This window comes from Salmo salar, chromosome 11 (genome assembly GCF_965601325.2).
Source record: "Salmo salar chromosome 11, fSalSal1, whole genome shotgun sequence".
NCBI classification, from domain to species: Eukaryota; Metazoa; Chordata; class Actinopteri; order Salmoniformes; family Salmonidae; genus Salmo; species Salmo salar.
The window spans coordinates 78,593,189-79,113,429 of record NC_138301.1 but is presented as its reverse complement, the minus strand read 5'-3'; the positions used below and the strand labels follow the sequence as shown (position 1 = coordinate 79,113,429).

The following is a 520,241-nucleotide window of genomic DNA, read 5'->3' as shown; positions in this document are numbered from 1 at the left end:
AGCTTTGAGCGCTTAAGTTTCTCCCAAAAATGTATGTCTCCACTGATCACCTTTTGGATCTCACAAGCCAGTCACCTTTTTTTTAACCTTTATTTAACTAGGCAAGTCAGTTAAGAACAAATTCTTATTTACAATGACGGCCTAGGAAGTGGGTTAACTGCCTTGTTCAGAATGACAGATTTTTACCTTGTCAGCTCAGGGATTTGATCTTGCAACCTTTTGATTACTAGTCCAACGCTCTAACCACTAGGTTACCTGCCGCCCCTGACCGGCCTGACGCCGTTTTTGACTTGGGGTTCACTCCCAGCGCACGTAACTCACAATTCCTATTCCGTCACCCTCCTTACAGCCTCATAGTGTTCAATAATTGAACGATTTTTAATAAAGCTACTTTTAAGCCCTAATTAATCCCTTATTAAGGTAATAAATGAAAGTTCACGTGTTACTTGGTATAAATACATCTGAAAGACTAGGTAGTCATGAGTCATATATATTTTATTTCAGACAATTCAAAGCAAGGTCCTCATAAATGGCCAGCTATAGTTATGCGACTCAACTCCTTTGGGTAGAACAGAGTTGGCACAACTTGTTTGTTTTCTCTCACAATTTACCACAAGTGGACTCCAATCAAGTTGTAGAAACATCAAGGATGATCAATGGAAACAGGATGCACCTGAGCTTTCGAGTCTAATAGCAAAGGGTCTGAATACTTATGTAAATAACGTATTTATTTAATTCTATTTAATAAAAGTGCAACAATTTCTAAAAACGTGTTTTTGCTTTGGCATAATGGGGTATTGTGTGTAGATTGTTGAGGATTTTTTTTTTTTTTTTTTAGAATAAGCCTGTAACGTTGCAAAATGTGGAAAAAGTCAAGAGGTCTGAATACTTTCCAAAGGCACTGTATATTCAGTAAATGACTCTAGCCTCTCACCTCTACAAGCCTCCAGAACACTCACATAATATTTCATACTCTGATCTTATTTCCTTACTTGCTGCTTCAAATTTGAAGGAGTGTGTAGTATCAGTGCCATATGATTTTAGGAGGCCTATTTTCAGAACATGTCGTCACGTGAAAGTGTGTGTATTCACGTCTGTGTGTATGTGGGCTGTGTTGAATGCATCTACTAAGGGCCTGCAAGAGACCCGTTGTTTTAACTGGTAATCTGACACTGTTTAGGCGGGAACCCATGTGTTTACTTTTCACATGTAATCTCCAATTTGCCTCGTCCTGCTGCTAACTAAACAGAATCAGGGAGGAGCGACCCTAGGCCTGTCAACACGCCTAATGGGGATGGAAATATCCAGGCCTTTTGCATCCAGCTCTTAGCGTTGAGCTAACCCGGGCTTAAAACAGCTGGTTCTGGTGACTGTGGGGAGGCCCGGGCAGGCTGGTTAGACAAATTGTAAACCCCACCTCCAACCCTTAGGAGTCCAGTGCTACCACTGGGGCAGGGCCACAGAAACAGGCCTACTACCAGGCTTCGCTCTCTCTCAACAACGCATGACCATTGGAAAAGTTATCAGATAAAGACTTAGTTAAAGATAGCCGTTAAATCTAGGCTTGGGCGGTATCCAGATTTTCATACCGACCTTGTGCCATACCAGGATATTCGGTAATACTGGAATTGAACACAAGGGCCGCTGTTTTCAAAACACACTGAGGATATGTAATCCGAAGGTTAGCAATGCTAACAAGTACATGTAAAATCCCATAGAGAATGCTAACTAAATGATAACGAGCGTATTGCAAACTATTTTATACAGTCTCTGACCTAAACTATACAAGTGTACAAGTACCTGAAAAATGCTACTCACAGTTTGCTGCATGCACAAAACAAACAGACAGCAAGGCTCTTGATCCAGGAGGGGATTCTCTGCTGTTACCAAGCGAAGCTTGATTTTGGAAGAAGCTAACCACTTAACTAGATAGCTAACTAGCTATTAAATGCACAGCTGGGGAGCATTTAGCACGTTTTAGACAGTTAACTTAATAGTTGTAAGATATCTAGCTGGTAAACTTTTAGTTGTGAATGCAGTACTGTAACTAGATCATCTGGCACGTGCAACACAACAGTGAGTGACTCACAAGGCTCCGGTCTCTGCGTGCTTGTAAACAAACCCCACGTGACTGGGGACTGCCAGTGAGCTTAATAATGACAAATTATGTGACAGGTGAAATGAAGAATGCAATCTTCTTCATCTACTAACATATGTGACCCGTTTCAGGAAACTAGGCGTATGTCGCGAGTCACTACTTCACAAAGGAGAGCCGTTTGAATGTAAACTTTAAAAAAAAATCGAAATAGTTTTTTGGGCAGAAATGCCTTCTCGAACATGTGAACTTTCATGTGCCTTAATAACAAACTTGTATGCCATATGTACATACGAATAAAATTGTTAAATTACGAGCCTAGTTGATTAAGCAACAGAAAAAGTCAGCAACCTTCCCGCTAGCCATGATTGGCTGAGATAATGAGTGGGCTGGACATGGCGAGAGATGAGTTTGGATTGGTCTGCCATATAGCATGCTTCTGTCTATTTGAGCTGGTCAGTATGTGTAGGGTAATTGTGTCTAATGGGGCTTTGAAAAAAATGTATTGCGTATTAAAACTTAACCTCTTGACGGTCGCCTAGGATAGGGGGCGCCACAGCGCATTTTGAAAAAAATGTGTGCCCATTTTAAATGGCCTACTACTCAAACTCAGAAGCTAGGACATGCATATAATTAATACTTGTGGATAGAAAACACCCTAAAGTTTCTAAAACTGTTTGAAGGGTGTCTGTGAGTATAACAGAACTCATATGGCAGTCAAAACCCCGAGACAGATGGAAACAGGAAGTGGAATTCTGAATTGCGAACTCAACTTCATCACGTTGCCTATTAATCACACCGTGAGCTATGGTTCATTGAGCACTTCCTATTGCTTCCACTAGATGTCCCCAGTCTTTACAAAGTGATTTGAGACTCCTACTGTGAAAACTGACAGAATGACACGCTGTGGAACGTGGTCACACGGAGAGGGCCATCACCATTATGACGTCAGCGCCCCTGGTTACCCTCCCCTTTCGAAACGTTTTGAAACACAATGCAATCATTCTCCTTGAATCTTGTTGAAAAACGCCCTGAAGATTTATGTTATACAACGTTTGACATGTTTGAACGAACCTAAATGGAAAGAAATGCATTTTCTCGAAATGGCTGTCCCGGGGCCGACAGAGCATTTGGATCAGCCTTCAGACGCGCTAACAAGAACAAGCTCTTGGAACATAAAGGAGTAATTTTTACGAACTAAAATACATTTGTTGTGGACCTGGGATTCCTGGAAGTGCTTTCTGATGAAGACAACCAAAGGTAAGGGATTATTGACAATAGTATACAAGACTAGATGTGATATGCGATTGTTCCAAGATGGCGCTGACCTGTAACGTTAGCCTATTTTTCAGAGTATCGCATCCCCTTTCATCGCAAAGTATGATTACCCAGTAAAGTTAATTTTAAATCTGGCATTACAGGTGCTTTCAAGAGATATTCATCTATAAATCTTAGAATGACAATATTACATTTAAAAAATGTTTTCGAATAGTAATTTAGTAAATTGTAGCTCTGTTTCATCGGATGCATTTGAGGGAAAATAGTTAGTCAACATTACGCACCGATGTAAAATGCTGTTTTTATATATAAATATGAACTTTATCGAACAAAAGAATGCATGTATTGTGTAACATGATGTCCTAGGTGTGTCATCTGATGAAGATTGTCAAAGGTTAGTGCTGCATTTAGCTGTTTTTTGGTTATTTGTGATGCATGCGGTTGGTCGGAAAATGGCTATGTGGCTACTTTTACGATATACTCCTCTAACATAATCTAATGTTTTGCTTTTGCTGTAAAGCCTTTTTGAAATCGGACAACGTGGTTCGATTCAGGAGAGGTGTATCTATAAAACGATATAATTTGAGAAAAAAAAAATAGAAAATATTTTTTTTATTAAATTTTGTTATGCTAATGGCGATATGATTTTTCGCTGGATGTCGGACGGAGGCCGCACAGGGGTTAACAAAATACTCCTGTGCTGTATGCAAGTATCCATTTCAATAGAACATCACTGCAACACCCTTTTCAGAACACTCATCTGAGTGTAGCAGAGCACAGAATAACTGATGAATTTACGAACACTCAACACTCGTTGAATATGGCCGGTGTCAGTTAACATCAGCAAAAAAAGCATAATAAAATTTTTGCCAGGAGCACAGTCACCAACGCTCAGGATAACATGAAAACAGCCTAACCAGCTCTGGTAGGGCGAGTAAAATGGTCAGAGTTTGGGTGGGGGCTGAAGTTTAAGATGATTCTTATGGCATTGCACATGGTCAGTGTGAACCAGTGACTTGACACAACAACGGGCCAAGCAAGCTATACATGCAAAACAGAAACGACACAGGATGTATTATTTAATGAAAGGGGTTGCAGTCGGACGTGAAGCATTCATCCATGTATACGGAAAAGAGTCTAGCTACAGTTTAAGATATAAGTTTCTAATTTTGTCATAAAGTTATTTTCATTGCAAGTTAAAGCTTACTGTTAGCTAGCTAGCTGACGTTAGATGGCTGGCTCGCTAGCAAACATTACGTTTATGATCTGTGTGTAGTAATACTATCTCAGAATGCCATTTCGCATTGATAGTTATAGCCTATTTGCTTAACTTTAGCTAGCTATTGCTAGTACTCTATGAATTGGGATTATGGTTAATTGTTTAGCTAGCATGTCTAAACAAAACACTCCACTTCGCCAGATGATTACATGGCCCATTAAGTTAGCCAGGTGTGTCTGAAGGTGATTACGGCTATCTATTTTACGATACTGCCAAAATGGGACACAAACACTTTGGTGGAAAGCTGATGCCATACCATGTGACAAAAGCAGCAGTATGGCATCTCTACAAGGAATCGATGACAACACTTGATATGTAAAACATAAACAACACGTTTTTATTATTTAATTGACCAACATGATTGGCACTACTTTCATTGATCTCACATTATTTCTGTATTTTCCAGAGGTATGTGTAGTCTGGCTGTGTGTTATCATTTTAACTTCCAGTTTCCAAGATTATGTTTCTGTATGCAGTGCTGCTGCGCTGCACATTTGTAGGTAAGTGAAACTTACCTGACAATCATGCATCAAAAAATTATTAGGTTTTACATTACTTTTTCTTTTCATTAACTTATCTTAATGTTATTTTGTTGTTTGCAGGTGCACTATCCTTCTGACCCTATGCAGCCAGGTCCCATCTACTTTTTAACTCCTCACAACTAAAGTGGCCAAAACAAGAACAAGTTTGTGCTCTGGTATTGTGCCTGGCGGACCATGCAAAAGCTCCACCACAGACTCATTAAAGAAAAAAATCTTCGTCCAGTTTGAAGCTCTTTCGGGCTTAAGAGATGGTGGCAAAAACATTATATACAAAATTGTTCTATTTTGTGGACTTTTTTCACTTCGTTTGTAAATAGTGTTTCTGCCACCGAAGGATTTACTGCTGGTCCCGGACCAAGCCCAAACCCCAATCATTTGCGTGAATAGGAGACGCCTTTATAGGGGACACAGATCAGGGTGACTTGTGAGAATTACTCGGCGAACCGATACCGGCACTAAGACCGCACTCAACAAGCTGTATGAAGCCATATGCAAACAAAAAAAATGCTTATCCAGAGGTGGCGCTCCTAGTGGCCGGGGACTTTAATGCAGGAAAACTTAAATCCATTTTACCTCATTTCTACCAGCATGTAACATGTGCAACCAGAAGGAAAAAAAAAAAAAAACTCTAGACCACCTTTACTCCACACACAGACAAATCTCTCCCTCACCCTCCATATGGTAAAGAAGTAGGACGTACCAGGACCAGCAGGAAGTACCAGTTTCATCCCACAGTGACCGTACGTACAGTACATACCTCAACTGAGCTAAAGGGTCGAGCTGCCGCTTTCAAGGAGCGGGACTTTAACCCGGACACTTATAAGATATCCCGCTATATCCTCCAACAAACCATCAAACGTCTATACAGGACTAAGATTAAATCCTACAACACCGGCTCTGATGCTAATCGGATGTGGCAGAGTTTGCAAACTATTACGGACTAAAAAGGGAAGCCCAGTCGCGAGCTGCCCAGTGACAAAAGCCTACCAGACAAGCTAAATACATTCTATGCACACTTTGAAGCAAGCAAAACTGAAGCATGCATGAGAGCACCATCTGTTCCGGTCGATTGTCTGATCAGACTCTCCATAGCTGATGTGACCTTTAAGGGTTTCTGGGATGATGGTGTTGATGTGAGCAATGACCTGCCTTTCAAAGCACTTCATGGCTAGTGATGTGAGTGCCTTTTTTGCCTAAAATAACATACCCAAATCTAACTGCTTGTAGCTGAGCTTTGAAGATTGTGGAAATGTAAAATGAATGTAGGAGAATATAACACATTAGATCTGGTAAAAGAAAATACAAAGACAAAACCATGCATTTTTTTGTATTCTTTTGTACAATCTTTGAAATGCAAGAGAAAGGCCATAATGTATTATTCCAGCCCAGGCGCAATTTAGATTTTGTCCACTAGATGGCAGCAGTAAATGCAACATTTTAGACTGATCCAATGAACCATTGCATTTCTGTTCAAAATGTATCATGACTGCCCAAATGTGCCTAATTTGTTTATTAATAACTTTTCAAGTTCATAACTATGCACTCTCCTCAAACAATAGCATGGTATTATTTCACTGTAATAGCTACTGTAAATTGGACAGTGCAATTAGATTAACAAGAATTTAAGCTTTCTGCTAATATCAGATATGTCTATGTCGTGGGAAATATTCTTACAACCTCATGCTAATCGCATTAGCCTACATTAGCTCAACCGTCCCGAGGGGGACCCACCAATCCTGTGGAGGTTAACCTGTTAGGGCTAGGGGGCAGTATTGACACGGCTGGATAAAAAACATACCCAATTTAATCTGGTTACCACTCCTACCCAGTAACTAGAATATGCATATACTTATTACATATGGATAGAAAACACCCTAAATTTTCTAAAACTGTTTGAATGGTGTCTGTGAGTATAACAGAACTCAAATGGCAGGTCAAAACCTGAGAGATTCCTTTACAGGAAGTGGCCTGTCTGACCATTTCTTGAACTTCTTTTCCATCTCTATCATTTACTAAGGATCTCTGCTCTAACATGACACTTCCCACGTCGTCCATAGGCGCTCAGAGCCCGGGAAAAAACAGAATGTCGTCATTCCAGCCCCAGGCTGAAACACATTATCGCCTTTCTCAAGTGGCCGATCAAGGGACACTGGGCTTATGCGCGTGACCCGACCGCCCCCGCCTTTGGGATTTTTTCCTCTGTTTGCCGAAAAGGAGATTCCCTGTCGGAATATTATCGCTTTTCTACGAGAAAAATGTTGTAAAAATTGATTTTAAACAGCGGTTGACATGCTTCGAAGTACGGTAATGGAATATTTAGAATTTTATTGTCACGAATTGCGCCATGCGCGCGACACTTCTTTACTATTTCGGATAGTGTCTGGAATGCACGAACAAAACGCCGCTATTCAGATATAACGATGGATTATTTTGGACCAAACCAACATTTGTTATTGAAGTAGCAGTCCTGGGTGTGCATTCTGACGAAGACAACAAAAGGTAATCAAACTTTTATAATAGTAAATATGATTATGGTGAGTGCTAAACTTGCCGGGTGTCTAAATAGCGAGCCTGTGATGCCTGGGCTATGTACTTAGAATATTGCAAAATGTGCTTTCACCAAAAAGCTATTTTAAAATCGGACATATCGAGTGCATAGAGGAGGTCTGTATCTATAATTCTTAAAATAATTGTTATGCTTTTTGTGAACGTTTATCGTGAGTAATTTAGTAAAATGTTAGCGAATTCCCCGGAAGTTTGCGGGGGTATGCTAGTTCTGAACGTCACATGCTAATGTAAAAAGCTGGTTTTTGATATAAATATGAACTTGATTGAACAAAACATGCATGTATTGTATAACATAATGTCCTAGGGTTGTCATCTGATGAAGATCATCAAAGGTGAGTGCTGCATTTAGCTGTCTTCTGGGTTTTGGTGACATTATATGCTGGCTTGAAAAATGGGTGTCTGATTATTTCTGGCTTGGTACTCTGCTGACATAATCTAATGTTTTGCTTTCGTTGTAAAGCCTTTTTGAAATCGGACAGTGTGGTTAGATTAACGAGAGTCTTGTCTTTAAATAGCTGTAAAATAGTCATATGTTTGAGAAATTTAAGTAATAGGATTTTTAACGTTTTGAAAATCGCGCCACAGGCTGCCAGTGGCTGTTACGTAGGTGGGACGCAAGCGTCCCACCTAGCCCATAGAGGTTAACCCACTCCAATTCGCATACCGCCCCAACAGATCCACAGATGAAGCAATCTGTATTGCACTCCACACTGGCCTTTCCCACCTGGACAAAATGAAGACCTTCCGTGAGAATGCTGTTCATTGACAACAGCTCACGATTCAACACCATAATGCCCTCAAACCTCATCACTAAGCTAAGGACCCTGGGACTAAACACCTCCCTCTGCAAACAGATCCTTGACTTCCCGACGGGCCGCCTCCAGGTGGTAAGGGTAGGTAACAACACATCTGCCACGCTGATCCTCAACACAGGGGCCCCTCAAGTCCCCTCCTGCACTCCCTGTTCACCCACGACTGTGTGGCCGAGCACGACTCCAACACCATCATAAAGTTTGCTGACGACACAACGGTGGTACTGATTACCGACAACGATGAGACAGCCTATAGGGAGGAGGTCATTGACCTCTCCCTCAACGTGATCAAGACAAAGGAGATGATCGTGGACTACAGGAAAAGGAGAGCCGAGCACGCACCCATTCACAATGACAGTGCAGTAGCAGAGCAGGTTGAGAGCTTGAAATTCCTTCGTGTCCACATCACCAACAAACTAGCTTGATCCAAACACACCAAGACAGTAGTGAAGAGGCCACGACAACTCCTATTCCCCCTCATGAGACTGAAAAGACTGACAGTACCAGTCAAAAGTTTGGACACCTACTCATAAGGGTTTTTCTTTATTTTTACTATTTTCTACATTGTAGAATAATAGTGAAGACATCAAAACTATGATATTACACATATGGAATCATGTACTAACCAAAAAAGTGTTAAACAAATCCAAATATATTTTATATTTCAGATTCTTCAAAGTAGCCACCCTTTGCCTTGATGACAGCATTGCACACTCTTGGCATTCTCTCAACCAGCTTCACCTAGAATGCTTTTCCAACAGTCTTGAAGGAGTTCCCACATATGCTGAGCACTTGTTGGCTGCTTTTCCTTCACTTTGCGGTCCGACTCATCCCAAACCATCTCATTTGGGTTGAGGTCGGGGGATTGTGGAGGCAAGGCCATCTGATGCAGCACTCCATCACTCTCCTTCTTAGTAAAATAGACATTACACAGCCTGGAGGTGTGTTGGGTCATTGTCCTGTTGAAAAACAAATGATTGTCTGACTAAGCCCAAACCAGATGGGATGGTGTATCGCTGCAGAATGCTGCGGTAGCCATGCTGGTTAAGTGTGCCTTGAATTCTAAATGAATCGCAGACAGCGTCACAAGCAAAGCACCCCCACACCATAACACCTCCTCCATGCTTTACGGTGGGACCAACTGGCAGGTGTCTTCACTGACATTTTCAACATGTCCCTGACTGAGTCTGTAATACCAACATGTTTCAAGCAGACCACCATAGTCCCTGTGCCCAAGAACACAAAGTCAACCTGCCTAAATGACTACAGACCCGTAGCACTCACGTCCATAGCCATGAAGTGCTTTGAAAGGCTGGTAATGGCTCACAACACCATTATCCCAGAAACCCTAGACCCACTCCTATTTGCATACCGCCCAAACAGATCCACAGATGATGCAATCTCTATTGCACTCCACACTTCTCTTTCCCACCTGGATAAAATAACACTTACAGTGGGGGAAAAAAAGTATTTGATCCCCTGCTGATTTTGTACATTTGCCCACTTACAAAGAAATTATCAGTCTATAATTTTAATAGTAGGTTTATTTGAACAGTGAGAGACAGAATAACAACAACAAAAAATCCAGAAAAACCCATTTAAAAAAATGTTATAAATTGATTAGTCACCTCAACTTGCTAAATTTCCACAATATTCTTTACGAGACGTAGTTGAGGTTTAAGGTTTAGTGACCGATTTGTCCCAAATACAATGCTTTTAGTTTTGGAAATATTTATGACTAAGTTACTCCTTGCTACCCTAACTGCTGCTCTTTGTTAAGTGTTGCAGTCATTTCAGTTGCTGACATGTATAGTGTTGAGTCATCTGCATACATAGACACACTGGCCTTACTCAAATCCAGTGACATGTCGTTAGTGATGATTGGGGAAAAAAAGCAAGGGGCCTAAACAGCTACCGTGGGGAATTCTTGATTCTACATGGATTATGTTTGAGAGGCTTCCATTAAAGAACACCCTCTGTGTTGTTAGACAAGTAACTCTCTATCCACATTATAGCAGGGGGTGTAAAGCCATAACACATATGTTGTTCCAGCAGCAGACTATGATCGATAATGTCAAAAGCTGCTCTGAAGTCTAGCAAAACAGCCCCTACAATCATTTTATATAATCAATTTCTCTCAGCCAATCAGTCATTTGTAAGTGCTGTGCTTGTTGAGTGTCCTTCCCTATAAGCATGCTTTAAGTCGGTTGTCAATTTGTTTACTGTGAAATAGCATTGTCTGGTCAAACACCATTTTTTCCAGAAGTTTACTAAGGGTTCGTAACAGGCCGATTGGTCGGCTATTTGAGACAGTAAAGGGGGCTTTACTATTCTTGGGTAGCGGAATGACTTTTGCTTCCCTCCAGGCCTGAGTGCACACACTTTCTAGTAGGCTTAAATTGAAGATGTGGCAATATCATCCGCTATTATCCTCAGTAATTTTCCATCCATCAGACCCCGGTGGCTTGTCATTGATGATGGACAACAATCATTTTTTCATCTCTTCCACACTGACTTTACAGAATTCAAAATATACAATACTTGTATTTCAAAATTTGGTCAGATATACTTGGATTTGTAGAGTCAGTGTTTGTTTCTGGCATGTCATCCCTTAGTTTGCTTATCTTGCCAATGAAAATGTCATTAAAGTAGTTGGCAATATCAGTGGGTTTTGTGATGAATGAGTCATCTGATTCAATGAATTACGGAGCCAAGTTGGCTTTTTTTCCCAAAATGTAATTTAAGGTGCTCCAAAGTGTTTTACAATCATTCTTTATATCATTTATCTTTGTTTCATAGTATAGTTTAATTTTCTTTTATTTAGTTGAGTCACATGATTTCTTAATTTGCAGTACGTTTGCCAATCAGTTGGCCTACCAGATTTATTTGCCATACCTTTTGCCTCATCCCTCTCAACTAGAGGTCGACCGATTAATCTGCATGGACGATTAATTAGGGCCGATTTCAAGCGCTGTATATGACTTCAAGCCTATCAACTCCCGAGATTAGACTGGCAATACTATAGTGCCTATAAGAACATACCTTTAACTATTGTATATGAAATACAAATGGTATAGAGAGAGATAGTCCTATAATAACTACAACCTAAAACTTCTTAACTAGGAATATTGAAGACTCATGTTAAAAGGAACCACCAGCTTTCATATGTTCTGAGCAAGGAACTTAAACGTTAGCTATTTTACATGGCACTTACTTTACTTTTAATTTCTTCTCCAACACGTCGTTTCATTATTGATTTGAACCCAATTTATTTTATTTATGTATTATATTAAGTTAAAGTGTTAATTCAGTATTGTTGTAATTGTCATCATTATAAATATATATAAAAATCGGCATAGGCTTTTTTTTTGGTATTCCAATAAATTGGTATCGATATCAGCATTGAAAAAACATAATCGTCGACCTCTACTCTCAACCATACAATTTTCAATTCCTCATAATCCAAGGGAATTTAACAGTTTTTAGTCATTTTCTTAATGAGTGTGAGCTTATTAGTAACTGGAATAAGCAATTTCATAAATGTGTCAAGTGCAGTGTCTGGTTGCTCCTCATTACACACCAGACCAGCAAATATTATTTACATCAACATATGAATCACTACAAAACTTATTGTATGACCTCGTATACACTATATTCGGCCCAGCCTTTGGTTTTCCTAGATAAGGCTATTATATTGTGATCACTACAACCTATGGATTTGGATACTGCTTTAAAGCAAATTTCTGCAGCATTAGTAAAGATGTGATCAACACATGATTTCATTACTGTGCTGCTTGTACTTGAACTCCGTGAAGCATATTTTGGGCTGCAATCGGAGGCGCAGTTAACTCTAATGAACGTATCCTCTGCAGCAGAGGTAACTCAGTCTTCCTTTCCTGTGGCGATCCTCATGAGCCAGTTTCATCATATCGCTTGATGGTTTCTGCGACTGCACTTGAAGAAACTTTCAAGGTTCTTGAAATGTTACGGATTGACTAACCTTCATGTCTTAAAGTAATGATGGCATGTCATTTCTCTTTGCTTAATTAAGCTTTTCTTGCCATAATATAGACTTGGTCTTTTACCGAATAGGGCTATCTTCTGTATACCACCCCTATCTTGTCACAACGCAACTGATTGGCTGAAATGCATTAAGAAAGAATGAAATTCCACAAATTAACTTTTAATTGAAATGCATTCCAGGGGGGACTACCTCGTGAAGCTGGTTGAGAGAATGCCAAGAGAGTGCAAAACTGTCATCAAGGCAAAGGGTGGCTATCTGAAGAATCTCAAATATAAAATATATTTTGATTTGTTTAACACTTTTTTGGTTACTCCATGATTCCATATGTGTTATTTCATAGTTCTGATGTCTTCCGTATTATTTTACAATGAAGAAAAGTAAAACAATTAAGAAAAACCCTTGAATGAGTAGGTGTTCTAAAACTTTTGACCGGTAGTGTATATAAAAACAGGGTCTCCATTTTTTGTTATAATGCATTCAATTTTCAGCAGAACTGAGGCCTAACCTCCACAACATTTCATGACTTTGGAACATTGTCACGAACCGGCTCAAAGTTCATAACAAAAGGGAGACAACGTGGAGACAAGAAATAACAAAATATATATTTATTAACTAAGGTAACCTAAATACAAATAAACATAGTGTGTCTGCATGGAGAGAGTCTCCTCAATGAATGTGGCAGAGATCTATTTATCCTGGGACACACCCGGGCCCAGGTGTTTCCCATGTAGCTGACGACCCTCCCAACTCCGCCCACCGGCATCCTAATAAGGAAACAAGAGCAAAGAGAGAGAATACGGCAGACAGAGTGGGAGGGCCGTCACACCCCCCCCCCCCCCCCCCCCCAATAAAACCGGGGACCAACAAGGACCCCGGAACAACGTACGAGCCTCTGCGTCCCAAATTGACACAGCCTCTGCGTCCCAAATTGATGAGGGGTTGTGTGTTCACCTTTCCACTTGCCCCAACCAACCTCCCCCCAGACCTCAGCAACCTTTGCACACAGGAAGCAACGTTTAAGAGGAAAGAAGAAAATGAGACCAGGAGGGAACAGACAGGAGAGATAGAACATGACAAAACCAAACAATGGTCAGTCACGTAATCATTCAGGAACAGGGCGCACGAGAGAGCGCATCAGCAATCACGTTATCCGTCCCCCGGATGTGCCGCACATCGAGATGGAAGGATTGTAAAAATAAACACCATCTCATTATCCTCTGATTAGGACACATCATGGACCTCAAAAAGGTGAGAGGGTTATGGTCGATGTAGACCACAATAGGTACTACTCACGACCCGACATACACTTCGAAGTGTTGTAGCGCCCAAATGAGTGCTAGCGCTCTGGGAAGCTCTGCGCACGCTCATCAGGAATCCCTACAATTGACGGCTTAGTGGCAACCGCTAGAGATGGAAACACGACAGGCCACACACGCTCACCAGCCAAGTTATTCCCAAGGATAACATCGATACCCTCAATAGTCAATGAAGGACGCACTCCCACAACAACCTCACCTTTCACCAGTCCACAATCCAACATCAGTCCATGCAATGGAACTGACAGAGTGTTCAAACCTATTCCCCTAATTAGAACACTATTCCCTGAATCAGTCTCAGCAGAGAAGGGTAACAGATTCCAACACAAATGATTCAGAGGCACCTGTGTCTCTTAGGATCTTCACTGGCACTAGATTCTTACTTCCTAACATAGACACAAAACCTTCCGTAATGAAAGGTAAATAGTCTGGATCAAAATGGACTTTCACATGCCCCTGGGCATGAGACAATGTGTCAGGAGTGAACTGATGTGGAACAGGCGCAGCTAACGCCGTAGGCTTAGATTTAACATAAGCACCTGTACTGAATTTACCCTTAGACCTGAGATCCGAACAATCGTTTTTCCAATGACCTGAGCCTTGACAGTAGTGACACTCTTGACCAAAGTCAGTTTTACCACGGGAGTCAGGCTCAACCCTAGTTGAATGAAACTCTGCCCGTGAACCATAGTATCTCGGTGAGCGAGGCCCAAATCTCTCCGAACGCCCCCACTCACTCCGAATACGGGGCTCTGCAAAAACACTTTTGTGAGTCAAAACATATTCGTCCTCCTAAACCGCAGCTTCAGCGATAGTTTTAACTTTCCGTTTGTTAATATACGTCGCTATACGATCAGGGATTGTGTCCTTAAATTGCTCTAACATAATCAGATCACACAGCCCTTGGAAAGTCATAACTGCAGAGGCGGAACACCAGTGATTAAACTGTGAAGATAATTCTCACGTAAACTCAACATGAGTCTGCTTATCATCCCTTTTTAAAGTTCTAAATCGTTGGCGGTAAGCCTCGGGGACCAATTCGTAAATCTGTAACACAGCCGTTTTAACCTTATCATAACTGACACTGTCGGCTACACTAAGAGCTGAATATGCTTCCTGCGCTTTACAAGTCAGCACACACTGCAACATTAAAGTGCGGTCAGAATCAGGCCAACTCCTAGCTTCAGCAACACGCTCAAACAACAAGAAGAATGTCTCAGGTTCCTTTTCATGAACCTCTCTCGGGGAGGTAGCTAGCGTCCCACCCACGGTTCACACTATTCAACAGCCATAATCAATGCTTGGAGTTTGTCAGAATTTGTGGGGTTTTGTTTCTCCACCCGCCTCTTCAGGATTGACCACAAGATCTCAATGAGATTAAGGTCTGGGGAGTTTCCTGGCCATGGACCAAAAATATCGATGTTTTGTTCCCCAAGCCACTTAGTTATCACTTTTGCCTTATGGCAAGGTGCTCCATCATGCTGGAAAAGGCATTGTTCGTCACCAAACTGTTCCTGGATGGTTGGGAGAAGATGCTCTCGGAGGATGTGTTGGTACCATTCTTTATTCATGGCTGTGTTCTTAGGCAAAATTGTGAGTGAGCCCACTCCCTTGGCTGAGAAGCAAGCCCACACATGAATGGTCTCAGGATGCTTTACTGTTGGCATGGCACAGACTATGGTAGCGCTCACCTTGTCTTCTCCGGACAAGCTTTTTTCCGGATGCCCCAAACAATCGGAAAGGGGATTCATCAGAGAAAATGACATTACCCCAGTCCTTACAGCAGTCCAATCCCTGTACCTTTTGCAGAATATCAGTCTGTCCCTGATGTTTTTCCTGGAGATAAGTGGCTTCTTTGCTGCCCTTCTTGACACCGGCCATCCTCCAAAAGTATTCGCCTCACTGTGCGTGCAGATGCACTCACACCTGCCTGCTGCCATTCCTGAGCAAGCTCTGTCTGGTGGTGCCCCGATCCCGCAGCTGAATCAACTTTAGGAGACGGTCCTGGCGCTTGCTGGACTTTCTTGGGTGCCCTGAAGCCTTCTTCACAACAATTGAACCACTCTCCTTGAAGTTATTGATGATCCGATAAATGGCTGATTTAGGTGCAATCTTACTGGCAGCAATATCCTTGCCTGTGAAGCCCTTTTTGTGCAAAGCAATAATGACGGCACATGTTTCCTTGCAGGTAACCATGGTTGACAGAGGAAGAACAAAGAGTCCAAGCACCACCCTCCTTTTGAAGCTTCCAGTCTGTTATTCGAACTCAATCAGCATGATAGTGATCTCCAGCCTTGTCCTTGTCAACACTCACACCTGTGTAAACGAGAGAATCACTGACATGATGTCAGGTGGTCCTGTTGTGGCAGGGCTGAAATGCAGTGGACTTTTTGGGGGGAGATTCAGTTCATTTGCATGGCAAAGCGGGACTTTGCAATTAATTGCAATTCATTTGATCACTCTTCATAACATTCTGGAGTATATGCAAATTGCCATCATACAAACTGAGGCAGCAGACTTGGTGAAAATTAATATTAGTGTCATTCTCAAAACTTTTGGCCATGACTGTAAAATCCTACAGATAAAAATGGTTCAGTCTGTTCCTGAGTGGCCGAGTTACAGTTTTGACTTAAATCTACTTGAAAATCTATGGCAAGACCTGAAAATGGTTGTCTAGCAATGATCAACAACCAATTTGACAGAGCTAGAAGAATTTTTAAAATAATAATGTGCAAATGTTGCACAATCGAGGTGTGGAACACTCTTATAGACTTAACCAGAAAGACTCACAGCTGTGATCACTGCCAAAAATGCCTTAACAAAAGTATTGATTCAGGGAGGTGAATACCTATGTAAATAAGATATTTCTGTACTTCATTTAATACATTTGCAAAAATTTCAACAAATATTTTTCACTTTGTCATTATGAGCTCTTTGTCGGAGAGCTCTTTGGTCTTGGCCATGGTGGAGAGTTTGGAATCTGATTGATTGCTTCTGTGGACAGGTGTCTTTTTTTACAGGTAACAAGCTGCGTTAGGAGCACTCCTTTTAAGAGTGTGCTCCTAATCTCAGCTCGTTACCTGTATAAAAGACACCTGGGAGCCAGAAATCTTTCTGATTGAGAGGGGGTCAAATACTTATTTCCCTCATTAAAATGCAAATCAATTTATAACATTTTTGACATGCGTTTTTCTGGATATTTTTGTTGTTATTCTGTCTCTCACTGTTCAAATAAACCTACCATTGAAATTATAGACTGATCCTTTCTTTGTCAGTGGGCAAACGTACAAAATCAGCAGGGGATCAAATACTTTTTTCTCCCACTGTACTTCGATATGATGTAAATTATGTCAATATTTGCACATAAAGGCGTTTCCACCACCATTTCTCACATAAATAATTTTACAGACAAAAAGATCACACCTTGTCGAAAGAACAAACTAGGGGATACTGATGTTTTGCCTTGGCCCATTATCCCGGACAAGAAACGCCACAATGGAATCCAGCTCTCTTTCCATCCATTTCTTAGCTTTCAACATCCTATTCACCTTTTATTATATGCACAGTTCCAAAAGCCAACGTCTCATGTTGCAACAAATTGTCATCTCACAATCTTTCTTTTCTAAAAAGCTGTCATTCATCAAGGGCGACTCGTCTTGCTCATGTGATTATGTTCAATGATCTATGCACTATATATATCACTCATTAACCGAGGCTCTTCATTCTGTAAAGGTACACAGAATTTACATTTTCAGTGAGCCTAAGCACCTGCATGCCCTGTAAATGAACCTGGAACCATAACTGACACTAAGATGTTGATTGTTAAACACTACTCACATAAACACCTAGAAGTTGACTCATTTTTTTATGACAACCATTACAAAACAAGGAGTAAATTAGTGACATTATTATGACAGGTCACATTGTATATGTAGTGTGTGTGTACATTTATTTGAATGGTAGAACATTGCATAGCAAAGGATCAACAGTAGAATTGGAATACCGGCTTGAAGCACGTGACCTGCTATAAATCTGAGTTTGTCATACATAAATTATTTCAATCCAAAATGTTTATAAATAAAACAATTCTATTTAAATATTGTTTGCTTTTCACCTATGTTCTCAGTGTAATGTTATGACATTTAAATATCTTACTCCCAGACAACCAATTGCTAGTGCAACCTAGTGCTGCTATGGCACATCTGTAAATAGGCAGTGAAAAGTATCACTTTTGCCTCTATAGTTTACACAAAAAGTTCTACTGGGTTAGAGATGGAGCATTTCAGACCTGAAATTCTCTGGTCTTGGAATTGGGATATGCGTTTGAATAATTATAATATATAAATAGCCTACATAAGAAGCATAATCATTATTAATTAATCATTTATAAACCAATAAAACGTTTACTGTCATGCTTTACAGTAAAGCCGCACTTGAATTCAATAAATCGAAGTTAAGATGAGGAAATCTCACAAATCAATGTAAAATTGTGCAACCATTTACAAGCAGTTATGTCTGCAACTGACAGAATGCAACCAACAAAGTATTAATGATCATCAAAAATCCATGCACGAGAACCAATCTTATAAACCTTACCTATTTTGTGTAGCGCTCACTTCTATTGAAGTTCGGGTAGCACCGTTATCGGGACTGAGATGGTCGCTGCTGTTTTTTAAATAAGTGTTCAACAATTCCTGAGCGTCTGTAGACAAACTAGTACTTGTTTTATCTGAGACAGGGTGATCAGTTAGTGAGTTGCTCTGCTGAATGTAGTGAGTTTGCTCTAATAAAGTAGCCTGGACTGCACCAGGCGAGGATATAGACAAGTGCAGCTGCATTGATATCGGAGCCGTCCCAGTCTCGGGAGACAGGAGCAGCGACTCAAGCTTATCCAGATCCACACTTCGGACTTTACGTGGCTCTTTACGTCTCCATTGCGAGTTTTCCCCGGTACTACTCTTCGCCTTACCGCGACAGCTTGGAAGACCAGGAGTGCTCGAGTTTCCCTGAGGACCACTTCCAACGTTTGTGCCGTTATTCGATTCATATATTCCCGACGACGAGGTCCGGCTCCCCGCCGTCGACATTTTCTGTCCTGGAGTTGATCACTTATTAGGTTCTATGGAAGAGGGGAAGTAGGTAATTGGGGGAGGGTCGGGCGGGAGGAGCGATAGAACAGTGACATTTAGCCTACATACCGTAAAATGCGCATAAATTGGCGTATTTTGAGTAATTTTAGGCAATGACTGAATCTCATCTAAACTGTTAGATCAACTTTCAAAGAAGGTTGACATTAATAAGTGACTCCTGTTTAAGGCTGTCAGCATGTGATACGACTTCAAAAGGCTTAAAACAATGACTGAGAATAATGTTGTAGATTTATTTTAAAACTGCAAAGAAAGTTAAACAAATAGGTACAAACCATTGGCAGCTGAAAACACCCAGGGCACACTAAGGTTTAAAGACATTAGATCATTCGAGCCACTGAGGTATAATAACAGCTGGAGACTGCATCCAAGATGTCAGACCGTTGTAATCTACTCAGGCTTGCACACTCTGATTCATGGTTCAACTATGTCCAAATTGCATCAGGTTTATACCAGCTAACATCACATGCGCTGGCTGTGAGTGATGGAAAAAAATAACAAATAATTATTTGAATAATTCAATGGATGTTTTGTGCACAAAAGGTGATGACTAGTGTATCAGTAGGAATTTTCAAATCTGACTTCTCTATGTGGCCATCTATGGAAATTGTCTTTCAGGGCCTGGCGTGAGTTTTAAACTGCAGTACCGAAACTATAGGAGCAGTTCAAACCGTGCTTCTACACCGGAATCCTGGCCTCTTGGTTCAAGCGGATCACTTTTGTCAAGACTTAAACCAACGTTGGTCACCACCTTTTAAAGTGTGTTGCATTATGTGTATAAACATTGTCTGACTTGACTACATGCAGAGAGGAAGAGGAATAGAGGCCCACCTCGGTGGAAAATCTGTCTCCCTCCAGCAGGTGGTGTTATTTTATCATCGTTTCGCCCACCCAGCAAGGAGTTTTGGTATGGAGTTTAATGAGAGTTTATTTGCTACATAAGCTTTATTAGATCGAATAGAAGTTTCGTACTGCTTACGTTGTTACGAGTGTACTGATATAAGTAGGACCTGTGATGACTATGCATATTCATGGCATGAGGCTAGTAGCATAGCATCTCTCTTCATTGAATACAGGCTGTTGACGTCAACAACCCGAATATTCAAAAAAGGATTACAATAATGAGATGTATCCACCAATCCAAAGAAAGGACAGGCGGGAGCTAGACAGCCCGCCATGCCGCTTTGTGGACAACGATTCCCATTGTTAGGAAGGAAAGACAATCTTTGCTACAAGTCGACTGCATGACCTTTACAACAACCATGTGATCTAAAGTTATGAACTTTTGACTGGAAATTTCTGCAGTTGTTCCTCACCAACTGCAACATGAAGTCGGAACCAAAGCAATTTGGGAGACAACCTTCTGTTTTTTGGAATCAAAAGGCATAAATGGTTGGTGTCGCCACCTATGATTGGTTATTATTGATGTATGTTTTCCGTTTTGGGTGGATGACTATTTAGAGCTTAAATACATATTCATCCTTCCAATCTAATTACGTAGGCCTACTTGTAATCCAAATTTCTAACATAAATAAATGAGATATCCTCAACAATATAGCTAATTTATTTCTCTAGATGTTACTGTGCTGTGTCCGATGTTATAGCCTACAATTGGTCTTGTCTATAATATTGTTGTCACCAAACAAATTCCAATGTGTTAATTGTCTATTAAGTGTGAATAAAATGTTAGACATATTGTAGACTACACATCGGTTATTTTCGGGGATTTCTACACTTAGAAGCTTAATTTGTGTGTAGGAAACCAGCCCCTGACTGAGTAATTACCCCAGACACAAGTCGTGGGGTCAATACCAATTGCATTTGACTGCTTGGTATATTGGTTGGCATATTGTTTACCCGGTAACTTATGTGAACTGATGTACATGTATAGTCTAATCCTTTTCTTATTGTTTACCCAGTAACATACAGTGCTTTCGGGAAAGGATTCAAACCCCTTGTTTTGTTTTTGTAAGTAAGGTATTTCTGTTTTTAAATGTCTGAAAAACAGTTTTTGCGTCGTCATTATGCGGGGTAAAAACAATTGAATCCATTTTAGAATAAGGCTGTAATGTAATAAAATGTGGAAAAAGTCAAGGGGTCTGAATACTTACCGAATGCACTGTATATAGTCTAATCCTTTTCTGTACAGTGAGTGTGTCACGACTTTCACCGAAGTCAGTCCCTCTCCTTGTTCGGGCGGCGTTCGACGTCACCGGCCTTCTAGCCATCGCCGATCCACTTTTAATTTTCAGTTTGTTTTGTCTTACACACCTGGTTTCAATTCCCCAATTACTTGTTCATTATTTAACCCTCTGTTCTCCCATGTTTGTTTGTTTATTGTATTCCGTATTGTTGTGGCCTTGTATTTATATTTCGTGTATTGTGATTTATTTATACTCATATCTGCTGTCCTGCGCCTGACTCATCTCACCAGCTACACAGCCGCTTTACAGAGTGTTTTGTCTTTCATGTGATTAAATTGACATGCTTGACATTCTTACTGACAAAAGCAACATAAACGTTGAGAATTAAAGAAATAAACTGCAGGTTGTAGTGATGCTAACATGCAATAAATTACCACGCAGTAAGAATATTTGTGGACTCCATTTAATCACATCTGTTACAATTCCATGTTGAACAATCACAAATAATAATGAGGACGAGCATATCGTATATGCTGCAAAAATTCCTACAGTATATGTTCTCATTCTAGTAGCCTATGCACTCACTACCTGGTTTTGTATTTACAGTTAACGTCAGAAGTTTAAATACACCTTAGCCAAATACATTGAAACTCAGTTTTTCACAATTCCTGACATTTAATCTAGGTAAAAATTCCCTGTCTTAGGTCTGTTAGGATCGCCACTTTATTTTAAGAATGTGAAATGTCAGAATAATAGTACAGATAATTGTTTATTTCAGCTTTTATTTCTTTCATCACATTCCCAGTGGGTCAGAAGTTTACATACACTCAATTAGTATTTGGTAGCATTGCCATTAAAATCTTTAACTTGGGTCAAACGTTTCAGGTAGCCTTCCACAAGCTTCCCATAATAAGTTGGGTTAATTTTGGCGCATTCCTCCTGACAGAGCTGGAGTAACTGAGTCAGGATTGTAGGCCTCCTTGCTCGCACACGCTTTTTCAGTTCTGCCCACACATTTTCTATAGGATTGAGGTCAGGGCTTTGTGATGGCCACTCCAATACCTCGACTTTGTTGTCCTTAAGCCATTTTGCCACAACTTTGGAAGTATGCTTGGGATCATTGTCCATTTGGAAGACCCATTTGCGACCAAGCTTTAACTTCCTGACTGATGTCTTGAGATGTTGCTTCAATATATCCACATAATTTTCCTTCCTCATGAAGCCTTCTATTTTGTGAAGTGCACCAGTCCCTTCTGCAGCAAAGCACCCCCACAACATGATGTTGCCACCCCAGTGCTTCACGGTTGGGATGGTGTACTTCGGCTTGCAAGCATCCCCCTTTTTCATCCAAACATAACGATGGTCATTATTGCCAAACAGTTCTATTTTTGTTTCATCAGACCAGAGGACATTTCTCCAAAAGTACAATCTTTGTCCCCATGTGCAGTTGCAAACCGCAGTCTGGCTTTTCTTATGGCGGTTTTGGAGCAGTGGCTTCTTCCTTGCTCAGCGGCCTTTCAGGTTACCTCAATATAGGACTCGTTTTACTGTGGATATAGATACTTTTGTACCTGTTTCCTCCAGCATCTTCACAAGGTCCTTTGCTGTTGTTCTGGGATTGATTTGCACTTTTCACACCAAAGTACGTTCTTCTCTAGGAGACAAAACGCGTCTCCTTCCTGAGTGGTATGACGGCTGCGTGGTCCCATGGTGTTTATACTTGCGTACTATTGTTTGTACAGATGAATGTGGTACCTTCAGGCGTTTGGAAATTGTTCCCAAGGATGAACCAGACTTGTGGAGGTCTACCATTTTTTTTCCTGTGGTCTTGGATGATTTCTTTTCATTTTCCCATGATGTCAAGCAAAGACTGAGTTTGAAGGTAGGCCTTGAAATACATCCACATTTACACCTCCAATTGACTCAGATGATGTCAATTAGCCTATCCGAAGCTTCTAAAGTCATACATCATTTTCTGGAATTTTCCAAGCTGTTTAAAGGCCCAGTCAACTTAGTGTATGTAAACTTCTGACCCACTGGAATTGTGATACAGTGAATTATAAGTGAAATAATCTGTCTGTAAACAATTGTTGGAAAAATTACTTGTGTCATGCACAATGTTGATGTCCTAACCGACTTGCCAAAGCTATAGTTTATTAACCTCTTAGGTGACCCCTTCGAGACAGGATCCCGTTAACGGGATCGTTTGACAAAATAGCATGGTGCGAAATTCAAAACAGCAAAAATATCATAATTTCAATTTCTCAAACATACGACTATTTTACTCCATTTTAAAGATACTTCTCCTTAATGTAACCACATTGTCCGATTTCAAAAAGGCTTTACAGCGAAAGCAAAACATTAGATTATGTTAAGAGAGTACATAGACAAAAATAACCACACAGCCATTTTCCAAGCAAGGAGATGTCAAAAACCCAAAACACAGCTAAATGAAGCACTAACCTTTGACGATCTTCATCAGATGACACCCCTAGGACATCATGTTACACAATACATGTATGTTTTGGTCGATAAAGTTCATATTTATATCCAAAAACATAATTTTACATTGGCGCGTGATGTTCAGAAAATGTTCAGAAAATGTTTAGCCTCAAACTTCCGGTGAATGAGCTGGAAGGACAACAACCACCCGAGCCACTGCCTGCTCACCCCGCTATCATCCAGAAGGCGAGGTCAGTACAGGTGCATCAAAGCTGGGACCGAGAGACAGAAGCTGTTTTTCAATCTCAAGGCCATCAGACTGTTAAACAGCCATCACTAACATTGAGTGGCTGCTGCCAACATACTGACTCAAATCTCTAGTCACTTTAATAATTGAAAACAGGATGTAATGAATGCATCACTAGTCACTTTAAACAATGCCACTCTATATAATGTTTACATACCCTACATTACTCATCTCATATGTATATACTGTACTCTATACCATCTACTGCATCTTGCCTATGCAGTTCGGCCATTGCTCACCCATTTATTTATATGTACATATTCTTATTCATTCCTTTACACTTGTGTGTGTATAAGGTAGTTGTGAAATTGGTAGATTACTTGTTAGATATTACTGCATGTTGGGAACTAGAAGCACAAGCATTTCGCTACACTCACATTAACATCTGCTAACCATGTGTATGTGACAAATACATTTTATTTGAGATAATATTTTATTTTATTTATTTATTTCACCTTTATTTAACCAGGTAGGCAAGTTGAGAACAAGTTCTCATTTACAATTGCGACCTGGCCAAGATAAAGCAAAGCAGTTCGACAACATACAAAAACACAGAGTTACACATGGAGTAAAACAACATACAATCAATGATGCAGTAGAAAAAAAATAAAAATAAAAATAAGATTATATACAATGTGAGCAAATGATGTGAGATAAGGGAGGTAAAGGCAAAAAAATGCCATGGTGGCAAAGTAAATAAAGTATAGCAAGAAAAACACTGGAATGGTAGATTTGTAGTTTGAAGAAAGTTCAGAGATAAAATATAAATAATATGGTGAAAAGGAGCAAAATAAATAAATACAGTAGGGGAAGAGGTAGTAGTTTGGGCTAAATTATAGATGGGCTATGTACAGGTGCAGTGATCTGTGAGCTGCTCTGACAGCTGGTGCTTAAAGCTAGTGAGGGAGATAAGTGTTTCCAGTTTCAGAGATTTTTGTAGTTCGTTCCAGTCATTGGCAGCAGAGAACTGGAAGGAGAGACGACCAAAGGAGGAGTTGGCTTTAGGGGTGACCAGAGAGATATACCTGCTGGAGCGCGTGCTACAGGTGGGTGCTGCTATGGTGACCAGTGAGCGGAGATAAGGGGGGACTTTACCTAGCAGGGTCTTGTAGATGACCTGGAGCCAATGTGTTTGGCGACGATTATGAAGCGAAGGCCAGCCAACGAGAGCGTACAGGTCGCAGTGGTGGGTAGTATATGGGGCTTTGGTGACAAAACGGATGGCACTGTGATAGACTGCATCCAGCTTGTTGAGTAGGGTATTGGAAGCTATTTTGTAAATGACATTGCCGAAGTCGAGGATTGGTAGGATGGTCAGTTTTACGAGGGTATGTTTGGCAGCATGAGTGAAGGATGCTTTGTTGCGAAATAGGAAGCCAATTCGAGATTTCACTTTGGATTGGAGATGATTGATGTGAGTCTGGAAGGAGAGTTTACAGTCTAACCAGACACCTAGGTATTTGTAGTTGTCCACAAATTCTAAGTTAGAACCGTCCAGAGAAGTGATGCTGGACAGGCGGGCAGGTGCAGGCAGCGATCGGTTGAAGAGCATGCATTTAGTTTTACTTGTGTTTAGGAGCAGTTGGAGACCACGGAAGGAGAGTTGAATGGCATTGAAGCTCGTCTGGAGGGTTGTTAACACAGTGTCCAAAGAAGGGCCAGAAGTGTACAGAATGGTGTCGTCTGCGTAGAGGTGGATCAGAGATTCACCAGCAGCAAGAGCGACATCATTTATGTATACAGAGAAAAGAGTTGGCCCAAGAATTGAACCCTGTGGTACCCCCATAGAGACTGCCAGAGGTCCAGACAGTAGGCCCTCCGATTTGACACACTGAACTCTGTCAGAGAAGTAGTTGGTGAACCAGGCGACGCAATCGTTTGAGAAACCAAGGCTACTGAGTCTGCCGATGAGGATGTGGTGATTAACAGAGTCAAAAGCTTTGGCCAGGTCAATGAATACGGCAGCACAGTATTGTTTCTTATCGATGGCGGTTACGATGTCGTTTAGGACCTTGAGCGTGGCTGAGGTGCACCCATGACCAGCTCTGAAACCAGATTGCATAGCGGAGAGGATGCGGTGGGATTCGAAACGGTCGGTAATCTGTTTGTTAACTTGGCTTTCGAAGACCTTAGAAAGGCAGGGTAGGATGGATATAGGTCTGAAGCAATTTGGGTCAAGAGTGTCACCTCCTTTGAAGAGGGGGATGACAGCAGCTGCTTTCCAATCTATGGGAATCTCAGACGACACGAAAGAGAGGTTGAACAGGCTAGTAATAGGGGTTGCAATAATTTCGGCAGAATTTTAGAAAGAAAGGGTCCAGATTGTCAAGCCCAGCTGATTTGTAGGGGTCCAGATTTTGCAGCTCTTTCAGAACATCAGCTGAATGGATTTGGGAGAAGGAGAAATGGGGGAGGCTTGGGCGAGTAGCTGTGGGGGGTGCAGTGCTGTTGAATGCAGTAGGGGTAGTTAGGTGGAAAGCATGGCCAGCCGTAGAAAAATGCTTGTTGAAATTCTCAATTATAGTGGGCTTATCGGTGGTGACAGAGTTTCCTATCCTCAGTGCAGTGGGCAGTTGGGAGGAGGTGTTCTTATTCTCCATGGACTTTACAATGTCCCAGAACTTTTTAGAGTTGGAGTTGCACAAAGCGAATTTCTGTTTGAAAAAGCTAGCCTTGGCGTTTCTAACTGCCTGTGTGTATTGGTTTCTAACTTCTCTAAAAAGTTGCATGTCGCGGGGGCAGTTCGATGCTAATGCAGAACGCCACAGGATATTTTTGTGTTGGTTAAGGGCAGTCAGGTCTGGGGAGAACCAAGGGCTATATCTGTTCCTGGTTCTAAATTTCTTGAAAGGGGCATGCTTATTTAAGATGGAGAGGAAGGCATTTAAAAAAAATAACCAGGCATCCTCTACTGACGGGATGAGGTCAATATCCTTCCAGGATACCAGGGCCAGGTCGATTAGAAAGGCTTGCTCGTTGAAATGTTTCAGGGAGCGTTTGACAGTGATGAGTGGAGGTCGTTTGACCGCTGACCCATTACGGGTGCAGGCAATGAGGCAGTGATCGCTGAGATCTTGGTTGAAAACAGCAGAGGTGTATTTAGAGGGCACGTTGGTTAGGATGATATCTATGAGGGTGCCAGTGTTTGCGGCTTTGGGGTTGTACCTGGTGGGTTCATTAATAATTTGTGTGAGATTGAGGGCATCAAGCTTGGATTGTAGGATGGCTGGGGTGTTAAGCATGTCCCAGTTTAGGTCACCTAGTAGCACGAGCTCTGAAGATAGATGGGGGGCAATCAGTTCACATATGGTGTCCAGAGCACAACTAGGGGCCGAGGGGGGTCTATAGCAGGCGGCAACGGTGAGAGACTTGTTTTTGGAGAGGTGGATTTTTAAAAGTAGAAGTTCAAATAGTTTGGGTACAGACCTGGATAGCAGGACAGAACTCTGCAGGCTCTCTCTGCAGTAGATTGCAACACCGCCCCCTTTGGTCGTTCTATCTTGTCTGAAAACGTTGTAGTTAGGGATGAAGATTTCAGAGTTTTTGGTGGACTTCCTAAGCCAAGATTCAGACACAGCTAGGACATCCGGGTTGGCAGAGTGTGCTAAAGCAGTGAATAAAACAAACTTAGGGAGGAGGCTTCTAATGTTAACATGCATGAAACCAAGGTTATTACGGTTACAGAAGTCATCAAAAGAGAGCGCCTGGGGAGTAGGAGTGGAGCCAGGCACTGCAGGGCCTGGATTCACCTCTACATCCCCAGAGGAGCAGAGAAGAATAAGTATGAGGGTACGGCTAAAAGCTATAAGAATTGGTCGTCTGTGACGTCCAGAATAGAGAGAAAAAGGAGCAGGTTTCTGGGGGCGATAAAATAGCTTCAAGGTATAATGTACAGACAAAGGTATGGTGGGATGTGAGTACAGAGGAGGTAAACCTAGGCATTTAGTGATTATGAGAGAGATATTGTCTCTAGAAACATCATTGAAACCAGAAGATGTCATAGCATGTGTGGGTGGAGGAACTGAGAGGTTGGATAAGGTATAATGAGCAGGGCTAGAGGCTCTACAGTGAAATAAGCCAATAAACACTAACCAGAACAGCAATGGAGAAGGCATATTGACATTAAGGAGAGGCATGCTTAGCCGAGTGATCAAAGGGTCCAGTGAGATTCAGACAGCTAGCCGGGCCATAGGTAGCAAGCTGGTGGAAGATGGGAGGGAGGTCTGTTTTTAGCCACCTCGTGCGTTTCCGTCTGTGGGTTAGTGGGGTTCCGTGTGGAAGGGGGGACCAGTCCAAGTTGGCAAAATAGTTAGTTATAGTGGCCCAAGAAAAGTGTCCGATAGACCTATTCAGATCGCAGCCGAAAAGACAGCTAACGATTAGCGGGCCGCAGATGGGCGATCAGGTTACGTCGCGACGGAGGGGCCAGTTGGATAACTCCCTCGGGCAGATAACGTCGGTGGTCCAGTCGTGAAGACTCGATGGGGCTCCGCATCGGCAGTAAAACGGGTCAGGATAGGTGAGTTGTAGCCCAGGAGACACTTCAGCTGGCTAGCTCAGGAATAGCCCAGGAGTGGCTGACGGAACTCTTCAGCTGGCTAGCTGGCTAGCTCCGTAATAATGTGTGTTAATTCCGTGACCGACGTTGCCAATAGTCACTCAGGTAGCAGCTAGTTAGCTGCAAGATCCAGGTGTAAATGTCCAGAGCCTGCGGTAGAAATCGGGGAAAGGAGAGAGAATAGGTCCGGTATGCTCTGGTCTGAGTCGCGCTGTACAAAAACTGGCGATAGCTTTTCGAGCTAATGGATAGCTGAGGACAGCTAACCGTGGCTAGCTGAACTTCAACGTTAGCCAGTGAAAATGGCTAACCTCTTGCTAGCTTCTGTTGTGGAATTCAGATGAGGTAAATAATACTTTCTTTTTTTAAATTGGTGAGGCGGGTTGCAGGAGAGTGCTTTGAGGTTGAGTTTTTAGCATAAAAAAAAAAAAAGATATATATAAAAAGATAAGTGAAGAAAAAATATGTAAATATATATATACACGGGACACGACAAGAGGAGGGTAGAGGACGTCTGAACTGCTACGCCATCTTGGAAACAATATAAGACAAGCACTGGAAACAATAGAATACTATGAAATATCAGGGACATCAGGCCTGGTTTTCATAGCTGATTTTGAAAAGGCTTTTGATAAAGTATGACTGAAGTTTATATATAAATGCCTAGAATATTTCAATTTTGGAGAATCCCTTATAAAATGGGTTAAAGTTATGTATAGTAACCCTCGGTGTAAAATAGTAAATAATGGCTACATCTCAGAACATTTTAAACTGTCAAGAGGAGTAAAACAAGGTAGTCCACTATTGGCATATCTATTTATTATTCCCATCGAAATGTAAGCTGTTAAAATTAGATCCAACAATAATATTAAGTGATTAGAAATCTGTGGCTTAAAAACAAAGGTGTCATTGTACGCTGATGATTCATGTTCTTTTAAAACCACAATTAGAATCACTATACATGCCTCAGAGGATCTAGATACATTTGCTAAACTCTCTGAATTAAAACCAAATTATGATAAGTTTACTATATTAAAGTATTGGATCACTAAAAAAAATTCAACTTTTACATTACCGTGTAGTTTACCAATAAAATGGTCTGACGGGTGTGTGGACATACTCGGAATACAAATCCCAAAAGAAAGAAAGGATCTCACGCTAATAACTTTCTGTAAAAATGTATCAAAAATAGATAAGATCTTGCTACCATGGAAAGGAAAATACCTGTCCATTTGTGGTAAAATCACCCTGATTAACTCTTTAGTCATATCACAGTTTAATTATTTTTGGTTTTGCCTACACCTAGTGACCTGACTTTTAAATTATATGAACAAAAAATATTAAATTGGATTTGGAATGGCAAGCCAGACAAATTTAAAAGGGCCTATTTATATAACGAATATGAATTCGGAGGAAAGAAATGATTAAATATTAAAGCATTAGACCTCACTAAATTTGATCATATTACTCCAGTGCTAGCCTCCCTACACTGGCTTCCTGTTAAGGCAAGAGCTGATTTCAAGGTTTTACTGCTAACCTACAAAGCATTACATGGGCTTGCTCCTACCCATCTTTCCGATTTGTTCTGCCGTACATACACGTGCGCTACGGTCACAAGACGCAGGCCTCCTAATTGTCCCAAGAATTTCTAAGCAAACAGCTGGAGGCAGGGCTTTCTCCTATAGAGCTCAATTTTTATGTAATGCTCTGCCTACCCATGTGAGAGATGCAGACTCGGTCTCAACCTTTAAGTCTTTATTGAAGACTCATCTCTTCAGTAGGTCCTATGATTGAGTGTAGTCTGGCCCAGGAGTGTGAAGGTGAACGCAAAGGCACTGGAGCAACGAACCGCCCTTGCTGTCTCTGCCTGGCCGGTTCCCCTCTCTCCACTGGGATTTTTTAATTACATTTTTTCATTTCACCTTTATTTAACCAGGTAGGCTAGTTGAGAACAAGTTCTCATTAACAACTGCGACCTGGCCAAGACAAAGCAAAGCAGTGTGACACAGACAACACAGAGTTACACATGGAGTAAACAATAAACAAGCCAATAACACAATAAACAAGTCAATGACACAGTAGAAAAAAAAGAAAGTCTATATACAGTGTGTGCAAAAGGCATGAGGTAGGCAATAAATAGGCCATAGAAGCGAATAATTACAATTTAGCAGATTAACACTGGAGTGATAAATGAGCATATGATGATGTGCAAGTAGAAATACTGGTGTGCAAAAGAGCAGAAAAGTAAATAAAATAAAAACAGTATGGGGATGACGTAGGTAGATTGGGTGGGAAATTTACAGATGGACCATGTACAGCTGCAGCGATCAGTTAGCAGCTCAGGTAGCTGATGTTTAAAGTTGGTGAGGGAAATAAAAGGTCTCCAACTTCAGCGATTTTTGCAATTCGTTCGAGTCACTGGCAGCAGAGAACTGGAAGGAAAGAAGGCCAAATGAGGTGTTGGCTTTGGCGATGATCAGTGAGATATACTTGCTGGAATGTGTGCTACGGGTGGGTGTTGTTATCGTGACCAGTGAACTGAGAAGTCTATGCTAGGTAAAGCTCCGCCTTATAGATGACCTGGAGCCAGTGGGTCTGGTGACGAATATGTAGCGAGGGCCAGCCGACTAGAGCATACAGGTCGCAGTGGTGGGTGGTATAAGGTGATTTGGTAACAAAACGGGTGGCACTGTGATAGACTGCATCCAGTTTGCTGAGTAGAGTAATGGAAGCTATTTTGTAGATGACGTCGCTGAAATCGAGGATCGGTAGGATAGTCAGTTTTACTAGGGTAAGTTTGGCGGCGTGAGTGAAGGAGGCTTTGTTGTGAAATAAAAAGCCGATTCTAGATGTTTAATATGAGTCTGGAAGGAGACTTTACAGTCTAACCAGACACCTAGGTATTTATAGTTGTCCACATATTCTAGGTCGGAACCGTCCAGGGTGGTGATGCTCGTCGGGCGGGCAGGTGCGGGCAGCGAACGGTTGAAAAGCATGCATTTGGTTTTACTAGCGTTTAAGAGCAGTTGGAGGCCACGGAAGGAGTGTTGTGTGGTATTGAAGCTCGTTTGGAGGTTTGTCAGCACAGTGTCCAAGGAAGGGCCAGAAGTATACAGAATGATGTCGTCTGCGTAGAGGTGGATCAGGGAATCGCCCGCAGCAAGAGCGACATCATTGATATATACAGAGAAAAGAGTCGGCCCGAGAATTGAACCCTGTGGTACCCCCATAGACACTGCCAGAGGTCCGGACAACATGCCCTCCGATTTGACACACTGAACTCTGCAAAGTAGTTGGTGAACCAGGCGAGGCAGTCATTAGAAAAACCAAGGCTATTGAGTCTGCCGATAAGAATACGGTGATTGACAGAGTCGAAAGCCTTGGCCAGGTCGATGAAGACGGCTGCACAGTACTGTCTTTTATCAATGGAAGATATGATATCGTTTAGAACCTTGAGCGTGGCTGAGGTACACCCGTGACTGGCTCGGAAACCGGATCACACAGCAGAGAAGATACGGTGGGATTCGAAATGGTCAGTGATCTGTTTATTAACTTGGCTTTTGAAGACTTTAGATAGGCAGGGCAGGATGGAAATAGGTCTGTAACAGTTTGGGTCTAGGGTGTCACCCCCTTTAAAGAGGGGGATGACCGAGGCAGCTTTCCAATCTTTAAGGATCTCGGACGATACAAAAGAGAGGTTGAACAGGCTGGTAATAGGGGTTGCAACAATGGCGGCGGATAGTTTTCGTAAGAGAGTGTCCAGTCCCATTTGTATGGGTCCAGGTTCTGCAGGTCTTTCAGAACATCTGGATTTGGGTGAAGGAGAAGCTGGGGAGGCTTGGGCGAGTAGCTGCGGGGGGGGGAGCTGTTGACCGGGATCGGAGCTGTTGACCGGGGTTGGAGTGGAGTAGCCAGGAGGAACGCATGGCCAGCTGTTGCGAAATGCTTATTGAAATTTTCGATTATCATAAGATTTATCGGTGGTGACCGTGTTACATAGCCTCAGTGCATTGGGCAGCTGGGAGGAGGTGCTCTTGTTCTCCATGGACTTTACAGTGTCCCAAAAATGTATGGAGTTAGAGCTACAGGATGCAAATTTCTGTTTGAAAAAGCTAGCTCTTTGCTTTCCTGACTGTGTGTATTGGTTCCTGGCTTCCCTGAACAGTTGCATATTGCGGTGACTTTTCGATGCTATTGCAGTCCGCCACAGGATGTTTTTGTGCTGGTCAAGGGCAGTCAAGTCTGGAGTGAACCAAGGGCTATATGTGTTCTTAGTTCTGCATTTTTTGAACATGGCATGCTTATCTAAGATGGTGAGGAAATTACTTTTAAAGAATGACCAGGCATCCTCGACTGACGGGATGAGGTCAATATCCTTCCAGGATACTCGGGCCAGGTCGATTAGAAAGGCCTGCTCACAGAAGTGTTTTAGGGAGTGTTTGACAGTGATGAGGGGGGGGTCGTTTAACCGCAGACCCATAGCGGATACAGGCAATGAGGCAGTGATCGCTGAGATCCTGATTGAAAACAGCGGAGGTATATTTGGAGGACAAGTTGGTCAGGATAATGTCTATGAGGGTGCCCATGTTTACGGATTTAGGGTTGTACCTGGTGGGTTCCTTGATGATTTGTGTGAGATTGAGGGCATCTAGCTTAGATTGTAGGACTGCCGGGGTGTTAAGCACATCCCAGTTTAGGTCAACTCAGAGGCTAGATGGGGGGCGATCAATTCACAAATGGTGTCCAGGGCACAGGTGGGAGCGGAGGGGGGGGGGGGGGGGGGTCGATAGCAGGCGGCAACAGTGAAAGACTTATTTCTGGAGAGATACATTTTTTTAAATTAGAAGTTCAAACTGTTTGGGCATAGACCTGGAAAGTAAGCCTGCAAAGTTTGACAATCTCTGCAGTAGATTGCAACATTTCCCCCTTTGGCAGTTCTATCTTGACGGAAAATGTTGTAGTTGGGTATGGAAATCTCAGAATTTTTGGTGGCCTTCCTAAGCCAGGATTCAGACACGGCAAGGACATCAGGGTTGGCAGAGTGTACTAAAGCAGTGAGTAAAACAAACTTAGGGAGGAGGCTTCTGATGTTGACATGCATGAAACCAAGGCTTTTTCGATCACAGAAGTCAACAAATGAGGGTGCCTGGGGACACGCAGGGCCTGGGTTAACCTCCACATCCCCCGAGGAACAGAGGAGGAGTAGGATGAGGGTACGGCTAAAGGCTATCAAAACTGGTCGCCTAGAGCGTTGGGGACAAAGAATAAAAGAAGCTGATTTCTGGGCGTGGTAGAATAGATTCAGGGCATAATGTGCAGACAGGGGGATGGTGGGGTGCGGGTACAGTGGAGGTAAGCCCAGGCACTGAGTGATGATAAGAGAGGTTGTATCTCTGGACATGCTGGTTATAAATGGGTGAGGTCACCGCATGTGTGGGAGGTGGGACAAAGCAGGTATCAGAGGTATAATGAGTGGAACTAGGGGCTCCATTGTAAACTAAAACAATGATAACTAACCTAATCAACAGTATACAAGGCATATTGACATTTGAGAGAGACATACAGCGAGGCATAAAGTAAATCACAGGTGTTGATTGGGAGAGCTAGTTAGACAACAGGTGAGACAACAGCTGATCAGCTAAAACAACAACAGGTAAAATGGCGATGACTGGGCAGAGAGGGACGGTTAACTACACACCGAGCCTGAGTTCGCGGCTGGGGCCGACAGAAACAGAATGGAGTACCGTGATTAATGGACAGTCCAGCAGGCATCAACTATGTAGCCAAGTGATCATAGGGTCCAAGGGGCAGCAATAGATGGAACAGGGAAGCCACGGAGTAGTCGCTACTACGCTAGCATGCGTGCGACACGGCGTTTAAAGTTAGTAGCCCGGGGCTAGTAGAAGCGTCTGCTCCGACGTCCAACAGAGGCTGGTTGAAGGCACAGCGGATGGAGTATTCGTTGGCAGACCAGTCGTGGTGGTGCGGCGGGGTGCCGTGTTGACAAAGGATCCAAGCCAGATGGCAAAAGAGGTATTGTAGTTGTAGTAATTTAGTTTGCTAGCCGGGAGATGCGCCTGGCTCACGGCTAACTGGTGCCATCTTCGGGGCAGGGGCATTAGCCACTATAGCCACTCGGTAGCAGCGGTGATCAGGTGCCAAGGTCCAGAGCTTATGGCGAGGATCCGGTGGAGTAGTGGGTTCTAGCCATGTTTGGGTGGAGTCCGGGTGAACAACTGAGTAGGCCGGGAGGTGGGCCTCAGGGATAGCTTTGGTACTAGCTAACTCGGTGGGTGCTAGCTAGCTGTGAAGATCAGGAGTAATGGTCCAGGGATTACGGCAGGAATCCGGCGTTGTAGTGGAGAGACAGTCCGATACTGGTAGGCTGGCGAGTATTATCCAGGCTAAAAAAAGGGCTGGTATCAGTGCAGAAGGTAAAAGGCCGGTAAAGGCCACTAGCAGTGGCTCACAATGACTAAATAGCTTGTAGCTAATTAGCTGGTTAGCTTCTGATGGCTAGGTGGTTCTTGCTATAAGGTCTAAAAATAATAGCGGTTCCGTATCACATTGGGTGAGGCAGGTTACCGGAAGGTATAATTGAATTAAAATGTAAAAAAAGAGATTGAAAATAAAGTTGAAATATATACAAAAAAATACAAAAGTACACGAGGGGACGAACAAAACACATCTGCACTGCTACACCACCTTGGGTTAAGTAGAAAATAAAGGTTCTCTGTCTCTAACCCTATTACAGGGGCTGAATCACTGGCTTACTGGTGCGCTTCCATGCCGTCCCTAGGAGGGGTGTGTCACTTGAGTGGGTTGAGTCACTGACGTGGTCTTCCTGTCTGGGTTGGGGCCCCACGCTTGGGTTGTGCCGTGACGGAGATCTTTGTGGGCTATTCTCGGCCTTGTCTCAGGATGATAAATTGGTGGTTAAAGATATCCCTCTAGTGGTGTGGGGGCTGTGCTTTTGCAAAGTGGGTGGGATTATATCCTGCCAGGGTTCCATAGCTGCAGGCAGAACAGTTGAAACTGGAGCAGCAGCAGCATGGCCAGGTGGACTGGGGACAGCAAGAAGTCATCATGCCAAGTAGTCCTGAGGCATGGTCCTAGGGCTCAGGTCCTCCGAGACAGAGAAAGAGAGAATTGACTCAAATGATGTCAATTAGCCTATCAGAAGCTTCTAAAGCCATGACATCATTTTCTGGAATTTTCCAAGCTGATAAAAGGCACAGTCAATTTAGTGTATGTAAACTTCTGACCCACTGGAATTGTGATAGTGAATTATAAGTGAAATAATCTGTCTGTAAAACAATTGTTGGAAAAATTACTTGTGTCATGCAAAGTAGATGTCCTAACCGACTTGCCAAAACTATAGTTTGTTAACAAGAAATTTGTGGAGTCGTGTAAACTTCTGACTTCAACTGTATATATAGAGCAAAAAAGCAGTAAAAAAACCTACGACATTTGTCCTCTGAAGGGGGGGGGGGTGGTGGGGTTAAAAATATAAAACAAATGTTTTTAACTGTATTGAGATCAAATGTTTCTTCAATGAGAAAATTTGCAGAATGTTTGCACAAATACATCTCGCTCCATCTTCTCTCACTGCCAGACACTGGGCTTCCTCTCACATCCATATTTGGTAGTGAACGAAACGCCAACCAGATGCTTCACAGACTTGCTTGCTGTTTGGGGATTTAGGCTGGGTTTCTGTACAGCACTTTGTGACATCTGCTGATGTAAAGGCTTTATCAATACATGTGATTGCCTTCATATCTGGTTTTAGTCATTTAAAGTTTTCATATTGAAAACATTTTTTTCAATTATATTTTTTGAGAGTGGCCCGCTACTGCTAGATGAATATAGGGGAAACTGCAATGTCCAATATGAATATAATGTTATTCCGTTTCATATTATATACTATATTTATTTGGTTGCTAATTTTATTTCAGTTACCATATGGTAATTATTTGTGGCGTCATTCAGGGTTTGCAATAAACCACCTAAGACATGGGTTGAAAGCTTCTACACTACATTAATATTGAAATTTAATTATTAATTATGTTACTAGTATGCAAATCAAATCAGACACCATGCAGCAAGGAAATAAACATCAAGGTAGGTATTCAGGTAAGAATCATGTAAGGCTGCATTTACACAGGCAACCCAATTCTGATGTTTTTTTCACTAATTGGACTTCTGACCAGATCTTTTCTGATTGATCAAGACCAATTAGTGTAAATATCAGCATTGGGCTGCCTATGTAAACACAGCCTTTGTATCTAAAAGCTTGTAAATACATGTACATTACATAACTATGTGTTGTAGATAACATAAGAGACTCACATTTGAGCCGCCATGCAGCGATTATGCATTAGTTCTGTTTTTTTGTTTCCCATGTAGGATACCACAGTGCCACCACCTGGCACATTTTCTGACATGTGACATCCAAAAAGTCTGCAATGAGGAAGTGTCTGGTTGGACAGATCTGTAGGCCTACACAATATTCTAATGTGTGGTCAGAGTTATTTAAGTCAGCTTGGTCAATTCACTACATTTCTGTGACTGCAATTATTCATACCAGTAATAACATTTCCATCCACGGTTTAAGTAAGTAAAGTCATACCGTCAAAAAATAAATCATGACAGCGGTGATGGAAATGGGAAGCTTCGGTACAATTTTATAAAAATGACGACAGATCATTTATTAGTTCGTGGCGGGATCTTTTTGTGTTGATAAAATTCATTATGCAAGAAATGGTGGTGAAATGCTTTATTAGCAAATATTGATATAATAGCCATCATATCGAAGTAAACTTGGAGTCACGCGATGATATGGTGTGTGGTCCTCCCCCTACGACACAGGAAACTATGCAGTTAATTAGACTACAGAAGAAAAACGTTTTTAAATGATTAACTTCACAGGGTGGTGAAAGTGCCCGGTGATGATCTTGATGCTTTCCCAGACATTTACCAAGAAATACCTTTTGGAAAGTATTCATACCCATTGTCTTATTCCACATTTTGTTGTGTTACAGTCTGAATTAAAAAATGGATTAAATAAATAAAACATCTCACCCATTATGACAAAGTGAAAACATGTTTTTTTTTTTTTTTTATTGTGGCAATTTTTCTATTAATGAAATACAGAAAGATGTAATTTACATAAGTATTCATACACCGGAGTCAAAACTTTGTAGAAGCATCTTTGGCAGCGATTACAGCTGTGAGACTTTCTGGGTAAGCATAAGAGCTTTCCACACATGGATGGTGCAACATTGCCCATTATTCTTTTCAAAATGCTTCAAGCTCAAATTGTTTGTCGATCATTGCTAGACAACCATTTTCAGGTCTTGCCAAGTAGATTTAAGTAAAAACTAACTTGGCCACATAGGAACATTCACTATCTTATTGGTAAGCAACTCCAGTGTAGATTTGGCCTTGTGTTTTAGGTTACTGTTCTGCTGAAAGGTGAATTAATCTCAGAGTGTCTGGTGGAAAGCAGACTGAAGCATGTTTTCCTCTAGGATTTACCTGTCCTTAGCACAATTCTGTTTCCTTTTTATCCTGAAAAACTCCCCAGTCCTTAATGATTACAAGCTTAACTGAAACTTGATGCAGCCACCACTATGCTTGAAAATATGGAGAGTGGTACTCAATAATGGGTTGTATTGGATTTGCCCCAAACATAACACTTTGTATTCAGGACACAAAGTTAATGGCTTTGCCACATTTTTTTACAGCATTACTTTAGTGCCTTGTTGCAAACAGGATACATGTTTGGAATATTTGTATTCTGTACAGGCTTCCTTTTCATCCTGTCATTTAGGTTGGTATTGTGGAGTAACTACAATGTTGTTGATCCATCCTAATTTCTCTCTTATCACAGCCATTAAACTCTAACTGTTTTAAAGTCACCATTTGCCTCATGGTGAAATCCCTGAGCGGTTTCCTTCCTCTCCAACAACTGAGTTAGGAATGACGCCTGTATCATTGTACTGACTGGGTATATTGATACACCATCCAAAGTGTAATTAATAACTTCACCATGTTCAAAGGGATATTCAATGTCTGCTTTTTTTGGTTTTACCCATCTACCAATAGGTGTCCTTCTTTGCGAGGCATCGGACAACCTCCCTGATTGTTGTAGTTGAATCTGTATTTGAAATTCACTGCTCGACTGAGGGACATTACAGATAGTTGTACTGTATGTGTGGGGTACCGAGATGAGATACTCATTACAGATTTTTAAATGACTGAGTCCATGCAACTTATTATTTTACATATTAAGCATATTTTTAGTCCTGAAATTATTTTGGCTTGCCATAACAAAAGGAATGAATACTTATTGACTCAAGACTTTTCAGCTTTTCATTTGTAATTAATGTATAAAAAAATGTCGAAAAAAATTATTCCCCTGGATGTGGATGAAAAGTAAAAAATGGCAGCACAACGTTTTTAATGAAACTGCACTCCCCCAGTCTACACTGAGAAAGGACATCAGATTATGCTCTCCGAATTCATACAGTCCCATTTTTACCACATTCTTGCCGGGATAAGCTTTTGATACACGGAGTCTACAAAACATTAGTAACACCTGCTCTCTCCATGACAGACTGACCAGGTGAATCCAAGTGAACGCTATGATCCCTTATTGATGTCACCTGTTAAATACACTTCAAATCAGTGGTGATGATGGGGTGGGGGTATAAAGAAGGATTTTTAAGCCTTGAGACAATTCAGACATGGATTGTTTGTGTGTGCCATTCAGAGGGTGAATGGACAAGAAAAGATTTAAGTGCCTTTGAACGGGGTATGGTAGTAGGTGCCAGGCATACCAGTTTGAGTATGTCAAGAACTGCAACGCTGTTGGGTTTTTCACACAACAGTTTCCCGTGTGCATCAAGAATTGTCCACCACCCAAAGGACATCCAGCCAACTTGACACAACTGTGGGAAGCATTTGAGTCAACATGGGCCAGCATCCCTGTGGAACACTTTCGACACACAAATTGTAGAGTCCATGCCATGAGGAATTGAGCTGTTCTGAGGGCACAAGGGGTGCAACTCAATATTAGGAAGGTGTTCCTAATCTTTCCCATGCACATTGATATTGCTTCAAATGTTTTTGTGGAAATGGAGTTGGTGGAATTGCCCTTTAATTGATGGCAACTTGCGCAGATTCCAATAATAATATTTTAGTATTATACATTTCATACTAAACCGTAGGCAGAACTTTACCGCAATCACGACTAGGTCGGTTGGCGGAAATAAAAGTAGAGGCTTTGTCGCCGGCAATGCCTTTCATATAAAGAAAAGTAAGCAAAAAGGTTTCACAGGAGTTTAAGTGTTATTCATTTAGAAAACCGGTATGCAAATGCATTGACTTATCATTAATAACTGCACTAATCATGGTAAAATGATCTACTGTATATAAGAAGATCTGTTCATCCTCCAGGATCCATCTTTATCAATGGAGGCTCCTCAGAGGAGGAAGGGGAGGACCATCCTCCAAGGTGAATTTCATAATGTAAAACACTTAAAAAGTTATCCCTTTTAGATGGAACTATACTAAATATAATCACGTCACCAAACACCTGATTAAAACACACTATTTTGCAAAGGTGGTCTACAGTAGCCTCAACAGCACTCTGTAGGGTAGCACCATGGTATAGCCGGAGGAAAGATAGCTTCCGTTCTCCTCTGGGTACATTGACCTTCAATACAAAACTTAGGAGGCTCATGGTTCTCACCCCCTTCCATAGAATTATGACAACTTCTGGAGGACGTCCTCCAGCCTATCAGAGCTCTTGTAGCATGAACTGACATGTTGCCCACCCAATCAAAGGATCAGAGAATGAATCTAGTTCTGAAAGCATAAGCTACAGCTAACTAGCACTGCAGTGTATAAAAATGTGGTGAGTAGTTGACTCAAGACAATAGTTGTACAGTTTTGAACAAATTAATTTCTTCCAAAATAAAGGTGATTCAAGAGTGCCATTTTTTTCACTTTTAGTTTCACTTATTTAGCTAGCAAATGCAGCTAGCAAGTTCAGCCTACTGAAACACCCTGATCAAACAGAGGGATGCTATGTTAGCTAGCTGGCTATGACTATCCAACAACACTGGAACTCTTCCAAGTCAAGGTAAGCTTTTGGTATTACTCATTTATTGCCACCGGGGCCCCCCGTGTAACTGCTTACTGACTGTACATTAACGTTACTGCATGAATGAAGTGGATTTACTAACACATTAGTTATATTAGCTATGCTGACTATGACGTTACTTTAGCTAATATGGTGACAATGATGTAGGCTGTGTGTAGTGGTTTAGCTTGGAACGTAATTTCTTCACCTGGTCACATACAGCTGATGTGTTGTGCATTTAAGTCCACAAGCGAAGGGAAGAGAAGGAATACAACGTGGCTGTTATGAGAGTGAACTCTGTTTACGCGGGATCAGGGGTGTATTCATTCCACTGATTCCATTTAAATACGTTTCTTAAATGGAAGCAAACAGAACGGGGATAAACATACCTGAATTTATCCAATAGAAACTTGATTGCAACTGTTGGACTAATGATTAGACCCTATATCAGCTAGATGCAGGCAAGAGTGTACAAGGTGACATTGAATGGCACTGTCTGTCACCTCAAATTTGTCTCTCTACAAATGTGTGCACCTACATTGTAAACTTTAATTCAGAGCCTAGGTTGTAGCAACCTCATGATGGGTATAGGGAAAATTTGAGTATCATGTAGTAGCCTAAACCTATCGCTGTTACATTGAACTGGGTGAATGGAATATAAATGAGAGTCATCCTATATGCTGTAATAGAAAAAATTATTCGGCACTGACTGCCACTGCTCTTCATTGGGTGGCAGCAGCGGGGAAGGAGGACTGTGTCCAGGCCTTACTGCAGCTAGGGGTGGAGCCTGGACCTAGGGCTATCAATGAGAACATACCTCTCACATATGCAATGTACTGTGGCACACTGCCAGCATCAATCTCAGCTGACAACAGGTTGGTTAACACCTCATTTTTTTGTGTGTGTGTGTGTGTGTAGTTACTATTAATTTAAAGTGGAAATGGCCATGCAATAATTCTGTGTGCAGTCGGACATGTTGATTATTTGTCAATTAGTAAAGCCAAAAATAATTAGGGGAAAGAAAATGCTTGCCATCCGCCTTAAACCACAGAGTTGTGAATAAGACTACATGGCCGCATTGATTGATTCTCCACAGATCTGACTCAGTCAGACAGCTGCTTTCCCAGGGGAGTGATCAATCCCAGAAGGAGGGCAAGTTCTGCATGCTCAACCAGATCTTCTCCTGCAAGAGGAAGAAAGAGCACCACGCCGCCGGCCACAGAGAGCTGGGCCGCGGCGGACACCTGAGGGAGGAGACTGCCTGGCGGACTCCTCCTCGGCCAAGGAGCCGAAGGCCCCAAAGTCAGAACTTTTTTTAGGTGGAAACGGGGCAGAAAATCAATCCATTCGTAATCTGGACAGCGATGGACTGCCTCACATATGGATGCAAAGTCTTCCACCCATCACTCTGGGCACATCTTTGTTGGTCAGCTCCCAGAGTGCCGATCAGCAGAGTCAAGCTAGAGGGCCGATGGTCAGCCACTTTGTCCACCGCTCTCAGAAAAGCAGGAGCGAGCATGACTTGTTTGACAGTAGGCAGAAGGGACAATCGTTTGTCAGTCAGTCATTTCTGTACAGCACTTTGTGACATCAGCTGATGTGAGAAGGGCTTTATAAATACATTTGATTGATTGATCATGCCTAGAAGATCGCGTCCAATCAGTCTATTTTGGCCCACAAATGCTGGATTTCACCCCCTTCAGAAGGCTATTATACAATGGATGTCCTCTGCCCACACCAAGCCTCATACATACAGAAGAATGAACAAGGTAGGATGAGTTGAGTCATTTCACATCTTAAACATATAAACTTGTGGGGCATTCACATGATGTATCAAGTGAGTCATCTAACAGTCCTTTCACCAGAGCTAAGCACCAGGTAGCGAAAAAGCCACATCCTGCTAAAATAACATACTGTAGATAGCTACACTCGCCTTCACAATTCACACCTTGAGTCCGCTTCAATTCAAAACCAGTAGGCCTAAAACATTTTGCAAGGGAGTGCTGCAAGAGAAAATGTGTGAACTTCTATGCAGTTTAGTTAAGATAACGAGGGAACATAACATCCAATTTTTCAGTTTAAAATGTATGCCAAACAAAAACAACTCTACTGACAAGGATTACCTCAAAAAATGGCCACAGAAAATGTTACAATACTAAGGAACAGTGCAGATGTAAAGTATCTTAACATGATGGCAGTAAAATCTTCCTCACTTTATGTGACCAAGTTTTTCAAAAAGTTAAATATTTAGTCTGAATTGAGGCCTCCCGAGTGGTGCAGCGGTCTAAGACACTGCATCGCAGTGTTGACGTGTCACTACAGCCTGGAGTTCATCCCAGGCTGTTTCACAGCCAGCCGTGACCGCGAGTCCCATAGGGCGGTGCACAATTGGCCCTGCATCGCCCGGGTTAGGGGAGGGTTTTTCCGGGGACTTTCCTTGGCTGATTGCGCTCTAGCGACCCCTTATGGTGGGCCGGGCGCCTGCAAGTTGACGTCAGTTGAACAGTGTTTCCTCCGCCACACTGGTGAGGCTGGCTTCCGGGTTAAGCGAGCAAGTGTTAAGAAGCAGCGCAGCTTGGCTGGTCATGCTAAAGCTTAAGAGGGTGTGAACGATGCTGAATGGGTGTAGACAAAGAAGAGCTCTTCACTAGATACCAAAACAAGGCCATTTTCTCAAAAGTGAGTTAACAAGTTTATCGACTTTCAAAGCAGAATTACTTTCCCATTGTTCCTCAAAATGCAGTGTATGATATACCTTTGTAGCTCTGAGTTTCTACTTTTAACCAATGTAAAAAACACAATTTCAAATTTTGCTACAAGCCCAAATCGAGGTGGTGAGTCACATATGTGGTATAGTGGACCTGATTGGGACTTGGCTGGGTTAGCTAGCAACAGGCTATTTTTGGTGGAATCTTGTCAGGTCTTAATGAAATTTGGCAAATATAAGAGTAAAGCAAATATAAAAATTGGCTCTGAGTGTAAAAAAAAAAAAAAGATTATGCCTCAGTGCGTATTGGACACAAAATGTACACTACATGACCAAAAGTATGTGGACACCTGCTTGTTGATCATCTCATTCCAAAATAGGCATTAATATGGAGTTGGTCCCCCCTTTGCTGCTATAACAGCCTCCACTCTTCTGGGAAGGCTTTCCACTAGATGTTGGACCATTGCTGCAGGGACTTGCTTCCATTCAGCCACAAAAGCAATGAGGTCGGGCACTGATGTTGGGCGATTAGGCCTGGCTTGCAGTCGGCGTTCAATGGGGTGGAGGTCAGGGATCTGTGCAGGCCAGTCAAGTTCTTCCACACCAATCACGACAAACCATTTATGGACCTCGGTTTGTGCACAGGGGCATTGTCATGCTGAAATACAAAAGGTCCTTCCTCAAAATTTGGAAGCACAGAATCGTCTAGAATGTCATTTTATGCTGTAGCATTAAAGATTTCCCTTCACTGGAAATAAGGGGTGTCATGACGTTGGCCTCTCCCTTTTGCACACAATCCACCCTGTGTGTAAAGGGTAGAAGAAAAAAAAACTCTAAAATTCCAGGAAAGTCTCTGGCCACATGGCCCATAGAGAGACAAAGGAAATTCTTCCAACTCATAGAATTGAAGAATCCAGCTACGAACTGATCCGCTGGTACCATTTTGTGATACTCAGAAGAGACAATATAGCCATATTACCATAAAACTGTTTATATAATAGACTCAGTTTAAGACTTGCCTCATATGGGTGTATGGAATGTATTGATAAGGATAAAGCTTTTGTAAGACATTGCGATGCTATGTACTGATGTAATGTGATAGAATTGTATTTCTGTAACCAAATCTAACTCAGTCATAGGCATGCCCCAGGGACATATACAGGACCAAGCGTCATTTGACCAGCCTGTTCGATGGGCACTATAAAACACTCCCTGATTTACATTTCTCCAGACCAGGCCTACACTCCGTTGGCCAAATAGGTTCTACCATCTAATTCCTCTACTGAAAGTGAACCATACCACGTGGTTAACTTTTAGACTATCGATACTGACAGAATAAGAACAAGTCTTTGATATTAATTATTAGTCTGCAGCTAAGTAAATTATATCATTGAACGCGAAGACCAACGAAGCAACCATTCGATGACGACATTAATGAAGGTCGCTCTGAAAGATCCATTCTAACCGAGAGAGAGAGAGAGAACGCGGACAAAACTCCCCAACAGAACTACTCTCCAACAAGAATCAGAACGACACACTGAGCGTAAATATATATTGATTGCAATTGTTCCTGAATGAGTGAGCCTTCAATTGTCAATTGTTAATATTAAATCACCCTGTGTAACTTCTCAGCCGACCTTTTATGACCCATTGTTCAACAGGCCGACCTGACTGTTTAGCCAGTAGGGCACATTCCGATACCAATCCTTTGTTGACGATAATTACTGTTTGTATGTTTTTCTGTTAATTACTTAGTGTAGTAAATAAATGATTTTAAGACAATTGATGTATGGATGATTTTAGTAAAGACTGGGTTCGTGCAGATACAACAATTTACGACGTTTGGAATGAGACTGGACTAGAGGTAAATACACCATTTAAACTAGGAGATAATCGGCCTATACTATAATAGAATATAATATTATAGTATAGGAAAGTTATATTAGGAAAATTATAGCTTTGTAATCTGAATATTCTCCTTGGTGCCCCGACCTCCTAGTTAATTACAATTAAACGATTAATCAGTTTAATCGCGTGATAATAATTACAGGGAGCTAATTGATAAACATATCTTCAGTTTAATGGTACCCCCAAAGACACAACAGGGGCCTAGCCCAAACCATGAAAAACTGCTGTTCCTCCTCCACCACACTGTACTGTTGGCACTATCATTGGGGCAGGTAGCATTCTCCTGGCATCCGCAAAACCAAGAATTGTCCTGTGGACTACCAGATGGTGAAGCATTATTCATCACTCTTGAGAACGCTTTTCCACTCCTCCAGAGTTCAATGGTGGTGAGTTTTATACCACTCCAGCTGACGCTTGGCATTGTGCATGGTGACCTTAGGCTTGTATGCGTCTGTTCAGCCATTGAAACCCATTTCATGAAGCTCCCAACGAACAGTTATTGTGCCGATGTTGCTTCCAGAGGCAGTTTGGAACTCAGTAGTGAGTGTTGCAACCGAGGACAGATGATTTTTACGCGCTTCAGCACTCAGCGGTCCCATTCTGTGAGCTTGTGTGGCCTACCACTTCACGGCTGAGCCATTGTCGCTCCTAAATGTTTTCACTTCACAATAACAGCACTTAAAGTTGACCATGGCAGCTCTAGCAGGGTAGAAATTTAACGAACTGACTTGTTGGAAAGGTGTCATCCTATGACGGTGCCACGTTGAAAATCACTGAGCTCTTCAGTAAGGCCATTCTACTGCCAGTGTTTGTCTATGGAGATTGCGTGGCTGTGTGCTCAACTTTATACACCGGTCAGTAACGGGTGTGGCTGAAATGGCTGAATTCACTCAGTTGAAGGGGTGTCCACATACTTTTGTATACATTAGCAGTTAGACAAAATCCAGGCTGAAGTGACACCTCAACATGACTAAATTCAAAAAGAAACTCTGTATGCCACAGTAAATTGCTCCAGACTTTGCAAACATTTGCTAATAAACAGCATCCTATTTGTACACATTTATACTGTACTTGGTGGTGGAAACTCTACAATTCAACGCATGCACTGTTTGATTTTCATGCACTTTTGAAATTGAGACTCATGTGACTGTTTTGCAAAAATGAATAAAATATGAAATTTGTATTATTTTTGGCTGCGTTCTGATATTTTTCAGTTGTGTCAGGTAGAGGAAACTGAAGCTTGTCTATGCTTGATCAACTTAATTATCCTGAACATTATAAACATTTATGATTCAACATTATTACTATTCTGACTGAGAGCATTTGTTTTGTACAATTAAAAGCAAGCAAGTTCATTGTGGTAGTGTGACATTGGTGTCCGGTGTGATGTCCTTACCTGAGACCTGAAGGCTTGTGTTAGCTCCCCCAAGCAAGCTCATACCCAAAGGCTTTAACTCAGTGGGCTGCTACAGTCTCGTGGTTGGAGGCCCGACTACACAGTCGCAGGTCACATTTAGTCACGTGAGTCATCACCTCAACATGCAGGGCATTTGTTCACACATGAAGGAGAGACAGGGTAGCACTGTCCTGCCATTAACCCACTTAATTTATACAATTTTCCATAGCTTACTCTGTTTTTGGTTCGGATATTTATTAAACAAAGCATGAAACAGTGCTTGTTGTTGAGCTTGTAGCGTCAGGTACATATTGATTCAGCCGCAGACAAAGCAGTCAAACCAAGCTCCGTCATGGCCTGGCACATATTGGAGCATTTCGGGCAAGTGGGTGCAGATTTACTGGAAAACAGTAAAGCGAAACAATCTAGCTTCTTGATTGGTTAGTAGTTGTGTGACAGACGATTCTCCTGGCAAATCAAAAGAGCAGCAATTCTACGCAGATCTCTAAACAAGTCGTTGACAAACTAGACAGATACTTAGATCAATCGTTATTTTTGTAGCTAATTTATATCTGTATTATTTGCACTTCAAGGCGAAGTATTGAAACTCGTGGTTACGCAATATACTGGAATTGGGAAAGGGAAGACAGACCCAGACGTGTAATCTTATAGTTTAAGCTAAGTGATGTGAAATATATATATCTTTACGCAGCTAACGTTAACTAGCTAGTATACATGATCCCAACAAGTAAAGACATGAAAGGTGAGTGTTTTTTTTTGTTGTCATAGCATGTCGGGCCCTGTTACGGACGTATTTTAGTGGTTTTGTTGAATATAGTCGAATAGGGTTTCTGCAAATACGACATTCCCGTGTTGTTTATGTTTCCCGGAATTAGAAAATGATCCATCGATTTTTTTTTTCTCCAAAAATGTCCGTGCTAGCTACAGTAGCTAGCTATTTAAAATTATCACGTAATATTCTTATTGTATAGCTCTTTATCACTCTCATGGAGGTAACGTTATATAGCAAGTGTCAGACAGCGAGATAAGATTGTCTTTCTTTTGAAGTAGCTAGTCATTTTGTTGGTTTTATTGGGATTCTCAATACTATATGGCAATAGCTGGCGCCAACAGCTAGTCTTAGGTTGGACACATTACATTTATTCTTATAAAAACAAGTTCATTGCTTCAGCCATGGAGCCCAGTTAAATAATATTACCTTTGGTCCAAGCTACTTGCCGTAGTTTTTAAATAATCGCGAAATAACAGGCCTTATTTTAGGGTGGCGCCAACTCCTATTGATTACGGTGGCACGAACTCATTTTCCGATAGTTACATTTCCAGGTTAAATGAGACCAGCCCAGGTTAAATTTATAGGCTTTCCTCGGGTAACTTGTTATTAACAAGGTTACGGCTACTTGGCGACTCGTTGTTTGTCTGGGTACACGCATTATTGTCGATGGCTGGGGTATGCCTATCAGACGTTAAACATTTTCTGTTCATGGTTAACCAGATTTTTCTTCAGAAAAAGGTGTAAAACCTAAACAAAACGCATGTTCCTGTCCTCTTTTTCAAGATGTGGCAGATTTAAAAATCCAGAATACATTTTTTTAATCAAGAAATAACCTTTTTTTACGATTTGTTGTTTCTAATTACTGCTGGGTAATTTAATATGCGTCAATCTAAATTCGTAGGGATTGAATTGAGCGAATACTGCGCAGATTCACTGAGTTGCAAACGAAGTGGATGGGTCTAGCTCAGTGATTTGTGGATCTGACACAGTTGCTACCAGATTATGAGCCTAGCAAGTGTCGCGAATGAGGTATGTAGTACACACAAGGCCACAGGAGAGCTATAAACCATACTATTTTTTTTGCCTTAATTAAAAACCCTAAACCTAACAGTCAATCAAATTGATTTATAAAGCCCTTTTTACATCAGCAGATGTCACAAAGTGCTATACAGAAACTTTAACCCTACTATAACCTATTATCCTTAACCCTAACTCTAATTCTAGGGTAGGGTAGCCTAGAATACTTTTAGAAACTATTTTAGTAATAATATTATCATAGTAAATACCATATAGTACTAAATAGCATTTTAATTATTTTGTTAATCAAAACCTGTCTAAGCATTTTGCTGTTTTTTTGTTGTTAGTTATTTTATTATTGCAAGGCAGAAGACTTAATAAACAAACCACATTTTATGTTTTATTTTTCAAATGTAGTTTGAACTGGGTGACGTAGTAACCTCTGTGGAAGTCCAGGAATTGGTGTGGGGCAGGTTTGAGACTGATCTAAAGAATTAACAACAAAAATACACTTTTTCTCAGCTGCCTCACCAATGTCTTTATGTGAAATAATGATTTGCTAAATATTTCCCATAGACTGCAACATAAGACCACGAAGAATCAGTTATAGGTTACAAGCAACACTATAATTCATATGAAATAGCATGTAACCAAAGACTCTGTCTCATATTTTTCTAAAATGGTCACTCATTACTTTACACTTAGCTATATATCGTGTATTAGGCCTGTGTTGCTTTTGGGAGAGCAAGAAAATAGTGACCATCGCAGGTATTGAACCCCGGCCAAATATTCAGTAGCCAATGCGCTAACCTCAATCCTAGTACACATAAATTATATATATATATAAACAATCATCTTAATATCTCATATTGAGAGTAAACAGCCTCGGAATAGAGAAGACAAGTGCATCTTTAAGCCTGCCAATAAATTACATCATGCAACCCTCGTGAGAAGGGAGTGCTCGCTGACGCCACAAGCTTTTTGGCGGGGCTTGTTGAGTTGGCTACTTGTGCGAGAAGGCAGAGCGGGTCGATGCTGGTTGATTAATTTTTGATGAAGTATATGAGCATAAAAACAGTTATTAATAAACATGAATCATCATTATATTACTTCACAGTAATCTGGGACAGAAAATAGCGCGCAGGGGAGTGGTGAATTCAGGGAGAGAACTGATCTTCTGAAATTTAATTTGTGGTCTTATGCTGCCGTCTTGGAATTGTTTAGCAACTGCAATAGTACTGAATAAAGTGTATATCCTTACTAAAGTAGTAATTACTCAGAATTGCAAAATATAAAATGTTCTAGTTAATTTGATCACTTACAACCATAAAATAACAATTCATAGCATAACAAACAATGAAACTGACATAAACCAAAAACACCTACATTTAGTTAATTATAAAAATATATTTATTTATTTAGATGGGTGACATCTGCCAAAGTAACACCCCCGTAACATATAAACACAGACACTGAAAATGAGCTTTAAAAAAAAAATCTGGTATCTCTCAATCGAGCCTTTGCTTTGCTGAGCAGTTTGTTTTCAGGAGTGTTCTGCCTGCCATGTCATCAGAGGAGTAGATCTGTGAATTAATGAAAAGTTAATAAGTTATTGCCACGCTTTCACATAGAGGCCTAGTTTATGTTTACATTTTAGTCATTTAACAGACTTTCTTAGCTAGCTACTGTTTGTTCATAACTAGCAAGCTATCTATGCATAGTTTTTGTGTTTTATCTACAACTAACTTAGCTGTCTAGTAGAAGCTTTATCATTGGTTCCATTTCCTATAGTCCCTAGTGAGAGTAGTCAGTGAGGCCCTCATAAAACTAAACAGTTAAGTTACTACTTATTGGAAAAGTACTGAATACAAAAGAAAATGTGGTGAACCCATGTGCCAGTGATATGGGTGCATGCCTCACCAATGAATTACACAACACAAATAGGCTACACAGCTGTTGTTGTACAGTAGTTAGTGATGCACCGATATTACATTACCGATATTTTCCTTGCCAAAAAACCTGATTCCCGATTTAGTTTTAATTTTCATTTTTTTTAAGCGTTCTAGTACAGTTAAATAGTTAATGGACACAGCAGTGTCACTACAGCTCCTGGTTCGAATCCAGGCTATATCACATCTGGCCGTGATTGGGAGTCCCATAGGGCGGCGCACAATTAGCCCAGCGTCGTCCGGGTTTGGCCGGGGTAGGCCGTCATTGTAAATAATAATTTGTTCTTAACTGACTTGCCTAGTTAAAGGTTACACACACACACCACACTGACCAACAAGTTATTTTGTTGGCATTTACATATGTCCCCATTACCAGTAAAACATAATCAAAACCTATTTCTTTCACTTACTTGCTGTGCTGTTTCATTTGTTCAGTTGTTTCATTCTCAACCAGGATTTCTATGGAATGCCATTGGGTCATTGCGTGTCAAAAAAGACGTGTCAAATAAGCTTGTTGACCAATCAGGACCTGAATATGACTGCACGTCACATAATAATTTTACGTGTTCATACATTTTCTACGTAGTTATTACACATTGATTACACTATCACACGTATTTCATATGTCACAACGATTCATCGATATGTATGCTATAATGATGGTAAAGTTGTCTCGCCCACCTACAGTGCTGGTCATTAAAAAAAAAGATGGCTCATGGATGCTGATATCACAAAGTGCTGTACAGAAACCCAGCCTAAAACCCCAAACAGCAAGCGATGCAGGTGTAGAAGCACGGTGGCTAGGAGAAACTCCCTAGAAAGGCCAAAACCTAGGAAGAAACCTAGAGAGGAACCAGGCTATGAGGGGTGGCCAGTCCTCTTCTGGCTGTGCCGGGTGGAGATTATAACAGCACATGGCCTAGATGTTCAAATGTTCATAAATGACCAGCATTGTCAAATAATAATAATCATAGTAGTTGTCGAGGGTGCAACAAGTCAGTAACACAAGAGTAAGTGTCAGTTGGCTTTTTCATAGCCGATCTTTGAGAGTATCTCTACCGCTCCTGCTGTCTCTAGAGAGTTGAAAACAGCAGGTCTGGGAGGGTCGCACGTCCGGTGAACAGGTCAGGGTTCCATAGCTGCAGGCAGAACAGTTGGAACTGGAGCAGCAAGCACGGCCACGTGAACTGGGGACAGCAAGGAGTCATCAAGCCAGGTAGTCCTGAGGCATGGTCCTAGGGCTCAGGTCCTCCGAGAGAGAGAAAGAAAGAGAAAGGGAAAATTAGAGAGAGCATATTTAAATTCACACAGGACACCGGAATAGACAAGAGAAATACTCCAGATGTGACAGACTGACCCTAGCCCCCCGACACATAAACTACTGCAGCATAAATACTGGAGGCTGAGACAGGAGGGGTCAGGAGACACTGTGGCCCCATCCGATGAAACCCCCGGACAGGGCCAAACAGGTAGGATATAACCCCACCCACTTTGCCAAAGCACAGCCTCCACACCACTGGAGGGATATCTCCAACCACCAACATACCATCCCGGGACAAGGCCGAGTATAGCCCACAAAGATCTCCGCCACGGCACAGCCCAAGGGGGGGGCGCCAACCCAGACAGGAAGACCAATAGTAGACTTTGCGGTTAGCCTTCAAAATAAAACTAAGTCATTGATAGTGATGCAAATGAATACAAATAGTAGAATTATGCCATAATTGAATAGATCATGCTAAACGAGGTTGGATTATTATATAAAATCAACATAAGACAATCATTTGTTAATTTGACAAAAATCTGTTGAAATCACACTGGTTGTATTATACTTTAGAATTGCATTGGGGGCATACTTATTTCACTGTACAGCCTTACCTATTGATTGTGGATCAATGACATGGGGTATCAGTCTACTCAGTGACACCCAGAGAACATTAGCCTAGTAGCTCTTATTGTGAGACTCTGAAACAACTGTGAATTGAGTCACATTTATTGTCAACCTATGTGTATTTGACACTTTCCCTAGGAAAACAAAACTGTGGATGATTTGGAGTCTGATAACTTTGAGGAGGAAGTTGGGAAAATATGTATATTGGGTATTGAGTAGACTGATACCCCATTTCATTAATCCCCAATCCTTAGGTAAAACTGTACAGTGCAATATGAGTATCAAAACACACAATAGGCTGACTGGGGAGGTGATTTCACACAGTCACAGTCTTGCGATAAGCGCTACAATGCTAATATTTGTGTAAACTCTTCACAGTTGTGTTCTGTGGGTAGACTGATACCCCATTTCGTTGCTTCACATTCCAACCTTGTTTAACATTATCTAGTCTAAATATGGCATGATTCCACTAATTTTAACCTTCTGCATCACTTTCAAATAGGTACTTTTTATTTTGAAGGCAAACCACAAATTCCATTATTGTGCCTAATCCTTATTGTGGCTAGCTTCACAACACATTACACGGTCCGGTCGAGCATCACTAGCCAGATGAAGCTAGCTTACTGCTTATACCGTTAGTTTTGGACAACAGCTGCCTTGCTATTTATTTTCATGAACTGAAGTTAAATTTCAATAGGCGAACAACAAGTGGCTACCTAGTTAATTACTCACAAGGATTGCTAAGAATAATGAAAATGACTGCAGTTTCTACTAGTCATTGTTTTCAGGCTGGTTGTATTGGTGCTAGCTAGGTACAAAGCTAAAGCTAGCTACCCCAGAAGTTGCGGTCGAACAAATAATGCTTTATTACTAACGCGGTATTGCAAACACATCATTTGTGGCTGGTGTTTGCTTGTTTGCAGGCTTTTTTGTACGGATTTGACAGTGCTACTGATAGTAGTGGTGGCGCTTGGCTTGCATGCGCAAATTCAGAACACACAACATTCTATATTAGAACTGTTATTTGACGTGTCAAATTAAAAGCTTATTTAACGCGTCAAATAGTGTTATTTGACATGTATCTTTTTTTATTCGCAAAGACCCAAACGGCGTTCCATTGTATGTCGTGAAGCTAAAAGCAGTGACGCTACTACTGTGTAACTCCGGTAGGGCAACATCTGAAAAATAGCGCACTTGGTAGTGTGTAGCGGTGCTTGAACTGTTGCGAAAGCCAACATCACCCACGACAGAGAATGGTTGATTGTCAAGTGCAATGAATCCCATTATCTTGACATTAATGGATTTCACCTTTGAGTTGTATACCTATATACCTATGTTATATAGGCATGCACGTTAGCTTTGACACCGGTTTTCCACATCGGTGTTAAAATAGACATCGGGCTGATAACCGATGCTGGCATTTTTAGCTATTATCGTCCGATTCCGATATATCGTGCATCCCAAACTGTAGCAGCTATGGTGTTATGACAGTGTTCCTCCAAAGCTTTATTTATTGTAGTTTGAAAATAAGTTGCATAATAATATTCTGTAGTGATATGACTAGCTTTGCTGACACATAGCTACAAAAAAGTCCTACACGCAAGAGGCCTGTCCTTGAGGAAATGAGTTGTTCACAAACTTTTGTAGCTACCGTCAGTCAGCAATTAAGTGTTGGGGAAGCTGCTCTGAAAGCTACCAATTACTTCACACTAGAAGAAGTTAAGCTACACCTAAAGCTACTCTTAACCTGTTGGGGATAGGGGGCAGTATTTGCACGGCCGGATAAAAAACGTACCCGATTTAATCTGGTTACTACTCCTGCCCAGTAACTAGAATAGTTACTCCAGCCGACACTGGACATGGTGAACATGGTGACCTTAGGCTTGAAAACTAGTGTTTCAACCGGCTAGTGTTGCAACCGAGGACAGCCGATTCAATAATCAGTGGTCCCGTAATGTGAGCTTGTGTGGCCTACGACTTTGGTCGTAGATGTTTCCACTTCACAATAACAGCACATACAGTTTCAGCTCTAGCAGGGCAGAAATTCAACTAAGTTGTTGGAAAGGTGTAATCCTATGACGGTGCCACATTGAAAGTCACTGAGCTCTTCAGTAAGGCCATTCTACTGTCAGTGTTTGTCTATGGAGATTGCATGGCTGTGTACATGATGTTATACACCTGTCAACAACGGTTGTGGAGTGCTGGAGCATAGAGCCAAAACAACAAAAATTGTGTCAGTAATGTTGTAAGTATATTGAGCTTTACGATGGACGATGATGTGACTGTTGTTAAATTTGCTTTGAACAGTGGACACACACAATAACATGATTTGATTGCAAACTTCTCCGGAGAGCTAAGGCTTTGCATTTTGATTACATACCTGTATCCCGGGGATGAAAATCTAATCTGTCAGAGACAATCTCCCAAACTGTGCTTTTAGATTGCAGTGATATAATTTAGCTTTGAAAGCATCGGCAGGCTCTTAAAACCTGTTTAGGATAGGGGGCAGTATTTTCACGGCCGGATAAAAAAACGTACCCAATTTAATCTGGTTATTACTCCTGCCCAGAAACTAGAATATGCATATAATTGTTTGATTTGGATAGAAAACACCCTAAAGTTTCTAAAACTGTTTGAATGGTGTCTGTGAGTATAACAGAACTCATTTGGCAGGCCAAAACCTGAGAAGATTCCAAACAGGAAGCGCTCTCTCTGACCATTTCATGGCCTTCTTGATCATCTCTAACCAAAACAGGGGATCTCTGGCATAACGTGACATTTTTCTAATGCTCCCATAGGTTCTCAGAAGGCGCCAGAACGATGAATGGTGGCTTTCAAGGCCATGGCTGAAAAACATTAGCGCATTTGGATAGTGGTCGATCTGAGGACAATGAGACTGGAGGCGCGTGCACGAGCCGACACCATGTTTACTTTGTCTCTCTTTGAATGAAAACAACGATTCCGGGTCGGAATATTATCGCTTTTTTACGAGAAAAATAGCATAAAAATGATTTTAAACAGCGTTTGACATGCTTCGAAGTACGGTACCCTTCTTTACCCTTCGGATAGTGTCTTGAACGCACGAACAAAACGCCGCTATTTGGATATAACTATGGATTATTTGGAACCAAGCCAACATTTGTTATTGAAGTAGAAGTCCTGGGAGTGCATTCTGACGAAGAACAGCAAAGGTAATCAAACTTTTCTAATAGTAAATCGGAGTTTGATGAGTACCACACTTGGTGGGTGTCAAAATAGCTAGCCTGTGATGGCCGGGCTATCTACTCAGAATATTGCAAAATGTGCTTTCACCGAAAAGCTATTTTAAAATCGGACATAGCGAGTGCATAAAGGAGTTCTGTATCTATAATTCTTAAAATAATTGTTACGTTTTTTGTGAACGTTTATCGTGAGTAATTTAGTAAATTCACCGGAAGTGTTCGGTGGGAATGCTAGTCACATGCTAGTCACATGCTAATGTAAAAAGCAGGTTTTTGATATAAATATGAACTTGATTGAACAAAACATGCATGTATTGTATAACATAATGTCCTAGGATTGTCATCTGATGAAGATCATCAAAGGTTAGTGCTGCATTTAGCTGTGGTTTGGGTTTATGTGACATTATATGCTAGCTTGAAAAATGGGTGTCTGATTATTTCTGGCTGGGTACTCTGCTGACATAATCTAATGTTTTGCTTTCGTTGTAAAGCCTTTTTGAAATCGGACAGTGTGGTTAGATTAACGAGAGTCTTATCTTTAAATGGCTGTAAAATAGTCATATGTTTGAGAAATTGAAGTAATAGGATTTTTAAGGTTTTGAAAATCGCGCCACAGGATAGCCGTGGCTGTTACGTAGGTGGGACGAATTCGTCCCGCCTAGCCTAGAGAGGTTAACAGAGTCAAAAGCTTTGGCCAGGTCAATGAATACGGCAGCACAGTATTGTTTCTTATCGATGGCGGTTACGATGTCGTTTAGGACCTTGAGCGTGGCTGAGGTGCACCCATGACCAGCTCTGAAACCAGATTGCATAGCGGAGAGGGTGCGGTGGGATTCGAAATGGTCGGTAATCTGTTTGTTAACTTGGCTTTCGAAGACCTTAGAAAGGCAGGGTAGGATGGATATAGGTCTGTAGCAATTTGGGTCAAGAGTGTCACCTCCTTTGAAGAGGGGGATGACAGCAGCTGCTTTCCAATCTATGGGAATCTCAGACGACACGAAAGAGAGGTTGAACAGGCTAGTAATAGGGGTTGCAATAATTTCGGCAGATAATTTTAGAAAGAAAGGGTCCAGATTGTCAAGCCCAGCTGATTTGTAGGGGTCCAGATTTTGCAGCTCTTTCAGAACATCAGCTGAATGGATTTGGGAGAAGGAGAAATGGGGGAGGCTTGGGCGAGTAGCTGTGGGGGGTGCAGTGCTGTTGAATGCAGTAGGGGTAGTTAGGTGGAAAGCATGGCCAGCCGTAGAAAAATGCTTATTGAAATTCTCAATTATAGTGGGCTTATCGGTGGTGACAGAGTTTCCTATCCTCAGTGCAGTGGGCAGTTGGGAGGAGGTGTTCTTATTCTCCATGGACTTTACAATGTCCCAGAACTTTTTAGAGTTGGAGTTGCACGAAGCGAATTTCTGTTTGAAAAAGCTAGCCTTGGCGTTTCTAACTGCCTGTGTGTATTGGTTTCTAACTTCCCTAAAAAGTTGCATATCGCGGGGGCAGTTCGATGCTAATGCAGAACGCCACAGGATATTTTTGTGTTGGTTAAGGGCAGTCAGGTCTGGGGAGAACCAAGGGCTATATATGTTCCTGGTTCTACATTTCTTGAAAGGGGCATGCTTATTTAAGATGGAGAGGAAGGCATTTAAAAAAAATAACCAGGCATCCTCTACTGACGGGATGAGGTCAATATCCTTCCAGGATACCAGGGCCAGGTCGATTAGAAAGGCTTGCTCGTTGAAATGTTTCAGGGAGCGTTTGACAGTGATGAGTGGAGGTCGTTTGACCGCTGACCCATTACGGGTGCAGGCAATGAGGCAGAGATCGCTGAGATCTTGGTTGAAAACAGCAGAGGTGTATTTAGAGGGCACGTTGGTTAGGATGATATCTATGAGGGTGCCAGTGTTTGCGGCTTTGGGGTTGTACCTGGTGGGTTCATTAATAATTTGTGTGAGATTGAGGGCATCAAGCTTGGATTGTAGGATGGCTGCGGTGTTAAGCATGTCCCAGTTTAGGTCACCTAGTAGCACGAGCTCTGAAGATAGATGGGGGGCAATCAGTTCACATATGGTGTCCAGAGCACAACTAGGGGCCGAGGGGGGTCTATAGCAGGCGGCAACGGTGAGAGACTTGTTTTTGGAGAGGTGGATTTTTAAAAGTAGAAGTTCAAATTGTTTGGGTACAGACCTGGATAGCAGGACAGAACTCTGCAGGCTATCTCTGCAGTAGATTGCAACACCGCCCCCTTTGGTCGTTCTATCTTGTCTGAAAACGTTGTAGTTAGGGATGAAGATTTCAGAGTTTTTGGTGGACTTCCTAAGCCAAGATTCAGACACAGCTAGGACATCCGGGTTGGCGGAGTGTGCTAAAGCAGTGAATAAAACAAACTTAGGGAGGAGGCTTCTAATGTTAACATGCATGAAACCAAGGTTATTACGGTTACAGAAGTCATCAAAAGAGAGCGCCTGGGGAGTAGGAGTGGAGCCAGGCACTGCAGGGCCTGGATTCACCTCTACATCCCCAGAGGAGCAGAGAAGAATAAGTATGAGGGTACGGCTAAAAGCTATAAGAATTGGTCGTCTGTGACGTCCAGAATAGAGAGAAAAAGGAGCAGGTTTCTGGGGGCGATAAAATAGCTTCAAGGTATAATGTACAGACAAAGGTATGGTGGGATGTGAGTACAGAGGAGGTAAACCTAGGCATTTAGTGATAGTGAGAGAGATATTGTCTCTAGAAACATCATTGAAACCAGAAGATGTCATAGCATGTGTGGGTGGAGGAACTGAGAGGTTGGATAAGGTATAATGAGCAGGGCTAGAGGCTCTACAGTGAAATAAGCCAATAAACACTAACCAGAACAGCAATGGAGAAGGCATATTGACATTAAGGAGAGGCATGCTTAGCCGAGTGATCAAAGGGTCCAGTGAGATTCAGACAGCTAGCCGGGCCATAGGTAGCAAGCTGGTGGAAGATGGGAGGGAGGTCTGTTTTTAGCCAGCTCGTGCGTTTCCGTCTTTGGGTTAGTGGGGTTCCGTGTGGAAGGGGGGACCTGTCCAAGTTGGCAAAATAGTTAGTTATAGTGGCCCAAGAAAAGTGTCCGATAGACCTATTCAGATCGCAGCCGAAAAGACAGCTAACGATTAGCGGGCCGCAGATGGGCGATCAGGTTACGTCGCGACGGAGGGGCCAGTTGGATAACTCCCTCGGGCAGATAACGTCGGTGGTCCAGCCGTGAAGACCCGATGGGGCTCCGGATCGGCAATAAAACGGGTCAGGATAGGTGAGTTGTAGCCCAGGAGACACTTCAGCTGGCTAGCTCAGGAATAGCCCAGGAGTGGCTGACGGAACTCTTCAGCTGGCTAGCTGGCTAGCTCCGTAATAATGTGTGTTAATTCCGTGACCGACGTTGCCAATAGTCACTCAGGTAGCAGCTAGTTAGCTGCAAGATCCAGGTGTAAATGTCCAGAGCCTGCGGTAGAAATCGGGGAAAGGAGAGAGAATAGGTCCGGTATGCTCTGGTCTGAGTCGCGCTGTACAAAAACTGGCGATAGCTTTTCGAGCTAATGGATAGCTGAGGACAGCTAACCGTGGCTAGCTGAACTTCAACGTTAGCCAGTGAAAATGGCTAACCTCTTGCTAGCTTCTGTTGTGGAATTCAGATGAGGTAAATAATACTTTCTTTTTTTTAAATTGGTGAGGCGGGTTGCAGGAGAGTGCTTTGAGGTTGAGTTTTTAGAATTAAAAAAGAATATATATATATATAAAAAGATAAGTGAAGAAAAAAAATATGTAAATATATAAATACACGGGACACGACAAGAGGAGGGTAGAGGACGTCTGAACTGCTACGCCATCTTGGGAAAAAGATGAAAAAAAAAATGTGTGTTATAGATCTGTCATTCTCATTGAAACCAAGCCTAAGAAGCGGTATATCTGTTCTATGTGCGCTATTTCTAAACTTCCGGTTCTTAAGTTTTGTTTTTGCGTCTTTTGGTTTTGTACACCAGCTTCAAACAGCTGAAAATGCAATGTTTTGGGTTATTGAAAGTATATTTCAGTGGTTTAGATGGTACAGTGGTTCTCTACACTATACGTAACTGAAATTCAGCAACCTTTTAGAATTTTAACAACCAGGAAATGGCGGAGCGATTTCGGCATAGTGCATCTTTTAAAGTAGATCACTACATCCAACCTACTTTGTGATACATTTTGGTGTCTAAATCTGAAATGTCATAGACCACTGTCACGTCCTGACCAGCAGTGGGAGTATTGTATTAGTATTTTGGTCAGGACGTGGCATAAGGGTTTGTGTTGTATGGTTTTTCTAGGATGTCTGTTTCTTTGTTGGTCTGTGTGGCTCCCGATCAGGAACAGCTGGTTATCGTTGTGCCTGATTGGGAGTCATATATTAGGAGTGTGTTTTTCACCTGGGGTTTGTGGGTTGTTGATTTTGCACTGCTAGTATTTGTTATAGCCTGCAAAGCTGTTCCTGTCGGTCGTTGTTTCTTGTTTTTTCTTGGTGTTCACATTTAATAAATATAATGATGAGCACGCAACCCACTGCGTATTGGTCCACTTTTTCCGACAGCGATTTCTCTCTATCTTCAGACGAAGAGGAGCGTTACAACCACAAATTGAAAGACTGATCACACTGGAGTCAATGTTAACAGAATGTGTAATTTAGTCTATTAAACCCCAAAACTATGTTTCAAGTCAGAATTCGGCAGGTCTGATGCCTACTTCACTCATATTTTCTGTTTTTGTGTGTATTTCTATGTATTTCCAGTACTTAGCTACACCGTTAACTGGCAAAAAGGTAATTACCTACTGAAAACACTGCAAATATTATTTCGTTTAAAGGGATACTGAGGGATTTTGGCAATGAGTCCCTTTACTTCCCCAGAGTCAGATGAACTCGTGGATAAAATGTTTGTCTATGTGTGCGGTTTCAAGGAAGTTGCTAATTAGCGCTAGCGCAATTGCTATCTAGCATTAACGAAATGACTGAAAGTCTATGGGTATATGCTAGCAGATACCCGTAGACTTCAAGTCATTATGCTAACCCTGGTTAGCATTGGCCCGTGAAACTACCTCTAACTTTCTGCATACTGGACAGAGAGACATAAAAATGGTATCCACATGTTAATCTGACTGGGGAAGTAGATAAAAGGCCTCAGACAAAATCTCAAAGTATCTCTTTAACTACCACCACGTTACTGCAAAACGTAGTTAACTACATGTAGTTCCACTAGTAATTTAACTGCTCCCCAACACTAGCAATTAATTGGGGGGGGGAAATGGTTTGCGATAAAATGTAGGCTAGGATTGGCGAGTCTGTGAATTTCTGAATCTTCCCTCAGGCATCATGGACAAGTCATCATACCGTTTGCTGCAGCTTCTGTCCTTTGCATGGCTGGCCTGTAGGCCCACCTGTAGTAAGTGTACCACTACATTTCAATAACAATTTTTGTCATTAAGTGCTGCTTAGAAGGCACTCTTTTCCACAGCGACATACAGTCTGATATGTTTTGATTTAACCTCTCTGCTGCACATAAACCCTAGAATGAGCCGTCTTCTTCCTTTAAGTTGCTGTGCTTTAATGACAGTGAGCTTTGTACTGACCCTAGTGATATGTTTCCAAATAACCATGAAAACAACCACATATGGCCTTTTCCCTCTGTGTAAAATTCACCATGCATTTCCTAGTAGCATTGACTTGATGCATGGGTTTTCTCTAGGTTCTATCACCACCTATGGAACAATAATCCCACAATCTCCATTGGTGGAAATTGGGAAGGAATTCACCGCCACATGTGTGCTCGACAAAGCTGCTAAAGCCACAGCGGAGGACATCTACTGGAAGTTAAAAAACATCACAGTGCCCAAAGAGCAGTACACCAAGATAAATGACTCGGCTGTTAGCGTGACCATCACCATCACCAATGAAACAGCCAACTGGTTACTTTGTGAGAAGAAAGGGTCTCCCTTATCCTTAAACCTAAATCAAGTAATCCATGGGATTCTATTGACCAAAGGGTGTAAGTATGCATCCAATGATTTCACATCAATCAATATAAGGTTATTTCATATCAAAATAGAACAACATTTCCACGCAGGTATTTTCCTCTATCTCTATTTCAATTTAATTTCTGAGTAATTCATTTGGATACAAGTGCAAAAATTTCTTACAGAAATAAAGTGAAAATGTATCCAAAGGACATGCCTTTGTACTGATATTCAAGAAAATGTAATGTGCACATTTCTAGTTTTTATTTTCACATGCACTAGTACAGTGAAATGCCTTGCTTGCTCTTTCCCAACAATGCAGTAGTACTATTAAAAAGTAAAGTAGAACAAAAGACACGAGTAATAGAAATAAGAACAATAAAGTAAGGAAGCTATATAAAGGGTCAATGCCAATACCATATTTACTAGGGGTGTGCCGACATGACCATACTTGTATTCGTTATCGTATCTGTAAATTGACAGTTGACAATCGGATCACATGATACTCGTGATCGGGAAAAAAACTGAAGTGTTTTAATATTCCTAAGTATATGTTCGTAAAATACCTCCCTGCGGCCAAGCTTCCTGCCATCCAAATCAAATGTATTTATATAGCCCTTCTTACATCAGCTGATATATCAAAGTGCTGTACAGATGCCCAGCCTAAAACCCCAAACAGCAAGCAATGCAGGTGTAAAAGCACGGTGGCTAGGAAAAACTCTCTAGGTTTTGGCCTTTCTAGGGAGGCAGCAGGCAATGAGGGGTGGCCAGTCCTCTTCTGGCTGTGCCGGGTGGAGATTATAACAGAACATGGCCAAGATGTTCATAAATGACCAGCATGGTCAAATAATAGTAATCACAGTGAACAGGTCAGGGTTCCATAGCCACAGGCAGAACAGTTGAAACTGGAGCAGCAGCACGGCCAGGTGGACTGGGGACAACAAGGAGTTATCATGCCAGATAGTCCTGAGGCATAGTCCTAGGGCTCAGGTCCTCTGAGAGAGAGAGAAAGACAGAAGGAGAGAAAGAGAGAATTAGAGAGAGCATACCGTAATTTCCGGACTATAAGCCGCAACTTTTTTCCCACACTTTGAACCTCGCGGCTTAAACAATGACGCGGCTAATATATGGATTTTTCCCCCTTTCAATTTTTTTGGGGGAAATACTTTAAAAAATCCTTCACTAAAACGGGCTGCATGCGAAGGGCAACTTATGGTCAAGTCTGCCAGTGGGTCCTGACAGCGTGGAGCATTGTCAAAAAATCCACTATCATCAACGGGTTTCAAAAGGCTGGACTGCTGCGTGTTGAAGAGGGCTCAGCGGGGGATTTGCCTCCGGATGACAGTGACGAGAGCGGCAATGAAAACGATCCAATATCGGATGAAGCAATTCTGAGGCTATTCAACTCCGACACCGAAGGAGATGACTTCAGTGGTTTCAGTGCACAGGAGGAGGAAGATGGTGACCAATGACTTTCTTGGTAGGCTAGTGTTTACTGCTAATTTTTTATTTTTTGTTACAAAGCGTGTTTCGTTAAAGCGTATTTATAGGGTGACCATACGTCCTCTTTTTCCCGGACATGTCCTCTTTTTGGACCTAAAAAAATGCGTCCGGCCAGGATTTCTAAATCGCCCAAAATGTCCGGGATTCGGCTTTTGCTTTCTACAGTCCCATTCATTGTGTGCGTTTTTGGGGTTTTGCATTGCTTTGACCTTTCTCTTTAGGTCCCGCCTTCTCACACGACACCATTGGTGGGTCATGTAGGCCTACGCAAACATTGGTCAAACTGCATCTTTATCATTACCCTCACCATGGCAACAGCCAAGAGACAGAGCAGCAGCTTGCTTGTCAACAGTGGCACATGGCTCCAGAACAGTGTAAAAATGCCCAAACGCAAATGTAAATTCACAGACGATTTACAGAGAAAATTCCCGTGTTTTCATCTTGGTTGGGATCCGTGTGAAGCAGAATGCATGACCTGCAAAGCTGGCACGTCCGTGTCAGTGTCAAATAAAGGTGCTAGCGACCTAGAAGCCCACATAAGCTCCGCACAACACAAAATTGCAGCTAAAGGAGAGAGTTCGTCAGGTAAATTAACTGACTATTTTGTGAGAGCAGGTAAAACAGAAGATGCTGTTACTGCTGCGGAGGGAGTTTTTGCATTCCACAACACGAAGCATCACAATAGCTACAGATCAATGGACTGCACGTCTGCCTTGTTAAAAAAGGCTTTCCCTGATTCCGAGACTGCGCGAAAATTTTCAGGCGCTCGTACTAAGACCGAAGCAATTGTTAACGCTGTGATAGCACCACATTCTGTCGACATAGCTCAGAAAGCACTAGAAAACATGTGGTGTTTCTACTGATGGGAGCAATCACGGTGCTGTGAAAATATACCCTCTGCTTATTCAGTATTTTGATTGGAAGAATGGTGGCGTGCAAAGTAAATTAGTCGAAGTTAAAAACTCCAAATGAGACAGCTGACAGGTGACCATATGTCCTCTTTTTCCCAGACATGTCCTCTTTTTTTGAAAACTAAAATATGGTCACCCTACTATTTTTATTTTTGTTACAAGCCGTGTTTCGTTAAAGCCTGTGTAAAGTTCATTTGTTTCAATGTACCGGTAGGCACCTGCGGCTTATAGACATGTGCGGCTTATTTAGGTTCAAAATAATAAATATTTTTTGTAATTCAATGGGTCAGCTTAATAGTCCGGAAATTACGGTACTTAAATTCACACAGGACACCGGATAAGACAGGAGAAATACTCCAGATATAACAGACTGACCCTTGCCCCTCGACACAAACTACTGCAGCATAAATACTGGAGGCTGAGACAGGTGGGGTCGGGAGACACTGTGGCCCCATCCGACGATACCCCCGGACAGGGCCAAACAGGCAGGATCTAACCCCACCCACTTTGCAAAAGCACAGCCCCCACACCACTAGAGGGTTATCTTTAACCTCTCTAGGGTATGTGGGACGAAATCGTCACACCTAGTCAACAGCCAGTGGAATCGAGTGGCGCGATATTCAAATACCTTAGAAATGCTATTACTTCAATTTCTCAAACATATGACTATTTTACACCATTTTAAAGACAAGACTCTCATTAATATAACCACATTGTCTGATTTCAAAAAGGCTTTACAACGAAAGCAAAACATTAGATTATGTCAGGAGAGTACCCAGCCAGAAATAATCACACACACATTTTTCAAGCTAGCATATAATGTCACAAAAACCAAAACCACAGCTAAATGCAGCACTAACCTTTGATGATCTTCATCAGATGACAACCCTAGGACATTATGTTATACAATACATGCATGTTTTGTTCAATCAAGTTCATATTTATATCAAAAAACAGCTTTTTACATTAGCATGTGACGTTCAGAACTAGCATACCCCCCGCAAACTTCCGGTGAATTTACTAAATTACTCACGATAAACGTTCACAAAAAACATAACAATTATTTAAAGAATTATAGATACAGAACTCCTCTATGCACTTGCTATGTGCGATTTTAAAATAGCTTTTCGGTGAAAGCACATTTTGCAATATTCTAAGTAGATAGCCCGGCATCACAGGGCTAGCTATTTAGACACCCACCAAGTTTAGCCCTGACCAAAGTCAGATTTACTGTAAGAAAATGTTTATTACCTTTGCTGTTCTTCGTCAGAATGCACTCCCAGGACTTCTACTTCAATAACAAATGTTGGTTTGGTTCAAAATAATCCATAGTTATATCCAAATAGCGGTGTTTTGTTTGTGCGTTCAAGACACTATCCGAAGTGTAAATAAGGGTCACGCGCACAACGCATTTCGTGACAAAAAATGTCTAAATATTCCATTACCGTACTTCGAAGCATGTCAACCGCTGTTTAAAATCAATTTTTATGCCATTTTTATCGTAAAAAAGCGATAATATTCCGACCGGGAATCTGTGTTTAGGTTCAAAGACGAAAGAAAATAAAAGCATGGGATCCCCTCGTGCACGCGCCTCAGCCCATTGTCCTCTGATAGAGCACTTGCCAAAAGCGCTAATGTTTTTCAGCCTGGGGCTGGAATTACATCATTCAGCTTTTTCCCGCCTTCTGAGAGCCTATGGGAGCCGTAGGAAGTGTCACGTTACAGCAAAGATCCTCAGTCTTCAATAAACAGAGACAAGAAGCTCAAGGAATGGTCAGAGAGGGCACTTCCTGTAAGGAATCTTCTCAGGTTTTTGCCTGCCATATGAGTTCTGTTATACTCACAGACACCATTCAAACAGTTTTAGAAACTTTAGGGTGTTTTCTATCCAAAGCCAATAATTATATGCATATTCTAGTTTCTGGGCAGTAGTAATAACCAGATTAAATCGGGTAAGGTTTTTATCCGGCCGTGTAAATACTGCCCCCTACCCCCAACAGGTTAAAGTAAAAATATATATTTCTTTTTTTTCTTTTTTTTTTTCTTTTTTTTTATAATGACAATTACAACAATACTGAATGAACACTTATTTTAACTTAATATAATACATCAATAAAATCAATTTAGCCTAAAATAAATAATGAAACATGTTCAATTTGGTTTAAATAATGCAAAAACAAAGTGTTGGAGAAGAAAGTAAAAGTGCAATATGTGCCATGTAAGAAAGCTAACGTTTAAGTTCCTTGCTCAGAACATGAGAACATACGAAAGCTGGTGGTTCCTTTTAACATGAGTCTTCAATATTCCCAGGTAAGAAGTTTTAGGTTGTAGTTATTATAGGACTATTTCTCTCTATACGATTTGTATTTCATATACCTTTGACTATTGGATGTTCTTATAGGCACTTTAGTATTGCCAGTGTAACAGTATAGCTTCCGTCCCTCTCCTCGCTCCTACCTGGGCTCGAACCAGGAACACATCGACAACAGCCACCCTCGAAGCATCGTTACCCATGCAGAGCAAGGGGAACAACTACTCCAAGTCTCAGAGCGAGTGACATTTGAAACGCTATTAGCGCGCACCCCGCTAACTAGGTAGCCATTTCACATCGGTTACACCAGCCTAATCTTGGGAGTTGATAGGCTTGAAGTCATAAACAGCGCAATGCTTGAAGCACAGCGAAGAGCTGCTGGCAAAACGCACGAAAGTGCTGTTTGAATGAATGCTTACAAGCCTGCTGCTGCCTACCACCGCTCAGTCAGATTGCTCTATCAAATCATAGACTTAATTATAATATAATAAACACACAGAAATACGAGCCTTAGGTTATGAATATGGTCGAATCCGGAAACTATCATCTCGAAACAAAACGTTTTTCCTTTCAGTGAAATACGGAACCGTTCCGTATTTTATCTAACGGGTGGCATCCCTAAGTATAAATATTCCTGTTACATTGCACAACGTTCAGTGTTATGTCATAATTACGTAAAATCCTCTCAAATTAGTTCGCAACGTGCCAGGCGGCCCAAACTGTTGCATATACCCTGACTCTGCGTGCAATGAACGCAAGAGAAGTGACACAATTTCACCTGGTTAATATTGCCGGCTAACCTGGATTTCTTGTAGCTAAATATGCAGGTTTAAAAATATATACTTCTGTGTATTGAATTTAAGAAAGGCATTGATGTTTATGGTTGGAGCAACGTGTACCTTAGCGATTATATGCAATGCAGGACAGGCTACATAAACTAGTATTATCATCAACCATGTGTAGTTAACTAGTGATTATGATTGATTGATTGTTTTTTATAAGATAAGTTTAATGCTAGCTAGCAACTTACCTTGGCTTCTTACTGCATTCGCGTAATAGGCAGGCTCGTGGAGTGCAATGTAAAGCAGGTGGTTAGAGCGTTGGACTAGTTAACCGTAAGGTTGCAAGATTGAATCCCCGAGCTGACAAGGTAAAAATCTGTCATTCTGCCCCTGAACAAGGCAGTTAACTTCTCTAGGGGCAGTGGGACGATTTCGTCCCACCTACGTAACAGCCAGTGGAATCCCGTGGCGCGTTATTCAAATACCTTAGAAATGCTATTACTTCAATTTCTCAAACATATGACTATTTTACACCATTTTAAAGACAAGACTCTCGTTAATCTAACCACACTGTCCGATTTCAAAAAGGCTTTACAATGAAAGCAAAACATTAGATTATGTCAGCAGAGTACCCAGCCAGAAATAATCAGACACCCATTTTTCAAGCTAGCATATAATGTCACATAAACCCAAACCACAGCTAAATGCAGCACTAACCTTTGATGATCTTCATCAGATGACACACCTAGGACATTATGTTATACAATACATGCATGTTTTGTTCAATCAAGTTCATATTTATATCAAAAACCTGCTTTTTACATTAGCATGTAACGTTCAGAACTAGCATACCCCCCGCAAACTTCCGGTGAATTTACTAAATTACTCACGATAAACGTTCACAAAAAACATAACAATTATTTTAAGAATTATAGATACAGAACTCCTTTGTGCAATCGAGGTGTCTGATTTTAAAATAGCTTTTCGGTGAAAGCACATTTTGCAATATTCTGAGTAGATAGCCCAGCCATCACGGCTAGCTATTTTGACACCCACCAAGTTTAGCCCTGACCAAACTCCGATTTACTATTAGAAAAGTTTGATTACCTTTGGTGTTCTTCGTCAGAATGCACTCCCAGGACTGCTACTTCAATAACAAATGTTGTTTTGGTTCATGCCACGAAATGGTCAGACAGGGTACTTCCTGTACAGAATCTTCTCAGGTTTTGCCTGCCAAATGAGTTCTGTTATACTCACAGACACCATTCAAACAGTTTTAGAAACTTTGGAGTGTTTTCTATCCAAAGCTAATAATTATATGCATATTCTAGTTTCTGGGCAGGAGTAATAATCAGATTAAATCGGGTACGTTTTTTATCCGGCCGTGAAAATACTGTAATTTTACGTAATTATGACATGTAGCCCATAGGCCTACATGTTTTGATGAGGGTTATTTAGCAACTAAAGTGGCCAAATAATTTTCTTAACATGAAGCACATTAATCTGCTTTCCAATGGGTGTAGAGCGTAACTGGCATTCATACGCAGCCCGTGAGTTTCAAGTTTGGGGAAGATAATTTTCACCATTAAAAAACACATTTTATAATAAAAGCATTACATGCATAATCGCATTTGCAGTCACTTTTGATATGTGTTTTCCTGCTAATGGAACATTCGCGCTTATAGGCTACTGCCGTGTGCGCATTGCTGCGCTTATAATGTGAAGAAATAGCCTAATAGTTTATCAACATTTTAAGCTAAATGTTCTGTTGCATCAGCCTCATTGCTTAAGACAGGTGTTTTGATGCTAGTGGTTGTATTAATTTGGGATCTATTTTATGAATATTACTTTGCACAGAATAGAATAGGTCAACTTTTATACTATGGGGGATAGTAGATTAACATAGGCTAGTGCTTTTGCTGTTCGTTAGGCTGACAAATTAAATGTGGACAGTTCTTCCAGTATCTTCAATATGCACCTCGGAATTGGATAAGGACGCGTGCAGTTGTGTCCCCGGTGTGTCTATCTTCACTTGTAGCCTGTGAGGAAGACCCGATCACATGACGGATAGCCATGTGAGTGAGAGGTGCTTCGGAGCATACAGGGAGAAGGGAATAATAATTATTACATCCAGCCTAAGGGCACAATGGCCACTGACCGCAAAAGGCCTGGATTTTTGAAGGGGGCATTACGGCCACACAATGGGGATACCGCCGGAAAATTCGAGGCATTATCAAGTGTTTGTCAAAAACTAACCGGAGCTCATGCCTTTCATGCAACTTTTTTCAAATCATTAGTTTCATCATGCAGCCTTAGACTATATTAAAAATGAAAACATAGAGCCCAACATATGTATCACATAATTATAAATTAAGCATATAGGAGTACTTGTTTCTTAAAACACTCAACGCAGAATAGCTGCATGTGCTCACTCCTTCAAATCGTTAATAGAAAAGATCCTTTGTATTTTATTCAGCTATGTTCAATTGTATTTTTCATACTGTTAAATGATATAAAGTAATGCCACGGAATTCTAAGCAAATCTTGTCTGCTAAATTAACTAGTGTAGCCCACAGCCATATGGCATAGCCAGATCAGGACCTTACATAAGGACAACTCAGAGTATGCTATTCAGTTCTTCTGAAATAGACTACATTTTCTTCATATCATGGTTCTTTAGACCTGTCTAAAATAAATAATGGATTTATTGTGAAGGTGTAGGCTATATTACATGGATTTATTAGACTTAAAATATAGATGTTCCAAAGGTCTGCATCAGTGGCTTGTGTGCTATGTGTGAAAGCCAGGAGATGCTAAATGTGTTTGTTAATTAATGATCAATTACCGTGAGACCGGCAGTTATTTGCTTGACTATCACCAGCTGACAATATTGTGAGCTACCTATTGCACCCTCTATAGCCACTGTGATTATTATTTGACCCTGCTGGTTATCTATGAACATTTCAACATCTTGAAGAACAATCTGTACTTAATGGCCATGCAATCTCCACCCGGCACAGCCAGAAGAGGACCGGCCCGGTTTCTTCCTAGGTTCCTGCCTTTCAATGGAGTTTTTCCTAGCCACTGTGCTTCTACATCTGCATTGCTTGCTGTTTGTGGTTTTAGGGTCAGTTTCTGTATAGCACTTTGACATCTGCTGATGTAAAAAGGGCTTTATAAATACATTTGATTTGATGCTCTGGTACCACTTGCCATGTGGAAGCAGAGAGAACAGTCTGTGGCTGGAGTCTAACAATTTTCCGGTCTTTCATGTTCACACTGAATGACCCTAAAGCTTTCTCGCTGTCAGGTTTGGGTTCAATTCAGTTTTCAATTGAGGAAGTGAATTTCAATTGACTTCCTGAATCGAAATGAATTTTGACCCCATCCTGTTCAGTGCAGTAGGTACATAGCCATTGGTATGTTTCTCTGACATGAAATAATGGCAGCTGTTTGGTTTATTGGTCAGATCCCCCTGAGAAGCCTGTGAACCTGTCCTGCATGGCTGTCCAGTCTGGCCGAAAGATGTCCTCCTGCGTGACGTGCACATGGCAGCCTGGGACAAGAGACGAGAGGCTGAAAACCACTTATACCTTGTTTAGCAGTCTAATGTGAGTGTCATACATAAGGTTAGATACATGGTGGATACCAACATTATTTTTCAAATCGGTGAATGGAAAACCTGGCTTCAGTTCTGAGAACCCCTAAATATCAAGGTTCATAGATAATGTATGTGATTTGTTCATTACTGATTTCTGATCATTTAACAATGTAGATCATTGTTGTGTTTATTCAGTGTCTCAAATAAGAGCAGCAAAGCTAACAGAAGTAGTGGATACATCGACTTCGGCACCTTTCCAAGCTTCATGGAACTTGCTATGTGGGTAGAAGTTGAAAACAAGTTGGGGAAGGTTCGATCTGACATTCTGGATATTTATGCTGCTGATTTGGGTAGGTGGAGTGAAATGTATTTTCTGATTGCCCTTGAGGTTACAATGATTATCACCTTCCCCATATAGTTTAATGGTTTGTCTTGTTTTGCAGTGAAAACGAATCCCCCATCAGATGTCAATATTATTTCCAAGAATAACTTTTCCAGGACTCTCTTAGTGAGTTGGAAGCACCCTATCCATGTAACCTATGTAATGCTGAAATACAACATCAGGTTCTGCACTGTGGGCTCTGGAGACTGGACTGAGGTAAATAGCCACAATCACAATACATGTTAAAAGGATATTCTTTAGACCTCAGAAGTAGACTAATGTTGATATGTCCCATGCCATTTGTTGTAACCTCAATCCCAAAATGAAAGGATAAGCATCATATAATTTCCTGGTAAAGGGATATAGTATGATCTACACAACCGATGGCATGGGCTTGATGTTAGACTTGTTATAAGGTGTGTAAATATCTGGCAAACGTTAGAGTGAAATCTCTTTAATGTTAAAAGCCATCTATCCTATCCTTATTCTGATAGGTGTTATCAACAGTGAATCAAACATTCTACTTGTAAGTGTTGCAAATGAACTGTAATATGGCACATTGTTGCCCTCTTGACTCCATTTGTCAATATATCCATTTAATTGACTCTCTTTTAGGTACCCCCAAATGACACTGAAAGCTACAAGGAGTCTTTCCGTCTTCAGTACCTCAAGCCGGACACAGAGTATGTAGTGCAGGTGCGATGCATTCATTATAGGGGCTATGGCTATTGGAGTGACTGGAGCGCTAACTCTACCGCCAGGACCCCAGAGGACAGTGAGTAGCCATGACAACAAACATATATCATTCTATTATGTTTCATTTAGCATTGTGGCCAACCATGTTAAGCTGTAGAACTCATATGTGAAGTCAGTGTATGAGTGATTTAGTTCAACAATAGTGAGTGTGATCCAGGTAGGTAGTCTATGGACTGCTCAGTTTGTCATATCTCAGATGGCTGAGTTGTATCGATTTTGGCTCTGTTCTTTGCCTAGAGCCTACAAGTAAGCCAGACCTATGGAGAGTCGTCATTCCCAGCCAAGTCAAAAGTGAGCGGAGAGTGCAAGTGATGTGTAAGGTAATGAAGGCCATACTGAAAATAGAGTGCCACAGTGATGTCATCATAATACCCATAAAACCTAGTAATCAAACACGGAAATGGTTGCAATATTTTTTTTTTCTCGACATAATTGTTTTCCCATAGGAATTTTTCTAATACTTCAAAGAAGGTCAGTGTTTTGTGTAGGGTTACATTTTTATAACCATGTAAATCTCTCTTGGACAAGGTGACTTACAGGCTTTGATTTTCGATTTTAGTTTTGAGGTTGGTTCTGTTTAGGTGTTGACGAACACTGATTGGAATCATCCTCGTTGGGCAGGACGTGTTGCACTGGTCGCCTCGTTAGTCAGTCATTAGTTTCATCTGTGCTGGCAAAGGTGATATTTAAAGAGTGACTGCCCTGAAAAAACAACTAATCCCTTTGAAAACGGCCTATGTGGTATCGATATGAGTCAAAAATGTATTGTGATGTCAAAATTGACTACAAAGTGTAAATAGGATAATTTGTCATAACGCCAGTCTCATCTAAAACACAGTTTGGAACCTGAGTGCGTCAGAACGAGTACATTTAAAGTTGGGTTTGGAATACAATTGTCAACAATTCATGCCCCTTTTTGTGAAGCTCCACGTGCAAATTGCCCCTCAGCCCACTTCGCTTCCCTCCATTGTTTCATCGCCCCCAACGTGTTCAAAGGCTCACGGACGTTTTGAGACAGATTGACCATGGCTCCGGTTCGACAATGCATGCTTCCAGCAGGATGCACAGCCAATTATGGTTTCCATGCTCTGCCTAATACCCTACCATGCAGAATAGGTGGTTGGATTTCGTTGGACCCCAGTGATGGTGAGTATACCGGTAGCTAGACCATAGACTGCTGGTTATATATCTCGTTATGTACATTTTGATAGTCATTATCACCGCTAGCAGAGCTACAGTTGAAGTCAAAAGTTTACATACACCTTAGGCAACTATATTTAAACTCAGTTTTTCACAATTCCTGACATTTAATCCCAGTAAAAATTAACCCTGTCTTAGGTCAGTTAGGATCACCACTTTATTTTAAGAATGTGAAATGTCAGAATAATAGTAGAGAGAATGATTTATTTCAGCTTTTATTCCTTTCATCACATTCCCAGTGGGTCAGAAGTTTACATACACTCAATTAGTATTTGGTAGCATTGCCTTTAAATTGTTTAACTTGGGTCAAATGTTTCCGGTAGACTTCCACAAGCTTCCCACAATAAGTTGGGTGAATTTTGGCCCATTCCTACTGACAGAGCTGGTGTAATTGAGTCAGGTTTTTAGGCCTCCTTGCTCGCACACGCTTGTCAGTTCTGCAATTTTCCTGCCTCATGATGCCATCTATGTTGGGAAGTACACCAGTCCCTCTTACAGCAAAGCACCCCCACAACAGATGCTGCCACCCCTGTGCTTCACGATTGGGATGGTGTTCTTCAGGCTTGCAAGCCTCTCCCTTTTTCCTCCAAACATAACGATGGTCATTATGGCGAAACAGTTCTATTTTTGTTTCATCAGACCAGAGGACATTTCTCCAAAAAGTACGATCTTTGTCCCCATGTGCAGTTGCAACCCATAGTCTGGCTTTTTTATGGCGGTTTTGAAGCAGTGGCTTCTTTTTTGCTGAACAGCCTTTCAGGTTATGTTGATAAAGGACTTGTTTTACTGTGGATATAGATACTTGTACCTATTTCAGCCAGCATCTTCACAATGTCCTTTGATGTTGTTCTGGGATTGATTTGCACTTTTCGCACCAAAGTACGTTCATCTCTAGGAGACAGAATGCATCTCCTTCCTGAGCGTTATGATGGCTGTGTGGTTCGATGGTGTTTATACTTGCGTACTCTTGTTTGTACAGAAGAACGTGGTACCTTCAGGCGTTTGGTTCACCCTTGGGAGCAGTTTCCAGACTTGTGAAAGTCTACAAATGTTTTTCTGAGGTTTTGGCTGATTTCTTTTGATTTCCCCATGATGTCAAGCAAAGAGGCACTGACTTTGAAGGTAGGCCTTGATATACATCCACAGGTACACCTTCAATTGACTCAAATGATGTCAATTAGCCTATCAGAAGCTTCTAAAGCTGCCATTTTCTGGAATTTTCCAAGCTGTTTAAAGGTACAGTCAACTTAGTGTATGTAAACTTCTGACCCACTGGAATTGTGAAACTAATCTGTCTGTAAACAATTGTTGGAAAAATGACTTGTGTAATGCACAAAGTAGTGTCTTAACCGACTTGCCAAAACTATAGTTTGTTAACAATAAATTTGTGGAGTGGTTGATAAACGAGTTTTAACGAGCTAAGTGTATGTAAACTTCCGACTTCAACTGTACCTAGCTCGGATTTGGCTTGGAAACATGATAACATGTTCAAAAGAAGGCAAATAATTAGTAGGAGAACCCTTTGTCATGATTGATGTTGCCAGATTGACTTTAGATGCAGTGTAACTTTAGCCAGCTTAGATTGAGGGGTCCACCGTATTTTAGCTAGCTAACATTAACATTGCTAGCTATTTTGACAAACTTTGCTAGTAACAGTAATGGTAACATTTCTATCTCTCCAAAGTAATTTTGATGACATATGGCAGAGTTGTTTCCTGCTTACTGTTTGCCTACTTTAGTAATGTCATCGTATTTCCATGCCATTAGAAGTTAGTGTAAATTAGACTGAACTGTCACATGAGCCTCCAAGGTGCAACCCATGTCTAGGGCACAAATAAATATTGGATGCATCTGTGGTGGTACTAGTTAATTCATGTCTGACTACAACTGTGTACTAACTAGCAGCAACAAACCCAAACCAACCCAGGGCCATGGCAAAACATGTCATAGTGTAACTGCATCACTGGACTGAATCTATTCCAATCTGGAGCCAGTCAGTCTACATCTGTAAAGCATAGAATTAGCTAGTGACCTGAGTTACTGCCCTATTGACAACGACGGGTTATGTGAAAAGTTGTATTCAAAAATATCTGGCTTGATAAACAATTAGTCTAATTCCCCAGCCAAGCAAATACAACTAGTATTTTGGTTGTGAAGTGCATTAGCAAAACGCTTTATCCTTTCTTTAGAAGAAAATGTAATATACCACTTGGCTGTCTTATATCACCCTGTCACAGGCCCTCCCAGTTGACACCACCTCATAAGATTGTCTACTGCAGTTGTTCAAGAGATGTCCAGTTTGCAAACATGCAGCGTAGAGATACCAGCATGGGGACCGTCATCAAAATCAAATCTAATTTTATTTGTCACATGCGCCGAATACAACAGGTGTAGACCTCACCGTGAAATGCTTACTTACAAGCTCTCACTGTGTGCATTCCTATGAATGGAACAGTCCTCCACATGTTGGCAAGTATCCGGCCAGCAACCTTCACCTGTCAGCGGCAACCGCTTTCACAGGCTCATAATTTGTACAAATACAGAAGGTAACCCACTTCATTACTTTGATGACCCAATTGTGAAACATAATTTGTAAACGGACCTTTGTTGCTTTTTTTCTACTTTTTAGATGTGAAATAGAACTGTAAACTCAGTGTTCAGGTTGGTTCCACCAGGGTTATCAATCAACATTGATTGTGTGTGTGTGTGTGTGTGTGTGTGTGTGTGTGTGTGTGTGTGTGTGTGTGTGTGTGTGTGTGTGTGTGTGTGTGTGTGTGTGTGTGTGTGTGTGTGTGTGTGTGTGTGTGTGTGTGTGTGTGTGTGTGTGTGTGTGTGTGTGTGTGTGTGTGTGTGTGTGTCCGACCAGTATCTTTGAGGGGCCAGGAGCTGATCTACGCTGCTATCCCCATCAATGGGGCTCTGGCAAAGACCTAATTTCTTGCCTTCTCACCAACGGTTGTCAATGGGGAGAACAGAATTTGGTAGGTTTAGGCTGGCCTGTTAACTTCAACATAGTATCATTTATGTCAGATATCACCTATTCTAACTACCATTGGCAATAGAACAGTGACTGTATGTGTGTTCAAAGATACCTGTATGGAGCAAGACTTTCAAGATGATGGGATGGAGTCCGGCGGGCTTGATGCTGTCCGAAATGGAGAGACCTTGCCCTCAGCAATAAAATTATACATTTTTTATTGTCTTTTGATATTATTGATTCGAATGGTACTATCAATGGACCTGTGTTTTCTTCAAACATATCAGGGAACTCCTTTCTTAGGCTACATGGTGTCCTCTACACCATATAGGAAGGTTTGACGACTGACATGTTTGGCAAGGTAGCCCCAGCCCCACCAGACGAAATGCTGATGGGTAAAGTATCTGTATTGACGATGAATGACAATTGAACAATTGGATGAAAGACAAGTGTAATATTTGCACATTGTTATATTGGCAGAACACAATTTAAACAGTTATGTGAAAGATGGTTTATTCTGTGGAACTGTTACACTTGAAAGTTATCAAAACACTGTGTTTAGAATATCTACTTAAGTTCAGCAATTGCATTCTTATATTACTCTGTATGAGTAATTTTTGGCAAGTCAGTTAGGACATCTACTTTGTGCATGACACAAGTAATTTTTCCAACAATTGTTTACAGACAGATTATTTCACTTATAATTCACTGTATCACAATTCCAGTGGGTCAGAAGTTTACATACACTTCACAAAATGGATGGCATCATGAGAAGGAAAATTATGTGGATATATTGAAGCCACATCTTAACCTGTTGGGGGTAGGGGGCAGTAATGACACGGCCGGATAAAAAAACGAACCCGATTTTAATCTGGTTACTACTCCTGCCCAGTAACTAGAACATGCATATAATTATTGGCTTTGGATAGAAAATACCCTAAAGTTTCTAAAACTGTTTGAATGGTGTCTGTGAGTATAACAGAACTCATATGGCAGGCAAAAACCTGAGAAGATTCCTTACAGGAAGTGGCCTGTCTGACAAGTTGTTGTTCATCTTGGCTCTTTTTATTGAAGACTGAGGATCTTTGCTGTAACGTGACACTTCCTACGGCTCCCATAGGCTCTCAGAGCCCGGGAAAAAGCTGAATGATATCGAGGCAGCCCCAGGCTGAAACACATTTACGCTTTTGGCAAGTGGCCGATCAGAGTACAATGGGCTTAGGCGCGTGCCCGAGTCGACCCCATGCTTTATTTTCTTTCGTCTGTTTACCTAAATGCAGATTCCCGGTCGGAATATTATCGCTTTTTTACGAGAAAAATGGCATAAAAATGGATTTTAAACAGCGGTTGACATGCTTCGAAGTACGGTAATGGAATATTTAGAATTTTTTTGTCATGAAATGCGCCATGCTCGTTACCCTTCTTTACCCTTTCGGATAGTGTCTTGAACGCACGAACAAAACGCCGCTATTTGGATATAACAATGGATTATTTGGGACCAAACCAACATTTGTTATTGAAGTAGAAGTCCTGGGAGTGCATTCTGACGAAGAACACCAAAGGTAATAACATTTTTCTAATAGTAAATCGGAGTTTGGTCAGGGCTAAACTTGGTGGGTGTCTAAATAGCTAGCCCTGTGATGCCGGGCTATCTACTCAGAATATTGCAAAATGTGCTTTCACCGAAAAGCTATTTTTAAATCGGACATATCGAGTGCATAGAGGAGTTCTGTATCTATAATTCTTAAAATAATTGTTATGCTTTTTGTGAACGTTTATCGTGAGTAATTTAGTAAATTCACCGGAAGTTTGCTAGTTCTGAACGTCACATGCTAATGTAAAAAGCTGGTTTTTGATATAAATATGAACTTGATTGAACAAAACATGCATGTATTGTATAACATAATGTCCTAGGTGTGTCGTCTGATGAAGATCATCAAAGGTTAGTGCTGCATTTAGCTGTCTTCTGGGTTTTTGTGACATTATATGCTAGCTTGAAAAATGGGTGTCTGATTATTTCTGGCTGGGTACACTGCTGACATAATCTAATGTTTTGCTTTCGTTGCAAAGCCTTTTTGAAATCGGACAGTGTGGTTAGATTAACGAGAGTCTTGTCTTTAAAATGGTGTAAAATAGTCATATGTTTGAGAAATTGAAGTAATAGCATTTCTAAGGTATTTGAATAACGCGCCACAGGATTCCACTGGCTGTTATGTAGGTGGGACGATTTCGTCCCGCCGGCCCTAGAGAAGTTAAGACATCAGGAAGTTACACCTTGGACGCAGATGGGTCTTCCAAATGGACAATGACCCCAAGCATACTTCCAAAGTTGAGGCAAAATGGCTTAAGGACAACAAAGTCAAGGTATTGGAGTGGCACAAAGCCCTGACCTCAATCCTATAGAAAATGTGTGGGCAGAACTGAAAAGGCATGTGCGAGCAAGGAGGCCTATAAACCTGACTTAGTTACAGCAGCTCTGTCAGGAGGAATGGGCCAAAATTCACCCAACTTATTGTGGGAAGCTTGTGGAAGTCTACCAGAAACATTTGACCCAAGTTAAACAATTTAAAGGCAATGCTACCAAATACTAATTGAGTGTATGTAAACTTCTGACCCACTGGTGATGTTATGAAAGGAATAAAAGCTGAAATAAATCATTCTCTCTACTATTATTCTGACATTTCACATTCTTAAAATAAAGTGGTGATCCTAACTGACCTAAGACAGGGTTCTTTTTTACTGGGATAAAATGTCAGGAATTGTGAAAAACTGAGTTTAAATCTATTTGGCCAAGGTGTATGTGAACTTCCGACTTCAACTGTATGTATATATATTTTTTAACTAATGGCACACGTAGCCTACAATATCAATGCATACACACAAACTATGTCAAATAGGGGAGAGGCATGGTGCCGTGAGTTGTTGCTTTATCAGTTTTTTTAAACCAGGTTTGCTGTTCACTTGAGCAATATGAGATGGAATGGAGTTCCATGCAATAATGTCTCTGTATAATACTGTACGCTTTATTGAATTTGTTTTGGATTTGGGGGCTGTGAAAAGACCCCTGGTGGCATGTCTGGTGGGGTAAGTGTGTGTGTCAGAGCTGTTTGTAAGTTGACTATGCAAATAATTTTGCATTTTCTACACAATGTTTCTAATAAAAGAAGTGATGCAGTCAGTCTCTCCTCAACTCTTAACTAAGAGAGACTTGCATGCATAGTATTTATATCAGCCCTTTGATTACAATGAAGAGCAAGACGTGGCGCTCTATTTTGGGTCAGCTGCAGCTTAACTAGCTCTGCAGCACTCTACTGCACTGGACAATAACCAAGATAAGACAAAACTAGAGTCTGCAGGACTTGCTTTTTGGAGTGTGGTGTCAAAAAAGCAGAGCATCTCTTTATTACAGACAGACCTCTCCCCATCTTTACAACCATTGAATCTATATGTTTTGATCATGACAGTTCACAATCTAAGGTAACTCCAAATAGTTTAGTCCCCTCAGCTTGTTCAACAGCTGCACTATTCATTACCAGATTCAGCTGAGGTCTAGAACTTAGGGAATGATTTCTACCAAATACAATGTTCTTTGTTTTAGAGATTTTCAGGGACATTTTTTTTTTTACTGGCCACCCATTCCAAAACAGGCTGCAAGTCTTTGTTAAGGGTTTCAGTGACTTCATTAGCTGTGGTTGCTGATGCGTATATGGTTGAGTCATCAGCATACATGGACACACATGCTTTGTTTTAATGCCAGCGGCAGGTCATTGGTAAAAATAGAAAAGGGCAGAGGGCCTAGAGAGCTGCCTTGTGGTACACCACACTTTACATGTTTGACATTAGAGAAGCCCATTAAAGAAAACTCTGAGTTCTATTAGATAGCTCTGCATTCACGATATGGCAGAGGTTGAAAAGCCATAACACATATACATTTTTTCAACACCACGTTATGGTCAATAATATCAAAGGCGGCACTAAAATGTAACAGTACAGCTCCCACAATCTTCTTATTATCAATTTCTTTCAACCAATCATCAGTCATGTGTCAGTGCAGTACATGTTGAGTGCCCTTCTCTATAAGCATGCTGAAAGTCCTGTTGTAAATTTGTTTACAGTGAAATAGAACAATTTTGTGTACACAATTTTTCCCAGAGCTGGCAGCAAGCTGATAGGTCGGCTATTACAACCAGTAAAGGCCGCTTTACCACTCTTTGGTAGCAGACTGACTTTGCCTTCCCTCTAGGCCTGAGGACAAAGTATTTTCCTCTAGGCTCAGATTAAGATCTGACAGATAGGAGTGGCCATAGATGCAGCTACCATCATCAGTACATTTGCCAGGAGGTTTGTCATTATTGATAGATAACGTTAATTCTTCCACCTCTCTCAAACTTGCATTGCTTCTCTTTCATTATTAGTTTTTTTATGCATGAATACGATGGCTCACTGTTCATTGTTGGCATTTTCTCCATAAGTTTGCCCACTTTGCCAATGAAGCAATCATTAAAATAATTGGCAACATCAAATGGTTTTGTGATGAATAAGCCATCTGATTCGATGAAAAATTGATTTGAATTTGTCTTTCTGCCCATAATTTAATTTTAAGAACTCAAGTTTTTTTATTTTTATCTTGGCTTCATAATACAGTTTCTTCTTATTTTTGTTGAGTTTAGTCACGTCATTTCTCAATTTGCAGTAAGTCAGGCTGTCGGCTGTGCAGCCAGACTTATTAGCCACTTTTTCCCCTTCTCTTTCAATCATACAGTTTTTCAATTCCTTATCAATCCATGGAGCCTTAACAGTTCTAACAGTCAGTTTCTTAACCTCTTTTGGGTAGGGGGCAGTATTTTGACGTCCGGATGAAAAGCGTGCCTATAGTAAACTGCCTGCTACTCAGGCCCAGAAGGTAGGATATGCATAATATTAGTAGATTTGGATAGAAAACACTCTGAAGTTTCTAAAACTGTTTGAATGATGTCTGTTAGTATAACAGAACTCATATGGGAGGCAAAAACCTGAGAAGAAAATCCAACCAGGAAGTGTGGAAATCTGAGGTTTGTAGTTTTTCAAGTGATTCCCTATCCAATATACAGTGTCTGTGGGGTCATTTTGCACTTCTTAAGGCTTCCACTAGATGTCAACAGTCTTTAGAACGTTGTTTCATGCTTCTACTGTGAATGGGAAGAGAATAAGAGGTCTTGGAATCAGATGACTGAGAAAATGACATGAGCTCAGTGGCGAGCTCTCCCGTGAGAGTTAGCTGTGTTCCTTTTCCTTTTTGAAGGCAAAGGAATCGTCCGTTTGGAATATTATGGAAGATTTATGATAAAAACATACTAAAAATGTATTCTATACATCGTTTGACATGTTTCTACGAACTGTAATATAACTTTTTTGACTTTTCGTCTGAATTTACTGCGCGAGCACAATGCATTTGGGTTACTCGACTGAACGTGCGAACAAAAAGGAGGTATTTTGACATAAATATGGACTTTATCGAAACAAATGAACTTTTATTGTGGAACTGGGATTCCTGGGAGTGCATTCCGATGAAGATCATCAAAGGTAAGTGAATATTTATAATGCTATTTCTGAGTTTTGTTGACTCCACAAAATGGCGGGTTTGGTTTTGTGATTGAGCGCTGTACTCAGATTATTGCAAAGTGTGCTTTTTCTGTAAAGCTTTTTTGAAATCTGACACAGCGGTTGCATTTAGGAGAAGTGTATCTATAATTCTTTGAATAACAGTTGTATATTTTATCAACGTTTATGATGAGTATTTCTGTAAATTGATGTGCTCATTCACCGGAAGTTTTAGGAGGCAAAACATTTCTGAACATTGGACGCCAATGTAAAATGGGGTTTTTGGATACAAATATGAACTTTATCGAGCAAAACATACATGTATTGTGTAACATGAAGTCCTATGAGTGCCATCTGATGAAGATCATCAAAGGTTAGTGATTAATTTTAGCTGAATTTCTGGTTTTTGTGACGCCTCTCCTTGCTTGGAAAATGGCTGTGTGGTTTTTCTTGTCTAGGTGCTGTCCTAACATAATCAAATTTTATGCTTTCGCCGTAAAGCCTTTCTGAAATCGAACAGTGTGGTTGGATTAACGAGAAGATTATCTTTAAAATGGTGTATAATACTTGTATGTGTGAGAAATTTGAATTATGAGATTTATGTTGTTTTGAATTTGGCGCTCTGCTATTTCACTGGCTGTTGGCGAGGTGGGACGTTACCGTCCCACATACCCTAAAGAAGTTTTAACAGGTGCATGTTTGTTTATAATTGGAACAAGTAATTTCATAAATTAATCAAGTGCATTTTCTGGATGCCCTTTATTAATCACATCAGACCAACAAATATTTTTTACATCGTCCACACAAGTCACAGAAAAATATTTTGTACGATCTCTTATACACTATTTTAGGCCCAGACTTTCCTGGAGATTGTCATGGAAATTCTAATCAAGTGAGAGAGACTTAGTAATTTCTTCAAACAATCAATCTTTATTATCGATTTTAAGAATTGCAATAATGGAGCTGGTCAACAGGTGATTCGTTGAGAGGCCAGCCTTACAGAGGAATCATGGGTCTTACATAGCTGACACAAAAAAATGCTTAATCATGGCTCGTTCCACCCCTCCCCGGCAGATCAGTGCATCATATCTCCGCAGCTGTGCACTTGAAAGATTATGAAAATAATAGGATGGACTGAAGAACTGTGGTCACTCTGAGGCTCTTTGTTTTATGTGACGCGTGACCAAGTTACTCAGAGACAGAAGATGATTTTGTAACAATACAGGTCTATTTTGTTCCACAAGTTTATCTCTATCCCAAGCAGCCCCATGTCCTTGACTATACGTCTAAACGTACTGCAGGGAGCTAGAGTGGAACCATCCCTTTAGAGAAACACAGCAGTAGTGGAACAGAAATGTCTTAGTATTGTTAAGAATATAATTGTTAACTATTAATATTAAACAAATCAGGTAAATATGTCATGTTTCTCTCACAATATAGCCACTATATTGTGATCACTGTATCAAATGGGTACGGTTACAGCTTTAGAAAAAAGTTCTACAGTGTTAGTAAAATGTGATCGATACATGTGGATGATCTTGTTTGTAAACACCCTGGTAGGTTGATTAATAACCTGAACCAGATTACAGACACTGGTTACAGTGAGAAGCTTCCTCTTGAGCGGACAGGTTGATTTTTAGGGCCGTACGCACTACCCTCTACCGTCGTGGCCAAACGTTTTGAGAATGACACAAATGTTAATTTTCACAGTCTGTTGCCTCAATTTGCATATACTCCAGAATCAAATCAAATCAAATGTATTTATATATCCCTTCTTACATCAGCTGATATCTCAAAGTGCTGTACAGAAACCCAGCCTAAAACCCCAAACAGCAAGCAATGCAGGTGTAGAAGCACGGTGGCTAGGAAAAACTCCCTAGAAAGGCCAAAACCTAGGAAGAAACCTAGAGAGGAACCAGGCTATGAGGGGTGGCCAGTCCTCTTCTGGCTGTGCCGGGTGGAGATTATAACAGCACATGGCCTAGATGTTCAAATGTTCATAAATGACCAGCATTGTCAAATAATAATAATCATAGTAGTTGTCGAGGGTGCAACAAGTCAGTAACACAAGAGTAAGTGTCAGTTGGCTTTTTCATAGCCGATCTTTGAGAGTATCTCTACCGCTCCTGCTGTCTCTAGAGAGTTGAAAACAGAAGGTCTGGGACAGGTAGCACGTCCGGTGAACAGGTCAGGGTTCCATAGCTGCAGGCAGAACAGTTGGAACTGGAGCAGCAGCACGGCCAGGTGAACTGGGGACGGCAAGGAGTCATCAAGCCAGGTAGTCCTGAGGCATGGTCCTAGGGCTCAGGTCCTCCGAGAGAAAGAAAGAAAGAGAGAAAGAAAGAAAGAAAGAAAGAATTAGTGAGAGCATATTTAAATTCACACAGGACACCGGAAAAGACGAGAAATACTCCAGATGTGACAGGCTGACCCTAGCCCCCCGACACATAAACTACTGCAGCATAAATACTGGAGGCTGAGACAGGAGGGGTCAGGAAACACTGTGGCCCCATCCGATGAAACCCCCGGACAGGGCCAACCAGGTAGGATATAACCCCACCCGCTTTGCCAAAGCACAGCCTCCACACCACTGGAGGGATATCTCCAACCACCAACATACCATCCCGGGACAAGGCCGAGAATAGCCCACAAAGATCTCCGCCACGGCACAGCCCAAGGGGGGGCACCAACCCAGACAGGAAGACCACGTCAGTGACTCAACCCACTCAAGTGACGCACCCCTCCCAGGGACGGCATGGAAGAACACCAGTAAGCCAGTGACTCAGCCCCCGTAATAGGGGTAGAGGCAGAGAATCCCAGTGGAAAGAGGGGAAACTGGCCAGGCAGAGAGAGCAAGGGCGGTTCGTTGAAGAGTGATCAGATGAACTGCAATTAATTGCAAAGTCCCTCGTTGCCATGCAAATGAACTGAATCCCTGAATTTCCACTGCATTTCAGCCCTGCCACAAAAGGACCAGCTGACATCATGTCAGTGATTCCCTCGTTAACACAGGTGTGAGTGTTGACGAGGATAATGCTGGAGATCACTCTGTCATGCTGATTGAGTTCGAATAACAGACTGGAAGCTTCAAAAGGAGGGTGGTGCTTGGAATCATTGTTCTTCCTCTGTCAACCATGGTTACCTGCAAGGAAACATGTGCCGTCATCATTGCTTTGCACAAAAAGGGCTTCACAGGCAAGGATATTGCTGCCAGTAAGATTGCACCTAAATCAGCCATTTATTGGATCATCAAGAACTTCAAGGAGAGCGGTTCAATTGAAGAAGGCATCAGGGCGCCCAAGAAAGTCCAGCAAGCGCCAGGACCGTCTCCTAAAGTTGATTCAGCTGTGGGATCGGGGCACCACCAGTACAGAGCTTGCTCAGGAATGGCAGCAGGCAGGTGTGAGTGCATCTGCACGCACAGTGAGGCAAAGACTTTTGGAGGATGGCCTGGTGTCAAGAAGGGCAGCAAAGAAGCCACTCCTCTCCAGGAAAAACATCAGGGACAGACTGATATTCTGCAAAAGGTACAGGGATTGGACTGCTGAGGACTGGGGTGAAGTCCTTTTCTCTGATGAATCCCCTTTCCGATTGTTTGGGGCATCCGGAAAAAAGCTTGTCCGGAGAAGACAAGGTGAGCGCTACCATCAGTCCTGTCATGCCAACAGTAAAGCATCCTGAGACCATTCATGTGTGGGGTTGCTTCTCAGCCAAGGGAGTGGGCTTACTCACAATTCTGCCTAAAAACACAGCCATGAATAAAGAATGGTACCAACACATCCTCCGAGAGCAACTTCTCCCAACCATCCAGGAACAGTTTGGTGACGAATAATGCCTTTTTCAGCATGATGGAGCACCTTGCCATAAGGCAAAAGTGATAACTAAGTGGCTTGGGGAACAAAACATCGATATTTTGGGTTTCCATGGCCAGGAAACTCCCCAGACCCTAATCCCATTGAGAACTTGTGGTCAATCCTCAAGAGGCGGGTGGACAAACAAAACCCCACAAATTCTGACAAACTGCAAGCATTGATTATGCAAGAATGGGCTGCCATCAGTCAGGATGTGGCCCAGAAGTTAATTGACAGCATGCCAGGGCTGATTGCAAAGGTCTTGAAAAAGAAGGGTCAATACTGCAAATATTGACTCTTTGCATCAACTTCATGTAATTGTCAATAAAAGCCTTTGACACTTATGAAATCCTTGTAAATATATTTAGTATTCCATAGTAACATCTGACAAAAATATCTAAAGACACTGAAGCAGCAAACTTTGAAAATTACTATTTGTGTCATTCTCAAAACATTTGGCCACGACTGTAGAGCCTTGTCGTCGGAGGCCGAGCAGTTGCCATACCAGGCGGTAATGCAACCACTCAGGATGCTGTCAATGGTGCAGCTAAATAACTTTTTGAGGATCTGAGGACCCATGCCAGGACCCATTTTCAGTCTCCTGAGAATAGGCAATGTCATGCTTCGCATCTCTTCACGATTGTCTTGGTGTTTGGACCATGATAGTTCGTTGATGATGTTGACACCAAGGAACTTAAAGCTCTCTACCTGTTCCACTACAGCACTGTTGATGAGAAGGGGGCGTGCTCGGTCCTCCTTTTTTGTGGACTACAGGTCTCCTTTGTTTTGATCACATTGAGAGAGGGCTTGTTATCCTGGCACCACACTGCCAGGTCTCTGACTTCCTCCCTATAGGCTGTCTCATTGTTGTCTGTGATCAGGTCTACTACTTTGGTCCGCAAAGTTAATGATGGTGTTGGAGTCGTGCATTGGCCATGCAGTCATGGGTGAACAGGGTGTACAGGAGGCGGCTGCGCATGCACCCGTGAGGGGCCCCAGTGTTAACCTCTCTTGGGCAGGTGGGACGCTAGAGTCCCACCCATGGTTCACACTATTCAACAGCCAGTGAAAAATCAGTGCCAAATTCAAAACAACCAAATGTCATAATTCAGAGTTCTCAAACATATGACTATTTTACACCATTTTAAAGGTACACTTCTCCTTAACTTCTATGGGAAACGTGGGACGTGAGCGTGCCACTCTATTCAACAGCCAGTGTAAGACCGTGGCGCGAAATACAAAAACCTTAGAAATGCTATAACTTCAATTTCTCAAACATATGACTATTTTACACCATTTTAAAGACAAGACTCTCCTTTATCTAACCACATTGTCCGATTTCAAAAAGGCTTTACAACGAAAGAAAACATTAGATTATGTCAGGAGAGTACCCCGCCAGAAATAATCACACAGCCATTTTCAAAGCAAGCATATATGTCACAAAAACCCAAACCACAGCTAAATGCAGCACTAACCTTTGATCTTCATCAGATGACACTCCTAGGACATTATGTTATACAATACATGCATGTTTTATTCAATCAAGTTCATATTTATATCAAAAACCAGCTTTTTACATTAGCATGTGACGTTCAGAACTAGCATACACACCGAAACTTCCGGTGAATTTACTAAATTACTGAGCATAAACGTTCACAAAATACATAAATTATTTTAAGAATTATAGATACAGAACTCCTTTATGCAATCGCGGTGTCAGATTTTAAAATAGCTTTTAGGCAAAAGCACATTTTGCAATATTCTGAGTACAATGCACTCCCAGGGCTTCTACTTCAACAACATGTTGTTTTGGTTCCAAATAATCCATAGTTATATTCGAATAGCTCCGTTTTGTTCGTGCGTTCAGGTCACTATTCAAAGGGCGACGCGCGGATGCATTTCGTGACAAAAAAATTCAAAATGTTCCTTTACCGTACTTAGAAGCATGTCAAACGCTGTTTAAAATCAATTGTTATGTGATTTTTATCGTAAAATAGCGATAATATTCCAACCGGACAACGTTGTATTGATTCAAATAGGGAAAGAATAACATGGTGATCTCTCGTGACCGCGCATTTCCAGGCTCTGAGCAACCAGGCAGACCACTCAAACAGAGTTCCTGTACCTTGCCCAGAGACAGCAGATGCCCCATTCCACTTTCTGGCGCCTTCAGAGAGCCAATGGAAGTCTTAGAACGTGTCACGTAACCCCAAAGATACTGTAATTTCGATAGAGATGCAACAGTTGGACCACAAATTGTCAGACAGGCCACTTACTGCTTGTAATCTTCTCAGGTTTTTGGCTGCCATATGAGTTCTGTTATACTCACAGACACCATTCAAACAGTTTTAGAAACTTTAGGGTGTTTTCTATCCAAATCAAACAATTATATGCATATTCTAGTTACTGGGCAGGAGTAGTAACCAGATTAAATCGGGTACGTTTTTTATCCGGCTGTGAAAATACTGCCCCCTAGCCCCAACAGGTTAATGTAACCACATTGTCCGATTTCAAAAAGGCTTTACCGCGAAAGCATAAAGTTAGATTATGGTAGGACAGGTACAACACAAGAAAAACCACACAGCCAATTTCCAAGCAGGAGAGGTGTCACAAATACCAGAAATTCAGCTAAAATTAAGCACTAACCTTTGACGATCTTCATCAGATGACACTCCTAAGACTCAATGTTAGACAATACATGTATGTTTTGTTCGATAAAGTTCATATTTATATTCAAAAACAGAATTTTACATTGGCGCGTGATGTTCAGAAAATATTTTGCCTCCGATACTGCCGGTGAATCAGCACAACAATTTACAAAAACACTCATCATAAACGTTGATAAAATATTAAACTGTTATTCAAAGAATTATTGATAACCACCTTTATGCAACCGCTGTGACAGATTTCAAAAAAGCTTCACGGGGAAAGCACACTTTGCAATAATCTGAGTACGGCGCTCAGAAACATACACCAGGCAATACAGATACCCGCCATTTTGAAGTCATCTAAAATCATAAATAGCATTATAAATATTCACTTACCTTTGATGATCTTCATCAGAAGGCACTTCCAGGAATCCCAGGTCCACAATAAATGTTGTTTTGTTCGATAAAGTCCATAATTTATGTCCAAATACCTCCTTGTTGTTTGCGCATTCAGTAAGCTACTCCAAATGTAGTAAGCGCGCCCAAAATTTCACGACGAAAAGTCAAAAAAAAAGTTATATTTGCGTTCGTTGAAACATGTCAAATGTTGTATAGCATCAATCTTTAGGGCGTTTTTAACATAACTTCAATAATATTCCAACCGGACGATTCCAATGTCTTGAAAAACGTTTTGGAACACAGATACCTCGTCACGTGAATGCGCGCTACAAAACACGTCATTTTCTGAGTCACCAACTTCCTGGCCTTCTTGTTCGCTCTCTGTTCACTGCAAAAGCCTGAAACTAGGTTCTAAAGACTGTTGACATCTAGTGGAAGCCTTAGGAAGTGCAAAATGAACCCTAAGTCACTGTGTGTTAGATAGGCAATGACTTGAAAAGACTACAAGAACCAGATTTCCCACTTCCTGGTTGGATTTTTCTCAGGTTTTTGCCTGCCATATGAGTTCTGTTATACTCACAGATATCATTCAAACAGTTTTAGAAACTTCAGAGTGTTTTCTATCCAAATCTACTAATAATATGCATATTCTAGTTCCTGGGCCCGAGTAGTAGGCCATTTAATTTGGGTACGTTTTTCTTCCGGCCGTGAAAATACTGCCCCCCTACCCAAGAGAGGTTAAGGATCAGCGTGGCAGATGTGTTGTTATCTACCCTTACCACCTGGGGGTGGCCCGTCAGGAAGTCCAGGATCTTGTTGCAGAGGGAGGTGTTTAGTCCCAGGGTCCTTAGCTTATTGATGCGCTTTGAAGGCACTATGGTGTTGAACGCTGAGCTGTAGTCAATGAATAGCATTCTCATGTAGGTGTTCCTTTTGTCCAGGTGGGAAAGAGCAGTGTAGAGTGCAATAGAGATTGCATTATCTGTGGATCTGTTGGGGCGGGTCTAGGGAGTGGTTCTAGGGTTTCTGGGATAATGGTGTTGTTGTGCGCCATAACCAGCCTTTCAAAGCCCTTCATGGCTACAGATGTGAGTGCTACGGGCCGGTAGTCATTTAGGCAGGTTACCCGGTTGCTCTCATGCATGCTTCAGTGTTGCTTGCCTCAAAGCGAGCATAGAAGTCATTTAGCTCGTTTTGTAGGCTCGTGTGTCTGGGCAGTTTGCATCTGTGCTTCCCTTTGTATTTGTAGTCCATAATACTTTGTTAGCCCTGCCACATCCGTCGAGTGTCGGAGCCGGTGTAGTACGATTCAATCTTAGTCCATAATTGACGCTTTGTCTGTTTTGATGGTTTGTTGGAGGGCATAATGGGATTTCTTATAAGCATCCGGGTTAGTGTACCACTCCTTGAAAGCGGTAGCTCTAGCCTTTAACTGGATGCGGATGTTGCCAGTAATCCATGGCTTCCGGTTGGGGTACGTACGGTACTGTGGGGACGACTTCATCGATGCACTTATTGATGAAGCCAGTGACTGATGTGGTGTACTCGTCAATGGAAATATCACTGAAGTTGGAGACTTATACTCCCTCACTAACTTTAAGTGTCAGCTGTCAGAACAGCTTACCGATCACTGCAGCTGTACACAGCTCATCTGTGATTAGCCCATCCAACCATCTACCTACCTCATCCCCATATTTTGTTTTTGTTTTTCTGCACTTTTGCACACCAGTATTTCTACTTGCACATCCTCATCTGCACATATATCACTCCAGCGTAAATTCCTAAATTGTAATTACTCCACCACTATTGACCTATTTGTTGCCTTACCTCCTTACTTCATTTGCACACACTGTATACAGATTTTTCTATTGTGTTATTGGACTGTACGTTTGTTTATCCCATGTGTAACTCTGTGTTGTTGTTTTTGTCGCACTGCTTTGCTTTATCTTGGCCAGGTCGCAGTTGTAAATGAGAACTTGTTCTCTACTGGCCTACCTGGTTAAATAAAGGTGAAATAAATAAATAAAAAATGCCATCGGAAGAATCCCATAACATTTTCTAGTCTGTGCTAGCAAAGCAGTCCTGTTGCTTAGCATCTGCGTCATCTGACCACTAACGCTTTGAGCGAGTCACTTGTACTTCCTGCTTTAGATTTAGCTTGTAAGCAGGAATCAGGAGGATAGAGTTATGGTCAGATTTGCCAAATGGAGGGCGACGGAGAGCTTTGTACGCGTCTGTGTGTAGAGTAAAGGTGGTCTAGAGCACATGTATCATGTTGGTAGAATACATTTTATTTAACTAGGCAAGTCAGTTAAGAACAAATTCTTATTTTTTACAATGACGGCCTACCCGTCATCAAATTAGGTGAAATGGATTTAAGTTTCCCTGCGTTAAAGTCCCCAGCCACTAGGAGCGCTACCTCTGGATTAGCATTTTCTTGTTTGCTTATGGACTTATACAGCTCGTTGATTGCGGTCTTAGTGACAGCATCGGTTTGTGGTGGTAAATAGACAGCTAATATAGATAGTGTGCTCTACAGTTTATCATGAGATACTCTACCGCAGGCTAGGAAAACCTTGAGACTTCCTTAATACTTGATTTTGTGCACCAGCTGTTATTTACAAATAGATACAGACCGCCACCCCTTGTCTTACCGGAGGTAGCTGTTCTGTCTTGCCGATGCATGGAAAACCCAGCCAGCTGTATCTTATCCATGTCGTCGTTCAGCCAGGACTCAGTGAAACAAGATATAACAGTTTTTAATGTCCCGTTGGTAGGATAGTCTTGATCGGCGCTCATCCATTGTATTATCCAATGATTGCACGTTGGCTAATAGGACTGATGGTAGAGGCAGATTACCCACTCGCGTCGGATCCTTACAAGGCACCCCGACCTACGTCCCTGATATCTCGGTCTCTTCTTCATGCGAATGACGGGCCCTTGTCGGGTGTCTGAGGTAAATCCTTCACGTCCGACGAGTTAAAGAAAAAATCTTCGTCCATTACGCTGTAAGTAATCGCTGTCCTCATATCCAGAAGCTATTTTTGGTCATATGAGATGGTGGCAGAAACATTGTGTACAAATAAGTTACAAATAACGAGAAAAAACAAACAATAGCACAATTGGTTTGTAGTCTCAGAAATGGCTAATATACACTACTGGTCAATTTTTAGAACACCTATTCATACAAGGTTTTGTATTATTATTATTATTATTTTTTAAACTATTTTCTACATTCTAGAATAATAGTGAAGACATCAAAACTATTAAATAATACATATGGAATCATGTAGCAACCAAATAAAGTGTTTGCGGAGGCCAGGTCATCTGATGCAGCACTCCATCACTCTCCTTGGTAAAATAGCCCTTACACAGCCTGGAGGTGTGTTGGGTCATTGTCCTGTTGAAAAAGAAATGATAGTTCCACTAAGCTCAAACCAGATGGGATGGCATATCGCTGCAGAATGCTGTGGTAGCCATGCTGGTTAAGTGTGCCTTGAATTCTAAATAAATCAGACTGTGTCACCGGGCAAAGCACCCCCACACCATAACACCACCTCCATGCTTTACGGTGGGAAATACACACCCGGAGATAATCCGTTCACCTACTCTGCGTCTCATAAAGACACTACGGTTGGAACCAAAAATCGCAAATTTGTACTCATCAAACCAAAGGACAGATTTCCACAGTCTAATGTCCATTGCTTGTTTTTCTTGGCCCAAGCAAGTCTCTTCTTCTTATTGGTGTCTTTTTGGTAGTGTTTTATTTGCAGCAGTTCGACCATGAAGGCCTGATTCACAGTCTCCTCTGAACAGTCGATGTTGATGTGTCTGTTACTTGAACTCTGTAGCATTTATTTGGGCTGCACTTTCGGACACTGGTAACTCTAATGAACTTATCCTCTGCAGCAGAGGTAACTCTGGGTCTTCCATTCCTTTGGCGGTTCTCATGAGAGCCAGTTTCATCATAGTGCTTAATGGTTTTTGTGACTGCACTTGAAGAAACTTTCAAAGTTCTTGAAGTTCTCCGGATTGACTGACCTTCATGTCTGAAAGTAATGATGGACTGTTGTTTCTCTTTGCTTATTTGGGCTGTTTTTGTCATAATATGGACTTGGTCTTTTATCAAATAGGGCTGTCTTCTGTATACCACCCCTACTTTGTCACAACACAACTGATTGGCTCAAATGCATTAAGAAGGAAAGAAATTCCCCAAATTAACCTTTAACAAGGCACACCTTTTAATTGAAATGTGTTCCAGGTGACTACTTCATGAAGCTGGTAGAGAGAATGCCAAGAGTGTGCAAAGCTGTCATCAAGCCAAAGGGTGGCTACTTTGAAGAATCTCAGATATAAATAATATATTTAGATTTGTTTAATACTACATGTTTTGGTGTCTTCGCTGTTATTCTACAGTGTATAAAATAGTAAAAATAAAGAAAAACACTTGATGAGTAGGTGTGTTCTAACTTTTGACTGGTACTGTATATCTCACAATAATATTTTACATGTCACTGGGAGCACAACATTGAATCCACATCGAAAGTATCTATACAGTTTATAGGAAATGGTGAGGTTTTCCCCACCTTCCTCTTATAGCCATTTAGGCGGCAAGATTCCTCTTTCATACAAAATAGTGTGCAAAGTAATGCACTATGTAGGGAATAGTGTGCCATTTGGGATGCAGAGGTTTGTTTTCACTGCCTCTTTTTGTTAAGGAAATGTGACAAGACGAATGGGAGAGTGATAATTGTAGTTCTGAAAGCACGTTATGCTCTTTTTAACCTCTTACATCTAGATGTTCCGCTAGCGGAACACCGCTCCAATATCCAATGATAGGGCGTGGCGCGAATTACAAACTCCTCAAAAATCCCAAAACTTAAATTTTTCAAACATATGACTATTTTACACCATTTTAAAGACAAGACTCTCCTTTATCTTACCACATTGTCCGATTTCAAAAAGGCTTTGCAACGAAAGCAAAACATTAGATTATGTCAGGAGAGTACCCAGCCAGAAATAATCAGACACCCATTTTTCAAGCTAGCATATAATGTCACAAAAAAACAAAACGACAGCTAAATGCAGCACTAACCTTTGATCTTCATCAGATGACACTCCTAGGACATTATGTTATACAATACATGCATGTTTTGTTCAATCAAGTTCATATTTATATCAAAAAACAGCTTTTTACATTAGCATGTGACGTTCAGAACTAGCATACCCACCGAACACTTCCGGTGAATTTACTAAATTACTCACGATAAACGTTCACAAAAAACACAATTATTTTAAGAATAATAGATACAGAACTCCTTTATGCAATCGCTATGTCCGATTTTAAAATAGCTTTTCGGTGAAAGCACATTTTGCAATATTCTGAGTAGATAGCCCGGCCATCATGGCTAGCTATTTTGACACCCACCAAGTTTGGCACTCACCAAACTCCGATTTACTATAAGAAAAATTGGATTACCTTTGCTGTTCTTCGTCAGAATGCACTCCCAGGGCTTCTACTTCAACAACAAATGTTGGTTTGGTTCCAAATAATCCATAGTTATATCCAAATAGCTGCGTTTGTTCTTGCGTTCAAGACACTATCCGAAGGGTGACGCGCCGGCGCGTATCGTGACAAACAATTTCAAAGTATTCCATTACCGTACTTCGAAGCATGTCAAACGCTGTTTAAAATCCATTTTTATGCGATTTTTCTCGTGAAATAGTGATAATATTCCGACCGGGCGACGTTGTTTTCGTTCAAAGACTGAAAATGTAAAATGGACTCTTCACGTGCACACGCGCACCCGTTTCATTGTTCTCAGATCGACCACTATCCAAATGCGCTACTGTTTTTCAGCCAGGGACTGCAGAGTCATCATTCAACGTTCTGGTGCCTTCTGAGAGCCTATGGGAGTCTTAGAAAATGTCACGTTACAGCAGAGATCCTCTGTTTTCGATAAAGAGGCTATAGAAGGCCAAGAAATGGTCAGAGAGGGCACTTCCTGTATAGAATCTTCTCAGGTTTTGGCCTGCCATATGAGTTCTGTTATACTCACAGACACCATTCAAACAGTTTTAGAAACTTTAGGGTGTTTTCTATCCAAATCAAACAATTATATGCATATTCTAGTTTCTGGGCAGGAGTAATAACCAGATTAAATTGGGTACGTTTTTTTTATCCGGCCGTGAAAATACTGCCCCCTATCCTAAACAGGTTTTAAGAGCCTGCTGATGCTTTCAAAGCTAAATTATATCACTGCAATCTAAAAGCCCAGTTTGGGAGATTGTCTCTGACAGATTAGATTTGCATCCCCGGGATACAGGTATGTAATCAAAATGCAAAGCCTTAGCTCTCCGGAGAAGTTTGCAATCAAATCATGTTATTGTGTGTGTCCACTGTTCAAAGCAAATTTAACAACAGTCACATCATCGTCCATCATAAAGCTCAATATACTTACAACATTACTGACACAATTTTTGTTGTTTTGGCTCCAGCACTCCACAATCGTTGTTGACAGGTGTATACCATCAAGTACACAGCCATGCAATCTCCATAGACAAACACTGACAGTAGAATGGCCTTACTGAAGAGCTCAGTGACTTTCAATGTGGCACTGTCATAGGATTACACCTTTCCAACAAGTTAGTTGAATTTCTGCCCTGCTAGAGCTGAAATTGTATGTGCTGTTATTGTGAAGTGGAAACATCTACGACCAAAGTCGTAGGCCACACAAGCTCACATTACGGGACCACTGATTATTGAATCGGCTGTCCTCGGTTGCAACACTAGCCGGTTGAAACACTAGTTTCCAAGCCTAAGGTCACCATGTTCACCATGTCCAGTGTCGGCTGGAGTGGTGTAAAGCGCACCACCATTGGACTCTGAAGCAGTGGAAACACATTCTCTGGAGTGATGAATCACACTTCACCATCTGGCAGTCTGATGGATGAATCTGGGTTTTGCAGATGCCAGGGGAACACTACCTGCCCGAATGCATAGTGTCCTCTGTAAAGTCTGGTGGAGGAGGAATAATGGTCTGGGGCTGTTTTTCATGGTTCGGCCTAGGCCCCTTAGTTCCAGTGAAGGCTAATCTTAACGCTACAGCATACAATGACTTTTATTTAACTAGGCAAGTCAGTTCAGTTCAAGTCAGTTATTTTCAATGACGGCCTAGGAGCAGTAGGTTAACTGCCTTGTTCAGGGGCAGAACGACAGATTTTTACCTTGTCAGCTCAGAGATTCGATCTTGCAACCTTTCGGTTACTATTCCAATGCTCTAACCACTAGGCTACCTGCTGCCCCATGATTCTAGACTATTCTGTGCTTCCAACTTTGTGGCAACAGTTAGGGGAAGGCCCTTTCATGTTTCAGCATGACAATGCCCCCATGCACAAAGCGAGGTCCATACAGGAATGCTTTGTCAAATATAAAATAAATAACACTTTTTTGTTTACTACAGGATTGCATATGTGTTATTTCATAGTTTTGACATCTTCACTATTATTCTACAATGTAGAAAATAGTAAAAATAAATAAAAGCCCTTGAATGAGTAGGTGTACTAAAACTTTTGACCCGTAGTGTATGAATGTTAGCTGATGTTAGCAAGTTACTGATTTCATGAACCTTACTTCTAAGGCTACATATAATAATATGGGCTATTTTTCAGCCCTTTACTGCGTAGATTATCAGAGATAGACATAGTATGGAAAAGAGCAAACAAAGCTAGATAAATAAATATACATTTAGCAGTCACATGACGTGACGAAACATTAAAACTAAGTTACAAGCTACTTTCGTAGCAAAGTGTCTTATGAACCACATTCCAGACACTGGCTCTTGCTATCTTGCCATACATTTATATCAGCTAGATATGATAGGCAGCTGCAGCTATCACCAAGCTATGCTAGCTATTTGCTGTCATCTTGGCTAAACACAAGATCAGTGCAGGCTTTAGCCTCCACTTGGGAACTGAATTAGCTGACCATCTTGAGATGGCGAGTCAGTCAGGAGGGGAGAAATCCTCAACTTAATGTCATTCCCTCCATAGCAATGCTATCTTTGCTTAACTTGCTGTACTCACTGCTGCACTTGTTTGTTGTGATTGAATGCAGGGCCCAATAACCGAACGGGCACGTGTCCCGGGGCCCCCATCCTGGAGGTCGGAGGGACCCCCAGATAGCATATAATAGCAAAATGTGTAGAATTGTAGGAAATTAGCTTTAAAATGGCAAAATCCTATTTCAGCCTCATTACAAAATGTGTAAAATAGTAGGAAATTAGCTTTAAAACTGCAAAATGTTCCCTCAGACTCATAGCAAAATGTGAACAAAAGCATGAGATGAGCAATAAAACAGCAGATTTTTTTTCTTTCTCTACCCCATGGCAAAAAAGTGTAGTATTGCAGGAAATTAGCTTATTTTACCAGATCTCCTTCAGCCAGTAGAGGTCTAATATTTAATCAGTAACAATGTCTGCCAACTATATGAATGAGGTAAAATCTACTTCAATTCATGGCGTCAGAATGTACTGCTGTATTAAAGCAATTCAGAAGTAACTTGTTGACATGTTCTGTTTGCAGATTCAAAGCCAGAAACTCAATGCAGAATGTATCCATAACCATGAATAAGCATATTTATTTGACAAGAATGCACCTAGTCACCCATCAATCACGTCAAACACATTTTATTTTTTTTAAGAATTCAAAATAGTAAATAATGCCTACATTTGCCTTTTATACATAACACCTGCCTTGAAGTAAAGATTCAATTATTTATTAATCAATGCCACAAACCTGGGACATTGAAAAGCAACCATAATTACATTGTGAGAGCGCACAGATTTTTCTGCTTTTCCATTATACAAATTGGACCAGCACAAATGACACAATGTAAACAGCATATTGTGATTTTTGGTGGGTGAGTTACAAACGAGTGATTCCTCACAAAACCCAGACATAAAATGACTGTTTTTCACAAAATGTAATCCATAGAAGAAGTGTCCTTTTGGAGAAAGGATTATTGACGTATACTGAACAAAAAGCCCTAATATATGGATTTCACATGACTGGGAATAAAGATATGTATATGTTGGTCACAGATACCATAAAAAAAACGTAGCTTTGTGGATCAGAAAACCAGTCAGCATTTGGTATGACCACCATTTGCCTCATGCATCGTATAGAGTTGATCAGGCTGTTGATTGTAGATTGTGGAATGTTGTCCCACTCCTCTTCAAAGGCTGTGCGAAGTTGCTGGAGATTGGTTTGGAACTGGAACATGCTGTTGTACACGTCGATCTAGAGCATCCCAAACATGCTCAATGAGTGACATGTCTGGTGAGTATGCAGGCCATGGAAGAACTGGGTGGGACATTTTCAGCTACCAGGATTCATGTACAGATCCTTGGGACATGGGGACTTGCATTATTATGCTGAAACATGATGTGATGGCGGCGGATGAATGGCACGACAATGGGCCTCAGTATCTCATCATGGTATCTCTGTGCATTCAAATTGCTATCAATAAAATGGAATTGTGTTTGTTGTCCGTAGCTTATGCCTGCCCATACCATAACCCCACCGCCATCATGGGGCGCTCTGTTCACAACGTTGACATCAGCAAACCGCTTGCCCACACAGCGCCATACACGTGGTCTGCATTTGTAAGTCTTTCTCTAAAACGACGAAGGCGGCTCATGGTAGAGAAATGAACATTCAATTATCTTGCAACAGCTCTTGTGGACATTCCTGCAGTCAGCATGCCAATTGCATTCTCCCTCAACATGAGACATCTGTGGCATTGTGTTGGGATACAATTGCACATTTTAGAGTGGCCTTGTATTGTCCCCAGCACAAGGTGCACCAGTGTAATAATCATGCTGTTTAATCAGCTTTTTGATATGCCACACTTGTCAGGTCGATAGATTGTCTTGATAAAGATATGCTCACTTGCTTTTGTGCACAAAATTTGAGAGAAATAACCCTTTTTTTTTCAGCTCAATGAACATGGGACCAACATTTTACATGTTGCGTTCTTATATTTTTGTTCAGTGTGTATTTGACATTTGTGTCTAGAAGTTGGCATAAAATATGACATTTTGGCCTTACACAGCACTCTTTTAAGACTCCATTGTGTTTCATCTATAGGTGCTGCAAAGCAAACATTGGTGTCATATGAAGCTTTGTCGCTTGCTCTGTAATATGAGTAGTATTTTGGTTTCAACAACTTTTTTTGTACATTTCATTTATGAATATAAAAAATAAACATGAATATTGAATAATATTTGTAAAACCAGCAGAGATCCCACTCTGGAACTTTGATATGCCCATTAAGTGTATTATGTTCAACAATGTATTGAAAGATTTGGCAAATCAAAAATGGATTTTTTTTTTAGGCCATATACAGGTGAATATATTCATAAAAGTCACCATGTCCGAGAGAGATTTACATGGTTCTCAAAACGTTATGCTAGGGTAACCCTATATGAAATACCTTATTTGAAAAGGTTATAAAATCCCCAATGTGAAAGTGTATGGTGAAAACATTATTGGAACCATTTCCGTGTTTGACCGCTAAGTTTTATGGGTATTACTGTATGACTCACACTGTGGTACTCTATACTACTGATTTTATTATCAGCTCTATCTGTGGCTTGAATAATAACAGGTGATTGATTGTTGCCTTCTTTTCCCTACTACAGGATCCAGTGGAGTCCAATGGAAGGATACGGGGCTACAGCATCAAGATCCAAGATGGAAACTGGATGACGGTGGCGGTCAATGACTCTGACCTGGATTCTAGGTCGCAAGAGAGGAAAATTATCCCCCTTTACCAGATTCCCTGGTCTGACAAGAGAAGAGGCCTCATTGAATTGAAGGCCTGGAATTCTGTTGGCGAGTCTCCCCAAGCATCTTTGGGCATCCCAAAATTGACACAAGGTATGTTGACCTTGTCAGCTATACACTATGGCGTTACACTCATACTTCCTTCTCAATCTTACCAATGATAATGAACAATGTTGGGTAATAATATACTGAACAAAAATATAAATGCAACAATTTCGAAGATTACAGTTACAGTTCATATAAGGAAATCAGTCAATTGAAATAAATGTATTAGGCCATAACCTCTTACATCTAGACGTTCCGCTAGCGGAACACCTGCTCCAATATCCAATGATAGGCGTGGCGCGAATTACAAATTCCTCAAAAATCCCAAAACTTCCATTTTTCAAACATATGACTATTTTACACCATTTTAAAGACAAGACTCTCCTTTATCTAACCACACTGTGTGATTTCAAAAAGGCTTTACAGCGAAAGCAAAACATTAGATTATGTCCTCAGAGTACCCAGCCAGAAATAGTCAGACACCCATTTTTCAAGCTAGCATATAATGTCACAAAAAACAAAACCACAGCTAAATGCAGCACTAACCTTTGATGATCTTCATCAGATGACACTCCTAGGACATTATGTTATACAATACATGCATGTTTTGTTCAATCAAGTTCATATTTATATCAAAAACCAGCTTTTTACATTAGCATGTGACGTTCAGAACACTTCCGGTGAATTTACTAAATTACTCACGATAAACGTTCACAAAAAAAACATAACAATTATTTTAAGAATTATAGATACAGAACTCCTTTATGCAATCGCTATGTCCGATTTTAAAATAGGTTTTCGGTGAAAGCACATTTTTCAATATTCTGAGTAGATAGCCTGGCCATCATGGCTAGCTATTTTGACACCCACCAAGTTTAGCCCTCACCAAACTCCGATTTACTATAATAAAAATTGGATTACCTTTGCTGTTCTTCGTCAGAATGCACTCCCGGGACTTCTACTTCAATAACAAATGTTGGTTTGGTTCCAAATAATCCATAGTTATATCCAAATAGCGGCGTTTTGTTGTGCGTTCAAGACACTATCCGAAGGGTGACGAAGGGTTACGCGCCCGACGCGTTTCGTGACAAAAAGATTATAAATATTCCATTACCGTACTTCGAAGCATGTCAAACGCTGTTTAAAATCAATTTTTATGCGATTTTTCTCGTAAGCGATAATATTCCGACCGAGAGTCGTTGTTTTCGTTCAAAGACGAAAGAATAAAAACATGGTGTCGCCTCGTGCACGCGCCTCCAGTCTTATTGTTCTCTGATCGACCACTATCCAAATGCGCTACTATTTTTCAGCCAGGGGCTCCAAAGGCATCATTCAGCGTTTTGCCGCCTTCTGAGAGCCTATGGGAGCCGTAGGAAGTGTCACGTTACAGCAGAGATCCTCAGTTTTCAATAAAGAGAGTGTAGAAGGCCAAGAAATGGTCAGAGAGGGCACTTCCTGTAAGGAATCTTCTCAGGTTTTGGCCTGCCAAATGAGTTCTGTTATACTCACAGACACCATTCAAACAGTTTTAGAAACTTTGGAGTGTTTTCTATCCAAAGCTAATAATTATATGCATATTCTAGTTTCTGGGCAGGAGTAATAATCAGATTAAATCGGGTACGTTTTTTATCCGGCTGTGAAAATACTGCCCCCTATCCATAACAGGATAATCTATGTATTTCATATGACTGGGAATACAGATATGCATCTGTTGGTATGGGCATGGATAAAAAAAACTGTCAGTATCTGGTATGACCACCATTTGCCTCATGCAGCGCAATACATCTCCTTCACATAGATTTGATCAGGCTCTTGATTGTGGACTGTGGAATGTTGTCTTATTACTGTGCAATGTTGCTGGATATTGGTGGGAACTGGAGCACGCTGTCGTACACGTCGATCCAGAGCATCCCAAACATGTTCAATGGGTGACATGTCTGTTGAGTATGCAGAACGTGGAAGAATTGGGACATTTTTAGCTTCCAGGAATTGTGTACAGATCCTAGCGACATTCGGACCGTGCATTATTTATTTTTATTTCACCTTTATTTAACCAGGTAGGCCAGTTTAGAACAAGTTCTCATTACAACTGCGACCTGGCCAAGATAGAGCAAAGCAGTGCGACACAAACAACACAGAGTTACACATGGGATAAACAAACATACAGTCAATAACACAATAGAAATGGGAGATAAGGCAATATATAGGCCATAGTGGTGAAATAATTACAATTCAACAATTAAACACTGGAATGATAGATGTGCAGAAGATGAATGTGCAAGTAGAGATACTGGGGTGCAAAGGAGCAAAAAAATAAATAACAGTATGTGGATGAGGTAGTTGGGTGGGCTATTTACAAATGGGGATGAGGTAGTTAGGTGGGTTATTTATAGATGGGCTATGTACAGGTGCAATGATCGGTAAGCTGCTCTGACAGCTGACGCTTAAAGTTAGTGAGGGAGATCTAAGTCTCCAGCTTCAGTGATTTTTGCAATTCGTTCCAGTCATTGGCAGCAGAGAACTGGAAGGAAAGGCGGCCAAATGAGGAGTTGGCTTTGGGGGTGACCAGTGAAACATACCTGCTGGAGCGCGTGCTATGGGTGGGTGCTACTATGGTAACCAGTGAGCTGAGATAAGGCGGTGCTTTATCTAGCAAAGACTTAATAGATGACCTGGAGCCAGTGGGTTTGGCAACGAATATGAAACGAGGGCCAGCCAACGAGAGCAGACAGGTCGCAGTGGTGGGTAGTATATGGGGCTTTGGTGACAAAACGGATGGAACTGTGATAGACTACATCCAATTTGCTGAGTAGAGTGTTGGAGGCTATTTTGTAAATGACATCAACGAAGTCAAGGATCGGTAGGATAGTCAGTTTTACGAGGGTATGTTTGGCAGCATGAGTGAAGGATGCTTTGTTGCGAAATAGGAAGCCGATTCTAGATTTAATGCTGAAACATTTGAACATCTTGGCCATGTTCTGTTATAATCTCCACCCGGCACAGCCAGAAGAGGACTGGCCACCCCTCATATCCTGGTTCCTCTCTAGGTTTCTTCCTAGGTTTTGGCCTTTCTATGGAGTTTTTCCTTGCCACCGTGCTTCTACTCCTGCATTGCTTGCTGTTTGGGGTTTTAGGCTGGGTTTCTGTACAGCACTTTGAGATATCAGCTGATGTAAAAAAGGCTATATAAATACATTTGATTTGACTTGATTTGAAACATGAGGTGATGGCGGCGGATGAATGGCACGACAATGGGCCTTAGGATCTCGTCACGTTATCTCTGTAAGCTTTTCGTGTATATGGAACATTTCTGGGATCTTTTATTTCAGCTCATGAATCAACACTTTACATGTTGCGTTTATGTTTGTTCAGTGTATATTGTCGCTATCTTATGGAAACCTAATATCTCCAAAAAGGCAATTTTTCAGGAAGAGAGAAAAAGTTATTTCAACATTGATGGACACAGCATCACAAAAGTTCATAACGACTGCATTCTGGGTTAGATATTCACACCTCACTAAACTGTTTACAACAACAACAAAATTATTGGGAGTTACGAGTTTGGTGCACATTATATGTGGAGAACCTGTCGCCATTTTTGCTTTAATTCTCCAAGATTGTTTTATCTTGAGAATAATTTATAGACTGTTCTGATGAACTGTACTTTACAATGGTTGCAATTGTAGCCAAAGGCAACCACCCCCAAAATTCCCAATCCAACCAACAATATTTTACTTTATACAGTGCATTCGGAAAGTATTCAGACCCCTCAACTATCTACACATTTTGTTACATTACAGCCTTCTTCTAAAATTTATTAAATGGTTTTTTTTTCCCCCTCATCAAACGACACAATTCCTCATAATGACTAAGCAAATGTATTAAAAAAAATAAACTCTCTCTTTTACATAAGTATTCAGACCCTTTACTCAGTACTTTGCTGAAGCACTTTTGGCTGTGATTACTGTCTGAGGTCCTAAGCACTCTGGAGCAGTTTTTCATCAAGGATCTCTCTGTACTTTGCTCCGTTCATCATTCCCTAGATCCTGACTAGTCTCCCAGTCTCTGCCGCTGAAAAACATCCCCACAGCATGATGCTACCACCACCATGCTTCACCGTAGGGATGGTGCCAGGTTTCCTCCAGACGTGATGCTTGGCATTCAGGCCAAAGAGTTCAATCTTGGTTTCATCAGACCAGAGAATCTGGTTTCTCATGGTCTGAGAGTCTTTAGGTGCCTTTTGGCAAACTCCATGCGGTCTGTCATGTACCTTTTACAGAGGAGTGGCTTCCGTCTGGCCACTCTACCATAACGGCCTGGTTGGTGGAGTGCTGCAGAGATGGGAGAACCTTCCAGAAGGACAACCATCTCCACAGAGGAACTCTGGAGCTTTGTCAGAGTGACCTTCGGGTTCTTGGTCACCTCCCTGACCAAGGCCCTTCTCCCACAATTGCTCAGTTTGGCCGGGCAGCCAGCTCTAGGAAGAGTCTTGGTGGTTCCAAACTTCTTCCATTTTAAGAATGATGGAGGCCACTGTGTTCTTGGGGACCTTCAATGCTGCAGATTTTTTGGTACCCTTCCCCAGATTTGTGCCTCGACACAATCCTGTCTTGGAGCTGAGTACTTATGTAAATATTTATATATACATTTTTTTTATAGATTTTGCTAAAATTTCTAAAAACCTGTTCTTGCTTTGTCATTTTAGGGTATTGTATGTAGATTAGCTGAGGATTTTTTTGTATTTAATCAATTTTAGAATAAAGCTGTAACATAACAAATGTGGTTAAAGTTAAAGGGTCTGAGTACTTTCTGAAGGCACTGTAAACTCCATAAATAAAGTTGTGTGGTCATCTGTTATGAGTGTATAGAAGGTAAATGCTTGATCTGAATTAAAACCAGCCTGTCTGCTTACTTTACCCTTGCCTGACGACTCACCCTGAATTTAATTTCGCTGCTCTATCAATCGTTGCATACATTCAGTATGAATCTGCCATCCAGAAGTTGTTTTTGTAACTTCAAAATGAGGGGTGTTATACAAAACAAAATAATCTGCATTTGGATCGTCTTTAACCATAGTATCACATTTATAAAGTCATATATGGGCCAGCTCTGGCTCAACCCATCGTTTTCTGGGACCAATCAGAGTGGTCAGCTTTCTAGAAATTGTAGGGGAGGGAGGCAAATCCAGAGAAGAAACAAGATTAATTAAATCTATTGACTGATCTTTGTGTGTACAAAAGCAGAATGAAACCACTTTATCTTTGAAAACTGGACCATCCATTTCTTCTTGACGTAAAAGCTAGAGGATCAATAACTCTGATCAATGGTTGAAGTGTCTCTATCAGGCTACACATTGTGATAAGCCGATAAACCCCATTATGTTATACAGCCCATTCACCTTCAGCTGACTTGCAGATGTCCTCCAGCACAGGTAGACCAATGACGACTGACATCAAACAGTCCATAGGCTGTACAGTTTCAATTACATTCTAATTCAAAGTTGACTATCTATAAATGTGCTAAATTTCATAAGCAGGTAAATGATACTCTTCAGTCATTGGAATCATTTCAATGACTCATCATTTCACAATTTCAATAGCATTAATGAAAAATGTATTTCACTATCAAGTACATCAGTGGAGGCTCTGGCCCCCCGTACAAAAAAAGAAAAAATGCATGAAATGAAATGTATGCATTCACTACTGTAAGTCGCTCTGGATAAGAGCGTCTGCTAAGTGACTAAAATGTAAAAATGTAAAATGTAGATGAGGAAGGGGAGGACCGTCCTCAGTGAATTTCATGAAAATAATGAAACATTAAAAAGTTAACCTTTTTTGATAAAACTATACTAAATATATTCACGTCACCAAATAATTGATTAAAACGCTAGTTTCTGTCCTCCTCTGGGTACATTGACTTCAATACAAAACCTACGAGGCTTGTGGTTCTCACCCCCTTCCATAGACATACACAGTAATTATGATAACTTCCGGAGGACGTCCTCCTTGCAGCATGAATTGACATGTTGTCCATTTGATCAAAGGATCAGAGAATTAATATAGTACTGAAAGCATAAACTACAGCTAGCTAGCACTGCAGTGTCCCATAAATGTGGTGAGTAGTTGACTATATATAAACTCACCAAAAAAAGAAACGTCCTCTCACTGTCAACTGCGTTTATTTTCAATAAACTTCACGTGTAAATATTTGTATGAACATAACAAGATTCAACAACTGAGACATAAACTGAACAAGTGAGACATAAACTGAACAACTTCCACAGACATGTGACTAACAGAAAATGAATAATTTGTCCCTGAACAAGGGGGGGTCAAAATCAAAAGTAAGTCAAAATCTGGTATGGCCACCATCTGCATTAAGTACTGCAGTGCAGCTCCTCATGGAATGCACCAGATTTGCCAGTTCTTGCTGTGAGATGTTACCCCACTCTTCCACCAAGGCACCTGCAAGTTCCCGGACATTTCTGGGGGAATGGCCCTAGCCCTCACCCTCCGATCCAACAGGTCCCAGATGTGCTCAATGGGATTGAGATCCGGGCTCTTCGCTGACCTTGACAGAACACTGACATTCCTGTCTTGCAGGAAATCACGCACAGAACGAGCAGTATGGGTGGTGGCATTGTCATGCTGGAGGGTCATGTCAGGATGAACCTGCAGGAAGGGTACCACATGAGGGAGGGGGATGTCTTCCCAGTAACGCACAGTGTTGAGATTGCCTGCAATGACAACAAGCTCAGTCCGATGATGCTGTGACACACCGCCCCAGACCATGACGGACCCTCCACCTCTAAATCTATCCCACTCCAGAGTACAGGCCTCGGTATAACGCTCATTCCTTCGACGATAAACGCGAATCCAACCATCACCCCTGGTGAGACAAAACCTTAACTCGTCAGTCAAGAGCACTTTTTTCCAGTCCTGTCTGGTCCAGCGATGGTGGGTTTGTGCCCATAGGCGACGTTGTTGCCGGTGATGTTTGGTGAGGACCTGCCTTACAGCAGGCCTACAAGCACTTAGTCCAGCCTCTCTCAGCCTATTGCGGACAGTTTGAGCACTGATGGCGGGATTGTGCATTTCTGGTGTAACTCGGGCAGTTGTTGTTGCCATCCTGTCCCGCAGGTGTGATGTTCGGATGTACCGATCCTGTGCTGGCGTTGTTACACATGGTCTGCCACTGCGAGGACGATCAGCTGTCCGTCCTGTCTCCCTGTAGCGCTGTCTTAGCCGTCTCACAGTACGGACATTGCAATTTATTGCCCTGGCCACATCTGCAGTCCTCATGCCTAAGGCACTTTCACGCAGATGAGCAGGGACCCTGGGCATCTTTATTTTTGTGTTTTTCGGAGTCAGTAGAAAGGCCTCTTTAGTGTCCTAAGTTTTCATAACTGTGACCTTAATTGCCTACCGTCTGTAAGCAGTTAGTGTCTTAACGACTGTTCCACAGGTGCATGTTCATGAATTGTTGATGGTTCATTGAACAAGCATGGGAAACAGTGTTTAAACCCTTTACAATGAAGATCTGTGAAGTTATTTGGATTTTTACAAAAGAAAGACAGGGTCCTGAAAAAGGGATGTTTCTATTTTGCTGAGTTTATATATAATGATATCGTTATACCAGTCATTCATTAATTACCATTATTACCTCATCAGTCTAATTCTGAACGTCGTTGACTTCAAATCTGCATGAACCCTAGTCTCCATGATGAATCAGCCGTACACAAATTGGCTTAATTATTTATTTACTAACTAACTACACTGCGTGCACAATTATTAGGCAAGTGAGTATTCTGATCTTATCATTGTTTCTATTCACATTTTCGAACTCCAAACCATATAAACTTGAATGCTTATTGGATTTAATAATTTTCAGGTGATATGTATTTGTGTAATGAGGGAGGGTGTGGCGAAAGTGAATAACATAAGGTGTGCATAATTATTAGGCAGCCTCATTACCTCAGGTAAAATGGGGCAAAAAACAAATTTAACTGACACTGAAAAGCCAAAAATGTAAAATGCCTTTCAGACGGATGCGACACTCTTTAAATAGCTAATCTATTGAGGTGTGACCACCGGACATTCAAACGTTTTGTTGCGAATAGTCAACTGGGGCGCAAAAAACGCAGGGGGAAGAAAAGGCGCAAATTAACTGCAAAAGACTTGAGAAGAATTAAACGTCAAACTACCAGGAACCCATTATCCTCCAGTGCCACCGTATTCCAGAACTGCAACCTACCTGGAGTGTTCAGAAGTACAAGGTGTCAAGTGCTCAGAGACATGGCCAAGGTCAAGAAGACTGAAACACGACCACCACTGAATATGATTCACAAGTTGAAGCGTCAAGATTGGGCAAAGAAATACCTGAAGACAGATTTTTCAAAGGTTTTATGTACAGATGAAATGAAAGTGACTCTTGATGGACCAAATGAATGGGCCCGTAGCTGCATCAGTAATGGACACAGGGCACCACTTTGAGTCAAGTGCCAGCAAGGTGAAGGAGGGGTACTGGTATGCAGCCAACAAGGCTGAGTTCATCTCAGCCTATGCTACCCTCCAGTCCCTAGACTTCCTGGCGCTGACGGAAACATGGATTACCACAGATAACACTGCTACTCCTACTGCTCTCTCTTCGTCTGCCCACGTGTTCTCGCATACCCCTAGAGCATCGAGCCAGCGGGGTGGTGGCACTGGAATCCTCATCTCTCCCAAGTGGACATTCTCTCTTTCTCCCCTGACCCATCTGTCTATCTCCTCATTTGAATTCCATGCTGTCACAGTTACCAGCCCTTTCAAGTTTAACATCCTTATCATTTATCGCCCTCCAGGTTCCCTTGGAGAGTTCATCAATGAGTTTGACGCCTTGATAAGTTCCTTTCCTGAGGATGGCTCACCTCTCACAGTTCTGGGTGACTTTAACCTCCCCACGTCTACCTTTGACTCATTCCTCTCTGCCTCCTTCTTTCCACTCCTCTCCTCTTTTGACCTCACCCTCTCACCTTCCCCCCCTACTCACAAGGCAGGCAATACGCTTGACCTCATCTTTACTAGATGCTGTTCTTCCACTAATCTCATTGCAACTCCCCTCCAAATCTCCGACCACTACCTTGTATCCTTTTCCCTCTTGCTCTCATCCAACACTTCTCACTCTGCCCCTACTCGGATGGTATTGCGCCGTCCCAACCTTCGCTCTCTCTCTCCCGCTACTCTCTCCTCTTCCATCCTATCATCTCTTCCCTCTGCTCAAACCTTCTCCAACCTATCTCCTGATTCTGCCCCCTCAACCCTCCTCTCCTCCCTCTCTGCATCCTTTGATTTTCTCTGTCCCCTATCCTCCAGGCCGGCTCGGTCCTCCCCTCCTGCTCCGTGGCTCGACGACTCACTACAAGCTCACAGAACAAGGCTCCGGGCAGCCGAGCGGAAATGGAGGAAAACTCGCCTCCCTGCGGACCTGGCATCCTTTCACTCACTCCTCTCTACATTCTCCTCTTCTGTCTCTGCTGCTAAAGCCACTTTCTACCACTCTAAATTCCAAGCATCTGCCTCTAACCCTAGGAAGCTCTTTGCTACCTTCTCCTCCCTCCTGAATCCTCCTCCCCCCCCCCCCCCCCTCCCTCTCTGCGGATGACTTCGTCAACCATTTTGAAAAGAAGGTTGACGATATCCGATCCTCGTTTGCTAAGTCAAACGACACCGCTGGTCCTGCTCACACTGCCCTACCCTGTGCTTTGACCTCTTTCTCCCCTCTCTCTCCAGATGAAATCTCGCGTCTTGTGACGGCCGGCCGCCCAACAACCTGCCCACTTGACCCTATCCCCTCCTCTCTTCTCCAGACCATTTCCGGAGACCTTCTCCCCTTCCTCACCTCGCTCATCAACTCATCCTTGACCGCTGGCTACGTCCCTTCCGTCTTCAAGAGAGCGAGAGTTGCACCCCTTCTGAAAAAACCTACACTCGATCCCTCCGATGTCAACAACTACAGACCAGTATCCCTTCTTTCTTTTCTCTCCAAAACTCTTGAACGTGCCGTCCTTGGCCAGCTCTCCTGCTATCTCTCTCAGAATGACCTTCTTGATCCTAATCAGTCAGGTTTCAAGACTGGGCATTCAACTGAGACTGCTCTTCTCTGTGTCACGGAGGCTCTCCGCACTGCTAAAGCTAACTCTCTCTCCTCTGCTCTCATCCTTCTAGACCTATCTGCTGCCTTTGATACTGTGAACCATCAGATCCTCCTCTCCACCCTCTCCGAGTTGGGCATCTCCGGCGCGGCCCACGCTTGGATTGCGTCCTACCTGACAGGTCGCTCCTACCAGGTGGCGTGGCGAGAATCTGTCTCCGCACCATGCGCTCTCACCACTGGTGTCCCCCAGGGCTCTGTTCTAGGCCCTCTCCTATTCTCGCTATACACCAAGTCACTTGGCTCTGTCATATCCTCACATGGTCTCTCCTATCATTGCTATGCAGACGACACACAATTAATCTTCTCCTTTCCCCCTTCTGATAACCAGGCGGCAAATCGCATCTCTGCATGTCTGTCAGACATATTAGTGTGGATGACGGATCACCAGCTCAAGCTGAACCTCGGCAAGACGGAGCTGCTCTTCCTCCCGGGGAAGGACTGCCCGTTCCATGATCTCGCCATCACGGTTGACAACTCCCTTGTGTCCTCCTCCCAGAGTGCTAAGAACCTTGGCGTGATCCTGGACAACACCCTGTCGTTCTCCACTAACATCAAGGCGGTGACCCGATCCTGTAGGTTCATGCTCTACAACATTCGCAGAGTACGACCCTGCCTCACACAGGAAGCGGCGCAGGTCCTAATCCAGGCACTTGTCATCTCCCGTCTGGATTACTGCATCTCGCTGTTGGCTGGGCTCCCTGCCTGTGCCATTAAACCCCTACATCTCATCCAGAACGCCGCAGCCCGTCTGGTGTTCAACCTTCCCAAGTTCTCTCACGTCACCCCGCTCCTCCGCTCTCTCCACTGGCTTCCAGTTGAAGCTCGCATCCGCTACAAGACCATGGTGATTGCCTACGGAGCTGTGAAGGGAACGGCACCTCCATACCTTCAGGCTCTGATCAGGCCCTACACCCAAACAAGGGCACTGCGTTCATCCACCACTGGCCTGCTGGCCCCCCTACCTCTGAGGAAGCACAGTTTCCGCTCAGCCCAGTCAAAACTGTTCGCTGCTCTGGCACCCCAATGGTGGAACAAGCTCCCTCACGACGCCAGGACAGCGGAGTCAATCACCACCTTCCGGAGACACCTGAAACCCCACCTCTTTAAGGAATACCTAGGATAGGATAAAGTAATCCTTCTAACCCCCCCCCCCCCTTAAAAGATTTAGATGCACTATTGTAAAGTGGTTGTTCCACTGGATATCATAAGGTGAATGCACCATTTTGTAAGTCGCTCTGGATAAGAGCGTCTGCTAAATGACTTAAATGTAATGTAAATGTAATGGTATGGGCTGCTATCATTGAGGATGAGGTAGCTGGACCTTTTCGGGTTGAAGATGGACTGAAACTCAACTCCCAAACCTACTGCCAGTTTCTGGAAGGTTCTTTCGTCAAATAGTGGTACAGTCCTCAGCATTCTAGAAGGCCATGATCTTTATGCAGGACAATGCTCCATCACATGCATCCAAGTACTCCACTGCTTGGCTAGCCAGCAAGGGCCTCAAAGATGCCTGAATAATGACTTGGCCCCCTTCCTCACCTGACTTAAATCCTATTGAGAACTTGTGGACCCTTCTCAAACGTGAGATTTACAGTGATGGAAGACAATAAACCTTTTTGAACAGCATTTGGGAGGCTGTGGTTGCTGCTTCAGCGAAAATTGATCGTGAACAGATCAAGAAACCGACAGACTCCATGGATGGAAGGCTCATGGCAGTTATTGAAAATAAGTGTGGCTATATTGGTCACTGAATATTTTTTGAAAGGCCAAAAATGTTATATAATTGTCATTTTGTGTTACTTATCTGTTACACTTACTCTAAAAATTGAGAATAAACAAGTGAGTTGAGAGAAATTATTTTTGTAATTTAGTTGCCTAATAATTCTGCACACTAATAGTTGCCTAATAATTGTGCACACTTATATATTTCCCTGAGAAAGACAAAACTCACTTTTCATTTGTTAAACATTCAGGTTTGAGGTTCAATAACATTTTGGATTGACTGAGAGCATTGTGTTTGTTCAACAATAAAATTAATCCAGAGGAATACAATTTGCCTAATAATTGTGCACGCAGTGTAAATAATCACACATATTTACATAAACACACACAGGATAGATTATACATTGGTTACTAACATGATGCAATGAAAATTCCCTAGCCAGAATGAGTCTGACGCCATCAGATTATTTTCATGTCAATGCCTGGAGGTCAGTAAGAATTGATGTCGACCTCAAACCATATGCAAAGGGGGCCTGTGGTAGTTTTACTACACGTCAATGTGTCTTACACCATTGTAGTGGTGATAGGTATGAAGGAGTCATAGCTATGTTATCCATGGAGGAGCTAACCTCACGACAGAAGTACTCTATAAGCACTGAACTAGCACTGAGTCATACGCGGTGTGATGATGGTTCATGACTTTTAATAACTTTCATCCTGAATGGAGGGTTGTATTTATTCGTGGCATGTGTGTTAACCATCAGAAGAGTGTTCTGTAGTTTTACTACACGTCAATGTGTCTTACACCATTGTAGTGGTGATAGGTATGAAGGAGTCATAGCTATGTTATCCATGGAGGAGCTAACCTCACGACAGAAGTACTCTATAAGCACTGAACTAGCACTGAGTCATACGCGGTGTGATGATGGTTCATGACTTTTAATAACTTTCATCCTGAATGGAGGGTTCTATTTATTCGTGGCATGTGTGTTAACCATCAGAAGAGTGTTCTGGAGATTCCCTTACACGTGTTGCAATCTGAGTAACTACTCTATCGCTGTTATCAATAGCAATTTGACTTGTGAGATCTTTAACCTTCTTACTGATTTTGGCTGGTCTGACTGTGCCGGCACTGGTACTGGTACTCAAGGGGGCCAGTTATCTTACCGATTTTATTCTGAAATGTTATCCTACCAGAACCCATGATTAAAGCATTTTACTAGTTGCATTGTAGTTGAAACAACACATGGCAAGGAATGGTTATTGTTGCCATTTGTTTTGGAGGAGGAAAGTGTTCTAGATGTGTTCTAACTCTGTTCTCATGGGGAAGTTTACAACTAGCTTTGTTTTCTGCTCTGGCGGCCTCGGCCTCGTTAAGGCTCATCATGGGTCTGGGCTAGTTTCCCCCCCCCTTTGTATCTCGGGACACCCCCCCACCAGGGGTTAGTGTTGGTATCTGAGGCACAAACGAAAGATCGGACTGGCTGTAGATTGGCTGTAACCTTTCAACCAAATCTCCTGGTGTGTTTGTGCTTCAAAATGCTCAGTGGCTGTCGAGGCCTGTCAGTCACCACAGCATCCCCGTGTGGCAACCGTTTCAGTACCTGCGAACTGAGACAAGGATTTCTGTCTGTGATATCGCCCAGTGTTTCACCAGTGGGAGTCATTGGTTCAGTTGCGGGACTGACACCATTAGTGTCATTGTAAGGGCTGATAGTCCCCCACAAAGCAGAAAGTGTATTATTACAAGCAGAGTACACTCTGCACGTTGACGCTTTTATTCCCGAGATGGCTGCAGTGTTTGCGGAAGTGTCCTAAGAGCCATAGAAGTTCATCTCAACTATAGTATTGCACGACTCCTAGGAGGAGTGAAGTGGCTCATTCACAGAGACTGCTGGCTCGAAATCATGAAAAGAATGGTCAATCAGGTTTGCTGATGGAATGTGTCGAGATATCGTAATATCTCCTTGGATCAGATTCTGCACCAAGAGGTTTCAAAACGTATTTTTCTCAAGGGGTGCTTTCGACAGATACCCCTCGTGGAGGACTGCGTTGTAGCTACCATTAGGGGAAGACAGTGTGGTCAGTGGAGAAGGCACTGTGGCCTGTGACCATCTGTTGTTGGTTTTCCAATTCATCAGTGGGAGGAAACGATCCGTCAAGTCTGCACGCAGTAGCAAGGGTTCAGATTTGAAGCTGGTAACATACACAGGGTGAACAAGCGATATGTCCTGGAAGTGTAGTTTCAACATGAGTATCAATGTGAGAGGCGAGGTAGTCTGCGTAAAACCTTGAAGTGTAGTTACGCATCGGTCCTTTTTTAACCAACGTTTAGTTGGCATCAAAGCTCCTTTGAGATCATTGAACAATGTTTGGGAGATGAGCGATATTGTCTAGGCCGAATCAATTAGTGCATCACAGGTTAAGTGGTCCTCCAGAACTGTTTCCAGGTATGGCCGTTTTTGAGTTGTGTTTAGTGGACTTATTCCCAACAAAGTGGAGTGGTTGTTCGCAACTACGAGATGTGTCATTTGTGTTCATGGTGAAAGCAGATCGACTAATCGGGGTTTGAGTAGAATTGATTTTTGCAAAGCTTTTGACCTTTTTCTTTGCAACCTTTGTGTCAGAGTCTATAGACAAATCAGGTGGGCTTGTTTCTTGATCAAGCGTGCCCTGGATAGGGCCTCGAGTGAGAGCGGGACAAATTAGATGTTTAACGTCCTTGCCAAGGGTGTAAATTCCTGCGGACCTGTTGTCCGGCGATTCCACGTCTAGTACTAGTGACTTATCTTTTTCCCTTTTATCAAATTTTTCTCGCTTTAGTTCTCCACATAGTAGAAAGTCTAGAGAACATTGGTTTACATTTTGACCATCCTTGAAGTCTTTGTTACCCTTGTGCTCTGACACTTTGTGTGGGTTGGGTGCAGGAACGTAGCGATCAGGTCGATTGTAGCAGTAATCGTTTTGATGGTGACGCACTTTACTTTTATTTCGACCGTGGTGGCTATTGGTATTGTGGTAGAATTTAGACACGTGAGTGTCGCACTTTCTACTTTCGGCCTCATACTTATCTGTCATGGTTTGCAGGTAGAGGTCTTGAGTACGGAGCGAGAGATTCAGTGATGAGATTTCCTCCGCTTGTTTAGAAGTCAATATTTCCATCTTCATCACCTGATTTCCCTCATCATTCATTTGGTCAGCGACTTCAATGAGTTCTACTGATTTGTCATCCAACTTAGTCATTGTGTTCATTAACTGATCATCTTTGGTCTGCAGCATTTGGACTAGAACATTATTGCTTTGAGCAACGTTTTTCAAAACTGCATGTTATCAAATTGTGCGCTCCTGTTTGTAGATAACTTGACAGATTTATCTAGTTTGGAGTGGACTACATTATATTTAGTTTTGGCTAAATTGAGTTGTTCCTTTAGAAGACAATTTTGTTCAAGAGTTTGTGCTTGTTCATTGTCATAAGTTTTTGCAATTACATTTAAATGTTCAGTTTTCAAACGCAGTTCCTCAGCTAGCAGAATGTTTTCATTTCCTGCTTTTGTCATTAGTTGCTCGGTTCTCTCCACCTGTCCCTTCATATCAGCCATTTCTTGCACGTGCTTCTGCTGAGCACTACGGTACTAGACTGATGCCAATCTCTGATGGCGATACATCAGGGCTAAAGTGGAGAGAACCTTTACAATGCCTGCGCCTGATGGTTGATTTTGGAGAGTGTTTTTCACAATTTATTTAGTTTTTACACTAATGGCATAGTTAGGGTTTGTATCACTGCTGAGGTCAGTGATCAATCCTTTTATTGGTGAGGGTTCACTAATTAGCGGGGGACTGGGAACCAACCTCTCTGATAGCTTGCACATTCTTAAAAAGTGTGGAGCTGCAAAAACTATTTTTATTTATTTAAAACAACAATTAACCATCAATACTGGATGGGTAATGTGGGAGTTGGACCTGAATGAATTTGCAAATGCATTTTTTATTTCATTTAATCAATGTTAATGATTAATCATACCTGTATAGGCTATTTGGGAATTCAACTTTAACCTGAAAGCAATGCTGTATCTAGGTTCATGTGGAAAAGGTTAAATAGTCTCATTTGTAGAAACCAATCAATTTGGATACACAAATGTGAGACAATGTTGGGGCTCAATTAAAATATTATTATTATATATTTGTTTTGTTCTTTACCACCAGGGGTCACTTATCCTTGAGGGCTGAAACCACATGGGATTCTCGCGAAGGCGGGACTTCCGTCAATACTTGATCAGTGACATGGGAGTTGGACTCAATGAGCTCACAAAAGCAAATTTAATTGATTAATCAATGTTAATGATAAATCAAACCTGTATATGCTATTTGGGAGTTAAACTTTAAATAACCTGAAAGCGTAGCTGTATCAAGGTTAATGTGGAAAAGTTTAAATTGTCTCATTTTTAGAAACCAATTACAGTGAGGGAAAAAAGTATTTGATCCCCTGCTGATTTTGTACGTTTGCCCACTGACAAAGAAATTATCAGTCTATAATTTTGATATAATACAGATAACAAACTGAGATTAGGAGCACTCCCTTTAAGAGTGTGCTCCTAATCTCAGCTCATTACCTGTATAAAAGACACCTGGGAGCCAGAAATCTTTCTGATTGAGAGGGGGTCAAATACTTTCCCTCATTAAAATGCAAATCATTTTATAACATTTTTGACATGCGTTTTTCTGGATTTTTTTGTTGTTATTCTGTCTCTCATTGTTCAAATAAACCTACCATTAAAATTATAGACTGATAATTTCTTTATCAGTGGGCAAACGTACAAAATCAGCAGGGGATCAAATACTTTTATCCGTCACTGTAAGTTAGATATTATTCAAAAGGTCCTCTTGAAAAAGGTTTAGAATGCAATCGATCTACCCTATTGGATTGCATGAGACAACAATGTTCAACAATTTGAGAGTGGCTGGATATCATAAGTGTGACCCCTTGTTACAAATTGAGCATGCGTTTGCTGTCACGTGGAATTAATTAGTCCAAAGGAGGTGGAACTTCCGTTTCCCCCCGGCACAGGCGTGTCGCCCTGTGAACAAAGGAAAACATGTCTGCTTTCTCTTTGTTAGCTTAGCGTCTCGTGCAAAGCTAATCCTACTTTTTACTGGTATTCCCACTTCCGAGTAACATAGGATCCCCTTAAACAAGGGAACGGTTTTACTAATGTGTTGGTGCTGACATCTTCAGGACAGGAATACCGGTTTACTTAACGGAGGAATAAACACACATGTTCATCATTGGTGTTTCAACCAGAACGGGGGAAAATGCACTTTATTTATTTTCGCACATGCGCAGTCATACATCTCTCATAGGGCATGACTGTACCAGTGTAAGAACACAATTCAACAACATATTAGTCCACATGCCAACACCCCCACTTGCTCTTATACTGTACAAGTCGTATTCAACCTAACTTTATCAACACATTTAGCTTACAGTTATTCATCTCACAAATGTCAGTTTATATTCCAAACATGTAACCCAAGAATTTTTCATTTTTGAACTTCGTTACAGGTTTAGTCAAAACATCTGCAGCCATGTCTGCCGTTGGACAATATTCAATACTTATTTTACCATCACTGAGTGCAGATCGAATGAAATGATATCTGATGTCGACATGTTTACATCTCTGACGACATACTGGGTTCTTTGACAGAGCAATTGCACCTTGGTTATCTTCAAAGATTGTTACTGGTGTATATTGGCACTCACTATCCATCTCGCCCAATAACTGTACAAGGTACAAACTTTCTTGTGTAGTAGCAGCCAGTGCCATGTACTCTGCGTCACATGTAGATAAAGCTACTGTTGGCTGCTTCTTAGACCTCCATGAAATGACAGGTCCACATTTAGTTAAACTAAAACAATACCCTGTTATGCTTCGTCTGTCACTTTGATCTGCTGCCCAATCAGCATCACTATATGCTACGAGGTTGAGTTTTTCCACCCCCTTTTTGTAACACAACTCCTGATTCATTGTTCCCTTCAAGTACCTCAACACATGTTTAGCTGTTATCCAGTGTTGCTCTTTTGGTTCTGATAGGTATTGTGACAGCTTGCTGACAATCCAACTGATATCCGGTCTTGTACATGTCATCACATATATCAAGCTGCCTATCACTTCACGATACCTTTTTGAATCAATAAGTTCACCATCACCATCAAAGTTTAGTTTTTGTTCACATGGTGTTGACCTTGTCTTACAGTCTGACATACCAAACCTTTCCAGTATCTTTGTTATGTACCTTGTTTGGTTCATCGTTATTTTCCCTTCACTTTGTGTAAAATCAATGCCTAGGAAATGTCCAAGCCTCCCAAGATCTTTCATCTTAAATTTTTCACTTAACATTTCTTTTACACTTGTGAGTGAGTCACTATCACTAGCAGCGATAATTAGATCATCGACCCAAATTATCAAAATGATCCTTTCTGTTGCAGTTTGTTTGTTATAAACACAGTGATCAGCTGGGTTCTGTGTAAAACCATTTTCACTAAGGTGATCATGCAACATTTTGTTCCAGTTCCTTCCTGACTGTTTCAGGCCGTACAGTGACTTGTTCAGTTTGCAGACTAGTTGCTCACCTGTATCTGACCTGACTTCAAAACCCTCTGGTTGCTCCATGTACACTTCACAGTCAATAGGAGCATGTAGATATGCTGTTTTGACATCCATCTGATGTAACTCTAAGTCATACTGAGCTGCTAGCTGCATCAAACAGCGTACTGATGTCATATTTGCAGTTGGAGAAAAAGTCTCCTTATAGTCTATTCCTGCCACTTGACTATACCCCTTTGCAACATATCTTGCCTTGTATGTCTCAGTCTCATCTGAATTGTTTTTGACCGCATAGACCCACCTGCCCCCCACTGCATTTTTACCCTCTGGCAGTGCGGTTAATGTGAATGTATCATTTTCCCTAAGGGAATCCATCTCCTCCTTCATAGCAGTAGCCCAAATCTCTGATTTTGGTGAAATCATTGCTTCTTTGAAGGTTTGTGGTGCATTGCACATTACTCTGTAGCAGTAGTCAACACTAGGTGGTATCTGGTCATCACATTTCACTTTACACTCATAGTCTTTTAAGTACTGGGGTTTCTTCCTCGCTCTGTCTGGATAGCGTGGACTCTGACCATCTGAAGTCTCAATTTGCACATCTTGTGTCTCTTCTGAGTTTTGATCTGCCATCTTGGCTTTCGGCATGGGGTTTTCAAATCTCTCCCCATGAAGATCATCACTGTTTTCCAAATCTGTCTGAGTTTGGTGTTCGACTACACCTTTTGTAACACACTTGACTAATCTGTTTTTAAGAACTTTCCCAGTGTCTGGGTAGTAGACTAGGTATGCTGGACTATTTTTATCATACCCGACAAAAATACCCTTTTCACATCTTGAGTCTAACTTTTTCTTGTTCTGTCTATATGCATAGCAAACAGATCCAAATTCTTTCATCTTTGAAAGATCAGGCTTTCTCCCAGTAAACATGTAGTGTGGAGTCTGTCCTACACGCTTATTGTAACACCTATTGCGAATTACTGCAGCAGTCATTACAGCATATGTCCACAAGTTCTTTGGTAGGTTGCTTTCAAGTAGCATGCATCTTGCCATTTCGAACAGTGTTCTCCAATTTCTCTCAGCGGTCCCATTTTGATGGGGTGAGTAAGGGGCTGAAGTTTCATGTCTTATGGCGTTCTTACTGAGCAGTGACTGGAACTCTTTGGCTGTGAATTCTGTGCCATTATCTGACCTGACACACTTTATTTTCCCATAAGGGGCCACATCAGCAATAAACTTCTCAGTAGCTTTTACAGTATCACTCTTTGCTTTTAGGAAATACACAAAAACTGCCCCTGAATAATCACCCGTAAATGCTAGAGTATATCTGAACCCATCTTTCGCCTCTGGCTCAATAGGGCCAGCCAAATCAGTGTGCACAAGCTCAAGAGCCGCTTTTACCTGTTCATCAGGCTCTCTGTTTCTGCTCTGAACAAATTTTCCCTGAGTGCAGATTTCACAGTTGAGGGTAGATTTGTCAATCTTACCTGTGATTTTCATTCCCTCTGTCACATTTTCTAACTTTGACACATCCTCAAAATTACAGTGGCCAAGAATTTTGTGCCATGTGTGAATATCATAGCACCCATGACATCCATCATCATTTTCATCACTTACAGTGTTAAGATAGTAAAGTCTATCGTACTCCTTGATGTCAAAAGTGGTACCGTTCTTGTGGATGAGCTTGTTACACCCCTGTCGAAAGTTGACTGAAGCTCCGTTGGCTGTCGCTGCTTTAACAGAGAAAATGTCCTGTGGAAACGACGGCACGTACAGCGCCTTCGTCAGCGTTGTTTTTACCCGACGACCCGTGTTGTCTCTCAGGTAAACCTCCGCTGCACCTCTCCTCTCCGCGACACCATTCGTTCTTGTTCCGTCAGCCAGCTCCACGGAATGTTTTTCCGGTTTGAAAGTCTCGTCAAACTCCTTAAACTTCCCGATGTCCGTGACTATATGTGACGTTGCTCCCGTATCAACCATCAGCCCTTTCTGTTTCAGTCCACTAACCTGACAGTCACTTATTCTGAATGCAAATGTGTGGCTTTCAGCATCTGTTGCTTGTTTCACATTGTCTCTTCTTTTTCGTCTGCAATTTGCGTCAGTATGAGTGGATCTCTTGCAAAAACTACACCACTGTCTCCGTTCTTTGCGCTCTCCAGTAATGGTACATTCCCGGGCCTTGTGCCCTTTCTGGCCACAGTTGAAGCAGGTTATCTCGGTCCCTTTATCTCTCCCTCTTGGCCAGCTAACTTTAATGTTACTTGCCTTCATCACGTTGTCGTCAGTGGAAATGGCGCTAAACTTCTCGGTGCTTTCATAGCTCCTCAACTTGGTTTTGAACTTGCCAAAAGTTGTCGGCTCGTCACTCTGCGTAATGTGGATGGCAAACGGCTTAAATGATCCGGGCAAACCTTTCAGAATCATTGCAATCAACAGCCCATCACTTAAAGTCTCTTCAGCATTTCTCAGTGCTGTAATAGCCGTCTCAGCACGAATGATATAGTCCGTAACACTTTCGTCAGCGGCTTTCTGAAGAGAAGTTAGTTCAGTGTAGAGGCTAATCACACGTGGCTTCCCTTTACCTGCATAATGTTCCCTCAATATCTTCAACGCTTTTCTCCCATCATCTGCTGCTTCTCTCATTATCAGGGAAAGACTTTTATCATCCAAAACCTGTATCAATTCGGCGTAGGCTTCTTCATTTTTCTCTCCGTCTTCTTCATCTTCATCCACGCTCAATATGGCGGCCTTTAGCCCAAGCAAACGCAAGTGCCCCAAAAACTTTGTCTCCCATAACTCGTAGTTTTTTTCATCTCCGTCGAAATATAATCTATTCCATCGGCTTCCATGTTCCCTCCTGGGCCCATAACCTGTTGGTGCTGACATCTTCAGGACAGGAATACCGGTTTACTTAACGGAGGAATAAACACACATGTTCATCATTGGTGTTTCAACCAGAACGGGGGAAAATGCACTTTATTTATTTTCGCACATGCGCAGTCATACATCTCTCATAGGGCATGACTGTACCAGTGTAAGAACACAATTCAACAACATATTAGTCCACATGCCAACATAATGTAATACCCCAATTTAGAAACCAAGTATAGAGTTTATTTGTTAGAATTCATTGAGTTATTGTTATTTTGTTAAGAAACACTTAGTAGAGACTGAAGCTACCATCTCATTGTGGAGGTATTTGACAGCTCGAGGTTAGCCTAGCATCGTGCGAGACCTGGAGAAAATTGCTTGTGGAAGATTAACGAGTTCATGTTTCCATGAGATATCTGTTGCTGCTAAGGAGTACTGTCTCTATTGATAGCTGTGCTTGCTGTAATTTCTACGAGTAGTGAGTAACCACAACAGTGGAGTTCTTTGGGACTTTGTGTGTCGTCATTTTATTTGGAGCTCCAATGCTCGCCAACGAGTTTAAGCAAGCTTGCAAGTAATTTGGACATGGGTTGTGAAAAATCATTGGGGTTTATTATTTGTATTTATTTTGATGTGGTACATTGAAAATGTGATAATATACATCTTGAACCTAATGTCTGTTGCATTGGTGGAGTCATTTACTGTTTCAGTTTCATGTAATGCATGGGAAAGCATATCCTTATATAATAACAAAAATCTATAATCATTCTATCTGAAGGTAATCCCCTAGTTGTCATCACACTAGCGAGTTTACAATAGGGATTCTTATTGGAGATGTCCTTCTCACCTAATATCCCATGCTGTTTAGATATTCTAAGTAAGGTAATATCGTGAGAATCAAATACGAGCCTGGTGAGAGAGTTACACAGATAACGTGTTACGTTCAAACACTTTCGGCATTACTTTTCGCAATATTTTACCGGAACGCACTGAAAACAACGAAGTACACCGCGCTGCTGAAAATGCGACGGATGGAGAGATGATTAACCGCTTCCGTTAAGCTATACACTACCGGTCAAAAGTTTTAGAACACCTACTCATTCAGGAATTGTCTTTATTTTCACTATTTTATACATTGTAGAATAATAGTGAAGATATCAAAACTATGAATTAACACATGCAATCATGTAGTAACGAAAAAAAGTGTTAAACAAATCAAAATATATTTAGTATTTGAGATTCTTCAATAGCCACCCTTTGCCTTGATGAGGTAGTCACCTGGAATGTATTTCAATTAACAGGTGTGCCTTCTTAAAATTTGATTTTTTAAATGTCTTTCCTTAATGCGTTTGAGATAGCCCTATTTGGTAAAAGACCGAGTCCATAGTATGGCAAGAACAGCTGAAATAAACAAAGAGAAACGACAGTCCATCATTACTTTAAGACATGAAGGTCAGTCAATACTAAACATTTCAAGAATTTTGAACGTTTTTTCAAGTGCAGTTGCAAAAACCATCAAGCACTATGATGAAACTGGCTTTCATGAGGACCGCCACAGGAATGGAAGACCCAGAGTTACCTCTGCTGCAGAGGATAAGTTCATTAGAGTTACCAGCATCAGAAATTGCAGCCCAAATAAATGCTTCACAGAGATCAAGTAACAGACACATCTCAACATCAACTGTTCAGTGGAGTCTGTGTAAATCAGGCCTTCATGATCGAATTGCTGCAAAGAAACTACTACTGAAGGACACCAATAATAAGAAGAGACTTGCTTGGGCCAAGAAACACGAGCAATGGACATTAGACCGGTGGAAATTTGTCCTTTGGTCTGGAGTCCAAATTGGAGATTTTTGGTTCCATCCACCGTGTCTTTGTGAGACGCGGTGTGGGTGAACGGATAGTCTCTGCATGTGTATTTCCCACCGTAAAGCATGGAGGATTAGGTGTTCTGGTGTGGGGGTGCTTTGCTGGTGACACTGTCTGTGATTTATTTAGAATTCAAGGCATACTTAACCAGCATGGCTACCGCAGCATTCTGCAGCGATATGCCATCCCATCTGGTTTGGGCTTAGTGGGACTATCATTTGTTTTTCAACAGAACAATGACCCAAAACACCTCCAGACTGTGTAAGGGCTATTTGACCAAGAAGGAAAGTGATGGAGTGCTGCATCAGATGACCTGGCCTCCACAATCACCTGACCTCAACCCAATTGAGATGGTTTGGTTTGAGTCGGACCACAGAGTGAAGGAAAAGCAGCCATCAAATGCTCAGAATATTTGGGAACTCCTTCAAGACTGTTGGAAAAGCATTCCAGTTGAAGCTTGTTGAGAGAATGTCAAGAGTGTGCAAATCTGTCATCAAAGCAAAGGGTGGCTATTTGAAGAATATCAAAATATGAACTATATTTTGATTTTGTTAACACTTTTTTGGTTACTACATGTTTCCATATGTTATTTCATAGTTTTGATATTTTCACTATTATTCTACAAATACAGATTTTTTTTTTAAAGAAAAACCCTTGAATGAGTAGGTGTTCTAAAACTTTTAACTGGTAGTGTATATCTACTCAAATTTCAATCGGCTGGCCCTATGTCCTACTCAACAAATTAATACTGACCGAGTCTACACTCTCCTTGAACACAAGAGACAGAAATAGTACGTTTGGCCCAATGCCCTATTTCACAAATTTCGATAATTGGCTGGATTGTGTACTAGCACTAGAAATGTAATCACTAACCCTAGAAATTGAATAACGAACCCTACACCGACTATGTCAGAATAACAAACTGCTTTTCAGTTTCATATTGGCTGAATGCAACATGAAGGCCTCATTCTATCTTAGATTCCTCGCACGGGGCATCAATATGTTGTGACGTTGGTACCATTAAATGCGATGACAATTATTTTATAAAATCAATTAACTATGTTTAATTATTACAATGATTAAATTGCTCATGTAACAATTAAATGAGCAACAACACAACGGAAAAATTTGTTTCCCGACTCATTCTGAAGGTTGACTTTAAATCTGCATCAGCCCTAGTCTCCATGATGAATCAGTGATACACAAATTGGCTTAGTAAATAAATAATTAACTTTAATAATCACACAGAATTACATAAACACACACACAGGAGAGATTATACATTGGTTACTAACATGACGCAATGAAAGGTCCCTAGTGGACTAAACCGATATGACGGCTTGTTACACAACTAAATGGGGGGAAAGAGAAGAGAAGAAGAGACAAAGGAATTCAATTATCGTACATACAGTTGAATAATACGCTCAGCGTAAATATGGATATTTAGCACCCTAATAACAACCGCTCATTTGGATTTAGAAATGCAGCACATATTTACGCTTGTATGTCTTTGTCGTCTCGCTCTGTTGAAAACGCCCGTTAAGTCTGTGGAATCAGTCGACTGAAAGTGGGTTGTCCACCAGAGGTCACCAAGTCCTTTGTAGTCGTAGCTTCTTGGTCTCGGACTGTCTGTTAGAACGTATCTTCCAGAGGTGTACCACACGGTGTTCAGCTGGCCTTATCCTTCACTCTGTTTAGAATAGATACCCTAAAGATACTTATAGTGGTGAGAGGAAATTGTTCTTTGTCTCTCGTCTTCGGTCGAGTTCCCTAGGCTAACAGTGCATAATCAGCTGCAGACTGACTGTTCCTGTGTAGTCTTCTTCTTCGAGAGAGAGAGTTTCAGAGGGTCTCCACGTTTTCTGGTTTGGTGGAGATTTTCTTCTTCTCTGTTGAAAGTGTCTAACCATTTCGTACCTTTCAACTCACGTTGACGGTCGCACTAGTCTAATGTAAAGTCTAACCATTTTACACGTCCGGCTTACTGTCCTGGTTTGTAGAGATTTCAACCATTTCAACATGTGGATGGTCCTCATGTTCTCTGCTCTAATGTACATTTCGTTAGCGGCCTTTTTATGCCCTCGCCTTGGAGGGTGCTTCTATCACGTTGCCACAAGGTCTGTGCTCACGTGGATGTGGTTACTGACTGGGTAAAACTTTACATGAAAAACAATTCCCTCATTTAGAACGCTAAAATCACTGTTCATCTTCTCACAAATAGTTTCATATTTAATCATATAAGTTCCTCAACATTTCTATGTAAAACTGTGATGCATACCTTTGTAGAGTTGCAGTTATTTAGTTATACCGTCCTTATTGACATCACAAACAACAACTTATTTGAAGTGATTTTTGTTTCGAGCTCCAACAACCATTTTCCACATTATTTGTGTTATGAATATTGCGTCATTATCCACTTTTGGATGTTGAAGTTTTGGTGGGAGGAATCTCCTTGTAACAAAAGGGTTCTTTCCCCTCAATCCTGCAGAGCCTAAAGGGAGTTTCTGCAAGGTATTTACGACCATCATAAAACTGTCCAACTCCATCCCTCTCCCCCTCTTAGGTAGAGAGAGGGCGCTGTAGAGCTGACCCACTGTAATCTGATCCTTCGGATCCTCACAGGAGAGTCAGGACACCCATCATGAGGTTGCTACAACCTAGCCTATGAATGAAAGTTTACAACATAGGTGCAAACAGGTCGAGAGAGAAATTTGAGGTGACAGACACATGGACTGACAGTGACATTACTGCCTTGCACAATCTTGCCTGCATCTAGCTGATCTAGGGTGTAATCATTAGTCCAACAGTTGCAAACAAGAGTTTCTATTGGACGAGTCCAGGTATAATTTATCCACATTCTGTTTGCTTCTATTTAAGAAATGTTTTACAACAGAATTGGCAGAATGAATACACCCCTGATCACATGTAAACATAGTTCACTTTCATAGCAGCCACATTGTATTCCTTCTCGCATCTATGCGCTCTCCTCCTCTAACCTTTTTCCTTTCCTTGTGGACTTCAATGCACAACACATCAGCTAAACGTGACCAGGCGAAAAAACCTTTCCAAGCCAAACCATATCATAACCGCTACACACAACCTGCATTGTTGTCTCCATATTTGCTAAAGTAATATCATAGTCAACATAGCTAACAGAACTAATGCGTTAGTAAACCCACTACAATCATGCAGTAACATTGGTATACAGTCAGTAAGCAGTTCAATAAGCAGTTTAGCAGTTACACTGGCTGGCCTCGGTGGCAATAAATTAGTAAAACCAAAAGCTTACATTGATTTGGAAGAGTTCCAGTGTTGTATTGGATATTCATAGTCAGCTAGCTAACATAGTATCCCACTGTTTGAGTAGGCTATACTAGCTAGCTACATTTGCTAGCTAAGTAAGTCTTGCTTCTCCTTCATTTTGGAAGAAATTAATTTGTTCAAAACTGTTCAACTGTTGACTTTCTCTCTCTTTGAGTCAACTATTCACCACATTTTGCTGTGCTAGCTGTGCTAGCTAGCTGTAGCTTATGCTTTCAGTGCAAGATTAATTCTGATCACTTGATTAGGTGGACAACATGTCAGTTCAAGCTGCAAGAGCTCTGATAGGTTGAGCTCTTTTGCAAAAGCTCTGTTGAAAAAGTTTTTTAAACGGAACGAAACAGGGATAAACATACACACATTTTTCCAATAGAAACAGTTGTTAGAAACTGTTGGACTAATGATTACACCCTAGATCAGCTAGATGCATGCAAGAGTGTGCAAGTTGGTATTGCATGTGTCACTGTCTGTCACCTTGATTACTCAATTTTCTCTCGATCTGTGCACTTATGTTGTAAACTTTCATTCATAGGCTAGGTTGATGTAGCAACCTCAAGATGGGTATCATGGAGTAGCTTAAACCTGTCAATGTTATATGAACTGTAACTCAGTAAAATTGTTGCATGTTGCGTTTATATTTTTGTTTAGTATATTACAGCATATTGGATGACTGTCATTCATATTCCATTCACCCAGCTCAACGTTAGGAAGGGCATAGACCCACCCACTTGGGAGCCAGGCCCAGCCAATCAGAATTGTGTTTTTCCCCCAAAAGGGCTCTATTACACAGACTAATACTCCAGATGTTAAAATGGTTTATTGCAAGGGGGCCTGACATTTTCCACATGCAATTATTCTTTGGAAGAACTGTATAAAAAAGCTACCCACACACATCAATAAAGCACATTTCTTAAAATGAAATGTTGCTAAAAGTAATTAGGAAGAAGTGGAGGGCACTCAACCAATGTGAACCAAGGTGCAACCAAAACATTTGATAATCATTGAAAAGGAAAAGGCACAATGCTCGCTCACCATTTTTTAAATGTTTTTTAAACAACTATTAAAAGCTTCTTAAAAGTAATTAGGTCATTTCAAAGTCATCTGAAAACTAAGCATCTCAATAAATAATACAAGCATAATGCCAAATTCCAGTCTGAACGATGTTTTGAATTCATTTCCCTCAGCCATTAGGTGCAGATTTATTTGTCACACACCTTTCTAACGAGTCCTTGTGAGCATCAGAAAGGAAAACAGAAAGCATGCATGTGTTCCTGAGAGTTGTAGCTTTCAGGAATGCACAGTGCTTAATTTGTAAATTGGGAGGTGTCGCAAAAAAAGTTAACCCGAGGGGGGGGGGGGTGACCTGGAGGGCTCTGAGGTACCAGAACGCATAAGAAAAAACACCTTTATAATAAAGCATTGCATGCTGGTCTGGTCTGCCGTGTCTGCTTCACAAGCATTCCCAGAAATCTTGCAATGTTGTGCTTCTGGGTTTAGAAATGGTGATATTATATTTATCTAGCTAGCTTGGTTTAGCTCTGTTCATATACACTGCTCAAAAAAATAAAGGGAACACTTAAACAACACAATGTAACTCCAAGTCAATCACACTTCTGTGAAATCAAACTGTCCACTTAGGAAGCAACACTGATTGACAATAAATTTCACATGCTGTTGTGCAAATGGAATAGACAACAGGTGGAAATTGTAGGCAATTAGCAAGACACCCCCAATAAAGGAGTGGTTCTGCAGGTAGGGACCACAGACCACTTCTCAGTTCCTATGCTTCCTGGCTGATGTTTTGGTCACTTTTGAATGCTGGCGGTGCTTTCACTCTAGTGGTAGCATGAGACGGAGTCTACAACCCACACAAGTGTCTCAGGTAGTGCAGCTCATCCAGGATGGCACATCAATGCGAGCTGTGGCAAGAAGGTTTGCTGTGTCTGTCAGCGTAGTGTCCAGAGCATGGAGGCGCTACCAGGAGACAGGCCAGTACATCAGGAGACGTGGAGGAGGTCGTAGGAGGGCAACAACCCAGCAGCAGGACCGCTACCTCCGCCTTTGTGCAAGGAGAAGCAGGAAGAGCACTGCCAGAGCCCTGCAGAAGGACCTCCAGCAGGCCACAAATGTGCATGTGTCTGCTCAAACGGTCAGAAACAGACTCCATGAGGGTGGTATGAGGGCCCGACGTCCACAGATGGGGGTTGTGCTAACAGCCCAACACCGTGCAGGACGTTTGGCATTTGCTAGAGAACACCAAGATTGGCAAATTCGTCACTGGAGCCCTGTGCACTTCACAAATGAAAGCAGGTTCACACTGAGCATGTGACAGACGTGACAGAGTCTGGAGACGCCGTGGAGAACGTTCTGCTGCCTGCAACATCCTCCAGCATGACCAGTTTGGCGGTGGGTCAGTCATGGTGTGGGGTGGCATTTCTTTGGGGGGCCGCACAGCCCTCCATGTGCTCGCCAGAGGTAGCCTGACTGCCATTAGGTACCGAGATGAGATCCTCAGACTCCTTGTGAGACCATATGCTGGTGCGGTTGGCCCTGGGTTCCTCCTAATGCAAGACAATGCTAGACCTCATGTGGCTGGAGTGTGTCAGCAGTTCCTGCAAGAGGAAGGTGATGCTATGGACTGGCCAGCCCGTTCCCCAGACCTGAATCCAATTGAGCACATCTGGGACATCATGTCTCGCTCCATCCACCAACGCCATGTTGCACCACAGACTGTCCAGGAGTTGGTGGATGCTTTAGTCCAGGTCTGGGAGGAGATCCCTCAGGAGACCATCCGCCACCTCATCAGGAGCATGCCCAGGCGTTGTAGGGAGGTCATACAGGCACGTGGAGGCCACACACACTACTGAGTTTCATTTTGACTTGTTTTAAGGACATTACATCAAAGTTGGATCAGCCTGTAGTGTGGTTTTCCACTTTAATTTTGAGTGTGACTCCAAATCCAGACCTCGATGGGTTGATAAATTGGATTTCCATTGATTTATTTTTGTGTGATTTTGTTGTCAGCACATTCAACTATGTAAAGAAAAAAGTATTTAATACGATTATTTCTTTCATTCAAATCTAGGATGTGTTGTTTAAGTGTTCCCTTTATTTTTTTGAGCAGTATATTTATACGAATGTGTGTCAGGAGAGACTACAGTATATTGATGTAAATGGTTCACTGATGTCATGTCTTCTGCATTCTTAAAGCGTTGTAGTTTGGCATTGAGATGCTCATATCATGGTGTCACATTGTATTTGTGTATGCTGTATATTTCAGAGCCCGCTTCGGTGGAATCGCTTAGCTGGTTTACCCAGCAGGGGAGGCTGTGGGTGAAATGGCAGCCCCGCAATGTGACGGCCACGGGGGAGCCCTACAGGTCCGAGGTGACGGAGTACATACTGGAGTGGGTGTCTGTCAGCGATGGCGCTATGGACTGGCAGAGAGAACGTAGGCACACTAGGACGGCAGCCATTAAAGGTAAGAAAGAGACACACATGCTATGTTTTTACTGAGTATTGTCTTGTAGTTTGGCTATAAACTCTGGTTGTCTTTCTGCTGGTTTTGATGTCTTATGTTGACTAGGGATGAGTTTGATTAAAATACAATGTAAGTGACACCCATCAACTGATTTGATTCTGGAAAAACTTGTGTGGAACTCATCCCTAATGTTGACTATATTGGTAAACGGGTCACAGGGATCAAATAAATCCAAACATTATTGTACTGTCTTATGTCTAATTTTCCCAATCAAGGTAACCTTCAGAAGTTCAATCGCTACAATATATCTGTGTATCCCATGTACTCTGGGTGGACTGGGAAGCCATTGACCATAGCAGCCTTTCTGGAACAAGGAGGTAAGAAATAGTACTTGTCACTGAACTACTGTAAAGTATACACAGTATTTTCTGTGTAATATACCTATGGTGGCGGTTTCCCGGACACAGCTTAAGACTATTCCTGGACCTAATTTTTTTATTTTACCTTTATTTAACCAGGTAGGCTAGTTGAGAACAAGTTCTTATTTATAACTGAGACCTGACCAAGATAAAGCAAAGCAGTGCGACACAAACAACCACACAGAGTTACACATGGAATAAACAAACATACAGTCAATAACACAATAGAAAACAAGTCGATGTACAGTGTGTGCAAATGAGGTAAGATAAGGGAGGTAAGGCAATAAAATAGGCCATAGTGGCGAGGTAATTACGACATAGCAATTAAACACTGGGGTGATAGATGTTCAGAAGATGAATGTGCAAGTAGAGATACTGGTGTCACGTCCTGACCCTTGTAAGATGTCATTTTCTATAGTAGAGTGGTCAGGGCGTGACAGGGGGTGTTTTTGGTTGGTTTTCGTGTTTTCTGTTTCTATGTTGTTTTTCTAGGTTTCTATGTTGGGGTTGTTGGGATGATCTCCAATTAGAGGCAGCCGGTTCTCGTTGTCTCTAATTGGAGATCATATTTATGTAGGGGGTTTTGCCATTTGGTTTTGTGGGTTGTTCATTTTGAGTAGTGTGTTTTCTCTCTGCGTCACAGTTTGTTGTTTTTGTTATTTCAAGTATTTGGTGTATTGCATTTAGTTTCACGGTTTAATAAAGATGTGGAACTACAAACACGCTGCGCCTTGGTCCGATCCTTTAAACAGCCGTGACAACTGGGGTGAAAAATAAAAATAAATACATACAGTAGGGGGATGAGGTAGTTGGATGGGCTATTTACAGATGGGCTATGTACAGGTGCAATGATCAGCTGCTCTGACAGCTGGTGCTTGATGTTAGTGAGGGAGATCTAAGTCTCCACCTTCAGTGATTTTTGCAATTCGTTCCAGTCATTCGCAGCAGAGAACTGGAAGGAAAGGCGGCCAAATGAGGAATTGGCTTTGGGGGTGACCAGTGAAATATACCTGCTGGAGCGCGTGCTGCGGGTGGGTGCTGCTATGATGACCAGTGAACTGAGATAAGGCGGGGCTTTACCTAGCAGAGACTTGTAGATGACCTGGAGCCAGTGGGTTTGGCGACGAGTATGAAGCGAGGGCCAGCCAACGAGAGTTTACAGGTCGCAGTGGTGGGTTGTATATGGGGCTTTGGTGACAAAACGGATGGCACTGTGATAGACTGCATCCAATTTGTTGAGTAGAGTGTTGAAGGCTATTTTGTAAATATTTTTTCACCACCTGTTCTGGTTGATGCAGCTCCGCTGGAGGGTCCCTCTGTGAAAGTGCGGCGGACAGGGAAAAACGAAGCTGAGCTGGAGTGGATGGAGATTCCACAGGACAAACAGCGAGGGTTCATCACCAACTACACCATCTTCTTCATCACAGGGGGCAAGGAACACTGTAAGCAACCACACCTTGTAGACATTACTACACAATCATACCTCTTTATGAATGTGTTTCTTTGGCTATAGTTGGACCTTTACTGGTATTTGAAAATACCAGTATATGAAAGTACTGGTATTTGAAAGTGAAGTACTTGTAAGTACTGATATTTGTAAGTACACTATATGTGTTTTTTTTGTCCAACCTAAACATTTACAGCTGCAATAAAAATAAAAGAATTGTACAAATGTCTTTGTTTTTTTCAGCAATAGTTGTCTCTACCGACACCTACTCTTACACTGTGAAGCGCATGGCCAGCAACAGCAAGTATGTGGTGCGGGTCATGGCATCTACAGTACAAGGCTCTACAAACAGCTCGGACCTGTCATTCAATACTCTGATGTATGGTGAGTGAAGCATTGTTAACTGGACACTTCATGATATAAGGTATACAGTATGTATACAGAGTGAATATGGTGCATTCTGAAAGTATTCAGACCCCTTGACTTTTTCCACATTTTGTTACATTAGACTTATTCTAAAATTGATTACATTTGTGTTTTTCCCTCATCAATCTAATATACCCCATAATGACAAAGCAAAACTGAAATTTGTGCAAGTTTATTACAAATAAAAACCTATCACATTTACATAAGTATTCAGACCCTTTACTCAGTACTTTATTGAAGAGGCAGCAGGTAGCCTAGTGGTTAGAGCTTTGGACTAAGTAACCGAAAGGTTGCAAGATTGAATTCCCAAGCTGACAAGGTAATAATCTGTCGTTCTGCCCCTGAACAAGGCAGTTAACTCACTGTTCCTAGGCCGTCATTGTAAATAAGAATTTGTTCTTAACTGACTTGCCTAGTTATAAAATAAAGCACCTTTGGCAGTGATTACAACCTCAAGTCTTGGGTATGATGCTACAAGCATGGCATGCCTGTATTTGGGGAGTTTCTCACATTATTCTCTGCAGATCCTCTTAAGCTCTGTCGGGTTGGATGGGGAGCGTCAATGCACAGCGAATTTCAGGTCTCTCCAGAGATGTTACATCGGGTTAAAGTCCAGGCTCTGGCTGGGCCACTCAAGGACAGTCAGAGACTTGTCCCGAAGCCACTCCTGTGTTGTTTTGGTTGTGTGCTTAGTGTCGTTGTCCTGTTGGAAGGTGATCCTTCGCCCCAGTCTGAGGTCCTGAGTGCTCTGGAGCAGGTTTTCATCAAGGATCTCTCTGTACTTTGCTCCATTCATCTTTCCCTCGATCCTGACTAGTCTCCCAGTTCCTGCTGAAAAACATTACCACAGCATGATGCTGCCACCACCATGCTTCACCGTAGGAATGGTGCCAGGTTTCCTCCTGACGTGACACTTGGCATTCAGGCCAAATAGTTCAATCTTGGTTTCTCATGGTCTGAGAGTCTTTAGGCGCCTTTTTTCAAACTCCAAGTGAGCTGCCTTTTGCTGAGGACCTGTGCCTCGACACGATCCTGTCTCGGAGCTCTATGGACAATTCCTTTGACCTCATGGCTTGGTTTTTGCTCTGACATGCACTGTCAACTGTGGGACCTTCTATAGACAGGTGTGTGCCTTTCCAAATCATGTCCAACCAATTGAATTTACCACTGGTGGACTCCAATCAAGTTGGAGAAATATCTCAAGGATGATCAATGGAAGCAAGATTCACCTGAGCTAAATTTCACATCTCATAGGAAAGGGTCTGAATACTTTTGTAAATAACCTGTTTTCACTTTGTCATTATAGGGTATTGTGTGTATATTGATGAGGATTTTTTTTTAATGTAATTCATATTAGAAATACGCTGTAACGTAACAAAATGTGGAAAAAGTCTAGGAGTCTGAATACTTTCCGAATGCACTGTGTGTATACAGTACCAGTCAAACGTTTGGACACACCCACTCATTCAAGGGTTTAACACATATGGAATAATGTAGTAACCAGAAAAGTGTTAAACAAATCAAAATATGTTATTTTAGATTCTTCAAAGGAGCCACTCTTTGCCTTGATGACAGCTTTGCACACTCTTGGCATTCTCTTACCCAGCTTCACCTGGAATGCTTTTCCAACAGTCTTGAAGGAGTTCCAAAATATGCTGAGCACTTGTTGGCTGCTTTTCCTTCACTCTGCAGTCCAACTCATCCCAAACAATCTCAACTGGGTTGAGGTCGGGTGATTGTGGAGGCCAGGTCATCTGAAGAAGCTCTCCATCACTCTCTTTCTTGGTCAAATATCCCTTACACAGCCTGGAAGTGTGTTGGGTCATTGCTGCAGAATGCTGGTTAAGTGTGCCTTGAATTCCAAATAAATCAGACAGTGTTACCAGCAAAGCACCCCCACACCATAACACCTCCTCCATGCTTCACGGTGTGAACCACATATGTGGAGATCAGCCCTTCACCTACTCTGCGTCTCACAAAGACACGGCGGTAGGAATCAAACCAAAGGACAGATTTCCACCGATCTAATGTCCATTGCTCGTGTTTCTTGCGCCAAGCAAGTCTCTTCTTCTTATTGGTGTCCTTTAGTAGTGGTTTATTTGCAGCAATTCGACCATGAAGGCCTGAGTCACGCAGTCTCCTATGAACAGTTGATGTTGTTGTGTCTGTTACTTGAACTCTGTGAAGCATTTTTTTGGGCTGCAATTTCAGAGGCTAGTAATTCTAATGAACTTGTCCTCTGCAGCAGAGGTAACTCTGGGTCTTCCATTCCTGTGGCAGTCCTCATGAGTGCCAGTTTCATCATAGCGCTTGATTGTTTTTGTCACAAAAAGGTGCCGTGTTGAATTGACCAAACTGCAGCGGGTATGTGGATACTCATTCTTTTAATGGAAAAAAACAAAGCATCCACAGGAAAAACAAAACAATAAACAGTACTCACGACTAGACAGTGTAGCAGGCTCAATAAACGCAGTGCTCACAAACAATTACCCACAAACACACAGACAAACACACCCTACTAATATAGGACTCCCAATCAAAGGCAACTCAACACACCTGCCTTCAATTGGGAGTCCAATCCCAATCCCAATTAACCTATACCCACAACTAACTAACTAAACCTAGAAATACATAAACACAGAGCAGTGCCCAAAACCCCCGGAATACATAAATAAAACAACCTACTACCTACACCACCACCCCAAACCATATAAAACAAATACCCTCTGCCACATCCTGACCAAACTCCAACAACAAATAACCCTTAACTGGTCAGGACGTGACAGTACCCCCCCTCAAGGTGCAGACCCCGGAATGCACCTAAAAGAAAAACAAACCCCCAAACAAAAAATATCCCCCTAAACAATAAGGGAGGGAAGGGAGGGTGGCTGCCGTCAACGACGGCACTGTGCTGCACCCTCCCTCTCCAACTCACCTACCCTGGAGGTGGCTCAGGTGCAGGATGTGGACCTCGCTCCACCTTCGGCGTCGCCCACTTCAGTGGCGCCGATAGCTGCACCGGGCAGACGGGCCACTCGGGCTGACCCTGGCAGACGGACCACTCGGGCTGGGCCGGAGGACAGGCGGGCCACTCGGGCTGGGCCGGAGAACAGGCGGGCCACTCGGGCTGGGCCGGAGGACAGGCGGGCCACTCGGGCTGGGCCGGAGGACAGGCGGGCCACTCGGGCTGGGCCGGAGGACAGGCGGGCCACTCGGGCTGGGCCGGAGGACAGGCGGGCCACTCTGGCAGACCCGGAGGGCAGTCGGGCCACTCTGGCAGACCCGGAGGGCAGTCGGGCCACTCTGGCAGACCCGGAGGGCAGTCGGGCCACTCTGGCAGCTCCTGACTGGCAAGGCTGGGCTGTCGCACTAGATGCGTGGGGCTGGTATTGGATGTGCCAGTCTGGGCACACGCATCTTCGGGCTAGTGCGGGGAGCGGGAACAGGCTGAACAGGACTAGGCTGACTACTGGGAAGCTTGGTCCGGGTTGCTGGTATTGGTCGTGCCAGACTGGAGGTACTCACTTCCGGGAAAGCACGAGAGGCAGGAACCGGAACGACTGGGCCATGGAGGCGCACAGGTGGCCGTGATCGCACCGCCTGCACAACCCGTCCTGGCTGGATGGAACATGTAGCCCTGCACGAGCGGGGTGCTGGTGCAGGGCAGACTGGGCTGTGCGTGCGTGTAGGCGAGAGTGCGCACCTCAGCGAAACACGGCGCTCTCACCTCCGTACGCATCTCCACATACTCACGGGTAGCTGGCTTATGGCTCTTCCTAGACCTAGCCAAACTACCCGTGTGCCCCCCCCTAAAAAAATCTTGGGGGTGCCTCTCCGGCTTCCTCGCCAGCGCGTTCATGGCTTCAAAACGCCAAAAAGCCTGATGCCAAGGTCCAGCCCCGTCCAAAATCTCCTCCCAAGTCCATCTCTCCCCATAGTCCATATACTTAGCGTGCCGCTCCTCTCTCCGCTGCTTGGTCTTGGTTTGGTCACATCCTGACCAAACTCCAACAACAAATAACCCTTAACTGGTCAGGACGTGACAGTTTTTTTGCGACTGCACAGAGTTCTTGAAATGTTCCACAATGACATACCTTCACATTTTAAAGTAATGATGGACTGTCGTTTCTCTTTGCTTATTTGAGCTGTTCTTGCCATAGTATGGACTTGGTCTTTTACCAAATAGGGCTATCTTCTGTATACCAATCCTACCTTGTCACAACACAACTGATTGTTTCAAACGCATTAAGAAGGAAAGAAATTTCACAAATGAACTTTTAACAAGGCACACCTGTTAATTGAAATACATTCCAGGTGACTACCTCTTGAAACTGGTTGAGAGAATGCCAAGAGTGTGCAAAGCTGTCATCAAGGCAAAGGGTGGCTACTTTGAACAATCTCAAATATAAAATATATTTGGATGTGTTTAACACTTTTTTGCTTACTACATGATTCCATATGTGTTATTTCATAGTGTTGATGTCTTCACTATTATTCTACAATGTAGACATTTTATTTAAAATAAAGAAAAGCCTTTGAATGAGTAGGTGTGTCAACTTGACTGGTACTGTATATACAGTATGTTCCATCCTAAAACTTTTAAATATATTTCCATATATTTTGTATTCCAGTAATATCTTTTCATATTTTGTAGTGTGTCCCAGTAAAGCTTTTTCGAAGTAGCAGTCCTGAACACCCAATGCTCCAAATACATTTCGTAGTCGCTACTTCAACCTATTCATTGTGCCCTTTTGTCATTTCTCCTTTTTGTTGTAGTCTATTTTAGTTGTACTGTTACTGTATCTCCATCCTGTGTTTGTCCACAGTTTCTAGAAGGACATTTTTCCTGACCAACACGGTTGATTTTAAGGCATGTTGCTAGCTTCCCAATGTCCATTCTAGTTCTATGTGTCTATCCCTCAGCTCCCGGGCAGATAGAAGCCATTGTGGTGTCTGTGTGCATCAGCTTCCTGTTTTTCATAGTGCTGACCATGCTCTGCTGCATTTACAAAATGGACTCGTAAGTCTCAACTACACTCTTGAATTGTATGAAGTAGAATGTCTCTACATTTTAGATTTGGATGTTTACAATGGCTGAAGTGTGATGTTCAATTGTAAGAGCATTTACTCAGATTTGAGTAACACAAAGTAATTGTTATTAAATCCAGACTTTTTCTCAGTGTTTTTTACTCTTTCCACGATGAGTCAAAAACGCATTTAATATTCTTGCACAATTGCACTTTTGACTATAGTTACCCAGCAAAACAATGTTTATCAAAGAACATTAAAAATAAACTCTAGCAGATTAGTTCAAACATGCTCTCTCGCTGATGCGTTACTGCTGGGGAGTATGCTTCCTATCACACATCAGCTGGTCTCTGTCTAAACAAGGAAAAAGTAACGTTAGTACTAGTAGCTATTTTGAGACGGAAAAATAGTTAAGTTAAACTTCTTGTAAGGTTCGCAATAATGGCCCGACTCAGTTTACCAAGGAAAAACATAGGAATGTGTATGTAGAGACTCTTATCCCTAGCGCCCTTGTCAATTGGACAACAGCCATCACTATTGTTAATACAAGGTAAGGCTAGTGTAAGACACTGAAGACTCGTTGCAAATGGCACCCTATTTCCTTTATAGTGCACTACTTTTGACCAGGGCCCATAGGGAATAAGGTGCCATTTGGGATGCATCCTATACCGTGGTGTCCGAAATTGACACCCTTGATAAAGATTAGCGAAGATGACAATATTAAGTAAATAATTTACCTAAATACTGAGCTATATTGTATGCTCAAATCATTTGGGAAATGATATTATTTTATACTAATACAATTGCTCAGAGAAAGATATTTTGTGTACCCGTAGGTTGAAAATGTCCGATTTGTGCACTGATAAGAGCCTAAATTGGAACGCACTAGCTGTACAGTAACATGCTATAAATGTCAGAGGTCAGGTTGACTGGCAGCTGTTCTGAACTTGAGTACCGCATGCAACAAGAAGTTACCCCCATCCCTCCCACTGATTGGGAAACTTTTGCATATGTTTTGTTGTCTGAGTGAGGGAAATTCTTTAAATTAAGAGGACTTTATGTATTTTGAAAGATGAGACATTGAGGATTATAATAAATACCACTTTGATGTCATGCAAGCAAGCCAAACACCCATCCAAATGTGAACTTCACATTTCCATATCATAAAACTCATGTCATATACAGTGTCAACGTTTATGATCACTATGTTTGATGTACAGGTACAAGTATGGCTGGGAATTGCCAGGAATCTTGCGTTACAATATTATCTCGATACTTAGGTGCCGATACAATATGTATTGCGATTCAATACTTTGATTTTACTTTGATTCCAATGGGCCAAACATACTTTTGTATATATAGTGTATGTGGGCACCTCTTCAAATTTGTGGATTTGGCTATTTAAGCCACACCCATTGCTGACAGGTGTATACAATCGAGCACACAGCCATGCAATCTCCATACACAAACATTGGCAGTAGAAGGGCCTAACTGAATTTATTTTATTTTTTTTAACTATTACTTGGTAAACAAAATATTTATCTCGGAACAATTGTGTTAGTATAAAAACTACTTTACCAAAATTTGATGACACTATAGCTCAGTATTTGAATTATTTATTGTATACAGTCATTTCTGCTCATCTTTATCAAGGATGTCAATAATTTCGAAACCCACTGTTGTTTTCTATGTAGGATAAAGAAGAAGATCTGGCCACCGGTTCCAGATCCCTCCAACAGCACTATCGCTAAATGGTCTCCTGATTTCACATCCAAAGTAAGTTTAAGTGCCTCCTGTGCTAGTCAAAGAGGATGTTTACGTAAGATAAGATGGTACTTTATTTAAAAACTTTATAGTACAACTCACCGGCTGAGCCACTTGTCAATTAATTTTATCTGTGTTGCTGAACTCTCAAAACATTTATTGCTCCTATCTGCTCTCCACTGACCGTAACATCCACATGGCTCGTTCCACCACAAAAACTAGATTGACACCCACCATCTCAGATTGTTCTAAAATCGTTTCGGTTGTTAGAAACAGAAGATTATTTTGTTGAAATATAATTTGATCTCTGAGAAATTAAGCTAATTGATTGCATCCAAATTGGCCATTTATATTTATAGAATTCATATAATATTCAATACATATAGTACCTATCATCTAATTTGGACCAAGTTTTTTTCTAACTATGAGTAAGACAAGTAGTATGGAGCTGCGCCTCGGAGTATTGTTTATTCATCCTATCCTTCATCCAAACTTGCAATGCCTCTCATTCATAATGCAATCTTTTATAAGTGTGCATGACAGAGTCATCAGTTGGACTCATGGAATTTCTCCATTTGTCTACTTTGCCTGTAAAATATTAATTAAAGTAATTTGCAATGTCATGTTGTTTTGTAAAAAACATACCCTTTGATTCAAGAAAGGAGGCAAACATGTTTGAATACCTACCCATTATAACATTCAAAGTTCTCCATTGTTTTTTTCAATCACCCTTGACTTCATATATTTTGTGCTGATAATATCCTTTCTTTTTACCTTGGTCTCAAGATTTCTTAAATGTACAATAACTTTGCTTATCAGACAGAGTGCCAGATCTATCTGCTTCCTTTTGGCATCATTATGTTGAACCATTACATTTCTCAGCTCATCATCAATCCATGGGGCACTGTTTGACCTCACAGTGCGTTTTCTTAATGGGGCATGCTTATCAACAATACTCATAAATAATTTCACAAACACACTCAGTGCCATTTCAGGATCATCCTAACTACACACTTCCAGCCATTCCACATTCTAAACCTCATCCACAAATGAGTCCTGATTGAACCCCTTGTAGGACCTTTGGTATATTACTGTGCCATTCAGCCACAACAGCATTAGTGAGGTCGAGCACTGATTAGCGATTAGGCCTGGCTCGCAGTCGGCGTTCCAATTCATCCCAAAGGTGTTCGATGGGGTTGAGGTCAGGTCCAAGCTTTACACTACTCCAGCCGACTCTTGGCATTGCGCATGGTGATTTCAGGCTTGTGTGCGGCTGCATGGAAACACATTTCATGAAGCTCCCGACGAGGAGCTTCCAGAGGCAGTTTGGAACTTGGAAGTGAGTGTTGCTGATTTTTACGCTCTTCGTACTTTCCACTTCACAATAACAGCACTTACAGTTGACTGGGGCAGCCCTAGCAGGACAGAAATTTGATGAACTGACTTATTGGAAAGGTGGCATCCTATGATGGTGCCACGTTGAAAGTTACTGAGCTCTTCAGTGAAGCCATTCTACTGCCCATGTTTGTCTATGGAGATTGCACGGCTGGGCGTGGCTGAATTATCCGAATCCACTAATTTGAAGGGATGTCCACATACTTTTGTGTATATATATAATGTACCTTATCCAACATTTCACAAATTACATCAAGCTATTTCACATCAGCATTAGACCTGTAGCAGCAGCCAACTAGTATAGGTTTCAAATGTGATAAATGCACCTGTACCTATAGCACCTCTAATCCATTCAACATTAAGTCCTTACGTTGTTTTGCTGGAATATGACTCTGGGCGTAAACTGTGACTCAACCTCCACACCTATTCCTGTCCCTTCTGAACAAATGATATCCCTATAGTTAGATCTCAGCATCCTCAAAAGAAGAGTCCAAGTTAGTCTCTGATATTGCTAATACATGAATCTTATGACTGCATTAGACAGCATATTTCATGAATCTTTATTCCTTAAAGTGCATATATTCAAATTGGCAATCAACAGACATTTCTTTGGTAAGTTTAGAGTAGGGATCATCAACTAGATGCAGCCACAGACCAATTATTTCTTCAGCGTATGGTCAGGGGGCTGGAACATAATTTGTAGACTGCAAGTTGACCGCAAGAAGTCCAAACAGATCCTGACTAAAACATAATAAGCCTGCTTACACTTGTATACGATCACATATGTCTCTCCATTATGTGATTACTTGGAGCTGGAGCTTATTTGCTGGTGTTTTTACGTTATGTCCAACAATTCACCCACGTGCCCGCTGGCTGCCAGTTGGGGATCCCTGGTTTAGAATATTTGATTGTCCAAGCATGAATCAGCAGTTGGAATCTGAGTGATACTCTCTGTGTGTGTTCGCATGTGCGTGCGTGCGTATTTGGGGGTGGGTCAGAACCTGGCAATATCAAGATGTAGGATGGGACATAAACCTAACAATTTCAATGACTAATTTGTATGAACAGGGGGGAAAAACATCACCAAATTCACAGAGAATACATTATATAGGATGAGAGTACTCCGAGCCGCTGCTCCATTCTACTTGTCTTACTCATTGTTAAAAAAACTTTTGGTCCAAATCGGATGTGAGGTACTATATTCAATATTATATGAATTACAATGGGCAATTTGGTTGCAATCAATTAGCTTAATTTCTCAGAGATCAAATTATATTTCAACAAAATAATAATTTAGGAATGCTAATGTTATCTTTTACTAACTGCAGAAACAATTTTAGAACAATCTGAGATGGTGGGTGTCATGGTTTGCTGAAATTACATGGAATGACCCACATGAGTCATTGTGATAGTGTTACCAGCAGGTGTGGTTTACCTAGATGACAAGTGATAGGACCAAAAGGTAAAAGAAAATATCTAATTTGACAGTTCACACAATTTGGGGAGCTATAGAGTAACTTTACAGTTTTATGCATTTAGGGTTAGTAGTAGGTCCTGATCCATTTTACACCAAATGTTCTTCCCTCACCACTAGGAGGATCTATAACCCTCCTCACTACTATGCATCAGGGTTGGGCTCAATTCCAATTCAGTTCAAGAGGAGAATAATAAATGATATTCATGAGTGGCAAAGTCTTTGAAAATAATAGGTTGATTTTCAGTTCAGGAATTGCATTTCACCCATGCATTCCTATTCGATAAATGCGGTAAAGAGATCAATCGAACTTGACCAAAACAATGGAATTGCCATGGAAACGTGTGTGGGGAAAGGGCCGTGGGGTAAAGATCCTGAGTCTCCTAAAGTGCCCCCCAGAAAGATCTGCCTACATTTAGACTATATTGTTTATTTTACAGCTTGTTGAGGTAAAAATTGGAGTATAATGCTTGTATGGATGTCAGTCCAAACACATGTTCATCGTTACCAATTAACCGCATTATGGTTAAAAACGACTTTGACTAACACCACCGATTTCTGTATGCTAGCTATGCTTAGCAGTTTATACAAACGGGAGTTAGCATTTAGTAGACACTTTTTCTGAACCTGAAACGGGACAACATCTACATGTTATGCAGCGAAAACAGTCAAGTATATCCAAATCGGACTGTCAGACCATGAAACGTTCTGAAAATCAGTATTCTCACTAAAGCGTCTGTAGCATCCGAACTGTGGGCTACAAACTAATATGATTTTGGCAGCTTCGTTAAATAGTACCCGCAAAACACCAGTCTCAACGTCAACAGTGAAGAGGCGACTCTGGGATGCTGGCCTTCTAGGCAATGTTGCAAAGAAAAAGCCATATCTCAGACTGGCCAATAAAAAGAAAAGATTAAGATGGGCAAAAGAACACAGACACTGGAGAGAGGAACTCTGCTTAGAAGACAGCATCCCGGAGTCGCCTCTTCACTGTTGACGTTGACACTGGTGTTTTGCGGGTACTATTTAATGAAGCTGCCAGTTGAGGACTTGTGAGACGTCTGTTTCTCAAACTAGACACTCTAATGTACATGTCCTCTTGCTCAATTGTGCACCGGGGCCTCCCATTCCTCTTTCAATTCTGGTTAGAGCCAGTTTGCGCTATTCTGTGAAGGGGGTAGTACACAGCGTTGTACGATATCTTCAGTTTGTTGGCAATTTCTCGCATGGAACAGCCTTCATTTCTCAGAACAAGAATAGACTGACGAGTTTCAGAAGAAAGGTCTTTGTTTCTGTCATTTTGAGCCTGTAATCGAACCCACAAATGCTGATGCTCAACTAGTCCAAAGAAGGCCAGTTTTTTTTATTGCAGTTTTCAGCTGTGCTAACATAATTGCAAAAGGGTTTTCTAATGATCAATTAGCATTTTAAAAGGATCAACTTGGATTAGCTAACACAACGTGCCATTGGAAAACAGGAGTGATGGTTGCTGATAATGGGCCTCTCTACGCCTATGTAGATATTCCATTACAAATCTGCCGTTTCCAGCTACAATAGTCATTTACAATATTTAACAATGTCTACACTGTATTTCTGATAAATTTGATGTTTTTTAATGGACAATTTTTTTTTGCTTTTCTTTCAAGAACAAGGACATTTCTAAGTGACCCCACTCTTTTCAACGGTAGTGTGTATATATACACTGCTCAAAAAAATAAAGGGAACACTTAAACAACACATCCTAGATCTGAATGAAATAAATAATCTTATTAAATACTTTTTTCTTTACATAGTTGAAAGTGCTGACAACAAAATCACACAAAAAGAATCAATGGAAATCCAATTTATCAACCCATGGAGGTCTGGATTTGGAGTCACACTCAAAATTAAAGTGGAAAACCACACTACAGGCTGATCCAACTTTGATGTAATGTCCTTAAAACAAGTCAAAATGAGGCTCAGTAGTGTGTGTAGCCTCCACGTGCCTGTATGACCTCCCTACAATGCCTGGGCATGCTCCTGATGAGGTGGCGGATGGTCTCCTGAGGGATCTCCTCCCAGACCTGGACTAAAGCATCCGCCAACTCCTGGACAGTCTGTGGTGCAACGTGGCATTGGTGGATGGAGCGAGACATGATGTCCCAGATGTGCTCAATTGGATTCAGGTCTGGGGAACGGGCAGGCCAGTCCATAGCATCAATGCCTTCCTCTTGCAGGAACTGCTGACACACTCCAGCCACATGAGGTCTAGCATTGTCTTGCATTAGGAGGAACCCAGGGCCAACCGCACCAGCATATGGTCTCACAAGGGGTCTGAGTTTCTCATCTCGGTACCTAATGGCAGTCAGGCTACCTCTGGCGAGCACATGGAGGGCTGTGCGGCACCCCAAAGAAATGCCACCCCACACCATGACTGACCCACCGCCAAACCGGTCATGCTGGAGGATGTTGCAGGCAGCAGAACGTTCTCCATGGCGTCTCCAGACTCTGTCACGTCTGTCACGTGCTCAATGTGACCATGCTTTCATCTGTGAAGAGCACAGGGCGCCATTGGCGAATTTGCCAATCTTGGTGTTCTCTGGCAAATGCCAAACGTCCTGCACGGTGTTGGGCTGTAAGCACAACCCCCACCTGTGGACGTCGGGCCCTCATACCACCCTCATGGAGTCTGTTTCTGACCGTTTGAGCAGACACGTGCACATGTGTGGCCTGCTGGAGGTCATTTTGCAGGGCTCTGGCAGTGCTCCTCCTTGCACAAAGGCGGAGGTAGCGGTCCTGCTGCTGGGTTGTTCCCCTCCTACGGCCTCCTCCACGTCTGCTGATGTACTGGCCTGTCTCCTGGTAGCGCCTCCATGCTCTGGACACTACGCTGACAGACACAGAAAACCTTCTTGCCACAGCTCGCATTGATGTGCCATCCTGGATGAGCTGCACTACCTGAGCCACTTGTGTGGGTTGTAGACTCCATCTCATGCTACCACTAGAGTGAAAGCACCACCAGCATTAAAAAGTGACCAAAACATCAGCCTGGAAGCATAGGAACTGAGAAGTGGTCTGTTGTCTCCACCTGCAGAACCACTCCTTTATGGGAGGTGTCTTGCTTATTGCCTATAATTTCCACCTGCTGTCTATTCCATTTGCACAACAGCATGTGAAATTTATTGTCAATCAGTGTTGCTTCCTAAGTGGACAGTTTGATTTCACAGAAGTGTGATTGACTTGGAGTTACATTGTGTTGTTTAAGTGTTCCCTTTATTTTTTTGAGCAGTATATTTCCTGAGCTTTCTTATAACTCCTAAATATAAGACCAGTATATTCAACTTCTCAGATGCATTCAGTTTCAGTTTTCGAATTCAGAGACAACGTCCTGGTACTTTGCCAGCCAGGAAAGGTAGAAGAGAAAAGATCGAATCAAATGCTCACTGTGGTAAACAGAAAGGTCCACTCATGGTTTTGGCATGATAAGCTTGGATCATCTGGTCACTCAATGTAGAGGGGATGAAGATGCGGTAATGGGTGCTGTGTGTTCCATCTCCTCTTGGAGTTTTTCGATACACTTTATCCTGAATTATGCTGAACTTCTCATTGAAGCGACTCTTTGAGTCTTCAGACAGACTCTTGTGAATCACCATGATGGCGGCATCATTCTGCTGTGCTCTTCACATAAACTACCGCTAAGTGTCTGGATGATGAGTAAGTGCTACACAATGGAAGACAAACATTGACAGTCTGTAATCCGTGAAAAGGCATCTGGTACAACATTCAGTTTTCCTTTGCAATACTCAATGATGAAGTCAAACCTCTGAAGTCTGATAGACCAGTGAATAAGATGGCTGTTGGTCTTACCTGATGCCAGAACCCACTGCAGAGCAGCGTGGTCTGTGACAACTGTGAAGACCTTCACCTCCAAGTAGTAGCTCCATTTCTCCAAAGCCTAGACCACAGCGACACACTCCCTTTGTCGTTGAATAATCCCTCTCGGCTGAATTAAGGGTGTGACTTGCATAGGCAATAACTTATTCTGTTCCAGGTCCTGTTTGATGAGCCAAGACTGCTCCAAATCCTGTTTACTTGTATCCGTGTACACGATGAAGTGAGCATTCAGGTTAGGATGTCCAAGCACTGGTGGAGTGTTTGAGTGCTTTAAATGTGCTTTGGCATGCAGGGGTCCATTGGAATTTCAGCCCCTTCTTACAGTGGTTGAGTGGTTCAGCAACCTTTGAAAAGTCAGGCACTAACCTGTGGTACCATCCAGCCATACCCAGGAAGCGCTGAACAGCCTTGAGGGATGTGGGAATTGGGAACTCCTGCACTGCTGAAACCTTGGCTGAATCTGCATGGATACCTTCAGCATTAACCACATGACCAAGGAACCTGAGTTCTGGCTGCAGGGTCAAACCTGCAGCCTTTAGTCTGTCGAAGATGGACTGTATGTTTTGCAGATGATCAGAGGCAGAGTAGATTATGATGTCATCCAGATACACAAGACCATTTCTTCCACTCAGATCTCCCAGGACAGTCTCCATCAGCCTTTGGAAGGTTGCTGGAGCGTTCTTCAAACCAAAAGGCATGACTTTAAAGGAGTACAAACCAGCAGGGCTGACAAAGGCAGTCTTGTCCTGACTGGCGGGACCCATTGCCACCTGCCAAAAGCCGCTGTTCAGATCCAGATTACTGAAGATGGATGCTCCTGCCAGAGAGTCTCTGAGCAGTTTGTTGTTGGTTTTCCTCCATTTGACGGGGGAGGTGAGCAACCTCAGCTGCACATCTTTCTGATCAGCCTCCACACTTTCACTGATTTCCCCTGCATTGTCAAACTATGGTTGGTGTGTGTCCATTGTTGTTCCATTTGTCCAGTGAGCACAGAGACACCTCTCCCAATCTGTCTGGGTAACAGGGTAACAGGAAGAGGTTGAGGGGAGGGTAATGGCGGAGAAGTTATAGCTGAGCCTGAAGCCTGAGGATAAGTCCTTCCACAATGAAAGAATCCCGGTCATAATTTCCATTAGGTGTGTCCACATTGACACAGTATGGGGTTCCAACAAAAGACATGATTCAGCTTTGTGTGGGTGGTGTCATGGGTGCTTTTCTCTTCAAGCCCCTGTTCGGGCTCCAATTCTATAGCAGTATTGTTAGAGGGGGTAAAGAGAGAGATTTTGTTCGGGCGCCAGGCAGGTATTAACCCTGTTGAAAGGAGAAGAGTAGGATGGATGGAGTACCACTACCAGACACACACACATCAGCAGAAGAGACTGCCTAGAGTGTAGCCTGTTGGTCAGATAGCCAGTGGAGAGAAAAGATAAGACACACCATATAAAAACACACATCACAGCACAGTAACCCCACCAATAATACCTCATACAATAATAATGGCAGAGCAATTTAACGGCAACTTCATGGAAACAATTGACAAGAAAGAACCCAGTCATCAACATTAGAGGATTTCCAGTATAGTGTATTACCTATATAGTGAGGGGGTATGAATGGGTGTGTGTGGGCCTGATGGTTTGTTTTTCAAAGCTTGGCAACAATGTTGCTACTACTAGGCCTCCTGAGTAGTGCAGTGGTCTAATGCACTGCATTGCAGTGCTAGCTGTGCCACTGGAGATCCTGGGTTCATGTTCAGGCACTGTCGCAGCCGGCCGCGACTGGGAGACCCATGGGGCGGTGCACAATTGGCCCAGCGTTGTCCGGGTTAGGGGAGGGTTTGGCCGGCAGGGATGTCCTTGTCCCATTGCGTACCTGTGACTCCTGTGGCGGGCCGGGCACAATGCACACTGACACGGTCGCCAGGTGCACGGTGTTTCCTCTGACACATTGGTGCTGCTGGCTTCCGGGTTAAGTGGGCATTGTGTCAAGAAGCAGTGCAGCTTGGTTGTTGTTGTGTTTCTGAGGACGCACGGCTCTCGACCTTCGCCTCTCCCGAGTCCGTACGGGAGTTGCAGCGACGAGACAAGACTGTAACTACCAATTGGATACCACGAAATTTGGAGAAAAAGGTCAAAGTAAAAAATAAATAAATGTTGCTTCTACTACATGTGAACAGTGATGGGAGCGGTCTAAGTATGAGGTCAAAGAGGGGTGAAATGTAACCGAGGTGGTTTGATGAATCAGGCTCTTTTGATGAGTAACCTTGCTGGAGACGTGAAGACTTGTGTTAGCTTCCAGAATTGATCCCTTTGGGCTTTAGCTAAGTGGGCTAACACAGTCTTGTGACATGCAGGAGACCTAGTTCGAAAGAGCGAGATTAAATCGGGAGTGGAACGTATATCCTTAGGTCTATGACAGGGCTAATCTGTATTCTTATGGTGGCCAATTTCTTGAATGGGGTCATAATAGTTTATAGCCGAAACGGTTCAAACACTAGAGCCAAATTCATAGGAAGAAAATTAATTCTACGTGCCACATTTGCTTCAGAAACCTCCAGAAACTTCTGTTTACCACAGTGAGCATTTAATTGTATCCGGTTCTTCTCTACTTTTCCTGGCTGGCAAAGTCCCAGCATGTTGTCTCTGGTTTTGAATCTGAATTTGAAAACTGAATCGGAATGCTTTAGAGAAATTCAATAAATGAAACTTTGATCCACTTGAAATTATAGTTTGTAAGCTTGATACACAATGAATGTAATATCTACCATATTGAAACTGAATATATTAATATTGGATTTGAATATTCAATTAAATTGAGATATATTTTAAAACTGATTGCAATATTCACTTAATTCAGTTTCAAATCATGAAATACTAGTTCAGTGTGTTTAATTCAACGATTCAATTTGTGCATTACAAATTTGAAAGTATTACATTCAAATTCAATATCCTAATATGCTATTTCTAAGTTTTGTTTTTGTCTTACTTTCTGTTTTCTACACCAGTTGAAAATACAATATTTTTGGTTATAGAAAATATATTTCACAGCGGTTTAGATGGTACAATGATTCTCTAAACTATACTTGCTTATTTTTTCACAGAAACTGAAATTAGATGAACTATTAGAATTTTAGCAACCAGGAAATGGTGGAGCAATATCTGTATAGTGCATCTTTAATTAAGGAAACACTGTGGGCCTGTTACAATACATAAATCATGACGGATTTGACGAATATCCACTTTGGTTCACCTTCAACAATTGTGATCTAACAATCTGGTCAATGGAAAGTCTGTGCTCTTTTGACTGCTTTACCGCATCTATAGGCACATGTTGCTAAATGCAGATGTGTCCATTTCAGTCATTTTACCATTTCACTCTTTTTTCAGCGTATTGTAACATAGATGTGAAATGCACTTTAAAGAGAACTTGACTTGACTTAACCCTCCCTTTTTGTTCCAGGCTGACACTCCTAAGGAGAGCGCGCTGGGTGACGTGAGTATTGTAGAGGTGGACGTGTTCGACAGGAAGTCTCTGTGTGAGGAGGATAAGGCAGGCCTGCCGCTCAAGAAGGACAAGTACCTGTCGGAGGAGCATAGCAGCGGTATCGGCGGCTCCTCCTGCCTGTCGTCACCTCACCAGAGCGTCTCAGACAGCGATGAGGGCGGCGACGAGGGCCAAACTACAGCCAGCACCGTCCAGTACTCATCGGTGGTGGCATCCTGCGGCTACAAGGGCCAGACCCCCTGCCCTCTCCCCCTGTCCGGCTCCTCCCAGACGCCCAGCTTCGCTCGCTCCGAGTCCACCCAACCCCTGCTGGACAGCGAGGAGCACCCGGAGGTCCCCGAGTCACACCAGCGCTACCTGCGGAACCCCTACTTCGGGCGCTTGCCTGGGGGGAACGATGGCGACAGCGGAGACCTGGAGGACTTGAACCAGATGGAGATGAAGAAGCAGGGGTTGGCTTTGCGCCGGTTCTGCCCCCTGGAGGAGGACTTTCAGCAGACCACACCCACAGAGGAGGGTCAGTCACCTGACGGACAGCCAGGCCCTGACCCTAGCTACATGCCTCAGCTCAGTGGCTACAGGCCTCAGTGTTAGGAGGATGTATGGTGACTTAGTTCGAGGTTGTCACACTTCATGTACAGTGACTCTTCCTCTGTGCCTTTGTTAATTTCACTTTTGTTTCAAGCTTTTATATTATGAATTATGTCAGCCTATTATTTTTGCACTTACCCAAATGGCAATCATGAACTTCATGTGGTCATCGTGACTTGCCTTGTTAAATCTATTTTAAGTGGATGATATAGTTTGCCTTTATGTCAAGGTTTTATTGTTTTTAACATCCTAAAAAGCAAATAGATGCCTACGTGCAGACCCGTTAATTACTGACCTAGGTAGTTGGCGTCACCCATTGACCTCCGAAGAAAAGTCCATAGCCTAGATGTGGAACCCTATTCTCTACAAGCCGGCCAAGTTTAACCTTGAATGGACAAAGTGTGATGACGCATCATTCCAAGAAAGAGGACTTGAAGGAAGCGGAAAGGTGATGCTAGCCAATACAACAGGACCCTCTTGAAATTCAGTACCTTCAGAAAGTATTGATACCCCTTGACTTATTCCACATTTTGTTACATCCTAAATTCTAAATGGATTTAATATAAAGGTTCTCACCAATCTACACACAATACCCATAACAACAAAGTGAAAACATGTTTTTTGAATTTTTAGCAAATTTATTGAAAAGGAAAAACATGATTTACATAAGAATTCACACCCCTGACTCAATACACGTTAGAATCATCTTTGACAGCAATTACAGCTGTGAGTCTATCTGGGTAAGTCTCCAAGAGCTATGCGCAGCTGGATTGTACAAGTTCATCATTGCTCGACAACCATTTAAGTCTTGCCATAGATTTTCAAGCTAATTTAAATCAAAACTGTAACTAGGCTACACAGGAACATTCAATGTCATCTTGGTAAGCAACTCCAGTGTATTTTTTTACTTTTGTTTTAGGTTATTGTCCTGCTGAAAGCTGTATTTGTTTCCCAGTGTCTGTTGGAAAGCATACTGAACCAGGTTTTCCTCTAGGATTTTGCCTGTGCTTAGGTCTATTCCATTTATTATTATTTTTTTTCCCAAAAAACTCTCTAGTCCTTGCTGATGACAAGCATACCCATAACATGATGCAGGCACCACCATGCTTGAAAATATAAAGTGTGGTACTCTGTGATGTGTTGGATTTGCCCCAAACATAACTCTTTGTATTCAGGACATAAATTACATTTCTTTGACACATATTTTACAGTTTTACTTTAGTGCCTTATCGCAAACAGGATACATGTTTTGAAATATTTGTATTCTGTACAGGCTTCCTTCTTTTCACTCTGTCATGTAGGTTAGTGTTGTGGAGTAACTGCAATGTTATTGAACCATCCTCAGTTTTCTCCTATCACAGCCATTAAACTCTGGTAGGAAGGACGCATTTAACTTTATAGTGACTGGGTGTATAGATACACCATCCAAAGTGTAATTTAATAGCTTCACCATGCTCTAAAGGATATTCAATGTCTGCTTTTTTTTTTACCCATCTGCCAGTTGGTGCCCTTCTTTGTGAGGCATTGGAAAACTTCCTTGCTCAATGCTCAACTGAGGGACCTTACAAGTAATTGTATGTGTGGGGTACAGAGACGAGGTAGTCATTCAAAAATCATGTTAATACTTATTGCACACAGTGAGTGCATGCAACTTGTGACTTGTTAAGCAACATTTTACTCCTGAACTTTAGGATAGCCATAAAAGGGGTTGAATAATTGGCTCAACATTTCAGCTTTGCATTTTTTATTAATTTGTAAAAATGTCAAAAAACATTGTTCCTCTTTGAAATTATGGGCTATTGTGTGTAGGCCAATGAGATACGATCTCAATTTAATACATTTTAAATTCAGACTGTAACACAGAATGTGGAAAAAGTCAAGGGGTGTGAATACGTTGAAGACACTGTATGCTACACTAGTAGGTGTATGGTTAGTGACATATCTTTCCAGATAGACAACTGTTTGACAAATGTACATTTTGCCTTTTTACAATGCCTTATTCCTTTTTTTCAAAGTCTTGTTGGCTTTACGTCATGATGGAAGTGTTGCATTATTATATATACTGAAAAGGAAGTTTATGTATAATTTGTTTCTGGAAATGTTTTTCATATGAATTTTTGTGTTGTCATGAATTTTCTGAAGACTGAAAAGTGCAGTATATTTTGTTCATTTGTTTGAGATTCTTTTTTTTGGAACATACGTACAGATCTCAACAGGACCAACTCCCATATTTGTTCTTAAAGAGAATATGGTCAGAAAGGGATGTTACATGTACAGACTATTTAAATATTGCTACTTGAGGGTTCTGAAAAATATTCTTACACCATCACTCAGTTAACACTACTTTTCCACATATACGGGAAACATAACATAGCCTAGTACTCCACTGCATGCCACCAGAATACATGTGCCCTTTTTGGAGCATGGTTTGTGAATGTGTGACATTATACAGTATGAAATAAAACAAAAGTGTTATCCATGTGAACTAATAATTAACTACGCTTCTAAGTCAGCATATCTTTATAGAGCTTTATTTTCAGTGAGACCTTCAACATTAATAGAACAGAATATATTAGTCCTGTCACAAACTTCGTCGTCTGACGATAAGGAGAAATCACTGTCAGACCAATACGCTGCGGGTTGCGTGTTCCACATTTTATGAAGTTTGATGCACACGGAAAAACAATAAACTAGAACGACAGAAGACAGTTTCACAGGCTATAACTATACGTAGCAGTGTGAAATAAAACAACCCACAAAAACCAGGTGACAAACACACTCCTAATATATGACTCCCAATTAGGAACAACGATAACCAGCTGTCCCTGATCGGGAGCCACACAGACCAACATAGAAACAGAAATACCAGAAAAACACATACAACACAGTACTTCTGCCACATCCTGACCAATAATACTAAACAACTACTCCCTCTGCTGGTCAGGATGTGACAAGTCCATCGTACAGGGAGGAAGTAGGAGTTCACAATACAATATTGTATTGGTATGCTCAGAAAATAAAATGTCCTCCCCCTCTACCTTACCAAGTCGGTCCATTATTTAGGGTCAAGTGTTGATAAAAATATATCAACTCTATGGGGGTATATCAGCTTTAATATTGCAGATTGTGAATTCCATCAAATGTCTGCATCATTTCCAAAACCCATTTATTTTTGTAAATATATAAAATATATATTTAATACATTTTCCTTTATTTTCCCCTGAAAATATCTGTTCGTTTTAGATAATATGTCCCATACTTCAACTGTGCATCCCCAGGCTTTGTTTATTACGGCCACGGAAATTTGTTTTTTGTGCTGCTCACAGTCCCAACAGGCAGACCATAGACTTAGACTGATGAGTTTGTGTTCAATGACTCTGTGAACAGCATAGGGTCACAACAAGGATGAGCTTCATGTTTCTCTAGTTATTGGTTGCGTCCCAAAATGGCAGCCTATGCTTTATATAGTAAACTACTTCTGACCTGAGCCCTACAAAAGTTGTGCACTGTAAATGGAAAAAGGTGCCATTTGGGCTGCAGCCAGTGACTCAGACACTATTGTGCAAGATACTGAAGTAGTTTGGTTTTTCAGTCATAACACGCTTGCTTTCTGTTCTCCAGAATGGGTGTTCCAACACCCCAAACAAAACTGCATACTGGTAATGGATGGAAAGGGGAATCTCCTTGTTATACCAACAACTGTCCTTCACATTAAGAAGAAACAAACATTTGAGGAGGCATATTCTACCACATGTATAAAGATGTATGTTTGAGTTTATATAAATAGATGCATGTGAAAAAGTAAGTTGAAAGAATCATCTTAATGTCAAACTGATATCCATCCAGGTTTACAATGTACAAATATAAACGCAGCAAACAAAGAAACGTCCCTTTTTCAGGACCCTGTCTTTCAAAGATAATTCGTAAAAATCCAAATAACATTCACAGATCTTCATTGTAAAGGGTTTAAACAGTTTCACATGCTTGTTCAATGAACCATAAACAATTAATGAACATCCACCTGTGGAATGATCGTTAAGACACTAACAGCTTACAGACGGTAGGTAATTAAGGTCACAATTATGAAAACTTAGGACACTAAAGAGGCCTTTCTACTGACTCTGAAAAACACCAAAAGAAAGATGCCCTAGGTCCCTGCTCATCTGCGTGAATGTGCCTTAGGCATGCTACAAGGAGGCATGAGGACTGCAGATGTGGCCAGGGTAATAAATTGCAATGTCCGTACTGTGAGACGCCGAAGACAGCGCTACAGGGAGACAGGACAGACAGCTGATCGTCCTCGCAGTGGCAGACCACGTGTAACAACACCTGCACAGGAACGGTACATCCGAACATCACACCTGTGGGACAGGTACAGGATGGCAACAACAACTGCCCGAGTTACACCAGGAAGGCACAATCCCTCCATCAGTGCTCAGACTCTCCACAATAGGCTGAGAAAGGCTGGACTGAGGGCTTGTAGGCCTGTTCTAAGGCAGGTCCTCACCAGCCATCACCGGCAACAACGTCGCCTATGGGCACAAACCCACCGTCGCTGGACCAGACAGGACTGGCAAAATGTGCTCTTCACTGACGAGTCGCGGTTTTGTCTCACCAGGGGTGATGGTTGGATTGGCATTTATCGTCGAAGGAATGAGCGTTACACCGAGGCCTGTACTCTGGAGCGGGATCGATTTGGAGGTGGAGGGTCCGTTATAGTCTGGGGTGGTGTGTCACAGCATCATCGGACTGAGCTTGTTGTCATTGCAGGCAATCTCAACGCTGTGCGTTACAGGGAAGACATCCTTCTCCCTCATGTCGTACCCTTCCTGCAGGCTCATCCTGACATGACCCTCCAGCATGACAATGCCACCACCCATACTGCTCGTCCTGTGCGTGATTTCTTGCAAGACAGGAATGTCAGTATTCTGCCATGGCCAGTGAAGAGCCCGGATCTCAATCCAATTGAGCATGTCTGGGACCTGTTGGATCGGAGGCTGAGTGCTAGGGCCATTCCCCCCAGAAATGTCCAGGAACTTGCAGGTGCCTTGGTGGAAGAGTGTGTTAACATCTCACAGTAAGAACTGGCAAATCTGGTGCAGTCCATGAGGAGGAGATGCACTGCAGTTCTTAATGCAGCTGGTGGCCACACCAGATACTGACTGTAACTTTTGATTTTGACCCCCCCCCCCTTTGTTCAGGGACACATTATTCAATTTCTGTTAGTCACGTCTGTGGAACTTGTTCAGTTTTTGTCTGAGTTGTTGAATCTTGTTATGTTCATACAAATATTTACACATGTTAAGTTTGCTGAAAATAAACGCAGTTGACAGTCTTTTTTTGCTGAGTTTACATATTGTAGAAATTGTCACTCAAGTATAATTACAAAAGGTATATTTCAAAGTGCCCCTAACGCATAAAACACAGCCTATATGAGACAAAAAAAAAATGTGAATAAAGATACAGGAAAGACACTGAGAAGTCCAAGATGGATGCAAGATGGCGTAGCAGTCAGACGTCTTTGACCTTCGTCTTGTTGTGTCCCATGTATATATCTTTTTATATCTTTTTCTTCGCATATCATTTTTATATTTTTCTAAACATCAACTTCAAAATACTCTCCTGCAACCCGCTTTGCCCAATGTTGTGTGGATCTGTTTTTTCTAAAGTATTTTTATTTACCTCAGAACCGGAATCCCCCAACAGAGCTAGCCAGCTCACTAGCTACTAGCTAGTAGTCAGCTAACCACTGCTAGCGGTCATCAGCTAACCTTTAGCTCGGAAAGCTCTCGCCAGTTTGTACAACGCGACTAAAACCAGAGCATACTGGACCTATTTTCTCTTCATATCCCGAGATTCCTACCGCAAGCTCTGAACCTTTTCACCTGGATCCAGGGGCGGAAATCCCGGGGGGGACGGGGGGACACGACCCCCCCATCCTGGGAAAAATATGATTTGTCCCCCCCAATATATCACTGAAACATAACTATGTAATTTAAATAATATTAATAATACGCAATGAAAGCAATTGTGCTGATTATAGACACTTAATAGCGCGTTTTTAAGTTTCAAAAGATTGCAACCCCCCCACCCTTTGCCTCACAATGGTTTGATCCACTGCCAGTTCCTTAGCTTGCTAGGTAACAGAGAGGTCGTATCTACTGTCTGAAAGGCACTCAATGCACGTAACTGACGTGAGGTTAATCCAGTCAATCGCGCACACACACTAGCTGAATATGCAGAGCTAGCGCGCAAATATTAACTATTAAGCTAGCTAGTACCGATTCCATTTATGTGGCGTCGTCAAAGATGGAATCAGCATGCAGATGATGTAAGTTAGTGCTTGAAAGTCCCTGTGATAAGGTTAGCGATAAACTGAAATCCAAACTGAACAGAACTACACTCTCTTCTTCCATTGTCTTAAATATATTTAATGGTCTCGTTGCAAAAGCTAAATTGTCGCAAGTGAACTTTTATTTATTTATTTTATTTCACCTTTATTTAACCCGGGTAGCAAAGATTATAGCAAACACCACTGAAACTGAATTGGTGCTCGCTAGCTTTGCAAATTCAGCTATTGTTGGAAGCCAGCCAATATGAAACAAACTATTAAAATTACAAAAGGTTGCAGCATATGTTGTGTAAATGGGGAACTCATACAGCTGTCAACTCTTGTCATTTTAATCCGTTTCACATTTGCTAGCTACCTTTTAGATCGAAGCCCAAATAGAATGATTGAAGATGATAGAAGCCCATCTCCTACTGTAAATAACCTACACACTGTGTGTGTAGCCAGCCAGCCAGCCAGGTAGAAAAATGGAAGACGGACATCAGAGTGTCAGATTTTAAAATAGCTTTACGGAGAAAGCTCATTTTTCAATATTCTGAGTACATAGCTTGCCATCACAGCAAGCTATACAGACACCCGTCAAGTTCGGGGCAACCTAAACTCAGAATTAGTATTAGAAATATTCTCTTACCTTTGCTGATCTTCATCAGAATGCACTCCCAGGACTGCTACTTCCACAAGAAATTTTGTTTTTGTTCGAAATAATCCATATTTATGTCCAAATACCTCCGTTTTGTTCGTGGTACAGAGCACTATCCGAAGGCATAACGCGCGAGCTCGGTACCAGAGACGAAATGTCAAAATGTTCCATTACCATACTTAGAAGCATGTCAAACGCTTTTTAAAATCAATTTTTATGGTATTTTTTACGTAAAATTGCGATAATATTCCAACCGGACAATAGCATATTCATTCAAGAAGAAAAGAAGGAACAGCGCGCTCGCGGGATCGCGCATATCCAATCCCTTTGTCCACAGGCAGTCCACTGATTGACTGAGCTCCTATTATCTGCCCAGTTACAGGAGAATGCTGAAAGAACTTTCTGAAGGCTGTTGACAGCCAATGGAAGCCTTAGGAAGTGCAACGTAACCCCACAGATACTGTAGTTTCGATAGAGAATCAAAAGAAGAACTACAAATTCTCAGACAGGCCACTTCCTGCTTGGAATTTTCTCAGGTTTTTGCCTGCCATATGAGTTCTGTTATACTCACAGACACCATTCAAACAGTTTTAGAAACTTCAGAGTGTTTTCTATCCAAATCTACTAATAATATGCATATTCTCATTTCTGGGCAAGAGTAGTAACCAGTTTAAATCGGGTACGTTTTTTATCCGGCCGTGAAAATACTGCCCCCTAGCCCCAACAGGTTAATTGAACAGATTCCATGATAATAATGACAACATAATGAAGCTAATGCAGCCAAAAAATAAAGTAGGTACTTACACTATGTTTGGCTGATGGTGCCACCCAAGACTTGTTCAGTTACATGGCTGGCATTGTACTATTCCTTTTGGAAGGGATTTATTACAGATAGTCACAGCAGCAAATGTGGAGTTGGTTTCATTAAGGCTCTCATCTATCCTCTTGTTGTTTAATAACGTCCAATAGATTTTGCCGTGGCTGTAGGAGTGCCTCTTGCTGCATGTGTTCTTGAACATAACCTTGATATCGAAGCCGAGTTCAATGTATAGGTATTTTTGGATAACTTCACATGTACCTCTATATTGTCCTGTTGGTAATACAATAATGTGAAACTTTGGAACAAACAACGTGAGACGACAGATGAACCAAATTGAGTCCCAACACAGTACACTAGAGCAGGGATGGCCAACCTTCCTCCTGGAGAGCTACATGCTTTTGTATGCTTTTGTTACAAACTGAATTGCTCTTAACACACCTGATTAATGGAGTAAGTGTTTTAACAGGCCTGGATCAAGTATTGGCCTGTACTGTACACCTATACTATTATTTCTTCGGTGGGGTTTGTCGCCGGTTGACATCCAACGTTATGGTGCATTACGCCACCTATTGTACTGGAGTGTGGTGGGCCAGAGACAGGGAGAAACTAAATCGTACCTGCCAGCCCCGTTGCTCTCAAAAAAATAAAGTATTAGGCAAGACTGCCTCCTCTTCTTGTGCACCAGAGGCATGGAATAGTCTACAATTCATGCTTCATCTAGATATGTTAGTGCCACTGAATGAATTTAAAATACTGATGGGAGACTGTTACGGAGGAGTGTAAATACTTTTTTTAGGCTGGATCATGTTGTGTTGTATTGTTGTATGTTTTAATTATGTAATGTATTGATTGTTGCTGCCTTCTTGGCCAGGTCTCCCTTGAAAAATAGACTCTGGGTCTCAATGGGCTTTTCCTGGTTAAATAAAGGCAAAAAATATAAAAAAAAATATTTATATATATTTGAGACCATATCTATTGGCATTCTACTCAATATACTCTTTAAACTAATTTCCTGTATCCCCTTCTCCCTCATGATAGATATTAGCCTTTCTCTTTCCCTTTGATACTGCCCACATTGTAGCAATACATGCTCCACGGTCTCCGTTTCCTGGCAATACTCACACTTTCCTGTTGGATGCTTTCCTGTCACATTTAAGGTCTTATTCAACTGGCTGTGTCCCACCTTTAATCGTGCAAAAATAGCCTCCTCTCTTCTGTCCATTCCGGCCATCCTCCCCAACTTTCCTCTGTACTTGAAATAAATGCCTGCCCTTAGTATCTCTATTCCACTGCTCCTGCCATCTCTGCACCATCACTGTCCATATCAGGCTTTTAGCCTCTGCCTTGCTCATTGAAACTACAACATCCCCACTACTTAGAGCTTGTTTAGCCAGTACATCAACTTCCTCATTCCCCTCCACCCCCACATGGGCTGGGACCCAAGTAAATCTTATCTGTATACCCATCTGTCTAATCCTGCCATGGGTTTATGACACCTCATAAAGCAGGTCTTCTCTGCTATGTGAGCTAAAGGACTGGAGACTCATCAACACTGCACATGAATCAGAACAAATAACTACTCTGTCTGGCTCCTCCACCCACTGCAAGGCAAATCAGCTCCTTCGTATATACAGCCAGATGATCTGTAATACGTTTCCTGACTGCCACCCCACATTCCTACACTAGAAATGCTGACCTAGTACGTCCTGTCCTTGGATCTTTTGAACCATCTGTGTAAATGGCCACAACATCCGGATACACAGTATCCAGATGTTTCTTAAACCAATCAGATGGATCAACACCCTCCATATCTTTCTGTAGTCTCTCCAACACTTCTAGATCAACTACTGGAAGAGGGAGTAGCCATGGTGGTTTTACAGGAATAGCTACCGTTGGACTAAACTCCCTCCCATACAGTCCCATCAACTTCGCCTGGGGATTACCTACCCACCCAAAGCTTGTATTCTGTCTTCGCTCATGTTCCCAGCATGCCTGTAAAATCCCATTCGCAGGATGAGACACCCCATGTCCCTGTAGGTTGACCCAATAATTAATTGCCAGCTGCTGTCTCCTAATCTGCAATGGCATAGCCCCCATCTCCAACTATAGTGCAGCCACTGGGGAGGTCAGAAACACCCCACTACATATTCTACATATTCATATTCACTACATATTCAAGAGTCTTTGTCCCTGCATGGCATCTAGCCTTTCCAATGAAGTCTGGGTTGCCGAACCATACGCTATAGTGCCATAGTCTATTACAGATCGGATCAATGCAACATACATGGTCCTCAATGAGGAACGCCCAGCCCCCCACTCCTTCCCCGTCAGACAGCGCATCACATTTAGTACCTTCTTACACTTTCCCACCACTCTCTCAATGTGTTCTGCCCAGGTCAATCTAGTATCAAAGTACACCCATAAGGAACCTGAAGGCCCCCACCCTCTCCAAGTTTCTCCCATATAACCTCAAGCATACCTCATCTCCCACCTATCTCCTGGTAGAAAACACTGAGTTATCTACAGAGAACCTGAATCGCCACAATAATGCCCACCGCTCCACCTCATCAATTGCTTCCTGTACCTTCCTGACTATGTATGGCACTCTTCTGCAAATAACGACCTCCCAATATCCATCCGTACCTGAGAGTAAAAATCATTGATCATGATTGAGAACAACAGAGGACTAATCACGCTCCCCTGTGGTGTACCGTTTTCCACCAGGTAGCTGCCTGATAGAGACTTCCCCACCTTCACCTCGACAGACCTTCCAAACAGGAAATCCTTTATCCAGTTGTATGTTCTTCCCCCTACCCCATATAGCTTGATTAACAACCTCTGCTTCCACATCATATCATACGCCTTCTCCACATCAAAAAAGACAGTTACAACAGTCTCCTTGTTCACCTGAGCATTCCTGACCTCTGCTTCTAAGCAGAGCACTGGGTCCACAGTTCCCCTTCCCTTCCTGTACCCAATCTGATGTGGCGATACTAGCCCCCTGCTCTCAAGGAAATAAGTTAGCCTCTCCATAATCATACGTTCCATAATCTTACATACATGTGATGTTAAAGCTATTAGCCTATAGCTTGTTGGCCTCGTTGGGTCCTTCCCTGGCTTCCGGATTGGTACCACTACTGCCTCCTTCCAGCTGCCTGGTAGTTTCCCCTCCTCCTACAGTCTGTTGTACAACATCAATACCTTATCCAACATAACATAGCACACCTAGCACACATCTTAGCACACATAGCACACATCTTTCCCAGGTGAAGTTAAAACCTGTTGGGGATAGGGGGCAGTATTTTCACGGCCGGATGAAAAACGTACCCAATTTCAACAGGTTACTACTCTGGCCCAGAAACTAGAATATGCATATTATTAGTAGATTTGGATAGAAAACACTCTGAAGTTTGTAAAACTGTTTGAATGGTGTCTGTGAGTATAACAGAACTCATTTGGCATGCCAAAACCTGAGAAGATTCCATGCAGGAAGTGGAAATCTGATTTGTGGAATGACCTTCAACACTTTGCCTATGAAACACACCGTGAGTTAGGATTCATTTAGCACTTCCTAAGGCTTCCACCAGATGTCAACAGTCTTTACAAAGTGGTTTGAGTCTTCTCCGGTAGAAACTGACCGAACGAGAGGCCTGGAAATTTGGTCATAGGGGGAGGGCCATTACTACTATGACGCGCGTACCCTTTTGTTCCGAAACGTTTAGTAAGACAATGCAATCGTCCGCCTTGAATATTATTGAAGCTCTGATTGAAAAAGGCCCTAAAGATTTATGTTATACAACGTTTGACATGTTTCAACGAACGTAAATATATATTTTTTTGCACATTCGTGACGACAGGTCCAGCGCGCCTCTTACATTATGAGTAGCCTTCGGAACGCGCTAACAAGGAGCTATTGGGACATCAATTATGAACTTTTTCGAACAAAACTACATTTGTTGTGGACCTGGGATTCCTGGAAGTGAAGATAATCAAAGGTAAGGGAATATTTACAATAGTATATTTGATTTTAGATGGTTCCAAGATGGCGCTAACCTGTATCGCCTAGCCTATTTTTCTGAGCATAGCACCTTGTTTATTGCAAAGTGTGATTTCCCAGTAAAGTTATTTTTAAATCTGGCGATGCGGTTGCATTCACAAGATGTTAATCTATAATTCTTTGAATGACAATATCAAATTTTAACAACGTTTTCGAATAGTAATTTTGTAAATTGTAGTGCTGATCCACCGGAAGCATTTGAGGGAAAATATTTTCTGAATGTCACGCGCCGATGTAAAATGCTGTTTTTATATATAAATATGAACTTTATCGAACAAAAAATGCATGTATTGTGTAACATGATGTCCTAGGAATGTCATCTGATGAAGATTGTCAAAGGTTAGTGCTGCATTTAGCTGTGTTTTGGGTATTTGTGATGCATGCTAGTTGCTTTGAAAATGGCAGTGTGATTATTTTTGGCTGGGTACTCTCCTAATATAATCTAATGTTTTGCTTTTGCTGTAAAGCCTTTTTGAAATCGGACAACGTGGTTCGATTCAGGAGAGGTGTATCTATAAAATGGTGTAAAATAGTCATATGTTTGAGAAATTGAAGTTATAGCATTTATGAGGTATTTATATTTCGCGCGACGCGATTCCACTGGCTGTTGACTAGGGTGGGACGCAAGCGTCCCAGGTTCCCAGACAGGTTAAACCACTAGAGTGTTGCTTTAGCAGTATGCTTAGGGTCATTGTACTGCTGAAAGGTGAACCTCCATCCTAGTCTCAAATCTCTGGAAGACTGAAACAGGTTTCCCACAAGAATTTCCCTGTATTCAGCGCCATCCTTCAATTCTGACTAGTTTCTCAGTCCCTGCCGATGGAAAATGAGAGGTGATGAGGATGATGAGAGGTGTTGGGTTTGCGCCAGACATAGTGTTTTCCTTGATGGCCAAAAAGCTCAATTTTAATCTCATCTGACCAGAGTACCTTCTTCCATGTGTTTGGGGAGCTCTCACATGCCTTTTGGCAAACACCAAATGTGTTTGCTTATTTTTTTTCATTAAGCAATGGCTTTTTTCTGGCCACTCTTCCGTAAAGCCCAGCTCTGTGGAGTGTATGGCTTAACCTCTATGGGCTAGGTGGGACATCACCGTCTCACTCTATTCAACAGCCTGTGGAACCACGTGGCGCGAAATACAAAACCTCAAAAATGCTAAAATTTCAATTTTTCTAACATATGACTATTTTACACCATTTGAAAGACAAGACTCTTGTTAATCTAACCACATTGTCCGATTTCAAAAAGGCTTTACAGCGAAAGCAAAACATTAGATTATGTTAGGAGAGTACATAGCCACAAATAATCACACAGCCATTTTCCAAGCAAGCATATATGTCACATAAACCCAAAACACAGCTAAATGAAGCACTAACCTTTGATGAACTTCATCAGATGACACTCCTAGGACATTATGTTATACAATACATGCATGTTTTGTTCAATCAAGTTCATATTTATATAAAAAAACAGCTTTTTACATTGGCGTGTGATGTTCAGAAAATGTATCCCCACCGAAAACTTCCGGTGAATTTACTAAATTACTCATGATAAACGTTGACAAAATACATAAATTATTTTAAGAATTATAGATACAGAACTCCTTTATGCAATCGCTATGTCAGATTTTAAAATAGCTTTTCGGCGAAAGCACATTTTGCAATGTTCTGAGTACATAGCTCAGCCATCAAGGCTAGCTATTTTGACACCCGCCAAATTCGGGGCTTACTAAACTCAGAATTACTATTAGAAAAATGTTATTACCTTTGCTGATCTTCGTCAGAATGCACTCCCAGGACTGCTACTTCCACAAGAAATGTTGTTTTTGTTCCAAATAATCCATAGTTATGTCCAAATACATCCGTTTTCTTTGTGCGTTCAGGTCACTATCCAAAGGGTAACGCACGAGTGCATATCAAGACAAAAAAAAATCTAAATGTTCCATTAACGTACTTGGAAGCATGTCAAACGCTGTTTAAAATCAATTTTTATGCGATTTTTCTCGTAAAATAGCAATAATATTCCAATCGGACAATGGTGTATTCATTCAAAGACAAAAATAAAAAACATCATGGTCTCGTGAATGCGCATCTCCAATCTCTTAGTCACAGGCAGACCACTGACAAACTGTGCTACCATACTCTGCCCAGAGACAGGAGACGCCTCAATCCGCTTTCTGTACGCTTTAGAGAGCCAATGGAAGCCTTAGAAAGTGCAACGTAACCCCACGGATACTGTAGTTTCGATAGAGAACCAAAAGAAGAACTACAAATTCGCAGACAGGCCACTTCCTTCTTGGAATTTTCTCAGGTTTTTGCCTGCCATATGAGTTCTGTTATACTCACAGACACCATTCAAACAGGTTTAGAAACTTCAGAGTGTTTTCTATCCAAATCTACTAATGATATGCAAATAGTTGACTCTGGGCCCGAGTATTAGGCCGTTTACTCTGGGCACGCTTTTCATCCGAAATCGAAAATACTGCCCCCTATACCTTGACAGGTTAAAGTGGTCCTATGGATAGATACTCCAATCTCCACTGTGGAGCTTTGCAGCTCCTTCAGGGTTATCTTTGGTCTCTTTGTTGCCTCTGATTAATGCCCTCCTTGCCTGGTCCATGAGTGTTGGTGGGCGGCCCTCTCTTGGCAGGTTTGTTGTGGTGCCATATTCTTTCGATTTTATAATAATGGATTTAATGGTGCTCCGTGGGATGTTCAAAGTTTCTGATATTTTTTTATAACCCAACCCTGATCTGTACTGCTCCACATTTTTGTCCCTGACCTGTTTGGAGAGCTCCTTGGTCTTCATGGTGCTGCTGGCTTGGTGGTGCCCCTTGCTTTGTGGTGTTGCAGACTCTGGGGCCTTTCAGAACAGGTGTATATATATTGAGATCATGTGACAGGTCATGTGACACTTAGATTGCACACAGGTGAACTTTATTTAACTAATTATGTGACTTCTGAAGGTAATTGGTTACAACAGATCTTATTTAGGGGCTTCATAGCAAAGGGGGTGAATACATATGCATGCACCAACTTTCCTTTTTTTTGTTGTATATTTTGAATAAAGTTATTTTTTTCATTTCACTTCATCAATTTGGACTATTTTGTGTATGTCCATTACATGAAATCCAAATAAAAATCAATTTAAATTGCAGGTTGTAATGCAACAAAATAAGAAAAACATTGAGCCAATAACCGAAAGGTTGCTGGATCGAATCCTCGAGCTGACAAGGTAAAAATCTGTCGTTCTGCCTCTGAACAAGGCAGTTAACCCACTGTTTCCCAGTAGGCCATCATTGTAAATAAGAATTTGTTCTTAACTGACTTGCCTAGTTAAATAAAGGTTACATTTAAAAAAAAAAAAAAAATTATAAAAATATAATGAGTACTTTAGGGTGTCATGGAAAATGTGTGGAGTGAAAAGTACATTTTCTTTAGGAATGTAGTGAATTAAAAGTTGTAAAAAAAAATACTAAAGTAAAGTACAGATACCCCCCAAAAATACATAAGTAAAATACTTAAAGTACTACTTAAGTACTTTAAGCCACTGGTTTTGGAAAATATTTAAGACAGAGTCAAAGTCTTTGAGGTGGTGATCCTCAAACACAAAACATTGGTTTAATATTTTTTATATTTTTGGTGTTTACATAAATTGACAGCAATTCATCAAGGGGTATATCAAGATGTGATTGACGGGAGATTTTGTTCTGGTTTCTAGCCACAGCTAATCATCAGTGTGTATGTACACTCAAATTACTTGTGCATTTTTTATTTGAATTCATTTATGTTGAACAACATACCGGTGTCAATGCTTAAAGGCAAACAGACGTTTGACCCCATATTGAAGACGACATATATATAATGGGGACAGAGAAACGCAATGGTTCCAAAATATAAAAGTTCCACACTTTTCAAATATACTGCTCAAAAAAATTAAGGGAACACTTAAACAACACATCCTAGATCTGAATGAAAGAAATAATCTTATTAAATACTTTTATCTTTACATAGTTGAATGTGCTGACAACAAAATCACACAAAAAGAATCAATGGAAATCCAATTTATCAACCCATGGAGGTCTGTATTTGGAGTCACACTCAAAATTAAAGTGGAAAACCACACTACAGGCTGATCCAACTTTGATGTAATGTCCTTAAAACAAGTCAAAATGAGGCTCAGTAGTGTGTGTGGCCTCCACGTGCCTGTATGACCTCCCTATAACACCTGGGCATGCTCCTGATGAGGAGCATGAGTCCATAGCATCAATGTCTTCCTCTTGCAGGAACTGCTGACACACTCCAGCCACATGAGGTCTAGCATTGTCTTGCATTAGGAGGAACCCAGGGCCAACCGCACCAGCATATGGTCTCACAAGGGGTCTGAGGATCTCATCTCGGTACCTAATGGCAGTCAGGCTACCTCTGGCGAGCACATAGAGGGCTGTGCGGCCCCCCAAAGAAATGCCACCCCACACCATGACTGACCCACCACCAAACCGGTCATGCTGGTGGATGTTGCAGGCAGCAGAACGTTCTCCACGGCGTCTCCAGACTCTGTCACGTTTGTCACGTGCTCAGTGTGAACCTGCTTTCATCTGTGAAGAGCACAGGGCGCCAGTGGCGAATTTGCCAATCTTGGTGTTCTCTGGCAAATGCCAAACGTCCTGCACGGTGTTGGGCTGTAAGCACAACCCCCACCTGTTGACGTCGGGCCCTCATACCACCCTCATGGAGTCTGTTTCTGACCGTTTGAGCAGACCCATGCACATTTGTGGCCTGCTGGAGGTCATTTTGCAGGGCTCTGGCAGTGCCTCTCCTGCTCGTCCTTGCACAAAGGCGGACGTAGCGGTCCTGCTGCTGGGTTGTTGCCCTCCTACTGCCTCCTCCACGTCTCCTGATGTACTGGTCTGTCTCCTGGTAGCGCCTCCATGCTCTGGACACTACGCTGACAGACACAGCAAACCTTTTTGCCACAGCTCGCATTGATGTGCCATCCTGGATGAGCTGCACTACCTGAGCCACTTGTGTGGGTTGTAGACTCCGTCTCATGCTACCACTAGAGTGAAAGCACCGCCAGCATTCAAAAGTGACCAACACATCAGCCAGGAAGCATAGGAACTGAGAAGTGGTCTGTGGTCCCCACCGGCAGAACCACTCCTTTATTGGGGGTGTCTTGCTAATTCCCTATACTTTCCACCTGTTGTCTATTCCATTTGCACAACAGCATGTGAAATGTATTGTCAGTCAGTGTTGCTTCCTAAGTGGACAGTTTGATTTCACAGAAGTGTGATTGACTTGGAGTTACATTGTGTTGTTTAAGTGTTCCCTTTATTTTTTGGAGCAGTGTATATACCAACCAAATATATAAAACGCTGATTAAAATATGTAATCTGTAATTAAAAGATAAAATAAGGACCACAAAATAAACACAAAATAAATAATATAAAAAAATATAAATCTGTTGATACATTTCAGATTGGGCCATCATCATTTCAAACGTATAATTTAGGGGGGGAAAATCCTTCATACCATAGTGTCATGCTAATGTTGGCGACAAGCAGATTGAAGACTGTCGATTGTTAAGACGAAATTACCATTTGGAAACAATGAATCTTTACGGGTTGGTTATGAAGCCCCAGAAATGATCCTGTAGTAAATAAAATGTGTCTAGTTACCTATTCATAATAGTTATAAATTATTGGTGACAGTCTTCGGCAGGCCATGAATACTCATTCAACCCATATCTCATGTGGTTCCTGTCTAGCATGACTCCTAAATGTATCCTTGTGATATAACATAAATATAAATATAATAAAATATGTTAATGTCGATGATATTACACAGAGATAACTCAAAGTCGGACAGTTGAAAACAAATATGTACTGTTTTCACACGAAAGAACAGTTTGGGTAATGTAACATCCAAAATGTTTACATTATCCAAACTGTTTAGAAGGACAAAATGCAGAAATTGACTAGCATACTAAAACACAATTGAAACAAATGAAAAAGCTTTTGCTTTGTACCTTATTTCAAATTGTTGCTTTATCTTTGATCCCCAGAATGCACTACGCACAGATGTGTTGTTGAAAGAGTCATATATTCAATCATTCATTCAGTACATATCTCAACAATTTGGACTTGCAAGTCATGAGATGTGACTATAGTGAGAGCAAGAATCATAGAGTATTGCTTAACCAGAGAAAATACATCTATTATATAGAACGCAATACACAGAATAATGGCAAGGATATACATAGTGCATTCAGTAAATGTCCCAAGATACTAACCATTACCCAATTTACCCAATTATTTTTATTTTATTTTATTAATTCTTCTAAACTCAGCAAAAAATAAATGTCCTTTTTCAGGACCATGTCTTTCAAAGATAATTCTTAAACTCCAAATAACTTCACAGATCTTCATTGTAAAGGGTTTAAACACCGTTTCCCATGCTTGAACATGCACCTGTGGAACGGCCGTTAAGAAACTAACAACTCACAGATGGTAGGCAATGAAGGTCACAGTTATGAAAACTTAGCCTGTTATGGCTAGGGGGCAGTATTTTCACAGCCGGATAAAAACGTACCCGATTTAATCTGATTATTACTCCTGCACAGAAACTAGAATATGCATATCATTATTAGCTTTGGATAGAAAACACTCCAAAGTTTCTAAAACTGTTTGAATGGTGTCTGTGAGTATAACAGAACTCATTTGGCAGGCCAAAACCAGAGAAGATTCCATGCAGGAAGTGCCCTGTCTGACAATTTCTTGCCCTTCTTGATTATCTCTATCCATTACAGAGGATCTCTGCTGTTACGTGACACTTCCTACGGCTCCCATGGGCTCTCAGAAGGCGGCAAAAAGCTGAATCGTGGCTTTGCAGGCTCTGGCTGAAAAAAAGTAGCGCGTTTGGGTAGTGGCTGGTTACAGTACTGTGAGACTCAGGCTCGTACCCGCGTCGACCCCATGCTTTGTTTTCTTTTGTCTGTTTACCTAAACGCAGATTCCCGGTCGGAATATTATCGCTTTTTTATCGAGAAAAATGAAATAAAAATTGATTTTAAACAGCGGTTGACATGCTTCGAAGTACGGTAATGAAATATTTAGAAATATTTAGTCACGAATTGCGCCATGCTCGTGACCCTTATTTACACTTCGGATAGTGTCTTGAATGCACGAACAAAACGCCGCTATTTGGATATAACGATGGATTATTTTGAACCAAACCAACATTTGTTATTGAAGTAGAAGTCCTGGGAGTGCATTCTGACGAAGACAGCAAAGGTAATAACATTTTTCTAATAATAAATCTGACTTTGGTGAAGGCTAAACTTGCTGGGTGTCTAAATAGCTAGCCCTGTGATGCCGGGCTATGTACTCAGAATATTGCAAAATGTGCTTTCACCGAAAAGCTATTTTAAAATCGGACACCTCGATTGCACAAAGGAGTTCTGTATCTATAATTCTTAAAATAATTGTTATGCTTTTTGTGAACGTTTATCGTGAGTAATTTAGTAAATTCACCGGCAGTGTTCGGTGGGAATGCTAGTCACATGCTAGTCACATGCTAATGTAAAAAGCTGGTTTTTGATATAAATATGTTTTTTGTGAACGTTTATCGTGAGTAATTTAGTAAATTCACCGGAGGTTTGCGGGGGGTATGCTAGTTCTGAACGTCACATGCTAATGTAAAAAGCTGGTTTTTGATATGAGTATGAACTTGATTGAACAAAACATGCATGTATTGTATAACATAATGTCCTAGGTGTGTCATCTGATGAAGATCATCAAAGGTTAGTGCTGCATTTAGCTGTGGTTTTGTTTTTTGTGACATTATATGCTAGCTTGAAAAATGGGTGTCTGATTATTTCTGGCTGGGTACTCTGCTGACATAATCTAATGTTTTGCTTTCGCTGTAAAGCCTTTTTGAAATCGGACAGTGTGGTTAGATAAAGGAGAGTCTTGTCTTTAAAATGCTATGAAATAGTCATATGTTTGAAAAATTGAAGTTTTCGGATTTTAGAGGAGTTTGTATTTCGCGCCAAGCCCATCATTGGATATTGGAGCAGGTGTTCCGCTAGTGGAACGTCTAGATGTAAGAGGTTAGGACACTAAAAAGGCCTTTCTACTGATTCTGAAAAACACCAAAAGAAAGATGCCCAGGGTCCCTGCTCATCTCCATGAACATGCCTTAGGTATGCTACAAGGAGGCATGAGGACTGCAGATGTGGCCAGGGCAATACATTGCAATGTCCGTACTGTGAGACGCCTAAGACAGAGCTACAGGGAGACAGGATGGACAGCTGATCGTCCTCGCAGTGGCAGACCACGTGTAACAACACCTGCACAGGATCGGTACATCCGAACATCACACCTGCGGGACAAGTACAGGATGGCAACAACAACTGCCCGAGTTACACCAGGAATGCACAATCCCTCCATCAGTGCTCAGACTGTCCGCAATAGGCTGAGAGAGGCTGGACTGAGGGCTTGTTGTCCTGTTGTAAGGCAGGTCCTCAACAGACATCACCGGCAACAACATCGGCTATGGGCACAAACCCACCGTCGCTGAACCAGACACGACTGGTAAAAAGTGCTCTTCACTGACGAGTTAAGGTTTTGTCTCACCAGGGGTGATGGTTGGATTGGCATTTATCGTCGAAGGAATGAGCGTTACACCGAGGCCTGTACTCTGGAGCGGGATAGATTTAGAGGTGCAGGATCCGTCATGGTCTGGGGTGGTGTGTCACAGCATTATCGGACTGAGCTTGTTGTCATTGCAGGCAATCTCAACGCTGCGCGTTAGAGGGAAGACATCCTCCTCCCTCATGTGGTACCCTTCCTGTAGGCTCACCCTGACATGACCCTCCTCAATCCCATTGAGCACGTCTGGGACCTGATGGATCGGAGGGTGAGGGCTAGGGCCAATGTCTGGGAACTTGCAGGTGCCTTGGTGGAAGAGTGGGGTAACATCTCACAGCAAGAACTGTAAATGTAAGAACTGGCAAATCTGGTGCAGTCCATGAGGAGTAGATCTACTGCAGTACTTAATGCAGCTAGTGGCCACACCAGATACTGACTGTTACTTTTTATTTTGGCCCCCCTCATGACTTACAAATATTTAATCATGTTAATCAGATTACACATTCAACATTCTTCCTAGGTGATTGACTTGGTAATTCATGTGTTATTAGCTAACGGGCCAAGAATAGCATAAAAAAATACTAATCAAATTTTCTTTTACCATTTGAGTCAACCAAAAGTGAGTGGGGAAAACTTGAAATCCTGTATCATATTTTGGTGCTGTGTTAGGTAAACAATAAATACTTTGTTGTATGCACCTCTGTTAGTAGGCTATGACTGCATTACTGTAAATGAGGAGAAAATGACATGCACTTGAACACATAAGCAACACCGCAGATTCAGTAGAATACCATTGTATTGAGCTTACAGTGAGTAGTTCATACAGGTCATTATAGGTAATGCATAGTGCTGGTGGATTCTTTTGTTTTAAGGGTCAGGTAGAAATGCCAACAGCGAGATTAAAGTTAAGAATATATGGACCAGAGTCGTGATGCAGTTCCCTTAAGCACACCATATGGAAATTAATGGCACCATTGATATTTTTCTCCATTGAAATACTGTGAACCATTGGTATATAGTAGTGTATGGCACTTTCTTTCATGACATGAGCATATTTGTACACATTTCTATTTACTTCTAAAATACTTTATTCACTACTTCGCTAAAATAAACATTTTCTTTCTTTTTTGTAAATATTGAATTTATAGAAAATAAAAGTTTAGTAGTGACTATTTATTTTTGAATCTGACATAAGTATTTTTCTAAGCGATATTTTCATTTTTGACATTATACAGCAATTGGATCTTGGTTGGCGATGATGCTGGAAAACCTGGCTTGCAGGTCATCCTGTGGGGAGAGTCGGAGTGCTGGGTAAGTTCTGCAACTGTCTTTGGGCGCCTCCACACCTGCAGCCATGGAGTCCTGTAAGCTCAGGAAGGGCGTGTCCTCTCCCATGCGAAAGTCCTCCTCCGTGTCGCTCTCCGAGCTGCTCCTCGCCGTACAGCTGACTCGGTCGTTTGACTCCGTTTTGTGGCCCGCCACGTGGCCGTTGGGCTTTGTGCTATTGGCACGGTGGCCATTGCTGCTGTTTGTGAGTTTTTTAGGGAGGCTTTGCGGAGGAACGGTTGGTACCACAACCGTGGCGGCGACCGCCTCGTACTCCTGCGTGGTCTCGTAGTTGTCGCTCTCAACAATCCTCAGCGGGCTGGGCGGGGGGCTGTGGGCCTTGTGGCCATAGTTGTAGTGGGCAGAGTTCCTTTTGGACTGGCTGTGGTGGTGGTCGGGGCGCGGCGGCTTGTCACGGGGCCACAGCGGGGTGGTGAACAGCAGGGGGTGCTCCTCTTCGCCAGAGGGGCTGACTGCCACCGAGGGGACTGAGGTGGCCAGGCTGGACAGTGGGGCCGAGATCTCAGAAGGAGGGCAGGCCAGGGTCATGGGAGAGAGCAACTCCACAGGAGACAGGCGCGTTGAGGTGGTCATTGCTGATACATACCTGACAGACAGAACCAAAAGAGAATCCACTATCGATTAGGAACATAAAAGTGAGAAAACACAACTGTATGTATGGACACCACTAGAATCCTTATTAGGGACACATACTGTTAACACATGCTTTTTAGCTAAATTAACTAAATCCATAGCATTGCATTTTGTTCCCTATTGGTACAGTCAAATCCTCAAGTGCACATCCAATGAGCGTAGGCTCCTTTACTGAAGTGCAGTGCAATTCACCAGTCTCCACTCAAATACTTTATTTTTTACATTCCTCTACTCTCGTTCAGGATACACATTCATTCCCGATCCATTTCATCAATCAGGTGTAGGACTGTATAGGCTTTTCTCTTAGTATGTGTGGGGAGGACAGAGACACTGATGTAAAGAACACTGGAGCATTCGTCTCCGTCTGCCCCAGCCAGTCATTAGAGTTATGTGCACAGATGGGTCCTCTCTGACACAGTGTGCCCTGTGACCTTTGCTGCACAGCTCGACTCTGACAACACGGTTACATCTGCGCTCATCAGCACCACATTGGTTTACTAATGAGGATATATGAAGTCATCATTGTCCATTAGGTTTGATCTAGGAGGGACTGTTTGTGAAGTCTAAATATAGGTGTCATGTGTGCTCCCTCTCCGGCCTCTAGGTCTCCAGGCTGCTCATTATGGTACACACCTGTCACCAGCGTTATGCGCACCTGCACATCATCAGATTCACCTGGACTCCATCACTTCCCTGATTACCTTCCCTATATATGTCACTCCCTTTGGTTCATTCCCCAGGCATTATTTTTTCTGTTTCTTGTCTGTGCGTTGTTCGTGTTTCTTGTTTTGCATTATGTTGTGTTTATTTATTAAAACACTCCCTGAACTTGCTTCCTGACTCTCAATGCAGATCGTTACAATAGGACAGCTCATAGGAAACCTCTAATAATTAAAAAAATAACTATTTCATTCAGAAGAAAGAAAATGATACCATTGCAATGGAAATACCACAAATCTTGGATTAAATCTTGGTTTACTGTATATTTATTAAAAAAATGCCATAATATATCAAGTTAACGTTATTCCCTAAAAATGATTATCAAGTATAATCTCTAAAATACACATTATTCTTAAATGGATATCTCTATTTAACTCAGGTCATTAAGAAGTGGCAGACACTATCATTAGTCACAAGCCCTCAATTAGTTGTATGGGCTGAAGGGGGGTTATTGTGTGTAAAGCAGCACGTAGCACCATTAGCTACATTAGGGAATCTTTCTCCTACCTGTCTCTGTACGGTGTGTCCCTGAAGGAGTTTGGCGTGTCTTGGGTGTTCTTTAGGTAGACACTCAGGTCTCTGGCGCCGGCCGTGGCGTCCAAACGACCCCGGTGGATGGGCGTGGCGTGCCGGCTGTTCTTCGTTGATGACATCACCAAGACAGAGCAGCTGTGAGAGAAGGCACTCTCGCTGCGGCAGTTGCTCCAGCTGAGGGGAGACAAAGGAGAATGAAGAGGGTAGACAGAAGAGGGGAATTAATTGCTTCTCTTAAATGACGGCAAAACACTGGCTGCTTCAGACACTGACGTAAGCTGTAAACACGTTAAAACATGTCTATTGCAAACCTGGCTTCAAATACTTGTAGAAATAATTTCAAATACTTCAGCTGGGCTTAATTGAGCTTGTCCGGCTTAATGGACCAATAGAGTAGTCCCAAATTTGCTAAAACTGCCTATCTTGCACTCCAAGCAGGCTAGAACAAAACCACAAAGTATCTAAAGGATTAAAATGGCACTTAAACCCAGGTTGCTCTACATGTTCAACCTGAGCCTCAGTTGTCCTATTGTAGTTAATGTTGCACTACAATACATTGTCCACTGCTGATTTACGGTTCAAGATCACAGAACCGCTTTCCTTGTTGAATCCAGCGACAATCATCCAGTGAGCGAGGTGATTCGCAGGCAATCATGTAACAGGACGGGTTATCATTCTATCAACCGCCAACTGACCGAGACTAATCACAACAGGGCGATTCAGACATAGGAAATGTATGCCTTTCCTACACACACCTTTCCTACGCACTTCTCAGTATTTAGCATTCAGACTTACCATATTTAGTCGCATAATGCGCTCTGCAGGTGTGGATACCTTGCGAGCTCTGAATAAATTGAATTCAACCGCTGAAAACCCTCCCACTTGCTGGCCAACAGATTTTCTTGTGGAGTTTCCATTCAATAGGGTTTTCAGTACATTTATCTTAAGCCATCCCTTTAAATACGGTGTGCCTTTTAGTTAGAATCTTGTTGACACACTCACGAGAATATATTCAGAATATTAGGGATCAATGAAAGAAAGCCATCTAAATATATACATATTACATTTTGTCTCCGTTTCAGCACCAATTGGTAGATTAGAAAATACTTTGATTTTGTAGATTATTTCAGTTGAGGAAAGTATTAATGAATCATAAAAAACTGGTTTGGAGAGCCTTTACGCAAATGGTGGTTTTTATTCATTCTGAAAATGTCCACATTCAGTTCTTCAACCCATGGTAATGTTGGAAGATTAGTGTACATAGAATTATAGTAGGGAGAATAGTGTTCAATAGTAGGCTATACCCTCATCTATTGCTTGCACTAACCATGGAACTGTGTGATGACACGGCCAAATATTGCGCAATGCATCGGGTTCAAACTGTTCCACAACTGCTCCATAACAATATAAAGCAGGAAAAAACACTTCTCATCTATTTGGTAGGCTAAGTGAGTAATGTGATACGCCTCCGCTTGTAATATTTGAATTAAGTTTATAAGGGCGGAGTCAAGTTTACCAGTCAGGCCCTGGTGAGGACGCCGTGTTGGAGGCTGAACTGTCTCTTTCCTGCTCCTCTGCTGTACTTATAATGGGCCCTATGATGGGGTGTGTGAGGTTTTCATCCCGACATTGACGGATACTGAATTGATTATGAACAAGCTCTCTCCAGAGCCTAGAGAGGAGAGGGTGTGCTCTGACCCTTTCCCCAAGCTTGGAGAGAAAATGACTGCACTGCAAAAATGTTCCTTGTTTTGAAACGGAAGTTGTGTCACTGCTGGGGGGTCTGGAGACAACCCCAGGGTTCGCTGTGCATCGTTCTGGAGAGAACACTCCCTTACCTGCTTCAACAAAGGCCCATGTGGGGAAGTTTGTGCCCTCACGTTGCCAAAAAGTTAGTGGACAGTGTTTAGGGCCTGGGCAAAGAGTTCATCTGCCTCGGTGCAACTGCTATGATGTTCCTTTTTTGCTCCACTTATCTACATTCACCAAATGGACAAACCATGTTGGTCAATATGTATCATGTACCATTCTGCCTTGCTGTCACAAGTTTGGGTAGTGTGTGCATTTAAGAGGGGTGGTCAGAAAATACTGAACCGTAAGGATTTAATTTGAAGGGAAAATGACCACTGCTATGTCCTGGCAATGTTTGAGGTTACTGCTTATGTGTGAGGAATGTGTCTCGAACATAATTTAAAATGTCGAGACCAGAATAAGGGGAGGGTGTGTGGCAAACACTGCTAGAAGGTCCTTATTTTACGCTGAAACAGCGCAAGGGAGATAGGTTGTCGTGAAATCTGTAGCCTGTCACTTCAAAAGCACTCAATGATGTCAAGAGTCTCTGCATTTGAACTTTATGTGTATTGTGATATAGCGTGATATAAGCAGAATGCAATATAATTCCAATGCAAGAACCCCGAAAAATGTAGCCCCCTCATCGATTTCAACTGCCCCCTGACGCCGGGTCTGATAATAGTGGCTAACATTTAACATGATAGAAATAGGAAACAGAGAAAATTGGGGTAGCTTATGATTACGACATTCGAGAGTGCCCATCACTGTAAGTTTGCATTTGTATTTATTATGGATCCCCATTAGCTGATGTCAAAGCAGCAGTTACTCTTCCTGGGGTCCAGCTAAATTAAGGCAGTTTATACAATTTTAAAACATTACAATACATTCACAGATTTCAAAACATACTGTGTGCCCTCATGCCCCTACTCCACCACTACCACATATCTACATTACTAAATCCATGTGTATGTATAGTGCGTATGTTATCGTTTGTGTGTGTGTGTCTATGTGTGTGTGTGTATGCATGTGTCTGTGCCAATGTTTGTGTTGCTTCACAGTCCCCGCTGTTCCATAAGGTGTTTTTTTTACCTGTTTTTTAAATCTAATTTTACAGCTTGCATCAGTTACTTGAGGGAGTGTTATCTCCATGTGGAATAGAGTTCCATGTAGTCATAGCTCTATGTAGTACTGTGTGCCTCACATAGTCTGTTCTGGACTTGGGGACTGTGAAGAGACCTCTTGTGGCATGTCTTGTGGGGTACGCATGGGTGTCCGAGTTGTGTGCCAGTAGTTTAGACAGACAGCTCGGTGCATTCAACATGTCAATACCTCTCATAAATACCTCAATACCTCTCTCCACTTTCAGCCAGGAGAGATTGACATGCATATTATTAATATTAGCTCTCTGTGCACATCCAAGGGCCAGCCGTGTTGCCCTGTTCTGAGCCAATTGCAATTTTCCTAAGTCATTTTTTGTGGCACCTGATCACATGACTGAACAGTTGTCAAGGTGCGACAAACCTAGGGCTTGTAGGACCTGCCTTGTTGATAGTGTTGACGACTTCTCGCCGTCTAAGCTACTACTGCATCAATATGTTTTGACCATGACAGTTTACAATCTAGTGTTACTCCAAGCAGCTTAGCCTCTTACATCTAGACGTTCCGCTAGCGGAACACCTGCTCCAATATCCAATGATAGGCGTGGCGCGAAATACAAATTCCTCAAAAATCCCAAAACTTCAATTTTTCAAACATATGACTATTTTACACCATTTTAAAGACAAGACTCTCCTTTATCTAACCACACTGTCCTATTTCAAAAATGCTTTACAGCGAAAGCAAAACATTAGATTATGTCAGCAGAGTACCCAGCCAGAAATAATCAGACACCCATTTTTCAAGCTAGCATATAATGTCACAAAAAACAAAACCACAGCTAAATGCAGCACTAACCTTTGATGATCTTCATCAGATGACACTCCTAGGACATTATGTTATACAATACATGCATGTTTTGTTCAATCAAGTTCATATTTATATCAAAAACCAGCTTTTTACATTAGCATGTGACGTTCATGTCTGTCAGACATATCAGTGTGGAGACGGATCACCACCTCAAGCTGAACCTCGGCAAGACGGAGCTGCTCTTCCTCCCGGGGAAGGACTGCCCGTTCCATGATCTCGCCATCACGGTTGACAACTCCCTTGTGTCCTCCTCCCAGAGTGCTAAGAACCTTGGCGTGATCCTGGACAACACCCTGTCGTTCTCCACTAACATCAAGGCGGTGACCCGATCCTGTAGGTTCATGCTCTACAACATTCGCAGAGTACGACCCTGCCTCACACAGGAAGCGGCGCAGGTCCTAATCCAGGCACTTGTCATCTCCCGTCTGGATTACTGCAACTCGCTGTTGGCTGGGCTCCCTGCCTGTGCCATTAAACCCCTACAACTCATCCAGAACGCCGCAGCCCGTCTGGTGTTCAACCTTCCCAAGTTCTCTCACGTCACCCCGCTCCTCCGCTCTCTCCACTGGCTTCCAGTTGAAGCTCGCATCCGCTACAAGACCATGGTGATTGCCTACGGAGCTGTGAAGGGAACGGCACCTCCATACCTTCAGGCTCTGATCAGGCCCTACACCCAAACAAGGGCACTGCGTTCATCCACCTCTGGCCTGCTGGCCCCCCTACCTCTGAGGAAGCACAGTTCCCGCTCAGCCCAGTCAAAACTGTTCGCTGCTCTGGCACCCCAATGGTGGAACAAGCTCCCTCACGACGCCAGGACAGCGGAGTCAATCACCACCTTCCGGAGACACCTGAAACCCCACCTCTTTAAGGAATACCTAGGATAGGATAAAGTAATCCTTCTAACCCCCCCCCCCCCCTTAAATGATTTAGATGCACTATTTTAAAGTGGTTGTTCCACTGGATATCATAAGGTGAATGCACCAATTTGTAAGTCGCTCTGGATAAGAGCGTCTGCTAAATGACTTAAATGTAAATGTAAATGTTCAGAACTAGCATTCCCACCGAACACTTCCGGTGAATTTACTAAATTACTCACGATAAACGTTCACAAAAAACATAACAATTATTTTAAGAATTATAGATACAGAACTCCTTTATGCAATCACGGTGTCCGATTTTAAAATAGCTTTTCGGTGAATGCACATTTTGCAATATTCTGAGTAGATAGCCCGGCCATCATGGCTAGCTATTTTGACACCCACCAAGTTTGGTACTCACCAAACTCAGATTTACTATAAGAAAAATTGGATTACCTTTGCTGTTCTTCGTCAGAATGCACTCCCAGGACTTCTACTTCAATAACAAATGCTGGTTTGGTTCCAAATAATCCATAGTTATATCCATATAGCGGCGTTTTATTCGTGCGTTCAAGACACTATCCGAAGGGTAAAGAAGGGTGACGCGCCCGGCGCGTTTCGTGACAAAAAATGTCAAAATATTACATTACCGTACTTCGAAGCATGTCAAACGCTGTTTAAAATCAATTTTTATGCGATTTTTCTTGTAAAAAAGCGATAATATTCCGACCGGGAAACCCTGTTTTCATTCAAAGACAAAAAAATTAAAACATGGAGTCGTCTCGTGCATTCGCCCCCAGTCTCATTGTTCTCAGATCGACCACTATCCAAATGCGCTACTGTTTTTCAGCCATGGCCTGCAAAGTCATCATTCAACATTCTGGCGCCTTCTGAGAGCCCATGGGAGCGTTAGAAAATGTCACGTTACAGCAGAGATCCCCTGTTTTGGATAGAGATGATCAAGAAGGCCAAGAAATAGTCAGAGAGGGTGCTTCCTGTTTGGAATCTTCTCAGGTTTTGGCCTGCCAAATGAGTTCTGTTATACTCACAGACACCATTCAAACAGTTTTAGAAACTTTGGAGTGTTTTCTATCCAATTATATGCATATTCTAGTTTCTGGGCAGGAGTAATAATCAGATTAAATCGGGTACGTTTTTTATCCGGCCGTGAAAATACTGACCCCTATCCATAACAAGTTAGTCATCTCAACTTGCTCAATTTCCACATTATTTATTACAAGATTTAGTTGAGGTTTAGGGTTTAGTGAGTGTTTTGTTCCAAATGCAATGCTTTTAGTTTTAGAAATATTTAGGTCTAACTTATTCCTTGCCACCCACTCTGAAACTAACTGCAACTCTTTGTTGAGTGTTGCAGTCATTTCATTCACTGTAGTAGCTGACGTGTACAGTGTTGAGTCATCCGCATACATAGAAATTCTGGCTTTACTCAAAGTCAGTGGCATGTCGTTAGTAAAAATTGTAAAAAGCAAGGGTCCTAAACAGCTACCCTGGGGTATTCCTGATTCTAACTGGATTATATTTGATAGGCTTCCATTAAAAGAACACCCTCTGTGTTCTGTTAGACAAGCAACTCTTTATCCACATTATAGCAGGGGGTGTAAAGCCATAACACATACGTTTCTCCAGCAGCAGACTATGATCAATAATGTCAAAAGCTGCACTGAAGTCTAACAAGACAGCCGCCACAATCATTTTATTATCAATTTCTCTCAGCCAATCATCAGTCATTTGTGTAAGTGCTGTGCTTGTTGAGAGTCCTTTCCTACAAGCATGCTAATAGTCTGTTGTCAATTTGTTTAGTGTAAAATAGCATTGTATCTGGTCAAACAATTTTTTCCAGAAGTTTACTAAGGGTTGATAACAGGCTGATTGGTTGGCTATTTGAGCCAGTAAAGGGGGCTTTACTATTCTTGGGTAGCGGAATGACTTTAGCTTCCCTCCAGGCCTGAGGGCACACGCTCTCTAGTAGGCTTAAATTGAAGATGTGCCAAATAGGAGTGGCATTATCGTCTGCTATTATCCTCAGTAATTTTCCATCTAGATTGTCAGACCCTGGTGGCTTGTCATTGTTGATAGACACAATAGTTTTTTCACCTCTTCCACACTGACTTTACGGAATTCAAAAGTACAATTCTTGTTTTTCATAATTTGGTCCAATATACTCGGATGTGTATTGTCAGTGTTTGTTGCTGGCATGTCATCCCTAAGTTTGCTTATCTTGCTATTAAAGTAGTTTGCAATATCAGTGGGCTTTGTGATGAATGAGACATCTGATTCAATAAATGAAGGAGCAGAGCTGGCTTTTTTCACCAAAATTTCATTTAAGGTGCCCCAAAGCGTTTTACTATCATTCTTTATATTGTTTCATGGTGTAGTTTATTTTTATTTAGTTTAGTCACATGATTTCTTAATTTGCAAAATGTTTGCCAATCAGTTGGGCCGCCAGACTTAATTGCCATACATTTTGCCTCATCCCTCTCAACCATACAATTTTTCAATTCCTCATCAATCCAAGGGCATTTAACAGTTTTTATAGTAATTTTCTTAATGGGTGTGTGCTTATTAGTAACTGGAATAAGTTGTTTCATAAATGTGTCAAGTGCAGCATCTGATTGCTCCTCATTACACACCACAGACCAGCAAATATTCATCAACATATGAATCACAACAAAACTTATTTTATGACCTCTTATACACTATATTAGGCCCAGCCTTTGGAACTTTGGTTTTCCTAGATATGGCTATTATATTATGATCACTACATCCTATGGATTTGGATACTGCTTTAGAGCAAATATCTGAAGCGTTAGTAAAAATGTGATCAATAGATGTTGATGATTTAATTCCTGTGCGGTTTGTAACTACGCTGGTAGGTTGACTGACAACCTGATCCAGGTTGCAGGCACCTGTTACAGTTTGATGTTTTTTCCTGAGTGGGCAGGTTGATTATAGCCAGTCAATATTTAAATCACCCAGATAATATACTTCTCTGTTGATGTCACATACATTGTCAAGCATTTCACACATATTATCCAGATAGTGACTGTTAGCACTTGGTGGTCTATAGCAGCTTCCCACAAGAATTGGCTTTAGGGGAGGCAGATGAACCTGTAACCATATTACTTCAACAGTATTTAACATTAGATTGTCTCTAAGCTTTACAGGAATATGGCTCTGAATATAGACCGCAACACCGCCTCCGTTGGCATTTCTTTCTTTTCGGTAGATGTTATAACCATGTTTTGCTACCACTGTATCATCAAAGGTATTATCTAAGTGAGTTTCAGAGATAGTCAGAATATGAATGTAATCTGTTACAAGCAAGTTATTGACTTCATGAACCTTGTTTCTCAGGCTACATAAGTTAAAAGGCTGTACAGTTTAAATTCTGCATAACGGCACAGCATTTCATAAGCTGTACTGTGGGAAATTGATATGTTGATATACTTCAGTTTGCTACCATATGACTGGTTTCACGTCTCCATCGATTGTAAGGTAAAATAAATCTAAAACAAGTGTCATTAATATATATAACTCCCTTATCGAAATGGATTACTCATTTACCTAGCTCTTATCAATAGCTCTTATCAAGTTCTACATTACAGTGCGTGGAAAATGGTGTTATTTCTATCAGAAAGCATAAAGTAGATGCTATTTCCACTTGGAACCGGTAGATTCACTAGATGTTATTCATGGTTTCCTCGCGTGTAAAGGTGGTGGAATTATAAGGGCATTAAGTGAAGGTCAGAATACGGCGTATCTGTAGACACACTTCCTTTATTCAATCTCCACCCCAAATGGAGAGCAGGTGAAAAACACACTATTCTCATGCTTAAGTTCAAGGTCAGAATACGCATGGAGAGAAAAGATAATAAAAAGATCATTAAGTTCAATTTACGTGCCTTAACTGGGGTTGGAATTCCCCCCAATGTGAATTCATTGCTTGACATAAACGGAGGGAAAAGAGGAAAGGAGGAAAAGCGGGTTTGGCTGGGGTAAAATTAGAAGGACTTCGATTAAGATAGCGTAGAGAGGCTGTAATGCACAATGACAGTTATGACAGATTGAAGGAGATGAAAAGAACATTATCTAATAGGACTTTATCTTAGACACATTATTACAGTATCTTCTTAGAGCAAGCGCTATTGCTCATCTCTTTCTAAAAGCGGACGGCTTTTACAGATGGGAGGAGAGGAAGGAAAGGAAAAGGAAAGCTGTCATGTAGGATTGTATAGCGTTACCTTTGACTGGAGGTGTGGGTGACCGTTGTGGATTGATGCACTGATGATGTGTACTGGCTCGTGGAGAAAGACATTTCCATTTCCTTCACGAGTAGATGCTGTGTGGGCAATGCATTTTTAGACACAAATTGCTATAAGAAGGGAAACGGGAAACAATCAAAAGAAGCGTCAATAATAAGGCCATGAAATCACGTTCACATTATGAAATGTGCTGATACTTTAGCTCTATGTACTCTGAAACAAGTCAACAAAAATATATACAGTGCCTTAAGAAAGTATTCAAACCCCTTGACGTTTTCCACATTTTGTCGTTTTATAGCCTGAATTTAAAATGGATTAAATTGAGATTGTTGTCGCTGATTGGGAGTCAAACTTAGGTAGCCTGTTTTCCTTTGGGGTATGTGGGTAGTTAATTTCTGTTTAGTGTTTTGCAACTGACAGAACTGTTTGGCTGTCGGTTTCTTGTTTTTTTGTTTAACCTGTTAGGGCTAGGGGGCAGTATTGACACGGCTGGATAAAAAACGTACCCGATTTAATCTGGTTACTACTCCTGCCCAGTATCTAGAATATGCAAATAATTATTGGCTTTGGATAGAAAACACCCTAAAGTTTCTAAAACTGTTTGAATGGTGTCTGTGAGTATAACAGAACTCATATGGCAGGCCAAAACCTGAGAAGATTTCAAGCAGGAAGTGGCCTGTCTGAGAAGTAGTGTTTCATCTTGGCTCTTTTTATTGAAGACTCAGGATCTGTGCAATAACGTGACACTTCCTACGGCTTCCATAGGGTCTCAGAGCCCGGGAAAAAGCTGAACGATATCGAGGCAGGCTCTGGCTGAAACACTTTATCGCTTTTGGCAAGTGGCCACTCAGAGTACTATGGGCTTAGGTGCGTGCCCGCTTCGACCGAATGCTTTCTTTTCCTTTGTCTGTTTACCTAAAAGCAGATTCCCGGTCGGAATATTATCGCTTTTTTATGAGAAAAATTGCATAAAAATTGATTTTAAACAGCGGTTGACATGCTTCGAAGTACGGTAATGGAATATTTAGAATTTTTTTTTCACGAATTGCTCCATGCTCGCCACCCTTATTTACCCTTTAGGATAGTGTCTAGAACGCACGAACAAAACGCCGCTGTTTGGATATAACGATGGATTATTTTGGACCAAACCAACATTTGTTATTGAAGTAGAAGTCCTGGGAGTGCATTCTGACGAAGACAACAAAGGTAATAACTTTTTTCTTATAGTAAATCTGACTTTGATGAGTGCTAAACTTGCTGGGTGTCTAAATAGCTAGCCCTGTGATGCCGGGCTATCTACTGAGAATATTGCAAAATGTGCTTTCACCGAAAAGCTATTTTAAAATCGGACATATTGAGTGCATAGAGGAGTTCTGTATCTATAGTTCTTAAAATAATTGTTATGCTTTTTGTGAACGTTTATCATGAGTAATTTAGTAAATTCACCGGCAGTGTTCGGTGGGAATGCTAGTCACATGCTAGTCACATGCTAATGTAAAAAGCTGGTTTTTGATATAAATATGAACTTGATTGAACAAAACATGCATGTATTGTATAACATAATGTCCTTGGGTTGTCATCTGATGAAGATCATCAAAGGTTAGTGCTACATTTAGCTGTGGTTTGGGTTTATGTGACATTATATGCTTGCTTGAAAAATGGGTGTCTGATTATTTCTGGCTGGGTACTCTGCTGACATAATCTACTGTTTTGCTTTCGTTGTAAAGCCTTTTTGAAATCGGACAGTGTGGTTAGATTAACGAGAGTCTTATCTTTAAATGGTGTAAAATAGTCATATGTTTGAAAAATTGAAGTTTTTGCATTTTTGAGGAATTTGAATAACGTGCCACGGGATTACACTGGCTGTTGAGTAGGTGGGCGTCCCACCTAGCCCATAGAGGTTAAAGTGTTCTATCTTTAATAAATTCATGATGAGCACTAATCACGCTGCGCCTTGGTCTACTCTCTTCAACGACGGTCGTTACAGAACTACCCACCAACAGAAGACCAAGCAGCTTGGTTTAGAGCATCGGGGTGAAGGATGGACATGGGAGTTGGAACGTCAACTCTGAGAGGACAAGCAAAGGGAGCTATGGGAACCTGAGAGGCAGCCCCCCAAAAAATGTTTTGGGGGGGCACACGGGTAGTTTGGCAGGGCCAGGGTTGAGCCCTAAGCCAACTCCCTGTGCGTACCAGAGGCAGCGTGGTACTGGTCAAGCCCCGTGCTATGGGGTGATGCGCACGGCGTCGAGGCCGAGTATCCACAGGCCGGTGTCCTCGGTGCCAGCGTCCTGCATTTGCCGGGGGGAAGTGGGCACCCAGCCAGTACGGGCGGTGCCAGTCCTGCGCTTGAGATTGCCAGTGCGCCTCTACGGTCCAGTGTATCCTGCTCCCCGCACTAGCCCTGAGGTGCGTGACTTCAGTCTGGCACCTCCAAAGCCAGCCCCACGCACCAGGCCTCCAGGGCGTCAGCCCAGTCTAGTACGTCCTGTTCCCGCTCCTCGCACTAGCCTTGAGGTGCGTGTCTCCAGTCTGGTACCTCCACTACCAGCCCCACACACCAGGCCTCCAGTGCGTCAGACCAGTCCAACTCGTCCTGTTCCTGCTCCTCGCACTAGCGTAGTATCCAGTCTGGCGTATCCAAAGCCAGCACCACGCACCGGGCCTTCAGTGCGCCAGCCCAGTCCAGAGCTTCCGACGACAGTAGCCCGTCCAGAGCTTCCGGCAATAGTGCCTCGTCCAGAGCTTCCGGCAACAGTGCCTCGTCCAGAGCTTCCGGCAACAGTGCCTCGTCCAGAGCTTCCGGCAACAGTGCCCCGTCCAGAGTGTCCGGCGACAGTGCCCTGACTAGAGATGGCCCACAGTCTGGAACCGAGAGAGACGGCCCACAGTCCAGAATCGAGAGAGTCGGCCTACAGTCCGGAACCGAGAGAGTCGGCCTACAGTCCGGAACCGAGAGAGTCGACCTACAGTCCGGAACCGAGTGAGACGGCCTACAGTCCAGAACCGAGTGAGATGGCCTACAGTCCGGAACCGAGTGAGGCAGCCTACAATCCGGAACCGATTGAGGCGCCCTACAGTCCCGCGCAGCCAGAGTTGCCCGCCTGTCCTCCGGTGCAGCCAGAGTCGCCCGCCTGTCCTCCGGCGCAGCCATAGTTGCCCTCCAGTCCGGGGCCCGTGGCGAGGGACCCAGCTCTAGAGGCGCCACCTAAGTGGGGTGAGCCAGTGGTGGAGCGGGGTCTGCGTCCCGCTCCAGAGCCGCCACCGCGGAGAAATGCCCACACAGACCCTCCCCTATAGGTTAAGGTTTTGCGGCCGGAGTCCGCACCTTTGGGGGGGTACTGTCACGCCCTGACCTGAGAGAGTCTCTATTTAGGTTTGGTCAGGGTGTGATTTGGGTGGGCATTCTATGTCCGTTTTTCTATGCTTTGTATTTCTTTGTTTTGGCCTGGTATGGCTCTCAATCAGGGACAGCTGTACATCGTTGTCGCTGATTGGGAGTCAAACTTAGGCAGCCTGTTTTCCTTTGTGGGTAGTTCATTTATATTTAGTGTTTTGCACCTGGCAGAACTGTTTGGCTGTCGCTTTCTTGTTTTTTTGTTTAAAGTGTTCTATCTTTAATAAATTCATGATGAGCACTAATCACGCTGCGCCTTGGTCTACTCTCTTCAACGACGGCCGTTACAGCATCATGTTATAGGTATGGTTGTCATCGGCAAGGACTAGGGGGTTTTTCAGGATAAAACTAAACGGAATAGGGCTAAACACAGGCACAATTTTAGTGGAAAACCTGGTTCAGTCTGCTTTCCAACAGACACTGGGAGACAAATTCACCTTTCAGCAGGACATTAACCTAAAACACAAGGCCAAATGTACACTGGAGTTGCTTACCAAGATGACATTGAATATTCCTGAGTGGCCTAGTTAATATTTTGACTTAAATCTATGGCAACACTTGAAAATGGCTGTCTAGACATAATCAACAACCAACTTGACAGAGCTGGAAGAATTAAAAAAGAATAATGTGCCAATATTGTACAATCCAGGTGTGCAATTATTGTTATTCACGTCGGCACCAACGATGTAACAGTCAGAGGTCACCAAGCCTCGTCCAGAGCTTCCGGCAACAGTGCCTCGTCCAGAGCTTCCGGCAACAGTGCCTCGTCCAGAGCTTCCGGCAACAGTGCCCCGTCCAGAGTGTCCGGCGACAGTGCCCTGACTAGAGATGGCCCACAGTCTGGAACCGACTGTGGGCCAACATAGCTTCAGCGTGTAAATCAGCTAGAAAGATGTGTCGGCATCGAGTAATTGTCTCTGGCCCCCTACCAGTTAGGGGGAGTGATGAGCTCTACAGCAGAGTCTCACAACTCAATCGCTGGTTGAAAACTGTTTTCTGCCCCTCCCAAAAGATATAATTTGTAGATAATTGGCCCTCTTTCTGGGACTCACCCACAAACAGTACCAAGCTTGGCCTGTTGAGGAGTGACGGACTCCATCCTAGCTGGAGGGTTGCTCTCATCTTATCTACGAACATAGACAGGGCTCTAACTCCCCTAGCTCCACAATGAAATAGGGTGCAGGCCTATTTATTTCACTTTAATAAAACAATAAATCAAAAACAACAAAAACGACAGTCAATAATTCCATTAGGTTACAAGGAACAAAACAGAAAACAACTACCCACAAAACCCAAAGGAAAAACAGGTTGCCTAAGTATGGTTCCTAATCAGAGACAACGATAGACAGCTGCCTCTGGTTAGGAACCATACTCGGCCCAACACAAAGAAATACAACACATAGAATGCCCACCCCACACCCTGACCTAACCACATAGAGAAACAAACCCCCTCTCTCAGGTCAGGGCGTGACACTCTCTTGAAAAAGCCAAACCTTGACCCAGAAAATATTAAATATTATCGGCCTATATCGAATCTCCCATTCCTCTCAAAGATTTTATAAAAAGCTGTTGCACAGAAACTCACCACCTTCCTGAAGACAAAGTATACGAAACGCTTCAGTCTGGTTTTAGACCCCATCATAGCACTGAGCCTGCACTTGTGAAGGTGGTAAATGACCTTTTAATGGTGTCAGACCAAGGCTCTGCATCTGTCCTCGGGCTCCTAGACCTTAGTGCTGCTTTTGATACCATCGATCACCACATTCTTTTGGAGAGATTGGAAACCCAAATTGGTCTACACGGACAAGTTCTGGCCTGGTTTAGATCTTATCTGTCGGAAAGATATCAGTTTGTCTCTGTGGATGGGTTGTCCTCTGACAAATCAACTGTACATTTTGGTGTTCCGTTTTAGGACCACTATTGTTTTCACTATATATTTTACCTCTTGGGGATGTCGTTCGAAAACATAATGTTAACTTTCAATGCTATGCGGATGACACACAGCTGTGCATTTCGATGAAACATGGTGATGCACCAAAATTGCCCTCGCTGGAAGCCTGTGTTTCAGACATAAGGAAGTGGATGGCTGCAAACTTGCTACTTTTAAACTCGGACAAAACAGAGATGCTTGTTCTAGGTTCCAAGAAACAAAGAGATCTTCTGTTGAATCTGACAATTAATCTTGATGGTTGTCCAGTCGTCTCAAATAAAACTGTTAAGGACCTCGGCGTTACTCTGGACCCTGATCTCTCTTTTGACGAACATATCAAGACTGTTTCAAGGACAGCTTTTTCCATCTACATAACATTGCAAAAATCAGAAATGTTCTGTCCAAAAATGATGCAGAAAAATTAATCCATGCTTTTGTCACTTCTAGGTTAGACTACTGCAATACTCTACTTTCCGGCTACCCGGATAAAGCACTAAATAAACTTCAGTTAGTGCTAAATCTAGCTGCTAGAATCCTGACTAGAACCAAAAGATTTGATCATATTACTCCAGTGCTAGCCTCCCTACACTGGCTTCCTGTTAAGGCAAGGGCTGATTTCAAGGTTTTACTGCTAACCTACAAAGCATTACATGGGCTTGCTCCTACCCATCTTTCCGATTTGGTCCTGCCGTACATACCTACACATACGCTACAGTCACAAAAAGCAGGCCTCCTTACTGTCCCTAGAATTTATAAGCAAACAGCTGGAGGCAGGCCTTTCTCCTATAGAGCTCAATTTTTATGGAATGGTCTGCCTACCCATGTGAGAGACGCAGACTCGGTCTCAACCTTTACGTTTTTACTGAAGACTCAACACTTCATCTCATCTCATCTCTTCAGTAGGTCAGTAGTCTGGCCCAGGAGTGTGAAGGTGAACGGAAAGGCACAGGAGCCACAAACCGCCCTTGCTGTCTCTGCCTGGCCGGTTCCCCTCTCTCCACTGGGATTCTCTGCCTCTAACCCTATTACAGGGGCTGAGTCACTGGCTTACTGGTGCTCTTCCATGCCGTCCCTAGGAGGGGTGCATCACTTGAGTGGGTTGAGTCACTGACGTGGTCTTCCTGTCTGGGTTGGCCCCCCCTTGAGTTGTACCGTGGTGGAGTTCTTTTTGGGCTATACTCGGCCTTGTCTCTGGATGGTAAGTTGGTGGTTGAAGTTATCCCTCTAGTGGTGTGGGGGCTGTGGTTGATCATATTACTCCAGTGCTAGCCTCCCTACACTGGCTTCCTGTTAAGGCAAGGGTTGATTTCAAGGTTTTACTGCTAACCTACAAAGCATTACATGGGCTTGCTCCTACCCATCCCCAGAAAGTCTCAAAGCTGTAATCGCTTCCCAAGGTGTTTCTAACATGAATTGACTCAGGGGGTTGAATACTTATGTAATCAAGATATACTAGTGTATTATTATTATTATTATATATATATACTTTTTTACAAATGTTACAAATGTAATCAAGATATACTAGTGTATTATTATATATATATATTTTTTTACAAATGTTACAAATGTAATCAAGATATACTAGTGTATTATTATTATATATATATATTTTTTTTACAAATGTTAGAATTCTTTTACAAATGTTAGAGTGTTTTGTATAGCTCATTGACAAAAAAAGACAATTAAACGCATTTTAATCCCACCTTGTAACACAAGAAAATGTGGAAAAAGTCACAGGCTGAGAATACTTTCTGAAGGCAATGTATATTTGAAAGTTAGCGTGAGAGTTGCTTAGTCACCATTATAAGATGTAAGCTAGCTACGTGAGTGACTTACATTGACAAACTGGACGTTTTCAAGGGAAGGGTTATAAATCGGAGGTCCATTAGCCATACTAGCCATGGTGTTTCTCTCATTTCGTAGGCTCTGCCTCAGAAGATCATGGAGCTTTTTCCTCTGCTTTCTGTGCATGTAAAGACAAACTGCATTGTAAGACTGACCAGCCATTTAGCCAATCCAAAAATCAGAGGGATGACAGATTTTGTCAAAGATTGACATCAGAGGTTGTGATCGACCCCCAAAAAAGATTTAAATGTTCAGATGTGCAGGCTATTACCTCAGAGAAAACTACAAATTACGTAATAAGGATACTAGTAAATAATGATTTTGAGTTTAGTGTAAAAATGTGACGTGAATTACTTTGTTTTGCAGTAGGCAACCACACACATGATTCCAACCACTAGGAGTGCAATGCAGATTCCTGTTATTGTTAATACACGTTTCTGATACAGCTCCTCGGCTTCTGGAAAAGAGGACAATGCATTCTTAAAACTCCACAACATGCAGGCCTTACTGTTACACAAACCAAACTGTACTTGGAAATCCCAAGGGAAACAAACAAACGTGTTTTAGGTTATGTATTAGGGTTATACATTCACAGAAACAAACAAACCGGGGCACAACGTTTTAGAGGAATCACGTTGGCTTTATTCATGGCATTTCTTTCTGCAATGTTAAACAATGTTTGGCTGCTGAACGTGGCCCAGATATAACATTGTATTAGTGGGTGTTGGCTGTTGACCGAGATGGAGGAAATCGAATACATTGATCTGAGGAGGCAGTTCTGCTATATCCAGTCGGAAAGCGAGGAAGTGTTAGTTCAAGGTTGGGCTCAGTAATCATGACTAGGCATTCTAACCAGACCAGGTATTACTAATACAACCGATGCATACTGTATATAAGATATTGTTATTCATCAAGACAATTAAAATCACTCCTTTGTGTAATGTTAATATTCTAATACTGCAAACAGTGCAACATTGTTTGTTCACAGGACCCAGCGCTTGGAATTATGGAATATTTGTGTTTCAAAATATTTATAGGTTACAAGTCACCAGATTAGGGGATCAAGTGAAGTGTGTAATTATATGAACTGTTAAGTAATCGCACCTAGTTTGTACTCTACTCCGTTTAAAAAAAATTGGTCGGTTTGCCTCAGTATTACGTGTCCTGTGAACAAATGATGCTAGAAACAACCATTTTTTTAAATGAAGAACAATTATTTGGTAAATTGTTCAGAGTTAACATCAAGATCACTTAAAAGACCTACAGCAAAAACTGGCATCACTGATGAGACAAGGGGAGGAAGCATGAGATGACAGGAAAACAAAGGGGATACTGTTGGACACATACATACAGTACATCCACACGGTACAGTAGGAAATAGGAAGACAGGAAAGAAGGAGATGAAATGAATGGGTAGCGATGGAGGATGCTGTCAGCATAGTTGGCATGACATGCTAAATACTGGTTGGAACAGAGGAGGGATCAGGGGAGATGCAAGGAAAAGGCAAAAGCAAGAACTGAAGGGATCTGAACATACAGTATAAACACACTGCAGTCTCTCTGGGCACCTACACTACTTAATGTGTGTTTGACACAACAACAAGAGATAGTCTACTGTAGCTCAAACGTTTGAATGAGTCTAATGTGAGTTTATGGTGGACATTTTAGAACCTAATGTGTGTGGTGGTATTTTGAGGACCTACTCGTCGTTTGTTTGTATGTGTGCAGGTTAATTTGACTATACCCTAACACATCAAGGTTTTCCAGAAATGTATAATTGAAGGTGTCATTACCAAGCATTGTAGATGTTGGCTACACCATGCGGCTTCGAACTTGAGTGGAACTATATGACATTAATCACATTTCCATTTTTGGGCATGAGGCCAGAATAACAGCATAAAGGCTTGATAGATGGGCAGCATATTTAAGGTACATATATAGCGTGCATGTATGTTTATTATTATATAACAAATATGGTATGTTATGGCTGTATGATCCCTTCATTGGCACAAGGAAACTGGCTGGAGTTGTGGGGGGCAGGCTCAAGCTTCTAGTCCTACGTCCGCAAACTAAAGAGAAAGGAACTATCCATACCCATAAATTCAATCCCAAGATGTTCTGCCAATGCAGACACGTGACAAAAAGAAAAGAGAGGTATTTTTCAGATGAGGTGTTATTCAGAACTATATTGCTCACTAAATGTTTCTACAGAGAATGGAATAATGCATTATAACGGACTATTTCACCTTCTAGAATAATTCTATAATTATGCACATCACTTTGCTTGCATTACCAATGCTAATGTCACTACACGGTCAATCAGGCAGGTTTACGGGCACTAGTTAGGGCATTAGTCATTCAATGTTAAACACGACGGCATGTCCTACACCTCTCATGATGTGTGATGATCATGTACTATTTCTATTCCCAACACACACTAATGCAGCTCTACAAAGTCAATTTTGCCGTCATACCAAGTTCTCATTTGCCATTACTCCGATCAACAGCCATGCCTGTTAAATATGTTTAGAGGAATACAAAAATTATATATACAGTATATATACATTGCATTCGGAAAGTATGCAGACCCCTTCACTTTTTTCATATTTTGTTACCTTACAGCCTTATTCTAAAATTGATAGAATTCCAATGCCACTGTTACGTACTGTGATGTACAACCTATTCTTTCTTTGACAATAGGCTACAATTATCATACTGTTATTTTGGTTAATAGCTGTGTTATTGAAGGAGCTGTGATGTGATTATAAAGTTGTGTATAAACTGACGCAATGAGGTAGTATAGGAACAGAAGGCATATTTTTCCCTGAGTAAATCTGACTAATATTCAAACATCTTGTTGGTCCTTAAAAACGATACAAAACATAAACGCATGGCTGTTCTGCACTTGTGAACCCTCAGCTTAGAAGCTCCAAGGCACCTTTCATATGACTGCCCCAGTAACATTGGCTGTCCCCCCTTTGGATAATATTTCCTGATCTTCAAGGACAGGGCTGCGTCCATCCTTTCTCGGCCTATACTACGCACATAGCATCCGTAGCTCATCCTCATCTACAGCATCCCTACTCCTCCTCCGTGGCAGTGAGTGTCTCTTGTTGCATTGCTGGCAGCGTGCCATCCTTGCAGCTCCAGCGGTTCACGGACAGGGTATTTTTCCCTGGCTAGATAAAGGCCGCCGACTGACATAGCCGCGGGAAGAGGTTTGGGGGTGGGGTGTGCTGAGAATTTTTGGTCCGCTAATAAAGTAAAGTCCCAGTGCACTGCTTTTGTGTAAAAAAAAAGTTTTCTGAATAGTACAAGTGGGCCATGATGATTAGAGGAACAGATAGCGACAGCAGCATTCCTTTAATTAGCTCCTCCAATACACTCGCTGTCATCTCAGGGAGACGCAAAATACAACTCCCTCTGTTCCTTTGCTTCCTCCACACTCCGATTACATCTCAATTGGCATCTTTTTTTTGTTCCACCTCGTAGATGAAAGCATGGTTTTATTGCTGCTGTTTTGCGAGGCAATGACGTGTATTCATGGATACTCAACAAAACATTTGAAATGATCAAATAATGTATCTTCCGTCTCTCTCTGTGTTTTCAGAATTTTCCATCAATTTGCAAGTGGCTGAATTTCACCAGAGAAATCATCTGAGCGAGCGAAACAGCGCCTCTCTGTCTCAGTATGGACAAGAGGAATACCTTTATAAGAATGCTGTTCATTGACTATAGCTCAGCCTTCAACACCATAGTACCCTCCAAGCACATCATTAAGCTCGGAGCCCTGGGTCTGAACCCCGCCCTGTGCAACTGGGTCCTGGACTTCCTGATGTTGCCGCCACCAGGTGGTGAAGGTAGGAAACTGAACCTTCACTACGCTGATCCTCAACACATGCGCCCTAAAAGGGTGCGTGCTCACCCCCCTCCTATTCTCCTTGTTCACTCATGACTGCGTGGCCACACACGCCACCAGGGGAGGGGGAGGGTTTAGGGGAGGGTTTGGCCTGCAGGGATGTCCTTGTCCCATCGCGCACTAGTGACTCCTGTGGCGAGCCGGGCGCAGTGCATGCTGACACGGTCGCCAGATGTACAGTGTTTCCTCGACCCATTGGTGCGGCTGGCTTCCGGGTTAAGTGGGCATTGTGTCAAGAAGCAGTGCGGCTTGGCTTGGTTGGGTTGTGTTTCAGAGGACGCACGGATCTCGACCTTCGCATTTCCCGAGTCCGTACAGGAGTTACAGCGATGAGACAAGACTGTAACTACCAATTGGATACCATGAAATTGGGGAGAAAAAGTGGTAAAAAAAAGTTTGCAGATGACACAGCAGTGGTAGGCCTGATTACAAACGTCGAGAGAGCCTACAGGGAGGAGGTGAGGGCCCTGGCAGAGTGGTGCCAGGAAAATAACCTCTTCCTCAACGTCAACAAAATGCAGGAGCTTCAGGAGACAGCAGAGGGAGCACACCCCTATCCACATCGATGGGACCGCAGTGAAGGTGGTGAAAAACTGGCTCCAGGCTCTGTTGCAACTGGCTGCGACCGGGAGACCCATGGGGCGGTGCACAATTGGCCCAGATCTGTCCGGGTTGGGGGGGGGGGTTGGCCAGCAGGGATGTTCTTGTCCCATCGCGCTCTGGTGACTCCTGTGGTGGGCTGGGCGCAATGCATGCTGACACAGTCGCCAGGTGTACAGTGTTTCCTCCGAACACATTTGGTGTCGGGTTAACCTGTTGGGGCTAGGGGGCAGTATTTGCACGGCCAGATAAAAAACGTACCCGATTTCATCTGGTTACTACTCCTGCCCAGTAACTAGAATAATTATTGGCTTTGGATAGAAAACACCCTAAAGTTTCTAAAACTGTTTGAATGGTGTCTGTGAGTATAACAGAACTCATTTGGCAGGCCAAAACCTGAGAAGATTCCTTACAGGAAGTGGCCTGTCTGACAATTTCTTGCCCTCCTTGATCATCTCTAACAAATACAGGGGATCTCTGGCATGATATGACACTTCCTATGGCTCCCATGGGCTCTCAGAAGGCGGGAAAAAGCTGAACGATGTAATTCCATCCCCAGGCTGAAACACATTAGCGCGTTTGGCAAGTGCTCTATCAGAGGGCCATTAGACTGAGGCTCGTGCATGAGGGGATAGCATGCTTTTACTTTCACTCTCTTTGTAATAAAAAATGATTTCCCGGTCGGAACATTATTGCTTTTTTAAGAGAAAAATGGCATAAAAATTGATTTTAAACAGCGGTTGACATGCTTCGAAGTACGGTAATGGAATATTTAGAATTTTTTGGTCACGAAATGCACCATGCTCGTCACCCTTATTTACCCTTTCGGATAGTGTCTTGAACAAACGAACAAAACGCCGCTATTTGGATATAACAATGGATTATTTGGGAACAAACCAACATTTGTTATTGAAGTAGAAGTCCTGGGAGTGCATTCTGACGAAGAACAGCAAAGGTAATAACATTTTTCTTATAGTAAATCTGACTTTGATGAGTGCTAAACTTGCTGGGTGTCTAAATAGCTAGCCCTGTGATGCCGGGCTATCTACTGAGAATATTGCAAAATGTGCTTTCACCGAAAAGCACCTCTATGCATATCGAGTGCATAGAGGAGTTCTGTATCTATAATTCTTAAAATAATTATGTTTTTTGTGAACGTTTATCGTGAGTAATTTAGTAAATTCACCGGCAGTGTTCGGTGGGAATGCTAGTCACATGCTAGTCACATGCTAATGTAAAAAGCTGGTTTTTGATATAAATATGAACTTGATTGAACAAAACATGCATGTATTGTATAACATAATGTCCTAGGGTTGTCATCTGATGAAGATCATCAAAGGTTAGTGCTGCATTTAGCTGTGGTTTGGGTTTATGTGACATTATATGCTAGCTTGAAAAATGGGTGTCTGATTATTTCTGGCTGGGTACTCTGCTGACATAATCTAATGTTTTGCTTCCGTTGTAAAGCCTTTTTGAAATCGGACAGTGTGGTTAGATTAACCTGTTGGGGATAGGGGGCAGTATTGACACGGCTGGATAAAAAACGTACCCGATTTAATCTGGTTACTACTCCTGCCCAGTAACTAGAATATGCATATAATTATTGGCTTTGGATAGAAAACACCCTAAAGTTTCTAAAACTGTTTGAATGGTGTCTGTGAGTATAACAGAACTCATATGGCAGGCAAAAACCTGAGAAGATTTCATGCAGGAAGTGGCCTGTCTGACAAGGTGTCGTTCTTCTTGTCTCTGTTTATTGAAGAGTGAGGATCTTAGCTGTCCCGTGACACTTCCTACAGCTGCCATAGGGTCTCAGAAGGCGGCAAAAAGCTGAATCGTGGCTTTGCAGGCTCTGGCTGAAACAAAGTAGCGCGTTTGGGTAGTGGCTGGTTACAGTACTGTGAGACTCAGGCTCGTGCCCGCGTCGACCGAAAGCTTTGTTTTCTTTCCTCTGTTTAGCTAAATGGACATTCCCGGTCGGAATATTATCGCTTTTTTACGAGAAAAATGGCATAAAAATGGATTTTAAACAGCGGTTCACATGCTTCGAAGTACGGTAATGGAATATTTAGATTTTTTTTGTCACGAATTGTGCCATGCGCACGACCCTTATTTACCCTTTCAGATAGTGTCTTGAATGCACGAACAAAACGCCGCTATTCGGATATAACGATGGATTATTTTGGACCAAACCAACATTTGTTATTGAAGTAGCAGTCCTGGGAGTGCATTCTGACGAAGACAACATAAGGTAATCAAACTTTTGTATTAGTAAATCTGATATTGGTGAGTGCTAAACTTGCCGGGTGGTTTAATAGCTAGCCCGTGATGGCTGGGCTATGTACTTAGAATATTGCAAAATGTGTTTTCACCAAAAAGCTATTTTAAAATCGGACATATCGAGTGCATAGAGGAATTCTGTATCTATAATTCTTAAAATAATTGTTATGCTTTTTGTGAACGTTTATCGTGAGTAATTTAGTAAATTTTTAGCGAATTCCCCAGAGGTTTGCGGGGGGTATGCTAGTTCTGAACGTCACATGCTAATGTAAAAAGCTGGTTTTTGATATAAATATGAACTTGATTGAACAAAACATGCATGTATTGTATAACATAATGTCCTAGGGTTGTCATCTGATGAAGATCATCAAAGGTTAGTGCTGCATTTAGCTGTCTTCTGGGTTTTTGTGACACTATATGTTAGCTTGAAAAATGGGTGACTGATTATTTCTGGCTTGGTACTCTGCTGATATAATCTAATGTTTTGCTTTTGTTGTAAAGCCTTTTTGAAATCGGACAGTGTGGTTAGATTAACGAGAGTCTTGTCTTTAAATAGCTGTAAAATAGTCATATGTTTGAGAAATTGAAGTAATAGGATTTTTAAGGTATTTGAAAATCGCGCCACAGGATTCAACTGGCTGTTACGTAGGTGGGACGAATTCGTCCCGCCTGCCCCATAGAGGTTAATGTGCTTAATTTTAAGAAGTAATTTTGGCCACTTTAGTTGTGATACAAATCTTATCAAAACTACATGAGGTGTGCGACTATGATTAGAAAAAAGCCATTGTTTCTTGCCTTATGCTGGTCATCATTCACAAGTGATAATATATAATTCACAAGTGATAGGCTAATATTGTCACCCATCTGATTATTCTTGATTTAATCTTGTCTTTACATACACTAAATTATGTATGTGTGCAATTTGTTTTGATTTAGAATGGACCATTATCATGCGCCTGTCTCGAAACGGGCAGGGGTTAAAATGCATGTCAACTAAGCACTTAAATAGCAAATGGAGGACGCTTTCTCGTGGTTCATTTTCATGCCAGCCAGGTAGGCTATACTCCTGTTGTAAAGAGAAGCAATGTGTTTAATATTATGAAAGTTGAGAAATCAATGTAGTAGCCTAAGCCTATATAAAGCTGATGGGTTCTTCCTCTTTTTAATAGAAGCCATCACTCTGTTTTCTCACACAGTTGCACAGCTTATAGTAATGTTGCGCAACATGCTAATACTAATGACCATCAGCAGCATCAGAGCTTGGAGAAGCCTAATTACCGTGACTAAACGGTCACATGGAATTTGACTGCCTTCATGACCGCCGGTGTGGCGGTAATACGGTCAACGTAACAGGCCTATGTGTGACTGTTGACTTTTTGTTGTCACAGCATTATTGTATATCATGGTGGTGTATGAACGAATGGGTTAAAGCTGGTTAATACTTTCTCTATTGACATGTCTCTAGACAATTAGAATGTGACAAGAGTCGCTGGTTAAAATTATATTTCATTTATACTCCAGTGGAATGTCTGTAGACCTTCGCTGCGACTGACCGTTTCCTTGTTGCAGACAGATGAAAAAAAGTTCAACTTTGACCCTGTCGCTGCGTCCGTTGTCATGGTTACCTGACCGAGTCAGCAACGAGACAATGCTCAAGTTCTAAAATCCTCATGTAGAATGCCCTACTTTTATTTCATCACACAACTGTAAGCTATTTTCTTTCATTTGCTCACCATTAACTTGTAAATAATGATATTTTTGTGAGTTTATTTTCCTGTAATAATCAATACAAATTTGCTAAAGTTAAGATGTTGTCAGCTATGATATGATAATTATTTGAACTGGCTAGCCAGCTAACGTTAGTTAGCTAGCTAACAAGCTAGAAGCAGACCAAGACATTGTTTAGAGAGTTGCTTTAGTTGCCTGGTTTGCTCGATTGACTTATACTAAATACATTTTTAAATGGATGTGTTTATTGGTGTTAAAATACACCAGTTATGCTATTTTGGACCACCAGGGTGCTGATGTCATGCAGCCTGTTGTTTTTGTGTTTATACTTTTTCAGAATGTCAACGACAAGTTTGATGTCGGACGACAATAGAATGTTCATTATGTCCCTGCGCCAACTGTCTACAGACATGTCAATAAACAAAGTATAAATCGCCCTTTATAGAGCAAACAACTAAATTATCAAAACACAGGTTGTAATATGGCTTTTTAACTGGCTTGGCTTGGCTTCCTCAGTGATTTTACCCACGCACCGCAACTGTTGCCAGGTAACCTATAGTAATTGGGATGTAAGGTGAGTGGGTAAGTCATAGTGATAAAGTGCACTGGGGCCCGTTGCCTGGGCGGCTGCCTCTCTCCCTCTCTTGCCTTTCCATGACATCAAAGAGGTCTCTGTTCAGGTTTTTACAGTGCCTCCATGATCCGCAATGACCCCCACCTACCTCCCATAAGTGTTATTGCTCTTCAGATTATAAAATACATTGCAGGCTTAGGTTGTTTCCTTTCAAAGGCAGTAAGTAGTGATATAGAGCTTTTTTAGTACTGCAAACTACACTGTCCCCTGCCTCCTATTTGAAGGTTCAAGTTTGGAAAATTGAATATACATAAGTTTGAGTGTTTATTTCCCCATCATTCTTCGATTATTGTTCCATTCAATCATGACATAACTAACACAATATCAGTAAACTACAATGAACTGCTTTAAATGTCATCCAACTCAACAAAACAAGGCAAAACAAATGTACATGCGAGAAACAGGTAACGGTGACTAACCCCGATCCGTACACATTTGCGCAACTGCGGCATTTAAACGAGGCTGCAATGAAAACTAATGGGACTGTAGTGACTGTGTTGGCATCAAAGTCCGCGGTGTGAACTAAGTCTCGATTCAGTGTTGATTGACATGGTAATGGACCCATAGTACTGGAGAAAAGTTGAAAAAACTGACCCCGCTGACGCTGTACTTTAAAGTGTGACGTGTCACAACGTAACGTACTGCATGCATTATTCAACTCATTCTGTGCCGTACAGCCTCTTTCCACCATGATAAATGATGAGTGTAAAGTGAATTACTCGTGAGTTCATCAATAGTTAATTCAATCAATTGTTAATTTTTGCGTAATCACTGCGAGCCAATCATGACTCTCAAAAACCGTGACAGCCACAGTTTAATTGTGAAGATAAATTTAGCGCCGCCTGAAAAACCATATTCAAAATCAACACAAACCTTTAAATAGGTATGTAATGACACATTATATCAACTCTTTATAGTGTTATATTTACATTTTAGAGTTGATAAGTTGAACAAATCGGGTGAAAAATGCCGTTTCCCCACACAATATATCTCCCCTTTCACTATGACGCAGTAGCTTTCGCTTCCCCACCGACCATTTTTAAAAAGACGATCATGCAGAGATGAGCAGCATGAAGGTCTCGTCATTGATTTTGCTGGAAAGGGAAGAAATTGTGCTTTACAATAGTATTCATATTACAGTTGACCTGGAAGTATTACGTTATTGGGTCGCAAAATTAAGGTCAAATGTATGGAACATCGCGACGTACAAAAGTGCGTTAGCTACCGTTATGGGGTACATACAACATAAAAAAATTAAGCAACAGGAAGTAGTGCTGATTGAGCATGCTCCAATCACAAGCACAGACAGGAAGAGAAAATAGACGTACTGTAGAAGCTGGCCATTACGTAGTTTTGACAGCGATCACCAGTAAATTCATTTGGACACCTGAGAGGGAAACAAAAAAGTCACAAACAGAAGACAAGGGAGAAGAGACGATGAGTTTACACCAGATCTACAGAAGACCCACGTGCATCGCTGGTGTTGTCAAGGAGACTTATATGTCTTGCAACGATCGCCAGTTCTGTTTGCGAAAACATCTGTACTTGAGAGAAAATTCTCAATCAATGTCTTATTCAACAGGCCTCGAATTTCAGCAAATGTTTGGCTCATGCATTTTGATTCCAGGGAGATGTAATTAAAACTTCTTAGGGCTAGGGTCCTTTTCTCCAAATTTCCGCCTGACTGACATGTCCAAAGTAAACTGACTGTTACTCAGGCCCTGAAGCCAGGATATGCACATAACTGGTACCATTGGAAAGAAAACACGTTGAAGTTTGTAAAAATGTTGAAATAATGTAGGAGACTATAACACAATAGATATGGTAGGAGAAAATCCAAAGATAAACCAAACGGAATTTGGTTTTTTTGAGAGCACATGCTCTTACAATGGAAAGTATAGGGGCATATTGAATTCTAGCTCCCGGGATGCAATTTCTATGGCTTCCACAAGGTGTCAGCAGTCTGTGGAAACAGTTTTAGTACAGGGACACAGTCTTGGAAATGTGTGTATGCACGCGAGATGAAGACAGAACGCACCTGCTAAAATCGCTTTCCTATTGAACATACTTCTTTCCATATGAAATATTATAGTTTGATTACATTTGAGGGTATCTGAGAAGTCAATAAAAATGTATTTTGACTTGTTGAAACAAAGTTTAGGGGTAGATTTTCAGATTCCAATCTCTGCATGTTGAACGAGTGGATTTCTGAAATCGATGGCGCCAACTAAACAGACTTTTTGGGATATAAAGAAGGATTTTATCTAACAACGCTACATGTTATAGCTGGGACCCTTTGGATGACAAATCAGAGGAAGATTTTCAAAAAGTAAGTGAATATTTAATCGCTATTTATGAAACCTGCGCCGGTGGCAAAATATTTTGATGTGGGGCGCCGTCCTCAAACAATCGCATGGCATGCTTTCGCTGTAATGGCTACTGTAAATCGGACAGTGCAGTTAGATTAACAAGAATTTAAGCTTTCAACCGATATTAGACACTTGTATGTACCTAAATGTTTAATATCCATAATTTCTACGATAATTTATTTGAATTGTGCGCCCTCCAGTGTCACCGGAAGTTGTCCTGCAAGCGGGACGCCTTAGCTGTGGACACCATGCCTGAATAATTGTCTGATTATCAACCTCTTTTGATCTATCGAGAAAGGAAATCACGTCAGGATGAGTGTGTATGTGTGTCTATTAGTAATTTGTATGCCGTTCTACTCCACTCCATACACACATACAACAAACTGTCTGGATGTATTGGCCGTCTGGCTCTGGGAGAGACAGTGATTGGAACTTTGGAACAGGTATGAAACACCAGAGAGGACACGTATGGCTGGGTTCACTTGAATGCACAAATATTTTGCATTTATGACTCTCACAGGCACAGTGGCTTGACATCGCTTCCCAATGTATTCCGCTAAGCACCTGGGGGGGCCTGATGTAACATCTACCAGTCTACCAAGTATCGGCACATTAACAACTTAAGTTCTGACAGGGTCTGCTGGGCTCTGACTGTTCAGGTTTCAGCGAATCGGGCTCCACAGGTACTCCTGGCAGACAGGTTATTTTTGTAGATAGAGTTATTTCTGAGGGAGACCGACAGGTTATTTTTCTCCCCTCCCTCCCCTCCAGTGACGGCATGCTGCATCATTTACTGAAAGGAAACAAAAGTTCCCGGAGACAGCAGCATTTTTGCGCTTAGTCACTGAAGTATTTAATACGAAACTCAATCTGTCGGTGGACGGTAAGAGTCTGTCTTATGTATGTATTGGATGGCCCAGACCCAAAGTGTATCCTTGGCAATGTCAAGCCTTGTGTCAGGCACAAAGAGGGAGGAGCTGCAGTGAGCTGCAGTGATCTTTCTTGTCACGCATTTGCTGCTGCAATGGAAGCAATAATACCATGAGGTATCACCACCTCACCATGTCTTTTGAAAACTACTGGATGTTCTAACCACAGATGTAAAGATGTACTATACAAATTGGGAGATGCTGTAGTTAATTAGGCAGAGTTTACAACCTCTGAATGTTTCTAAAGGGTCAATCCACTTTGCTATACAGACCACAGTGTACTTCAATGCCTTAGTAGTCAATCGGTCTGGATAATACATGATTTTACCTCAGATAGATTTTATATGAATGACAATGATGGAGAATGTGGACAGGACCGCAGAGAGGTGGTTCTCTTGTCAAATACAGATGTCAGCAATGTATGCTGTTGCTTCTCATACGAAGCATGTAAAGTGCATGCCAGCTTGTTTGCTGCTCGGGATGATTCGCTACTCATGTGCCTTGAGCTGATTACACAAACTCTCAGAGACTGAAAGTCAGAGGTTCAAGCCACAGGGGGCACTGGGAAAGCACATCAAGCCCCGTCCTGCCTTGGTCTCTCATCGGCTCTATCGCTTGGATCAGGGCTGAACACTCTTGACAACAAGAGTGCGATGCTGGAGCATAAATCAATGTCCTGCTGCAAGAACACGGCTGATCCTGACACCAGCACAATGTCAGCACAGAGTCATGTTCAGTAGGGCATGTGACGGAAAACAATTTAAAACGTTTCGCAACAACAAACTGAAATGACCGTTTCTTATTGGACAAGTCCAGGTAGTCCCTCCAGTCTGTTTAGTTACATTTGGTGCCTAATGAACACGACCCAGCTCTAAGGTTCCAAAGTAAACAATGAAATGGGGAAGAAGACAGAAAGAAAATCTCATAAAGACAACATAGCCCCAGATTTGGGGTTTGTTTTTTAGAAATGGAGCGCAGCGGTTGGGCTGTGGCAATGAAAGGAGCAGGCATTAGTAATGTAGGGAGGCAGAGGAGCATGTGGATAGGGACCTCCACCTGCTCTGCTCTCCATGCTCTCCCTGTTGCTTAGCCCAGTTAGTGTCATGCAAAGCATCCATTAGAACATCCATCCAGCTCCCCTACGGCTGCCCAAAAAGACGTTTCAAAGTGCAGAGGCTATTTGTACACCGCTATGATGTCTTGTGCATTCCTTCTTTAATCTTTGCTCAGGTCTTTGGATTGTTTAATGATTTACTCTAAAAACATTCAGCTGACACCTTTACTTTACTGTAAAAAGACTTTGCACTTTCCTCTAAACCTGGCACAGTTTGGGCCTAAAAAGCTCTGGTGCCACTTTAGCAGGCATAAATGGGGCTAGACAATTCAGCATTCTAAAAGATCATGACTTCAAACATGATAGATAGTAAATGTTATGACTGCATCTACTGTATCAGCATGTGCTACTTTTTGACATGTACAATATAGCAAAGTAGTGTTCTGAAGTCGGCACCGGCAAAATTCTATAATGATACATCATGTGGGAGCACAGTTAAATATACTGCTCAAAAAAATAAAGGGAACACTTAAACAACACAATGTAACTCCAAGTCAATCACACTTCTGTGAAATCAAACTGTCCACTTAGGAAGCAACACTGATTGACAATACATTTCACATGCTGTTGTGCAAATGGAATAGACAACAGGTGGAAATTATAGGCAATTAGCAAGACACCCCCAATAAAGGAGTGGTTCTGCAGGTGGTAAGCACAGACCACTTCTCATTTCCTATGCTTCGTGGCTGATGTTTTGGTCACTTTTGAATGCTGGCGGTGCTTTCACTCTAGTGGAAGCATGAGACAGAGTCTACAACCCACACAAGTGGCTCAGGTAGTGCAGCTCATCCAGGATGGCACATCAATGTGAGCTGTGGCAAGAAGGTTTGCTGTGTCTGTCAGCGTAGTGTCCAGAGCATGGAGGCTCTACCAGGAGACAGGCCAGTACATCAGGAGACGTGGAGGAGGCCGTAGGAGGGCAACAACCCAGCAGCAGAACCGCTACCGCCGCCTTTGTGCAAGGAGGAGCACTGCCAGAGCCCTGCAAAATGACCTCCAGCAGACCACAAATGTGCATGTGTCTGCTCAAACGGTCAGAAACAGACTCCATGAGGGTGGTATGAGGGCCCGACGTCCACAGGTGGGGGTTGTGCTTACAGCCCAACACCGTGCAGGACGTTAGGCATTTGCCAGAGAACACCAAGATTGGCAAATTCGCAACTGGCGCCCTGTGATCTTCACAGATGAAAGCAGGTTCACACTGAGCACATGTGACAGACGTGACAGTCTGGAGACGCTGTGGAGAACGTTCTGCTGCCTGCAACATCCTCCAGCATGACCGGTTTGGCGGTGGGTCAGTCATGGTGTGGGGTGGCATTTCTTTGGGGGGGCCGCACAGCCCTCCATGTGCTCGCCAGAGGTAGCCTGACTGCCATTAGGTACCGAGATGAGATCCTCAGACCCCTTGTGAGACCATATGCTGGTGCGGTTGGCCCTGGGTTCCTCCTAATGCAAGACAATGCTAGACCTCATGTGGCTGGAGTGTGTCAGCAGTTCCTGCAAGAGGAAGGCATTGATGCTATGGACTGGCCAGCCCGTTCCCCAGACCTGAATCCAATTGAGCACATCTGGGACATCATGTCTCGCTCCATCCACCAACGCCACGTTGCACCACAGACTGTCCAGGAGTTGGCGGATGCTTTAGTCCAGGTCTGGGAGGAGATCCCTCAGGAGACCATCCGCCACCTCATCAGGAGCATGCCCAGGCGTTGTAGGGAGGTCATACAGGCACGTGGAGGCCACACACACTACTGAGCCTCATTTTGACTTGTTTTAAGGACATTACATCAAAGTTGGATCACCCTGTAGTGTGGTTTTCAACTTTAAATTTGAGTGTGACTCCAAATCCAGACCTCCATGGGTTGATAAATTGGATTTCCATTGATTATTTTTGTGTGATTTTGTTGTCAGCACATTCAACTATGTAAAGAAAAAAAGTATTTAATAAGATTATTTCATTCATTCAGATCTAGGATGTGTTATTTTAGTGTTCCCTTTATTTTTTTGAGCAGTGTATTTAGAAATAGCAGCTATAAGCCATCAAGAATTGTATTAAACATCAAGTCAAACATAGTCTGCATAGTATCCAGTGTGTGGTGTGGATGGTGTTGTGTTTCATCATGTCCTACCTGCAGAGGAACTTGGACCTGCCAGGGGTGATGTCCAGGGTGAAGCACTCCCCTCCGTTTACGCAGTAGTTTTTCTGGCTGTCACTACAGCGCGTCATGTGGCTGGAGGTCTTCACCACAGCGGTGGTGCTGGTGGCAGCTGCAGGAAAATACCAGGGATTAGCAGGAAATGCAGGAAATGGATCCAGTCATCCCAGTAGAACCCTGAGGAGTGTTCAGCTGAACGCTAGTGCTTAGAGCAAAGCAACTGTGGCCTCTCTGTGCGCTCAGTGTACATCCATGATTTATACCCGTGCCCTTACAGCGGAACACAAAATTAATGGCAAGAGATATAGTAAACCAAACCCACAAAGCAAGATTTGCTTATTGATTACAGCTATCCATGACAGTAAATATATCAATAAAATGCTTTATCGCGCATATGCCTTTACAACATAAAGATGTACATATATCTTTACAATAAATAAAAGACACCTCGAGGTATAGCGATCATTTCAACAACTGAAATATGAATGTGCTATTCCAGAGCTCAATTGTGTGAGAGAAGTCCTGAAACAATGATGAAAGACATTCCATCCTACTAGCCTACACTTGCTTTAAATTAGAAAAATGCTACAATAAAACAGCACGGAGAGACATTAAGAGCAGTGATATAACTCAAATATTAATAAAACCTTTACAACTACTTGCTGTCTAAATAATTACTTCAAACCTAAAATCAATTAAGAATGGTTATCTTATCTTCAATGAACCAGCATTGGAGCAGTGATGTTTTTGAAACGTCTCAAGACGTGGAGACGCATTTCCCCTTTTCTGCCCATTGGAGCAGCTCAGACCAGTGCCGTCCAGTGAATCAATAGGCTGGAGCTCTAAGCACTCTGTCTGCTGGAGGTCTCTACAGCCTCTCCCCACAGCCTGTCCTCCCCAGTCTGCACTGTGTGAAAGCCCATAAACATTTTAAAATCAGCACTTTTCCCCCCCTAACCCTCTATCTCATCCGGACGTCACTTCTGGCATCAGAAGTCTTTGCGCATCGGAAATACAATGGATGCAACTGCCGGCCGAAAAGACGCCAGAGCTCGATGACTAGGGGGTTGAATGAGTTATCTTGCAAAACAAATATGCAAAGAGTAATCAAGACACCTGCCAGAGCGAGATTGTGTTTGTATCAAACAGGCATACTTCCTGGCATGGATGAACGCTCTAGTCGGTTTGACAGTGATTAGGGCAAAAAAACATCCCGTCTTGGGCCGTGAACCACCCACCGGGCCATCTCAGGCTCAGAGCACCACAAGGGCAGGAGGAATATACTTTCACATACAACATTTTGGCTTAAGACCACATTTTGGTCCTGACTAATTCCAGCTGGACGAGGTGAGCATTGCTGCATCTTTTCCTCCTTTTTAAAAACCTATCCCCCCCACCCCGATATTTTACTCCCTCATTTCCCATTTGCAATGGTAAGAGGATCGTGACCCGGATGCCCATGTGACTGGTTTAGGCCTCATTGACGATTCCGTTTGATTCCGACGTAGTGCCGTGCCTGTGTCTCCTTCCTGACAGACAATCGAGTTAACTGATAGATTATTGTTGAGATGACGCAATGATTTCATAGGTCACAGACACCATCAGGTTACTTTTTGTACTGAGAGACATTACCTTTTGACTAAATGCAATTCAATCTCTAGGGGCCATACTGTTGTTTCCCAGTAAACAGCCAACACTGGTTGAATAATTGACAATGTGTCACGGTTGTCGTAAGGAGAAGCGGACCCAAGTGCAGCGTGTGTGTCGTTCCACATTTTATTTACACTGTGAAACTATGCAATACATAAACAAAACAACAACAAACCGTGACGCAGAGGTGAAACATACACTAACTCAGAAACAATCTCCCACAAACCCAGGTAGAAAAAAAACCCTACTTAAGTATGATCTCCAATTAGAGACAACGAGGACCAGCTGCCTCTAATTGGAAATCATCCCAAACAAAACCAACATAGAAATTCAAAACTAGAACATGACAACATAGAAAAACTAAACTAGAAAAAAAAAACTGTCACACCCTGACCTACTCTACCATAGAAAATAACAGCTTTCTATGGTCAGGACGTGACACAATGCAACAGATTGCTTATCTCCCCCTAATTGAATTACTTGCTATGCCACCATTAAATCAATCAAAATGCTGCATCCTACTCTTCATTCTAAATGTATGCTCCCCTCTGCATACAGATAGACTGTAGCTAATATATGGGAAATAATCTCTCCTCACAGACACCAATGCAATTACATTGGGGCTTAAATAAGTAACAAGGTTAAGTAATGACACACTCAGCTAATCATGAATACCAACCATTCCAACGATATGACCCTCAGACAGCCTTCTTCACTTTTTCAAATCCACCAACTTTCAGGGACTAAATTGTAGGGCGGTTTATCTATTAGAAATGTTGAGCCTTTTCAGCACTGCAACTACAAGACTGGCAACTGGCCTACCTAAGATTGCTCTGTTAGATAAGGGTAATTGCCCAGTGAGGAAAAAATAAATACATCTGATTGCCATTACTGACATTTTCAGCTTTTGTTTGGGACCTTTCAAAATGTCAACCAGCTATTGATACAAACCCTATTACTGACATTGATTCAATCAGCAAAAGTCAGCATTGTTATCTGAAATGCATCAGCACATACTGTATGCATTAGAACTGGTAAACGAGCAGTACCAAATCAGTCACTTCACACCTTACTTCCTTGTACAGTCTAGTTCTTAATCCAGTATCAAAACAGGGAGAAATATGGTTTGAAATATTGTTCGTTTTACAGCAGAGGCTTAATGAGAGAAGAGAGAGAGGGTCATGAGGGCTATATTTAACAATGCTGCAGAGCTTAAGCTGCACATTTTTACCCAACGTGTTTGATGGAATCATGCAGTGGAAGAGAAAGATACAATTCAATCAACAACAAAAGATGAGGGTGGTGAATAAGAAACCCAAAACTGGGGAGCGGAGACACTGCTTGGTGGAATGTCTCGTCCTTCTCCTGCATCGGCCCCTTGAGATGATTGTGGACACAGGAAAAGGAGGACCGAGCATGCCCCCATTCTTATCAATGGGCTGTAGTGGAGCAGGTTGAGAGCTTCAAGTTCCTTGGTGTCAACATCACCAACAAACTATCATGGTCCAAACACACCAAGACAGTCGTGAAGAGAGCAAAACAAAGCCTATTCCCCCTCAGGAGACTGAAAAGATTTGGCATAGGTCCTCAGATCCTCAAAGTTCTACAGCTACACAATCGAGTGCAATCACTGCCTGGTATGGCAACTGCTCGGCCTCCGACCGCAAGGCACTACAGAGGGTAGTGCGCATGGCCCAGTACATCACTGGGCCCAAGCTTCCTAGCATCGAGGACCTCTATTTCAGGCGGTGTCAGAAGAAGGCCCTAAAAATTGTCAAAGACTCCAGCCACCCTAGTCATAGACTGTTCTCTCTGCTACCGCACGGCAAGCAGTACCGGAGCGACAGGTCTAGGTCCAAGAGGCTTCTTAACAGTTTCTACCCCCAAGTCATAAGACTCCCAAACAGCTAATCAAATGGCTACCCAGACTATTTGCATTGTCCCCCCCCTTTTACGCTGCTGCTATTCTCTGTTTATTATCTATGCATAGTCACTTTAACTCTACCTACATGTACATATTACCTCAATTACCTTGACTAATCTGTGCTCCTGTAAATAGCCTTGCCACTGTTATTTTACTGCTGCTCTTATTTTTTACTTATCTATTTTTTACTTAACACTTATTTTTCTTAAAACTGCATTGTTGGTTATGGGCTTGTAAGTAAGCATTTCACTGTAACACCTGTTGTATTTGGCACATGTGACAAATAAAAGGTGATTTGATTTAATATAGGTCATACTTCATATAAGGGACACAGATCATAAATTATGTTTATTTATTTTATGTTTAATAATAGTGTGACTGGCCATTATGGGAAACAGAGTGCACAAAACTAACTTTTAATGAGGCACCACTAACGCTTTGTTGAGTGTCCTGTATAATATGGCCTCGAAAGTCACTGCCTGAATCATCGGCACTCACGACAATGTTCACGTCGTAATCATCACTGATCAATTACGGTTTATTCCAAGGGAGTCCTTTGGCTGGAACACATGCACACACACACACAAACACAGCACAAATACACACAAAACTGTCTCTGTTTGGGCAGCAAGGTCACTCTCTCCTCTCCCCTGATTGGCCAGTCCCCCATAGGGCTGTGTGTTTGGCAGTGTGTTCCTTCTGATGAGGACAGATGGCTAGCAGGCCAAGTGTGCCTCTCTGTGTGCATGTATGTGTAGCCTGGGCTGTCAGATGATTCATATCCTCATGGCTAGGCCATGAAACAAGCAGAGAGAGACGCCACTGACAGTGGACTTGCGAGATGCCAGACATAAGGACATTTTTCGTAGCAGGTTAGTAGAACTTACTCAGCAAGTCTGGATAATTAACATAGCAGGTTAGGAGACTGAGATTAAGGTTAAGAAAAGGGTTAGGATTAGGGAAAATGCTCTCCTAACCTCCTACGAAAATCACTTTGTATATGTCCCCTCAATCCACCGCATCCACCGATGTAGGCCTTCCACATCTGTTTGTCAGACCAGAAGACATCTCGAAAATCAGTCTTCTCACGAAAACATCTGTAGTGTCCGAACGGTTTGGTCTACAAACTAATACCACACTTCTCACTAATACAATATTGTTCTCCGTACAAGGTTCTTACTGTGGAATGTGCAGTCGTGGCCAAAGGTTTTGAGAATGACACAAATATTAATTTTCACAAAGTCTGCTGCCTCAGTTTGTATGATGGCAATTTGCATATACTCCAGAATGTTATGAAGAGTGAGCAGATGAATTACAATTAATTGCAAAGTCCCTCTTTGCCATGCAAATGAACTGAACCCCCCAAAAACATTTCCACTGCATTTCAGCCCTGCCACAAAAGGGCCAGCTGACATCATGTCAGTGATTCTTTCATTAACACAGGTGTGAGTGTTGACGAGGACAAGGCTGGAGATCATTCTGTCATGCTGATTGAGTTCGAATAACAGACTGGGGATCGGGGCACCACCAGTTCAGAGCTTTCTCAGTAATGGCAGCAGGCAGGTGTGAGTGCATCTGCACAAACAGTGAGACGAATAATTTTGGAGAATGGCCTGGTGTCAAAAAGGGCAGCAAATAAGCCACTTCTCTCCAGGAAAAACATCAGGGACAGACTGATATTCTGCAAAAGGTACAGGGATACGACTGCTGAGCACTGGGGTAAAGTCATTTTCTCTGATGAATCCCCTTTCCGATTGTTTGGGGCATCCGGAAAAAAGCTTGTCTGGAGAAGACAATGTGAGCGCTTCCATCAGTCCTGTGTCATGCCAACAGTAAAGCATCCTGAGACCATTCATGTGTGGGGTTGCTTCTCAGCCAAGGGAGTGGGCTCACTCACAATTTTGCCTAAGAACACAGCCATGAATAAAGAATGGTACAACACATCCTCTGAGAGCAACTTCTCCCAACCATCCAGGAACAGTTTGGTGACGAACAATGCCTTTTCCAACATGATGGAGCACCTTGCCATAAGGCAAAAATGATAACTAAGTGGCTCGGGGAACAAAACATCGATATTTTGGGTCCATGGCCAGGAAACTCCCCAGACCTTAATCTCATTGAGAACTTGTGGTCAACCCTCAAGAGGCGGGTGGACAAAAAAAAAAAATGTGGCCCAGAAGTTAATTGACAGCATGCCAGGGCGGATTGCAGAGGTCTTGAAAAAAATATTGACTCTTTGCATCAACTTCATGTAATTGTCAATAAAAGACTTTGACACTTATGAAATGCTTCTAATTATACTTCAGTATTCCATAGTAACATCTGACAAAAATATCTAAAGACACTGAGGCAGCAGACTTTGTGAAAATATATGTTTGGGTCATTCTCAAAACTTTTGGCCACAACTGCAGTGTTTGGATTTCGGCAGTCATAATGGGACCCATGTCATCCAAAAAGGTTATACTTTTGACTCATTTGTCCATAGAACATTCTTCCAAGAGTCTTGATGATTATCCAGTGTTTGCAGGTGCTTTTTTTTAGCAAACTTAAATCAACTTGTTGAACGAGATGGGTTCAATTATGTCTGGCGACAAACACTGCATTCCACTGTAAGAACCTCATACCAACGGTCAAGCATGGTGGTCACCAACAACTGCATGGCCAGGCACGACTCCAACACCATCATTAAGTTTGCAGACGACACAACAGTGTTAGGCCTGATTACCGACAATGACAAGACAGCCTATAGGGAGGAGGTCAGAGACATGGCCGGGTGGTGCCAGAATAACAACCTATCCCTCAACGTAACCAAGACTAAGGAGATGATTGTGGACTACAGGGAAAGGAGCACCGAGCACGCCCCCATTCTCATCGACTGGGCTGTAGTGGAGCAGGTTGAGAGCTTCAAGTTCCTTGGTGTCCACATCAACAACAAACTAGAATGGTCCAAGCACGACAAAGCCTATTCCCCCTCAGGAAACTAAAAAGATTTGGAATGGGTCCTGAGATCCTCAAAAGGTTCTACAGCTGCAACATCGAGAGCATCCTGACCGGTTGCATCACTGCCTGGTACGGCAATTGCTCGGCCTCCGACCGCAAGGCACTTCAGAGGGTAGTGCGTACGGCCCAGTACATCACTGGGGCAAAGCTGCCTGTCATCCAGGACCTCTACACCAGGCGGTGTCAGAGGAAGGCCCTAACAATGGTCAAAGACCCCAGCCACCCCAGTCATACTGTTCTCTCTACTACCGCATGGCAAGCGGTACCGGAGTGCCAAGTCTAGGACAAAAAGGCTTCTCAACAGTTTTTACCCCCAAGCCATAAGACTGCTGAACAGGTAACCAAATGGTTGCCCGGACTATTTGCATTGTGTGCCCCCTCCAACCCCTCTTTTACGCTGCTGCTACTCTCTGTTTATCTTATATGCATAGTCACTTTAACTATACATTCATGTACATACTACCTCAATTGGGCCGACCAACCAGTGCTCCCGCACATTGGCTAACCGGGCTATCTGCATTGTGTCCCACCACCCACCAACCCCTCTTTTTACGCTACTGCTATTCTCTGTTCATCATATATGCATAGTCACTCTAATCATATCTACATGTACATACTACCTCAATAAGCCTGACTAACCGGTGTCTGTATATAGCCCTTGCTACTGTTATTTTCAAAAGTCTTTTTACTGTTGTTTTATTTCTTTACTTACCTACACACACACAAACACACACACAATTTTTTTCACACTATTGGTTAGAGCCTGTAAGTAAGCATTTCACCTGTTTTATTCGGCGCATATGACAAATAAACTTTGATTTGATTTGGTAGTGTGATGGTTTGCTGCCTCAGGACCTGGACGACTTGCCTTAATAGAAGGAACCATGTATTCTGCTCTGTATCAGATAATTCTACAGGAGAATGTCAGGCCATCCGTCTGTGAGCTGAAGCTGAAGCGCAGCTGTGTCATGCAGCAAGACAATGATCAGTAGATGAAAACACACAATCAAGTCGACATCATAATGGTTCAAAAGCAACAGATTTGAAGTGTTGGATTGGCCTAGTCAAAGTCCAGACCTAATCCCAATTGAGATGGTGTGGCAGGACTTGAAACAAGCAGGTCATGCTTGAAAACCCACAAATGTCGCTGAGTTAAAGCAGTTCTGCATGCAAGAGTAGGTCAAAATTCCCCCACAGCGATGTGAGAGACTGATCAACAACTACAGGAAGCATTTGGTTGCTGTCATTGCAGCTAAAGGTGGAACAATCAGTTTAAAAAAACATGTTTATTTAACCTTTATTTAACTAGGCAAGTCAGTTCTTATTTACAATGACGGCCTTCTCCGGCTAAAACCGGATGACGCTGGGCCAATTGTGCAACACCCTTTGGGACTCCCAATCACGGCCGGATGTGATGCAGTCTCAATTGAAAACAGGTACTGCAGTGATGCCTCTTGCACTGAGCTGCAGTGCCTTAGACCGCTGCACCACTCGGTAGCCCATTGAGTGTTTTTAAATTTTTTATTTCACCTTTATTTAACCAGGTAGGCTAGTTGAGAACAAGTTCTCATTTACAACTGTGACGTTGCCAAGATAAAGCAAAGCAGTGCGACACAAACAACAACACAGAGTTACACATGGAATAAACAAGCGTACAGTCAATAACACAATAGAAAAAAGAAAGTCTATATACAGTGTGTGCAAATGGCGCGAGGAGGTAAGGCAATAAATAGGCCATAGTAGTAATTAGAATTTAGCAAATTAACACTTGAGTGATAGATGAGCAGATGGTGATGTGCAAGTAGAAATACTGGTGTACAAAAGAGCAGAAAAGTAAATAAAAACAATATGGGGATGAGGTAGGTAGATTCGATGGGCTATTTACAGATTGGCTGTGTACAGCTGCAGCGATCGGTTAGCTGCTCAGTTAGCTGATGTTTAAAGTTAGTGAGGGAAAGTCTCCAGCTTCAGCGATTTTTGCAATTTGTTCCAGTCATTGGCAGCAGAGAACTGGAAGGAAAGGCGGCCAAAGGAGGTGTTGGCTTTGGGGATGACCAGTGAGATATACCTGCTGGAGCGTGTACTATGGGTGGGTGTTGTTATCGTGACCAGTGAGCTGAGATAAGGCGGAGCTTTACCTAGCATAGTCTTATAGATGACCTGGAGCCAGTGGGTCTGGCGACGAATATGTTGCAAGGGCCAGCCAATGAGAGCACACAGATTGCAGTGGTGGGTGGTATAAAGGGCTTTGGTGACAAAACAGATGGCACTGTGATAGACTGCATCCAGTTTGCTGAGTAGACTATTGAAAGCTATTTTGTAAAATGACATCGCCGAAGTCGAGGATTGGTAGGATACCCTCGTAAAACTGACTATGTTTGGCGGAGTGAGTGAAGGAGGCTTTATCGCGAAATAGGAAGCTGATTCTAGATTTAATTTTGGATTTGAGATGTTTAATATTAGTCTGGAAGGAGAGTTTACAGTCTAACCAGACACCTAGGTATTTGTAGTTGTCCACATATTCTAAGTCAGTACCGTCCAGAGTAGTGATGCTAGTCGGGCTGGTGCGGGCAGCGAATGCTTGAAAAGCATGCATTTGGTTTTACTAGCATTTAAGAGCAGCTGGAGGCCACGGAAGGAGTGTTGTATGGCATTGAAGCTCGTTTGGAGGTTAGTTAATTAACACAGTGTCCAAAGAAGTGCCAGATGTATACAGAATGGTGTCGTCTGCGTGGAGGTGGATCAGGGAATCACCTGCAGCAAAGAGCGCCATTGTTGATATATACAGAGAAGAGAGTCGGCCCGAGATTTGAACCCTGTGGCACCCCCATAGAGACGGCCAGAGGTCCGGACAACAGGCCCTCCGATTTGACACACTGAACTCTGTCTGAGAAGTAGTTGGTGAACCAGGCGAGGCAGTCATTTGAGAAACCAAGGCTGTTGAGTGTGCCGATAAGAATGCGGTGATTGACAGAGTCGAAATCCTTGACCAGGTTGATGAAGATGGCTGCACAGTACTGTCTTTTATCGATGGCAGTTATGATATCGTTTAGTACATTGAGCGTAGCTGAGGTACACCCATGACCAGCTCGAAAACCGGATTGCACAGCTGAGAAGGTATGGTGAGATCCGAAATGATCAGTGATCTGTTCATTAACTTGGCTTTTGAAGACTTTAGATAGGCAGGGCAGGATGGATATAGGTCTATAACAGTTTGGGTCTAGAGTGTCACCCCCTTTGAAGAGGGGCATGACCGCGGCAGCTTTCCTATCATTAGGGATCTCGGACTATACGAAAGAGAGGTTGAACAGACGGGTAATAGGGGTTGCAACAATGGCGGCATATAATTTTAGAAAGAGAGGGTCCAGATTGTCTAGCCCAGCTGATTTGTACGGTCCAGGATTTGCAGCTCTTTCAGAACATCTGCTATCTGGATTTGGGTGAAGGAGAAGCTGGGGAGTCTTGGGCAAGTAGCTGCGGGGGGTGCGGCGCTGTAGGCCGGGGTTGGGGTAGCAAGGAGGAAAGCATGGCCAGCGGTAGAGAAATGCTTTTTGAAATTCGCGATTATCGTGGATTTTTTGGTGGTGGCAGTGTTACCTAGCCTCAGTGCAGTGGGCAGCTGGGAGGAGGTGCTCTTATTCTCCTTGGACTTTACAGTGTCCAAAAACGTTTTGCTTTCCTGACTGACTGCGTGTATTGGTTCCTGACATCCCTGAAAAGTTGCATATCGCGGGGACTATTCGATGCTAGTGCAGTCCGCCACAGGATGTTTTTGTGCTGGTCAAGGGCAGTCAGGTCTGGAGTGAACCAAGGGCTATATCTGTTCTTAGTTCTACATTTTTTGAAAGGGGCATGCTTATTTTAAAGAACGACCAGGCATCCTCGACTGACGGGATGAGGTCAATATCCTTCCAGGATACCTGGACAAGGTCGAGTGTATTGAGTGTTGTGGTTGCTAATTTCTGTATTAACAAATGAGAGACAAACTTCACACACACCAGTCAGAGTGTATACTTAAACTACAATTTTAATTATAAGAGCTTTGCAGTAGCAGTTGACTTTCAACGATTCACCATTTCTAATGACCCGTTGAGAGTGTTGAACACAATGACTTCTGAGATCTTTATAGTAAGATCCACCCGCTTTTGACATGACAAATCACAGATAGTTAGGAACGGTTCACAAAGAAAGACTGTTTACTTTAGAGAGGAGTATCCACAGCTAGATAACATTCACTATAAATTATCGTTCAGTTTGATCCCTAATGACGAGGTTCTAATCTCGTCCCTGGTACTTCATAGAACAAAAACACCATTTCATCCAATGGCATATATCAATTGTCAACTCTAAATACTCCCATCTCAAGCAAACCCCCTCTTGACCCCACCCCTGGACAGGCTCACTGGGGTGAGTGAGCCTCTAGGCCATATACTACCACAGGATAAGTGCGAGATCTAAGAGACCATGGTCCCAGACACTGCCATAAACCTCCCCACAATAAGGAAAAGGAGGGTGTGACTTGCTCACAGACATTGTGGAGACAAGTCATTGGTTCCCCATTAATCACGCCATCCCTTCACATGGTTTAAGCATAGGTAAAGAGACATTCACATATGAAGACAATATTTCATTCTGTCCTCCTCTCTTGCTGATATTCTGCAGAGCAACAGAGACAAGTAAAAGACAAGTCTGACCTCTTCCCCTCTCTGGGCCCCAAGTGTCTGAGCCCCAGCTAAGGGAAATGTGTAACTGAAACATTCCAGAGTCAAAGGACACTTTCTAATGACAAGTATCTCACAAAAGCATATTATACTAATAAAACATCTTAATTATCTATGTTACCCAACTAATTCTGATTCATCCCCCACAGTGTAAAGGGGCATTTACTTTTTCACACGTGGGAATTGGGTATTGCATAACTTCGTTAATTAAATAAATAAAATAGGTATATATTTTTGGGGTTATTTATAAACTCAGGTTCCCTTTATCTAATATTAGGTTTGGTTGAAGATCTGATAACATTTAGTGTAAAAAATATGCAGAAATAGAGAAAATCAGAAAGGGGGAAATACTTTTTCACAGCACTGTATGTCATGTCTTGAAAGACAGATTAACAAATTTACATTTCAATACCTCAGACATCGATCTTTACAACCCATAACTTTTGCATTTTGTAACATTCCCAGAAGGCATGAATTATTGAGTCATTAGTAAACTCAGCAACAAAAAAAAAACCATCACCCCTGGTGAGACAAAACCGTGACTCGTCAGTGAAGAGCACTTTTTGCCAGTCCTGTCTGGTTCAGCGACGGTGGGTTTGTGCCCATAGGCGATGATGTTGCTGGTGATGTCTGGTGAGGATCTGCCTTACAACAGGCCTACAAGCCCTCAGTCCAGCCTCGCTCAGCCTATTGCGGACAGTCTGAGCACTGATGGAGGGATTGTGCATTCCTGGTGTAACTCGGGCAGTTGTTGTTGCCATCCTGTACCTGTCCCGCAGGTGTGATGTTCAGTTGTACCGATCCTGTGCAGGTGTTGTTACACGTGGTCTGCCACTGCGAGGACGATCAGCTGTCCGTCCTGTCACTTCCACGCTGCCAGTTTGTAGCTTCTGCTCATTCCGTCCGCTCTGACTCTGGACCCTGTCTCCAGTCCCTCGTCTCGTCAGACCTGCTTCCTAGCCCTGGACCCCCGCTCTACTGCTTCCTTGGATTCGGCTCAGGACCTGCTTACCCTGCCCCTACTTCCCTTGCCTCAGCTACACCCCCCCCCCCCCCCCGGAGTTTACCCTGGCTTGCAACCCATTTCCCCCCCGCTTTCAATAAATACCTTCGTTACCTTATCCCTGTCTCTGAGTCTGAGTCTGCACTTGGGTTCACCTGCTCCGCCCCGCGTAACAACATTTTCGTTAACTGTAATCTCATTAGTTATGGTCCAACATTCCCTCCATCTTGTGCAAATATCAGTTATTTTTAAAACTTGGTTCCAATAGTATATATTTTTTCTAACATTGTCAGTTGTATCGGCTCTGCAAGGGTTTGTATAGCGTACTCATTATACAAATGACAGTCATTTTCTGACCCAAATAGGATTCCTTCAAGATTGCTCTGATGTCCGAAAGATTAAAACTTTTAAGTTGGATGTATTGGAAAATATCTAAATTGGTCAACCCAAAACTGCTTTTTAAAATTAAAATACATGTATTTCCCATTACCAAGTAATTTAGGGCTTCTATGCCTTTAGTTTTCCATGTGGGCCAATTAATCGATGAATTCTGAACAGCTATTCAAGTTTCTGTTTCCAGGAAGTGATATTGGTTCTTGTAAAGTATTTTACATTTTCTTCCATATCGATTTGGTGTTTTGGTATTGTATTAGGTTCCCCATTAGCTGTTGTGAAAGCAGCAGCTACACTTCCTGGGGTCCTCAGAAAACATGATATACGGTGCATTCGGAAAGTATTCAGAGCCCTTGACTTTTTCCACATTTTGTTACGTTAAAGCCTTATTCTAAAATGTATTTAATAATTTTGGGGGGACAAGTCTCTGAATGTCTTTGAGTTGCCCAGCCAGAGCTCGGACTTGAACCCGACCTGAAAATAGCTGTACAGCGACACTCCCCATCCAACCTGACAGAGCTTGAGAGGATCTGTAGAGAGGAATGGGAGAAACTCCCCAAATACAGGTGTGCCAATCATACCCAAGAAGACTCAAGGCTGTAATCGCTGCCAAAGTTACTTCAACAAAGTACCGAGTAAAGGGTCTGAGTACTGAACACTTCAGTTTTTAATTCTTAATAAATTAGCAAAAATGTCTAAAAACAGTTTTGGGTTTGTCATTATCGGGTATTGTGTGTAGATTGATGAGGAAAAAAAATATTGATTCCATTTTAGAATAAGGCTGTAACGTAACAAAATGTGGAAAAAGTCAAGGGGTATGAATACTTTCCGAATGCACTGTAATACAGAACTTTAATAGACAATAACAAGTGTTATTAACTATGAAGTTGTTAATGTTCTTAGCTTTATCATTTGAAAATAGACAGGTAAAAATATTCTGGGGATGAGCATGTACATCTTCAATATGTACCCATTGTTCCTCTTTAGGGCATTTAGGGTAAGTAAAAGCCTTGGGTGGCGAGATGATACAATTTCAGGTCTGGAAGGTTAAAACCATCCTCAGACTTAAGAACATGTAAAACTTTCCATTTTATTTTATGAATCTTATTTCCCATGTAAAGTCTGTTATGACCGAGTATACTTTTTTAAAGAATGTCTTCGGTGGGAGTAATTGATATTACCCAAAATAAATACAAAATCTTTGGCAGCCATGCCATTTTGAAGAGGTTTATTCTACCAGTAAGATTTTTGAAGAAGATTATTCCATTTAATTAGATATGCTTTCATATTTTTTTGTTATCTTTATATATTTGTTTGTTGTCAGTTAATAAGCATCCTAAGTATTTCATATTTTTTTGGTCCATTTAACCTTTTCATATATGAGTTCCAAATATCTCTAATGGTTTTTATATGCAGGGAATGTCCGAATGCACTCACTGTTCCAAAATGTCATTGTTACGCAACAGGACAGTTAACCAGCGCTGCCCTCAAACCAAGGCACGCTTCTTGCTAATTATCTATAGGCTATGTTTCAACTTGTCAATTTCAAATAATTTTCCAACAAGTTTAATTTTCTAGCAACAATTTGCATTGAGGTGTTTTCCGCATCGTCATTAATTCACATAAAAAGTAACCCATTTCACTGTTGTGGACAATTTATGTTTAAGTCTGTCATGTCCTGACCAGTAAAAGGGGTTGTTTGTTATTGTAGTTTGGTCAGAGCGTGGCAGGGGGTGTTTGTTTAGTGTGTTTCGTTTTTTGGGGGGTAATGTTCTATGTTAGTCTATTTCTGTATCTGTGTCTAGTTATTCTATTTTTATGCTTAATTTATTGGGTTGACCTTCAATTGGAGGCAGCTGTTCCTCGTTGCCTCTAATTGAAGGTCCTATTTAATAGGGGTGTTTTTCATTGGGATTTGTGGGTAGTTGTTCCGTGTGTAGCTGTGTGCCTCACAGGACTGTTTTTCGTCGTTGTTTTGTATTAAGTGTTTATTTTGGTTTTCTTCATAATAAAGAAGATGAGTATTCACATTCCCGCTGCGTTTTGGTCCCATCCTTACGACGAACGTGGCAAAGGCATTACTGAGTCTGAAAAACTCCTCTCTTCGACGAGAGCCCAGATCCCCAGATCAAGTACGCAGACATTTATGCATCTGTAGTCAGAACAAGCCTTGCAAAAACTTTTTCCACATGGTGCATTTTCTGGCTGTGTCACGCCCTGACCTGAGAGAGCCTTTTTTATGTCTCTATTTAGGTTTGGTCAGGGTGTGATTTGGGTGGGCATTCCATGTTCGTTTTTCTATGCTTTGTATTTCTTTGTTTTGGCCTGGTATGGCTCTCAATCAGGGACAGCTGTACATCGTTGTCGCTGATTGGGAGTCATACTTAGGCAGCCTGTTTTCCTTTGGAGTTTGTGGGTAGTTCATATCTGTTTAGTGTTTTGCACCTGACAGAACTGGTTTGGGCTGTCGTTTTCTTGCTTTTTGTTTAAAGTGTTCTATCTTTAATAAATTAATGATGAGCACTAACCACGCTGCACCTTGGTCTACTCTCTTCAACAACGGCCGTTACAGAACTACCCACCAACAGAAGACCAAGCAGCGTGGTTTGGAGCATCGGGGGGAAGGATGGACATGGGAGTTGGAACGTCAAATCTGGGAGGACAAGCGAAGGGAGCTATGGGAACCTGAGAGGCAGCCCCCCAAAAAAATGTTTTTTGGGGGGCACACAGTTAGTTTGGCAGGGCCAGGGTTGAGCCCTAAGCCAACTCCCCGTGCTTACCAGAGGCAGCGTGGTACTGGTCAGGTACTGGTATGGGGTGATGCGCACGGCGTCGAAGCCGAGTATCCACAGGCCGGTGTGCTTGGTGCCAGCGTCCTGCATTTGCCGGGGGGAAGTGGGCACCCAGTCAGTACGGGTGGTGCCAGTCCTGCGCTCGAGACCGCCAGTGCGCCTCTACGGTCCAGTGTATCCTGCTCCCCGCACTAGCCCTGAGGTGCGTGTCTTCAGTCTGGCGCCTCCAAAGCCAGCACCACGCACTAGGCTTCCAGTGCATCAGCCCAGTCCAGTACGTCCTGTTCCCGCTCCTCGCACTAGCCTTGAGATGCGTGTCTCCAGTCTGGTACCCCCAGTACCAGCACCACGCACCAGGCCTCCAGTGCGTCAGCCCAGTCTAGTACGTCCTGTTCCCGCTCCTCGCACTAGCCTTTGGGTGCGTGTCTCCAGTCTGGTACCTCCACTACCAGCCCCACGCACCAGGACTCCAGAGTGTCCGGCAACAGTGCCTCGTCCAGAGTGTCCGGCGACAGTGCCTCGTCCAGAGTGTCCAGCGACAGTGCCTCGTCCAGAGTGTCCGGCGACAGTGGCTCGTCCAGAGTGTATTGCGACAGTGGCTCGTCCAGAGTGTCTGGCGACAGTGCCTCATCCAGAGTGTCTGGCGACAGTGCATCGTCCAGAGTGTCCGGCGACAGTGCCTCGTTCAGAGTGTCCGGCGACAGTGCCCCGTCCAGAGCTTCCAGCGACAGTGCCCCGTAGAGAGACGGCCCACAGTCTGGAACCGAGAGAGACGGCCCACAGTCCGGAACCGAGAGAGACGGCCCACAGTCCGGAGCTCCCAGAGTCGCCCTACAGTCCGGAGCTCCCAGAGTCGCCCTACAGTCCAGAGCTCCCAGAGTCGCCCTACAGTCCGGAGCTCCCAGAGTCGCCCTACAGCCCAAAGCTCCCAGAGTCGCCCGCCTGTCCTCCGGCGCAGCCAGAGTCGCCCGCCTGTCCTCCGGCGCAGCCAGAGTCGCCCCACCTGTCCTCCGGCACAGCCAGAGTCGCCCGCCTGTCCTCCGGCGCAGCCAGAGTCACCCGCCTGTCCTCCGGCACAGCCAGAGTCGCCCTCCAGTCCGGGGCCCGCAGCGAGGGACCCCGCTCTAGAGGCGCCACCTAAGTGGGGTGAGCCAGTGGTGGAGCGGGGTCTGCGTCCCGCTCCAGAGCCGCCACCGCGGAGAAATGCCCACCCAGACCCTCCTCTATAGGTTAAGGTTTTGTGGCCGGAGTCCGCACCTTTGGGGGTGTACTGTCACGCCCTGACCTGAGAGAGCCTTTTTTATGTCTCTATTTAGGTTTGGTCAGGGTGTGATTTGGGTGGGCATTCTATGTCAGTTTTTCTATGCTTTGTATTTCTTTGTTTTGGCCTGGTATGGCTCTCAATCAGGGACAGCTGTACTTCGTTGTCGCTGATTGGGAGTCATACTTAGGCAGCCTGTTTTCCTTTGGGGTTTGTGGGTAGTTAATTTCTGTTTAGTGTTTGCACCTGACAGAACTGTTTGGGCTGTCGGTTTCTTGTTTTTTTGTTTAAAGTGTTCTATCTTTAATAAATTCATGATGAGCACTAACCACGCTGCGCCTTGGTCTACTCTCTTCAACGACGGCCGTTACAGGCTGGTGCCCGCATTTCCTTCATCGTTGTTTTGTGTGTGTTCCTATCAAAGTAAGTGCCTTATTTTCTGTATATCGTATTGTCGTTTCTACAGTAGCATACCGTATGTATGGAGCATAACGTATTTACTGTTTTATTTACGTTTTCAAGTACTGGTCACAAATCATACATTCTGATTCTTGCATAGATTGTAATGGACACATATGTGACATGTTTCAGGAAAGTAGGCCTTTGTTGTGGGTCACTACTTCACAGGAGAGCCATTTGAACTAAATTGTTAGATTTTTTATCAAAATGTGTTTTTTTGGCAGAAATGCCTTCTCGAACATGTGAACTTTCATGTGACTTAATAACAAATGTGTATGCCATCTGTAAATACAGATACAATTGTTAAATTACGAGCCTGGTTGGTTTAGCCAAAGAAAAAGCCAGCAAACATCCCGCTAGACATGATTGGCTGAGATCCGACAGGAGACACGTCCAACCATGAATGATGGAAGATAACCATTGCTAGCTACATTTTTAGATATTACACGTTTCTAATTTTGACAGAAAGAGCTATTTGCTTGGCTAGCTATAGCCTAATGTTAGCTAGCTAACATTGAACCTGGTTGGTTAGCTACCTGCAGATTCATGCAGGATAGTAAGGTCATGAGTTGTAATTATGATTCATTGTTTACCTAGCTAGCTAGCTAGTTAACGTTAGCTGCTGGCTCTCTAGCTAATGTTACATGTATGATCTTATTATTCGTTACTCAGAGCTATTTGCTTGACTAGCTATAGCCTAATGTTAGCTAGCTAACATTGAACCTGGTTGGTTAGCTAAGTTACCTGCAGATTCATACAGGGTAGTAATGTCATGAGTTGTGATTATGGTTCATTGTTTACCTAGCTAGCTAACGTTAGCTGGCTGGCCCGATAGCTAAAATTAGGTGTATGACCTTATTATTCGTATCTCAGAGCCATTTGCTTAGCTAGCTATAGCCTAATGTTAGCTAGCTAACATTGAACCTGGTTGGTTAGCTACCTACAGAGGTAGCTAGCTACATGTCTTAACAAAATATGTACATAAATTCAGTCTGGCCATCTACTCCGATTTGAGAGCACTCTCTTCTGAGTGTGCCAGAGATCGCAGAATAACTGACAAATTTACGAATGCTCAAACCCCTCTTAAATATGGGCTGTGTAAGTAAACGTTGACAAAAAAGCTCAATTAAATTGTTGCCAGCAGAACAGTTACAGTCACCAACGCTCTGGATAACATGAAAACAGCCTGACCATCTCTGCTAGGGTGAGTAAAATGGTCAGACTGGGGTGTTCTCTCATTATGTGTCTGGAAGTAGCTAGCAAGCTAGCCAATGTTAGCCAGTTAGCTCAGGTGCTTGACTGCCGTTGTGAGGTCAGAATGTTCGGATCAACCCTAACCTGCCAGAGCGTCCGGTGTGTGCTCTGAATGCGAAACACTCTGAATTTACGAATGGACAATCTGAGAGCACAGTTGCAGTCACCAACGCTCTGGATAACATAACAGGTTAACCAGCTCTGATACGGCAAGTAAAGTTGTCGGAGTGGGGTGTTGTCCATTATGTGTATGGAAGTAGCTAGCAAGCTAGCCAATATTAGCTTGGGTGCTTAACATAACAGCCTAACCAGCTCTGCTAGGGCGAGTAATGTTCAGTGAGCTGTTCTCTCTCACTTAGATGTCTGGAAGTAGCTCATGTAACAGTTTTGCTTCTGTCCCTCTCCTCACCTCTACCTGGGCTCAAACCAGGGACCCTCTGCACACATCAACAACTGATACCCAAGAAGCATCGTTACCTATCGCTCCACAAAAGCCGTGGCTCTTTGAGCCGGTGGGTCACATATGATGTGTGTAAAATACTTTTTTGATTGTACTGATTATGATGAGCTAATGCTAAGCTATTTACCAGCTATGTGTGGCATCATGTTTGTTACAATGCATTCTGGTTGTCATGTAAGCGTCTGTCAGACCAAAGATTTTATAACAAAACGAGGTGAAGGAATGGTTCCCTCAACTGACTTATGGAGCTATCAAGACAACTGGAAGCTCGTAAAAATACGAGGTAAAATCATGACATCAGTGATTTTCAGGTTGGAAAGTCTGAGCTCTAAAGAGGCCAGAGTTCCCGAGTTGTAATTCCGAGTTTGATGACCGTTCAAAATCATTTTTCCCCAGACAGAGCACTGTTTTTTTGAGTACCCAGTTGTCTTCAACGCAGTAATATGCTGTCTCAACATCAACAGTGAAGAGACGACTCCGGGATGCTGGCCTTCTAGGCAGAGTTCCTCTGTCCAGCATCTGTGTTCTTTTGCCCATCTTAATCTTTTATTTTTATTGGCCAGTCTGAGATATGGCTTTTTCTTTGCAACTCTGTCTAGAAGGCCAGCATCCCGGAGTCACCTATTCACTGTTGATGTTGCGACTGGTGTTTTGCAGGTGCTATTTAATGAAGCTGCCATTTGTGGACTTGTGAGGCGTCTGTCTCTCAAACTAGACACTCTAATGTACTTGTCCTCTTGCTCAGTTCTGCACCGGGGCCTCTCACTCCTCTTTCTATTCTGGTTAGAGCCAGTTTGCTCTGTTCTTTGACGTGAGTAGTACACATTGTTGTACGAGATCTTCAGTTTCTTGGCAATTTCTCGCATGGAATAGCCTTAATTTCTCAGAACAAGAATAGACTGACGAGTTTCAGAAGAAAGTTCTTTGTTTCTGGACATTTTGAGCCTGTTATCGAGCCCACAAATGCTGATGCTCCAGATACTCAACTAGTCTAAAGAAGGCCAGTTGTATTGCTTCTTTAATTCGCACAACAGTTTTCAGCTGTGCTAACATCATTGCAAAAGTGTTTTCTAATGATCAATTAGCATTTTAAAATGATAAACTTTGATTAGCTAACACAATGTGCCATTGGAACACAGGAGTGATGGTTGTTGATAATGGGCCTATGTACGCCTATGTAAATATTCCATTAAATAATCTGCAGTTTCCAGCTACAATAGTCATTTACAACATTAACAATGTCTAAACTGTATTTCTGATCAATTTGTTATTTTAATGGACAGAAAATTTGCTTTTCTTTTAAAAACAGGGACATTTCTAAGTGATCCCAAACTTTTGAACAGAAGTGTATGATAATAGTTCCTGTCGTGATTTGATCTAATATAGCTTCAATTCTATCTAAAAACATCAGGTTTTCCCCTGGTGGGATATACAATGAAATCAATGTGTATTTGTCACGATGTAAGGTACAACATTGAAAAATTGCCTTCTTGGTCCATTTTGCTGGGATATAGGGGGATATAGGGGAAAATGGTGTATTCTTATTTGTCAAGATGCCTACACCTCTGCTATTACTACAGTAGGTGGAAGCATAGACCTCTCCAACCCAGCTCCTCAGACACATACCGACACATATACCCACTCACACCCTCTCGCCCACACATCCATAGAACAATTGACTTACATGCTATATTTCCCCTTATATATTCCTTTCAGTGTCCATATATCTCATTGGCATCGGCTAATGCTATCGTTACTTCCTAGAGAAGAACAGTTACTTGGGGACAATGAAGTATACATTGTATTAGGGGGAGGAGGAAGGAATATTGTCTCAATTTACAACAAGCTGGTCTTGGGCATCACTGTGTGTAGCCTTGTGTGCTTATAATTATTTTCCGCTTCTGCCTCTGCTCAGGGCACTGGGATCTCTTTCAACTGGAAAGGTTTGCAGCCTTTTCAGGGCTTCATATGCGCTTGTGAACTCCATTCTCTGTGTTCCCTTCCATACCCACAGTACTGCCGGGAATCAGATGTGAGACTTGATTCCTTTTTGCTCCAGTGACTGTCTGATCAGAGAATCTTTAATCTTATCATACATATGAATAACTTCATTCTCTTCGAATGGGTATAGATAGGGCTGTTGCAGTGACCATATTACCGCCACACCGGCAGTCATGGGTCATGACCGCAGTCAAATTCCACGAGACCGTTGAGTCACGTAATCTCCTCTTATGCACTCTGGACATGCTTTGGTAGTACCCAACTTGCTAATGACCATCAGGTCCTAATGGCCTGGTCCTCAGGGCTATATTGTCTCTCTAACCACTGACATCAATGCAAATGCAATCAAAAATCACATTAAGCATCATCAAAACCGTGTCATTTTTTAAAAACACACCTCACTGCGACGATCAATTTGAAGAAAGAAGTTCAACAACAGGTTGAAACCGAATGGAAAACATAGTCGTTGTGGATGTGGTTTCAAAGCCAAACACAACGAAATGGACAGCACTTTCTAAGGTGATGAATAATTCAAAGCATTTAAGATGTTGTATGTAAACACCTATACAGATATTAGAGCTTATGCATACGCATATGTCTATATACCAGCCCCCCCCCCCCCAAAAAGAACATAATTAAAATGCTGATTGTGCCATTACATACAGTACCAATAAAAAGTTTGGACACCTACTCATTCAAGGGTTTTTCTTTGTTTACTATTTTCTACGTTGTAGAATAATAGTGAAGATATAAACTATGAAATAAAACAGGGAATTATGTAGTAACCAACTGTAAAACAAATCAAAATATATTTTATAAATTAGATTCTTCAAAGTAGCCACCCTTTGCCTTGATGACAGCTTTGCATACTTGGCATTCTCTCAAACAGCTTCACCTGGAATGATTTTCCAACTGACTTGAAGGAGTTACCACATATGCTGAGCACTTGTTGGCTTCTTTTCCTTCACTCTGCGGTCCAACTCATCCCAAACCATCTCAATTGGGTTGAGGTCAGATGATTGTGGAGGCCAGGTCACCTGATGCAGCATTCAATCACTCCTTCTTGGTCAAATAGCCCTTACACAGCCTGGAGGTGTGTTGGGTCATTGTCCTGTTGAAAAACAAATAATAGTCCCACTAAGCGCAAACCAGATGGGATGGCATATCTCTGCAGGATGCTTTGGTGGCCATGCTGGTTAAGTGTGCCTTGAATTCTGAATAAATCACAGACAGTTTCACCAGCAAAGCACCCCCACACCAACACACCTCCTCCTCCATGCTTCATGGTGGGAACTACACATGCAGAGATCCTCCGTTCACCTATTCTGCGTCTCACAAAGACACGGCGGTTGGAATCAAAAATTTCAAATTTGAACTCATCAGACCAAAGGACAGATTTCCACCTGTCTAATGTCCTTTGCTCATGTTTCTTGGCACAAATAACTCTCCTCTTCTTATTGGTGTCCTTTAGTAGGGGTTTCTATGCAGCAATTTTACAATAAAGGCCTGATTCATGCAGTCTCCTCTGAATAGTTGATGTTGAGATGTGTCTGTTACTTGAACTCTGTGAAGCGTTTATTTGGGCTGCAATTTCTGTGGCTGGTAACTCTAATGAACTGATCTTACATTATTCCATATGTGTTATTTCATAGTTTTGTGTTATTTCATAGTTTTGATGTATTCACTATTATTTTACAATGTAGAAAATAGTGAAAAAAAGAAAAGCCTTGAATGAGTAGGTGTGTCAACTTTTGACTGGTACTGTACATACAGTATACTGTATTTATAGATTGCATTTGGATTACTGTTACAGTGATATTTGGTTTGTTAAAATTGGATTCCTTCTGACATTTCATGATACATTTTTTATTTAAAAATGTTTATTATTCATGTATTTGTTTGTCATTTTACTGTGTAACAATCAGCTCGGATCTCAAACCATGCTACAATTAAAAGTTCAAAGAACTTACAGGATCAGTCTCACCGAACTGTTGAGGAAGAGGGAAATCCAGGCTGGTGGATTTCCTTACATCAGCTTAATGTTTATGGCATCCTCCAAAACAAACACAATCCACAAGTATGAGCAACAATTATCATCTTGAATGGTTAAATCTATCCTCTTTATACAAATGGAACCTCAGCCAGGTACACAACAAATACTACCCCCCTCCCCCCCTTAAAGGGATAGTCCAAAAAAATGGCGGCCATCTTAGCTTTGATAATGCAAATAACACAGTCAGAACTGGCAAATACATAATATACTGTAACAGCATTAAAATACACAAAGGCCTACCCTTTGAATGTTTTTAAAACTTTAAAGCAGACAAGTATATGTATATGTGCCCATCACCTCACACTTGTGGCTGTGTCACAACTGCATTGTTAGGTGCTAGTAAGCATTTCGCTGCACCCATTATAACATCTGCTAAACTGTGTATGCGACCAATAAACTTTGATTTGATTTGGGGCCTAAAACGGAGTAAAGACAATTTAATATTATTCTTATTTATATCAAAATCTATTTTTAAAACTGCTTTACAGAGAATAGTGAGACATCTGTTCCAAGATGGCGTAGCAGTCGGACGACTGTTTTGTCCAGTCCCATGTATACAGTTGAAATCGGAATGTTACATAAACCTTAGCCAAATACATATAAACTCAGTTTATCACAATTCCTGACATTTAATCTAAGTAAAAATTCCCTGTCTTAGGTCAGTTAGGATCACCACTTTATTTTAAGAATGTGAAATGTCAGAATAAAAGTAGAGAATGACTCATTTCAGCTTTCATCGTCTTTCATCACATTCCCTGTGGGTCAGAAGTTTACATACACTCAATTAGTATTTGGTACCATTGCCTTTAAATTGTTTAACTTGGGTCAAATGTTTCGGGTAGCCTTCCACAAGCTTCCCACATTAAGTTGGGTGAATTTTGGCCCATTCCTCCTGACAGAGCTGGTGTAACTGAGTCAGTTTTATAGGCCTCCTTGCTCGCACACACTTTTTCAGTTCTGCCCACAAATCTTCTACAGGATTGAGGTCAGGGCTTTGTGATGGCCACTCCATTACCTTTCTTTGTTGTCCTTAAGCCATTTTGCCACAACTTTGGAAGTATGCTTAGGGTCATTGTCCGTTTGGAAGACCCATTTGCGACCAAGCTTTAACTTCCTGACTGATGTCTTGAGATGTTGCTAGAATATATATTTTTTATATCAATTTCCATCTATGGACTGAACATACTCTCCTGCAACCCGCCTCACCCAATGTGGTACGGATCTGCTATTTTTATACATTAAAACCGGAACCCCCCTCAGAAGCTAGCCATCTAACTAGCTCCTAGCTAGTAGTCAGTTAGCCACTGCTAGCGGTCATCACCGTTAACTCAGACATCAGCCAGCCTCAGCCCGGTCAATTCCTGCCAGTCTGCACAGCGCGATATCAACCCATCTCCGGATTCCTACTGCAAGCTCTGAACCTTTACACCGGATCATCGCAGCTAGCTAGCTGCTATCCGAGTGGCTACTCCTGGCTCAAGTCTCTGTCCTGAAGCAAGCACCAGTTAGCCTGGAGCTAGCATCAAGCTAGGCCCATCTCCTGGATAGCTGAAGAGGTTCATCAGCCAATTATTGGGCTACTATACCTATTTTGCCAATTGGCCTGGACCCTTTACTGCTGACACGGAGCCCCGCCGATCCATCATGACTGGTCTGCCGACATAACCGGTTTCAACAGGCTCTTCCATTGCGACGTCCCCGGAGGCCCATCTGCTAGCCCTGAACCGCTAGCTGTCTGAATCGCCGTGTCTCCAGCTCGCCTAGTGTAGTAGTGACTACTGAATTGGCTCCCTGACTCATCTATTGCTACTCACTGGACCCTATGATCACTCGGCTACACATGCCTCTCCCTAATGTCAATATGCCTTGTCTATTGCTGTTTTGGTTAGTGATTATTGTCTTATTTCACTGTAGAGCCTCCAGCCCTGCTCAATATGCCTTAGCTAGCCCTTTTGATCCACCCCCCACACATGCGGTGACCTCACCTGGCTGAAATGGTGTCTCTAGAGACAAATTCTCTCATCGTCACTCAATGCCTAGGTTTACCTCCACTGTTCTCACATTCTACCATACCCTTATCTGTACATTATGCCTTGAATATATTCTTCCGTGCCCAGAAATCTGCTTCTTTTAATTTCTGTTCCGAACACTCTAGACGACCAGTTCTTATAGCCTTTAACCATACCCTTATCCTACTCCTCCTCTGTTTCTCTGGTGATGTAGAGGTTAACCCAGATCCTGCGACCCCCAGCACCACTCCCATTCCCCAGGCGCTCTCATTTGTTGACTTCTGTAACCGTAAAAGTCTTGGATTCATGCATGTTAACATTAGAAGCCTCCTCCCTATGTTTGTTTTATTCATTGCTTTAGCACATTCCGCCAACCCTGATGTCCTAGCCGTGTCTGAATCCTGGCTTAGGAAGGCCACCAAAAATTCTCAAATTTCCATCCCTAACTATAACATTTTCCGTCAAGATAGAACTGCCAAAGGGGGTGGAGTTGCAATCTACTGCAGCGATAGCCTGCAGAGTTGTGACATACTATCCATGTCAAGCATACCACTAACGATCATCTACTTTTAAATACCCACCTTTCCAGAAACAAGTCTCTCATCATTGCCACTTGTTATAGACCCCTTACAGCCCCCAGCTGTGCCCTGGACACCATATGTGAATTGATTGACCCCCATCTATCTTCAGAGTTCATACTGTTAGGTGACCTAAACTGGCCATCCTACAATCTAAGCTAGATGCCCTCAATCTCACACAAATTATCAAGGAACCTACCAGGTACAACCCTAAATCTGTAACCATGAGCACTCTCTTAGATATCAGCCTGACCAACTTGCCCTCTAAATACACCTCTGCTGTCTTCAACCAGGATCTCAGCGATCACTGCCTCATTGCCTGCATGCGTACTGGGTCCGTGGTCAAAGGACCACATCTCATCACTGTCAAACGCTCCCTAAAACACTTCAGCAAACAGGCCTTTCTAATGACCTGGCCTGATTATCCTGGAAGGATATTGACCTCATCCCGTCAGTAGAGGATGCCTGGTTGCTCTTCAAAAGTGCTTTCCTCTCCATCTTAAATAAGCACACCCCATTCAAAAACTGTAGAACTAAGAACAGATATAGCCCTTGGTTCACCCCAGACTTGACTGCCCTTGACCAGCACAAAAACATCCTGTGGTGCTCTGAATAGCCCCCGCGATATGCAACTTTTCAGGGAAGTCAGGAACCAATATACTCAGTTAGGAAAGCAAAGGCTAGCTTTTCAAACTGAAATTTGCATCCTGTAGCACTAATTCCAAAAAGTTTTGGGACACTGAAGTCCATGGAGAATAAGAGCACCTCTTCCCAGCTGCCCACTGCACTAGGAAACACTGTCACCACTGTTAAATCTACGATAATCGATCATTTCCGTAAACATCTTTCTATGGCTGGCCATGCTTTCCACCTGGCTACCCCTACCCCGGGCCAACAACTCAGCACCCCCCCACCGCTTCTCCATCACCCAAATCCTGTCACGTCCTGACCAGCAGAGGGTGTAGTTGTGTAGTATTTTGGTCAGGACGTGGCAGAAGATGTCTGTGTATGTTTGTTCTGGGTTGTATGTTTCTATGTTGGTCTATGTGGCTCCCGATCAGGGACAGCTGGTTATCGTTGTTCCTGATTGGGAGTCATATTTTAGGTGTGTGTTTTTCACTTGGGTTTGTGGGTTGTTGCGCTAGCACTGCTATTATTTTTGTATGTATAGCCTGTTAGCCTGTCGTGAGTCGTTATTGTTTATTGTTTTTCCGTGTTTGCGTCATTCTTTACATTAAAAAGATGAGTATCCACATCCCGCTTGGATTTTGGTCTCATTACGACGACAGCCGTTACAAATCCAGACAGCTGATGCTCTGTAAGAGCTGCAAAATCTGGATCCCTACAAATCAGCTGGGCTAGACAATCTGGACCCTCTCTTTCTAAAATTATCCGCCAAAATTGTTGCAACCCCTATTACCAGTCTGTTCAACCTCTTTTGTATCATCTGAGATCCCCAAAGATTGGAAAGCTGCCTCGGTCATCCCCCTCTTCAAAGGGGGAGACACTCTAGACCCAAACTGTTATAGAACTATATCTATCCTGCCCTGCCTTTCTAAAATCTTCAAAAGCCAAGTTAACAAACATATCACCGACCATTTCGAATCCCACCGTACCTTCTCCACTATGCAATCCGGTTCTGAGCTGGTCATGGGTGTACCTCACACACGCTCAATGTCCAAAACGATATCATAACCCCCATGGATAAAAGACAGTACTGTGGAGCTGTCTTCATCGACCTGGCCAAGGCTTTCGACTCTGTCAATCACTGCATTCTTATCGGAAGACTCAACAGCCTTGGCTTCTCAAATGACTGCCTCGCCTGGTTCACCAACTACTTCTCAGAGTTCAGTGTGTCAAATCGGAGGGCCTGTTGTCCGGACCGTTGCCAGTATCTATGGGGGTGCAACAGGGTTCAATTCTCGGGCTGACTCTTTTCTCTGTATATATCAATGATGTTGCTCTTGCTGCTGGTGATTCTTTGATCCACCTCTACGCAGACGACACCATTCTGTATATGTCTGGCCCTTCTTCAGACACTGTGCTAACAAACCTCCAAACGAGCTTCAATGCCATACAACAGTCCTTCCTCAAACTGCTTTTAAATGTTACTAAAACTAAGTGCATGCTCTTCAACCGATTGCTGCCCGCACCCTCCCCCCCGACTAGCATCACTACTCTGGACGGTTCTGACTTAGAATATGTGGACAACTACAAATACCTTGATGTCTGGTTAGACTGTAACTCTCCTTTCAGACTCACATTCAGCATCTCCAATCCAAAATTAAGTCTAGAATCAGCTTCCTATTTCGCAACAAAGCATCCTTCACTCATGCTGCCAAACATACCCTCGTAGAACTGACAATCCTACCGATCCTTGACTTCGGCGATGTCATTTACAAAATAGCCTCCAACACTCTACTCAGCAAACTGGATGTAGTCTATCACAGTGCCATCCGTTTTGTCACTAAATCCCCATATACACTACCCACCACTGCAACCTGTATGCTCTCGTTGGCTGGCCCCCACTACATATTCGTTGCCAAGCCCACTGGCTCCAGGTCATTTATACGTCTTTGCTAGGTAAAGCCCCGCCTTATCTCAGCTCACTGGTCACCATAACAACACCCACCCATAGCACGCGCTCCAACAGGTATATTGCACTGGTCGTCCCTAAAGCCAACACTTCCTTTGGCCGCCTTTCCTTCCAGTTCTCTGCTGCCAATGACTGGAACGAATTACAAAAATCTCTGAAGCTGGAGTCTTATATTTCCCTCTCTAACTTTAAGCATCAGCTGTCTGAGTAGCTTACCGATCACTGTACCTGTACAGCCTATCTGTAAATAGCACACCTAACTACCTCATCCCCATATTATTACTTACCCTCTTGCTCTTTTGCACCCAGTATCTCTACTTGCACATCATCATCTGCACATCTATCACTCCAGTATTAATGCTAAATTGTGCTACTCTTCTACATTTGCACACACTGTACATAGATTTTTCTATTGTGTTATTGACTGTATATTTGTTTATGTGTAACTCTGTGTTGTTTTTGTCACACTGCTTTGCTTTATCTTGGCCAGGACGCAGTTGTAAATGAGAACTTGTTCTCAACTGGCCTACCTGGTTAAATAAAGGTGAAAAAATGCAGGAAGAGGCAGAGGAGACACAGAGAGAGGAAGCAAGCTGAGAGAGAAGTTAGTACTACAGTGGTTCCCGAACTTGGGGTCAGGAACCCATGTGGGGTCCCCTGACATTTAAATGGGGTCCCCTGAGAGAATCTGTAATCTTATCAAACATTTTAGAGTCAACTAAGCGCATTTAACCCTGGTGCACTTTTGCAGTTTACAATAAAGAAAACTGTATTTCAGCTTACATGAGATAATAAGAACATGAACGTGATTAAAAAGATAACACATTTCAATATAAACATCTCCACATCCTATTTTTCTGGACATTTCTAGTGTCCAGTCCAAATTAACTATTTTGGGAGGCATGACCTGATGTGTGTTTTCTGTCATTTTTAACTACCTGAAAATGCAATCAAACAATACAGTTCCAAAAATGTAATATGTTTTGGTTTATATCAGTGATTGTTCATCTTATCTCGATCGCCCACTGGTGTTCATAGTTTATCCACGTATTTTTTTACCTCTACATCACTGACGATGATCGATGCTACTCTACAACCTAAACATCACCAGAAACAATATTTTGATGTGGTCTTGTGTGGCTCATCTGGTAGAGCATGGCGTTAGAAATATCACGATCATGGGTTTGATTCCCTCTGGGGACACCCGTATGCACTCACTACTGTAAGTCACTTAGGATAAAAGCATCTGCTAAATGGCATACATATGTGCACTGACTGCAGGAGTATAAGATCACCTTGTAACTGAGCTGAGGGCACCACATTGGCTTGTTGATGGGGAGGATAGATTCATATTCTTATAAGGAAACGCTTCCTGTCGGGGATGAAGCCTTGAGGCCAACATCTTCCATTTCAATGAAATACTACTAAGCGTTGTGTTTAAATCGCTTGCATTGTTAATGTAACTGTAAATTACAGTCACTTTGAAGAGCATTTAGGCGCAACATTCTGATCAAGTAAAAATATGTTTTTTTGAGTTAATCTACACCCATACTTTCCATTTCGCACCATAACTAATGATTGTGAAAGGGAAAAAAACTGAAAGTGTTTATTTCCCCATTCCAATGGTTGTTGACAGACTGCTTCCGACCCCCTGGTGTGTGTTTAGTCAAGAGCCCAATTGGAGTTCTCCAACCAATGGAGCGCGTTATAATCATAACCACCCCCCTCATCCCCTTTGGTTGGCTTTGCTGTCTGCTTCTGGGGCCACAAATTGAACCGATGGATAATCTAATAGACACACCATGGAGATGCCGTGTCTGGGCCAAGGTTTTTTTTTTGAGCAGACGTCTCCTCCTATTCGATAAAGACTTTCAAGGGCTCCTCTTCAGAGGGCCCAATTAACGAGGGGAGAATACAGTTTGAGTAAAACATTTCAGTGAATAACTTACGAGTTTATAGACTTTTCTTCAACTTTCACCAGCTAAATGAGGTATCCTTTTGGGCAGAGTAGCCAACCATATTATTTCCTCTATATATTTGTTTTGATTTCATTCAGAAATAGTAAATGTATGATAACTGTGTGTGACACCACATGCCAATGTCAGTAAGGGTACAGTACATTGGTTGCGAGTAATAAAACACTGCTGTATTTCACACTAGTGGTAGTGGCAGGTATAATTAATTAGACGAGCGCATGTGAAGCGGTAACGATAAGTGTATGTTATTGTCATCTGATAAAATTATCGTCATAGCTTTATAGAGTACAATTTTGTAAGTGATTAATAACTGGGCATTATACAGACAAACACCATGTATCCCACTTAAATTGTAAAACATTAGCAGGTTCAGGAGTTAATATAGCCTGTTCTGGGACCTGAGAGTCAAAAACGCTGGTTTGAATGAATAAACCAGTGTCGCTAGCAGCAGCTAGGAGGTTATGTGATAACTATTTCATCTCATGCCAACATCGCAACAACATCCAGAAAACACTAACATGCTTGCAGATAGAGTATCCTATCCACAACCCACATCCCTTGGGGGTCTTAACACCAAATTATCTGTTAAAGAGTAGAGAAGAAGTCCATTGTCTCTGACCACTTCCTGTGTGTGCGAAGCTACTCCAGGCTATAGGTTAACAGTTCCGAGGGCTACCAGACATAGGGAGCATCTGTTTTAGTCAGCAGTGTCATATGATCAGCTAATTACTCTCATGGTGTCTCTGTTAATTTTCAGTTCAGGGTTTTTTGCACAGAGATGAGGCGCCTAATATCACTGCTGTTGACAAGAAATTAGTTTGTTTTCTCCCACACCTTAGAAACATTGTACTTTTGCCTCACCTGATGATCAAAAAACGTCCTGATAAAATACACATCAAATCAAATTTTATTGGTCACATACACATGGTTAGCAGATGATAATGCGAGTGTAGTGGAATGCTTCTCCTTCTAGTTCCGACAGTGCAGTAATATCTAACAAGTAATCTACCAATTCCTCAACAACTACCTTATACACACAAATCTAAAGGGGTGAATAAGAATATGCACATGGATGAGCGATGGCCGAACGGCATAGGCAGGGTGCAGTAGATGGTATAAAATACAGTATATACAGTCCATGTGATATGAGTAATGTAAGATATGTAAACATTATTAAAGTGGCATTATTTAAAGTGGCATTGTTTAACCTGTTATGGCTAGGGGGCAGTATTTTCACAGCTGGATAAAAAACATACCCGATTTCATCTGGTTACTACTCCTGCCCAGTAACTAGAATATGCATATAATTATGCATATCATATAATTACAGGAAGTGGCCTGTCTGACCATTTCTTGAACTTCTTTGCCATCTCTATCTTTTACAAAGGATCTCTGCTCTAACGTGACACTTCCTACGTCTTCCATGGGCGCTCAGAGCCCGGGAAAAACCTGAATGTCGTCATCCCAGCCCCAGGCTGAAACACATTATCGCCTTTCTCAAGTGGCCGATCAAGGGACTGTGGGCTTAGGCGCGTGCCCTGGCCGCCCCCGTCTTTGTGATTTTTCCTCTGTTTGCCGAAAAGGAGATTCCCGGTCGGAATATTATCGCTTTTTTACGAGATAAATTGCATAAAAATTGATTTTAAACAGCGGTTGACATGCTTCGAAGTACGGTAATGGAATATTTAGACATTTTTTGTCACGAATTGCGCCATGCGCACGACCCTGATTTACCATTTCGGATAGTGTCTGGGACGCACGAACAAAACGCCGCTATTCGGATATAACGATGGATTATTTTGGACCAAACCAACATTTGTTATTGAAGTAGCAGTCCTGGGAGTGCATTCTGACGAAGACAACAAAAGGTAATCAAACTTTTATAATAGTAAATCTGATTTTGGTGAAGGCTAAACTTGCCGGGTGTCTAAATAGCTAGCCCGTGATGGCTGGGCTATGTACTTAGAATATTGCAAAATGTGCTTTCACCAAAAAGGTATTTTAAAATCGGACATATCGAGTGCATAGAGGAGTTCTGTATCTATAATTCTTAAAATAATTGTTATGCTTTTTGTGAACGTTTATCGTGAGTAATTTAGTAAATTGTTAGTAAATTCCCCGGAAGTTTGCGGGGGGTATGCTAGTTCTGAACGTCACATGCTAATGTAAAAAGCTGTTTTTTGATATAAATATGAACTTGATTGAACAAAACATGCATGTATTGTATAACATAATGTCCTAGGTGTGTCATCTGATGAAGATCATCAAAGGTTAGTGCTGCATTTAGCTGTCTTCTGGGTTTTTGTGACATTATATGCTAGCTTGAAAAATGGGTGTCTGATTATTTCTGGCTTGGTACTCTGCTGACATAATCTAATGTTTTGCTTTCGCTGTAAAGCCTTTTTGAAATCGGACAGTGTGGTTAGATAAAGGAGAGTCTTGTCTTTAAAATGCTGTGAAATAGTCATATGTTGTTCCTATTCCCAGAAAGGTGTTTATGTTGGCGCGATGCATGGAGAAGCCCGGTGGCTGAACTGATTCCGACAACATATCCCGAGAGAACCATGTTTCCGTGAAACAGAGAATGTTACAATCTCTGATGTCTCTCTGGAAGGCAACCCTTGCTCGAATTTCATCTACCTTGTTGTCAAGAGACTGGACATTGGCGAGTAGTATACCCGGGAGCGGTGAGCGATATGCACGTCTACGGAGCCTGACCAGAAGGCCGCGCCGTCTGCCCCTTTTGCGTCGCCATTGTTTTTTGTCGGCTTCTGGGATCAGATCCATTGTCCTGAGTGGTGGTCCGAACAGAGGATCCACTTCGGGAAAGTCGAAATCCTGGTCATAATGTTGGTAAGTTGATGTTGCTTTTATATCCAATAGTTCTTCCCTGCTGTATGTAATAAGACTTAAGAGTTCCTAGGGTAACAATGTAAGAAATCAAATATATAAAATATAGTTTCTTAAGAACGCGAAGCGAGGCAACCATCTCTGTCAGCACCATTTTACAAATACTGGCAACTACGATTTTGTGTTCCAATTGCTAATATCAAGACCATAAAGAATATGACATCGCTATCTGCAGATAGGTATGCCGATTGTAAATAATTTATTTGCCTCAGTTATGATTGAGTTACCAATGAGAATACGGGACCACTGATACAAATCTCCCAATTTATCGTAAAACAAGTATGAGAATGAACACCAACAGCCACTTGATAGACATCTCTTGGAATGCATCAGACTTTCCACATGGTACAATTTTTTCAACTCTCTAGCCTAGCTAATGAAGATAACAACCTCATCTCAGGTCTATAAACCCAGCATGTGCTGCGAATGTGCTGGTTTAGTGAGGAAGGATGGATCAAATCAAATTGAATTTTATTTGTCACATGCGACAAATACAACAGGTGTTCACCTTACAGTGAAATGCTAACTTACAAGCCCTTAACCAACAATGCAGTTTTAAGAAAAATAAGATTTTTTTTTACAAATAATTACAGAAGCAGTAAAATAACAATAGCGAGGCTATATACAGGGGGTACCGGTACAGAGTCAATGTGCGGGGGCACCGGTTAGTTGAGGTAATTGAGGTAATATGTACATGTAGATAGTTTTAAAGTGGCTATGCATAGATAATAAGCAGAGAATAGCAGCAGCGTAAAAGGGAGGGGGGCAATGCAAATAGTCTGGGTAGCCATTTGATCAGCTGTTCAGGAGTCTTATGGCTTGGGGGTAGAAGCTGTTGCGAAGCCTTTTGGACCTAGACTTGGCGCTCCTGTACCGCTTGCTGTGCGGTAGCAGAGAGAACAGTCTATGACTAGGGTGGCTGGAATCTTTGACAATTTTTAGGGCCTTCCTTCTCCCATCAAGCTGTTGAGTCATTAGTGAGACCAGCCAAACTGATTGCTCTATTTATTCTATCCCGGGATCACCAGCAGTGCTGATTCCTACTCAGACATACTGAAGCCTCCCTGACTTGACAGATTGGAACAAGAGGATGGCTCTGAAAAACCAACGGGAGTCTATGGAGAGCCAGCTGTGGGCGAGCCCAGAGGAAGGAATTGGGAAGAGGAGCAAGTTTCACTGGTTACTCTACTTGGGGCTTTTGTATTCACTGTTGCGTCAAACATTTTCCCAAAGTTAAACATTTTTTCTGAAATCCCGGTTCGACGATTCACATAATCATTAAGGAATAAGCAGGAAGGGCATTATTCAACTGGGAAAGTTTCCAGAATTGTGCCACCCTAGATGGGATGGGAGTGACCATTCTCAGATCCAACCTGAAACTGTCAAAGATGAACAGTGGATAGCGGAGAGCTTTGCTCTCCCGTGTATAATTAAAACAATGCATATGTTGTCACTTCAAAAACCCTGAGAGAGCGAGGGACACTTTGAAGATATGTTTATGATAATTAGGGACTAGTTGAGCCTTGAAGAGGCAAAGGATTGGAGGGGTATCAATTTTCCTTTAAATATTAATGTCACTGGCCAACTTTGCAGTAGGGATAAATCAGCCCTGGCTCAAAAGTAAAAACTGCCTATTTCAGGAAGATCTTTATTGGCTTTTAAATGGTCATCCATATTTTCAATGCGCAACCATGTCTTAGGGCTGAAGGGAAATCTTACAATATGGCTGGGGCATCTCCGCTACCCACTTACATCTTTAATCTATCTGCTTGTAGGTAGAAAATGAGAGGATTCAGATAAACTCAAAATAATATATTGGTTTCGAAGACCATGTTAAGCTTGCTTTTGGGTTTTCTGTGAAACTGTTTGAATAAATCCCTGTGAATCATGCACTGGCTAAAGAGGCTGTCCAGTTAACGATGAAGCATCAGGACTCTAGCCTCTCCCACTCCAAGCTTTGCATTGACATGCACATCTACAAGAATGGGGTATTTTGAGAACACATGCTGTGGATATGGGAACCTTGGAAGCCCCATCGTTCTTTACATACCTGGATTAGGTTTAAATCTGCGTGATCTAAGGGCCTGGCTAATCTGGATTTGTTCTCTTCCAGCAGCCTCTCGTCCTCAGTCTGACTGACACCCATTGTCCCTCTCTTCCATCCCTTCAAGGCTGAGGAGGCACTAGCAAATGGTCATGTGGCAACAGGGGCATTCTCATAATATTCTCCAAATGTAGGGTCACTGTTAAATAGTTAAGAGGATTTTCATTTCATGTTATTTGTAATTCACAAAGAATCAAGAGTAATAGGATTTCACGCAAATTACTGGTCTATGGTCGTTGACCTAGCTCTTCATCATTATAATCATTATTATCTACTCTTATTTGACCAAGTAAGCTGATTGAGAACACATTATCATTTATAGCAATGACCTGGGAACATTTGCATTGGGGGGGGGGGGGGGGACTGAGGGGCTAAATGAGCCATTCGGAAGTCAAGGATGGATGCACTAATAAGTTCATCAAAGTGTAAAATAAATATATAAACTATAACACTATTGTTTCAAGGAGCTTTGATTTTAATGAACTTTTCAAGTACTTACTCTCACTTGAAAAAAACAAGGGCAGAACCATGAGAGGGATTGCGGAAATGGAGTGACGGGACTTAATTTAAGAGGCAATGTTTGATGAAAGCGATTCAGACAGTAGCAATGTACTTCTTTGCGTGTGGGTCCCTGGACACCTACAGATTTGATCAAGTAAGTGATGCACAAGGGGGAAACTGGAGGGAGAACATGACTAATAATATATTTGTAGAACATCTATTAAAAACAAATGTGCATACAGTTCATATTAAACCGTGTAAGAAAGTAAGACAAAACTGTAGATAAAGATTGTTGTCATTCCCTGAATAGGTACACCTAGATCATAACTTTTTCAGGACTGCTTGACCATGTAGCAATACAACTAAGCATGCAGGGTATCTGTTCAAAAACCTTCCACATAAAATCCAAACAACCAAGAACTTGAGGGTTCTCAAAGGGTACATATTTCAATATCACAAAACTGAAGGGTACATCTACCATTATCATCAAAAGTAATTTCCTCACCATCTAAATAAGCATGCCCCTTTCAAAAAATTTACAACTAAGAACAGATATAGCCCTTAGTTCACTCCAGACCTGACTGCCCTCGACCAGCACAAAAACATCCTGTGGCGGACTGCACTAGCATCGAATAGTCTCCGCGATATGCAACTTTTTAGGAAAGTCAGGAACCAATACACGCAGTCAGTCAGGAAAGCAAAGGCTAGCTTTTTCAAACAGAAATTTACATCCTGTAGCTCTAACTCCGAAAGGTTTTGGGACTCTGTAAAGTCCATGGAAAATAAGAGCACCTCCTCCCAGCTGCCCACTGCACTGAGGCTAGGAAACACTGTTACCACCGATAAATCTACGATAATCGAGAATTTCAATAAGCATTTCTCTACGGCTGGCCAATGCTTTCCTTCTGGCTACCCCAACCCCGGCCAACAGCTCCGCACCCCCCGCAGCTACTTGCCCAAGCCTCCCCAGCTCCTCCTTCACCCAAATCCAGATAGCATATGTTCTGAAAGAGCTGCAAAACCTGGACCCGTACAAATCAGCTGGGCTAGACAATCTGGACCCTCTCTTTCTAAAATTATCCACCGCCATTGTTGCAACCCCCATTACCAGTCTGTTCAATCTATCTTTCGTATCATCCGAGATCCCTAAAGATTGTAAAGCTGGTGGCAAAGGGGGTGACACTCTAGACCCAAACGATTACAGACCTATATCCATCCTGCCCTGCCTTTCTAAAGTCTTCGAAAGCCAAGTTAATAAACAGATCCATGGCCACCAGCTGCTCTTAAACGCTACTAAAACTAAATGCATGCTTTGGACTGTTATGAAAATACCTAGGTGTCTGGCTAGAAATGAAATCTAGACTCGGCTTCCTATTTCGCAACAAAGCCTCCTTCACTCACGCCACCAAACAGACCCTCGTAAAACTGACTACCATACCGATCCTCGACTTCGGCGATGTAATTTACAAAATAGCCTCCAACACTCTACTCAGCAAACTGGATGCAGTCTATCACAGTGCCATCTGTTTTGTCACCAAAGCCTCATATACCACCAATCACTGCGACCTGTATGCTCTCGTCGGCTGGCCCTCGCTACATATTCGTCACCAGACCCACTGGCTCCAGGTCATATATGAGTCTTTGCGAGGTAAAGCTCCTCCTTATCTCAGCTCACTGGTCATGATAACAACACCCACTCATAGCACGCGCTCCAGCAGGTACAGTGCCTTGCGAAAGTATTCGGCCCCCTTGAACTTTTCGACCTTTTGCCACATTTCAGGCTTCAAACATAAAAATATAAAACTGTAATTTTTTGTGAAGAATCAACAACAAGTGGGACACAATCATGAAGTGGAACGAAATTTATTGGATATTTCAAACTTTTTTAACAAATAAAAAACTGAAAAATTGGGCGTGCAAAATTATTCAGCCCCCTTAAGTTAATACTTTGTAGCGCCACCTTTTGCTGCGATTACAGCTGTAAGTTGCTTGGGGTATGTCTCTATCAGTTTTGCACATCAAGAGACTGACATTTTTGCCCATTCCTCCTTGCAAAACAAATCGAGCTCAGTGAGGTTGGATGGAGAGCGTTTGTGAACAGCAGTTTTCAGTTCTTTCCACAGATTCTCGATTGGATTCAGGTCTGGACTTTGACTTGGCCATTCTAACACCTGGATATGTTTATTTGTGAACCATTCCATTGTAGATTTTGCTTTATGTTTTGGATCATTGTCTTGTTGGAAGACAAATCTCCGTCCCAGTCTCAGGTCTTTTGCAGACTCCATCAGGTTTTCTTCCAGAATGGTCCTGTATTTGGCTCCATCCATCTTCCCATCAATTTTAACCATCTTCCCTGCCCCTGCTGAAGAAAAGCAGGCCCAAACCATGATGCTGCCACCACCATGTTTGACAGTGGGGATGGTGTGTTCAGGGTGATGAGCTGTGTTGCTTTTATGCCAAACATAACGTTTTGCATTGTTGCCAAAAAGTTCGATTTTGGTTTCATCTGACCAGAGCACCTTTTTCCACATGTTTGGTGTGTCTCCCAGGTGGCTAGTGGCAAACTTTAAATGACACTTTTTATGGATATCTTTAAGAAATGGCTTTCTTCTTGCCACTCTTCCATAAAGGCCAGATTTGTGCAGTATACGACTGATTGTTGTCCTATGGACAGAGTCTCCCACCTCAGCTGTAGTCTCTGCAGTTCATCTAGAGTGATCATGGGCCTCTTGGCTGCATCTCTGATCAGTCTTCTCCTTGTATGAGCTGAAAGTTTAGAGGGACGGCCGGGTCTTCGTAGATTTGCAGTGGTCTGATACTCCTTCCATTTCAATATTATCGCTTGCACAGTGCTCCTTGGGATGTTTAAAGCTTGGGAAATCTTTTTGTATCCAAATCCCGCTTTAAACTTCTCCACAACAGTATCTCGGACCTGCCTGGTGTGTTCCTTGTTCTTCATGATGCTCTCTGCGCTTTAAACAGACCTCTGAGACTATCACAGAGCAGGTGCATTTATACGGAGACTTGATTACACACAGGTGGATTCTATTTATCATCATTAGTCATTTAGGTCAACATTGGATCATTCAGAGATCCTCACTGAACTTCTGGAGAGAGTTCGCTGCACTGAAAGTAAAGGGGCTGAATAATTTTGCACGGCCAATTTTTCCGTTTTTTATTTGTTAAAAAAGTTTGAAATATCCAATAAATTTCGTTCCACTTCATAATTGTGTCCCACTTGTTGTTGATTCTTCACAAAAAAATACAGTTTTATATCTTTATGTTTGAAGCCTGAAATGTGGCAAAAGGTCGAAAAGTTCAAGGGGGCCGAATACTTTCGCAAGGCACTGTATATCTCACTGGTCATCCATCTTTTTTGCTCTTTTGCACACCAGTATTTCTACTTGCACATCATCATCTGCACATCTATCACTCCAGTGTTAATTTGCTAAATTGTAATTACTCAGCTACTATGGCCTATTTATTGCCTTACCTCCTCACGCCATTTTCACACACTGTATATAGACTTTTTTCTATTGTGTTATTGACTGTACGCTTGTTTATTCCATGTGAAACTCTGTGTTGTTGTTTGTGTCGCACTGCTTTGCTTTATCTTGGCCAGGTCGAAGTTGTAAATGAGAACTGGCCTACCTGGTTAAATAAAGGTGAAATAATAATAATAATAATAATAATAATAATTCTCCTAGAAAACAAAAACCCTTGTACAGTTCCCTTACCCATTCGTAATAGCAACTGAATGACAAGATGGCGCAAACAGACATAGCAGCTCAGCTTCTAGCTCCTAAGCCACTTTGCAGTATATATTTTTCTGTGTGTGTTATTTCTTACATTATTTGCCCAGAATGTTTTTTTTCTTATTACATACAGCCGGAAATAACTTTTGGATATTTGAGCGGCGGTAATTCACCAGCATTTGTATTTCTATTTGTATTTATTATGGATCCCCATTAGCTGCTGCCAAGGCAGCAGCTACTCTTCCTGGGGTCCGGCAAAACTAAAACAGTTATACAATTTTAAAAACATTACAATACATTCATTACAGAATTCACAACACACTAAGTGTGTGCCCTCAGGCCCATACTCCACTACCATATATCTACAATGCAAAATCCATGTGTACGTGTGTGTATAGTGCGTATGTTATCATGTGTATGCATGTGTCTGTGCCTATGTTTGTGTACTGTGTTACTTCACAGTCCCCGCTAGGTGCCTAGGCTGTATTATTTACCTGGTTTTTAAATCTGATTCTACTGCTTGCATCAGTTACCTAATGTGGAATAGAGTTCCATGTAGTCATGGCTCTATGTAGTACTGTGCACCTCCCATAGTCTGCTCTGGACTTGGGGACTGTGAAGAGACTTGGGGACTGTGGCATGTCTTGTGGAGAATGCATGGGTGTCCGAACTGTGTGCTAGTACCTTCAGCTTGTCAACACCTCTTACATAAACAAGTAATGAGGAAGTCAATCTCTCTTCCACTTTGAGCCATGAGAGATTGACATGTATGTCATTAATGTTAGCCCTCCGTGTACTTTTAAGGGCCAGCTGTGCTGCTCTGTTCTGAGCCAACTACAATTTTCTGAAGTCCCTCTTTGTGGCACCTGACCACACGAACAGTGGTCCAGGTGTGACAAAACCAGGGCCTGTGGAACCTGCCTTGTTGATAGTGTTGTTAAGAAGGCAGAGCTACACTTTATTATGAACAGACTTCTCCCCCTCTTAGCTACTGTTGTATCAATGTTTTGACCATGACAGTTTACAATCCAGGATTACTCCAAGCAGTTTAGTCCCCTCAACTTGCTCAATTTCCACATTATTAGTTACGAGATGTAGTTGAGGTTTCGGGTTTGGTGAATGATTTGTCACAAATACAATGCTTTTAGTTTTAGAAATATTTAGGACTAACTTATTCCTTTCTACCTATTCCGAAACTAACAGCAGCTCTTTGTTAAGTGTTGCAGTCATTTCAGTCGCTGTAGTAGCTGACGTGTATAGTGTTGAGTCATCCACATACATAGACACAGTGGCCTTACTCAAAGCCGGTGGCATGTCGTTAGTAAAGATTGAAAAAAGCAAGGGGCCTAAACAGCTACCCTGGGGAATTCCTGCTTCTACCTGGATTATGTTTGAGAGGCTTCCATTAAAGAACACCCTCTGTGTTCTTTTAGACAAGTAATTCTTTATCCACATTATAGCAGGAGGTGGAAAGCCATAACACATAAGTTTTTCCAGCAGTGGACTATGATCGATAATTTTAAAAGCTGCACTGAAGTCTAACACAGCCCCCATAATCATTTTATCATCAATTTCTCTTAGCCAATCACCAGTCTCTGGACAATAAAGTAGATGAGCTTAGGGTGAGGATTTCCTTCCAGAGAGACATCCGGGACTGTAACATACTCTGTTTCACGGAATCATGGCTCTTTCGGGACATGCTGTCCTTGTCCATACTGGCAGCTGGGTTCTCAGTACATCTCTTAGATAGAAGTAAAGAACTCTCCGGAAAGAAGAAGGGCGGTGGTGTATGTTTCATGATTAACTACTCATGGTGTGATTGTGATAACGTACAGAAACTCAAGTCCTTTTCTTCACCCGACCTAGAATACCTCACAAGTTTTACCCCCCAAGAGAATTCTCTTCGGTAATAGTCACACGACCCTCAAGAAACCACATTTCCTGAGGCCGCATTTATTGTAGCTGTGGATTTTAAGAAAGCAAATTTGAGGAACACGCTACCAAAGTTCTATCACCACATTGAATAAAGTACTCACACTGCAAAAATGCTTGACCACTGTTACTCCCCTTTGCCTACAAGGCCCTCCGCCTTCACTTCGGCAAATCAGATCATGACTATGTTTTACTCCTCCCTTCCTATAGGCAGAATCTCAAACAGGAAGTACCCGTGCTAAGGTCTATTCAACACTGGTCTGACCAATCAGAATCCATGCTTCAAGATTGTTTTGATCATGCTGGAATATGTTCCATGTAGCCTCTGAGAATAACATTGACGTATACTCGGACACAGTGACTGAGTTCATCAGGAAATGTATAGGGGATGATTACATACCAACAATGAGGAGAGAGCCTTCAGGGAGGAGGTGAAGGCCCTGGCAGAGTGGTGCCAACAAAATGAAGGAGCTGATCGTGGACTTCAGGAAACAGCAGAGGGAGCACGCCCCTATCCACATCGATGGGACCGCAGTGGAGAAGGTGAAAAGCTTCAAGTTCCTTGGCATACACATCACTGACAATCTGAAATGATCCACCCACACAGACATTGTTGTGAAGAAGGCGCAACAGTGACTCTTCAACCTCAGGAGGCTGAAGAAATTCAGCTTGGCCCCTAAGACCCTCACAAACTTTTACAGATGCACAATTAAGAGCATCCTGTTGGGTTGTATCACTGCCTGGTATGGCAACTGCACAGCCCGCAACCGTAGAGCTCTCCAGAGGGTGGTGTGGTCTGCCCAACGCATCACCGGGGGCATACTGCCTGCGCTCCAGGACACCTACAGCACCAGATGTCACAGAAAGGCCCCAAAAAAATCATCAAGGACATCAACCACCCAGGCCTCGGCCTGTTCACCCCCCTACAATCCAGAAGGCGAGATAAGTACAGGTGCATCAAAGCTGGGGCCGAGAGACTGAAAAACAGCTTCTATCTCAAGGCCATCAGACTGTTAAATAGCCATCACTAGCTGGCTACCACCTCTATCACCGCTACCACCGCTATCAACTCTGCACCTTAAAGGCTGCTGTCCTAATTACATATATATGGAATCACTGGTCACTTTAACAATGGAACACTAGTCACTTTAATAATGTTTACATACTGCTTTACTCATCTCATATGTATATACTGTATTCTATTCTACTGTATTTTAGTCAATGTCACTCTGACATTACTCATCCTAATATTTAAATATCTCTTACTTCCATTTTTCTACTTTTGATTATTTGTATTGTTTTGAATTGTTAGATACTACTGTTGTGAATTGTTCGATACTACTGTTGTGAATTGTTCGATACTACTGTTGTGAATTGTTCGATACTACTGTTGTGAATTGTTAGATACTACTGTTGTGAATTGTTAGATACTACTGTTGTGAATTGTTAGATACCACTGTTGTGAATTGTTAGATACCACTGTTGTGAATTGTTAGATACCACTGTTGTGAATTGTTAGATACCACTGTTGTGAATCGTTAAATACTACTGTTGTGAATTGTTAGATACTACTGTTGTGTCACGTCCTGACCCTAGTAAGATGTCATTTTCTATAGTAGAGTAGGTCAGGGCGTGACAGGGGGTGTTTTGTGTTTTTCTAGGTTTTCTATTTCTATGTTTGTGTTCTAGGTTTTCTATTTCTATGTTTTTTTGGGGGGGTTGATCTCCAATTGGAGGCAGCTGGTCCTCGTTGCCTCTGATTGGAAATCATATTTAAGTAGGGGTTTTTCTTCCTGGGTTTTTGTGGGTAGTTGTTTTCCGTTTTGTCTGTAGTACCTGACGGAACTGTTTGGTCATTTTGTTGTTTTCTTTTTAAGTGTATTCATTATAAGAAATATGAGCACTTCACACGCCGCGCCTTGGTCCCCTTTATACGACCCATGTTACAGAACTACCCACCATGACTGGATCAAGCGGCGTGCCCGGGCAGAAATGGACACCTGGTCACATACAGAGTGGATGGAGAGGAGGAACTGGACTTGGGGTCAGGTAATTGAAAGATATCGGAGCCTACCTGGGAAAAACGAGAGGCAGCCCCAAAACATTTTTTTGGGTGGGCACACGGGAAGTTTGGCTGGGCCTGGGGTGAGGCCTGAGTCAACTACCCGTGCTTTTTGTGGTAAGCATGTGCCTGCCTCTCGCACTCTCTCTCCAGTGCGCCTCCATAGCACAGTACGTCCTGTGCCTGCTCCTCGCGCTCTCCCTCCAGCGCGCCTCCAGAATCCAGTACGTCCTGTGCCTGTTCTTCGCACTCTCCCTCCAGTGAGCATCCATAACCCAGTACGGCTGGTGCCTGCTTTGAGCACTCGGTCCTCAGTGCATCTCCCCAGTCCGGTGAGACCGGTTCCTGCTCCACGTACAAAGCCTCCAGTGATAATCGATGGTCCGACGCCTGTAGAGATGATCCATGGCACTAAGCCTGTAGGGATATTCCATGGCACGAAGCCTGAAGAGGTAATCCATGGCCCGGAACCTGAAGAAATAATCCTTGGCAAAAAGCCTGGAGGGATTATAAATGGTCTGGAGCCTGTAGGGATAAACCATGGCACGAAGCATGTAGGAATAATCCATGGCCCGGCATCTGTAGAGATAATTCATGGTAAGAAGCCTCCAGTGATGATCCTTGGCGCGGAACCTGTAGAGATGATCCATGGCACGGAGCCAGCAGCAACGGTCACTAGTCCGGAACCTATTATGACGCCTCCCAGTCCGGAGCCTCCGGCGATGCTCCTCAGTCCGGAGCCTCCAGCGATGCGCTTCAGTCCGGAGCCTCCAGCGGCGGTCCGCAGCCCGGAGCCTCCAGCGGCGGTCCGCAGCCCGGAGCCTCCAGCAATGATCTACAGTTCGGTTCCTTCGACGACGATCCACGGTCAGGTGGTAATAAAGCAGAAGGATCAGCGGGTGGAGCAGGAAGTACGCCCCGACCCGAAGCCTCCTCCTATGCTGGAGGTTAAGGTTAAGGTTATGTGGACTGCATTTGAGCCGCCATAGACAATTATCACCCCCCCTACCCTCCCTTTAGTTTTTTTGTTTTTTGGGGGGGTTTGTTGCATTCGGAGTCTGCACCTTTGGGGGGGTACTGTCACGTCCTGACCCTAGTAAGATGTAATTTTCTATAGTAGAGTAGGTCAGGGCGTGACAGGGGGTGTTTTTCTATTTCTATGTTTGTGTTCTAGGTTTTCTATTTCTATGTTGTTTTTTTGGGGTTGATCTCCAATTGGAGGCAGCTGGTCCTCGTTGCCTCTGATTGGAGATCATATTTAAGTAGGGGTTTTTCTTCCTGGGTTTTTGTGGGTAGTTTTCCGTTTTGTCCGTAGTATCTGACGGAACTGTTTGGACATTTTGTTGTCTTCTGTTTTAAGTGTATTCATTAAAGGAAATATGAGCACTTCACACGCCGCGCCTTGGTCCCCTTTATACGACCCATGTTACATGTTGTGAATTGTTAGATACTACTGCACTCTTTCTGCTACACCCGCAATAACATCTGATGAATATGTGACCAATAAAATTAGATATTATTTGATTTGAATGAAGTATATGGATAAATTGTAAAAACACAACCATACTAATTTAACAAGTGCTCTTGTTATTTCCTCATGTAGAATAATGAGAATCATATTCCAGTCAGCACCCCAGTTTACTTGACACAACTGTGGGAAGCATTGGACTCTACATGGGCCAGCATCCCTATGGAACGCTTTCGGCACCTTGTAGAGTCCTTCCCCCAGACGAATTGAGGCTGTTCTGAGGGCAAAGGGGGTTGCAACTGAATATTAGTTTTGTACACAGTGTAAATGGCATCCACACTTCAAAACAAGGACTTCAAGGATCTTTGAAGAGTTAAGAAACGAGCGCCTTTTTTAACTTATTTTTATTTTACCAGGTAAGTTGACTGAGAACACATTCTCATTTCCAGTAATGACCTGGGGAATAGTTACAGGGGAGAGGAGGGGGATGAATGAGCCAACTGGAAGCCTGTAAACAAAGAGAATAGAGTCCTCCAGAGGAGTGTTCAGATGGTTACTAATGGCATCGGGGAGACTTTTAATTGCAGTGTCTTCTCCACAGTTGTTGTGGGCACAGAGGCGATTCGTATGTGGAATTAGCGAGGAGCTAATCAACAAGGTGGGAAAGAGCCTAGCAGAGCACAGTAGAAGTGGGAAGACTGGGCGTCACACACGATATTAACCTTGATTGTTTGTCTTGCTCTGTCTACACAGCTATCCTGTAATGACAAATAAGAGGACACACCAACCATTATGGTGAGCAGGGGGCTATTACTCAGAAAGGGCCTGTTGTTGAATGCCACTTACAGGTGTGTCAGAATTGCCGGAGAAACGTCGCTTCTCGACAGGTTCTGCCAAGCATATCTAATGCTACTTTAAATTTTATCGCAATTATAAACCTTGAATCTGCATTTCAAACAAGCAGACTGAGTGATTCAGGCTCGCGAGTGGCTCTGCATCTCAGTGCAAGCCGCATCACTACAGTCCGTGGTTCAAATCCAGGCTGTATCTCATCCGGCCGTGATTGGGAGTCCCATAGGGCATCGCACAATTGGCCCAGTATCGTCCAGGTTTGGTCGGGATAGGCTGTCATTGTAAATAAGAATTTGTTCTTAACTGACTTGTCTAGTTAAATAAAGGTGTAATAATAATAATAATTCACCCACTCAGCTTCTCTGACAGGGGGATAGATGGGGGAGAGAGAGGAGGAAGCGTGTGAAAGATGTGTGTGTGAGAGAGATGTTTTCATTGATGGAGTTTCCATAATCGACTACCCTAGTGGTTTTTACTGTCTCACTATAAGCACTGATAATGTTACTCCTCATGGCCGACCACATTTATTGGCATTTTAATGTCTTATTCTTTATTGTGGCACTGCAGCGGATGAAAACGCATCGATATTTTGGCATCTTTTTGTCAGAGAGGGCATTTCATACTAGCTCTCGGTGAGACTTTATGGTGCAGTAGAATATATGTCTATTCCCTAGCTGGCTGTTTTATGATTGCCAAAACACTTCAATATTGTGTGGAGTAGTACAGCAGTCATGTAAGAACTGTATTAAGGTTCGGGATGTGCAGGGGGACTATGTGGGAAGGGACATGTTCAAATTGGCATATGAGGCAGTAATGAAACTGACATGATACTTTGGGCTGTTGGTCAGTGTCCAATACAACAAATGGACACTGGCCATTAAGTGAACGTTATTTATAATAAGAGTTACATGGAGAAAATCAGACCTCTCTGAAATGAAAATGGATGGCCCTCCCTTCAGCAAAATAAATGTAACCTAAACCCACCCTGAACACTTTAAAAAAACAAGTGACCCTCCCCTATACCCCAAATAATAATTAAAGCAGAGTGGAAAGCAGAGAATATGCTTACCGTTTACCCTCACTTCTTGGAGAGATATGCCATTTTAAAAACTGTTTTTTTTTGTCCTGTAAAAATGACATGGCAACGCAGGACTTTTGATTGCACACAGGGCTGCGGGATAGAAATTTGTGTTTTCTTACCTTTATTTAACTAGGCAAGTCAGTTAAGAACACATTCTTGTTTACAATGACAGCCTAGGAACAGTGAGTTTACTTCCTTGTTCAGGAGCAGAACGACAGATTTATACCGTGTCAGCTCGGGGATTCGATCTAACAACCTTTTGGTTACTAGCCCAACGCTCTAACAACTAGGCTACCTGCCGCTGGGTTCACAGACCACTGTGGACAAGAATAGGGTTGGAAACATCTCCTTTATATTAAAACCATTGCATGAATTTATCATCGTATTTGCAGGTCCAGAAAAAATTGCCTTTTATAAACATTTCATGCAATTCTACGTAATTTTACATATTAGCAGAATATTTTTTAATACCACACAAATTACCTAAATTACAGGCTAAGACTGGACAGAGACATAGGCCTGTGTTCATCTTATCATATTTCTCCAATGCCAAACCAGTGTTTTTGTTGTTTGCAACGAAACTGTCCCTGTTAACAAATAATTAAATCTGAGCCGTCATTAGGAATCTGAGCATGGTACTTTCAAAAGTTAGACCTACCTTTCCACCCCAGACAGAGAGTAGGCCTACTGACGCAGAAAAATGCGAGCTTTAACTCCTGGTTTCTCTTCTTCCATGGCTTAACCCAATGATAGAAGGTCACAAGTATTTCCCTGAAAGCTGTCTGGGTTTAAACATCTTCTATTGTACATAAAGTGGACAACTTAATGAATTGAAAGTGACAGAATTAGATTACTTCCCAAGCAAAGTCCATTCTTTGTATCCTCGGCTATAGAAGGTTGTAGCTCAGCCTATGAATGTCAAAGAAACTAAACAATTATATCCCACTATACATCGGAGTCACGTCTTTCCCCGGTATTTTACTTCGTGTTTTGAGCATAAAACATCATTGACCAAAGCGCTGTTTATAACCGTCATCGATAAAAGACAATACCGTGCAGCCGTATTCATTGACCTGGCCAAGGCTTTCGACTCTGTCAATCACCACATTCTTATCGGCAGACTCAACAGCCATGGTTTCTCAAAAGACTGCCTCGCCCGGTTCACCAACTACTTCTCAGACAGAGTTCGATGTGTCAACTTGGATGGCCTGTTGTCTGGACCTCTGGCAGTCTCTATGGGGGTGCCACAGGGTTCAATTCTCAGGCCGACTCTTTTCTCTGTATATATTAATGATGTCGCTCTTGCTGCTGGTGATTCTCTGATCCACCTCTACGGAGACAACACCATTCTGTATACTTCTGGCCCTCCTTTGGACACTGTGTTAACAACCTCCAAACGAGCTTCAATGCCAGTAAAATGCAAGTAAAACTAAATGCATGCTCTTCAACCGATCACTGCCCGCACCTGCCCGCCTGTCTAGCATCACTACTCTGGACGGTTCTGACTTAGAATATGTGGACAACTACAAATACCTAGGTGTATGGTTAGACTGTAAACTCTCCTTCCAGACTCACATTAAGCATCTCCAATCCAAAATTCAATCTAGAATCAGCTTCCTATTTCACAACAAAGCATCCTTCACTCATGTTGCCAAACATACCCTTGTAAAACTGACTATCTTACCGATCCTCGACTTCGGCGATGTCATTTACAAAATAGCCTCCAACACTCTACTCAGCAAATTGGATGCAGTCTATCACATTGCCATCCGTTTTGTCACCTAAGCCCCATATACAACCCACCACTGCGACCTGTATGCTCTCATTCGCTGGCCCTCGCTTCATATTCGTTGCCAAACTCACTGGCTCCAGGTCATCTATAAGTCTTTGCTAGGTAAAGCCCCGCCTTATCTCAGCTCACTGGTCACCATAGCAGCACCCACCCATAGCACGCGCTCCAACAGATATATTTCACTGGTCATCCCCAAAGCCAACTCCCCCTTTGGCCGCCTTGCCTTCCAGTTCTCTGCTGCCAATGACTGGAACGAATTGCAAAAATCACTGAAGCTGGAGACTCATATATCCCCCTCACTAACTTTAAGCATCAGCTGTCAGAGCAGCTTACCGATCATTGCACCGGTATGCAGCCCATCTGTAAATAGTCCACCCAACTACCTCATCCCTATATTGTTTTAGTTTTTTTGCTCCTTTGCACCCCAGTATCTCTACTTGCACATTCATCTTCTGCACATCTATCACTCCAGTGTTAAATTGCTAAATTGTAATTATTTCGCCACTATGGTCTATTTATTGCCTTACCTCCCTAATCTTACTTTATTTGCACACACTGTATATAGACTTTCTATTGTGTTATTGACTGTACGTTTATTTATGTGTAACTCTGTGTTGTTTGTCGCACTGCTTTGCTTTATCTTGGCCAGGTCACAGTTGTAAATGAGAACTTGTTCTCAAAAAATGTTTTAATTATATAATCAAATGTTTTATTTTCTTCAAACTCTTGAGCTAACAATTGGTAGGCCTGTGCCTTTTTCCATTTTCTTTAATAAAAGGTAGTCCTATGGCATACCCTCTCATACCCGTTAAATTCGAGTCCTGGTTTTAACTGAACAGCCCTTCACTAACATGGAGGTAGGCTCTATTTAAAGAGTTGTGGTTGGAGGAATTGGCAGACAAATCTATGGATATAGCAGCCTATAGCCTAATTTCTCCTGTCAAACAGGTAGGCTTACCTCTTATTTATTAAATAGGAAGAAATAGGCTCCAACACAAAGGGTTAGTATTAGTAAAGTCTACGGTTGAAATGAATTATGCCTACTCAAATTGGCCTACTTTCAGCACCATGAGCTGTCCATTTTTTGATTGCTTCAAGTTTCAGCACCACAATGTAAATTACTTAAATCTGAATTATTGTGAGGTCAATAACTCTGATAAATACATCATGGGCAAGAAACATTGTTTTATTAAAATCAATTAGAGGAGTAGCAAGCTATCAAAGTTGACCTCTGTCCTCCTCATCGTCACACTCTCATCTTCAAACTGAACAGAACATAGGCTATAGACTAGTCGGTGTTTTGGAATAGACCTAATCCCCCCCAAAATCTGAATAATTATTTGACTCTCCTCCTGAACTGCCTCTGTAGGCAGTTAAACTGCACTGTCGGTTAGGGGCTCGTAAGTAAGCATTTCACAGTAAGGTCTACACCTTTTGTATTCAGCGCATGTGACTAATAACATTTGATTTGATGTAATGCAGCCCAGTTTTATTTAGACCATCCCAGCAGCGCAAAAGACTAGGAAGTACATTTTCGTAGAAATATGACTTGTGCTTCTCCGAGCATGCACTTTGTAGCCTCTCAGAGATGAGGGGCGGCATCGGGCACACATCGATATATAGCCTAATAAGCAATTAATTCTAAAACACTGAGAAATATTGACATTTCATCAATTACAAATTACATGACACTCCCCTGGACTACATCAAAAAACACTAAACCCTCCCCTTGACTGAAATTGAAAAAGCATGACCCTCCAGGTACCATTTCTGTCAATTTCAATCCATCTCTTACGGTGGCACTCCACAACTGAGCCATTGTCTCTTACTGGCAACACGGAAGGTGGAAATACAAGTACTGTAGTCTGAATCAAAGGTTATGAAAGGTTATGACAAAGGTACAGTGATGTAGCTTTTCCATTTCCTTTTTGTTGAGTCGCTGATAGAGCCTATATCTTCCGGCCAAGGCTTTGGTGTTACATATCAGGACCATGTTCCACTCTGTGACAATCAAAATTCCTTCAGAAGCTATGACTTTGAGTACATTGGAATACAATTGATTTAGGATGCCGATCCAAGCACTTGTTTTACCATTGGTTCATATAATGATTGACAGGTGAGATAAGTAGTAAGGATTGGCTAAGGACCTCAAATTCTTAACCATTTGATTAGCTTTAACAGCTTCTTTATCATGAACTTCACCTCAGAGAGAAAAAAGGGTTTGGTGAAAGCCCAGAATCTAATCTTTACAGTTACATGAGAGGTGAACCCTAAAAATATCCAGGGGAAACTTTGAACAGATCTGTCCTAAATACAATCTCTTCCTGCCAGACACAGTTGGTTTTAAACCCTCTTCTAGCTGATCTCTGTATTATTTATTTAGGATAGACACCGCATATTTTTCAAATCGGAGATTCTGACAACACCTCAGAGCAAGAAAGCCTTTTCTATCTGTGAGCTAAAAAGGCACTCAGGGTTGAGGATAGGTATTTATGGGGTTACCTAGGGTTCAGCGCTGGGGCCAACCTGATGGCTCATCATTAGGTAATGGACCTTATTTGATAAACGGCACAAGCGATGCACTTTCATCACCAAAAGGAACCAATGTTTTAAGTGGATCATTCTCAAATTCTGCACTGTACTCTGGCATCTGTTGACATATGAATGATCTTAAATAGGTTAGGTTAAAAATTATCTACACATTTTCTGAAGTAGAATTCTGTGCTCATTTGATTTGTACCGACGTCAGCCAAACCTGAAGGTTTCTAAATGGCCAGACACAGAATAGGAAGGACTTGGAAGACACACTGTTTTTGAATTTGCTGAGTCACTAAATGGGGACAAAGGAACGCACACAGAGCCATTACAGTAATCCATTTTGAATGGAAAAACAGAATTGCGGTGGTACCTTAATCAATGGCAAAACATTTTAGCCTAATTAAATTAGAGACTGTCGCCTCAGCTGGCCTTTCGTCATAATGATAATGAACCCCTTGGCCCCATTCAAATGCTCCTTATCGCTAACCGGTTGAAGAGTAAACATTATGGTCCTTGTTTCATTAAAATAAAACTTCCTTAATTGATTTCCAAATTAAATGATGGCCTACTGTCTCGGAACGTTTGTCAGAATCAACCACTGGACCATCAAACACAATAGATAAAACCCAGCTGATTGAGTCAAAGTAAACCAGTGATGTCTTAATCCGCTTGTTGGCTATTATCGCAAGTTGCATAGTCAAAGGGATTTTACTTTGTATTGGTTGCGAGGCTATTCGTCATGGGAGGGTTTATCACACCTTCAGCCTGTGATGTCAGGGCGGCATCTGGCCAAAGGGACAGAGGGTTGTGTCAGTCGCTGCATGGATTTCTTTCTAATGCATTCCATGGCATCCCACAAGACCTGGCCATATAATCTTATTATACTGAACAAAAATATAAACTCAACATGTTAAGTGCTGGTCCCATTTTTCATGAGCTCAAATAAAAGATACCAGAAATGTTCCATAGGCACAAAAAGCTTATTTCTCTCATGTTTAGTGCACAAATTTGTTTACATCCCGGTTAGTGAGCATTTCTCCTTTGCCAAGATAATCCATCCACCTGACAGGTGTAGCATATCAAGCACCTGATTAAACAGCATGATCATTACACAGGTGCACCTCATGCTGGGGGCAAAAAAAGGCCACTAAAATGTGCAGTTTGGTCACACAACACAATGCCACAGATGTCTCATGTTTTGAGGAAGCGTGGAATTGGCATGCTGACTCCAAGAAAGTCCACCAGAGCTGTTGCCAGAGAATTTAAGTTTCATTTCTCTACCATAAGCCGCCTACAACGTCATTTTAGAGAATTTGGAAGTACGTCCAACCAGCCTCACAACCGCAGGCCACGTGCAACCACGGCAACCCAGGACATCCACATCCGGCTTCTTCACCTGCAGGATCATCTGAGACCAGCAACCCGGACAGCTGATGAAATTGAGGAGTATTTCTGTCTGTAATAAAGCCCTTTTATGGGGAAATATTCATTCTAATTGGCTGGCCCTGGCTCCCAAGTGGGTGGGTCTATGCCCTCCCAGGCCCACCCATGGAGGCTTGGGCAAGTAGCTGCGGGGGGCAATGCATATAGTCTGGGTAGCCATTTGATTCGCTGTTCAGGAGTCTTATGGCTTCGGAGTAGAAGTTGTTTAGAAGCCTCTTGGACCTAGACTTGGCACTCCGGTACTCTTTGCCGTGTGGTAGCAGAGAGAACAGTCTATGACTAGGGTGGCTGTAGTCTTTGACAATTTCTTGGGTCTTCCTCTGACACCGTCTGGTATAGAGGTCCTGGTTGGCAGGAAGCTTGGCCCTAGTGATGTACAGGGCCGTATGCACTACCCCCTTAGTGCCTTGCAGTTGGAGGCCGAGCAGTTGCCATACCAGGCAGTGATGAAACCAGTCAGGATGCTCTCGATGGTGCAGCTGTAAAACCTTTTGAAGATATGAGGACCCATGCCAAAACTTTTCAGTCTTCTGGGGGGGAATAGGTTTTGTCATGCCCTCTTGATGATTGTCTTGGTGTGCTGTAAGGGCTGTCGTGAGAAGAAGACCAAGGTGCAGCGGAGTTAGTGTTCATCTTTACATTTAATTCAAACAAAGAGAACACTATACAGAAAAACAGGAAAACCGACAGCCAAACAGTACTGACAGGAAACACACTGAACAGAAACAATTACCCACAAAACCCAAAGGAAAAACATGCTCCTTATGTGTGACTCCCAATCAGCAACAACGAGCTTCAGCTGTGCCTGATTGGGAGCCACACACGGCCCAAAACAAAGAAATACAAAAACATAGAGAAAGGAACATAGAACGCCCACCCAATGTAACACCCTGGCCTAACCAAAATAAAGAACAAAAAAACCCTCTATGGCCAGGGCGTTACATGTTCTTGGACCATTTTAGTTTGTTGGTGATGTGGACGCCAAGGAACTTGAAACTCTCAACCTGCTCCACTAAAGCCCCGTCGAGAAGAATGGGGGCATTCACAGTCCTCCTTTTTCTGTAGTCCACAATCATCTCTTTTGTTTTGATCACGTTCAGGGAGAGGTTGTTGACCTTGCACCACACAATCAGGTCTCTGACCTCCTCCCTATAGGCTGTCTCGTCGTTGTTGGTGATCAGGCCTACCACTGTTGTTTCATCGGCAAACTTGATGATGGTGTTGGAGTCGTGCCTGGCCGTGCAGTCATGAGTGAACAGGTAGTACAGGAGGGGACTGAGCACGCACCAATGAGGGGACCCGTGTTGATGATCAGTGTGGCGGACATGTTGTTACCTATCGTTACCACCTGGGTGCGGCCCGTCAGGAAGTCCACGATCCAGTTGCAGAGGGAGGTGTTTAGGCCAAGGGTCCTTAGCTTAGTGATAAGCTTTGAGGGCACTACGGGGTTGAAAACTGAGCTGTAGTCAATGAATAGCATTCTCACATAGGTGTTCCTTTTGTCAAGTTGTGAAAGGGCAGGGTGGAGTGCAATAGAGATTGCATCATTTGTGGATCTGTTGGGGTGGTATGCAAATTGGAGTGGGTCTAGAGTTTCTGTGACAATGGTGTTGATTTGAGCCATGACCAGCATTTCAAAGCATGTCATGGCTACAGACGTGAGTGCTATGGGTCGGTAGTCATTTAGTCAGGTTACCTTAGTGTTCTTGGGCACAGAGACTATGGTGGTCTGCTTGAAACATGTTTGTATTACAGACTCAGACAGGGAGAGAATGAAAATGTCAGTGAGGACACTTGCCAGTTGGTCAGCGCATGCTTGGAGTACACGTCCCGGTAATCCATCTGGCACTGTGGCCTTGTGAATGTTGACCTGTTTAAAGGTCTTACTCACATCGGCTGCGGAGAGCGTGATCACACAGTCATCCGGAACAGCTGGTGCTCTCATTCATGTATCATTGTTACTTGCCTCAAAGCGAGCGTAGAAGTAATTTAGCCTGTCTGGTAGTCTCGTGTCACTGTGCAGCTCTCGGCTGTGCTTCCCTTTGTAGTCTGTAATAGTTTGCAAGCCTTGCCGCAGCCGACGAGCGTCGGAGCCATTGTAGTACAATTCGATCTTTGTCCTGTGTTGATGCTTTGCCTGTTTTATGGTTCGTCGGAGGGCATAGCAGGATTTCTTATAAGCTTCCGGGTGAGAGTCCCGCTTCTTGAAAGTGACAGCTCTACCCTTTAGCACAGTTTGGATGTTGCCTGTAATCCATAGCTTCTGGTTGGGGTATGTTCGTACTGTCATTGTGGGACGACGTCATCGATGCACGCATTGATGAAGCCAGTGACTGATGTGGTGTACTTCTCAATGCCATCGGAAGAATTCCGGAAAATATTCCAATCTGTGCTAGCAAAACAGTCCTGTAGATTAGCATCTGCTTCATCTGACCACTTTTTTTATTGACCGAGTCAAGGGTGCTTCCTGCTTTGTTTTTTGCTTGTAAGCGGGAATCAGGAGGGTATAATTATGGTCAGATTTGCCAAATGGAGGGAAACGGAGAGCTTTGTATGCTTCTCTGCGTGTGGAGTAAAGGTGGTCTAGATTTTTTTCTCTCTGGTTGCACATTTAACATGCTGATAGAAATGTGGTAAAACGGATTTAAGTTTCCCTGCATTAAAGTCGATGGCCACTAGGTGCGCCACCTCTGGATGTGCTTTTTCCTGTTTGCTTATGGCCGTATACAGCTCATTGAGTGCGGTCTTAGTGCCAGCATCGGTTTGTGGGGGTAAATAGACAGCTACGAAGAATACAGATAAACTCTCTAGATAGATAGTGTGGTCTACAGATTGTCATGAGATACTCCACCTCAGGCGAGCAATCCTCGAGACTTCCTGTGATATCGTGCACCAGCGGTTGTTCACAAATATACACAGACCGCCACCCCTTGTCTTACCAGAGGCTTCTGTTCTATCCTGCCGATACAATGTACTGTATAACTCACCAGCTGTATGTTATTCATGTCGTCGTTCAGCCACGACTCGTTGAAACATAAGATATTACAGTTTTTAATGTCCCGTTGGTAGGATATATGTGCTTGTAGTTTATTATCGAGCGATTGTACGTTGGCCAATAGTACCGATTGCAAAAGCAGATTAGCCACTCGTCGCTGGATCCTCACAAGGCAACCCGAACTCCTTCTGTGAAACCTCCGTATCTTTCTCCTGCGAATGACAGGGATGGGGGCCTGTTCGGGTGTCGGGGGTAAATCCCTCTCGTCCGACTCATTAAAGAAAAATGATTCATGCAGTTGCAGGTGAGTAATCGCTGTCCTGATGTCCAGAAGCTCTTTTCGGTCATAAGAGACAGTAGCAGCAGCATTATGTACAAAATGAGTTACAAACAATGTGAAAAAACAAACAAAATAGCATGGTTGGTTCAGAGCTCGTAAAACGGCAACCATCCCCTGCGGCACCATCATCATACTCCTGGTAAAGCAAAAACCAAAATGTGCATCCCTTGGGTTCCCAAGGACCGAGTTTGGGAAATGCTGCATTATTTGGTGAAGCTGTATTCTTACGCAAAATGAAACCACAAAGGTAAATATGTGTGTATTGATTTATGGTGCTGTCAGGTGCTAACTATGTCACCTTGACTGGTTTATTATTGATCTTTACAAGACAATGTGAGAGAAAATATTCAACTAAGTTTTGCTATTGATATCCAATTTTAAGTCAAGGGGAAGGTACAATTAAATCACAGCCTAGATTAAGAAAGAAGAATACTACCATTTCAAAACAAACAATCATAACTCAGGGTCATAGAGAACACAATTAGATTACATTTGAAATCGAGATAAATTTGATCTAGGTAAAATTTCCATTGCAGTCAAAATAATTTAAAAGTAAAGTTATGAAGCTTCTTTCTTGTTATAGAGCTAGGCTTATGCCAACTTATGAACTAGCTCAGTTGAAACAAACTAATGCCCTGGTGCATTGTCAAGGAAAGTTCACTGAAGGAAAATACATCCCATGTCATAGAGGTCATTTTATTAGACCGAGTTCTTCTCAGCCTTCCCTCTTCCAGTTCTTTCACTTCAGCCATAGAATTTTACCTAGATCAAATTTATCTCGATTTCAAATTTAATCTAATTGTGTTCTCTATGACCCTGAGTTATGATTGTTTGTTTTGAAATGGTAGTATTCTTCTTTCTTAATCTAGGCTGTGATTTAATTGTACCTTCCCCTTGACTTAAAATTGGATATCAATAGCAAAACTTAGTTGAATATTTTCTCTCACATTGTCTTGTAAAGATCAATAATAAACCAGTCAAGGTGACATAGTTAGCACCTGACAGCACCATAAATCAATACACACATATTTACCTTTGTGGTTTCATTTTTCGTAAGAATACAGCTTCACCAAATAATGCAGCATTTCCCAAACTCGGTCCTTGGGAACCCAAGGGATGCACATTTTGGTTTTTGCTTTACCAGGAGTATGATGATGGTGCAGCAGGGGATGGTTGCCGTTTTACGAGCTCTGAACCAACCATGCTATTTTGTTTGTTTTTTCACATTGTTTGTAACTCATTTTGTACATAATGCTGCTGCTACTGTCTCTTATGACCGAAAAGAGCTTCTGGACATCAGGACAGCGATTACTCACCTGCAACTGCATGAATAATTTTTCTTTAATGAGTCGGACGAGAGGGATTTACCCCCGACACCCGAACAGGCCCCCATCCCTGTCATTCGCAGGAGAAAGATACGGAGGTTTCACGGAAGGAGTTCGGGTTGCCTTGTGAGGATCCAGCGACGAGTGGCTAATCTGCCTTTGCAATCGGTACTATTGGCCAACGTACAATCGCTCGATAATAAACTACAAGCACATATATCCTACCAACGGGACATTAAAAACTGTAATAATTAAAGATAAAAAGAGATTGTACATTTTCCCCCTTTTTGTTCCCCTTCGACCTCCTTCCTCCCGTCCCCCCTCATAATGCCTCCAAACACATTTAAAAAGGGAAAGTCCTTGAGTTACATGTCAGAAAACAAAACAAAAGTATACAATAATGTTACTTCAATACAAGCCAAAATGTAATAGCCTAACAATGTCAGGTGATTAGGTGATCTTATAGGCCTATATAGCAGTAACCTCAAGGGGTGGGGGTGGGGCCAAGAATACTAATCTGGAGGAAGTGTTTGGAGCTGTTCAAAATAGCATATCATCGAGTCCCAGGTGGAATACAATTAGGTGGTTGACCCTCGAATGGTATACATAATTTTTTCAAATTTTAGGAACAGCATCAGATCTTTGAGCCAAAGAGAGGCTAAGGGAGGATCAATAGATTTTTAACCCTTTAAAATCCTTCTGCTGGCTAACAGGGAGGCAAAGGTCAGAGAAGGATTGTTTTTTGGTACTCCAAAAATAGCAATTTCTGCACTAGGCTGCAACTTTAAATCAAATGCTTCAGAAAGGGTTTTAAATATAGTGAACCAATAGTCTGCCAGATGAGGAAAGGACCAGAACATGTGGGTCAAGTCCGCCAAGAAGCTTTTACACCTGTCACATGTACCATAAATATTACCTTAGACTGTATAAGGCTGAGCCGGGCACAAGAGTAGCTTCCATTTAAACTAAGTAAGGCACTATTCCAGACTTTAGCAGTGATCTCTCCACCAAGTTCCTTTTCCCATTCAGATCGGATTTTAACAGAATAATTTACAACGCCAGTTTTAAATAATTTGAACTCAAATATTAACAGTGGCACTCAATAGTCGATCAGTTACATCCTCCATTGGCTTTAACAAACGCAAATAGCCAAATAAAATGCTTCTGTTGGCCAAGACTTCGGGCCCATGGGTTGTGTTATGGGCGCGCTCCATGCCACGCTCCCTCAGCCACACTGCGCAAATGTGTCCACGACCACAGGGAGTAAAATATGATACTCAGGCACAGCACGACCACAAAGACTACAGCAGGGAACGCACTCCACAAACACGAAGGCCAAAATATTCCAATGTCAGAGTCTTGGTTGAAGCGAAAGCTAAATATATCCAAACACCCACTCAATCAAACAAATGCATTACAGTCACATGAAAGCAAATGCAAACAAGAAATGTACCCGAGTCAAACTCTGAGATTGTAGCATTAGTAAATAGTCTATACAGACTTGCTAATGCCAACTTAGTTCAAACAAAACATAACAAACCCATGTTGGCTATTTAACATGTGTTAATAGTGCCAGCTAAGCTAGACAGCTAGCCACTTTTACTTACATGGATACAGGTCTTTGTTCAGTTGATTCTAGATGTAGCTAGCTAGGTGTCCATATGTCAAGCTATATCTCAGCTAGCTAGCCACTAGAAATGGTAGAGAAGTGTTCAGATAAATCCACCGCCACATTCAAATAACCCAGTCAGTGCTTGAGCACTCAGGTTTTTGTTGTGCATGCTAGCAAGTCAGCCAAATGTCCCTGTTGTCTGAAATCTTCTCAGCCAAGTGAAGACGTAATAAAGATTTCCCTGGGTGCTCCTGGAGTTAAGCAATCATCTTGTTACATTGTAAAAATACATTTCAATATAAATGTGGCGTTAGCTAGCCAGATAGTAAACAGTCAAGTATGTCCAGCCAGCTCCCGCTAGCCAGCCAATTTGATTGTGATGTATTATAGCTAACACTGCCACTAATCTCAGTCAAATAAAACAAAATAAAATAAATCGGTTTCTCCCAGATCAAGAAAAATAAACATTGTTTTCACGTGAAAAGTAATATCTAAGTGGATGTCATGAAAATCAGTCCATTGCCAGCCACATATTCCTCCCGCCATGGCTAGCCAGCTGGGTCGCTTCTTCTATCAACTTTACTCTTCGTGCCAGACATAGAATGCTTTAGCCTCGGCCAGTGTGTCAAAAATTAGGGTCTCTCCCTCGCAAAAGACACAAAGACGGGCAGGGTGTAGGAACTGAAACTTTATCCCCTTCTTGTAGAGACAGGTTTTTAGGTTCTTGAATTCAGCTCTTTTCTTCATGATATTGGCACTCAGGTCCGGGTAGAATCGTATATCTTGGCCACAGAATTTTGGTTGATGCTCCTTTGCCCAGCACATTGCCCGTTCCTTGTCTCGGTAATGATAAAAGTAGGCCATGATCGCCCTAGGCCGCTCCCCTGAGTTGGGTTTGGGGGTAAGGGATCTGTGCACTCGGTCAAGCTCTGGCGGTTTGTCCTGTTACCCACCAGCATGTCAGAGACAAATTCACTCCAGTCTCAATTCCCTCCATGATGCCAATGATCCAGATGTATTCCCTTCTGGCATAATTCTCCAACAAATCTACCTTGGAAAGTAGAGCTGTGTTGGCCGTTTTCATATGAGAGACAGCTGCCTCTAGCTCAGCAATACGCTTGGTGTTGTCACTGGAGAAACCTTCTAGTGTAGTGAGGCGTCGCCCAAACGTGTTGACCGTTTCTCGAAAGGCGTCAATGGAAGTTTGGAGAGGTGCCAGTGAAGTGCTGAGGAGACAAGCCATATCCTCTTTTAGGCTACTTCTTTGTTTAGCTAGCTCAGCTACAAGTGTGGTCATAGTAAAGGCCTCCAACTCTGCATCAGGGCTGGCCGCGGCAGCCATTTTCGGCATTCGAGTAGTTGGTTCGACCTTCAACGATATGTTGGTTGTAGCAGTTCTTTTTTCTAAAAGAATATAACCAACTGATACATCTACATAAAAACTAACAGAGGCATGTAAAAATAAAGTTTAAATGGGGACCTCTCTCAAACACATCTTCTTCGATCGACCGACCGGAAGTCTCCCAGTATACTACAGTCTATTACAGAATTGTATAGTAAGTACTATAATATTCTATAGTAAACTGTAGTATTTTTTCATGTGGGTAAACGAAATTGGCAAGGGAATTGAAACAATGGAATTAAACATTTCTAAGTTCAACCCAAACTTTAATGAAATGCAAAGTTGATTACTATTAGGAAATACCAATTAGGGAAAAGGAAGCGCATTACAATTTGTGATTAAGAGGGTGCACCAATTGTATTATTGTATGTTACAGTCAACTAGCAAGAGCATGCCATGTACTTGCAACATTGAGTTATTGTTGTATATATCTTTTTTTTTGCAGAACAATTATAGGTGTGTTGTAGGTCGCCGACAACACCAACTGTCTCATACACACATGCAGTCATAGGAATGTCTGACACAACTTTGATAGACCTCTATACAGATTGACATGGCATCCGTATTGGCGTATTCGTTAGCTTCCTTCACATTTTCTAATTTGCTCAATGTGTCAAATAATGCGACAAATCACTATCACGTTCACTGTGCTTCCTGGTTGGACAGCTGACCTGCTCTCTGGGTATTGATTCGGTGTGGGGTTACCAAAGCAGCAGATCGTATTTCCAATTTAAATCCCAAACATTGATCATGCAGCTTAAAAAAGGGGTGAGTATCTTGCCTCACAGCAGCCCTCAATTTGATTAATGAATGCATACGAAGCAAACACACCACCTGTGTCTTTCAATTTCTAAAATGTGCCTCTGTTGTGGTGGAACAAGCCAATAAATTATAAACGTCATCAATGCATGAGTTACGAAAAACTTAAATTGATGTGAGGCATTCATAGTTTCTAAGCGAAGCTGCACATACAGTTCTAAACTTTAATCTGTGCTGATGATTGGCAGATTTCAATGCCAATGCTTTTGTTTTGTCATGGGTGTGTCAAAAACACAAGGAAACCTTCCCATCTCTCTGCTCACTAAACCGAGCACACACGTCAGCTATCAGAGTGCAGGCGTATTAACCAAATATCCTGCCTTTCGAACAGATGGAGATCTATAATCTACTCATCACATCTCCAACAGGCAATTGTCAAGTGTGAATTAATTACACTGAAAGTCTCATTTGCATGAAGAAATGCATCAAGGGCAGGCAGCCACAAAAACCCACAGCTACACCACAAGAGTCAAATACAGATGTAGAATTTTTATTTGATCACTCTTTTGTTGCTGAGAACATTTTGGACTAAAAGTTCAAATCCTGTTGCTGCAAGATTATTTTGTTGAGACAATACTAGTCAAATTAAGATGAGGACAGGTGAGAAAAACATATATGAAATCTTGTAGGGAATGGGGAATAAAGCTGCAAGAGGACAAAAGTCATGGCAGATAGCATTACTGGGATTGGAAGCAATTAGCCTCCAGCAGGCTCTGACATTGAAATGGAGCATTGGCCTGGCAGGAGGAAGTCTCTCTGGCACCACAGCATTTAGTTTTAGGAAGACGTGCATCATCAGCTAATGATTTTTCATATGAAATGGAAATAATGCACGGCTAGCATTGGGGGCCCCTGTGCTTATTTGAAATATGCAGATGGGAACATGTTTTGGTGAAATGCTGAGTGAAATTGACATAACACCATGGTATTAACATGCTTGTGTTTAACTGTATTGAATGTGGTGTGTGGGACTGTAAGGGGCATGTTTATGCCATAGTAGCTAGTTGTTGAGTTTATAGTTGGTTGTTTACTAGTAATAGCCTGTGGTGGTTTCAAAAGGGATTTTGTTTCTTGCGCACAACAAGGTAGGTTGGTAATTCTTCTGAGGTTTAGTCATGGCCACTTGCGCTACACTGCAAGTCACAGCATGTCTGCTTTCAGACAGAGTGCTCAGCAACAGGCATTATCCTTCTCAGCATAGAGTTGCATAATAGGAAAAAAATAAAGTTGTAAAAGCTAAAAAAAAAAAAACACGTAGAAGTAATGGCCTTTTAAGGCTGCGTATTGTACACTGGAGGATTGTATACAAACTATTTCACTGAATCGTATCACATGGAGATCTCCTTTCTGTCTGTACCCAGTATGCTGATGTTTGATTTCAACATCAACTGACAGTAGATTTCCTTCATTTGACTACAATATCTGGTTCCCTTAAAAAAAACATGCTTACCCTAGTGAATATTTGTGAGTTTGTCTTTATCCGACATTAAACTTCAGAATCCTTTCTTGTCTAAACTTCCAAGGCTAATATAACTGAACATATTTACTGAAGATGAGAGTAAAATAAACTGAGAAGAAATGAAAATACCACATGGTTTCATTGGAAATACAAAGTGTGGCGTACTTACAGAATTTAGGGAGAATAACGTCATTAGATTCCACAGTAGTTTGGATGTAGGGGGTTGGTGTTCCCTTGTTCACTGGTTTTGGGATGTTAGGGGGTCCAGGTTGCGTGGGCGGGTCTGTGCGGTACGTCAATGCAGAAGTAGGGGTGTACTGAGTCACTCTGGGGGACTGGGGTACAAAGGGTCCTCCAGTGGGTTTCCCCTCTACTATGACCTCAGGTTGTCCTGTGGTGGTGGTCGTCGGCATGGGGACAGGGGAGGGGTGGGGAAATGACACTGGCAGATCCCGTGTGGGGTCAGAAATGATGATGAAGGGGTTTTGTTCCATGCGATCAGGGTCCAGGTGGGTGGGCGGCTCATACTCAAAGATTCTGTCCACAAAGACCCACTTGAGGCCGGCAGTGCAGAGGGCCAGGCTGAGCAGGCAGGCCAGGATGGGGAGGATGCAGATCTTCTCTGAGCGTAGGCAACTGCGCACCTGTTCCATCTCTATGCACACACAGCAGGTCCCTGCCAAGCCCAATAATCCCAGGGGCCCGGCTCGAACTCCATCGCAATTGTCACCGCCTCCCTCGGTGCCCTCTTCCCCGCCCTCTCCACCTGCCGCAGCCCTCTCCGGCGCCTCCTCGGGGGCTCGTCTAGGATCGGTGCAGGAGTGGGTAAGGGAGGCTGATCCGGGAGGGACAACCAGCCCGGTGGAGGAGTCCTCCGCCTCCACACTCTCCGCCATCCTCCCTCTCTCTCTCTCAGACAGAAGGACCTCTGGACTCAACTCAAAGCACACAGCAGCTGGCTGCGGCGGGTACTGTAAAGTGTGTTGTCCATTATCGGATCGCCATGGTGGGGGTTGGGTGGGAGATGAAGAAGGAGGATGCTTTTCAGAGCCGTGCGAGGTTTACCTTGTTAACGTCTGGTAAATAAACCGATAAGACTTGCGTGACAGGGAGAAAGATTTCTTCACAGGTTCACGCTCTCAGCATTCTCATGGGAAATGTGTTCACAAAACAAGTACCGAAATAGAAGCATCAGATTCAGCACAGCTTAGACGCACAACAAAAGTAGCCCAGAAGACATGATCCAGTTGAGTTCAGTGCAGTTCGCTGGGTGGAATCAGTAGGCGCTCACTCAACTGAGGACTTGAAGAGTGGAGCCAGCTGCTGTGTAAACGCTACGGGCAGGATGTGGCTCTAGCGGCTGGGACAGATCAAGCAGGCACAAGTGGCAGGAGTGGCAGGAGTGACATGCTGTCTGTCTGTGGTGTTCAAGCAGCAGCCGAGAGGGGATGAATCATCTCAGCAGGTCCAGAGAAACAGATCATTAGTGGAGAGAGAGAGAAGCACAATTCGGAAGAATGGCCAAGTCAGGATATTCCCCTTTTCTTCCTCTCCACACCCCTCCTCTCCCCTTTAGCCTCTCTCTCTCTTTTTCTCTCTCTCCCACTCACTCGGTCTCTCTCTTTTTGGTATGTCCACGCACTCTTCGCATCTGCTCCCAGGCTAAACACAAAGCATACAGCTAAACTAGTTTGTACTTGATCCAATTATGAGGAATGGCAACGAATCACAGGCAAGCAGACGGCTCTGGCCTCTCTCTCTTCCTCGCTCTCTCTCTCAACCTCTCAGACTAGACCATTGATTATGCTAATACAAAAATGGGTATGTTTTTTTTGTAAAGGGGTGGGAGCCATTGAAATAGACATATGATCCGTCCCAAGGGGATTGAGCTATTGTTTTATGGCTCTTCCCAGATATCGTCCATCATTTGGCGTGAATGACAATAAAAGGAAAAATCTGTGAAGTAATATTTCCATTAAAATAACCCAATATCAAAACACAATACAATTTTGTCATACTACATGCTTAATTGTTCATACTACAGAGGCACATTTCAGAGCTAGCATGATGTTCTTCTTTTCTCAAAATTCAATATGACACAGATGCATGTTTTGAGCATGTCTGTGTGGAAATAAAAGCTTAGACTTCTGACATTTGGGCAATTCACTCAAAACCAAAAAAGGATTAGGACATAAATGAGCTAAATCTGTCTTAATGTCTTAAATCAAAATGTATTAGCACTAAAAGAGTCTCTTCCCACAGGGAATCCTTAATTTCAGATGGGTAAAACTAATTTCCATAAGACTATTCTTTAGGGAACTACTGTACTTCATACATGTATTAATACACCAAGTTATTCAAAACCATATCTTCATACACGTTACTTTGATGAGTATTTTCACGGTCGGATGAAAAACGTACCCAAATTAAACTGGTTACTACTCTTTCCCAGAAACTAGAATATGTATATTATTAGTAGATGTGGATAGAAAACACTCTGAAGTTTCTAAAACTGTTTGAATGGTGTCTGTGAGTATAACAGAACTCATATGGCATGCAAAAACCTGAGAAAAATTCAACCAGGAAGTTGAGGATCTGAGAATTGTAGTTCTTCTTTCTAGTCCCTTTCGAAACTACAGTTTTTGTGGGGTCACGGTGCACTTTCTAAGGCTTCCATTGGCTGTCAAAAGCCTTCAGAAAGTGGTTTGAGCATTCGCCTGTCACTGGGCAGAGTATAGGAGCTCAGATACTGAGTGAACTGCCTGTGGACAAAGAGATTGGATATGCGCGGTCGGCGAGCACGCTGTGCCTTCTTTTTCTCCTTGAATGAATACGCTTAGAATATTATCGCAATTTTATGTTAAAAATACCATAAAGATTGATTTTAAACAGCGTTTGACATGCTTCTAAGTACGGTAATGGAACATTTTGACTTTTTGTGTCTCGAATTGCGCTCGCGCGTTAGCCTTTGGATAGTGACCTGAACGCACGAACAAAACTGAGGTATTTGTTCATAAATATGGATTATTTAGAACAAAAACAACATTTCTTGTAGAAGTAGCAGTCCTGGGAGTGCATTCTGACGAAGATCAGCAAAGGTAAGAGCATATTTCTAATACTAATTCTGAGTTTAGGTTGCCCCGAACTTGGCGGGTGTCTGTATAGCTTTCTGTGATGGCGAGCTATGTACTCAGAATATTGAAAAATGTGCTTTCTCCGTAAAGCTATTTTAAAATATGACACAGCGGTTGCATAAAGGAGTACTGTATCTATAATTCTTAAATTAATTGTTATGTATTTTGTCAACGTTTATGATGAGTATTTTTGTAAATTCACAGGAAGTTTTTGGTGGGAATACATTTTCTGAACATCACGCGCCAATGTAAAATGCTGATTTGGATATAAATATGAACTTGATCGAACAAATCATACATGTATTGTGTAACATGATGTCCTAGGAGTGTCATCTGATGAAGATCGTCAAAGGTTAGTGCTTCATTTAGCTGTGTTTTGGGTTTTATTGACACATGTCCTTGCTTGGAAAATGGCTGTGTGGTTATTTTGGTCTATGTACTCTCCTAACATAATCTAATGTTTTGCTTTCGCTGTAAAGCCTTTTTGAAATCGGACAATGTGGTTGGATTAAGGAGGAGTGTATCTATAAAATGGTGTAAAATAGTCGTTTGTTTGAGAAATTGAAATTATTGGATTTTTGAGGTTTTGTATTTCGCGCCACGCTGTTCCATTGGATATTGGCTAGGCGTTCCGCCTGTCCTCAACAGGTTTTAAGTTAAGAAACAGTATTGGACGGGCTGAATATCAATAGCGTGTACAATTTCTTGCTAATCCATGGGACACAGAACCAGCTCAGCTTATCATCATTCAGAAGCATAGCTCAGAAATGCACAGCACAATGAATGCTCTATTTACCACAGGAGGTTGGTGGCACTTTAATTGGGGAGGTCTGGCTCGTGGTAATGGCAAGCGGAATCAGTGAAACGGTATCAAATGGTTTTCATGTGTTTGATGCCGTTCCATTCGATCCGTTCCAGCCATTACCATGAGCCGTCCTCCCCTCAGTAGCCTCCACTGCTATTTACTACACCTCTGTAGAAAATCCCTGTCCTGTTTGTCACACGGCCCATGCGTATTTGCTTTGGCCCTCAAATCACATCTGCCACAATGCAAGAGGAGCCGGGATTATTACTGGTCACAAAATCCACACTTTTCATGGCTGGCTTTAAGCACAATATCCTAACGATCCTGAGCAGCACTACAAAGACATCCCCTGGTGAGCTGTTAAGCTCTTCCCCCCCGGTGCTAATAGGCTGGGAGGACAATCCAAAGACTGCTATCTGAGAGAGCAAGCAAGGGGGAGTTTAACCAGGAGGAGGACCAGAGTCAAAAAGGTCCAGTCAATGCCACACTTCCCATTGACAAACAAATTACTCTTTTCAATCATCAAGAGGATTTAATACCGGTAATGGTATCTTTGGGTCAGTACAGTGGCCTCCTGTCAAGTGGCTATTCTCATCCTCTGGATCTGGGTGTCTGTATATTGATATTAAACTTTACAGTACATTTATGCCATTTAAAAGAGAGGTTTGATCAAAAGAGGTATATTTTATTTGATAGCACCTCATGCCTAGGATCAAACACATGGCGTAAAGGCCCAGTGATTTGAATTATGCATGATGAGTCACTGCAAGTAATGGAGAGATATTTGGTATGCAGACAGCTCTGCAAACCAATGGATGTCTATGGAATCATTCATTGCACAGGTGCTGTTATGAAATACATTTAATTTGGCAGGCAGGGATACCTCATCATCTAATACCACAAATTGTCTAGGGGCTCAATAGCTTTCAAGATGATACAGATCATACGATAGAGGAAGGAAGGGGAAGCTAATGTGTGTGACACTGAACAAGAATTAAAGCATGTGCGATGAAAGACACCAGAGGAGAGAATTTTTAATCTGACATCAAACAAGTACAATTTCAAGGATAGTAGTGAACTGTAGTCACATAAATTGAGGACATGATAAAACTTCAGGAATATCTAAAGAGACGAAAATTCCAGGAAATTACTTTGACATACTGAATCCTAAGAACAGACTGGCAGCAGTTGCAGTAAGGTTAAAATCAATTAATTGAATGGAGTCACGTTACCCTAAACCTAGTCAACGTCAAATGGTTAAACCTCTTACATCTAGACGTTCCGCTAGCGGAACACCTGCTCCAATATCCAATGATAGGCGTGGCGCGATTTACAAATTCCTCAAAAATACAAAAACTTCAATTTTTCAAACATATGACTATTTCACAGCATTTTAAAGACAAGACTCTCCTTTATCTAACCACACTGTCCGATTTCAAAAAGGCTTTACAGCGAAAGCAAAACATTAGATTATGTCAGCAGAGTACCCAGCCAGAAATAATCAGACACCCATTTTTCAAGCTAGCATATAATGTCACAAAAACCCAGAAGACAGCTAAATGCAGCACTAACCTTTGATGATCTTCATCAGATGACACACCTAGGACATTATGTTATACAATACATGCATGTTTTGTTCAATCAAGTTCATATTTATATCAAAAAACAGCTTTTTACATTAGCATGTGTCGTTCAGAACTAGCATACCCCTGCAAACTTCCGGGGAATTTACTAACAATTTACTAAATTACCCACGATAAACGTTCACAAAAAGCATAACAATTATTTTAAGAATTATAGATACAGAACTCCTCTATGCACTCGATATGTCCGATTTTAAAATAGCTTTTTGGTGAAAGCACATTTTGCAATATTCTAAGTACATAGCCCAGCCATCACGGGCTAGCTATTGAGACACCCGGCAAGTTTAGCCTTCACCAAAATCAGATTTACTATAACAAAAATGTTATTACCTTTGTTGTCTTCGTCAGAATGCACTCCCAGGACTGCTACTTCAATAACAAATGTTGGTTTGGTCCCAAATAATCCATCGTTATATCCGAATAGCGGCGTTTTGTTCGTGCGTTCCAGAAACTATCCGAAATGGTAAATCAGGGTCGCGCGCATGGCGCAATTCGTGACAAAAAAATTCTAAATATTCCATTACCATACTTCGAAGCATGTCAACCGCTGTTTAAAATCAATTTTTATGCAATTTATCTCGTAAAAAAGCGATAATATTCCAACCGGGAATCTCCTTTTCGGCAAACAGAGGAAAAATCACAAAGACGGGGGCAACCAGTGCACGCGCCTAAGCCCACAGTCCCTTGATCGGCCACTTGAGAAAGGCGATAATGTGTTTCAGCCTGGGGCTGGGATGACGACATTCTGTTTTTTCCTGGGCTCTGAGAGCCTATGGAAGACGTAGGAAGTGTCACGTTAGAGCAGAGATCCTTTGTAATTGAATGAGATGGCAAAGAAGTTCAAGAAATGGTCAGACAGGCCACTTCCTGTAAAGGAATCTCTCAGGTTTTGACCTGCCATTTGAGTTCTGTTATACTCACAGACACCATTCAAACAGTTTTAGAAACTTTGGAGTGTTTTCTATCCAAAGCCAATAATTATATGCATATTCTAGTTACTGGGCAGGAGTAGTAACCAGATTAAATCGGTTACGTTTTTTATCCAGCCGTGTCAATACAGCCCCCTAGCCCTAACAGGATAACATAAATCTTCAGGGCGTTTTTCAACAAGAGAGCCAATAAGATTCGAGGGGACGATTGCATTGTGTTTCAAAACGTTTCGAAAGGGGAGGGTAACCAGGGGCGCCGGCGTCATAATGGTGATGGCCCTCTCCGTGTGACCACGTTCCACAGCGTCTCATTCATTCAGTTTTAACAGTAGAAGGCTCAAACCACTTTGTGAAGACTGGGGACATCTAGTGGAAGCAATAGGAAGTGCTCAATGAACCATAGCTCACGGTGTGATTAATAGGCAACGTGATGAAGTTGAGTTCGCAATTCAGAATTCCACTTCCTGTTTCCATCTGTCTCAGGGTTTTGACTGCCATATGAGTTCTGTTATACTCACAGACACCATTCAAACAGTTTTAGAAACTTTAGGGTGTTTTCTATCCACAAGTATTAATTATATGCATATCCTAGCTTCTGAGTTTGAGTAGGAGGCCGTTTAAAATGGGCACATATTTTTTTTTCAAAAATCGCTTTAGCGCCCCCTATCCTAGGGGAACGCCAAGAGGTTAAAAAATGCCGTTTTAGATAATTTGGTAGTACGTCTAACCGGCCTCACAACCGCAGACCACTTGTGACCATGCCAGCCCAGGACTTCCACATCCGGCTTCTTCACCTGGGGGATTGTCTGACCAGCCACCTGGACAGCTGATGAAACTGTGGGTTTGCACAACTCTAGAATTTCTGTCAGGAAACGTCTCAGGGAAGCTCATCATCCTCACCTGGGTCTTTACCTGACTGCAGTTCGGAGTCGTAACCGACTTCAGTGGGCAAATGCTCACCTTTGATGGCCACTGGCATGCTGCAGAAGTGTGCTCTTCAAGGATGAATCCCAGTTTCAACTGTACCCAGCAGATGGCAGACAGTGTGTATGGCGTCTTGTGGGCGAGTGGTTTGCTGATGTCAACATTGTGAATAGAGTGCCATATGGTGCCGGTGGGGTTATGGTATGGGCAGGCATAATCTACGGGCAATGAACACAATTGCATTTTATCGATGGCAATTTGAATGCAGAGAGATACCGTGAAAAGATCCTGAGGCCCACTGTCGTGCCATTCATCTGCCGCCATCACCTCACGTTTCAGCATGATAATGCACAGCCCAATGTTGCAAAGATCTGTACACAAGCCCTGGGAGCTGAAAATGGCCCAGTTCTTCCATGGCCTGCATACTCAGACAACTCTATGTGAAGGAGATGTGTCACCCTGCACGAGGCAAATGGTGGTCACACCAGATGCTGACTGGTTTTCTGATCCACTCCCCTAAATTTTTTTAAAGTACAGTATCTGTGACCAACAGATGCATATCTGTATTCCCAGTGATGTAAAATCCATAGATTAGGGCCTAATTTATTTATTTCAATTGACTGATTTCCGGATATATGAACTGTAACTCAGTCAAATCTTTGAAATTGTTGCATGTTGCGTTTATATCTTTGAACAGGTTATATTTATAACACCCTGTGGAATCTTTCATCACCAAACTTTCAAGTATTTTAGTTAATAATGGTTTACCTAATGCTTGGATCCAAAATTCTCATCCTAGAAGTAATTGTGTCTGCTACAACTATCAAGATATGTTCATTCTGAAAATCGGCAATGTGCCTCGGTAATATTAGATGAAAAAGGACACCCTCGCTTGTGGTAATTATTCCTCCAGATAAATGGGAACACATTTATTTCCTTTTACATGCAGTCGTTTACAGGAAGTTCAATCCATTATTTATGGTAGAGGACAGGAGACAGATGGACCTGACCTACAAAAATCCTACTGTAGATTTTAAAGTGAGCCAGATTATCTGCCTATTGGCAGGAAGAAGGTGACAAGTGCATTAGGAAATGATAAGGCGCTTTCTTGGCAAAAACAGCCAAGCATAACTTTTATTATCAAATACTAGACAAGGTCTAAGAGGAGGCAGGCTAGAAGTCAATAATGCTTTCCCGGGTGGGGGGGCATACAGGTTGTCACCAATTTATTAATGTGCAATTTGTCAAAATGTATTTTTTTATAGGTGTGACATCATTACGTCCACCTGTTTTTAATTGACACAAGATAGTTAAATGGAAACGCGTCCTAGCAGGCAATTGTTGCATCTATTTTCTATGCGAACCTTCTAAATGTCGACAAAAAAAATTACTGGGCAAGTTAATGAAAACATAGCTAGTGAGGTGTAAAGAAATAGAGGCCGCTTTTAATCCTGTCAGAGCGCTGTATCATTGGCACGGACGAGACAGCCCTTAGGGCATGCAGTAGCTAAGCTCCCTGTCGAGTCATTAATGGTGGAATATACAGTCATTGCCAAAAGGTTTGAGAATGACACAAATATTAACTTTCACAGTCTGCTGCCTCAGTTTGTATGATGGCAATTTGCAAATACTCCAGAATGTCATGACGAGTGATCAGATGAATTGCAATTAATTGCAAAGTCCCTCTTTGCCATGCAAATTAACTGAATCCCCCAAAAAACATTTCCACCGCATTTCAGCCCTGCCACAAAAGGACCAGCTGACATCATGTCAGTGATTCTCTTGTTAACACAGGTGTGAGTGTTGACGAGTACAAGGCTGGAGATTACTCTGTTACGCTGATTGAGTTCGAATAACAGACTGGAAGCTTCAAAAGGAGGGTGGTGCTTGGAATCATTGTGCTTCCTCTGTCAACTATGGTTACCTGCAAGGAAACACGTGCCGTCATCATTGCTTTGCACAAAAAGGGGTTCACAGGCAAGTATATTGCTGCCAGTAAGATTGCACCTAAATTAACCATTTATTGGATCATCAAGAACTTCAAGGAAAGCGGTTCAATTGTTGTGAAGAAGGCTTCAGGGCACCCAAGAAAGTCCAGCAAGCACCAGGACCGTCTCCTAAAGTTGATTCAGCTGCGGGATCGGGGCACCACCAGTACAGTGAGTGCATCTGCATGCACAGTGAGGCGAAGACTTTTGGAGGATGGCCTGCTGTCAAGAAGGGCAGCAAAGAAGCCACTTCTCTCCAGGAAAAACATCAGGGACAGACTGATTTTCTGAAAAAGGTACAGGGATTTGGCTGCTGAGGACTGGGGTAAAGTCATTTTCTCTGATGAATCCCCTTTCCGATTGTTTGGGGCATCCGGAAAAAAGCTTGTCCGGAGGAGACAAGGTGAGCGCTACCATCAGTCCTGTGTCATGCCAACAGTAAAGCGTCCTGAGACCATTCATGTGTGGGGCTGCTTCTCAGCAAAGGGAGTGGGCTCACTCACAATTTTGCCTAAGAACACAGCCATGAATAAATAATGGTACCAACACATCCTCTGAGAGCAACTTCTCCCAACCATCCAGGAACAGTTTGGTGATGAACAATGCCTTTTCCAGCATGATGGAGCACCTTGCCATAAGGCAAAAGTGATAACTAAGTGGCTCGAGGAACAAAACATCGTTATTTTGGGTCCATGGCCAGGAAACTCCCCAGACCTTGAATCCCATTGAGAACTTGTGGTCAATCCTCAAGAGGCAGGTGGACAAACAAAAACCCACAAATTCTGACAAACTCCAATCATTGATTATGCAAGAATGGGCTGCCATCAGTCAGGATGTGGCCCAGAAGTTAATTGACAGCATGCCAGGGCGGATTGCAGAGGTCTTGAAAAAGAAGGGTCATCACTGCAAATATTGACTCTTTGTATCAACTTCATGTAATTGTCAATAAAAGCCTTTGACACTTATGAAATGCTTGTAATTATACTTCAGTATTCCATAGTAACATCTGACAAAAATATCTAAAGACACTGAAGCAGCAAACTTTGTGGAAATTAATATTTGTGTCATTCTCAAAACTTTTGGCCACGACTGTATGTAGGGGGCTTAAAAATGTAAAGAATGACCACTGGATAGTCTCAGCCTCGGCTCCTTGCCCTGGCTTTGATGTGACAAAAATGGGCAGTTGAGTCATTTACAGGGGAAAGAATTAAGGAGAGGCTGGGTGTGTGTTAGTGCCTTGGCTCTCTGTCCTCGCCTCCCCCTGTCCGCCAGCCTGGTGCCTGTGGTAAAGGCTCATTTGTTTCTCAGTTAAAAGACCTCTGTGTGTGACCGTTTGACACATGCACATACTCCGCCCCATCCCACTAGTGCCTGTAATGGAGCTATGGGCAGGAAGTCAGTCATTCAATGGAGGAGAGGGAGAAGGAGGGAGCTCCATTATCATTAGTGCTACGTGCACGGCGTATCATTATTTACCGTGGTCCTTAAGGACTGGGAGAGTACATTGAGAGCAACAACTGAAGCCACAAAGATTTTTTCTCTCGCTTACACAGTTTCTTGACTGATCTGTGAGAAAATAGAAAAATGCACTGTTTTTCTTTCTGATCCTCAAACATCAGAATTCAAATGAACTACAGCGGTAACAGAAGAAACACTGTCATCTAAATTATACATAATACAAAAGACAACCCAGAGGCAACGTGTCAAATTAAATTGGCATTTTTCTGGAATGAAATGCAAGTAGCCATCTCTACTTCCAGAAAAACAAGCTAAGAATTACTTTGCATTATACAGTTTGAGAGGAAATAAACCTATCGGAAAAAATCTGACTACAGAGAATTTGGGAGTGAACTGCCGTTTCGTGGAAGTGAAAAGCAATAGTGCTATCAATAATGCTCATATCATGGAAGACAAACTTTGAACAAAAGCTGTGAGGAAATGCAATTTTGTTTCAAATGTTTGCCATTCTTACAAATGTCACCTTTCTGCGAAATGAGATAAGTAGAGAGAAGTGTCCAGACGAGAACTGCAGGACTGGAGCAGCAGTATTTCATTCATTATGCAGTGTTGGGAGGTACAGTAAAGTAATTATTGTTCAGAACCCCTTTCCCAATTGAGTTGGAGATACTTGAGGAGTTGATGTGACTGAGACTGCAGCAAGCAGTGCTCCAATAGTATACGACAGTAGTAGCCCATGCAGATGCTGGGTGATTATGCCTGCTCTAAAGCCACGGTTGGTGACAGCAGGGCCAACAGTGCTAATACTGTTAATCTCTGTGGCTTTGTCATTTTGTCACATTCTCAAAATGGGGCAGCGTTCGGTCATCTTGGTCTGTCAAACGGGCGTATGTCAACAGCCAAAGAGAGGAAAACAAATGCTATAGCAGGGATGTGTAGGCTGTTCACCCTGACAGCTGTGACTACTCTGTAAATATAAGTAAAATTGATCAATTATGAGCCCAGTTGGTTTAGCCAAAATAAAAGACAGGAACATTCCCGCTAGCATTGATTGGCTGAGATAATGGATGGGCTGGACATGCCGAGAGATGAGTTCGGATTCGTCTGCCATGTAGCTCACTTCTGTCTTTAACAAAGGGCTGCTCAATATGTGTAGGTAATCCTTTCTAATGCAGCTTTTTTGAAAGATAACATGAATAACTGCAAAAGTGTTGCTCTCCACTTTCTGGTGGACAGAGTTTTGAAATGAGTGGAATGCCCAGTGGAAGCGAGTATGATAGCTAAGGAGACGGAGAAAATTCTGGTGTTTGATTACAAATATGCGGAGGGTGTCGAGAAGAGAACACACAGAAGGCTGTTGTATAAAACACCTTTTTGCGAATTACATCTTCAAGCCATGGCATCCATGACAGAGTGTTAGAAGCGTTCATCATTGTAAGAGAGTCTGGCTAGCTACATTTTCAGATATTTTTCTAATTTTGTCAGGAAGTAGTTTTCATCAAGTTAAAATGTACTGTTAGCTAGCTAGCTAATGTTAGCTGGCTGGCTTGCTAGCTAACGTTACGTGTATGATCTGTGTAGTAATATTATTTGCATCTCAGAGCCATTTGCATTTCTAGTTATAGCCTAATGTTAGCTAGTTAGCTAACACTGAATCTAGTTGGTTAGCTACCTGCAGATTAATGCTTGGTAGTAACGTTATGAGGTGGGATTATGATTCATTGTTTAGCTAGCTAGCTACATGTCTAAACAAGACTCCACTATGCAAGGTACAGCGGTTATTCCTTTAAAAGTTTTGAGCTTATGCCGCGACCGTTAGTGGTTGATGGTGGCATTCTGTCATAGCGCCACACTATCACAAGGGGGAGTTAAAACGCTGATCTATCGGTAGTATAAACTGTGGCACAAATTGACTATCTGTTTGTAAAATTGACAGCTGTGCCATATAGACTGCAAAATAGATTATAGAAGAGATTTTCGATGTACCGATTCCATGGCACATGGTTTCTGAATTGACAAGCAATTTTCCGTTCCTCCTGAAAGCCATAATATTAAAAACCGTCAAATGCATTCTCTCCGTCGCCAGCACGCACTTTAAACATTTGGATAATAAAGCATTTAGCCCCTGTGCGGCGGACATCCAGCGAAAAATCATATCGTCATTAGCATAACAAAATGTAATAATAATAAAAAAAATATTAAAAAAAAGGTTTTATAGATACACCTCTCCTGAATCGAACCACGTTGTCCGATTTCAAAAAGGCTTTACAGCAAAAGCAAAACATTAGATTATGTTAGAGGAGTATATCGTAAAAGTAGCCACATAGCCATTTTCCGACCAACCACATGCATCACAAATAACCAAAAAACAGGTAAATGCAGCACTAACCTTTGACAATCTTCATCAGATGACACACCTAGGACATCATGTTACACAATACATGCATTCTTTTGTTCGATAAAGTTCATATTTATATATAAAAACAGCATTTTACATCGGTGCGTAACGTTGACTAACTATTTTCCCTCCAATGCATCCGATGAAACAGAGCTACAATTTACTAAATTACTATTCGAAAAACATTTTAAAAATGTAATATTGTCATTCTAAGATTTATAGATGAATATCTCTTGAAAGCACCTGTAATGCCAGATTTAAAAATAACTTTACTGGGTAATCACACTTTGCGATAAAAGGGGATGCGATACTCAGAACAATAGGCTAGCAATAGCAATAGGCTAGCCATCTTGGAACAATCGCATATCACATCTAGTCTTGTATACTATTGTCAATAATCCCTTACCTTTGGTTGTCTTCATCAGAAAGCACTTCCAGGAATCCCAGGGCCACAACAAATGTATTTTCGTTCGAAAAAATGACTCCTTTATGTTCCAAGAGCTTGTTTTTGTTAGCGCGTCTGAAGGCTGATCCAAATGCTTCGTCGGCCACAGGACAGCCATTTCGAGAAAATGCATTTTTCCCCATCTAGGTTCGTTCAAACATGTCAAACGTTGTAAAACATAAATCTTCAGGGCGTTTTTCAACAAGAGAGCCAATAAGATTCGAGGGGGACGATTGCATTGTGTTTCAAAACGTTTCGAAAGGGGAGGGTAACCAGGGGCGCCAGCGTCATAATGGTGATGGCCCTCTCCGTGTGATCACGTTCCACAGCGTGTCATTCTGTCAGTTTTCACAGTAGGAGTCTCAAATCACTTTGTGAAGACTGGGGACATCTAGTGGAAGCAATAGGAAGTGCTCAATGAACCATAGCTCACGGTGTGATTAATAGGCAACGTGATGAAGTTGAGTTCGCAATTCAGAATTCCACTTCCTGTTTCCATCTGTCTCGGGGTTTTGACTGCCATATGAGTTCTGTTATACTCACAGACACCATTCAAACAGTTTTAGAAACTTTAGGGTGTTTTCTATCCACAAGTATTAATTATATGCATATCCTAGCTTCTGAGTTTGAGTAGGTAGAAGGCCGTTTAAAATGGGCACGAATTTTTTTCAAAAATCGCTTTAGCGCCCCCTATCCTAGGGGAACGCCAAGAGGTTAAAGCATATTGAAGATAGAAGCCCCCTCTTAATGACTTCCGAGAGCTGATCTGTTATCCAACTATGACGTGTAGTCCCGCTCTGGCCTCTAGGTCACCAGGCTACTCGTTATGGCGCACACCTGTCAACATCGTTACGAGCACCTGCGCGTCGTCAGACTCACCTGGACTCCATCACATCCCTGATTACCTTCCCTATGTATGTCACTCCCTTTGGTTCCTTCCCCAGGCATCATTGTTTCTGTTTCAGTTTCATGTCTGTGCGTTATTCGTGTTTCATTTATTGATTAAATCACTATCTCCCTGAACTTGCTTCCCGACTCTCAGCGCATATCGTTACAGAATGATGCCTCACTTAAGGGAAGCATCAGGGAGTGTTTTTTTTGTTTCGGTGGGAATGACGTCAGGTCCGGGAGCCACTACAGGCTCTCATGCCTCAGACAGATCGTCAGGCTCCTCTGTCTCCGCCGGTTCGAAATGCTCTCATGCCTTCACCAGATCGCTGCTTCCACTGGCTCGTTAGGCTCTCATGCCTCAGCCGGATCACCAGGCTCCCCTGCCTCAGCCGGTCTGTCAGGTTCCCGCGCCCTAGCAAGAGACAGGTTCCCGCGCATCAGCAGGGGTCACCGGTCCGCTCCTGATCCCCGGGATCATCCCTTTGGTTGGCGTCCTGTGGCCGGAGCCGCGCGTCGGGGAGGGGGTACTGTCACGTGTGCTCCCTCCGGCTTCTAGGTAACCAAGCTACTTGTTATGGTGCACACCTGTCCCCATCGTTACGGGCACCTGCACATCATCAGACTCACCTGGACTCCATTACTTCCCTGATTACATTCCCTATATATGCCACTCCCTTTGGTTCCTTCCCCAGGCATCATTGTTTCTGTTTCATGTCTGTGCGTTGTTCGTGTTTCATTTACTGATTAAATCACTCACTCCCTGAACTTGCTTCCAGACTCTCAGCGCACATCGTTACAATGATTATTATTATTAGTAGTATTACTATTAACCCTGCATTATAAGTATCTAAAAGCCCCTTAAATATTCTCACTGACCAGAAATAAATCCTATTCATAATGAATTATCAGATGCGTGTTGCAAGCTTGATAACTTTTACATTACCGTGTAGTTTACCAATAAAATGGATTGATGGGAATGTGGACATACTCATTATACATATCCCGCAATAAAGAAATTCTCACTCCAATACATTTTAATAGATATTTTGCAAAAAAAGTCCTGCTACCATGAAAAGGAAAATACCTGTCTATTTGTGGAAAAAAATCACCCTGATTAACTCTTTAGTCATATCACAGTTTATCTATTTGCTTATGGTTTTTCCTACACCTAGCGACCTGTTTAAATTATATGAGCAAAAAATATGACATTTTATTTCACTGTATCATTTACACCTTCTGTATCCTTTTGTCACGGTTGTCGTCTGGAATGGAGGACCAAAACGCAGCAGGAATGTGGATGCTCATCTTGATATTTATTTGAACCAAGAAAACACCAAAATAACAAACAAACGAACTCATGAACAACAAAACAGTCTTGTAAGGCTCACACATGCAAAACAAGAAACAATCTCCCACAAACACTAAACCAAACACATACCAATATATAGGACTCTCAATCAGAGGCAATGAGAAAGCACCTGCCTCCAATTGAGAGTCCAAACCCCCATTAACCTAAACATAAAAATACAACGAACTAGACTAGAAATACATAGAAATACATAGAAATACATTAACATAGAACAGTGCCCAAAAAACCCGGAATACATAAATCAAATACCCTACTAAATAAACCACCACCCCGAACCATATAAAACGAATACACTCTGCCACGTCCTGACCAAACTACAATAACAAATAACCCTTATACTGGTCAGGACGTGACACCTTTGCATGTGACAAATAAACTGACAAGCTAGAAACAAACCAAAACATTTGGAAAGTTGCTTTTAGCTAACTGGTTTACTAGATTGACATATTCTACATTCATTTTCAAATGGATGGGTTTATTGGTGTTCAAATATATGAGGTATGCTATTCTGGACCACCAGGCTACATAAACCTACAAACATTTACAATAGCAGAAATCACAAGAATGGCTTCAGATCAAAGTCTATGTTGAGAATGTAGGGAGCAAGGGTCTTTAAATTAAAGATGCAGGCAGCCTCTCATTTTAACAAGAAATTGTCGAGGTCACCCCCTCTCCAAGGGAGGGTGACATGTTCGATGCTAATGTAACATAGGGACATGTCACCCTCCCTAGGAGTGGTTGCCTGGATCTTTAATTTAAAGACCCATTCTCCCTTCGGTCTCAATGTAGACTTTGATCTGAAGCCATTCTTGTGATTATTGTGATTTTTGTTATTGTAAATGTTTGTAGGCTTATGTAGCCAAATTGTATCTATGATCGCATGCTATCCATTTATGTTTTCTGTATGCTATTTTACTATATGAGAATTAACCAATGATATCAGATCACACCCGGCCATGATTACAGACATCTGTGTGTGTCCTTTGACACCATATAAACTAGTCACCCCAAAGTGTTTGTCATTATACCCTGATGAAGATAGCTTGTCTGTCGAAAATTTGATATTAGGTTATTAAATTACTACATCTGAGCTCCTAGAGTGTGCGGCTCTCCTTTAATTTTTCAAGTGTTTTACTCCGCTAGCCAGAACCTCACCTAAACAGGTGTGCGTTTCCTTCGCCTTTGAATTGATTACTAAAATAATGCAATGAAAAGTCCCTAGTTGACTAACCTGATATGACGGTTGGTTACACAATGAAAGTGGTGGGGAAAGAAAGACAGGGAGAAGGAGAGACAAAGGAATTAAACTATCGTACATTCAGATGAATATATGCTCATCGTAAATGTGGATATTTAGCAGCCTAACAACTGCTCATTCGGATTTAGAAATGCAATGTACATATTTACACTTGTATGTCTTTGTCGTCTCTCTCTGTTGAAATTGCCCGATCCGTCTGTGACGAATAGTTCGACAGAAAGTCTCTGGTTGAGTAAGTCTCTGGTTGTCCACCAGAGATCACCATGTCCTTAGCAACCCGGCAATGTACTGGTCTATATTTAAATTGCAACCATTTCAACGTGTAGCCACCGCTCAATGTTTTCTGGTCTAATGTAAATTTAGTCAGGAGTCCTTTAATGCCCTCGCCTTGGAGGGCAATTCCATCATGATTCCACAATGTCTGTGCTCACATGGGCGTGGTTACTGACTTGACATTATTATTGTTTGGATCCCCACCAACTATTTCCCACATTATTTATGTTAGGAGTAATGTTTCAATGTCCCATTTTTTTTATGTTACAATACTGCAAAGTTTCTCTCTGTTGTAACACTCAGACATTCCATTCTCCATACCACATTCTTTTGGAGAGATTGGAAACCCAAATTGGTCTACACGGACAAGTTCTGGCCTGTTTTAGATCAATAATGTTGCTCTTTATTTATCCATCTTACATATATAACTTTATTTGTTCATCAAAAATTGTGAATAACTCACCACAAGTTAATGAGCAGGATGTGCTTGAAAGGATGCACAGAACTCTGCAATGTTGGGTTGTATTGGAAAGAGTCTCAGTCTTAAATCATTTTCCACACACAGTCTGTGCCTGTTTTTAGTTTTCATGCTAGTGAGGGCCGAGAATTCACTCTCACATAGGTAAGTGGTTGCAAAGGGCATCAGTGTCTTAACTGTGCGATTTGCCAAGGCAGGATACTCTGAGCGCAGCCCATCCAGAAATCTGGCAGTGGCTTCTGATTAAATTAAATTTTCACAGAACTGCATGTTGCAATTTTGAGGAGGCTCTCTTGTTCAGATATCGGTAAGTGGACTGGAGGCAGGGCATGAAAGGGATAACGAATCCAGTGGTTTGTGTCATCCGTTTCTGGAAAGTACCTGCGTAATTGCGCACCAAACTCACTCAGGTGCTTTGCTATATCACATTTGACAATGTCCGTAAGCTTGAGTTCATTTGCACACAACAAATCATACAATGATGGAAAGACCAGTGTTTTGTCCTTGTTAATGCAGACAGAAAAGAGCTCCAACTTCTTAACCTCACTAGGGTAGGGGACACTATTTTCACCTCCGGATGAAAAGCGTGCCCAAAGTAAACTACCTGTTACTCAGGCCCAGAAGCTAGGATATGCATATAATATAATTCTAATTAGATTTGGATAGAAAACACTCCAAAGTTTCTAAAACTGTTAAAAGAATGTCTGTGAGTATAACAGAACTGAAATGGCAGGCGAAAACCTGAGGAAAATCCATCCAGAAAGTGCCATTACTTTGAAAGGGCTGTTTTTCCAATGAAAGCCTATTCACCATTTAAAGGGATAGGACCCAGATTCCGTTCCCTATGGCTTCCACTAGTTGTGAACAGTCTTCAGACATTGTTTAAGGCTTTTATTCTGAAAAATGAGGGAGAATGACAACATTGAGTGAGTGGACCCTGGGATGTCCTCAGAGCTCTTTCTGCACGCGACCGAGAGCGCACCTTTCTTGTTTTCCTTTTATATTGACAAAGCTTTTGTCCGGTTAAAATATTATTATTTAGACTAAAAACAACCTGAGGATTGATTATAAACATCGTTTGACATGTTTCTACGAACTTCACGGATACTATTTGGAATTTTCGTATGCTTCTTGTGACCGCATTTGAGCCATTGGATTACTGAACAAAACGTGCCAACAAAATGGTTAGGTTTTTGGATATGAAGAGGGACTTTATCGAACAAAACAAACATTTATTGTGTAACATGGAGTCTTGTGAGTGCAACCATACGAAGATCATCAAAGGTAAGTGATACATTTTTTGCTAATTCTGACTTTCGTGACTAATCTACTTGGCTGGTAACTGTACGTAATGTTTTGTGTGCTGAGCACTGTCCTCAGATAATCACATGGTTTGCTGTTGCCATAAAGCCTTTTTGAAATCTGACATGGCGGCTGGATTAACAAGAAGTTAAGCTTTATTTTGATGTATAACACATATATTTTCAAGAATGTTAAATATTTGAATTGAGTATTTTTGAATTTCGCGCTCTGCAATTTCACTGGATGTTGGCCAGGTGGGACGCTACCGTCCCACACCCCCTAGAGAGGTTTAATCATAGCCTCGATTTTGTCCTGCACATTGAATATAGTTGTAGAGAGTCCCTGTAATCCTAGATTCAGATCATTCAGGCGAGAAAAAATCTAACGTGTCAATACTTTTCCCCTTGATAATTGAGGAAAATAAGAACAATCCAAAATGTATTTTTGATACTGTCACAAAGCTAACTAAAAAGCAGCATTCCCCAAGAGAGGAAGGCTTTCACTTCAACAGCGATAAATTCATGAACTTCTTTGAGGAAAAGATCGTGATCATTAGAAAGCAAATTAGGACTCCTCTTTAAATCTGCCTATTCCTCCAGAGCTCAGTTGTCCGGAGTCTGCACAACTCTGCCAGAACCTAAGATCAAGGGAGACACTCAAGTTTTTGAACCTGTTTGGGATAGGGGGCAGTATTTTCACGGCCGGATAAAAAACGTACCCGATTTAATCTGGTTACTACTCCTGCCCAAAAACTAGAATATGCATATAATTAGTAGATTTGGATGGAAAACACTCTAAAGTTTCTAAAACTGTTTGAATGGTGTCTGTGAGTATAACAGAACTCATATGGCAGGCCAAAACCTGAGAAGATTCTATACAGGAAGTGCCCGGTCTGACAATTTGTTCTCCTTCTAGGGCATCTCTATCAAAAATACAGCATCTCTGCTGTAACGTGACATTTTCTAAGGCTTTCATTGGCTCTCAGAAGGCGCCAGAAAGTGGGCAAAAAACAGCAGGGGTTTTTGTGAGTGGTCCTGCTGAGAACAATGACACTGGAGCACGCGTGCACGAGACGACTCAATTTTTTTCTTTCAGTGTTTGAACGAATACAACGTCGCCCGGTTGGAATATTATCGCTATTTTTACGAGAAAAATAGCATAAAAATGTATTTTAAACAGCGTTTGACATGCTTCGAAGTACGGTAATGGAATATTTTGAAATTGTTTGTCACGAAATGCGCCGGCGCGTCACCCTTCGGATTGTGACCTGAACGCACGAACAAAACGGAGCTATTTGGATATAACTATGGATTATTTCGAACCAAAACAACATTTGTTGTTGAAGTAGAAGTCCTGGGAGTGCATTCTGGCGAAGAACAGCAAAGGTAATCCCATTTTTCTTATAGTAAATCTGAGTTTGGGCTTGACTAGAATCTTGACTAGAACCAAAAATATGTATCATATTACTCCAGTGCTAGCCTCTCTACACTGGCTTACTGTTAAGGCAAGGGGTGATTTTAAGGTTTTACTGCTAACCTACAAAGCATTACATGGGCTTGCTCCTACCTATCTTTCCGATTTGGTCCTGCTGTACATACCTACATGTACGCTACGGTAAAAAGATGCAGTCCTCCTTATTGGCCCTAGAATTTCTAAGCAAACAGCTGGAGGCAGGGCTTTCTCCTATTGAGCTCCATTTTTATGGAATGGTCTGCCTATCCATGTGAGAGATGCAGACTTGAAGATTCATCTCTTCAGTAGGTCCTATGATTGAGTGTAGTCTGGCCCAGGAGTGTGAAGGTGAACAGAAAGGCACTGGAGCAACGAACCGCCTTGCTGTCTCTGCCTGGCCGGTTCCCCTCTCTTCACTGGGATTCTCTGCCTCAAACCGTATTACAGGGGCTGAGTCACTGGCTTACTGGTGCTCTTCCATGCCATCCCTAGGAAGGATGCGTCACTTGAGTGGGTTGAGTCACTGACGTGATCTTCCTGTCCGGGTTGGCACCTCCCCCTTGGGTTGTGCCATGGGGGAGATCTTCGTAGGCTATACTCGGCCTTGTCTCAGGATGGTAAGTTGGTGGTTGGAGATATCCCTTTACTGGTGTGGAGGCTGTGCTTTGGCAAAGTGGGGGGAGTTATATCCTACCTGTTTGGCCCTCTGCTGAAATAGTGTCGAGGGGCTAGGTTCAGTCTGTTATATCTGGAGTATTTCTCCTGTCTTATCCGGTGTCCTGGGTGAATTTAAGTCTGCTCTCTCTAATTCTCTATCTCTATTTCTCTCTTTTCTTCCTTCGTTCTTTCTCTCTCTCAGAGGACCTGAGTCCTTGGACCATGCCTCAGGACTACCTGGCCGGATGTCTCCTTGCTGTCCCCAGTCCACCTGGTCGTGCTGCTGCTCCAGTTTCAACTGTTCTGCCTGCGGCTATGGAACCCTGACTTGTTCACCAGACCTATCTGTCCCAGACCTGCTGTTTTCAACTCTCCAGAGACAGCAGGAGTGGTAGAGATACCCTCAATGATTGGCTATGAAAAGCCAACTGACATTTACTCCTGAGGTGCTGACATGTTGCACCCTCTACAACCACTCTGATTATTATTATTTGACCCTGCTGGTCATCTATGAACATTTGAACATCTTGGCCATGTTCTGTTATAATCTCCACCCAGCCAGAAGAGGACTGGCCACCCATCATAGCCTGGTTCCTCTCCACGTTTCTTCCTAGGTTCTGGCCTTTCTAGGGAGTTTTTCCTAGCCTCCGTGCTTCTACATCTGCATTGCTTGCTGTTTGGGGTTTTAGGCTGGGTTTCTGTACAGCACTTTGTGACCTCAGCTGATGTAAAAAGGGCTTTATAAATACATTTGATTGATAACCAGCACACTTCTGTATGTTGTAAAAGCGTTACATGGTCGCTGCCCATATCTTTGCATAGTGAAGAAAATACACGAGAGTTCAGGGGCCTTGCTTTAACAAAGTTAACCATTTTCACTGTAGTGTCCAATACATCTTTCAAGCTGTCAGGCATTCCTTTGGCAGCAAGAGCCTCTCGGTGGATGCTGCAGTGTACCAAATTGGCGTCGGGAGCAACTGCTTGCACGCGCGTTACCACTCCACTATGTCTCCCTGTCATGGCTTTTGTGCCATCAGTACAGATACCAACACATCTTGACCACCAAAGTCCATTTGATGTCACAAAGCTGTCCAGTACTTTAGAAATATCCTCTCCTGTTGTCCTGGTTTCCAGTGGTTTGCAGAAGAGGATGTGTTCCTTAATTGACCCCCCATAAACGTAATGGACATATACCAGGAGCTGTGCCAGGCCCGCCACATCTGTTGACTCATCCAGCTGTAATACATAGAACTCACTGGCTTGTATGCGAAGCAGTAATTGTTTCAAAACATCTCCTGCCATGTCACTGATGCATTGTTAAACAGTGATGTTTGATAAAGTTGTCTGTGTAGTTGTTTTTGCTTTTTCCCCAAGCATTGTCCCAGCCATATCCGCGGCAGCAGGAAGAATTAAGTCCTCCACAACAGCATGGGGCTTGCCTGTCCTAGCCACTCAGTAGCTCACCATATAAGACGCTTCTAGCCCCTTGTTATTAATGAAAGTCGACTTAATTCTCACTCAAAAAACTCCTGTGGCTTATTTTCCAAATTGGCATGTTTTGTTTCTAAATGTCTGCGCAAGAGTGAAGGTTTCATCGAGTTGTGAGATTGTACTTTTGCACATATAACACACTGTGGCTGTGGAAAGGCACTACTCCCAATATGTGAACCCCAAATCCATTTAGTTCTTATCATATTTGCGCCTTTTTGATGGTCCAACGGCCCTGTCTGTTCGGTGCTTCCGGGGTAAGGCGGCTGTAGCTCTTCGGCTGCATCAGATTCACAACTGTCAGTGTCCATGCTAGCTGGGCTAACAACAAATGTAGAACTACTGATGCTAGCACTGAATGTGCTCGTGGAAGCATAACAACTTCTGTCATGACAGATGCAGGTGTAGTACTATTGGTAGTAGCAGTACTGCCAGTAGAGCTGGTATGTGTCTATGTACGCGGGCATTACTTTTTTAACCATTTATCAATTTTCGAGCAAACGGAATGAGCAGCAGCTACATTTTGCTCCATAAGGACCGTTAGTGGAATTCCCGCAAGAGAGTAACGCTTAATGTGATTGGATGTTAATTATTTGACTAGGCTACCAATATTTGACATTGTGTTGTTATTTTGCTGAACACTAGATGGTTTAATTTTATTAGAATTACTTTCTCATTGTTCCTCGACTGTAGTGTATGACATACCATTTTCTAGCTCTGTGTCTCTACTTTTAAAACTCAATTTCAAATTTTGGTACATAAAACCAAATTTAGCCGGTCGGTGACAGTTAGTTCACCATACTGAAGTGTCATGGAGCATGCATTCCTTATAAAAGTGTCTGCCTTTGCTTTCGTCATGTACTTTCTCTTTGTGTCTATATGTATATATCTTGCAACGGAAGCAAAGCAACAATCACCTCAACGGATGAGAAATGAGTGGCCCAACACAGATTATGGAATTCTTGATGAAAGATTCTACAATCTGTCATGAAGGCGGTTCAGTGCGGCAAATAAAAACCCTCCCATCAGCGACAAAACAAACCCCATCACAGTTTAATTTCAGTCTTTGTGTACATTTTACAAAGACTGCTGATTCAGCGAGAAATGCAGAGAAAGAGAACTTCACCGACTTTGACTTCGCAATTGTACGTGAATGGGAGAAAAGGGTCCGTCGTCACATTAAAAGTGAGAACGATAAATTAAAATGAATGATAAGCCGGAAGAAAAGCAGCTATATATAACTCTTCAAAACAAATTAACATAGGATGAGATGCAGAGGAGTGCTAGTGGGATTGTAAAGCTTCAAAGCCTTCTTACCCATGGTGAATATGCAGGCACTGATTGAGAAAATAGATCAAAGCAAGAAAGCCAAACACATTCTACTCAGCGCATTTGTTCCATCTAGATCTATGGGCTTAAAGGAGCAATCTCCCTCTTCAGCTCCCATGCTGCACAACTGAGCACCCGCAGAGAGACATAACATTCCCAAGAGCAGACAAACCCTTCTGACAACACTGAACAGGGACTTGGTACAAGCAAAGAACATAAGACTAATAGTGTGCTTATGTAGAGATCCCACTAGAGCCTCCTTTCCCTGACCAAGTTAACCTCTGCTCATTTGGGGCTATTCAAACCATACTCTGAATCATAGACATTACTTTGCCCTGTTAAGTGTAATCGAATGGATTACAAATTTAAGAGATTAACCTTATATATCCTGTCAAACGTAAAGCACCGAGGAATATTTACAATGGACCTAGCAAGGCGGAATTACAGGAAATTAATTCTGCCACCAGGAAGCTCCCCTGACCACACCCGGCCAATGGGATGAACCAGCCAACAGTCATGGATGTCTAGATGTTTTTAGCAGCTTATGAAAACATGAGATGTCTATGGTTTTTTTCATTAATGGAGTAATGTCTAAATGCCATTGATATGACATTGTCTGTTTGCTTCGCAGAAAGGCCTTATCCTGGGGCGACTGATGTGGGTTTATTTGTGACCGACGGCCCTGATTCGGTCTTATTTAGCAAAATCTGAAATTGTGTTTTTTACATAGGATAAAATCAGAGACATACAATTACAAAATGTGACTAGATTCAGGAAACCAGGCGTATGTCGCAAGTCACGACTTCACAGGAGAGCCGTTTGAACATATTCTTTTTTTTATCAAAATACGTTTTTGGGCAGAAATGCCTTCTCGAACATGTGAACTTTCATGTGCCTTAATAACAAACGTTTATGCCATCTGTAAATACGAATAAAGTTGTTAAAATAGCCATGATTGGTTGAGATAATGAGAGGAATGAGAGGACTGGACATCCCGAGAGATGAGTTTCAGATTATTCTGCGGTGTAGCATCTTGTGTCTATAAAATGACCTGCTCTTTATGCGTAGATAATCTTTCTACTGCAGTTTTTCTAAAGATATAGCGTTAGCCATGGAGAACTGCAAATATGTTGCTACTGCCCTCAATAGCATCGCTGCCCTGAATTTATCAGGTCAGTGGGAAAAAGTTGTAATGGACTACTTTCTGGAGGACGATTGTGCCATGCTGACTCTCTCTGACTCTGAAAATGAATCAGACGACGAGGAAATCCCTTATTTAGGTAAAAACATTTTCATTGAAGAAGACATTGTCTGATGACGGTGATGGGGAAGAAACGGCGATCAACAGTGTTGTTGTTACGGAAAAAGTTTACAGAGTTTTGAAATCAGTGGAACGCAATGGGCCAAACAAGCTGTGCAAACTATACGGAAACAACACAGGACATCTAACAAAAGGGATCGTAGCTGCTGTGAAGCTTTCATCCATGTATACAGGGAAGAATCTACCTACAGTTTCAGACATTATACACTTGTAATTTTGTCAGAAAGTTGTTTTCATTGCAAGTTAAGGCTTGCTGGTAGCTAGCCCGGCTGGAGTTCGATGGTTGGCTTGCTAGCTAATGTTATCATTCAACCTAACTTATTTGGTTAACTTTAGCTATGACAATCGGTTTGTATTGCTAGTAATGTTACTCTATGGATTGGGATTATAGTTCATTTTTTATCTAGCTAACGTTAACGTGACATGTCTAAACAAAATACCCCAAGTTAAAGCTTGCTGTTAGCTAGCTAACGTTAGCTGAGGTTAGATGGCTGGCTTGCTAGCTAACATTATGTGCATGAAGTGTGTGTAGTGAAAGACCAGAGTGAACTGTGTCTGAGATTCCTGGTGTTGTGAAGGACAGCACTGTGACAGGGGTCAACATCCCACAGCTGGTTGGACTGGAGGATGGTAGTGCTGGTGCTGGTGGAAAGCTATGGCTGGCAACAACACCTGACTCTGTACTTCAGGCCGCTGCCACAGATCAAGCAGTACCAGCACTACAGGTGAAAATAATTGTAATTAACTTATGTATGGAATACTATGTGATAAGTGCGTGTGTAACAGTATATACAGTATGCTAATGTACTGTTGTAAAGGCATTTGGGCTGTGGTCAAAAGTACTTGAGTAAAATACTTTAACATACCACTTAAGTAATTTTTGGGGGTATCTGTACATTACTTTACAATTTATATTTTTAGCAACTTTTACTTTTACTTCACTACATTCCTAAAGAAAATAATATACTTTTTACTCCATACATTTTCCCTGACACCGAAAAGTACATTTTGACAGGACAATTGTCCAATTCACACACTTCAAGAGAACATCCCTACTGCATCTGATATGGCAGACTCACTAAACACAAATGCTATGTTTTTAAATTATGTCTGAGTGTTGGAGTGTGTCCCTGGCTATCCGTCAAAAAAATTTAAAATAAAAAAGATAAAGAAATTGTGCTGTCTGGTTTAATATAAGGAATTTGAAATGATTTATACTTTTACTCAAGTATGACAATTTAGTATTTTATTTACCACTGGATGTGGCTCAGGGTTAAAGCATTTATTTCACATGACCCATCAATTTAGACAAGTGTGTCTGGGTAAGCATCATCTAATATTTATATCTGTCAACTTTCTGTTTACCTGGAATATTTCCTTATTGTAGGCTTCTACCTAAAGTTTACGTTCAAATGGCTCTCCTGTGAAGTATTGATCTGCGACATACACTTAGTTTCCTGAAATGAGTCACATTTGACATACTATCTCTCCGCACAGTCCAACATCTGTTTAGTGGAGGTCCATGTGCTCCAGACTTGTCTTGTAGCCCTAACGGAGCAAACCTTAGATTCTGATGCCCTGCTCTCAGAAACAATAATCCCTCACCATATTGAGATGAGTTTAAAAGAGTAGCAAGTGTTGTCAACGATGCTGGAATGGAGATGTGTGAAAAATGCTTTGGAAACACGGTTTATGAACAATGGGCGTATATCTATCACAATGCAGTAATGTCAATGTTCCAGACAACATGTTGTCTGACATGACAGAGTGACACAGTCTGCTGTCCCCAAAAGCTTCAAGATGTCCACCATTGATCCTGTACCCAAGAAAGCGAAGGTAACTGAACTAAATGATTATCGACCCATAGCACTCACTTCTGTCATCATGAAGTACTTTGAGGATCATATCACCTCCATCTTACCCGACAACCGAGACCAACTGCAATTTGCCTACCGCCCCAATAGATCCACGGATGACGCAACCGCCATCGCACTGCACACTTCCCTATCCCATCTGTACAAGAGGAATACCTATATAAGAATGCTGTTCATTGACTACAGCTCAGCCTTCAACACCATACCCTCCAAGCTCATATTAAGCTCGGGGCCCTGGGCCTGAACCCTGCCCTGTGTAACTGGGTCCTGGACTTCCTCAGGGGCCGCCCCCAGGAGGTGAAGGTAGACATTGACACCTCCACTACACGGATCCTCAACACAGGGGCCCCACAAGGGTGCGTGCTCAGCCTCGTCCTGTACTACCTGTTCACCCATGACTGCATGGCCACGCACACCTCCAACTCAATCATCAAGATTGCAGACGACACAGTGGTAGGCCTGATTACCAACAACGACGAGACATTCAACTGGGAGGAAGTGAGGAAAAAAACACCCCCCATCCACATCGAAGGGGAAGCAGTGGAGAAGGTGAAAAGCTTCAAGTTCCTTGGCATACACATCACTGACAATCTGAAATGCTTCACCCACACAGACAGTGTGGTGAAGAAGGTGCAACAGCGCCTCTTCAAACTCAGGAAGCTGAAGAAATTTGTCTTGGCCCCTAAGACCCTCACAAACTTTTACAGATGCACCGTTGAGAGCATCCTGTCGGCTGTGTAATGCCTGGTACGGCAACTGCACCGTCCACAACTGCAGGGCTCTCCAGAGGGTGGTGCCATCTGCCCAATGCATCACCGGGAGCACACTGCCTGCCTTCCAGGACATCTACAGCACCCGGTGTCACAGGAAGGCCGAGAAGATCATCAAGGACCTGTTCACCCCACTATCATCCAGTAGGTCAGTGCAGGTACATCAAAGCTGGGACTGAGAGACTGAAAAAAGCTTATATATCTCGAGGCCATTAGACTGTTAAATAGCCATCACTAGCTGGCCTCCACCCAACAACTTACCCTGAACTTAGTCACTGTCACTAGACGGCTACCACCCGGTTACTCAACTCTGCACCTTAGAGGCTGCTTCCCTATGTACATCAATTTAATAATGTTTACTTACTGTTTTACCCATTTCCTATTTTATACACACACACACACACACACACACACACACACAGTACCTGTCAAAAGTTGACACACATACTCATTCAAGGGTTTTTTCTTTATTTTGACTATTTTCTACATTGTAGAATAATAGTGAAGACATCAAAACTATGAAATAACACATATGGAATCATGTAGTAAAGAAAAATGTGTTTTAGATTATTCAAAGTAGCACACCCTTTGCCTTGATGTCAGCTTTGCACACTCTTGGCATTCTCTCAACCAGCTTCATGAGGTAATCCCCTGGAATGCATTTCAATTAACAGGTGTGCCTTCTTAAAAGTTAAATTGTGGAATTTCTTTCCTTCTCAATGCGTTTGAGCCAATCAGTTGTGTTGTGACAAGGTAGGGGTGCTATACAGAAAATAGGGCTATCTTTAGACTGGTGAAAATCTGTCCTTTGTTCAATTTTTAGTCCAACCATTGTGTCTTTGCAAGACGCAGAGTAGGTGTACGGATGATCTCCGCATGTGTGGTTCCCACCGTGAAGAATGGAGGAGAAGGAGGTGTGATGGTGTGGGGGTGCTTTGCTGCTGACCCTGTCTGTGATTTATTTAGAATTCAAGGCATGGCTACCACAGCATTCTGCAGCGATACGTCATCCCATCTGGTTTGCGCTTAGTGGGACTATCATTTGTTTTTCAACAGGACAATGACCCGAAACACCACCTTCAAGCTGTGTAAGGGCTATTTGACCAAGAAGGAGAGTGATGGAGTTGCATTAGATGACCTGGCCCCCACAATCACCCAACCTCAACCCAATTGAGATGGTTTGGGATGAGTTGGACCGCAGAGTGAAGGAAAAGCAGCCAACAAGTGCTCAGCATATGTGGGAATTCCTTCAAGACTGTTGGAAAAACATTCCAGGTGGCTACCTCATGAAGCTGGTTGAGAGAATGCAAAGCTGTCGTCAAGGCAAAGGATGGCTACTTTGAAGAATCTCAAATTGACCCCCCTTGACACCGACCTTGAGGATGACCCGGAGGACGAGGCGCAGGGCGATCCGGATGGAGACGGTGGAACTCCCGCAGCAATGAATGGTCCAAAACGTCCGCCCCCGGCAAACCGCATCTCTCCTCCGGACAGTACCCCTCCCACTCCACGAGGTACTGAAGGCCCCTCGCTCGACGCCTCGAGTCCAGTATGGCTCGAACAGCATACGCCGGGGCCCCCTCAATGTCCAGAGGGGGCGGAGGAACCTCCCACACCTCAGACTCCTGGAGTGGACCAGCCACCACTGGCCTGAGGAGAGACACATGGAATGAGGGGTTAATACAGTAATCGGGGGGAAGCTGTAATCTGCAGCAAACCTCGTTCAGTCTCCTCAGGACTTTTAATGGCCCCACAAACCGTGGGCCCAGCTTCCGGCAGGGCAGGCGGAGGGGCAGGTTTCAGGTCGAGAGCCAGACCCGGTCCCCCGGTGTTCGGGGCCTCACTGCGGAGGCGGTCGGTGCTCGCCTTCTGACGCCTCACGGCCCGTTGCAGGTGCACATGAGCGGCGTGCCAGGTCTCCTCCGAGCGCTTAAACCATTCGTCCACCGCAAGAGCCTCGATCTGGCTCTGATGCCAAGGTGCCAGAACCGGCTGATACCCCAGTACGCACTGGAAGGGGGAGAGGTTAGTGGAGGAGTGGCGGAGCGAGTTTTGGGCCATCTCTGCCCAGGGGATGAACGCCAACCACTCCCCCAGCCGGTCCTGGCAATAAAACCGCAGAAACATACCCACATCCTGGTTCACTCTCTCCACCTGCCCGTTACTCTCGGGGTGAAAACCTGAGGTAAGGCTGACCGAGACCCCCAGACGTTCCATGAACGCCCTCCAGACCCTTGACGTGAACTGGGGACCTCGATCATACACTATATCCTCAGGCACCCCGTAGTGCCGGAAGACGTGTGTAAACAGGGCCTCCGCAGTCTGTAGGGCCGTAGGGAGACCGGGCAAAGGAAGGAGACGGCAGGACTTAGAGAACCGATCCACAACAACCAGGATCGTGGTGTTACCCTGTGAGGGAGGAAGACCCATGAGGAAGTCCACCGATAGGTGCGACCACGGCCGTTGCGGAATGGGTAAGGGCTGTTACTTCCCTCTGGGCAGGTGCCTAGGGGCCTTGCACTGGGCGCACACCAAGCAGGAGGAAACATAAACCCTTACGTCCTTGGGCAAGGTGGACCACGAGTACTTCCCACTAAGACAGCGCACTGTCTGACCGATGCCAGGATGACCAGAGGAGGGTGACATGTGGGCCAAATAGATCAAACGGTCGTGGACAGCAGACGGAATGTACAGACACCCAGCTGGACACTGGAGGGGAGTGGGCTCTGTACATAACGCCCGCTCGATGTCCGCGTCCAGCTCCCACACCACCGGTGCCACCAGGCAAGAGGCCGGAAGTATGGGAGTGTGATCTATGGACCGCTCCTCTGTGTCATACAGTGGGGGAAAAAAGTATTTGATCCCCTGCTGATTTTGTACATTTGCCCACTTACAAAGAAATGATCAGTCTATAATTTTAATAGTAGGTTTATTTTAACAGTGAGAGACAGAATAACAACAAAATAATCCAGAAAAAAGCATTTCAAAAATGTTATAAAATGATTTGCATTTTAATGAGGGAAATAAGTATTTGACCCCTCTGCAAAACATGACTTAGTACTTGGTGGCAAAACCCTTGTTGGCAATCACAGTCAGACATTTCTTGTAGTTGGCCAACAGGTTTGCGCACATCTCAGGAGGGATTTAGTCCCACTCCTCTTTGCAGATCTTCTCCACATAATTAACAACCTGTTGGGGCTAGGGGGCAGTATTTGCACGGCCGGATAAAAAACGTACCCGATTTAATCTGGTTTCTACTCCTGCCCAGTAACGAGAATATGCATACAATTAGTAGATTTGGATAGAAAACACTCTAAAGTTTCTAAAACTGTTTGAATGGTGTCTGTGAGTATAACAGAACTCATATGGCAGGCCAAAACCTGAGAAGATTCCATGCAGGAAGTGAAAATCTGATTTGTGGAATCACCTTCAACACTTTGTCTATGAAACACACCGTGAGTTAGGATTCATTTAGCACTTTCTAAGGCTTCCACTAGATGTCAACAGTCTTTAAAAAGTGGTTTGAGTCTTCTCCGGTAGAAACTGACCGAAAGAGAGGCTTGGAAAGTTGGTCATAGGGGGAGGGCCATTACTACTAGGACGCGGGCGCACATGGGTACCCCTTCGTTCCGAAATGTTTAGTAAGACAATGCAATCGTCCGCCTTGAATATTATTGAAGCTCTGGTTGAAAAAGGCCCTAAAGATTTATGTTATACAACATTTGGCATGTTTGAACGAACGTAAATATATTTATTTTGCACATTCGTGACGACAAGTCCAGCGCTTCAGTACATTATGAGTAGCCTTCGGAACGCGCTAACAAGAAGGAGCTATTGGGACATAAATTATTAACTTTTTCGAACAAAACTACATTTGTTGTGGACCTGGGATTCCTGGAAGTGCCTTCTGATGAAGATAATCAAAGGTAAGGAAATATTTACAATAGTATATTTGATTTTAGATGGTTCCAAGATGGCGCTAAGCTGTATCGCCTAGTCCTATTTTTCTGAGCATAGCACCTCATTTATTGCAAAGTGTGATTTCCCAGTAAAGTTCTTTTTAAATCTGGCAATGCGGTTGCATTCACGAGATGTTAATCAATAATTCTTTGAATGACAATATTACATTTTAACAATGTTTTCGAATAGTAATTTTGTAAATTGTAGCGCTGATTCAAAGGAAGCATTTGAGGGAAAATATTTTCCGAACGTCACGCGCCGATGTAAAATGCTGTTTTTATATATAAATATGAACTTTATCGAACAAAAAAATGCATGTATTGTGTAACATGAAGTCCTAGGAGTGTCATCTGATGAAGATTGTCAAAGGTTAGTGCTGCATTTAGCTGTGTTTTGGGTATTTGTGATGCATGCTAGTTGCTTTGAAAATGGCAGTGATTTACTTCGGCAGGGTACTCTCCTAACATAATCTAATGTTTTGCTTTTGCTGTAAAGCCTTTTTGAAATCGGACAACGTGGTTCGATTCAGGAGAGGTGTATCTATAAAATGGTGTAAAATAGTCATTTGTTTGAGAAATTGAAGTTATAGCATTTATGAGGTATTTGTATTTCGCGCGACGCGATTCCACTGGCTGTTGACTAGGGTGGGACGCAAGCGTCCCAGGTTCCCAGACAGGTTACGTACTTCCGGTTTGGAGCGAGCAGTCGCACCACGCTTCGCTCCACAGGTAATATTCCACTTCGCTACATTACAACGGCTTGATTTGTTTGATCTGAGCAATTCTTCTTAGCTAGCTACATAGCCGTCTTTGTATCAAAGATAATTGTGTAGTTTAGAGTAACTGAGTAATTATCGAGGCTAGCTATCTTCGTCCTCCTAACGTAGTCAACACTGCTAGCTGCTAGCTAGCTAGTCATCACTGTTAGCTAGCCAACTTCTACCGACTAACAGCACCGCAGAAACTATTACATTACAACGCAACGACTTGATTAGTGTGGTGTTAGTGTTACTTAGCCAGCTACATAGTTGTCTGTGCTGTCTCTGTATCTAAGATAATTGTGTAGCTTGAGTTTGAGTATTATCGAGGTGGGCTAGCCAGCCGCGACGCGGCGCCAGACTTACTCAACACACCTAGTCATCATTAACCCACTGCCAGATAGCCATCCGTTACCGACTAGCAGCGCTGTAGTTACTAACACTTCACAACGGAACGATTTGACTAGTGCAGTGTTACCTAGCGGGCTACCTAGTTGTCTTTGTCATAGCTTGATAATTGTTAATTGATAATTGTTAGCTAGCCAGCCATCGAGGTTAGCTAGCCAGCTATTTCCGTCCCCCGCGACGCCATTTTTCCTAACCTAGCCAACTATTACCGACGAGCAGCATTGTTGAAACTAAATACACTACAAGGAACGTCTTGATTAGTGTTATGTTAGCTAGCTAGCTACAAAGTTGCTTTGTATCATGACAAGGTGTAGTACTGAAACTACCGAGGTTACCTAGCCAGCTACACGTTCAAAGTCAACAACGCAGCCACTGCTAGCTAGCCTACTCCACCAGCCAGCAGTACTGTATCATTTTAGTCAATAACATTTTTGCAACGTAAGCTTAACTTCCTGAACATTCGAGACGTGTAGTCCACTTGTCACTCCAATCTCATTTGCATTAGCGTAGCCTCTTCTGTAGCTTGTCTACTATGTGTCCGCCTATCCCTGTTCTCTCTCCTCTGCACAGGCCATACAAACGCTCCACACCGCGTGGCCGCTGCCGCTCTAACCTGGTGGTCCCAGCGCGCACGACCCACGTGGAGTTCCAGGTCTCCGGCAGCCTCTGGAACTGCCGGTCTGCGGCCAACAAGGCTGAGTTCATCTCAGCCTATGCTACCCTCCAGTCCCTAGACTTCCTGGCGCTGACGGAAACATGGATCACCACAGATAACACTGCTACTCCTACTGCTCTCTCCTCGTCTGACTACGTGTTCTCGCATACCCCTAGAGCATCGAGCCAGCGGGGTGGTGGCACTGGAATCCTCATCTCTCCCAAGTGGACATTCTCTCTTTCTCCCCTGACCCATCTGTCTATCTCCTCATTTGAATTCCATGCTGTCACAGTTACCAGCCCTTTCAAGCTTAACATCCTTATCATTTATCGCCCTCCAGGTTCCCTTGGAGAGTTCATCAATGAGCTCGACGCCTTGATAAGTTCCTTTCCTGAGGATGGCTCACCTCTCACAGTTCTGGGTGACTTTAACCTCCCCACGTCTACCTTCGACTCATTCCTCTCTGCCTCCTTCTTTCCACTCCTCTCCTCTTTCGACCTCACCCTCTCACCTTCCCCCCCTACTCACAAGGCAGGCAATACGCTTGACCTCATCTTTACTAGATGCTGTTCTTCCAATAATCTCATTGCAACTCCCCTCCAAGTCTCCGACCACTACCTTGTATCCTTTTCCCTCTCGCTCTCATCCAACACTTCTCACTCTCCCCCTACTCGGATGGTATTGCGCCGTCCCAACCTTCGCTCTCTCTCTCCCGCTACTCTCTCCTCTTCCATCCTATCATCTCTTCCCTCTGCTCAAACCTTCTCCAACCTATCTCCTGATTCTGCCTCCTCAACCCTCCTCTCCTCCCTCTCTGCATCCTTTGATTTCCTCTGTCCCCTATCCTCCAGGCCGGCTCGGTCCTCCCCTCCTGCTCCGTGGCTCGACGACTCACTGCGAGCTCACAGAACAGGGCTCCGGGCAGCCGAGCGGAAATGGAGGAAAACTCGCCTCCCTGCGGACCTGGCATCCTTTCACTCCCTCCTCTCTACATTTTCCTCTTCTGTCTCTGCTGCTAAAGCCACTTTCTACCACTCTAAACTCCAAGCATCTGCCTCTAACCCTAGGAAGCTCTTTGCTACCTTCTCCTCCCTCCTTAATCCTCATCCCCCCCCCCCCCCCCCTCCTCCCTCTCTGCGGATGACTTCGTCAACCATTTTGAAAAGAAGGTTGACGACATCCGATCCTCGTTTGCTAAGTCAAACGACACTGCTGGTCCTGCTCACACTGCCCTACCCTGTGCTTTGACCTCTTTCTCCCCTCTCTCTCCAGATGAACTCTCGCGTCTTGTGACGGCCGGCCGCCCAACAACCTGCCCACTTGACCCTATCCCCTCCTCTCTTCTCCAGACCATTTCCAGAGACCTTCTCCCCTACCTCACCTCGCTCATCAACGCATCCTTGACCGCTGGCTACGTCCCTTCCGTCTTCAAGAGAGCGAGAGTTGCACCCCTTCTGAAAAGACCTACACTCGATCCCTCCGATGTCAACAACTACAGGCCAGTATCCCTTCTTTCCTTTCTCTCCAAAACTCTTGAACGCGCCGTGCTTGGCCAGCTCTCTTGCTATCTCTCTCAGAATGACCTTCTTGATCCTAATCAGTCAGGTTTCAAGACTGGGCATTCAACTGAGACTGCTCTTCTCTGTGTCACGGAGGCTCTCCGCACTGCTAAAGCTAACTCTCTCTCCTCTGCTCTCATCCTTCTAGACCTATCTGCTGCCTTTGATACCATGAACCATCAGATCCTCCTCTCCACCCTCTCCGAGCTGGGCATCTCCGGCACCGCGCACGCTTGGATTGCGTCCTACCTGACAGGTCGCTCCTACCAGGTGGCGTGGCGAGAATCTGTCTCCGCACCACGTGCTCTCACCACTGGTGTCCCCCAGGGCTCTGTTCATGGCCCACTCCTATTCTCGCTATACACCAAGTCACTTGGCTCTGTCATATCCTCACATGGTCTCTCATATCATTGCTATGCAGACGACCCACAATTAACCTGTTAGGGCTAGGGGGCAGCATTGACACGGCTGGATAAAAAACATACCCGATTTAATCTGGTTACCACTCCTACTCAGTAACTAGAATATGCATATACTTATTACATATGGATAGAAAACACCCTAAATTTTCTAAAACTGTTTGAATGGTGTCTGTGAGTATAACAGAACTCAAATGGCAGGTCAAAACCTGAGAGATTCCTTTACAGGAAGTGGCCTGTCTGACCATTTCTGGAACTTCTTTGCCATCTCTATCATTTACTAAGGATCTCTGCTCTAACGTGACACTTCCCACGTCGTCCATAGGCTCTCAGAGCCCGGGAAAAAAGAGAATGTCGTCATTCCAGCCCCAGGCTGAAACACATTATCGCCTTTCTCAAGTGGCCCATCAAGAGACACTAGCTTATGCGCGTGACCCCGACCGCCCCCGCCTTTGGGATTTTTTCCTCTGTTTGCCGAAAAGGAGATTCCCTGTCGGAATATTATCGCTTTTCTACGAGAAAAATGACGTAAAAATTGATTTTAAACAGCGGTTGACATGCTTCGACGTACGGCAATGGAATACTTTGAATTTTATTGTCAGGAATTGCGCCAAGCGCGCGACACTTCTTTACTATTTCGGATAGTGTCTGGAACGCACGAACAAAACGCCGCTATTCGGATATAACGATGGATTATTTTGGACCAAACCAACATTTGTTATTGAAGTAGACGTCCTGGGTGTGCATTCTGACGAAGACAACAAAAGGTAATGACATTTTTATAATAGTAAATATGATTATGGTGAGTGCTAAACTTGCCGGGTGTCTAAATAGCGAGCCCGTGATGCCTGGGCTATGTACTTAGAATATTGCAAAATGTGCTTTCACCAAAAAGCTATTTTAAAATCGGACATATCGAGTGCATAGAGGAGGTCTGTATCTATAATTCTTAAAATAATTGTTATGCTTTTTGTGAACGTTTATCGTGAGTAATTTAGTAAAATGTTAGCGAATTCCCCGTAAGTTTGCGGGGGGTATGCTAGTTCTGAACGTCACATGCTAATGTAAAAAGCTGGTTTTTGATATAAATATGAACTTGATTGAACAAAACATGCATGTATTGTATAACATAATGTCCTAGGGTTGTCATCTGATGAAGATCATCAAAGGTGAGTGCCTTTGTCTTTGTCTGTCTTCTGGGTTTTGGTGACATTATATGCTGGCTTGAAAAATGGGTGTCTGATTATTTCTGGCTTGGTACTCTGCTGACATAATCTAATGTTTTGCTTTCGTTGTAAAGCCTTTTTGAAATCGGACAGTGTGGTTAGATTAACGAGAGTCTTATCTTTAAATGGCTGTAAAATAGTCATATGTTTGAGAAATTGAAGTAATAGGATTTTGAAGATTTTGAAAATCGCGCCACAGGCTGGCAGTGGCTGTTACGTAGGTGGGACGAATTCGTCCCGCCGGTCCCATAGAGGTTAATCTTCTCCTTTCCCCCTTCTGACAACCAGGTGGCGAATCGCATCTCTGCATGTCTGGCAGACATATCAGTGTGGATGACGGATCACCACCTCAAGCTGAACCTCGGCAAGACGGAGCTGCTCTTCCTCCCGGGGAAGGACTGCCCGTTCCATGATCTCGCCATCACGGTTGACAACTCCCTTGTGTCCTCCTCCCAGAGTGCTAAGAGCCTTGGCGTGACCCTGGACAACACCCTGTCGTTCTCCACCAACATCAAGGCGGTGACCCGATCCTGTAGGTTCATGCTCTACAACATTCGCAGAGTACGACCCTGCCTCACACAGGAAGCGGCGCAGGTCCTAATCCAGGCACTTGTCATCTCCCGTCTGGATTACTGCAACTCGCTGTTGGCTGGGCTCCCTGCCTGTGCCATTAAACCCCTACAACTCATCCAGAACGCCGCAGCCCGTCTGGTGTTCAACCTTCCCAAGTTCTCTCACGTCACCCCGCTCCTCCGCTCTCTCCACTGGCTTCCAGTCGAAGCTCGCATCCGCTACAAGACCATGGTGCTTGCCTACGGAGCTGTGAGGGGAACGGCACCTCCGTACCTTCAGGCTCTGATCAGGCCCTACACCCAAACAAGGGCACTCCGTTCATCCACCTCTGGCCTGCTCGCCTCCCTACCTCTGAGGAAGCACAGTTCCCGCTCAGCCCAGTCAAAACTGTTCGCTGCTCTGGCACCCCAATGGTGGAACAAGCTCCCTCACGACGCCAGGACAGCGGAGTCAATCACCACCTTCCGGAGACACCTGAAACCCCACCTCTTCAAGGAATACCTGGGATAGGATAAAGTAATCCTTCTAACCCCCCCCTTAAAAGATTTAGATGCACTATTGTAAAGTGGTTGTTCCACTGGATATTATAGGTGAATGCACCAATTTCTAAGTCGCTCTGGATAAGAGCGTCTGCTAAATGACTAAAATGTAAAATGTAAAATGTAAGGTTAAGGTTTCGAGGCTGACGTTTGGCAACTCGAACCTTCAGCTCCCTCCACAGATTTTCTATGGGATTAAGGTCTGGAGACTGGCTAGGCCACTCCAGGACGTTAACTCTTACATCTAGACGTTCCGCTAGCGGAACACCTGCTCCAATATCCAATGATAGGCGTGGCGCGAATTACAAATTCCTCAAAAATACAAAAACTTCAATTTTTCAAACATATGACTATTTTACACCATTTTCAAGACAAGACTCTCGTTAATCTAACCACACTGTCCGATTTAAAAAAGGCTTTACAACGAAAGCAAAACATTAGATTATGTCAGCAGAGTACCCAGCCAGAAATAATCAGACACCCATTTTTCAAGCTAGCATATAATGTCACAAAAAACAAAACCACAGCTAAATGCAGCACTAACCTTTGATGATCTTCATCAGATGACACACCTAGGACATTATGTTATACCATACATGCATGTTTTGTTCAATCAAGTTCATATTTATATCAAAAACCAGCTTTTTACATTAGCATGTGACGTTCAGAACTAGCATAACCCCCGCAAACCTCCGGTGAATTTACTAAATTACTCACGATAAACGTTCACAAAAAACATAAGAATTATTTTAAGAATTATAGATACAGAACTCCTTTGTGCAATCGAGGTGTCCGATTTTAAAATAGCTTTTCGGTGAAAGCACATTTTGCAATATTCTGAGTAGATAGCCCAGCCATCACGGCTAGCTATTTAGACACCCACCAAGTTTTTAGCCCTGACCAAACTCCGATTTACTATTAGAAAAGTTTGATTACCTTTGGTGTTCTTCGTCAGAATGCACTCCCAGGACTGCTACTTCAATGTTGGTTTGGTTCAAAATAATCCATTGTTATATCCAAATAGCGGCGTTTTGTTCGTGCGTTCAAGACTCTATCCGAAGTGTAAATAAGGGTCATGAGCACGACGCATTTCGTGACAAAAAATCTCTAAATATTCCATTACCGTACTTCGAAGCATTTCAACCGCTGTTTAAAATCAATTTTTATGCCGTTTTTCTCGTAAAAAAGCGATAATATTCTGACCGGGAATCTGTGTTTAGGTTCAAAGAAGAAAGAAAATAAAAACATGGGGTCGACTCGTGCACGCGCCTCAGCCCATTGTCCTCTGATAGAGCACTTGCCAAACGCGCTAATGTGTTTTAGCCTGGGGCTGGAATTACATCATTCAGCTTTTTCCCACCTTCTGAGAGCCTATGGGAGCCTTAGGAAGTGTCACGTCACAGCAAAGATCCTAAATGTTCAATAAACAGAGCCAAGAAGCTCAAGGAATGGTCAGAGAGGGTACTTCCTGTTTGGAATCTTCTCAGGTTTTTACCTGCCATATGAGTTCTGTTATACTCACAAACAGTTTTAGAAACTTTAGGGTGTTTTCTATCCAAAGCCAATAATTATATGGATATTTTTGTTTCTGGGCAGGAGTAATAATCAGATTAAATCGGGTACGTTTTTTATCCGGCCGTGAAAATACTGCCCCCTAGCCATAACAGGTTAACAGTGAAAAGAAGGTGTTTACGTCAAACAGTTTGCAATGACTTCTCTCCCCATAGGAATACATTGCCTATTCCCCTTAATTCAACCTGAAGCCTATGTGGGTTATGAATGCCTTATGAACCTGTCTTCGATGACAATCCATCAGGCTACTGTGAGGTCTACCTGTGTTGATTCTAAGCTTCCTGGAGCAACCGGAATTTGTTAAAAACACCCTAAAGGTGTTTTGATATAACCAACCTGCAGATTGTGAAAATCACTGCATTCAACTCTGTGTAGATCAGTCAATTCTTAACGTAAAGACTTTAAACTCAGGATTCTGTAAAAGCCTAACCCAATGAGGATATGTTTACTTATAGCTTCCTGTACCAACCGGAAGTGCCTTAAAATGGTGTCATAGGTGTTGTTTTGAAGGGTTAAAAAAGTCAGATCATTTCAAAACTTCATATGTGTGACTAGGTAACCCTCATGAACTGTAAATCAGTCATTTATCCCATCAAATTTGCAAAAAAAACTAACACACACACACAGCTAGGACATAGTGACATAGTGTGGTGCTTAGAGACATACAGTGCCTGCAATAGTTACCTTCGTTCGAACGATCAAAGAACCGTCAGACCTAGAGCTCTGAAACTTTAGAAACCTGTTCTAGAGCTCAAGTCGATATTGCACGGTGAGTTATGTGGCTCTAGACGGTTCTCAGACCGAGAAACAGCCTCGTACATTTGCAATATGTTCAATTCATTTTGACATCATGTCAATGGCGACATTTAGAAATGTCCCAGAGTCGCAAGACTAGGTACATTGAAACCGCCTCGGCCCATAGAGATGGACCCCAACGTTTCTGTCCGATAGCTCATTCAAGGACCCCGTAGCAATGCCTGGAAAAAGTATATTTTCAGCACCAATTAAGGTCGTTGCTCGGGCACCGAATGACCTATTGAGCCGAAACTTGGGATTCGGGGTCGCCTCACATAGGCCAACGCATACTGTCAGAGCTGGACCCGCAGCTAGAACGTAACTACGTGTTTTACATTTTTATTATGGTTTAATCTGAAGGCGCTGTGAATTATGGGCCTGCTCTGATATATGTGATAGTTGGCTTCTAAACGAGTTGGAAAAAGTGGGTCTGGTGTCAGATGGTATCAGTTTGGTGTGAGAATGATATCTAATTGACTGATGGAGTCCCACTTCTCTCATGTCACCATCGAGCGATGGAGAGGAACCACAGTCACTGCCATCCTGAGTTCATCGGGCCAGTCAATTTTGCATTTCTGCAGTATTTTTGAGCATGTCAAATTTGTGATGGTAAATGCCCATTGAAAAATATTGCAAAAAATTGCAACATATTGTACATTTGCAATAGGATTCAATAGTGAAAAACATGACTTCGACTTTTGACTTCCTATGAAATCATATTGCAAATGGACAAAACATATGCCTTATGTACAAGCAAAAACAAACAAAAAAATTATGTCAATAAAATATGTCAAAAGTATGTTCATACAGTTCTTATACATGTGTACTTGACAAAAAAATTGAAAAATGGTCCAGCAAGCACTTTTTTAAGGGGTGATAAGTTTAAAAAAAAAAAAAAAAAAAAAAAAATTTGACTCTTGGGTGTTGACTTGTGTTACATTTGCAATATGAAAATCCACGGTGGAGCGTGATCGCCATCTATAGGATTTTTGGCTTGTGACACTTGGCATTTGTCATATGAAATTTGCAATATGATTTGGATGAATGTGGACCAAATTGGGTGGTATTGTCCATTGTGTGTATGATTCATGCGGTGCCAATATGTTAACATTCATTTTCATCAATTTCATTTGGGTCTTCCCTTACTTTTCGAAGAAGCTCAGCCCGGCAGAGCAAAACTATGATGTGGCGGACCGGGAGCTGTTGGGTGTTGTCAAGGGTCTGAAGTCGTGGTGACATTGGCTTGAGGGGTCTAAACACCCTTTTCTCATCTGGACTGACCACCGCAATGTGGAGTACATCTGGGCGGCGAGGAGACTGAACCCTCGCCAGGCAAGGTGGGCCATGTTCTTTACCCGTTTAGTTTTCACCCAGTCCTACAGACCAGGTTCCCAGAACGCTAAGGCAGACGCACTGTCCCGGATGTACAGTGGGGGAAAAAAGTATTTGATCCCCTGCTGATTTTGTATGTTTGTCGACTGACAAAGAAAGGATAAGTCTATAATTTTAATGGTAGGTTTATTTGACAGTGAGAGACAGAATAACAACAAAAATATCCAGAAAAACGCATGTAAAAAATGTTATAAATTGATTTGCATTTTAATGAGGGAAATAAGTATTTGACCCCCTCTCAATCAGAAAGATTTCTGGCTCCCAGGTGTCTTTGATACAGGTAACGAGCTGAGATTAGGAGCACACTCTTAAAGGGAGTGCTCCTAACCGCAGCTTTTTACCTGTAAAAAAGACACCTGTCCACAGAAGCAATCAATCAATCAGATTCCAAACTCTCCACCATGGCCAAGACCAAAGAGCTCTCCAAGGATGTCAGGGACAAGATTGTAGACCTACACAAGGCTGGAATGGGCTACAAGACCATCGTCAAGCAGCTTGGTGAGAAGGTGACAACATTTGGTGCGATAATTCGCAAATGGAAGAAACACAAAAGAACTGTCAATATCCCTCGGCCTGGGGCTCCATGCAAGATCTCACCTCGTGGAGTTGCAATGATAATGAGAACGGTGAGGAATCAGCCCAGAACTACACGGGAGGACCTTGTCAATGATCTCAAGTCAGCTGGGACCATAGTCACCAAGAAAACAATTGGTAACACACTACGCCGTGAAGGACTGAAATCCTGCAGCGCCCGCAAGGTCCCCCTGCTCAAGAATACATATACATGCCCGTCTGAAGTTTGCCAATGAACATCTGAATGACTCAGAGGACAACTGGTGAAAGTGTTGTGGTCAGATGAGACCAAAATGGAGCTCTTTGACATCAACTGAACTCGCCGTGTTTGGAGGAGGAGGAATGCTGCCTATGACCCCAAGAACACCATCTCCACTGTGAAACATGGAGGTGGAAACATTATGCTTTGGGGGTGTTTTTCTGCTAAGGGGACAGGACATCTTCACCGCATCAAAGGGACGATGGACGGGGCCATGTACCGTCAAATCTTGGGTGAGAAACTCCTTCCCTCAGCCAGGGCATTGAAAATGGGTCGTTGATGGGTATTCCAGCATGACAATGACCCAAAACACACAGACAAGGCAACAAATGAGTGGCTCAAGAAGAAGCACATTAACCTCTCTAGGGTAGGTGGCACCAAATCGTCCCACCTACGTAACAGCCAGTGTAATCCCGTGGAGCGTTATTCAAAAACCTCAAAAATGCAAAAACTTCAATTTTTCAAACATATGACTATTTTACACCATTTTAAAGACGAGACTCTCGTTAATCTAACCACACGTCCGATTTCAAAAAGGCTTTACAACGAAAGCAAAACATTAGACTATGTCAGCAGAGTACCCAGCCAGAAATAATCAGACACCCATTTTTCAAGCTAGCATATAATGTCACATAAACCCAAACCACAGCTAAATGCAGCACTAACCTTTGATGATCTTCATCAGATGACACCCCTAGGACATTATGTTATACAATACATGCATGTTTTGTTCAATCAAGTTCATATTTATATCAAAAACCAGCTTTTACATTAGCATGTGACTAGCATGTGACTAGCATTCCCACCGAACACTGCCGGTGAATTTACTAAATTACTCACTATAAACGTTCACAAAAAGCATAACAATTATTTTAAGAATTATAGATACAGAACTCCTCTATGCACTCGATATGTCCGATTTTAAAATAGCTTTTCGGTGAAAGCACATTTTGCAATATTCTCAGTAGATAGCCCGGCATCACAGGGCTAGCTATTTAGACACCCAGCAAATGTAGCACTCACCAAAGTCAGATTTACTATAAGAAAAATGTTATTACCTTTGCTGTCTTCGTCAGAATGCACTCCCAGGACTTCTACTTAAATAACAAATGTTGGTTTGGTTCAAAATAATCCATAGTTATATCCAAACAGCAAAGAAAATAAAGCATTCGGTCGACTCGGGCACACGCCGAAGCCCATAGTACTCTAATCGGCCACTTGCCAAAAGCAATAATGTGTTTCAGCCAGAGGCTGCCTCGATATCGTTCAGCTTTTTCCCGGGCTCTGAGAGCCTATGGGAGCCGTAGGAAGTGTCACGTTATAGCAAAGATCCTCAGTCTTCAATAAAAAGAGCCAAGATGAAACACAACTTCTCAGACAGGCCACTTCCTGCATGGAATCTTCTCAGGTTTTGGCCTGCCATTTGAGTTCTGTTATACTCACAGACACCATTCAAACAGTTTTAGAAACTTTAGGGTGTTTTCTATCCAAAGCCAATAATTATATGCATATTCTAGTTACTGGGCAGGAGTAGTAACCAGATTAAATCGGGTACGTTTTTTATCCGGCCGTGTCAATACTGCCCCCTAGCCCTAACAGGTTAAACAACACAATGTAACTCCAAGTCAATCACACTTATGTGAAATCAAACTGTCCACTTAGGAAGCAACACTGATTGAAAATAAATTTCACATGCTGTTGTGCAAATGGAATAGACAACAGGTGGAAATTATAGGCAATTAGCAAGACACCCCCAATAAAGGACTGGTTCTGCAGGTGGGGACTACAGACCACTTCTCAGTTCCTATGCTTCCTGGCTGATGTTTTGGTCACTTGAATGCTGGCGGTGCTTTCACTCTAGTGGTAGCATGAGACGGAGTCTACAACCCACACAAGTGGCTCAGGTAGTGCAGCTCATCCAGGATGGCACATCAATGCGAGCTGTGGCAAGAAGGTTTGCTGTGTCTGTCAGCGTAGTGTCCAGAGCATGGAGGCGCTACCAGGAGACAGGCCAGTACATCAGGAGACGTGGAGGAGGCCGTAGGAGGGCAACAACCCAGCAGCAGGACCACTACCTCGGCCTTTGGGCAAGGAGGAGCAGGAGGAGCACTGCCAGAGCCCTGCAAAATTACCTCCAGCAGGCCACAAATGTGCATGTGTCTGCTCAAACGGTCAGAAACAGACTCCATGAGGGTGGTATGAGGGCCCGACGTCCACAGTTGGGGGTTGTGCTTACAGCCCAACACCGTGCAGGACGTTTGGCATTTGCCAGAGAACACCAAGATTGGCAAATTCGCCACTGGCGCCCTGTGCTCTTCACAGATGAAAGCAGGTTCACACTGAGCACGTGACAGACGTGACAGAGTCTGGAGACGCCGTGGAGAACGTTCTGCTGCCTGCAACATCCTCCAGCATGACCGGTTTGGCGGTGGGTCAGTCATGGTGTGGGGTGGCATTTCTTTGGGGGGCCGCACAGCCCTCCATGTGCTCGCCAGAGGTAGCCTGACTGCCATTAGGTACCGAGATGAGATCCTCAGACCCCTTGTGAGACCATATGCTGGTGCGGTTGGCCCTGGGTTCCTCCTAATGCAAGACAATGCTAGACCTCATGTGGCTGGAGTGTGTCAGCAGTTCCTGCAAGAGGAAGGCATTGATGCTATGGACTGGCCCACCCGTTCCCCAGACCTGAATCCAATTGAGCACATCTGGGACATCATGTCTCGCTCCATCCACCAACGTCACGTTTTACCACAGACTGCCCAGGAGTTGGCGGATGCTTTAGTCCAGGTCTGGGAGGAGATCCCTCAGGAGACCATCCGCCACCTCATCAGGAGCATGTCCAGGCGTTGTAGGGAGGTCATACAGGCACGTGGAGGCCACACACACTACTGAGCTACATTTTGACTTGTTTTAAGGACATTACATCAAAGTTGGATCAGCCTGTAGTGTGGTTTTCCACTTTAATTTTGAGTGTGACTCCAAATCCAGACCTCCATGGGTTGATAAATTGGATTTCCATTGATTATTTTTGTGTGATTTTGTTGTCAGCACATTCAACTATGTAAAGAAAAAAGTATTTAATAAGATTATTTATTTCATTCAGATCTAGGATGTGTTGTTTAAGTGTTCCCTTTATTTTTTTGAGCAGTATATATCACTACCATTTAAAAGTTTGGAGTCACTTGGAAATGTCCTTGTTTTCAATGAAAACATACATGAAATGAGTTTCAAAATGAATAGGAAATATAGTCAAGATGTTGACAAGATTATAAATAATGATTTTTAATAATTGTGTCTTTCAAACTTTTCTATCGTCAAAGAATCTTCTGTTTTCAGCAATTACAGCCTTGCAGACCTTTGGCATTCTAGTTGTCAATTTGTTGAGGTAATCTTATGAGATTTCACCCCATGCTTCCTGAAGCACCTCCCACAAGTTGGATTGGCTTGATTGGCACTTCTTACATACCATACGGTCAAGCTACTCCCACAACAGCTCAATGGTGTTGAGATACGGTGACTTTGCTGGCCACTCCATTAAAGACATAATAACAGCTGACTGCTTCTTCCCTAAATAGTTCTTGCATAGTTTGGAGCTGTGCTTTGGGTCATTGTTCTGTTGTAGGAGGAAATTGGCTCCAATTAAGCACCGTCCACAGGGTATGGCATGGTGTTGCAAAATGGAGTGATAGCCTTCCTTCTTCAAGATCCCTTTTACCTTGCATAAATCGCCCACTTTACCACCACCAAAGCACCCCCAGACCATCACATTGCCTCCACCATGCTTGACAGATGGCGTCAAGCACTCCTCCGGCATCTTTTCATTTTTTTCTGCGTATCACGAATGCTCTTCTTTGTGATCCAAACACCTCAAACTTAGATTCGTCTGTCTATAACACTTTTTTCCATTCTTCCTCAGTCCAGTGTCTGTGTTCTGTTGCCCATCTCAATCTTTTATTTTTATTGGCCAGTCTGAGATATGGCTTTTTCTTTGCAACTCTGCCTAGAAGGCCAGCATCCCGGAGTCACCTATTCACTGTTGACGTTGAGACTGGTGTTTTGCAGGTACTATTTCATGAAGCTGTCAGTTGAGGACTTGTGAGGCATCTGTTTCTCAAACTAGACACTCTAATGTACTTGTCCTCTTGCTCAGTTGTGCACCGGGGCCTCCCACTCCTCTTTCTATTCTGGTTAGAGCAAGTTTGCTCTGTTCTGTGAAGGGAGTAGTTCACAGCATTGTACGAGATCTTCAGTTTCTTGGCAATTTCTCAAATGGAATAGCCTTCATTTCTCAGAACAAGAATAGACTGATGAGTTTCAGAAGAAAGGTCTTTGTTTCTGGCCATTTTGAGCCTGTAATCGAACCAACAAATGCTGATGCTCAGATACTCAACTAGTCTAAAGAAGGCCAGCTTTAGTGCTTCTTTAATTAGGATGACAGTTTTCAGCTGTGCTAACATCATTGCAAAAGGGTTTTCTAATGATCAATTAGCCATTTAAAATGATAAACTTGGATTAGCTAACACAACGTGCCATTGGAACACAGGAGTGATGGATGCTGATAATGGGTCTCTGTATGCCTATGTAGATATTCCATAAAAAATCTGGCGTTTCCAGCGACAATAGTAATTTACAACATTAACAATGTCTACATGGTATTTCTTATCAATTTGATGTTATTTCAATGGAGAAAAAAATGGCTTTTCTTTCAAAAACAAGGACATTTCTAAGTGACCCCAAACTTTTGAATGGTAGTATATACATATATATATATATACATTTGAAGTCGGAAGTTTACATACACTTAGGTTGGAGTCATTAAAACTCATTTTTCAACCACTCCACAAATTTCTTGTTAACAAACTATAGTTTTGACAAGTCAGTTAAGACATCTACTTTGTGCCTGACACAAGTAATTTATCCAACAATTGTTTACAGACAGATTATTTCACTTATAACTCACAGTATCACAATTCCAGTGGGTAAGAGGTTTACATACACTAAGTTGACTGTGCCTTTAAACAGCTAGGAAAATTCCAGAAAATTATGTCATGGCTTTAGAAGCTTCTGATAGGCTATTTGACATAATTTGAGTCAATTGGAGGTGTCAAGCAAACTCAGTGCCTCTTTGCTTGACATTATGGGAAAATAAAAATAAATCAGCCAAGACCTCAGAAAGAAATTTATGGTTCATCCTTGGGAGCAATTTCCAAACGCCTGAAGGTACCATGTTCATCTGTACAAACAATAGTACGCAGGTATAAACACCATGGGACCACGCAGCCGTCACACCGCTCAGCAAGGAGATGCTTTCTGTCTCCTAGAGATGAACGTACTTTGGTGCGAAAAGTGCAAATCAATCCCAGAACAACAGCAAAGGACCTTGTGAAGATGCTGGAGGAAACAGGTACAAAAGTATCTATATCCACATAACCTGAAAGGTCGCTCAGCAAGGAAGAAGCCACTGCTCCAAAACCGCCATAAAAAAGCCAGACTACGGTTTGCAACTGAAGATGGGGACAAAGATTGTACTTTCTGGTCTGATGAACCAAAATAGAACTGTTTGGCCATAATGACCATCGTTATGTGTGGAGGAAAAGGGGGGAGGCTTGCAAGCCGAAGAACACCATCCCAACCGTGAAGCACGGGGGTGGCAGCATCATGTTGTGGGGGTGCTTTACTGTGGAAGGGACTGTTGCACTTCACAAAATAGATGGCATCATGAGGCAAGAAAATTATGTAGATATATTGAAGCAACATCTCAAGACATCAGTCAGGAAGTTAAAACTTGGTCGCAAATGGGTCTTCCAAATGGACAATGACCCCAAGCATACTTCCAAAGTTGTGGCAAAATGGCTTGAGGACAACAATATCAAGCTATTGGAGTGGCCATCACAAAGCCCTGACATTTACATTTTAGTCATTTAGCAGCTCTTATCCAGAGCGATTTACAGTATTGAATACATTCATTTCATTTCATGCTTTTTTCCCCCTTTTTTTTGTACTGGCCCCCCGTGGGAATCGAACCCACAACCCTGGCGTTGCAAACCCCATGCTCTACCAACTGAGCCACAGGGAATGCCTCAATCCTATAGAAAATGTGTGGGCAGAACTGAAAAAGTGTGCGCGAGCAAGGAGGCCTACAAACCTGATTAATTTACACCAGCTCTGTCAGGAGAAATTGGCCAAAATTCATCCAACTTATTGTGGGAAGGTTGTGGAAGGCTACCAAAACGTTTGACCCAAGTTAAACAATTGAAATTCAATGCTACCAAATTCAAATTGAGTGGATGTAAACTTCTGACCCACTGGGAATGTGATGAAAGAAATAAAAGCTGAAATAAATCATTCGCTCTACTATTATTCTGACATTTCACATTTTTTAAATAAAGTGGTGATCCTAACTGACCTAGGACAGGGAATTTTTACTAGGCTTAAATATCAGGAATTGTGAAAAACTGATTTCAAATGTATTTGGCTAAGGTGTATGTAAACTTCCGACTTCAACTGTGTGTGTGTGTGTATAAATATATATATATATATATATATATGTGGAAAATGTCAAGAACTTTGAAAGCTGTCGCTTAGAATACAGATAATTCTCGAATGATACAACCTAATCTTATGAAATGTTTTGGTGAACATGACAGATTTGATTACAATGTCTAAACGATTTGAGGAAATGACCAACATGCATTATACATACTGTGTGGCCTTCCAATGCTATGCCGACATCTATAATCAAGCCTCATCAATTCCCAGCTACAATTGGCTAATGCAGGTCATTATGTCCCAGGAAATACTGAGAAATGACTTCCTTTCAGGGTAAACAAATGAAAAGCCCCGGCGAACGCAGAGGAGGTTCTGCATGGACGGGCTAATGATGGCCTATGGTTTCAAGTTGCAAGAAAAGGGCTACTTAAATGGAAAACCTTGATGGGAAACTACTCAGACATAAGTACCACAAATCAATGGAGTGTTGAATCAAGGCCTGCATATTTATTATGAAGTAATAGAGGAGAACATATGACGATGTTTATTCATTGAAGGGAGATGACAGCTCTAGCTGATCCAATCCATGGAGTATCTAGTTGACTGCATTATTTGGTTCCTTAAGACATCAGCTGACATTTGTTCTTGGCATTATTGTACCCTTGTAACAATGGTAACCGTCTGTGATTGCCACACCACACACACGCACTGCACAGTATGAAGATCACCACTCATGGTGCAAATGGAGGTATTCAGGTAACAATATAGTGAAGGTGAGCTTAGAATAATAGAGGAGTTAGTTTATGAAGTAGTCTATGCAAAAAAAACATGTACTGTACTTAGTTTCCTGATGCAATGTGATGGATCATTCTCTTTGGCTTGCTAATTTAGAACAGTATACTCTTCCTGCCTGTACATCTTCTTTCTCATTCTGTACATGAAGATGGCGCTGCAGTGGATAGCAGCCGTCTTATGGGCTCCTGACCAATTCTGGTATTTTTTCTACGCTGATCATAATGTCTCCGCCATCATTTTCTATGACAGTAAACCGTTTCTGGACATGAGGACGGCGATCACTAACCTTGATTTGGATGAACATTTCTACTTCAACGAGTTGACAGCTCTGGACATTCTGCTTACTCCGGACAAGGCCCTATTTCCCGGGACTCAAAAGAGGAAACGGCGAAAGCGAGGCAGGCGAGGCACCATCCTGACAAGACTACATCGGCGAGAAAATATAAGTTAATTGAAAATCTGTAATATCTTATGTTTCTGGCTGAACGAAGACATGGATATACACTGAGTGTACAAAACATTAGCAGCAAAGCATTTCCATGACATATACTGACCAGGTGAAAGCTATGATCCTTTACTGATGTCACCTGTTAAATCCACTTAAAATCAGTGGAGATGAACAATAGGAGAAAGGTTAAAGAAGGATTTTTAAGCCTTGAGATAACAGACATGGATTGTGAATGTGTACCATTCAGAGGGTGAATGGACAACACAAAATATTTAAGTACCTTTGAACGGGGTATGGTAGTAGGTACCAGGAGCACCGGTTTGAGTGTGTCAAGAACTGCAACACTGCTAAGTTTCACGCTAAGCTGTGTCATGACTGTCCTGATCAGGTCAGGTCACAGGAGACCACAATCCTACAGGGTATCTCTCAACCCCCAACAGAGGAGGAAAGATCTAGGGGTCTGAAGATGTGGGGGTTTTATGACCCCTCACGCCCATGATAGTCTTAGGCCACAGAGAAATTCCTTTGTCCTCACTATGGAGAACTGGCCTCAGAACATTAAACATGCAATAAAGGGACTTTGGAACAATGGTTTCCGTCAGCCACAATGGTGGTCATGACGATAGATGGAATATGAAAATGTATGTCATTTTTGTTTCGTTATTAAAAGTTAACAAATGACGTTATTATGAAAACATTGTACCTTTAAGAGTTTTCCCAGTATATGCCTGATGTTTATACATTGCACGTTGTGTGGAAAATATCCAAATCAAAGAGAATGTTTTGGTAAAGATGAGATGTGAAGTTAGTGTCTAAAATTGGATTTGAGTAAAATCTAGGCCTTGTCCCTTAACTTGGTATGCCCAGAGAACTGCCCTAAAGGCAGTTATGCCCACTTCTGACCCGAGGGTATAAGACAGGAGAATGGAGAATTAACATAGCAGACTAAGTGACCCCAAGCTGCAGCGAAGATCTAACAAAGTAAACGAACCCCAAAACGAAACACAAGGTTGAAGACAAAGAAATGTTTTTCTACACGAGCTACGGATGAGTAGCTGTGTCTAAGCGGGTGAATTCAAGCCGAACCACCTAGCCTCCACTCTCCATTGAATCGTGGTATCTACACTGTTTCATTCCAAAGCTGTGAGCTCTGAGCTACAGAGCTGTCTGTCCTCAGAAGACGCCTTTCAGAGCAAGGGCGAGGGATCATACCACTAAGCCAAGAAGGACACTGACATCGTGAGGACAATCGGAGAGTTGCGCCGGAGAAGTGCGTCATTGAGCAGCCTAAACGACCCACGCGGAGCTTCCCACCTGAGACCTCCAACACGTAATTACATCATTATATTCTGACCCATAAGAGCGGCAGTTCGGGGCAAGGCTAGGTTTAAATAAGCATAGCTGACAAATGAACCCAAATGTATATCTCTCTCGTGTACTTTCTTTTTTTCTCTCTCTTTGAAATCCCCATTTTGGGTAACACGCGCCATAGTGTGTTGGCCCATTATACTCAGTCCTAATCAATAGCCTAGACTGTGTTTTGTGTATGTGTATTTTTATCATCATTTTAGCTTGCTAGTAAATAAATAATCAACTAAGATTGGTGTGGTAAACTCATTGGTGTAGCCCGGGTTCATGCAGATTCCCAGATTATGCGACGTTCAGACATGAGACTAGAGGTTGATTAATTTAGCGACTGTTGTAAAATCGATATTCTGATATTCTTTGAGTTAATTTGGGAATGGGAAACTCAATAAAACTAATTTTCCCATGGTGCCCCAGGTTAATGAGTTAATAATTGCTTGATTCATTGCTTAATTCATTTAAGCACGCAATTATAAACAGTTAATCATTCGATGAGCAACAGTCGTCACATTAACTAATACAACGTCACGACAGCTGTTTCCCGTGTGTATCAAGAATGGTCCACCACCCAAAGGACATCCAGCCAACTTGACATAACTGTGAGAAGCATTGGAGTCAACAACATTGGCCAGCGTCCCTGTGGAACGCGTTTGACACCTTGTAGAGTCCATGCCCTGACGAATTGAAGCTGTACTGAGATGAAAATGGGGTGCAACTCAATATTAGGAAGGTGTTCCTAATGTTTTGTACACTCAGAGTACATCTCGTTGGTTTTTCTAATCATTGCCAAGACCGGATGGCAGACTTGGGTAAGAGGAAAGGAGGAGGGGTGTGTTTCTATGTTAACAACAGCTGGTGCGCAATCTCTAATGTTAAAGTCCAGAGTTTTTGCTCGCCGGTGTTAGAATACCTCATGATAAGCTGTAGACTATTCTATTTACCAAGAGAGCTTTCATCTATATTTTATATAGCTGTCTATTTACCACCACACACCGATGCTGGCACTAAAACTGCACTCAACAGGCTGTATAGGGCCATAGGCAAACAAGAAAATGCACATTCAGAGGCAGCGTTTCTTGTGGCTCGTGATTTTTATGCAGCAAATCTGAAATCTGTTTTACCTAATTTTTACTCGCATGTCACCTGTGCAACTATGGCCTCAAAATTCTAGATAACCTTTACTCCACACACAAAATGCATATAAGGCCCTCCCCTTTCACAAATCATACCATCACTCTATCCTCCTGCTTCAAATAGAAAGTAAAGTGATGCGTCAATACGGAATTGTTCCCGTGAAGTGGATGCTAACTACAGGACTGTTTCACTAGCACAGACTGGAATATGTTCCTCAATTCATCCGATAACATTGAGGAGTTTACCACATCAGTCATCTGCTTAATTAATAAGTGCAACGATGACGTCATCCCCACATTGACCATACGTACAGTACATTTTCCAACCAGAAGCCATAGATTAGACATCATTCGCACTTAACCTGTTAGGGCTAGGGGGCAGCATTGACACGGCTGGATAAAAAACATACCCGATTTAATCTGGTTACCACTCCTACTCAGTAACTAGAATATGCATATACTTATTACATATGGATAGAAAACACCCAAAATTTTCTAAAACTGTTTGAATGGTGTCTGTGAGTATAACAGAACTCAAATGGCAGGTCAAAACCTGAGAGATTCCTTTACAGGAAGTGGCCTGTCTGACCATTTCTGGAACTTCTTTGCCATCTCTATCATTTACTAAGGATCTCTGCTCTAACGTGACACTTCCCACGTCGTCCATAGGCTCTCAGAGCCCGGGAAAAAAGAGAATGTCGTCATTCCAGCCCCAGGCTGAAACACATTATCGCCTTTCTCAAGTGGCCCATCAAGAGACACTAGCTTATGCGCGTGACCCCGACCGCCCCCGCCTTTGGGATTTTTTCCTCTGTTTGCCGAAAAGGAGATTCCCTGTCGGAATATTATCGCTTTTCTACGAGAAAAATGACGTAAAAATTGATTTTAAACAGCGGTTGACATGCTTCGACGTACGGCAATGGAATACTTTGAATTTTATTGTCAGGAATTGCGCCAAGCGCGCGACACTTCTTTACTATTTCGGATAGTGTCTGGAACGCACGAACAAAACGCCGCTATTCGGATATAACGATGGATTATTTTGGACCAAACCAACATTTGTTATTGAAGTAGACGTCCTGGGTGTGCATTCTGACGAAGACAACAAAAGGTAATGACATTTTTATAATAGTAAATATGATTATGGTGAGTGCTAAACTTGCCGGGTGTCTAAATAGCGAGCCCGTGATGCCTGGGCTATGTACTTAGAATATTGCAAAATGTGCTTTCACCAAAAAGCTATTTTAAAATCGGACATATCGAGTGCATAGAGGAGGTCTGTATCTATAATTCTTAAAATAATTGTTATGCTTTTTGTGAACGTTTATCGTGAGTAATTTAGTAAAATGTTAGCGAATTCCCCGTAAGTTTGCGGGGGGTATGCTAGTTCTGAACGTCACATGCTAATGTAAAAAGCTGGTTTTTGATATAAATATGAACTTGATTGAACAAAACATGCATGTATTGTATAACATAATGTCCTAGGGTTGTCATCTGATGAAGATCATCAAAGGTGAGTGCTGCATTTAGCTGTCTTCTGGGTTTTGGTGACATTATATGCTGGCTTGAAAAATGGGTGTCTGATTATTTCTGGCTTGGTACTCTGCTGACATAATCTAATGTTTTGCTTTCGTTGTAAAGCCTTTTTGAAATCGGACAGTGTGGTTAGATTAACGAGAGTCTTATCTTTAAATGGCTGTAAAATAGTCATATGTTTGAGAAATTGAAGTAATAGGATTTTGAAGATTTTGAAAATCGCGCCACAGGCTGGCAGTGGCTGTTACGTAGGTGGGACGAATTCGTCCCGCCGGTCCCATAGAGGTTAACTAAAAGCTAGAGTTGCTGCTTTCAAGGAGCGGGACACTAATCCGGACTCTTATAAGAAATCCTGCTCTGACGAGCCATCAAAACAGGCAAAGCGTCAATACAGGACTAAGATCAAATCCTACTATGCCGGCTCTGACACTCGACAGATGTGGCAGGTCTTGCAAACTATCACAGATTACAAAGGGAAACCCAGCCATGAGTTGACATGCAACACAAGCCTACCAGAGAAGCTAAATGCCTTCTATGCTCATGTTGAGGCAAGAAACACGGAACCATGCATGAGAGCATCAACTGTTCAAGACGACTGTGTAATCTTGCTCTCCGTAGCCGATGTGAGTAAACCTATAAACAGGTTAAAATTCACAAGACTGCTGGGCCAGGCGCTTACTCAAAGCATGCGCTGACCAGCTGGCAAATCTCTTCACTCACATTTTCAACATATCCCTGACCCGGTCTGTAATACGAACTTGGTTAAAGCAAACGAACTTGGTTAAAGCAAACCAACATAGTCCCCATGCCCAAGAAGGCCAAGGTAACCTGCTGTAAGGGCTGTCGTCATGGAGAGAAGTGGACCAAAATGCAGCGGAGTTCGTGTTCGTCATCTTTAATGCAAACGGAACACTATACACTTACAAAAACAATAAACAACCGACAGCTAAACAGTACTGACAGCATAACACACTGAACAGAAACAATTACCCACAACCACAAGGAAAAACACACACTACTATAAAGGACTCCCAATCAAAGGCAACTCAACACACCTGCCTTCAATTGGGAGTCCAACAACCAACTCACACGTAACACAAAAATCTCTGCAACGTCCTGACCAAAACTAATACAATTGTTCCCTCTGCTGGTCAGGACGTGAGACCTGCCTAAATTACTATTGCCTATCAACCCCAGTCAACTGCCCTGCACCCCCCACAGCAACTCGCCCAAGCCTCCCCTATTTCTCCTTCACACAAATCCAGATAGCTGATGTTCTGAAAGAGCTACAAAATGCGGAACCCTAAAAATCAGCCGGGCTAGACAATCTGGACCCTCTCTTTCTAAAATTATCTTCCGAAATTGTAGCAACCCTTATTACTAGCCTGTTCAACCTCTCTTTTTTATCATCTGAGATTCCCAAAGATTGGAAAGCTGACGCGATCATCCCCCTCTTCAAAGGGGAGACACTCTAGACCCAAACTGCTACAGACCTATATCTATCCTACCCTGCCTTTCTAAGGTCTTCGAAAGCCAAGTCAACAAACAGATTACTGGCGATTTTGAATCCCACCGTACCTTCTCCGTTATGCAATCTGGTTTCAGAGCTGGTCATGGGTGCATCTCAGCCACGCTCAAGGTCCTAAACGATATCATAACCGTCATCGATAAGAGAAATTACTGTGCAGCCGTATTCATTGACCTGGCCAAGGCATTCGACTCTGTCAATCACCACATTCTTATCGGGAGACTCAACAGCCTTGGTTTCTCAAATGACTGCCTCGCCTGGTTCACCAACTACTTCTCTGACAGAGTTCAGTGTGTCAAATCCGAGGGCCTGTTGTCCGGACATCTCTGGAAGTCTCTATGGGGGTGCCACAGGGTTCGATTCTCGGGCCGACTCTCTTCTCTGTATACATCAATGATGTCGCTCTTGCTGCTGGTGATTCTCTGATCCACCTCTATGCAGACGACACCATTCTGTATAACTCTGGCCCTTCTTTGGACACTGTGTTAACCTGTTAGGGCTAGGGGGCAGTATTGACACGGCCGGATAAAAAACGTACCCGATTTAATCTGGTTACTACTCCTGCCCAGTAACTAGAATATGCATATAATTATTGGCTTTGGATAGAAAACACCCTAATGTTTCTAAAACTGTTTGAATGGTGTCTGTGAGTATAACAGAACTCAAAATGGCAGGCCAAAATCTGAGAAGATTCCATGCAGGAAGTGGCCTGTCTGACAAGTGGTGTTTCATCTTGGCTCTTTTTATTGAAGACTGAGGATCTTTGCTCTAACGTGACACTTCCTACGGCTCCCATAGGCTCTCAGAGCCCGGGAAAAAGCTGAACGATATCGGGGCAGGCTCTGGCTGAAACACATTATCGCTTTTGGCAAGTGGCCGAACAGAGTACTATGGGCTTAGGCGCGTGCCCGAGTCGACCAAATGCTTTATTTTCTTTTGTCTGTTTACCTAAACGCAGATTCCCGGTCGGAATATTATCGCTTTTTTATGAGAAAAATGGCATAAAAATTGATTTTAACCTGTTAGGGCTAGGGGGCAGCATTTGCACGTCTGGATAAAAAAAATGTACCCGATTTAATCTGGTTACTAATCCTACCCAGTAACTAGAATATGCATATACTTATTATATATGGATAGAAAACACTCTAAAGTTTCTAAAACTGTTTGAATGGTGTCTGTGAGTATAACAGAACTCATTTGGCAGGCAAAACCCTGAGACATTTTCTGACAGGAAGTGGATACCTGATGTGTTGTATTGCCTTTAAACCTATCCCATTGAAAAACACAGGGGCTGAGGAATATTTTGGCACTTCCTATTGCTTCCACTAGATGTCACCAGCCTTTACAAAGTGTTTTGAGTCTTCTGGAGGGAGATCTGACCGAACAAGAGCCATGGAACGATGATGTCCCATTAGACACCTGGCGGGCGAGTTCATGTTGGGTACCCTCGTTCCAATACGTTATAAAAGAGTATGCATTCGTCCACCTTGAATATTATTCATGTTCTGGTTAAAAAAGGCCCTAATGATTTATGCTATACAACGTTTGACATGTTTGAACGAACGTAAATATATTTTTTCCCCTCGTTCATGACGAGAAGTCCGGCTGGCTTAGATCAGGTGCTAACAAGACGGAGATTTTTGGACATAAATGATGAGCTTTTTTGAACAAAACTACATTCGTTATGGACCTGTGATACCTGGAAGTGACATCTGATGAAGAGAATCAAAGGTAATGGATTATTTACATAGTATTTTCGATTTTAGATCTCCCCAACATGACGTCTAGTCTGTATCGCAACGCGTATTGTTCTGGGCGCAGTGCTCAGATTATTGCAAAGTGTGATTTCCCAGTAAGGTTATTTTTAAATCTGGCAAGTTGATTGCGTTCAAGAGATGTAAATCTATAATTCTTTAAATGACAATATAATATTTTACCAATGTTTTCTAATTTTAATTATTTAATTTGTGACGCTGACTTGACTGCCGGTTATTGGAGGGAAACGATTTCCTCAACATCAATGCCATAGTAAAACGCTGTTTTTGGATTTAAATATGAACTTGATAGAACTAAAAATGCATGCATTGTCTAACATAATGTCCTAGGAGTGTCATCTGATGGAGATTGTAAAAGGTTAGTGCATCATTTTAGCTGGTTTTATGGTTTTGGTGACCCTGTCTTTGACTTGACAAAACATTACACACAACTCTTGTAAATGTACTGTCCTAACATACTCTAAATTTATGCTTTCGCCGTAAAACCTTTTTGAAATCGTAAAACGTGGTTAGATTAAGGAGATGTTTATCTTTCAAATGGTGTAAAATAGTTGTATTTTTGAAAAATTTGAATTTTGACATTTATTTGGATTCAAATTTGCCGCTCTTGAAATGCACCTGCTGTTGATGGAGTGCACCACGGGTGGCACGCTAGCGTCCCACCTAGCCCATAGAGGTTAAACAGCGGTTGACATGCTTCGAAGTACGGTAATGGAATATTTAGAATTTTTTGGACACGAATTGCGCCATGCTCGTCACCCTTATTTACCCTTTCGGATAGTGTCTTGAACGCACGAACAAAACGCCGCTGTTTGGATATAACGATGGATTATTTTGAACCAAACCAACATTTGTTATTGAAGTAGAAGTCCTGGGAGTGCATTCTGACGAAGACAGCAAAGGTAATAACATTTTTCTTATAGTAAATGTGACTTTTCTGAGTGCTAAACTTGCTGGGTGTCTAAATAGCTAGCCCTGTGATGCCGGGCTATCTACTGAGAATATTGCAAAATGTGCTTTCACCGAAAAGCTATTTTAAAATCGGACATATCGAGTGCATAGAGGAGTTCTGTATCTATAATTCTTAAAATAATTGTCATGCTTTTTGTGAACGTTTATCGTGAGTAATTTAGTAAATTCACCGGCAGTGTTCGGTGGGAATGCTAGTCACATGCTAGTCACATGCTAACGTAAAAAGCTGTTTTTTGATATAAATATGAACTTGATTGAACAAAACATGCATGTATTGTATAACGTAATGTCCTAGGGTTGTCATCTGATGAAGATCATCAAAGGTTAGTGCTGCATTTAGCTGTGGTTTGGGTTTATGTGACATTATATGCTAGCTTGAAAAATGGGTGTCTGATTATTTCTGGCTGGGTACTCTGCTGACATAATCTAATGTTTTGCTTTCGTTGTAAAGCCTTTTTGAAATCGGACAGTGTGGTTAGATTAACGAGAGTCTTGTCTTTAGAATGGTGTAAAATAGTCATATGTTTGAAAAATTGAAGTTTTTGCATTTTTGAGGTTTTTGAATAACGCGCCACGGGATTACACTGGCTGTTACGTAGGTGGGACGATTTGGTGCCACCAAACCTCCAGACGAGCTTCAATGCCATACAACACTCCTTCCGTGGCCTCCAACGGCTCTGAAATGCAAGTAAAACTAAATGCATGCACTTCAACCGATCGCTGCCCGCACCTGCCCGCCCGTCTAGCATCACCACTCTGGACGGTTCTGACTTAGAATATGTGGACAACTACAAATACCTAGGTGTCTGGCTAGACTGTAAGCTCTCCTTCCAGACTCACATTAAGCATCTCCAATCCAAAATAATCTAGAACCAGCTTCCAATTTCGCAACAAAGCATCCTTCACTCATGCTGCCAAACATACCCTCATAAAACTGACCATCCTATCGATCCTCGACTTCGGCGATGTCATCTACAAAATAGCCTCCAACACTCTACTCAACAAATTGGATGCAGTCTATCACAGTGCCATCCATTTTGTCACCAAAGCCCCATATACTACTACTGCGATCTGTACGCTCTCGTTGGCTGGCCCTCGCTTCATACTCGTCGCCAAACCCACTGGCTCCAGGTCATCTACAAGTCTCTGCTCGGTAAAGCCTCGCCTTATCTCAGCTCACTGGTCACCATAGCAGCACCCACCCATGGCACGCGCTCCAGCAGGTATATCTCACTGGTCACCCCCAAAGCCAATTCCTCCTTTGGCCGCCTCTCCTTCCAGTTCTCTGCTGCCAATGACTGGAACGAACTGCGAAAATCACTGAAGTTGGAGACTCATATCTCCCTCACTAGCTTTAAGCACCATCTGTCAGAGCAGCTCACAGATCACTACACCTGTACATAGCCCATCTGTAAATAGCCCATTCAACTACCTCATCCCCATACTGTATTTATTTATTTATCTTGCTCCTTTGCACCCCAGTATCTCTACATGCACATTCATCTTCTGCACATCTATCACTCCAGTGTTTAATTGGTATATTGTAATTACTTTGCCACCATGGCCTATTTATTGCCTTACCTCCCTTATCTTACCTCATTTGCACACACTGTATATAGACTTTTTCCTCTGTATGTTTGTTTATTCCATGCGTAACTCTGTGTTGTTGTATGTGTCAAACTGCTTTGCTTTATCTTGGCCAGGTCGCAGTTGTAAATGAAAACCTGTTCTCAACTATCCTACCTGGTTAAATAAAGGTGAAATATAAAATAAATAAAAAAAGGTCAGCAAGCCAAAGAAGGTAATCATGGACTACAGGAAATGGAGGGGTGAGCACGCCCCCATCCACATTGATTGGGCTGTAGTGGAGTGGGTCGAGAGCTTCAAGTTCCTCGGTGTCCACATTGCTAAGGAATTAACATGGTCCACACACACCCACACAGTTGTGAAGGGTAAAAGCGCCTCTTCCCCAGGAGCCTGAAAAGATTTGGCATGAGCCCTCAGATCCTCAAAAAGTTCTACAGCTGCACCAATGGGGGCATCTTGACTGGCTGCATCACCGCCTGGCACGGCACCCGACCGCAACGCGGTGAGTACAGCCCAGTACATTGCTGGGCCTGAGCTCCCCGCCATCCAGGACCTCTATACCAGGCAGTGTCAGAGGAAGGCCCCAAAAATGGTCAAATACTCCAGCCACCCAAGCCATAGAATGTTCTCTCTGTTACCGCATGGCAAGCAGTACCAATGCACCAAGTCTGGCACCAACAGGACCCTGAACAGCTTCTACCCACAAGCCATAAGACTACTAAACAAGACTGCTAAATAGCTAATCAAACGGCTACCCGCATTGACCCTTTTTTGCACAAACTATCTTGCATTGACTATACATACACAATGGACTCTACCCACATACTCACACATACTTACACTGATACCCCAACACACGCCCACAACATGCGCACACATGAATACTGACGACACACACACCACACACACGCTGCTACTATGATCTACTATCTATCCTGTTACCTAATCACTTTACCACTATCTATATGTAGTGTACATAGCTATTTCAATTACCTCGTACCCCTGCACATCGACTCGGTACTGGTACTCCCTGTATACAGCCCTGTTATGTTTACTCATTATTGTTATTCATTGTGTATTTATTCCTCATGTCACCATTTTTTATGTTTTATTTATTCTCTTGATCTTTAACTCTACATTGTTGGAAAAGGACCCGTAAGTAAGCGTTTCCTTGTTAGTCTACGCCTGTTGTGACGTGACAAATAAAATGTGATTTGATTTGACATTGTAGCCATACTGAAATATGGCGCATACAGAGCAGTCTACAAGTAATTGGCGTTGAGATCCAATTAGCCATTGACAAGTATCAAATTTTTTGAGGTAACAGCCTGATAGTAATCCAAGTGGAAAAGCCTGAGATCAACTAACACAACCTTGCAGAGCTTAGAAGAACCATTGAAGTAGGACACTGTGAACATGCTGTAATTGCCAAGATATTACCCACTCTGAACTTAAAGAGAAATCCTCTCCATTACAGTAGAGGTCAATCACACATTTTGCCCTGGGAATAAAATAACACTGCAAATTAATTTTTGCAATATAAAGCTGCTCAACAGCAAATGTTAGCCCCCAAAACTAAATTAGCATAAACATGAGCTAGCTGCCAGCAACCAGCTAATCACCGTAAATAGATGCCAAGGGTGAAGTAGCAGGCTCATCTGATTTAATGCGCTTTAGGAAAGGGCTGCCCTTTATAGTGCTACGACCCATAAAAATACTCTTATGGGAGAGTTTTAAATACATGCATGCCCCATACATTTTTCATAGGGAGTCTGTAGTGGTTACTACAGAATGAAATCGGACACACCTGAAGCTGATTAGGTTAAAATAGTACACTATAAAGCTGAGTAATGCCCAGCAAAAACTGAAGGATACAAATGATTTAGCTATGCACCCTGTTCCAACCGAGAGACTTTATGTGAGGAAGACAGGACAAAACTGGGGACATTTATTAAATGGAGGACACATTACATAAATAAAAATCACACCAGGAATGAATCTGCACTTTAGTCTAATTTACCAGAGATGTCGATCCTTCAATACAGCAAAAGCAGAAACCATGGGTTACTGTATGTAACCCCGGGGCCCTGTGTCCTATTCGCTGAAAACATATTCAATCACGCCTAACAGGCCAATCTGCACTTTGTGGGCATGAGCTCCACGTATCTATAAAGCACTCGCAATGCTCTTGTTTCCTCATCGAACAAACTGCCTCTAACATGAGTGGTGAGATGTCTCCCTCATCTCCTTCAGAGAACTGGGGTTACATACCATAACCCATAGTTCTCTTTTAGTCGACTCAGTTCGACATCTCACTATGGGACACTTGCAATACGCCATTGGCCCGTTTCCTGAAAAACCTGTGTTGTGGTACATGGTAGTGTACCTGATCGATCCTACTCTGGACTGTGTGCGCCAGGGATGGCATAGTTACGTCCAAACGATAGAACCTCACAAAGGAATAACCCTGGGAGTTGCAAAGAAAAAGCCATACCTCAGACTGGCCAATAAAAAGAAAAGATTAAGATGGGCAAAAGAACACAGAATCTGGACAGAAATATGGCTTTTCCATTGCAACTCTGCCTAGAAGGGCAGCATCCCGGAGTCGCCTCTTCACTGTTGACGTTGAGACTGGTGTTTTGCAGGTACTATTTAATGAAGCTGCCAGTTGAGGACTTGTCTGTTTCTCAAACTAGACACTCTAATGTACTTGTCCTCTTGCTCAATTGTGAACCGGGGCCTCCCACTCCTCTTTCTATTCTGGTTAGAGCAAGTTTTCGATGTTCTGTGAAGGGAGTAGTATACAGCGTCTTATGAGATCTTCAGTTTCTTGACAATTTCTCGCATGGAATAGCCTTAATTTCTCAGAACAAGAATAGACTGACGAATTTCAGAAGAAAGGTCTTTGTTTCTGTCCATTTTGAGCCTGTAATCGAACCCACAAATGCTGATGCTCCAGATACTCAACCAGTCTAAAGAAGGCCAGTTGTATTGCTTCTTTAATCAGCACAAACGTTTTCAGCTGTGCTAACATCATTGCAAAATGGTTTTCAAATGATCAATTAGCCTTTCAAAATGATCAACTTGGATTAGCTAACACAACGTGCCATTGGAACACAGGAGTGATGGTTGCTGATAATGGGCCTCTGTAGATATTCCATTAAAATATCAGCCGTTTCAACAAGGACATTTCTAGGTGACCCCAAACTTTTGAACGGTAGTGTACATACCACAACCAGAAGGCATGGATTACAGGCAACATTTGCACTGAGCTAAAGGGTAGAGCTGCCACTTTCAAGGAGTGGGACTCTAACCGGGAAGCTTATAAGAAATCTCGCTATGCCCTCCGACGAACCATCAAACAGGCAAAGCGCCAATACAGGATTAAGATCGAATTGTATTACACCGGCTCCGACGCTTGTCGGATGTGGCAGGGCTTGCACAAAGGGAAGCACAGCCGAAAGCTACACAGTGACACGAGCCTACCAGACGAGCTAAATAACTTCTATGCACGCTTCGAGGCAAATAACACTGAAACATGCATGAGAGCATCAGCTGTTCCAGACGACTGTGTGATCACGCTCTCTGCAGCCGATGTGAGTAAGACCTTTAAACAGGTCAACATCAACAAGGCCGCTGGGCCAGACGGATTACCAGGACGTGTACTGCGAGCATGCGTTGACCAACTGGCAAGTGTCTTCACTGACATTTTCAACCTCTCCCTATCGGAGTCTGTAATACCAGCATGTTTCAACCAGACTACCATAGTCCCACTAAGGTAACCTGCCTAAATGACTACCGACCCGTAGCACTCACGTCTGTAGCCATGAAATGCTTTGAGAGGCTGGACATGGCTCACATCAACACCATTATCCCAGAAACCCTAGACCCACTCCAATTTGCATACTGCACCAACATGATCCACAGATGATGCCATCTCTATTGCACCCCACACTGCCCTTTCCCTCCTGGACAAAAGGAACACCTATGTGAGAATGCTATTCATTGACTACAGCTCAGCGTTCAACACCATAGTGCCCTAAAAGCTCATCACTAAGCTAAGGACCCTGGGACTAAACACCTCCCTCTGCAATTGGATCCTGGACTTCCTGATGGGCCGCCCCCAGGTGGTAAGGGTAGGAAGCAACACATCCGCCACGCTGATCCTCAACACGGGGGCCCCTCAGGGGTGCGTGCTCAGTCCCCTCCTGTACTCCCTGTTCACTCATGACTGCACGGCCAGGCACGACTCCAACACCATCATTAAGTTTGCTTATGACACAACAGTGGTAGACCTGATCAAGGACAACGATGAGACAGCCTATAGGGAGGAGGTCAGAGACCTGACAGTGTGGTGCAAGGTTAACAACCTCTCCCTGAACGTGATCAAGACAATGGTGATGATTGTGGACTACAGGAAAAGGAGGACCGAGCACGCCCCTATTCTCATCGACGGGGCTGTAGTGGAGCAGGTTGAGAGCTTAAATTTCCTTGGTGTCCACATAACCAAGACAGTCGTGAAGAGGGCACAACAAAACCTATTCCCCCTCAGGAGACTGAAAAGATTTGGTATGGGTCCTCAGATCCTCAAAAGGTTTTACAGCTGCACCATCGAGAGCATCCTGATGGTGCAGTATGGTATGGCAACTGCTCATCCTCCAACAGCAAGGCACTACAGAGGGTAATGCGTATGACCCAGTACATCACCGGGGCCAAGCTTCCTGCCATCCAGGACCTCTATACCAGGAGGTGTCAGAGGAAGGTCCTAAAAATTGTCAAAGACTGCAGCCAGCTCTTCGGCTGCATCAGATTCACAACTGTCAGTGTCCATGCTAGCTGTGCTAACAACAAATGTAGAATTACTGATGCTAGCATTAGATGTGCTCGTGGAAGCAGAACAACTTTTGTCGTTGAGAGGTGCAGGTGTAGTACTGCTGGTAGTAGCAGTACTACCGGTAGAGCTGGTATTTGTCTCTATGGACGCGGGCCTTAATTTTTTTTAACCATTCATTTTCGAGCAAACGGAATGAGCAGCAGCTACATTTTGCTCCATAAGGACCATTAGTGGAATTCCTGCGAGAGAGTAACGGTTTATGTTCATTATTTGACAAGGCTACCTGTATTTGACATTGTGTTGTTATTTCGCTGAACACCAGATGTAATTTTATTTTTGGCAGTGAAACGAGGCTTCTCAGGTGAGAATCACATTTTTATTTGGCGTACCCCCAGTACCCCAGTTTGGGAATACCTGTAATAGCTGATGATACAGTATGTGACACAGTATGTTTTCCCTGATGTGCTCATGTGTTGCCAGCCCGTAGCCTGCCAAATCTGTGTGTGTCAGTAGGCCCAATGTGAGTAGAGAATGAGACGTCCCTCCAAAACCTGACCTGACATGACAAGATACTGCAGTCCAGGGTAATATCATATCATATGCCACTGCCAGCAACATAATAAAGAAAGACACAATGAGTGCTGAATGCTGATTCAGTCTTCTAGCTGTCCATATTGAGCAGGGCTAGCCTAGCCGTGTTTAGCATCGGCTGCTTCCCGGAGCTCCTGCCGCTTGGCCTTGCTGTGCTTATGCCTCAAACAAGAGGAGGATGAAATAGCTTTTTTCTCTCCCTTGGCAGCTGATCAGAGAAGTACTACTGGCTAATTGAAAAAAGTGATTAAGTGGCAGCTTTAAACTGGCCCGCATACTGATCACTGTTGCATTGTTGCAAAATTGCGGGAAGTAAAGAGGAGAGGATGTAGACTTGGAGCCAGCGTGGGCCCGAGCATTACCCGTCTGCAATATTAAAGGCCCCAGGGTTTTTCTCTAATAGCCAGAAGTTGATCAACGACACAGTTTTTTGGCAAGACCGCCAAACTGGAGGAGTGAGAGAAGGCAGAGCACATAATGAATAAGTGCTCCAGGGCAGAACAAAAGATCTGACTGTGTGTGCTTTTGGAAAGTTACATTGTTTGCACAGTCAGCGTTTATACCTGTATCCACAGCTTGTGATGACTTAAAATTGTATAAAATGCTGCAATATTTATCTGGACACCACAACTTGTAAAACTTGTCGTAAAATCAAACAGACTTACCTGTGGTAATGAAGGCCCTTTAATCTTGGATTGGTAAGGGATGTGCCATAGAAAGTGGTGTCTATTACCACTAAGCAGCAAAGTCAGGCTAGAAACTGTAAAACAGCTGTCCACTATTGATTAAAAAAAACACAAGGTGAAGAGCTCTTTCCCTCAGAGCAACCATAGCCTCGAAGTCATAGCCTTTTAATAAGTGGATCTATGAGGAGTGGACGAAGCCACTTAGAGGTCATTAACCCTAACCCTCACACACATCATTTCCACTCTGGTTCTGATGAGGGAGACCTCAATGCCACTAATTCAGTTACAAATCCCCCATGACCACAACACATCCATTCTCACATACAGTGGGGGAAAAAAGTATTTGATCCCCTGCTGATTTTGTATGTTTGCCCACTGACAAAGAAATTATCAGTCTATAATTTTAATGGTAGGTTTATTTGAACAGTGAGAGACAGAATAACAACCAAAATATCGAGAAAAACATGTCAAAAATGTTATAAATTGATTTGCATTATAATGAGGGAAATAAGTATTTGACCCCATCTCAATGAGAAGGATTTCTGGCTCCCAGGTGTCTTTTATACAGGTAACGAGCTGAGATTAGGAGCACACTCTTAAAGGGAGTGCTCCTAACCGCAGCTTGTTACCTGTATAAAAGACATCTGTCCACAGAAGCAATCAATCAATCAGATTCCAAACTCTCCACCATGGCCAAGACCAAAGAGCTCTCCAATGATGTCAGGGACAAGATTGTAGACCTACACAAGGCTGGAATGGGCTACAAGACCATCGCCAAGCAGCTTGGTGAGAAGGTGACAACATTTGGTGCGATTATTCGCAAATGGAAGAAACACAAAAGAACTGTCAATATCCCTCGGCCTGGGGCTCCATGCAAGATCTCACCTCGTGGAGTTGCAATGATCATGAGAACGGTGAGGAATCAGCCCAGAACTACACGGGAGGATCTTGTCAATGATCTCAAGGCAGCTGGGACCATAGACACCAAGAAAATAATTGGTAACACACTATGCCGTGAAGGACTGAAATCCTGCAGCGCCCGCAAGGTCCCCCTGCTCAATATGCCCGTCTGAAGTTTGCCAATGAACATCTGAATGATTCAGAGGACAACTGGTGAAAGTGTTGTGGTCAGATGAGACCAAAATGGAGCTCTTTGGCATCAAGTCAACTCGCCGTGTTTGGAGGAGGAGGAATGCTGCCTATGACCCCAAGAACACCATCTCCACCGTCAAACATGGAGGTGGAAACATTATGCTTTGGGGGTGTTTTTCTGCTAAGGGGACAGGACAACTTCACTGCATCATTTGACGGGGCCATGTACTGTCAAATCTTGGGTGAGAACCTCCTTCCCTCAGCCAGGGCATTGAAAATGGGTCGTGGATGGGTATTCCAGCATGACAATGACCCAAAACACACGGCCAAGGCAACAAAGGAGTGGCTCAAGAAGAAGCACATTAAGGTCCTGGAATGGCCTAGCCAGTCTCCAGACCTTAATCCCATAGAAAATCTGTGGAGGGAGCTGAAGGTTCGAGTTGCCAAACGTCAGCCTCGAAACCTTAATGACTTTGAGAAGATCTGCAAAGAGGAGTGGGACAAAATCCCTCCTGAGATGTGTGCAAACCTGGTGGCCAACTACAAGAAACGTCTGGCCTCTGTGATTGCCAACAAGGGTTTTGCCACCAAGTACTAAGTCATGTTTTGCAGAAAGGTCAAATATTTATTTCCGTCATTAAAATGCAAATCATTTTATAACATTTGTAACATGCGTTTTTCTGGATTTTTTTGTTGTTATTCTGTCTCTCACTGTTCATATAAACCTACCATTAAAATTATAGACTGATCATTTCTTTGTAAGTGGGCAAACGTACAAAATCAGCAGGGGATCAAATACTTTTTTCTCCCACTGTACTACCTCTTCAGTTAGTTGTCATGACATTTTTAAGGTTAAAACATTGTATATGAATGGTCTTATCATGGAGGACCGTCATGTTACCAATGGTGCTGGTTTTTCCCAAGTTATTGAAGGCATTGCATGTGTAGGAGTGTGTGTAATGGTGGCTTTCCTGAAGTGGAGCTTGGAGACTTTCCCTCTGTAGGAGACAGACAAATAGGGAATGAAACATTTTTCAATGAGCGTGACCCGAGCCTTCCATCCACATACAGCACATAGAGGGACCGGAGCAAGCCAATTCTATTATGTGCTCTTTTAAAATAATTCAGATGATATGAAATCAGTTGAAATTTGAAACCATTCCTGGGTTTAATTTGTTGATACTGGGGAACTATGGTATTATTTGCCAGTGTGAGCATTCAGTATTAACAGACAGACTTGTTTATTCCATATACAAATGCCACCATTTTGTTTGACAAACCCAGGAGCTATTGAATTGTGTTGCGAATACCATTAGGCTACGTGAGTGGTGAGACAGACATAACCTAGGCCTATGGCACTAGGCTACCAGCCACGCAGCGAGAGTAGAGTAGAGAACTGTCAATTAGTATCCCTGACTGCTAGCTCACGCGAAAATGGGTAATGATGGCAAAATAGACCAACATCGAAACAGGTGCTGCGCGAGTAAAATACCCTGTTTGGAAGGATTTTGGAGTCATTGTGGTCAAAGAGGACAACAACCCGGAAGATGGATACACAGCCTGCAAAAGTCCAAACAGGTTGCATATTTGTTTACGATAATTCAGTTAATTATCAGTTAATTATTACATTATTTCAGGCTTTCGTTCATTTATATCAGGCCATATAAAGTTTCAACCTGTGCGGCTGATAAAGTTTGAGTAGCCTATAGCCTACTAAATAAATGAAGGCTATTTTTGCATTCAATTCTGGAAATTGTTCATTTAAGTTTCAATTATATTATTTGATTATCTAAGCAATATTGAATGTAAACATTGTTTTGTTATGTCGGCTACAGGCTTTCATTAGGTAAGAAGAAGGCTAATTAGAAAGCTCTTTTTCAAAGCGATTTGAGTTGCCACTAGGTAGGTTTTCATTGACCCAGTTTTTTTGACAAAAGCAATGTCGCAACAACAAAAAATCATTGCCACATGTGTAATGAAAACTGACAATATAAGATACATTATCAACATGATCAACAACATTTTTATCCGTTCATCAGGGGTGGATTTTTTATTTTCTCAAACTTTCTTTATTGCAACAAATAATGATGGAAAGTGTTTTTCAAATAAATGATGATTGACAAATAACTTTGTCAACACGTAACTATTAAAGCTCCTTAATTCTAAATGCCTACTGCTTGCTAAATTGATTTTTTGATCTAGAAGAAAATGTTTCTTTGCAGGATAAGGATTGTCCTGACTTTCAAGAATGTGTGAATTGCTTCACCTTGCTTTTCTGGTTGACTGGCAAGTTTCACCATCCAATTACTGTATTTCAGATCTACAGGAGTGCAAGTTTCACTATGACACGGACCGTGGCAATATATTGGCACATGACAATTATTAGAATATGGCAAATATTAGGATATGACTTCGCGGGCTCCTTGAGACATGGAACAGATAGGAGAGAGGACATAGGCTACATGTATGTCACCAATTTATTAGGACTGATGCGCAATTTGCCTAAATGGGTAATGGAAACACTTCAGCCACTTCATTTTATTCGACACTGTAGGTTTTTGCGGGGGAAAAAACATGTTTTTGTCGGTGTGATGTCATTACGTCCAGCACTTTTTATCAACATAAGATAGTTCAATGGAAATGCAAAAATCTGCCCTGATATCAGGTGGGGCTCAGAATTACTGTGACCAAAACTGACTGGTGCAGGACTCTATGGAGAGGTGAAGGGGCAGGTGTCCAGCCCCGATCAGATACCACCAGAGGTGTGTTGGAAATGTTTAGGTGGTTGTGGGGGTGGGTGTAAATAACATTCACGCCACCTCAGCGTGAACCAAAACAGTCATGCAAGCTGCCAACTCGTCATTCCTCCCTACAACTGTCAGCCAGAATCTAAATACGTCACGAATAAAGAGCTTGTAATCAAATGAAATAAAAATTTTGAAGGATGGGATGAATCCTAAAAGTCTTAAGTTCTTAATAAGTTTATAACGGATTGAGGAGGACTAACTTACTCTTTCCTTTGTTAAAACTTGGTGTCTTTGAGTTTGTTCCTGACAGTGGCTATCTCGACACCTTCCTTGTACCACTTGAATTTGGGGGGTGGGTTACCCCCTCCAAGCTCGCACTTCAGAAATGTCTTCCTCCCCTCCATGACCTCCACACTCTTCATTTCCTTCAGCTTGGGCTCAGCTGTAACACACAGAACCAGGTCAACAGTCAGTCATACAGCGGATACAGTTGGTCAAAACTGGTTCACTTCATGCCTGAGTGTGGCTGGGTGGGTAGCACCGCCACAACACTAGTTCACATATGTTCTCCCACACCTGAGACCTCCCGGGTCCAGGCTCTCATTTCTTAATTGCCTCTCTCCCCTTTTTATATTTGTCTCAATAAAATACATAAAGGGGAATGAGATTCCAACCTCCTTAAAACACACACACACAAAAAAACAGGTTCACGTCACTTCTAATGACACCGTAATACCAGTCGGGAAAAGTGGGACCGTGTACTAGTACATTTGATTAGTGTACCAATAAAACCTAGCTGCACACAGGTCTGATGTTCAAGAATAAACTCTATTTTGGCAAAAACATACACATTAATCAGCAGCCTACAAGAGGCCGTGCAAGTTTCCAAAGATCAATTGGCTTATTCCAAACCTATTCCACGGTCACAATGCCACCATTGAAATAGAGTTTGTTCATAAACATCGGACCTGTGTGCAGCTATGTGTTATCAGTACACAGTCAAAGTAAGAATTTTGATTTCACTTGTTATTGTCATTGGAGGGAGGGGGTGTAACCTCCCTGGGTGTGTTTGAGCCTTGGCCAGTCAACAGAGCTTTGAAATGTCCACTCCATGTCAGGGGGAAGCCATGACTGATCACGATTAGCCCCAGAGAGACAGAGGTTGCATTCCAAATCGCACCCTTTTCCCCACATCATGCACTGCTTTTGACTAAAGCCCTATGAGCCCTGATTAAAAGTAGTGAACAAGGTAGGGAATAGGATGCAATTTGGGACACAGAAGAGAGAGGTAGAGAAGCAGCTTTCCAACAAAGTCAAAGAGGTGTTGCCTGGGTGACAACAGATTGGACTGGAACCCCTTGCATTACTGCTCCCTGTTGTGAAATTCATTATGGCCTACTCTACCGTCATTTCGACAAATCTGAGCCATTGCACAATCCCATGAGAACATGCTATACTTTGGCATTTCGTAAAATTGAATATTTCTACAGGTAGGCTTGGAAGATAAGAGTTAATCACAGATGAGAAATGAACTATCAACTACTTAAATTCATACTTTATGCACTGTTTCTTTCAGCAATCCATTGTGTTAGCTCTTTGAAGAAGTGCTTGATCTTATTCTACTTGCAATGCAAACAATTACCCCAATTACTCTAGATTCAATTACTGTTCTGTTGCTACCATGTTGTCATGTTGTGTTGCTACCATGCTGTGTCGATGTCTTAGGTCTCTCATTATGTAGTGTTGTAGTGTCTCTCTTGTCGTGATGTGTGTTTTGTCATATATTTTTTATTTATTTATTTTATTTTTAAATTCCAGCCCCTGTCCTTGCAGGAGGCCTTTTGGTATGCCGTCATTGTAAATAATAATTTGTTCTTAATTGACCTGCCCAGTTAAATAACGGTTAAATCAACAACAACAAAAAATGTACTGTCTCTTTGTCCAGTACGAAGGAAAATAGTTTTGCAAACCAATGCTAACTAGCATTAGCACAATGACGAAGTCTAAATGAAATCCATTTATTTGTCAAATGCACCGAATACAACAGTGAAATGCTTACTTACAAGTCCCTTAACCAACAATGCTTTAAGAAGTTAAGAAAAAAAAGTGTTAAGTAAAACATTTAAAATAGAAAATAAAAGTAACAAATATTTAAACAGCAGCAGTAAAATAACAAGCGAGGCTATCTACAGGGCTATCTACAGTACATAGTCAATATGCGAGGGCACTGGTTAGTTGAGGTAAAATGTACATGTAGGTAGAGTTAAAGTGACTATGCATAGATTATAAACAGAGAGTAGCAGCAGCTTAATAGAGGGATCTGGGTAGCCCTTTGATTAGTTGTTCAGGAGTTTTAAGGCTTGGGGACCTTGTACCGCTTGCCGTGCAAAATGGGTATCTTCAAGCAGTAAAGTATACCTTCAAATCCACAGGGGCAAAAGGTCAGTGTAGCCTTTTTTTTGTCATTTAGCAGATGCTCTCATCCAGAGCGATTCACAGGAGCAATTAAGGTTAATAAGTGCCTTGCTCAAGAGCACTTCGACTGATTTTTCACATAGTTGGCTCAGGGATTCTAACCAGCAACCTTTCAGTTACTAGTCCAATGCTCTTAACCACTAGGCTACTTGCCGTTCCAAAACTACCTGTCTGACAGAACTCAGTGTGTGGCACATGAGGGCATGAGTTTCGATTAGCTTAAAAAAGTGGGTCCATCAAGAGTACATTTTGAGGAATGTTATTTTTACACTGTATATAAATCCCCACTCGGGGGGCTCCCAAGTGGCAAAGCAATTTAAGGCATTGCATCTCAGTGCTAGAGGCGTCACTACAGACCCTGGTTCGATACAAGGCTGTATCACAACCGGCCGGGATTGGGAGTCTCATAGGGTGGCGCACAATTGGCCCAGCATCGTCCGGGTTAGGCTGTCATTGTAAATAAGAATTTGTTCTAACTGATTTGTTTAGTTAAATAAAGGTTGACTAAAACAAATACAAATATACACAGTTGAAATCGGAAGTTAACATACACTTAGGTTTGAGTCATTACAACTTGTTTTTCAACCACTCCACAAATGTCTTGTTAACCTCTCTACGGTAGGGGGCAGTATTTGCACAGCCGGAAAAAAAATGTACCCGATTTAAACTGGTTACTACTCTTGCCCAGAGTCTAGAATATGCATATAGATAGAGATGCAACAGAAGGACAACAAATTGTCAGACAGGGCACTTCCTGTATGGAATCTTCTCAGGTTTTGGCCTGCCATATGAGTTATGTTATACTCACAGACACCATTCAAACAGTTTTAGAAACTTTAGAGTGTTTTCTATCCAAATCTACTAATTATATGCATATCCTCGTTTCTGGGCAAGAGTAGTAACCAGTTTAAATCGTGTACGTTTTTTATCCGGCTGTGCAAATACTGCCCCCTATCCCCAACAGGTTAACAACCTATAGTTTTGGATGAACGTACTTTGGTGCAAAAAGTGCAAATCAATCCCAGAACAACAGCAAAGGACCTTGTGAAGATTCTGGAGGAAACAAGTACAAAAGGATCTATATCCACAGTAAAAATAGTCCTATATTGACATAACCTGAAAGGCCGCTCAACAAGGCAGAAGCCACTGCTCGAAAACCACAAAATAAAAGCCAGACTACGGTTTGCAACTGCACATGGGGACAAAGATCGTACTTTTTGGAGAAATGTCCTCTGGTCTGATGAAACAAAAATAGAACTGTTTGGCCATAATGACCATCATTATGTTTGGATGGAAAAGGGGGAGGCTTGCAAGCCGAAGAACACCATCCAAACCGTGAAGCACAGGGGTGGCAGCATCATGTTGTGGTGGTGCTTTGCTGCAGGAGGGACTGTTGCACTTCACAAAATAGATAGCATCATGAGACAGAAAAAGTATGTGAATATATTGAAGCAACATCTCATGACATCAGTCAGGAAGTTAAAGCTTGGTCGCAAATGGGTCTTCCAACTGGACAATGACCCCAAGCATTCTTCCAAAGTTGTAGCAAAATGGCATAAGGACAACAAAGTCTAGGAATTGGAGTGGCCATCACAAAGCCCTGACCTCAATCCAATAGAAAATTTGTGGCCAGAACTGAAAAAGCATGTGCGAGCAAGGAGGCCTACAAACCTGATTCAGTTACACCAGCTCTGTCAGGAGGAATGGGCCAAAATTCACCCAACTTATTGTGGGAAGCTTGTGGAAGGCTACCCGAAACGTTTGACCCAAGTTAAACAATTTAAAGGCAATGCTACCAAATACTATTGAGTGTATGTAAACTTCTGAGCTACTGGGAATGTGATGAAAGAAATAAAAGCTGAAATAAATCATTCTTTCTACTGTTATTCTGACATTTTATATTCGTAAAATAAAGTGGTGAGCCTAACTGACCTAAGATAGGGAATGTTTACTAGGATTAAATGTCAGAAATTGTGAAAGACTGTCTTTAAATGTATTTGGCTATGGTGTACGTAAACTTCCGTCTTCAACTGTATATTGGTAGTAATGTAAAATCTACAAATCTACATTTGTATGCTGATGACACAGTAGTTTATTCCTGTGCCTCTAACACTGACAATGCTTTTCAGAACTTACAGTCATTTGACAACATTCAGAAACAACTTTACCAACCTGAAACTTGTGCTGAATGCCAGCAAGACACAGATCATGGGTTTTTTCCAATCTCAAAGCAGACAAATGGAGTCACTTCAACATTTTAACTGTAAATGTTCAAAACATTTAAAAGGTGTCCTCTTATAAGTGTATTGGTATGTGGATAGATGAGCATGTTAAAATGTTATCCAAAAAGCTGAAATTGAAGTTGAGTTTTTATTTCAGGAATAAATTGTGTTTCTTTATATCAGTCAGGGAAGACCTTGTTCAATACGTTTCTATCTGTGCTAGATTATGGTGATATTGTTTACATGCAAGCCTCAGCCAGCACCCTTAAGATGCTGGACACTATCACAGGGGGCTTAAATTTATAACGAATACAGAGGAACATTTTGTTGACAATTGTGATTGTTTTAATGTATTGTATTACATCGTATTGTGTTGTATGTACACGCTGACTACTTCCTGCTGACCTCCTCGAAAAATAGGTTTCTAACTTCAAGGGTCTTTCCTGGTTAAATAATGGTTAAATAAAATTAAAAACCTGTGTCATGGTTTGTCAATGCAGCTGTTGATGAGAGTAGTTAATAAGGAATTAGGCTAATGCAAGGAAAGACGCCTCGCCACCCACAGACTGGCAGTTAGTGGTTTTTCTGTCTCACAGAAAATGTTTACTCTTGGGAACCCATTGTCAGTCAATGCTGTGTGGTTGTGTGTGCATGTATGGGTTGGTCTTTCTTTGTTCGAAGAAATCAGAAATCATCCCTGAAAGCAATGCCACAGCTTTGACATCACATCATCCAAATCGTAAAAATATAATGCCATAACATTGCTCGATGCCAGAGTGAATCTGTGAACCAAATGTTGAAAGTGACCCAAATCACATACTGTTTTTTATGGATACATATTTTTATAGATGATTTGTTGGTATTCACACGTACACCATTAACTACATTATGTGCACCATCATGTAATACGTACACAAACAAGAAACTCTGTTGGGCTCATAATCCTATCGACCATGAATGAAGAGGTATTTGTTCAAACCTACACCACTAGTTTGCACTGAGACTATGTCAATATTTGAGCAATAGTAGTCAATATTTGTCAATATATTACACCATTTTAAAGAAAAACTTCTCGTTAATCTAACCACATTGTCCGATTTCAAAAAAAGCTTTACAGCGAAAGCAAAACATTAGATTATGTTAGGAGAGTACTAGACAAAAATAATCACACAGCCATTTTCCAAGCAAGGACATGTGTCAATAAAACCCAAAACACAGCTAAATGAAGCACTAACCTTTGACGATCTTCATCAGAAGACACTCCTAGGACATTATGTTACACAATACATATATGTTTTGTTCGATAAAGTTCATATTTATATAAAAAAACAGCATTTTACATTGGCGCGTGATGTTCAGAAAATGTATTCCCACCAAAACGCCCGGTGAATGTGCACATCAATTTACAAAAATACTCATCATAAACGTTGACAAAATATAGAACAATTATTTTAAGAATTATAGATAGACTACCCCTGGATGCAACCGCTGTGTCAGATTTTAAAATAGCTTTACGGAGAAAGCACATTTTTCTATATTCTGAGTACATAGCTCAGCCATCACGGCGAGCTATTCAGACACCCGCCAAGTTCGGGGCAACCTAAACTCAGAATTAGTATTAGAAATATTCTCTTACCTTTGTTTGAAATAATCCATATTTATGTATAAATACCTCCATTTTGTTCGTGCGTACAGATCACTTATACAAAGGCATAACGCGCGAGCGCGGAACGAGAGACGAAAAGTCAAAATGTTCCATTACCGTACTTAGAAGCATGTCAAACGCTGTTTAAAATCAATCTTTATGGTATTTTTTAACGTAAAATTGAGATAATATTCCAACTGGACAATAGCATATTCATTCAAGAAGAAAAAGAAGGAACGGCGTGCTCGTGTGACTGCGCATATCCAATCCCTTTGTTGTCAGGCAGACCACTCAGTAACTGAGCTCCTATTATCTGCCCAGTGACAGGAAAATGCTCAAACCACTTTCTGAATGCTTTTGGACGCTTGCGTCCCACCTACTCAACAGCCAGTGGAATCCCGTGGCGCGATATTCAAATACCTCAAAAATGCAAAAACTTCAATTTTTCAAACATATGACTATTTTACACCATTTTAAAGACAAGACTCTCGTTAATCTAACCACACTGTCCGATTTCAAAAAGGCTTTACAACGAAAGCAAAACATTAGATTATGTCAGCAGAGTACCCAGCCAGAAATAATCAGACACCCATTTTTCAAGCTAGCATATAATGTCACAAAAAACAAAACCACAGCTAAATGCAGCACTAACCTTTGATGATCTTCATCAGATGACACGCCTAGGACATTATGTTATACAATACATGCATGTTTTGTTCAATCAAGTTCATATTTATATCAAAAAACAGCTTTTTACATTAGCATGTGACGTTCAGAACTAGCATACCCCCCGCAAACTTCCAGTGAATTTACTAAATTACTCACGATAAACGTTCACAAAAAAATAACAATTATTTTAAGAATTATAGATACAGAACTCCTCTATGCACTCGCTATGTCCGATTTTAAAATAGTTTTTCGGTGAAAGCACATTTTGCAATATTCTGAGTAGATAGCCCAGCCATCACGGCTAGCTATTTTGACACCCACCAAGTTTAGCCCTGACCAAACTCCGATTTACTACTAGAAAAGTTTGATTACCTTTGGTGTTCTTCGTCAGAATGCACTCCCAGGACTGCTACTTCAATAACAAATGTTGGTTGGTTCAAAATAATCCATAGTTATATCCAAATAGCGGCGTTTTGTTCGTGCGCTCAAGACACTATCCGAAGTGTAAATAAGGGTCACGAGCACGACGCATTTCGTGACAAAAAAATTCTAAATATTCCATTACCGTACTTCGAAGCATGTCAACCGCTGTTTAAAATCAATTTTTATGCCATTTTTCTCGTAAAAAAGCGATAATATTCCGACCGGGAAAGCGTGTTTACATACAAAGAGAGAGAAAATAAAAGCATGGGATCCCCTCGTGCACGAGTCTGAGTCTCATAGTACTGTGACCGGCCACTATCCAAACGCGCTACTGTTTTTCAGCCAGAGCCTGCAAAGCCACGATTCAGCTTTTTGCCGCCTTCTGAGAGCCGTAGGAAGTGTCACGTAACAGCAGAGATCCCCTGTATTGGATAGAGATAATCAAGAAGGCCAAGAAATGGTCAGACAGGGTACTTCCTGTACAGAATCTTCTCAGGTTTTGGCCTGCCAAATAAGTTCTGTTATACTCACAGACACCATTCAAACAGTTTTAGAAACTTTGGAGTGTTTTCTATCCAAAGCTAATAATTATATGCATATTCTAGTTTCTGGGCAGGAGTAATAATCAGATTAAATCGGGTACGTTTTTTATCCGGCCGTGAAAATACTGCCCCCTACCCATAACTGGTTAACGTGCCCCCAACCGATTGTGTTAGTTTGCCCTAAACTTTTTTTTAACTTATTTTGTACATAATGTTGCCGCTACCATCTCTTATGACCGAAAATAACTTTAGGACTGCGCTTAATCGCCAGGGATTGGCAGAATCCTTCATTTCCTTTAATGAGTCTGAAAAGGCCAACGCGAATGATATACTGCTTTCTCGGTAACAGGCCCAGATCCCCTTGATTTGCGTGGAGGAGGCGGAGAAAAAGGGTCCGGAGGGCAGGCTGCCTTCTGAGAATTCGTAGGCGATCAAATAAACCACCATTCTTCTAGCAAACGTGTAGTCCTTGGACAATAAAATAGATGACCTATGAGGAAGATTAAACTACCAACAGGACATTCAAAACTGTAATATCTTATGCTTCACGGAGTCGTGTTGCTGTTGTAGACGAATTAACCTTGTCATGTGTCCTTGGCCTAGCGGCCTTTCAGGTTATGTCAATATAGGACTCGTTTTACTGTGGATATAGATACTTTTGTACCCGTTTCCTCCAGCATCTTCAAGGTCCTTTGCTGTTGTTCTGGGATTGATTTGCACTTTTCGCACCAAAGTACATTCATCTCTAGGAGACAGAAAGCGTCTCCTTCCTGAGCGGTATGACGGCTGCGCGGTCCCATGGGGTTTATACTTGCGTACTATTGTTTGTACAGATGAACGTGGTACCTTCAGGCATTGGGAAATTGCTCCCAAGGATGATCCAGACTTGTGGAGGTCTACAATTTTTTTTCTGAGGTCTTGGCTGATTTCTTTTGATTTTCGCATGATGTCAAGCAGAGGCACTGAGTTTGAAGGTAGGCCTTGAAATACATCCACAGGTACACCTCCAATTGACTCAAATGATGTCAATTAGCCTATCAGAAGCTTCTAAAGCCATGACATAATTTTCTGTAATTTTCCAAGCTGTTTAAAAGGCACAGTCAATTTAGTGTATGTAAACTTCTGACCCACTGGAATTGTGATACAGTGAAATAATCTGTCTGTAAACAATTGCTGGAAAAATGGCTTGTCCTAACCGACTTGCCAAAACTATAGTTTGTTAACAAAAAATGTGTGGAGTGGTTGAAAAACGAGTTTTAATGACTCCAACCTAAGTGTATGTAAACTTCTGACTTCATCTGTAGTAGTGCATTAGGATATATAGTTAATAGGGTGCCGTTTGGGACGCAGCCATATTGTTCCATGGGTTTTATCTATCTCTCCTCTGCCACAGATCAGTCATGTTTTGGTTGTCGAGGACACAAAGGGCCTATTTTACAACCACAACGCTGGGCTGTAATCTGTCCAGGTCAAGCAGAGAGGAGGCTACATAGGTTTTCTGGGTTCGTTTGGAAAAGGAGATGGAAGACAATGTAGAAGCCGTTTGTGTTTATCTATAGTAATTGTTGTGGTACACAGTAGCAGAAGACTTATGTAGCAGAGATGCAGCAGCCTATATAGAGAAACTTGGTTTTGTTTTCGTCGTTGTCGCTCATAGATGGGCAACACTGCCATCTAGAGTGCAACTACAGTTAATACAAGAGCTGAGATGAACCTACATGAGATGAAGCCAGGAACACCTCTATCTTTCAAGACAGACTCAAACAACCCATCATCAGGCTATGTAAACATACATGGGTCAAAGTGCCATGACCCGATTTTACAGACAGTGCAGAGAAATGCAAAACAACTACATCTGTTAGAGCCGATTCAGACATATTTGTATAAAAGACAGAACATACAGAGCTCCATGTATATTTGTGTAAATATATTAAATATGAATGTATATGATGAAATATTAGGTACGTACCTTTATGATTTATATTTACCTGATTGAGATGTATTCATTTGTTGTTAGTGTAACTTCGTTTTTGTCCCCCCCTCTTGCCCATTCGTTGTACTGCGGTAAGTGTGTTAGGATAAAGGCAGGTAGTTGGGCCTTCAGGGGGAGGAGTCCTTGCTAGATGAGGGAGCGGAATAGTTTTTTGACCATACAGACAGGTCATATTATGTATTTTCCATATCAAGTAATCTATGTTTTACGTTGATTGGATAATCATTTTCCTGTTAGATATAAGAAGAATAAACATTTTTGTTGCACCATATCCCTGGATCACATTGAATGTTTGGCTGTTTGGAAACCTTGAGTGTGGACTGTGCGTCCCAAACAACCCCGCTTCAGGCTTGGGCAGTGGCTATGGTAAAGAGGAAAGGAAGCCACTACAACATCATATTGAGAGAGATCTTTTCTACGGCCTTCTCTGATATATGCATGATCAATTATCAACACTCAGGGTGGGGACAGACAGCGCATCTCAAATGGAGCGCAGTTCACAATGCATGTATCATCTCATCAGCTGGTAACTTTTTTTGTGACAAGTACATTTGCTGCAGAATAGCCTATACTACAGTAAAATTAGGACTAATATATATATATATATATATATATATATTATATATATGAAAGCACATCTCCATCTGGCTATCAGGGTTCACCTTATGTTTTTATTGTGTGTGCATATATATGTATATGCCTTGCGAAAGTATTCATTCCCCTTGGCGTTTTTCTTATTTTGTTGCATTACAGCCTGTAATTTAAATGGATTTTTACATGGATATCATGTAATGGACATACACAAAATAGTCTAAAATGGTGAAATGAAATAAATAAATGAAAAAGTGGTGAGTGCATATGTATTCACCCGCTTTGCTTTGAAGCCCCTAAATAAGATCTGGTGCGACCAATTACCTTCAGAAGTCACATAAATAGTTAAATAAAGTCCACCTGTGTGCTAAGTGTCACATGATCTCAATATATACACACCTGTTCTGAAAGCCCCCAGAGTCTGAAACACCACTAAGCGAGAGGGCACCACCAAGCAAGCGGCACCATGAAGACCAATGAGCTCTCCAAACAGGTCAGAGACAAAGTTGTGGAGAAGTACAGATCAGGGTTGGGTTATAAAAAAATATCAGAAACTTTGAACATTTCACGGAGGACCATTTTTAAATCCATTATTAAAAAAATTTAAAGAATATGGCACCACAACAAACTTGCCAAGAAAGGGCCGCACACCAAAACTCAGACCAGGCAAAGAGGGCATTAATCAGAGAGGCAACAAAGAGACCAAAGCTAACCCTGAAGGAGCTGCAAAGCTCCACAGCGGAGACTGGAGTATCTGTCCATAGGACCACTTTAAGCCGTACACTCCACAGAGCTAGGCTTTATGGAAGAGTGGTCAGAAAAAAGCCATTGCTTAAAAAAAAATAAACAAACATGTTGGAGACTCCCCAAACATATGGAAGAAGGTACTCTGGTCAGATCAGACTAAAATTGAGCTTTTGGCCATCAAGGAAAACGCTATGTCTGGCGCAAACCCAACACCTCTCATTACCTCGAGAACAACATCCCCACAGGGTTGCATGGTGGTGGCAGCATCATGCTGTGGGGATGTTTTTCATCGGCAGGGACTGGGAAACTGGTCAGAATTGAAGGAATGATGGATGGCGCTAAATACAGAGAAATTCTTGAGGGAAACCTGTTTCAGTCATCCAGAGATTTGAGACTGGGACAGAGGTTCACCTTCTAGCAGGACAATGACCCTAAGCATACTGCTAAAGCAACACTTGAGTGGTTTAAGGGAAAACGTTTAAATGTGTGTGTGTGTGTGTGTGTGTGTGTGTGTGTGTGTGTGTGTGTGTGTGTGTGTGTGTGTGTGTGTGTGTGTGTGTGTGTGTGTGTGTGTGTGTGTATATATAATCATTTTATACAGCTGCAGAGTTTTAAAACAGCTTGAATGTTGTTGCTATAAATCAGTGTGCACGCGAGCACGTTCTCTCTTTCCATCAATTCAATTTAAATTGCATGCAAAATAGATCATGTGTATATATTAATCTTGAACAGGATTGAGTGTACAAAACATGACAGACTATCCAGGTGAAAGCTATGATCCCTTGATGTCACTTGTTAAATCCACCTTTATCAGTGTAGATGAAGGGGAGGATAAAAGATCCTCTCTTCTCGAGACAACCATTAAGACATGGATTGTGTATGTGTGCCATTCAGAGTTTGAATGGGCAAGACAAAAGATTGAAGTGCCTTTTGAACGGGGTATTGCAGTAGGAGCCAGCCGCACAGGTTTGAGTGTGTCAAGAAGTGCAACGCTGCTGGGTTTTTCACGCTCAACAGTTTCCCATGTGTATCAAGAATGGTCCACCACCCAAAGCACATCCAGCCAACTTGAAACAACCCTGGGTAGCATTGGAGACAACATGGGCCAGCATCCCTGTGGAACGCTTTCGACACCTTATACAGTCCATGCCCCGACAAATTGAGGCTGTTCTGAGGGCAAAAAGGGCTGCAACTCAATATCATGAAGATGTTCCTAATGTTTTGTACAGGAAAAAAAAGTATGAAATGAAATGTATGCATTCACTACTGTAAGTCGCTCTGGATAAGAGCGTCTGCTAAATGACTAAAATGTAAAAAATTTAAAATGTTGTGCACTCAGTGTATGTACTGTATAAATGATATTGGTAAATGTGTGACGTAGCGCTTTATGGGGCACCAACTTTTAACATAGTAATGATATAAATATCCATGTTTTGATTGTATAGAAGAGTTGGTTGTTTAGCAACCGACACATGCGCAAAACAGACAGGGCTGGCTTAGATTGCACATGTAAACTATTTTGTCTCCAATGTTTATTGAAAACAAAACAAATTCAAAGAGAATTTGTTGTCTCAAATGCATCGTTACAGTTGTTTGTTAACTAGCTAGTGATTTATTTTTGCCATATTAGAAGAGACGTGACAGTCAAAAAACAAGACATTGTTTCAAGAACAAGTAAGGTCCCACAGATCCCAAGTAAGGTGCCACACATGTGGTTGAAGGAATTGCCCATAGTGCTCCAAGACAAGATTGTGTCGAGGCACAGATCTGTGGAAGGGTACCAGAAAATGTATGCAGCACTCCACCAATCAGGCCTATATGGTAGAGTGGCCAGACGGAAGCCACTCCCCAGTAAAAGGCCATGTTGGAGTTTGCCAAAAGGCACCTAAAGGACTCTCAGACCATGATAAACTAGATTCTCTTGTCTGATGAAACCAAGATTGACCTCTTGTGCCAAGCGTCACATCTGGAGGAAACCTAGCACCATCCCTATGGTGAAGCATGGTGGTGGCTGTCATGGTGGTGGCCTTTAACTGAGGAGTGGCTTCCGTCTGGCCACTCTACCATACAGCTCTAGGATGAGTCTTGGTGGTTCCAAACTTCTTCCATTTAAGAATGATGGAGGCCACTGTGTTCCTGGGGACCTTCAATGCTGCAGACATTTGTTGGTACCCTTCCCCAGACCTGTGCATCGACACAGTCCTGTTTTGGAGCTCTATCGGCAATTCCCTCAACCTCATGGCTTGGTTTTTGCTCTGACATGCACTGTCAACTGTGGGACCTTATATAGACAGGTGTGTGCCTTTGCAAATCATGTCCAAACAATTGAAAATACCACAGTTGGACTCAAATCAAGTTGTAGAAACATCTCAAAGATGATCAATGGAAACAGGATGCACCTGAGCTCAACTTCGAGTGTCATAGCAAAGGGTCTAAACACTTCTGTAAATATATATTTTTTTAAATTTACAAAGAAATCTAAAAAACGGTTTTCACTTTGCCATTATGGGCTATTGTGTATAGATTTTTTTAGAATAAGGCTGTAATGTAACAAAATGTGGAAAAAGGGATGGGTTCTGAATACTTTCAGAATTCACTCGACACTGGAGTTGCTTACCAAGAAGACAGTGAAAGTTAGTTTTGACTTAAATCTGCTTGAAAATCTATGATCCTCAAGGGATCATAGCTTTCACCTGTATTCACATGTTTTGTACATTCAGTGAATATTACATTGTCTTTTTATATTATCCGCATTTTTATGAATACAACTCCACTGATTACAATCTCTCTTTAGATATATAACATACCTATTCAAAATCACCTGTTGAGATATGTTATCTGTGTTGGTATTGATTTTTCACAGTAGAACAGTGGTACTCATTGCGCGGGCCGCATCCTATTTTCCATTCATAATACACAACAATGACACAATTATAATTCAATGTTGCCTGAATCACTTCATTGAATATATCTATTGTTCCCTGGACGGCAGATAGATGGCAGTATAGCGCAGCTGTTGAACGGAAAGGCCAAAGTAGAATGTTTGCCGAAATATAACGAAACTTCTCAGCTACAACGACCGACATATCAGTTTGCTATTAGCTAATTTTGCAGTCTGGTCGACATGGATCGATTTATTGTAAAAAAGAAACGTAAATCTATTGAAAATGAAGGAGAAGAGCTGGAGAACGTGACAGCTATGAACGAACAACCACATGAGAACCAAGAAAGTCAGGAAGATGGAGGCGGGGAAATGCAGCTGGAAAACTTGGCTCCGGTGGCTAAGAGAAGGATATAGTCGACTAAAGAAGAACACAAAGTTCCAAGAGAAATAGACAGACAAGTATTTTTTTGTACTGCATAATGGGACTATTTCACTTTGTCTTATTTGCCTGAAGGCAGTCAATTGTTTTAAACGAGCAAATTTAGAACGACATTTCCAGTCACACCATGTCCACTTTGACAAAACATATCCGCCACAAAGCAACTTCAGAAACAACAAAATAGCGCAACTTAAAGGATAGCTCAAAGAACAACAACAAATGATGGACAGATCTCGCACTTTTGCAGAGAAAACATATGAGATTGCTTGAATAATCGCAAGAAACCTGGCGGCCTTCACAGATGCGGAGATTGTCAAAGAATGTTTTTTTGCCTCAGCCGAAATATCGTATGCTGATTTCACAAACATGCAAGCTATTTTAAAGCAAATTAAGACTGCAACTCTCAGATTCGACCATAGCAAGACGCATAGAAGACATCGGTAAGCAACTGATTACTGACATATCCGTGGCGCCGTGTTTTAGTATTGTGCTTGACGAAAGTGCTGATGTAAGTGACATTGCCCAATTATGTGTTTGCGTCCACTTCCCAAAAAAAAGGGTCGTTCAGAGAGGAACTTTTATGTTTACTGCCCCTTCAGGGACAAACACGAGGAGAGGATATTCTGAAAGCCATTGTTACATTTTTGCTGATAATCATATAGACTGGTCAAATCTGGCATCTGTGTGCACTGACGGCGCCCCAAACATGTGAGGGAAGGAGAAGGGACTCAACAATGAACACTGAATCAAAAACAGAGAAACAGACTGACTAATGCACACCTGGATTGCCTCAAGGACAGCAACAACAGATTATAAATTTAGAATGAATTCAGTCAAGGAGCAAAAGGGACATTTTCGCTCCAACTACTGAGGTAACCCTTAATATGGGTCTTATACATGTGATGTAGCCTATTTGATGTGTGTATGTATATATTTGTGATGTGCTGTACATCAAATCATTTGCTTGTGCTCTTTTGCTGTGGTTTTTACTAGATTACTTGTAGTTTTTCATGTTGTTTGTCTGTAATTTTTGTAATGACTTGGCGCTGCCTATCTTGGCCAGGACGCTCTTGAAAAATAGATTTTAAATCTCAATGAGCCCTTCCTGGTTAAATAAAGGTTAAATAAATAAATAAATAAATTGCTCTGAATTTGCTCTCAATTGATAATTGATAATATTGGAAAAAAAGTACAGCAAATTATAGATATGTGCGGCCCTTTGAATGATTGTCTCAACCCAAAGTGGCCCCATTACAAAGAATAGTGAGTGACACTGCAGTAGAGCATGATTTTACTAATATGGATGCTGGCAATATGGGTCAGGGGATTCCTGTAAAGGCTCACCACTACTACTCTGCCCACAGCACAAAATGTAAGCTATTATTAGCTACTCTTAATGTATGGTCACTCCACTTCAATCCACAGACAATCGACTGAGCATCCTTGCGTTTCACACTCAGGCCATACAAAGTTGATTTACTGTTTAATGTCGTTCTTTAAAAGTAATTTCCTCACCATCTTAAATAAGCATGCCCCTCTCAAAAAATGTAGAACTAAGAACAGATATAGCCCTTGGTTCACTCCAGACCTGACAGCCCTCGACCAGCACAAAAACACCCTGTGGCGGACTGCACTAGCATCGAATAGTCCACGCGATATGGAACTTTTCAGGGAAGTCAGGAACCAATACACACAGTCAGTCAGGAAAGCAAAGGCTAGCTTTTTCAAACAGAAATTTGCATCCTGTAGCTCTAACTCCAAAAAGTTTTGGGACACTGTACAGTCCATGGAGAATAAGAGCACTTCCTCCCAGCTGCCCACTGCACTGAGGCTAGGTAACACTGTCACCACTGAAAAATCCACGATAATTAAGAATTTCAATAAGCATTTCTCTACGGCTGGCCATGCTTTCCTCCTGGCTACCTCGGCCAACAGCGCCGCACCCCCCACAGATACTTGCCCAAGCCTCCCCAGTTTCTCCTTCACCCAAATCCAGATAGCAGATGTTCTGAAATAGCTACAAAACCTGGACCCATACAAATCAGCTGGGCTAGACAATCTGGACCCTCTTTCTAAAATTTTCCGCCGCCATTGTTGCAACCCCTATTACCAGTCTGTTCAACCTCTCTTTCGTATTGTCCGAGATCCCTAAAGATTGGAAAGCTGCCGCGGTCATCCCCCTCTTCAAAGGGGGCGACACTCTAGACCCAAACTGTAAAAGACCTATATCCATCCTGCCCTGCCTTTCTAAAGTCTTCAAAAGCCAAGTTAATAAACAGATCACTGACCATTTCGAGTCCCACCGTACCTTCTCCGCTGTGCAATCCGGTTTTCGAGCTGGTCACGGGTGCACCTCAGCCACGCTCAAGGTACTAAACGATATCATAACCGCCATCGATAAAAGACAGTACTGTGCAGCCGTCTTCATCGACCTGGCCAAGGCTTTCGACTCTGTCAATCACCGTATTCTTATCGGCAGATTCAACAGCCTTTGTTTCTCAAATGACTGCCTCACCTGGTTCACCAACTACTTCTCTGAGAGTTCAGTGTGTCAAATCGGAGGGTCTGTTGTCTGGACCTCTGGCAGTCTCTATGGGAGTACCACAGGATTCAGTTCTCGGCCGACTCTTTTCTCTGCATATCACCTCCACACTACCTGACACCCTAGACCCACTCCAATTTGCTTAACGACCCAATAGGTCCACAGACGACGCAATCGCCATCACACTGCACACTGCCCTAACCCATCTGGACAAGAGGAATACATATGTAAGAATGCTGTTCATCGATTACAGCTCAGCATTTAACACCATAGTGCCCTCCAAACTCGTCATTAAGCTCGAGACCCTGGGTCTCGACCCCGCCCTGTGCAACTGGGTCCTGGACTTCCTGACGGGCCGCCCTCAGGTGGTGAGGGTAGGTAACATCTCCACCCCGCTGATCCTCAACACTGGGTCCCCACAAGGGTGCGTTCTCAGCCCTCTTCTGTAGTCCCTGTTCACCCACGACTGTGTGGCCATGCACGCATCCAACTCAATCATCAAGTTTGCAGACGACACTACAGTGGTAGGCTTGATTACCAACAACAGCCAGATGGCCTACAGGGAGGAGGTGAGGGCCCTCGGAGTGTGGTGTCAGGAAAATAACCTCGCACTCAATGTCAACAAAACAAGAGATGATGTGGACTTCAGGAAACAGCAGAGGGAGCAGCCCCCTATCTACATTGACGGGACAGTAGTGGAGAGGGTGGAGAGTTTTAAAGTTCCTCGGCGTACACATCACGGACAAACTGAAATGGTCCACCCACACAGACAGTGTGGTGAAGAAGGCGCAGCAACCTCAGGAGGCTGAAGAAATTCAGCTTGCCACCAAAAATACTCACAAACTTTTACAGATGCACAATCGAGAGCATCCTGTCGGGCTGTATCACCGCCTGGTACGGCAGCTGCTCCGCCCATAACCGGAAGGCTCTCCAGAGGGTAGTGAGGTCTGCACAACGCATCATCGGGTGCAAACTACCTGCCCTCCAGGACACCTACACCACCCGATGTCACAGGAAGGCCAAAAAGATCATCAAGGACAGCAACCACCCGAGCCACTGCCTGTTCACCCCGCTAACATCCAGAAGGCGAGGTCAGTACTGGTGCATCAAAGCTGGAACCGAGAGACTAAAAAACAGCTTCTATCTCAAGGCCATCAGACTGTTAAACAGCCATCACTAACATTGAGTGGCTGCTGCCAACATACTGACTCAACTCAAGCCACTTTAATAATGGGAAAATGTATGTAATCAATTTATCACTTGCCACTTTATATTATTTATATTAGATAATGTTTACATAACCTACATTATTCATCTCATATGTATATACTGTACGCCATGCCATCTACTGCATCTTGCCATCTTCATGTAATTAGATGTATCACTAGCCACTTTAAACAATGCCACATTATATAATGTTTTCATAACCTACATTACTCATCTCATATGTATATACTGTACTTTATACCATCTACTGCATCTTGCCATCCTGATGTAATGTATCACTAGCCACCTTAAACAATGCTGCTTTATATGTTTTCATACCCTACAATGCTCATCTCATATGTATATACTGTACTCCATACCATCTATTACATTTTGCCTATGCCGTTCGGCCATCACTCATTTATATATTTTTATGTACATATTCGTATTCATTCCTTTACACTTGTGTGTACAAGGTAGTTGTTGTAGAATTGGTAGATTACTTGTTAGATATTACTGCATGGTCGGAACTAGAAGCACAAGCATTTCGCTACACTTGCATTAACACCTGCTAACCATGTGTATGTGACAAATAAATTTGATTTGATCAACGATGTCGCTCTTGCTGCTGGTGATTCCCTGATCCACCTCTACGCAGATGACACCATTCTGTATACATCTGGCCCTTCTTTGGACACCGTGTTAGCTAACCTCCAAACGAGCTTCAATGCCATACAAAACTCCTTCCGTGGCCTCCAACTGCTCTTAAATGCTAGTAAAACTAAATGCATGCTGTTCAACCGTTCGCTGGCCGCACCCGCCCGCCCAACTAGCATCACTACTCTGGACGGTTCTGACTTAGAATATGTGGACAACTACAAATACCTAGGTATCTGGCTAGACTGTGAACTCTCCTTCCAGACTAATATTAAACATCTCCAATCCAAAATTAAATCTAGAATCGGCTTCCTATTTCGCAACAAAGCCTCCTTCACTCACGCCGCCAAACATACCCTCGTAAAACTGACTATCCTACCGATCCTCGACTTCGGCTATTTCATTTACAAAATAGCCTCCAACACTCAGACTGCATCCAGTCTTCTGAGTAATCACAGTGCCATCCGTTTTGTCACCAAAGCCCCTTATACCACTCACCACTGCAACCTGTATGCTCTAGTCGGCTGGCCCTCGCTACATATTCGTTGCCAAACCCACTGGCTCCAGGTCATCTATAAGTCTATGCTAGGTAAAGTTCCACCTTATCTCAGCTCACTGGTCACGATAACAGCACCCACCCATAGCATGCGCTCCAGCAGATATATCTCACTGGTCATCCCCAAATTCAACACCTGCTTTGGGCGCCTTTCCTTCCAGTTCTCTGCTGCCAATGACTGGAACGAATTGCAAAAATCGCTGAAGCTGGAGACTTATATTTCCCTCGCTAACTTTAAACATCAGCTAACCGATCACTGCACCTGTACACAGCCCATCTGTAAATAGCCCATCCAATCTACCTACCTCATCCCCATATTGTTTTCATTTACTTTTCTGCTCTTTTGCACACCAGTATTTCTACTTGCACATCACCATCTGCTCATCTATCACTCCAGTGTTAATTTGCTAAATTGTAATTACTTCGCTACTATGGCCTATTTATTGCCTGACCACCTCACGCCATTTGCACACACTGTATATAGACTTTCTTTTTTTTCTATTGTGTTATTGACTGTACGCTTGTTTATTCCATGTGTAACTCTGTTGTTTGTGTCGCACTGCTTTGCTTTATCTTGGCCAGGTCACAGTTGTAAATGAGAACATGTTCTCAACTAGCTTACCTGGTTAAATGAAGGTGAAACAAAAAAATTTAAAAAAATATATTAAAAAAATGGATTCCACACTTCACATTTCATTTAAACTATTAATTTTAACGAAACTAACAATTCACTTCACCATTGTAGTAGTTGGGATTCGGTTAAATTTCAGTGAATCAAAAATTATAATTTGTGAATTGCAAACAGTAATATTAGGAAGAAAGATTAGCTGTAGCTTTCCTTTTAGATGATGTGGCTTCAAAACTTGTTTTGTCGATAATTCAAGTTGATTAGGGCAGTCAATTGATGGGACATTGCAAATCAATAGATGCTAGTCAGCCAGCAAAGTAAACACTTCTGAGGTAAGATGAAGAAAATGTGTGCTTGCTCCATACCCTGACCAGGACTACTGGTTCCTGTGACTGTCGTTCCAAAACCATTATACTAAAAGGCTTAAATGCATTGTTAACTTGTTATGGATAGGGGGCAGTATTTTCACGGCCGGATAAAAAACGTACCCGATTTAATCTGGTTATTACTCCTGCCCAGAAACTACAATATGCATATAATTAGTAGCTTTGGATAGAAAACACTCCAAAGTTTCTAAAACTGTTTGAATGGTGTCTGTGAGTATAACAGAACTCAAATGGCAGGCCAAAACCTGATAAGATTCTGTACAGGAAGTACCCTGTCTGACCATTTCTTGGCCTACTTTGTCATCTCTATCCAAAACAAAGGATCTCTGCTGTAACGTGACATTTTCTAAGGCTCCCATAGGCTCTCAGAAGGCGCCAGAACGTTGAATGATGACTTTGCAGTCTCTGGCTGAAAAACAGTAGCGCATTTGGTAAGTGGTCGATCTGAGAACAATGAGACGGACGTGCGCGCGCGGAATATTATCGCTTTTTTACGAGAAAAATCGCATAAAAGTTGATTTTAAACAGCGTTTGACATGCTTCGAAGTACGGTAATGGAATATTTTGAAAATTTTTCTCACGATACACGCCGGGCGCGTCACCCTTCGTTACCCTTCGGATAGTGTCTTGAACGCATGAACAATGGATATAACTATGGATTATTTGGAACCAAAACAACATTGGGTGATGAAGTAGAAATCCTGGGAGTGCATTCTGACGAAGAACAGCAAAGGTAATCCAATTTTCTTATAGTAAATCTGAGTTTGGTGAGTACCAAACTTGGTGGGTGTCAAATTAGCTAGCCCGTGATGGCGAGCTATCTACTCAGAATATTGCAAAATGTGCTTTCACCGAAAAGCTATTTTAAAATCGTACACCGCGATTGCATAAAGAAGTTCTGTATCTATAATTCTTAAAATAATTTATGTTTTTTGTGAACGTTTATCGTGAGTAATTTAGTAAATTCACCGGAAGTGTTCGGTGGGAATGCTAGTTCTGAACGTCACATGCTAATGTAAAAAGCTGTTTTTTGATATAAATATGAACTTGATTGAACAAAACATGCATGTATTGTATAACATAATGTCCAATGAGTGTCATCTGATGAAGATCATCAAAGGTTAGTGCTGCATTTAGCTGTGGTTTGGGTTTTTGTGACATTATAGGCTTCCTTTGAAAATGGCTGTGTGATTATTTTTGGCAGGGTACTCTCCTGACATAATCTAATGTTTTGCTTTAGCTGTAAAGCCTTATTGAAATCGGACAGTGTGGTTAGATTAACGAGAGTCTTGTCTTTAAAATGGTGTAAAATAGTCATATGTTTGAGAAATTGAAGTTATGGCATTTATAAGGTATTTGTATTTCGCGCCACGCGATTCCACTGGCTGTTGACTAGGTGGGACGCAAGCTGAGTTGCCTCCCACATTAACATGGTTTACAATTCAGACGGTTTCAAATTATAGATATTCCTTCAGTGACAGGAAATGTTATTTGAAAACAGGTATGCTAGTGGGCTGGTAAATATATTGGGGGCTACACACTAGTAGAACTACTATTTCTATGTAAATAAAGGCATGCTAAACCCTTGTATCCACATGCTAGTCCTACCTGCTTACCACTGTACAAACGACTTGCAATGATTGACATGTTAATTCCATGTACATTGAATGTACAGGTAGACTAGTGAGAGTCTTGATTACCTTAAATCCTCAGACAGAAACGAGCAGTCATTTTTCTTCTAGCTGAATATGACTGTGCCAGTGAACTCCAGATAAGGTAGGTCATCCTCTAGAACATTTATTTTAGAGTCCTGTTTGAACCTGTTGAGAGAGAGAGAGAAAAAAAGTTACTTATAACCCCATAGGCGGGTAGACTATATTACCCGCCATTTTCAACACATGGGAGAATGTTTCATTATCAGCCTTGTGTTTTTCCACAGAACTGGGCATAATCAGGTTTACTGTGTTGAAGGAAATATGCAAATAAAATACCATTCACTAATGTCCGTCATTGTGCACCTGTTCCTGCTGCTTGTACATAAATGTACATTTCCAGTACATACATCACCTATGCAAATGATAGAAGAGTTACAGTCTGAACCATATGTAAGGACTCATCTAATAAACCTCTATACAGCAACACATGGTGTACCTATGAACCGCTTTAATTAAACTCAGATCGTATTGATAATACTACAAATACAACCAGTTCACAGTCGTGGTTAAAATAAATATTGCATGCACTCATAACACTGAATATTTAAATGGGTTGAGAGAAACAGTGCGATGGTTTTATTTAATTATGACCCTGCACAGCTCAGGTGGATAGGTAAACATAAGCACATTAGAGAGCCTCACTGAATTGAAAATTAACCACACCTTCATAGCCAAACTCATACAGCCATTGGAAAGCATGCGGAGGCCCGTAGACCTGTACTACTGGAGAAGTCGACATACTGTGTCTGTGATATTACCATCTGTTAAAAAAACATGTTTTTGTTAACTATCTTGGACTATACATGTGAGTACTGTTAAGTCTTAAATTACCTGTTTAGGTTAATATTTTTCAGTAGTTTCTCTTCTACATCCGCTCAGGTAAATTCTTGTAAGTCATGTTTGAATTTGTCAGGGGGAAAGAGTTAGCCAAGAATAGTTACAGCAGAAGAGAACACAGTGACATGAGTCTATATCCTTACTTCCAACATGTTCTTCTTACAAATACAGCTTCAAACAGCTTTTATTCCTTAGTAAGCTAAATTGTCAGTTTTATCAGTTAAGAACAAGAAGGCCCGCACTCTGTTGAAGCTCCCAATTCACTGCTTTATTGAGAAAGTTTCATGTTTAAATGTTTTGGTACCTACTGGAGAGCTCTTCTTTGTCTACACCCATTCAGTCTCGTTCACACCCTCTTAAGCTTTATCCCCACCCATCTCTTTAACTGTTGATCTGAGGTTTCTGTCCTAACAACAGCAGTGAAGCACCCATGCTAACTGGCTAACGTTGGCTAGCTTGCTAGCTGCTTCCAGACACAAATGAGAGAACAGCTCACTGACCATTTCACTCGCCCAAGCAGAGCTGGTTAAGCTGTTTTTATGTTATCCAGAGCGTTGGTGACTGCAACTGTGCTGCTGGCAACAATCTACGCTTTTTTTGCCAACATTTACTGACACCGGCCATATTCAACGGGTGTTGAGCGTTCGTAAATTAATCTGTTATTCTGTGTCTAGCTACGTCTATCAACAGTTGTCGCAGTGACATTCTCTAGCTAGCAAAACAATTAACCATAATCCCAACTCATGACGTCTCTTTAACTGGCAAAGAAAATGGCTCTGAGATACGAATGATAAGATCATACACATAACGTTAGCTAGCAAGCCAGCCAGCTAACGTTAGGTAGCTAGCTAACAGTACACTAACTTTAAATGAAAACGATTTTGTCAAAATTAGAAACATGTAGTCTACATTTTCAGATATTATCTTACCTGTATACATCATGGATGGACTTTTCTGCCTGTCACGGATGCCATGGTTTCCCTTAGTTTGAAGATGTAATCCGGAGACGGGTGTTTTCTCCATTTCCTTCGCTATCGTACTCTAATTCCATTGATTTAAAAATGTTAACTTCCAGAAAGTGGAGAGCAACATTTATGCAGTTCTACTACACAGTATATTTTTTTAAAGGTCGCGTTAGACAGGATTACCTACACATACTGACCAGCTCAAACAGACAGAAGCGAGCTATATGGCAGACCAATCCGAACTCATCTCTCAGTATGTCCATCCCACTCATTATCTCATCCAATCATGGCTAGCGGGAAGGTTGCTGGCATCTCTTTGGCCAAACCAACTACAGTAGGCTCATAATTTAACAATTGTATTCGTGTTTACAGATGGCATACAAGTTTGTTATGAAGACACATGAAAGTCCATATGTTCCAGATGGCTTCTCTGCCCCCAAAAAATGCATTTTGATAAATAAAAAAGTTTATGTTCAAATGGCTCTCCTGTGAAGTAATGACCCGCGACGTACGCCTACTTTCCTGAAACGAGTCACATATCATTCATTCACTCGGGATGTTAGTACAATATTTTATCGTCTGTTCAAAACCTTGAAAACCGTGACATTTTGAAGCCAAGTAGACTGTTGCGTTATTGAATGCAGCGTGTTTTTTTCCCCCCTTGCAGTGGGAAAAAAAACGGATTGAATCAATAGAATAATTTGCATATAGCGCACTAAAACAATATGACTATACTCCGAGTCGATATTCACGTAATAATAAGGATTTTCCCTCGACAACACACACAGATTGGAGGGAAAAAAGTTATTTCCAATTGACCCCCATTGTAAAAAAGAAATCTTCGGCATGGGAAATTTGGGGACCTGGTCTCCAAGTAGGCTACACGTAGCTATGTGTGTGGAACACATTTTATCACAGGTAAGAAATGTTTACTTGTTTAGTATAGTCCGTTTGTAACTCCACTCATAACTTGTAGCCGTATAGTTGTTGGTCTTGGGTAGCTTAAAGATATATATTTTATTGCAATAATAACAGTATTACACATCAATACAGGGACATTCCTGTGGTTCCAATGAAAAAAATGAAATAATAGAACACCAGGTGACCCCCCCCCAAAACAAAATAATAATTCAGGACATCATTAATATGTGACAAGGCAATGAGACATTAACAAACCCTCAAAGAGACATGACTTGTAATAATTTTTCAAATTTTTTAAGTTTCACAAGTTTGAGGGATTTATAAAATTGGGTAGCTTAAAGATGCACTATGCAAAAATCGCTTCGCCATTTCCTGGTTGCGAAAATTCTAATAGTCATCTTATTTCAGTTTCTGTGACAAAATAAGCAAGTATAGTTTAGAGAAGCATTGTACCATCTAAACCACTGTGAAATATCTTTTCCATAACACAAAATATTGTATTTTCAGCTGTTTGAAGCTGGTGTACAAATCCGAATGTAAAAGAACGGGAAGCATAGAAATAGTGCACATAGTACAGACCTAGCGCTTCTTAGACTTGCTTTCAATGATAATGAAAGCTCTATAACTCACAACTCAAGTCTATGTGAATTTGGTTGGGTTGGCCAAAAAATTACATATTGTAGCTTTAATGTTGTGGTTGGTAGGTAGTTAGCTAACCATAGGCGGAAATCCCAGGGGGGACGGGGGTGACACGACCCCGCCCATCCTGGGAAAAATATGATTAGTCCACCCCAATATATCACTGTAAACATAACTATGTAATTTAAATAATATTAATAATACGCAATGAAAGCAATTGTGCTGATTATAGACACTTAATAGCGCGTTTTTAAGTTTCAAAAGATTGCGACCCCCCACCCTTTGCCTCACAATGGTTTGATCCACTGCCAGTTCCTTAGTTGGCAAGGTAACAGAGGGTTCGTATCTACTGTCTGAAAGGCACGCAATGAACGTAACTGACGTGAGGTTCATCCAGTCAATCGCGCCATAACAATGTTTTGTTTTACGTTGGCAGGGTTCACACACACACACTACCTGAATTTGGAGAGCTAGCGCACAAACATTAACTATTAAGCTAGCTAGTACCTATTCCATTTATGTGGCGTCCGTCAAAGATGGAATTGTCAATTTATTCCAAGATCAGCATGTAGATGTAAGTTAGTGCTTCAAAGTCCCTGTGATAAGGTTAGCGATAAACTGAAGTCCAATCTGAACAGAACTACACTCTGTTCTACCATTGTCTAAAATATATCTAATGGTCTCGTTGCAAAAGCTAAATTGTCGCAAGGGAACTTTTATTTATTTTATTTCACCTTTATTTAACCTGGGTAGCAAAGACTATAGCAAACACCACTGAAACGGAATTGGTGCTCGCAAGCTTTGCAAATTCAGCTATTGTTGGAAGCCAGCCAATATGAAACAAACTATATTAAAATTACAAAAGGTTGCAGCATGTTGTGTAAATGGTGAACTCATACAGCTGTCAACTCTTGTCACTGCAATCCATTTCACATTTGCTAGCTACCTTTTAGATCGAAGTCCATATAGAATGATGGAAGATAAGATGATAGAAGCCCATCTCCTACTGTAAATAACCTACACACTGTGTGTGTGTAGCCAGCCAGCCAGCCAGCCAGGTAGAAAAATGGCAGAAAAAATAAAAAGACGGACATCAGAGTATTTTTCAGTGCACCAAAACGCAAAGTAAGAACCCTAGTAGCCTAATATCTCAAAGACTAGTTGATAAAATGTTCATAAGAAAGAAGTGAAATGCTAATAGAAATGTTTCACAATGATGTCATTAGGCAGAGCAGGCAACAGATGGCACACAGACAGCAGAGTTGGGGACAGATATGCAGAGACAGGGAGTCTCAGGTAAGTTTGAGTCTTTGTTTGGCAACATTATGAAAGGTTCTCATTTTTTTTACTGGTTAAATAGGGACATAATTGGAAAATGCCATAGATACCCCCAATCTCAAATTAAACTGGTGACTGAACTAAGATTTGGTATTGCTGTTGTGATAAATTGTGTAGTTTTGGGTACCGGTAGTTAGGAGTACGGCAAACACCTTATTTATTTTCTAGGAGACAGACTGTGAGTCAGTGAGGGTGGTGAAAGGGAAAGAGCCAGGGAGAGAGACTTCAGAGGACAGTGTCACAGCCACGGCAGGACCAGGTGTCACCCTTGTTGCCAGCAGCACCAGTATAGGGGACAGTGGCACAGCATTGTCCAGTTACCTCAGTGATGGCACAAAACCATATCAGCCACACCCACAATTTATAGAACCGCAAACTCTTGCCAACAGAGTGTTGACATTTCAAGAGAGATGGTTTCACGATTTCCCCTGGCTACATTATAACCCATCAATAAAAGGAGTGTTGTGTTTTCACTGTAGCCAAGGGTTTTCAAGCCAGCCATCTTTTGGCCAAAGAGCAGATGCTGCCTTCATTAGTGCAGGATTTAGGAACTGGAGAAAAGCCATTGAAAAATTCACAGCACATCAAAACTGCCAAACCCACAACCACTTTGTAACTGTAACAGCACACCAGCTAAATCCAAATCAGTGCCCAGTTATCCAGCGCATGGGGTAAACAGCAGGAGGACGCAAGGCATTGCTTGATGAAAATTGTTAGTTCGGTGCGGCATGTAGTAAGACAGGGACAAGCCTTTAGAGGCCACACGGATGACAGTGGGAATTTATACCAGCTTTTGAAACATAGAGCAGAAGAGGATGATCACATTTTACTGAAGTGGTTAACAGAGCGTACCACAATGTACACAGGCCCCAAAGAACAGAATGAAATACTGAACATCATGGCCAATACAGTCATTCAAGGCATTGCAGCTGAGATTAGGTCTCTTCCAATTGTACAATTTTCAGTAATTGTTGATGGTACTCAAGATGTCTCTGGTGCTGAACAGGAGAGTGTCTGCCTGCGTTATGTTGACCATGACCTTGTCCCTCACGAGGAGTTTATTGGGCTATACAGGGTGTCGGAGACAACAGGCGAGGGCATTGCGAAAGTGGCAACTGATGTGTTGTTGAGGCTCAATTTGCCCATGTCTGGCTTACGTGGGCAGAGTTACGATGGTGCCTCAAACATGGCAGGAAAATACACAGGTGCACAGGCAATTGTGAGGAGGCAGCAGCCATTAGCCCTCTATGTGCATTGTGGAGCACACTGTGTAAATCTGATTACACCGGCTGGCTGCACAGCCTCCCCACTGATCCGGGATTCCCTTTCTTGGGTCCATCAGTTAGGTGTCCTCTATGGCCAGTCAGGACAGTTTAAGAGCATGTTTGAATCAATTGCCACGTCCAAAGATACAAATCTGACCACCCTGAAACCCCTATGTCCAACAAGGTGGACTGTGCGGAATACTGCTATTAGAGCTGTGCTAGGGCAGTATGAGCGGGTACTAAGCAGCCTAGAGGAGATGGCAAAAACTGCATCCAAGACAGCTTCAACTGCCAGTGGCTTATTCGAGAACTTCAGCAAAGGCAAGACTGTGTTGGGCCTCACACTTGCCTCTGCTGTTCTTGGAGAGCTTGAATGTCTAAACATTTCACTGCAGAAGAAAACTCAGACTGTCTCTGGTATGCAGGCTGCAGTCGAGTGTGTGCGGTCATCTCTTAGGGGCAAGAGAAATGACGAAAGCTACCTTGCACTGTATGAGAAAGCAACAACATTGATTGACTCTATTGAATCCATTGAATCGCACTCAAGACGATTTGCTGGCAAAGCAGTGGATCACTATAGGACAGAATTTTTGTAAGTGTTGGATGGTGTGGAGGTTCAGTTTGGCAACCGTTTTGACCAGGACAGTCTAAACGTCCTGCAAAAGTTGGAAAGAGCGCTTCTCACGGGGGAGTTGGATGAGTCTCTAGATCAGTACCCAGAGCTGAACATAGATTCTCTTTCAGTGCAGATCCCTCTCTTTCACAACAAATACCCCGGTAGCAGCAGTGGAGAGGCAGCAGAGGTCCTCAGGAGGCTTCCAGTGGAGGTGCGGGGGTTGTTTGACCAAGTTGAGGTGCTGATCAGAATTTTGTTTGTGGTGCCAGTGTCTTCATGTGAGGCTGAGAGGAGTTTCAGTGCACTCCGTAGGTTAAAGACTTGGCTACGGGCTAGCATGGGCCAAGAGAGACTGAACGGCGTAGTTGTCTGTAATGTACATAAAGACAGGCTGGACAGTCTCAAGAGGGAAAATATCTGCCAGCAATTTGTTGGATCCATTGAAACCTGCAGACATATGTTCGGTTCTTTTGTTTAGTAGTGTGTGTAGCAGTGAGGGGTACTGGAACCCCTGCATATTTTGAGGCAAGGCAGGCAAGGTTTTGAGCGGTCCTCAGGGACCTCCACCCCCTCTATATGATATGTAAAGTCACTGGACACCTTGTGGTACTGAATATGTTCATTACACATTTTTATTTCACGGACCCCTTGCAATTACACCAGGGACCCCTAGGGGTCCATGGACCCCTGTTTGAGAACCCCTGGTGTATAGTATGATATTTTTTCTTTTGTTTAGCAGTTTTCAGTTTTTAGTACATGACAGTACACTTACTAATTATTTATTTCATGTTATTTTATTTAAAATTGCATACTTTGTGTGACATACTTGTCCATAGCTGCTGTTTGAAGAGTTGAGACACTGACTGAAGGATATTTTGGTTGATTTATTTGGGTTATTCATTGAAGTAGTTATTTTGCTTTTAGAACTGTACTTATTTTTAGCTTTTTGTTCTTGTAAAGCTATTGCAGTAGACTCAGGCCAGTGGCACATATTTAATGACTATATAAATGTTTCAGAAAAAGTAAAATTAAAAGGTCAATTCAATACGGAGAACAACTTTGTTATGTTACTCAATGGAGATTATTTCAGACGAGATCACACCATGTTCATTGTATTTACGAAAACTGCACCCATACAGTGTACCATTGCCACCTACTGGCCTTTCTTGTTATTGCTGGTTGTAAACACAAATACCTGCAGACATACTGGACTGATAAGGAACACTGCTATAACATTTACATTTTTTTTTGTCATTTTAGCAGACGCTCTTATCCAGAGCGACTTACAGTAGTGAATGCATACATTTCATTGATTTTTTTTCCCCATACTGGTCCCCCGTGGGAATCAAACCCACAACCCTGGCGTTGCAAACACCATGCTCTACCAACTGAGCCACACGGGACCACATATAACTATTATTATTAGTAGTATTAACCTGTTGGGGGTAGGGGGCAGTATTGACACGGCCGGATAAAAAACGTACCCGATTTAATCTGGTTACTACTCCTGCCCAGTAACTAGAATATGCATATAATTATTGGCTTTGGATAGAAAACATCCTAAAGTTTCTAAAACTGTTTGAATGGTGTCTGTGAGTATAACAGAACTCATATGGCAGGCAAAAACCTGAAAGGATTCTATATGGGAAGTGGCCTGTCTGACAAGTTGTTGTTCATCTGGGCTCTTTTTATTGAAGACTGAGGATCTTTGCTCTAACGTGACACTTCCTACGGCTCCCATAGGCTCTCAGAGCCCGGGAAAAAGCTGAACGATATCGAGGCAGCCTCTGGCTGAAACACATTATCGCTTTTGGCAAGTGGCCGATCAGAGTACTATGGGCTTAGGCGCGTGCACGAGTCGACCCCATGCTTTATTTTCTTTCGTCTGTTTACCTAAATGCAGATTCCCGGTCGGAATATTATCGCTTTTTTACGAGAAAAATGGCATAAAAATGGATTTTAAACAGCGGTTGACATGCTTCGAAGTACGGTAATGGAATATTTATAATTTTGATATCAGATTGTCGCCCCTGTAGCTAACTAGCACTCACTCACTCATGTGGCTGCTAGCACCATCATGAAAAGCGACATGAAGGAAGCTCTATTACGTGAGAATGCTAGGGAGCAGGCAATGTTGAAAAGTAATCATTAAACATGTTTTACTTTTCTTTTCTTAAATGTAGTTTTGTAATTGACTAAAACAAGCAGGTAACAAGAAAATTACGTTTGAATTTTAAAAAACATTTTTGCTGTGAGCCAATGGTAACCACAATTTGTTTCCCCCATCTTTTATCTAATACCGACTGGGACTATACTGGTGGTCAGCGCACTGCTCTATATTTTGTCAATCAATTACCATGTGCCTTCCACTAATTTATTAATGTTGAAAAGATTGGTAGGTAAGCCTTTATATTTTCCTTCACAGCATCTTTGTCCACGGCGACAGCGTTATTGCAGCTATCTACCTTATAAAGGCAGTTCTTTGCAGTAAATTCGCTTGCTGTGTCAAATTAAACTGTACTGCTCAAATTAGGATTAGGTTGTCTCTTTAAACCGTGGGATTTCGCTGCTGGAAATGGAAGGGGGAGAGAGTTGGATGGGTTCATTGGATTCATCAATCTACCGCTAACGAAGCAGGTCGTCACTAGTTAACAAAGCCACAACATCATAAACCCCGCCTATTTCTAAAATGTATATTCTTAAAATGCGATTTTAATCCTTAACCATACCAATAACCGTATGCCTAACCCTAACCTTAAATTAAGACCCAAAAGCTATTTTTTATTGTTATTTTTTACGATAAAACCAATTTTGACTTTGTGGCTTAGTGACTAGTGGAAACCACCGAAGCGGCGCCCTCTGAAGAGACTGTCCGGGAGAACTGTCAGATGCAGGAAAGGGGGTAGCTAGGTAACCCGTCTTGCCAAGGGTTACGATGAAAATGGCACCAAACGTTACTAATGCTTGACCTTTAAATCCGGACGCAGAAACTCGATCAGCTGAATACTCCTGTCAGGTAGCGGTCATTTCAGATCATTCCAGGTATCTTTCAAATTTAGCCTACTATAGCAATAAACTGTCTGTCTAGCGAAACTAATAAGGTTACATGAAAGCATGTTGGCTGGTAATGTCAGGCAATTTGTCGTGTGCTTAACTGTGTTGGAAACGAAATAATGATGTCTGATACAACATATTCAAGAGGGATGGAAAGAGACAGAGGAAGGATTACATCAGATTCTATGGCGAGAGGCGCATATCCTCAACAGTATGTTCACCCTGGCAGTCAGCAGCAGGGCATAGACATTCAGGAGCTTGCCTCTAAACGTGTCGACATCCAGAAGAAACGGTTTTATTTGGATGTAAAACAAAGTGCACGGGGCCGATTCCTAAAAATTGCAGAGGTTTGGATTGGAAGAGAACGTCACGATAACATCAGAAAGAGCAAATTAACGCTGTCCATGTCAATGGCACCCGATCTACGTTATTGCCTGGGGGACTTCATTGATTATTACGCTCATATTGGGTTGAGAGGTGGCCTGGTACCACGGCCAGAAGAGCAGAGCAATGGCCAGGGCCGCCCGCACGATTCCCGCAGAAGACCGCAGGATCATCACGCAGCATCAGTGTCTCCCACTGGCTCTGCGGTGTCGGAGGAACATACTCATCGCGTCCTGAAGAGTGAATTCATTGAGAGAGACAATAGAAAGTACTATCTGGACCTGAAAGAGAACCAGCGAGGCAGGTTTCTCCGCATCAGACAGACTGTCAGCAGAGGGCATGGGGCCATCGGTTACTACGGCCAAGGCATCGATCAAACCATAGTGTTGCCGGCTCAAGGGCTAATCGAATTCAGAGATGCACTGTCGCAGCTGATTGAAGACTACTGCGATGATGATGCCACGGATGAGCTTGGAAGAGGCAATGGGAACCATGAGGAATCCACCGAGTTTCCCGATGCAGCATCATTCCGAGTGGACAATAAGAGGTTTTATTTCGACGTTGGTTCCAATCAGTATGGTGTCTTTTTAAAGATTAGCGAGGTAAAACAGCCATACAGGAACACCATAACGGTCCCCATGAAAGCCTGGGCCAGATTTGGAGATAATTTCATTAGGTATGAGGAGGAAATGCAGCGAATTTTCACCTGTCACAAGGAGAAGAGGACAGAGACTCGCGAGGACATTGAAGAACAAGAGGATTGACAATGGCATTATATGGCTGTAAGAGGTTTCTAGTGATGGTGGGTTAAAACAGGGATGGAAAAAGCTAAACATGACAATATCCTAGAACATATGAAAAAGTATTCTTAATGTACCTCTATTAGGCCTATGTCTCTTGTCAACTAGCACTTTTGCTTTGTTCATGGTCATTCCTGTTTCAATCATACCATATATTTCGATTATGGCATCCGTTTTGAAATTGGTGCAGCAGGACGTGTTGCCAATTGAAAAATGATATTCAAAAGTCTAAATGATGATATAGGTAATTTATGTGAATCAAATCTCTCTTTTTTCATTGTGGTTGACTGAGTGTGTGAATGAAATGTACGTGTGCGCATGTGATTGTCTGATTGAGGAAAAAAAGGTGAGACATTAAAGTGTACACGTCCTGTCCCCCACAAACATTGGTAGGGGGTTAATGTAAGATATACTGCTGAATGCTAGACATGATATTGTTGTTTAAACAGCAACAATAATTTGTGTAGGTAGCGCTTCATGATTTCATTTTATAGAATAAGGGACAGTTTGGTTGAGGGTTCGCCGACCATCACGGACGAGCTCCCTGCCTATGTCATTACACTATAATCAGAGCCGGCTGCAGACAATTATCAACTAGGAAATCAGATTTTCAACATGTTGATGCTGTATTTATAATTATATAAAATATATGCAACGATTTTCCACCAACAGGTTTATGTGCCAAAGCACTACACACAACCAATAAGCAATTCATAACTGCATACAGAATACCGACTTCGAGCACATCATCATGGTTTGCGTTTTCAACATCCCATTTAAATAGAGTATGTCAATCCGGACAAACAGGGAATACATCTTTCCCTACTCAGTATCGATGGCTTGGCTTGACAATCTCTGAATGTCATTTAACTTTTTGCTATTTTGTAACTGATGTTTCTTTCCATTCATGGAATGGCAAATGCGCAGTTTGGATGCTGGAATTGTATTCGTTAGTGGAGTGGATGAACGTGCGCAGGTAGCCTACAGGAGACTTTTGAAGTAGCCTAATCGGATTTAAACATTGTGACTGGTTGTGTTTATTGCACACATAAAAGGTAATACATTTAAAAAGTAAAAGTACAAATATTTTGGCTATATTGAAGCGTTAGGTTCTAGGTCGAGGAATAGCCACTCGGATCAGAAAGGAGGCAGAACGCACAGTAAGCTTTCCTGAATAACTGGGCCTGCTAGAAGCATAGGCCTATGTGGCTACACTATTTTAAAAAAGTCAGGAGAATGATGATCAGCCACAGACAGCGCATCAGTATCAGAAATGTAAATACAGCCTGACTGTCCTGCACTATGCCTTTCAAGACATTATAATCTGCTGAGAGTAGACCCACAATTTATCCAAATGGAATGAAACGTTCAATTAACTGCTTTTGAGCATTTATTCAAATTACATTATTACTTGTACTTACTTGAAAATAATAATGCAAATATTAATTGCATTGCGGTGTTGTAGGCTAGTCTAGGTAGGATCATTTTATTGTCCCTATGGCCATACACATGTAATTAACTGTATAACAGAGCCAGCAATAAAAATAATAACATAATTGAAAGATAAAATAAAAGTTGTACCCCATGTAATAATACTAAACAACCTTTGTAGGCTACAACACCTAGCGACCTCACCATGATATTTGAGCCTTTTGGGATTGTAGTGAACAGTGGGGCAGGGAATAGAACTCAGATACCTGGCGTGATAGACAAACACCCTATGCATCGTGTCAATAGGGTTAACCCACTTGCTTGGAATTGTAACGTGGCACATATAGCAAGGTTTGCTACACTGCCCCCTCCTTACTCGAAGGCACATCCCTGTGCTTCGACTACTCAGCCCCCTAGCATGTCCGAGCCATCGCACTGCCGCCATCCCACTCTTGACACTAATGTAGGAAACGGCAGGACAAGGATGTAAAACCGGTGCTGTGTTCGAATACCCATACTAACATACTGTATACTACATACTTAATGATTATATACTATTAGTTCATTTTAGTATACTGTAAACAAACAGTAGCCTTTCAGTTGAGTGTACTAGCGCTTTGCCCGTCTACTGGAAGTTGATTATGTTGCGATGCAACCTCTTGCTAGCATAACATATGACTAGCTAGACATGTTACGATTTCGGGTGTGTTCGTAAATTAAATATGGAGTGCCAGAGAGCGCTCAGAGTTAGCTCTAGGCGTTTGTAAATCCAGAGCTTTGTCATGTTCATTTGTAAAAATCAGTGTTTTCAATCTCGGAGGCCACACTGGAAGCTCTGAGGAGTAGGGTTGATCTGAGCGTTCTGACCACACGACGGTAGTCAAGCACCCAAGCTAACTGGCTTACTACTTCCAGACACAAATGAGAGAACACCTCACTCTGACCATTTTACTCGCCCTAGCAGAGCTGTTTAGGCTGTTTTCATGTCATCCAGAGCGTTGGTGACTGTGCTGCTGGCAACAGTTTAATGTAGCTTTTTTTGCAACGTTTACCGACACCGGCCATATTCAACGGGTGTATCTGCTCTCGTTGGAATTCGGCTGCCTATTTTCCACCATTTTCTTAAAATCTGAAAACGTTGTGAAGCCACGCCCATTGTCTGAATAATTGCATTATAGGCCCTAAAAGCATGGAAATAGTGTCCACTGCTTGTATAATTCGTATTTTAGCGAATTTAGTAAGACATTCGGGGACTTTTGGCATGCTAACTATGACCATACTATGAAAAATAAGAATACTACATACTCAATTTACATCACAAATAGTATGGTTAGTGCGGTTAGTATGAGTATTCGAACACAGCTATGGTCACTGGCTTGAAAGGCAAACACGCTATGCATTGCGCCAATAGGGGTAACCCATTTAGTCGGAATTGTATCAGGGCTCATATAGCGAGGATTGTTATAGTATAATGGTTTTAGAATGACTGTCACAGGGACCAGGGCTTGAGTCCCAGTCAGGGTACCCCCTAATCCACTATATTGGTATCAGGCAGGTGTTGCAGAGCACCCTTGAAAGCATGTTCCAGCCGAGTTTAAGTCATTGTACATTTGTGTTAGGCTAGCAGTGTTTCTGTCAGGTTTCTGTACTCAACCTGGTTTCAGAGCATTTTGTATTATTCTGTACGTAAATCCGAGACACTCCATTTAGTATGATATGTTACCTTTGGTATGGTTACATAAGGCATATGGTTACTAAATGGAAAAAGAACAGTAATCTGCAACTTTTCAACTACTTACAACTTTTTAGCTACTTTACAACTACTTAGCATGTTAGCTAACCATTCCCATAACCTTTTAGCTAACCCTCCACCTAACCGTAACCCTTTTAGCAAACCCTAACCCTTTAACCTAACTCCTAAGCTTAACCCTAACCGTAACTCCTAACCCCTACCCTAGCTAACGTTAGCCAGCCTGCTAACTAACATTAGCCACCTAGCTAGAATTTGTAACATATCTTACGTTTTGCAAATTCGTAACATATTGTACGTTTTGCAAATCGTAACATTTAATGTGATTTGTCATCTGTAACATATCATACAAAATGGGTGATGGACATCAACAAATGAATACATGCCAAATGAAACGTAACATATATTGAATGGAGTGCTTCTACATCTGCATTACTTACTGTTTGGGGTTTTAAGCTGGGTTTCTGTATAAGCACTTTGTGACATCTGCTAATGTAAAAAGGGCTTTATAAATACATTTGATATGAGTGTCTCAGATTTACATACAGCATAATACGAAATGCTCTGACACCAGGTTGCTGTACTGCACATGTGATGGCAGAGTATACAAAACAAATGTGCACCCGATTGACAAATCATTATGATATCATTCTGCCAGGTAGGCCCACTTTGCAGTCAACATTTAAATTTGTACAGATTTTGATTCTCATGATTCGATTCACCACGATATAACTGAACCCAAACTACGACAATGGCGAAGCATATCATTAAATTCATCAAAAATAATTGTTTAAAAATAATAATTTCATATGAAATGAATCAATAATTTTTTTTTTTTACTATTTTGAGAAAATGTAAAGAGGGGCATCCGTTGTATAATAATTACAATTGTATGGCATAAACATGATTAATAAGGGAGCTTTTTGAGCTGCGGGTCAAATCAAAATCAAATCAAATGTCTTCACTGTTGTTTCATGCACAATGATGCACCTGACATCTCTGCTGCCTATCAGCTATTCCTCTGTTCTTGTGGATTTATATAGACAATTGTTGCAGATTCTTTTTGGATTTTATGTGTGGTATGATTGCTAGTTAAGTAAAATATTGCAGGTCTGGAAAAACGATCCATCTACCACTATTGTCACTATGGGTAGAGGGCAGGATAGAGTTGACTGTATAGTAAGCACTCAGAAAAGCGTAGTGCATAAGGGAAGTACCAAAACACCTTGATAGGCGAGGCGCATGCAAGAAGATGAGAAAATGTGGCTATATGGAATAAATTATATAGTAAAACGTGCAAAATGGGGAATGTAAACCAGGTAAAAAAAATGCACTACCCTCCCCGGCACCCCACCAAAAACCAGTAGGGATGCTGCAATTACTTAGTTATAACGGAAGTCTTGCATCTCATATATACACACAAACAATGTTGATGGAAATATAGGCTATTATTCACACGATCTACCTGTATCGCACCACTGAGCACAGTAGATATTCATTCCATGTTTAAGGGTGCATCCCAAATAGCCTATATGGCTCTGGTCAAAAGTATTGGACTATATAGGAAATAGGGTGCATTTGGGACATGATCTTGATGTAGCCCTAAAGCTGCTCATGATCCAGAATTTCAACACTTAAGAAGTGAAAATTCTCATGCCTTCACAAATCTTACAATGATACTTGAAACATTGAGATCCAGCCCATGCAGCTTTTAAAATGCCTCAGATACCCTTACTTACAGGTGCAACTTAGTGTGGCCCCAAAATGATCCTTATCTCATTAGCTGTGTTCGAATACCCATACTAACATACTGTATACTACATACTATTGGTTCATTTTAGTATACTGTAAACAAACAGTATCGTTTCAGTTGAGCGTACTAGCGCTTAGCCTGTCTACTGGAAGTTGATGCTGTTGCTATGCAACCTCTTGCTAGCTTGTTAACATTTACATTTACATTTAAGTCATTTAGTAGACGCTCTTATCCAGAGCGACTTAGAAATTGGTGCATTCACCTTATGATATCCAGTGGAACAACCACTTTACAATAGTGCATCTAAATCTTTTAAGGGGGGGGGTTAGAAGGATTACTTTATCCTATCCTAGGTATTCCTTAAAGAGGTGGGGTTTCAGGTGTCTCCGGAAGGTGGTGATTGACTCCGCTGTCCTGGCGTCGTGAGGGAGCTTGTTCCACCATTGGGGTGCCAGAGCAGCGAACAGTTTTGACTGGGCTGAGCGGGAACTGTGCTTCCTCAGAGGTAGGGGGGCCAGCAGGCCAGAGGAGGATGAACGCAGTGCCCTTGTTTGGGTGTAGGGCCTGATCAGAGCCTGAAGGTACGGAGGTGCCGTTCCCTTCACAGCTCCGTAGGCAATCACCATGGTCTTGTAGCGGATGCGAGCTTCAACTGGAAGCCAGTGGAGAGAGCGGAGGAGCGGGGTGACGTGAGAGAACTTGGGAAGGTTGAACACCAGACGGGCTGTGGCGTTCTAGATGAGTTGTAGGGGTTTAATGGCACAGGCAGGGAGCCCAGCCAACAGCGAGTTGCAGTAATCTAGACGGGAGATGACAAGTGCCTGGATTAGGACCTGCGCCGCTTCCTGTGTGAGGCAGGGTCGTACTCTGCGAATGTTGTAGAGCATGAACCTACAGGATCGGGTCACCGCCTTGATGTTAGTGGAGAACGACAGGGTGTTGTCCAGGATCATGCCAAGGTTCTTAGCACTCTGGGAGGAGGACACAAGGGAGTTGTCAACCGTGATGGCGAGATCATGGAATGGGCAGTCCTTCCCCGGGAGGAAGAGCAGCTCCGTCTTGCCGAGGTTCAGCTTGAGGTGGTGATCCGTCATCCACACTGATATGTCTGACAGACATGCAGAGATGCGATTCGCCGCCTGGTTATCAGAAGGGGGAAAGGAGAAGATTAATTGTGTGTCGTCTGCATAGCAATGATAGGAGAGACCATGTGAGGATATGACAGAGCCAAGTGACTTGGTGTATAGCGAGAATAGGAGAGGGCCTAGAACAGAGCCCTGGGGGACACCAGTGGTGAGAGCGCATGGTGCGGAGACAGATTCTCGCCACGCCACCTGGTAGGAGCGACCTGTCAGGTAGGACGCAATCCAAGCGTGGGCCGCACCGGAGATGCCCAACTCGGAGAGGGTGGAGAGGAGGATCTGATGGTTCACAGTATCAAAGGCAGCAGATAGGTCTAGAAGGATGAGAGCAGAGGAGAGAGAGTTAGCTTTAGCAGTGCGGAGAGCCTCCGTGACACAGAGAAGAGCAGTCTCAGTTGAATGCCCAGTCTTGAAACCTGACTGATTAGGATCAAGAAGGTCATTCTGAGAGAGATAGCAGGAGAGCTGGCAAAGGACGGCACGTTCAAGAGTTTTGGAGAGAAAAGAAAGAAGGGATACTGGTCTGTAGTTGTTGACATCGGAGGGCTCGAGTGTAGGTTTTTTCAGAAGGGGTGCAACTCTCGCTCTCTTGAAGACGGAAGGGACGTAGCCAGCGGTCAAGGATGAGTTGATGAGCGAGGTGAGAAGGTCTCCGGAAATGGTCTGGAGAAGAGAGGAGGGGATAGGGTCAAGTGGGCAGGTTGTTGGGCGGCCGGCCGTCACAAGACGCGAGATTTCATCTGGAGAGAGAGGGGAGAAAGAAGTCAAAGCACAGGGTAGGGCAGTGTGAGCAGGACCAGCGGTGTCGTTTGACTTAGCAAACGAGGATCGGATATCGTCAACCTTCTTTTCAAAATGGTTGACGAAGTCATCCGCAGAGAGGGAGGAGGGGGGGGGGGGGGGGGGAGGATTCAGGAGGGAGGAGAAGGTAGCAAAGAGCTTCCTAGGGTTAGAGGCAGATGCTTGGAATTTAGAGTGGTAGAAAGTGGCTTTAGCAGCAGAGACAGAAGAGGAGAATGTAGAGAGGAGGGAGTGAAAGGATGCCAGGTCCGCAGGGAGGCGAGTTTTCCTCCATTTCCGCTCGGCTGCCCGGAGCCCTGTTCTGTGAGCTCGTAGTGAGTCGTCGAGCCACGGAGCAGGAGGGGAGGACCGAGCCGGCCTGGAGGATAGGGGACAGAGAAAATCAAAGGATGCAGAAAGGGAGGAGAGGAGGGTTGAGGAGGCAGAATCAGGAGATAGGTTGGAGAAGGTTTGAGCAGAGGGAAGAGATGATAGGATGGAAGAGGAGAGAGTAGCGGGAGAGAGAGAGCGAAGGTTGGGACGGCGCAATACCATCCGAGTAGGGGCAGAGTGAGAAGTGTTGGATGAGAGCAAGAGGGAAAAGGATACAAGGTAGTGGTCGGAGATTTGGAGGGGAGTTGCAATGAGATTAGTGGAAGAACAGCATCTAGTAAAGATGAGGTCAAGCGTAGGGGGGGAAGGTGAGAGGGTGAGGTCAAAAGAGGAGAGGAGTGGAAAGAAGGAGGCAGAGAGGAATGAGTCAAAGGTAGACGTGGGGAGGTTAAAGTCACCCAGAACTGTGAGAGGTGAGCCATCCTCAGGAAAGGAACTTATCAAGGCGTCAAGCTCATTGATGAACTCTCCAAGGGAACCTGGAGGGCGATAAATGATAAGGATGTTAAGCTTGAATGGGCTGGTAACTGTGACAGCATGGAATTCAAATGAGGAGATAGACAGATGGGTCAGGGGAGAAAGAGAGAATGTCCACTTGGGAGAGATGAGGATTCCAGTGCCACCACACCGCTGGCTCGATGCTCTAGGGGTATGCGAGAACACGTGGGCAGACGAAGAGAGAGCAGTAGGAGTAGCAGTGTTATCTGTGGTAATCCATGTTTCCGTCAGCGCCAGGAAGTCTAGGGACTGGAGGGTAGCATAGGCTGAGATGAACTCAGCCTTGTTGGCTGCAGACCGGCAGTTCCAGAGGCTGCCGGAGACCTGGAACTCCACGTGGGTCGTGCGCGCTGGGACCACCAGGTTAGAGTGGCAGCGGCCACGCGGTGTGAAGCGTTTGTATGGCCTGTGCAGAGGGGAGAGAACAGGGATAGACAGACACATAGTTGACAAGCTACAGAAGTGTTGTTTCTTGTATTATTATGTGTTATGTATTAACATAACACATATTCAATCTGGAGTGCCAGAGTGCGCTCTGGGCGTTTGTAAATCCAGAGCATTGTCAAATTCAGAGTGTTTTGCTCTCGGAGCGTTGATCGCACACGCTGGACGCTCTGGCCGAGGAGAAGGGTTGGTCTGAGCATTCAACGGCAGTCAAGCACCCAAGCTAACTGGCTAACATTGGCTAGCTACTTCCAGACACAAATGAGAGAACACCTCACTCTGACCATTTTACTCGCCCTAGCCGGGCTGGTTAGAATGTTTTCATGTTATCCAGAGCTTTGGTGACTGTAACTGTGCTGCTGGCAACAATTTAATTACACTTTTTTTTGCCAGAGGTTTACTGACACTGGCCATGTTCAACAGGTGTTGAGCGTTTGTAAATTCTATGACCAATAAGCATACTATATTCTCATTTCACGTCACGAATAGTACGGTTAGTGAGGTTAGTATGAGTATTCAAACACAGCTATTGTCTTTTACAAGTTATTTAATGCATTTGACTGTGTAATTTATTAGCATAGTATTTGTGCTGAGTGACTAACCGACATTTTGGTTTTCAAACAACTAATTGATGTCAGTTCAGTTATTTGAAGTACATTTTTTATTTCTTTCTGTGAGCTTGATGTGCAGTTTCTGTAGAGATAAATCAGATCAAGCCTGAACTGTGCGATGTCGTAGGGAGTTGTAATTTCCAACGGGCCAATATTCTACATAGTTTAGAGCAGGAAACATGGTAATTAACTACAATGACCATAATCCATTGAGCGCCCACTTAAACTTGGCCGGTCTGTGCGGAGCAAGACACAGAGATTGAGAGAAGAGAGAACATGCCTTCAAGAGGTATAGAAAGCAGTTGCTTAGTGAGCCTGAAAATACATGATCTAAGTGATTAATAGTTGGTATTCAGCAGTAATAAAAGTATGCCTTATTTACTTTGAAGAACTACTAAACTAGTGATTTTGTCAGACATCATAGGCAGCAGCTCTATTTGAGGACTTAGAATGAAATAAAAGTAATCAAATAATACTAATATTTTAGTAAAGTAATGTGATTAAATTATGGTTAATACGTGATACGCAGTAATGGGCAGTCACTACCATCATGGGCCTTAAAAAAAAGATTTCTGTGTTACAGTATTCAACCCACATATTGCATAGTGCATTTAATGTCTAAAAATATTATGAAAATCGAAAACCATGATTATTTTTTAATAATCGAACCGAAACCGAACCGACCTCAAAAAGCACTAATCGCTCAGCACTACGTGAAAACATAATTTGTCCTCACATGAATTTTAGATTATCTGCCATACTATATTTTTAGTTTCAAGTCATGCTGACACTTGTGGTGCTATAGAAAGGAGCATCGCTCCAAACACAGATCATCTTTATTGATATAGGCTTTGTTGCCTACTTGTAATAGTCTCAACACATGTAGAGGCTGGTTAGACAGCAGACAGTTGAAAAATGTGCCCTTGTCACATGCCCAAATTAGGTCTTTAAAAAAGACCGGTGATATTCTGTTACAAACTTCCTCCACATCTAATTTGTTGCCACATTTTAGACCCCTGGAGCTTTATTAGACAATTTTTATCATTTAGGGGCTGGGTCCAGGAAACGGCACCATAGACTTATTGCCAGATAAGGTGATGGGGCTGATATGTTCAGTGACATAAAATGTCCTATGCTGATGACCTAATCCATACACTTTATTAGTCTAAACATCTCTTCATATGTCTGAGTGCCAGACAAACGATCTTGCAGTACTAGTAAGGGCTTAACATCTTGCTTAAACAGTACTTCAATTCAAATTGTTTGTTCTAGTTTTAACCAACGTTCTGTGCCAAAACTCCAATTTTACCTTTCCCTTGCATCTGGTGACAAAGGATGTATGAAATAGTCTGACAGAGCATTCATATTTCTTAGTTTTCTTTTTGACTACAACTCCCTAGCAACTATGTCCCTTGCGTTACAGGGTCTATAAAACAGCGGTTCTTCTGCAGACCTAAAATTGACCAATTTAATTTGCTGTACATTTAGATCGCCATATGTTTGTTCCGCATGGAAGATCCATTGAGGAGAGATGAACCAAATAGAACAGTCAGAATGCATCATACTCATGCTACTTTCTGTGTTAACATATTGTAGTTTCCACAAGAATGCAGTTGACTGAATCTCAAGGGAAGAGGTACTGTGTATATGATAAAAAAAAGGATGGGTCAATAACAAAATAGGCAAGGTTAAAAATCATTGCCTCTAAAACAAAACTTGATTTTATGATTTTTGATATCTTAAAGACATATAGTAGTTTCCTCATGAATGCAGTTGACTGAATTTCGAATCTCAAGGGATGAGGTACTGTGTATATAATGAAAAAAGAGTCAATGGTGGCAATCCAAACTTTTTTTATTTATATATATATATATATAAAATATATTTAACCAGGTAGGCCAGTTGAGAACTGTTCTCATTTACAACTGCGACCTGGCCAAGATAGAAGCAAAGCAGTGCGACAAAAACAACAACACATAAACAAATGTACGGTCAATAACACAAAATAAATAAAAATAGAAAAATCTATGTACAGTATGTGTAAATGTAGAAGATTAGGGAGGTAGGGAATAAATAGGCCCTAGAGGCGAAAATAATTAGAATTTAGCATTAATACTGGAGTGATACATGTGCTGATGATGATATGTAAATAGAGATACTGGGTGCAAAGGAGCAAGTGGGTAAGTAATAATATGGGGATGAGGTAGTCGGGTGTGCTATTTACAGATTGGCTGTGTACAGGTACAGTGATTGGTAAGCTGCTCTGACAGCTGATACTTAAAATTAGACAGGGAGATGTAAGACTCCAGCTTCAGAGATTTTTGCAATTCGTTCCAGTCATTGGCAGCAGAGAACTGGAAGGAAAGGCGGCCAAAGTAAGTGTTGGCTTGGGGATGACCAGTGCAATATACCTGCTGGAGCGTGTGCTACGGGTGGGTGCTGCTATGGTGACCAGTGAACTGAGATAAGGCGGGGCTTTACCTAGCATAGACTTATAGATGACCTGGAGCCAGTGGGTTTGGCGATGGATATGTAGTGAGGGCCAGCCAACGAGAGCATACAGGTCGCAGTGTAGTGTAGTATATGGGGCTTTGGTGATAAAACGGATGGCACTGTGATAGACTACATCCAGTTTGCTGAGTAGAGTGTTGGGGGCTATTTTGTAAATGACATCGCCGAAGTCAAGGATCGGTAGGATAGTCAGTTTTACGAGGGTGAGTTTAGCGGCATGAGTGAAGGAGGCTTTGTTGCGAAATAGGAGGCCAATTCTAGATTTAATTTTAGATTGGAGATTCTTAATGTGAGTCTGGAAGGAGAGTTTACAGTCTAACCAGACACCTAGGTATTTGTAGTTGTCCACATATTCTAGGTCAGAACCGTCCAGAGTAGTGATGCTAGTCGGGCGGGAGGGTACGGGCAGCAATCGGTTGAAGAGCATGCACTTAGTTTTACTAGCATTTAAAAGTAGTTGGAGGCCACGGAAGGAGTATTATATGATGTTGAAGCTCGTTTGGAGGTTTGTTAGCACAGTGTCCAAAGAAGGGCCAGAAGTATACAGAATGGTGTCGTCTGCGTAGAGGTGGATCAGAGAATCACCAGCAGCAAGAGTGACATAATTGATATATACAGAGTAAGGAGTTGGCCCGAGAATTGAACCCTGTTGCACCCCCATAGAGACTGCCAGTCCGGACAACAGGCCCTCCGATTGACACACTGAACTCTATCTGAGAAGTAGTTGGTGAACCAGGTGAGGCAGTCTTTTGAGAAGTGAAGGCTATTGAGTCCGTCGATAAGAATGCGGTGATTGACAGAGTCGATGGCAGGCCAGGTCGATGACGACGGCTGCACAGTGCTACTGTCCTTTATCAATGGCGGTTATGCTATTGTTTAGGACCTTGAGCGTGGCTGAGGTGCACCCATGACCAGCTCGGAAACCAGATTTAATAGTGGAGAAGGTACGGTGGCATTTGAAATGGTCGGTGATCTGTTTATTAACTTGGCGTTCGAAGATTTTAGAAAGGCAGGGCAGGATGGACATAGGTCTGTAACAGTTTGGGTCTAGAGTGTCTCCCCCTTTGAAGAGGGGGATGACCGCGGCAGCTTTCCAATCTTTGGGGATCTCAGACGATACAAAAGATTGGTTGAATAGGCTAGTAATAGGGGTTGCAACACTTTCGGCGGATAATTTTAGAAAGAGAGGGTCCACAGATTGTCTAGCCCAGCTGATCTGTAGGGATCCAGATTTTGCAGTTCTTTCAGAACATCAGCTGTCTGGATTTGGGTGAGGGGGGGGGGGGGGGGGGTTGGGCAAGTTGCTGCAGTGAGTGCTTAGATGTTGGCCAGGGTACAGGTAGCCAGGTGGAAAGCATGGCCAGCCGTGGAAAAATGCTTATTGAAATGATCGATTATCGTAGATTTATCGGTGGTGACAGTGTTTCCTATCCTCAGTGCAGTGGGCAGCTGGGAGTAGGTGCTCTTATTCTCCATGGACTTTAGTGTCCCAAAACCTTTTGGAATTAGTGCTACAGGAAGCAAATTTCTGTTTGAAATGCTAGCCTTAGCTTTCCTAACTGATTGAGTATATTGGTTCCTGACTTCCCTGAAAAGTTGCATATCGTGGCGGCTATTCGATGCTAATGCAGAACGCCACAGGATGTTTTTGTGCTGGTCAAGGGCAGTCCAGTATGGGGTGAACCAAGGGCTATATCTGTTCTTAGTTCTACATTTTTTGAATGGGGCATTCTTATTTAAAATGGAGAGGAAAGCACTTTTGAAGAGCAACCAGGCATCCTCTGCTGACGGAATGAGGTCAATATCCTTCCAGGATACCCAAGCCAGGTCGATTAGAAAGGCCTGCTCGCTTCAGTGTTTTAGGGAGCGTTTGACAGTGATGTGGGGTGATCATTTGACTGCGGACCCAGTACGCACGCAAGCAATGAGGCTGAGATCCTGGTTGAAGACAGCAGAGGTGTATTTAGAGGGCAAGTTGGTCAGGATGATATCTATGAGGGTGCCCATGTTTACGGATTTAGGGTTGTACCTGGTAGGTTCCTTGATGATTGTGTGAGATTGAGGGCATCTACCTTAGATTGTAGGACGGCCGGGGTGTTAAGCATGTCCCAGTTTAGGTCACCTAACAGTACGAACTCTGAAGATAGATGGGGGACGATCAATTCACATATGGTGTCCAGGGCACGATCAATTCACATATGGTTTCCAGGGCACAACTGGGGGCCGAGGGGGGTCTATAACAAGCGACAACGGTGAGAGACTTATTTCTGGAGAGATTAATTTTTAAAATTAGAAGCCCAAACTGTTTGGGCATAGACCTGGAAAGTAAGGCAGAACTCTGCAGGCTAACTCCGCCCCCTTTGGCAGTTCTATCTTGTCGGAAAACGTAATAGTTAGGGATGGACATTTTTGGTGGCCTTTCTAAACCAGGATTCAGACAGGGGTAGGACATCCGGGTTGGCGGAGTGTGCTAAAGCAGTGAATAAAACAAACTTAGGGAGGAGGCTTCTAATGTTAACATGCATGAAACCAATACTTTTACGGTTACAGAAGTCAACAAATGAGAGCGCCTGGGGAATGGGAGTGATAATGGGGGCTGCAGGGCCTGGGTTAACCTCTACATAACCAGAGGACAAAGGAGGAGTAGGGTAAGAGTACGACTACAGGCTAAAAGAACTGGTCGTCTAGTGATTTTGGAACAGAGAGTAAAAGGAGCAGGTTTCTGGGCGCGGAAGAATAGATTCAAGGTATAATGTACAGACAAGGGTACAGTAGGGTGTGAGTACAGTGGAGGTAAGCCTAGGCATTGAGTGATGATGAGAGAGGTTTTGTCTCTAGAGGCACCATTTAAGCCAGGTGCAGTCACTGCGTGTGTGGGGGGTGTAACATAAGGGCTAGTTTAGGCATATTGAGCAGGGCTGGAGGCTCTACAGTGAAATAAGACAAAAATTACTAACCAAAACAGCAATAGACAAGGCATATCGACATTAGGGAGAGGCATAAAAAAGAAGTACATGAAAAGCACAAGAATATTCAGGTTTTTCAGTGTGTTTTATTTTAATTATCTAATGTGTAGTATGGAAATTCCATTTGAATGATTTCATTTATTCTAACAGGAAAAGTTTAACAACTCATTATAGAAAAATCATTCAAAGCCCAACTTTCCTTCAAAATTTGTTTGTTCCCACATGCTTTAATTTCTATCAATATTTTAGAGTGCCCAGTGATTTTGTGTTTGAGATTAAGGCTTTAATGATGATCACAGAACCTTTGGGGCAAATTTTGCCTGCATCATTAATATCTCTAAAAACAAAGCCTTTTTTCCTCTCTTGGAGATGGAGAGAGAATATGAAGGGGGATGCACAGCTCATTTGCTCTTCGAAACACAAGCCTCCCTAAGAAAGCACTTTAAAAAACAGCACTTTACTCTGCTGCTTCTTACTCAATTCACATGGAGCGACCACATGATCCATGCATTGGTTTAAACTTTGAAGTGACAATCATGCACTTAAATTGCCACACCATGAAGCTAATCTTCGCCTAGATGTTGATATCATCCATTTTAATCTCAAAAGAGCTGCACCTTGAGATAAACTGATCCAGATAGTGGCCCTGAAGTCAATAGCCTACCCTTCATCTTTAAGTTTTGTTTAACCTGAACCACTGTGACACTTTTGAAATAAGGTCAAAATCTTACAGTGTTATGGCTTTCCGATGCTATTGTTTTGTCTATTTGGATTATTTTGTTGTAGTAATAACGACAGCTAGCAATGTCAAATGGAGTTGATATCTACCCTAAATTCTATATTTTTTTCACAATTTAAGTGAATAAACTTGAGCTTTTTGGGGGGTGGTAGGTAGCCTAGTGGTCGAATTTGGACTGTTATCATCTAAACAAAAGGTTTCTAACCTTTAAGCCTTGGAACTTCTTTACAATTTGATTGTATTGTTTTGATTTGGATGATGATTTTTATTAGTTTTTAGAACAAAGGTATGTTTGGAAAATGGAAAAGATTACCTGTCAGTCTGGTGAAAGAAATAAGAGGGAGATGTTTATTGCAACAGATTTCTATTGCATGAAACACCAATGATGTTCAAGCATGTTTAGGAGATTATAGTTTCAGAAGCATAGGCGACTTAGCACTCAAGCTCCACAAAACACTACTAACCACCTAACTGCAGTAGTGTCAACTAAAAGAAGAAGAAAAAAAGAGTTCAGGAAATGTGAGGACATCTTTAAATATGTTACTAATTTATAGTTGTGTATGTAGTGTGCTGTGAAGTATGGGTATTGGAGAAGCTTTGTTGGTTTGTTTCTTTTTGTGTTTATCATGCCATTTTTGCAGTAGAATTTAAAACTAAATGTCTATGGTAATGATATAAAAAATGAAATGGTGAAGCAAAAAAGTTTAGTGTATCTTTGGATAAATGTAATGTTAAAACATTAGCGTGTCCTGTAGTTCTATAGAATATTACATGACAAAACAAGAAAGCAATTGTTCTGTATTCTAGAACTTTCTTTAACATGTGTACTGTATTATTTCATGATCTACATGTATGGAACTGTATGAATATTCATTCAGTGCCTTGTAATGTTTGTAAAAGGTTGCAAAGTTTAGAAAACCAATCTGAAAAAACCCAAGTGTATGCATGCCAACAGTTGGGTCCTAAACTGAAAACAGAAAAAAATGAACTATAAAAAAGTGGTGCTATAACATATGAAGGTGCTTATATGGACCCCAGATGCATGCATGCAAAGAGGAAATGTCATGTTTATACATGTTGTGCAGTCACCAAATGACTCACAAGATGTCCTCCCAGAACACAAATGGTATAGTGTAACTGTAAATACTGTCAATGGAAGCCTCATCACCTATCAAGACATTTACTATCAACACTTTGCCACCAGTTTGCACCTGCCCCAGGGAGAGTCTGTCATTACTACAGCATTGATCAAATTATGTTTTGCTATCAACAAAATACATTCCTACAGACAGACAGACGGGAGACAGATAGAGACCTGTATCTCCTGCAGCTTTGGAGGCAGTCAGTCCCAAGGTGGCTGATACTTTCGGTAAAGGAAATAGGGATTGCATCAGTGATGCCAATTTACTGTAACGCTCCCTCTGTGATTATCACCAAAAGATCTATAGACAATCTAATTATTTATTTGTTTATGCTTTTTATTCAAATGTTTGTCTTTGAACAGCTTTTACATGTAGCAAGGTTTGAAGAGGGCAAAGCTAAAGATAATGCAGTCTTCAAAAGGTTGTGATGCGCTCTTGGGAAACGATTGTCATGGGATCAGATATTGCTTTGAAGGGTAAACATGATGCATTGCTTTGACGGGTAAACATGAAAAGGTGGTAGTTTTACAGTTGTATTAACCATCATTCCTTTTATTTTATTTTTCAATAAAAGTTTTACCAGATTAATGCAGTTGTGAAGCTTCCTGTGCGCTATCTCAATGTTAAGTTTGGTACCCCTTTAGAATAAGTGTCCCTAATACATACCCTGCTGGAAAATCCAGCTTGACCAGCTTAACCATCTTGACCTGCTCTGTACCAGCTTCAGTGCAGTACTAAGGTGGTATTCTGTGCCGATAGCAGTCAGTGTGCAGCAACCAAAGGTTGCTTGCCATGTCTGTCTGCTCATTGGAAGATGCCGCAGTTGTTGACATACATGTATTTACATAAGTGTGTCTACCTAGTACCCACCATAATGTGTACCTATCCACACTAATTATATGTACAGGTACACATCATGTACCTGCCTATAAACTACCATGTAAACACACAGAAAGGGGGATAGCTGTACAACCAAATGCCTTACACTGAAATGTGTCATCTGCATTTAACTCAACCCTCTGAATCAGAGGGGGGCTGCCTTAATCGACATCCACGTCTTCAGCGCCCGGGAAACAGTGGGTCAACTGCCTTGCTCAGGGGCAGAACGACAGATTTTTACCTTGTCAGGTCAGGGATTCAGTCCAGCAACCTTTTGGTTACTGGCCCAACACTCTAACCACTAGGCTACCTGCTGCACTATAAAGAGACATCTGTAGTTGATTGTCATTATAGCTGTGGTAATGAGCATACCAGCAGTGCAGGTTTTTATCCCTCCGATCTGTACCCTTTCCATGATTCATCACGTAATTCATTATACAGTAAGATAACTATTTAAAAACTATTAAAGAGCAATTGATTGTTGATTCAGTCGAAACCAAATATGTCAGCTGTATAGAAACATGTACAGAATTAAGAAATTGTGTCTTAAAGCAAAAGCCCCTACATAAATCTTCAACATACCTCTTCTTATTATTATTGTGGGGTTTGCGAAGCAAAAACCCCAGCTTCAATCTTCGACATACTCCTTATTTTCTTCTTATTCTTCAGCACACTACTCCTCTTACACCGTTTCAGCTAGAAAGCAAGCTTTCTTGGTCACGCTTGAGTTGCTTGTATACAACGTTTTGACATCTTAAAAATATTTAACTATTTATATTTTTGTCCTCCATCCCCCTGTATGGGATTTCCTCAACATTGTGACATCATCACTTCCAACTTCCATTTACTGTCAATTCAACAATACATCTTTAGACACGAATCAGCTACTGTACGTTGACCACTTTTCTAACAACTTAGACAAAAAGTTACCCAAATCTGTAAAAATAACAGAAATATCCAGTAGGAATCTAACAATACAGCTGTTTTAGTAACCGCAACATCATTTTCTGTAACTTTTTTTTGCGAACAACTGTCGTTTTGAACATTCCCTGAACAAGTCATACAAAAACATAAAGGACATGAAATCTTCCTCTGCTTCTCTGCTACTCAAATCCAATAACGGATTAGGAATAGCTTGTACCAATCAATAGGATGACCTGGAATGATAAAGAGAAGATATCTAATGATCACTAGCTTTGTCCTCAGGATCATCCTCCGTGCTCTAAATAACTCAATTGTCTAAAGAGAAGGACGGCCTGTACCCCTCTGATTGGATAAAAATAATTAGGAATAGTTTCTACCAATAAAAAGTTAAAGCTGTTTGTCTGAGTTTAGGGTGACAAAAAGTGGCTCGCTAATGTCAGCTAGTGGCTAATGGCCACTTCGAATCCCTGAGCTGACAAGGTACAAATATGTCCTTCTGCCCCTGAACAAGGCAGTTAACCCACTGTTCCTAGGCTGCCAATTAAAGTAATAATTTGTTCTTAACTGACCTGCCTAGTTAAATAAAGGTAAAATAAGGCAGCAGTGATGCCAAGGCTACTGTTGCCTAGCAATGCTTGACTCAGGAGGGAGAGAATGTCTTCATAGCTTGACAAATTCCCATGATTTGAGAGTCTTTTTTGGACCAAACAGCTAGCATTAAGATTTCTAATGTGTCCCCCGGTCTAGACACCCTGGAAGGATATAGTGAAAATTTCTAATGCTCACCAGCATCATCCGCATTCTCAGGATCATGCTCCATGCTCTAAAAAGCTTAACTGTCTAGTTTGCCTGTCTGTAAAGAGAAGGGTGGGCTGTACCCCGATTGGATAGTGGATTAGGAATAGCTTTTACCAATAAAAAGTTACAGCTGTTTGTCAGAGTTTAGAGTGACAAAAAGTGGCTAGCTAACATCAGTTAACAGCTCTCTGTGTCATCATTGAGTAGCCGAAATGGATCCGTTGCTATGGATACACAGACGCAGAGTGCAAAAATTATGATGAGGATGAAGATGTGAGCACAATGTATTATTTCTTACATTGTTACCCGAGGAAATCTTAAGTCTTATTACATACAGCCGGGAAAAACTATTGGAAATAAGAGCAACGTCAACTTACCAACATTACGACCAGGAATACGCTTTCCTGAAGCGGATCCTCTGTTCGGACCACCACCCAGGACAATGTGTCTGATCCCAGTAGGCGACCCAAAACAACGGCGCCGCAGAAGGGGCAGACGGAGCGGCCTTTGTCGTGGAATTATTCAGTCAATAATAATCCTCAAATACCGGAGCATGTGCGTTCAACGGTTCAGACACGAGATGTATGTGGCAGGTTCTACAGGAAATCACGGACTACAAAAACAAAAACAGCCACGTCAAGGACACTGACGTCATGTTTCCAGACAAACTAAACACCTTCTTTGCCCGCTTTGAGGCTAATACAGTGCCATCGGCTCGGCTCGCTAACAAAGACTGCATCGCCCCACTCACCTTCTCCATGGCTGACGTGAGTAAAACATTTAAACTTGTTAACCCTCGCAAGGCTGCTGGGCCTGGACGGTACCCGGAGCCACGTCCTCAGAGCATGCACAGACCAGGTGGCTGGGGTGTTTACGGACATATTTCAATCGCTCCCTATCCCAGTTTGTTGTCCCCACATGCTTCAAGATGGCTATCATTGTTCCTGTAACCAAGAAGGCAAAAAAAAACTGAACTAAATGACTACCGCCCCGTAGCGCTTACTTCTGTCATCATGAAGTGCTTTGAGAGGCTAGTCAAGGATCATATCACCGCCACCTTACCTGTCACCCTAGACCCACTTCAGTTTGCATACCGCCCCAACAGGTCCACAGATGACACAATCGCCATCACGTTGCACACTGCCCTATCCCATCTGGACAAAAAGAATACCTATGTTAGAATGCTGTTCATTGACTACAGCTCAGCATTCAACACCATAGTACCCTCCAAGCTCATCATCAAGCTGGAGGCCCTGGGTCTCAACCCCACCCTGTGCAACTGGGTCCTGGACTTTCTGACGGGCCGCCCCCAGCTGGTGAAGGAAGGTAACAACATCTCCACTTCGCCGACCTTCAACAGTGGGGATACACAAGGGTGTGTGCTCAGCCCTCTCCTGTACTCCCTGTTCACCTACGACTGCATGGCCATGCACACCTCCAACTCAATCATCAAGTTTGCAGACGACACAACAGCCTGATCACCAACAACGACGAGACAGCCTACAGGGAGGAGGTGAGGGCACTCGGAGTGTGGTGTCAGGAAAACAACCTTTAACTCAACGTCAACAAAACAAAGAAGATGATCGTGTACTTCAGGAAACAGCAGAGGGGGCACCCCCCTATCCACATCGAAGGGACAGCAATGGAGAAGGTGGAACGTTTTAAGTTCCTGAGCGTACACATCACAGACAAACTGAAATGGTCCACCCATACAGACAGTGTGGTGAAGGCACAACAATGTCTCTTCAACCTCAGGAGGCTGAAGAAATTTGGGTTGTCACCCAAAACCCTGACACACTTTTACAGATGCACAATCGAGAGCATCCTGTCGAGCTGTATTACAGCCTGGTACGGCAACTGCACCACCCTCAACCGCAAGGCTCTCCAGAGGGTGGTGCAGTCTGCACAACGCATCACCGGGGGCAACTACCTGCCCTCCATGACACTTACAGCACCCGACGTCACAGAAAGGCTTAAAAGATCATCAAGGACAATAACCACCCGAGCTACTGCCTGTTCATACCGCTATCATCCATAAGGCGAGGTCAGTACAGGTGCATCAAAGCTAGGACTGAGAGATAGAAGCTGTTTTTTTAATCTCAAGGCCATCAGACTACTAAATAACAATCACTAACTCAGAGAGGCTGCTGCCTACATTGAGACCCAATCACTGGACACTTTAATAAATGGATCACTAGTCACTTTAAGCAATGCCACTTTAAATCAAATCAAATGTATTTATAAAGCCCGTCTTACATCAGCTGATATCTCAACGTGCTGTACAGAAACCTAGCCTAAAACCCCAAACAGAAAGCAATGCAGGTGTAGAAGCACGGTGGCTAGGAAAAACTCCCTAGAAAGGCCAAAACATAGGAAGAAACCTAGAGAGGAACCAGGCTATGAGGGGTGGCCAGTCCTCTTCTGGCTGTGCCAGGTGGAGATTATAACATGGCCAAGATGTTCAAATGTTCATAGGTGACCAGCAGGGTCAAATAATAATATTCACAGTGGATGTCGAGGGTAGAGGAGTAAATGTCAGTTGGCTTTTCATAGCCGATCATTCAGAGTATCTCTACCACTCCTGCTGTCTCTAGAGAGTTGGAAACAGCAGGTCTGGGACAGGTGCACGTCCGGTGAACAGGTCAGGATTCCATAGCCGCAGGCAGAACAGTTGAAACTGGAGCAGCAGCACGGCCAGGTGGACTGGGGACAGCATGGAGTCATCAGGCCAGATAGTCCTGAGGCATGGTCCTAGGGCTCAGGTCCTCTGAGAGCGAGAAAGAAAGAAAGAAATTGAGAAAGAAAGAGAGAAAGAGAGGGAGAGAGATAGAGAGAGCATACTTAAATTCACACAGGACACCGGATAAGACAAGAGAAATACTCCAGATATAAAAGACTGGGCCTAGCCCCCCGACATAAACTACTGCAGCATAAATACTGGAGGCTGAGACAGGAGGGGTCAGGAGACAGTGGCCCCATCCGACGAAACCCCCGGACAGGGCCAAACAGGCAGGATATAACCCCACCCACTTTGCCAAAGCACAGCCCCCACACCACTAGAGGGATGTCTTCAACCACCAACTTACCATCCTGAGACAAGGCCGAGTATGGCCCACAAAGATCTCTGCCACGGCACAACCCGGGGGGGGGGGGGCTATGCCTATGCCGCTCAGCCATCGCTTCTCCATATACTTACAGTTGAAGTCGGAAGTTTACATACACTTAAGTTGGAGTCATTAAAACTTGTTTTTCAACCACTCCAAAAATTTATTGTTAACAAACTATAGTTTTGGCAAGTCGGTTAGGACATCTACTTTGTGCATGACACAATACATTTTTACAACAATTGTTTACAGACAGATTATTTCACTTATAATTCACTGTATCACAATTCCAGTGGGTCAGAAGTTTACATACATTAAGTTGACTGTGCCCTTAAACAGCTTGAAAATTCCAGAAAATGATGTCATGGCTTTAGAAGCTTCTTATAGGCAAATTTACATAATTTGAGTTAATTGGAGGTGCACCTGTGCATGTATTTCAAGGCCTACCTTCAAACTCAGTGCCTCTTTGCTTGACATCATGGGAAAATCAAAAGAAATCAGCCATGACCTCAGAAAAAAAATTTAGACCTCCACAAGTCTGGTTCATCCTTGGGAGCAATTTCCAAACGCCTGAAGGTACCACGTTCATCTGTACAAACAATAGTATGCAAGTATAAACACCATGGGACCACGCAGCCGTCACACCGCTCAGGAGTAGACGCATTCTGTCTCCTAGAGATGAACTTCCTTTGGTGTGAAAAGTGCAAATCAATCCCAGAACAACAGCAAATGACCTTGTGAAGATACTGGAGGAAACAGGTAGAAAAGTATCTATATCCACAGTAAAACAAGTCCTATATCGACATAACTTGAAAGGCTGCTCAGCAAGGAAGAAGCCACTGCTCCAAAACCGCCATAAAAAAGCCAGACTATGGTTTGCAACTGCATATGGTGACAAAGATTGTACTTTTTGGAGAAATGTCCTCTGGTCTGATGAAACAAAAATAGAACTGTTTGGCCATAATGACCATCGATATGTTTGGAGGAAAAAGGGGGAGGCTTGCAAGCGGAAGAAAACCATTCCAACCATGAAGCACGGAGATGGCAGCATCATGTTGTGGGGGTGCTTTGCTGCAGGAGGGACTGGTGCACTACACAAAATAGATGGCATCATGAGGTAGGAAAATTATGTGGATATATTGAAGCAACATCTCAAGACATCAGTCGGGAAGTTAAAGCTTGGTCGCAAATGGGTCTTCCAAATGGACAATGACCCCAAGCATACTTCCAAAGTTGTGGCGAAATGGCTTAAGGACAACAAAGTCAAGGTATTGGAGTGGCCATCACAAAGCCCTGACCTCAATCCTATAGAAAATTTGTGGGCGGAACTGAAAAAGTGTGTGCGAGCAAGGAGGCCTACAAACCTGACTCAGTTACAGCAGCGCTGTGAGGAGGAATGGGCCAAAATTCACCCAACTTATTGTGGGAAGCCTGTGGAAGGCTACCCAAAACCTTTGACCCAAGTTAAACAATTTAAAGGCAATGCTACCAAATACTAATTGAGTGTATGTAAACTTCTGACCCACTGGGAATGTGATGAAAGAAATAAAACTTTCTCTCTGCTATTATTCTGACATTTCACATTCTTAAAATAAAGTGGTGATCCTAACTGACCTAAAACAGAGAATTTTTACTAGGATTAAATGTCAGGAATTGTGAAAAACTGAGTTTAGATGTATTTGGCTAAGGTGTATGCAATCTTCTGACTTCAACTGTATGTACATATTCTCATTCACCCCTTTAGATGTGTGCGTATTAGGTACTTGTTGGGGAATTGTTAGATTTCTTGTTAGATATTAATGTACTGTCGGAACTAGAAGCACAAGCAGTTCACTACACTCGCATTAACATCTGCTAACCATGTGAATGTGACCAATAAAATTTGATTTGATTTGACCACACGTCTAGTCACCATAACTACTGACCACAACTGCTGACCCCGTCTAGTGACCACAACCACACAGCTACTGACCAAAACCACATAACTACTGACCACACAACCACTGACCTAACCTACTGACCAAAACTACAGAACTACTGACAACAACTACTGAACCACACACCTACATACTAAAACTACTGACCACAAATACTGATCACAACTCATGACCACAAAGACAAAACTACTGACCACAACTACTGGCAACGCAACGACTGACCTAACCTACTGACCACAACCACAACACTACTGACCACATAGCTACTGACCACACTACTGAGGCATTTGAAATGATTTCACTGTTTGAATAATATAATTGAAGTACAACTTTTTAACCTCTTACATCTAGACGTTCCGCTAGCGGAACACCTGCTCCAATATCCAATGATAGGCGTGGCGCGATTTACAAATTCCTCAAAAATACAAAAACTTCAATTTTTCAAACATATGACTATTTCACAGCATTTTAAAGACAAGACTCTCCTTTATCTAACCACACTGTCCGATTTCAAAAAGGCTTTACAGCGAAAGCAAAACATTAGATTATGTCAGCAGAGTACCAAGCCAGAAATAATCAGACACCCATTTTTCAAGCTAGCATATAATGTCACAAAAACCCAGAAGACAGCTAAATGCAGCACTAACCTTTGATGATCTTCATCAGATGACACACCTAGGACATTATGTTATACAATACATGCATGTTTTGTTCAATCAAGTTCATATTTATATCAAAAAACAGCTTTTTACATTAGCATGTGACGTTCAGAACTAGCATACCCCGCAAACTTCCGGAGGAATTTGCTAACATTTTACTAAATTACTCACGATAAACGTTCACAAAAAGCATAACAATTATTTTAAGAATTATAGATACAGAACTCCTCTATGCACTCGATATGTCCGATTTTAAAATAGCTTTTTGGTGAAAGCACATTTTGCAATATTCTAAGTACATAGCCCAGCCATCACGGGCTAGCTATTTAGACACCCGGCAGGTTTAGCCTTCACCAAAATCAGATTTACTATTATAAAAGTTTGATTACCTTTTGTTGTCTTCGTCAGAATGCACTCCCAGGACTGCTACTTCAATAACAAATGTTGGTTTGGTCCAAAATAATCCATCGTTATATCCAAATTGCGGCGTCGCGCGCATGGCGCAATTCGTGACAAAAAAAATCTAAATATTCCATTACCGTACTTCGAAGCATGTCAACCGCTGTTTAAAATCAATTTTTATGCCACTTTTCTCGTAAAAAGGCGATAATATTCCGACCGGGAATGTCCATTTAGCTAAACAGAGGAAAGTAAACAAAGCTTTCGGTCGACGCGGGCACGAGCCTGAGTCTCACAGTACTGTAACCAGCCACTACCCAAACGCGCTACTTTTTTTCAGCCAGAGCCTGCAAAGCCACGATTCAGCTTTTTACCGCCTTCTGAGACCCTATGGCAGCCGTAGGAAGTGTCACGGGACAGCGAAGATCCTCACTCTTCAATAAACAGAGACAAGAAGAACGACACCTTGTCAGACAGGCCACTTCCTGAATGAAACCTTCTCAGATTTTGGCCTGCCATATGAGTTCTGTTATACTCACAGACACCATTCAAACAGTTTTAGAAACTTTAGGGTGTTTTCTATCCATATGTAATAAGTATATGCATATTCTAGTTACTGGGTAGGAGTGGTAACCAGATTAAATCGGGTACGTTTTTTATCCAGCCGTGAAAATACTGCCCCCTAGCCATAACAGGTTTTAAACTGCTTGCACTACCACAAAAATACTTTTAAAGAGCTTTAGCAAGCCCCACAAATTTACTTGTAAAGTTACCATCTCGTTTTGTTTTCTTTCAGTAGTATATACTGTACCATTCAAAAGTTTGGACACCTACTCGTTCCAGGGTTTTTCTTTATTTTTACTATTTTCTACATTGTACAATAATAGTGACGACATCAAAACTATGTAGTAACTAAAAAAGTGTTAAACATAAAAATTCTTCAAAGTAGCCACCCTTTGCCTTCATCACAGCTTTGCACACTCTTGGCATTCTCTCAACCAGCTTCAAGAGGTAGTTACCAGGAATTCATTTCAATTAACAGGTGTGCCTTGTTAAATGTTTATTTGTGGAATTTCTTTCCTAATTTATGCGTGTGAGCCAATCAGTTGTGTTGTGAGAAGGAAGGGGTGGTATACCAACGATAGCTCTATTTGATAAAAGAACAAGTCCATATTAGGGCAAGAACAGCTCAAATAAACAAAGAGAAACGACAGTCGATCATTACTTTAAGACATGAAAGTTAGTCAAAGAATTTCAAGAAATATTTCAAGTTTCTTCCAAAGTCGCAAAAACCATCAAGCTCTATGTTGAAACTGGCTTTCATGAGGAAAGGAAGCACCAGAGTTACCTCTGCTGCAGAGGATAAGTTCATTAGAATTAACTGCACCTCAGATTGCAGACCAAATAAAAGCTTCACAGAGGTAAAGTAACAGACACATCTCAACATCAACTGTTCAGATGAGACTGCTTGAATCAGGCCTTCATGGTCAAATTGCTGCAAAGAAACCACTACTAAAGGACACCAATAATAAGAAGAGACTCGCTTGGGCCAAGAAACACAAGCAATGAACATTAGACTGGTGGAAATCTGTCTTTTGGTCTGATGAGTCCAAATTTGAGATTTTTGGTTCCAACCGCCATTTCTTTGTGAGACGTAGAGTAGGTGAACGTATGAAGCATGGAGGAAGAGGGGTGTTGGTGTGGGGGTGCTTTGCTGGTGACACTGTCAGTGATTTATTTAAAATTCAAGGAACACTTAACCAGCAAGGATACGCCATCCCATCTGGTTTGTGCCTTTTATTTAATTTTTTATTTAACCTTTATTTAACTAGGCAAGTCAGTTAAGTACAAATTATTATTTACAATGACGGCCTACCAAAAGGCAAAAGGCCTCCTGCGGGGACGGGGGCCTGGGATAAAAATAAATAAATAAATACGATATAAATATAGGACAAAACACACATCACAACAAGAGAGACAACACAACACTACATAAAGAGAGACCTAAGACGACAACATAGCAAGGCAGCAACACATGACGGTAGCAACACAACATAACAACAACATGGTAGCAACACAACATGGTAGCAGCACAAAACATGGTACAAACATTATTGGGCACAGTCAACAGCACAAAGGTCAAGAAGGTAGAAACAACAATACATCACAAAAAGCAGCCACAACTGTCAGTAAGAGTGTCCATGTTTGAGTCTTTGAGTGAAGAGATTGAGATAAAACTGTTCAGTTTGAGTGTTTGTTGCAGCTCGTTCCAGTTGCTAGCTGCAGCAAACTGAAAAGAGGAGCGACCCAGGGATGTGTGCGCTTTGGTGAGCTTTAACAGAGTGTGACTGGCAGAACGGGTGTTGTATGTGGAGGATGAGGGCTGCAATAAATATCTCAGATAGGAGGGAGTGAGGCCTAAGAGTGTTTTATAAATAAGCATCAACCAGTGGTTCTTGCGACAGGTATACAGAGATGACCAGTTTACAGAGGAGTATAGAGTGCAGTGATGTGTCCTATAAGGAGCATTGGTGGCAAATCTGATGGCCGAATGGTAAAGAACCTGCCGATCTATAAATTATGTCTCCATAATCTAGCATGGGTAGGATGGTCATCTGAATCACGGTTAGTTTGGCAGCTGGGGTGAAAGAGGAGCGATTACGATAGAGGAAACCAAGTCTAGATTAAACTTTAGCCTTCAGCTTTGATATGTCCTGAGAGAAGGACAGTGCACCGTCTAGCCATACTCCCAAGTACTTGTTTGAGGTGACTACCTCAAGCAAGATGCACAGGACATTCTCCAAACACCCGGCAGGGCCGACATCCCCGTTATTTGCAAGAGGAAGCGACGCAGGTACAGAGGACAAAGAGCCGGATGCCTCATCAGGACCCACAGAAGGTGAGTGGGAAAGCTGCCACTACCGTCAATACTACTCGCCAATGTGCAATCATTGGACAACAAATTAGACGAGGTACGATCACGAATATCCTACCAATGGGACATCAAAAACTGTAATATCCTATGTTTCACAGAATCTTGGCTGAATGACGACATGGATATTCAGCTAGCGGGATATACGCTGCACCGACAAGATAGAACAGCACACTCCGGTAAGACGAGGGGGGAGGGGGGGGGGGGGTCTGTGCATATTTGTAAACAACAGCTAGTGCACGTAATTTAAGGAAGTCTCTAGATTTTGCTCACCTGAAGTAGAGTATATTGTGATAAATTGCAGGCCACACTACTTGCCTAGAGAGTTTTCAGCTATACTTTTCGTGGCTGTTTATTTACCACCACAGACAGATGCTGGCACTAAAACTGCACTCAGTCAGCTGTATAAGGAAATAAGCAAACAGGAAACCACTCACCCAGAGGCGGCGCTCCTAGTGGCCAGAGACTTTAATGCAGGGAAACTTTAATCAGTTCTACCAAATTTCTATCAACATGTTAAATATGCAACCAGAGGGAAAAATAATTCTAGATCACCTGTACTCCACACACATAGACGCGTGTAAAGCTCTCCCTCATCCTCCATTTGGTAAATTCGACCACAACTCTATCCTCCTGATTACTGCTTACAAGCAAAAATTTAAGCAGGAAGCACCAGTGACTCGGTCTATAAAAAAGTGGTCAGATGAAGCAGATGCTAAACTACAGGACTGTTTTGCTATCACAGACCGGAACATGTTCCGGGATTCTTCCGATGACATTGAGGAGTACACCACATCAGTCACTGGCTTTATCAATAAGTGCATCGAGGATGTCGTCCCCACTGTGACTATACGTACATACCCCAACCAGAAGCCATGGATTACAGGAAACATTCGCACTGAGCTAAAGGGTAGAGCTGCCGCTTTCAAGGAGCGGGACTCTAACCTGGAAGCTTATAAGAAATCCCCTATGCCCTGCGACGAACCATCAAACAGGCAAAGCTTCAATACAGGGCTAAGATTGAATCATACTACACCGGCTGTGACGCTCGTCTTATGTGGCAGGGCTTGCAAACTATTACAGACTACAAAGGGAAGCACAGCCGTGAGCTGCCCAGTGACACGAGCTAAATCACTTCTTTGCTCGCTTCGAGGCAAGCAACACTGAGGCATGCATGAGAGCATCAGCTGTTCCAGACGACTGTGTGATCACGCTCTCCGTAGCCGACGTGAGTAAGACCTTTAAACAGATCAACATACACAAGGCTGCGGGCCAGACGGATTACCAGGACGTGTGCTCCGGGCATGTGCTGACCAACTGGCAGGTGTTTTCTCTGACATTTTCAACATGTCCCTGTTTGAGTCTGTAATACCAACATGTTTCAAGCAGACAACCATAGTCTCTGTGCCCAAGAACACAAAGCCAACCTGCCTAGATGACTAAATGTGCTTTGAAAGGCTGGTAATGGCTCACATCAACACCATTATCCCAGAAACCCTAGACCCAATCCAATTTGCATACCGCCCAAACAGATCCACAGATGATGCAATCTCTATTGTACTCCACACTTCCCTTTCCCACCTGGATAAAAGGAACACTTATGTGAGAATGCTATTCATTGACTACAGCTCAGCATTCAACATCACAGTACCCTCAAAGCTCATCACTAAGCTAAGGATCCTGGAACTAAACACCTCCCTCTGCAACTGGATCCTGGAATTCCTGACAGGCCGCCCCCAGGTGGTGAGGGTAGGTAGCAACACATCTGCCAGGCTGATCCTCAACACTGGAGCTTCCCAGGGGTGCGTGCTCAGTCCCCTCCTGTACTCCCTGTTCACCCACGACTGCATGGCCAGGCACGACTCCAACACCATCATTAAGTTTGCAGGCGACACAACAGTGGTAAGCCTGATCACCGACAACGACGAGACAGCCTACAGGGAGGAGGTCAGAGACCTGGCCGAGTGGTGCCAGAATAACAAGCTATCCCTCAATGTAACCAAGACTAAAGAGATGATTGTGGACTACAGGAAAAGGAGGACCGAGCACGCCCCCATTCTCATCAACGGGGCTGTAGTGGAGCAGGTTGAGAACTTCAAGTTCCTTGGTGTCCACATCAACCACAAACTAGAATGGTCCAAGCACGACAAAGCCTATTCCCCCTCAGGAAACTACAAAGATTTGGCATGGGTCCTGAGATCCTCAAAAGGTTCTACAGCTGCAACATCGAGAGCATCCTGACCGGTTGCATCACTGCCTGGTATGGCAATTGCTCGGCCTCCGACCGCAAGGCACTACAGTACATCACTGGGGCTAAGCTGCCTGCCATCCAGGACCTCTACACCAGGCAATGTCAGAGGAAGGCCCTAAAAATTGTCAAAGACCCCAGCCATAGACTGTTCTCTCTACTACCGCATGGCAAGTGTTACGGGAGTGCCAAGTCTAGGACAAAAAGTCTTCTCAACAGTTTTTACCCCCAAGCCATAAGACTCCTGAACAGGTAATCAAATGGCTACCCGGACTACTTGCATTGTGTGCCCCCCAACCCCTCTTTTACGCTGCTGCTACTCTCTGTTTATCATATATGCACATTTACTTTAACTATACATTCATGTACATACTACCTCAATTGGCCCGACCAACCAGTGCTCCCACACATTGGCTAACCGGGCTATCTGCATTGTGTCCCGCCACCTGCCAACCCCTCTTTACGCTACTGCTACTCTCTGTTCATCATATTTCTAAGTCACTTTAACCATATCTACATACTACCTCAATCAGCCTAACTAACCGGTGTCTGTATGTAGCCTCACAACTTTTATTGCCTCGCTACTGTTTTTCATTGTCTTTTTACTGTTGTTTTTATTTCTTTACTTACCTTTTTTGTACTATTGGTTAGAGCCTGTAAGTAAGCATTTCACTGTTGTATTCGGCACACGTGACAAATAAACTTTGATTTGATTTGAATCAGGGCGCCCTCTCCGAAAAGGTTAATTAACCCACAGTCCCACACGGTGACATGATATCATTGACGTGACGTGCAAATGAGCGATAGAAAACCGATCGCACAAATGTCACCATTCTGGAATTTATGTATATTTTTTTGGTGCTGGCGCCCCATGCCGCCCCTGGCAAGATACCGCCCTGGGTGGCTGCCCATGTCGCCTATGTCTAAATCCGCCACTGCCAACAAGTGATATTTGTTTCAGTAAGATTGGATTTTTTGCATTATTAACTATACTCCAGGGATGGAACGTAAGTCGCAGAAAATAAAGGTTGTGCTGGCAGCTGCAGAGAGGTATTTGGGTGTGCGAGACTTGACATTAGAAGGAAGCGTTACATTATGTTTAGTGGTGATGTTCCATCCTTACAAAGGAAGTAGGACTACATTCATTTAAATAGAGGAGTAGGGTATTTATTATTATTATATTATTACATTTTTTGTGAGTGTAGTGTTATATGGTAGGGTATTTGTTGTATTATATATATTTTTTTAACTAATTAAGCAAAGTATAAGGGAGTTATACTCCAGTCTAGTAGATGGCGGTAATGCAACATTTATTGGATGCCAACTGCCGTTAAACCTCATCGATGAAGAAGACGTCGATCAGAGCGGCCATTATACAGCCAGTTTCCTTTGTAGGGGGGCGACAGGGAACTAACAGTGCCGTGCCACACGGTGTATACAAATACCAGGAAGATTAGCTAACTTTGTATTGAGGATATCGGTACCGATAATAATCACTGATTATCTCGATGATAGATAGAGCTGCGCATCGTTCTAAGTTAGCTACAACGCCATCCATAGTTCCGGTTGACGTCTTGAGTTGCATCGAAGTTGGGCGAAATAACGGTTATTTCATTACTTCACCATATCCACCAGTTAGCTAAAAACAGCCTATCTGATCAGTTTTCAAAATGGACGATAAAGTCTTTACAAAGGAATTAGACCAATGGGTCGAGCAACTGAATGAATGCAAGCAACTGTCGGAGAATCAAGTGAGAACGCTCTGCGAAAAGGTAAGAACGTCCAACTGAGTGCGTTTCTTCAATGCGTTTCTTCAATGCCTACTTCTCACCGATAACTAGAGAACATGTACAATTTGTATGTCAGATAGCTCTCTCCCTGGCCGAGCTTGCAGTCCAAACACTAAAAGACACACCCTATCCCCTCAGCCCTCAAATTAAGTGGACACTTCTGATGACGTATCATGACGTCTGACGAGTATACACTTGCAGGGCGAGGGAGGAAGGAATGATTTTTAAATGCACCGCCCTTGCCCAGAAATGTGTCACTCCTTCATCCCGCGATGACTGTGTTTTCAGCCACCGTAGGTGCTTTATATGCGTTACAGTCAATTATGATTTCATGTCTACTTATATTAACTATATAATTATTAATATATGCCTACTGTATGATAGCTAGCAAATTAATTAGCTAACGTTAGCCTGCCGAGCTGGAACTTCAGAAGGAAAATGTTTTATTTCTACAATTTCCAAAAGATAACCAAAAAAACATTTACTTTTTATGAGATGTTTGTGTCTTCATGTGCGTTAGTAGCACAATTTCAAATTATTTGCATTTGTTTTTACTTACAATTGTATGTAGACTTCTCTGATGTTGTTTTTAAGTTTTGTCAGGCTTTTCTTAGCGGTTGTGCAATTGTTGTGCAATTGTCACAAATTGTATTATGGGGAGTTTCAGGCCCCGGAGTGAACATAATTGTACACTCGCAAACTCAACTTAAAACGAGGGCTGTGGAGCTTACGTTGCAAACTTCCCTTGCTTGGCTAATCATTTGTACCGCCCTCCAAGATAGTGATGGGGATTCCCCCAAGGGAATAAGTCAAGGGTAAGTGGACAAGGGTATGTCTTTTATCAGTTTGAACCGCAGGCTGAGTCTGTAATATCTACATGTTTCAAGCAGACCACAATAGTCCCTGTGCTCAAGAAAGCAAAGGTAACCTGCCTAACCTCCCTCTCTTTATAAAATTATTAGCCAAAATTGTTGCAACCCCTATTACTAGCCTGTTCAACCTCTTTCGTATCGTCTGAGATCCCCAAAGATTGGAAAGCTGCTGCGGTCATTCCCCTCTTCAAAGGGGTAGACACTCTAGACCCAAACTGCTACAGACCTATGTCTATCCTTCCCGGCCTTTCTAAGGTCTTCAAAAGCCAAGTTAACAAACAGATCACTAACCATTTTAGAATCCCACCGTACCTTCTCCGCTATGCAATCTGGTTTCCGAGCTGGTCATGGGTGCACCTCAGCCACGCTCAAGGTCCTAAACGATATCATAACCGCCATCGATAAGAGACAATACTGTGCAGCTGTATTCATCGACCTGGCCAAGGCTTTCGACTCTGTCAATCACCCCATTCTTATCGTCAGAATCATCAGTCTTGGTTTCTCAAATGACTGCCTCGCCTGGTTCACCAACTACTTCTCAGAGTTCAGTGTGTCAAATCGGAGGGCCTGTTGTCTGGACCTCTGGCAGTCTTTATGGGGGTGCCACAGTGTTCAATTCTCGGGCCGACTCTTTTCTCTGTATACATCAATGTTGTCACTCTTGCTGCTGGTGATTCCCTGATCCACCTCTACGCAGATGACACCATTCTGTATACTTCTGGCCCTTCTTTGAACACTGTGTTAACTAAGCTCTAGACGAGCTTCAATGCCATACAACACTCCTTCCGTGGCCTCCAACTGCTCTTAATTGCAAGTAAAACTAAATACATGCTCTTTAACCTCTTGGGGCTAGGTGGGACGCTAGCGTGCCACCCGTGGTGCACTCCATCAACAGCAGGTGCATTTCAAGAGCGGCAAATTTGAATCCAAATAAATGTCAAAATTCAAATTTTTCAAAAATACAACTATTTTACACCATTTGAAAGATAAACATCTCCTTAATCTAATCACGTTTTACGATTTCAAAAAGGTTTTACGGCGAAAGCATAAATTTAGAGTATGTTAGGACAGTACATTTACAAGAGTTGTGTGTAATGTTTTGTCAAGTCAAAGACAGGGTCACCAAAACCATAAAACCAGCTAAAATGATGCACTAACCTTTTACAATCTCCATCAGATGACACTCCTAGGACATTATGTTAGACAATGCATGCATTTTTAGTTCTATCAAGTTCATATTTATATCCAAAAACAGCGTTTTACTATGGCATTGATGTTGAGGAAATCGTTTCCCTCCAATAACCGGCAGTCAAGTCAGCGTCACAAATTAAATAATTAAAATTAGAAAACATTGGTAAAATATTATATTGTCATTTAAAGAATTATAGATTTACATCTCTTGAACGCAATCAACTTGCCAGATTTAAAAATAACCTTACTGGGAAATCACACTTTGCAATAATCTGAGCACTGCGCCCAGAAAAATACGCGTTGCGATACAGACTAGACGTCATGTTGGGGAGATCTAAAATCGAAAATACTATGTAAATAATCCATTACCTTTGATTCTCTTCATCAGATGTCACTTCCAGGTATCACAGGTCCATAACGAATGTAGTTTTGTTCAAAAAAGCTCATCATTTATGTCCAAAAATCTCCGTCTCGTTAGCACATGATGTAAGCCAGCCGGACTTCTCGTCATGAACGAGGGGAAAAAATATATTTCCGTTCGTTCAAACATGTCAAACGTTGTATAGCATAAATCATTAGGGCCTTTTTTAACCAGAACATGAATAATATTCAAGGTGGACGAATGCATACTCTTTTATAACGTATTGGAACGAGGGTACCCAACATGAACTCGCGCGCCAGGTGTCTAATGGGACATCATCGTTCCATGGCTCTTGTTCGGTCAGATCTCCCTCCAGAAGACTCAAAACACTTTGTAAAGGCTGGTGACATCTAGTGGAAGCAATAGGAAGTGCCAAAATATTCCTAAACCCCTGTGTTTTTCAATGGGATAGGTTTAAAGTCAATACAACACATCAGGTATCCACTTCCTGTCAGAAAATGTCTCAGGGTTTTGCCTGCCAAATGAGTTCTGTTATACTCACAGACACCATTCAAACAGTTTTAGAAACTTTAGAGTGTTTTCTATCCATATATAATAAGTATATGCATATTCTAGTTACTGGGTAGGATTAGTAACCAGATTAAATCGGGTACATTTTTTTTATCCAGACGTGCAAATGCTGCCCCCTAGACCCAACAGGTTAACCGATCGCTGCCTGCAACTTCCCACCCGTCCAGCATCACTACTCTGGACGGTTCTGACCTAGAATATGTGGACAACTACAAATACCTAGGTGTCTGGTTAGAGTGTAATCTCTCCTTCCAGACTCATATTAAGCATCTCCAATCCAAAATTAAATCTAGAATCGGCTTCCTATTTCGCAACAAAGCATCCTTCACTCATGCTGACAAACATACCCTCGTAAAACTGACTACCCTGCTGATCTTTGACTTCAGCGATGTCATTTACAAAATAGCCTCCAACACTTTACTCAGCAAATTGGATGCAGTCTATCACAGTGCCATCTGTTTTGTCACCAAAGCCCCATATACTACCCATCACTGCGACCTGTATGCTCTCGTTTGCTGGCATTCGTTTCATATTCGTTGCCAAACCCTCTGGCTCCAGGTCATCTACAAGTCTTTGCTAGGTAAAGCCCCGCCTTATCTCAGGTCACTGGTCACCATAGCAGCACCCACCTGTAGCACGCGCTCCAGCAGGTATATTTCACTGGTCACCCCCAAAGCCAATTCCTCCTTTGGCCGCCTTTCCTTCCAGTTCTCTGCTGCCAATGACTGGAACAAATTGCAAAAATCACTGAAGCTGGAGACTCATATCTCCTTCACTAACTTTAAGCACCAGCTGTCAGAGCAGCTCACAGATCACTGCAAAAACTAAAAAAAACTTGAATGAGTAGGTGTGTCCAAACTTTTGACTGGTACTGTACATATTCAAAAATGTATCAAAATATTGACCAGAGGACAATATTCAGAAATTATTTCAAAACCCACACAAAGTAGGCTATTGGATTGGCAAAGATTCTTACTTCTGTTACAATGTAAAAATGCAAATGACTATTCAGACAATTTCAAAATATAGATAACCTCTCCCAATACAATTTAGTGGGGACCAGGCCTGACACAAAATGTAGAAATAGTACTTTGACAACAGTTTAGAGAATGCAACAAGTATTAGATAAACACAACTGTTCAGAGACTAATTTAAAACATACACATTTGCTGATAATATTTGTAGTAAAAATGAATGTCACGCAAGTCTTTGCATTTAGTCAACATGTCATGGAAGTTGCTGAAGCATGTTGCTCAGGGGCAGAACAACAGATTTTTACCTTGTCAGCTCGTGGATTTGATCCAGCAGCCTTTCGGTTACTGGCCCAATGCTCCTACCCGCCAGGCTACCTGCCTCCCTGTTAGGCTAGATTTACTTTTTTTTGCCTATGATTTATAGGACAAATTCATATTTCACACTGTCACTTTAGTGTTTGCATTTAGCCTACAATGTGTCATGGAACTTCTGGAAGCACGGCCCCATCCTGCAAAGTGGCCCAGAACACACAGAGCACCCAAAGGAGGTTTCTACACATCTCCCACTTTTTGCCCTGCTTCCATTCCGGATGCACACGGCATACCCTCTCATGCGCCCTTTAAACTTCACCAGAGTGGCCTGCTTTCAAATTGAGTTACAACTCGGTCTACACCCCCTGGTGCCACATTCTTGGCTTCCCGCTTCCTGCCACTATATCCATCACAAAGCGAATGCACAAGTTGCATTTTGAATGCCTTCAGGGACATGCGCCTGTGGTTTCTGTGAAGGGGCCTTTGCAGGGTCCCCCACACAATGTAAGCATGATAATAGCAATTTTGAGCATCCCCCAAAACACATACTTCCACTATTTCCTGGCTGTGTGTCCAACATTATAGTAGCTCCTGAACTGGTCGATGGTCAACCCCAACCATTTTTTTTCTTGTTGAAATCCAGGACCAGCTCTGAACGGAACGTTGTTCCTGTATTTTGATACTGGTTTTAGGGTGTCATTCTCTGAGCTATTAGAACATAGAAAGTACACCTCATTTGTCCCTCCAGCAGCACACTATAACATTATCCACAGGCCGTTTTAGAATCTGACCTCTGTGGAGCTTGCCCTCCATAATGGCCTTGGGGGAATTCTTCCTATTGTTCCTTACTGTGCCACAATAGTATGTGTTAGTGTCAAGAAGATCTCTCACCAGAGGTATGGGTGAAAATAAGATGTCATCATAGACCTGGTGATGTGATGAGAGAGCCCCGCATGAGCTCCATGACAACTAAGGCTAAGCCAAGCTATGTTGCTTCATCCCCCTGACCTGTGTACACACTGAAAGCAAGCCAGTAGCCATTCAAGGAGTCATACACCATATTTGTATCCCACACTTTTTTTGGGGCATTTGCTGCTTTCACAGTAGCCTACTGTCAAATGTTATCATAGTAGTTGAAGTAGTTTGGGGAAATTCTGGCTGAATTTGGATCGAAGTAGTACATGTATTTACTAGGGATGCACCGATATGTCATTTTTGTCCGATACCAATATTTTCCTTGCCAAAAAAACAATACCGATATTTAAACATTTGTGGCCTGTTAAGTATTATAGTACAGTTAAATAGTTGAAACACACACTGACCAAAAAGTTATTTTGTTGGCATCTACGTATGTCCCCATTACCAGTAAAACATAATCAAAACCTATTTCTTTCACTTACTTGCTGTGTTGTTACGTTGTTAATTTGTTCAGTCGCAACCAGGATTTCATCATACATGTCAATCAGTGAAGTTTCAGCTCTGTCTGTCCATGGCCTCTTCCTCTGTGCGCACTGTCACTGTGTCCGTTTCCATCTTGTCCAGCTGTGTCTAACATTTCACGTAAACCCTGCTTCTTGTCTGCATCGAAGTAGCAGTCCTTGTACCTAGCATCGAGCATGGTGGTGACACAATAGAGGCTCAGAGAATGCCACCTTGTTCACAGCCTCTTGTAGAGTACTTTTGCAGTTTTGTTGAGCAGGTGTTTTCATTGCCATGACAGGGTATCACGTCTGCTGCAGACTCAGTTGAGCTTATTTCGAGTCAGTTGTTTGAATGGAGCTAGGAGTGTGTTCATGTTTCAAACGTTCTCAAATGCCATTGAAATGGCAGCAGCGGTATGAGAACCAGCACATTCTTGAGCATGCAATACGGCTTTCCTCAGTACGAAATCCTCGTCGACCCACTGTACTGTCAGACTCAGCATGCTCATGGGGCTGACATTGCTGGTCCAAATGTCAGTCGTGAAGCTAATAGCAGTGACGGCCATCGCAAGTAGCTCATGGATGTGTTTCAACAATACTGTGTAACTCTGGTAGGGCAACATCTGAAAAATAGCACCTACTTGGTGCTCGACCAGTTGCCGAAAGCCAACATCATCCACAACAGAAAACTGTTGATTGTCAAGGGCAATGAATTCTATTATCTTGGCGTTAATGGATTTCGCCTTTGAGTTGTCTCGCTGAAATTTGTTTATCAACAATAATGTGTAACTCCGGTAGGGCAACATTTTTTTTCAAATGACTGCTTGACTTTAACTTGTTTAGTTGTTGGCAGTGTGCACAAAGTATTTTTCAGCTTTCGTTCTGTGTAGCGGTGTATTATTTTTTTTTTGTGGCGTCGTTACGTCATCTATCTACGTTTATATAGGTATGCACGTCAGCTTTGACATCGGTTTTGCACATCGGCGTTAAACTAGACATCGGGCCGCTATTGGCATTTTTAGCTAATATTGGCCGATTTGGATGCGTCTGCATCCGCCTATGTCACACTTCCATTTCTGCGTTGAAAGGTGACAGAGTTAGAGCGATGTTTGTCAGACCATGAGACATCTTGAAAATCGGTCTTCTCACTGGATCATCGGAACGGTATGGACTACAAACACATCTATGGAAAGATGAGACTCTCAAGAAAACAATGGTGCTCTACAACAAGCGTCTTGGGACTCGTCTGAAGTCGGTACACCCGATCTGCCAACTTCTGTCTGAAGCATCCGAACAGTTTGGGCTACACACTAATATGACCCCTCTTTGGAAAGGTGAGACTCTCACGTACATGTTTTTCTCTAGGACGCCCACAGGCCTCACAAGACTTGTCTGAAGGGCCCCCGGTACTGGAAGTATAAATATAGACTGTTTAATGCCAAAAATAACTGGTTAAATACATGTATTAAAAAAAATACAAGAAAAGCAAATGTTTCCTGATCTTGTATCTCTCAAATATAGGACAGACACTTCAAAAGGACCTTCCTTTGGAATGTTTTGGTGTGGGCTAATAGCAGTAAGGTCAAATAAAAATGTACATGAAGTATCCCTAAAAAAAAATATTTTAAGGGGTCGTAAAATTCAATCAAATAGCAAAATTATCCTTAGTATAACCTTCTTAAAACAATTCCATTTAGCTTAGTAAAAAAAAAAACGTATCCCCCGGCTTAGACGGGGCTTAGACTCTTATGGGTTAAACACCAAATCTGGTGGGGGAAAAAACACTCCTACTACTGCTTTCAAAAAACACTTCAAAACCGCATGCCAATGTCACTTTAGGCCCAGGCTGGGTTGTGCAAGGGTGAATGGTGGGACTTGGGGCAGACACAACAGGCTGGGCTGTTGCCCCCATAGATGCTCTTCCTCTCCATGCTCCTCTTCTCTACTCCCCTCTCCTTCCACTCCTCCCTCCCTCGTCCTCTCTGACTGATGTCAGACTGATGGATAATCAGACAGGACAGAGCACACAAAGACGTTCATGGATGACCAGCAGGGTCCGATTATAACCGTAAAGGCTATATAGTCTACACATAGGGCTGTTACGGTGACCGTATTACTGTCACACCGGCGTTCACGAATCATGACCGCAGTCAAATTCCATGTGACCGTTTAGTTACAAAAACATATTTAAAATAATCCATCTACCTTGATGATCTGTTTGGACAATTTGCACATTTGGATGAAAATTACTGTTAATTAATACCATCACCCCTTTTGAATTTCTTTGCCCATGGGAGAAATATATTTCGCCCCCCAGTCCTTTTTCCACAAAACTTCATCTAAAATTGTTGAATGAGTTTCCTGTAAACAATAGATATTATATTCCTTCTCTTTTAGCCAGGTAAATACTGATCATCTTTTATTTTCTGCTAAGCCATAACAATTATAACTGGCTATACTTATTTCACCACTTACCATAATGAGACAACTCTATTCTATTCTATTTTTCATAATGTTTGTAAACGTACCATTAAATGGTAACACAAAAGTATATAGCTATATATAAAAAGTATATAGCTATACCATGATATTTGCTTTGCTACTAAGTAAACCTCCAATTGGTCCCCACTATTCCACCCGCTAAAAGCCCTCCTCATCCCGAGTTGGGTTGTCAACCCAATGCCCGGCAGACTCCCCATCCCATAGCCCTGAAGAGACTGGGATCCATCCTTTGAAAAGAGCACACAGTGCCATAGAACTCTTGCTTGTAGCATGCGAGGCAGATTTTCTAGCTAGTGTTTTGATGTAGTGTACAAAGTTAAAAAAACAACATACAAATCCAATTTTATTGGTCACATACACGTGTTTAGCAGAAATGCTTGTGCTTCTTGCACCGACAGTGGAGTAATATCTAACAATTACAACATATACAGTGGGGGGGGAAAAAGTATTTAGTCAGCCACCAATTGTGCAAGTTCTCCCACTTAAAAAGATGAGAGAGGCCTGTAATTTTCATCATAGGTACACGTCAACTATGACAGACAAAATGAGAAGAAAAAAAAATTCTCCAGAAAATCACATTGTAGGATTTTTTATGAATTTATTTGCAAATTATGGTGGAAAATAAATATTTGGTCAATAACAAAAGTCTCTCAATACTTTTATATACCCTTTGTTGGCAATGACACAGGTCAAACGTTTTCTGTAAGTCTTCACAAGGTTTTCACACACTGTTGCTGGTATTTTGGCCCATTCCGCCATGCAGATCTCCTCTAGAGCAGTGATGTTTTGGGGCTGTCGCTGGGCAACACGGACTTTCAACTCCCTCCAAAGATTTTCTATGGGGTTGAGATCTGGAGACTGGCTAGGCCACTCCAGGACCTTGAAATGCTTCTTACGAAGCCACTCCTTCGTTGCCCGGGCGGTGTGTTTGGGATCATTGTCATGCTGAAAGACCCAGCCACGTTTCATCTTCAATGCCCTTGCTGATGGAAAGAGGTTTTCACTCAAAATCTCAAGATGCATGGCCCCATTCATTCTTTCTTTTACACGGATCAGTCGTCCTGGTCCCTTTGCAGAAAAACAGCCCCAAAGCATGATGTTTCCACCCCCATGCTTCACAGTAGGTATGGTGTTCTTTGGATGCAACTCAGCATTCTTTGTCCTCCAAACACGACGAGTTGAGTTTTTACCAAAAAGTTCTATTTTGGTTTCATCTGACCATATGACATTCTCCCAATCCTCTTCTGGATCATCCAAATGCTCTCTAGCAAACTTCAGACGGGCCTGGACATGTACTGGCTTAAGCAGGTGGACACGTCTGGTACTGCAGGATTTGAGTCCCTGGCGGCATAGTGTGTTACTGATGGTAGGCTTTGTTACTTTGGTCCCAGCTCTCTGCAGGTCATTCACTAGATCCCCCCCCCCGTGTGTTTCTGGGATTTTTGCTCACCGTTCTTGTGATCATTTTGACCTCACGGGGTGAGATCTTGCGTGGAGCCCCAGATCAAGGGAGATTATCAGTGGTCTTGTATGTCTTCCATTTCCTAATAATTGCTCCCACAGTTGATTTCTTCAAACCAAGCTGCTTACCTATTGCAGATTCAGTCTTCCCAGCCTGGTGCAGGTCTACAATTTTGTTTCTGGTGTCCTTTGACAGCTCTTTGGTCTTGGCCAAAGTGGAGTTTGGAGTGTGACTGTTTGAGGTTGTGGACAGGTGTCTTTTATACTGATAACAAGTTCAAACAGGTGCCATTAATACAGGTAATGAGTGGAGGACAGAGGAGCCTCTTAAAGAAGTTGTTACAGGTCTGTGAGAGCCAGAAATCTTGCTTGTTTGTAGGTGACCAAATACTTATTTTCCACCATAATTTGCAAATAAATTCATTAAAAATCCTACAATGTGATTTTCTGGATTTTTTTTCTCATTTTGTCTGTCATAGTTGACGTGTACCTATGATGAAAATTACAGGCCTCTCTCATCTTTTTAACTGGGAGAACTTGCACAATTGGTGGCTGACTAAATACTTTTTCCCCCCAATGTACCCAATACACACAAACATAGTAAAGGAATGGAATTAAGAATGTAAAAATATATGGACGAGCAATGTCAGTGGCATAGAATAAGATATAGGATACAGTATATACATATGAGATGGGTAATGCAAGATATGTAGACATTATTAAAGTGACTAGAGTTCCATTTATTAAAGTGGCCTGGGATTTGAAGTCTATGTATAGTGGATATAAAAAGTCTACACACCCCTGTTAAAATGCCAGGTTTTTGTGATGTAAAAGAATGAGACAAAGAAATCATGTCAGAACTTTTTCTACTGTTAACGTGACCTATAATGTGAACAATTCAATTGAAAAACAAACTGAAATCTTCGAGGGGGGGAAAATGAAAAATAAAAACCTTACAATAACCTGGTTGCATAAGTGTGCACACCCTCTTATAACTGGGGATGTGGCTGTGTTCAGAATTAACCAATCACATTCAAACTCATGTTAAATAGAAGTCATTACACACCTGCCATCATTTAAAGTGACTCTGATTAATCACAAATAAAGTTCAGCTGTTCTAGTAGGATTTTTCCTGACATTTTCCTAGTTGCATCTCAGAGCAAAAGCCATGGTCCGCAGAGAGCTTCCAAAGCATCAGAGGGATCTCATTGTTGAAAGATATCAGTCAGGAGAAGGGTACAAAAGAATTTCCAAAGCATTACATATACCATGGAACACAGTGAAGACAGTCATCATCAAGTGGAGAAAATATGGCACCACAGAGACATTACCAAGAACTGGACGTCCCTCCAAAATGTATGAAAAGACGAGAAAACTGGTCAGGAGGCTTCCAAGAGACCTACTGAAGGAATTTCTGGCAAGTACTGGCTGTATGCAACATGTGACAACAATCTCCCGTATTCTTCATATGAATGGGTTATGGGGTAGGGTGGCAAGATGGAAGCCTTTTCTTACAATGAAAAACATCCAAGCCCGGCTGAAGTTTGCAAAAACAAACATCAAGTCCCCCAAAAGCACGTGGGAAAATGTGTTATGGTCTGATGAAACCAAGGTTGAACTTTTTGGCCATAATTCCAAAAGGTATGTTTGGTGCAAAAACACTGCACATCACCCAAAGAACACTATACCCACAGTGAAGCATGGTGGTGGCAGCATCATGCTTTGGGGCTGTTTTTCTTCAGCTGGAACCGGGGCCTTAGTCAGGGTGGAGGGAGTTATGAACAGTTCCAAATACCAGGCAATTTTGGCACACAATTTTCAGGCGTGTTATGTTAGAAAGCTGAAGATGCAGAGGAAGTTAACTTTTCAGCACGACAACGACCCAAAGCACACATCCAAATGCACGAAAGCATGGCTTCACCAGAAGAAGATTAACGTTTTGGAATGGCCCAGCCAGAGCCCAGACCTGAATCCAATTGAACATCTCTGGGGTGATCTGAAGAGGGCTGTGCACAGGAGATGTCCTCGCAATCTGACAGATTTGGAGCGCTTTTGCAAAGAAGAGTGGGCAAATATTGCCACATCAAGATGTGCCATGCTAATTGACTCCTACCGAAAAAGACTGAGTGCTGTAATAAAATCAAAAGGTGCTTCAACAAAGTATTAGTTTAAGGGTGTGCACACTTATGCAACCAGGTTATTGTGAGTTTTTTATTTTTTCCCCTCAAAGATTTGTTTGTTTTTCAATTGAATTGTTCACGTTATAGGTCACATTAAAGGTGGAAAAAGTTCTGACATGATTTATCTTTGTCTCAGTATTTTACATCACAAAAACCTGGCATTTTAACAGGGGTGTGTAGACTTTTTAAATCCACTATATATAGGCAGCAGCCTCTGTGCTATTGATGGCTATTTAACAGTCTGATGGCTTTGAGAGAGAAGCTATTTTTCAGTCTCTCAGTCCCAGCTTTGATGCACCTGTACTGACCTCACCTTCTGGATGATAGCGGGGTGAACAGGCAGTGGCTCGGGTGGTTGTTGTCCTTGATTTATCTTTTTGGCCTTCCTGTGACATTGGGTGCTTTAGGTGTTCTGGAGGGCAGGTAGTTTGCCCCCAATGATGCGTTGGGCGGACCACACCACCCTCTGGAGAGCCCTGTGGTTGCCGTACCAAGTGGTGATACAGCCCGACAGGATGCTCTCGATTGTGCAGCTGTAAACGTTTTGGGTGACAAGCCACATTTCTTCAGCCTCCTGATATTGAAGAGGTGCTGTTGTGCCTTCTTCCCCACACTGTCTGTGTGAGTGGACCGTTTCAGTTTGTCCGTGATGTGTACGTCAAGGAACTTGAAGCATTCCACCTTCTCCACTGCGGTCCCGTCGATGTGGATAGGGGGTGCTCCCTCTGCCATTTTCTGAAGTCCACGATCTTCTCATTTGTTTTGTTGACATTGAGTGAGGTTTTTTTTTCTGGCACCACACTCCCAGAGCCCTCACCTCTTCCCTGTAGGCTGTCTCATCATTGTTGTTAATCAAGCCTACTACTGTTCGCTGATCCAGTGATGAGGGTGCACGAAGTGGAGGTGTTGTTTCCTACCTTCACCACCTGGGGGTGGCCCATCAGGAAGTCCGGGACCCAGTTGCACAGTGCGGGGTTCAGTCCCAGGGCCTTGAGCTTAATGATGAGCTCGGAGGGTACTATGGTGTTGAATGCTGAGCTATAGAATATCAATGAACAGCATTCTTACATATGTATTCCTCTTGTCTAGATGGGATAGGGCAGTGTACAATGTGATGGCAATTGCATCGTCTGTGTATCTTTTGGGGCATTAAGCAAATTGAAGTGGGTCTAGGGTGACAGGTAAGGTAGAGGTGATATGATCCTTGACTAGTCTCTCAAAGCACTTCATGATGACAGAAGTGCTACGGGGCGATAGTCATTTACTTTCTTGGGTACAGGAACATTGGTGGCCATCTTGAAGCATTTGGGGACTGCAGACTGGGATAGGGAGAGATTGAATATGTCTGCATGCTCTGAGGATGCGGCTAGGGATGCCGTCTGGGCCGGCAGCTTTGCGAGGGTTAACACACTTAAATGTCTTACTCACATCGGCCACGGAGAAGGAGAGCCCACAGTCCTTGGTAGCGGGCTGCGTTGGTGGCACTGTGTTATCCTCAAAGCAGGCAAAGAAGGTGTTTTCACTTGTCTGGAAGCAAGATGTCGGTGTCCTTGTTGCAAGACGTCGGTGTGCTTGTTTTCCTTTTATAGTCTGTGATTGTCTGTAGACCCTGCCACATATTGAGCGGTTGAATTGAGACTTTTCCTTGTTTTGATTGCCTTGTGGCGGGAATAACTACACTTTGCATTGTGCCATATTCCTAGTCACCTTGCCATGGCTAAATGTGGTTGTTCGCGCTTTCAGTTTGGCGCTAATGCTGCCATCTATCCACGTTTTCTGGTTAGGGTAGGTTTTAATAGTCACTGTTGGTACAACATCTCCTATACGCTTTCTGATAAACTCAGTCACATTTGTCAATGTTATTCTCGGAAGCTACCCGGAACATATCCCAGTCCGCGTGATCAAAACAATCTTGATGCGTGGATTCCGATTGGTCAGAACAGCGTTGAATAGTCCTTAGCACGGGTACTTCCTGTTTGAGTTTCTGCCTATTGGAAGGGAGTAGCAAAATGGAGTGGTGGTCAGATTTGCTGAAAGGAGGGGAAAGCCTTATGGGCATCCTGGAAGTTGGAGCTGTTTTGGCAGCACGTACTACAGTCGATATGTTGATAGAAATTCGGCATCCTTTTTCTTAAATTTGCTTTGTTAAATTCCCCAGCTACTGTACAATAAATGTGGCCTCAGGATATGTGGTTTCCAGTTTGCATAAAGTCCAGTGGAGTTCTTTGGAGGGCTGTCTTGGTAACAGCTTGAGGGGGGATATACACAGCCGTGGCTATAACTGATAAGAATTATTTTGGGAGATAATACGGTCGGCATTTGATGGTGAGGTATTCTAGGTCAGGTGAACAAAAGGACTTGAGTTCCTGTATGTTATCACAATTACACCATGAGTTGTTAATCATGAAACATACACCCCTGCCCTTTTTTATTCCCAGAGAAATATTTATTCCTGTCTGCGTGATGAACTGAGAATCCAGCTGGCTGGACCGATTCGGACCGTATATCCCAAGAGAGCCGTGTTTCTGTGGAGCAGAGTATTTTACAATCCCTGATCTCTCTCTGGAAAGCTCTCTGAGCTAGTCAACTTTATTATCTAGAGATTGAACATTAGCGAGTAATATACTCGGAATCGGTGAGTGGGGTGCGCGCCTCCTAAATCGGATTAGACACCACTCCGAGTACCTCTCCTTCGCCGGTGTTGTTTTGGATCGGCTTCTGGAATCGGTTCAATTGCTCAGGGGGGGTGCGAACAAAGGATCTGCTTTGGAAAAGTCGTACTCCTGGTTGTGACTCTGGTAGTGCTGGTGAGTTGCCGCCGCTCTGCTATCCAGTAGTTCTTCCCGGCTGTATGTAATAACACAAAAAAAGACGGGCTAACAATGTAAGAAATAATAATACATTAAAAAACAAAATACTGCAAAGTTTCCTAAGAGCAAGAAGTGAGGGAACCCTCTCTGTCAGCCTACTTGTCTTGCAGCCTTTCATTCACCCTCTTGAATAAATGTTTACATTTGTATACACCAGTCACTGATGTTTTCTGTAATCCACTTTTTGTTCCCCTCTCCAGGCTAAAGAGATCCTGACCAAGGAGTCCAACGTGCAGGAGGTACGCTGTCCCGTCACGGTGTGCGGAGATGTGCACGGCCAGTTCCATGACCTCATGGAGCTTTTCAGAATCGGGGGCAAGTCGCCCGACACCAACTACCTGTTCATGGGGGACTACGTAGACCGAGGCTACTACTCGGTGGAAACAGTCTCGCTGCTTGTCGCACTAAAGGCAAGTGAACTCTGAACTTGATGAGTGGGCTGAAACCACAGTATTTCAGTTTCTGGTATAAAGTCTGTCTTGCCATCAGGGGTTGGAACCGGTTCAGGGAACAGAACCGGAAAATAACGTAATTTTTAGAGGAACCGAAACAGAACCGGGAGCGAAAGTGTGATTGTTCCGGAACAGAAGAGTTATTTAAAAGCATGGGAACCACTGAATAACGTTATTTTACGTTCCAGGCATTTTTTTCAGTCCCACAAAAAAAACGCAACAAAGCGCCTATACAAAGCCCTGACTCTGTCACTCAATAAATTTCTATCTGCCAGTTGAAAATCTTGGCCAGTGTGTGTGTGTAGGCTACCTGCCCCTCCCCTGATGTTACAAAGTGATTCAGAAATTAGGGAGAGATGTTTTTAATTGGAGAAGAATGGATTAACCTTTTCAATGGTAGTTAACTATAGTATCCTTAACATGTTTCACATTGGATTTATTAACTACAAAAAGGTAAGACGTGTTTTTATTCTGGTGACGCTCTGCACACACAAGCATGTTAGCTAGCTAGCTCTGGTCCAACATTAAGCTAACTCTGAAGTTAAGACATTCTAAGTTCCTTCATAGATCAAAGGTCTGCTCCTCCGTCGGTATAATTCTGTGGGCCTGTCATAAGATGCCCGGCGCTTTAAGCCAAGCCTCCGTCTCCACCCTCTCTCGCGCCACACACTTGTCTGTTCAATGCATGTAAATAGCTTGCCCGCTCCATAGCAAGCTGCTCTATCCACACTGATTGGTGAAATAATTTTGATGTCGAGCAAAATGTGAACATGTCAGACGTTTTAAAAGGAACGATTATAATCCGTTACTTTTTGCTGGTCGAAAAAAATATGTATTTTTCCAAATGCGGCGTAAAGTGCATGATTGTAAATGGTTTTGAATACGATGCAGTTAAGTTTTCACATGGTGGCACTGTGCTGCTGTCACATTCTTTGTAAAGGCATTTTTCATTAATCAAGTTTTTTTAGGCCTAGAGCTTTTGGAGCTAAACTCTCTCTCGCTCCGCAGGTCCGTTACCCAAAGCGCATCACGATACTGCGGGGGAACCACGAGAGCAGACAGATCACCCAGGTGTACGGCTTCTATGACGAGTGCTTGAGGAAGTACGGCAATGCAAATGTGTGGAAATACTTCACAGACCTCTTCGACTATCTCCCCCTGACGGCCCTTGTCGATGAACAGGTAACACAAGTGTATAAAGTGGTGTTATTTTATGTCATTGAGTGCATCCCAAATGGCATCCTTTTTCCATTATATTGCACTACTTTTGACCAGGGCCGGATTTTCACCAGGGTCCATAGGGCCGTGGTCAAAAGTAGTCGAAAGTTTACATACACTTAGGTTGGAGTCATTGAAACTCGTTTTTCAACCACTCCACACATTTCTTGTTAAGTGGTCTATCAGAGGACCATCAGACTGAGGCGCGTGCACGGGGCGACACCATGTTTTTATTTTCTCTCTCTTTGTACTAAAACACAGATTCCCGGTCGGAATATTATCGCTTTTTTACGAGACAAATGGCATAAAAATTGATTTTAAACAGTGGTTGACATGCTTTGAAGTACGGAAATGGAATATTTAGAAATATTTTGTCACGAAACGCGTCGGGCGCGTAACCCTTATTTACCCTTTCGGATAGTGTCTTGAACGCACGAACAAAACGCCGCTATTTGGATATAACTATGGATTATTTGGGACCAAACCAACATTTGTTATTGAAGTAGAAGTCCTGGGAGTGCATTCTGACGAACAGCAAAGGTAATAACATTTTTCTTATAGTAAATCTGACTTTGGTGAGGGCTAAACTTGGTGGGTGTGTAAATGGCTAACCCTGTGATGCCGGGCTATCTACTTAGAATATTGCAAAATGTGCTTTCACCAAAAAGCTATTTTTAAAATCGGACATAGCGAGTGCATAGAGGAGTTCTGTATCTATAATTCTTAAAATAACTGTTATGCTTTTTGTGAACGTTTATCGTGAGTAATTTAGTAAATTCACCGGAAGTTTGCGGGGGGTATGCTAGTTCTGAACGGCACATGCTAATGTAAAAAGCTGTTTTTTGATATAAATATGAACTTGATTGAACAAAACATGCATGTATCCACCGACCCCAGAGAGGTTAACAAACTATAGTTTTGGCAAGTCGGTCAGGACATCTACTTTGTGCATGACACAAATCATTTTTCCAACACTTGTTTACAGACAGATTATTTCACTTATAATTCCCTGTATCACAATTCCAGTGGTTCAGAAGTTTACATGGCAGCATCATGTTGTGGGGGTGCTTTGCTGCAGGAGGTGTCTGGTGCACTTAGCAAAATAGATGGCATCATGAAGATGGAAATGATGTGGATGTATTGAAGCAACATCTCAAGACATCAGTCAGGAAATTAAAGCTTGGTCGCAAATGGGTCTTCCAAATGGACAATGACCCCAAGCATACTTTCAAAGTTGTGGAAAAATGACAACAAAGTCAAGGTATTGGAGTGGCCATCACCTCAATCCTATAGAGAATTCGTGGGCAGAACTGAAAAAGTGTGTGCGAGCAAGTAGCCCTACAAGCCCTACAAACCTGACTCAGTTACACCAGCTCTGTCAGGAGGAATGGGCCAAAATTCACCCAACTTATTGTGGGAAGCTTGTGGAAGGCTACCTTAAATGTTTGACCCAAGTTAAACAATTTAAATGCAATGCTACCAAATACTAATTGAGTGTATGTAAACTTCTAACCCACTGGGAATGTGATGAAAGAAATAAACCTTTCTCTCTGCTATTATTCTGACATTTCACATTCTTAAAATAAAGTGGTGATCCTAACTGACCTAAGACAAGGAATTTTTATTAGGATTAAATATCTGGAATTGTGAAAAACTGATTTTACATTTTTTCGGCGTATGTAGGTGTATGTAAACTTCCGACTTCAACTGTACATAATAGGGTGCAATTTGGGACATACATTGAATGTTATGCGTAAGTTCAAAGGAAGCCTTCCTAATTATGTTTGTGATTTACATGTAGGCAACAACCCTCTTTTTTCCAAAGTGACGTAAAGGTAAATCACGTCTATCCTTTCATCCTATGCTGTAGATCTTCTGCCTGCACGGTGGCCTCTCCCCCTCCATAGACACACTGGATCACATCCGGGCCCTGGATCGCCTGCAGGAAGTTCCACATGAGGTCAGTGTTGCCTGACAGAGGACCTAATTAGTCAACCACACAGACAGTGGGGGTAGGATACTAGCTAGCTGTCAGCACCGAGAGGGGCTGTCAGATGGTATGAGGTCGACTGCATGATGGTGTGGTGGTGTTGACCTACCGTAGTGTTAGAGCCAAGCCCCAGGTTGTGTTCAGTAGGCACCAAATGGAGTAAAATAGGGAGACCTTAACTGGACTTGTCCACTGAGAAATGCTCCTTTTTGTTTTCCGTCTGTTTTGCTACGTCATGCCATAATGAACGTGACCCTCGTCTCTTTTCGAGGGGTAGGCTATTCAGGTTCCAATGCATCATTGTCATTGATGGCTGCAGTCTTATGACAAATATTAGGACTGTTTCCCTTCTTTGCAATCCTACTGCCCATTACATATTTAATATGATCTGTCTTCAAGCCGTCCTAAATAAGGTCAGAATCCCTATGCGGCAATTTATTGAGGGCTGCGTTTCGTGTGTGTGTGTGTGTGTGTGTTTCAGGGGCCCATGTGTGACCTGCTGTGGTCAGACCCAGATGACCGTGGGGGCTGGGGCATCTCCCCCCGAGGTGCTGGCTACACCTTTGGGCAGGACATCTCGGAAACCTTCAACCATGCCAACGGTCTTACCCTTGTGTCCCGTGCCCACCAACTTGTCATGGAGGTAACCCCAGTTATGCTTTTAGTTTAGGCAGTTAATGTTTATGCTCAGTGTCTTTATATACTTGGTTGGTGTAGTTTTAGTATCAAAGCAAGTAGCAATTACAGTGATTCTGGGAGTAAAATGCTTCTGTAGATGGTTTAGAATTTGAATTCCCCCATGGAAGAGAGGACAATTTTTCTAAATGTTTCAAGTCAAATATTGTAGTACTTCCATTCTGTACATGGAACCTAAAGGTCTGTTAAGACTGCCCAGAGGGAATTGAATTTGAGATGTCAAAATGAACAGATATCGCGGTAAGAGTAGCCTACACACACTTGAGTTAGCGTGCCCTCCATGTCTCTGTAGATGTTTCAGCTGGCAGCTGCTGTGCAAATGTTAGCTGTTTAACATGGATAAATAATTCAGGAGTCTTGTGTACGCCGTTTTTATTTATAGTATTATCCACTTCCGGCTTTGAGGGAGGAGCTGGCAGCTTGTGTCCAAAATGAAACCCTATCCTGCACGTAGTGCAGTATTTTTGAACAGGGCTCTCTTTTTAAAATTTGCACTGAGGGGAATAGATTGCTATTTGGGACGCATCCTGGTAATTCACCTGGCTCAGAATTCCAGGGCCAGAATGTAGAGTTGAAAATTAAGCTGTGTACTGTATGCATATAACTACTTCTTGTAAGAGAAGGGTTTAAGTACCTAAAATACATACATGGCATATGTCCTCAGAAAGATCTAACTAATGATTAGAATAAGCAATTTAAGGTTCACTTTACTTTTTATAGTGATGCTGATTTTTGTTTTCCAGGGCTACAACTGGTGTCATGACCGAAACGTTGTCACCATCTTCAGTGCACCAAACTACTGCTATCGCTGTGGCAACCAAGCTGCCATCATGGAACTGGATGATACTCTGAAATACTCTTTGTAAGTGACATTGAGGTTATTTGAGGCTCTAAGGACAGGTGAACTCAGATTAGTGTTTATAACCAGGTTTCCATCCAACCGGTTCATACAGATTAATTACCTGATGCATTAAAAAAGTCACGACCGGACTGATGGAAACATACAATTGTACCAGCATTTCCTATCTGTCGACAGACAATTTGTTGGTTCGACACGGTGGGATCTTTTCAAATCAAATTTTATTGGTCACATTGACATGGTTAGCAGATGTTATTGCGAGTGTAGTGCAATGCTTGTGCTTCTAGTAACGACAGTGCAGCAATATCTAACAAGTAATATCTAACAATTCCACAACAAATACCTAATGCACACAAATCTAAGTAAGGAATGGAATAAGCATATATACATTTATGGATGAGCAACGTCAGAGCGGCATTTGTATGTATAAAGTGAGAAATGGCGGTGGAAATGCCTTTTATGTGCAAATATTGGTATAATAACCATCATATTGAAGTAAACTTGATATGTTGTGTGGTCCTCCCACTAGGACTCGGGAAAGCATGCAGTTTATTAGGCTACAGATTAAATAAGTTATAATGAACTGCACAGAGTGGTGATAATGCATGGTGGTGAGCTTTATGCACCTTTCTTATTCTGGTGATGTTTGTTTATCAATGCATGGTGATGAGCTTGATGCACCTTTCTTATTCTGGTGATGTTTATTTATCAATGCATGGCTGCCGTTTGACAAATAAATATTGTCCTTAATAATCTCGTGTAGGGAGCCTACCTGCACTGTATTTGCCAGCTGTTGGCTATAGTGCACGTGCCAAGACCAGAGTGGGCACATTTGTTGTATAATGCAACAGTATTTGTGACACATCATTATTTTTATCTGCAGTACGTCTACACGCATAGCCCTGTATCCCCAATAAGTTTGTTTGATTGAAATGCACCGCTGGTGGGGAAATGTTTTTTTTAGGCTGTTTTCAAGCTAGTTTTCTGCAATTATACATGTTCTGCTATGGGGCTGAGAAACATTTGTGCTAATTTTCCAAAATTCTATGTATTTTTTCATGAATGCTGTGTTCTTTTACTATCAATGCACGTAACAATCAATGCACAAACATGGCTATCAATGCTGCTGAATTCATAGTTGTTTTTTCAGCTGTATAGCATTTATTTTGGTGATTTTTAGTTCTTAATGATTATATTATAAATAAAAAATATATACAGTGCCTTCAGAAATTCACACCCCTTGACTTTTTCCAAATATTGTTGTTACAGCTTGAATTTAGAATGGATTTATGAGATTTTTTGTCACTGGTATTGTCACACAATACCTCGTAATGTCAAAGTGGAATTAGGTTTTTCGAAATTTGTGCAAATTTAATTACAAATTAAAAGCTGAAATGTCTTGAGTCAATAAGTATTCAACCCCTTTTGTTATGGCAAGCCTGTGTGCAATAATAGTGTTTAACATCATTTTTTTGAATGACTACCTCATCTCTGTACCCCACACATACAATTATCTGTAAGGTCCCTTTGTCGAGCAGTGAATTTCAAAAACGGATTCTACTACAAAGACCAGGGAGGTTTTCCAATGCCTCGCAAAGAAGGGCACCTATTGTTAGATCTGTAAAAGTGCTGGCATTATAAATTGAGTTATACATTCCATTATCACCTCGATTGTAATTGTTCTGAAATGTTCAAATGTGCCAGTTCTGTAATGGTCTTCATTGGAGTCATCCTAATGTTGTATTTACTGTCCTCCTCCAGCCTTCAGTTTGACCCTGCACCTCGACGCGGGGAGCCCCATGTCACCCGTCGTACCCCCGACTACTTCTTATAAATACCCACTGGCCTGGTGGTGGAGGAAGAAGACTGCAAGACTGCTACAGCAAGCAAACAACAAACCCCCCAAAACCTGTGTGCATATGACCTGTTACAACATGAAGCACTGACATGGACCAAAATGTGCCATATAAGCATTTAGTACATAATACAAATTGCACTGTGTCTCAGTACTGCAACACAGTGTCCCGTTTGAGCCTTTACTGTAGTTGCCTGCTGTATAATATTGATCGTAATGTTATTTTGTTTATGGGCTCTACACACAGAGAGAAAGCATCCCTATATACAGTATTTCCCATTATTGCGTCTGAGCGCACAGGCACTGCCATTGAGGCAATCTCTATTTTTAAGTGGTCAATTTTCTTCATGATTGGCTAATCTCTCCTGATTACCCAGTTGGACATGATTTCCAACAGGGGGGGGGGGGGGGAAGAGAATCAGCCAATGAAGTTGGCTGTCCATCTAAAACGGCCTTTTGGCCACTAGAGGCCTCTCTCTGCAACTGTACATTACTCTGCACAAAAAAATGTGATAACTTGCTTACTTTCCCCACCCAAATATCACTGGGCAATGATACATTTTCCATTGGCAATGCCTGGCATGTGAATAACGGTATTTTATACAAATGCACAAGCTTACATCCCCAGCCCACTCTTCTTCACCAAACTTCTTCCTACTCTTCCCCTTGGTCTAATCTACCTGTTTTATTTTCCTCTGTATATTTGTCATGAAGTGATTGCCTCTTTGATGCATTTGAACTAATAAAGTACTTTTTAATTGTAAATGACACCAAATCGCTGACTCTCAGGGATATTTTCAATCGAAATTGTCCACTCTAAAGTAAATTTGTGTAGCAAAATGTTTTAATAAATCTTGGGAACCACTGGAATTTATACACAAAATGTGGTGTTTGAGCATTGGGAAGAGTACACTAGGCAGAGGTGGAAAAAGTACTCAATTGTCATACTTGAGTAAAAGTAAAGATACCTTAATGTAAAATGACTCAAGTAACCCAGTAAAATACTACTAAATGTGCTTAAGTACAGTGGTGTAAAAAGTACTCAATTTTCATACTTGAGTTAAAAGTAAAAAGTAAATGCTATCAAATTTCCTATATTTAGCAAACCAAATGGCATAATTTCCTGGCAATATGGATTTAGTTAACAGGTTTATATACTGAACAAAAATATAAACTCAACATGTAAAGTGTTGGTTTCATGAGCTGAAATAAAAGATCCAAGAAATGTTCCATATGCTCAAATTGCATCCACAAATTTGTTTACATCCCTGTTAGTGAGCATTTCTCCTTTGCCAAGATAATCCACCCGTCTGACAGGTGTGGCATATCAAGAAGCTGATTAAATAGCATGATCATTACACAGGTGCACCTTGTGATGGGGACAATAAAAGGCCACTCTAAAATGTGCATTTTGTCACACAACACAATGCTACAGATGTCTCAAGTTTTGAGGGAGTGTGTAATTGGCATGCAGACTGCAGGAATGTGCACCAGAGCTATTGTAAGTTAATCAAATGTTAATTTCTCTACCATGAGCCGCCTCCAACGTTGTTTTAGAGAATTTGGCAGTACGTCCAACCGGCCTGATCAACTCAATGCGAAGGAGATGTGTCGCGCTTCATGTGGCAAATGGTGGTCACACCAGATACTAACTGGTTTTCTGATCCACGCCCCAACCTTTTTTTAAGGTGTCTGTGACCAACAGATGCATATCTGTATTCCCAGTCGTGATATCCATGGATTAGGGCCTAATGAATTTATTTCAATTGACTGATTTCCTTCTATGAACTAACACAGTAAAATCTTTGAAATTGTTGCATGTTGCATTTATAATTTTGTTCAGTATAGAATCACCCTTGGCAGCGATTACAGTATTTATGGGTAAGTCTAAGAGCTTTGCACACCTGGATTGTACGATGTTTGCAATTTATTTTTATTTGTATTATTCAAGGAATAATACAAAATATGTGATTTTTGTAGATCCGATGAGAAAAGTATGGGGGGCGGGGCTTTGGATCACTACTGGCTAACAGGCATGGCGGTGTCTTGTTAAACAATGGGTCATAAAATGTTCAGCTGAGGAGGCACACAGAGTTCATTAGTATTAACGATTGACATGCTAAATCTTTTGCACATGAACGCTCACTCATTTGGGAACAATTGCAATCAATATATATTTACGCTCAGTGTGTCGTCGGGATCCTTGTTGGAGCGTCGTTCTGTTGGAGAGTTTTGTCTGCGTTCTCTCTCTCTCTCTCGGTTAGAATGGATCTTTCAAAGCGACATTCATTAATGTCCTCATAGAATGGATGTTTCGTTGGTCTTCGCGTTCAATGATATAATTTCTAGCTGCAGACTAATATTAATATCAATTAATATCAAAGACTTGTTCTTATTCTGTCGGTATCAATAGTCTAAAAGTTAACCACGTGGTATTGGATGGTCAAACCTATTGGCCAACTCGCAATGGAGTGGAGGCCTGGTCTGAAGAAAGTAGATCAGGGTATAGTTTTATAGTGAACATGTCACATGACACCTGGTCCTGTCTGTGTCCCTGGAGGCGTGCCGATGACTGAGTTAAGCTTGGTACAGAAATACAATTCTATCACATTAACATCAGTACATAGCATCTCAATGTATTACAAATAGCTTTATCCTTATTAATACATTTTATACAACCATGTGGATGCAAGTCTCAAGGCTGAGGCTATTATATAAACCGTTTTATGGTAATATGGCTATATTGTCTCTTCTGAGTATCACAAAATTGTACCAAGCGGACCAGTTCGTAGCTGGATTCTTCACCAATCTTTCATACCTTCTCCAGAACACAAATGTCGCTTGGCTCCCCAATTCTGTGAGTTGGAAGAATTTCCTGTGTCTCTCTATGGGCCATGTGGCAAGAGATTCTCCTGGAATTTGACCACTCCTTCACACAGGGACTGGGTGGAGGAAGGTAGGTTGGGGGATGGTGCAAAGGGGGGGAGGGGGTCAACTGTCCTCCCTGTAGTCAAAGAGGCCAACGTCATGACAAGGGCATACTCTCAATAAATATTGATTCAGATTTTTTTTAAATTGACTCTTTCTCTAGAAGATAACATTACATAATGTGTAATTATTAATGTTTTCTCATAGAAAAACATAGTAGAAGCTCAAAAGTCTGGGCCTAGGACAAGGGAAAAGAAGTGAAATTGAGGTCTAAAATGCATCTGAAAAGTAGTGTCCCGTGTGCCTCTAGATAACCAGGCTGCTCGTTAGGGCGCACACCTGTCGCCAGCGGTACACTCATAATGATACTCACCTGGACTCCATCACCTCCTTGATTACCTGCCCTTTATATGTCACTCCCTTTGGTTTCTTCCCCAGTCATCATTGTTGCTGTTTCATGACAGTGCGCGGTTTGTGTTTCTTGTTTTGTTTGTTTATTTATTTATTAAATGTATTCACTCCCTGAACTTGCTTGCCAACTCTCGTACATTGTTACAAGTAGCTAAAATACTTGATAGAGAGGTGTTAAAAAATCTGGGGTGATTGTAGTGTGAACTTAACATAAAGGATAAAAACATATATTTTTTAATAAAATTCCCCAAATTGACCCTGAGGACATAGCAGTTCCTGTAGTTGCAGAATCCTCAAACAACAGAATGCAGCACATGACTGAAGAGAGAAGAGACAACAAATTTGCTAGTTACAGCATCAGCTGTGCGCGCTCTGGAAAGACAGTGGGAGAGTGGAAAGGCAGTATGTATATAACGAAGAGGTAGGTGAGAAGCCTGACCACAGAGACGAAGGTGAGAAGGTGATGAAGCTTACGTCATGAGCTGTAACCGAAAAACAACTGGCATTTGGAAAGTTTGAGGTGAGGGAGATTGTGGTGGAACAAGTATTAGCATTGTCAAGTATCTTGCTAGCTGGATCGAATTCTCCTTTAGCTAGCCAGAGAATTGTTGAGCAACATTAGCCAACTTAACTGATCAAATAATTGAGTTTATGGTGTGAAAATTAGCTGGCTAATAAAGTCAGATAGCTACAACATCAGATGCGCTAACATTAGTAACCTAACCAATTCGCTATAGTAAATGGTATGCGACTCCTTGCAGTTCCTCAAGTTATAACACGTTAGTTGCTTACTGGACCCTGACAATCTGTGTGAAATGTTAACTAGCTAACAAACTAACTACTATCTGTGAAGTGATGCTTTCCCTCTAAAGTATGTAGTTCATTTTCAGAATGAGAGAATTAGGTGAAAATGAGGCGTTGCTTGTAAAACAGGTGGATTCAGGGATGAAGTGTAGCTGGATCTGGGCCTGGCTTAAGCCGGATGGCACCGTAGAGGTGAAAGGAACACCACACACTTTCTTTCAATTTTTTTCTGTCAGTGGATAAAAAGGGGTATGCCAGGTGTACTCTGCCTGAAAGAGATCAAATATGCCAACCAAGTGTCACGATTCTCTAAGACAGAACCCAGAAGCAGACCAGGACAAGGTGAGTAAAATGAAGGTGAGTATTTATTGGTAGTCTTGATGTGTAATTTGAGTGATCCAGGAGACGGAGCGGCAGCGGAGGTGAGTTGATGAGAGTAAATGGGTTGATCCAATGAAGTCACTGTACCCACTGATGGCCAGGCAAGGGAGTTGAATGTTCCGGGAGAATGACTGTAGACAGAGTAAACGGGAGTGAGTAACAAGCACAAAACTAGCTCAGGAAACATGAGGCTGATACGCTGGCACAACATACTGTTCGTTGCTAACGATCCAGCAGGGAATGGATGTCAGCTCAGGGTTTAAGAAGAGGTGAAGATCAGGACCAGGTGTGCAGAAGGTTGATGAGATGCAGGTGCGGGTAATAAATAGATCTCCCGCCTAACCTCGTTGCCTGGCAACCAGACAGGTGCATTCAGGAACCTTAGACAACACTCAAACAAAAAACCGTAATCTCAGGCAGAAACAGACTCAGGAAGAGGGATTCCTGACACCAAGGGTATGATGCTCTGCTGGCACATTGAAGAACAGATGTCCACAGGCAGAAAGTGTACAATGTAATAATGTGTAGCCCAAAGATATTACTTTTGTAGTGTTGAACTTGACAGTAACACGTGTGAGTGAGTGGGGGTTATTTTACTCAGTGAACATTATTTTTGCACAGATGTAGTCTTGTGCACTTGATTGACCTCTACTGTAGTGGCCACTATAATAGAGCTAAAATAGAATGCCTGTTTGTTTCATTCTATTTCTACTTTAAGATGTTTTTTTCCCCAAGTGCAATATTTTGATGGTGGTCATAAGCATTCTATTATAAAGGCTGTCATGGCTAACTGCAATATTAGTGTATTGTTTTTTTTTCAAGACTTGAGTGGCATTTGCAGTAAAGTCTAGGCAACAAATATCATTGGATCGCTTTCTTTACATTTTTTACCTGTGAGTTAGGTTCACATGAACCACTTTTTATTTTACACACAGAGACTGATCATGTAGATCATATTCTTTGTTGTTTAATTAGTTAAAACCTGCATTTCCCCCTAGCAGGGATTTTTTTGCATGTTTCAGTGTCACCTTTTTGGGCCCTTACCAGTTTGCATCCCTGATTATTATTCAAGATTTTCAAGCCAATTTAGGTAAAACATTTAACTAGGCCACTCAAGAACATTCACTGTCTTCTTGGTAAGCAACTCCAGTGTATATTTGGTCTTGTGTTTTAGGTTATTGTCCTGCTGAAAGGTGAATTTGTCTCCCAGTGTCTGTTGGAAAGCAGAATGAACCATGTTTTCTTCCATGATTTTGCCTGTGCTTAGCTCTATTCAGTTTCTTTTTATCACCCAAAAACTCCCTAAATATGAAGTGATGTGTTGTGTTGGATTTGCCTCAAATATGGGAAAGACGCCTGTATCTTTGCAATGACTGGGTGTATTGATACACCATCCAAAGAGTAATTAATAACTTCATCATGCGTAAAGGGATATTTGTTACACACATACCAATAGGTGTCCTTCTTTGCGAGGCATATGGAAAACCCCTGGTCTTTATGTTTGAATCTTTGTTTGAAATACACTGCTCGACTGAGGAACCTTACAGATAATTGTATTTGTGGGGTACAGAGATGAGGTAGTCATTCAAACATAATGTCAAACACTGTTATTGCAATTTATTATGTGACTTATTAAACCAATGTTTACTACTGAACTTATTTAGGCTTGCCATAACAAAGGGTTTGAATACTTATTGACTCAAGACATTTCAGCTTTTCATTTTGTATTAATTTATCAAAAATTCTAAAAACATAAATCCACTTTGAAATGATGGGATATTGTGTGTAGGCCAGTGACAAGCTGTAACACAACACAATGTGGGAAAAGTCCAGGGGTGTGAATACTTTCTGAAGGCACTGTACCTGTAACAAATAAAAATTGTTACCTGTTGTGCAGCGAGAGCCAGCTCCTCAAAGCTGGTTGAAGCATGGAATAGAATAGGTGTTCCTATAAACCCATGTTACGCAACATTTTTATAGGCTATGCTATGAAATTGTGTGAGAAAGCAGAGTTTTGATGGCCTGTAGAAGAGTATTTTTTTAACTAGGCTAGACAGTTAAGAACAAATTCTTATTTCCAATGACAGCCTAGGAACAGTGCCTTGTTCAGGGGCAGAAGGACAGATTTTACCTTGTCAGCTCTGGGATTCAATCTAGCAACCTTTCGGTTACTGGCCCAACGCTCTAACCACTAGACTACATGCCGCCCCAGAGTTCTGGGAGAACAGAGCTCATTCCCTCTGCAGCAGAAATTGTGCCCAGCTGCAGTGACGCACCTCCTCCACAATCATAAAAAAAGGAAGGCAGCTGATGTTGAGGCCTGGAAGGGGTTGAGGCAGCAACTCCTCATGCCTGCAGTGGAGCAGAAATGTCCACCACCCAACGCCATCTGCAGTGTGTGTAGAGTTTTGGGGGAGGCTGAGCTGTGGGGATTGTGGCTCAGATAAATATTTGTCCACCAGTTGGAGTTATGGAAGGTAATGTATTTTTTCAGGGGGTAGATCAGCATTAATATTGCGGATAGATTGTAGCTTCCATTAATGTAATTGCCTGCATCATTTCCAATCTCCCATATATTTTTTTGTGAAATACATACAGTTAAAGTCGGAAGATTACATACACCTTAGCCAAATACATTTAAACTCAGTCTTTCACAATTCCTGACATTTAATCCTAGTAAAAATTATCTGTCTTAGGTCAGTTAGGATCACCACTTTATTTTAAGAATGTGAAATGTCAGAATAATAGTAGAGAGAATTATTTATTTCAGCTTTTATTTCTTTCATCACATTCCCAGTGGGTCAGAAGTTTACATACACTCAATTAGTATTTGGTAGCATTGCCTTTAAATTGTTTAACTTGGGTCAACATTTTCAGGTAGCCTTCCACAAGCTTCCCACAATAAGTTGGATGAATTTTGGCCAATTCCCCCTGATAGAGCTGGTGTAACTGAGTCAGGTTTGTAGGGCTTGCAGGGCTACTTGCTCGCACACACTTTTTCAGTTCTGCCCACAAATTCTCTATAGGATTGAGGTCAGGGCTTTGTGATGGCCACTCCAATTCCTTGACTTTGTTGTCCTTAAGCCATTTTGCCACAACTTTGGAAGTATGCTTGGGGTCATTGTCCATTTGGAAGACCCATTTGCGACCGAGCTTTAACTTCCTGACTGATGTCTTGAGATGTTGCTTCAATATATCCACATAATTTTCTTTCCTCATGATGCCACCTATTTTGTGAAGTGCACCAGTCCCTCCTGCAGCAAAGCAACCCCACAATATGATGTTGCCACCCTTGTGCTTCACGGTTGGGATGGTGTTCTTCGGCTTGCAAGCCACCCCCTTTTTCCTCCAAACATAATGATGGTCATTATGGCCAAACAGTTCTATTTGTGTTTCATCAGACGAGAGGACATTACTCCAAAAAGTACGGTCTTTGTCCCCATATGCAGTTGCAAATCGTAGTCTGGCTTTTTTATGGTGGTTTGAGCGGCTTTCAGGTAATATTGATATAGGACTCATTTTACTGTGGATATATATACTTTTGTACCTGTTTCCTCCAGCATCTTCACAAGGTCCTTTGCTGTTGTTCTGAGATTGATTTGCACTTTTCACATCAAAGAATTTATCTCTACGAGACAGAGCACGTCTTCTCCTGAGTGGTAATGATAGCTGCGTGGTCCCATGGTGTTTATACTTGCGTACAATTGTTTGTACAGAGGAACGTCATACCTTCAAGGGGTTTGGAAATTGCCCCCAAGGATGAACCAGACTAGTGGAGGTCTACAATTTTTTTTCTGAGGTCTTGGCTGATTTCTTTTGATTTTCACATGATGTCAAGAAAAGAGGCACTGAGTTTGAAGGTAGGCCTTGAAATACAACCACAGGTTGATTCAAATTATGTCAAATTATGTCAATTAGCCTATCAGAAGCTTCTAAAGCCATGACATCATTTTCTGATATTTTCCAAGCTGTTTAAAGGCACAGTCAACTTAGTGCATGTAAACTTCCGATCCACTGGAATTGTGATACAGTGAATTATAAGTGAAATAATCTGTCTGTAAACAATTGTTGGAAAAATGACTTGTGTCGTGCACAAAGTAGATGTCCTAACTGACTTGCCAAAACTTTAGTTTGTTAACAAGACATTAGTGGAGTGGTTGAAAAATGAGTTTTAACCTGTTAGGGCTAGGGGGCAGTATTGACACAGCTGGATAAAAAAACGTACCCGATTTAATCTGGTTACTACTCCTGCCCAGTAACTAGAATATGCATATAATTATTGGCTTTGGATAGAACACACCCTGAAGTTTCTAAAACTGTTTGAATGGTGTCTGTGAGTATAACAGAACTCATATGGCAGGCCAAAACCTGAGAAGATTCCATGCAGGAAGTGGCCTGTCTGACAAATTGTGTTTCATCTTGGCTCTTTTTATTGAAGACTGAGGATCTTTGCAATAACGCGACACTTCCTACGGCTCCCATAGGCTCTCAGAGCCCGGGAAAAAGCTGATCGATATCGAGGCAGGCTCTGGCTGAAACACATTATCGCTTTTTGCAAGTGGCCGATCAGAGTACTATGGGCTTAGGCGCGTGCCCGAGTCGACCGAATGCTTTATTTTCTTTCGTCTGTTTACCTAAACGCTGATTCCCGGTCGGAATATTATCGCTTTTTTATGAGAAAAATGGCATAAAAATTGATTTTAAACAGCGGTTGACATGCTTCGAAGTACGGTAATGGAATATTTAGAAATGTTTTGTCACGAATTGCGCCATGCTCATCACCCTTATTTACCCTTTCGGATAGTGTCTTGAACGCACGAACAAAACGCCGCTGTTTGGATATAACTATGGATTATTTTGAACCAAACCAACATTTGTTATTGAAGTAGAAGTCCTGGGAGTGCATTCTGACGAAGACAGCAAAGGTAATAACATTTTTCTTATAGTAAATGTGACTTTTCTGAGTGCTAAACTTGCTGGGTGTCTAAATAGCTAGCCCTGTGATGCCGGGCTATCTACTGAGAATATTGCAAAATGTGCTTTCACCGAAAAGCTATTTTAAAATCGGACATATCGAGTGCATAGAGGAGTTCTGTATCTATAATTCTTAAAATAATTGTTATGCTTTTTGTGAACGTTTATCGTGAGTAATTTAGTAAATTCACCGGCAGTGTTCGGTGGGAATGCTAGTCACATGCTAATGTAAAAAGCTGGTTTTTGATATAAATATGAACTTGATTGAACAAAACATGCATGTATTGTATAACATAATGTCCTAGGGTTGTCATCTGATGAAGATCATCAAAGGTTAGTGCTACATTTAGCTGTGGTTTGGGTTTATGTGACATTATATGCTAGCTTGAAAAATGGGTGTCTGATTATTTCTGGCTGGGTACCCTGCTGACATAATCTAATGTTTTGCTTTCGTTGTAAAGCCTTTTTGAAATCGGACAGTGTGGTTAGATTAACGAGAGTCTTATCTTTAAAATGGTGTAAAATAGTCATATGTTTGAAAAATTGAAGTTTTTGCATTTTTGAGGAATTTGAATAACGCGCCACGGGATTACACTGGCTGTTGAGTAGGTGGGACGCAAGCGTCCCACCTAGCCCATAGAGGTTAATGACTCCAACCTAAGTGTATGTAAACTTCCGACTTCAACTGTAAGTATAACTTTTACATGACTGATGCCTTTAGTAAGAGTTCTAATGCTTTAATATTTAATCATTTTTTCCCTCCGAATTCATATTCATTACATAAATAGGCCCTTTTCATTTTGTCTGGCTTGCCATTCGAAATAACATTTAATATTTTTTGCTCATATAATTTAAAAAGCAGGTTGCTAGGTGTAGGCAGAACCATAAGCAAATAGGTAAACTGGGATATGACTAAAGAGTTAATCAGGATGATTTTTCACAAATAGACAGATATTTTCCTTTCCATGGTAGTGTCGTAGAGTTGACTATCATTTTATTTTATTTGGATCTCTTTTAGTCCCCATTTGCACTAATCTTCCAAGAGTCCTTAAATATTAAAATACAATTTATATACGAACACATTTTCACATATAACACACTATTACAAACATACATAATATACTAACGTAATAAACCAATAAATAATCAATCTAAAAAATATGGATTCTTCATCTACTGTAATCCCACAACATTTCTGTGTATTATATTTAAATTGTTTTAAAATAATGTTTAAATTTATATATTGAAAGGTTTCTGGTTTGCTCAGTTAATTTATTCCATTTCTTTATTGCTCTAAATTGAAATGTCCTTTTGCCTATTTCTCTTTTCTGTCTGGATAACGCATAGATGGTGGACAATCTATTCCTAGTATTTACGGAATGTCTGTCTCTTACCAACTGATTACCGTTGTGAATTGTACTTGGCCGTTTTAAATGATGTATATTATGAAATAAAATAAGAATGTTTTTTTCAATTATCTTGTCGATTGATGACCAACCAAGGACATTGCGTATGACTGCAACAGAAAAACCATATCTCCACCGTAAAACAATCCTTGCTGCTTTGTTCTGTGCAATCTGCAGCCTCCTAACTTCACTTGATGATGCATTTCCCCAGACCACAGAACAGTAGTTCACTCTCAATTAAAGCTTGTGTTATTTGCTTAAGAATTTTTCCTGGTAAATATTTAGCTATCCTTCTGATTATACATGCTGTTTTAATATTTTTTTTTTTACATAGATTAGTTATTTGAGATGACCATGATAAGCAGTTGTCTAGCTGCACTCCTAATAGTTTGGTTTCTGCCACTTCTTCAATTTGTACTCCTCCCATACTTAATTGTATCCCATGCTGTTTTGGCCTTTTCCTAGTGGAACAGACCAACATAAGTTTGGTTTTCTTGGTGTTTAAAACAAGTTTTTTTCTGACAAAACCACTCCCTAATATTCTCCAAATCTCCTTGTAAAGCTTGCTGTACCTGTTGAACCGATTGTCCTGCTGCATAAATTGTAGTATCATCTGCAAATATAGTAGCTTGAGTTTCAGCTAGGGCATAGGAAAGGTCGTTGGTATATATTAAATAAAGAAGTGGCCCAAGGCAGCTGCCCTGCGGTATTCCACAGTTTAAAGCATGAGGGGAAGAAAATGAACCATTGATATAGGTGGACTGTTTCCTGACAGTTAGATATGACTGTACCCAATTCCTTAACCCAATCCTTAAAACCATAATGCATTAATTTTGTCAAAATTATTTCATGATCCACTAAATCAGATGCTGCACTGAAATCTAAAAATAGTACCCCCACAAACTTGCCATTATCCATAGCATTGAGCCACTGGTCAGTCATGTCAACCAATGCAGTGGTAGTGAAATGAGTTTTGCGATAAGCATGCTGATTGGCTGTAATCAGATCATTATTTTCCATGTACTCCCACATTTGTCTACTCACAATACCCTCCAATATCTTACTGAGTGTAGGGAGTAGACTAATTAGTCGACTATTGGTAGGAGTAGCGGGTTCTTTGCAGTCTTTCGGAATAGGACACAGTTTAGCATGCTTCCATACATTTGCAAACATCCCCTTTTCCAGTGACCAATTAAATATGTATCTCAGTGGAACTGCAATCTGGGGAGCAGCACAGCGAAGCAAAAAATTGTCCATAAGATCATAACCTGTAGATTTCCCATCAGGTAATGACTTCAAAAGGTTTAACACCTCCTCCACTGACACCGTTTGCAGACTAAAAGAGCAGATCTTGTTGCTCATAATATGATCATCAATCCATTGGACAATAGCTTGTTTGGAAGAATGTATGTTTACATTGTTGCTCAGTAAATTCATTTTCTTTGTGAAAAATTCTGCAAAATGATTGGCAATATCAACTGGTTTTGTTATTATTCTCCCGTCAACCTCCACACTAGATGGGCATGATGAGATAGATGTACCAAGTAAACCCTTAACTGTATTCCATACCTTTTTAGAATCATTTTTACAATCAATCATTGTTGAAAAATAACTTTTTTCCCTTCGATTCAATTTAACTGCATAATTACGCAATGTTCTATACTTCTGTTCATCAATTTCTGATTTTGATTTGGCTGCTAAGACTTAACATATTTCTTTGAGAAAAAGCCTCACCCGGTTCATCATCAATCCATGGAGATGGACGAGCACCAACTGTACTCTTTCTTACTGGGGCATGATGGTCCATTACCTCAGTGAGCAAATCAATAAAACATTCTGTACATCTCTGTTGCTATCTGTGGCCTTGTCAAACCCAGTGCATAAGTCATCCAAATAGGACACCTTAGAGCTAGGAGGTCTATACACACATCCCACCAATATAGCTGCCTGGTGAGGCAGATGTACCTGAGCCCATAGTGCCTCTACTTGACATACATTAAGGTCATCCCTCCTCTTAAAAGGTATATGATTCTGAATGTACAGTGCTACACCCCCACCATTCCTATTCCTGTCCCTTCTAAGTAGACTATATCCATGAATATTAATTTGCCCATCATTTACAGATGCATCTAAATGCGTTTCGGTCAAGGCCAAAATATGAATATTATTTATCTTGACCAAGTTAAAAACCTCATGTATTTTGTTAGGAAGGCTACATACATTAACCTGAGCTATATGCAACCCTTTCCTTGTCAAGTGAAGAACAATAGAGCATGTATTCGTTATAGTTGAAGTTGTCATGATACACTACAACATACAAACTCAAATTTGAACATTAAATTAAAATAGCCAGGGAGTTACTCTAGAGTCCCGATACAATTGACCATTGATATAAAGTTTATCCATCACCATGGAGACTCGTTGATTCAGGCAACGTTTTTCCTTCATGATGGGATATAGTTTTTTTCTCCTTTCATTGATCTCGGTGGGGAAGTGATCATTCATTCCAAAATCAGGGTTTCTGAGTTCTCTGCCCATGTTCTTCGTCATTTCTTTTTGCTTAATTTTGTCAAAACATGCAATAATAGCCCGTGGCCTATTTCCAGAAGCCTTACCTATTCTATGGACTCTGGAGAAAGTGACATTACTCACAACATCAGTAGGCAATTTTAGTTTAGTTGACATAAAATCTCGGACTGTGTCCTCACAGCCTCTGCTGTTGTCATTCTCCGGTATCCCTGAAAATATTAGATTGTCCCGCATTGATCGACACATCATTAAATGTGAAGACTGTATATTATCAAATATCTGTGTAATTTAATTACGCGATTAAACTAATCATGTAACTTTAACTAGGAAGTCTGGGCACCACGGGAAAATGTTTAAAGAGACTCTATTTCTCAAATTAACTCTTCAGATTTTTTCATATCTTATCGATTACAGTCACTTATTAATGTATTATTATCTCATCAGTCATATTTTGAATGTCGCAAACCCCCTGGACATCTGCACAAACACTAGCATAGATCATGAATCATTGAATTACAAATTGGCTTAATTATTTATTTACAAACTAACTTAATCAATCACAGAATTACATAAACACACACACAATAGGTCATACATTGGTTACTACGTGATACAAATAAAAAGTCCCTAGTGGACGAAACTGATATGATGGCTTGGAAAGGGGTGGCGACAGCTCAAGATCGGGAAACTCAGAGCTGACAACTACACTCATAGAAATTGCTAATACTTTGAACATGAACAACCGCTCATTTGAAAATAAATTGCAATTGACATATTTACGAGTATATGTCTTTGTTGTCCCTCTCTGCGATCGCTGGTCCATCTGCTGGATAGACAGTCGACAGAAAGCCTGTTTTGTCCACCAGAGGTCAAAGTCTGCCATAGTTGTATATTATAATGGATAATTCAGAGTACCATTCGTTCTTAGTATGGGTGCGTTTACCAGACTAAAGTATTTAAACAGCAGCAGCCTGAATAATTGGTCTTTAATTTGTAGATTTCTTCACCATTTCAGTGTGGGGATGATCTCCACGTTCTCTGGTCTTGTCCTTTTGTAGAGTTGTAGTTTGACCCACTTCACACACCAGCTTCACCCGGCATGTTTTGGTCTCTAGAGTGATAGCCATTCCAACGTGGGGACCTCGTCACAGCATTATTTTAACCCTAGTTTGTAGATTTCTTAACCATTCGTGAAGTCCGGCTTACCGTGGGTCTCTTTGGCATAAAATTTAAATTCTTTCACAAGTGGTTTTATACACTTCGAGGAGGGGCAGTTCATGACACCGAGGTAATGTCAGTGCTCACGTGGGTGTGGGCACTGACTTGGTTAAGGCTTCATATTTAACATCACATTACATCTTTTCACAATTAGTTTTATATTTAATCATATCCCTTTAACAACATTTAGATGTAAATCCCAAAGACAACCAAAGACACAGTAATGAAACAAACTCGACATGACTGTCCCTTAAAATCCATTTTTATGCCATTTTTCTCGTAAAAAAGCGATAATATTCCGACCGGGAATGTCCATTTAGCTAAACAGAGGAAAGTAAACAAAGCTTTCGGTCGACGCGGGCACGAGCCTGAGTCTCACAGTACTGTAACCAGCCACTACCCAAACGCGCTACTTTTTTTCAGCCAGAGCCTGCAAAGCCACGATTCAGCTTTTTACCGCCTTCTGAGACCCTATGGCAGCCGTAGGAAGTGTCACGGGACAGCTAAGATCCTCACTCTTCAATAAACAGAGACAAGAAGAACGACACCTTGTCAGACAGGCCACTTCCTGCATGAAACCTTCTCAGTTCTTTGCCTGCCAAATGAGTTCTGTTATACTCACAGACACCATTCAAACAGTTTTAGAAACTTTAGGGTGTTTTCTATCCATATGTAATAAGTATATGCATATTCTAGTTACTGGGTAGGAGTGGTAACCAGATTAAATCGGGTACGTTTTTTATCCGGCGGTGTAAATACTGCCCCCTAGCCCTAACAGGTTAAGTGTCCACGGACAATTTCAACTGCTTATAATACAGAAATACTGTTCAATTATTCAACCTTTTAGTGTCCACAGTTGCATTACATTCTCGAACACTACAGAGCATAGAGGAAGCGTATTTTACGACCGCCGTAAAGCTCCTCTGCGGGAGAAAGAGAGGGCGCTGTAGAGCGGACCCACTGCAACCTGATCCTTTAGATCTTCACAGGAGAGTTATGACAGTAGTCAGATCTTATCTATTTTTGCTAACTTTGTATTACATTTATTGGTGTGAAATCATTTCTTTCTATCAGGATATGTATACTGAGTATGTCCACATCCACGTCAGACCATTTTATTGGTAAACTACATGGTAATGTAAAAGTAGCATTTGTTTGTGATCCAATATAGTACATTTATCATAATTTGGATTTAATCCAGAGAGGTTAGCAAAAGTATCTAGATCCTCTATGAGGCTGTGGAGGGATGCTAATTGTGGATTTAATAGAAAACATGAATCATCAGCGTAGAATGACACCTTTGTTTTTAAGCCATGGATTTCTAGTCCCTTAATATTATTGTTGGATCTAATTTTAACAGCTAACATTTCAATGGCAATAATAAATAGATATGCCGATAGTAGACAAACTTTCTGAGATGTAGCCAATATTTACTATTTTACACCTAGGGTTACTATACATAACTTTAACTCATTTTATAAGAGATTCTCCAAAATGTGAAATATTCCAGGCATTTATATATAAACTCCAGTCATACCTTATCAAAAGTATTTTCAAAGTCAGCTATGAAAACCAGGCCTGATTTCCCAGATAATTCATAGTGTTCTATTGTTTCCAGTACTTGTCTTATATTATCTCCAATGTATCATCCATGTAAAAAACCTGTCTGATTAGGATGAATAATATCTGCCAAAACCTTTTAATTCTATGCGCTAAGCAGTTAGCTAGAATTTTTGCATTACAACACTGAAGTGTAAGAGGCCTCCAATTTTTTAAATGAACTGAATCTTTATATATACCATTTGGATCCTGTTTCAGTAATAATTAAATCAGACCTTCTTGTTGAGTGTCCGATAATCTACAATTTATATAGGAATGGTTAAAACATGCTAATAATGGTCCTCTGAGTATATCAAAAAAAGTTTTGTATACCTCCACTGGTATACCATCCAGCCCTGGAGTTTTCCCAGACTTAAAGGCTTTAATTGCCTCAAGAAGTTCCTCTTCTGTAATTTGGCATTCACATTTGGCCTTTCTGTACAGATGTTAATTTTACATTATTAATAGGAAGTGAAAGTGGAGGTGGAGGAGACTGAAACAAAAATATATGCTTAAAGTACATTACTTCCTCTTTCAAAATATTGTTCGGTGAATCATGAGTGACTCCATTTGTAACAAGTTTCAGTAAAACATTTTTGGTAGCATTTGTTGTTGATTGAAAAATAATTTGGTGCATTTTTCCCCATATTCCATCCAGTTCACTTTATTTTTATAATATATTACACTGGATCTTGATTGAATAATTTCCTCCATTTTTTTTTTCCTCCAACTTACTCTGAGCCTCTATTGTACAGTTTTTATTGCTATCTGTCTGTACTATTAGTCCTTCAATTTCCTTTATTAATATGGACTCTTTTGATAAAATGTTTTGTTTGTTTTATAGATGAGTTCTGAATTGCATGACCTCTAAAGGGACATTTAAAAGTGTCCCACACAGGCCTCCCGAGTGGTGTAGTGGTCTAGAGATTCTGGGTTCGATTCCAGGCTCTGTCGCAGCCGGGCCGCGATCAGGAGACCCATGGGGCGGCGCACAATTGGCCAAGCATCGTCCGGGTTAGGGGAGGGTTTGGCCGGCAGGGATGTCCTTGTCCCATCGTGCTCTAGCGACTCCTGTGCTGGGCCGGGCGCAGTGCACGCTGACACGGTCACCAGGTGTACGGTGTTTCCTCCAACACATTGGTGCGGCTGGCTTCTGGGTTAAGTGGGCATTGTGTCAAGAAGCAGTGCGACTTGGTTGTGTTTCTGAGGACGCACGGCTCTCGACCTTCGCCTCTCCTGAGTCCGTATGGGAGCTGCAGCGATGAGACAAGACTGTAACTACCAATTGGATACCATGAAATTGGGGAGAAAAAAGGGGAAAAAAGAAAATGTGTCCCATACTATAAGGGGATCTGCTACTAAGTAAACCTCCAATTGGTCCCCACTATTCCACCCGCTAAAACTCCTCCTCATCCCGAGTTGGGTTGTCATCCCCAATGACCGGCAGACCACCCCCAACCCCCCAGATCTCATGGCCCTGGAGAGACCGGGACCTGTCACACCCTGATCTGTTTCACCTGTCTTTGTGATTGTCTCCCCCCCAGGTGTCGCCCATCTTCCCCATTGTCCCTGTGTATTTATACCTGTTCTCTGTTTGTCTATTGCCAGTTCGTTTTGTTTTGTCAAGCCTACCAGATTTTTTTCCCTCTGCTCCTGTCTCTCGATTGTTCCTGTTTCCTAGTTTTCCCGGTGTTGACCATTCTGCGTGCCCTGACTCTGAGCCTGCCTGCTGTCCTGTACCTTTGCCCCACCTTTCTGGATTACTAACTTTTGCCTGACCTGAGCCTGCCTGCCGTCCGGCACCTTTACCCCATCTATGTGGATTACCGACATCTGCCTGCCCTTGACCTGCTTTTTGCCTGCTCCTGTTCGGTTAATAACCTGTTGTTACTTCGATGTTGTCTGCATCTGGGTCTTACCTGAAATGTGACAGGGACCCATCCTTCGAAAAGAGCACACAGTGCCACCCACAGAACAGAAGCAGATCAACCGCCAAAAGCATTTCCATCGCACTCACCTCGATGTGTATTATATATAGCTATTAAAAAAATAAACATGATTTAATATATATATATATATATATATATATATATATATATATATATATATATATATATATATCAAATCAAATGTATTTATATAGCCCTTCGTACATCAGCTGATATCTCAAAGTGCTGTACAGAAACCCAGCCTAAAACTCCAAACAGCAAGCAAAGCATGTGAAAGAAGCACGGTGGCTAGGAAAAACTCCCTAGGAAAAACTCCCTAGAAAGGCCAAAAACCTAGGAAGAAACCTAGAGAGGAACCAGGCTATGAGGTGTGGCCAGTCCTCTTCTGGCTGTGCAGGGTGGATATTATAACAGAACATGGTCAAGATGTTAAAATGTTCATAAATGACCAGCATGGTCAAATAATAATAATCATAGTAGTTGTCGAGGGTGCAACAAGCACGTCCGGTGAACAGGTCAGGGTTCCATAGCCGCAGGCAGAACAGTTGAAACTGGAGCAGCAGCACGGCCAGGTGGACTGGGGACAGCAAGGAGTCATCATACCAGGTAGTCCTGAGGCATGGTCCTAGGGCTCAGGTCCTCCGAGAGAAAGACAGAAAGAGAGAAAGAGAGAATTAGAGAGAGCATATTTAAATTCACACAGGACACCGGATAAGACAAGAGAAATACTCCAGATGTAACAGACTGACCCTAGCCCCCCGACACATAAACTACTGCAGCATAAATACTGGAGGCTGAGACAGGAGGGATCAGAAGACACTGTGGCCCCATCCGATGATACCCCCGGACAGGGCCAAACAGGCAGGATATAACCCCACCCACTTTGCCAAAGCACAGCCCCCACACCACTAGAGGGATGTCTCCAACCACCAACTTACCGTCCTAAGACAAGGCCGAGTATAGCCCACAACGATCTCCGCCATGGCACAACCCAAGGGGGGGCGCCAACCCAGACAGGAAGACCACGTCAGTGACTCAACCCACTCAAGTGACGCACCCCTCCCATGGACGGCATGGAAGAACACCAGTAAGCCAGTGACTCAGCCCCTGTAAAAGGGTTAGAGGCAAAGAATCTCAGTGGAAAGAGGGGAACCGGCAAGGCAGAGACAGCAAGGGCGGTTCGTTGCTCCAGCCTTTCCGTTCACCTTCACACTCCTGGGCCAGACTATACTTAATCATAGGACCTACTGAAGAGATAAGTCTTCAGTAAAGACTTAAAGGTTGAGACTGAGTCTGCGTCTCTCACATTGGTAGGCAGACCATTCCATAAAAATTGAGCTCTATTGGAGAAAGCCCTACCTCCAGCCGTTTGCTTAGAAATTCTAGGGACAATTAGGAGGCCTGCGTCTTGTGACCGTAGCGTACGTGTAGGTATGTACGGCAGGACCAAATCGGAAAGATAGGTAGGAGCAAGCCCATGTAATGCTTTGTAGGTTAGCAGTAAAACCTTGAAATCAGCCATTGCCTTAACAGGAAGCCAGTGTAGGGAGGCTAGCACTGGAGTAATATGACCAATTTTTTGGTTCTAGTCAGGATTCTAGCAGCCGTATTTAGCACTAACTGAAGTTTGTTTAGTGCTTTATCCGGGTAGCCGGAAAGTAGAGCATTGCAGTAGTCCAGCCTAGAAGTAACAAAAGCATGGATTAATTTTTCTGCATAATTTTTGGACAGAAAGTTTCTGATTTTTGCAATGTTACGTAGATGGAAAAAAGCTGTCCTTGAAACAGTCTTGATATGTTCTTCAAAAGAGAGATCAGGGTCCAGAGTAACGCCGAGGTCCTTCACAGTTTTATTTGAGACGACTGTACAACCATCCAGATTAATTGTCAGATTCAACAGAAGATCTCTTTGTTTCTTGGGACCTAGAACAAGCATCTCTGTTTTGTCCGAGTTTAAAAGTAGAAAGTTTGCAGCCATCCACTTCTTTATGTCTGAGACACAGGCTTCTAGCGAGGGCAATTTTGGGGCTTCACCATGTTTCATTGAAATGTACAGCTGTGTGTCGTCCGCATAGCAGTGAAATTTAACATTATGTTTTCGAATGACATCCCCAAGAGGTAAAATATATAGTGAAAACAATAGTGGTCCTAAAACGGAACCTTGAGGAACACCGAAATTTACAATTGATTTGTCAGAGGACAAACCATTCACAGAGACAAACTGATATCTTTCCGACAGATAAGATCTAAACCAGGCCAGAACTTGTCCATGTAGACCAATTTGGGTTTCCAATCTCTCCAAAAGAATGTGGTGATCGATGGTATCAAAAGCGGCACTAAGATCTAGGAGCACGAGGACAGATGCAGAGCCTCGGTCTGACGTCATTAAAAGGTAATTTACCACCTTCACAAGTGCAGTCTCAGTGCTATGATGGGGTCTAAAACCAGACTGAAGCGTTTCGTATACATTGTTTGTCTTCAGGAAGGCAGTGAGTTGCTGTGCAACAGCTTTTTCTAAAATTTTTGAGAGGAATGGAAGATTCGATATAGGCCGATAGTTTTTTATAATTTCTCGATCAAGATTCGGCTTTTTCAAGAGAGGCTTTGTTACTGCCACTTTTAGTGAGCTTGGTACACATCCGGTGGATAGAGAGCCGTTTATTATGTTCAACATAGGCCAAGCACAGGAAGCAGCTCTTTCAGTAGTTTAGTTGGAATAGGGTCCAGTATGCAGCTTGAGGGTTTGGAGGCCATGATTATTTTCATCATTGTGTCAAGAGATATAGTACTAAAACACAGTATCTCCCTTGATCCTAGGTCCTGGCAGAGTTGTGTAGACTCAGGACAATGGAGCTTTGGAGGAATACCCAGATTTAAAGAGGAGTCTGTAATTTGCTTTCTAATGATCATGATCTTTTCCTCAAAGAAGTTCATAAATGTATTACTGCTGAAGTGAAAGCCATCCTCCATTTGCGAAGGCTGCTTTTTAGTTAGCTTTGCGACAGTATCAAAAAGAAATTTCGGATTGTTCTTATTTTCCTCAATTAAGTTGGAAAAATAGGATGATCGAGCAGCAGTAAGGGCTCTTCGATACTGCACGGTACTGTCTTTCCAAGCTAGTCGGAAGACTTCCAGTTTGGTGTGGCGCCATTTCCGTTCCAATTTTCTGGAAGCTTGCTTCAGAGCTCGTGTATTTTCTGTATACCAGGGAGCTAGTTTCTTATGACAGATGTTTTTAGTTTTTAGGGGTGCAACTGCATCTAGGGTATTGCGCAAGGTTAAATTGAGTTCCTCGGTTAGGTGGTTAACCTCTATGGGCTAGGTGGGACGCTTGCGTCCCACCTACTCAACAGCCAGTTGAATCCTGTGGCGCGTTATTCAAATCCTTAGATATGCTATTACTTCAATTTTTCAAAAATATGACTATTTTACACCATTTTAAAGATAAGACTCTCGTTAATCTAACCACACTGTCCGATTTCAAAAAGGCTTTACAACGAAAGCAAAACATTAGATTATGTCAGCAGAGTACCGAGCCAGAAATAATCAGACACCCATTTTTCAAGCTAGCATATAATGTCACCTTTGATGATCTTCATCAGATGACAACCCTAGGACATTATGTTATACAATACATGCATGTTTTGTTCAATCAAGTTCATATTTATATAAAAAAAACAGCTTTTTACATTAGCATGTGACTAGCATGTGACTAGCATTCCCACCGAACACTGCCGGTGAATTTACTAAATTACTCACAATAAACTTTCACAAAAAGCACAACAATTATTTTAAGAATTATAGATACAGAACTCTTCTATGCACTCGATATGTCCGATTTTAAAATAGCTTTTCGGTGAAAGCACATTTTGCAATATTCTCAGTAGATAGCCCGGCATCACAGGGCTAGCTATTTAGACACCCAGCAGGTTTAGCACTCATCAAAGTCAGATTTACTATAAGAAAAATGTTCTTACCTTTGTTGTCTTCGTCAGAATGCACTCCCAGGACTTCTACTTCAATAACAAATGTTGGTTTGGTCCAAAATAATCCATCGTTATATCCAAACAGCGGCGTTTTGTTCGTGCGTTCTAGACACTATCCTAAAGGCTAAATAAGGGTGACGAGCATGGCGCTTTTCGTGACAAAAGAATTCTAAATATTCCATTACCGTACTTCGAAGCATGTCAACCGCTGTTTAAAATCAATTTTTATGCCATTTTTCTCATAAAAAAAGCGATAATATTCCGCCTGGGAATCTGCGTTTAGATAAACAGACAAAGGAAAACAAAGCATTCGGTCGAAGCGGGCACGCGCCTAAGCCCATAGTACTCTGAGTGGCCACTTGCCAAAAGCGATAAAGTGTTTCAGCCAGAGCCTGCCTCGATATCGTTCAACGTTTTCCCGGGCTCTGAGACCCTATGGAAGACGTAGGAAGTGTCACGTTATTGCACAGATCCTGAGTCTTCAATAAAAAGAGCCAAGATGAAACACTACTTCTCAGACAGGCCACTTCCTGCTTGAAATCTTCTCAGGTTTTGGCCTGCCATAGGAGTTCTGTTATACTCACAGACACCATTCAAACAGTTTTAGAAACTTTAGGGTGTTTTCTATCCAAAGCCAATAATTATATGCATATTCTAGTTACTGGGCAGGAGTAGTAACCAGATTAAATCGGGTACGTTTTTTATCCAGCCGTGTCAATACTGCTCCCTATCCCCAACAGGTTAACCTCTCTAGGGTACGTGGGACGAAATCGTCCCACACTATTCAACAGCCAGTGACAAATCAGAGAGCCAAATTTAAAACCACAAAATGTCATAATTGAAAGTTCTCAAACATAGGACTATTTTACACCATTTGAAAGATAAGACTCTCGTTAATCTAACCACATTGTCCGATTTCAAAAAGGCTTTACAGCGAAAGCAAAACATTAGATTATGTCAGGAGAGTACCCTGCCAAAAATAATCACACAGCCATTTTCAAAGCAAGCATATATGTCACAAAAACCAAAACCACAGCTAAATGCAGCACTAACCTTTGATGATCTTCATCAGATGACACTCCTAGGACATTATGTTATACAATACATGCATGTTTTGTTCAATCAAGTTTATATTTATATCAAAAAACAGCTTTTTACATTAGCATGTGATGTTCAGAACTAGCATACCCACCGAAAACTTCCGGTGAATTTACTAAATTACTCATGAATAACGTTCAAAAAAATACATAACAATTATTTTAAGAATTATAGATACAGAACTCCTTTATGCAATCGCGGTATCAGATTTTAAAATAGCTTTTCGGCGAAAGCACATTTTGCAATATTCTGAGTACATAGCCCGACCATCACGGCTAGCTAATTTGACACCCACCAAGTTTGGCCCTCACCAAACTCAGATTTACTAGAAGAAAAATTGGATTACCTTTGCTGTTCTTCGTCAGAATGCATTCCCAGGACTTCTACTTCAACAACAAATGTTGTTTTGGTTCGAAATAATCCATAGTTATATTGAAATAGCTCCGTTTTGTTCGTGCGTTGAGGTCACTATCCGAAGGGTGGCGCGCGGGCGCATTTCGTGACAAAAAAATTCAAAATATTCCATTACCGTACTTCGAAGCATGTCAAACGCTGTTTAAAATCAATTTTTTTGCTATTTTTCTCGTAAAATAGCGATAATATTCCAACCGGCGACGTTATATTCATTCATAGACTGAAAGAAAAACATGGAGTCCTCTCGTGGACGCGCATCTCCAGTGTCATTGTTCCCTGCCTGACCACTCACAACAACTCCTGCTGTTTTTCGCCCAGAGACTGCAGAGACGTCATTCCACTTTCTGGCGCCTTCTGAGAGCCTTAGAAAATGTCACGTTACAGCAGAGATGCTGTATTTTTGATAGAGATGCCCTAGAAGGAGAACAAATTGTCAGACAGGGCACTTCCTGTATGGAATCTTCTCAGGTTTTGGCCTGCCATATGAGTTCTGTTATACTCACAGACACCATTCAAACAGTTTTAGAAACTTTAGAGTGTTTTCTATCCAAATTATATGCATATTCCAGTTTCTGGGCAGGAGTAGTAAACAGATTAAATCGGGTACGTTTTTTATCCGGCCGTGAAAATACTGCCCCCTATCCCAAACAGGTTAATCCATTTCTACGTAGATGACACATTTCTGTATACATCTGGCCCCTTCTTTGGACACTGTGTTAACAAACCTCCAAACGAGCTTCAATTCCATACAACTCCTTCCGTGGCCTCCAACTGCTCTTAAACGCTAGTAAAACTAAATGCATGCTCTTCAACCGATCGCTGCCCGCACCCGCACACCCGACTAGCATCATTACTCTGGATGGTTCTAACTACAAATACCTAGGTGTCTGGCTAGACTGTAAACTCTCCTTTCAGACTCATATTAACCTGTTAGGGCTAGGGGGCAGTATTGACACGGCCGGATAAAAAACGTACCCGATTTAATCTGGTTACTACTCCTGCCCAGTAACTAGAATATGCATATAATTATTGGCTTTGGATAGAAAACATCCTAAAGTTTCTAAAACTGTTTGAATGGTGTCTGTGAGTATAACAGAACTCAAATGGCAGGCCAAAACCTGAGAAGATTCCATGCAGGAAGTGGCCTGTCTGAGAAGTTGTGTTTCATCTTGGCTCTTTTTATTGAAGACTGAGGATCTTTGCTCTAACGTGACACTTCCTACGGCTCCCATAGGCTCTCAGAGCCCGGGAAAAAGCTGAACGATATCGAGGCAGGCTCTGGCTGAAACACATTATCGCTTTTGGCAAGTGGTCGATCAGAGTACTATGGGCTTAGGCGCGTGCCCGAGTCGACCGAATGCTTTATTTTCTTTCATCTGTTTACCTAAACGCAGATTCCCGGTCGGAATATTATCGCTTTTTTATGAGAAAAATGGCATAAAAATTGATTTTAAACAGTGGTTGACATGCTTCGAAGTACGGTAATAAAATATTTCGAATTTTTTTGTCACGAATTGCGCCATGCTCGTCACTCTTATTTACCCTTTCGGATAGTGTCTTGAAGGCACGAACAAAACGCCGCTGTTTGGATATAACTATGGATTATTTTGAACCAAACCAACATTTGTTATTGAAGTAGAAGTCCTGGGAGTGCATTCTGACGAAGACAGCAAAGGTAATAACATTTTTCTTATAGTAAATCTGACTTTGGTGAGTGCTAAATTTGCTGGGTGTCTAAATAGCTAGCCCTGTGATGCTGGGCTATCTACTGAGAATATTGCAAAATGTGCTTTCACTGAAAAGCTATTTTAAAATCGGACATATCGAGTGCATAGAGGAGTTCTGTATCTATAATTCTTAAAATAATTGTTATGCTTTTTGTGAACGTTTATCGTGAGTAATTTAGTAAATTCACCGGCAGTGTTCGGTGGGAATGCTAGTCACATGCTAGTCACATGCTAATGTAAAAAGCTGTTTTTTGATATAAATATGAACTTGATTGAACAAAACATGCATGTATTGTATAACATAATGTCCTAGGGTTGTCCTAAGGTTAGTGCTGCATTTAGCTGTGGTTTGGGTTTATGTGACATTATATGCTAGCTTGAAAAATGGGTGTCTGATTATTTCTGGCTGGGTACTCTGCTGACATAATCTAATGTTTTGCTTTCGTTGTAAAGCCTTTTTGAAATCGGACAGTGTGGTTAGATTAACGAGAGTCTTGTCTTTAAAATGGTGTAAAATAGTCATATGCTTAAAAAATTGAAGTTTTTGCATTTTTGAGGTTTTTGAATAACGCGCCACGGGATTACACTGGCTGTTACATAGGTGGGACGATTTGGTGCCACCTACCCTAGAGAGGTTATGCATCTCAATCTAGAATCGGCTTCCTATTTCGCGACAAAGCCTCCTTCACTCACGCTGCCAAACATAACCTCGTAAAACTGACTATCCTACCGATCCTCGACTTCGGTGATGTCATTTACAAAATAGCCTCCAACACTCTACTCAGCAAACTGGATGCAGTCTATCATAGTGCCATCCGTTTTGTCACCAAAGCCCCATATAAAACCCACCACTGCGACCTGTATGCTCTCGTTGGCTGGCCCTTGTTACATATTTGTCACCAGACCCACTGGCTCCAGGTCATCCATAAGTCTTTGCTAGGTAAAGCTCCGCCTTATCTCAGCTCACTGGTCACCATAACAACACCCACCCGTTGCACACGCTCCAGCAGGTATATCTCACTGGTCATCCCCAAAGCCAACACCCAATTTGGCCGCCTTTCCTTCCAGTTCTCTGCTGCCAATGAGTGGAACAAATTGCAAGAATCGCTGAAGTTGGAGACATATCTCCCTCACTAACTTTAAGCATCAGCTATCTGTGCAGCTTACCGATCGCTGCAGCTGTACATAGCCCACCCAACTACCTACCTCATCCACATATTGTTTTTATTGACTCTTTTGCTCTTTTGCACACCAGTATTTTTACTTGCACATCAACATCTGCACATCTATCACTTCATTGTTAATTTGCTAAATTGTAATTACTTCGCTACTATGGCCTATTTATTGCCTTACATCATTACTCCATTTGCACACACTGTATATAGATTTTTCTATTGTGTTATTGACTGTACTTTTGTTTATCCTATGTGTAACTCTGTGTTGTTTTTTGTTGCACTGCTTTGCTTTATCTTGGCCAGGTTGCAGTTGTAAATGAGAACTTGTTCTCAACTGGCCTACCTGGTTAAATAAAGGTGAAATATATATATATTTTTAATCCCGTACTTTTCCTGTTTCCGCCTCCCACAACTTGAAAGAAGGGTTAGGTTTTTGAGGCTTGCAACGGTATTGCTGCATAACATTACTACTGTTTGGCAAGGCGATGATAGAAGATACGTGGAAAGACAACTGAGGTTGGATATATTTCCCCTCATCAGTTATGAACAACACTGAATGCAAATAAGAATCCTAGCTTACTGAGGCTTTATAGTTGTTCCTTAATTGTTATCATTGACATACCTGTGGACAGAGAGGACACTTTGTTCTGTTCGAGGTCAGTGGTACCAACTTCCTGACAGTCTCTCGTTCAAACTGCCCGTGTTTGAACTCCTCAAAATACAATAACTTCCTTCCAGCATGCATTGGATTTATGGAATGCCAAGGTAATCCCCCTCAAAGATACCCCACACTCCAGCAGCAGGGCTGGAAACTGGCGCAGGTCCACTTAAATTGCCGTTTGCGGCAGATGGGGTTGGCAGGCCAGAGTCTGTAGCGGATCTGGGTGACAGTTATGTTTCACTATGTTGGATCACTCCAATATATTGGTATCAGTCCACGGCGGAGGGATATATCCAAAGTGAGGATTTACAGATTCACTCCTGAGGATCACCTGTGGCACAGCTGGGGTCCGTACCTATATATAGACCCCCTTGGCAGCGACACACGTTCCCTTTCATTTTCTCGGCAGACGTCCGTATGGTTTGAAGTACCTTTCTTTCTGAAGTTCGCTTGGTAAGTCACTGATAAGTGTAATATCTTGTGTGGAAGTATACTCACTAGCTGTTTGCAGCCTGGAGCAGCTGGCCACATGGCCAACCCCTCCTCTTGAGTGCTCCACTTGCTGCGCGCGGTTGATCTGTATCTTCTGCCTGTGGTTTGTTGTACTTGTGTTTCGTTAGCGTTACACTATGACTCCGTGTGCATCCATTAGTACTGTATGGTGGCTCTTGCTGCCACAAACTGTAATTTACCTTACACAACTTGCCGACTGGCTTGTTCTATGAATGTGTTGTGAATTGCTTAACATGCTGCTCTCTGTGCCATAGGCGCGGGTTCTCTGCTAATTAACCTGCTAGGGTTTTTTCTTGTTCTTTCCCCTGCAGTGTAAGAGTATCATGGTGGACTTTCCATTACATTGAGACATTAACTTGAGTTCCTTAACGGAGTTACACCATCATATGGTGCAGTTTTTACTGCTTGGATATTAAACCGGCTAAGCAATATTGCAAAAAACATATAAATCAAATCCATTACCTGGTTGCTGTTTTTTTGTCTGCCTGCTTTTCCACACGGGTCTTCCCCGTTTTTGCAGAGGTACTGGGTAATTTATCCCTCACCGGGATCCTATTCCTCCAAACGGGTCATGACATAAGCTCTCCCAGGGCGTCGGACCCCTGCTCCGTGGCCTTGTTGGCTTGGCTGAGCTTATTGCTTCCCTTTGTGACAGGTGTGATGGTGGCATCCCCCCTGGGGATCTGCATACCTCGTGTATGCACTGCCTGGGTTTGAGCCACGTGGAGAGGGCGGTGGAGCACCCTACTGGATGCCTGTTTTGTGTGGTGTTCTCAGAACGCCTGCGCCTGGCGCGATTGGAGGCCATACGCGAGTGGATCGGTCAGGCTCGGGCTCAGGCTGGGGAGGAGCTTCCTCCCTCAGGAGTGGTGCGCCAGCAAGCTGTTAGACCCTCTACTGGGCCCGGTACCCCTCTCAGGAAGCGTGGCCGGAGCCACCGCAGGCAGAGACCCATCTGCTGCCAGGCCTGGACTGGGGTAGGAGTCGGACCGCTGGGGCCACCTTGAATGGAGGGTGCTTGCCCTGCGACAGGAGGTTGATAGCTTTGATGGCGACGACAGCTGTTCCCTTTTGGCCAGTGATAGCCTGTTCCTGGGGGACGATGCTGGCACTGTTCACCAATATGAGCGGGGCTACCAGGCTGACAGGCCATCAGAAGCCGGCAGCAGAGCTTCATCACCCCCAGCTGCCGGAGAGGCTATGAGGAGCCTACTCACTCGGGTAGCCATTGCACTGGACATCAAACTGCTGGACAGTGATGACTCTCCATCTGTCCCCATCTCTGCTGAGTTCCGAGAGGCCTTGCAGGAGAGCTGGGCCTCTGCCAGGGGGCGCTTCTGACTCACAGCAGAGACTGGAACATGGAGTTATGTTGCGGGCGCAGAGTGACTCTGCCTCCGGGAGTACCCGAACATGGACACCATGATAGCTGCCATGGTCCTCCCAGACCGGGAGATTATAAGGTGGAACTGCGACTGAAGCCCGGATCCCCAGGGTCTTTGTTGCGGACTTGAAAGCCACATATGGGTCCCTCTGCTCTCAGGCCTACCTGCAGACACTGTTGCCCCGGCTGCAGGAGGGCACAGAGGATCTCCTCCGGGAAGTGATGGAGGTGTCTCGCCTGCTCGCCTGATCCAGAGGGATGTAGCCCGCGCCAACAGATGGGCCACGGTGCAGGTGGTTACCTCCCAGCACCCGTCTGCCAACTGCTCTCCAGAGCACATTTGCCACTCTCTCCATCACCCCAGGGCTGAAATTTGGCCCAGGGGTTGATGACATTCTGGAGCAGACCAATAAGGTTTGTAGGGACCGGGAGACCCTGAGACGGTTCATGCCGCCTCCTCAGGCCCCGTGTCCAAGGCAGACGAGGGGTACCAACTCCAATTCCATTGCCGGTCCCAGTCCTTCAGGGGCCTTCATGTCACCATGGTGGCCGACCCCCTGAAGAAAACCCTGCATCTGGAGATATCCTCACTCCTGGACAAGGGTGCCATCCACAGGATCAAGACATCAGGATGGCTAGGTGGGTTCTACTCCACTTATTTTGTGGTCCCGAATAGAGACGGAGGGTTTCGGATGATTCTGGACCTCTTCAACCTCAATGGGTACTTGAAGGTACTGCGGTTCCACATGCTGTCCCCAGCCTGCGTGTTGCAGGCCATGTCCAGGGACCAGTTGTTTGATACGTTGAACCTGAGGGATGCGTACTTCCATGTTCCTGTTCACCCAACTCGTTGGCAGTACCGCCATGGTTCTTCCCTTCGGCCTCTCCTTGGCACCCCACATGTTCACAAAGTGCCTGGACACTGTCCTGGCACCTCTCACGTCCTGAGGATTGTTGATCCTCAATTACCTGGATGATTGGCTGATTTGTGCCTTGACCAGGATCCAGGTCCTGTCAGACAAAAACATGCTCCTGACCCACATCTGCGGGCTGGGCATTATTGTAAACAACAAGAAGAGTCATCTGATGTCCACCTTCATTGTAATGGAACTGGACTCAGTCCTCATGAGAGCACACCTGCCCACCAGAAGGGTTCAGGCAATCTTATCTTGCCTCGACCACTTTCGGCAAAGGCGGGTGGTATCCGCCCTAACCTGCCAACGCCTGTTGTGCTTGCTGATGGCGGCCTCGTTGCTGATTCCCCTGGGCCTGCTCCATCTCCGGCCTCTTCAATTGTGGTTCAACCTCCATGGGCTGCACCCAAAGCGCCACCATCACTGCCAGCTGTGGGTGACCTCACAGTGGCTCAGGGCGTTATTGAGGTGGCGCTGTCGTTCCTTTCTTTCAGGTGGGGTGGAGATGCTGAGGATGTGCCGCTGGGAGCTGGTCAGCACGGACGCCTCCCAGATTGGCTGGGGGGAAGTGACCAAGGGCAGGTCGGCCTGCGGTCTTTCCTTCCACATCTGAAGGGAAGACATGTCCTGGTGAGAATGAAAAACACAAAAGTGGTGTCTTACAACAACCATCAGGGTGGACTGCCTCCATCTTATGGCACGGGAGCTCCTTCTTTGTGCTCAGGGACGTCTAGCATCTCTATGCGCAGCGCATGTACCTGGCATCCTGAATGTGGCAGCGGATATGCTCTCAAGGGAGGGCCTGCCACCTTGGGACTGGAGCCTACATCCTCAGGTGGTGCAGCACCTGTGGGACAAGTTCGGGAAGGCGCAGGTGGACCTGTTTTCCTCCCTGGACAATGCACACTGCCCAATGTGGTACTCCATGTCAGAGCCACCAGGACCTCTGGGCTTGGATGATCTGGCTCACAATTGGCCAGGGCTGGAGCTTTGCGCATTCCCCCCTTTTCCCCTGATCCAGGCTGTGCTGGATAGGACCAAGATGGCGGAGCATCGTCTGCTGCTGGTGGCCCCATACTGGCCCAGACGACTCTGGTTCAGTCTTCTCCGGTCCCTGTTGTCTGGGACACCTTGGCAACTGCCCCTGAGACCCGATCAGGCTGGGGGAACTCTGTGGCATCCGAGACCGCACCACCTTATTCTGTGGGCTTGGCCACTGAACGGTCCATGTTAGGACTACAGGAGGGCATAATGTACACCATGGAGAGAGCAAGGGCACCGGCTACTTCCGCAGCATACCAGTTGCGCTGGTGGTTGTTCTGCTCTTGGTGCACTGGTATTGAGGTTGTGCCCGAGTCATGCGGGGCGCAATACCTGCAGTCTCGCTTGGATGAGGGCTTGGCAGCCTCTACACTGAGAGGGTATTTGGCTGCTATATCTGCCTGCCGTGTGGGGTGGATGGACAGGCCAGTGGGGCGACATCTCCAGGTTTATGAAGGTGGTTCGTCGCCTGTGTCCAGCTAGGACCCGCTCATTGGTGAGCTGGGATCTGGATGTGTTCTTGGCAGCTTTGGCAAAGCCTCCTTTCGAACCATTGGAGTCTGCCTCCCTGAAACACCTCTCTATGAAGGTGGCTTTCTTGATAGCGAATGCGTCTATGAAGAGGGTGGGTGAGCTCCACGCTCTTTCGGTAAGTTCTGAGTGCTACCGGATAGACCCCGGAGGGAGGACTATATCTCTCCGGCCCAACCCTTCATTCCTCCCGAAGGTTCTGTCAGACAGGAATGTGAACATCCCTTTTATCCTGTCTGCTTATGACCCCCCGGGAGTAGTTGGGGAGTCTGGGCCTCCCTCCGGCATGCTGTGCCATGTGCGGGCACTGGCTGCCTATGTGGAGTGGACACGGTCAGTGAGAAAAACAGACCAGCTCTTTGTCTGCTATGGTGAGTGTGTCCTGGGTTATCAAAGCAGAGGCTTTCTCACAGCATACCACCTGGCTGGCAGGCCAGTGCTGGGATCTGTGATGGCACATTCAACATGAGCTGTGGCTGCGTCCTGGGCTCTACTGAGAGAGGTACCCCTTGCTAATATCTGTGCTGCAGCCACCTGGGTGTCCTCCTGCACCTTTGCTAGGTACTATCGGGTAAATGTGGCACGTCCCTCTGCAGTTGGTTCACCGGTCCTGGGCATCGCCTCCCCTTCCGGGGACTGTGCCGGGAGCCCCTTCCACATTGACGGCCCCTGGGTCTCGGTCCCGCATTGAGACTTTGCCGCTGGCTGGCCAGGTCCCTCTAGCACCGACTAAATCTGGTATGGGTATACCAATATACAGTATTGGAGTGATCCAATATAGTGAAACATAATGAAGGTTACGTATGTAACCATGGTTATGTGAGCTATATGGATCACTCCAATCCTCTATGGTGCTAGAGGCGTCTCAAAAATTAAGTAGAGAATGTGTGTCGCGGCCATTGGGTCTATATATAGGGGCAGACCCCAGCCGTGACACAGGTGTACATGGGAGTGAATCTGTAAATCCTCACCTCGGATGTGTCCCTCTGCCGCGTAGTGATACCAATATGTTGGAGTGATCCACATAGCTCACATAACCGGGGTTACATACGTAACCTTCGGTTCCAGCTCACCACTGCAAAACTCTTCCTGAAATGAGAACATTCACAGAGATGCTTGGGAAAATGGTCACAACGGGCAACCACGTGTGGGTGTTTCAGGGGAAGGGGGTATATCTAATCTCCATCACCTAGGACGTGACAATGGTTAATCAAATCTCCCCATTTTTGACAATTTTTGCTTTGTTTTGCAGGCCTTCTCATACAGCTGCAACTGTATGCATTTGTAAATCAAGACCTTTCTTGAGTTGGGCTCTGGGATGGTGCAACTGTTGAGCATCTGAGTGTATGGTTGTTTGTGGGGGAAAGGGGTTGAGTATGTATGAGTGTGTGTCTGTGTATGTATCCCACAACTGTTGCGAGGGAGTAAAAATGTTAGGGACAATATAGGATCAATCACAATAATTGTTTGCTAAAATAATAATTGCTTGCCAAAATGTAATTTTTGTAATGGCAATACTGGTAAGAGGTAAAAATCCGCTGCAAATATTAATTGCTAATTATGGAAATTAAGATAGATAGAGATATATATATAGATATATATATATATATATATATATATATATATATATATATATATATATATATATATATATATATATACTGCTCAAAAAATAAAGGGAACACTTAAACAACACATCCTAGATCTGAATGAAAGAAATAATCTTATTAAATACTTTTTTCTTTACATAGTTGAATGTGCTGACAACTAAATCACACAAAAATAATCAATGGAAATCCAATTGATCAACCCATGGAGGTCTGGATTTGGAGTCCCACTCAAAATTAAAGTGGAAAACCACACTACAGGCTGATCCAACTTTGATGTAATGTCCTTAAAACAAGTCAAAATGAGGCTCAGTAGTGTGTGTGGCCTCCACGTGCCTGTATGACCTCCCTACAACGCCTGGGCATGCTCCTGATGAGGTGGCGGATGGTCTCCTGAGGGATCTCCTCCCAGACCTGGACTAAAGCATCCGCCAACTCCTGGGCAGTCTGTGGTGCAACGTGGCGTTGGTGGATGGAGCGAGACATGATGTCCCAGATGTGCTCAATAGGATTCAGGTCTGGGGAATGGGCGGGCCAGTCCATAGCATCAATGCCTTCCTCTTGCAGGAACTGCTGACACACTCCAGCCACATGAGGTCTAGCATTGTCTTACATTCGGAGGAACCCAGGGCCAACCGCACCAGCATATGGTCTCACAAGGGGTCTGAGGATCTCATCTCGGTACCTAATGGCAGTCAGGCTACCTCTGGCGAGCACATGGAGGGCTGTGCGGCCCCCCAAAGAAATGCCACCCCACACCATGACTGACCCACTGCCAAACCGGTCATGCTGGAGGATGTTGCAGGCAGCAGAACATTCTCCACGGCGTTTCCAGACTCTGTCACGTCTGTCACGTGCTCAGTGTGAACCTGCTTTCATCTGTGAAGAGCATAGGGCGCCAGTGGCGAATTTGCCAATCTTGGTGTTCTCTGGCAAACGCCAAACGTCCTGCACGGTGTTGGGCTGTAAGCACAACGCCCACCTGTGGACATCGGGCCCTCATACCACCCTCATGGAGTCTGTTTCTGACCGTTTGAGCAGACACATGCACATTTGTGGCCTGCTGGAGGTCATTTTGCAGGGCTCTGGCAGTGCTTCTCCTGCTCCTCCTTGCGGAAAGGCGGAGGTAGCGGTCCTACTGCTGGGTTGTTGCCCTCCTACGGCCTCCTCCACGTCTCCTGATGTACTGGCCTGTCTCCTGGTAGCGCCTCCATGCTCTGGACACTACGCTGACAGACACAGCAAACCTTCTTGCCACAGCTCGCATTGATGTGCCATCCTGGATGAGCTGCACTACCTGAGCCACTTGTGTGGGTTGTAGACTCCGTCTCATGCTACCACTAGAGTGAAAGCACCGCCAGCATTAAAAAGTGACCAAAACATCAGCTTGGAAGCATAGGAACTGAGAAGTGGTCTGTGGTCCCCACCTGCAGAACCACTCCTTTATTGGGGGTGTCTTGCTAATTGCCTATAATTTCCACCTGTTGTCTATTCCGTTTGCACAACAGCATGTGAAATTTATTGTCAATCAGTGTTGCTTCCTAAGTGGACAGTTTGATTTCACAGAAGTGTGATTGACTTGGAGTTACATTGTGTTGTTTAAGTGTTCCCTTTATTTTTTTGAGCAGGGTTTCCGGTTTCCTGTTTCCGGTCACAACTTGCAGACTTGTTTACGCAGCTGTGCGTTTTGTTGCCGATCTTACTTTGCTACCTTACGTTTTTTTTTATTACCGTATATTTTTACTTTTTCCCTCATTCAACTTTTTTCATTCAACTTTTTCACCCCGGAGGTTTTATCTGGACATGGTTCGTCAGGACTTCAAACAGCCGAAGCTAAGTAACATTAACATGATGCCTTCTAATTGCAGTCGTTGTACTTATAATATACAGGAGAACGATCGCCTTACGGCAAGGATAGCTGTGCTGCAAGCCCAGCTTCAGACGCAATCGTTAGGCAAGGGTAATTTCAGTGTAGGAAAGGATGAAACAGCGTCTGTGCCACCAGTAAGTACAGATAGTAACGTTAGTATAAACCCCCTCGCACGGTCCCCGCAGCCGGACAACTTTCTCATGGCTTCTGGAGGGAAACGCTGTAGGAATGCTCAACCGGTGTCGCTTATTCAGCCGACAGAAACTTTCAACCGGTTCTCCCCATTAAGCGAGTCGGAGTCGGAGGCCAAGACTTCTCTGGTCTCTACTCCTCCCGTTGTGGGGTCTGAGACGCCGACGGCTCCCACCATTAGCTCTGACAAATTGAAAACCCTAGTCATTGGCGACTCCATTATCCGCAGTATTAGACTTAAAACGAATCATCCAGCGATCATACACTGTTTACCAGGAGGCAGGGCTACCGACGTTAAGGCTAATCTAAAGACGGTGCTGGCTAAAGCTAAAACTGGCGAGTGTAGAGAGTATAGAGATATTGTTATCCACGTCGGCACCAACGATGTTAGGATGAAACAGTCAGAGGTCACCAAGCGCAACATAGCTTCAGCGTGTAAATCAGCTAGAAAGATGTGTCGGCATCGATTAATTGTCTCAGGCCCCCTCCCAGTTAGGGGGAGTGATGAGCTCTACCTCAGAGTCTCACAACTCAATCGCTGGTTGAAAACTGTTTTCTGCCCCTCCCAAAAGATAGAATTTGTAGATAATTGGCCCTCTTTCTGGGACTCACCCACAAACAGGACCAAGCCTGGCCTGTTGAGGAGTGACGGACTCCATCCTAGCTGGAGGGGTGCTCTCATCTTATCTACGAACATAGACAGGGCTCTAACTCCTCTAGCTCCACAATGAAATAGGGTGCAGGCCAGGCAGCAGGCTGTTAGCCAGCCTGCCAGCTTAGTGGAGTCTGCCACTAGCACAGTCAGCGTAGTCAGCTCAGCTTACCCCATTGAGACCGTGTCTGTGCCTCGATCTAGGTTGGGCAAAATTTAAAATGGCGGTGTTCGCTTTAGCAATCTCACTAGTATAAAGACCTCCTCCATTCCTGCCATTATTGAAAGAGATTGTGATACCTCACATCTCAAAATTGGGTTACTTAATGTTAGATCCCTCGCTTCCAAGGCAGTTATAGTCAATGAACTAATCACTGATCATAATCTTGATGTGATTGGCCTGACTGAAACATGGCTTAAGCCTGATGAATTTACTGTGTTAAATGAGGCCTCACCCCCTGGTTACACTAGTGACCATACCCCCCGTGCATCCGGCAAAGGCGGAGGTGTTGCTAACATTTACGATAGCAAATTTCAATTTACAAAAAAAAAAACAATGACGTTTTCGTCTTTTGAGCTTCTAGTCATGAAATCTATGCAGCCTACTCACTCACTTTTTATAGCTACTGTTTACAGGCCTCCTGGGCCATATGCAGTGTTCCTCACTGAGTTCCCTGAATTCCTATCGGATCTTGTAGACATAGCAGATAATATTCTAACTTTTGGTGACTTTAACATTCACATGGAAAAGTCCACAGACCCACTCCAAAAGGCTTTCGGAGCCATCATCGACTCAGTGGGTTTTGTCCAACATGTCTCTGGCTCTACTCACTGCCACAGTCATACTCTGGACCTAGTTTTGTCCCATGGAATAAATGTTGTGGATCTTAATGTTTTTCCTCATAATCCCGGACTATCGGACCACCATTTTATTACGTTTGCAATCGCAACAAATAATCTGCTCAGACCCCAACCAAGGAGCATTAAAAGTCATGCTATAAATTCTCAGACAACCCAAAGATTCCTTGATGCCCTTCCAGACTGCCTCTGCCTACCCAAGGACATCAGAGGACAAAAATCAGTTAAGGAATCACCTGCAGCAAGAGCGACATCATTGATATGTACAGAGAAAAGAGTCGGCCCGAGAATTGAACCCTAGTAATAGGGGTTGCAATGGCGACGGATCATTTTAGAAAGAGAGGGCCCAGATTGTCTAGCCCAGCTGATTTGTACGGGTCCAGGTTTTGCAACTCTTTCAGAACATCTGCTATCTGGATTTGGGTGAAGGAGAAGCTGGGGAGGCTTGGGCAAGTAGCTGTGGCGGGTGCGGATCTGTTGGCCGGGGTTGGGGTAGCCAGGAGGAAAGCATGGCCGGCCGTAGAGAAATGCTTATTGAAATTCTCGATTATCATTGATTTATTGGTGGTCACAGTGTTTCCTAGCCTCAGTGCAGTGGGCAGCTGGGAGGAAGTGCTCTTATTCTCCATGGACTTTACAGTGTCCCAGAACTTTTTGGAGTTAGAGCTACAGGATGTACATTTCTGTTTGACAAAGCTAGCCTTAGCTTTCCTAACTGACTGTGTGTGTTGGTTCCTGACCTCCCTGAAAAGTTGCATATCGCGTGGACTATTTGATGCTAGTGCAGTACGCCACTGGATGTTTTTGTGCTGGTCGAGGGCAGTCAGGTCTGGAGTGAACCAAGGGCTATATCTGTTCTTAGTTCAACATTTTTTGAATGGGGCATGCTTATTTAAGATGGTGAGGAAATTAATTTTAAAGAACAACCAGGCATCCTCAACTGACGGGATGAGGTCAATATCCTTCCCGGATACCCGGGCCTGGTCGATTAGAAAAGCCTGCTCGCAGAAGTGTTTTAGGGAGCGGTTGACAGTGATGTTTGACCGCGGACCCATAGCGGATGCAGGCAATGAGGCAGTGATCGCTGAGATACTGAAAACAGCAGAGGTGTATTTGGAGGGCAAGTTGGTCAGGATAATATCTATGAGGGTGCCCATGTTTACGGATTTAGGGTTGTACCTGGTGGGTTCCTTGATTATTTGTGTGAGACTGAGGGCATCTAGCTTAGATTGTAGGGCGGCCTGGGTGTTAAGCATATCCCAGTTTAGGTCATCTAACAGAACAAACTCTGAAGATAGATTGGGGGCAATCAATTCACATATGGTGTCCAGGGCACAGCTGGAAGCTGAGGGGGGTCTGCCAGACAGGGTAAAGATTTGTGTGGCTTTCCCACCCAGGCCACTAAGGTTGCCATGAAGGCCTGTCCGGATCCACAACACGCTAGATAACGGGTCTCTTGTAAAGCTTTGTGGACCAATCATCTGCTTAGTGGATAATATCGATTAGATGCGTTCACGACAAAACTACAGCATGAATGACCTATGTTTCTAAAGAGCACAAGGGCTTAAGTAATACCCTTGCAAATGTCCATTCCCTGTATCCCTAATCATTTTGTATAATTAATTATTTGCATTATTGTTTTAAAGGAAAACTGTCATCAAATTATTGCAGGTGATGCCCTATTTGGGCTTCCCAGAAAAAAAGATTGTCTGGGACCAGCATTGAGGGTCCCAAACATGCCGGGTGGTTATTTTGTGACCAAGACAAAGTCGACTGCTTTGTAGGTGGAGCATCAGACACACCAACTGAGGTATACTAGATTTTGAAGAATTGGATGTATCTCACAATCAGTTAGTATCACTAGCCATCTTCTGTGTGACATGTGTGATGTGTGTTTGTGTGTATAACCAACAGCTGGGCTAATGTTGGAGAAGTTAAATGGTTTGATTGAAGTCAGGAGAAGCCATTTATCCTTGGTGATGCAACTCTAGCATTGAACTATTCTGTCCATAATTTTTTTGTGGAAGTTGAACAGATTTGATGAAACTTGAACTGTTTAGTGAATGTGACTTTTTTTCACTCATGCTTATTCACTTCATTTTACAGGGGTGCCCGGGATTTAAAGCCGGGGATCCGCTGCGATCCAAACCTGGACATAACTGGTGTGTTTGGGATGGCGTGCAGGCACGAGCATCCCCTGAAGTTCCTGAACCTGAAGAGAGGAGAGTAGTATGTTGATGGATCCATGTGGATGGATGGATAGATTGATGGCTCAGATGTGTAGCTGATGTATTTTAGTTAAATAACATTGGCTACGATGACTGATGTTGAACTGTTATTTCAGGTTTGCAAATGTTGTGTTCCTGCTGGGGGACCTGAAAGCAATGCAGGGACCAAACATCATAACATTTCTTCACTTTGACATTGCATGCCAGCTGAAGCCTCATTTACAGGTATCATTTATTCTGTTAAAAAACAATTCATTGTAGTTGCAGACAGTGGCCCTAACAGTATTAAGAAACAGCTAGTTGTAAATTGTCCTAGTCCCTTAATTAATCATCACCACCCATTGTAATGCTCATTACGGTTTCTGATTGTACTTTACATTTCAGGTCACTGATGGTACCAGGTGTGTGACTGGTAGTGGGCTTGCTGATGGAGAACAGATGGAGAGGCTATGGTCCTACCTTTAGAAAATTTTGGAAGATCACAAAAGAGATGACACCATCTCATCGTGTTGACACCCTCAGTGATGCCCTCCTCTACTACGCAGCCCGGGTCAGGGTATAAATGTAAAACTGGAAATCAGTTAATTAAGTATTGAGAAGACCCATTGTTCAGGATTGTGTTCAGTATCATTTTGCAAAAAAATAACTCTGATGTTTTTTAAACAATCTATGAAATGTATGTTCACCTTCATATGGTCCCGTGTAGCTCAGTTGGTAGAGCATGGTGTTTGCAACGCCAGGGTTGTGGGTTCGATTCCCACGGGGGACCAGTACGGATAAAAAAATGTATGAAATGTATGCATTCACTACTGTAAGTCACTCTGGATAAGAGCGTCTGCTAAATGACTAAAATGTAAATGTATAGTACCAGCAATACAACTCTGTCGGCAGAAGGTCCTAAAGGAGGAAACTGAGGCAAAAGAGGAGTTGGGGGAGCTGCTAAACAGCATTCCAGGTTAGATCCCATGTGTTTTGCTCATAATTATTGTTAATATGTAATGATCCTTTTCTGCTAATTCAATCAGATGAATTGGAAGCAGGGCTTCAGTAGCTGGACGCTTTCCCCTACAGAGCTCCTCTTTATGGAATGGTTTGCCGATGTGAGCAAATCAGACTCAGTCTCATGTCTAGACTGTCAGTCCTAGGATTGAGTGTAATCTGGCCCATGGGTGGGAAGGTGAATGGTAAGGTACTAGCCCCCACAACCCACCCAACCCATAAACCTTGACTTCCTTAAACATGAAAGGCATCTGACCCTAGCGTCTTGAAATGTTTGCACCCTCTATATCCATTATGGTCTTTACCTGACCCTGCTGGTCATCTATGAATGTTTCACCCTCTATAGCCATTATGGTCTTTACCTGACCCTACTGGTCATCTATGAACGTTTCACCTTCTATATCCATTATGGTCTTTACCTGACCCTGCTGGTCATCTATATACGTTTTACCCTCTATATCCATTATGGTCTTTACCTGACCCTGCTGGTCATCTATGAACGTTTCACCCTCTATTGCCATTATTGTCTTTACCTGACCCTGCTGGTCATCTATATACGTTTCACCCTCTATAGCCATTATGGTCTTTACCTGACCATGCTGGTCATCTATATTCGTTTCACGCTCTATAGCCATTATGGTCTTTACCTGACCCTGCTGGTCATCTATATTCGTTTCACCCTCTATAGCCATTATGGTCTTTACCTGACCCTGCTGGTCATCTATATACGTTTCACCCTCTATAGCCATTATGGTCTTTACCTGACCCTGCTGGTCATCTATGAATGTTTCACCCTCTATATCCATTATGGTCTTTACCTGACCCTGCTGGTCATCTATGAATGTTTCACCCTCTATATCCATTATGGTCTTTACCTGACCCTGCTGGTCATCTATGAATGTTTCACCCTCTATATCCATTATGGTCTTTACCTGACCCTGCTGGTCATCTATATATGTTTCACCCTCTATAGCCATTATGGTCTTTACCTGACCCTGCTGGTCATCTTAATGAATGTTTGAAAGTGTTTTTGTGTGCTCTATCCTGTTCTGATTATCCATCAGTCTGACAAGCATGCTCACCATGAACCGCTTGTATTGTGCTTCTGCCTCTGCGTTGCTTGCTCTTTGGGGTTTTAGGCAGGGTATCTGTAAAGCATTTTGTGATGCTTTCTTACAACTGCTGAATTAAAAAGGCTTTATAAAATACATTTGACTGATTTGATGATGAAATCCTTGCTGTGGTTTCACTGACAATTTGATATTTTAGTAAAATTCCTAACATTGTTCATAAGATATTTTTCTCTAACTTGTGAGCATTGCACATGTATAACTCAGCAAAACTGTCAGTGTGGTTTATTTTGTTCTGCAATAGATTTAATTAGGCCCTTGATTATGTTGGATCTGCATATCTACTTCCTGTTACTTTAAACTCTTATCACCACCACATGCGGTCACCTGACCCTTTCAACTACATATCCCAGAAACATGAGTTCCCCTCCTCCCCTGCTTTAATCTATTCTACATGAAGTCTTCTGACCTGTGTGCAGTACTTCATGATGCATAATCCATTCTACACTAAAATCTACACTTAAAAGGATTTTGCCTTCCTAACTGGTTAGTTTATGTTGAGATACTTTCATACTGTTATATTTGCGCTTCTAGATTTGTTTAATATTTTCTAGGTCTGACATGATGTCCTCGTCAATCACCGATGATAGGAACGCACAGTTGACTACTCAGCTTGAAGTAAATCGCTTTTTTAGGATGTTGTCTCCATCATATTTGTCCCACTGTATTGGGGCTAGTCAATATAGGTTTTAAACCTTTTAACATAAATGTTCATGTTTCAGCCTTGAGAAAAGGTTGAAAGCCATGGAGAAGAGAAACTGGATAAGTTGGTCTCTTCAACACTGTGCAGTAATTTTGGAAAGTCTGCAGACTAAGAAGACTCACTGTCTGCTGCGCTCTTTCTATTGTGGCCTGGTCATTACCATTTCTTAAAATAGGTTTGCAGATGGACAAACATCGGAGAGAATAAAACATACGTGGATATTCTCCAGCAAGCATACAGTCTGGTCCAAGGTGTCCAACAGCTTGGGGCACAGTCTGCTCCGGCCAAAGCAGTGTGCAGTGATGCTGCATAACATATGCTTTAGGGCAGCGGAGGAGAGGCACCATCGTTGCCGCCATCAAGGAGGTGCTGCACATATAACTTCCCAATACATTATAAAGAATTTAATTATATTTGCAGAGCAATACCTTCAGAACTTAATCAATTAATGAAATCTAGTTTGTGTTTTGGAGAACATGTCAAGATGGATGCACAACGTATCTTAGGTTGCCCCCTGCTGGATAAGAAATGTAATAACATTCTTAGGGATCCAAGAACAAGATCTCTCGTAGAGGGAAATTATTCTGGAATGCAAACATTACTGAATTTGAATAGAAAAAGATTGGTTGCTCCCTCACAAATGTTGTATATCAAATAAAGTAAAAATATATTCACTTTAAAATCTTGCACAAAATATACACTTGCAATAACTTATCTAAATTCATGGATTTGGGGGATATATGCCTTTTTTGTGATAAAGAAGGGGAAACTATTATACACATTTTTTATGAGTGTGACTCTGAAGTTATTTTGGAACGAGTAAAGTAATTACATTTTTTAATTTCATTAATAAGACCCATGTATTTACAATTAAAGATGTAATATTTATTATTCAAATGAAAGCTACTGAATTAGTCAATGTCTTCATTCTCTCTGGTAAATTTTACATACACAAAACCAAATATTTGAAATATGTTTCCAAATGCAATATATTGTTACCTGAAATCCAATATTTAATCAAATGTATAGAATTAGTCAATAACAAAAAATAGATATATTCTTAACTCTATCATAGGATTATAGAATTGTAACCCCTGACTTATTTATTTTAGGTACTTTAACTTTTGAAACTGTTGTCACTGGCAATTCATGTGTAGTGATTTTTATTTCTTTTTTTTTACTTTAATGTTACTTTATGTTTCTTTAGAAAAAATATATGTCTAGTGATGTCCTAATAAAAACCTGTCTCCTTGGTATTGGGAAAAAAAAAGGAGGTTTTCAGGTTGGCCAACGTGATTCTCACGAAACATTGCTGTAGCAGCACCATTTTTGGAAGGAGAGAAGCAAAAGTGGCAAAACTAAAAAAAATAAGCAATGAATTTGAAAACACTTTAACAAGTTAATGACATGATCAGTGTGGAAAGGCTGATACATACATATCAGCGTCTTGGCCATGTGTTATGAAACAACAACAAAAAGTGATGAGAACTGTCAAAGGGTGCATGAGCTAGTACAGTGCCTTGCAAAAGTATTCATCCCCTTTGCCATTTTTCCTATTTTCCAAATTGGTGAAGTGAAATGAAAAAAATTACCTGTTTCAAGAAATTCTAAAAAATAAAAAATAAAACAGGAAAGTGGTACGTGCATATGTAATCACCCCCTTTACTATGAAGCCCCTAAATAAGATCTAGGACAACCAATTACCTTTAATTACCTTTATTTAATTTGTTAAATAAAGTCCACCTGTGTGCAATCTAAGTGTCACATGATCTGTCACATGATCCCTTCTTCTGAAAGGCCCCAGAGTCTGCAACACCACTAAGCAAGGGGCACCACCAAGCAAACAGCACCATGAAGACCAAGGAGCTCTCCAAACAGGTCAGGGACAAAGTTGTGGAGAAGTACAGATCAGGGTTGGGTTATAAAAAAATATCAAAAACGTTGAACATCCCACAGAGCACCATTAAATCCATTATTAAAAAATGGAAAGAATATGGCACCACAACAAACCTGCCAAGAGAGGGCCGCCCACCAAAGCTTATGGACCAGGCATGGAGGGCATTCATCAGAGAGGCAACAAAGAGACCAAAGATAACCCTGAAGGAGCTGCAAATCTGTCCATTGGACCACTTTAAGCCGTACACTCCACAGAGCTGGGGTTTAAAGAAGAGTGGCCAGAAAAAAATAATCAAACACGTTTGGTGTTCGCCAAAAGGCATGTGGGAGACTCCCCAAACATATGGAAGAAGGTACTCTGGTCAGATGAGTCTAAAATGTAGCTTTTTGGCCATCAAGGAAAACGCTATGTCTGGCGCAAACCCAACACCTCTCATCACCCTGAGAATACATCCCCACAGTGAAGCATGGTGGTGGCAGCATCATGCTGTGGGGGATGTTTTTCATCGGCAGGGACTGGGAAACTGGTCAGAATTTGAGGGAAACCTGTTTCAGTCTTCCAGAGATTTGAGACTGGGATGGAGGTTCACCTTCCAGCAGGACAATGACCCTAAGCATACTGCTAAGCAACACTCGAGTGGTTTAAGGGGAAACATTTAAATGTCTTGGAATGGCGTGGTCAAAGCCCAGACCTCAATCCAATTGAGAATCTGTGTTATGACTTAAAGATTGCTGTACACCAGTAGAGCCCATACAACTTAAAGGAGCTGGGCAGTTTTGCCTTGAAGAGTGGGCAAAAATCCCAGTTGCTAGATGTGCCAAGCTTATAGAGACATACCCCAAGAGACTTGCAGCTGTAATTGCTGCAAGATGAGACGGCCTATAGGGAGGAGGTGTCATGACGTTGGCCTCTTTTGGTACAGGGAGGACAGTTGACCCCCTCCCTGTTGCACCACCACCCAACCTACCTCCCCCCCAATCCACCCTGTGTGTAAAGGGTCGTAAAAACTCTAAAATTCCAGGAGAGTCTCTGGCCACATGGCCCATAGAGAGACACAGGAAATTCTTCCAACTCATAGAATTGGAGAGCCAAGCGACATTTTGTGTTCTGGAGAAGGTATGGAAGACTGGTGAAGAATCCAGCTACGAACTGATCCGCTTGGTACAATTTTGTGATACTCAGAAGAGACAATATAGCCATATTACCATAAAACTGTTTATATAATAGCATCATAATGGTTGTATAGAATGTATTAATAAGGATAAAGCTTTTGTAAGACATTGAGATGCTATGTACTGATGTAATGTGATAGAATTGTATTTCTGTAACCAAATCTAACTCAGTCATAGGCACGCCCCCAGGGACCCATACAGGACCAGGCGTCATTTGACAAGCCTGTTCTATGGGCACTATAAAACACCCCCTGATTTACATTTCTTCAGACCAGGCCCCCACTCCATTGCGAGAAGTGGGCCAATAGGTTGACCATCCAAGTATTCTACGGAAAGTGAACTATACCACGTGGTTAACTTTTAGACTATTGATACCGACAGAATAAGAACAAGTCTTTGATATTAATTATTAGTCTGCAGCTAAGTAAATTATATCATCGAACGCGAAGACCAACGAAACAACCATTCTATGACGACATTAATGAATGTCGCTCTGAAAGATCCATTCTAACCGAGAGAGAGAGAGAGAACGCGGACAAAACTCCCCAACAGAACAGAACTCTCGAACAAGGATCACGACGACACATGAGCGTAAATATGTATTGATTGCAATTGTTCCCGAATGAGTGAGCCTTCAATTGTCAATTGTTAATATTAATGAACTCTGTGTAACTTCTCAGCGGACCGTTTATGACCCATTGTTCAACAGGCTGACCTGCCTGTTTAGCCCACAAGGGCACATTCCTCTACCAATCCTTTGTGACGATAATTACTGTTTTGTATGTTTCCTGTTAATTACTTAGTGTAGTAAATAAATGATTTTAAGACAATTGATGTATGGATGATTTTAGTAAAGACTGGGTTCGTGCAGATACAACAATTTACGATGTTTGGAATGAGACTGGACTAGAGGTAAATACACCATTTAAACTAGAAGATAATCGGCCTATACTATAATAGAATATAATATTATAGTACAGGAAAGTTATATTAGGAAAATTATAGCTTTGTAATCTGCATATTCTCCTTGGTGCCCCGATCTCCTAGTTAATTACAATTAAACGATTAATCAGTTTTATCGCGTGATAATAATTACAGGGAGCTAATTGATAAACATATCTTCAGTTTAATGGTACCCCCAAAGACACGACAGAGGTCAGAGACCTAGCTGTGTGGTGCCAGGACAACAACCTCTCCCTCAACGTGATCAAGACAAATGAGATGATTGTGGACTAACTACAGGAAAAGGAGGACAGAGCACGCCCACATTTTCATTGACAGGGCTGTAGTGGAGCAGGTTGAGAGCTTCAAGTTCCTTGGTGTCCACGTCACCAACAAACTATCATGGTCCAAACACATTAAGACAGTTGTGAAGAGGGCATGGAAAAACCTATTCTCCCTCAGGAGACTGAAAATATTCGGCTTGGGTCCTCAGATCCTCAAAAAGTTCTACAGCTGCCCCATCGAGAGTATCCTGACTGGTTGCATCACTGCCTAGTATGGCAACTGCTCAGCCTCCGACCGCAAGGCACTACAGAGGGTAGTGCATACAGCCCAGTACATCACTGGGGCCAAGATTCCTGCCATCCAGGACTTCTATGCCAGGCGGTGTCAGAGGAAGGCCCTAAAAATTGTCAAAGACTCCAGCCACCCTGGTCATAGACTGTTCTCTCTACTACCGCATGGCAAACGGTACCGGAGCACCAAGCGTAGGTCCAAAAGGCTTCTTAACAGCTTCTACCCCCAAGCCATAAGACTCCTGAACAGCTAATCAAAGGGCTACCCAGACCCCTCTTTTACGCTGCAGCTACTCTCTGTTTATTATCTTTGCATAGTCACTTTAACTCTTAGTACTTGTATATATTGCTATTGTTATTTTACTGCTGGTGTTTAATTATTTGTTACTTTTATTTTCTATGTTTTACTTAACACTTTTTTTCTTAACGTAAGTAAGTATTTCACTGTTCATTTCATTTCACATTCGGCACATGTAACAAATATAATTTAATTTGAATTAATGTATTGTTTAGTGTTGTGGCTTTGCTGGCATTTGCCCCACCAAGATTTACATGCTCAAATTGTCACTGCAAAGGATAATCTCTTAGCCCTTTCTACAGTAGGCCTTACCACTGAGGCAATGCATGTGTCTCTCTATAGCAGACGAAAGGATACACACAAACACACACAAATAAAAAAGGACAATGTTTAAGGCACAGCCCTGTGGCCAAATACCATTGTCATTCAGTTTTTTTCTTCTACTGGGTTGTATTCATTAGTGCACACCGTAGCAAAATGTTTTGCAATGGAAAACAAGTGTTTCTTATTGTAGAAGTTCAAGTAGTTATATTCCCTGTTGCCGTCAGTTTTCTTTCATTTGATGCCTAGTGAATACAACCCTGGTATAGTTTGGCTCACTCCCCTGGTGCCCCAATGAAAAAGCTCTAAGGTGAGGTTTCATTTAATTTTATCCACTTTTATCATTTTTGTACAGAAGAGCATTTATACGTTGGATAAGTAATAAAACATTCCATCAACACAAGCTTTTCCAAATACGGCAACACCATTAAGGAGGATAGACTAAGAATCCGTAATTTAAATCGTAAAGAAATTGAGCATTATCCAAGAATAAAATCTTAAGAGTTTTACTTTAAAAGCCAGGTTCAATTCTTTTTTTTAAAGGGGTGGATTAGCTTAATATTGCGGAAAGATTATTGCTTCCATCAATGTAATTGTCTGCATCATTTCCAATCCCCCATATATATTTTTTTGTAAATATATATATCCATATACATACACATATGCATACATATACACATACCTATATAGACATACTTTTTTTTAAATATACCTTTATTATTCCCCGCAATCCCTACCACCCTTCCCTCAATTGGAGTAAACTAATAAACAATAACACTTAGGCTTCTACCTTCAGTATATACATCTTATATACATTTTACAGACACAATCTATTTTACAATAGTTATATTTTGTTTGTTTTTACTCCTTCCTCTATTTCTGATATCCATCCAGTTTGATTTCTATATGTAACTGTCATATTTCACGAAATTTCTGAACCTATATACATTTTACAGACCCCGTATGTTTTACATTGGATATCTTGTTATTAGTCCCACCCTTCAGCTCCCTTCAACTCCTCCCATCTATCTCTCAACACTATCCATTTTGGATTTCTATTTGTCATATATTTTCAACTTTGGTGTGATGCTTGACAAAAGTACTGAATATTTCTATTCTCATAGCTTCTACAGATTGTAAATTAAAAATAAACATTTTTGCTAAAATAATAATTATATTATTGATTGATTGACTATGGCTTTTCAAATCACCCAGTATTGCTATCTGCAGCGTTAGTTCTAGGCAAATGTTGCAATTCTTCAGCCATTCCTGGACCTGTGATGAAAAACGAGCTACATATGGACAGTACCAAAATAAATTATCTAATGACTCTGCCTCCTCACAGCAAAATCTGCAGAGCCGGGAAGATTGTGTCCCCCATTAATATAACATTCTATTGGTTGCAAGAATTTTGAATAGTAATTAAAATTGAAAAATGTGAAGTTTTGAATCCGGCGTTGTTTTGCGTATCAATTCATAAACCTTGTGCCATGGAATGGGTACATCGAAAATCTCTTCCCAACTATTTTGCAATTTATATGGGACAGCTGTCAGTTTTTTGGTCCTTCAATGAAATTGGTATGTGTTTTTATTTATCACACAGTTCTTTAACCATTTATGTTCTTTAATACAGGGCCGACAGACAAGTTCCTTACTTTTTCCCCCTTCTACTTTTGTGGTAATGCTGCAATTAGTTGGTTGTAATTTTGGGTAGAGCAGACATTTCCATATGTCTGTGTTAGCTGCATGTGTGACATAAATTCACCAGTCCTATTTTTGATATAATTTCATCGAAAAATATGTTTTTTTATCAGTGAGTATATTTGAGTTTAACCACAATATTTGTTGTATTATTTGTTTGTTTGTTGTATTATTTGTTGTATTATCTGTATTTTCAGGTGGATTAAACTGAAATTGCAACCAACTTTCTAAGGCTTGTTTAAAAAATAACGATATTTTGGAGATTATTTCCTTTTCAAACAACCGAAAGTGAGCAGGTGTAATCTGAATAAAGGGAAAAAGGCCATTCTTGAACATAGGATGAGACATTCCTACCAATTTACTAGAGAACCAGTTTGGATTTAAGTATAACTTTTGTATGGCTGATGCCTTTAGTGAGAGGTCTAATGCTTTAATATTTAATCATTTCTGCCCTCTGAATTCATATTCATTATATAAATAGGCCCTTTTAATTTTGTCTGGCTTGCCGTTCCAAATAAAATTGAACATTTTTGGTTCATATAATTTAAAAAGCAGGTCACTAGATGTAGGCAAAACCATAAGCAAATAGGTAAACTGTGATATGACTAAAGAGTTAATCAGGGTGATTTTCCTACAAATAGACAGGTATTTTCCTTTCCATGGTAGCAAGATCTTATCTGTTTTTGCTAACTTTCTATAAAAATGTATTGGAGCGAGATCCTTTCTTTCTTTCGGGATTTGTATACTGAGTATGTCCACATCCCCGTCAGACCATTTCATTGGTAAACTACACGGTAGTATAAAAGTTGCATTTTTTTGTGATCCAATACTTAATACTTATCATAATTTGGTTTTAATTCAGAGAGGATAGAAAAAGTATCTAGATCCTCTATGAGGCCGTGGAGAGATTCTATTTGTGGTTTTAAAATAAAACATGAATCATCAGTGTACAATGACACCTTACTTTTTAAGCCACGGATTTCTAATCCCTTAATATTATTGTTTGATCTAATTTTAACAGCTAACATTTCGATGGCAATAATAAATAGATATGCCGATAGTGGACAACCTTGTTTTACTCCTCTAGATAGTTTAAAACTTTCTGAGATGTTGGCATTGTTTATTATTTTACACCTAGGGTTACTATACATAACTTTAACTCATTTTATAAGAGATTCCAAAAAAATTTAAATATTCTAGGCATTTATATATAAACTCCAGTCGTACTTCATCAAAAGCCTTTTCAAAATCAGATATGAAAACCAGGGCTGGTGTCCCTTATATTTCATAGTATTGTATTGTTTCCAGTACTTGTCTTATATTATCTCCAGTGTATCGTCCATGTAAAAAACCTGTCTGATTATGATGAATAATATCTGACAATACTTTTTTAATTCTATGCGCCAAGCATTTTGCTAGGATTTTTGCATCACAACACTGAAGTGTAAGAGGCCTCCAATTTTTTTAATAGACTTGATCTTTATATGTACCACTTGGGTCCTGTTTCAGTAATAATGATATCAGACCTTCTTGTTGCGTGTCTGATAATCTACCATTTATATAGGAGTGGTTAAAACATGCTAATAATGGTCTTCTGAGTTTATCAAAAAAAGTTTTGTATACTTCCACTGGTATGCCATCCAGCCCTGGAGTTTTACCAGCCTTAAAGTCTTTAATTGTATCAAGAAGTTCCTGTAATTTGGCCTTCACATGAGTCTTTCTGTACAGATGTTAATTTTACATTATTATTAGGAAACAAATCCATACAATTAGTTTCAGTTAGTGGAGATGGAGGAGAATGAAATGAAAACACATTCTTAAAGTACTTTACTTCCTCTTTCAAAATATAATTTGGTGAATCATGTGTGACTCCATCATTTGTTACAAGTTTCAACACATTTTTTTGGTAGCATTTCTATATTGAAGATAAATTAATTTGGGCATTTTTCCCCATATTCCATCCAGTTTGCTTTATTTTTATAATATATTACACTGGATCTTTCTTGAATAAATTCATCCATTTCTTTTTATTTTTCCTCTAACTTACTCTGTGCTTCTATGGTACAGTTTTTATTGATATCTAACTGTATTGTTAGTCCTTCAATTTCTTTTGTTAATATGGACTTTTTTGATCTGAATTGCTTTTGTTTTATAGATGAATGCTGAATTGCATGGCCTCTAAAGACACGTTTAAAAGTGTCCCATACAATAAGGGGATCTGCTGTACCTATGTTATGTCTGAAAAAGTCAGTTATAAATTCTTCTGTCCTAGTTATAAACAATTTATCATCTAGTAGGATTTAATTAAATTTCCAATATCCTCGCCCACGTGGAAATTCTGTAAGAGTAATATATATGCCAATTATGTGATGATCGACTGCATTCTGTCCCCTATCCACACTTTTAACTTTTGGTGCCAGAGAGAATGGCATAAGAAAGTAGTTAAGACGACTAGCTTGGTTCAATTCTTTTCAGTGTGGAACAGTTTTAGTAATAAAAATGTTCATGTCTGATAGAAGTGTTTGTTCTAAGCATAGAAATATAATTACTATTCTTGACATTCTATTTCTGTTGTTCTAAGTACATTGTATAAGATATATTTTGTGAGTCCTCATCATGTCATTACGCTACAGGTTGTGTGTTCTACAGTGTTGTCTTACTTAGAATGGCCAAAGAGTGACACAAACAAAGAATCCATGGAAACACTATCAACCACTTGTGTCTATATAATGCATAAATAGAGACTCCTTTCACACCCATAATGCACTATAAGATCTGTTATAAGCATTCGTAAACAGCTCTTAACTCATTAAAAGCCTTTGTCTGGTTTCAAAATGCATTAGCCAATGTGACTCATAGACAGTTACCAAATAAACATTTAGAAATAAATCAATATTAAAAACCAACACAGAAACTTTTTAAGAAAGAAGAAGTCACTGGACTTATTAATGGTGTATGCTGAATTGTGCAAGTTCAGCGGAGAAGAAGAGAGCAACGAAGGGGTCGAAACCATATCATCCAAGTTTACATTTACATTTACATTTTAGTCATTTAGCAGACGCTCTTATCCAGAGCGACTTACAGTAGTGAATGCATACATTTCATACATTTCATTTCATACATTATTTTTTTTTCTGTGCTGGCCCCCCGTGGGAATCAAACCCACAACCCTGGTGTTGCAAACACCACGCTCTACCATCCCCATAAAAAGTACAAATATATTGCAACATGAAGTCCAAAACACAAAGCATTATGTGTGTGCAAACATACTGCAATTACTGTGCTTCTAATCCCATTTTGTGGAATTCATTCCGAATACGGGATTGTGTACGGGATTGTGTAATATATGGGATTGTGTATGTCTGGGCACGTACAGTTATATACATTACCTATAAAGTATTCAAATACAAACAGTATTTTAAAACTATTCAGGTGATTGTCAATGTCCAATGGGAAATACATATAAAAAATAGAATTATAATGAAAAAGAACAAAGGCAAATATTGTCAAAGTGATTGTCATTCTAGCAATGCAGATTCTTATTGCTTGCATTCTAGTAATGCAGATCCCTATTGGTTGCATTCTAGTAATGCAGATCCTTGTTGTTTGTACAATAGACACTGTAGAGCCGGCGTTATGAAACAACCTGTTTGACACCGGATGATGGTGTATTAGAACACAATGGGACAGATGCCTAAACCCATGCATTGCACCCAGGCATAAATGTCTTGTAACACTTTAAAATACAGTCACTAAAATTTCATTTGACTAATACTTTGCTATTTATACACACATACAGTACCAGTCAAAAGTTTGGTGATTTTCAATATTTTTAATATTTTCTACATTGTAGAATAATAGTGAAGACATCAAAACTATGAAAGAACACATATGGAATCATGTAGTAACCAAAAAGTGTTAAACAAATCAAAATATATTTTATGTTTGAGATTCTTAAAAGTAGCCACTCTTTGCCTTGATGACAGCTTTGCACACTCTTGGCATTCTCTCAACCAGATTTATGAGGTAGTCACCTGGAATGCATTTCAATTAACATGTGTTAATTTGTGGAATATATTTCCTTCTTAATGCATTTGAGCCAATCAGTTGTGTTGTGACAAGGTAGGGGTGGTATACAGAAGATAGCCCTATTTGGTAAAATACCAATGCCATATTATGGCAAGAACAGCTCAAATAAGCAAAGAGAAATTACAGTCCATCATTACTTTAAGACATGAAGGTCAGTCAATCCAGAAAATATCAAGAACTTTGAAAGTTTTGTCAGGTGCAGTGGCAAAAACCATGAAGTGCTATGATGAAACTGGCTTTCATGAGGACCACCACAGGAAAGGAAGAGCCAAAGTTACCTCTGCTGCAGAGGATATGTTCATTAGAGTTCCCAGCCTCAGAAATTCTTCACAGAGTTCAAGTAACAGACATCTCAACATCAACTGTTCAGAGGAGACTGCGTGAATCAGGCCTTCATGGTCAAATTGCTGCAAAGAAACCACTACTAAAGGACACCAATAAGATAAAGAGACTTACTTGGGCCAAGGAACACGAGCAATGGACATTACACCAGTGGAAATCTGTCCTTTGGTCTGATGAGTCCAAATTTGAGATTTTTGCTTCCAACCACTGTGTCTTTGTGAGACGCAGAGTAGGTGAACGGATGATCTCTGCATGTGTGGTTCCTACCGTGAAGGATGGAGGAGGACGTGTGATGTGTGGGGGTGCTTTGCTGGTGATACTGTCAGTAATTTATTTTGAATTCAAGACTCTCAGACCATGAGAAACACGAATCTCTGGTCTGATGGAACCAAGATTGAACTCTTTGTCCTGAATGCCAAGCGTCACATCTGGAGGAAACCTGGCACCATCCCAACGGTGAAGCATGATGGTGGCAGAATCATGCTGTGGGGATGTTTTTCAGCAGCAGGGACTGGGAGACTAGTCAGGATCGAGGCAAAGATAAATGGAGCAAAGTACAGAGAGGTCCTTGATGAAAACCTGCTAGAGAGCGCTCAAGACCTCAGACTGGGGTGAAGGTTTACCTTCCAACAGGACAACAACCCTAAGCACACAGCCAAGACAACGCAGGAGTGGCTTTGGGACAAGTCTCTGAATGTCCTTGAGTTGCCCAGCCAGAGCCCGGACTTGTACCCGATCGAACATCTCTGAAGAGACCTGAAAATAGCTGTGCAGCAACGCTGCCCATCCAACCTGACGAGCTTGAGAGGATCTGCAGAGAAGAATGAGAGAAACTCCCAAATACAGGGGAGTCAAACGTCATACCCACGAAGACTCTAGGCTGTAATCGCTGCCAAAGTTGCTTCAACAAAGTACTGAGTAAAGGGTCTGAATACTTTTGTAAATGTAATTTATCCTTTTTAAAATGTTTATAAAATGAGCCAAAATGTCTAAAAACGTGTTTTTTCTTTGTCATTATTGTGTGTAGGTTGATTAAGGAAAAAAACAATTTAATCAATTTTAAAATAAGGCTGTAACCTAACAAAATGTGGAAAAAGTCAAGGGGTCTGAATACTTTCCGAGGCACTGTACGTATGTATATGTAAATACAAGTGTGTACATGAATACACCCTTATTATTTACGTTTTACACTAAATAAATCATTAGCTCAAATCCCTTTGTACTTAAGCTTTGAAATGACGAAATATAAAACATATAATCATGTGACTGTACACTAAAGTGTTACAGATATAATTGATAACCAGTCTTGGTGAAGCTACACTAAAGATATAGTTTACCAAGCTAACAGTTACTTAATTAAGCTACACTAAAGCTACCCTTAAGAAAAATATAGTTACTTTGAAAAAGTAATTCACTTCATCCAAACTACTTGGTGAAAACGTATGTAAATCTGAAATTGCAAGGATCGCTACCCTTAAGAAAAATATAGTTACTTTGAAAAAGTAATTCACTTCATCCAAACTACTTGGTGAAAACGTATGTAAATCTGAAATTGCAAGGATAGATCACTTTGGGGTCATATGTTAACCAGTTGTTGTCACGTTCCTCGTATTCTCCCTCATCGGAAGATATGTCGAAATCACACGATGATCAATACGCAGCGGGTTGACTGTTCCACATCATATTTATTATAGATGGAAACGACAAAACAAAATAAACACGCAAAGGACAAAGGTGACAGTTTCACAGGTGAAACGAAACACAGTGCAAAATACAATTACCCACAAACACACAGACAAACACACCCTACTAATATAGGACTCCAAATCAAAGGCAACTCAACACACCTGCCTTCAATTGAGAGTCCAGCACCCAACCTACCCATAGAGAACCTAACCTAGAACCTAAACCAACACTCACAACCCCACTATACCATAACCAAACATAACTCTGCCACGTCCTGACCAAATATAATACAAAAATAACTAAGTATATGGTCAGGACGTGACATTACCCCCCCCTAAAGGTGCATACACTGAATGCACCAAACCAACAGAAAAACAAAAAAACAACAACACACAATTAACCCCCTAACTAAAGGGAGGGAAGGGAGGGTGGCTGCCGTCAATGACGGCACAGTGCTACACCCCCCCTCCCCAACCCACCTATATTGCAGGTGGCTCTGGTTCTGGCCTACTGTCCTCCAGACCGTAGACAGACCTGTTGGGCTTAGGACAGTAGGCAGACTTCTTTGGTTCTGGGTCGTGGGCCGACTCCTTCGGTCCCAGGCTGTAAGCAGACTCCTTCGGTTCTGGGTTGTAGGCAGAATCATCACAGTCATAGTTAATCAACTTTACTTTAGAATTGTGACCAGACTCACCCGGTTCTGGGTCACAGGCAGCTCCCCTCAGTCCCGGGTCGCAAGCTGTTGTCAGATCCTCTGGTCCGCACACCGGTGTCGGATCCTCTGGTCCGCACACCGGTGTCGGATCCTCTGGTCCGCACACCGGTGTCGGATCCTCTGGTCCGCACACCGGTGTCGGATCCTCTGGGCCGCACCCCGGTGTCGGATCCTCTGGGCCGTACACCGGTGTCCCTGGCGGTTCTGGCGAGGCGGGCCACTCTGGCGGGTCCGGCGAGGCGGGCCACTATGGTGGGTCCAGCGAGGCGGGCCACTCTGGCGGGTCCGGCGAGGCGGGCCACTCAGGCGTCGGATCCTCTGGGCTGCACACTGGTGTGGGATCCTCTGGACGGGGCCCAGTCTCCGTACTCTCGAGGCTGAACTGACGCGCTGGAAGCTTGGTGCGTGGAGCTGGTACAGGTCGTGCCAGACTGGAGGCACGCACTTCCGGGTCAGCACGAGAGGCGGGAACTGGCAAGACTGGGCCATGGAGACGCACAGGTGGTCTTGATCGCACCGCCTGCACAACCCGTCCTGGCTGGATGGAACTAGTAGCCCTGTACGAGCGGGGTGCTGGTACAGGGCGAACTGGGCTGTGCAGGGGCTCGACAGTTACCGTGCGTAGAGCGGGCGTAGGGTAGCCTAGTCCTAGGAGGCGTACCGGCGGCCAGACGTGTTGCGCAGACATCCTCCTACCAGGCTGGATGCCCACTCTAGCACGGCATCTGCGCGGGGCTGGAATTGCTCGCACGGGACTGTGCAAGCGTATGGGTGAGATCGTGCGCACTTCTGCAAACTTCGGCGCCCTCAACTCCATACTTCTCTCCATGTAAGCACGGGTAGTTGGCTTCTGGCTTTTCCTTGCTCTAGCCAATCTACCCGTGTGCCCCCCCCAAAAAAATTATTGGGGGTGCCTCTCGTGCTCCTCCACCAGCGCGTTCATGGCCTCAAAACGCCTCCTCTCGGCCTTGGCTGCCTCAATCTCCGCCGGAGGGAGACGGTATTCCCCAGCCTGATGCCAGGGTCCTGCCCCGTCCAGAATCTCCTCCCAAGTCCATCTCTCACCATAATCCATATACTCAGTGTGCAGCTCCTTCCCCCGCTGCTTGGTCTTGGTTTGGTGGGTAATTCTGTCACATTCCTCGTATTCTCCCTCATCGGAAGATATGTCGAAATCACTCGATGACCAATACGCAGCGGGTTGACTGTTCCACATCATATTTATTATAGATGGAAACGACAAAACAAAATAAACACGCAAAGGAGAAAGGTGACAGTTTCACAGGTGAAGCGAAACACAGTGCAAAATACAATTACCCACAAACACACAGACAAACACACCCTACTAATATAGGACTCCCAATCAAAGGCAACTCAACACACCTGCCTTCAATTGAGAGTCCAGCACCCAACCTACCCATAGAAAACCTAACTTAGAACCTAAACCAACACTCACAACCCCACTATACCATAACCAAACATAACTCTGCCACGTCCTGACCAAATATAATACAAAAATACCTAAGTATATGGTCAGGACGTGACAGTTGTAGAGAGTAGTGAACTATATGTAATTCAACTAGTAATTTAACTAGGTTTTGCAGTAGCTTGGTGGTAGATGAACTATGGTCAAATCTAGATAGTATTTTCAGTAGTTAATTACTTTTTTTGCCGTATCTACTGGAGCTACACACTACTTAAAACATTTACAAATTATGTAAGCTATAATTTCCTTTCTTTTTCGGCATCAGATCTGCACAATTCTCACTTTAAACATTGTTTTTGTGTTTAATAGGAAAAATTACACATTCTGTTAACATATGACCCCAAAGTGAACTGACCTTGCAATTTGTAGTCTATGACAATTTAAATTAACATATGATCATCTTTCACAAAGTAGTTTTGATGTAGTGAACTACATTTTCAAAGTAACTTTAGTTAAGTAAACTATATTTTTCTTAAGGGTAGCTGTAGTGTACCTTAACTTCTTCCAGTGTGAAGTAATTGGTAGCTTGGTAAACTATATGTTCAGAGTAGCTTCCACAACAATGATGTTACCATAGTGTGTTAATTTGGCTATGAAAAGTGAGAATTATGCAGGTCTGATACCGAAAAGTATATTTTATTTAATTTTTGCTAAACACGTAGTGTGTAATTCCAGTAGTTTGCTACACCGTCACATGGCAAAAAAGTAATTAACTACTGAAAATACTATCTAAATATGAGTTTAGTTATCCTGTTAGGGCTAGGGGGCAGCATTGACACGGCTGGATAAAAAACATACCCGATTTAATCTGGTTACCACTCCTACTCAGTAACTAGAATATGCATATACTTATTACATATGGATAGAAAACACCCTACATTTTCTAAAACTGTTTGAATGGTGTCTGTGAGTATAACAGAACTCAAATGGCAGGTCAAAACCTGAGAGATTCCTTTACAGGAAGTGGCCTGTCTGACCATTTGTTGAACTTCTTTTCCATCTCTATCATTTACTAAGGATCTCTGCTCTAACGTGACACTTCCCACGTCTTCCATAGGCTCTCAGAGCCCGGGAAAAAACAGAATGTCGTCATTCCAGCCCCAGGCTGAAACACATTATCGCCTTTCTCAAGTGGCCCATCAAGAGACACTAGCTTATATGCTGGCTTGAAAAATGGGTGTCTGATTATTTCTGGCTTGGTACTCTGCTGACATAATCTAATGTTTTGCTTTCGTTGTAAAGCCTTTTTGAAATCGGACAGTGTGGTTAGATTAACGAGAGTCTTATCTTTAAATGGCTGTAAAATAGTCATATGTTTGAGAAATTGAAGTAATAGGATTTTTAAGGTTTTGAAAATCGCGCCACAGGATAGCCGTGGCTGTTACGTAGGTGGGACGAATTTGTCCCGCCTAGCCTAGAGAGGTTATACTGCAAATTGTAGTTAACCTCTATGGGCTAGGTGGGACGCTTGCGTCCCACCTACGTAACAGCCACTTGCAGCCTGTAGCGCGATTTTCAAAACCTTAAAAATCCTATTACTTCAATTTCTAAAACATATGACTATTTTACAGCTATTTAAAGACAAGACTCTCGTTAATCTAACCACACTGTCCGATTTCAAAAAGGCTTTACAACGAAAGCAAAACATTAGATTATGTCAGCAGAGTACCAAGCCAGAAATAATCAGACACCCATTTTTCAAGCCAGCATATAATGTCACAAAAAACCCAGAAGACAGCTAAATGCAGCACTCACCTTTGATGATCTTCATCAGATGACAACCCTAGGACATTATGTTATACAATACATGCATGTTTTGTTCAATCAAGTTCATATTTATATCAAAAACCAGCTTTTTACATTAGCATGTGACGTTCAGAACTAGCATACCCCCCGCAAACTTCCGGGGAATTCGCTAACATTTTACTAAATTACTCACGATAAACGTTCACAAAAAGCATAACAATTATTTTAAGAATTATAGATACAGACCTCCTCTATGCACTCGATATGTCCGATTTTAAAATAGCTTTTTGGTGAAAGCACATTTTGCAATATTCTAAGTACATAGCCCAGGCATCACGGGCTCGCTATTTAGACACCCGGCAAGTTTAGCACTCACCATAATCATATTTACTATTATAAAAGTTTGGTTGTCTTCATCAGAATGCACTCCCAGGACGTCTACTTCAATAACAAATGTTGGTTTGGTCCAAAATAATCCATCGTTATATCCGAATAGCGGCGTTTTGTTCGTGCGTTCCAGACACTATCCGAAATGGTAAAGAAGTGTCGCACGCATGGCGCAATTCGTGACAATAAAATTCGAAATATTCCATTACCGTACTTCGAAGCATGTCAACCGCTGTTTAAAATCAATTTTTACGCCATTTTTCTCGTAGAAATGCGATAATATTCCGACAGGGAATCTCCTTTTCGGCAAACAGAGGAAAAAATCACAAAGGCGGGGGCGATCGGGTCACGCGCATAAGCCCAGAGTCCCTTGATCGGCCACTTGAGAAAGGCGATAATGTGTTTCAGCCTGGGGCTGGAATGACGACATTCTGTTTTTTCCCGGGCTCTGAGAGCCTATGGAAGACGTGGGAAGTGTCACGTTAGAGCAGAGATCCTTAGTAAAAGATAGAGATGGAAAAGAAGTTCAAGAAATGGTCAAGACAGGCCACTTCCTGTAAAGGAATCTCTCAGGTTTTGACCTGCCATTTGAGTTCTGTTATACTCACAGACACCATTCAAACAGTTTTAGAAACTTTAGGGTGTTTTCTATCCATATGTAATAAGTATATGCATATTCTAGTTACTGGGTAGGAGTGGTAACCAGATTAAGTTGGGTATGTTTTTTATCCAGCCGTGTCAATACTGCCCCCTAGCCCTAACAGGTTTTAAATTACTAGTTGAACTAAATGTCCCCACACTGTTGAGAACTAGTAGTGTTTATGGAGGCTTACTGAAGGTCAATGGGGGTTATTCATAAACCTTAAAGATAGAGTCGGCGAAATGACATTGCCACGAGCAGCACCACAGATATTGCGATGAGCAAGATGCATGACTTCGCTCTCGCACAGTCACACACATTATCTGCGCATCTGCACGAGTTTGCTTCACGCATTCACATCGTGGTAGCCACGGGACCAAAACAGCGCTTCAACACTCTTAGTTGTTGCGGAAATTAACCCACTTTGCTCTTTACTTTCTGCATCTACGTCATATCGCTGACTCTACCTTTAACAGCTGAGAAACATGTACCACCTATTTCAAAACATATTTAACAACGTATAGATAGATTGGATATTCTATTTGTATAGTAAGTTTGATTGGATAGAACTGATCGCTACATGCATCATACTCAGGATGTTTACAAGACATATCATATTCAAATGGAAAAATGGCATAAGCACTTTATTCATTATTATTATTATAATATTCTTAAGGTCAGTAGTTACCAGCTTCTTTCTGTTTTGAAAAATAATTACAGGTGGTAAATTTAAACCTGCAGTAAAGTTACACGAATAACCCCAAAGCTCTCAAGCAGAATACCACACGTTCATATAAGATACCACTATCTGAAATACCTGGGTGAGAAGTTATAAAAGATAACAAAAAAGCAGAATGAGTGTAAAGACCTTAGTCATATCCACTCAGTACAAGTACACATTGCAGGAAAGACCACACCCATTATGATGCTACATACCTCTTCTCAAAATGGTTGCAATAAATGACGAAGATTCTCAATTGAAAATCTTCCTCTGCTTTTTCTCTTTCTGTCTCTCTGTTAGCAAAAGTACAATCTACAAAAAAATCTCAGTTTTATGTACAAAACTGAGGAGGTCAAAAACAGCATTTTGGCTGCATTTTCTACCAGTAGGTTTTCAAGGAAGACGAACTTTAGAAAAAAGGTGTCTTTGAAATCATCTCACAACATATGTCTTTGTCTCTCCTTATAATATCCATTATAGGTTTTTCAGATCGTATTAGTGGACCGGGGTCACCTTGCAGTCCATTTTTCCCCGTCTTTGTCTGTTCAATGATGCTACAGTTGGGACTGTTCCAAGCATCCTATTTGTTGCCCATGTGCTCAGTCAGGGAATCAAAGAACACTTCCTGCACTGACTAGAAGTGGGAGGAGCTAGAGAAGAGGTGGGAGGTGGAGTTTGGCCTTTAAACTCAAACCCACTGGGCATCGACAGACATACACCTCACTCCCGACAGGCTGAACAAACAAGAACGTAAACAAAAATGGAGGCAATAAAGTTGACACATTTTCTTGAGTGCAAAAGTGTGGAGCTCCAAGGAAGGGAGTCTTGAGGGGAGGGGAGGGTCTGTGCCCCCATATCGCCTCTAGTCGGAGTGTAGTGAGGAGAGGCCTGCGCTTGAGCAGGGCAACGTGCGCTTTGGAACTCATGATGACTCAGTGTTACTGATATCATGGCAATTACTAGTATTCACCTCATCCCTTGAGATGTTGTCGTAACGTGACAGTCTCTCTTTCGCAGTTTGGCAACCTGCACCGTTTCGCCTGCTGCTATGTATCAGCCGCTCTCTGCTCCTCCTCGCCCTTCTCTTTCCCTTTCCCCTCTCCCTCCACTAACTCCACCATACTCGGTACACGGCGTCCTCCTTCACCTTCTTCCTCCTCTTCATCCAACAAGATCTCTGTGGATTCCGAGTCTTGCATGCAGAGCGTTTTCGAGTCACAACTATTCTCCTCCTCTTCCCCCTCCTCCGGTTGACTCCTGCTGTCTTTCTCCGTGTCCGTCTCTCTGTCCTCCTCCAGTGTGAGCTCGAAATGGAATTTGGCCCCAGGGAGGCGGCCGCTGCTGTGGTCAGATTTGTCCGGGGCGGGCAAGGGGCTCTGGGGGATGGTGCTCTGGTACCACTCCCTGTTGTCCTCCAGAGTCTCCAGGATGTCCTGGGTGTCAGGGTGCACCAGGTCAGCCCACGTCTCCCACAGTGGGTGGACGATGTAGTCGATGAACCCCACCTGGAGAGAAAATGTGTATCAGCTTGAGTTTGTACTGAAAAAAAATTGTCAGGTCAGATATTGACTTTCTTTGTGTGTGTGTGTGTGTGTGTGTGTGTGTGTGTGTGTGTGTGTGTGTGTGTGTGTGTGTGTGTGTGTGTGTGTGTGTGTGTGTGTGTGTGTGTGTGTGTGTGTGTGGGGGTGTGGGCGCTCGTGCACATGTGTATATACTATATGTGTGTACTTTATTTACCTGGCTCTTCTGTACAGAGGCGTTGTGTTTGTCACACATGGGGCTGATCTCCATGCCTCTCTCCCTCTCCCTGTCCCCCTGGCTGAAGAACTCTTCCATAATGCGGTCGGTCCACTGGCGGTACAGCTGCAGGGGCTTGGTGGGATTACTGAGGTCTGCACAGTGCACTATGTTCTGGAGTACCTGGAGAGAGAATTAGAATAGAAAATCCCCTTTATACAAACACATTAACAACCATCACATTTCAGTCCTCACATATATAAAACAGCAAAAGAAGCAATGGTTAAAAGATCAACTGCAAGCCTCTTGCATTATCAACTGCACATAAAACATTCTGCAGACCCCAAGAAAGAGGAAGGGAGAGAGGGAGTGGGTCAGGTAAAGATGTAGTCACAAAATTCACATGCTCTTAGTTTGACCCCCTGAACCATCCTTAGTTCAAATTCAAGTCCCAGCAGCTTATGCGCTAGTTTGACAACCACTGGCTAGCTACTTGTATGACTGAATGATGGAGAATGCTAGTAAGGGGCTTTTAAATGGCAAATTCAATTTCAGATCCCTCCCAGATGGCTCTCTGGATAAAACCAAAGTAATTTGCATCTACTACAAGGCTGAATTTGTTTATCGCCGAAGTACATCAGGTCTTCATTATCATTTAGAAGCGATACACACCGTTGACGCACACCAGCAATACAAGTAATGTTACTAGTAACAATGGAGGACATCTTTGGCAGGCTAAGCTAGAAGTGTGTGACCGCGTGAGAGGCCTATGGACAAGTCGACAAGCAGCAAGCTAACACAAGCTATAGCCAAGTGGATAGCTACAGTTTGCAGGCCAGTCCACATTGTGGAGGACAAAGGCTTGAGGGACATCATTCAGATCACATCAAACGACTCAACGTATGAGTTACCCTCGAGAGCCACCATCGTTACAAGAACACACGAGCTGTATGAAAGCGAGTGGACTACGAAAGCGGAGGAGTTGAAACATGCAACAGCTGTTGCTCTCATGGGAGAGAACTGGACTTTGGTGAGTAACCACAACTAGCTTGGGGTTACTGCACACCACATTGATGAATTCACATGCTCTGGCCGTAATGAAGACAGAAGAGAGGTACTATGCTGAAACGTGCACCGAGCATTTCATGGATCTAGCAAAGCAGTGGAACATTGAAAACAAAGTTACCACACTTTGCACAGACAGTGCACAGAACATAATTGCAGCTGCGAGACATCTGCCTATTGAACACCTGTCCTGCACCGCGCACAGTCCCCAAAGGTCCATCACAATGTCTGTGCATTGGGTTCGACAATGCCCTAGCCAAATGCAGAAAACAATTTGTGCATTTCCAACACAGCCCACCAAACGCTGCAGAGCTAGGACAACAGCAAGTTGCAAATGGGTCACTCGCACATGATGTCACAACAAGATGGAATTCCACTCTGGAAATGGTAAAGCGTGTCCACAGAAACCAACATCCACTGAGAGATGCTCTGGCCCAACAGAAAACAAACATCACCATGCCAACCACAGCTGAACTGGAGAAACTGCAGAACCTGGAGGCACTACTGGAGCCTTGCAGGTTATCTTCTTTCTCACACTATTAATATTATAATATGATTGTGTGTGTCAGTGGAGGCTCTTCAGAGGAGGAAGGGGTGGACCATCCTTCTCTGTGAAGTTCATAAAAATGTAAATTGTAAAACATAAAAAAAGTTATTCAATACAAAACCTAGGAGGTTCATCGTTCTCACTCCTTCCCATAGACTTACATAGTAAGAGCTCTTGCAGCATGAACTGACATGTTCACCCAATCAAAGGATCAAATAATTAATCTAGTACTGAAAGCATTAGCCAGAGCTAGCTAGCACTGCAGTGTATAAAATGTGACGAGTAGTTGACTCAAAGAGAGAGAAAAACAATAGTTGAACAGTCTTGAACAAATTAATTTCTTCCAAAATGAAGAAGCAAGAGAGAAAGATTTTGTCATTTCACTTTCACTTATTTATCTAGCAAATGCAGCTAGCTAGTTTAGCCTACTGAAACACCCTGCTCAAACAGAGGGATGCTATGTTAGCTAGCTGGCTATGACTATCCAACACAACACTGGAACTCTTCCAAGTCAAGGTAAGCTTTTGGTATTACAAATTTGTTGCCACCGGGGCCCCCCGTGTAACTGCTTACTGACTGTACATTAACATTACTGCATGATTGTAGCTGGTTTACAAACACGTTAGTTCTAGTTGCTATGCTGACTATGACGTTACTTTAGCTGATATGGTGACAACGATGTAGGCTGTGTGTAGCGGTTTGGCTTGGAAAGTTGTTTTTCGCCTGGGCACAGAGCTGATGTGTTGTGCATTGAAGGGACAAGGTGAGAGGAGGAGAGTGCATTGAAGGAATACAATGTGGCTACTATGAAAGTGAACTGTGTTTACATGTGATCAGGGGTATTGAAAAAAATTCTGTTGAATTATTTTTTATTTTTTTTAAATCTGAAAAAACGGAAGCAAACGGGGAAAAACATATCTGAATTTGTCCAATAGAAACACTCGTTTGCAACTGTTGGACTAATGATTACACCCTATATCAGATAGATGCAGGCAAGAGAGTGCAAGGCGGTATTCAATGACACTGTCTGTCCATATGTCACTTTCTGTCTCCTCAAATTTGTAATTTCCTGCTTGGTGGTGTTGCCTACTTTGAACCATCTCGTTCAGGTGATGGAGAGCTCAGATGATAACCCTTCCTAGGAAGAGAGGCATGCACAGCAACCTGTTAAAGCAACAGAGTCAGAGCCACCAAAGAAGAAAGCTGCCCTCTTGTTGAGTTCTTCTGAGTGGAGGACTGTCCACTACACTGGTGGTCACAGCATGCAGGGGCCCACACAAGACCGGCCTGCATTGCACGAAGGTACCTGGCAACGCCTGCCACATCAGTACCTTGTGAGAGGTTGTTTTCAATCTCTGGACATATGGTACAGAAGAAGAGAGCAGCTTTATCATCGAAAAATGTCAACAGGCGTGTTTGTCTTTGCAACTGGCTCAGTAAAAAGAAATAGGAGGACGACTGAACTGTATGGTCACAGGTTTATGTTCTGTGGAATTCATGACATTGCTGGACAGGTTTATGCTCTTTGTTATTTGAATCCATAGAGACAGTTATTTTTTCTTATAGCCAACCCTCCAATCAGTAATTGGGAGAACAATAATTTGGAATGGCTGAAGCTTAGTGTGTGTGTGTGTGTGTGTGTGTGTGTGTGTGTGTGTGTGTGTGTGTGTGTGTGTGTGTGTGTGTGTGTGTGTGTGTGTGTGTGTGTGTGTGTGTGTGTGTGTGTGTGCGTGCGTGTGTGCGTGCGTGCGTGCGTGCGTGCGTGTGTGTGTGTGAACTTCAAGAAAATGTATGAGGGAGTAGGCATACTAGGAGCATTAGTAAGTTCCAGGACTTTTGTAATTGTTACATTGTTTATGGTGAATATGCCATTAAAAACATTCTGATACAGAATGTCCCTAAATACCTATAATGCCTTTTTTTAAGTGGAAAAATATTTATTGAGTAAATTTGAGCAAATAAAAAAATGTACGATTAACTACAGAATTTTATGCGATTAATTGGGATTAATGATTTTAATTGTTTGACAGCCCTAGCATTTTACAGTCAATATACAACCTGACCATGACATTACAAAAGACGTAATTGCGACCAGTTTTGCCTGCAGGGTGACGATATGTGAAGTAGCAGCCAACCTGTATCCTGTCCTTGTAGTTATCTAGTAGTAGAACTCCAGAGCTGGTGACTTTCTTGGTCTCCACCATGGTCTTCAGGTCCGCCAGAAGATTCATGTGCTTGGACATGTCAGTAGCTAGTACCTACAGGGACAAACAACAACATGTTGGATTAGTTAAATTGGGTGCTAAACTGGAACTCACTCACTCAAGCAGTCACACACTTTCATTTGACAAATATTTTGCAATATTCATATCTGTATCACTCACTCATTAATTCATTCATCCCTTTACTAGCTAGGTTCATCCACCCAACCACCCATACATTCCACTCACTATGTCTATGACCATTTTCCTGAGCGACTGACGTTGTTTTTTGGTCAGGTTCTGGAAGATGTCACAGTTCTCTTCCTGCAGCAGCTTGAAGCCCACGGCCAGGTGGTGGTTCTCCAGGACTGACGAGTCATTGTACATGAGGGCCAGCTCTGAGTCTGGAGGGAAAACACACAGATAAAGCACATGGTTAGAAAGCTGTTTTTATCACATCATTTTGAATATTAGAGTACTTCAGGGTAATATTCATTAGGTACTGTATTTCTAGAGAAGCACATCAATTTTTGCGAGTGTGTGTGTCTGTAGATTTGATATCTCACTCGCTCTCTTTGCCACACGCATGCACGTTGCATATTGAATAAAGTAAATCAAGTAGCCAAAGAAACATATTGGGACACTTTTACTACACACACGCACAAGCACGCACGCACAAGCACGCACACGCAGACACAACACACAATGCCTACTACTCTGAGTAATCCCTACCTCATTTGACAGAGACAAGTCAAATATATCTCTCTATCTATTGCACATACGCAGGCGTACAGTCACACACACAATCACACACAAAGGCACATACACACACATGCGCGTTCACGCAAGCACACATGGATGCACGCACGCACACGGATTCCAAAGGATGGGTCCAATTAATTTGTTGCCATGGTGGCTAGGCTAACACATGTTATGTCATATCAGGATTGCGTAACTGGTGAGGATCAAAATCAGCTCCCAGTCAATCAGCCTAGAGAACAGACAGTCCAATCCCAACATTGTATAAACTTATACTAAGACAATGAATCCATTTTCAGTATGAATCAATGTACCCTTCATTCTATCCACAATACCATTTAGCTTGAACTGAGTTCATCGTTGTCTTGCAAGGCAATATTTTCTAGCCTGGTCCCAGATCTGTTTTTGCTGTCTTGCCAACTATACGGTCATTGTCACGCTAAAGTTGTTCATGTCAATGTCCATAGGAGATGATTATACAGCACAAACAGATCTGGGACCAGGCTACATGTTTTGCCCATTGGGAGATAATTGTATGTATTTATGTATTCTTTTGTATGTCACGTTTCTCAGATTATGCACAGTGCATTCTGTACCTTCTTTATAAAATGTATTTTTGACCGTGAGTACCATTCCTCTTGGGCTGCTAACCCAGTCAGGGAGTGTCTACCCGACCCACCAGACAGACCCGACACACACACATCCACTCACGCACGCACGCACGCACCCACGCACGCACGCACGCACTCTGGGAATGTCTCTTTGTATCCTCCACAATTAACTCATATAGAGTCATCGCCTCCTCTCTGCATGTCTAATGAAGGGGATTCCCCGAAGTGCGATGGATCCAATTTTACACACTATGTGTGTAAAAGAATCACTCAAACACAAGCATTTTGTTACACCCGCAATAACATCTACTAAATATGTGTATGTGAAAAATAAAAATTGATTTGAAGAGAAAAGCTAATCTTAAAACAACCATCTACATTAGCACTGTGATAAGAGGCAAAAACGGCATGTCATGTGAGGTCGAAAAGCTCATAACTGCAAATCATGGGAAAGACCAGGTGGTCTACGTCATGAATAGCACTGGCAAAGATGGCAGCTAGGATTTCCAGGTCTGTGAACACAGCCTGCGAAGACAAGAGGTGGAACAACTATATGAGCACAACAAAACAATGAACACAATCTCACTGTATGAACCTCACTGTTCAATCCATCAAAACCAGGGTCATTGAAAAGGGAAGAAAACAGATTGGAACAGAGTGGGACTACCTGGACATGTCTAATAAGAAACTATCATCTTTGTTATCCATTGCAAAATGTTTTAAAACATCTTCTGTTGCCTGCCCTAATGAACACAACTCAGGTTACATTTAAACAAGACAAATATAAAAACAGATATAATTGCTGTGTTAAAAACACAATATTATTAACAAAACATAAGCCAAAACGTTAAGAGGTGGCCATATTGACAGTATCAAATCCTCCCAACAAAGTTTCCCCCCATAAAGCAACAGAGATGGTACATTCCCCTACCTCTAGAGCAGGCGTGGACAGAAGCACGTGAGTGGATTGGGTGACATCAGCAGCATGGATGTTATTGTGATAGGCTACATCACCATGGTAATAGTCTTCTAGAGTCATCAGGTAGGTTATAAAGGTGTCTAATGGTATTTTGAATGTTTTAAATAAATGTCTTTCCTGAAAATGAGAGAACATGAGACACGGTCAAAAAGGATCAAGAATAATGCCAGAATTATGGGTCAACTGACTGCTATTCACACATACATTTGCACACACACACACACACACACACACACACACACACACACACACACACACACACACACACACACACACACACACACACACACACACACACCACACAGTAAATTCGTATAAACGTTCTTACCTGAAGAATTGTGTACATGATTACTGTTAAAGGCCGGTTCCCCGAAAGCTCGGTGACTTTGAAAAGATTAAGGCCCCATTTATTGATGTCCTCAAGCTCCTGAAATCAGACATCATGGCCCATTTTAGACACACCACTTTCCTCCAAACATACACTACATGGCCAAAAGTAATTGGATACCTGCTCGTCGAACATCTCATTCCAAAATTATGGGCTTTGATATGGAGTTGGTCCCCCCTTTTGCTGCTATAACAGTCTCCACTCTTCCGGGAAGGCTTTCCACTAGATGTTGGAACATTGCTGCGGGGACTTGCTTCCATTCAGCCACAATAGCATTAGACTCGCAGTCAGCGTTCCAATTCATCCCAAAGGTGTTCGATGGTGTTGTGAGGTTAGGGCTCTGTGCAGGCCAATCAAGTTCTTCCACACCGATCTTGACAAACCATTTCTGTATGGACCTTGCTTTGTGCACGGGGGCATTGTCATGCTGAAACAGGAAAGGGCCTTCCCCAAACTGTTGCCACAAAGTTGGAAGCACAGAATTGTCTAGAATGTCATTGTATGCTGTAGTGTTAATATTTCCCTTCACTTGAACTAAGGGGCCTAGCCCGAAACATGAACAACATCCCCAGACCATTATTCCTCCTCCTCCAAACTTTACAGTTGGCACTATGCATTGGGGCAGGTAAGGTTCTCCTGGCATCCGCCAAACCTAGATTCATCCATCGGACTGCCAGACGGTGAAGCGTAATTCAGATGGTGAAGCGTTTCCACTGTTCCAGAGTCCAATGGAGGCGAGCTTTACACCACTCCAGCCGACGCTTGGCATTGCGCATGGTGATCTTAGGCTTGTGTGCGGCTGCTCAGCCATGGAAACCCATTTCAGGAAGCTCCCTACGAACAGTTATTGTACTGATGTTGCTTCCAGAGGCAGTTTGGAACTCGGTAGTGAGTGTTGCAACTGAGGACAGATGATTTTTACACGCTACGCCCTTCAGCACTCGGCGATCCCGTTCTGTAAGCTTGTGTGACCTACCACTTTGCGGCTGAACAGTTGTTGCTCGTAGACGTCTCCACTTCACAATAACAGCACTTACAGTTGACCGGTACAGCTCTAGCAGGGCAGGAATTTGATGAAGTGACTTGTTGGAAAGGTGGCATCCTATGACGGTGCCACGTTGAAAGTCACTGAGCGCTTCAGTATGGGCCGTTCTACTGCCAGTGTTTGTCTACGGAGATTGTATGGCTGTGTGCTCGATTTTATACACCTGTCAGCAATGGGTCTGACTGAAATAGCCGAATCCACTAATTTGAAGGGGTGTCCACATACTTTTGCCATGTAGTGTATTATAAGGAGAAATTATATACATTAATACACAATTACACATTTTCCATGACAAAAATGCATAACTATAGTCTGAAATTCAACCAAAACAACATTGTAGATTTATCCGTACTGCGCTGTACAAAATCACATTCTAAGTAAAGATGTTTCGAGACAATGTCTGTATCACAGTCTAACAACAGACAATTAAGAGACAAATAACACAAAGCCAGTATCATCTTAGTAATATAGGGTGTATCTTCACAGCTACTTCGTTACTTTTCTGGATTGGGTATTCACACCACATAGCATGTTTGGTTGAATCCAGCCCATCTCCCGTATTACCACATGCCCTGTATGCCGATCAGAAATCCACTGTGGCGTAACATTATATAGGTGACCCTTTAAGCCATCCTATTACCTGGATCTCAATAGAATCAATTTAGTCCATATGACTATATGGGAAATTACAGAGGTGACCCTTTTAGGCATCCTATCACCAGCAACTTGATCGATTTTGGCCTAAATCTGAAGTGGTGATCAGTGCTAGAAGTTTAATAAGCACTAGAACATGGGTTAGCTCTGGTGGTAATCTCTAGCTAGCTACGATGGTGCCGTAAAGTACTATAACGGAACAGTGGGAAAATTAATAGAATAAAAATAGAACGATAGAACAATGAAGAGGCCCAGGTCAGGCTACACTTCACCTTGGGAAAAGTTCAAAAGTCCAGATAAAGGCCCAGCCAAAACTCAAAAAGACATTATGTAGCTAGAGGTTAAAGTGATGCACAATTGTGTACTACATCAATCATTTGACATTTAGGTAATTTAGCAGGCACTCTTATCAAGAGCAACTTACAGTAGTGAGTGCAAACATTTCCATACTAGTCCCCCGTGGGAATTGAACCCACAACCCTGGTGTTGCCAGCACCATTCTCTACCAACTGAGCCACACAAGATGTTACAAATTGTAACAACAACATAAAATGTGTATGATATGTTACAAATTCCAATTTGTACAATATGTTAGGATTTTGTAAGTGGTTAAGATCCCAGACTGCATCTTTAAGTTCTTTCCTCAAGGAGGAATTTATAACAGATTTATAACAGATAAATAGTTGACTTTAGTCTGTAAAACAAAAGCGCAACCAAAAGACTACTCCTATATCTGATTGTTTTATCTACCTTAGTTGAACACCCTGATTATAAGTCGCTCTGGTTAAGAGAAGCTAAGAGCGTCTGCTAAATGACTAAAATGTCAATATAATGTCAAAATGCTCTTTCACCGTTGCCAGTTTGTCATCTGTCCCGGTCTTGACCCCAAAACGGGGTATATTAGAGTTGGAGAGGCTAGTGCTGTGCTGCAGCCTCTTCACACCACTCATCTGACACATGGGCTTGGCATTCTTCTTGTCCATCTTCACCTTCTGCATCTGGGGGCATGGCCTCTCCGCACCATGCTGCTTGTCTGGGGAAGAGTGAAGGAAGGAGGGGATAGATATATGACGAGAGGGAGGGACTGTTAGACAATACACAAAGTTATTTTTTGTTGTTGCATATTTTATGCTTGTCTGCTGAAGCCTAACTTGAGATCGCACTCTCCAATAATCATGCATTGAGGTCAGTTGGGGACTTGATTTACGCACCCTGATCTCAAGTTAGGATTGGTCCTCATTGACTTAACAAACATGGTGTCACAAGTGTCGATGAACGGTGACCAAAATGCAGCGGGTATAGTGCTCACCTTTCCTCTTTATTTGAAAGAACACGCAAAACAAAATAAACAGATGACGAAACAGTTCCATAAGGCACCCAGGCTATACAGAAAATAACCACCCACAAAAACACAGGAAAAACAGGCTGCCTAAGTATGGCTTCCAATCAGAGACAACGAAAGACACCTCCCTCTGATTGGAAGCCATACCTGGCCACACATAGAAAAAGAAACATAGAAATAGTAAACTAGAACCAAAATCCCCTAGAACCAAAAAACCCCAAAACACACAAAACAAACACCCCCTGCCACGCCCTGACCATACTACAATTACAAATGACCTTTTTACTGGTCAGGATGTGACACATGGTTACATTTTATCAAACGATATGAATTGTTATAGGGCAATTCCGTAACGGAATTACACTGACAATGGTATACCAAAAAGTATACCAAACAAAAACATTGATTTCAAAGTTTAACAAACCATAGAACTCTACGGACTACTTAACAATTTCACAGATTTTTTTTTTTTAACAAAAACACATTTACAGGAAGAACTGTGCAGATACAAAGTTAGGTAACAGATTAAAACTGAGGGACATTTTACCATAATTCTGTTACTAAACTTTGCATCTGCATAGTTTTTCTAGTAATTGTTTATTTTTTTACTGTGTAAATTGATGAAAGTAGTCATTGTGCATAGAGTTGTATGGTTTGTTAAACTTTAAAAGCAATGTGTTTTGTTTAACATACATTTTAAAGTGAAAAATTAGAGTCTCAGTGTAATTCTGTTACAGTGGAATTGCCCAATACCCAAATTATTTGGAGGCTTTTTGGCTATGGGGAGTTTCAGTTTCAGGTGACATTTTTGTGGACTGAGTGATTGAGACTCTTTACTTGACTTTTGGGGACTTGTACTTGTTGTTATAAGTACTGACAACAGAACAGCAAGGTCAGTCAGTCTTACCTAAGAAGGTTCTGGAGATAAACTCAGAGACCTGGTTCCCCGAGCGACTCATCTGAGACAGGTTAGACAGCTCCCTGTTCAACATCCTCTTGAACTGGACACAGAGAGAGGGAAGAGAAAGAAAATGAGATAGAGAGGGGGGGATTACTCCTGTGCATATATGACACTGTGTAGAATATAAAGGGTAAATAATAGCATACTTAGCGTACATACATCATAGAGCATCACATTATTTTACATTTTTACCTCAATGAAAATGACTGCACTGATGAAAACACTTAACAAACCAGTAAAGTAAACCCTTATCTCAAGTTTTTGGAATGACACTGTGAATGATAGACATTATCCAAAGGCAGAAACTCAAACCTACAAGCTTTAACATAAGCTTAGCTATCTGGGATCTGTTGAAAATATTTTGCTCCGGAAAACAAAAATGAGTGTTTCTTATCGGAATAGGTAGTCTGTCCCTGTTTTAGTCTGTATTTTTCCATTTGGTGCCTAATGAACTTAGCCCTGAAATTGCTTGAATTTTAAATCAGCATCAAGGTCAACATACTGTACCTTTATGTACCCCCATGACACAGAACGTAAGAAGTTTTGTGTCATGGGGTACATCGATGCAGTAAAATCTAAAATAGATAGAGCCAAAACATGTACACAAAGGTGTCCCTCAAAACATCGTCATACAATCAATCAATCATGACATAATCCATAAAGTAGTGTCTCCGTGGCCTTGATGGCAGATCTACAAATTCTTTTGAGGCAAATAAACCTAGGGCATAGTAACAAGATTGAATACAGAAGGCGTAAGGTAGGCGAATACACACAAAACATCACTAATCTATTTATGGCTATAACATCAATGATAAAGTATTATCCTCCCCCCAAAAAATCCAATGCTGAATAACCGGATAGAATGGGACCTAGAGCATCTGAAGGGTCCATAAGACATTATGAGGACACTAGTCAGCTGTGTCTTCGACTAGCTCTTTGGAGAAGACCTAACATGGTTGTGGAGAAGATGCTAGCTACATCTGAGGAAGACTGCACCAATCAGTGACCATCAAGCCCAAATTGAACCAAGAGCATTCAAGATGTGCCTATTAGGCAAGTAAACGGCCTTCATTTGGTGTTCTTATTTCACTGTGGAATACATGAATACTAACTGAAATCCCTCGCAGTGCATCTCTAACTATTGGCCTCATCTTGGTGTCTAAATGGTTGTGGATTTACTCAGATCTTGTGTGTGTGTGGGATGTGCATACTTGCAAGTGTGTAATCTAAAGCAATATTTTTGGTGAACACTCACAAGACATAGGGTGTTTCTCAATATGTGTACTACTTACTGTGCTCCACACTCCCCCTACTACAAAAGGTAGTAACTATAGGTTATCCCTCCATGGTTATTTAGCAAGCTGCCCAAGTTAGCTGGTTAGCTAAGCTAGCTATCACTCACCAGAATCCATGGCTACATGGGTGACTAAACAGTCTGCAAGTACTCTGTCAACCCTGGGAGAACATGCCAATATAACCTGATACTAGCTACATTACAAATAAACATCCTTCAACAACATATCCCTGGATTTTATTTGTTGAAGTGAGAGTGCAGGAGTCGGGAGACGAGAGATATGCATGCCTCACAGTAACCTCAGCCCAGCTATGCCCTGTAACATTACTGACTATTCACTTAATCTTCTGCCAATCAGCCAGGCTAATGGCAATACAGATGACACAAGATACATAAACAAACTTATCAGCCAGCTAGTTTAACAGGCAAAAACGTTACACAGGCAAAATCGTTATGCAAGGTACAGTGGCTAGCTAGCTACACATTCTTCTTGGCCCTATTGACTTAATATGGGGTTGCGATCTACGCATACTACAGTGGGTATTGTAGGCAGCTAAACATGAAAAAATTAACACAGTGTGTATTTATTCAGATTTCAAGATACAATATTGTAGACAGGAAACATGAGATGTGAATGGGCAACATTTCATTCTGAAGAAGGACTTTCTCTTGCTTCAGCCCAAATAATGGCCGCCATTGATTTTTGTTGAGTCATATTTCGGTGTATACTTTCCGTTGAAGCTGGCATCGATGCATGCTTTGAAATGTGTAGAAGTGGAGTACGCATCCGAGAAGTGCCTCCGTGTTCCGTTTCGCATACTTTGATTTGGGCTCATACTCCGACTGGTGTGTCACACTCAAAATTAAAGTGGAAAACCACACTACAGGCTGATCCAACTTTGATGTAATGTCCTTAAAACAAGTCAAAATGAGGCTCGGTAGTGTGTGTGGCCTCCACGTGCCTGTATGACCTCCCTACAACGCCTGGGCATGCTCCTGATGAGGTGGCGGATGGTCTCCTGAGGGATCTCCTCCCAGACCTGGACTAAAGCATCCGCCAACTCCTGGACAGTCTGTGGTGCAACGTGGCATTGGTGGATGGAGCGAGACATGATGGCCAGATGTGCTCAATTGGATTCAGTTCTGGGGAACGGGCAGGCCAGTCCATAGCATCAATGCCTTCTTCTTGCAGGAACTGCTGACACACTCCAGCCACATGAGGTCTAGCATTGTCTTGCATTAGGAGGAACCCAGGGCCAACCACACCAGCATATGGTCTCACAATGGGTCTGAGGATCTCATCTCGGTACCAAATGGCAGTCAGGCTACCTCTGGCGAGCACATGGAGGGCTGTGCGGCCCCCCAAAGAAATGCCACCCCACACCATGACTGACCCACCGCCAAACCGGTCATGCTGGAGGATGTTGCAGGCAGCGGAACATTCTCCAAGTCATCTCCAGACTCTGTTACATGTGCTCAGTGTGAACCTGCTTTCATCTGTGAAGAGCACAGGGCGCCAGTGGCGAATTTGCCAATCTTGGTGTTCTCTGGCAAATGCCAAGCGTCCTGCACGATGTTGGGCTGTACACGTCGGGCCCTCATACCACCCTCATGGAGTCTGTTTCTGACCGTTTGAGCATTCACATGTACATTTGTGGCCTGCTGGAGGTCATTTTGCAGGGCTCTGGGTGTGCTCCTCCTGCTCCTCCTTGCACAAAGGTGGAGGTAGCGGTCCTGCTGCTGGGTTGTTGCCCTCCTACGACCTCCTCCACGTCTCCCGATGTACTGGCCTGTCTCCTGGTAGCGCCTCCATGCTCTGGACACTACGCTGACAGACACAGCAAACCTTCTTGCCACAGCTTGCATTGATGTGCCATCCTGGATGAGCTGCACTACCTGAGCCACTTGTATGGGTTGTAGACTCCGTCTCATGCTACCACTAGAGTGAAAGCACCGCTAGCATTCAAAAGTGACCAAAACATCAGCCAGGAAGCATAGGAACTGAGAAGTGGTCTGTGGTCCCCACCTGCAGAACCACTCCTTTATTGGGGGTGTCTTGCTAATTGCCTATAATTTCCACCTGTTGTCTATTCCATTTTTACATTAGCATGTGACATTTATTGTCAATCAGTGTTGCTTCCTAAGTGGACAGTTTGATTTCACAGAAGTGTGATTGACTTGGAGTTACATTGTGTTGTTTAAGTGTTCCCTTTATTTTTTGGAGCAGTGTATATTTTTCTTCGCATATCTTTTTTTAAATCTTTTTTTCTAAAACTCAACTTTAAAACACTCTCCTGCAACCCGCCTCACCCAATGTGGTGCGGATCTGTTTTTTTCTAAAGTATTATTCACCTTGAATAAGGAATCCCACAACAGAAGCTAGCCAGCTCACTAGCTAGCAGTCAGCTAATCACTGCTAGCGGTCATCAGCTAACCTAACCTTTAGCTCGGAAATCTCTCGCCAGTTTGTACAACGCGACTCAAACCAGAGCATACCGGACCTAATTTCTCTCCATATCCCCAGATTCCTACCGCAAGCGCTGGACATTTTCACCTGGATCTTCGCAGCTAGCTAGCTGCTATGCGAGTACTGGCTAACGTCGGTCCCGGAGCAAGCACCAATTAGCCTGGAGCCCATGCTAGGTCCTTTCTCCCGGCTTGCTAGAGGCCCATATGCCACTCCTGGGCTACAATACCCGGACCCCTTCTACTGCCAGAAGCGGGCACGGAACCCTGCCGATCCTTCACGACTGGACTATGACTTAATCTGATTGAGGGGGTACTCAACTGACCTCTACATCGTGACCACCCCTGAATGCCCACCCGCAAGCCGTGGCCCGCTAGCTGCTAGCTGTCTAGAGCATATTGGACTGTTAGCTGTATAGATCCATCGGCCAATTCCTTGGGCCACTATACCTTTTTTGCCAATTGGACTTGGACCCCTCTGCTACTCAGAACCCTACTAATCCATCACGACTGGTCTATCGACGTCACCAACGCGGAGACCAAAACAGACTTTACTCCGTCGAGACGCCCCTCTTAAGGCCCTTTTGCTAGCTTGCTTGCCCCGGTCTGCTAGCTTGTAGCCCCGGCGTGCTAGCTGTCTGAATCGCCGTGTCTCCAGCCACCCCAACAACTCACTGGACCCCTATTGATCACCCGGCTATGCATGCCTCTACCTAATATCAATATGCCTTGTCCATTACTGTCCTGGTTAGTGATTGTCTTATTTCACTGTAGAGCCTCTAGCCCTGCTCAATATGCCTTAACCTACCATTTAGTTCCACCTCCCACATATGCTGTGACATCATCTGGTTTAAACGTCTCTAGAGACAATATCTCTCTCATCATTTCTCAATACCTAGGTTTACCTCCAATGTACTCACATCCTACCATACCTCTGTCTGTACATTATGCCTTGAATCTATTCTCTCATGCCCAGAAACCTGCTCCTTTTACTCTCTGCACTGAACACACTAAACGACCAGTCCTGTTAACCTTAGCCGTACCCTCATCCTACTCCTCCTCTGTTCCACTGGTGATGTAGAGGTTAATCCAGGCCCTGCAGTGCCTAGCTCCACTCCTACTCCCAAGGTGCTCTCATTTGTTGACTTCTGTAACCGTAAAAGCCTTGGTTTCATGCATGTTAACATTCGAAGCCTCCTCCCTAAGTTTGTTTTATTCACTGCTTTAGCACACTCTGCCAACCCGGATGTCCTAGCCGTGTCTGAATCCTGGCTTAGGAAGTCCACCGAAAACCCAGAAATGTCCATCCCTAACTATAACATTTTCCGACAAGATAGAAATGCCAAAGGGGGCGGTGTTGCAATCTACTGCAGAGATAGCCTACAGAGTTCTGTCTTACTATCCAGGTCTGTACCCAAACAATTCAAACTTCTACTTTTAAAAATCCATCTTTCCAGAAACAAGTCTCTCACTGTTGCCGCTTGCTATAGACCACCCTCTGCCCCAGCTGTGCCCTGGACACCATATGTGAATTGATTGCCCCCCATCTATCTTCAGAGTTCGTGCTGCTAGGTGACCTAAACTGGGACATGCTTATCACCCCAGCCATCCTACAATCTAAGCTTGATGCCCTCAATCTCACACAAATTATCAATGAACCCACAAGGTATAACCTCAAATCCATAAACATGGGCACCCTCATAGATATCATCCTAACCAACTTGCCCACCAAATACAACTCTGCTGTTTTCAACCAAGATCTCAGCGATCACTGCCTCATTGCCTGCATCCGTAATGGGTCTGCGGTCAAACGACCACCCCTCATCATTGTCAAACGCTCCCTAAAACACTTCAGTAAGCAGGCCTTTCTAATCGACCTGGCCCGGGTATCTACATTGACCTCATTCCGTCAGTAGAGGATGCCTGGTTATTCTTTAAAACTGCCTTCCTCACCATCTTAAACAAGCATGCCCCATTCAAAAAATGTAGAACCAGGAACAGATATAGTCCTTGGTTCTCTCCAGACCTTACTGCCCTTGACCAGCACAAAAACATCCTGTGGACTTCTGCATAAGCATCAAACATCCCCCGAGATATGCAACTTTTCAGGGAAGTTAGGAACAAATATACACAGGCAGTTAGGAAAGCTAAGGCTAGCTTTTGCAATCAGAAATTTGCATCCTGTAGCACAAACTCAAAAAAGGTTCTGGGACACTGTAAAGTCCATGGAGAATAAGAGTACCTCCTCCCAACTGCCCACTGCACTGAGACTAGGAAACACTGTTACCACCGATAATTCCACAATAATTGAGAATTTCAATAAGCATTTTCCTACGGCTGGCCATGCTTTCCACCTGGCTACCCTACCCCGGTCAACAGCCCTGCTCTCCCCACAGCAACTCGCCCAAACCTCCCCATATCTCCTTCACCCAAATCCAGATAGCTGATGTTCTGAAAGAGCTGCAAAATCTGGACCCCAACAAATCAGCCGGGCTAGACAATCTGGACCCTCTCTTTCTAAAATTATCTTCCGAAATTGTTGCAACCCCTATTACTAGCCTGTTCAACCTCTCTTTTGTATCGTCTGAGATTCCCATAGATTGGAAAGCTGCCGCGGTCACCCCCCACTTCAAAGGGGGAGACACTCTAGACCCAAAATGCTACAGACCTATATCTATTCTACCCTGCCTTTCTAAGGTCTTTGAAAGCCAAGTTAACAAACATATTACCAACCATTTCGAATCTCACCGTACCTTCTCCGCTATGCAATCGGGTTTCAGAGCTTTTCATGGGTGCACCTCAGTAACGCTCAAGGTCCTAAATGATATCATAACCGCCATCGATAAGAGACATTACTTTGCAGCCGTATTCATTGACCTGGCTAAGGCTTTCGACTCTTGTCAATCACAACATTCTTATTGGCAGACTCAACAGCCTTGGTTTCTCAAATGATTGTCTCGCCTGATTCACCAACTACTTCTCCGATAGAGTTCCGTATGTCAAATCAGAGGGCCTGTTGTCCGGACCTCTGGCAGTCTCTATGGGGGTGCCACATGGTTCAATTCTCGGGTCGACTCTCTTCTCTGTATACATCAATGATGTCGCTCTCACTGCTGGTGAGTCTTTGATCCACCTCTACGCAGACGACACCAATCTGTATAACTCTGGCCCTTCTTTGGACACTGTGTTAACTAACCTCCAGATGAGCTTCAATGCCATACAACTCTCCTTCCGTGGCCTCCAACTGCTCTTAAATGCAAGTAAAACTAATTGCATTCTCTTCAATCGATCGCTGCCCGCACCTGCCTGCCCGTCCAGCATCACTACTCTGGACGGTTCTGACTTAGAATATGTGGACAACTACAAATTCCTAGGTGTCTGGTTAGACTGCAAACTCTCCTTCCAGACTCACATTAAACATGTCCAATCCAAAATTAAATCTAAAATCGGCTTCCTATTTCGCAACAAAGCATCCTTTACTCATGCTGCCAAACATACCCTCGTAAAACTGACCATCCTACCGATCCTCGACTTCGGCGATTTCATTTACAAAATAGCCTCCAACACTCTACTCAGCAAATTGGATGCAGTCTATCACAGTGGCATCCGTTTTGTCACCAAAGCCCCATATACTACCCACCACTGCGACCTGTATGCTCTCGTTGGTTGGCCCTCGCTTCGTACTCGTCGCCAAACCCACTGGCTCCAGGTCATCTACAAGTCTCTGCTAGCTAAAGCCCCACCTTATCTCTGCTCACTGGTCACCATAGCAGCACCCACCCGTAGCACGCGCTCCAGAAGGTATATCTCACTGGTCACCCCCAAAGCCAATTCTTCCTTTGGCCGCCTCTACTTCCAGTTCTCTGCTGCCAATGACTGGAACGAACTGCAAAAATCTCTGAAGCTGGAGGCTCTTACCTCCTTCACTAGCTTTAAGCACCAGCTGTCATTGCAGCTCACAGATCACTGCACCTGTGCATAGCTCATCTGTAAATAGCCCATCCAATCTACCTCATCCCCATACTGTATTTGTTTATTTATTTATTTATTTATTTATTTATTTATTTATCTATCTTGCTCCTTTGCACCCCAGTATCTCTACTTGCACATTGATCTTCTGCGCATCCTACCATTCCAGTGTTTAATTGCTATATTGTAATTCCATCGCCACCATGGCCTATTTATTGCCTTACCTCTCTTATCCTACTTCATTTGTACATGCTGTATATAGATTTTTCTACTCTATTATTGATTGTATGTTTGTTTATTCCATGTGTAACTCTGTGTTGTTGTATGTGTCGAACTGCTTTGCTTTATCTTGGCCAGGTCGCAGTTGCAAATGAGAACTTGTTCTCAGCTAGCCTACCTGGTTAAATAAAAGTGAAATAAAAAATAAAATAAATAACGTCCAAAAGAGAACACTGGGACAATATTTTTAATATCCAAATGTGTGGAATGAAGAGATGGAATATGGGACATTAATGTATATTTTGTGATGTCATTAAAAATGGTATAAAAACGTTATAAGGAAAATATTGTAACTTAACCTCTCTTGGGTAGGGGGCAGTATTTTCACGTCCGGATGAAAAGCGTGCCCAAAGTAAACTGCCTGTTACTCAGGCCCAGAAGCTAGGATATGCATATAATTGGTAGATTTGTATAGAAAACACTCTAAAGTTTCTAAACCTGTTCAAATGATGTCTGTGAGTATAACAGAACTGATATGGCAGGCGAAACCCCGAGGACAAACCATCAGCCGACCACTGTTTTCAATGGCTGTCACTTTTATTATAAGGCGAAATCCTCCCAGATTGCAGTTCCTAGGGCTTCCACTCGATTTCAACAGTCTTTGGAAAGAATTTCATGCTGGTTTTTGGAAAAATGTGTATAAGTTACAAGTGTTTAAGTATTGTCTCTCTTTCTCCCTTTTCCCCTCTCTACTCCTCCCTCTTTTGATAAACAAGCAGTCATTTTGTTGTTAGTTTTCTAGGGATCTGTTTCCATCGTATTAAGTTTCTAATCAATAACCTATACCGTGTGTGTGTGTGTTTCCTGTGTTATCATTTAACACATCTTCCGGACTTGTTTCCGTACTGCTGTGCAGTTTGTTGCTACTTTGTTGCTACTTTACTACCTGACAACTTTACGGTTTTTACATTTACATTATTAATAACCATTTTATATTTTTATTTTTCTGTCTACTTTTTTCATTAATCTTTTTCAACCCGGACGCTTTATTTGGATATGGATCTACAGGACCTCCGCCAGCCGAAGCTAAGTAGTAACATAAACATTATGCCGTCTAATTGCAGTCGCTGTACTCATAATATACAGGAAATCTATCACCTTATGGTGAGGATAGCCGTGCTGCAAGCCCTGCTTCAGACGCAATCGTAAGGCAAGGGTAATTTAAGTGTAGGAAAAGATGAAACAGTGTCTGTGCCACCAATAAGTACAGAGAGTAGTAAATTCAGCAAAAAAAAGAAACGCCCCTTTTTCAGGAACCTGTCTTTCAAAGATAATTCGTAAAAATACAAATAACTTCACAGATCTTCATTGAAAAGGGTTTAAACACTGTTTCCCATGCTTGTTCAATGAATCATAAACGGAACGGTTGTTAAGACACTAACAGCTTACAGACGGTAGGCAATTAAGGTCACAGTTATGAAAACTTAGGCCACTAAAGAGGCCTTTCTACTGACTCTGAAAAACACTAAAAGAAAGACACCTAGGGTCCCTGCTCATCTGCGTGAATGTGCCTTAGGCATGCTGCAAGGAGGCATGAGGACTGCAGATGTGGCCAGGGCAATAAATTGCAATGTCCGTACTGTGAGACGACTAAGACAGAGCTACAGGGAGACAGGACGGACAGCTGATCAATCGTCCTCGCAGTGGCAGACCACGTGTAACAACACCTGCACAGGATCAGTACATCCGAACATCACACCTGCGGGACAGGCACAGGATGGCAACAACAACTGCCAGAGTTACACAAGGAACGCACACCCCCTCCAACAGTGCTCAGACTGTCCACAATAGGCTGAGAGAGGCGGGACTGAGGGCTTGTAGGCCTGTTGTAAGGCAGGTCCTCACCAGACATCACCGGCAACAACGTTGCCTATGGGCACAAACCCACCGTCGCTGGACCAGACATGACTGGCAAAAAGTGCTCTTCACTGACGAGTCGCGGTTTTGTCTCACCAGGGGTGATGGTCGGATTTGCGCTTATCGTCGAAGGAATGAGCGTTACACCGAGCTGCTTCCTGTGCTTGGCCCTCCTATGTTGAACATAATAAAATTGCTCCCTATCCACCGTGTACCAAACTAACTAAAAGTGGCAGTAATAAAGCCTCTCTTGAAAAAGCCAAACCTTGACCCAGAAAATACACTGCTCAAAAAAATAAAGGGAACACTTAAACAACACAATGTAACTCCAAGTCAATCACACTTCTGTGAAATCAAACTGTCCACTTAGGAAGCAACACTGATTGACAATAATTTCACATGCTGTTGTGCAAACGGAATAGACAACAGGTGGAAATTATAGGCAATTAGCAAGACACCCCCAATAAAGGAGTGGTTCTGCAGGTGGGGACCACAGACCACTTCTCAGTTCCTATGCTTCCTGGCTGATGTTTTGGTCACTTTTGAATGCTGGCGGTGCTTTCACTCTAGTGGTAGCATGAGACGGAGTCTACAACCCACACAAGTGGCTCAGGCAGTGCAGCTCATCCAGGATGGCACATCAATGCGAGCTGTGGCAAGAAGGTTTGCTGTGTCTGTCAGCGTAGTGTCCAGAGCATGCAGGCGCTACCAGGAGACAGACCAGTACATCAGGAGACGTGGAGGAGGCCGTAGGAGGGCAACAACCCAGCAGCAGGACCGCTACCTCCGCCTTTGTGCAAGGAGGAGCAGGAGAAGCACTGCCAGAGCCCTGCAAAATGACCTCCAGCAGGCCACAAATGTGCATGTGTCTGCTCAAACGGTCAGAAACAGACTCCATGAGTGTGATATGAGGGCCTGACGTTCACAGGTGGGGGTTGTGCTTACAGCCCAACACCGTGCAAGACGTTTGGCATTTGCCAGAGAACACCAAGATTGGCAAATTCGCCACTGGCACCCTGTGCTCTTCACAGATGAAAGCAGGTTCACACTGAGCACACGTGACAGAGTCTGGAGACGCCGTGGAGAACGTTCTGCTGCCTGCAACATCCTCCAGCATGACCGGTTTGGCGGTGGGTCAGTCATGGTGTGGGGTGGCATTTCTTTGGGGGGCCGCACAGCCCTCCATGTGCTCGCCAGATGTAGCCTGACTGCCATTTGGTACCGAGATGAGATCCTCAGACCCCTTGTGAGACCATATGCTGGTGCGGTTGGCCCTGGGTTCCTCCTAATGCAAGACAATGCTAGACCTCATGTGGCTGGAGTGTGTCAGCAGTTCCTGCAAGAGGAAGGCATTGATGCCATGAACTGGCCTGCCCGTTCCCCAGACCTGAATCCAATTGTGCACATCTGGGACATCATGTCTCACTCCATCCACCAACGCCACGTTGCACCACAGACTGTCTAGGAGTTGGCAGATGCTTTAGTCCAGGTCTGGGAGGAGATCCCTCAGGAGACCATCCGCCACCTCATCAAGGGGCATGCCCAGGCGTTGTAGGGAGGTCATACAGGCACGTGGAGGCCACACACACTACTGAGCCTCATTTTGACTTGTTTTAAGGACATTACATCAAAGTTGGATCAGCCTGTAGTGTGGTTTTCCACTTTAATTTTGAGTGTGACTCCAAATCCAGACCTCCATGGGTAGATAAATTGGATTTCCATTAATTATTTTTGTGTGATTTTGTTGTCAGCACATTCAACTATGTAAAGAAAAAAGTATTTAATAAGATTATTTCTTTCATTCAGATCTAGGATGTGTTGTTTAAGTGTTCCCTTTATTTTTTTGAGCAGTATATAAAAAACTATCGGCCTATATCGACTCTCCCATTCCTCACAAAAATGTTAGAAAAAGCTGTTGCGCAGCAACTCTGTACCTTCCTGTAGATAAACAATGTATACAAAACGCTTCAGTCTGATTTTATACCCCATCATAGCACTGAGACTGCACTCGTGAAGGTGGTAAATTACCTTTTAATGGCATCAGACCAAGGCTCTGCATCTGTCCTCGTGCTCCTAGACCTTAGTGCTGCTTTTGACACCATCGATCACCACATTCTTTTGGAGAGATTGGAAACCCAAATTGGTTTACACGTACAAGTTCTGGCCTGGTTTAGATCTTATCTGTCGGAAAGATATCATTTTGTCTCTGTGGATGGTTTGTCCTCTGACAAGTCAATTGAACGTTTCGGTGTTCCTTAAGATTCCGTTTTAGGACCACTATTGTTTTCACTATATATTTTACCTCTTGGTGATGTCATTCGGAAACATAATGTTAACTTTCATTGCTATGCGGACGATACACAGCTGTACATTTCGATGAAACATGGTGAGGCCCCAAGATTGCCCTCCCTGGTGTTTCAGACATAAGGAAGTGGATGGCGGCAAATGTTTTACTTTTAAATTCGGACAAAATAGAGATGTTAGTTATAGGTCCCAAGAAACAACGAGATCTTCTGTTGGATCTGACAATTAATCTTGATGGTTTCACAGTCGTCTCAAATAAAACTGTGAAGGACCTCAGCATTACTCTGGACACTGATCTCTCTTTTGACGAACATATCAAGAATATTTCAAGGACAGCTTTTGCCCATCTTCGTAGTATTGCAAAGATCTGAAACTTTCTGTCCAAAAATGGTGCAGAAAAATGAATCCATGCTTTCATCACTTCTAGATTAGACTACTGCAATGCTCTACTTTCCGGCTACTCGGATAAAGCACAAAATAAACTTCAGTTAGTGCTAAACATGGCTGCTAGAATCTTGACTAGAACCCAAAAATTTGATCATATTACTCTCTACACTGGCTTCCTGTTAAGCCTAGGGCTGATTAAGGTTTTACTGCTAACCTACAAAGCATTACATGGGCTTGCTCCTACCTATCTCTCCGATTTGGTTCTGCCATACATACCTACACATACGCTACAGTCACAAGACGCAGGCCTCCTTACTGTCCCTAGAATTTCTAAGCAAACAGCTGGAGGCAGGGCTTTCTCCTATAGAGCTCAATTTTTATGGAATGGTCTGCCTATCCATGTGAGAGACGCAGACTCGGTCTCAACCTTTAAGTCTTTATTGAAGACTCATCTCTTCAGTAAGTGCTATGATTGAGTGTAGTCTGGCCCAGGGGTGTGAAGATAAACGGAAAGGCACTGGAGCGACAAACCGCCCTTGCTGTCTCTGCCTGGACGGTTCCTCTCTCTACACTGGGATTCTCTGCCTCTAACCCTATTACGGGGGCGGAGTCGCTGGCTTACTGGTGCTCTTCCACGCCATCCATAGGAGGGGTGCGTCACTTGAGTGGGTTGAGTCACTGATGTGGACTACTGCCTCAGGACTACCTGGTCTAATGACTCTTTGCTGTCCCGTCCACCTGGTCGTGTTGCTGCTCCAGTTTCAACTCTTCTGTCCACGGCTATGGAACCCTGACTTGTTCACCGGACGTGCTACCTTGTCCCGGACCTGCTGTTTTCGAATTACTCTCTCTACCACACCTGCTGTCTCTAACTCTGAATGCTCGGCTATGAAAATCCAACTGACATTTACTCCTGAGGTTCGGACTTGTTGCACGCTCTACAACCATTGTGATTATTATTATTTGACCCTGCTGGTCATCTATGAATGTTTGAACATCTTGTACTATTATAATCTCCACAACCAGAAGAGGACTGACCACCCCTCAGAGCCTGGTTCCTCTCTAGGACCCCCTTTCTAGGGAGTTTTTCCTAGCCACTGTGCTTCTACATCTGCATTGCTTGCTGTTTGGGGTTTTAAGCTGGGTTTATGTATAGCACTTTGTGACATCAGCTAATGTAAAAAGGGCTTTATAAATACATTTGATTGATTGATAGGACACCAATAAGAAAAATAGACTTGTTTGGGCCGAGAAACACGAGCAATGGACATTAGGCTGGTGGAAATCTGTCCTTTGGTCTGATGAGTCCAAATTTGAGATTTTTGGTACCAACCGCTGTGTCTTTGTGAGATGCAGAGTAGGTGAACGGATAATCTCCGCATGTGTGGTTCCCACCGTGAAGCATGGAGGAGGTGGTGTGATGGTGTGGGGGTCCTTTCATGGTGGCCACCCCTCATAGCCTGGTTCCTCTCTAGGTTTCTTCCTAGGTTTTTGGCCTTTCTTAGGGAGTTTTTCCTAGCCGCCGTGCTTCTTTCACATGCATTGCTTGCTGTTTGGGGTTTTAGGCTGGGTTTCTGTACAGCACTTTGAGATATCAGCTGATGTACGAAGGGCTATATAAATAAATTTGATTTGATTTGATTTTGACACTGTCAGTGATTTATGTAGAATTCAAGGCACACTTAACCAGCATGGCTACCATAGCATTCTGCAGTGATACGCCATCCCATCTGGTTTGGGCTTAGTGGGACTATCATTTATTTTTCAACAGGACAATAACCCAACACACCTCCAGGATGTGTAAGGGCTATTTGACCAAGAAGGAGAGTGATGCATCAGATAACCTGGCCTCAACAATCCCCCGACCTCATCCTAATTGAGATGGTTTGGGATGAGTTGGACCGCAGAGTGAAGGAGAAGCAGCCAACAAGTGCACAGCATATGTGGGAAATCCTTCAAGACTGTTGGAAAAGCATTACAGGTGAAGCTGGTTGAGAGAATGCCAAGCGTGTGCAAAGCTGTTATCAAGGCAAAGGGTGCTACTTTCAAGAATCTAAAATATATTTTGATTTGTTTTACACTTTTTTGGTTACTACTTGATTCCATATGTGTTATTTCATAGCTTTGATGTGCTCATTATTATTGTACAATGTAGAAAATTGTAAAAAATTAAGAAAAACCCTTGAATGAATTTCAGGTGTCAACTTTGACTGGTACTTTATATATATTTAAAAAAATCTTGTGTATCCTAATTTCCACAATTAACAAATAATATGAGTAACAATGTTTACATACACTAAGTTGACTGTGCCTTTAAACAGCTAGGAAAATTCCAGAAAATGATCATCTGAGTTAATTGGAAGTGTACCTGTTGATGTATTTCAAGGCCTACCTTCAAACTCAGTGCCTCTTTGCTTGACATCATTAGAAAAATCTAAAGAAATCAGCCAAGACCTCAGAAAAAAAAATGGTAGACCACCATAAGTCTGGTTCATCCTTGGGAGCAATTTCCAAACACCTGAAGGTACCACATTCATCTGTACAAATAGTACACAAGTATAAAAACCATGGACCACGCAGCCATCATACTGCTCAGGAAGGAGATGCATTCTGTCTCCTAGAGATGAACGTACTTTGGTACAAAATGTGCAAATCATTCCCAGAACAACAGCAAAATGACCTTGTGAAGATGCTGGTGGAAACAGGTACAAAAGTGTCTATATCCACATAACCTGAAAGGCCGCTCAGCAAGGAAGAAGCCACTGCTCCAAAACCACCATTTTACATTTACATTTACATCATTTAGCAGACGCTCTTATCCAGAGCGACTTACAAATTGGTGCATTCACCTTATGATATCCAGTGGAACAACCACTTTACAATAGTACATCTATATCTTTTTTTTTGGGGGGGGTTAGAAGGATTACTATATCCTATCCCAGGTATTCCTTAAAGAGGTGGGATTTCAGGTGTCTCCGGAAGGTGGTGATTGACTCCGCTGTCCTGGCGTCGTGAGGGAGCTTGTTCCACCATTGGGGTGCCAGAGCAGCGAACAGTTTTGACTGGGCTGAGCGGGAACTGTGCTTCCGCAGCGGTAGGGGGGCCAGCAGGCCAGAGGTGGATGAACACAGTGCCCTTGTTTGGGTGTAGGGCCTGATCAGAGCCTGAAGCTACGGAGGTGCCGTTCCCCTCACAGCTCCGTAGGCAAGCACCATGGTCTTGTAGCAGATGCGAGCTTCAACTGGAAGCCAGTGGAGTGTGCGGAGGAGCGGGGTGACGTGAGAGAACTTGGGAAGGTTGAACACCAGACGGGCTGCGGCGTTCTGGATGAGTTGTAGGGGTTTAATGGCACAGGCAGGGAGCCCAGCCAACAGCGAGTTGCAGTAATCCAGACGGGAGATGACAAGTGCCTGGATTAGGACCTGCGCCGCTTCCTGTGTGAGGCAGGGTCGTACTCTGCGAATGTTGTAGAGCATGAACCTACAGGATCGGGTCACCGCATTGATGTTAGTGGAGTACGACAGGGTGTTGTCCAGGGTCACGCCAAGGCTCTTAGCACTCTGGGAGGAGGACACAATGGAGTTGTCAACCGTGATGGCGAGATCATGGAACGGGCAGTCATTCCCCGGGAGGAAGAGCAGCTCCGTCTTGCCGAGGTTCAGCTTGAGGTGGTGATCCGTCATCCACACTGATATGTCTGCAGACATGCAGAGATGCGATTCGCCACCTGGTAATCAGAAGGGGGAAAGGAGAAGATTAATTGTGTGTCGTCTGCATAGCAATGATAGGAGAGACCATGTGAGGATATGACAGAGCCAAGTGACTTGGTGTATAGCGAGAATAGGAGAGGGCCTAGAACAGAGCCCTGGAGGACACCAGTGGTGAGAGCACGTGGTGCGGAGACAGATTCTCGCCATGCCACCTGGTAGGAGCGACCTGTCAGGTAGGACGCAATCCAAGCGTGGGCCGCGCCAGAGATGCCCAACTCGGAGAGGGTGGAGAGGAGGATCTGATGGTTCACAGTATCAAAGGCAGCAGATAGGTTTAGAAGGATGAGAGCAGAGGAGAGAGAATTAGCTTTAGCAGTGCGGAGAGCCTCCGTGACACAGAGAAGAGCAGTCTCAGTTGAATGACCAGTCTTGAAACCTGACTGATTTGGATCAAGAAGGTGATTCTGAGAGAGATAGCAGGAGAGCTGGCCAAGGACGGCACGTTCAAGAATTTGAGAGAAAAGAAAGAAGGGATACTGGTCTGTAGTTGTTGACATTGGAGGGATCGAGTGTAGGTTTTTTCAGAAGGGGTATGTACATGAATGTATAGTTAAAGTGGCTATGCATATATGATAAACAGAGAGTAGCAGAGGTGTATTAGAGGGGTTGGGGGGGGGGCACACAATGCAAATAGTCCAGGTAGCCATTTGATTACCTTTTCAGGAGTCTTATGGCTTGGGGGTAAAAACTGTTGAGAAGCCTTTTTGTCCTCGACTTTGCACTTCGGTACTGCTTGCCATGCGGTAGTAGAGAGAACAGTCTATGACTGGGATGGCTGGGGTCTTTGACAATTGTTAGGGCCTTCCTTTGTCGTGCCCTCTTCACGACTGTCTTGGTGTGTTTGAGCCATTCTAGTTTGTTGGCCCCGTCGATGAGAATGAGGGAGTGCTCGGTCCTCCTTTTCCTGTAGTCCACAATCATCTCCTTAGTTTTGGTTATGTTGAGGGATAGGCTGTTATTCTGGCCCCACCCAGCCAGGTCTCTGACCTCCTCCCTGTAGGCTGTCTCGTCATTGTCAGTGATCAGGCCTACCACTGTTGTGTCGTCTGCAAACTTAATGATGGTGTTGCCTGGCCATGCAGTCATGGGTGAACAGGGAGTACAGGAGGGGACTGAGCACGCACCCCCTGGGGGCTCCAGTGTTGAGGATCATCGTGGCAGATGTGTTGCTACCTTCCCTCACCACTTGGGGGCGGCCAGTCAGGAAGTTCAGGATCCAGTTGCAGAGGGAGGTGTTTAGTCCCCGGATCCTTAACTTAGTGATGAGCTTTGAGGGTACTATGGTGTTGAACGCTGAGCTGTAGTCAATGAATAGCATTCTCACGTAGGTGTTCCTTTTGTCCAGGTGGGAAAGGGCAGTGTGGAGTGCAATGGAGATTGCATCATCTGTGGATCTGTTTGAGCGGTATGCAAATTGGAGTGGGTCTAGGGTTGATGTGATGTGAGCCATTACCAGCCTTTCAAAGTACTTCATGGCTACGGACGTGAGTGCTACGGGTCTGTAGTCATTTACGCAGGTTGCCTTAGTGTTCTTGGGCACAGGGACTATGGTGGTCTGCTTGAAACATGTTGGTATTACAGACTCAATCAGGGACATGTTGAAAATGTCAGTGAAGACACCTGCCAGTTGGTCAGCACATGCCCGGAGCACACGTCCTGGTAATCCATCTGGCCCCACAGCCTTGTGAATGTTGACCTGTTTAAAGGTCTTACTCACGTCGGCTACGGAGAGCGTGATCACACAGTCGTCCGGAACAGCTGATGCTCTCATGCATGCCTCAGTGTTGCTTGCCTCGAAGCGAGCATAGAAGTGATTTAGCTCGTCTGGTAGGCTCGTGTCACTGGGCAGCTCGTGGCTGTGCTTCCCTTTGTAAGTCTGTAATAGTTTGCAACCCCTGCCACATAAGACGAGCGTCGGAGCCGGTGTAGTACGATTCAATTTGCCTGTTTGGTGGTTCGTCGGAGGGCATAGCAGGATTTCTTATAAGCTTCCGGGTTAGAGTCCCACACCTTGAAAGCGGCAGGTCTACCCTTTAGCTCAGTGTGAATGTTGCCTGTAATCCATGGCTTCTGGTTGGGGTATGTACGTACAGTCACTGTGGAGATGACGTCCTCGATGCACTTATTGATAAAGCCAGTGACTGATGTGGTGTACTCCTCAATGCCATCGGAAGAATCCCTGAACATGTTCCAGTCTGTGATTGCAAAACAGTCCTGTAGTTTAGCATCTGCTTCATCTGATCACTTTTTTATAGACCGAGTCACTGGTGCTTCCTTCTTTAATTTTTGCTTGTAAGCAGGAATCAGGAGGATAGAATTGTGGTCAGATTTACCAAAAGGAGGGCGAGGGACAGCTTTGTACGCGTCTCTGTGTGTGAAGTACAGGTGATATAGAATTTTTTTCCCTCTGGTTGCACATTTAACATGTTGATAGAAATTAGGTAGAACTGAATGCACTGTATGTGTGTGATGACTTGGTCGGGTTTAGTAAAGAGCATTCTTGGCAGAGAAACTCCCCAGTTACTCATTCTTACTTAACTACAATACAGCTGAACTCATGAACTCTATTATGTGATGTTATGCATGTAACGGTGACTAACCCATTCTGTACAAATTTGCACAACCACGACATTCAAACGAGGCTGCAATGAAAACTAATGGGACTGTAGCGACTGTGTTGACATCAAAATCTGGGGTGTGAACTTCGTTTCTATTCAAGCATTGATTGACATGGTAATGGCTCGATAGTATTGGTGAAAAGTTGAAAAAACCGGACCCCTCCGACGCTGTACGTTAAATTGTGACGTGTCATGACGTAACTTACAGCACACATAAAGCAACTAATTCTGTCTTACAGCCTCTCTCACCCAGGTATAGCACATCAATCACCGTTTAAAAACAAGAAAGGGACAGGGTAAGGGGGGATACCTAGTCATTTTTTGCATCATCACTGAAAGCTATCATGACTCTCAAAAGCCTCTGTTTACATCTGAAGATCACATTAGCACCGCCCTAAAAACCCGATTAACCTGTTAGGGCTAGGGGGCAGTATTGACACGGCTGGATAAAAAACATACCCGATTTAATCTGGTTATCACTCCTACCCAGTAACTAGAATATGCATATACTTATTACATATGGATAGAAAACACCCTAAAGTTTCTAAAACTGTTTGAATGGTGTCTGTGAGTATAACAGAACTCAAATGGCAGGTCAAAACCTGAGAGATTCCTTTACAGGAAGTGGCCTGTCTGACCATTTCTTGAACTTCTTTTCCATCTCTATCTTTTACTAAGGATCTCTGCTCTAACATGACACTTCCCACGTTGTCCATAGGCGCTCAGAGCCCGGGAAAAAACAGAATGTCGTCATCCCAGCCCCAGGCTGAAACACATTATCGCCTTTCTCAAGTGGCCGATCAAGGGACTCTGGGCTTATGCGCGTGACCCGACCGCCCCGGCCTTTGTGATTTTTTCCTCTGTTTGCCGAAAAGGAGATTCCCTGTCGGAATATTATCGCTTTTCTACGAGAAAAATGGCGTAAAAATTGATTTTAAACAGCGGTTGACATGCTTCGAAGTACGGTAATGGAATATTTAGAATTTTATTGTCACGAATTGCGCCATGCACGCGACACTTCTTTACCATTTCAGATAGTGTCTGGAACGCACGAACAAAACGCCGCTATTCAGATATAACGATGGATTATTTTGGACCAAACCAACATTTGTTATTGAAGTAGCAGTCCTGGGTGTGCATTCTGACGAAGACAACAAAAGGTAATCAAACTTTTATAATAGTAAATATGATTATGGTGAGTGCTAAACTTGCCGGGTGTCTAAATAGCGAGCCGGTGATGCCTGGGCTATGTACTTAGAATATTGCAAAATGTGCTTTCACCAAAAAGCTATTTTAAAATCGGACATATCGAGTGCATAGAGGAGGTCTGTATCTATAATTCTTAAAATAATTGTTATGCTTTTTGTGAACGTTTATCGTGAGTAATTTAGTAAAATATTAGCGAATTCCCCGGAAGTTTGCGGGGGGTATGCTAGTTCTGAACGTCACATGCTAATGTAAAAAGCTGGTTTTTGATATAAATATGAACTTGATTGAACAAAACATGCATGTATTGTATAACATAATGTCCTAGGGTTGTCATCTGATGAAGATCATCAAAGGTGAGTGCTGCATTTAGCTGTCTTCTGGGTTTTGGTGACATTATATGCTGGCTTGAAAAATGGGTGTCTGATTATTTCTGGCTTGGTACTCTGCTGACATAATCTAATGTTTTGCTTTCGTTGTAAAGCCTTTTTGAAATCGGACAGTGTGGTTAGATTAACGAGAGTCTTGTCTTTAAATAGCTGTAAAATAGTCATATGTTTGAGAAATTGAAGTAATAGGATTTTTAAGGTTTTGAAAATCGCGCCACAGGCTGCAAGTGGCTGTTACGTAGGTGGGACGCAAGCGTCCCACCTAGCCCATAGAGGTTAAACTTTGTCACAAACCTTCAAATAGGTATGTAATGACACATTATATAAACTCTTTATAGTGTTTTATTTACATTTTAGAGGTGATAAGGTGATAAAAGTTGGACATATCGAGTGAAAAAAGCCGTTTCCCCACACGACATCTCTCCTTCTTACTATCACGCAATAAGTTTCGCTTCCCCACCCACCAAAAAGACCCGACTGAGCTCAGTGCCTTCTTGAATCATGCAGAGATGGGCATCATGAAGGTCTCGTCATTGATTTTGTTGGAAAGGGGAGAAATTGTGCTTTACAATGATATTGATATTACAGTTGATCTGGAAGTATTACGTTTTTGGGCGCTAAAATAAGGTCAATTGTACAGACCAGCGCAATGTACAAAAGTGAGTTAGTTCATGCTAGGTGAGTCAAGTTGGAATCCAAATGAGAAAAAGGGCACTGGATCAGCACAGAGGTGTATTTTATGGAATGGTTTCTAATAAAGTAGTATAATCAAACTGTGACCTTATGTGATGAATGCAACCTGTTGGGGATCTGATCCCGGTATTGGGATTTATTGTCAAGAGACCATGGCGGGAAATTCAAAACTGCAAGAATCTAATAATTTCAATTTCTCAAACAATCAACTATTTTTCACCATTTGAAAGATAAACATCTCCTAAATCCAACCACATTGTCCGATTTCAAAGAGGCTTTACGGCAAAAGCATAAAGTTAGGTTATGTTAGGAGAGTACATTGAAAATAGCTGTGTGTAATGTTTTGTCAATTCAAAGACAGGCGTCACCAAAAGCAGATAACCAGCTAAAATTATGCACTAACCTTTGACAATCTTCCTCAGATGACACTCCTAGGACATTATGTTATACAATACATGCATTTTTTGTTCCATCAAGTTCATATTTACATCCAAAAATAGCATTTTACAGTAGCGGTGAAATTCAGAATTTTTTTCCCCTCAAATGCTTCCGGTGAATCAACGTTACAATTTACAAAATTACTATTAGAAAACATTGGTAAATTATAATATTGTCATTCAAAGAATTATAGTTTAACATTTCGTAAATGCTACTGCATTGCCAGATTTCAAAATAACTTTACTTGGAAATCACACTTTGCAATAAACGGGGTGCTGTGCTAAGAACAATAGGCTAGGATATACAGGTTAGCACCATCTTGAAAGCATCTAATAGCAATAATACTATTGTCAATAATCCCTTACCTTTGATTATCTTCATCCATTGGCACTTCCAGGAATCCCAGGTCCACAACAAATGTGGTTTATTTCGACAAAGTTCATAATTTATGTCCAAATAACTCCAAGTTGTTCCATGTTGTTTGCGCTTCGGTAGGCTACTCAAAGGTAGGGGGGGGGGGAGTCCCGACGAAAAGTACAAAAAATAATCTATTTACGTTCGTTCAAACATGTCAAACGTTGTTTAGCATCAATCTTTAGGGCCATTTTTAACGTGTAACATCAGTAATGTTTCAACCCGACCTCTCCTGTGTCTTGAAAAACATTTTTGAAAAATGTCTCGCCTCACATGAACTCACATGAATGCGCAGGTGCGCGCAATAATGAAGTGACGACATCCCAGGGACGTCAACTTCTCTTCCTTGTCATCCGGTCTCTGTTCATCATAGACGCTTCAAACAACTCAAACAACAAGATCGTTGACATCTAGTGGAAGCCGTAGGGAGTATGAAATGAATCCTTTGTCACTGTGTGATCTATTAGCAATGACTCGAAAATAGTACAGCCACAAAATTCTCATTTCCTGATGGTATTTTTCTCAGGTTTTTGCCTGCCATATGACTTTTGTTATACTTACAGACACCATTCAAACACTTTTAGAAAATTCAGAGTGTTTTCTATCCAAATTTGTTAATAATATGCATATCCTAGCTTCTGAGTTGGTGTAGGAGGCAGTTAAAAATGGGGA

The 520,241-nt window shown here is 42.4% G+C and overlaps 5 protein-coding genes, 1 long non-coding RNA gene and 1 pseudogene across 9 annotated transcripts; 4 read left to right on the top strand and 3 right to left on the bottom strand.

Moving 5' to 3' along the window:
- Positions 1–47,156: 47,156 nt before the first annotated feature.
- LOC106562893 (interleukin-6 receptor subunit beta) lies at positions 47,157–151,801 on the top strand. Of its 3 annotated transcripts, XM_014127964.3 has the most exons (17): positions 47,175–47,434; positions 60,317–60,346; positions 60,891–60,965; positions 61,269–61,568; positions 70,513–70,654; positions 70,840–70,994; positions 71,088–71,242; positions 71,642–71,801; positions 72,020–72,102; positions 99,141–99,378; positions 129,187–129,387; positions 129,663–129,764; positions 131,105–131,248; positions 131,497–131,637; positions 136,603–136,699; positions 138,402–138,483; positions 148,670–151,801. In XM_014127964.3, the coding sequence occupies exons 1-17, from the start codon at positions 47,407–47,409 to the stop codon at positions 149,306–149,308; spliced, it is 2,772 nt and encodes a 923-aa protein (XP_013983439.3). In that variant the 5' UTR covers positions 47,175–47,406; the 3' UTR covers positions 149,309–151,801. The 3 variants fall into 3 exon arrangements, with proteins under 3 accessions (XP_013983440.3, XP_013983441.3, XP_013983439.3); XM_014127965.3 differs by lacking the exon at positions 60,317–60,346 and having other exon boundaries at positions 47,157–47,434; XM_014127966.3 differs by lacking the exons at positions 60,317–60,346; positions 60,891–60,965; positions 61,269–61,568 and having other exon boundaries at positions 47,173–47,434.
- Positions 72,109–76,177, top strand: LOC106562895 (uncharacterized). Its single transcript, XR_006757620.2, has 2 exons — positions 72,109–75,963; positions 76,071–76,177. It is a non-coding gene; the product is annotated as an uncharacterized LOC106562895 (long non-coding RNA).
- Positions 151,802–164,794: 12,993 nt separating the features above from the next.
- Positions 164,795–189,624, bottom strand: LOC106562892 (pro-neuregulin-1, membrane-bound isoform). The gene is made up of 5 exons (XM_082958059.1): positions 189,478–189,624; positions 189,115–189,241; positions 181,931–182,028; positions 173,029–173,229; positions 164,795–171,754 (listed from the first exon to the last, which is right to left on the bottom strand). Exons 1-5 carry the CDS (start codon positions 189,618–189,620, stop codon positions 171,049–171,051), a joined length of 1,275 nt encoding a protein of 424 aa, XP_082814185.1. The 5' UTR covers positions 189,621–189,624; the 3' UTR covers positions 164,795–171,048.
- A 15,159-nt stretch (positions 189,625–204,783) lies between these two features.
- Positions 204,784–269,156, bottom strand: LOC145850273 (uncharacterized). Its single transcript, XM_082958060.1, has 2 exons — positions 267,542–269,156; positions 204,784–204,964 (listed from the first exon to the last, which is right to left on the bottom strand). The coding sequence occupies exons 1-2, from the start codon at positions 268,266–268,268 to the stop codon at positions 204,822–204,824; spliced, it is 870 nt and encodes a 289-aa protein (XP_082814186.1). The 5' UTR covers positions 268,269–269,156; the 3' UTR covers positions 204,784–204,821.
- A 100,271-nt stretch (positions 269,157–369,427) lies between these two features.
- LOC106562891 (purine-rich element-binding protein gamma pseudogene) lies at positions 369,428–371,816 on the top strand (annotated as a pseudogene).
- A 30,564-nt stretch (positions 371,817–402,380) lies between these two features.
- On the top strand, positions 402,381–425,362 carry LOC106562890 (serine/threonine-protein phosphatase 2A catalytic subunit beta isoform). The gene is made up of 7 exons (XM_014127962.3): positions 402,381–402,774; positions 417,728–417,937; positions 418,988–419,161; positions 421,068–421,157; positions 421,669–421,830; positions 422,627–422,745; positions 424,504–425,362. The coding sequence occupies exons 1-7, from the start codon at positions 402,673–402,675 to the stop codon at positions 424,574–424,576; spliced, it is 930 nt and encodes a 309-aa protein (XP_013983437.1). The 5' UTR covers positions 402,381–402,672; the 3' UTR covers positions 424,577–425,362.
- Positions 425,363–484,588: 59,226 nt separating this feature from the next.
- On the bottom strand, positions 484,589–498,037 carry LOC106562999 (3',5'-cyclic-AMP phosphodiesterase 4D-like). Of its 2 annotated transcripts, XM_082957603.1 has the most exons (11): positions 497,993–498,037; positions 497,432–497,525; positions 496,034–496,215; positions 493,424–493,522; positions 493,048–493,212; positions 492,554–492,641; positions 490,996–491,150; positions 490,681–490,803; positions 486,934–487,116; positions 486,344–486,701; positions 484,589–484,919 (listed from the first exon to the last, which is right to left on the bottom strand). In XM_082957603.1, exons 1-11 carry the CDS (start codon positions 498,035–498,037, stop codon positions 484,822–484,824), a joined length of 1,590 nt encoding a protein of 529 aa, XP_082813729.1. In that variant the 3' UTR covers positions 484,589–484,821. The 2 variants fall into 2 exon arrangements, with proteins under 2 accessions (XP_082813729.1, XP_082813728.1); XM_082957602.1 differs by lacking the exon at positions 484,589–484,919 and having other exon boundaries at positions 485,158–486,701.
- Positions 498,038–520,241: the final 22,204 nt, after the last annotated feature.

Excerpts from the sequence above, each read along its gene's own strand:
- LOC145850273 (XM_082958060.1), bottom strand. The coding sequence starts at position 268,268 with ATGGCGGAGAGTGTGGAGGCGGAGGACTCCTCCACCGGGCTGGTTGTC. Across the intron at positions 204,965-267,541 it reads CGTTATTCTCCCTAAATTCT|CTGCCACCAGCACCACCGCT; the intron begins GTAAGTACGCCA and ends ATTTTCCTGCAG.
- LOC106562999 (XM_082957602.1), bottom strand. The coding sequence starts at position 498,037 with ATGACACAAAACTTCTTACGTTCTGTGTCATGGGGGTACATAAAG. Across the intron at positions 492,642-493,047 it reads TGTCCACGCCTGCTCTAGAG|GCTGTGTTCACAGACCTGGA; the intron begins GTAGGGGAATGT and ends TTGTCTTCGCAG. Across the intron at positions 490,804-490,995 it reads GGAAAATGGTCATAGACATA|GTACTAGCTACTGACATGTC; the intron begins GTGAGTGGAATG and ends TTGTCCCTGTAG.
- LOC106562892 (XM_082958059.1), bottom strand. The coding sequence starts at position 189,620 with ATGTTGTGGAGTTTTAAGAATGCATTGTCCTCTTTTCCAGAAGCCGAG. Across the intron at positions 182,029-189,114 it reads AAAACGTCCAGTTTGTCAAT|CATCTACTCGTGAAGGAAAT; the intron begins GTAAGTCACTCA and ends TTGCCCACACAG. Across the intron at positions 173,230-181,930 it reads ACCCACACCTCCAGTCAAAG|CTGGAGCAACTGCCGCAGCG; the intron begins GTAACGCTATAC and ends GTCTCCCCTCAG.
- LOC106562893 (XM_014127964.3), top strand. The coding sequence starts at position 47,407 with ATGATCCCAACAAGTAAAGACATGAAAG. Across the intron at positions 60,966-61,268 it reads GGCCTGTAGGCCCACCTGTA|GTTCTATCACCACCTATGGA; the intron begins GTAAGTGTACCA and ends GGTTTTCTCTAG. Across the intron at positions 129,388-129,662 it reads TAGGACGGCAGCCATTAAAG|GTAACCTTCAGAAGTTCAAT; the intron begins GTAAGAAAGAGA and ends TTCCCAATCAAG.
- LOC106562890 (XM_014127962.3), top strand. The coding sequence starts at position 402,673 with ATGGACGATAAAGTCTTTACAAAGGAATTAGACCAATGGGTCGAGCAA. Across the intron at positions 402,775-417,727 it reads TGAGAACGCTCTGCGAAAAG|GCTAAAGAGATCCTGACCAA; the intron begins GTAAGAACGTCC and ends TCCCCTCTCCAG. Across the intron at positions 417,938-418,987 it reads CGCTGCTTGTCGCACTAAAG|GTCCGTTACCCAAAGCGCAT; the intron begins GCAAGTGAACTC and ends CTCGCTCCGCAG.